Source organism: Platichthys flesus, chromosome 10 (genome assembly GCF_949316205.1).
Source record: "Platichthys flesus chromosome 10, fPlaFle2.1, whole genome shotgun sequence".
In the NCBI taxonomy this organism is placed as follows: Eukaryota; Metazoa; Chordata; class Actinopteri; order Pleuronectiformes; family Pleuronectidae; genus Platichthys; species Platichthys flesus.
In genome coordinates, this window is record NC_084954.1 from 13093852 (window position 1) to 13560392 (window position 466541).

Here is a 466541-nt window from a genome sequence, read left to right on the forward strand (position 1 = left end):
AGATGTTCTGCCAACGTAAATGTTAGCTTCATCCGGATTGCATGACTTCAACCTCTCCCACTGCTCTGCTGTGAGCTTCGTGAAAAAGCTTTCAAAGTACGGGCGGACACTCTCTGCATTTATGTCCATTTGTTTAACTTTCTGAGTGAACTCAATTGTGACTGTTTTTTTCGCTGTTCGAAATGTGTTTTGCATGAAAAATGTCTTGTTCTTCTTTGTTCTACCAATTGGATGGTTGCTGCAGACTGATTCTTCAATGAAGAAAAGTGGCTACTAGGAATTGAGGCAAAGGAGGTTAAAGGAATTGAAGCAAAGGGGATTAAAGGAATTGAAGCAAAGTGGATTAGAGGAATTGAAGCAAAGGGGATTAAAGGAATTGAAGCCAAGGGGGTTAGAGGAATTGAAGCAAAGGGGGTTATGAAGCAAAGGGGATTAAAGGATTTGAAGGAAAGAGGATTAGAGGAATTGAAGCAAAGGGGATAGAGGAATTGAAGCAAAGGGGATTAGAGGAATTGGAGCAAAGGGGGTAAAGGAATTGAAGCAAAGGGGATTAGAGGAATTGAAGCAAAGGGGATAAAAGGAATTGAAGCAAAGTGGATTAGAGGAATTGAGGCAAAGGGGATTAAAGGAATTGAAGCCAAGGGGGTTAGAGGAATTGAAGCAAAGGGGGTTATGAAGCAAAGGGGATTAAAGGATTTGAAGGAAAGAGGATTAGAGGAATTGAAGCAAAGGGGATAGAGGAATTGAAGCAAAGGGGATTAGAGGAATTGGAGCAAAGGGGGTAAAGGAATTGAAGCAAAGGGGATTAGAGGAATTGAAGCAAAGGGGATAAAAGGAATTGAAGCAAAGTGGATTAGAGGAATTGAGGCAAAGGGGATTAAAGGATTTGAAGCCAAGGGGGTTAGAGGAATTGAAGCAAAGGGGATTAGAGGAATTGAAGCAAAGGGGATAAAAGGAATTGAAGCAAAGCGGATTAGAGGAATTGAAGCAAAGGGGATTAAAGGATTTGAAGCAAAGGGGATTAAAGGAATTGAAGCAAATTGGATTAGAGGAATTGAAGCAAATGGGATTAAAGGAATTGAAGCCAAGGGGGTTAGAGGAATTGAAGCAAAGGGGGTTATGAAGCAAAGGGGATTAAAGGAATTGAAGCAAAGGGGATTAGAGGAATTGAAGCAAAGGGGGTAAAGGAATTGAAGCAAAGGGGATTAGAGGAAATGAAGCAAAGGGGGTAAAGGAATTGAAGCAACGGGGATTAGAGGAATTGAAGCAAAGGGGATTAAAGGAATTGAAGCAAATTGGATTAGAGGAATTGAAGCAAAGGGGATTAAAGGAATTGAAGCCAAGGGGCTTAGAGGAATTGAAGCAAAAGGGATTAGAGGAATTGAAGCAAAGGGGATTAAAGGAATTGAAGCCAAGGGGGTTAGAGGAATTGAAGCAAAGGGGGTTATGAAGCAAAGGGGGTTAGAGGAATTGAAGCAAAGGGGATTAGAGAAATTGAAGCAAAGGGGGATAAAGGAATTGAAGAAAAGGGGGTTAGAGGAATTGAAGCAAAGGTGGTTAAAGGAAGCTAATGAGACTAATAGATCAATGGAAACTCTGATGTGACAATAAGCCACGCCCCTCAACTTTTACTGTTGCACAAAAATAACTCATCGAACTATTATATCCATTAGTCTGGTATTAGGCTTTTGTTTCACAGACAATACGGGAGCTTGCGCTTTCCACTTGGATCGACCTTATACTGCAGTACCTAACCCTACCTGGTCAAGAGGAGCCCATCACATCACAAACCCTAACCCTAACCCTTACATATTATTGGGTTATTCAATATGGCCTTGTTTTGTCTTTTTTTGCCTGTTATTCATTTATTTATTCAAATTGATAGAGTTAGTTTGTTAACAAAATAAATATATAAGTTGAAAATATCCTACTGTGCGGTGGGTCCACCAGACCCGCGAACATTGGCTGAGTGACCAAAACACGAACACCACACAAGGGTTAAACAACCATGACAGAAACGATGGAGGGCCTCAACATATTTTGAGGCCCTCCAACTATGGAAATTGTATATAAATATATCATAGAATTTAGATGCTCCCTTATTTTTGTGCTCCATCTTAAGTGAGAGATTTTCAATTCCAGTTTTACCTTGAAAATGTGTTTATTTGAAATACAGCAATGCCTAATTTCATAACCACAGCGTAGGTACACTGAGTGGAACTAATGCAGTCCCATACAAAATGCCATATATAAGAAGACATTTTAGTCCAAACTTGAAAAAGTTGAGATCGAAAATTTCCTTTGAATTTAACATAGCTCATTACAATATTCCCTTTCATTTGCCTCAAGTAAACCTAAATTTAAGCAGGTAACAATCGTTAACCACTACAGATAGCCACATTCTGTAACTACCTGTACTTACAATTGCACTCTGTGCAACATTTACTATGAGCTAAACTCCTTGGCTGTAATCCTGCTGTCTTGATGAGAGACGTTACTTGGCAGAGTGAGAAAGCCAGCGCAGCAGCGATGCAGACTCTCCAAGGTCCTAGTGCCCGGACTTTTATTGTTTAGTATGATGAGGGGGAAGAAAACATACAAACCAGAAACACACTCACATATGTAGCATGTTAGAGTTATAAATAACTTGTCCATGTGTAAAACAATAGTTTCATTAAAAAATCTCAATAATTATTTGGGGGGGCTGAAGAACATTTTAGGAGGGCTTCAGCTTAACGACGCCTAACGACGCCCCTGTCGACAACTCATGTCTCTTAGCTTAGATTTCCCGGCCTTTGCCAGTCGATTTGTCTGCACTCCATACACCGTACTGTACACAGCGTCGGAGCCAGGCAGCATGGTGGCCAACCAGTGCAGTGTTGGGTTCCCGGCCCTGGGATGCCAACACAATGTTTCAGAGACTTATAGTGTTCTAGAGGATGGCGAGTCAGCCGCTTTATGTCCCTAACAGCCTGATCTGAGAGAGAAAGCAAAAAAGAACATCTGAAGATTGACTGAAGCTGACCACTGAAGAGGGATTAAGAAAAACACGCTATTTAAACTGCAAGCATTTTCTTTCCCCTCTTCAGGCGGCAATGAATAGTGAAGCACGCAGTCAATCTTTTGAGCTTATCATCAACCAAAGTTGCTCTTTCAGCTTTTTGCAGTCACAGACATGCATTGAGAAGCACAAAACCACCACTTACTGTCACACAACACACTCTCCTGCCGCTTTCCTCGGCCACTTTGATATTTTTACACCTAATAATACCCTTCAGTACATCTAAAAATGTGTTTTTAATGTCTCCGCAGAGGCATCCATTCAGGTGCGCGACATATAAAATCTTATCATGAAAACACTATGGAGGAGGCTGTGTGGAGAAAGTTGTAGCAGATTTGCTGGCACTGCCTCAGAAATTACATGCCATCTAATCTAGCTTCAATTTGAGTGCAGGCATGACAAATGTGCGGGGATGTATTTGTCCTGGAGATTGAAATGAAACAATTCTCTCTCAGACACACTCTCCACTGCCATCGATCTGTCCGCCTTGGACTCTCCAGCAACGACAAAAATCAGTGGCTGGAGTAATGAGAAGGCAGGGATACAGATGCATCACCAGTGGAAGCGGAGAGACCTTCAAGAGCTTTGGCAGAAGTTCAAATCAGAGGTTGAGAGACCCCTGGCTGCAGATGAGAGTAGAGCGCCCACTTTTAGATTGGCTCTGGTTCCAGAAGCTAATTTCTTACACTGTTTACTGCATTGACGCTTGAGAGAATCCTCATTAAATACGTTTTTATAACTGGAACCAGGCCGAGCAGCCATGAGATGAATCGTGACCAAAAATATTGGACAATGGAATAAAGGCAAAGGTAAAACACTGTTTACACAAGATATATTAGGGGTTTAGGAACAACGTGTCCCATAAACCATTGTGACTTCCACTTCTTGACTTTGGCCTTGTTTTGAATATATTGTAGTTTGTGTCTTGTATGTATGTATACAGCTTTTCATACAGTGTATAGTAAAGTGAACTAGTGTATAACCCTGAACCAACCGATTGTAGTCAAATGTAGCCAACATGCAGTTTCAATACTATCAGCGAGCTCCACTAATTAGAGATGAACCTATTACACCTAAGGATTGTGGGTAATGACTTCTCCTTGACAACTTGAAAGACTATTTTTTCTCAAAACATACATGATATTGTGCAAACTTCTGGCTTCAATAGGAACAAGTAACACTGTTTTAAACTGTTGTAACTTGTGCTAGTCTACTTTGGATGGTTCAAATATTATGACTGATAATAGGGGGTTGGGAGTTTGAACCAACTCAGGCGGGAATGTCTTGAAAAAAAGCTTTTTGTGTAACTCCCCTTTATGACTCATTATAAAGCCACAGCGAGAGCATGTTGGCCCCAAAAAGCAATTGAAAATCATCGAGGTGACTCACAGATGAATTAAGCTCCAAATGTTTGTGTTGTTATCGCCCATAAACGTCATGTTCTGAGGCAGAATAGGGTCAATAAAATGAGAGTGATACTTTTGAATTCATCGCCGCGTCGAACCTCACTGTAGCTCATGTGGTTTTATTGGGCTCTGGGGGAGATAACAAGAGCAGCTGACCGTCTGCATGCAAATGGTCTCATTACGAGGAAAGCTCCCCGGGGCTGTGATATAAATTGGCCAGGGGAGGTGTCATCACTCAGCTCCTGGTGCACACATCATTCATTCCTATTTGATGATGGCGGTTAAATACCAATCACTCCACTTGATCATTTGGATAAGTGAAAGTATAACAGCGAGAACCAACTGAGCGTTATGTAGCTATTGGTTAACTTATATAGTAAACTAGAAAAAACAATGTATAAAACGTATATAATCTTAAACATTATCAAAGCACCACTTGTCCTAACAGCTTTACCTTCACCATGTTGGTGTTCCACTTGTTCACTGTGTTGTCCCTGTTATTTGTACTAAATATAATCAGTGTGTTTAAAAGCATTTTCACAAATAGGTCTGCACTAATATAAAAGTTTGAATACTGTATGTAGGCATTATGTTAGGCTCACAAACAGGATGAAAGTGCTTACACAGGAATCAAGTATTCTGACCAATATCAAAACATTTGTTCTTATATATTGTTAAAGTGGAACAAAGGGTCAAAGTCAACTCAAACCGACTATTAACATTTAGATTCACAGAGTTACCCTTAATGTGACACTATGAGTGTCTCCAAAGTTCTGCCCATCATTCTGTACGTTGCATTATACATGTATGGAAAGTTGAAAGTTGATGAGCAATGTAGTTATACTGCATTCAAATTCAAAATTCTTCTTGTTTTATAGGTTTTTGCAGTTTGTTAATTGCATCACTGCATTATATTGCATATTAATTCAGTTTTAACCTTGTCTAATTGCTGGTTAATAGCTCAGCATTGTCTTCTTAAAAATAACCAAGAAAACTAATGTCTTCAGTAAATTGAGACTAAAGTAAAAACTGCCTCTTTCTTCAGAGCCGCTTATTAAAACCGCAAACCTGGCCTCTGGGAGCCTCTTACTCTCTTTCTCCTCGCCACCTCTTCCTCGGTCTCTCCTCTTTAAACACACACACACACACACACGCTGGGGCAAAGGTGCAAGATTCTCTCCAGTTTGTTCCACCCAGTCAGGCGTGAGCAACAAGAACCAATTACTGTAATATGACTCATAAAATTCTCTCCCTCCTCCTGAACCACCGATGTCATCATTTCACACCACTTCTCTGCCGGCCCTTTCATTTTCAGACAGCCGTGGCCTATACGATCAAGAGCCCCCAAGAAATTAATCACCGCTTTGCAAAGCGATGGCACCTCGGAGATGCTAGTGATTACAGAGCAATGCAAACTCACCATATTTAAGCCCTGCATCATATTTTGATTGGAATCAAAAGTTTACCGCCGCATTGTTATTCATGAAGTCTCCACAGATGCATCACTTGGGCAGCAAAGCGTTAGGCAGGCCCATAGATATCGGATGATGCACCGACTCACTGCTGAATCGCGGGCACACTGTTGCTATGTGTATGCTCGCAGCGTGGAGAAGAATGGATCAGGAGAGCAGGAGACTGATGGCTACTGTCAGGCTGCAGCACGGGTGATTCACGAACACCCCTATTTTCACCCATCTGAATTTCGACATAATGTTCCGCTCCTTGCTCTCTCCTTTTTCGCCGGCATTTTATTTTTATACGATTGTTCCCGGGTCGGGAAATGACCTCAGATTCTTTCTCGTTTCAAGAGAACTATCGTCACTGACATTTTGACAATGTGCTTCCTGAGGATAGCTCATAAAAGCGCGGGGGGCTGTAGCTCGGTGACACGGCACTCATCAGTTCATTGTGGTGCATTGTTTACAAGTTGATAAGCTCAAACAGCTTGAGGTCACGAAGAAGCATAATCCCTTTTACGTAATAGGGGAGACTCAGTCCTCTGGGCCCTAGGACAGACAGTAAAGTCCTTTCGCGGACCCTGAATCACCATGACGTGGGAGATAATGAATACGACTCGCATCTTACAAAAGGACATTAGGATTTTATTTTTTATTTTTTGTGCCCTCAAAGATGGGCTGGTTTCATTGCCAAACTCTGCCTCTCACTTCAGGTTATCCCTCTCATGTTCATGCACCGAAATAAAATTATTATGCTCTGCAGCCTCTTCATTTTGGCAGATATTGGGCTCAGGAGTTCTGGGAAAAGACGACAGATCCTGAAAATGTTGACCAGCAGGAAATAGGGCTTACTTCTGTGATACTGTCTTCTCTTTTTCTGCCGGAATACCTCGCAGTCCTTGTGAAAACCCATAATGCGACCTAATGTTCCATGGAAATGTTTTTTATTATATGTGTTATGGAACATGCACATCCACCACGTTGCAACTTAGCAGCGACTCCATCTGTGGCTCTATTAGCTATTAACCTCAGTGCAATGCAGGTGAGCAAGTCAGACAGATTTCCCAATGGCCCCGAATTCATTGACTCCGCTTGGGCTCCGACTTTGTAGCGACATAACACACAAGTGCTCGGAGGACCAAAAGTTTAGCGAGGAAAATTGAACGATGCCGAGGAAACAACAGGAGCCATCATTGCTGGAACATGGAACCTTTCATAATAATTCTGGTCGACAACGTCTCGTCACTGTGCCTAATGAGCTGCTCCGCCACGTTTTCTTTTTTAAAATAATTAAAAAACGGTCCCTTTTTTTTAATAGGGAACACTGGAAACACACAACTCTACCACGTGTGTGTCCTTCTGAGGTTCAGTTCAAAGGGGGAAATCCAAAAGAGACCGAGGGACAGTGCTCACAGCTTGAGCAGCTGAAAGGGACGTTCATTATCTTCCATTAACAATTATGACAAACCTGCACTGCTGTGAGGTTGGGCCGACTCATCCGCCACTCCCCCAACCCCCGGCCACATCAGCGAACATTTGAATCATCCACGAATGAGGACGATTCACTCACAAATGATTCCTCCTACCATACAAGGTTTTGGGAAGTGTCGTGTCATTGCTTGGAAATGATTTATCGTATATGCGATTCAGAAATTCTCCCGGTAACTACCAAGGGGGGGATCGTTGGTTTTGGAGCTAAATACAAGCCTATGATGATGATGATGATGATGATGATGATGATGATGATGATGATGTGAATCAACTTCCAAAGTGGACAAGCTCCACTGATTTCCTCAAACTTTTTTGTCCGGGAAATTCCCTCTGGGCTGAAAAGAACGAGTGCCCTTTTTATTGTTGTCATCCATGTTCAATCCCAGTACTTCCTGTGGCAAACCTAACCTCCGGACACAATGGTCCGCCCTTTTTGCCCTGGTCTGTGTGTGATGATCAGCATCAGTCTGACGTAGCAATAATCCAAGATCAGTGGGGTTAATAGTGTGTACTGTGTCCTCACCCTAAAGGCCCCTCACTTCCCCCAAGGCCTGGGTCCAGTGGACCTCAGGAAACATTAATTCCTCACCCAGCCTCAATGAAGGTCACCCTGGGTTAATCTTAGTGGCAGGAAGCTGGGCAGTGGAGCCGAGGATGATGGATGCCTGCCACGGCTCGTGGTCCTCCATTGGATGTGTCTTGCCTGAATATAATGCACCCTGTTGCTTTAGCGCCAAAAATCACATGGAGGTGGAATTAAACCTGTTTGGCGTTTTTGTGGATTTATAATAAGGCAGCAGTGAAGTTCTTATGGCACTCTGCAGCGGGACACTACCTCTGAAACCGTCTGAAGTGCTTTCAAAGAGCACACATGATACTTCATTTTTGGTTCACCGTGCTTCACAGGGACAGCCTGGCTCACTCAGCGTTCATTTCTAAAAACCAAACAATCCATCACCGTAGGCCACCAGGGCCCTTCTGTAGAGGTAATGCAACCTGTGGTATTTATCCCTGGCGCCCCGACGAGCTCTCTAACCTGTTGAAATCGTGCCTGCACCGTCACTTATCTGCCCCGTGTCTGCAAAACATTTTGATGGCTCAACAAGACCTTCTGTCTGAATGGCTGAATGTCTCCGTATCTCTCTTTTGCTGGGATTCACTGGGTTTGATTCATGTGGTTTTTAGATGTGGGTCGACACGAGCTGCAAGGCGGCAGTGACAACAGCCTGACAGACGCTGGTTTACTATTGTTTGTCATCAGCAGGGGGAGGTGAGGAGGTGGGAAGATATCGCCCATGTGTTCCTGCCTGACAGTCAGTGTAATTGTGACAGTGGCTTTACTTTGGCTGCGACAGGCAATATGATGGGTGAGAAACTTACCATTGTATATTCAGGATGAATAACTATTGCAGATTTCTTCCAGCATTGTCATCAGGACATAATTCTATTCGACAATTCACCCTTGGTTTAACTTAGTTTTGGCCTCATCACATGCAAAGGGAACAACATTCTCATAAGTTGCAGCTTTACTTAATGGTCAGCCCTAATTGGCCCGCATGCTGAATAAAGATGATGGACATTTGAACTGCTAAACATCTGCCCAGGATGTTTGTATCCAGGATATTTTGGCTTCATTTCTGAATAATGGGAGGAATTGGAGATGCATCGTCCATCTTCTGATAAAGTCTATGATACAGCCTCAAAGTGCTGCTCCAATCAAAGTACTCAAAACCTAAACAGCAGATTGTGAGGCTGAAAACCAGGTGTTTTTTTACTTGATGTTGCGCTTGAAAGATTCATCTAAAATCAAGACGTGTTTTGGATTAATTAGTTTCACTAGAACAGGGTTGCATATTAGTGTGTGCTCTGCAGGAAGTGGTAGCAGTCATTTTGATATAGGAGGATGTTTAAGTTTGAAATCAGCTTAAATAACCAGTTTGTAAGTAATAGGAGGAGATTATTCACTGCAACAGCGATTTTATGGTCTTCCCTTTCCACTGAATAGTTCTTGCAAATGAGGAGATAAGGTTCTGTTTAAATTCAAGTGTGCCCACTGGTCATATACCATCTTACTGATGATTCATTAATACCTACAAAATTGCGATAGCAGTTTAAAGAGATCTCAGAGTTCAGAGCTCAATCTCACACTAACAAAACTTTAAAACTCACATTTTATATCAGAGAGTCAAACAGCAGCAGTTGAAGTCTAAACATTGTGACCTTTGCTATCAAGGCAGTCTTCACCTATCCGGTGACCTTAGAGTACGTCAACAATCTCATTGGAAAACCCATAAACACTTTCATTAGTTCCAGTGTCATTTCGCTTTATATACTCATATAATGCAGCTCTGCCCCCCCTCCTGTGACTGTAACAGAGACACAGCCAGCGTTTACAAATTCATCCCTCCTGATCTGGTCATCGTCACAGCCGCCTCCCGGTAGAACGTCAGTGAACGAGTCCCTGCGCGTTGTGAGCATTCACGGCATCAATGACTCAAGGTAATGAGTCAGTATCTATTCCCTTTATCAGACTGACAAAGACCATGAACAAGGGGAGCAGCATCAATTAAATCCCCACCTCACTATTCACGTACAGGCGACATTAACGTATGACAAGTGAAACATAATTAGTTATTAAATTGTATTAAATTGACCATTGAGGGAACCAGATTCACAGCATGTTTCATACATTTCCCTGTTAATTCATGCCAAACAGCGTTAATCCATCATGAGCATGCCTCGCTGCATGCTTCGTCTTGACTCACCTTGTCTATGTTAATTCATGCTCTGCTCCGGATCCTTCTCTCCCCCCCCCCCCACCCCCCCGTCATGTGTTTCTGCCTTTCCTGAAGGCTAAAATGTCTCGAGACAGCGAGATGCTTGTTTTCATTTATAAGAGGATCACATACGCTCGCACAGATTTCCTAACTTACCACAGTGCTTTGTTGATGTTTAAACCACACCTGCAAATATCGAATTTGTAATTCACGTTTTCCCACTGAAGATGAATCCGCTCCCTCACCCAAACTGCTCTGCTCTTCGTTTCCCTACGATCCTCGGCTCTAGCGGCGAAGCAGTTGTTTTGGGCTCATTTGTGTGCGTCGTGCGCTCACATCACATATAGGAATTTTTCAAAGCTCAGGCCTCAAGGACGAGCATTAGAGGCCAATCAGAAAGCAGTGTGATGCAACGATGCGGTCATTACCCCCAGGGGTTCGCCTTGTTGGAAATGGAGATGAGAGTGGGAGCGGCCGCGTAAATTGATTTCAGTCGAGGGACAGACCACCCATATGTCGTGCCATTTCAATATTCATACGGATAAATATTTCATCTGCCACATTTATAGCGCATTGTGTTGTGCAAGTGTTTTACTGCATGATTTAAAAATGATGGTAACAATGAGGCAAACTACCATTAACAACCTACTGTGGCATAATTGCCAGAGAGGGGACTGGGGGCAGATTTAATTGGTCTTCTCCTCTCAGGACAAAGAACTCGCACAGCCGGGGCTCGTTCTGCCTCGTCCTTCTAATTTGAATTATCAACTTGAATCCGACCTTATGGTATGAGCTGCATCATTGTATATGTTTCAGGTATTTGTGTAGAATGCTTGATGAAAAACACAAAACTTGATATTCAACCTGTGTTTTGCCTCATTATTTATTCATTTTTTTGTCAATTAATTGTTAATCAATAGCCCTTAACCCAATGATTATCATAAGACTAAGTATTGTCTTTTGTGAAATGTCAATCAGTCAGTTTGTGGCTTTTTTTTCTCTTCCACGTCGGCAACAGCCAATATGTTTTCGGGTTGTCCTCGTGTCTCTCAGTCCTTCCCACTCTTGTGAACAGGATATCTCTCAAACACCTTTAAGGAATTTCATTAACCTTCACCTTTGACTCAAGTCTGAAATAATTCAATTTCGTGGTGAAAGGTCAAGGTCATTGGGACCTCACAAAACCCTTTCATGCCTTGTGAATACGTTATCTCTGGAACGCCTTGAAAGAATCCTTTTAAATTTGGTACACATGTTCAAATACACTTGCATATAAAGTGATTCAATTTGAGTGGTCAAAGGTCAGAGTCCCTGTGCGGTTTAAAGAAAACATGTATATGGCCTCTTTGATATGTCAAGTCTGCTTTGGGAGAATTTCTTGAAAGTCTGAACATTTGTCACTAGTACTTAACTTTATTAACTAATTTGATTTTGTGATTATGGTTACCATGAAACTGGAAAAAGTTGTACATACACTGAAACTGCTGTTTGGCGGAATAATGCAACAGCAGTGCAGTAACTATTGGTTTATTGTCTTCTTACAACACACTTGTTCCACAATATACAGACACTGGAGGGTGAGGCCTTTGAGAAGAGACACAGCTAGTGGCTGCTAGGACTATCGCATCTCGCCGTGCACTGCACATGCCCGGGGCTAAGACTAACACTCTGGTCCCGGCTGTGATGTGCTCGAGCTTTGTTTCTAAGCAACATCCAGCGCAAAGCTAGGAGGTAATGAACAAGAGAGAGCTGCTGTGGAGTCTTGATGGGGCGGGAGGATGGAGGGAGAGATGGAGGGATGGGTGTCTGGTGTGGTGATTCCATTTAAAGGGTTTTGCTTCAGTAACATGTCAGAGATTGCTGTAACAGCAGCATTGCACTTCAGCAGGATCTCGAGGTATGTAACTTTCGAGCTGTGGCGCCAGCCTTGGTATCGACAAACATCTTATCCGTAGCTCATAAATTGTATTCTCCAGGCCTGTTTTGCCGAGCAGTTAGAGTGAGTGATATAATGAAAGGTATGCTGTTTGCTATTTACCAGAAAGCTTTCTCTGCATTGCTGCCTGTGTTATTTATCACAACACTGTGTGTACCCTGTTGTTGTTTTGTATTGTGCAGGAGGAATTGTTCCCAAGAGTTAAACTTCCAAGTCAAATTGTTTTATCACCTCCATTTCTTTGACCGCGCGAGTGTTCCTGACAAACTTTGCTGTTGTCGCTGAACACTGCCCCATCTTTCACCCCCCCCCCCCCACCAATCTTGTTCACCCGCTCCCTCAATCTGACAGCGAACTGATTTCCACACGCAAATACATATGTGCTAAACATTCTTACATTACAAATTGCTCGCGGTCACGTCACAGGGATTCCAAAAAGCCTTGTGGAAGAGGCTGCTGCAGGACCCCTGGGAAATTTGTGCAAAAAGGAGAGTGAAGTGCTAATATCAACCCGAAAATGGGAAACATGTTTGGCCCGTCACCGATCAATCTCTTGCTCTTGAGTTGTTTTCTCTGTCTTTCTGTTACACACTTCAATGAGCAGGTGACAGCTTGAGCTTTTAACAACGACTAAATCCAATCCAGTGCGCCTGTCACGAAAGCCTACAGCCGTGTCTTCCGCATCTCCTCTTATCCCATTACGGCTACTTGTATTGGATCTTGGGATTGGGGGATGGAGGGGGTGGGCACTACATCAGCCCACTCACTCCATTGAATTATTACCGTAATCACTACCTGGGGGAAGCCAATGAAAGCCAACCTGCCCCCTCAGGAGTTCCTCAGATCAGATGTTGACTTTGAGGCGGCATGAGTGTGCCTGCGGGTTCTGATCTGCTTTGCTCTTTTAAGTCACACAGCAACGTGCTACAGGTTGGAGAACACAGATGCAACAAGTAGCTTTTACCAAAACCTGTTATAATGGCCTTATTCGCTGTAAGGCCACTGTCGCAGAACCAACCTACAGTATATGTGTAGTGCAGTAGTTATCATGCAACGTGTCAAACAGCCCAGTTTGTTGTGACCTCTGTGTCCATGGACTCTTCCTCCCCTCATCGGTCTATCTTTGAAGTTTTTTCCATTACTGTTTTCTTCCATTCAAACATTACCTGTTGATTTCACCTCCTCTACGTTAGATTTGTGTGTTGCATATAGTCAGGGCGTATCATGTGTTATACTTTCCACAGTAGTTGCGTTTACGCTCCTTCATTTATTTTGTGGCACAGAGCAACAGTGAACTTCACACAGGTAGATTTATGGTTGCAGATAGATAAGTTACGACATTGTTTCCCTGTGTCTCATTACTGGACTACAGCTTTGCAATTGCTGTGTTTGCATTCATTCATTTATGCAGAGTGGCGACTGCTGTGAGCAGAAGCTTTGCAAGTGTACTCTCTGCGTGAAGTGTGTGTTAGTGAAAATGAGAGGGCGACTGAGGGTGTATCCTCTACTTCCTTAGGGTTTTTCCATAGTATTGAATCCCCTACTTATAAAATCCACTCATATTAGAGACAAGCAGGGGAAAACACAAACAGATAATCACTGTTCTTGTGGGTTTCATCTGCGTGTCTTTTTTTGTTGTTGTTGTTGGCAGGATTGCGTAAAGCTTTCGGACAGTTTACAACAATTTTGGTGTAGATCCATATCAGGGGACAGGTCCTTTCTTGTATATCTTGAGATAGGTAGTTTATTTTTGTTTGATTCATCAGAGAATAATTCATGGATCTTGATTAAAAAAATTGCATCTTAATTCTTTTGTGTAGAGGACTGATAATTAATGTGCGTGTGCAATTTGATGAAGATCGAAATAAAAAGCCTGTGAATTAAAATGTGGTTTCATCAGGGGACTGTGGCCTTGGTGGAGGTATGTGCTGTACTGGGTGATATTCTAATTGGGTTTACACATGTCAGCTATGGTGTAGCCCACTGCATACTGTAACCTCAGAGCCGTATGCACAGCCCTTAATGCAGGAGTAGAAATCTAACTTCAACTGCAGCCCTAAAACTATGATGTTGACTTTTTAAATTACGCTGTAGCATAATGCTACAGGTGTGAGATACATGCTATCACGTAGCAATAACACCAAACTGTACAGTCACATTAATGATAATGGTGGGGGCTGTCTGCAGTACATCACTCAAGAGGTTCATTGTATAAAGCTTCATGTAGTGGCAGTAGCTGCTGTTTGGCTGCTCCATCACTGCCTATTGAATGTGTCTTTTTTGTATGATGCATTTTCCGTGCAGCCGAGGCTTTGTCAATAGCACTTATTTCATTCTACTGCTGTGAATTAGGCCAGTAAAACACTGGGAGAGGCACTTACGCTAATAACATTTTACCGTCAGATGTGTCCAGGTTCGCCTTCGCTCCCCTGAGCTACATGCAACCTTCATCCATTCACATCAATACGTGGGTGTTGTCGTGTGCAAGAGTGTCTGCGTGTACACAACTGGGTGCTTTGGCTTTTTCCGTCTGTGAAGGTTTAGTGTAGCAGTGTTTGAATTCTTCCGTTCACACACATTTCCCTGCGATCCACATGTTAATTAAGAGCGTGCATACCATCAGTAGCACTTGTTTCCACCCATAGATGTTGTCAGTGCACTTAATTTTTCTGATTCTGTCCAGATTAACGTCACAGCGAATCATTTAACGCGCTGATTGACTTTGCGGCGCTTATGTTCCGGCTGACTTTGGGAGGGGGGGGAAAAGGCGAGTGAGAGACAAGGAGCTGAGCTGGACTGTCTGTATCGCCTCCATCTCCTAAAAGTCATTATGGTCGGCCCCCGCCCTCCGCGCTCTGTGCTGCTGTGGTCTGCAGAGAGGAAAATTACATTAGAGGGAAAAGGATTTCAATTATCTCCTTCAGACTGAGGACTGTGGACGCCGGCAGGGCCCGGGGGATCTGTAGTGTTTTCAAAATAAGTTCCCTGATGGGATTGTCTCTAGGGGACTGAGGGCCTGGTCTGGATCTCTCACTCAGCCGGGAAATATGAACTGGGTCCTGGACAGTTAATACGGTGACGAAGCTGCTGCTTGAAAAACCTCGTCAATGCTCATCGCCGCCTTTGACCTGTTTCTTTACGTCATCTGTGCAAATAATAACACAATGACAAAGTCACTAAATCTCTCATTTCTCTCCCGAACTCCTCGGTGGCTGCAAAGCATGTGAACTTCAGCGCATGTTGCCATGGCAACCCGGGAACATTTCTGAGGCTTCCTCTCACAAGTTGCCGGGCAATGCGGTCCTGGCTGTTACATAAGATGCGACTTACTCTCTTTTTCCCTCTCTCTCTCTCTCTCACTCTCTCTCTCTCTCTCTCACACACAAACACACACACTCACAGGGCCTTTCCAGTCGCAGAATTTCACATTCAGCATGATTAATTCATAGCTGCACTTGGCGAGAGTTTGCGCAGCGGCATTGTTGTACTGCACGTCAGCGTCTGTGGCTGTGGCTGTGTTGTTAATAAAAGGGGCTTTGAAAGGATTCAGATTGAGGACGTCTCCGCTCGAATAAGAAAGCGATACAAAGATACTAAGACAATTTGACTCTGTTCCCTGCAGTTCTAATGTTGTGTGGGATGAAATTAGATGAGCAGACAAAAGGCTTTACGTTCTCAATATAAACATTATACAAGTCTTTTGTGTTCAATGCCGAGACACAAAGGAAAGGAAGTAAAAATTTGGGCAGTACAAAAGCCTCCAGCCTTGTCATTCAGGGAGGAACAAGTAACGCTGATTCCGTTAAATTTCTTCCCGTCACCTATCGTCCCCGTCCTTACTTTGACTGTTGGAGAGAGAGAGAGAGAGAGAGAGACAGAAGGGAGACGAGGAGGAGCGCTGAGCAAAGCACAGATAACACACTTCATCATTAGTGGGTCCACGATAAGTATTCAGACATTCAGCGGCTTCTCCTTATCTGGTCGCCATAATCTCTCTGCGGCTAAATACTATATGGCCACCTTCTGCTCGCCACTCTGCTGGTGAAATTGGGTGTAAGAGAGGAGAAATTTCCATTTCACATTTGATGGGACAGCCTGCCAATAGCTCAATCATTTTTGAAGAGATTAGTGCGAAGGTTGATAGACTCGGAGCTCTACAGGAATATGCATATCTGCCGTTATAGCTTTGCCTCTGTATTATTCCTGCAGCGTGCTACACCTGTTATCTCCCAGGACTCTGCCAACACATAGAGCCACACACACACACTGCACACACACACTGCTTTCACTTCATCATTACCGTTTTTTTAGAAAATAACTCTGCTTAAATCTGTCCCTCCGGGCTTACAGGCAAACCCTCACATACTCCTGGGAGAAGGATGATGGGCTCTAGGCTTTGATCACTGCAAAGGTGACCAGGAGTTCTCTGTCTTTGCCGTCTCTCACAACACGCTCAGGTGTGTAAGCCTAACTACAAGCAGTTCTGCGCAGCGTTAACCAGAGGCTACGGTGCAATGAGCCAAATCTCCAGTAATGCACATGTGTATCAGTCCAGGTTAGGACTGATGTTTGCCAGAAGACATGAAATGACTACACACCAGTGGACGCTGCCTTCGAGAAATTTGTTGTTTGTTAGTCTTTGTTTCCACTGTGCAGCACCGAGTGTTCATCAGTTGCGGGAGTGGGCTTTTTTTTTACTTTAAGAGGGAATAAATGTACTCATTAGTTAGGAAATATTATAATATAATTATATACTTCCTGAATGTTCGTATTCAGGATATTTTGTCTATGTTTCTGGATAGTGAGAGGAGATGCGTCGTCCATATTTACATATAGTCTGTACACTCTGTAAACATCTTGGCTCCCCACAAGGAGACAAGGATGTATATGTCTCTGCATGTGTGCGCATGCATGTAGATAACAGCATCCACACACGTCTGCAACACTTGACTATGAGATCTGTCAACTCTGTGTCTGTCAACTCTGAGTTTCACTGAACCGAGTGTTAAGGTCCTTTTTAATAGAGTGAATCATCACGTGTGACTAGCTTCTCACGACATGAATTCCCAGTATGCCAGTTTGATTTATGATCATTTGTGAGAGCAGGTCCTGCCCCATCGCGTAAGCCTTTGAGCGTCCATGTGACCGTATACCTGTCCATATGTGACACATGCAGCTATGACTCAGCAAATATTTGTGTCATGTCTTGACATTAGGTGTCAGTCACAGAATCAAACATGAAAGAAACAGTCTTCATGTCGCGGTGTCTCGCTTAGCCAGAGACGGAGGATGTCTGTGGAAAAATGTCCAGTAATTGGCTCCCAACGGCCGTGGCAGTTTGAAACAGCTCAGTTAGTTGAGTTTTGCATTAGCAACTGGAATGCTGCAGGTTCACTTTCCGTTCACGGCCGACACTCCAGACACATGCATTAATCGTGCTGCGCTGTCACTTAGATGGACAAGTGAGCAGGATATCTGCCAAAGCTGGAAACCGAGGCCTTATTTCGGTCAGAGTCGCTCTGAGTTGCTGATATGATCGTGCTCGCAAAGCTGAAGGATTTACTGCTACTTTTCCTCTTTGTCCCTTCACTCCTTAAATCTAATAGCTCAGACCATTGCTGATTAACCCCTAGGGTTGAGGACATAAATCCTCTTCCTTAGATTTTCTAAGGAAAGGCCAGGATTCTAAGGAGAGTGCATTTAACCTTTGGGAGACGGATAAGAAAGCCGCTCGATCGATTTGATTTGCTCAGGAAAGAAGGGAGTTTGGCTTAGCCCTAGCCATTTGAAAGGGGGGCTGCCTAAGAAGCTTGACAAGCCTTTTTCGTAGGAAAATATAATTATAACTTATTTTGTCAAAAATGGTATCCAAAAAGATTTGTTGCACAATATCAAGTGGTACCATAACAAGTCTTGAGCTCTTGGTTTTTTGTCCAGCGCCATCTTGTTCTTTTTTAAACCAGCAGGATCCATGCTAGAAACTTCTGCATTGGCCTCACTCTCTTCAAACTGTTTTAATTCACTTGTTTGTGCAGCACCTCTCAAGAGCAAACATCACAAATTGTTTCTATAAAACTTCCAGATGATTTAGAAATGAAAGATTCTTTCTGTGATGCAACACAATAAAGGCTTTGCCTCAACACTGGGTCAGTAGCTTTCATCCTTATCTTCCCTTTAAACAAAATTGCGGCTGCTGCTGTTAGCCAACATGCTAATCACGGCCAAGTCTGAAGGTCGCATGCTTCTGATCTCTCAGTCTAGTCCGAAGCTTTATTATCTTTTAACTTTGTTTTCAACTCCAGTTAGGGTCTGAGCCAGTGGAAGAGTGGGAGCTGTCAGTGATACTCAGTGCAGATATAATGCTATTTAAATGCTAATGTGTTAAGAGGAGCAAGACGACCTTTACTCACACTCTGCACGCAGGCGGAGCAGAAGCACAAAGCAGAAGCCCTCAGTAAATGAGCCTCTTCCTTTGACTCTGTTTCCCTTCCATGCACGCCCTGTGTCAGATATAAGGTGTGTTTATCACAGTCAAGCCCAGGGGCCTCTGACAACATTATGGAGCTGAGTATCCGTTCAGGTGTTAAGTCAGATATGATTGGATGGTTTCGGAATGTGCAGAATGTTAAGTCAAATGTGATTGGTTTATATTTTTCTAGGGGAAATGTCTGCTCAAGCTAGGGCTTCTCGTCAGTGCAGTGAAAACATTTGTGCATCTGGTGAATTGGGTTAGTTTAAAGAAAACATGGTTAAAGATTCCTGCCTATTCGTTCTTAATACAGATATCATATGCTTCTTGTCTTTATGTACCCCAACAAAATTGTTGGGGTACATAAAGACCCATACAAAATAGGAATACTGCCATCTTGTGTATTAGGAGCCAAACTCTCCTCAGTAGAGATCAGAAGATGTAGCCGTGGTAGCAAGGTCCCAAGGTAGCAAGGCACACCCTCGGCCCATCAGAGGTCAGCCAATATTACAGCCAAACTGGAACATAAGCACTTGTACAAGCATAACTTTGATGCAAACTACGTTGCATGACAGAGACCATCTTTGAGAGAGAAAACAAATATGTAGTTTGGTCCTTACAAAGTCTGCTAACATTGAGTAGGTGGACTTTTTTACCTAGATTGTAGCAAGCCACCAGGGGAGCAGTAATGTTTGCCATCTTTATATACACTACTCAAACCCTACCTGTTCTCAAAGGCTTTTGACCATTTGTTTCTTTATCCCCTGTCTAGCATTTTTACTATTATTTTCTGTCCTTGGTATTTTACTCCCTGTTTTTAACTCTGTGAAGGGGCCTTAGGGACCTTGAAAGGTCAAAGTTCTTCTTATCATTTATATTTCTTATAGAATATCTTCTCTTTCTAAAAATGGGTTGTGCTGTCATTTATTTGCAGTCCATTTTCGAAATTCACCACCCCTCCTAACTATCCATCGAAGCACTTGGCACCCCAGCCAGCAAGCCGATAATGTGATGGCAGGTGCTTGTATCAGTGTAAAAAAAAAAGAAAAGAAGAAGAAAGTCCACTCCCTGTTCACAGTTACTTGTCTCCCTGTTTGCAGAGCACTTGCCAGAGAGATTCACACTCACCAAGAGAGACGCTTTCTCCTCTTTAAATATATAAATATGAAATAACCATCAGAATGCTTTGTAGGGTTAACTCTTTGAATGCTTATTTTATCTTTGCTTTTAACTAGAATACAATTCTGTATCAGCGGAGGAAGAGGAGAAGGAGAGATGGAGGGCAGATGAGTCTGTCATCTGTCGTATTATCACTTGAAATACCATAGCTCTGCTGCTAGATCATTTATTCAGTGCAGCTCCCTGAGATACCTTGAAGAATGGTTGGGCCTTGGCGTCTGAAAGGAACATAACTTCAGACAGAAAAGTAGCATCAGTCCTCTGTCAATAATCCACCATCATCCTTCTGCTGCAATTACCAGCGAGCAGTGATAGCAACTCACTCAGGACAAGCGTGTTCACCTGGTTTAACCTGTTGAATTGTTCCCTAAAGAATTATGTTTTCATTTTCGACTTAGTTATGTGCGCTCTGAGGGGAAAAAAGTCTTATCTCTTTTATTTAAATTTTTTTTTTGCACGCTCATAGTAGCCTGGATTAATTTTACATCAGGCTGCCAAGTAGGCGTCCTCATGTAATACCGGTAAACAGCGAGAATTTCTTTTCATCTCGACAGATGGAGGGCGACAGCAACAGAAGAGCACGGCTGCAACTCGGGGGTTGAGATCTTAGGACCTCATTAAAACTAAGTTTGAAAGGAATACATTCATATCTCATTTGAAAGATGAAGAGGAAGCTTTCAACCTCAGTAACAATTCACTGACAGCACAGCAAGCCATTGTCTGTGTGTGTGTGTGTGTGTGTACGTGTGGCTGTGTGTGTGTGTGTGAGAGAGAGAGAGATTTCTCACAGCTCTTGTCAATAGAGTCAAATCCTCAACATAGCCAGTGATAAACATCAGCAACAGCACCCAGAGGATGTTTACAGAACACACACTGGTTTCTAACTTCTGCTACAGTGAAGCTTACAATAGTATTTGAATGCAGAGGCATCCAAAAACTATCAAGACATCACAAATATTTAGTTTTAAATTGTAGTAGTACGGCAGTAGTTACAGGAAAGGTTGGGAGATGTCACTTTATATACATTTGTCATGAGGTCATGATTTTCTTGGAATCTGTTCATGTCTCAGCTCTTATCTTAGATGTATAAGTATAAGTTGGTTTAATCGTTATGGAAAAAATTGTCTTTCCCCCTTTCTTTGTAAGGGGGATGATATCTTGTGGCCCGTTCCATCTGCCAAACATAACTGAAGCAAAGAGACTCTTCTCTCGAAAGGTTAATAAAAATGTTATCATATTCTTCATTTTGCTCTTTTTTTATGGTGGAACATTTAACCTTCTGACACCCGAGGTTTCGTTTGAAATTTCTCCAACAGCTATCTGAGATCACTAAGCCCTTATAAGTATAATAACTAAGAGTTGTGTTTTAACCAGAAGCAGTTGTTGAAAAAATGATGTCCTCAAATGATAATATCATAATAATAATAATAGGAGCACAATTTTGACAAAAGAGAAAAAGGTTGTGCTGCATGAATTTAGATCCGTTGTATGATATATTATACTTGTAATTATTTGACTGCGACAGTTTAAAGCACACTAACCTGCAACAGTGCACTCATAAAAGAAAACTGTGTCATTACCTAATGACACAGAACAGAGAGGTATGTTCAATGTTATGAGAGTTTTTGGAAAAGACAAAATCTTTGACACTATTAGTAACGTGGAAAAGGAAAATCAAACAGGAAGCAGTTTTCTGGAGAAGAACAGTGGTACTAACACAACCAGATTAGATTTGCAAGCACTGTACCTGTTTTTGAACCATTGTTTGAAACATGTTTTTATAGCAAAGCCTTTTAATGCCTCATTTTCTTTACTTTTAACATTTCTAAAGTTATGGTTCATGTTTTTGTTTTGTCTCGTTTTATTTTTTGCTGTTTCATTCCCATGTATATCGTAAACTCTTTGTCACCCAATCAGATAAGTGCTTAAGCAATAAAGTTGTATTATTTTTATTGCTATTAAAATCATCCTGAGAAGGACAATAACCTACAGTCTGAACTCCATCCTAACTGTATGATAGCACCGTTTTTTTTTGTTAGCTGCCTCGGCATCTGAATAAACTCAGTCAAGGTGTTTTTGCTCCTCAGTTGTCAAGCTTGCTTTTGGTATTCGTGTCACTGTATCAGAAGGAAGTTGATGATAATAATAATAAGAGTTTATTGACATGTTACTACAGAGAAATATTTGAAAAGATCTTGGCCTACATCTCCTCTCCGTCTATCGCTGACCCCAGTGGCTTGTGAAGTCTCCCCTTCGTTTCATGGGGTTACAATGGGAGTGAAAGTGCATGCAGCTTATGAGGCATATCATTGGCAGGCAAGTGAGATGGATATGGTTATTCTTTGTTTGTCTTCTGGTTTCTTTTCTTGCTTTGGTGTTTCGTTTCCTGTTTCACGAAATGGTGTGGCGATGAGCTTGAAATATGGAGAAGCTTTTTTTTGCTTTTAATTTAGCGGCAGGTAATGAGTAAAATAAAGTGAGAAACAAAATGAGTATGGTTTTATAAAATACATTAAACTAATTAATAAGATTGAACGTTTAATTAGCATAATTTAATTAAGAGTCATTAGCTAGTTCAACCTCATAAATCAAAACTAAAACACCGCTGGAGACCCTCAGACTAGAATCTATCTTACACTGGGATCAGCTGAACTTTATTGTTTCCAAAATAACGCCATGTTAAGGCAGAAGATCAAGTATCATATTCATGGTGTCATTAATAACCTAGCACTTGTGTAACCCTTGAAAATGTTACCCCAATAAACCAAACACTATTTAAAGGCCAGACACTGTAATTACAGTGTAGGCAGGTGGCGGTGTAGATAAAATAATCGTTTCCTCTGATTAAGTTGAATACAATTGTATAACTTGCAGAGACGTCTGCCCTTGGTGACCAATCACACAGAACAGGGTGTTAATCTAGACTTCATGGCCGACGCAAGTAGAAGGAGGGAGGGTGCATTCTGTGATCGCCTCCCAAGGACGCTTATCCGGCCATACGGCTCACAAGCGCTCTCCTCAGGGCTTTGATGGATGACACCAGCGGCACAAAGTGATAGGCTATTACTTCACTTTGCATTGGATAAATGGCAATGCAGGCTCCTACCTGTCGCCCGTCCTTCTCTCTTGTTTCCCTGTCTCTACACCAGTGGGCCGTCCTGAACAGAGCGTGAAAAATGGAAGGCCTGAGATCTTGTCTGTGCAATCTGTTGATTTCACCTCCACATTTCCGATGTGCCACATTTAGAGTTTTTCTGTGTCCTTTGTAGTCAAGGTGGAAACAGCGTGTTATAACCAGCCTGTTTGAAGAAGACATGATTGGTACTAGGCTTTTTTTCATGCTTATCATTATGTGTTAAATGCATTTCTGCGAAAATGTTTTTTCTACCCTCTGAGAGATTAATATTCTCTCTCGCTCTCTCTTGCTTTCAGACCAGCAGTATTCATGGTCGCCCTCACATTACTTCGATGAGGACAGCTACTCCTCTCCACCCAGGAACATGAAGGGTCTCTCTGGTGGCCGCCCTGCCCAGCTGCAGCTCACCTCTCCCATCTCAGCTCACACCTGTGGCCTGGCCGAGTGCGACCATTCCCTGGACCACCACCTTTATCATGGCGACTCAAGGTCACCCTCCTACCTCCTTAGCCCCACTGAGAGCTGCCCCCTTGATGGACACCACCGCTGCTCCCCGCGAAGCTCCATCCACTCTGAATGCATGGTGATGCCCGTGTCCATGTCAGCCACTGACCACTCCATCGCTAGTAGCACTTTCCCCCGCATGCACTACGGCAGTGCTTCACGGGACAACGGTGGAAACATGTCTGGTGGCAGGGACTCCCGAGATGACTGTGGCTCCTCCTCACATGGCGGCAGTGGCAAGATGAACCGAATCCCAGCAAACCTCATGGACCAATTTGAAAAGCAGATGCCGCTGCAACGGGACGGCTTCCACACATTGCAATACCAACGCACCTCCACCACAACCACGACCACAGAGCAGCGTAATGAAAGTCCCGGGCGAATACGCCACTTAGTTCACTCGGTACAGAAGCTTTTCACAAAGTCGCACTCTCTAGAAGGATCTTCCAAGATGAATGGCACCAAAGGCGACTCACACCGGGAAGGCTCACACCACCACCATAACCACCACCAGGGCCACCACAAACACAGCAAACGCAGCAAGAGCAAAGACCGTAAATCTGATGGTGGTGGCAAGCAACGCTCTGGAGGATGGTGGAGCTCGGACGACAACCTGGATAGTGACAGCACATACAGAACGCCGAGCATCATGTCGCGACATCCCGTTGAACACATCAGCCACTGTTACCCTGACTCCATGCATAGCCACCTGGCAGGAGACCTGTCGCTAAAACCCTCCAAGAGCAACAACGACGTCAAGTGCTCGGCCTGCGAGAGCATAAGCATGGCACCAGAGGGCAAATTCATGAAGAGGAGCTCCTGGTCAACACTAACGGTCAGCCAGGCCAAGGAGGCCTACAGGAAGTCCTCACTCAACCTGGAGAAGCCCATGACACCAATTGACCTCAAGCCCAACATCAGGCCCTGTCACTATCTACAGGTGAGTTTGGCTGACTATGCGTTCCCATCAGTATGCACATTTTCTAGTGAAACACCACAGCTTCTAATTTCACTGATTAACAAAAATTGCAAGCTTACTACTCTAGATGCCACTTGATTGGGGGAATTCACAGGCTGCCAAACAATTTAGTTTTATTTAAATTGGAGGATGTGTTGAGAGCAGAAGATGGTTATTTAAAGGTTATTTCTCAAACATGTTTTATTGTATTTGTTGAAATCCTCATCTCGTCTAAATAGCAGACCTATATATAAAGTTGTCTGGGGGGAAAAAATAGTCTATGTCTGTGATAAACATGACCACTCATTTCATTCACTTGTGTGCGCTCTCCCTGCCATGCTGTCATGGCCCATCACGGGAGTCTTCACTAGCTGGAGAGACATAATACCACTGACCCAGAGTTGATAGCCAGAGTTGAGCAGCGTGTCATGAAAAGTCTTCCTCTAGTGGTTGTCAGGCTGTAAGCATTCACATGTTTTTGGGGTGTGGCTTTGAGGAGAGGGCCGAGGGGATGCATTTGTTGCATAATTTCAGAGTGTCACCTGCTTTTGCTAGCTATTCCACGATTGCAAATCCTAGCTTTACTAATGACATGCAGTTAAAGGGATGTTAAAAATAAATTAACTACCAGTCCCTACAGTCATTAAGGGTTCAACATAAAGATACAACGTCCTCGTTAACGTTATTCCCATATCGAACATTTATTGTACAACACAAACTGGTCTTTTTCTATAGGTGTCGTCGATCGAGGAAGAAAAGCTGCACAACTGATTGATCTGAAATGGCTTTGTTTGTCTCTGTGTATGACAATGTCAACCTGTCCTGTGGCTCAGCGTGTCGCTCGCAGCAGAGAGAACTTTCACAGCAGGACGAATCAATCAACATACAGTGAATGGTCTGCATTTGAAGGGAAGAGTCAGCAGTGGGAGGATAGAAGATGAAGCGATCAATGTCGATTTTTTTTACCCCGTTGTTTGCTTCGATTTTACATAGGTTTTAACTCTGGAAAAAAAAGATTACCATTTAGCTCAGGCCCTATCATCAGGCTCTGCATGATACCCCCTCCCGTAAAATCGCGGGGATCAATTAAAAATGAGTCAGCGTGTTTCACAGGTTTTTTATATGCATGCTGAAGGGTATACTGTGTGGAAAAAGGAAAGAAAGCCTGCTCGAAAAAATTGCAAATCCAAGCAGCGAGAGAAATTGACTTTGGAACAAGGCGGCTCAGTACACAACAATGTGCTATGTGATAGCATCATGTTCGTACCGCCTGTGGCCAAAATAAAGTGAGCACTTCAGCACATTGGGAAAGGGGCACTCTAAGCAGAGAGTGTGTTTTATGGATTAGAGGCTGTTGTAATCAGAAAGCCAATCAAATCAGCCAATGGAGCTAAAGTGAGCAAAGTTTATGTCGGCCAAATATATATCAGGTTGCTATTTTTAGAGATGCTATTAAACATAACCGATGGTCGTTTTCAACCAGACAGGCACATTTTTTACAATCCCTCTGAGTGTCTACCAATGAGACAGCCACAGTGTATGGTACCACCCCTCCACCCGTCCCTTTCTTCCATTTGGTCATTCAGCTGAGGTAGTGTCCAAGTCATTGCACTATAAACACTTCTAAAAATACCCTCCGCTCCCCCTTCCTGCCGCAGGGCTATATTTAGCCGGCCGTTATCAATCCAATCCATGCAGGGTGACACGTCTTCGCTCCCCGGAGGAGAATCAATGCCCTTTTCGTAGAGAATGGGGAAGATCTATCGAAGAGGAGAGGGGCGGGGGAAAGTTTGAGATGCATACATCTGAGGGCCGTTCCTCTGTGCAAGCACTGAGATCCTCCAGGAAGCAGAGAGAGGGGAGGGAAACACCGAAAAAAGGATGGCTATTTTTGCTCCCCCACGGCTAATGTTGTTGCTCATCAGCAGGAGCAGTCAGGCTGAGAGATAGAGCCAATAGTCAGGGAATGGTGCGCACACCGAGGGGTCACATTGAGAAGTTTTTTGCTTTCTGCCGCGGCTGATTAGGATTTATCCCACGAGTGTCTTCACTGCACTGAATGTGTCTCCATGTATGAATGTGTGAGATGGGGTGTTTTTTTTTTTTTATGATTCACCAGATGGTTTGATGACGTGCCAGTCACCATGTTTGCATCCTTGGTTGATGACAAAGGGAGGGAAAACATCTTTCTGAAGTGTCTTAGATGAATGTGAACACAAACAGACAGATGTGCGGTGTCTGTATGTTAATGCTTGAGCTTCAAACAGGTGTGTGTGACACTACTCTTTGGGTGAGAAGTGGGTTATGGTGCGTGTGTATGTATCAGAGATTGATTATCTGGACATTGGGGGAGACAGAGATAGATTCATTTTGGCTGCTCTTTCTCTGAAATTGGCCACAATTAGCCCTCCTGAAGACACACACAAACACACACACACTTTTTGCTATTCCTTTATGAGTATGATCACAAATTTGATTTTTTAATAAAGGAGGTGATGTGATTAATAAACATGCAATGTTATATGGCTTTTACACCAAAGTTAGCAGGTAGTGATTTGAAGCCTTTACCATTGCCAATGTAGGGGTTTGCACTTCTGAAGTGGAAAACACGACAGACAACTGAAATCACTATAGAGACCAGTGACAATGTTATGGTGGTTATAGTTTCATACCTTTTACTTCAGCTCCTCTTTTAAACTTTGTTGTTGCATCTTGCATGATACAAAGAGGAAGAATCGCTGTTTTGTAAAAGGTGCAAGCGCGTTCACCTGCATGTCATGTTTAACATCACAGTCTATCAGAGCCGGGGCAGTTCAAAACCATAACAGTTATTTGACCAGGGAGTGAATGCCGATTGTATCCATTCGGATAACAGACAAAAGCCAGATGTTAGTGGTTGGAATTTGATTGTACGTGTGTCCGCCATCTCTCTGTTGCTCGTTCACACACTGATGTACACCTGGACTGACGTTAGAGTTGCTATCTGTGCCACCTTCCTTTTGCCCAAACCTGTAACTTCCCAGCACAATAACTTAGTCCTACTGACAGCTCTCAGGCCTGTTTAATAAGTCAGCCACTCCAGCAAACGCTACTCTGTTCTCTCCTAGCCCACACCAACCATTCTACAAAGGGAGGATTAGCCTATGATGGTTTTGCTGATGGGGCATTGCAGAGGGATTTAATATGCCAATTAATTGCCATGATGGCTTGCCAAAGGTGAAGCTTGAGAAGCACAAATGCTGATGATTAAAACACAAAAGTGAAGTGCAAAGCAGCAGAAACAAAACTGGCACTGTGACGGAAAGCTACTGTAACCTCTGCACATACACACACCCTCCCAGGGGTTTCCCAACTTTTTCATGAAGGGGTTTCCAGATAGATATCAGGCCATGAACCATTACCCAAGATTTTGTATGATTTTGTCCCCGGATCAGACAGCAGCTTGTAGGTAAATGTTACTTGTCTGTTGCCCGAGGCGACAGGGTGGCCCCATGGTTACCACCGTGTCGGCAAGCAGCTGCTCTTCTTTTTTGTTATTAACCTGTTGTTATCTAAATCCTAAAGTCTCATTTCAGTCTACAAGGACATTGTCAGGCCAATTTAAGTAGCAATTAAAAGTCTACGGTTCAGCACAGTTTTGCTACTGCTTCTCAAAGACAAATCAATAATAATAAAGAATCCTTGGGGGTTTAATACCAATATTTGCTGCTTTATCAGCATTTTCTTTCTTCTAACATAGGGAGGTATAGTCATTTGGTGCAAACTATAAATTTGACCTTGTAGTTTATCATCTGTCATGAATCCTCCTTTTTCCCCCAACATTTTTTAAGACTTTTATTGACCTTTTAAAAGAGTTTTGATTTGTGGATACGTGTTTAACTTTTGATTTACTTCAATGAAACTCTGAGTTGAATTGGTGGAAGTTCAGATTTTTTAATCTGACATCAATTTGTGTCCTGTGTTAAGAGAATGCGTAGGTATTGAATAGAGGAATACTTTATATACATTATTACATTCACGTTCATTTATTCTAAGAATTTCTTTCTTTTAATATCTTCTCCTCTGTGTATCATATGTGCTTATATTTCCCTTTATGACTAAATCTTTAGTCTCCCATAGGAACCTATTTCCTTAAGAGTCTACAGTTTGCTGTACCCTGTTTAGAGTCTGACTAATTTATTTTATCACACAAGTCACAATCAATGATACTTTTTGGATAATCTCTAGTAACAGCTGTCTTCATATCTCTGCAAATAAAATAAAAAGGTTCTGCCTTTTTTGCTCTTCACAACCAGAGCCTGTGATTCGTCAAATTATAAACAATGTTTGCGCCACCAAAATGTGTCCCAATTAATGCAAATGTTCCTTGTGTGCAGTTTGTTTTGCAAACCCTTAAACCGTCAGACATGAATCAGAGTACCAAGATATAGATAAAGAGTCACATCCTTTACACTGATGAAAATGTACTAAGCAAACAGTAATTTTTGTCCCGCTAAGACTACACACCTTGGATGTAGCCAGAAAGTGTGGATTGTCACAGAGGCTGTCAGAGATTGTTATATAAAGGAAGTTTGCACTAGAGGATTTGTTCTGAACTGTATTTAGTCAACAGATAATTGGGTTGTGCAGATAGGAAACATCGGCAATGAAATAACTCTGTGAATGTGTGAGCTGTGTGTTGTCGAGGTGGTAAAGGTGCAAAATAGGATGACGCAGAGTTGCTGCCAGCTGAAGGGAGACAGGCCGAGCGGAGCACATGAGCGAGCTTTTGTAATGATGAGCTGACAGCCCTCCACTGTCAGCCATATGCCAGCTTGACAAGGATAGCCCTCAAGGCAGAGGGAGGTGATTTGTTATTAATATTATCCTGCCAATGGTCAGCAAGTGATGTACCACCCATGACAGCCAACTGCCTCTGTCTTTCCGGTTATAAGCAAACAACGTCTTTTTCCTCTGCGTTTTTATCCTCTTGCTACTTCATGGGAGAAATCTATGTGTTGCCAAGCCTTCTGGGAGATCTGTTCCCTCCAATCGGTCTGGTCAGGCTGTGGCTGGACATGTCCAATCTGCTTGCTCTTCGCATAGTGGAGCAAGACAATATGGAGATCTACCCAAGCTCCTTGCTAAGAAACCTTACCCTGGCCACTTATTCTAAAATCTCTGTTCTTGGTCACCACCCAAATTTAATTTGGGTAAAATGAAGATTTACTAGTAAATCAAAAGCAGTAGTTTAAAACTCCTCACTCTGTAGAACCACTTTGGCTAATGGATTGTTGCTATATCACTAGGGTCACATAAATGCATGTCTGACACATCTCTCACTGCCTCTCTGTCTTTGTCTTTGTCTCTATTTCTGTGTTAATGGGCGACTACGATTTAACATGTCCCCAGCAAGTAGGATTGGCCATTAATTCAACAACTCAGATAACTGAATGATCAAATATGTGGTAAATGTAGGACAGAGTTCAGTTTTATTTGGAATGGAGGGATTAGTGAAAGTGTGGTTATTGTTAAGGCTTGAGTGTTAAATTGCACTTTGACTGTATCCAGTTTAGTTGAACTTCTGATGATCCCAAGAGTATGTTTGCATTTTTACATTTTGATATCCTAAATGTCGGTGAAGATCTGGTGACAATGAGAGTAAGACAGACTTTTGGTGTGTTTGGTCGACTGTAGAGCAAGTGAAGAAACTATCTTTGCTGCAATGGACTTCTTAATATCATTGTTCAGTGTCAAATAAATTGTAGAACCACTGGTAGATCCAACAGACACATCTGATCTAAATTCATCAAGTTATCCACAGGAATAAGGGAACCACGCCACCAAAATTCAAGCACTCAACATTTAACCCATGTTATTGGGATGGATCTAGTGATGACTATGTCAGCCAGTTCCCTGACTCACCACTTTGGTCAACACTGAAATATCTGAAGAGCTGTTGAATAAACAACATTTACATATTTTACAGACATTCATGGTGTACTGAGGATGAATCCTAATGGATTTAGTGATGCTAACTTTTCCTATAATTTCACCATGTGGATGATAGTTGTGGTTAAGATCGACCTCAGCTATATTTCATGTTTAGTGCTTTTTAGCAAATGTTGGAATAAGTGAAAAAGTATTAAACTAAGGTAATTCAACAACAGCATTGTGAGCTTGTCAATATGCTCAAGTTAGCATTTAGCTCAAAACACTGCAGGGCCTGAGCCTCACAGAGCCACTGCCATAGCTGTTAGACACTTGGGAATTGAGACCAAATGGATACCTGACCCAAGCCTGATGCAACATATCGATACCAACAGGTCGGTATGTTGCATCAGGCCAAGATCGGACAACAATTTTGAAACAATATTCATGTTCTGTCTCGTTGGCTGGGCTAGCTGCTCCATTTAATACACTGCAAGTGCCCGTAATCTGGCCAGAAAAATCCATGCGTTGAATAACGCATGCTGGGCAGCCAAACCAAACCCTGCGGCATTTTTCTCTCTGGCTTGGACGGTTTAGAAGGAAAATTGTGGCCTGAGCCTGATATGTCGATTTTTCACACCCTGAAGTTCATGATTGTTATTGTGTCCTTCTAATGTCCTTCTAGAATTGAGTGTCACCATAATGTGTCATAACCATGAAAACATAATGACCATACAGTCTTCTAGATGTTGCATTTGAGGGCGTATATATGCGTGAAAGAGAGTGTAAGAGAGGTGAAGGGTGGGTGGTGGGCGTGTGTGATCACAGTCAGTTGTCTGTCATGTAAAATATGTGTATTCAGCCTCCCCTGTGAGGCAGAGAGAGGAGACGCAGAGAGAGAGAGAAAATAAAGGAAAACAGCACCAGTTCTGTCATACACAGCTCATCCATGCAATATTGTGGGATGAAAATGAGGGGCTGTAGCCTGTTGGGTGGGATTAGCAATGACTGTAGCTTGAGGAGCTCTCAAACTCTCCCTTTCCCTCTCTCTCAGCCACTTCTCCATCTTTCTGCAATATATCCCTTCCATCCTTCTTCTCTCTATCTCTCTCCCTCTCTGTCTATACAACTCTATTTCTTGACTTAATAGCAGTGACTTATGTTTCTTAGAGGGAGAAGCGCTGTGTATAGATGTAGCTGCAGAGTTAATCAATGAAATGCACTGCTGCACTGCAGGAGCATGAGCTGGTGCCTACACACACACACACACACACACAGCACACACAACTTCTTGCAGAGTCCGAGAAGTAAAGGTAACAACAATGCTATCTGAGGTTAAATGTTGAAGTCCTAAAGTAGCTGTGTAAAGAAGATGCCGGTTGTGGTAATACCCCAGTTTTCAACAAGAATACTTTCAAGTCTCCCCCCAAGTCATATCTGTTCTTTACTTAGCAGAATCTAGTTTATTAAAAGGTCAGAACCATCAAAACGTCCCTGTAAAAAACGTATGGCTCACTTATGGCAGTGAGCCTGCGGGTGCATTATAACCTTTGAACCCAACGGCTTCCCTCAGAGGGCTTTTTGGAGCTCAAGATCTATTTTTGATCTTATTCAGGGTTCTACTTAACTCTATTACAGTCTTAAACTGTATGATGGACAGTGAGTCTCTGCACGTCCTCCCATAATACAAACAGTTACCAGAAGTAGCCAAGATACGAGTGCTGCCGTTATACATCTTAACATCGTTTGGAGTCAGAGTCTGCACAGTAGGGATTTAGTTGTGGAACTGTGGTACTGAGGTCCAGCTGATACATACGCTCAACCAATCACAAGTCGGTCTCAGCTGTCGATCATTTTGTTTCACCCCATTTTAACAGTCTCGAATATCTAATTAAAACCAAACTCAACATGTCCTTGGACTTGTTAGTTTGGTCGTTGTCCCATCTGTCAACATGGAGGAGGTTTATGATCTAAACTGCAGCCAGCCACCGGGGGGCGATCCAGACTCTTTGGCTCCACAGGATTATGTTCTACAGCTGATCTGTGTGTGAAACACTTTTAACTGAAAAATAACCTGCTTGAAAGGTGCTACACAGTTAAATTTGATTGGCCGATTGATTGACGGCGAAACCCCAAGTTGAAAAGTGTCCATACTGCTTAGCATGCTGGGATACCATGGTGTGTTTCCACAACTGTCAATACAATCTCACTTTTTTTTATCTTCACTGGGAGAAACCCTGCAATCTTTCCAGTTTATCAACCAATCCAAATTAAACAAACCTCACCACAGCTTGCGCCTGTCCTCCGGCGTTCCGTTCATTAATTAGACGTCTAAAAATACCAAACCCCTCCAAGACTTAATTAACCCATCGACTCAATTTGGTAGCTGCTGCATAGCCTGTCTTTGCAGGGGAGATGAATGACTGTTATCAGGATGTGTTTGAGTGTGTTTGCATCGGCTTGGATAAGAATCCTTGTCCGTGTCTGTGGATGTTCTGGATAGAAGCCGACACAATGAGCTTGTTTGTGTTCATGTAATTCATACATGAACGTCTTTGTCTTTTTCTGCCAGATCGTTGGTTTGAGTATGATTTTTGCTTTAGAAGCGTTTTTGTGCCACATACGTATTGACCATTACCTCAACTTTTCACTGAGATCCCCTCCTGAGCTGAGAGGACACACCATAATCCCCCATTAGTCATGCCCCCCCCCCCCCACCTCTCTCCATCCTAACTTCACATCATACATGAAACATGAGAGTCAAAGGCTGCTTCGATCTCTTCAATTAACAAAGAGTGTTGTAATGAAGCCATAACTGATCAATTATTTTGAGTCGTTCGGATTTGACGTGACACTTGTTAGCATAGTAATTGTGGGTGGGCATGTGCTAATGGGGGAGGCTAGAATTAGTGTCACGTGGAAATGAATGGATACAATTAACAGATGCTTTAAGAGCTGTTAATGAAGGAGGTATCATGTTTTCAATTTGTCCATCTGTCCCACTCTTGTGAACATGATATCTCAAGAACACCTTACAAGAATTTCTTTGAATTTCATGCAAACTTTTACTTGGAGTCAAGGATGAACTGATTAGAATTTAGTGTTCAAAGGTATTAGTCATCTCAGGAACACCTTGAAGGAATTCCTTTAAATCTGGTACAAATGTTTAGCCTGACGTTGTCATACTCAATTCTAGTCAGAATATGAGTTTGAGACCGCTCCATTGGGCAGTGATTATGGGGCGTGTTTCAACCGAACCAGGAAATAAAAAGCCTCTTCGCTCTATTGGATAAACCTACAACCAATCAGAGCAAAGTAGTATGTGACGTATGTTAAGCGACGCATAGTTGTTGTCAACAGACCTCAACTGCATGCACGCTGGAAGAAGTAGAAGAAGAAGACTAACGTTGTGATTGTACTAAGTCTGAGTTAGCAAACTTACATCGACACCTATGATACTATGTTTACAACATTTGATTCATATCAAGACATTGTGAGTTATTTACTGAATCAGACAGTCAAGACTTTCTCTTACCATTTGTAAGTTAGATGAACTTCATCCACGACGATACCTATGACGTAAGCTGGAAAAACATCTAGTTAGCATGTCCCTCCACTTCTTGTTCAGCAGCCAGGATTCAAGGCTTCCAAAAAGGAGCTGGCAACGACCGCTCGTAATGTCCACCTCGTCGTGCACGCCGAATTGCATCGCTGTGATGCCTATTTCGGTCGCCTCTTTCACTTGGTCCTCAGTGAGTGCGACCAAAGGAGAAACCACAATGACCACTGGGTTTTCATTGTGTCCCATCTTCTTCGCGACCATCAGGGCCAGCTGATAAATTAAACTTTGAGTATCCAGCACAAAAATTTACTTTGACTTATGAATTACCTGATTACGAATTGGAGATCAAAAGTCAATGTCACTGTGAGCTCACAAACCTTCTTATGCCTCGTAAATGTGTTAATTTTAAAGATCCTTTCAACCTTGACACAAATGTTCACTTAGACAATCAAATGAACTGATTAGATTTCATTTATCAGACGGTCAAAGGTCATGGTGAAAAAAAAATGTTGTAGACTGAAACCGCACTGGTTGGAGGAGGCAATCAATCTCCTCCTGACATTTGCCACAGCCAGTCAACTGCCACCAGTTCACTGTGAACCTGTGAATCATTTACTGGTACAATAACGTGCCGAAAGAAAAAAACAGAATCCGTTTTATCCATATAATCTCACAGTTATGCTGGGTTTTAATAATTAATGGTTATTGTGGGGAGTAGGGTTTTACAACTTGTCTTGACGGCATGAATGGCTTTAAAGTCAACGAAATATGGACCTGAGTCAGATTTAACTTAATGAAATCCAGGGCTGGGTGGACTGGCACCGTGCCGAGGCTGGCCCCTCTGCCAGAATGTTAAAGTGACGGATGGCTACAGCATTGGAGAAACCTTCAACTTCCACATAGAGTTTAATGATTACTGACAATGTCATATTTTGTGAGTGCAGCCCATTGACCATGTAAATTTGTGTCTAAACTACTAAAGCTAAACTAAAGGTTCTGACCATTGCAGACGGTCAACAGAGTTCAACAAGGTAAATCTGGACGGGAGGAAACAGAGAAGGAGACGTAGGGGGCGTCTGTAGTAAATCCTTGCTCTAGTGTATTTGTGTGTTTGGTTGTGAGTACTTTGTGAGGACCATTTTTAGCATAGACCTTACTGAGTGAGAACATTTCAATAGGCATCACTCTTTCCAAGGGATGTTAGAGGGTTAAGACTTGCTTTTAGGGTTAGGGAAAATCCAGTCCCTATAATGTAATTCATTACATTTTAAGGTATAGATAGGTTTTAAGGTTAGGTTCCGTTTAAGGTGTGATGTAATGCAATGTTGTGTGTTGTGTGCATTTTATATAACACGCTTGAACAATCATCATCAGCTTATTATGTGAACCCACCAGATTTAACAAGAGCACAACCATCACTGAAACAGACACATGTTGTTGAGTGGCAAGTACCATAATGGATTGTGGGTGATCTGCTTGATATTGAATCTAATAGTTTGACGAAAGCATTTAAGACCACCATGGGCGTTAACCTACATTTAATACTGTGCTGCCAGATTGCCTGTACAGATGCTCTGTTTTTTTAATCCCAACCTTGTTGCTGCTTGCGCAGTATGAAATATTCACTCCATATGCAGATGAGAAAAACAGGCAGTAAGTGCAAGTTCTCACTCTGAATGGGATAATGGTGATGATAACGTCTCTATACTCAATTACCTACTTTAACGAATGGAAGAAAATTGAGGCATGTAGGCGGCCTGGCTTGATTTGACGGAAGGTTTCCACATGGGATAGATGCCACATGCTGAGCAACGTTAGCTCCTCTTTCCTGAGATTTAATTTGCACAGAATATCAGTCGAGGTTTTGTTGAAGCTGTGTCACCGGTTTGACGTGTGTTTTTTCATCAGGAAACAACACCTGTGTTGCTCAGTTGATGGGAAGTAATTTCCTAGAAAATAAAATTGCAGTTTTTTTGGAAAAAAACGAATATATTCTACATTAAAAACGAATAAACTTAATATACGTAGTACATAGATTTGCATACTTGTTACCCGATCTGGTGTTTTCAGAATAATAATAGCAGTGTAATAATAGTGTAATAATAGCATATTGTAGCAAAGGAAACAGATAAGACCTTCTGTGAAGTAATTATATCTCATGTAAAAATGCTTCCCCTATGCCATCAAAAGTATAAACACAACGTCTACTCTAATATCATCCTCGTCATTTTGTCACATATGTTGTATACACCTGCAGAAACCAGTATGTGTTTGTCCTTGTCCCTCGCTGCTCCACACAGGTTCCCCAGGATGAGTGGGCGGGTTACCCTGGCGGCGGGAAGGATGATGAAATCCCCTGTCGTCGGATGCGGAGCAGCAGCTACGTTAAAGCCATGGGGGACGAGGAGAGTGGCGAGTCGGATTCAAGCCCCAAGACTTCGCCTCAGAAGCTGGTGCGACCAGACGCCCTGGTCAAGGCCATCATCAGGCCCAGGGAACTGCTGGATTCACAGAGGTACCACACACTCAACCTAACGCTTCCACAATAGTTCATAGTGTTTGGCTCTTTATTAGGTTTCTGTTATTTTTAGGCTGTTCTTATTTGTGTATTTGCATTGGCTCTGGTGTAGATGCAGCGAAGCAAACAGTTATGCATTTAATAGTTTGGGGATTATATAATTTGTCAGTTTTATTTGTTTATATTATATAAAAAACATTGCAGCTTATTTATTGGTTTCAACCACAGATAATATATATAAATATATATAAATAGACGACATCGCAGCTTGGCCCATAGCAAAATAATCTGGATTGCTACCTGGTGGCTGGGTGCAGTATAATTAATTAAGCCTGGCTCCTCCATGTTAGTTGAGGGGACAAGTACCATATGATTGGCTATTTGAAAACAGGGTGAAACGATATGATTGGCAGCTCTGACTGACTCGGGATTGGTCAAGCAAGTGTATCCGTGGGACCTCAATACCGCGGCTCCACTTTGTGATCTCTATTGGGCAGACTGTGACTTCATATGATGTCAAAAGCAAAGAATGGCGGCGCCTGTATGCCAGATAATTTACCATAATTGTGTGTAAGTGAGAGAAAGTGGAGACGCATGGAGACTTTAATTGATACTTCCACTTGGTGGTGCAAAATACGAAGCCTTTCAAATTCTACATTTAAGTCGGTTTTAACTAAATTATTCTTCCTTAGGGAGGAGATGATCTGCTTCTTACACAACTTTTTTTATTTTTTTAAATATCCACAATTTTCCCAAATTAAAATAATGTATAAAGGATTTGATTTGGTGAAATTATCTCAATACATTGGGATGCATGCATTACTTCTAAGACATATTTATTTCTGTATTATTGTTGTCAACGATGCACCTTTCTAGTGTTTATATCTGTTTCTGTTCTGGGCAAGACCACGCTTGTTGTTTATTTGCTAATTTACATTCCCTCCAGCAGTGTTGGCAGTTCACTTGTTGTCTGGGCCCACCGCTGCAGCAGTGTGTCAAACACTTGATAGCTGAACTCTGTTCTCATTAAAATCCCTTTATGGATAGTCATATCAGTGTCTTCGACTGTAAGAAAGTGTTGTAGCTCGTTCTTCTGGGATGTGTCCTATTAAACGCAGAGGAAATACAGGTCTTTTGTATTTGGTAGCTTGGCGGCGGAGGAAAATGCTCATAAGAGGATTACACGATGAGACAAGCTGGAGACAATGTCATGAGAAAATAAACACGAGAAACTATGTTATGGAGAGATGGGAGAGGAGTTGCTTTGATTACAGCGTTAACAAATCCATTAGATTAGAATGAAATTAGATAACAGGGAAGTCGGATCAATGAAGAAGAGTGATGAAGCCTCACCTGTGGTAATGTTGTAGCTGAGAGAGAATTAAGTAACCGCATTTCTCCAAGAGGGATTTACTCTGCTGTGTTATCATCAACATAAATATGAAAATGATCTGCCTTTCTTAATATTCATACTCGAACGTAATTATAGCAGAACAAGATACAGGGGTGATACACTGCCAAGGTTACTGTAAAGCTGGTATAGGTCAGAGGAGGATTCCCTTGTCTATTCTGTTCCTTTTCCTGTGTGTTGCAAGTTATAATAATCATCTACCTTCTTAACCTTCTGTGGCACCTCACGTCCTATCTCCATCTTTACTTCATACATTTCTTGCCCAGTTCATTTCCAAAAAGAATGACAGTTATAGGAATACAATTAAAAATATTCCTCCACCTGAAACCACTTGTTCAGCAGTTGTTAGATGTTCATTTTTCAATTATGAATCCGTAAGTGAAACAATTTCCATGTTGCTTATCGTTTGCCTATTGTGGTTTTCAAATTGTATTGTTAAAGCATATATTTTAAATTATTGCATTGTGCACAGACAGATTCATCTTTACAGAGTCATTTTTTCAAGGTGGCAACATAAGAAAGCTAATTCATTTCCGCTTCCCATTCAAAGACACCTTTTCCTCTTTGTTAGCAGCAGAATGTAAAAACAGTAATTACAGCTGAGGTAGTGATTTTAATAATGTGATGATTTAGAAATATATTTATATTCCAGACCTGGTCTTTTAAAATACAACCTTCCTTATGCTTTGATTTGTCAGCTGTGTATGTTGAGTGAATTATTAGTTAACACGTTATTTGCTTGTCACATGTGCTTTTGGTTAAAGTTTTTAAAGAGCATGAACAATCAAGAGCTTGTTTTTGTGTTGATCAAAGCCGTTCGATAAAAAGAGAAACCGATATCAACTAATTAATAGTTTGACCTAAAGTTTAAGAGGAATATGATTTCAGAATTTGTTGTGGGCCCTGCTTAATTCACCTGTTTTGTTTTTTCCTAACAGTTCAAATCAGTTTTCCTAACCACAATCTACACCAAAGACTACAATGTTTCTCATTTTATGGAAGTTGTTGTACATGACAACAGTGAAAATCAATGTTCAGGTCAAGTCAGATTTATTTTAATTGTCTTTAAGAAAACAGGAGTTGAAGTACGATGAAAAGATAAGAAATAAAAATGTGGGCAGTGTGTCTGCACAAACGTGAACGTGGCTCAAGATGAGGATATCAGAGGACAAGAAATAAAAATAAACAAAAAATAAACAACAGAAAATAAAAAGAGAAAGACAGGAGATAATTATTTGTTTCTTTTCCTTTTCCTTGACCTCAGTTATTTTGATATTATATAAAAGTTATCCAGGTAGTCATACAAATATTGAAGGACTTGGGAGTTAAAGAAATATTTACATAAATCCAGTACTTTGAATAAAAATACGGCTTAATTTAGGCTTTTTTTATTAGAATATTGGTGTAAATAGAGTGTGTGTGTTTCCATCCTCTGGAGTCTCTCCTGCCAGTGTAGTGATAGAACGGCTTATACAACACAGCTTATACAGCTCAATGCACACTGATACTATAATCAAACATTTTTGGAGAACTTCCTCTTCTTTTGTTAATCGGTTTATGTGCTATACACATTTTTCTATCAATATAAAATATGTTATCAGAATTATCTTTAAATTAAATATGACGAAATGTTAAATAAATGTTTGGCTTGAGAGGGAGGGAGAAAGGAATAGAGGATTAGTCGTACTGTTAACTCTGGTTACACAATCACAAATGGCTGAAAAAATGCATGTCATTGTGAAAATGGACAATATAACATCAAAGTAACACAATGTGAGTGCAGCCTGTTTGATGTCTCTTCCACGAAGAGGAATACAGGCTTGTTCAACTGTGAAGACAGACTCTAATAAGCTACTCCGCTCTGTCTGTCTCTTCTGTTTCCGGTCGACATTAAAACCTGAGGAGAATAATGGGACATAAATGATAGATATTATGCAAATACAACCTTGTATCTGACCTCTGTGTAGCGGTCCATCTGTGACAGACACACAGCTTTAGTATGTCATAGGCAGACATAGAAAGCACCTGTGATTCACATACTGAGCAACACTGATGATTCCCTCTGCTGTCATATCCTTGCATATCCACCTTGTTTATGGGCCACTTAAATGGCTGACGGGTAGCAGCAGAGAGCGAGCTAACGCTAGCCGGAGAGCCGGGCTCCCCTAGCTGGGGGGAGCCCCTAGTGAGCTAGGGGGGTGTTAGCTGGCTATCGTCCAAGGCGTAATAATAATATAATAATATGTCCCCTTAATAATAAAATAAAACACAATATACTAAATATAGCAATAAAATATTTGAGAATATTTGAGCATGAAAATAATCCAGGAGAAAATATGTACAATGTGCTGAATGATTTTTTCTTAATTTATATAAGACCAGTTGTTGTTAGTCCTTGTCACGGACATACGCACTGCCCCTCTTCCACCTTTCTAACCTTTTATGCTGTGTGTGATATGCACTGACAAACCAAGAATTGTCATTACTATGTGTCTCTGTCTCGATCTCTGGAAGGCATTGCTCGATGATGTAAAATATAACCAAAGGAATAATCTTCTGTAATGTATATAACAAAAGTAATGATACTGTTGTGAAAATCTAAGGAGTAGACAGTACAGACTTAAATTGTTGGGAGTAAAAGTAAAATGTTTGGACATAAACTAACAAAAAAATACTGCAACAAAGTATTTGTTATTTTCCACCTCTGCTGACGTTTGTCTGCAAGATGGAAGAGAGCAGAGATCCACATCCTACTGAGTGTAATCTCAGCGGATATACAGTAAAATGATAAATCTAACGTTATGGACTGAGATCAGGCAGCGTGATAATGCTATTCAGTCAGAGAAGATGCAGTCATTTGGTAATTTGGCCATTGTAGCCGCTCTTTCTCATTATAATGTAACGTCTGAGGCCGCCACAGTGAAGTATGCTCCTTTTTTTTCTTTTGACGTCTTCCAAAGCCTCCCCGTGACAATTCTTTGTGAATAGCTGCAAACAGCGAATGATTTATGAGGATGAAGCAGCAGGAAGGGCTATCAGTTGCAGTTATTGTACTCCAAGGCCCCGTCTGAATAATGGCTCTCTCAGTGGTTCTACTGAGAGTCTGCTGAAAAGACCAGCGTGGATCAGGCTGTGTGGCCTGACTCCGAGTCTATTGACAGCCTTGGCATTATCATCGAGTCAGGGGGAGAAGGCTTGTTGTGTGTCCCCAAGGGAGACGTTACTGATGAGTCCTGATACTCCTCTGAACCCACTCTAAGAAGGCAATAATATGCTGTCTTTCCTCTTGGATTAAGATGGAGACATACTCTGTGTTTTCCACTGCTTTTGTGCGTCTGAGATACCCAGTGGTGTTTTTTTTTCTGATTGGGACAATTTGAGAATGATTTGCTGCATCTCCGGACCAATAAATCAGCCGGGTCGATATTAGACAGTTTATTAGCTAATGGAGTAAAACGTATCTGTTAGTTAGGCTTCCTCCCACGATCTGCAAAGGAAGCAAAAATATGAAAATATTGAGCCAAAATGGAAATGATCGCTGCCATCTTGCACTTTGGTACCCAAAGTCTGAATAGTAGGGAATGAGGGATGGAGCCGGGGGGGTCGTGAGTCAATCTTAGCTGCCTGTCACTCATTATTTTGAAGCCTGTAATGACAGCATAAAATTTCTAATGAAATCCAAATTTACTGAAAAAAGTATTAACAATTCTTTCATGTAGAAGAGGGGGGATTAATAACTTGTTTGTGGGTATCTGGCATGTCTACCTTCGCGAAAACTCTGGAAAAAAACAACTCCCGCAATTTGTTGTAAATGATATGTTAGAGTGCGTCGTCTGGGATTACAGGGTAAAAAGGGTGCTGTTTTAAATGACACTTGTGGTATTTTGACCAAAATATGTTACAGACATTTCATTGAGACCCCACAGAACCATATCAACTGTGGTAAAATGGGCATAATATGTCCCCTTTAACTTTTTGGGAGTTTCTTTTCCATGTGTATATCCATTCTGGTGGATTTTTGTACACGGTCCAATATTAGAATGAGAATATGTACCAGTCAGGCTGTAGATAAGTATAACTTCAATAGACAGAGAATTATTTTTGATAAAAGTGAGTGCAGCAAGAGGTAAATCTCTGAATAGATTTAATTGCCCTGAAAATCTGTTAATATAAAAGAACACACTCATGTTGGAAATATATAGAATTCTTGCACAGTCTTGTATATGATTAGATTAGATTGTTCATAGTACTAGTAAGGTGACCTTAGTGCCTTAAGAAATTGTATGTTGTGATTTGTTGATGCCAAAATTTAATTGAAGTGACTAGAATTTGATTAGATTAGGCAGCACGGTGGTACAGTGTCTGTCATTGTCACCTCAAAGCAAGAAGTTTCTTGGTTTGAAACCCAGTTGCTCAGGGTGTTTGCATGTTCTCTCTGTGTCTGTATATTTAGCTGGTGCTCCGTCTTCATCCCTCAGTCCAAAGACATGCAGATTGGGTTTAAGGTTAATCAAAGTTTCTAAATTTACCATAGGTTGTTGTTTATGTCTGTATTTTTGCCCTCTGACAGGCTGGGGACCTGTGCAGAGTGTGCACCGCCTCTCGCCTAACGTCAGCTGGGACTGACTCCAACTCCCCCAGCGGTATAGATAATGGAAAGATAGATTAGATGGATAGATACCCGACTATCTCCTAATTCGAAGTTGGAGTATTATGAGTTTTTATTTTTGGCACCACAGCACCATGGTCCATATCTAGATCTGTTTTTAGTCCACACATTAGAGGCTCTGCGGATGCGGTTGACACTTGGCATGAGAGCTCTCTTACTATTATAGTTCATCTGGATTTTTGGGAGGGAATTAGATAGGATTCAAGACAGACGTGCCGTAGGTTGGGTTTTCTCTGCACTTGTAGTAATTTTATGTCTTGCTGGGGCATTGAGATGAGCCAAACACAAATTTGACAGCAGCAGGTCCCTGAAGCAAATCCCGTTAAAGTGAGGATACGCTGTCAGGTCGTGTCCCCTCCATCTTTCTCTCTTTCAGGCGCTCTCACCTTGTCGCGGTTGACAGGGTTGTCTCTTTGTTTGTCTCACCATTAAGGAATACGGCACAGAGCCCGCTTAGCCTAAACATCCTGCACACTAGAAAGTTGAATGATGCCTGTTTTAATTAATAGTCAATTAGACCCCCCCAACCCCTCCCAGCCAAGAACCCCATAAGATACAAAATATTTCAAGGACCCACTCATGTATGTAATATAAAAATATGAAAATATAACGATAGTTTAAATGGATGAATCTTGGACATTTTCAATAAACATCATGTTTAACTGAGGTTTGCAGTGTGCCACCGACCTGAGAGGGCCCCCCATTTCCGAAAGTTGAAATGAGTCAGCTTTATTATGGGATCTCCTAAACATGTTTAACAGATGTTTTGACGATGATCGTATCTGAATGACATGTGGCAGATTTCTCCCTTAGCCATTATCCTAATGAACTTCTGCTTCTGTTATGTGTGATACTGGGTCTCATTGACCCACAACCAAGAGAGAGAATCGACATCAGTCTCTTTAAATGACTGTGGCCTCGACGTCTCACCACCACAAGCAATTCAATCACACCCATTTCTGGCAGTTTCTAAAATAACTCTGTTTGTTTGCTTCCCATCCATGATTAGCTTCTTGAATCACTATAATGAATCAAAGTTAACACCGGCAAAGCGTTCAATTATAATTGATTTGACATAACATAATTACTCATTCAAACATCATCGGGTATGAGCATTTCTCTCTCGCACGTCAAGGTCAAAGCAGGATTCATTCCACTGATTTGTGGCTGTGTGAGACGTGTCCAGCATAGATAGGCTAATTTTCACTTTTTGTTATTCCACTTTTCATTCCACAACTCTGAATAAGTTAATGTTTGTGTCACTATACTTCATTTTTTGCTGATAAAGCAGACACATAGCTTGAAAAGAAAAAGTTGGGTATTTTCGTAAGAGAGGGCTTGTTAGGGCACTTTCTCTCCGACCTAGTTTAGTCCCGCCAGGAGAGGCGGTACTCTAGAGGCAGAAACTTGGACTATGGGCAGAGAAGGTCTTTGGTTCGTCTCTGGTTCGACTCCACGGAGAGACAACAAAAGACGAACCTGGATTGATCTGTCCAATAATCCAAGAGTCTCCCTACCCTGTCTAGTGCCCTTGAGTAAGGCACCTTACTCCCCCAACATCTGCTCCCCGAGCGCCGTACATGGTCGCTCACTGCTCTGTGTGTCCTGCACCAGATGGGTCAAAAGCAGAAGTTAAATTTCCCTACCTGCATGAGTGTGCCTTTGCATGTCTGTGCATGTGTTTGGGACTAATAAATGCATCTTAATCTTAATCTTAATCTGCATCATCTTAATCTTAACCTACATAACCAGTGTGAAGGCTGCCTCATACCAAACAGGAAAACAAAAGAGATGGTATAAGTACTGATCAAATTAAACCATGGTACAATTTGTTTACAGAGGGAAAACTCTTTATTCTGACTGTTGAGCATTAAACAATAGAAGAAGACTCTTCGTCTCTAATGGTATAATGGCTGAACAATGAGGATGTTCATCAAGCGCCTTCAATCTAGTGTCAAGTACTGTACCTGAATTTTAGGATGCTGATAGTAAAACCATAGTGATTTTAAAGCAGCAATGGAATTAAGGTGTTCAGGTAGAGGTTCATTTATTTACTCCAAAGACAACCAGCTGTCTACAAACCAATAAATGTCCAGTTTAGGTAGACGCAGCCCCCATAGGCGATGGCGACAGGACGGACACATGTTAGACAAAATTCTTAGTTACAATGTGACATCAAACCTTACCAGAACAGATATGAACAGTTTAACAAAGATATGGACCTTCGTGAAGAACACATTTAGATTCTAGCCTCTTTTGATGAACAGAAGCTTTAGTTTGGGTGAAACAAAGACTCATCAGTCTAGTTTATCTCATTTTCATCTTCAATGTATTTTGAGTCAATAGCTATCACCATCTTTCTGTGCAGTTACCATGGTTACATGTGAAACCATCTGAGTCACCCCAATATATCCAGTTAGCGATTCAGACCTCTGTCTGTTTGGACAGAATCTAATGCAGAGGCGTCGCTCCTGCTCATCCAGGATCACTGCAGCTACAGGTGCTTGGTCCCCTCACAGCAGTGAGTCACTCTGGAGTCACTGAGATACTGTTCATTTCCTGGATTTAGCTTGAGTGGAAACATGATATTATCGTCTAACATCAACTTTATTTAGTGAGCATCAAGAGGACGGCAGACTTGCAATATTACTGCTGACAGTTACTCCCTACTCCTGAGAGTAAAACTATAGATGAATGATAGTTACATTCATGTCATAGCCTGAAGGTTGTTCTGTTTCAGCTGTTCCTTTGTGTTGTGGGTTTTACATGAATTTAGTCCATCTCGTCCAGAATGAGTTTAGTTTCAGCTTCATTCTGTTTCTTCCGAGAACAGATAAAGTTATTTTTACTCAAAAATTCGTAACTTTGCATGACGATTCTTATGCAGAAGATGAATACGTTAAATCCTGTTAGCATTGGATATTTTCCACAGCGGAGGTTGTTAAACAAATATTTTACGCTTTTGTAGAATTTATTTTCAGTTCATTTTAATATTGTCCTCTGTAGGCTTCAATATACATAAGAGACGTTTTGCTGTGGCATGAGTTGATAAAACAGCCTCACTTCCCTCAGCCGTGGGTTAAATACGCCTCAGCACTTATATCTTATCTCGTCAGCTAAAAGCTTGACTAAACTCATTGCTTGGGGAAAGACGTGAGGTCGTTTTTTTTGTTTTAACTCTCATTTGGCTCAATTAACCAAATATAATTAGCCACACAGGGAAACAACGGGTGGTGTGTGATGTCCTGTCACTGTTTTCTGTGTGTAGCTTTTTTATCATCAAGTGCTTTGTTGTCATTTTTGGTTGGTGCTGACGGGCAGTGTGTATGTGCATTTGTGCACCTACTTATAATTCACTCCTCATTCACTGTGTGTGTACGTGCGTGTGCTTCATTCAGAGGATTTGGCCTCGGCCAGCCATTGCTTTCTGTTTTGTGAATGCAACCGCAACATTCTCCCACCTTTGTCGGTCACATGATATCGCCCTTATGTTTGCAGCACTTTGGTGAAAAACCCCAAAGCAAACACTCAGTGCACCACAAAGGCCATAAAGAGTCTGCTCCATTGGACGTTGTCCCAGTGACATCACATCCATCCGACTCCGAACTGTGGGACCCAGTAACTCTGTTTTCTTCTCTACCCGCAGCTCTTACCGCCTGGATAGAATCAACAGTGACATGCGTAACTACATCACCAATTTTGCTGCAGACTTAAGGTGAATACAGGATCGCCCCCCCCCCCCGTTGCTGCCATGATGCAGTGGTCGGACTCGAACGTGGGCACCAGCTGGCTCGCTGCCCTGCTGACACACTCGATGTGGACGTCTCACAGAGCAAAACATTAAAGACCAGTCATTGAAAGGTCACCTGGGGCAATCTGCACATACGAATCAAAGCAGAAGGCATTTCCAAACACATTATAGATATGATTTCACTGCTTCACATTACAGCGGCGTGGTATTTACTGACTTGCCCGCATTAATGGTGTAAGCATCACTGTTAGATTGTGTGTTTTGAACGATTAACCACATCATTTAAAAGAGGATTTCTTCCCATTTACAGCTTCTCCCCTTAATTCAGTCTTAATCTCTGGATATTTCTGCTCTAGGTTGCTTTGGGTGTTTAGAAGGTTGATATTGCTTTTGCAAATAATGCACAACCGCGCTACTGGTGACAAGATGGATTGAGGGACTTTTAATCACACTGGCATTTTCCTCCCAAACACCAGCGTTTATCTCTATAAAAAGTCCCCAAAAAACTGCTTACTCATTCCCGCCTGCCATAACAAATAGATCTGACTGAGGGAATCTCACTTTGGTCGTCCTAACGTGACTCACATAGTATTCTTTAGTTTACTTAAAGCACATTTCTCCCTCTGTGTCATTTCATTCATCTTCTCTCCAGCGGATTTCCGACCAGTCACGGGTCTCTGAGCATCTCTCCCGCCCCTGCATGCTTGGGTAGCACATTCATTTGACCTGGCTGACACCAGAGTGCTCTCTGAAGTGCTTGCTCGTTAACTAGCTCCCGATTTGCATTTCTCTCATTTCCAAGCATTGATTAGATGTTGCAACCCCGCAGAAATCTTTTTAAGGATGCTGGAGGCAGAGAGCTGCAGAAAGAGGAAGGCACCCCTGTTTGAAGACACAATGTCATAACCAAGCCTACCTCTTGAGTTCAGGGTACCCAGAGGACGCCCGCTGAGTTTAATAGCGCTTAATTGATTTTGTCAACATGTTGCACCTCTCAGCCACTCATCAAACTATACTTGTTAATAAGCTTAATTATATCTTGTTTAAGAAATACTCCCTACTCTGCATCTCTCTCCGTTCAGTCAGAGCTACCACCTGCAAGCCGCCAGGGACATGCACCCCGGCATTGCCCTGGATCCCTCAGCCAACTACAACTCGCCCAAGTTTCGCTCTAGGAACCAGAGCTACATGCGGGCTGTCAGCACCCTCAGTCAGGCTAGCTGCGTTAGCCAAGTTAGCCAGGTGAGTCGACACCCTTTCAATTAGGAACGATTCCTGACTCCATCTCAAATCCATGTAAGGAAGAGCAGTGGTTCTCTTCACCACAGAGGGCGGAGGGGCACAGAAGAGGCTCAGGGAATCTCCAGAAAAATAGAATCTGATGATTTCGCCACAGTTCTCCATTTAAAATTGCTGAAAGATAGAAAATTGATTCCTCCTACACTGCAACTTTTGTTTGAGTATATTTCATACATAGTGTTCCAAAACAAACAATTTTTTTTCAAATTTAATTATCAATTCACATGAGTTCTATAATTTTTACGAATTATTGAATTGAAAGAGAGAGCTATTGATTTGTTCAGAGTCCTAAAAGCCCAACTAAGCTCACATTAATTCCAAACCTCAGTAGAGCAAGATGTTTATCTATGAGTCTTGATTTCGCCAAATGAAAATGAAACGATAGCCAACAGCCTTCTGCTCAGTAAACAACCATTTGTAACAATTCAATGTTACACACACATCACATTGTTGTTGTTTTTCTAGTAGTGATGAAATGACGGAGTAATTTCTAGACATCATTCAAAAAAATCTGTTTTGTGCCATTAAATAAAAACATTTGTCGTCGATTTCTCTGCTTCATTTTGCAACTTTTCAATCAAATGAACATTTACAGAGAACACTGTCAGGCTTTACAACTAAGCAATTAATATATAACGACGAAATATTCCCATTGGCTTGAAAGCGTGCTGATGGCTTTTCTTTCTGGCAGGTGAGTGAAACAGAAATAAATGGCCAGTTTGAGTCGGTGTGCGAGTCAGTGTTCAGTGAGGTGGAATCCCAGGCAATGGAGGCCTTGGACCTCCCCGGCTGCTTCCGCACCCGCAGTCACAGCTACCTGCGAGCCATCCAGGCCGGCTTCTCCCAGGACGATGACTGCATCCCCCCCATGGCCTCGACTGTCACCTCCACCATCAGAGCCACCACAGGTAGGCACATATTAACCTACCTTGAATTAGCACAATACAACATATTATATCCTGGATGTTGGCATTTGTTTGCTTGAGTCGAAGTGACAAACGGACACCAGAAGCTTGCGGTTGGCATTGATGTGTGGTAATGGATATATCTAGAACAGATAGTGAGAACCGGTTGTGTAGTCAACCAGCTTTGTATCTTTGCATGAATCACTCCTGTATGTTTCCATTGTTTTTGATGGAGGTCTACCGTAGCTAACACTTGTGAGCTGTACCAGTTCATCCTACTGTATTTTGGATACAGTGCTTCATCTGCTCATCCATTGGATGCATCAGAGAGTAAAGCAATGAACCCTATTGAAAATCACAGTTGGACATTACCTGAAGTATCAGGTCATAGGGACACGACTGCTTTTTCTGATATATTTTGGCTGTGTGATTTTTTTTTTTTATGAGGCCACATGGCAAACTGGTGTAATGCAAAGTTTGCATTCTTTTTGTGTGAACTCAGTGCACCACACTGTGCTGCAGACATTCAAATAATACACCATACCCTATGAAATTTGTTTGCCCAGCGATTGTTCACTTCACAAAAATGATTTTGTCTTATTTCAAAGCTCGTGTTTGCACAAAATTAGATCTTATTATAAAGCTGCACACTATTGTGTCCAAAGAATAGTTTGGATAATGGAAAATGTAAAGTTGGCTATGAATATATCGCTAACCGAAGTGTCCCACTGGTCAGTCACATATATCACATATGCAACTTGCTGCAATAAATCTAAACCTACTTGATACATGCATTTATTTGTGGTACTGAGCCTGATACTGATTGTAAATTGTAAGCTGGTGGTGGTTTCAACAATTCCCATGGTTGCTGGATACACAGAGGACATGATAACGTCCATGTACAGATGAAGAAGGTGGGAAGAAAAGAAGACAAGAAGTTTGAGCGGATTCCACCTCTTCCCACAGTAGATTCATGAACTAAACGCAACAGCCTATAATAGGGAGGATTAGAGGTGTGGACACCTGGAGATGTGCTTATTATCAATTATTCATACCTATAAATGTTTGCTTACACTGCTTTCTCAGTCATTTTTAATATGTTTGCATTTTTTGAATGCTGAGTTTGGTATTTGATGGATTTGGCCATTATTCTGGACATTGTGCAGGTAGTGCTTTGAATGAATCGATCAAACTGGACCTCATATTTTCAATAGGGTTCATACTATACTTCCTGAATTTTTGAGAAAATGTTTTGAAGCTTTGCTCATCTTTGCCTCTTTTCATTGCACAAAGTACATTTTGCTTTGCTGAAAGCAGAAGAGCATGCAAGGATTGTTCTTACACCTCATTTATAATAAATATTGTCCATTCTCTGTGATGTGTTCCGGGAGCTAGAGGATTCAGCTTTGTGCATTGAAAAGATGTGAAGATTGCATGCTACAAATGAAGGTTGAGAAGGCAGTGTAAACCATTGATGGAAATGAGTCAAAATGGGAGCACTTTGATTAGGATTGTGATTTAAAATAGTATTACAAATAATTCAAATCTTTATTCCACATTTATGGTATACAGATTAGTGAATTGGGTCAAAAATCATAACACTAGCAACTAACGGTTGTAGATTTCCTTTCTTATCTTGTTTTGACTCATGGCATTCAGTGCATGACTTCATGTTATTGCTTTGTGGCAATTAAAAGCACATTCTCTCCAGCTGCTCACACCTATGGCAATATTACAGAAACATATTTACATTTGTCTTGCAGACAGAAATTATGTGCAGGAAGACTCTTGTTTACCTGACCAGACCAGTATACATGGGGATTTGGCAGACACAGCCCCTTTGGCACATGATGATCTAGGCTGCCCCATCAGAAGAGACAGGCCTAACCCACAAGATGACATGGGGGCTTCCGCCAAACCTCTGTCTGGACCACCTGTTTCTCCAAGCCTCTTCAGATCACCAAGATCTAGTGCCCCTGAACGGCCGTCACCCATAGCCATCCAGGCCAGTATTAAAGAGTCAGCAACCTTGGCTGCAGCTATCAGCATGCAATGGAAGGAAGAGGTCTCTGCCATGCGTAGAGAGCTTGCTGATCTCAGGAAGGACCTTTGTAAAGAACTTCGTGCTTTCAACAGTAATTTCAATACATTCACGCAGCATTACAACACATGGTCTCCTCAGGGTGGTCAAATGACGGCTGGAGCTGGGGTAGGTTTAGGAGGAGGGGTTGGATCTGGGACAGGAGCAAGGGCAGGGACAGGTGGAAGGGCGAGTACAGGGACAGGAGCAGGGACAGGAGCAGGGGTAGGGGTACAGCCAGGAGCATGGGCAGGGACAGAGACAACTGCAGGTGCAGGTGCAGGTGCAGGGGAAGAAGCAGCAGGGGCAGAAAGACTTGGAACCTCTTCAGTAGATAGAGGGAAAGGGGGAGCCCGAGGAAAGAGACCCCAAGTATCCAAAGTGTCTGTGGGGACCCAGGCCAGAAGCAAGGTTCTTGTTCGTCAGAGCACTGCCGATGCAGCCGTCAATTGTCCAGAGGAGAATGAGGAAAAGAAAAGTGCCCGTCGAAATCTGCCAAAACAGCTCTCAATGGACCCAAGCATTCTTGCCTGTCCACAGTCAATGTATGTAGAGAGTGCCATACCACTTTCTCTGGACCCGATACTTCCTGGCTCTGTTAGAACAGTCCAACTAGAGCTGTTTGACTTCAGAGATATACCACAACCGATATCAGATGTACCAGACCATGCAATTTTGAATCCAAACGACATTGTCACAAATGATCCAGCCAAAACTCATGGTGCGTCGCCAATTCTGTCAAGAACAGCCCCTGAAAGCCCTCAGGATTCAGGGACAGTGGAACGACAAATGCCAATCACACCACAACTAATAAATATAAATCCAGCTAGTGAGTCCAATTCAGATACTGAACCATCTCGTTCTGATGTCATGACATCCCAAGATATAGAAATAATTGAAATAGATAAGATACAGCTACCATATCCAGTCCCTGTTCTTACTGTGTCTCCACCAGAGGAATATGAAACCATGTCAGATTCAGAATCTACAGATCCCACTGCTGTGGACCAGCCAGATCCAGTATTTGAAGATCCCACTACTCTATCTATGCCATATTCAGGTTCAGAAGATTCTGATCCTGCCGAATCAGCAGAGCCAGAATCAAAGCCATCAGACTTAGTCATAGAGTCTTCATCTAATGCAATTAATACAGAGCCACTCGCAACCTGTGATGACCCTTTTAATGTTGATGCTGTTAGACCATGTCATTTAGAGACTGACATCAGATGTCCATCCATTGTGGTGTCAGAATACCTTGACGCAGACTCTCCTGGAAGTCCAACTGACAGTGACAAATATCTAGATCCAATTGTGGTATCAGAATTCCTTGACAAAGACTCTCCTGGAAGTCCAACTGACAGTGACAATTATCCAGATCCAATTGTGGTGTCAGAATACATTGACTTAGACTCTCCTGGAAGTCTTACTGACAGTGACACAAATCTAGATCCAATTGTGGTGTCAGAATACCTTGACACAGACTCTCCTGGAAGTCCAACTGACAGTGACACAAATCCAGATCCCATTATCACCTTTCCAGATGATCCCACTGACCCTCCCCCAGAGCAAACGAGGCTGGTTTCGACCTTTTCTTCCATTTCAGAAGAAACTCAACCAAACACTGAGTCCCAAGACTCGGAGTGGCCACCCCTTCCAGAACCATTGGATAACATCACCATATATCACACTGATCTGGTCCACTTTGACTTAGTCATGCTGACTTCCCTAGATCAAGATGATCTTGACTCTGTATTCATGGACCCTGAACCAGAGCCATTTGACCTGAATTATGACTCCTCTTCTGATGCTGACAATTTAGACCCACCCTTATACCAGTCAGATTGTTCACCCATATCCACTGATGACCCTGCCACGCTGTGCCCCTTGGATCCGCCACAGTTAACGGAATCCATCTGTTTGGATCCAGCCATGCACAATTTCCTATCTCACTTGCCTCAGGACATCGCCTTGGAACTAAACCAAGTCCCACTTCCCCAGGTCACTGTTACAGTATCCCCTCCTAGTTCTGAATCCCCAGATACATCACTGGAACTAGATTTTGGACCCACAAATACAGCCTCAGATCCTCTTTCACCAGATACAGATTCATCGCTACCTGATTTTGAAGTCACATCCTCAGTGGAAGTGGCACATGAGGAGCCAGATGATATTATAGTAGAGACACTGCAGTGTATGGCTGTAAACCAGGAGTGTGGGGAACAAATGGAAGAAGAGACCCCGGATAGTCCGGAGAATTCATCGAGTGAGAAGGCTTTTCTGTGGTGCAGGTGGCAGAAGAGGGGCCATAGAAGAGAATCAATGTACCGGAGTGCAAGTGTGGAACTATGGAGCGGTAGATACGAGTACAATAGTGCAGAAATTACATATGTATCTCTCACTTTGTGAGTTCTTAACTTGTCTTAGCAGATGAAATGTAGCTCAAACTTATATATATATTTAAATATATATATAGTTCATGGTTTGTAGCTGTGTGCGGATTTAAATGTCATGTGAACATTGGTATTTAAGCAAGGACTTCCAAAGTCATCAATCTGCATTGATATTGTAGCTGAAAGACTACATCGAGTGCGGTTAGAACCACGCGTTATGGACTGCAAAACTGTGATGAACGCTCTGATGTGGTGACTGAACAATGATGTTTCAGACACATTTACTGAAAGAAAAAAACTGTGAACTCCTCTGAAACAACCACTACTAACTTCCAGGACAATACTGCCTACGTCAGAGTACCTATTTGAAACACTTGATGCACTTGTAAGGAACGTTCTTGTTCTGTCAGTGGATTACATCAACGACATTTTACACATATTTTAACAGACTCTTCTGGAGCTCTTGATATAGGCTACGGACAAAATGGCCAAATGTATGCAAGGTCCAGGCAATCCTTGTTTTGGTTCACTTGTTTTGGGCTCTGTGTTTATTTTCACTCCAATGTGGAGTGAAGTAAATGTTGGCAGTTATTATATAACTACAAGGACATTCTGTTTACTATGTGAGCTGCTGGATGGACTCTGCAGTTATATAGACAAGTGAAATGATACTGTGGAATAGTGTTTGCACAATCGACAGAAAACTGTACTCTTTATTTGTTGGGAGAGAATAACTCAAATATAATTATGAACTATAAGAGTTATGGTATGTAGCCTCATAACCTCATATAACCTTCATGCACCTACACTGTAAACACACATCATTGCTGGACGATATGTATAAATACATCTATTTAAGAAATATACAAAAAAAATTGATTACATGTGTCTGATAATCTGACAACAGTAATAAAAGGCCTTGTTGAGAGGTGATATTGTATTTTCTATCATGAGATATCATCTTATTGCTCAGGAATCAAAGATTGAGAATGTAATACAATGGGGCCATAACTGTAATGTGATTAATTGAATCGTGTTCCTTCCTGAAAAGAGGTGTACATCTTTGTGTGGCTATTTTTGAAAACGTGACAAAAACTATGGTACTGTATATTGGTGCATGACAGATGGCCTCAATATTTTGTGCATTTCATACGCGGTGCCTCACTGTACGTGTTTGGTTCTATTAATGGTTTCATTTTGATAATCAGTGCAATGAACGCATTCTGCATACCACCGAAGACGTGGACATCTGTTACCAGCATTGAACCGCTCAAGTCAGGCAAATCACAAGACGCATATCTGTGCTATCTGTCCAATTAAACGGGCTCTGTATAGGATCTGCCACTGGAGTCTGGGCTCTAATAAAATGCAGAGGAACAAAAATAATCTTTCAGCTGAACATCAGTGAGCTACCAGAGAAGACCTTCTTCCTGTGTGTGGTTTTAAATTAAATCTGCGCAGAGCACTTTATGAAAGTTTGCTAAATTGACTGAATCTGAAAGTGTTCTCAAAGGGGAGGGAAGTTAATTAGGTTGTATTGTTTTATTCTTTACACTCTATTCCCTTTCTTCCATGGGCCGCTTCCACATTCCACATCCAACTTTGTGTTAGCAAAATGTTCATATAAAAGCAGCACATTTAACCTGTACTGCAGAGAAGTAATGTTTATTCATAAGTGGTAGTCTGAGAATAAATGGCGTCAGGATTCGATCATGCCATGAGAGATACTGGTGTATGATAACCGGTCCGTTTTTCTGCTGTGAACTGTGGAACAATGGGAAAGGTGCTGCTAGGTGGATGTGAAATTTCTGCTTAATTCAAGGTTTGCCGAGAAAACCTGACATGCAAGGTGTGTTTGTAATAACACATGATTTACTGTAAAATTATTAAAAGACAAATAAGCCAATGACTTCAATGACATGGTAAACTAATGAACTGCCCTTCGTCGGTTTGCATAATTTCTTGATTTGCTCTCTGTGTATATCCATTTTCATTCTTTGTGATCACATTTGTAGGAGCAGCAAGTTGGGTGGTAACATTTACAAGGTTGAACAATACCTGATATCATGATAATTTCCCTTTGCCCAGCCCTTCTCACATATCGAATGGTGATACCCCTCGGTTGTTGCCATTGGTAGAACCCATTTAGAGCACAATTTCTTGATGTAGGTCTAAATTAGGTCATACTGTCTAAATCTGAGGCAAAATTACTGAGTACTGCCCAAGAAGCATTTTGGAAAATACTCATTATACTAGATCATTAGAATGCATTGATTATTGATTTCGGTCTCCTAAATACACCTGATTTCTTCAATAAAGCTCTCTGCATTATTTCTTTAGAGATTCACAAATCTTGCAATGTTAAAAATCCTGGATTAGCTCATTAATTGAATCCACTCCATAGTTAATGGGTTCTGCCTCGGGCCATATGCTACTCTTTCAAAACATCTGTTCAGTAGTTCATGAGTAATCCTGCTAAAGGACAGGCACACAACAGTGAAAACATATCCTAATAAATATACGTATGAAGTATGAATCCCAAGTTATACACCACTATGCTAATAGCATTGATGCCTGGTTATCACAGTGCACACAGTTGCAGGTGCAGGTCACCGGTAACTGTGACGTCACAAACCTCACTGCTAATCCACAGAATTATGGAGACCTTCACTTTATTAAATCAGTTGTTAAAACTCATTTTGAATCAGGTTAGATGATGTGTGTTGATCTCTTCACAACCTGTTTTCTCAAACATGTTGAACAATAAGGAACATAAGTATGAGACAAATGAATCATTCAAAGACGTTACAAAAAAAAACTGTACAGGAAAATAATAAATGTTTTTATGAATGTTGATTACTGATTGTAAACCCTGACTGAAATAGTAGCTTTCTGAAGGAATCATTCTTCCCTAGTGCTGCAATGTTTTAGAATAGAATTTTCTTTGTATTTTCTACAATCCACTGTGCAGGATGATCCCCCCTGCCTGCCGTCTCTTCCTGGATCCACTCTTCCTTGTGTAAAGTTAATAGATTGTACTGTACTGTATGTTTGGGCAGATACGCCCATTCTTCTGAACATCCAACCCGCTCCCTTGTTTTCAGGGATCCAGTTCTGCCTCCCCTCCACCTGCAGCATTGATCGGACTCCCCAACAAACCCCAGGTAAACCTGCTACCTGGGCCGTCCTCTACTGCTCCTTATTAGTGCACTACATATTTGCCTAATGGGAGGTGAGTTTTCCTGTAGCAAGCTGATGTAAAAAAGGCCATATGATTAATGGACTACAAGTTACCAACACAAAAGCCGTGTCACAGTTCAGAGCCCCTTCTTTTGGATGATTTTGTCCACACAGCCCATGAAGGCCAAACCGAGACTAGATGATCGGGTCTTAGAAGGATTTCCACAATTGAATTGACCAGCTTGTTCTACCCTTACCAAAGTTGAACTGTGTTCAGTTGGACATCTCAAGGAAGTTTTAATGCCCCTTGTTACTTTAACATGTTTACCATTAGCTGTTTGGTTGAATTGAAGCCCAGTACCGATGAAGTGTAAAAGTGTAAGCATCAGATATCTCATCTCTTTCTGCTGCCATATCTCTTTGAATAAGGGCAAGGTCATGATTGCACATCTAGGGGAATGTTGAGGTTTAAAGTTTGATGAAGTTTAAGTCCATGCTAAGCCACACTGCAGTTTTGCTTTGCCACAGGAAGTGAATGTTTTATGAGCGGTCACCGATGCACAATGAATCATGGGACAGGTTGGCCTCTGAAGGCTCCACCCACAGCCATCATTGAGCAGGTGTGACAGTACGCCATATTTGGATGATTCGTTAAAATGGAACAACTTGGTGTTCAAATGCAGTCTCGGGATTTGGCCCCTGAATTGTGTTCATAACTATAACAATCTCTTTACACAACAGTCTCTCAATATCTGTGCGACTTGACCAGTTGTCATTATCTTCCCTCGAGTTCTTTGTTGATTCATGAAACGCTCGACCCTACAGTAGATAGATTGACTGGAAAACCCAGTTGCTCCACTACACATGAATCATCCAGCTCTTTTGATTGAGGGAGAGACCACAGTCTTGACAGACTCTCAATTGTTGAGAGTGCTTCCTCTGCTGTTGCCTGACATATTTACGATTGCATCACATTCTCAAACCTGCCCTTTCTCCAACATCCCGCAGCAGAACATGAGCACAGACCCGCATGTTCACATCACCCTCTGGATGCTTCTATTATTAGCTTCCATCTGGTGTTTCAGTGATCCATCTCGTCGACAAGAAGCCAGTTTGTTTTTCTTAAAAGGGTTAGGGTTAGGACCACAGGGACATGCATCTCCGTGGTGACGTGCAGATGCTGCTCAGCGTGCCACCAGGAGCTAAAGCAGAGATTTGCTCCCGAACAGACGGCAGCAGACATTACGTGAAAGACAGAGTCGACAGTGTGACTTTCATGAACAGCAGGACGACATCAGAGCAACCGAGGCGAGCGAAAAGAAAAGCAAAACTAGCTATGAGGAGACTACATTTGCATCAGCCAGGCTGGTTTTTCTCAGGGAACTTTTAAACTTCCACAAACTCGCTTGCACCCACGTAGTCTTGTTTTTACTATCTAGTGTTGCTATTTTTATATTCATTTCTTTATTGTTTCTGTCTGCAACACGGTGACGGTGCCAATAATGGATCTCACCATCCATCTTCCGTTGCTCCCCTCCCTCCCTCCCTCCCTCCCTCCCTCGCTCTCATCATTTGCATATCCTTAAAAGCCTGCTGCAAAACAAACTCTGCCGCATTACCTTTAAAGTGATAAATCCAATCGGGGAGAAAGTCTCTTAATGACGCGTCACTCAACTGCACTCCGCCACCCCCCCTGTCGCCAGCCCCAACCTCATGTTAGCATAGAAGCCAGTTCCTGATAGATAGAGAGGTCCTAACAGAGATGGAGTGGTTGAATCACTACCTTTGGGTCTCGCGTTAATCAGCCTCACTGGCGCTGCGTGTGTGTTTGTGTGTGTGTGTGAGGGAAAGATTAAGTTGAGCATTCGCACCAAATACATTTAGCATTTGACTCTGAGCAACCTCTATCATTCAAACTGTTCCTGCTGCACATACTGTGTGTTGAAACTTCACCTGCACACCAGGAAACATTTTTTTCCTCTTGCTGTCAGGGAGACGTTTGGCACATCGACTGTTGTAAGTGTTGTTTTCTCGCATGCTACAGAATATCCTATTTGTGAGTTTTCTTCCACTGCACACACCAGTTATAGTCCCTTTACTCCTTGTTCGACTTGGCCATGACATCATGTGTGTATTAATTACAGGTACATTTTGTTGAGGAATATGCACAATGTGAGCATATGAAACCGTGGTTCACAAACATTTCTACGTCGAGCATCCCCTGATAGACACACAATTTACTGGGTGAGTTTGGCCACTGAACATGCTCTGGGGAAGCCATGTTATCCCATGGTGACGTCACTCACTGCTTTGTGAACTTCTGCTTTGAAACCTTGAGTTTGGCATTTTTGCCAGTGCCATCTTGGTTTTTAGAAACCACAAGTATCCATATTTGCCAGTGGACACCTGCGACTGCACCCATTTGACGATACTAGCTCTCAATCACATGGTATTTATGCCCCAATACATACCGTGCTTTATCTTCTATTTTACTGTTAATGGGACCATATTTTTTATAATGAACGACATGCTGTATTGAAGACGGCTTGAAACTAGAGATAAACACCATAAAGTCCCTTTGAAAAAGTTTTCTGATGTTGTAAATTAAGTTAAAAGTATGGTCAATCTCTCATAGGTTTCTATATATGCAACAAATTGTAACGAGTTGCATTCATTTTAGAGAATACATGTTTCTGGCACCTTTGCACTGCCTTCACAGTCTTTATATAGTCTTTGGTTCTGACATGATGGTTGTAATTTAATATTTTTGATGTGACATAAAGAAAAGAACCTTATTTTTCTTTTCATTTCTTGTGACATGTTTGCAAGAGAGCAAGATCATCTTTGACATATTTCAGATTTGACAGACAAATTAGTTTGAAGAGGGTTATTTGTTTTTCTTTCTGACAATCTTTTACTTCACCTGTCAGTTTTCTAAGGGAATTCATCAGAATACTGTTTGCTTTGCTACATTCAAAACATGCCAATCAATCCTTCGTGAATCTGATTCATTCAACCTTAGATGTGTGACATGTTTCACCCTCCCCCGAGTCAAGTGTTGGCTGAACTGACGAGTATGTCTGGCTGTATTACACCGACCAGATTGACAACCAGTTTGTGGGCATGGAGGTGGCTGAGAGAGCTGGGAGAGCTGGGAGAGCTGGGAGAGCTGGGAGAGCACCTCCACCTGTACCAGCGGATCAATCAGTGTAGGTGAGGGCTGTTGGCTGTTGATCCTCATATTTAACAGGTAACAGCAGAGCTGCCATAGGGAGACACAGAAACACGCATGCAAAGGAGGGAAGCACGAGAGATGCATGGAAAAGACTGAGTTGAGCTGCCAGGCCAGCAGAATTAGCTGGACCCTTTAAGTTGAGTTGAGTTTGAATTTATGTTTGGTGAAGAGAAAAAATTAACAAAGTAAAAAAATGAATGGCTGCTGTGGGGAGACCCCGGTGGCAACGTCTATTGCCACACAGTAAGGCAAAGTTCATAAAATAAAGGTTTACATTTTGACAAAGGGCCCTGCACCAATAAAGTGACACATGAGGAACAACTGTCTATATTTGCAAAGGATCCACTGAGTTCTTCAAATTAAAAGACAACTTGCGTCGTTTTGTCCTCCAGAACAACACACAAAGCATTTTCTGATTCTAAGCTCTAGGACCAACAGGACAAAGTCATTTGCCTGTTTGCTGTGGATTTCGTGCTGAATTAGTGTGCACAAATACAAAGAATGAGAAGAACACTCTGCTTTGCTCGAAGATTAACCAAATGATATTGATCAATGGGGGATACAGCTCAGCAAGTTGGTGAGAATCAATTAACCCAAGTCATACAGAGTAGTACTCTGATTCTTGGAGAAATTAGATGTACAGTGATTGGCTAAAATCCTATCTGCTGGAAAAAGAACCAGTTATTTTCTTCTTCAAACCCTCAGACCAAATGTCCTTTGAGGCTAGGTTCGATAAGACTCAGACCTTTTCTATAACCTTCTCACCATGTGACATGTCCAGGCTTCCATTTAATGGAAGTAAAAACAGGACAAGATAACAACTAAAAACAACATGGTTTTTAAATTTGTCTTATTTAAATGATAAATAAACATCTGATCCTTTGTTCACTGTCACAATTTCCACAAATCACAAATCACCACTGCAAATGTGAAACCATCTTCTGATCCGACCATAACCAAGGTCAGGAGCCAATGTTCAACTAAACTAAGGTTGGCGATTAGAAGGGAATTGGAAATAGAGGGCTCCTGTCTCTAAGTCTTCCTAAGAGATAGCCCACCACCAGACTAAATTCACAATTCCTTGGACCTCTAAGATCTGGTGTCTGGTAGTCTGGAGGTGTTCCAGACTCTGGGGCGTTGAACATAGAACAATGATAATGTTTAGTTAAGGTACTTTAACAGTGTCACAGTTTCCTCCAGTGGATGAGCTTAAATGAGACATATGATTCTTTTTTAAATCTTCTCTTTCCTCCAGTGTATTACAGCTTTTCTCCCGATAACACTGCTCCTGAAACACCTCAACAGTACTTCTGTATCATTGTGATGTCACATGATGTCACATTATATCATCTTTGCATTATACAGGCCAAGCAGCAGGTCTGGCACAGTCCCTAACAAAGCCAAGTACAGCGAGAGAGGATGCCAACATTTCTTCTCATGCTGGAAATAGATGACCAATTCACAACAGACAGAGGCTGAATAGAGGAGCTGCAGCAATGGACAGTTTGAGGAAAGGGATCCGAGCCTGACCAGACAGGCATTCTGGTTTGTGTCTGAACCTGCCCTGCAACCAGATGCGGTTAAGGTTTTACCCTGTCCCTGACATTAGTTGTTAAAACTTGTTTTGCTTCAAATCTGTCAGGCCAAGGTGACTCTTTCATACACTAATGCCGCACATTTTTATATTTTGTCCATGTCACAGTGGTGCATTTATCCCAGAACATTGTTCAGTGAGTGAGTGAGCGAGTTGAATAGATGCTGAGAAGGGCACAGGAATAATGACTCCCCCATGCCTGACTGGCTGGGGCTAATAATAGCTCTATTTTGGTCATTCTGCTGAATCATGCCCCCTGAATGGGTCATCTCTCTCTCCTCCTGATCTCTTCTCGCTCTCCTCACTTTCCTCCACACACAAGCACAAAACCCCTCTCCATCTCACTCTTCTTTTCTGCACAGATCCTCTCTCTCTCTCTCTCTCTCTCTCTCTCTCTCTCTCACCTCTGCATCTCTGCGCTCTCTTACCTCATCTTCCTCACTTATGCATCACCTCCTCTATGAGGAATCAAATTTTCTGAATGGATGGCAGTGTGCGTCATTAAGCACCCGGAGCAGCAGAATGCTTTTCATAGACCATGACTATATATAAAGTAAACCACAATACGGGAAATGAACAGACCGAGACGCTCAGGGTTTTGTTTTGATCATAACGGATCCTCTTTCAAAAAAGGGATGCAGAAAAGGGTGAAGTTAGGGTGAAATGCTATTAACTCAATGCCCTAACTTTTTAAAGGGGGGGGGGGAGTTGTTCCATGAGAGACGCAGCTCCTTAGAACTCAAAATATAACCGTTTTCAGTCTCATAAGGACTTCCTTAATTGCCTTGTGTGATGTAAGCTTTTGTAAGACAGGAACGGAAGCAGAGTTCAACAGCATTCACCTCTCTGTCAGGGAAGAGGATAACCCATAACTTAACCTGCAGTGTGACTCACTGTTATTTCCCCCCCCCCCCCCCCTCCCCTTTTGGCTCAAAGGAACCTGGCACTCTCACAGCTTTGATCGCAACATGTGAAACACAGCTTGCGCCTCAGATGTTTTGGCCCGTAACCAGGCCGAGCGAGCTTTCCTCTCAAAGGCTTGCTCTGAAAATAAAGACGTGTCAAAGCCTATAAGGCGTTCGTGACCCGTTCCTCAATCCACCTCTCTGTGTGGAATATCTCCATATTCGCATTTGCACTTGAAAGGGAGTAATCTCCTCTCTTTCTGCAACTAAATGGGCAGAATAAGAAGATGGGAGTTGTCAGCCGTGCTTGGGCGGCACGAGCACTGTTGATTACTTCTCAGGGTTTTTTCCGCTATCGTCCACATCTGATGAGAGTCTTGTGTCACAAATGATGGTCCCTCTTTTCATAGACTTTATTTCCATTATTTAACCGTCCTTGCCCTTATCCGAGCACTGACAGAGAACAAGAGAGGAGGAAAGGGGTTTCCGCAGCGGACTGGTGAAGATTCAAAACACACCTCTTAAACACTGAGCCCCCGAGCGCAGATCAACAGCAGGTTCGGGAACTAAAGAGAATTTTAAATGTTGAACTCACCTTGTATAATGTGCCATAAGTTAATACTAATACACAGAAACAAATGGTTTTTAAGCTTCATATCCTATCATCATATTCACTTATACCAGCTCACCACATGCTAATGAGGTGATAAAGTAATGATGGTGCATTCATTAAGCAGTAATATGGAGTGATAGGAATATGTTTATCCCAGTCATCTTTTTTTAATGCAGTGGTTCTCAAACTTTTTCTGTCATGCCCCACTTTGGGTCTAGAATATTTTTCATGCCCCACCCTCTCCCCAGCCCCAACCAAATGTGCTTATTTTCATTGCATTACATACACATGAACATTAAATCCACATTGCTTTCAGGAATTTCTGATGTGAAAATAAAAAATTATTTTTCATACAACTTTTTGTGACCTTTTTTAAAGAATAGTGCTATAACTTTGCTTAAATTCAACTTAATTGAAGTACTTTTGGGGACATTATCACTACATTCCTCCATCAGTCTGTACTTTTTCAATAATAGAGAAAACATTTATTCAATAATAATCACTTTGTTACAAAGATGATAAAGCTCAACCAAAGAACACATGCATGTGCCTGAGGTGTGATGTTTTTCTATGTGTCTTCTTAATTTATTGGGTCTCATAGAGTTTTCAGACATAAAATCCACACTGGTCTCTCCTCAAGTCCTACCACATTGGCTTTGAACCCAAGAGCAAGACAGGCTTCATTGTACTTTCTTTTCAACTTGGTTTTTGAACACCGTCCTTGTTTGTCCCTGACCGGCTGCTTCATGTGAACGAGCTCTGATCTCACTATGTGTGTCTCTGAATGAGTGAGCGGGGCCTGAGAGTGTGCGCTGTACAGGGAGCTACTGCAGAGGGGCTGAAGAGCCGCCCACGGGTTGCCGACCCCTGTCTACGGCGAAATAGCGATTTGTTTACTGCTCCGCCGTTAAAGAGATAAGAAAGTTAAAACATTGGTTCGGCTATAATATTGGTTCCGCCTCACATTTCCCCCCCTGGTCACGCGCCCCACATGTTATGCCTCCACGCCCCATGGATGGGGAGCACCACACAGTTTGAGAATCACTGGTTTAATAACAGCTATCAGGTGGTGGAAAGAGAAATTTAACAAATGAAAAAAGTTTGTGTTTTGTTTTGCTTTTGAAAACACACGAGTTTGACTGTCTTTAATGTTAAAAATATGTTGTCATCACTCAGAGTGTCTTTTCACTTTTTCCAGCCATCACCTACACACCCAACTACAAGAAGACACCCCCTCCGGTCCCCCCGCGCACCACCTCCAAACCCCTCATCTCCATCACAGCCCAGAGCAGCACCGAGTCCACCCAGGACGCGTATCACGATGGGAGGCACCCTCACGGTGGGATGTGGGCCCCCGACGGTCTCAGCCTGGGGCTTGGTCCAGGTCGGGGACTCTACAACTCCACCGACAGCCTGGACAGCGCTAAAGCCGTGACCATAGCCATGGAGGCAGCCGGGGTCATGGCGGGAAAGAGACACCCGTCCACAGACAGCCACAGCTCGGTGCTCACCTGCGACAAGGCCATCCTGGTGTCCAAGGCCGAGGAGTACCTGAAGACACCTCGATCGTCTATAGGGATACAGGTCAGTCTCGGCACTGAGGCTACATCCTCACTACTACGTTTACGTTGGAAAAAGATCTCTGTCCACGTGAGCGTTTTGGCTCTGTATGAGTTTTACTATTAACACCATATTAACACACCTGAAAACGCATAATACGTGACCACTCATGTACACTGGGCACACACACGTTCATGTGGATGCCAGTGTAAACGAGAAGGAATGCGTGTCAAGCGAGACGCAGATATTTTGTCTCCTACTTATGTGAGTTGTTGAACATTGTAAAATCCAAATGTACAACAGTTAGCAAAGACAACAGGGTCAGCGACGCTTGTAATTGATTATCCATGTTGCTTTATAAACTGGTAGCTGTGGCTGATGCAGGTGGTTTTCAGCTGGAAGGGGTTGATGTGATAGAAGCCTGACAAATCTGCGAAAGTGACAAAAAGACCCAATCAGCAAGCGGTTGTGAGTACCTAAGTCATACTCTCCAACTTTTTCCTGTTTCGACCCGTCAAGACTAAAATGCAGCCTCCGAATTTTCAAACGTCAGCGTTTCAGTGGCTCTAAAACTCTGCAGGCGTATTTGTAGCAGAGTTGATGCTTGTGTATGAGCCATCATGAGACTAGAGGAGCAGTAAACACAAACCTGCGTGTGGTTATGTAATGATGTGATGCTTACACACACACATACATTCAGCTCAGAGACTGTGCTCTCGTTTCAGCCGCTAAAAATAGCGGGAATGACTCATATCACTGCAGTCCATCATTTAAGATTACACTCGTGACAGAGCAGGTTGTAGTGAATGATAGTTCACACCATGGTTCATTCACTTCTCCTCCACTCACCTCACCTGTCTCTCCTCCTATCCAGTCTCATTCCCGCTCCCTCTCTCTCCTTCTCTCTTCTTCCTCCCTCGCTTCTTCGGGTCTCTCTCCACCTCCCACTCTCCGTGATCTTACCCTGGGTTTGTCTTACTTATTCTTTGATATTATATGAGTCTCCAGTGTTGTTGATCTCAAGTCATAGTCTAAAGGTCGCAGAACAGAGAGATTGGAGTCTGTGGCAGCTCACATCATCACCTCCGGGCCATTTATAGTATTTTATCAAAGCAGAAGGTCAAAGTTAGCTTCTGAATTTGAGACTTTAAAAGTCCTTCTCTGTCTCCTCTTCATTTCCTTTCCTATACACTCACTCAATTTTTCTTCTCTTTCCCACACATAAATCTATACATTCTCACGCCTAGTCCCTTCTCTGCTGACTGTCCAATTTTCTCAGACAGGTGCAAAGGTGAACTCGAGAACCTTTCAGATATTTGAAGGGAGAAAAAAAGCAGACCACTCCATTAATCTCATCCTGGGAGTGTTGCTCGGTACTGTACTGTTCTTGTAGAATAAATCAAGCACACCTTAAAGGGTAATTGCTGCGGGGGTTTTCTTTTTTCCAACCGATGCTAAGAAAGTTGGCTGTTGGCTGGAGAATAGGCCTAACACCCAAATTACACCAAAGCCGCTGATTGTCAGACGCTGGCATTGAGGAGTTCCAAGAAAGTCGATTGATCCCTTTACACTCTCAGCCTTGTATCACTTCCAAAATTAGGGGGAGGGTCCAGTAGCACGTTTCACCCGAGGACCTTATATTACTCTTTTACGTGTAAATGTAACTAATTGAAAAAAAATTGCATCCAACCGATTAGTTCTTGTGGATTATTAAAATGATGTACTGGCATTTATTTGTACTCATTTTTAATCAACTTGTTACTTTTTGTTCTTTGAAATAGATTCCAGATTCATTCAACCTTGTGGAACCTGGGAAACTTCATACACCCATTACCTGTACAGCTTATCCTTTGAGATTCATGGTGGGGCTTTAGCCAATTGCGTGAGAGGCAGAAAACACCCTAGATAGGTTGCCAGCGTATCACAGGGCTGAAATATAGAGACAAAAAAACATGCAGTCACACCTACTGCCAATTTTAAGTCGACAATTAACCTGAACTGCAGTGTTTAGACCGTGGGAGGAATCCGGAGTTAATGCAAAGTTTACACAGAAAGACCCTTTTCAGCCAAGAGGATTGAACCCACAACCTTCCTGCTGTGCTGCCCAACCCGGGACAAGTTATTTCCCTTATTTGCGCGAATATATGACAGAAATTTAAATAAACACAGCTATATTTCTGCTGAACTCCAGGTCAAATATAAGTGTCCTTCTGACACGTTACATGTGTTCCTGTGCCTACGGCCAACACACATTACAAACTTCAACACTGCTGATGGATTCTTAGACTTTTACTGTTGAGAAATAAAGTACAGGATTCAACTGAAATGTGTAAAAGTCAAACTCTGCAGGGAGCTTCACTTGGCCAGGAGATATTTTCACACCATATATATATATGTCTAATGATATTTCAACAGGCGCTGCTGCTGGATTCAAATCGAGCAGGTTGATATTTTCACAGCTTGTCAAGCCGTCGATCCCAGACTGTAAAAAGGACTTCTTTGTTGAGCCATCACTTGCTGTGCTTGTCTTCAGAAGAGATTTGTTTGGCACCTCTCAATTTCAGGCGTCCCAAAAAATAATTTGAATAATCAACTTGAAAAGAATCCACAATACTTAAATTAAAACTGAAACAAAGGTAAAGTAAATATGTTTGAATAAGCCTCCCTCTCTTAGCCTAACAGTGGAGGGTTTGCACAAAATAACAGTAAAATCCCAGAGCAAAAGGTTGTGTGATTGTAGTGGAAACGTGATCCATTTTTAAATCAATTGAATGTAAAAGCAGGTTTCACAGTAAAAGGTTATATTCATTTGCTGCCTCATGTAAACATGCAAATCTCCAGCTCATCGTATTTTCATTAATTTTCTCACTGTCTAACTTGTATCACCAATCCTTCAATGAGCAGATGATTCTTAATTCAGTTCCTCAGTCACACACACACACACAGTACCTTCAGTTTCTGTTTCCTGTGATTGAGGCTTAGCTTCAGTCATCCAAGGCTGATCCTGCCACCTGACAACACTGATGACTGTTCATTGTTAATACCAGGACTGCCACATTAAAACCACATGGATACATCGCAATTAATCAGGATTAATCTTTTGATGAGTAAATAGGTCCCAGGAAAGATTCAGTTCAACTCCTCAATATCATTCCAGCAATGCTTTGACTGTTGGTTTAATTTTCCAAACCACAGAGTTGGTCAAAACCTTTGATGAAACTTAGGTCATGACCTTGGTACTTTCTCTGGAAATAAAGGGATAGTTCACCCAAAACTGAAAATTCACTCATTATCTACTCACCATGATGCAGCCAAATCCTATACATTTGAAGTAAATGGGGAGAACTTTGTACCTGCAGTTACATGGTGTAACTGATGCCATTTAGAAAGTCGATTTAAGTTTTTTTTTCTTTTGTTTTAAGTTTGAAGAGGTAGTCACCAGTTACTTTCCTTTTTGGATGAACTATCCCTTTAAATGGTTTTATCAATGAGGTAGAGGAGGATTTTATTGTAGTTATTCGGTGCAGTGGATAGTGTTGTAGCCTCACAGCGATAAGGTTTGGGGCAGGGGTCTTTCTCTTTGGAGTTTGCATGTTCTCTCCATGTCTTTGTGTTTTTTTTCGGGGTTCTCCAGCTTCTTCCCATAATCCAAAGACATGCAGGTTGGCGTTGGGTTTATTTGAGACTCTAAATTGACCAGAGATATTAATGTGAGGGTCAATGGTTGTTTGTCTCTGTATGTCGGCCCTGTGATGAATGGAGCAATACGAACAGGAATGGAGGAAACCTTTGTGAATCTCATAAATCTGAAATGAGGAAACCAAAGGCTGATAAATAAAGATAGATAAAATAATTAGATAGGAAAAAACAGAAAATTATTACAGATCAAATAATGATAGTCCCCTTCTGTTTCCATGCAGGAGTAGCTCTGTCTGACTTTATTTGGTTGCCATTTCACTAGATGGGATGGCATTAATATGCTACAGCTAGCGACCTATAGGGACTTATCAAGTATTGATTTATCTTCACTGCAGATTCGGTTGACCTCATCATAGCAGTCAGTCTGCTTCACCTGCTACAGGAAGGACTGTGTAATTAACTTGAATTAACCTGCCTCTGTATTGATCTGCAGTTTTTTATCTTTCAACGCCTTGTGATCTTTGCTCTCTGAAAGTGTCTCCTCTTGACTAATCCTTGGAGAGCAGGTCATAGCCGCGCATTAAATCAACATTAAGGCCGCGACTTGTCTGTGTTCCGAGGCGCTGATTGATTTATTATACTTAAATAGATTTAATTGGAGCCATAATGAGGCTGTTTGAAGAACAAGTCAAAGCTTTTAACCTCAAACGCAGTCACTGGCTGAAAAAATTCACTAGTTGGTGTTTAGTGGTTAGTTTGAGACAAAAGGCTCAGTGGCTCTGTTCGGGTTTTGGCTGATGCTCGCTGTTTCCCCACCTGTGCTTATGTTGTGACTGTGATTACTTATGTTATGTATATACTGCATGTATATATATATATATATATATATATATGTATGTGTGTGTGTGTGTGTGTGTGTGTGTGTGTGTGTGTGTGTGTGTGTGTGTGTGAGAGAGTGTGTGCATGCATGCCAGCGTGTCCCAGGGTACGTACACCACCGCATCTACAGGATGGGTAAACCTATTGGACATAAATCTCCCAGCCTCCTGGATGTTCTATCTTCCATCAGCCCTCATCCATCACCAACATGAAACTCACTCTCTTCTCATGTTGTGGACCCTTCGCTCTGCCTCTAACACAAAGTAATGGAGGACGCCTCGCAGAGCGGCTCTGCACTCATTTCCTCGCCGCTAACAGCTTCCCCCCAGCGGTCTGACAAAATACAAAATGGCTCCCCCACAAAAAAGTCACTCCCCCAGCTTGAGCACTGACCACTTCACACTGAAGATAGAGTTGACATTTCTCTGTAACAGAAACATGTCCTATTTTGAACTGGTGCCTTTGACTCACTCTCTTAGTCATGAAACCACATTGAGCTGAAGATTTATGAATGTTAGCCGCTCTAAAGGCCTAATGCGGACTTTCCTGGATTTGGTCTGCATTCATTCTGGTGAAAAGGGCATTATGCTCCCTGTATGACAGAAAAACATTGGTTTCTTTTTATTAAAACTCATGCTATTACAAAATCACATCAAAAGATATACATAAGAAGTGTTTTCAGGAAGGGCTACTTTCAAAATAAAAGAAACTGCACATTGCTTCCTACCAGTGAGGATATCAGCCCTATAAAAATGTTGATTTGCAAAGTGGTTGTGATATTGTCAAATTGATAAAAGGCTCACTGGGCACTGAATAGGGAAAGATTGAAATGACAAAAAGACAAAGAGAGGTGGCTTAAGACAGCAAAGATTGTGACAGTAAGCAGCAGGAAATTTTGAACGCTAAAGTTGTAGACTTGACGTTGGCTAATTATTAATAATCATGAAATATGATTACTAAAATAATGAAAAATTATTTATTAAAATAATTACAAATGATAAAACTATCAAATAAGAATAGTGAAATTATTAATTAGAAATGATACGGTTATCAATTAAGAATAGTTAAATAATTAATGAAAACAATACAATTATCAATTAAGAATAATACAATCTGTAATTATTACTTATTGTCACGGGGCACCACTCTGGTTACAGGGACCAACAAGTCAATCTGTAAAGATCAGTCTGAGTTTATAAAAGATAAATTAATAATCTCAATATTTAATATTAATGATTATATAATAAACAATGAAGGGTTTTAAGTGCGAGCACAGGCTATAGTATTCCAGGCCTAAGTTTTATTGGTATTTGTGTGGACTGTACCAAGTCAAACTGTTGAGCAGCGACAGGCACAAAACCCCGGGTCTGGTTCCAGGGAGCAGAGCGGGCAGCGATAAACAGTCTGTGACCCTGGTGCTCTGGCCTCGAGGGCCAGTGAGGGTCAGATCATTTTTCTGTTGCATTCTCTTTTTAGCCACTAGGAGGCAGTAGTGCAAGACGCACTCACAACATTGGCGATACGTCTGTGGAGATCCTCAGTCATCCAGGTTTAAACCTAACCAAGTCCATGTCCATGACCTGATGGTATTCAGAATATACACTCATCAGTCTCTCTGGAGTAGTTTACATTATAACAAATCGCGTGTCATGTCAAATTTGTTCTAACGTGATTTAAAAAAAAAGTTGTAATCATGGAGCAACGCTTGTGGGCTAGTTCAGGCAGCTGAGTCTAGCTGCGCTGCTCCAATCATGTGACATACATCATGTTACATTCCTGACTCTCCACATTATCTTTTATACACACCCTCTCTATTAGGTGGTCTATTTAAGCAGAGACAATTAAGGAGGGATAAGGTCAGAAACACTAAGTTGCCTGACTGAACTAAAATACTACGTGCATTCAAACTATCACACAAAACAAAAGGGACAGCTTGCCTGAGATCAGCACTGCATTAAGAAACAATGGTTGAGTTGTGTTTGGATCTGCACCAAATTGACAATCATAAATATCCGTGCCATAAACAAAACCAGAAAAGTCTTGGGCTATGAGCTGGGAGATGCTACAAAGTTCCACAAAGCAAACAAGAGCTGCAGAGTCAGGTGATAGTTGTGTGAATTTAGTATTGTAAAAAAAAAAAATTCTGATCCATTAGTCATATTCAAATACTGATTAGTACAACATAGATCATTGGGGCCGGAGGATCTTCAACAATGAAAATTGTATCAACAACAAAAATATTCTTAACCAAATTTTTGCTTCTTGTGTTTTTGACCTGAAATTATAGTGTTGTTCTGTTTATGCACTGTAGCATAAACAGATCAATCAGCAAACAATCTGAAAATTATGAAACAACAATACGAATTGCAGAATTTACAGTCAGCCTTAGATATCCATAACAGTTTTTTTAAACTTTATATACTGTGCAGCTCCTCCTCCATCAATTTCAAATTAATTATACTGTGTAAATCCTCTGCAGGACACCTTTTCCATCTTGTTGCCTTTGCAGCCTCCATAAATCATGCAATGTTTGTACTTTCTGACAGCCTCTGTTCAGTTAAGGTGCTCTGTCCAGTCCCAAACCAATAAACCCAGTAACACCAGGGAATGGTAGCTCACATAATGAGAAGCACTGTTGCTTTGTGTCATTTCTTCATATTAGGTGGAAGCAGCCACCGACTCCGAATCTGAAAGCAAAAGCTCACCGGAGTACCACTCTGTCGGGATCCAGGTAGAAGATGATAAGAAAGGGTGAGATAATAATTTAAACCTTGTTAGAGAAGCTGAATGTTTGACGTTTACCCAATTGCCTCTGCCATTATCTGTCATCTTGTTCTGTGTGTGTGAACTGCATCCCTTTACAGACAGGGCAGGTTCAAGCGCTCCAACAGTGTGACTGCAGCTGTGCAGGCTGACATGGAGCTGGAGTGTTTCCCCACCATGGAGGACAAAGGCCTGCAGTTCGGCGGTGGCTTCCAGCGCCACTCGGAGCCCAGCACCCCCACGCAGTACGGGGCGGTGCGAACCGTACGTACCCAGGGACTCTTCAGTTACCGCGAGGACTACCGTACCCCCAGTGAACCCCCCAGCCCCAGGGAGACGACCAGCGAGGCCACATGGCAGCTGGAGCCCCCCTCCCAGCGGGAGAGCGCAGTCTCGTCAGTGGAGTCGGGCAGGGCGTCCCCGTCCCTGCGGAGGGACGGAAGCTGGTTCATGCAACTGCTTCACACGGAGACCAAGAGGATAGAGGGCTGGTGTAAAGAGATGGAGGCCGAGGCTGAAGAGAACGACCTGTCAGAGGACAGTGAGTTGTCTGCTGAAAAACCTCACATATTTGTGTGTCTGTGGATGGGTGTGTAGTGCAATATTTGACATGCTGTGTGTGTCTTTCAGTCCTAGGGAAGATCCGAAGTGCAGTGGGAAGCGCTCAGCTGCTCATGTCTCAGAAATTCCAGCAGTTCTATTGGCTGTGTCAGCAAAACCTGGTGAGAACCCAACCACAGAGTGTGTGAGAATATTCTGTCTGAGCCCATTTGTCTCCAGCAACTTCCCTGAAGTATCTTACAATTGACAGCATTATTTCTGTTTTTTATTGACTGTCGTGCTGTCACAGCCATGTTGTGGTCAGAGATACCCAGTCAGCTGTCTCACCTGATAACAGAGAATGTGTTTGTTTCTTTTTTTTTAACCCCACATACAATCAGATCTTTAATATATATTTATCGTTAATCAACAGTGAAAATTGAATTAAAGAAAACATGATCGAATTATTATACATGAATAGTCGGTAAAGTCCTGGTTATTTGAGATATTAGATATTTGAGATATTTGAGTTTATACATGACTTTATCTATCTATCAATGTAAAAATAATGTCTCAGAATAAGTAGAAGAGTTTAAATAAAGTTACTCCATTTCACTTTCTCAGAGAAGATCAAATCTGAATTTCAAGGGATTAGATAAGTTATAGTTTTCATTGGCTGCATTGTGAGGAAAAATGTCAAGATAAATGATAGGCACGTGTTACGAAAATCAACTTTTGTCCGTGTCCTCACCACCTTTGTTCTCCAGCCTTCAATACACATTTTATGCTTTAACAAACCGAATCAAAACCCCCTGAATATATCATTGATTGTGGAAAGCTGCACTACTGAGAATCGATATCTCGCACATTTATAAGTGACCTGAATGTTGTTTTGAATTGAACATTACGTGAGTGTGGATGTGTGTGTGTGTGTGTGTGTGTGTGTGTGTGTTTTGTGGGGGGGAGGAGAAGAGAGAAAAGGCGATGATTTTAAATAGACCTAAATATCCCAACGGCAGCTCCTCTAAGAAACACATACAGGGTGTGGGATGCTCTGCCTCACATTTTTATTGCACTATTCACCAACTCGTTTTATTGATTGCAGCCAAATGCCCAATATTTCACATTAGGTCGGTGCAGAGTTATGAGGTAGGCCTATAGTGATGCTGCTTTCGCATCAGAAACTGCTCATTCAGGGGGAGTGGAAATGGCGCGGGGATAGATGCAGTGAAAGAGCCTTTTAAACTGAGTCAAGACCTCTGCTAGTTCACTAAAAGAGCTTTTTCATTCCAAAGAGCTGCAACATTTCCCCACATAACAAACCCACGAAGAACAACTTTGTGAAATTAAAGTTCACAAACTGGCAGTTTAAAGACATGTTTACTGCTTTTCATCACCCGGCTTCTGTCGACCTCTTGGATCAACTTGATATAAAGTTTGACTCCAACGCTGCTTTAAAAGCAGAGTCTATGTTGAGCTCTTCTCTGGGAGGAGCTCCAGGATTAAGAGAACACAACACTGTCAACAGCCGCAGCTTAAAACTCACAGACTCCTCCTGAATCTGTCACCTCTAGATGTTCAGAGCTTTATGACTTCTGAGAACTGTTTGCAGAATAAAACTGAATAAGTGCGGAGGCAGAGCTACAGTAATTACTGGGAACAGAAATATGTTCTCATTTCCCCTTATTTCACCTTAAATGATGGATATTATCATGGGCCTATTTACAATCTTGTACTTTTTAATTATCCATGCAGACAACAGCCAGTGGCTATAGGCAGTTTGTTCAAATTTCTTAACTTTTTGTATAAACGTTCAGTTGGACTCAAAGGTGAAGTTATTACATTTTGGCGAAGGTCAAGGTCACAGAGACCTCATGTGCTTGAGGACTTGAAATATCAGAAACACATAAAAGGAATTTCATCACATCTGGCACAAACATTCACTTGGACTCACACAGGATGAATTGAATTCAGGTGAAGCTCAAAGGTTAACCTCACAAATCGACTTATTTGTCTCATGAAATTGAACATTACTGTTAATGAATCTTAGCATAAGACCTCAGGAAAAATTGACTCACAGATTACTGATTATCTTTAGGTGGCAAAAGGTCAAGGTCATGGTTGGAATCCACAAAACATGTTTTTTGCCTAATGAACATAATATCTCACGTCTGCCTTCATGAATTTTCTTCACATTGTGACCAGCTGTCAATCGGACTTAAAGGATCAGTATGTAGAATTTAGTGACATCTAGTGGTGAAGATGAATGTTGACGCTGATCACCCCTCAACTCACCCTCCCCTTCCAACATGAAAGAGAACCTGTGGAAACCTTCAGTTGTCATTAAAACTCAAATGTTTGTCCAGTCTGGGCTACTGTAAAAAGCATGGCGGCTACCATAGAGAGGGCCTGCTCCCGATGTGAATTTAAACTATTTTAAAAGTAGCATTACCACCATGTTGTAAATCTGTCGGACACTCAGTGTGCAGCACCGATCCCAGCCACCAACTCTAAACAGCACAGGGCTTAGAGTAAGAGTGTAAGTCTGGGGTTACAGAGCCGTCATGCTCATCACACATGTCGAACATGACAGACACCAATTCTACTGACTCGAGACAAATAAATCAGAGAGACTGGAGCACTGAGTCGAGTGGAACACTTGGACAGCTTAATTATACACCGTGTGATTACTGCTCTGTTTCTTAGTAACAGTGAAAAACATTGTGTACTCCACTCAATTCGTTCATGCAGAATGTAAAGTTGTGACATTGGCTTTGTAACCATTGTTACAGAATCTGTGAGTTGTATCATAGCTCCGTACCAGCCACAGTGTCTCTTTGTAGATCAACTGAGAATAAGTGAACAATTATTTATGCAACTGCACACATTAAACTAATTACAGATTTTACAGCTGTAATATTTGGTGTTGAGATATAATGTGTGCAGCGCAGAGAAAAATGTAAACCAGAGAGTTTGGTTTCTGGATAGACTGTAATTCCTGTTTGGAAAATGTTCACTTTTTTTTTCAGGTCCTAAAGCTACTGGGTGTTTTTCTAATTACATCAATAGCAATACTTTATATTGGTTAACCAGATTATGCTAGGTGTTGGCGTATTGTCTTGTGTTTGGGGTCATCTCTGCTTAACGTCTGGGTTTTTAAAGAATGGAACAAACATTGACTGAATTAATGGAAGAAAATCTGAAAGTAAAGACAAAAAAACTGGAATTTGACCTGTTACCTCAGCCGAAATGGCCCTCTTGTAGAGCGCATACTTCCACCATGGCCCCTTATATTTAATCAAGTAGCACCAATTTCCTAAATGTGCTTGATTTTTTGCATCAAGATCCATAAAATATTCCCTGCGAAAACAGTGGAAATGTTGAATCTTGCAATGAAAGACTTCGTGGCTTCCTCTCTGACCTTATTCCACATAAAGTTCCATATAAATTCGTCCAGTTGTTTTGTGTCTTACTGCCTCCAAACAAACAATCATACCAACAACCAAATGGACCGGGGTAAAAATATGAGGTGCTCTTCAATCTGATGTTCATTTCATTTCAGCACTCGAGTAATGAACAGAACCGAACTGACAAAAGCAGTTTATTACTTCTGACCTCATCCGAGAAAATATTGTCGTTACCCTTCATTTCGAGCAAAACCCTCCAACCTTGTGTATCCTTGCCTATTTTGATGAGTGTGATAGGACCTCTAGTGGATCTAAGGGGAAGTACAGTACTGACTTATTCCTTATACTCTATGAGCATGTGTTTCTATGCAGGTATTGCTGATTGTGTTTTGTTATTTGGACTGCAGACCCTGACCCATTAAGGTCACCACAGACACCGGCACCATCTTTTTATACCGTAACTCCTCTCACCCGTATCTCTTGCAGGACCCCAGTGCCATGCCGCGGCCCACCTCTCAGGACCTGGCCGGCTTCTGGGACCTGCTGCAGCTCTCCGTCGACGACGTCACCATGAAGTTTGACCAGCTGCAGCACATCAAGAACAACAACTGGAGGCCCGGCGACAGCCCGGAGAAGAAGGTGAGGAGCCTCCCCGGCACGGTGAGCCCTCAACCCAGTCAACTTTACAACACATTTCAGTATGGATGTAGCTCCTTCCTCAAAGTGTTAGTCCTCTGTCAGCTGCGTGAGTGTTGAACAGTAATAGTGACCAAGTACAGACTGAAATAAATCAATGTTATTTATAAATTTTTTGATCAGGGTGCCAGAGGGACATATTATTATTATTATCATAATTGTTGTTGTTGTTGTTGTTATTGTTATTATTATTCATATCAAGCAACTAGTCAAGAAGCTTGCAGCGAAACTAATTACATTAATTTTGTTATTTATTCATGAAGGGTTGTTAAATTTGGAGAAGCAGGAGTAGGTCTTTTAACATGTGTCTAACTCTAACACATGTGATGAATTCTTTCTTTGGAGATCTACTCTTAAAAATACACATCTAATGTGATATTTAATGACCTTTGATTTAACAAATTATTATTTTGGATTTAACATTTTATATTTAAAAATATTTTTGTATATTTCTATATTCAATACAATTTGGGCTTTTCTTTGCTCAAGATTAGATTTTCCTAAAATAATATTATAAGCCCCCTGGAAGGATTTAAACAATATTTGCAACCTTCCACACCACAATGATTTGCATACAGTGTCCTAGGAAAAAGTGTACAATCACTACAAAGTTATTATCTATTCTTCTTCTTAAAGCCACCAGCTCCACTACCAAAGAAGACAGTTCGACAGAGGAGTTTGGTGACGAGGGAGAAATCCTTGGACCTCCCAGACAGGCACCGACAGGAAGCCCGGCGGCGGCTCATGGCGGCCAAGCGGGCGGCCTCCTTCCGGCAGAACTCGGCCTCGGAGCGAGCGGACAGCATCGAGATCTATATTCCCGAGGCTCAGACTAGACTTTGAGAAGATAGGGTCAGGGGCCACCGTGTCTCCCTGCTCCACACGTTTAAACAACTTTAAAACTAGCCTTTTTCTAGACTGCTACTCTCTCTACCCTTCCTTTATCCATCTGTAGCCATCCTTAATATCCATCGCCATCGGTCTGTAGGACGAGCCGAGCCTTCTCTCCCATTGCCAGAGTGTATGTTAGCAGGAGTAAATGTCTGACACGTGTCGGTTGGGTTTCTCCGTGGTTTGCTGGAGACCGCGATGCCCAGTCTACAAGCGCTCTCTCTCATCCAGGATGGGTACATCTGTAGTTTTTCAGCATTTGCAAAGTGCCATTCAAAAAGTGCAGCTTTGAAAACCTACCAGCAACCAGGCCTTTGAGCTAAAATGAGTAAATGAGAGAAATTCTATTTATTTCAAGATGTTCGAAAACGGTCAAAGTGAGTAAACCTTCAGTATTTTTAGATTTAAAGTTAGATTGTGGCTCTTGTTTCTCTGTACTTTTTTGGAGCAAATGTTAATTACAAGGTAAATATCACAGAATTGTTGTAAGTTCTAAACTTTGAAAAGTGCCAATGCTTGAAATACCTCAACTATGTGCATGTGGCACTGATCACCCATCAAGGTTATTCAGGCAGCCCTTATAAGCTCTGAACTGGTCAGTGTTGAAAAATGCAGCTTTCTACCCTATCTGGTTGTACTCAAACATTGTTTCATGGTCTGGATTGGTGGAAGAACGACATCCATCAGCTCATTAACATGCACATTTCAATCTACTCTCCTAATATATCTCATGCTCCTGTTGCCAACTTTTAAATAGGGACATTTACTTGAAGCAGAACACATGAAAGTCTCGTGCCAACACCTGCATCATGTCATTGCAGTAGGAAAATAAACTATGAAGATTTGTGTAACTCCTTAGTTAAAAAATGTGTAGACAAATGCACTTATGCACTTATTACGATTCTCTCTATTTCCAAGGGAAATGTATATACCCAAGTTCACAATAGTACTGTTGTATTTTTTTAATTGTGAGCGGGAAGAATATTCATTGTGTTTATTTTTTCCCCACAAATCCGCTGCTTCCCTGCCCTCTCTATTGCTTTGGACAAATCTGGATCTGTCGCAGCTTAATCACACACCCGCAGACACACACACAAAACTGTGTTTTCATTGAATACACTTCTCTCAGGCCCTTCCAACTAGTGCCCCCAGACACAGTTCATGAGGAGTGATTGAAAAATAAAACAAAATATCTGCATGTTAGTTTCTTTAATTAAAGAATTTTGCGGTGTGTTAATTTTTTTGAAAAAGTTTTGCGTTGCTGAAAGTCCAAAGAAGGAGAATTTTAACTGTGCTGACTCAATCAAGGAATCACTGAGAAGTAATGAAAAAGAAAGAATTGGGGCAAAGGGACTCGAGAGGGATGGAAGAAGAGAGTCCCCAATATCTAAAAATTGCATATCTCCTGTTGAAAGGAAACACAGGAGTCACAGTCTTTAGCTGTGCAGACCCAGGTGTGATATTTAAACATTTAAATATCATAAACTATGACGAGTTTATCAAGAAATTATTTGCCATCGATAACCATCTTAATGCTGAGATTGGCTTTGGTAAATTTGTAAATTTAACCTTTCGTTTTCACAAGTGTTAGATGAAGTGGACATTTCCACATATGCTACAATTGGATGCACAATGTAAACAACTTCATATGAAGAAGAATTTGCCACAAAATATTTTATTACACCTACTACCTGCCTGGTGTAACTGCAATGTAGCTAATTGTACCGACTGACAAGCCAATGCTAGCTTGGTTTACGTGACAAGTTCAGATTTAAGCGTGAATATACCTGAAATGTGTTCAATAATATGTTTCTGAGTGATGACAGCTTCAATGAGAGCGAGTTGACCGGGAAGCGTCATGATTTCATCTATTCTGTAGTTTTTTGCTGCAAAACTGAACACACGACGTTGGTCCTCGTGTCCTTTACCAGGCTTTTAAAGACTTCTTTTGCGATATATATTGAATTTACCATGCTAGCTACTCTTCCTAGAATCATAAAGGCATGTGGAGACAAGTTTTTGCGCTACAACTCGATTTAATAAATGAATGATGAAATGAAATCACCCCATAGATTCTAAAAACTCAGGAGGGACATGAGGGACATGGAGATAGATTTACGAATCCCTGGTGCAACCCGTATCTTGGCATGTGACACGGTAGTAAGGAAAACAACACTAAAGTTGCGGGGCTGGGATAACAATGTCCCCACTTGTCCCAGAGTTTACTCCCAGGTATTGAAAACAAGCTAGTCTTGAGCAGAGGCCAAAACTCTGCGGTTCTTTCTTCCGCATCGCCGAGCTAAAGACTGTAGTCTGTTGGTAAAAACTTTGAATAATCAATCAACTAAATGGTGCTGCTTTTTATTTAATCAATACAGTACTTGACAAACAATCAATGCGACACTGTCCTGTTAGCAGATCGATACATCACTTAAAACTCTATTTTTATGACTATTTTTGGTTGATTAATTGTGCCAGTGTGCCTGGCATCATTAAGCGTTGGACCAGGGAGATTCATCATAGAGCATAAACAACAAAAGTACACTTCTGTGAATTGTAGCTCACGCAGAGATACAAATAGTCCCTGTGTCATCAGCACTCTGTCGAAACATTTTTAAGATTACCATAGCATATAATTTAACTTTTTGTGCTACAGATTGTATTTTTGATAAATACAATCCTAATTTTTTAACCGTATAGGCTCTTTGGTAAATTCAAGAAGACACAAAAGAAAAAAGGCTCCGAATCAACTTTGTCCAGAATGACAGAAAATCTCTTCAGACGTCAACTTTTCACCACATCAGAATGGAATGTTCACTTTCAATTTATCATCAACTCTTGTAGCAGAACTCAGACGAGACATTTCAGAGAGCTAAGAAATATTTTCAATCGCCAAGTAACCAAATTTATCAGTAGAGTGTTTCTGATATGTCATGCCATTCTTCAGTTAAAATAAAACACACAAACACACACTCATCTATACTTGTGCCCTTTTGTTCATACAGAGGCAAGGACCTTTAACAGCATGACAGCAGGTTTCTGGAAAGCGTCTGGGTGTGTGATGCCAGGCAGTTGGCAGAGCTGCGACGTTCCCCTGCTGTTGCCACAGTGGCAGGCAGACGGGGTAGAGACAGACTCGGCCTGACATATGCTGGCTTAGAGGAGACGAGAGCACCGCACTGAGCCCCAAACCGCTGGTGTTGTGTGCTGTTGTGTAGCTGCGAGGCTGTTTCTGTGTGTAGCGCTGGGCGCTGGGCAGGGTATTTTTTCCAGCCTGCCTTTGACTAAGCAAAGCAGCTTATGTAAGATTTCAGGGTCCTTGGTGAGATCAAGCTAACAGCCTCCGAGGCCCTTCAAAGCTTATGTTGATAGATGTTTTGCTGAATAGTGGCCCACACTGTAAAACTTAAGTATCAGCACTGTACAAAATTCAATCTCTGCGGAGCTAGTTTCTCTGAGGGCTGTCATCGACACATCAGAGCCGTTTTCTCTCATATGCAAATCGATCGGTTAAAGCATTTCTCCCGCTTCTCCTAGAAGCTTTCTCTGCTCATAGCTGCGATGAGACCTTTTTTCTAGTTAGACCGTGGCTGAACCATTTTAAATAGCAAAATGAGATCAGTGCCAGAAGTCAGAGGGGCTGAGGAAAAAGTTGAAAGGATTTGTGCAATAGAGACACAGGCTTTAGTAAATTTGCAGCGATACAGTCAGAAGAAAGGCAGATATCATATATTTAGTTTCAGATCAATTTCCTTTCCAGGAATATAAACTATCTTGGTACCTTGAAACACTCTCAGAGCCGTTTCCTTAGCTGTGAACAACATCTTTCTGCTGTAATGATTATAAGTCAGAAGAAGTGTTTTTTACCCTTTTACTCTCTTTTGTCCAAGCAGGTAACACTTTTAGGTGGACAGCTGTAATGGCCTCCGGTTGACAAAGTGATTTTGTATTTTCTTGCAGTGTGGCTGTATTTTTCCTTATCTTTATTCCAGAGTGTTGTTCTTGGTTTGAGAGCAGGACTTATTGATTACACGTTCAGGTTTTGTAATGCTCTCACTCAAAGCCCTGCGCTCGCACTCAATTATACGCTGCTTGTGCTTAGATTTATTTGTGCGACAAGTCTGTTCAATCCCCATCCAGTAGATTGCCAGGTGTCACTTTTGCTGTCGGTACTGTTCCTATAAAATACAGGGGGGAGAAAAACAAGGCACCTTATATTTTTAGTTTTATAGCTGCTAGCTACAGTGTTCCCATAATGGAAATATCTTGAGATCCTTGATTTCGCTGCCCCATGTTGACCAGAGATCTAAGATTAAGATTAAGATACATTTATTAGTCCCAAACACATGCACAGACATGCACAGGCACACTCATGCAGGTAGGGAAATTTAACCTCTGCTTTTAACCCATCTGGTGAAGGACACACAGAGCAGTGAGCGACCATGTACGGCGCACAGGGAGCAGATGTCTTGCTCAGGGGCACTAAATCCTCTTGGATTTTTGGACAGTTCAATCCAGGTTCGTCTTTTTGTTGTTTCTCCGTGGAGTCGAACCAGAGACGAACCAGAGACCTTTTCTGCCCATAGTCCAAGTTTCTGCCACTAGTCCACCGCTTCCTGTCCTATCCCTGCTCCGTGAAGGTGTCGTGAAGGTTCCTCTTCAAACCCACAGACAGAATGCCAGCCTAAGCCGTGGAGGGCGCGAGTGCATAAACCCGGTAAAAGTAACCACCCTTACAGGACTCTCAAAGACAATAAGCCAACACACCCTCATTTATGACAGGACAATTTGGCTTTTCATCACTACATCTGCCTTTCTATTGAATGGGGATTTTAGACAGACCTGTTGCACAAAAAATGCAGCAGTAAAAAAATCCAAGCTCCAAGAGCAGACGTGCATGGAGGCAGTGTGAGCGCGAGGAGTAGAGTTGAACCTGGAGTGCAGGAAATCTAAGTGTAAGCAGGGTATATTTGAGTGAAAGCGCTAAACAATCTGAGCGTGAAGTCCTGTTTTCAAACTGAAAAATCAAGTTCTTGTGAAGATAGGATGAAGAAAAAAATCATATGGCTGTTTATACATTTGGTCGTTGTACACATATGTGGTGCGTATGGTGCTCTGAGCACCGAAGGATTCCTCACATGGCAGAAAGAAGCTGTAGTAATGTTTTTGATTAAAGGTCATGGTACTCAAAAGTGTCATCTCCCGAAGACCCAGAGGGCAGAAAATGCCATCAATTTCACATTTAATATAATGAGGGCAAAAAATAACTACAAGTGCCATCTTTATCCAGCATGACTCCACACACGCCGCATATCCATCAGTTTTGTGTAAGAGGACCATTCCAACCATCTCCCTCTGTATTTCTATAATTTCAACCCATATCTTGACATTCTGTGGCCTCTGTTCCAGTATGTGACTGTCTGTCCACTTCTGACTCTTGAATCCATGATGTGAAACGTTTCAAGGGGACTATTTTTCATGCCGTGGAAAAAGCGTTAGACTCACTCAGAGATATAATCCTGATATACAAGACTTCCTTGAACCTGGAATGTGAGACAACTCTATAATTACGAGATAAAAAGGAATAAAATGTAGTTGTTTAGCTAAAACTATTTTCATCTCTTGTATATCATATCTATAGTGAAGATGAATATAATTCCAAATATTCATTATTTGTAAAGAAATATATATATAGATATATAAATATATAATATATGCTTCATTGAAAACATGACTATTTTCTGCTCTTGTTCATGTTTTGTTTTCATTTTTACTTTGTTATGGTTATTTTCTAAGCTGATATGATGGCATGCGAAATACTGATTCTGAATGTAGGCTTCTGTTTTTGTCAGAGACGACCACACTGCCCCACTGATGTACATTTGCTATGTATTTATTTCAGTCGACCACATATGCATTTCTCAATGTTTGTTTTTTCAGTGCGAGTTACTGTACCACAGGGTTACTTTTGTATTATTTGAGACGTTTGCAACAACATATGCATCTCCCTCCATTTCTTTCCTAGCTGAGCTATTGAAAGACTTTTGAGTAGTTTGATCATTGCTGAGGTCATCACATGTAAATAATTCAGCGATTAAATTTTTGGAGAAAAAGTTTGGAAACGTTTCTCTGTGTCGTTTCTTCAGTCAGTTGCTCTCATGGCAATATATGTCGGTCAGATGTAATGAGTTGATTTATAATAAACCCCTTCAAGATTTAATTTCACATTGTCAGACTCAACAGCTATTTATTGCCTCAGCTAATAACAGTATTCCCAGTGGTATTAGCTCACGGGAGGAGCTCAATGAGTTAATCATATTGTTCTCGACATTCCATGTGTTTTCTATTTGCTCAACAAATTTCCATGGAGGTCCCTGGCACAAAGGGAAATCATTTGCTTACTTACAACTTGCTTGGAATAGACTGTTAGCTTGGCCTGCGGTAATGCTGTTTGCAGCTTTCTTTCTGAATCTGCAAAAGTGACCTGAAATACCTCCTCTGCTACACAAAGAGCCGGTCACCTGTTTACTCTGTGAAGTGTGGTAGCTCGGCTCAGTTTGAAGAACTCCGAGTTATAATAACGAACGTATCACGTGATATTTCACACTGCACCCTTAACAATACACATAACAAGTGGGAAGCTGAAAAATTGAACAGTTCTCGAGAAAGGTGAGCCAGACAGAATGTATGACTATTTTGGTCCTGAATTTTAATGCACTTTCTGCAGAAACACAGCTGAAACATCAAAATCTTGTAAAATTGGGGTCCGTGGTCTAATTTGTGTCACTTTTGGGGTCCCTGACATGCAAACCTTTTGAGAGCCTGTGTCATATCCAACATGATCTGTTCAGCGGCAACACTGCTGCAGACAGTGAAATGGTGTTTTGTGAAAAGTAGGCTATGCAGTTTTGTTACATAGCTTTCACACATCCCGGTGTGAGGGTAATCTGATTGAGGCCCATGACAAGAAAAGAGCAGGGCTCCTGTGCCATACCCATGATTCCACTGTCAGCTTTGTCATATTTGGTTTACTTGTCAAATAAAATGTGAGGATCTGACCATACATCAGGACTCGAACTTCAACTTTAAAAATCTAAACCTTCCATGAAATTCATCTCACAGGCGCTGCAGACGTGTCTTCATTTGTTCTGATTTTGTTTTTTGAAGAACTCTGCCTCATTGAATGGACACTTTTTGTTGAATCTTTTTTTTCTCTACATCTTGGGTCACAATGGCAACCATATGCTTTGATTTGAATTTGAATCTGAATTTGATTGGCAGTGATGGCAGCTGTTGCTTTTTTACTTTGTCTTACATACTAAATATAAACACCAAGGTTAATCTTCCCAATGTTACAAAAATCACATCGTTTGGTAGAATAAGATGTGACATGTGAAAATGTCCTGGTGCTACAGGTGTTTTTTCCACAATGCCTCGCTCTGCCTGGCCTGGGCGACCTAACGCTACTTAGCATCACGGTATCACTTATCACTCAATAAGATAGGCAGCACAAAACACAAAACAAGCCAGCAACAATACTCCCCCATTTGTCAAAAAACCAACAGAACACAGCACATTATCAACATGTAACAGCAGCAGGTTACAGCAGCAACTTCATATTATACAGTGGTTTCATTTCAAACTTAAATATTTAGCCTAAATTGTGAAGGGGGGGGAGACATGACTTACCTCAGTCAAGGTCAGAGAGCAATAGCAACTGTCTTAAACTTTAACAGTATTTAAGGAAGTCAACATCCAATCAGAGGTCTCCTATCAAAATTGCCCAATCAGATTCACCCTGTTGTCACAGCAACAATGGAGGTATTGAGAGTGTGTCCCTGTCAATCAAAACCATCTTATATTTCAAATCTTAGCATCTGGTTGCTATGGTGATAGAACCACCTAATGAAGAGGATATTTTTTCTTAGTAAGATTTTTTGATGGTGAGGGATTGGTTTTTCCTCAAAGGAGCTACACACCTCATGTAGACAAATTAAACCTCCTCTATCTCTGAAGTTAGACCAGGCTTTGAATTCCCAAACACTGTGTGCTAATGAGAATGATAAAGGTGTAAGTTTCGCAGCAAAAGTTGTCAGACTCTAAACACTGCAATTTTCAAAAGTGTTAATATATGCAACAATTTGGCCTGGGAGGTGTTTGTCAGGAAAAACAAAAAGTTGTTGTTTGTCCCACTCAATGAAGCGAACAGGAGAGTTAAGAAGATGTCAATCCTTTAAATGCAAGTCAGAAAAATGGGTTTATTTATAAATTTGCCTAAACCAAACTTCTGATTGATTTTCATTCATTCTTTTATGTACATTTTTTGGAGAGGTCACAAACAATCAGATGTTGTTGCATCAGTCGTTTAAAAACACTAGATTCATAGTGCTCAACTAAACTCATTTGCCTTGTCTGACACATATGAGGTGATGTTGTCATCTGCTGGACAAAGAAAGAATTGCATGCTTTTTTTCAAATAATAATAATAATGGGATCTGCACCACTCCCAAATATCAGCTGTGTATTTTTTTTTTGCTCGATTTATTGGGTGAAATACATTTCTTATAGATCATAACTGAGATCAAATCATTTTTTCTGTCATTTCATTTCTTAATACAGAGTATGCATAAGAGCCACAGAGTGTGTGCAATTCCTGGTGTGTTTATTTGAGCTTTTATTGATGGTAACCTCACCTTATTTTATATTCCGGTATTAAATGACTTGCTCATTGAACCATGTAGATCTAAAAGTCCGCAGCACACATCACAAACCACAGCATAAGCATAAATCTGTGGAGGAATTCATAGTAAGCTGGTAAATATTAGATAGATAGATAGATAGATAGATAGATAGATAGATAGATAGATAGATAGATAGATAGATAGATAGATAGATAGATAGATAGATAGATAGACAATTACATAGATAGATAGATAGATAGATAGATAGATAGATAGATAGATAGATACTTTATTGATCCTGAGGGACATGTGAGGATATTAATCAGCATCAAAGGTTTTGATAAAATAATATTGTATGTAATACAGAGATTTATTTTTACTTTTAATAATCATGTTATTCAAAATGCAGCAAAACTTGATTTAGGTCTCATTCCTGCACTCAGTCTGTTACTGAAGAACTGGATTGAAATGATAATTAAAGGGACAGTCGACAACCAATAGGATTCTGAGTCCTTTCAGTGTGGTCCAATGGGAGTTCCGGGAAGGAGTGACTTCCTGTTCGGAGGTCACATGACCAAATTGAAGTCGTATGATCTGAGTTTTTGTTGTGAGGCTGTTTGTGTCTTCGTCTCTCTGCTCGGCTGAGTTCAGGGGAATCGTCTCTGCTCAGAATGAACCTCACAGAAGCTCGCTAGTGTTCGGTGAGTGAACATCGCTTCTTCTGACTTCCTGTTTTTTTCTGTAGCTTCGGTCAGCTTCACGCTCGTGTGTGTTGTTTGTGCTAATCTGCTGACAACTCAGTAAACTTTACCTTGACTCATGTTATTATATGATACAAGTTTGTCTCTTTGCTTGTAAGTGTTGTAGATTGTCTGGTTTTGTTAGTACAAATGAAGCTACCGCAAAAAGTGTGTGTTCGTTGATGCTACGCAGCTGTGAAAGGGGTTGTTCTTAAATGAGAGTTAACCATGTAGCATAGCTAAGCTAGTTTTCTTGCTGTCATTGTGTTGTGTTCTATTAATGTTCAATGTATGATCTGTTGTGTCATCCTCAGTTATTCTGCACGTGACCCGCACGCCATGCACGTGCCACGCTCTGCTCACAGACCCACCCGCAGCTGAGCCCCCCCCACTAAATTCAACTTAGAGCTCCAGTCCCCCCCCCCCCCCCCCCCCCCCCATCACCATCATGGATCCTGTCCCGCAGCCCAGCCCTCTGCTCTCCCAGCCCAGTGCGGAGTACTTCCAATGGGACCTTCGCCTCCAGCTCATCGGTCTGGGTTTCAGCTTCTATGCAGCAGTCTTCCTCCTCTCTCACCTCCTGTCCCTGGCTCTGTCCCACACCTACAATTCGCTCCTCGCCAAGGAGAAGGTCTTCTGGAACCTGGCAGCCACCCGGGCGGCGTTCGGCATCCAGAGCACCGTGGCCGGTCTCCAGGCGCTGACTGAGCACTCCAATTTGACCAGAGACAAAGTGAGAGGACAGGAGGACTGGTCGTGGTTCAACGTCCTCACAGCCACGGGGTTCTTCATGTTTGAGAATGTTGCACTACACGCCTCCAGTGTGGCATTCAGGTCATTCGACCTCCCACTGGCGACACACCATTTCTTCGCCCTGTCAGGGTATGCGGGGGCGGTGGTGTGGGACTCCCTTGGCCACTACCTGCCGATGGTTACGCTGCTGCTGGAGATAAGCACGCCGTTCACCTGTATATCCTGGATGTTACTGAAGGTAGGGGCCTTAAATCACATTGTCATGAGTTAAAGCACTATTCCATTGTCATGATTCTGAGAAATTGCCTTTACCTATTCTTTCTATTACAAGCGCAGGTACCATACTAGCATCTTAGGGCTGTAGTTGCAGCTGATACTATTAATTTATCATCTTTGCCTTATTGATTTTAGTCACCTAACCTATAAATTACAAGATACTTCATCAGGTTTCACTTCTTCTTCCTGTGCACCTCATGACCGCTCCTGTCAGAAATAGACTTTAGCCTCCCTTAATAGAGGAAGTTCAAATCACAGAAGAACTGAATCAGTATTTAAACCTTTAGAATTTCTCCTAAAACGTTTGACCCTAAACACATAAGCCACACAGATGCAAAGTACATAAAAAATGTTAAAAATATTAAAAAATAGCTTTCGACAATGTGTATTTCTGGGTTTCTTTCACCTTAACAGGCCGGCTGGGCACGCACCCTGATCTGGAGAGCTAACCAGTGGGTGATGATCCACATGTTCCACTGTCGCATGGTGCTCACCTACCACCTCTGGTGGGTAACCTTCACCCACTTGGGGGAGATGATCACCCACGTGGCCCTGCCCCAGCTCCTGCTTTTCTTCACTGGCCTTGCTCTGCTTACGCTCATCATCAACCCCATCTGGACGCACAAGAAGACCATGCAGCTGCTCAAGCCTGTGGACTGGAACTTTGAAAACAAGCCAGCTACCTCATACAGGGCTGCGGACAGCCAGTCCGGGGCTTCCATCAAACCTCATGCCAGCTGAGGGCAACTGAGGAGGTCCTTTCTTATCTGACCGATGCCATGTTTGCATTTACTTGTTATTCTTTTAAGACGGATGTTTGAAGTTACTTTTAACATGAGGATAGTAAAATGGATATTTTCAAGACTCATTATTTTTAAAACAACACAATCTAGTTTATAAAACGTGTTTGAAATCATTTGGAGTCTTAATATTTGGAGAGTGGCGTCTCTCTCCCACATCGTCTGGATTTGCTCTATGTTACTCTGGTGTATCGTGCAGAAACAATTGCAACAAGCTTCACGACTAAAGAGAAAGTGACAGTGTAAGAAACCAAAACCAGACTGAATATCGGCTTAAAGACAAAAGCATGCAGGACAGATGCTGACCCTGTTAATAATCAGGTCTCCTGATAAATAACCTTTGAGGCTAACTGGCTGTTTTGGGTGTGGGTGAAGTCATATATATGAAATCCGGCTTGCCTGCAGAGGAGAGTTAAAAATGCTTTCAGGCAATTTAATCAGTGTGTTTGTATTTGTTTTATTTTTATGCTCTGCCGTCAACTTGTGTTTATGAAACTGATAAACGCATTTGTCATCCCTTTCACCTGTCGGTGGATCTTGAGTGTAGCCGAGAGCAATTCTTACATTGTCTTGCTTTTAGTCTCTGCTCTGAAACCCACCTAGATAAACATTGCCTCCCATCAGGTTTTTACTTTCTGACAGATTTCATTTAGGTTTTAGTTTTTTTAATAATCTTAAGAAAAGAAAAAAAAATTACAACTGGTTTGCTCTTCAAAGGTATATGTGGTTATGTAAGGCAGTGGAATGGGTCCCTGCTTGCATGTGTCACCTCCAAACACCGGATTGTTAAAGATCCATTCTTCCATTTTAAGTCCAGTTTATTCACAGGAGGGCAAATATACAACACAGCAAATCCAGCAAGAGCCATTCAAAAGTACAAACATAAAAAATTGAATTCTGTTTACTCTAATGAAAAATCCGCCCACAGGGTTAACTGATTTGACTTATTGTGCAGAAGAAATGTAAGTGTTGTCGGACCGTTTGAAGCTACTGTACACTTAGTTTTTTGAGATTTACATCCTGTCGTGTTTGAGGAGTTGTTCCATTTTTAATCTCTGTGCAGCCACAGCTGCTTCTGGTTAGCTGCTGTTTATAGTTGAGTCCTGTTAGGCTGTCAGTGAAAGACGACCAGTAGTAACACGTCGTCAGCTCGGGGGAGACATGACATGAGAGGAGAGGTTATGCTCCTTCTCAGTAGTCATCAAACGACTCTGCCATAAAGTCACGTCAAGAATGTGGCCTTTGTCTTCCGGGGCTTTTACAACGGATATTCAGCACTTATTGGGCAGCGTAGGAAAGAAAATTGAATCATGCTTAGAGCATTAGGTTCTGAAGGTTATTCATTAGCGCTAGTGAACACTAAATGAATAATGGCATGAGTCAAATCCTGATTCTCATTCAGAGAAAACTATTTATTGTGGCCATGATAGAAGGAGCCTTTAATGAATCTTCTTTACGGGTAGAAAAAGAAATCAGGACCGGTTCCCTCCACAAAGGCTCTATTGTTCAGAATGGAGATGTAATGTGCCATTATGGAAGCAGTATTGATGCAGAATAACCATGAAAGCAGTCTGGTTCCTGGTTTCACATTGATAATAATTTGAATTAGAAATGTTTGGATATAGTTGATGCTTATTCCAACTCAACCCGCATCAATATTTCAATACGTGTTTTTCATTTTCTGCACAATGTCATCATTGTTCTTGGCCTTAAGTGTTTGATGTGTATGTCACAGAAATTTTGTATTTAAATGTCAAACTTTAAGATCTTTTCACCATCTGTCACATTTCTCAGCGCATTGCCTGTATCTGTATTGTTACTGTGCATCATAACTAATTATGTTAATAAGGACTCACGTATTCAACAAGCTCAATTAGTAGCATTTTGGGAAATATTGTCATCAAATCCGTTATACATATGTGAAGTAATCATGTGATCTCTTACCGTATGTGTGAGCCTAAAAATGACCAACAGACTATATTCTATTTACACTCTGCATTTTCATTTTTATGAGGGCTTAGTTACAGTGTTCTGTATTATAATGGGATGGGTGGGTGGTGGTATAAGCTCCATAACATTCAACATCCTGTTTGTGTTTTAGTCTGAGTTGCACACTGTCTGCTCTCAAACAGAATTGTTTCCATAGGTTTTGGTCATACTTGAATGTTTCATGGTTGTGCATCTGCCTGTAGGTGGCAGCATGACAGAAAATATGCATCCTAGGTTTTGGTTTGACCACACATCAGTTTGACACACTTTCTTTCCACTTGATTGTTTTTTGGTAACATTCAATAAAACCAAGTTATATGAGAAAAAATGAATTTAAGTGTACTTTTCCCCAAAGAAATCTTTTTGGAATTTTGAAGTATGTAGGTGTAAGTTGCACATACACACATGCAGGTTTGAGAGCTGTCCTCATTAGGACTTTGACTTGACATCCATTCATTGGGGACAGCCTAACCAAAACCTTTCCTTAACCTATCCACAATTCACATCTTACCATTCACCTTAATCTTAGTTAAAGGTAAGATAAGAGCTTAACTATAACCTTAACCACAGTTACTACTTTCCTTAACCATAGTTACTACTTGCCTTACGCTTACCTTAACCTAAACCAGACTTAACCATAGTTAGTGCTTGCCTTACACTAACCTTAACCATAGTTAGTGCTTGCCTAACCCTTACTCTAACCTTAATCTAAAACTTTATATTATCTAAATTTTGAACTAGCAACCTTAGAAGTCAAATATCAATGTTGCATGACAAGGTAGAGATTTAACACAAATATGGAGACGCAAACCCTGTCCACGTGACATACAGGCTACTATATATATGTATATATATACACAATATTGTCCCGATGGAGCGTCAGAATACAGCAGTGAAAAGCCTGCACAGCTCCAGTGGGAAATCAGTGCAAACCAGTCGACCCATTATTTTAAATTAAAGGATTTACACCTCTGTCGCTTACTCGTTTTTTCTCACACACACACACTAACACACACACACTAACAAACACGCACACACACACACACTCACTTCCACTACACTCGAACACAACATCAGTCTCCGGACAGCTGTTTTCGAAGGGGGTTGGGAGTTAGGAGGGGGTGCACCTCACAAGTCACGTGAGCACCGAGGAACTCCTTCGGTCCGGGTCCCGTCGGAGACTTGACTGATGCCCGGGACCGCCAATCAGAGCTTCCCTGGTTGCACCCTTCGGCCAATCAGCTGCCAGGAGGAGGAGTAGTTTTCATGGATGGAGTCAGCTCGGTTCGCAGGCAGAGAAGTTAGCAGAAGGACAGCGGAGGACAACTGGATGTTTGGATGTAGTTTGTATTCCCAGAGTCGTGTCACGGTCAGGAATGCGTCGGCTCTGACATTCACACGGTGTCACAGGAAGGAATACGAGCATTCGTTTGGGGAAAAAGTCATTAAATGGTGAGTTGAGGACTTTTCTTTTTTAAGTTTCTGAGAAAGTTGGAAACATCCTAACTTTTCTGCTAGCTGTTTGCTCTCAATTCAAACAGGAGCCATTAGCCGGCTAACTCATTGATGAAAAAGAACTTGGACGTGTTTTGTGTTGTGTGTGAAACGTGTGACCTGCGTGTAGTTGATGTGGAGAGCAGTGTGTTGGGACATGGCTATAACGTGGCGCCTCAGCCTCACTGTCAGGTTGCCAGCGAGCTGGACTACCTGCCACAGCACAGACAGCCACTGCTTTTATTAAACCATGCTTTTATTTTGATGAACACAGAATTAAACTGTATGGCGTTAACATGTCCCAGTTCAACCTCTCCTGTGTTGAAGAATGAACAGGATACTTACACGTTTTCTCAGGGGTTGACTGTCATTAACATCATGATAGTCAGGGCTGGGAGATATGGGCAAATATGATATCAAGATCAATACGTTCACATCAATCGATATCGATAGTTATCATGATAAATATCACATTATTATATCTAAGTTAAAGTGAATGTTGTGGTTCGGAACTCTTATTCATGAGCAAAGTGAAAAACACTTGATACACAGCAAAACATTGAACAAATCTGATCATGTTTGCACTGTACATAAGCAATGTGATGATAAAAGTGTGGTATTTGTTATTGCTATGGATGAAAATTATAACAACCTCATACTTCCATGAACCCACTCTCCCTCTTCAAGGATGCCTATGCAGGTGTTATATGGCATTTTGCCTTTTATAAACAGGGATTCAAAAGCATGTCAAGTGTGTCATCTTGATTATAACCATAACTTCATTCATATGTAAAACATATTCATGAAAAAATCTAAGAATTTCAGCTGCTCTAAACTTGCATGAACTCATTTATGGGTGAGGAAGTGCTTCTGAGCTGCAGCAGTTATCCAATCTACAAATTCAAGTAGTCATGCATAGCATTCCTCAGTGAAAAGGAAGCACAGCTCCAGTCAACTGGAAGATCAGTGCAAACAGGTAGTAAAACCTTAATTTAACTCGAAAGGCTCTCAGGAGAGTCCAAGGCCCAGAAGTCCTCTTCCACTATTAAATTCACTCGATCCATAGATTTGTATTTGTAGTGTAAAAACATTCATGGAGCCGCTCCTTGATCCAGACCTGCACCAAAGTTTTCATCAGTTCTCCCCTGACCTATACCACATCCTTCCACTAAGTTTTGTGGTAATTTGCCATGTAGATTTTGTGTAATGTAGCTTGCAAACATGCAAACCAACCAACAAACAAACAAACAGAGGTGAAAACATAACCTCCAAGGCAGAGGTAATTAAACAATTTACCTTAGTAGATGCCTCTTTGCACAAAAACACCAAAGCACCTCCAAAAAGTTTAAAAGCTTAGCTATTGAGGTTTGAATACAAAGAGTAGTTTGGTCTTCATTTGTATTCTCTGCTGTCACACACACATGTATGTACACAAAGTCTCCACTGGTCATTTGTTTAGCAAATAACCACAGTGGCCTGGCTGCAAATACAGATGCTTATTACCCGGAGCTGCTGTAACAACACCTGAGGGAAGCTGTCAGTGGAGCACAGATCAGATTTTCCTTCCTGAAAATCACACAGCTTCCCAATGAAAGCACGCAGGTGAGACATGTAGACACTGGGCTCTTTATGTGCGACATGTTCTCCTCATCAAACCACAGCTGCTTTGACTGAGAATGCTCTCGGGAACCTCTGGGGGGGAAAAGTGTTTTGGTGAAAGGCATGTTCACTTTTAATGATAACGTGTAGATGCTTCAAGGGACAGTGTTTAAACATTCTATCAACCCTTTTGTCATCAGCACAAAAACTTGGTATAGCCTGAAACTGCAGTATCCTTTGTCAATGTCACAGTAGACACAGATGTACAGTCGTTTAGCGGAGAAACTTGCTAATTGCTAAAGTAATCGCAAAAAAATCAGTAATACCACGTTTTTCCAGTTGCGGCTCATGGAAATGCCCTTTGTTTACCGTGACTAAGCTGCCTGAGTACACAGTGGCTGAGCGGAGGAGCATACCATTCATTTTTAGAGACCCAGTTATGGAGTCACTGTCCATCCACTATCCCACCGGCCATCCGCTGAGATAAGCTGTGGATTAGCAACACAATTCTGCAACAGCCGGGAAAGAAGGCAACTGCTCTTCTGCAGGTGGATGTGAGAAATTGCTCACATACCACACACTTGTTTCGCAGCTCGGAATTTGTGTTGGATACTTTTCCAGCTGTAATTGAACTTGGAAGAACAATTATGCAAAGTAAAGTGTGGTAGGCATCAACAAATCCTTCTATTCAAATTCCTGTGTTGGTGCTACGCTTTGTGAATTGAGCTACACAGCAGGCAAGGATAAGTAAATTGTCTCCAAACTTTGAAGTCCGTGCAAAGACCAGTACGTTGACGATTTGCAGTATCTTGGTTTCCAGTGCTCTTGATTGTAATCTGAATGAGTTGCTCTGTTCATCTTAAAATTCCTTCAGAGCTTAAATCTAGCCAGTCAACAAAAGCTCTTTGAAGCAGGCCGCTTATCCACTCCTCACCAAACACTATGTCGTGTTCTTCTGCTGACACGTTGGGCTCTCAAAGCTTTGGTGTGGTGCAGTGGGTGGGTGGAGACCAGTTAGGAGTGACAGCCAAGACTGCGGCTGCCTCTGTTTTTAAATGGACACCACATTTAAAATATTATGCAGCCCTAGTCTTTCATTTGGTCCTGTGTGTCTCAAACAGACCCGTTTCACTAGTTTGTCTCTTTAACTGAAAACAGACGCTGCCTCACAAGCTAAGGTCAGTGTAAAATTAAATAAAGTGATGTAAAAATGTCATACAGCTTTCATATGTTGTGTGATGAATCATAACCACCATACCACGTAGGCCCTTCACAGACATGAACTCTGGAAAAGGTCGGTGTCAACTGATTCGGACATTTGAGTTTTCACTTACAGCCCTAACCCCCCCGTAGCATTTCAGGAATATATCCAGACTTAAGAACATGTTTAAAAACAGCTGGACTGTGATTACACCATTTATGTCGCTTAGCATTTACCACATTTGGCTTATAAACCAACTTTTTTTGCTTGTGAGTTAATGGATCACACCTCTCACATCAGATAAAAAACCTTAAACCCTAAATTTAGTTTCTAAAATCCACTCCGATCAGATCTTATAATTATAACTGCTACCTGATAGCTAATGTGTTCGCTGAGGGGAGGTTATGTTACGCTGAGTAGGGGGATTTGGTGCATGAGACAAGTTTTGCTGCTATAAGAACAAAAGTAGAGGTAGAGTGTATGAGGGAAGTTGTTTGCTAATCTGTGATTGATGGTGATATCTGTGTCTTGGAATATGCTTCCACTTAGACTTTTGCTGATCCTTAAAGTAATGTCTACTTGCCTGGAGTCAGGATTTTCATGTTTAAAAGTCAACTATCTTGTGCCTGTTTGTTAGCATCCCCACCCCTTTTGAGGTCAGGGAGGGGGGGGGGGGTGAAGTGTGGTATGTTGTCAAGGCGGTTTGGCCCAGATACTGTGATATTGTGAAGGTTGCTGTGTTAATTTTATATGAGCTGCAGAGCTTTTTGAATTGATATCCAGTAGGGGTGTAACAGTACACAAAATCATGGTTCGGTACGTACCTCACTTTTGAGGTCATGGTTCGGTACGTTTAGTAATAGTCAAATAAATATGCATTAACGTGCAGCATGTAGAAAATTAACTGTACTTAAACTGCTCAGTTATTGCATTTATTGTATGATAATCATTTATTTTCATATTTTTTTACTTGACACCTATGTCGCTCGTTATTGCTTTGACACAGTCTGAATTATTTGCAAGCAGCAGATTTAATGCCACAGGAAGCTGGGTTTGCACTACCACCAATGTTAATGGGACATCACTCTGGTGATGCCGTTTCAAACGAGTTGGCATGTTCGATGTGCTAACAGCTACTATTCTGATAGCAGTTATGCAATGTCAGCTTTTGTACATCCACTTGTCTTTGTCCGTCGTCATTATGGTGACTGTGAAACTGAAATGTTCCCACACAGCAGACTTAAATGATGAGGAAGGGTCTTCACACTCCTGTTTGTCTGCGGTCGCTATGACCACCAACCTACAGCACATCCGGTCCTTCGCTAAAGTTGTCCCTCGGAATCTGAGACCCACATAAATAAGTTCACTGGTGAACTCACTCTATTCGCCAACCCGGTGAATAGAGTGGGTTCAGATACATGTACCATTACACCCCTAATATCTGGGGTACAGGTTGTGCTACCTGGTAGAACATCAGATAGATGTATGTAAAATTGAAACGACAAAGAACAATGAGTTTTTAAAGGTGTTTAGCTCAGATGCTCTGAGAGTGTTTTACTGATGCCAAGGATAGGGGTTCGATTTCTGTATGTTACGCAATACATAATGATGTGATAGTGGAACAATCAGAGTTAATGCTATTATTTTTTCAACTCGTTCCTGCTGATTATGAATAGACTAGAACGAGGTACATTTTCTCCTTTTTAGTATGCAGCAAGGCACTGCCCTGTCCTTCCCTGAACCTCCTCACAAATACATTTCAGCACATTGTTAAGCCTGTCCGTTCACTCTTTGTAAGCCTGGGATATGCTGTTTTCAGTCGATGCCTGATTACTGTAAGCCTGGTGGAAGGAGAAGATTTGGACACAACGCTCACTATGAGAGTCAGCCAAAGAACTCAGAAGCCAAAGACAGATGCTCACAGCAGACTACAAGTCTCTCTCTCTCTCTCTCTCTCTCTCTCGCTCTCTCTCTCTCTCCCTCTTTTTCACCACACTTTCCTCCAAGCCTTTGTTTATGGGTTTCAGCCCGTGTGTGGAATTCCGCATGACATTAAGTGTGCTAAAGAAAACTCTCCAGGAGAATCAGAAGCCCTTATCAAACCAGGGTGTTTGGCACACAAATCTGTGAGCAACTCACAAAATTAATTTTGCTGCTTGCTGTAAAAAGGAAATGCGAATCAGTGATGTTAGATTTTTTTTTCCGTTTTCACTAGGATGAAAACCTGTGTTTTCCCACCCTCTCTGCGAATTCCACCTATTATGGATTTAGAGAAAAATGATGTTGCTCTGGCATCGTTAGTTTACTTTTAAAGGATACTTAAACTATAAAGAACCATAATAAACAGATAGTCCTATTGCTGTATGTGGGCCACGTATTTTTTTCAAATACGTGGAAGGCTCATGAATCTTACGGTTAATACTTTCAGTCCACGACTGAACCTAGGTGGCAGTTTATACTCCGGACCATGGAGCACCATACATACTGTAAGTACTATACATACTTACTTTTCATTGTCTGTTCTGTCACATTGGTTATTACGAATACACAGGTGAGCTAATTGTCTGCATGACACCGGCAGGCCCAGATGACTGTTTCCCTGTCTGCAGAGCACAGCTCAGCCTTCCAAGCGTGTAATGACATGTTCAGCTGAGTCTGTCATAAACAGCAGGGCGGATTTTACCTCTCTGGTGTCTTCTGCTTCGTAATTTTTCATTGCTCTCAGATTAGACTGTAATCCAGAACCTTTTTGATTCAAACACGGTGCAGATTAGCAGAGATATCCTTACGGAAGTATGAAGAAAGTTTTCTGCGAGGATGCAGAAGCCTTTTTCAGAAGTGAACTGAAGTGAAAATATGCATGAAATTGGGTCCGGACAGTGACTTTCACATAGAGATGGATACTTTATATATCCTCAGGGAAATTAGGATTATATAAAGAGAGTAGTTGAAAATTGTCCTGGTGAGATCCGGTGCCTGAGTTGAGCATGCTCTGGGAAGGACATATATTCCAAACGAGTTTCTTACTGTCCATGAAACTTGGCAAAACATCTCTTGAATCTCCTTATCCTCCAAGTTGAAATCTTTGTTGACATTTCCTGGCACCTCTTTTTTATTCAGACTTATTTTTCTCCTCTCAGTTTTGTGGCCGTCGAGTGTTAGAGAAGTCAACAACTCTCCCACCCACTTGTTGTGAATTTTCCTGCTATATTCTCACATGAGCTCACTTGGACTTTTTCCAGACATTTTAAGAGGGGGCTGTCTAAGCAACTGACTTAGATATTTACCTTCACACATACAGCCTCCTTCAGGAAAATGTCCGGACTTCAGTGCATGTCTAAAATCTGCAGTACTGACTCACATTTCATTCCATAGTGATCACAATTAAAAGTGCTGCAATACAGACAGGTTGCTACAAATGTAGGGAGTGCTTTTGCTGGGCTGGTCACCTCCATGGGTGAGCCAGATGCTTGGAAGGTTGCACACCACATCTGAATCACACCACACCTTTGCAGGATGTAATTTGTGCAAAGGTGCATTTAGTTGTTTTCTCCAACTAGCAAGTAAAATGATGAAATCTGACTAATTACATGTGTAGGGAGGATTGGAGGAATTTGCAGACTGGTTTCAGAGCAAAGGTGAAAAAGGCCATTGTTGACTCTTAATCAAACCCCTGAGACAGCTCCTCTAAGAAGACAACATATTGAATCATGTTGGCTGATCACATAATACAACTTGTACTTTTATTGTACGATGTGGTTCCTCTCCTTTGCACCTCAGTGTCAAGAGACACATACCTGAGTTTTTTCTTCTTTTATTTTCCCTCCCTCCCTTCCTTCCTTCCTGTCCCTGCTGTCATAGACCTTGAGGAGTGCATTAGAAGGAAGAGATGAGTCACTCGCCAAAGCTGCTGTCAGGACACGGCTCTTAATTGTTCTTACTCCAAAATGTACTGGTCAGTTTACAGCCATGTTTGTCACATGATTCCATTTTTACACACAATAGATAACTTTTCTCCGAGGATGCAGAATACAACCTAATGAAGGCATCATCTTCAGTCGTACTATATTACAGTGTTGTCTCTTTTGTTTGTCTCCTCTCTGTTGTATTGTTATTTGTCTCCTCAGGCTATGCATACCCCACCTGCCTCCGTTAGCACTAGCTTTATCTGTCAGCCTCACTGTATTCAGCAGACACTGGCCCTGTGTGTTCATATCCACTGTTCTGGCCTTGTGCCCTGTGGATAGGGTGGAGGACAAAGAAGCAAAGGATTTCACATTATTTGTAGACAAAACAAGCTTTGAGACCGAGTCATCCTCTGGTTCTTGTTTGCTGCGACACTGTTGTGTAAGTTTTTTCTTAGTGAGAAGTACACTGTTGTAAACTTATGTTGTGCTTTGTGTTGAACTATTGAGATTGCATAGAATATGGGACACCCATGCCACAACAAGGCTGCTTTTTTGCTGCAGCATGATGTCACGACTGTCATCTGTTCGTTCTGATACCAGCAGGCTGAAGATGTCTGGAAATGGCACAGTTTTTTTTCTAGAGGAGGCCTGTGACAGAAACTGTCACCTCTGGATACAAATTGTACATCTTCAAACAAAGGCTGGGCTGCAGAGGAATGTTAGGTCTCTCATGCCCCTGCAGGTCCAAAGGAATCTCCTGCCACTACATGTTAATGACATTTCCCTGGGCCAAAATGTGTGGTTGCCATCAAGTCTGCTTCCTACATTAATTTGAAAACTCTGGTACTCAGACGGGCAAGAACGGAGAAGTTTGTAAACAATGATCTTGACACTCACAACTGCTTCCTGAGTAGGTCTTTTCTCACCCTGGTGTCTCTGCTAACAGCTGTTGTACAGTTAAATTCGGTATCTACCAATGATACAACTGCTTACCTGCACAATTCTTGTGCACACCGGCAAATGCCTTACCAATGTTTGTGAGTTGTTATGTAGTATGTGTTGTGAGGTGTGTTCTTATAGATGGGGATTATATGTAACAGAGCCAAAACACACAGAGATTGTTTTAGTTTGGAATTTCTTTTTTTTTCTGGGGTGAGCTACAGGTATTATAATGTTCCTGTAGAGCTGGGCGATAAAACCATAAAGACAATTGTTGCGATTTATCCTTTCTTTGATAGAAATAAAAGACATGGTCTATGTAGGAGGGAACAGCAGCACACTATCTAATGTTTGGGCTCCTGGATAGAGGTGGACTACTCTTCATCGATACAGTGACCGAACATAATTTATTCATGTTTTTTACTATGTTAATTGTTTTAGCAGTTTTCCAACACTGAATAGTTATAAACAGAGCTGCTTTAGGATCAGGACAGATGCAAATTCAAGGGTCCGCTCATCCTGTGTCTCTGTCGGAGTCTGCTTCCTCCTCACTCCCCCTCTGACCTGCACTCACTTTACATTTTAACAATAAACACCATCCTCCTCAGACGTTATTAGGACTGACGTTTATTTTGTGTTTGTTTGATTTGCTCTAGAGTTTATGAGGTACATGTTTAAACTTGCTCCACACCAAAAGATTTCACGTTACGTGCTGAGACAGGACATCAGAGTTAAAGTGACCGGAATGATCCTGAGTCATGATCAGACACTATAGATTAATAACTAAATACATGCGATCATCAGACTGTGTGTGAAGAAGGACAGAAACGAACACACACACACATTTCGTCGGATTATGACGTAATGCAGTGTTTTAACTTCATTGTTGTAGAAGAAGCGACATAAAACATAATCAGCAGGTTTTTATAAAGATCATTTCTATGTATGAATGAGAATGATTGGAAAACTTCAAAGGAGCAGAAAAATAAGTTGTGCTGCACAGAGTAATGTGCCTCAGTGCAGTGGCGCTTACTTGATTTATATCGTGATATCGATATCGGCTGGTATACTTTCATAAACTAATAGGGAAATCTATGTTTACTGTTGACTTCCACAATGAACAAAAGTAAAAAAAAACTGAGCATGAAGCTGCTCTGAATACCAACGGAATAGCTACAGAAACCCCTCCCCATTTATCATAATGGCCCATCCATTTGAAGCTGGCCAAGCCCATTTATACCCATGACATGAGTCACGCCCACAATTAGCAACTGAGAATGTTGTGTACACTTAAACCACGTGCTACTGTCAAGTGTCAACAGTCCTCAGGAGCACTTTAAGAGCGTCTTTTGTTTTCATTCATTGTCTGAATTAGCCATGGTACAGATTCTGGTGTTGACACAAAAGGCATCAGGCACTGACCACCACACAGCCAGGCTCCTCTGCTGTGATTAAGTAACATGGAACCACAAGCGCGGTTGTGCTTTCCAAGAAAGGCAAACATATGCCAACCCAGAAATGCCAAACTCATGATGTATGGAAATACTGTATTTATCCACCCACCTCTTTTGCCTGTTTATGATGTATGTTCATTTTTTTTTTTCTCCCTTTAGGAATGTTTGTCGGCGTAGTTGATCCCCTGCATGCAGCTGTCTGAAGAGCTTCGGCACTAGAGGAGCAGCAAGCATGGACGTGGAAGACTTTCCTCCCCCACCTCCTGAAAGTAAAGTCAACAAAGTCACTCACGCTTGTATGACCTTTGCCTCTAACCTCTTAGAGAAAACCTATGTATACGTTTAACCTATGTGAAATACATAGGCCGGTTAGCTCAGTTGGTTAGAGCGTGGTGCTAATAACGCCAAGGTCGCGGGTTCGATCCCCGTACTGGCCACAGCTTTTATCTACATACCAGTGACCAGAACAAAGTAAATATAGAGTGACAGATGACAGTAAATGTCTGAACTTCAAAGGTAATAATACCTCCACTTTGAATGGACTTGCACTTTCACTTCACCAATGAATGGACATTATAGGGCAAGCAGTCCTAGAGGTAGCGAAAATATCAGGCCTTTTAGTTAATGGAGAGAAACACAATGAGACTTTACATTGAAGTGATTTTTGACTAATAAAAAAATGTTTTACTGTCCTTTTAATAAGATTTGACACTGAACTTAAGAATGATGGACATTAGTTACTGTTTTATTTTACAGGACATCCATTTTAGTGATTAAATGACAAAATAATTGGCAGATCATTGGGAAATTAAATGAATCATAAATCGCAGCTCTATAAAGACATTTGGTGCTGCTATAGGACCTAGCTCGAGATAATAGCAGTGTTTGACCGATAGTATCACCTGCTAGTTTCTGTTGGTCATCTCGTAGTCAGATCACTTCCTGGAGGGCTGCTGAAGCTGGACAGCAAGAGCAAACAACACAGATTCCTCTCCTCCGCTCCTGCGCTGCTTTGGAGCGTGTGGGCAGAGGAGCGAGGGAGTAAGGCGGGTAAAATGTGCTGTGCTGCTGTGAATACCAGACAATGTGCCTCAGTATTACACTGAACACTGCTGCAGCACACACACACACACATCGACACACACACACTGACACAGCCTCCGGGGATAGACACAGGCCAGAGAAATGCTTCGTCTCCTGCTGGCCAGTCTAGCTTTGTTGCCAAGGGTGATGCTGGAGCGGGTCATAACCCAGTGACTCATTTGAGTGGACCATTATATGGCAGTGTGGAGATAAGCCCACGGAACAGAATCCATATTGTGGTTATGAATTAACAATGGGAACCTCAAGTAGGCCATGGTTGTGTGGCGTTGTGCATTCACATGCACTTGCATGTATATCCCTCCCTGGTGTTGAGGTCTGCATTCTCACAAGAATAGAAACATTAAGAGAAATTCTTCAAAGTGACAACACATTAATTGCAAGTTCAGAACTGGGGTCTGATTTAACGTGACAATCCTTTAACTCAAGTAAAAGAACACCAGTATACCAGTCCTCTTCGCTGATACATGTAGTGGAGTAAAAGTGAAAAGTACCCAAAAATTATTCTAATTTAGTAAAGTACTGATAAATAGAAAATGTATTTACAGTAGTGAAGTAAATCTTACTTCCCACCACTGATGATCAACACATTTGTGGTTATATATACTTGTGTGTTCACATGTGTGTGTGGTTGCACTGTAAGTTCACCATCCCAGCTCAGTCTCTGTAATTAGCATGCTGGCATTCGTACCCGCACAGCAGCCAACTTTCAGTGGCCTCATGTGCATGAAGTTGCAGATGCACTATTGAATGGATGGTTGTGATTCATCATCTGGCCAAATCCAATCAGATCAAGTCCTTCTCTGTTCTGGCACAGTCAAGCGTTTCACATTGACACCACAGAGAGAGAGAGAGAGAGAGAGAGAGGAGGGTGACCTGAGTGCATTTTAGGACATTTATTGACATATTTTATATATCCCACATTCCTCGTATATCACAGTCCATTTTTACCCCGATATTAGCGGCAAAACATTTCTTTTTTAAATGCAGGTAAACCCACAAAAAAAGGGGATTTACTTCTTTCCTATTGCCAGTAGAGGAGTTTACATAATTTTTTCCCAATAGCATCATGTTCGATGTTATGAATACACAGAACACTGAGGTGCTCTCTCTACTCTCGCGCTCAATACGATGTCTCGTTGAGTTCACTGACAATGAGCAGGAGCCCATTAAATAAATGCATACTGCAGAGTTGTTTGACCCAGGATTTAATTCCCTCCCATTGTAGACAAATATGTCATAATGTTACCGGGTCTTTTTGATCAATGGAAAATAAGCTTAAGTTAGCTGACTGTGCCTTATCTCCGTGGCCCACACCATTCATCATTGCACAGAGGGAAAAAAGAGATAGCATCTCTGTTCCCAGTTTTGCCCTTTACACTTCTTACACCTTTAGTCATGGGTGCAGATGGACTTGGGGTCAGGCTGCTGACCTGAAACGTTAGTCACAGGCTGTTTCCTCACGCACAGACTACTGGAACAGCTACCTGTCTGAGCCTGAGGGAATTGTTCCTGGTGATTTAGAGCTGTGTACATTGTTGTAAGGAACTTCAAAGTTAGTGAGTTTTTGCTACAGGGAGCTTGTTCTAGATTTATTTACATTCTGGCCTGGAGGCAGAACAGAGCTTGTTGCAACAGTGAATGTGATTCATTTAGCGGTAATTTTGTGCAGAGACACAACGTAAATGTCTGAAATGACTAAACTAGGCAGGAAGTTGAAAGCAAAAGTAACTAAACGATAAGGTACACTTTTTGTGGACATTTATCTGTGAGTAAGAAGTGACCGACAAGGGGAGGGAGAGGTCAAAATGCCGAAACCCGGGATCGAACCAGGGACCTTTAGATCTTCAGTCTAACGCTCTCCCAACTGAGCTATTTCGGCCTGTGTTGTGAGGGAAACTTCATCTTCTAATTCTGGATATTAGCTTAGAGTTTCTGTTTTCTTTTTGAATACATTCAGGATATGAGGCTGTGAGCTAACAAAATCAAGCTGTGGCTACTGATGAATGTGCTCGCAAAGAATCCATGGTATGCTTGTGTGAGCAAAGCCTAAGCAATGACAGAATATCAGTCCCCAGAACTTAAAGGTACCCATCGCTAAACCCTTCACCCCCTATAGGGAAAATCAGCAGCACTATGGAAGAACTTCAGGGTTTTGTCGGCGGTAATGAATTTCTTCCACTCAGGCTCCCGGCTTGTGGCTCAGTTTGTTCTTCTGTTAACCCTGTTTAAACGATTAGCTAGCGTTTTCCACAGCGTTGAATTCTGGATCACGGTGCACTTTTTTTCATCTCACCGCAGCACTGAATGAAAACTGAAATACTGTCTCTTTACACATTCAGCTCGAGGGGCTAGAAACAGGAAACCAGCTGCTGAGAGTGTAGCCTGGGAATTCCTTATCTTTTGACTCGCTCTTGCTCCTTATCAAGACTTAGAGTTTCTGGGGCGTCCCCTTTTCATCAGATCAGAAATAATGCATAATTTCAGACGGTGCGACTCACTGACGGGAGTAACAGCTCTCTTTCCTAATGCCCTAATTGCAGTGTGGAAACTGGAAGTTAATTTGTTGCTCCCTTCCTGCTTTCTGCCAAGTGAGCGCTCTGATGTCAACGTGACGCCTTTCAGTTCTAACTATAATCTTGTAGCGTGGCTCTACCTTGTTTTTGCTTGAAAGTAGAGCTGCTTTTGTGTAAAACCTTGATGTTAAAATGTCTATAAGAAAACATACTGCTGTACTAGACCCCACCCTTAATTATAAGTCTGCATTTGGCTCAGTCCTGTAACTTAGAACAGCCCAAGGACTTGAACCAACACCCACATTGTATGTTTTAACAGTGTATTTTTCTCTATTTACATCTCTAAAGTAGTATTGAGTAAAATTATATTAATGACTCACATCCTGTGCCTTGTTTACACTACTGTCATTCCAGAGTTATGCTCCAATTTGTATCTTCTTCTTTGTACCAAGGCTTTAGCTACTTCACTGTTGCAGGTCAGAAAAGAGGCATAGACATTAGGCCTTTGTGTTTATTTTTCTTTGCCTTAAATACTGTATAATATTCAATTGAAATCGTCTCATAATCACGACACAATGTCAAGAGTGACTCTTAACAGCTTACTTTATTAAGAATACAGTAGATCAGAAGAGAGCATCGCTCAATTTAGTCAAGCTGCACCAAATCAGACACACTCATAGATATCAGTCCCTGGAAAATGTCAGTTTTTTCATCCAGATCCATGAACTATTCCCTGGGCAATCTCTTGGCCCATTGTCTATTGTCTGATTACGAAATTAACCTCTGGGGGCCAACATTTTTGGGCTTCTTGGCTGAACACTGTCTACAGTCCGAGTCGAATGTTTCTCAATGCAAACAGTAATCCTTTTTGTATGTGTCATACGACATTCTGATTAATCTCTACAGCTTTCTGCATATGAATGTAGATCATCCTGTCAAATGTAGTTTTTGTGTAATCCTCTTGACAAACAAACAAACAAACAAATGGAGAAGGGTGAAAACAGCGGTTAATATGACGCTAGACTGATTTAAATACCCCCCCTTCACAATATTTCAGTTGAATAAATATAAATGAATTTATTTTATAATTCCTGGAAATTTCGTTGAGATAATGTTTATGGGTGAAATAAAGGCATTCAAAAATGATTATAATTGCAATGTTTTCTGTGTCCTAATATACCCAGGAATATTAAAGGGATAACTACCTTTGTGGAGATAAATCTCAAACTTCATTGTCGCCTGATATGTATTTATATGCATCCTTTCCGTTTCCAGTGTTGGCAGACAGCGTCCCAGATGAAGATGAGGGGGAAGCTTTTGACTTTGATGACAGCGGTGATGACGTCCCTGAGGCTGCCCCCCCTCCTCCTTTACCTCCAGCTCCTTCAGCCACCAGCTGCCAGGATCAGAGCCAGGAGAATGTGGTGGCCAGTCCCCCTGAGGGCCAGCTCCCCGACCTGGACCCCCCAGCACCTTCCCTCACATTCGACACACATCCTTTACCAGCAGACGCAACAGTCGCCACGGAGGAAGCCTCCAAAGCAGGCAAAGGAACAGGGGAAGAAGAGGGGGCTGTATATACAGAGTCAGATTTACCTCCACCTCCACCCCCTCCTCTTCATGACGACACAGAGACAGATCCTTGGACCCCAGGTATGAACTCCAAATGGGTTGATTTTTTATGTTGCCTGTAGTGGAGTGAAAGTATTTGAGCCCATTTAGTCTTCCCTCAGGGCAGAGACTCGTCCATACAGAAGTAGCTTTTGGCCATCGGTTGCCTTTAAATAATGCCTTGAGTGTGTGTGATGTTTCTTGTCCGTGGACACACATTCTCCACATTCTCCTGCCATGTTTTTTGGTGCTTTATCTGGCTCATATCCAGCTTCTGTAGCTAAAGTGGTCAGTCTTGCTCCCGTGACACCCTGTATCTCTGGCTGCCTGGTGCAGCAGGTTGTCTGCCTTTTATCACTGAAAGTTGTGACAGCAGCAGCTGCAAACAGTGTTTGGCTCTGCATATTCTCACTCGCTTAGTAACATGATGTCTCACATCTGCCTTTAGGGAATTTCTTCACATTTTGTATAGTTGACATGTGGACTCAAAGATACATGTCAGTGTTTAAAGGTCAAGTTCACAATAACTTCATATTTTATGAACACATTATGTTAGCCTAACCTGGAGGGATCAACACTGCACTGAAACTATTGTTCTAGCATCAGATTGACTGTTCGAAACCAAACTTATCAGAAAAATAACACTGGCCCACACATCGTCTACCTGAAACACCAAAGCAGACATTACCTAATTATGTCATTCAAAAGTTTTAGTTCACTCTCTGTATTGCAAAAACAATCTAAAACTAACCAGATTGAATATAAGCATAGTAATAAAGATTTGACACTCCAGGAATGAAAACTTCTTAAGTTTGAGAAAAGGGAAGTAAGCTGATCACGTTTTAAATTTTATTTATTTAAAATTTCACCTTTGATGCATCTTTGCTCAGTTCCTAAACTATAAATGTAACAAAATATGATTACTTTATTTCTGTCACCAGGCAGAGAGGGCCAGGATCCATCCCTCGACGAATCTCACCCTCCCCAGGCCGTCGCTAGGACCTCCTCCCAGAGCAAAGTCAACCCTTACTCTGTCATTGACATCACCCCTCTGCAGCTACAGCAGCTTGAGCATCCGCATGCACCCTCCTCTTCCACTTCCTCACCTACAGAGCTCAAAGGACGAGAGGAAGAGGCCCAAGATGTCCAGACGAGCCCCGTTGGCATCACCTCTGGATACTCAGTCCCAGTGCCTTGTGGCTACGCAACCCCCTCGGGTGTACCACTCCTCACACCAGCGTACACCACACCCGTCATCTTTCGACACATCTCCGTGGATGAAGATGGTAAAGTAGAGGCTAATTCGGCAAAAACTTTTCCATACAACTCTGTAGATATGTGGCTTGCCCTAGTGGCCTGGGTACCAGCCATGATCTCTTATGTCCCCGATTTGAAGACAGACAGAGTCCCTTGTTGCTGTCACTCCACACCTCTCTCTCTTTCACTTTTTGAACACCTAAACAACTTATATAAACGTGTCTATTCTTTACTTTCAAGACTATTCTCCTAATAGCTCACAGGCTCATAAATGCTGTCTCAGACACTTTTATTTTGTCCCCTTTTGTCTCTCTCTTGTTTTTCCTAAAGCCTTGCCACAAGGAAGTGGGGCCTAAATTTAGCCCTCCCCAAAGTTCTGTGTCGGCCATAAGGATTTTCCGGTTTCCCTGAAACCTCATGGTAGCTTGTGTCCAAGCCTGTGGCCTGGCTCTGTGAGGAGTCTGATTACACTGTAATTTTCTCAACCAGGTCACAGTGAAAAGAGTTTTAAAACAGATAGGTTGGTGTGAAAATGTACCAAATTATTTACATTCAGTGTCCTATTGGTTATAAGATGCTCAGCAAGGACATTTTACCTAAGTGATCACTTTTCCTTTGTAAAATTTATTTGAAATTAATTTTAAACTAAATGCATTTGACAAGTGAAATTCTATGACATATGCACATTTTCAGGAATATGTCATAGTGTCTAAGCTTGATTCTTTTAACAACACTGTAGTTGCAGGAGGCAGACACTTATCAGTGACACCTTGTGGTGGCACATGAAAATGTTGTTTCTTATTTCAGGATTCACATGAATGTTTAAAATGTCTCAGCAAAAAAACAGAGCAGAGTGGAGAGCTGTTTTCAAATTCGGTTGAAACTGTGCTAATTTTGTTTGGTGTTTATAGGCCAAGGAATATGGAGTGATATATATTATATATACAAAACTACTACAACAATAGAAATGTATGATTATTTTTATTCAAATAATACATTTTTTCAGTTATACTGAAATTATTTGACCCTGTGTGGCAAAAAATAATAAATGTGGAGATGTACAGGTTGTACATCTCCACATTTACAACCTGTATTTACATATACATCTTTTAAAATACTTAATTGAGCATGTTTATGGTTGTTATAGTGAAAATAAATCACATATTTTCCCGGATCAGGTTTTGTTTCCTGTGAGTTTATAAACAATAAAACCAAACCGTTCCAAAAATGTTTTAAATATTTGTTTTTTGTAGACTAAGGTTTTCCTTGTGTAATGTTTTCTCTTTTTTCTCCTTCAGTGGTCGGGACTGGAAACACCTCTGGTGACAGGTAAATGGCAGCTATTAGTATATTTAGTGCAATAACATAAATCATTCTACCTTACTCCTCCTCTATGGGTTTTAGCATTTTTTGTTAGTTAGTTTGTTTGGTAGTTTCAAGGTATTTGTCTGATGTAAATTAACACAAGGTCAACGGTACAACGAAAACGTTTGACTTGTTAAATGTTTTAAAGACATTGTGTAAGAAAAACGAGAAAATATCTCATTATCAAGAATCAATCAAGTGCATTTGAACAGCAATTAAATAAAATAGGGCTTAACATAAAACAAATCAGAAATTACATAAAATACAATATTCAAGTTTAATTTGTATGTATTGTTATTATAGCTGACTGCTACCGTCATGCCATGGAGTAATATCACTATTTATTCAGAATAAAACTTTTCTTTATTTTCTGATATTACACTGACATTGAACATTTTTTTATTTGTTTTTTAAGTGTTTTAATTGAAGAGTATCCACCAATTAGAGAAGAGGATGCATTGGCGAAATGGGCATCAGATCCTGCCAACACTGCATGGATGGAAAGTAAGGAATGATCAACATGGAGAGAATACTGGTTATACTTGTACTTATTTCACTTCCTCTGCACACACTGTGCAATGCTTCAGCGTGCTATTATTTCTTTTCGCTTTTGACACAGCTACATTCCCAGACACTTCCTTCCCTGTTCTTTTGAGGAAGTAGACATTTGTGTGTTATTCTGTCTTTGAGATCCCCCTCACTTTACATCCTGTGAGTAGTGTAATGCAGCCTCACAGTGTGACATAAGAAACTGTGCATTATCTTTTCTGAATGTTTATGTTTGTGGTTCAGATCCAGATGAGGTGATTTATGATGACGTAGCCAGAGAGAACTCTGACTCCAACACGGGTATGACAAATTTCCTTTCATTCCTTCTTTTCAACAAATTTAGTTTCATTTTTGCTGCCTGTAGCCGGGAGCCTTACAGTCGAAGCCTTTCACGTTATATGAAAGTTCCCCAATTTTTTTAACTGACCTATTTGATACTGGTGGAAACAATGTTTTTCTGTGGTAACATTGATGATGAGTATAATGGTTTATAGTCCAATATAATAGATGTTGTTAAGATTAAATTTGTGTTGAAGGTGTTAACAACATAACAGGAGCATTTTATTGTATAGTGCAATTTTTCAAAATGTCAAAATGCGTTTTACTAACACATTTTTTTTTCATAAAATCACACATTTCTGCAGATATTGAGGATTATCACCTTTACAAAATCAATACTTTTTTTCATGGCTATTCACTTTGAGTGCAGTAAATTATGATTGTGTTTATTTCCATAGTTTGCCTATCATGTGACAGAATAACTGTATACTATTTGGTAGGACATCATTTACAGTAATATAACAAATTTAATATAGTATTTCTTAATGCATTTCCTTTGGCTACGCCTTTCTTGTACAGACCCGGATGAGATGATCTATGATGACGTGGAGCTTGGAGAGGAGGGCGGCTGCAACAGCTCCCTGGACAATGGATGGAGCTCTAGCGAGTTTGAAAGCTATGACGAGGCCAGCGATGGCGAGGGCCTCCCTGAGAACGGCCTGCCCCACGCCTTCATGAGAGGAAAGCCGCCCCAGAAGAAAACCCATGTGTGTAACAAACTCAATCCCATTTCTCTTTCTGGATCACAGCCAAAACCAACACTGTGTCTGTGTTTATTATGCTGTTCAACTTTTGGTGGGCGGATGACTGCAGTGGATAAAGAAGGAAATTCATTTTATTTGTAACTATAATTATATTTTGTCTTGTCTCCTCCACATATCCACTTTCACATAGGCTGTCATACCAGAGGTCCCAATTGTTTCGCATGAAGTTGTAGTTTAAGTATTTTCAGTTGAGAAAATCCTCTTATCCTGCTTGTTCTTCCCTTCTGCATAAATTACTTATAGAAACACCATCAATTTGTGTGTTTCATGTGCCATAAAGTGTCTACTTGCTTCTGCAGATCTGAGAGAGATCATTCTGACTCTTGGTCAGGTGGCTCCTCTTTATATGTATTGGCTTGTGGTTTTGAGAATTCAACTTATATTGTACCAGAGACAGACATTAATAGCAAGAACTTTATCCAATGCCAAATGCCTCAGATATATATTGAACATTTCCCTCAACTACAATGGTACTCAGTAGAGTTCATACCTCCTCCAAGCTCAAACAGAACCTTTACATTCAATCTGCACAAAATTTCACACACAAATTGAAAATGGTGCAATATGCCCTATTTCACAATGTTAAAGAAAGAAAAGAAACCCTGGATCCGTCTCCCTGATATGCATCCACACCAAAATTAAATAGGTTTCTTACCATATCTGTTTCATGATAGTATGCTCAGTTGTTTATGTATAATCTTGCTTACAGTCAAACAATGAATAAAGGTAGAAACAACCCCCTTGGCAGACTATCAACTATTTGAATTAGCATTTTTTATTTTATGTGTTGATGTGATGAATATATATTTATGCATTAATTCAGAGGTTGTTAAATTTGCCCGAATCAAGGGGATGGCACAAACCTCTTCTAGTAAATCTTTATTCAATTGAATAGGTTCAGAATTAAGACATTTGTGGAGGCCAGAGTCAGCAACAAAGGATTAAAGTCAGTTTGCTGTGGAATCTAAGTTGCCGGCTCATTCCAAAACCATAACCAGTAACCTTTGCTTTGCTTTTGTTTAGCTCTCTCAAGATCTGACTCGCTTGAAAGAACACTATGAGAAAAAGATGAAAGATCTAATGGCAAATACAGTGGGAACGGTAGAGCTGCAGCAGTTAAAACAGAAACAAGAGCAGAAGGTAAACGACGTGAGGCTCACTTCACCCGCCTGTGCTCGACAAAGTAGTCCCAACCCTTTAATCTGAGTCCTGCTAACCCCTCTGGTACATTTTGACACTTAGCATGGTACCTTCATACTACTCTGATGTGAATGACTTGTGGTGGTGCTACTGGTGATGGGTTTGCATACATGTATCTCCTTGTGTCTGTGGTATTGCTATTTCCCATTATATGTTGATGCACTAGAAGTTGTAAAGCTTAGGATATATATTTGAGAAACAGTTGTTAGATTAATATCTAGTGCAGTGGCTGTTCTAAACCTGCCTGTTTGGAATGGGTTGTTTGTTTGGCCTGTGGTGATGCTGTTACTGCTTTTCTTCCGTAAAACTGTAAAAGTGACCTGTTGCAAGTAAAGACCGGCTGCAGGACCACGGTCATACATACGCAAATGTGAATCGATTATGCTGGACCAAATTTGAACTCCAGCGGAGCTACAGGAAGCGCCTCCTTGCTCACACAGATGGAAGGTTTTCCTCTGTTCCATTTGTGTATGTGTGACCGTGCCCTCAGTCCACAGAGCCCTGAAGCTGGGCCATCGCATGTGCACAAAGATCTGTTCACCTGTTTTTTTATAAAGTTCAGTAGGCAGAACCCTGAATTGGAGAATAAGTTGTCGCTGCAGTTGTCATGAACACATCTGTTGTCGGATCACATACGGTTGATAAGTTGTTGCCGCTGCTGCTACAGAGCAGAACAGACCTGTTTCTTCTAAGTTTATTCAAATAAAACATGTCACATATCCGAATTGCACCAATTTTGACACTGCAACTTCTTGGGCCCTTAACAATAAATATGTTAACTATGAGATTTCTGAAATTTGTAGATAGATTCAGGAGAAACAGAAACACCAATAATTTAATTGATTTAAGTTGTTTTCAGATTAGTTTGAAAACTGTAACATAAAGAAAATACGAGTGGCTTCTACAGCATCTCTTACAATGTTAACCTGTCTTAATGTGTGTAACTACTGTGTTTCTTACAGCTGATGTCTCAGTTACTGTCATTCTCTGATCAGCTCTGCTGTATGACACCATCTTTACATTCATCCCCGTCTAACACCACTTCTGTCCTGCTTAGTTTGGTCCAGTGGCTTTTTTACCATAGGTTTATAGAAAGTAAAACTAAACTTCACCTTGGATTAAAATTCTCACATTCTATTAACATTTTCTGTTATTTTTGCCATATAGATAATATAATGTATTTGATCTCATCCAAGATGCAAAAGCTGGTGAAGGCCGCCAAGGAGGGGACCAAAGATGGGCTTGAGAAAACGAGAGCTGCAGTGAAAAAGGGACGGTCTTACATCAAAACCAAGTCATTCTGTCACGGTATGTGCTTCTTAAAAAGACCATTGCCTCTTCTATTTATCTTAAAGCAACACTATGTCACTTTTACTGAGCAATAGCGCAAGATCGTACCCTCCCACCACGGTGACATGGAGCAAATACAGGTGTTCAGGGTGAGGAATGAAAGAGGCATGTTCTCTCTATTTCAGTTTGATGTATAATCAAACTAATTTAAAGCTGCTATTTTAGGGTTAAGGTGTTGAATAGTGTTGCTTTAAGTCAGTGTTAATGTGAGAGTTTCAGTATTTACTAAAGGCTAAGGACTGTCCCTTCAACATGTTAACTTTATTGCAGCTTCTCTTGCTCTGTCTTCTAAATCTTTTAGAGAGGAAGTCAGTTGGTTTTGAAGATGAGGAGTCTGAACTCTTCATCGAAGTGGACTGTTTCAATGTTGAGCCAGTGCTGGGTCTCGCACCAGAAGGTCTTTCTCAGCAACAGGTAATGAACATGCCCCTCTATGTATAGCTTAAATAAATCAAACTCATTGCTGTGTGAATTAGCTGTTATTTTCCTCCACAGCTGGTGAGAAGATGTATATTGGGATCTATTTTGGAGAGTGAGAAGAACTATCTTGAAGCATTGAAGAGGATACTGGAGGTAATGGACAATGGCTGCACCAAATGCCTAAATCCACTTTGAAGTGTTTGTTATTACAGTGTACTCTGTTTGCTTTATCAGCAATATGAGAAGCCTCTGTCTCAGCTTGAGCCGAGGCTGCTGAGCGACAGGAAACTGAAGATGACTTTCTATCGGGTGCGTGAGATCCTGCAGTGCCACTTCCTGTTCCAGATTGCCCTGGCGAGTCGCGTGGCTGAGTGGGACAGCCTGGAGATGATCGGGGACGTCTTTGTGGCATCGGTAAGCTGGGACTGTAATTAAAAAGCCTTTTTACAAGAATTGCAACACTAAAATAATAGAAAAAAAGTTACTGAAATGCATTTATTTGCAGATTTGTGTTTTGTGTGGACAAAATTTGGTCTTCTGTGATTTATAAACAAACTGATTTACAGACTGTAAACAGTGTAGAGTGAACAGAGGAAAGAGTCTTGGCCCGAATATCTGCTGTCTTCACTGGAAGCCCCGAAATATTGCCCCAGAGGCTAATGCCTTGTCAGGCAACAGCCAATGGGCTCTGACCACACCTCAAAACATGGAACATTTCCTATAATCTATAAGTTCGATAGAATAAAATGCTAAAGTTAATTTTATACATTTTATAGTTCAATTACAGATTACTTAGATAGACAGAAGCTCAATGAAGCCCCTCCCTAGCGACCTATCTGTTTTTTAAATTTAAAATCTATCTACTAAATAAACAGGGAGTCAGCTTGACTGTTAAAATTATGTAAATATGTTTGTTTTTTTCAACAATGTGATCCAGTTAATTTAACCAGAGTCAACAGCAATAAAACAATGAAAATGAAAGGCTCAACCTCAGCGATGACCTAAAGATCTTTAAGGTACTGAATTATGCATCAGCCCTCGACATGCACCAAGGTGTAAGAGCTCTTCCATGGTATTCACAGTTTGGATTTACATGTATTCTACCAGAACAAATCATGGTGTGAGAAGAACTCTGCCTATGGTTAAAATTCACCAGAACAGTGATGCTTTTTAGGTTCCACAACAGAAATCATATCAATAGAAATCACAATCTGGATGGAAATAATACAGCAGCTAAACTTCCAGATCTTGACAATCCAATCCATTTTCAACAGGAACACCAGAAATATATTTGAGATTCCTGGTGTCCCTCAGATTCAAGACATAAAATCTGTGTGTTTCTCAACAGTTCTCAAAGTCTATGGTGCTTGACGCCTACAGCGAGTATGTGAACAACTTCAGCAATGCAATGGCGGTGGTGAGGAAGACGTGCGCATCCAAACCTGGCTTCTTGGAGTTCCTCAAGGTTTGACAGCAACACTGAAATCCAAAGTGTTAAACTAGGAATATAATTTCGTGAAAATTTTCATTTGCAAAGGGATCTTTTTATTTTTTCAGAAAATAATGCACATATTTATTTTCTGTTTATCTTTTTTGGACTCTTGCAAATGTAGTCCTTTTCCTTACTACACTGCAGTAACCAGTATTCTCACCTGCAGCATCGTCAGGAGACCAGCAGTGACAGAATGACTTTGTATGGCCTGATGATGAAACCTATCCAGAGGTTCCCACAGTTCATCTTACTCCTTCAGGTACAATGGAGTCTTGTTTGTAGCTCCTTGTGTAATATGTACACTCACCAGCAGGGGGAGGGCTATGTGCATAAATCAAGGCACTGGGTTTTTCAATGTGCTGTAACTCATGGTGCACTCTAAAGGGAAATGGATTCATCAGATCCCTTAAATCCCTGTATTTATTTGTTTATTTCACTGATGTATTTAATTTGCCTGTGTCTCTTGAAAAATCATACAACACATGACACACTGAGATTATTGCTTCTTTAAAGAGTATATTTATGTTTAACAGTACATGGTATAAATGCGATAAATCAGAATAGCTTGTGTGTTCATGATAATAGAAATTGAAATATACATTAATTCTGTTGTCAAATCCTGTGCTTTATAAGTGTAGAAAAACGGACGAGAAGGAGAGAGCAGCAAATGTTGTTGGATGCCAATTTACGGAGAGTTTTCATCAGATTGTTGTAAATTCAATTTTAAATTAAACATGCGCCCTCCTCATCAGGACATGCTGAAGAACACACCGGTGGGCCATGCGGACCGTCTGGCCCTTCAGATGGCGCTGACCGAACTGGAGACGCTGGCGGAGAAGCTCAACGAGAAGAAGAGGGAAGCTGATCAGCGTTGTGAGATCCGCCACATTGCAAAGGCCATGCACGAACGCTACCTCAACAAGGTCTGTCCGTTCCTCTTATGTGCTGGCATGTGCTTTGTAGTTTGAATTGTATGAGATTGAGATTACATTTTGTTTTTACATTCACCAAGGAGGTTATGTTTTCTCCCCTGTCAATGTGATGCTGGTCGGTTGCTTGATAATAAGCAATATGACACATATGCAACCTGATGGATTTTATTGGAGCTTGATGGAACAATGTGGTATGGGTCAAGGAATGATTCAATAAAAGTTTGGTGCTTTTGGAGTTTGGAGTTTTTTCCCATTTGGATTTTGATGAAAAAAGACAAGGATATTAAGGAAACTAATATCTATGAATGTCAAATTTTGGTGCAGCTTGAATGAATTTCAAGGGGAATGTCGGTCCTTGGCGAGGCTATGAGCTCTTCTTAGTGCCATTCTAAGTTAATCTGTATATTTTTACTTGCCGGCGAATAAGAATGTTCTCATTGCTCATTGAAGTTTGCATTATTGGCGTTTGATTGTTTCAGCATATGCTGTGGCATTTCCCTCTGTCCAAGTCTGGGCAGCCATCAGGCACTATGAGCTCCACATTTATTCTCCTGACTGAATGCCATATTTTTAGCTCGTTGCTCAGCACAACATGTGTCCACACCACCAGCTTTCCCCAAGGTATAATTATTTGTCTAACTGCAACCACCCACTCCATGTAGCATCTGTGTAGAAACGTGTGTTTACAGGGTACCCTACATGAGGCAGAGGAGTTTTGGTCTTCAAAGCCTCTAATTGTTCCGAGTCACCATTGAATGTGTATGCTGTTATCCAGTGAGACGGGAGAGCAGGACGATATTTGACTAAAGCTAACTGAATTTTTCCCTGGATGCTCTGAGTTTGAAAACATATGGTAGTGTTCATTTTAAGATGTTATCTGAGGCTCTATTGGCTGAAATTAATAATTTTCTTGTGTAACCCAATAAAACCTGTTGAAATGTATGAAGGTCTCTACATCGCTTCTCTGAAGTACGTTACGTTTACTAAACAAAGACCGAATTCAGAAATCCAAACTCCCACTGTATGTTGACATAGTATCAGTATCTGTCTCATCTGCCCTCTCCTTTAGCTTCTGAGCAACGGCAGCCGCTACCTGATTCGCTCGGACGACATGGTGGAGACGGTCTACAATGAGCGTGGTGAAATCATTAAAACCAAGGAGCGCCGCCTCTTCCTGCTCAATGATGTTCTCATGTGTGCCACACCCAATATTCGGTAAGAGCGACAAACCAGACCTGCTCTTAATCTCGACCATTAAATCCCACCTTCTACTGTGATCTCGATACAATCTCAGGGAGAAATTTCTCTTTTTCTCTTTTGATCATGACATTTGCATGTGTCGCTTTTCCTACTAAGAAAGATGGTCAAAATTGAATGTAACTCTGAACCTTAGGCTGACTTTTGACAGTACAGCCTCACTGATGCCGGCTATTTAACCAAGAGACAAATTTTTCACCCCACCATTCAGCATTTCTTCCACACCTATACCTTCTTCTCACACAGCGCAGCGTATATATACAGTGTATTCTCCATTCAAAAAATGTTGACACCCTGAAACCAAGTGCCGCTTTACCCCCTTCTTCTGTCCAGGTGTCAGGATGGCAGTGGGAATGGCAGTGGAAATGCTCCACCTGACCAGAAGTTCCTCCTGAAGTGGAGCGTGCCATTGAGCTTCGTCGAGGTACTGGAGTTTGGATCCAGCGAGGACATAGCTGACAGCAGCCGCTACCCGGCAGCACATTCTGGGGAGAAGGTGGTCATCAACGCTAAGCCAAGTAAGAACCGTAGTGTCGCCTTCTGTTGTTTTGAATCATAACATGGCCTATTTGTCTGTCTGTCTGTCCATGCCTTTGTCCGCTTCTCCTCACTGAGCTCTGGAAGTAAAGCTGACGTGATTACAGAGTATCAGGTAGTTGAGGATTGATACCTCTATAGTTCTTGTGGATTTGAGACTCTGGGATCGGAGCCTATAAATGCCTCTCAGGTTACTGCCTGTGCCTGGTGTGTAGTTCATGAAATTCTGAATTGTAACTGAAATATCTCCAACTATCTGTCTTACCTGGAGTCATTTGATGGAACGAATTGACCCGTTGACTTGTCCCATTTTAGTTAACAACAGAACTTGTCTCATACATAAATACATAGAAATAAAGGCTGGTTTATAATCGTTTCTACTGGCCATCGTTTCGGCTTGTCGCATACCTATAGCCCATCCACAAACTGGGATCAACTGAGAGCAAAAAACTACTAACAGGTTTGTCTCTACGGACTGTACAGAGATTATTATTCTCCCTCATGAGGGAGCAAACAGATTCTCAGATGGCTCCTAAATGACAGATTCTGTTTTGAGGCACTCTAGAGTAAACTATTGAAAAAAACTATGCGTACAGTTTGTCATGATAAGAGAGCAAAAGTTGGAAGCGTTGTTCCTGGAGGAAAGAAGCCGATGCCAAAACGGTTCTATTAGTGTTATGTCATCTTTGCACTTTTCTGGTGGTCTATGACACCAAGCTGCACCAGTATAAGAGTGAATTTCATAGTTGGCACATGCAATGACCATTACTTGTAAATGCAGCTTAATTGATTGTTGTTTCCTGCTGTACTTTTGCAGACATTTCTGAACTGGTGTTTCGTCCTTCGCTGCCCATACAGCCACCAGCTGTAATTTTTTCCTTCTTGTAGTCCATTGGTCGGTTGGCTGGCGAGTCCAATGATTTCAGTCTTTCCACTGGGTTATCCCCCTGTCACACACAGCTGCTCAGCCACTTTAAAAGAACCCCAGATTAGACAAACAAGAAGCACAGCAACAGCGTATGATTTTGTGGCCACAGTGCTGCAGCTTTTATTCTGGGATCTGTGTGCGTGTGTTTGTGCATGTTGCTGGACTGGTGAATGCTTTTGATGCCTTGTTATCCCTGGTTTGTCAAAGGTTACATGTGTTCAAGCTTAGGTCAGATGTCCGCGTTTTCAGTTGCCAGTGGTAATGGACTGGAATTACTACCACGGAGCTCATCCACTCTCTAATGCTCTCACTCAGTGTCCTTCTCCCTCTGTTCTATCATCTGTAATTCACTTACATAAGGCTCAGTCCTTTGCTGCTTTGTGTCACATTTATCTCATAATTAATCCTGTGATTATTTTTTTTATTAAGTGATGCTGCAGCATTTAGTCCCCCATCTATGTTTTTTTTTTTTTTGGGGGGGGGGGTTAACAACCAGGACGTATTTCAGTCCAAGTGCACAGGGTATAACAGCAGCAACTGTGAATTAAATTAACGTTACAATGCCCATGTTAATGTATCAGTCCCTGTAATCTGTGAAGTTGTTGTGCAGATGACAGCACGACATGTAGATGCAAAATTTACCTCCTATGCATTACATGTACATACACACTCCAGCCCATCCTTGGCCTCCTGTGCTGAATAAATCACAGTTTATAAGGGTCACAGGGAAACATTTTCTACAAATAATTTTTGCATTCCCAGAAAATATGTTATGCTTTACTCTGCAACAGTTTCCCACTCCTGTTATGCAACATCATTATTTCATTTTACATGCACAAGTGTCAATCATTCATTAAATTGTTATATGTATAGCCCATCAAAATCACAATTTGTCTCACAGGGTTTAACAAAGTGCAACACTCTCTGTTCGCTACCAACAGTAAGAAAACAAATATCAAAGAAAACCCTATTAACAAAAGAAAAAAACATAAAACCTCAGAGAGAGCCACTATGATCACAGGCCACGATCCGCCATCCCAATCTCTGATCGCACTCTTACTACATATGGCTTAGAAGGAATAGAAGAAAGGTGTAAGGGACCACAAAAACACTGTGAGCAAAGGAACTCAAAAGTAAAAATTCTCGCCATGAAATAACGGTGTGTTCCATGGTTTCTACACTTTTCCTGTCATAAAATGCTTTTGAATCCTGTTCCTTTCAGTTCTATTCAAGCAACATTTGGTGCTTCTTGTTCACCCTCCTGTCTGAACAGCTGTCCTCTGATACTTCACTGATATGAGCCATTGCATTGGGTATATATGTAACAGATGTCAAAGACAAGCCTATGGAACATCTGGTCTGACTGACGGGTTTTCCTAGAGCTACAACTGACAGACATGTTCACAGTGTCATCTTAAAGTGGTGATACCAATGTATAGTGTGTGCTTGAGGATGGGTCTCAGTATTATGTTTTTTTTTAAATTTTGACTACATAGTTCTCACTTACTGTATCAGTCAACAATAACAGGCCTTCACTGGGTCGCCTCACTCCACTAAAGTTATTTTTGAACCAACTTCACTTCTGTGTGTGTCTTTGGGAAAGTACATTTGTTTGTGTTTATGTGTGTGTGTGTGTGTACATGCATACAAATGTGTCAGGAATGTATAAGGAGTAGAAACAAAAGACAAAAAGTCTCTCAGTCCACTGCATTCAACCAAAAGCAGCTCAGTGACCAGGCTGCTCGAAAGCCAATGAAAAGACTCTTCAGCACATGATGTCACCTTCTTGAGAGTTTCGCTGGTTTGTTCATCCTTCCACTCTGCTGCAGGAAAATCAGATGCAAGACCACCACACAGACTGGTTGTTAAAAGTAACATTCCCCTGCTGCTCTTACAGCCCGTTTATCATTTGTTGATTTTTTTTCTTTGTGTGTGTGTGAGTTGTGTAATTGCTGGGATGGCTGGCCGGCTGCTGGAGATGCTCCCAGGCCCATTTTGTGAAAAAGGTCTTGGTATTTGGCGCTCTCACAAAACACCATTCAGAAAGTTGGATGGGACTTGAAAAAGGTTGCACAGTGCCAGTGTAGTCTATGGGAACGGTCAGACCAGTGATGGTGCAATTATATTACTTTTGTCCTATTATTTATCATATATTTAATTATATTCCTCCTTGTGTCTTATTATTTATTATATATTTATAATATTTAAATATTATATTATCAAATATAGGTAATACTTTAAATAGCTAAATGTTTATTTGAATATTACATCTATTTATTTAGGGAGGAAGCGGAATTAATCCAAAGAGCGTTCAGACAGATCACAGTTTCTAACATACGTCATTCATCAATGCCAAAGTGATTTTAACATAAAGTCCTAATATAGCGATAATATGACAGATCAAGCATGGAAGGTATATTCAGCAGCTCTACCCTGACCTGGTTTCAACTCACTGTCCCTCAGCCTTTTACTGAGACCAATGAGCCCTGAAGACGGCAAATAACTCCTTTAGACAAGCAAGTTAGTTGAATGAACAGAGACGGGGTCAGAAAAGAGCAGAAGACACTCCTCAATTCATTGCCTCCACAGAGGAAGTTGGGTTCTCCCCCCTGTACGTTTGTTTGTTTGTAAACAAGACTTCCTACAAACAACTCAAAAGATTGGGGAAAGTCAGGGCAAGTTCCAGGTGTGGATCTGGATTCAGCATTTTTTTTTTTTTTAAACATTGCTAGGGCTTTTTCATTGATTCTCCATTGAACAATTCATGGATCTTGAAGAAAATAATCAAACACATTTATGGAACTGATGTTTATGAGTGTGTCCAGCTTGAAAATAAGGGGACAGTTGGGTATGTGCTCTGAGTGCCTCTCTAGTTTCTCATTTGTGCTCTGTAACATATTTAGTTCATAAACATAGTGTGTGTTGTACGGTGGCTATGATTTGATCCAGTGATGTGAATTAAATAAAGTAGGAGGTCATTGACCACATCACTGAGATCCAAATCCATGCAACAATGCAGCTACAGTCGGCCCGTTGTGCAGTGCGTGTGCTCCAGTGAGCAGGGCTGCAAACCCATGTGTGAGGCCAACTGAGTTTCTCAGTGTGTGAGCTGCCTCTTGTGTACAAACTCCCAGGGAGCCATTATCTGGGAGACCACCTACTAATGCGTTTCTGGGGTAAAGTTTCCCCTGAATGCCTGGTTTGCGAGGCCTTCAGGAGAGGCCTGCCCGGGTTGCCATGGAGTTGGAGCTGCAGTCAGACTTTAGTGACTATTGAAGAAGACGAGGAGTTGGAAGGAAAGGAAGAATAGAAAGTAGAAGGGCAGAAGCAAACAGAGCTTAAGGTGCCAAGGACCCGAAATGCAGTTTTAGTCTATTTTTGTTTTACCCTTGATACACACTCTGAAGAGTTGATATAGAAAAAAGAATGCACATGCAAATATTTTCTGTTATGTTTCGATATAAAAGACACTTGTACTCAAATTGCCGTTATAATTTGTCAGTTTGGAGTTTTGGCAAACTGAAAGGCCCGAAACCCAGTTCTCCATGCGTGCTTTTCTTCATGACTTTCTTCATAATTATCCGTATGTGTGTGTGTGTGTGTTTGAGCGTTTGAAAGATCTTCAATGAGCCTGACTCTCTGTTCTGTGCAGCAGTGGTTTGTGGCCACACACAATGTTTGCCTTTGTTTCGTTGTTGATGCAGAACAACACAGTAACGGTAAAGTTCACTGAACCGTTCATGTAGCTCAGTGATCATTAGTTTTATTAATTTGAGCACAAGAGCAAAAATGGTGGGAGGCAGATACCTTCCAGCACCACACACACACGGCAGCTACACAAAGCTTTCGTCCCTATTTACTTATTTATTTTCCCGTGTAATGGTCTCCATTGTTATCGTTGTTGTTATAATTGATTGTCATTGCAAGTTATTTTTCAGATCTGACATTTAGTAAAATCTAACAAAAACAGTTAAAGGTTATAGGTACACAATGGCGAACAGAGTATAAATTACATTTACTTACCGAAAGCAAACACGGTTTTTGGTGTTTGGCCTCTGAAACCTGACTAATTATAAATCTTGACCTGATTAAATAACAGTTTTGTTGTGAACAAGTCAGCACACTGTTCAGAGTCCCTGCCAAGTTTGCAAAGCAGCCTCTGCTCCTCTGGGAAGCTGATTGATTGTCCCTTATTGATCTCAGTCTTCAACAGTATAATGTAATGGCTTGTCTCATGAGACTGGCCTCACTCATTACTGCGTGTGAGAACTGTTGGAGACATCAGCTTTTTAGCTCTCACCTCAGTTTCTTTGCTATATATTTAGTTTTGTTTGCGTATATTATTTCCAGCTCACACAAGGTCGCTGCTTTCTATATGGGACCAAGTCATTACAATTTATGAGCTGAGATGATGACTGTTGCTTGTAGCTGTACTTCCAAGAAAGCGTACACATTTTCTAGTAACACAAAATTTTGTCTCTAAGTTACCAAGCAGCCACCTTAAAGGGGTGAGGGGATGTGGTTAGGGGTTAGGCGTTGAGAACAAACACCTGCGCAATCTCTTGACCGACAGTGTGTCCGTGGCATCACACACTTCAGCACACATTTTGGTGGTTGAAGGTAGGGTCACTATGACTTTACAGAGCATATTTTTGGCCTTTTGAATATGATATCTCAGGAACACCTACCGGGAATCCTTTCAAAATTGTAACAAATGTTCATTTGGACTCATGGATAAACTGATTCGAATTTGATGTTCAAACAGCAAAGGTCACGATGACTCCAAGAAAAAAAAGACAACTGCAAAAAGGTAAAAGGTGTTTGAGAACAAAACTTTTCTCTCTGTCTAAATATTTTTGCTCTTGTGTGTTTCTGTGCAGACAAACTCTACATGGGCCCAGGTCAGTTGTACCAAGATCTGCAGAATCTAATCCATGACCTAGGCCTAGTCAACCAGATCTCCGGCATGATCAGCAGCCTCAAAGGAAACTACCAGGTACCGTACAACTGCACTCATCACAATCACAAGAAAGATCTAATCACATTAACTCCTGATAAGGTAATTGGTTAATCACGTTAGAAAGGAAATCAGTAACAGAAAATACACTCTCACTCACACACACACACATATACACTGTTTGCCTGTCGGTGCTGCTGTGTTGGATGCTCAGTTTGCAGAGCACAGCGTGAGGGTTTGAGGCTGTTTTTGTGCTGCGCTGGTCGGTCTGTCAGAAGCAGTGTGCGAAGCAGAGTCTCAGAGGGACACGTGTCCCAGAGATGGAGGGAGGGAAATACTGATGAAAGGGGGGGTCAGGTAAGGCTAAAATGTGAGCTGCATTCAGCCAAGCTCTTTCACAATATTGAATTTAATATTCTTAATGATAATAACAGTAATATTGTTCTAAAGGAGGTCATGGCTCTGGTGGTAGAGCTGGTTTGTTGCTGTTCCCTGGGTCGATAGTTTGATTCCTGGTTCCCCCTGAACTCGGTTATGTAGTGTACAAACCTATATCCTATTAAATATGCAGATGATGATCTGCAGTCTTCATCTCTCATATGAGCAGCTGAACAAACAATAACAAAAAGTTCTGTGTATACTAAAGAGTTTCTCATACAGTTTGAAGCCATGCATTGAATTGGAGTTCTGGTATTTTTCATCCTGGACCCTGTGTTTACATAAACACAATCACCTCAGAGATCAAAAGCGTCCTGATGCTGTGTCAACACAATAAATTAATGTGGTTATTATTCTTTGGAGCCAAAGACAGTTTTTCACATTGTGGACATTAGAGTTTAATTTAACGTAAGATTCTCATAGGTACTGTTTGCAGCTGAATTGTTTCATTTGATTGCATTCAAGTCAAGTGATCTTGGTCTATTTTTCATACTTAATGTTTGTGTTTAGTTTTTTTTATCTCAAATTTTACTATTGTCTCTATATAGTGTTCATTTATCAATGTTAAATGCTCTGACGTACACATTATGTCACTTTTATTCTCCTTTTCCTCTCCATTGTTCTCTAGTTGTAATGACAATGAAACGCTCTGATTAACAACTTATGTCTTGTTTCCTTCCCCTCTTTTCCTGATTGTTTCTTTCTATCCCTCCCATTTCCTGTTCACAGAATGTGAACCCCACCGTGGCCCAGGACTGGGTATCAGGTCTCCAGAGGTTGATACTGAAGAAGGAGGAGGAGATCAGGGCAGCTGACCGCTGCAGGATCCAACTCCAGCTGCCTGGCAAACAAGACAAGTCTGTTTATCTTTTTTACCCACACATGAAAACACCTCTTTAGCAATATTGCTTTGTAATACAGACAGCACATACAACACTGTAATAGCCTCCAGTCTCAGTCCTTGCTCAGTCCCCAGTTCCCCCCCCCCCCGTCTTGTTTATCCTAGGTTTGTCTTTATCCCCTTTTACCCTGCTTTCTCAATCCATCCTTCCAGCCTCCATGCATGCCTTTAGCTTTGGTATTAGAGTATTAGAGCACATTTAGATATTTTGGATAAACAAGTTTCTCCAACAGCTCTAATCTGAGGCTTGAATCTCAGCGGAGGAAAAGTGCATCAGTGTTTGCTCCTAAAGTCTGCCCAGTGCTGCAGCTGCTGCTGAACCCGGACGCTCATGTCACACATTTACACACTCTATTATAATCGGCGCATGATTCCCCCAGGGGTGAACTTCATTTTTGACTTGGTTACATTCTCTCTCTCTCTTTTGCTTCCTCACTCCATCCCTCACCCCTGCTGCATTCAGCTGGTGAGATTACCCACGGGTATGTTTAGGATCACAGCTGTGCCTCTGTTATTCCTTCCTTGATCCCTGTGTTGCAAAGCACACACACAACACAACACTTCTCACCATCAGCCAGTGACAGGGGGGATGCATATACACACACACACACATAACCAACACATACAGCATGTGTACATGACCTGCTGATAGAAACAGTAATTGACATTGACTCCTATCGCATTTCTGTCACTGTCTGTCTAGTCAGTGATAAATAGCCGGAATCAATTGACCCCTTTAACTGGATTCAACCAAACAGAGCTGACTTAATTTCCTCTTATTCTGTATTTTACTCAAAAAGACGCAAATCATCAGACTGGTGTGTAGATGAGAATATCCAAACATCTACATGACGGCTTAGAAAAAGAGGAAAACCTAACTCAGGCCCTCTGGCTGCAAAAGATGTTCACATGTCTCGCAAAAACATAAATCATTGAATATGTCTCTGATGTTTGGTTCATAAAAACTCTTGTATTTTAACTCCTGCTCCAATGTGAGACTTTTTTAAAGCTCTGATGACATTGAGGTAGTAAATTTTAAATAAAATAAAATGACCATGAAATAACAGAACAACCATTTCACTATTCTGCCTGCTTTCCTTGATCCACCACAGTCTGCAAGCACCAGACAGCACACAGCAGTTCCCCTGAAACTCACTGATCGTATCCTGTATTTTGTGATAAAGATATAATCATAACCAATGTTGGATTGCTCCTTTGTTTGTAATCAATTTTTGTGTTTTGTTGTCTCTGTTTGCAGATCGGGTAAACCCACTTACTTCAGTGCAGTGTTCAATACTTTGAGCCCATCCATCAAACAGTCATGGATCAGTAACTTGCAGATGGCGAAACTGGCTCTAGGTACTATACTATGCCTACCTGTACACTCAACATGTATTTATACAGTGTATATGTACTGTTTTTAGGGCCCGAGCACGAAAGGTGAGAGGCCCTTTTGAAATTGTGACGATTATTCTGAGCATAGTAAATGGGCTTTTTTAGGGCTTCAACGTGCTCAAAAAGTTTCTAAAGTTTGCAGTAAAATAGAAATTTGTGAAAATGTACGTATTCGGGAGTATTTGGAAATGGGCGCGGCAAAATAGCTAAACAGCGCCACCTATGGAAAAGCCCCTCATTTAGCATTAACCGATCCTCACGAAAAAGACAAGAGTCGGATCCTGAAGACAGCTATACAGAAATCGTGACTTAAAATTACAGTGCCCCCTGGTGGCAGCAGGAAATGTCTTGTTTTTGGAACATCTTACACTTGTATGTATTTCTCCTCATCCACTTTGGGAAACCATGTCAAACTGTATCAAATTGGTCTCAAGACATTGATAATGTAGGCATAAGATTACTGTGAGTTTTCATCATACGGATTATTAATGCCATGGCATCAAAGTTTATCAGCTCGCCATGACACACAAGAAACGCTGTAACTTCCGTATTCATGGGTATATCTCCTTCAAACTACATGTGTGTATCAACAGCCCCATTTTATGAATATAATCTATATATAATAAAATCTGTTGCAGAACATGTTATAAATGAATTATAAATAAGAGAATAATTGAAGTTTAACAGTGTAACTTCTGGATTCTCTCCTCTCCTTAAAAAGTTTAAAAACACACTGCAGGCTGTACATTATTGAATCAATAACATATTTGTGTGTGTGTGTGTGTTTGTACATCAGAAGAGGACAACCTGCAGGGATGGTTCTTTGCAGAGGATGATGGGAACCAGATCAAAAAGCAGAAACACCCCCTCTTGCTACGACAAATGCCTGTGGTCATGTCGAAACTACAGGAGTTCAAGGTGGGACCCTCTGATTTTATCTCTTACCAAAATATTAGTATTTCTGTATGTGTCTCACAAAAGCAACTATATCATACAACACTTACTGTAGAATCAACCTTCCCAAAAAGTAGGTATGCTTTTTTTAATATATACAGTTGGTTAGTTCAGTGGGTTATAGTGTGGTGCTAATAAGGCCGAGGTTGCGGGTTTGATCCCCATACGGGCCACAATGTTTTGATTGGATAACCAGTTTAGCTCATAAAGTTACAATATAATGTACTGTATGTCACTCTTATATGGTGGAATTTGAAAAAAAACTCTTGATGAGTACTTTCTCCACTGCCAGTGTACATGTAACACGTGTTTATTCACAATGTCTTTACTGTGAATTTAACCCTAGTATTAATATAATAGTATTATCTGGCTGGTGCACGTCAAAAGAAACAAGAAATAAAACAAAAGTGGTGAGGGGGGGGTTGTTTTTTGTTAAGTTTTTGTTTGTTTTGTCCTAGTGTAGCAAACAGACTTTGACTCTCACAAACATTATCAATAACATCCACTCTAGAGTAGATCTTATTACTTGTGTATAGTATTTAATGCAATTTATTTTGTCTACACAAATCTGGCAACCACCACAAATTATCTTGACCCTACAGTAGGTATTAGGTAAGTTTATACATTCTTATTTCATTAATAATAGTTTGGAGTTTTTCCATATTAAATTAACTCTCCGATTGTCCATACGTCTTTCTCGTTCTTGCTGTGTGGATCTCTCAAATGTCGCACTCCCCTTTGTATGTCTCACAGTCATGTTTCCACCAGCATCGACTGACCCTGTGTGACAGAAATAGCATGTGTGGCCTGTTAGCTCAGCTGGTTAGAACATGGTGCTAATAACACTAAGGTCGATGGTGTGATCCCTGTACGGGTCATTATATAGATTATACTGACATGTTCAAGCACTTTTAAATTGCATATGATTTAATGGAAGCTAATTAAATTGAACTCATGCTGATGTGTGAAAGGATAAATCACAACATTCTCTAGCGATGAAGTATCTTTTGATTTAGAAGTTTGGTTATTTATTTAGGCCTGACACTGTTACATGACCCTGATTTGTTGACTGGAGTCAGATAAAAACATGCAAAAGGTCATATTAATGTGTGTTTTGGTCCAGGATCGAACCCTTAGTGATAGTACACCGATGATTTGGTCCCTATTGGGCCATGCCGTTTTGAGAGCATGAAGTTGTATTAGATTCTGTGAAGAGTAGCAGTCATTCTGTTTAATGGCGTTATTGTTCCTCTGCCATATTTCATTCTCTCCCTTAGCTCAGCAGCTCCTCTACTCCTGTCACTGCTAACAAAGTCCAAAAATGACCACTACTAAAAAAACTCCTGGCCAGTTGCGATTATTGAATTCAACGTGGCTAAACTACAGATCTTTGACAATTTTACCTTCACACTGATAAACACTTATTTGCGTAGCAATAAAGACAACCTTGAACCCTTGAAACTAGAATTTCACCTGTTTTATTGACTGTGAATTCCTATCTGTTGTTTACTGTTCTCTCTTGCTTCCTCCTGTCCTGTGCCAGGTGGAGTGTGCTGTTCATAACCCAGAGCCCCATGTCAACACAGAGAGCACAGCAGACACTCCCGTCGTGGGCCATGGATGTGTCTGGGTGAGACATTTTCTTTCCTTCCTCCCCCGGAAAAGAATCACTGTGTTAGCTCAGATCTAAACAAATACACAAATCAAGATATTATTTTGGGGTTTAAGTGACTGCCGACAGTAATGAGGCTCTTTTCTACCAAGAGGGAGGTCTCTATTTGTAGCTCTGTAGAAACACATTCGTTAACCTCAACTTTAAAATATAACTGTGCATCCCTGTCTGCCTCTGAATTTGCGAAGTCAAACTTCTTTGTGTTCATTTTCCTTGATGCTTACTTAAAACAAAACATTTGATTAATTCATCTGTATTTGTTCACATTGTATATTGAAAAATGTTGTTTAAAATGGGATTGGTATTGCCTGATGTCATTACCTTTTTGTACAGATGTAAATGAATGTTGACGGGCCTGATCTTGTTGATCAATAGCCGATGCTATCAAAAGCTAACACTATTACTACATGACACTATTCTAACATCAAGTTCAGCTCTGCGTTTTTCAAGGAGGCCGATTTCCCCTCAAAATGACTCAGCCGAGCAGATGGTCACTTTTTGCTGTTTATTTATTTAATTGTCTAATGTGCCCTCGAGAAAGACTCTCAGGTTTTTGAAAGTTATTGCTTCAGTATTTAAGTTTGTCTCAAAATACACAATGAATTTCATAACCAAAACTAACGGAGTGTTGTGTCAGTTAATAAAAAGCTTGGATCTATTAAGTATATAATCACATCTTTAGTTGCTTATGTTCATTATGAGGTGATAAAGGAAATGTAGCTGAAAGAAGTTAAACCGAGGGAGGAGATTTTTAAATAGTCATGTTTTAATGTGCACTCACTAATGTAATTAAACTTTGCTCGGGGAGAGATGTTTGTTTTTCTCAGGCATTACATTGGGAATACTGCACCTGTTCTTTTGTATTGTTTGCTTTCTTTTCATACATTCTTTCATACATGGTGCACTAAGGCCTCGGCTCCACAAATTCGTAAATACATCTGTAAAACAGTCATTTTTTTTGTCCAGGTTGCAAGTTGCACCAACCAGATGGGCCAGATTGCCATTGTGGCCATGCAGAACTCCAGCCCTAAGGTGACCGAGTGTTTCAATGTGGAGTCCCGTATCCTCTGCATGGCCTTTGTCTCAACTGAGCAACCCCAGGAAAATGGCGAGAAGTCCCCAGAAAACAACCACGTCCCTGCAGCAAAGGCCAGCGATTCTCCCAGTGTTTGTCTGGGCATGGAGGAGGGCAGGTACACATGGTTATACACTGTCATAAAAGTCTATCTGTAGGAACCATACTTTGCTGTCAGTGTCTTAGTATCAAACAACAAAAGTGTTTTTCTAGACCCCCTCATTTGAAACCAGAGTTAAGCATTGCAAGTTATTTTTAAAGGTCTTTGAATGAACTCAAATTTGGAAATGCAGCCTCAGGGACAGGGAGGACAGTTAAGGCCGCTCTGAGAGCTCATACCTCCGCCAAGGCTAATACCCTATCTCGCCCCCCCTCAATGCAGCGATTCCCATTCATTATCTAGACTTTGTGGCCGGCCATATTCTTATTTGTCCCGCCACAGTTTTAATAGTAGCCAAAACATTCCCGTCACACTTCTCATAATAATATAAGAGCACTCGAAATTTTGGTTTTGCTCCATTAGTGCATTTTCAAGCTGTGTGCAACTTTCTTCACATACACTTGTTTCAAGTGCAAAAGAGTTATATATATGAATGAAACTTAAGCATATCATTCAAAGTCACGCACAATTCAGAAACACTCATAAATTCCTCACAAACATCAAAGTATTAAACTAGAGTCTGTCATTTGTTTTAACTGCATCCACAGCCAGTATCATACTGATGTAATGCAGATATGATTGCATGTTATATTTAGTGTATGTTTCTGTAATAAGTTCTGTGCTAATGTTATCTCTCTGTTCAGTATCATCGTGTATAAAAGCAGCCAACGGTCCAAGAAAGTACGTCTGCAGCATTTCTTCACACCGGACAAGTCCACTGTCACAAGCCTGGTCTATAAGAAACCCTGTCTGTACGCCGGCCTGGTCAGCGGCTCGGTGGTAGTTTACTCCAGATCACAAGGTAGGTGTGTGTGTGTGTGTGTGTGTGTGTGTGTGTGTGTGTGTGTGTGTGTCTGTGAAAGTGTTTATCTGTTATATTCTCAGAGTTCTGCTTTCACAGTGTTTATTGATGCTCTTAAATATACATAATCAGGGTGATTACAAGGCTAAATCACTATTATTTTGCAATACAGAAATGCATTCACTGACTTAAATAGAGTTTTTGACTCTGACATTGTTAACTTATATTTAGTCTGTACCTGCCCAGAGTTTTGTAATTTATCTGACAATGCACATGGATAAGACAACTGTTGCTCCCTTTATCAATTGACTTTTTGGATTTAGCAACTTTTGAGACAAAGCAACATACTTGCTGAGTTCTTCAATCAATAGGAGGATGATTAATGTCTTTAAATGCTGAAAAGTTTGCGGCTAACATGACTCCGCTAAACATTTGTCCACACTGAATGAAAGGGGTTATTTTTAGAGATGTCATTTTGTGGTCCACTCCAACTGCTTTTTTTTTTGTCTGAGGTGCTGTTACTGTTTAAGTCGGAGGTTCATTGTGAAAGCTCGGGGGTCTCTACTCCTGTGTGCCGAGGTTCTGTTTCCGTTTGCTCCGTTGTCTGGGAGAAGCCAATTCGTTAGTGGTGACCTATTTAAAATCTGCTCCTCTCAGACGAGCACAGACAGCAGAGGAAAGGATTTGCTCTCATCCAACATTTCTTGACATTCTCGGTTTAGTTTTATCTCCTATTAGCTTTCATAGCAGTGCAAACAGATGGTCTCAGAGCTTCTCACACATTCCCTTTCTCTGTTTTTCTCCGACTTTGTCCGATTCCTCTGCGTTTCACGCTGTATAGGTTAAGATGAATTAATATTTTGGAAAATGGAGAAACAGAATCCTTGCAGAGAACTTTTAAATTTAGGGATAATAGTTGTGTGTGCAAATAATGAGAGAGAAGGAGAGGAGAAAAGAGTTCCAGAAAATATGGATGATGGCCTGAGGATAAGAAAGAGGAAAACTCCTCCCACATTCAAGCTACAGTTTCCCTGGAAGTAACGTGCAGCATATGTAACCGTTCAGGAATGTTTTCTGGGCCACTCATTACACCTCGTTTTGATGCACATGTCTTTTTATTTCCTCCACACACGTCCTATTAGACAGTGGTACAGTGTGTGCCAGTGTGACTGAATGTTCGAGCGGCAGTTGCTTTTCATCATTCGTCACAACAAGTGTGTCGAATCGCTTCCCAGAAGAAAATTCCTGGCCCCTAAAACTCTGATTTGTTATTATTTCCACTGAACTGCAGCTCTGTCACCGAGACACGGTGCTCGATGCTGAATCATGAGTCATCTTGTATAGTTTGGTAGGAAAACTGTGCCCTGCATGCCGATTATAAGCCTGCTCAAGTACTTTGTCACTGCGGCTGCCTGTACCCCACTAGCATATAAACCAGGCCCACGGTTTACATTGTAGGGAAGAAAGGCGGCAGAACTAGGAAGAATGATCAGCTTATATTCCTTGATGTTGCACTGTCATCTGATCAAAGGGGGGGGGTGGCGTCAAAGGGAACAGTGATGTGGAAAACACGGAGCCTTCAGTGCTGAGTTTATTGTTGTCGCTGCACAGAAGTGCTCCTCGGCTGCTGATGCAGTGTGTCTGAAGCTGAGGCTCATTCAGCCTCATTCTGCCACGCTCGCTATTTCCTCTGTGACTGACTGTATTATGAGGGATGGAGAAAGAGGGAGGCAGTGAATTCTGTAAAGGTCGCACGTCACGGACAGACACTCCGATCGAAACCTCTATCCTGCCGTTGTGTGTCACGCCTCTACTGTTTCGTGTTGAGAATATTTTAATTTTGTTATTGTTTGTGTACAGATATTTTTATAATGAGTCAGTGGTGCAGAGTGATGTCAGAAAACTTAATGTTCATCCTATCTGGTTTATCTGCAATGAAGCCGTTATAAAATAAGATAAAGTAATCCTTTATTCCTTTAGTCCCACAGTGGGGAAATTTGTAATATTACAGCCACAAGAATCAATGCGTCCATGATCAAACGGTTAGTGGGATATGCATTCCACATACAGACAGGACGTTGAGAAACTAGTCCGTAGATATGGTACTCTACACATATACACTTATATGCAATTATTTAGCGTATAAAGTACATGCTTACTTACTTTTACTGATATTTTACTTATATCTTTTTCCCCATTGTGGAACTAATGAAGAACTATCGTATCTTATCTTATCTTATCTTATCTTATCTTATCTTATCTTATCTTATCTTATCTTATCTTATCTTATCTTATCTTATCTTATCTTATCTTATCTTACACTGCGCTTAGAAGCTTTTTGCAGCTGACACTGACATGCAGGAAAGCTCTGGTTGAAAATGTGAGATATGTGGGCAGACTCTCTCCAGCAGAGATGACTTACATAAGCCTCCAAGTTGGCACTCATTTCATTTTCTTCTTCCTCCTCCACTACCCCTATCTTTTTTTCAAATTTTCTCTTTTCTTTCTCATGTGCATTCACCTGCACAGTATGATCATTACAGCAATATAAACAGGGCACCGCTGGAATGCTAATCCCACCTAGCTTTCTGTATTTGGGAGATTACCCTTACTTCCCCAGTCATCACTGTACCTCTGAAAGCACACCTCTCTCTCTCTCTCTGGGTGGCTTCCTTCAATAGCTGCCTTTGTGCCTTCTCTTAAACAAACATTACTGGTCGGGCAACATTCACTTCCTGGGCTAGATTAGCTCAGGGAATGTGGTATCTGGAAGAAATTAATTTGGTTTTTAACACAGGGCCCTTCTAGCTCTAAGTAAGTTAAAGCCATCTTACTGATGCACCTTCCAGTTTTTTCTGTCTGACTAAATTAGATTTTCTCTCATTTTATGACAACACTGACTGAAATCCAAACCAGAACAGTTGCAGAAAAGCAACGCGCTGGTATTTATAAAGGCAGTCCATGTGGTGTTTCACTGCTGGCGCTGTAGGTGCCCGGGCACAAGTAGAGCAGTGCATGTAGGAGGTGTGAGTGGGATTCGGCTCTGAGTAAAGCCTGGCAGCCCATCTATATTCATAGTGAAAGCTGTGAAAGCCATCAATGGCCACTCCACCAGCATTAGTAGAGCTGCAGATGACCTTTACAGACGATATATATATATATAAAGACAGATTGACTGTTAAAGTGTCCTCAGTGAGCCGTTCCCAATGTAATTATTACATGGAAAAAATTAAAAAAAATAATTGAAGTGATGTAAACTACTGCACTGTTTAGTTTCTCATCATATGCATGTTCTGCCTATGAATCCCAACACTGTGTTTGTTCTTCCAGACGGTTTGTGGTGCAGTGACAAGCCCACGGTGCTGAAGCTTGGAGTCCTGCCGGTCAAGGCCATGCTGGCGGTGGAGGAGCATCTCTGGGCGTCATCGGGGGGCCAGGTCTTCATCATCAGCACCCACACACATTCTGTGGAGGTATGAAGCCTCGCTCGCCCTGATACTGTTATCCAGCTGTTATAGATACGTTTCATGTCTGTCTCTGTGTGTAACTAGTCCTTGGTGCATGTCTTCTTATCAGTGTACCTGTCCCAGCCGGCCTGTGTAAATCATCCAGGAAACAAGCGCTGGAGAAAAGGGATGATTAGTGCGTTAATCATCCTCAAATTAGTTTGTCAAGTCTAAACCTGTGTCAGGTCAGGAAAATAAAAAGCAAAAAAAAGACAGTTTGGAATCTTTTTTGTTTACTTGAAGGTAATTTATTGAGAGTTTTAATACTTAGAGCGTGATTTTCTTTTTAATCAAGTTAAGTCAGTGAACCGTCATCAGAAAGTAAAGTGGTGACTTTTCAGTTTGGATAAGCGCAACATTGCTTAGTGTTTTATCTAAGCTAATTTAGACATGAACATGAGTGAAAAATTGTGTCCAGGCGTTTTTACGAATTTCATAAGATGAACGCAGAAAGACATTGTCCGGGTCAGACATGTTCACAACAGGAAAAGGAAATATCCTTGTCTTTCCAAGTTGACCTCTTCGTCTGCGTCTTCTACTCGTATGTCACCTCTTTTAGGAGATATATCTATCCTTTTTTTCACCTCTTAGAAACATCATAAAAATGCTGACTCACTCGCTGTGACTTTTTCTTACTGTATTCTCACATGAGCTCACTGAGACATTTGTCAGACATTTTACAAGAGGCTTGGCAGTGACATTGTGGAATATCTCCGGAGAAGCTGACTTGTACATTTGCGTTCTCACATACTGGGTCTTTTTTTATGTAAAATGTCCGGAGTCCAGTGCATGACTGAAAGCAGTTTTGAAGTATAAAAGGCATCTACTAGATCAGGGCGCCTCACTTCTCTTCTCACTCTACCCGCTCCCATTTTCCTGGAATATGGACGTTATTCCCTTTGTGTGTGTTCTGGCCTGGTTTAGGGATTGGAGGCACCTGTCGTGGGTCCAGGAATAGTAACGTTCCTCTGACATGCTCTCACTCATAATCTGTTTAGCCTCATTAAGCTCATTATGTTGCACCACCTGCCTGCCCCTCTCTCTCTCTTCCTCAGCGAGGGCTCACAGTTTGTCCACAGTAGTGACTCAAAGTCCAACAGAGGAGGGAGGCATGACCGGATATTTTAAGACTTAGTCATTTGAATGAAAGGTTTCTCTAATATAAGTTCAAGGGTTTACATTTACACAAGGTGCAATACAGTACTTGAATATTTCACATTTGATCAGAAACATGTACTGAGACACTTGTGAATGGACTCTATCCTTTGCTAGCTCCACCTACACGTAGAGGGATGTGTGGTGACATTATGTAACCAGTGGTGGTGGAGGGAGGCTACTCTGTTGGTTCACATGTTTGGAGTTCAAAGCTACAAGCTTTTTTAGATTTATAAACCAAATCTTTTTCCCTGTACCTGCTGTTTGGATTTCACCTGACCGCCGTCATTGACATCACCTCTGAATAAATTATGTTTGTGCGTTTGGCCAAGAACAACCCCATTGTCTCATATTCTGCTTTGCACTGTGGAAATGTGATTCTTCAATTTGATGCTTAAGCATAATCAAAGAATCCCCAGACATAACAACCACTTACTCTGCATGGGCAGCTGCAGTCTAAACAGACTTTCTGTGGGTTGATTCTCCAGTTCCACCAACAGCCAGAGATCTTCTTCGAAAAAACATTTAGTCTGAGCCTAGAAAGTTACAAATATACTACTATTGTGTAGTGTTGGTGCCAAACACAAAAACAAAAGTTTGAATTCCCTCACAGAGTCATTTTCTGTTCGCCAGTTAAAATGCTATAATGGTGACGTAGATGCTAGTGAGAATTACACAGTTTATAATCCTACAGGCTGTATACACTGAAATATTTCTTTCTGTATATCAACTGTATTATTTTCTTGTTTATTTCTTTGTGATAGATTTGGTCCCTCAAACAGAATTTAGTGTCAATGTGCAGTAGTGTGATGACTTGCTCCTGTCACTTGTGCTCCTGATCCAGAGGCAGCTAGAGACTCACCAGGAGGAGGGCATGGTGGTGTCCCACATGGTGGTGGCCGGCGTGGGCATTTGGATCGCCTTCAGTTCGGGTTCCACACTCCGCCTTTTCCACACGGAGACCCTGGAGCCCCTACAGGACATTAACATCGCTACGCCAGTCCACAATATACTGCCTGGTAATACATCATCTTCATTTTGCCTGATTTAACACTAAGGAAAATTACTAATTTCTTTGACATTTATAGATTTATATGAACTCAGTAAACCTAGCCAGGGTCAGCTACACTGTCAATAACTTTTTCTGTGAAGGATTTAGTAACACGAAAGTTTATAGTTCAGATATTCAGCATCAAGGACACTTGTATCCATAGATAACATTGCTGAATTCCTTTCTTTTACATGACTGTTGTTCTTTTTTGCCTCTGCATCTACTCCCTAATGTTTTATTTTGATATTTTCAGAAGATAAAATATGTTTAGGATCAACTCAGTCCTTCTCCAAAGAAACATCACTGTCATAAATGTATTTTGTAAACGCTAAGTGTAAAAATAACAACCAAAGCCAATGCATAAATCGCAGCTAGTAAAGAAACTTTCACCTTTTTCCCAGGGAATGATTCGTGGCTCTTGATTGAAAGGAAATCAGACATGTTTAAGAAACTGTTCTCTATGAGTGAGGTGGATTTAGTGCAGCTTGATTGAATTAAAGGGGACAGTTGGACTCTAGTTGCTCTTGCAGGGGGTTCAATCCTCTTTGATTTACTCTACAAAATAACAAATAACAACCACCACCTGTAACCTTCTCCTCTTGCGGCCCTCAAAGGATAAGCAGTATGGATATTGGATGGATCGAGTGTTTTCTCACCTTGTAGAAGTCCTTGGCCGGTGCACAGTCGTGTGGTTTGAGATTGATTCATAGTGATTCTGCGGTCTCACCTCCTTTACCACCGTACCCACCGCCATCACTCTCAGTTCTCTTTGCCTTCTCTCGAGTGTCACTAAGTAATGTGATCCGCACGCCTGACGGGGCCTGAAACCTTTTAGCGAGTGTCAAACTGTCCCACAAAGAACAGCAAAGCATAGGTGTTCTCCTTTTTGATCATCTCGTCCACTGTGCCTATTCAAATACGCCCCTGCACCTGGGGTTGCCGTTGGCATTTCCCCTGAGCTCACGTGTCAAAAATGCTGTCTCACTCGTTGCCTGTCAGTAATTAGCTGACATCAGTGTGGCAGCTCATCCAGACAGCCGTTGTTATGGCAGCTCTGTCACGCTCTCGTCCTCGTCTAAACAGTGGATCTGGGACCTCTCATTTTGTCCCTATTCATAGTGTTGCGTAACAAACTAAACTTTTGACCTCCTCAAGTCATTTTATGGCAACGTAGTGTGTTTTTGAAGGTGTGTTCAAAAAGGAAAAATCCAGCTTGAAGTTGAGCACAAACACAAACTTTCATGATTGACCAAATGTAGACAGGAATTAACATATCGAATTGAGCTACAGTGCAGATTTACAGTCGAGCTACTTTTGGAGATCAGCTTAAATGAACAGTCCTCAGCCACATGAAGCATGAGCGAAATGAATCACTTTAAAAGAAAAAAAGAACCCCTTCTCCAATAATTAATCAAAATGTAATGGTGGCAAGCTTTTTTAAAATTTATCGAACCATGAAAATGTCAAACAAAACAGATACAAATATAAACAACTAGAAAGGCCCTGAAGAGCACATACAGACCCTAATAAAACCACATTTAATTCCTAAAATTGGATCCTGCTTTTGCTTTTTGGATACACTCATAGGTTTCTCTCCTCTAAATATGACTTATACCTGTCAATTATTTCCTTGGAAATTGTAAAAAAAAAAATCTTTATCCCGATAAAAAAAGTGTTATTTCCTGACCTACACCGAGTCCTCCCACCAGGTTGAATGGAAATGTTTTTAGTAGTTGTGGTAGTGACAAATGGACAGAGGTGAAATCATGACCTCCTTGTTGTGGATAACAATGTAGGAGTCTTTGCAGGTTGTGTGATCTAATGTAGCGTTACAAGTGAGTGCAGTGATTCTGATCACAGAGGTTTTTCTCTGCTTTTAAAAGTAATTTGATTACATCATCGGCCCGCCGTGGCTCACCCTGGCTCTGTGATGTTGTAAGGCGCTGCTGCTGTAGACCTGTCATTAGCAGGTTGTAACAAACACAGAGGCGAACTAAATGAGCCATCGCTCACAGACAGTTTGATTCCAGATGAGTTTCTTTCAGATGAGCTAATATTTGCTTTACAGGCCCTGGAGATGTTAACCCCATGATGCATAGTGCATACCCGAAACTGAGGAGTGAATTGCATTGTATAACACCATAACACTAGTTTCAGTTCCTGCCTGTGTCTTTTAGATTGGAAACTGGTTCAGTTTCTATGGTAATATACCATAGTGTTTATATTGGGGTGTGACATAAGGAGCAGCTTCTGCCATGTGTGTTTAAGCCAAACGTTGTCACTGAGGATGTTCAGATCAGATCAGATGAGTGTTATAGTGAAAGTGAATCAAGGCTGAAGTCATCACAGTAGATTTGGATCTTGTAATCTATTGTGTTACGTCAGCTTGACCCCAAAACACAGTTGTGTGTTCTGTCCCTGAGAGGAGATTGCTGCTGTTGGTAGGAGGTCTGGATGTGTGCAGTTCAGTAACTGCTGATTTCCTCCACACAGAGTAATGCAGACAGTATTTTTCCAACGTTTTCTCTAAAGCTGCTTTCAGACATGCACTGAAGTCTGGATGGTACCTGACATTTTCTGAAGGGGTTGGAAAGAAAAAAAATGTCAGAGTCAGTTGCTGTGGAAATTCACATACACGTTGAATACGGCAATAAAGAAGTCACTTGATAAGACAGTGAGATTTGACAACTGATGCAAGTGTCGAATTGATGTAGGCAATAACAGCTCAATATATTCATCATGTCCTCCTTCCTCCCTCCTCCCTCCTCCCTCCTCCCTCCTCCCTCCTCCCTCCTCCCTCCTCCCTCCTCCCGCCTCCCTCCTCCCTCCTCCATGCTCTACTCCTCACATGTCGTTGTGAACGTGTCTGACTATCTTCTGCCTTGTTCTTCATATATGTAAAAGGCAAAGTCAGAAAAATGTCCCGAACCTGTTTTCCAGAATTTCCAGAATTTTACATTTGTTCAACACTTCATCCATTTTAAACTGGAATATACATCTGGTATAATCTTGTTTCAGGGTTTTGGTACCTGAAGATTTTGAATCTGTGTTTTTTGTCACAGTCGTTTTGTGTGTTATGATCTTCACTTATTAACTTGCCCTGTAGTTGTATCATTACGTGGTCATCTTCATCATTACCGATATCTTCATTAGCCTAGTTGAGCATAGAATTTTTTTACAGTGATTCCTCCGAGGGATTTCTCTGTTATTGCTACGAGGGAGGAATAACATTCACAAAGGCATCAGGAGTATTTATGTATAAAATGTCAGAAGTGAGTCGTGTTGAATCTGCTCAATCTGCACGGTAGCTCTTTTCATCTGACTCTTCTCCTTACTTCAAGCGACATTAGTTAATCAGCAGAATGTCAGATCCCTTGTGAGTGGGTTTTTAAATGTCACTAATTGTTAGATCAGCTCCGAAGCCAAAATTGGGTTCTGCAATGTAAAAAAAAAAAACATGCAACAAAGAACCATTCTCTAGTGGTCTATTGTAACCATGGCTACAGGTTTTTCACCGTGGCACGATGATGAACAGCCATTCTGCAGCGTCATGCTTCTGACTGTAGAGAAAAACAGATTGATGGTCAGTGCTATCCGCTCTGAATTTCCTTTGAGGACATTTCAAATTGCAGGGAAAACTTCAAGATAAGAAGTTTTCGGTTCCCTTGATCTTCGTGAGAGAACCTCTGGGTGATGCCGAGTGTTTGGAGTTACAGGGAAGGCCTCTTTCTCAGACAGATGTGAATGATAAAAGCTGCCTGCAATGGGACCTCGCCGCCCGTACTGGCTAATAGGATCCATGCAACCGCAGAGGAAGCCGTATCTGGGACAGACCACCGCACATGAAAGCTTTCCTCCTCCGGGCCTCGCCATCGGGAAAGCTCACTTCCTCTGATAGCTGCACTGGCTCCTTGAACTGTCAGTCAGCATGGAAATCAAAAGTCTTTTTTTAATCCATGATCAAGGGTGTGTAGATGAGATTTGTTTTGTTTGAATGAAGCAGTTGCATTGAATCCACCTGTCTCACTGGCTCACTGCTTGTCGCCTGTTTTGATCTGCTCCAGAGGGTTCCACCCTGGCACTAACTGCTGCTGGCCGCTGCCGGGGAACAGAATGAGACCAAAAAATTAGCTGTTCCTGCACAATCTCTGGCGTAATTGGATTTGCCAGCCATACCAGTTTGGGACAGGAAGGGACCGTCTGCAATCGATGTGTGTGTGAGGCTGAGAGTGACAGGGCCTCCCTCCATCGACACTTGTTTACCGAGACACGAGATAGAAATGAAATCGTCTCGTAGGAAAATAGCAATGAAATTAGATGTTTTTTTGTTTTTTTTATAAATCTCTGAATCTCCAGGAAGTCCACATTGTTTGAAGGAATATCACATTACAGACCCTAATGCGGATGTGGCTTGTCTACAGAAAACACACTGATCCAATGAGCTGTATCTCCTCAAAGAAAAAACACAGGGCGTTGTCTTCAGTGTGAACGGCGTCGATGAATGGTGCAGTGTTAAACGCAGGAGGTGCTGAAGGTGGGGTTATCCTTCTCATGTTTGAGCATGTTGGAGCAATTTCTTCTAACTCCCGTCTGTGGAGACCACACTTCCTTATCCAAGCACTGAACACACAGCGGGTTAATATGCTCTAATAGCCGTCATTATCACTGTAACTCAAAGCTCGTGTTTATTGAAGAACCCTATACAGTTTATGTTTTAGAGTAGTGTTGTGGTGTCAGTAGCTGATTGGATGTCACGTTTATTGGACTACTCTATATTCCCAAATACCGAGTGTGTTAGACACGCAGAGATGCAATGTGGATTTTCTTATTACCTCCACCAAGGAGGTTATTGTTTGGCAGATTGTGTGTAAGATTAGACAAAAACAAATGAACAGTTTTCAACAAGACTTGGTGAAAGGATTCAGTATGAGTCATGGAAGAACCCATTTCATTGGGGTGGATCCAGGAGTTGTTTTTACTTTCTTTTAAATTGTGAGACTGGGCGGTTCTGGACCTTTTCACTGATTCCCCAGCGAATCGTTCATGGATCTTGATAAAATAAAAAGAGCCATATATAGGGTTCTTCTGGATGTGATTTTATTTTATTGAACCTCCGTGGGACCAGGGTAAAGACACCGACAAATAATCTACAAAAGCTTTAGAATAGTCAAGAAATGCCCCAATTAAAGGAAACATTTAGGGGAAATCATTGTGTTAAATGTTAATAAGTTTGAAATTTAATACAAGACTATCTTAACAAGTTCTGAAGAAGCCCCTCAGAAGGCAGCAGGCCTCTGAGACCTTCCTGTCTCAGAGGACGCTGGCTGACTGGCTGCTGTGCTGAGGGTCTCGTCTGCCTGTGTATGCTGCTCTGTGACCTATAAAGGCAGCCGTGCGTGGTCTAATGGGAGACAAACATCAGGGGGGGGTCAGTAAATAACACCTCCAGCTTCTCTTTGTGTGTACGCCACTACTGTTGCACACGTCCCAACACGGACAACATGCTTAATCCTGAATGAATGTTCGCTCGCAAAGCGCTGACTCAACATGATAGTGTCCAATAGCTGCACTGCCAGGCAGCTACAGCTAAAACTGAGAATCTTTGAAAATAATTTATGGTTTTTAGTATTCCTTGTAACAGCATGGTTCTGGTTCGAGATCTCACAGATACACGCGCTCTAACCAATCCTGAGTCAGTCTTAGCTGTCAATCATTACGTTTTACCCCATTTCCATAGCGTCAAATATCTTATATAAACCAAACTTTCCTGAAAAGCTCTTGAACATTAGTCTGATAATAACTAACTTAAATATCAGAAACCCGCTTTGAGAAACATTTATTTGATGTTTATTTTTATTTTTACATTTTTCGACCCATGTCCTGTCCAGTAACATGGATGAGGCCGGGTTCATGACCTATACTGCAGCCAGCCACCAGGAGCGATCAAGACACTTTTGGGAACATAGTAGTAATAAAGAAAGAGGGGGTAACTTCCTGCTCCAGAGCCTGATCCACTGATTCCCCACATACTGCTGATCTGTTATTCCTCCACTAATAGAATGGCTGATACAGTGTATTATTGTAAAATTTGGGATTTGCTCCTCCCGCCTGCTGGTGCTTGTCAGGAGTAAATGTAGATCAAAGTGGGGCTGTGGTGCGGGATCAGGGCCAGAGCCGGGCCGTGTTGATGCTCACTCTGGGTTTATTTTGGTTCACCCTCTGGGTGGGGAACTCCAAATATTATGAAAGGAGGAAGTTGAGCAAGGCCCCCTCCGACCAGCCGGCCGTGTGTTCCTGCTAACTCTGGATGTCATTAGAAGCACATGTGGGCAAGACGCAGAGCCCAGTCCTCCACTGTACCTGCCCTCTGTCTGGCAGGGTTCCGTGAAGTGTGGCAGGGTGGCGTGCGTGTGCCCCGAGCAATAGGGGTCAGCTCCAGGGAGGGGGGGGCGGCGGGGGGGTCAGCCTGCCGAGACTGGCAGTAATTTTTCCTTAAACCCAAGAGGATTACTTTTAGGCAGGAAATTCAAGTCAAGCTGTTGCAGCAGTAATGACTCATGACAGTCTCGCCTCCCACACTGCAGCACTGAAATGACTGTTTTTGCCAAACGCCAGATTCCTCACACAACCCTGAAAAAGGATGATAAGAATGTTGAAAACGATTCGATAGAAGCGACCAGATACCGTTCCTCACACAGCTCGCTCCTGACGCTCTGAGCCGAGCGCCAAACTCCTCATCACCGGTCACCTAACAGTCCGTCAGAGAGCCTGAAAGGTGCTGTTAACTTCACAATAGCTGCTTTTAAAAGCCCAAAGGAGCATCACAGTGATTTTTCCAGCCAGGAGGGGAAATGAAAGGTCAGGTCAGATTGTCCCTTTGTAGCTGCCGTGAGCTTCCTCAATACAGGCAGCCCCCCCTACTTAATTACACCAATCTGTTACATAACACTTTTGTGTTTGCCTGTCTGACTCAAAGTGGACAACAGCTCTGTGTTTTTCTGCGTTCAGCCTCTTGAAAAGAGCTCGCTCTTACCCAGACTCCTCTCCTCTACGTTGCCCTGGAGACAAATAACCGCTGAACATCATCGCTGTGAAAATGCCCCCCCTCGCTAAAAAAGATATATGTCCTCCCTCCCTCCCTCCCTCCGTCCCTCCCACACACCACACTGTCCTCAAGCTGAAGTGGCCCATTAAATATGCACTTCTCTGATTTTCCAGGAGTGAAGAGTGTGCATGGTGCCACTGTGTGAGGTCCAACAGTTCACACCTGACACCATACACCCCGGAACATGTCTCAGCCAAGAGACATTTAACTCTGACGATTTCAAATGTCACTGGATTTGACTTCGGGAAATTGAAGCCATGTCGTGTGTTTGTTTTCTTCTGCAGGGAACCAGAGAGTGTCAGTGAGCAGCCTGCTGGTCTGTCATGGTCTGCTGCTGGTGGGGACCAACCTGGGGGTGACTGTGGCCCTCTCTGTCCCCAGACTGCAGGGGATCCCCAAGGTCACAGGTAACACCGAGACATCAGCGTGTCACTATTTCAAATGTAAACTTAAATACCTATTTAACACCAGATTTAGAAGTTATGTCACAATTTAAATACGAATCTCGCTCAGTTAACAAACGGATTTGCCTTTACAAAGGTTTTCCAAAAGAGGAAACCAGAGAATGTCTGGGGGTTTTTCATTTTTCGTAACAATAACATTTTACCTGGTGAAAACCTATTGACTTAATCATCATAGTTTTATACAGCGTGGCGATATAATGACCTTAAAATAATGTATCCACCAGAGGAGATGCCTTTAGGAGTCTGTGTTTTGCTGTTTTGCTTGAGATCTCTGAAGAAGCAGTTATATGTTCTCTCATTACTCATGTTAGGTGAGGCTGATTGTATTTTATGGTTATTGGCACAAAATTAGCAATTCAAACATATACTAAAGTTGCAGATTATTCATTTCACTTCCCAGACATTCTTATTAATTAACAATAAGCAAAGTGTGTGAAAGAAGCAGGACGAGCACTGACGTGTCTGTGCTCGTCCTCAGGTCGGGGCATGGTGTCCTTCCACGCTCACAGCGGAGCAGTGAAGTTCCTCACCGTGGCTGCTGCGGTCTGCAATCGATCCACGGGCCCGGCCTCCCCCGCCCCCCCCGCCCCAGTCCAGCCAGCAGAGGATGCGGAGAACACCCCCCCGACGCCGGATGCAGCGCCGACTCCTCCTCAGGGACGAGGCGTGTGGCTGGGAGAGGCGGGCTGCACCGCCATGGCTCTCCGGGACTCTGCGTCCTCCTCGTCCTGCGGCTCCCTCGCCCCGTCCCAGGGCTCGCTGGAGCACGGGCCGGAGGACGGGGCCCTGTACGACGTGCTCCACGACCCGGCTCACATGCGGAGGGGGCGCCGCTCCAGCAAGGTGGACGTCAGCTCGCTGCTGGTGGTGTCCGGGGGGCTGGGCCACCGCAGGGTGAACAAAAAGACCAAACCGTCTCGCCATGAGGACACAACCTCCACTATCATGATCTGGCAGATTCCTTTACTCCACATGTGAAACCAGAAACTCCTTGACGGGTCAGTACAGCAGCATTTGATCAGTTACAAGTTGAAACTATGTCGTGTGCATCCCTCTCACCAGCGTTTCTATATTTTCTTGGTTTTTCAGGTTTTTCGGCTCCACAGAACTCTCCCTGTGGGACGTGGTGTTACACTTCACAGAAAATCACAATTAAACGTGTTATTTAAAGCAGAACTGCATCGGGAACTCTGCATCATCGTCTCGTGCCATAAAACACAAAGGAATCGATAAAACCACTCAAACCATTACGCTCGATACAAACACCATCCTGCAGACAAGTCGAAGGATACTCTCCACTTGTTGAGGATGTATTAAAAAAACAAAAACACTACAAGGTCTTTTCATTTCACCCTCTGATAAAGGTGTTCTGTAACATGGCTAATACATTCCATTGCTCCCCAGTGTTTGTGCCACACAGTTGACTGCAGTGTTTATACCAGTGTTGAAAAGGAAACGGGAATCGATCGACGACACGGTCCCGCTCCAAAGGCTCGTGAGGAAACAGCCGAGCTTGGAAAGTGTTACATGGAAGTTTCTCGTACGATAATTAGGATCAGGACTTCAGATCGTCAGTCAAGGCTCGAGTTGTGAATGTGACGTGTTCCAGCTCAGATTCACATAAGCAGCAGATCCGGGGTCAGAGGAAGTTTTTATATATGGAATCAGATGCTTTTTTTTTTTTTTTTACCATTGAAGCTGCCACTATACTGTAAACAGAGCAGAGAAAGGGATATAGAGAAAAAAGGTGAAGTATGGATGACTGAATTAGTTTGAGAGGGTCTGAGGAGAATCCCTGGCTGGCCAGGTTTCTGTTCATAAAGGGAAGAAAAGAGTCTTTATCACCACAAGAGAGTTTGTTGTTTCCCCCTAATGCATATTTGTTTCTCGCATAAGGATATTTTTAAAAAGGATGAAAAAGCTTTATACTGTGTCATAATTTGTCTGTATGTCTGTTATGTGCATTAACAAATCCATAAACATTGTTTTATTGAGCAAACTTGTGTATTCCATGAGTTTTTTATTGAGAATTTCCTCTTTTTTGTGATTATACTCTTCCTGTCGTGTCGGTTACATTTTCAGGGAAACACATGTCGGCCTTGTGGAAGCTTTTCCCCAGTTTTGGAATCGTTGAAGCCAAACAAAGTACAGATTAGAAACAAACAGATCTGTATCATACTCAGGTGGAGATAAAAGAAGGAGGCAATGGTGTGTTTCTTTTTTTTTTCCAATCTTGTACTTCTCCTCTGCGCCGACTGTGTGCAGCCATCAGTACATGCCGGGACTAGCAATGTGCCTGAGGGGCTGCAGGAGCTGAGCCTGATGCAGCTCTTCCGGGATTCTGCTGCTCGTTTCTCCCACTGCCGAGCAGAGAGGGTCAAGACATTCTGCCTCTTCTGAGGCTCACGCCCACTCGTGCACCAGCAGCTTTCACTATCGTGTCAGCTCTAGCAAAAATAGGCAAGATGACTCTCATGGTCGGAGGTTTTTATTGAAAGCTGCAATCCGCAGCACCTGAGGATGATTCCTGAATATCATCTCATCTGATTTTTACCAACTTGAACTTGAGATCGTGTTTAACTCCTGTAACTGAATACTGTCTTGTATTTATTAACTAGAAGTAAAACATGGCCACACCTCAGTCTCAGTGTGAGTAAGTAACCGGGTTATCAGTGCGTCTGGCTGGGTGTTGACACTGCTCACATATCAAGACAGTGCTGTGTCGTGAAGTCCTTTTGTTATCCCTTTGACCCTGATGTTTCCATGGAGACACTTGCATGCTGTGTGTGTGTGTGTGTGTGTCTTTGTTCTCAGAATATCTGGCATTAAACCCTCCCAGCTGAAAGCTGTCTAATCTCACAGGGCCGATAGTTGTGCGATGCCCTCGTGGTGGCTCCCGTCTATTTTTGTATTTGAAGGCCAGTTGCTAAGACGCCACACAGTCTCCAAGGAGGAGAGCTTGTGGCCCCCGGGATTTACCCAAAAAGAAAATTGTGCTCCTGCAGTTGCTGCTCTTTGATGATGCCCCTTGTCACACGATGAGTGTGTTGACGTCTCACACATTTCGATTGACTCAGACTGTGTCTCTCATTGAACTCCGATATAAAAAGTGTTGCATCATCAGCAGATGGAAAATGTGAATTTTACTTCCAGAACATTGTGAAGTTTTGTTGTTAAACCTCCCTCCCTGTGTACACATTTATTTATTACCTCCACCAAGGAGGTAATGTTTTCATCAGTGTATTTGTTCGTTTGTTACCATGATTATGCAAAAACTACCACAAGGATTACTATATAACATGGTGGAAGGCTGCGGAAGAATCCATACAATTTTGTTGTGGGTTGTAAACGGGATGGATCCAGAGTTTTATTTTCCACTTAATATTGTAAGATGTGGTGTTTTATATGCCATTTTTGTTGATTTCGCAAAAATGTTGAATATCACATTAGGGGACCAATATTTGTGAGTGTGTGTAATATTCCACCGGTCAATACTCTTTGGGGGTTATTTTAAGTGTAGGGTCACACTTTTTTGTGAGTCTTATGTTGGGGTTGCTGTACCAGTGTGTCCACAGGCATGAGGGGAGAAAGGGAGGGGGGAGGGAGGGAGGGGTGTCCCACATATTTAAATCCCCATGGGGACCCACCCTCCTGCTGCCGCACGTCCTGGTACCCAGCTCAGGGATGATGCGTAAAGGATGATGGGTAACGGAATGTCGCATCTCTTGGATACGACCGGAGCGCGCGCACACGACAGATTGAGCCTCGTGCCTGCCTGAGTGTAGGGTTAATGCCGACTGTAGTGGGCGTGGCTTAGATCAATAATAACCGCCTCACTGTAGTGAACTGTAAAAGAACAGAGAGAGAGAGAGAGAGAGAAAGAGAGAGAGAGGACTCAGCGGGAACTCACCACACTGACACTGACTGTGCTCAGCAGCTTCACACCGGAGGAGCTCACCGATCAGAGGAGGTGCGACCTGGAATGACTGGTTGATCGTCCCCTCCGTCCTCCCTACCTCTTCCTCCTCCTTCTCCTCCTCTTCCTCCTGCTGCCGCCGCCCGGGCAGACACCTCAGTGCGGGTCGGGAGCGGACAGAACCAGGAGGCGGCGCAGTGTGGATACAAAGCGCTGATCGGAGGGACAAAGCGGCTGGAAATTGTCGGGAGAAGTGAACCAGTGGAGCCACAGGAGAGTCTGCTTCATCGGGACTTACGTCACTGAGCCGTGGGGAGCGAGCGGCGGCAGAGAGAGAGAGAGACACGCTGCTGCTGTTTATTCAGAACCGCAGGTAGGTCACATTTAACGGGAGCTGATCTCACATCCTTATATATAGATTATAATGAGGTTACCACACCTCGGACTCCCGCAGGACTCCACTGGGAGGCCTGATTTATCATGTGTCCATGGACTCGGTCTGCGGGATGTCTCTCAGGAGTTACCGATACAACGCAATCCTCCTTTTACTCTTCATATTAGAGATGAATTCCTCCATCGGCGCAACACCCTGTGCGCATGCGCCCTGGGCGTCTCCAGATTACCACGAATAACGGACAGACAGTGTTGCACATACGTCGAGCACTTTAAGATCAGAGCTACGCGTTGGAGTGTCTTTGATTTCATGTGCGATCTGCAGATGTTGCACCCAAAAACCTCCACGTATAGGTTGACATGATGCCACATTACTGTAGTGGTGAGTTGTAGCGCAAACCTGGCCAGAGCTGGAGAGCAAAGTAATATTTTCCTTTAAAACCCACTGGTTCCTAGCTTTTTTTTACTGGAGAAATAGCGCCCCTCAGAGATCTAAGGCCATTTTATTTATACAGCAGATTCCATACACAGAGGTAGATTGAAGGTGCTGTACATTGAACACAGCACAGAGACAGAATGGAAAGAAAAATCTATTAAAAAGCAGAAAGCAGAGTTTAGAATAAGTAAAAGACGTTAAGAGGTCAAAGAAATACCAAGGACAAAATCTGAGTTTGTATTTAAAAAAAAGTTGAAGAACTAAAATATATTAAAAAAAAATAGATGTCAAATAATAAAATAAATTAAAAAAAATAGAGTAGAAACACAATGATGGCTTGACCTTTGTAAAAATAGTTGAAGGCACTAACATTTTTCAGTCTTGGACTTAAAGCTGCTCCTCCATGTTTTGACTGGTCCCTGCGTGCCACTAGAAAACCACTATCCAGTGATCTAAAGAGTCCCACAGGGTTGCATTGCATTATCATGTCTGTTGTGTTATATTTAGGGGAAGCTGCATTTAAGAGATTTTGAAAAGAGCAGTTCAACTTTGAATTGTATCCTGTGCTTGTCTTTTTAGATTTGCTTCAAACTCTTGCATCAGAATTTTGGATGAGTTGTAAGATGATTGTCTTTTCAGGAACTCCTGTTAAAAGTCCACCATCGTCAATTCTACTGGAAATAAATGTGTGAATCTTTTTTCTCGCTTTAGTAAAATCCTCTCCTTGTTTTTCCTCCATGCAGGTGAAGAGTTTTTCTCTCCAGTCATCATGATCGGCGTAGACAACGTCTCCTGTCACCAGTGAGGACGTCAACATGAACGAGGCCCACAGGCAAGGCGGAGGGGCCATCGCCGTAGAGGCCGACGTCATCCTCCACGTCGCGAACCCTGACCTCATCAGGCCGGCCAACAGGGATGGAAGTTTATATCCGGGTCACGTCCAGGCATTCCTGCCGGAGGACAAGGACTTCAGCCCTACTCCGGTGTTTGAGAAGGAGTACCTGTTGGACGGAAGGCTGATGGAGAATAAGTACATCGATCATCAGAAAGGAAACGGCTCATACAACTCCAGAGCTGATCAGTGCCACCTCTCCAATGTTAAGAGGGCTCTGGATCTCCCTCTTCATACTGACTCTGTGTCCAATCATGTTTCTGACACGCTGCAAAACTGTTCAAGTAATGAAATGTACAACGGCGCCACAGCCAAAGTATGCCTGTCTGATCGAGGCCAAGAGGAAACTGATCGCTCAGGGCTAAAATCAAACCTCGAACAGGCAGCTGAAAATCCAGCAGCTAAAGAAAAGCCTGATCTAGTCATCGAAGTTGGCGGGCAAACGATCAGCGCTCACAAATCTGTCCTTGCAGAGAAGAGCGACTACTTTAAGGCGCGGCTGTCACGAGACATCCTCAAGGTAAAGGGAATGAGCTACAAGACATTGTCTACGTTGATAGACTACATTTACACCTCCAAGGTGAATGTGAGCAAGGACAATGTTGTCGAGGTCATCACAGGTGCTAAAATCCTCCAGATCCCCTGCGCTGTCCAGGCCGCCATGGACTCCATGTCGGAACAAATCACTGCAGAGAACTGCTACGAGATTCTTACCATTGCCAAAAAGCAGCGTCTGAACGAGCTGAAGGAGACGGCCTACGGCTACATGAGCGACAATTTCCTTAAGGTCCTCAAAGACCCCGCCGCGTACGGGCGTTTGACCGGATCGGAGCGGGACCTGATCCTGAGGAAGAGAATGGAAGGGAGGAATACGCTGATGGTCGCAGAGATAAACGATGTGTTTGATCGAGTCGGGAGCAGGCCGCAGAGTCGTTGCGGCAGCCGGCCACAGAGCCCCTTGTCAGAGGGGTCTTTAGAGGATAACCATATGATTTACTTCTTTAACGAAACGGCAAATGACTGGAGACCTTTGACGGCGATGCCTGAGGACTTAAACACTAAAGGGTGTGGGATGTGCACCTTGTACAACTACCTGTTTGTGGCAGGGGGGATCAAGGGCTACGGTGACAAAGGCAAAGTGTCGGACAAAGTTTTCTGTTACAACCCCATAACCAACCGCTGGGCTGAGGTCAGACCTATGAACCAGGCTCGAGCCCAGCTCAAGCTCGTGTCCATGGACGGCCACTTGTATGCCATCGGAGGGGAATGTTTGTTTACAGTGGAAAAATACGACCCTCGCATGGACCGCTGGACTACCGTGGCCCCTTTGCCCAAGGGAGCCTTTGCCGTGGCCCACGAAGCCACCACCTGCAGCGGAGAACTCTACGTCTCAGGGGGCTCCCTCTTCTACCGCCTCGTCAAGTACGACCCCAAGAGGGACGAGTGGCAGGAGTGCCCCTTCAACAACAGCAGGAAGAAGTCCACCGACATGGTGGCGTTCAAGAGCTTCATCTACCGCTTCGACGTCAACCGCGAGCAGGGCATCACCGTCTTCAAGTACAACACCATAGTGAAAATGTGGCACGACTGCGCCTCGCAGAGGCTCGGGAGCCACTTGCCGTTCAGGTGCGCCGTCATCGGGAACTGCATCTACTGCGTGAACAAATCCCAGACGCTTCAGTTCGTAGTGGAGGAGGAGGGCGGCTACTTTGTGGAGGAGGCGCTGAGGGCACCTCTGGAGGCGAAGGGCGTTCTTTTTCCTTTTGTGCTCACGTTGCCTGAAAAGCCTGAAAAAGTGACATAGTGTGTGCGTGTGTCCTCCAGAATAAAACATTATACCTGGCAAAAATAGAATAAGCAGAAGACATTATACACACTCTTCAGTGTCAGCTTCTGTCCTTGTGTCTCGATGGCTGCTTTGCAATGGAATGTGTGTGTTTGCATGGCAATTTAACAGGTTTGCGCCTTAAAAGGAAACATTTTATTTGTCAGTGTTGAATGACTGAATGAAACCATATTTGTATCTGACTGTAAATAATGACATCATGAAAGTGACTGTAGATTTTTTCGTGTATCTCCTGTGGTCAGTTTTGTTTTGGTGCAATGTAGAATAGACTTAGAACATATTAACTAGTTTACTGGTGACTTTGGTAACAAAAAGTGGTTTTGCTTGAGATTCTATTGTTATAACAAAAAACGATGGAAGCAGTTATAGTGCGCTTTATGAATGATGTAAGGCAGGTTCTATGCAAATGAAACAGAATATATGGAGGGTCTGCTGATCATGGTTACTAGGAGCGGATTTGACTGGAACGAGTACGATGTTTTGCCTTTTATTCATCCTGTGAAATATTCTCACATAATATAGAGTGAAAAACAAGAAACTGCTGTATTCATCTTCTAAACTGAACATATATGCTTGCTGGTGAAGCATTTTTTTTTACCTTTCATGAATTCAGGCGACGTCCACACAAAGCAAATTTGTATTTTCATCTCCTTCAAGTTGAAGCTTTAGATTTTGCATCACAAATCAGAAACTGACAAAGTACACGGTATTCTTCTTATAGTGCCTCTTCCCGGAAGTAACGTTTCCTGCATTTAGCACATTTGCCAAAGATAAACAATAATTATTTAAGGCTATAACAAACCTGCATAAATCCAACCCACAAACAGTATAATGTATTTTCACATCAATTGTTTTTGGTAAGATCTTAATAAAGGACGCACTTCTCACCACAGTCGAAAAGTATAACAACAGTAGTTCAACTGGAGGAGGATCATGTTTGCTGCTAACTGACACTTCTATGGAAGGTTTAGGAGAAGTCACTCAAACTCCAGAGACCTGCTATGAACTTCCCTGTGCGACTTTCAGCAGCAGGACCCTGTTCACCTGTTACCAGGTTGTTGCCATGAATAGGGTCCTTTCCTGCAGGCCCAACATCAAATCCAACCACTGTGCTGCAGGGTCCCGGCCCCCCCCTGCCTCCACTGGTCATGTGACACTAATGAACCATGTTCTTCCTACATCGGTGTACGTGAATGCCAGTTTTTGCTCAAAATAGTCATTGCTTTGCAATAATACCGTGGCAGTTTTGTATGGAAGCTAACGCTGATTTATTCCTTGAACAAATAGCTTTTGATAATATTTGTAGAAGTGTATCCATGCAGTCGATGTGACGCAGACAAAATGGATGTGGTTTTGTTTTTTGGGGCTGGCTGGCTGGCGTCTGTATTTTGGTGATTCTTTTGGTTTTTGTAAGGATTTGGTAGTTGTGGATCTGCTGCTGTGATGGACAGTAAAGTGACGCTGAGGCTTCCTGTTCATGGCGAACGTACGGAGTGAGCTGACCAATAAGCTGTTGGATAATGTACATCGGTCAGAGTTAAGTGCTTCAAATAAAATATCTTGTGTCTGAAAATGACCCACGGACCTCTGAGTGTGTTTTCAACAAGATGCTTTGTTTGGGTTCAGTCAGCCTGTCACAGGTGGAATGGAACTGCCATCTAGTGGGTTCGGAGTGCAACTGCACCCAGCACTGCTGCTACGCATGGATAACAAACTAGAATGGACAGATAGATTGATTGACTGCTACACCAAACAACACACACTTAAAGTTATAAGTCTCCTTAATATGCCCGATTAATTTCATTTCGATTCATGAATTTCAATCAAATTGGTGAAAGCGTCAAGTCAGAGTTAATGAAAAAGAAATTCCTGGATCTGCCATAACACTTTATAAATTACTTCTTGGCCCATGTCCCATCCTTCCACATAGTTTCAATAAAATTAATTTTATTTCCTTGGCAGAGGGACCTAAGATGTCTGCTTGTCTCACCAATGATGTACGGTGATTGTTGTAATATTCACAGTATTCTATGCCAATAAGATGTGTGGTTTAGGCCATTGAGAACAATATTATGGAAAATGGAGATTTTCATCTGTGTGTTATTTAATGCAACGGATTTATTGCAGCTGGCTCTGAAATGTTTATGATGGAGCTATCATGCCAAATACTCCTCAGGAAGATCTATCAACACGTAACACAATGGTGACTTCGGATTTCAATCCACACACTTCCAAGAGGTTAGGTTAATGTAGCTTTTCTTGCAAATAATTGTATATTATTTGTGGTAATATATCAGATTATAGGAAAATCTATCAGTCAGCTCTATGAGTTTAGACCAATTTTTTGGCCAAAGACACAAATCCTTAAAATCCAACTGTAGCATTTGAACATGATGCAGCTGTTAAAGTTATATATGCATTAAAGTCATGAAGTTATTTTGAGAAGTGATTACCTATTTCAATGGCAAGAAAAAAAATAATTAAAAACAAGAATCAACAGAGATTTTTCACGCAAAACGCCTTCAACGCTTCAAAATGCATGTGCTGCTTTGCAGTCCTAGAAAAATTTGAAATTGTGTTTATATCTGTTTTTATTATAATTTCCCTTATGGGGTTTTTTTCAGGGTCTAGAAAAGTGCTGCTCAAAAAGTTAAGAAACTTTGCAGGAAACTCAAGGTCTACGGATATTTTATTATTAGGGCCCGAGCACCGAACGGTGGGAGGCCCTATGGATATTTAAATGATTATTATTATTATTTGTATTATTATTATTATTTTTCTCCACACAATTGAGTTGGCTTTTTGAGGGCTTCAACATGCTCAAAAGTTTTAAAAGTTTGCAGTAAATTACAAAGTGGTGAAAATGTACATATTCTGGAGTATTTGGAAATGGGCGTGGCAAAAAAGCTCAACAGCGTCACCTGGAACGCAGCCTCTAGTTATTCTTAATTTAATAAACAATTTCGGCGATGGGTGCCCTTTTTTTTGGTTTGAGCAGTCTTCTACGATTGATGACATAGAAGGTGAGTCTTCTATCATCAATCATAGAAGACTTATACTCTATGTCAGGACGTGCATCATAGAAAATTGATGACATGATAAAGAACATGAGTTTTCTATGTGATCAGAGAAACTTGTGGTGACATAGAAGATGAGTCTCCTATGTCCCTAAAGGCGCCTTCTTCACTTAGGAGAGCTGGATTCCAAGACACTGTAGAACAGGGGTTTTTCAACCAGGGGTCTGCGGCCCCCTTGTGGTCCGTGACAGTATTGCAGGGGTCCGCGAAATTCGCTTTGATATAACACATTTCCAGATTATTCTTGAATATCATGAAAAATATTTAAAATAAGAAAAAATATGTCTAAAGAAATATAAAGGTGATAAGGGGAACCTTGAAAACCGGCTTGGGGCTAGAAACTGCCAATAGTTTTCCCCTGTGCATGTGTGTTAAAGGTAGATGTAGAAGAGCGGGTGAGCTAGGTAGAAAAACTCTCAGGGGGTCTTGGAGATGTAGTTTGTTTGATGGGAATTTTTATTTTCCCAAAAAGAAGGCCCAAAAGGGCAGAATTAATAATGAAAATATTAAATAACACAAAAGAGCGGAAAACAAATACTTTGTAATAAGAAAAATAAATTGCCATAATAGCCAAAACAATTAATTGCAATAACAGTCAACTTTACCACGTTCGCTGGTTGAGAAACAATTTCTTAGGAGAGCTCTGGAGGACATGGCCAGTGACAAGAAGATTTTCAACTGTGTGAAGGTACGAAAGGTTTTATTAACCAGTCTCTGTGAGTTACTGGAGTGCGTCAAAATCCTGAAGGGCAGACGGAGTGGGGCTGAGTTACACCTCGTTGTAAAGTAATGGAATATACTTGAAGCTAATGTTGGTCCACGACTGTTGGTAAGATCTCATCAATACAATTCCTGGATCCACCTCTGCGCCAAAATTGTACGGTTTCCTCCCTGGGTCCACAAACGTTCATGGAAACTCCTTCAGTAGTTTTTGATGAATCCAGCTGACAAACTAACTAAACAAATGAAAAATAAGCTCCAGTTTAAGACCAGAAATAGGTTCATTACACATTTACATACTTTGAACTTTCACCAATATCATGTAACTATAAATAATAAATAAAACCAGAAGCACTCAGTAGAGCACGTACCTCCTCCGAGGCCCAACAGTCTCCCTAAATTCAATCAAGCTTAACCAAATGACATACATTTTTAGAAACAAACAAACTCTCTCAGTTTTGATCAAACCTGTGGAACAGTTCAATGTCACTACAAGGTCCATTTAGTAGCTTCTCTGGAGCTTTGCTTCTTGTCACATGATTCTCATCAGCAGAAGAACTTAGCCTTGTTATATGGAATTGTAGCTTTTCATATTTCCGTTTATTTTTTAAGCCCTTTAAGGACATTTGGAACAATTTGGATTTAAACTTTGAATCTCAAATTTGTTCTCCACTGACATTAACTTGATCTGTTCATTTGAGGAACATCATTCCGACTCCAAATCACTTTTGCAAAACACAATGCCGTCTTCAGTAATTTCTAATCCAACAATTTTTTATTTCTTATCTAGATACAAATCGCATTAATGAAATTGATAACATTAGAATTGGTCTCAACTCACAGAAAAATGTGATTTATTTCCGTTTCGTCACAGCTGAAACGATGACTGACATTCTCCAGACCTCCTCCGGTTTTTCTTCGACTGTCTGTAAAACCAGGATTTCTTCTCAGAGGACGCATTCTGCAAGTGGGGGATGAGCAAAGACCCGGCCAAGCAGCCGGGTACGGGCATGGCCCTGAAGTCCGTCACGGCTTTCTTCACCTGGCTGCGGGAGACAGAGTCCGAAGATAATTGACGAGGGGAGACCCCTGGGGGACAGGGTGTTTGGATTCCAACAGTGGAGGCACTAAATACCTGTAACAGACATAGAAAATATTTTTGTTATAAACTTCAACTTACTTTCCTTTTCCAACTTTATAAACAGAAACTTAAAAGATACATGGTTTCCGGACTCTTAAATTCATTATTTTTTGAAGGACTGCAAATATTGTAATGCAAAAACATTAAAGACAATAAAAAGTATTAAAAAATTTTGTTCTCATGATCTGTTCTTTCCATGATTTGGTAGTTATAGGGGATATGATTCAGTTGCGTTGTGTTGGAAGTTGCCGTAGTATCGTCAAGTACCTGTGTGATCAGACCAGGAGGAGCAGCTGAGAGATGAGCTGCCGTCGCCTCAGGATCAACGACACAGGTTCCACTCGTTTGGTCTGTTTAGTCGTCGAAGCCCAAACAATCAAACAGCACCATGTCGTTGAAAGTGTCTCAGCAGCTTGTCGCCTCATATATTTCTTATTTGTACCATCTTTTGTATGTGTGTATCTAGATTGTGTGTTTATGAAGCTATGACATGTTTGAGTGTTGTCCGGCATAATGTGGTCACGTGACGACCAGATCGCCCAAAACACACCCACTGTGAACATGGATTACCAGAGACGTATTGGTTAACCGATAATTCAATTTATTGGCAATTATTTAGGTAATGTCCAAGCAATACTCTTGCATTGTTAAATATGACTTTATATTATTTTTTGACAGGTATTTTTTTCAGAACTGAAGATTAGACCCAAAACCCTGAAATATTCACTTTAAAATTAAATACGAGTACATGCTGATTTGACTGCTCTACGATCAGGATAAGAAAGTTAATAGTTTGCCCAGGTTATTTAATTAGGAACCAGTTGTCCTGGGGAAAAAGAGATGACGACTCCCTTTAATCCAAAACACAGCAGAAAACCTACCTTTAACCTTTGAACTGAACTGTCTGATCTGTCCCGCTCAGGATCCGTCAACTCCCTCAAGGTTAAATGTGCAAAACTGTTGAGTAAAAACTGAATCTACCCCAGTCCAAGCAGAACGAAAGAGGAAGGAGAAGCAGCGTCTCTTCCTCCAGTCAGATACAAAAATAATGACAGTAATAACCCCTTGGTTTGCTGCCAAGGTTGACGAGAGCAAGAAAGAAGCTGAAACATTCCCAAACCTGTATCCTGGGCCATAGATAAGTTTTCATTCAAGCTGACACAAAGTTGTATGTAAAATAAACTTCCTCCCATATTTTTATATATATTTTTAATCAGGAGGTTTCAATAAGCTTCTGTTGAATGACACATACACTTTGAGTTGAGTAAAAACGCATAAATATCAGTCTTATATTGAAAATGGCTCCTCGCACTCGCAACGTGTTTTTGTATACAGCCGTGGCCAAATGTTTTTGAGAATGACACAAGTATTGGTTTTCAGAAAGTGTGTTGCTTCAGTGTTTTAAGATCTTTTTGTAGGATGTAACCACGGTATACTGAAGTATAATTACAGGCAAGTGTCAAAATATTGTATTGACGATTACATTGAGTTCATGCATAGAGTCAATATTTGCAGTATTGACCTTTCTTTTCAAGACTCGCAATTCAACCTGGCATGCTGTCAATTAACTTCTGGGCCACATCCTGACTGATGGCAGCTCATTCTTGCATAATCAATGCTTGGAGTTTGTCAGAATTTGTTTGTTTTTGTTTGTCCAACCGCCTCTTGAGGATAGACCACACTTTCTCAATGGGATTAAGGTCTGGGGAGTTTCCTGGCCATGGACCCAAAATGTTGATGTTTTGTTCCCCGAACCACTTATTTATCACTTTTGCCTTATGGCAAGGTGCTCCATCATGCTGGAAAAGGCATTGTTCGTCACAGGCCTGTTCTTGGATGGTTGGGAGAAGTTGCTCTCAGAGGATGTTTTGGTACCATTTTTTAATCATGGCGGTGTTCTTAGGCAAAATTGTGAGTGAACCCACTCCCTTGGCTAAGAAGCAACCCCACACATGATTGGTCTAAGGATGCTTTGCTGTTGGCATGACACAGGACTGATGGTAGCGCTCACCTTTTCTTCTCCAGACAAGCTTTTTTCCAGATGCCCTTAACAATCGGTAAGGGGATTCATCAGAGAATATGACTTTACCCCAGTCCTCAGCAGTCCAATCCCTGTACCTTTGGCAGAATATCAGTCTGTCCCTGAAGTTTTTCCTGGAGAGAAGTGGCTTCTTTGCTGCCCTTCTTGACACTAGGCCATCCTCCAAACGTCTTCGCCTCACTGTGCGTGCAGATGCACTCCCACCTGCCTGCTGCCATTCCTGAGCAAACTCTGCACTAGTGGTTCCCCGAACCCGCAGCTGAATCAACTTTAGGAGACGGTCCGGTCGCTTGCTGGACTTTCTTGGGTCTTCTTCACAACAATTGAACCGCTCTCCTTGAAGTTCTTGATGATCCGATAAATGGTAGATTTAGGTGTAATCTTACTAGCAGCAACATCCTTGCCTGAGAAGCCCTTTTTGTGCAAAACAATGAAGACGGCATGTGTTTCCTTGCAGGTAACCATGGTTAACAGAAGAAGAACAATGATTTCATGCACCACCCTTCAAATCATAGTTGTGAAACTACAAAATCCTCACAACACATTTTAATTTACACTTAGGCTTGACTACTTTAAGCACATACAGTTATTAGTATAGTTCTCTTTTCTTATATTGTAAGAAATGTAAACTCAAGGCCAATGTGGCTCAAATACTCTATAATTAAAATCTCACACTGACTTTTCAGTTAACTGATCTACATTTGACCACAGACCGTCACCATACATTTACACGAGATCAACTTGGAAATGCAAAGTGCCTCCATGGACATTGTTTTCATGTGGCAACCTCAAAATCACAGTATTTGTAAGATGTAGTAAATATAGAGAAAGTTGATGTGCAGAGAGGCATTTTTTAAAGGGACAGTAGAGCCATTGTTTTACTCCACTAAAGCAAGTCACACATTAGAGTGCAAGCGACTGTCTCATTGTCTTAACAGAGACAAAACTTGTGCAGAAGTCTGATGGGAGATACATTTCATCTTCTGCCAACAGCTTCAAGACAACGACACAAAACGCTCTTAAACAACACTTTTAATATCCCGTTAACAATCCCCTCTTCTTCTCTAATTTTTGCCTTCATTTAGTTGTTTATTTAAAGCTGTTGGGGAACATATATAGGTGTGTACTACCATATATAGCAATGTTTACCCACTACACTTCATGTTGAAGTATAGTGAGACTGGACTACAGCTGCAGAGCCAAATCTATGTAGAACAATTGTCCTGTAATTCAAAACACAACTTTACAATCAATAACATCCCAGAATCAAAGTCCTTCCAACTAATAATACTATCATTACTATTAGCATTAGCCCTTATTAAACCCTGTTTGTTTAAAAACAGTAAAACTCATTCACATAAATGCACACAAGAGATGTTCCCAAATGTTTAAACCCATTGAATGTTACTAGGTTTTGAAGCAGTAAATCAGTCTGTACATCAAATCATAATTTCACACCTACGCTTAGCGATGATATATCCTCAGTCTGTTCAAGACTCCTTATCTTTCCTGACATTTCCATTAAACCCCAGATTTACATCCTGCGATGTGGATGTAAATCTTTTGTAATATTCTATCTGGATTTGGAGACAAGCTTTACAAATCCCACCTCATCTTGTTCCTGCAGGGATACGATCAGAGAAAAAGATCTCAATGATTTACACGTGAAAAAAACTGCAACTTATATTTTTAGAGGATATATATATTTTCATTCTGTTCAGTTTCACTTATATCAATTTCAAGTTGAACAGTTTAATAATCACGTTCGGGACTAATTATTATATTTTTAATAATAACAACAAAAATAATAATTTCTTGAACTGATTTTCGTACCTAGTTGGAAATAATGTAATATAATAAATACAACAAACCAAGGACAGATATAATGGTGGTGATCTAAAGTCTTTGTAAAACAGGTGGGTGTTTTGAAAGAGTCTCAGACTGCCAGATTGAGTTCTCTGTCACCACAGGTTTTTAAAATGAGTTGATAACATGTTGTTTATTTTAGTCACAATAAGAATTCATCAGAAATCCTTAGGTTTTATCTAATATTAAAAGTGACAGGATGGAGGTTGTTATTTACCCTGTATTTAATGGATTTTTGCTCATCAATCGACAGTCACCACACCACCCCCTGCTCCATGAGAGTGGATGGGACACATCTTTAACTTCAGGTGTTTCCTGGGTATTTGAGGCTGAGCTTTGAGTCGAGCTCAGCCAGAGACGTGTCCTCAAGCTGTGGTTGTTGTGATGTTGACAGGTGAACTGTCGCTTCCAGGTTGCAGCAGGTTTTCTTTAAGGACAACTCTGTGTATGATTGCATTGATCCCTCCAATGCTCCAGTCCCGATGGATTGTGGGATCAGTTTAAACACTGATGAGTCTTTTCTGAACTATGTCCAATCCCTTAAATGTACCAGAAGTGGACATTGCGCTACATGCAAAAGTTTAATTTTGTGGTTTTTAAATTTCAAAAACCAAACATTATGGGTTATTGGTGTAGACTGATGGCCTCAAATGGCTTTTCATCTAATTTACAATAAAATCTGCAATATGATTAACTGTGAAAAAAGGGAAGGAGGCTGAATATTTTCTAAATCCACTGTAAATTGTCTTGTTGCCTTGACAAATGTTGAATTGTATGTGTTTTTTTCTTCTTTTGCTGGTGTACATATTTTCACACTGCAAATGGGTAGAAATGTTACCTGTCATTAAAAATCTGCTTCATGTCTTTTCAGTGATTGCACTGGTTACCCACCAACATAATCGTTGTTATTTGTGGGACTTACCTACACAATAAAAGTTAGGTACGCCAAATGAATGAATCGCATTAATTTAGTCACTATTCCAATACAGCAACACCACACACTGCTGCCTAAATAGAACAAAGACTGAATAACTGTTTCAGAAATTACTTGTTTATTTCAGTATTCTTATCCTGACTTGTTTCACATTGTGCTGCTGTTGTGCTGCTTACTTATTATTAGCTTATTCCCTCTTTCACCACTGGAGAGCAGTATGAGTTTGATGTAAAGAATAGATGAGCCACAGCTGAACCCTCCTCGATTTGTGCCTGCACTTGGGCATGTTCACATGAGTTCATACAGATTGTATATCACCATCTACCAGAGTAATATGGTCCATAGCTGGCACATGTGTTGGCTGGTCAAATGACGTTGTAAGGCCTTGTTATTTCACTGACAACGACTGTACAGAACTGAGAGGATTAGTTTCCTAATTCTAGTCTTACAAACACTACACCATGCAATAACCCACATCCTGTTATTCTTTTAATACTTTCAATTATTTTACTTTTAGTTAATTTGCCAACTCTATTTTTGAGCGATCCAAATGTTTAATTAAAAGTATAGATCTATCCACTCTCTATTTCCTGATGATCGTCGGCTGTGAACATTTGACATTGTGCTTGTTATTTTACCCGTTCAGGTTTAAATGAAAATTAAACCATATGCTATTTAATTAATGATTTCCATTGAGCGGTGCACTCGCAGGTCTTGGTGAAGAAGATAGAAAACATCGCGCTCACTAATTGCTCCTGCTAGTTGTCACAACAATTCACAAACCCAGCTCTGCCTGTTGCCATGGCGCTCAGATGATTGACAGCCCCTGACGTTTGTTTCAACCTGTTCCTCTGAAGGTCTTGTGGGATGGTTCACTCACACAAGGAACGCGCTTCCCTATTTACCATTTCCCAACGTACCAAAATAGCTTTCAGTAATTTTTAGAGATGTTACATGGAAACATTAGAAACCAAACCCAGGTGCAAGTTACGTGGGTTTTGAGACTGTTGATTTAATAAGCAACATATCAGTGAGCGTAAGCTATTGTCAGCTAGTTGTTTTTATGTTTATACCTGATACCTGAGGCTGAGATGCAGTAAAAACTCCAAAAAGACCTCTTATGAGTTTGTTTTTTATTTTTTTTAGCAGTGATGCTAACTGCAGCAGCGGCTACATCTCGAGAAAGCCTGAGAAAACTGCAATGTTGGCTTGATCATGGGGAAACCTGCCCAAATGGTGTAAATGTGCCTGGTTACTATTTTTGAAAGCCTACACTAAAGCCAGCTGTGTATTTTGTATAAATATGTTGTAAATAGAGTAACAAGCAGCATGCCATAGCTGTCTGGCATGTTTCGCTCAGCAGCTTGTGTAATTAGCAATAGCTTGACTAATGTTAGCTGGTTGTGTTTATACTTTACACCAGAGTGTGAATTGCGGTTCAAATCTCTAAAGCAGTTGGGAATATTTTGCAATTGGGTTAAATTAGCAGTATCATGCTAACTGCGTTAGCTACTAACTTATGCTATTTGATGAAGCCTGAGAAAATGTCAGCTTGCTGTTGGAAAAGCAAAATGTTAAAATGTGATCAATCTAATTTGTTTAAATGAAAAAAATAGATAACAGTTATGTAGCTGATGGTCCTCATGTATGTCCCGGCTAAGTTGAGCTACCATAGAGCATTCCCTAATGCCAGAATACGCTGCTTTGTGTGTTTTGCTTATCAGCCAGTGTAGTTATCATTAGCTTGTTTTTATACCTGATGCATGAATTGCTCCAAAGAATCTTGGTTTGAGTTGAGACTCTATTAATCACAATTAATGGTTTGAGTAAGTGCCTCTGTGCTAACTGCAGTAGCTGCTAGCTTGGACTATGTGATGAAGCCCAATGAAGCTTGGTTTTAAAACAAGCATGTCGGTGAAAATTGTGCATGAGGTAGGTGCTGCTGCATTTTAGCAACTTAGCACAGTTTAGCTTTAGTATTGAGAGTCATATGTCACAACTAAAGAAGTTAATTTTTTTTTAAATTGACATTTATTTAATATACAAATTTAATACACACGTATATTTATTATACTATTTTTTAAGCACATCCTACTGCCAGGTTCATGTTTTTTGTAACTCTTGATATAGTTAACAGCATATCACAGCTGCCTGGAGATTAGCTTAGCAGCTAGTGTAGTTATCATTAGCATGGCTAATGTTAGCTCGTTGTGCTCATACACAACACCTGTGTGTGGCAAATGTAAGCTTAGTGTTCAATAAATGAAAATGTTAAAATGGTTCCTAAAGCTAACATGTAGTAGGTAGGTAATCTGGAGGAAGCTGATGAATTAAGCGGTTTATCTTTCTTCCTATTGAAGCTCGCAAATGACAGAGCTAAGTTAAGTGGGCAATGCATCACAACGTAAAGTGTAAATGTACAAGATAGACATTAACAACATAGTGGCTGAGTTGTAGCTCGTACCACAGTGAAATTTTATGTGGACTGAAAAAGCATATTTTATATTGTATATTTCATAGGCTATGTCAAACTCTATCTTAATTTTGGCAGAATAAATGTTTAACTATTTTTACACTCCAGTTGTCTTGTTTTCCAGAGCCTGTAAGAGGTGTGAGGATCTTCTGTCCACTTCCTTCGGCGGTGATGAAGTCTGCAATGGGCCAAGGTGGTTAACCAGAATGGCTGTGAGACAAGGGCAGTTTTTTCATCAGCCGTTGTTGCGCGGACTGAAACGTCCACAAAGATCTTGTATCAAGGGGCCTTCTTTGGAGGTAAGCAGCTAGCCCCCGTGCTGCAGTTGTCTTTAGTTTTCTTTCGGAATACTAATTATGTTTGCTTAATTGGTTTTACTCATTAAAATGGGGAGCTTGTTAAATCTTTTCCCCTTGTTTTCACCTAGAGCCAAATTTAGCTAACAAGGTCTGTCTGAATCTGAACTACTTTGTTTAAAAAATGAGGCGTTAATGGTTTAGGCTTTCAGAGTGCACTGTCAACTGATCTTGCATCTTGAAAGCATGAAGAGGAAATTTAAAATGACTTACAGCTTCTCATGTGATAAGCTGCTGTAATGTTTTTTTTTTTGTGCTCTGCAGCTGAATAGCTTTGAGCTGCCTCTTTTCACGAAATGGCAAAGAGATGTAAAAAAAATTGACATTTTGTTTTAATTTCCAGTTGATTATCTGTGATCATGTGCTAAAACAGCAAACCTGCACCCCCTTTAGAGAACGAGTGAAAAACGTGAAAGGCTGGAAATTAGAATAACCAGAGAAAAGAATGGCCTGGGGAGAAGCATCATGTAATGTGCTTTTCCGTATCCAACCCACACTCTCTCACTCTTTCCTTTTGAATATACACAGAATTATTTACACCTTCAAGGCAACTTGACTGAACTGCACATCAGTCAATTAGTAAATCAGAAATTTTCTGTGATTCCAGTTTAGCGTGGAGTCCTTGGCTCCCTCTGGTCCCCCCCTTTTAGTCTCCCATCCTGACAGTGACAAATTACTACTCTGCTTGGCGAGATTGAAAATTAAAAGCATTTAAAGTTGCTCATGCATTTATGCTAATGAGAAATTCAGATATGATTTGCATGCCAAAGAGGCTAGTCTGAGAACTCATCAGTGCCCCCACCACCTCGAGCCTTGCATTTCTTTAGGCTCTGTTTTTTTTCCCCTTTATATGTGAGCAAAGAAGAAAATGCGGTGTGTAAACACTCTCTTAATGTGACATATGTTAAAGGCTGCGTGTCTGTACATACAAGAAATTGTGTTATTGCCTCCAAGAAGGTATTTGTACAGTATTTATGGTAAAACCTAACATTGGCATCCCCCTATAGCCACTCAGGCAAATTGGGTCAGTGTGACTAGAATAGTCACAACACATGAAGGAGCAAACACTATGAACATAATGTTGCTGCTACTACTGTCATGCATTTGTAGAGGAAATATTAAATAGAGGACGCACTTACTTGTCTAACAGTGGCAAGGCAAAATTTGAATAATGAGAATTATTGTCTTGGCATAAGCTCCTAAAGACTAATATTAAAATGTTTGTTTAGATGAAAAAGGCTTTGTTTCATGATAAACACGGGCAGAACACTTTGGAGCCACAGAATTAAAACCTGTTGTTTTTTCCATTTAGCTCTATTCACGACTTCCTCTCAAAAATATCAAAGCGCACACTTCTTTAAATTTGTTTGTTCCACTGTTACTAAATGATTGTAACCTTGGAAACGCAATGCTTTAATGAAGGAGGAAAATGAAATGGGACTTTAATTTGTTTCAGTGTTCATAGCTGAGGTGAATGGATTAGCTGTGATTGAGGTGTGAGATGAAGAAGGGAAGCGCTGACATGACACTTGTATTTGTCATCATGTCATTTCAAGGAGGATGCTGCAGCAATTATGAATATGGGTACACAGCAATTAAAAACGGTAGTATTCATTAATACATTTTTTTAATTTTCACTGGCCTCTGAAATGATTGCCACTGCGCACAGGATTTCCAATTATGCTGCTTAATTAGAAATGTCAATATTAAGAAATAATTAAACCTGGGAATATATTAAGCCTGTCAGAAATGCTTAAAAAGTTATGACCATCACTCAAATGATGTTTTCTCTAATGCACTTTGCAATGATTTGTAAATTAAAGATGAGACTTTGATCAATGTGTCTGGCAAACTTAACTGGATGTTTGTAAGTTACAGGATCACCTATACTCTTTTAAAAGAAACTGCTATTATTAGCATTGGAATGAAAAGTATGTGTGTGTGTGTGTGTGTGTGTGCACGTGCGCATGTTCGTGTGTGTAAGAGGTTCTGTTTCTAGTTATGGGTAAGATTTGAATCGTGGTTCAGGTTAGGCAGACATTAGTCAGGGTTTTAGGTTGGGTATAATTAAATAAAAGCACCTCTCAAGAAACCAGTTTAAAGTGTTTCACAGACAAAAATAGAAAATACATATTCCTGTTTCAAATTTAAACAAGATACTGGATTAATATCTAATTGATAGCCATTTTATAAAAAATGTGTTTAAATAAGAGGATATTGATTAAACTTGTCTGATTGAAAAAGGAAGGTTATTCCACAGTTGTTGAGCCCTTAGAATGTTGATTGACTGTGTAATTTAATAAGCCTTATATGTAATTTGTAATATGTGTGTTTGTTTCATTCATTCAAAGAAAGTGAATTGCATTCATCTCAGATAAACTCAAATTAAACAGTTTAAAAAAAAATGTAGTTACCTCACTAACCCTCAGACGCTCGGAGCAGTATTTGTGAACAGGGGCAGCATCCTATTACAAAAGCTGAAAAACATAGCTCTATTTGAGATGTTACCAGAAGATGAAAGCCAGACATGCTCCAACCAAATGATTTTGTCTGATCATGAAATTCTTCTAATTACTTATTTCCAAGAAGTTTTTTCTTTTCTATGGTAGCTCCAAGACACATTGTACTGACACAGTCCCATCCACTTCCCATGGAGATGTGTCTCTTTGTCTCTTAATATTAAAAGCATCAAGCATCTCTTTGACTTTCTTTCTTTTTTTTTTATCTTGAGTGACAAACCCAGTTTGAACTGCCTGCTATCATAGGAATATATTTTCATTCCAATAGAGATCTCACAGGTAGCTTCGTATTGATTCTAGTGGATTTTAGGCAGACTAATAATCAAGTAGAGCCATCACCTGTTGACTGTAGCTTAGGCAGACTGAAAGAAAAGACTTGAAAGCATTTGTACCTCAAAGCGATGGCAGCCTCTAATGATAGGATCGGTTTTGGCACAGCACGTCGGCCATGTTTCCCTCAAAGCCTTGTGTGACAGCTCTTTAATTGAGATGGTCCGTTCCCTCAGTGCTGTAAAATGTTATTAGCCAGCATAGCTCGACTATGGTATAATTATTCCACAACGTACTGTAATAAAATCAAGCAAGACAAAGATGATCTCAAGGAATTTCTGTACATCTATTCATGAGAACAGGCCATTTCATGTTCATTTGTACCTTAATATCTGTGTCTGAGATGCACTGATCACTTTAAACCAAGTCCTAACTGAGTGCTTATACATCTAAGAGAAGGAGGAGCTGAGACTCCTTAGTGTCCCAGTTAAAGCAAGTTTTTCATAACGTCCATCAGAGGATAATTGTTAAAACCATTTCCAATTACCTTGTGTGTTGTTCTTAGTTTTCAACTAAACAGAAATAAATATTGTTGTAGTGTAAAAATATAATTTAATCACCATCCGGCCAGTGTAAGTAAAAAGTAGAGCCCCACAAGAGGTTGCATCCTTGACCTTTATACGTTTCACATCTTGCTCCTTCTGTCTATTCCTTCTTGTTCTTGTTTTCCCTCTACTGAATGGAAAGAGTAAAAAGACCCTTGTGAACTAAAGCCTATATCAGCTAGATGAGAGAAGGAGAGTCTATGTGTGTGCGAATGTGCGTCTGTATACATGTGTGTCTCCTCTAGCCTGCGGCTGCAGATTAGCCGTGAGAGCCAGAGGATCGCCCCCGCTCTCTGACAAATGAGAAAAGCCACAGTGGCCCTGGCCAAAGTGACAGGCCAAATGGAAGCAATTCCTCCCGAGGCGGGGGAGAGCAGCTGTGACCAGGGCATGCTACGCCTTTCTAGACAGGACTTTGTGTGTGTGTGTGTTTGTGTGTGTGTGTGTGTGTGTGTGTGTGTGTGTGTCTGTTTATTGGCTGTAGAGACTTAACCCACGAGACAATTGGCATTTCTCTTCTGGCGGTCCCCATGAAGTGGTTTGTGTCGCTGACCTATGGGGAACCCCAACTGTCACAGATGACTGTACCTTTACCTGTGTGGGAGTTTGCCATGTGTGTATGTTTTATCCTCCTCCGTTCTGCCCTGTTCTCTGTGGGACGCTTTTGTGACCATTGCTTGCTGACTTTTTTATATATTAACTTGAGCCAAGGTAATGGGCCTATAGACAAAGGGTCTCCACATGGTTGTGGGATCATTCCCAGAGGCCACTGGATGTGTGAGTAATTAACACTGTGCCTGATAGATTAAATACTACCCTGCTGAGATCGACTCTGTCTGCAGCCATTGGTATACTGACCTGCTAGGATCAAGACGCTGTCAGGGGGCAAGGATGGAAAGAGTGACAAAGAGAGCAACAGGGATGGAGAGAAATGTAGAGAGAGTTCCCAGACCACACAAATAAAGAAGAATATAGTGGACGTAAAGTATTGAATCGAATAGGCCTAAAAAATGAGGATAAGAAGACGGATAGCTCAGGGATGGAGACTATTCCCTCTAGTGTGTAGTATTTTGCCTCGAGTTCAGTCAGCCTGTCTGTCAAGAGATATATCCAAATCCGTGTCTCTGTGCTGTCTTTCCTTCTCGTCTTTAAATCTGTCTGTTCTCCCCTCGCTCTCTCTTCTATCACCCAGGGCCAAGTGGATCAGGCCTCACTTCAACACAGCCATCATAATTATTCCACGCAGCAAGAATCAATTACAGCTAAGCACCATTGTTTCTAGAATGGAGCTAAACATTAAAGTTTAAAAATTCAGAATTATTAAAAAGTCATGCTCTCAGGGACACATACAGAATATTTACTGTTAACAAATAACTTAATAACTTCACTCCAAATTATTAATTCATGGCTCACATTAGCTCTGCACGGCGTGTCTGATGGTTAATTTCTCTGCCTTTATACATTGTTAAATATGCATTACTTCTTGACTATTCCATATGAGCAAATCAGAAAATCAGAGCTGCAGTTTTGTCTGTTGACATAATGATATAAATATTCTAATATGAACTAGTTTTCTGTTCATAGTTTTGGAAAACGACTTTCTTCTACGCATTATATACTGTCTAGTGTAGTGCCCGTTCTAAACCTGCTTGTTTGCTTGGACTGTGGTAATGCTGGTTGCAGCTTTCTGTTTGTAATTGTAAAAGTTGTTTGCAGTAATTGAGATGCAAGTAATAACCGGTCAATCTGCAGAACCCTGAAGCAACAGCACAAATAGATGTTCACCTGTTTATTGAAAGTTAGCTGAAGCTTGAAGTAAACAGAACCCCCGATTTGGAGATCCAGTTGTCATTGTCGTGAATAATGCACCCATAGTCCTGGATGTGCTATTGTTGTAGATGTGCTGTTAAGCTGATCGACAACGTCACTCGCGTTGATGAGTCCCAGCCGCTGCTGCTAGAGCGGTGGTCACCTTAATTAAAACTTTATTAGTATTTAACAAATCAAAGTTAACACTACACTTCCTTGGGCCCTTAACAATTATTTACAAGTGTGAAGCCGGCAGAGGGACAGTTCTCGACATATGCGAGCCGGAGACAGGAATGATTAGATGGATGCGGTCTGGTTGGTATATCTCTGTACGTCTGATCACTTTTACTTTGAGGCATGGTAAGTGTTCATAGTTTTCCTGCTTAGATCTGATGCAGACTGGTCATTGTAGCAGTCGTCCATATCAAAGTCCAAGGTTTACATCTGTCTACTAGAATGGGAGATCCAACAGTCCCCTTTATCAAGTTGCACTAAACTTCACACACCCATAGATATAAATCTCCTAAATATGCATGATTTTCCACATACAATTTTTAAGCAAAATATCCTTGTTGGCCTTGTTTGACTCACGTTTGAGCTAATTAGGGGGTTCTGATTAGGGCAGCAATCCAGGATCATCAGTCAGTCCACTTGGTTTTGACTTAGAAAATACTTTTTACTAAACATCGTTTTTTCGTCTCTATAGATTCAGCACATTGAGTTACAGTCAAAATAACCATTAAGAGATTTTTTAAAATCGAATATCCTTTTATTTTGGGTCTATTTGCTGACGTGCACATAAAAAACGTTATCCCAGATTGTTGTGGATTTCTTTGTGGTTATGCAGATCAGCACAGTAGAGGCCATATTCACCCCTTAAGCCAATATCTACTGACGGCCCTTTTTATTCATTTCCTCTGTGTATGCATCCAGAATATTACCATTGGGATTTTTTCCTTATTGGTGTTTTATGCACAATTCAAGTTGGTGGGCTGCCCTGAGATTAATGTTATTGCTGACTTGTTCTAATAGCAACTACGGCAAGCTAAAATCATTTTCAATTACACATAGTCCGTATAGTCCTTGAAATGCAAGTTCCACTTTATGTAGCCCTGTCTGTTTACAGGAAGCATACATGGAACTAAATGTGCTGCAGGATGATTGAGAACAAGGAAAGTGAAGGTACTTGCTCTTTTAGCTTCTTCTAGCTGAGTGAACCCAAAACAATGTGGCACAACCTGAAATAGTTCGCAGCTTTGGAAAAAAAAAGTCCCCAGGCGCTGTAAATTGGCTCTCAGAAGAGGGGAAAGGAAACAATTGCCCTTTACCTCTGAGGTTGCATGTCATCTCTCTGAAACTCACTGCTGGGCAGATTAAGGTCAAGTAGGCCCTCTGCCTCCCCCCCCCCCCCCCCCCTCTCCTCTGAAGGAAGCAGGGGAAGGGCAAATAAAATGATGACAGGGAGGCACTGAGAGAGAGAGAGCGAGGGTAGAAACTCAAGATTTTGGTCTTTGAAAGAGGTTTTACACTCATCCCTGGTGGTTTTCCTCTCTCACTCTAAAAACTGTGTTGATAATGGCTGCTTGTCAAAGCGGATGAGCCCACCTGCTCTTTGTAACTCTGTCCTGCTGCTTCAGCTCCAGCCTCAACAGAAATATGAAAGAAACACGACTGGGGGTTAGTAGTGATCCTGCATTGTGCTTGTCAGCTGATGTAGCAGTAAAGTGTACAATATTCTATGAGAGAGCACACATTTTACTGACTATTAACCAAACTGTAGAACAGGGATATTCAATTACAATTCAGAGATGTACAGATAGAGAAAATTCAACAAATATAGGTCCTTAAACCTCATGTTATCTAACTGACGTTATGATTCAGTGCTGCATTGATAGTCAAATTATACTGGAGCGATTATAAATATATTCTCTAATTAAAAATAAGAATTTTGTGTTCAAGTAAACGAAACTATAAAAAAAAGTTCAGAAAACACCCTATGTCACTTTTCCTACTTCTTCCAGACTCACTTCTCACCATCTATTCTCCCTACTCTTGTCTGTCACTGGTCAGAATGCTCATCATCATCTCAGATTTGTGTTGTCACATGAGATGATTTGCAGGGCTGTTAAACCACCATTCAGATAGAATGGTGTCTGGATTTATATCTGGACCACGGTCTGCCTATGTCTGTTGTAGGCCAACTGAAATACAGTAGGTTACCCTCCTGAACCTCGCTGATCTCACATCATTGAGATAATGTAGACCATTTCTCTGCTAACACCTTATTATGTCATTAGGTTCTTGCTCATCACAGACGATAAGTCAGTGAAACTCAAGTGGTGAGCCTGCCAATTGTAATTACTGAATCATTTGACACACAATTAGGTCTTGTGTTTCAATGGATTGTCCTGTCAATCAGGAGAGAGTCCCTGTACGTTCGGTAATATGCGAGTAAATGGCATAACATTTTGCCATTCCATGTCAAGGGCACAGTCATCAGGTCTGCAGGCAATTAGGAACTATAATGTGCTGAGTTGAGCACAGCAACAAAATAGGCGGCAATTGCTCCTATTGAAATTATGCTTATCAGGTACCTCGCCTCAGCAGAGGTTAAGGGTCGACCCGATCAGGCAGGCAGCATTTCTCCACATAATTGAGAGAAGTCTGGATTTAATTGTATAATTAATCTTTTTGAATTAAGTTACACAGAAGTCCGACCCCTAAATTAGGCACTCTGGAATATTTGAAATTGCCTTAATGTGAAATCTGGCTCTGGAATTCACTGTGCTCTCTTCTGATGGTATGAGGTAAGTTTTTAGGCCTGATGAACACGGTATGGTGTAATAACCTGTTACCAGTTCTTATCACGTTGTTCCTGCATATGATTAATTTCCTCAAAAAGTTATTGCATTTTCAAAAGCAGGCTTGTTGTATTGTATAGTTTTCTATGGGTCTGTGAAAATATATAGAGGGTTTTTATGGTGTTGCCCATCCAACGGAATTTGCATGTAAAAAAGTCGGTGTTTTTTTAGAGCTTCTTTATCTAATTTATTGTTTTTGCATTTCTGTTACCAGATATATTCTGAATGAAGTTGAGATCTATCATTGATCAATCTTCTGCCCTCTAAAATCAGGTCTGTCGCATCTGTGGTTCTCTTGTTCCTAGCAGTCCTAACAGCTTCCATACATATGAACACTCGGCCAGTGGATGATCAGCTCTCCTACAAATTTCAGTTTGCATTTAGTATGACATCCACTGTGAGCCAAGTTAATTAACTAACTTTAGGATCATTCTGAAATGATCATAGTTTTCCTGCTTAGATCTGATGCAGACTGGTCATTGTAGCAGTCGTCTATATCAAAGTGCAAGGTTGACATCTGTCTACTAGAAAGGGAGCTCCAACAGCCCCCTTAATCAAGTTGCACTAAACTTCACACACCCATAGATATAAATCTCCTAAATATGCTTGATTTTCCTCATACAAGATCGATTAAAATTTCTGGTTGGTGAAAATGTAAAAAAATAAGTCTTGTTAAAGTCCACAGTTCCACGACAAATCAAACCAACCAACTATTAAATGGACAGGGTCGACAACTTAACCTCCATTGCGAAGGTAGTTAGCACCATGCCCATGTGGTATTGATGGAGTAAAGTGATGCGTATAATCATCGTCTGTCTGACTGGACTTGACTGATTCCACTGCACCTGAGAATCCATCAGTTTCTTTGTTCTTATGTGGAATCTTATTATCTTGTGAATGTCTGGTATTGACTTTACAACGCGCATGCTGAAAAGTATAGCCCTAGTTAAATTGAATGGACTACTGCTAAAACGATCAGTGGATTCATTCATGAATGAAAAATGAATTCACAACAATTTCAATACCAAATTAATTTATCTGTTAACTATCATAACAAACTAAAGGTTGATGATATATATTCATATGTTTTAATTGTCCAATTGACTACCCAGAAACAGTATTGATTTGTGTATAGTATATCAGTATAATTAAATAAATTGAGCTGAATTCAAACAATTAATGTCTTAGGGTTTAGGACATTTAAAATTTTAAATATAGATTATAATATTAATCAGAAAACTGGAAATACATTGACAGACTAATATCATCAATAAACATATTAACAACGACCCAGGGTTCCTTTTTAATGGTAGAATTGAGCAGCTCTAGTTTTAACTTGGATTCCTTTATTCACAGGGATATTGGATTGCATAGCACAAGAGTGCTTTGGTGTCTGTGTTGTGGTACAACCTTGTCATCAATCCAAAAGCTCAAACTCCGTCTCTAAACAACTGAGGGCACCTCACAGTATCTCAGCCAGATAATCTTTGTTTCAAGTCACAGTTAAAGAGAGCATCTCACCACAGTGTCTCTCTCAGCAGACTTTGCAGAGATTAGAGACACTTGAATGGAGATTGGTTTGGGAGAGAGAAGCCAGTTGAGGGTGTCACACGGGAGGGAATGAAAAGTATCAATGAGCTGACAATAATCTGACGTGTTGATTATGCAAATGTGAGCAGAACCAGTTCAGATCGTCATGTAACAGTGCTCCTGGTGTAAATATAAATTAAAGGTACAATACTGGTATGTGTCGAATAGAAAATCTGCTCAGCTTCTAGTGCACGTTGTCTAGTGTTAAGCTTGCTGCAGATATTATCTGTATATTTTTGGCAACTGTTCAGTTGACTCAACTCTAATGCCATTTCTATTTACTGCAGTATGGAGATGAGAATGCACGTCCCATAGCTTACTGCCTAGAAAGTGGGATGCCCCTGGGGTATTTGCCACCATAATTCTCTTCTTAACACAACGACCTTACTCTGCTGCTGTTGTCAGATTTAGTAACAGCAGATGCATGTGAGGAGCTGGTAGGAAAAAGTCTCCTTCAGCTTGTTCGAACGCCAACTGTGGATATGAGCTTTCAAGGGGCCCTCTTTAATGTCCGTGACGTACGGCTGTTTCTGTGTATACTGCATCTCGTGGAGAGATACGCAACCCCAGCACAACGTTGCTGTCACCCACAATACAGATGGAGGATCTGCCCTTGTGCACTTTCGCTGAAGTGCGTACTTGCATAGATGGCTCTATTCTGCACTGGTGTGTGTGTGTTTGTGTTGTGTACTTCCTGCAAGTGGGGAGATGTTCAGCTGCTCCAGTGGAGTATTCTGGAGTGTGATTATTTTTAGTGTCTCGGTTTCTCTCTGTCCTCGTCTCTCTCAGTTGAGGCAGTCATCCCTGCAATAGAGCCATTTCTGATTCGTTGCAGAATGTAGGACTAAAGGCGTTGGGGATGAGGTTTTGCTGCGAAATAATATATGTTTTTGTCAAGAAAGGGCGTACCTTCCTGTCCCTACAGCGAACATAAGGACAGCATTAATGCCGTATGGGAAAAAACGGTCTGTGTCTAGAATCCGGGCCACTGAGACATAGAAACATTTAACCTTGATGCACCTACGGTTATTCCTTCTCTCCAAAAGGCTTTTTTTAGGACTTCTATGCTTTATTTGGCTTCTTCGTCTTTTCCCAATCTGTCTTTGATTGTTCAGGGAAATCTTGTGAAATGCAAATGAAACCATGCAGAATGTAATTGCTGCTGTTTGATGATTATGAGCGAGAACAAATGATGTCCCAACACCGGGGTCAGGTAGGGTTTAATTAGAGAAGGCACAATCAGTGTCACTCTCCTGCTTTGCTGTTCCCCTTTCCTTCCAGGTCCTGTGCCAGCTCGATTTCCAAGAGAGTTTCAAGAAAATGGGTTGTTACTGCTGTGAAAAGAGAGAGAGGAATTAATGCTGCTAAGTTCTTTTGTTCACAATAGGGCTGTTTTGGAAATGGACCCCTGTAAGATGCATTGGCCTGTTGGCAGATAAAGGTGGGGGTTAATGAACAGAGCGTAATGGAAAAGGTCACAGTTTGTGCTTCCCAAAACATTGGTCTCATTGTGAGAAAAGGCTTGAGATGGGCAGGGCTCCAGGCTAACTTTAAACAATGGTTACACTGGTGAGCCTTACTTATTTTTTTAGGTGCCCCAGCATATAATTGAAGTGTACCCATATTGTTACAATAATTGTTTAGGGTTGGGTTTGATTTGATGTGATATGTCGATTGTGGTATGTCGTTTCGTTCTTTAATTTCACTGTACAATATCACGTTTGCCTGGATATGGAATAAGTTCTTTGAGAACTAAAGCTGTAAACCAAACAAGTAAACTTAATGGATCAGTGCATTCTTAAAAATATTAAAACGTTTTGTTGAGCGTAATGTTGTCCCAGAAATGATTGCGATAAATTATATTATTGTCATCATTGTGAAACCATTTTAAACCACTGGTAAAATTATAATATTATAGCATAATCAAACAAGTACAATCCTAACCCTAACCCAATTCTAAAAAACAGTTTGACAACCAAAACGACTAAAAGAAATAAAATGGACTCTCTGGCTCTTATAACTGGTCCATCGCTGATCTCCTGTATTCACCCTCTCTCATCTCTGCTTCACTGTCTGTGTGTCAGGATGTGAGTTAGTGGGGGGGTTGTGTGTGAGTGTAATCTTCGCAGAGGAGAAACAACACGACTCGCTAAAATACATAAATAGACCAGCTATGTATTAGACGCACCGGTGCAATCAAGGAAACAATTTTAGTCGCACTTTACAGATTTTTCGGTGGCTTGTGGTTTTTACTAAACCACTGCACAGTGGATCACTGAGCACGTTATTTGGAAAGCTGATTACTTTATTAGTTTCTCGCTTTGATCTTCAAACATCCTCTGCGTTCTTCATTATATTGATTCCACAAGCTGTTGGAAACCCTCCTTAGATTTGTCAACTGCAAATTTGTCCAACACTCTTGTTCTATCACATCCAAATGTGTATTGGATTCAGATCTGGTGACTGGGAAAAACACACAACTCACTGTCGTGAAACCAGATTGAGAGGACATTTGTTTTATGACATGGTGCATTATCATACTAGAAGAAGTCATTAGAGGACGGTAAATTGTGGCCAATCATTCTGTCGATGCCAAAGACACAAGACTCAACCATCTGTGTCCTTTAGCAGAATTCATCAGGCAAGGATATTGTTTCCTGTCTCCGACTGTCCAGTGTCTGTGAGTATGTGTCCACTACAGCCTCAGATTTCTATTGTTGACGGACAGGAGGAGAACCCAGTGTGGTCCTTTGCTGTTGAAACTGATCTGCCTGTAAGTACGACATGTTCTCTACGAGATGTTTTTGTGTTCACCACACTTTTAAAGTGGACAGCTCAAACTATTCTGGCCATTCTGTTGTGACCTCTCTCCTCTACAAGGTGTTTCTCTAACTCTAGAGGATGTTCACGTGAAAACTCTCAGCAGAGAAGCAGTTGCAGGGAAATATCAAGCCAGCTCATCTGACACCAACAAAACATATTCTAAACCTTCTGACCTGTATTGGCAAGATTATATGCTTTGCGATGCTGCCCAACATTATCTGATTGGATAAATGCACGAATAACCATGTTTATCTGTAGGTGATCCTAGTAAGGTGCTTGAAGAGTGTAAGGCTAACCTCAGCTCCAGAACAATTGATTTACCTAGCCTTTCACTGAGATCATAAATTATTGTTAAGCAGGAATATGTTGTTCAACTGAGCAGATTACTGAAACAAGGAGACCAGATTGGCCTGATGAGTGAGACCAGCCAAGGAGTTTGACTGTGGCCAACAATCCTGATTATCCGATCAGTGCTCCAAAAACATAAATTCCATCTCGTCAATAGATAATTAAGAGGGATAATTGGCTGGCTGTGCTCCGGGCAGACAAGCAGTGTTGGTAAAGTTCCATCCCTTACCTCAGCATTACAAGCATGCACGCACGCACACACACACACACACACACACACACACACACACACACACACACACACAGCAGAGACATCTTCCCACTGAAAGACGCTGCTACATCTGATGTAATAATGTAAATCGGAAAGCTATAGTTTTTCCGTGATCCAAATGAATTTGAGCACTGTTTTGTAAATGTTTGTGTGCTTTATATGCACTGAACATCTTAAGTATCCATGTAGATTATCTTTTCAGTTCTTTTATGGACCAGTCAGCTGTTCCTCATTAGAATCTTTTCCATCTGCCCTCTGTTGTTTTTCAAGCCACTTCGAAGGATTATCTTACTTGCAAACTAAAGGCCAATTTTACAAGGCCAACACCTCACCATATCCAAGAGCAGTTTTTTTTACTCTCAACCATCCTGCTCACAGCTATTCATCCCTGTTAGATCCATGAGTGTCTGTGAGGCACAGGCCAACAGATTTAACCGGACAGAGCTAGAGATTTAAAACATTGACCCGCCTGGACTCAACAGCTGTGTGCTAATCCATTCCATTGCTCTGTCCGTCCTCCTCCTTTTTTCTGCTCTGGTGAATAGCACGGTCCTTAATGTGTGAGATCAAGAGGAAAATAAGGGTCTCCAAATGGAATCAAATCACACAGAGAGGCTGCAGCAAAAGGCCTCGGCAGCATTAGGACCAGAGTAAGACAGAGCAATTGGACTGTAATTCCTTTTCCAGCTATTAGGCCGTCACAGCTTGCCATACACTTGTTTGCTCCGTTCGCTTCTCGTCTCTCTCCCCCGACCAACCAGTCTTTGATTAATTCATTAATTCACAAACAGAGGCTGAATCACATCTCAGCACTCGGTCGACTCAAATTGGATGCAGGGTAACAATCAGTCCCTCCCACCCCAGACTGATCTGACACATAAAAAATACAGCATTACTGAGTAAATAGATCTTTGTCCATTCGCCCTGATAATTTGTTGCATTTTCATGTTTTATTTATGCTCACAGAAACTGCCTGTTCTCGTATATCAGAAACCCAACGAGGCAAGGCGAGTAGGGGTGTATTGATTTGGGTTGTCTGTGCACCCCTCCACTCTGCCCTACTCCTGCAGACCCTGCTACGCCCTTGCAGTTTGTATTCATCTCAAGCTTTTAGCCCTCTAGCCCTTGTGGATTGGCTCTCATTCAATGGTCCCTCTTCTTGGCTCACGCAAGGCGCAATCCCATTCCCATGCATTCAATATTCCCATTATAAGCTCATTAGTCTAGTCATTGTTTTGGGCTCATTAATAGGATATCCATCGCCTTAGACACCTCTGAATTACCATGTCACAGTGTGGCCCCTTTCAGAGCATCAACAGTGGGAGGATTTACAGAGTTGTGCGAGTGTGTCTGTGTGCATCTTGCACTTGTGTGTGCCATGTCGACCTTGAGTTTGCTGACATGCCAGCCCCTCTAGAAAACCTGCTGACACACTTCATGTAGATTTTCATGCACCCACCCATGCACACTCTGAAGTCCTGCCTCCTAAGTGTTGGTTCCCCGCCCACTCCCAGAGGCTTGTCCGTCAGTGATGCAGGAGACAGCAGAGCGAGCAGACGGGGGAGGGCTGGGGCTGGTTCAGAGATTTTAACATGCGAAGCAGGTCCTTCTTGTGCGTACGTATTGATCCTCAGAGGGCTCCCAGGCCCCCTTTTCCTTTGTTCCCTGGCAGTGGAGGCCATTCATCACCGAGGCCATGACTGGAGAGCTCAAACAGCCGTCTCTGTCAGAAAATGGGCAGCACCGGGCTGCACCGTGCCACACAGAAGTGGCCTCTCTTATCAGCAAGGATGAAGCCCTGACACAGTTGCTCACGGCTCGATCTGCTCCTCTCACTCACAGGAGTCATCCATAGTGTGTTGGTCAATGCAGAGTCATGCCTCTATAAAGCCAAGCCTCCCTTAACTGCTCTATTGGATTGCAGTGTTCCACTCTGACTAAACATGTTTTATTGATTTGCAAAATGACAAAAAAAAATCAAAAAGAGGATCCCAAGCAGGCTGTTATACTCTTGGTAAGAGTAACTTGTCTCGATGACAAGAAAACTTGTCAAAATGGTGGTCCCTCTAAAGGGTAATTTTTTTTATATCTATGCTCAAAGAGGGAAAATTAATTGTAATATACAGGTCATGTTTATCTCTGACATCTTTCCCCTGGCTGGTGATTTCTATGAGTTACCTGCAGTCCCTTCCTACCTGGCTCCTGCCACACCTAGGTCCTCCCCAGCACCCTCATGTTTGATTGATAGTGACTTTAGATGCCATGGGGAGATGTGCATCCCAGCTGAGATGGAGACGTGGCCACAGCCTAAGTTTGGGCTATGACAAGGACGAACAGGGAGAAAGAGTGATGGAGGGAAGGAGCAGACTGGAGCGTGGCCTCTGCATCCGATGTGTTTTAAATAACTTTGACAGAGGAGTTTGAACCATCTCTCTGTGCTGGAGCTAATCTGATGTGAGAGGATGCCACACTGGGGCTGATAGGACATTGAGATAGAGAAGGGGGGTGAGCCAGAGGGGGACAAAGGGTAATAGAGGTGCTCACTCAGCTGGTGGGAAATCTGCCCTCTTCATCTTTTCATCTCTCCTGCCTCTCTCTTTCTCACTTTGCCCCTTCCTCTCTCACCCAGTTATATCCATTTACCAGCATGCACTGGCACTTTTTTCCTGTCTCTTCTTTCTCTTTCACACATTGCGTCACACTCTCTCCTCCCTCATCCCTCGTCCCTTTCACTCACCATCTCCCCCACCTTGCAGCTCCCTTCCTCTGTCTTTCACAGACGATTTAGGAAGTCTCAGCCTCTCCCTTCCATTTATGAAATTGCTTATGTTTTTTCCTGCCCCCCCCTACAACCTCTAGTGCCCCATTCTCTCTCATAAGTCTCAGTGGATGCTCCCTCTCTCGTCAGACAGTCACTACATGGCCAAATTCTCGATCGAGAAAGCCCTCAGCTCACTGTCCAAAACAAAAAAAACAGACAAAGATTTATCCGCAGGGTAATATTCTCAAACAGCATGACTAGCCCCTGACACCACAACCCCACCATAACACTGTCCTTCCATTCTTAGTCCCCACCCATGGCCTCTTGTGCCACTGTGAAAAGGAACATGCTGCCCAATTTTTCTTGTTGCAGTCTCTTTTTAATGGCTTACTGCTATGAGGCCGTTGGTGTTATGAGTGTTGTCCAAGTGCTGGTGTAGTCAGAAAGATTTACAGGGCCTCAAAACATTTTTTTCACGGAGAAGTGAAGCACTGAGCCCTTCTCAGGGCTTTGGAGGAGAGCGGTGGCTGGGATATGGAATTGAAACTATTATTTAATAACCGAACAGAAATGTTCACTCTAATTTCAAGAGACCACGCCAGGGTTAGGATAATGATTTATTACATTTAGCTAAAGGTGCTGCATTAATTAGTTTTGCTATTAGGGGACAGTAAAAATTGACCACATACAGCTCCCAGTGAGGCCAAAACATCTCGATAAAGCATCTGGAGTCTAGGTTATAAACACGACCTCCTTGATTCAAGTGGATAAGAAACTTTCCAAACTAAATAAAGTCCAAATAAACATGAAATAGTTTTTACTCGAAGATGTTTTCTGTCATTTTAGTTGGCTTTTACCACACCTATGTACGTTCAAGTGCAGATTTTTACTGTATGTTTGTTTTTAATTTGTTTTTTAATGGTATAAAAACAGGGTGAAACATCATGATTGACAGCTGAGACCTCCTTATTGCGATCCAACTCCACTACAGCACAGACTTTGAAATTACATAAAACTTGCAAAACGGCAGCACACAAATCTGGGATCTCTTAGCTATACTTTTTATAGCCTGTTATACTTGTGATGTTCTGTCATTTAGTTTGTGTATATCTGTCTCTTTGTTTTCTGTTTCCTGTTTTATTTTGTAGTCTCACCTTCCTTGTGTGTTGTTTCCAGCTTCTCGGGTGTGTTACTTCCTGTCTTGGTGATTGTCTTCCCCAGTCCTCATGTGTTGCTCACCTGTGGCTAGTTACCCCAGCCTTCCCTGTGTCTCTATTTAAGCCTCTGTGTTCCCCAAGCCCTTTGTCGGTTCGTTACTCGTTTCTACACGTCGTCAGATATGGTTTGTCTTGTCCTGCTGTCTCGTCCAGCTTCCCCTGCTTATCCTTCCTTGTTCTCCGTGCGCCTTGTCGCCAGTGGTTACTTGTAGTTTTCATGTTTTGTTTTTGTCTTGTTTAAAGACTCCGTTAATATTAAATACCTTTTTTGTTATAACCTCTGCCTCCTGGGTCCATCGCCTTCCTCAAACCGTGACAATACTATGGTTTTGCCAGTTAGCCAGTCTTTTTGGCTGTGTTTTGTTTGATGATGTGCAAAAAGCCCAGCATTTTTTGTGTCACTATGAACGGAGGCTGATTAGAGAGATGAGAATAAAACATAACACAGTCACAGACAGTAAAACCAAAACAAGGATGTGCTAAGACAAGGCAGAGGTTTGTGATAATGATGGTCATTTGAACTAATAGATTCGTATTTATAGCCTATTGATAAGGTATAATCCTACAATGACACATTATGACCTTCCGTTTTCTCATCTTATTTTGTGGTCTTGTTTAAACAAATCTTTATTTATATTTATCACCTTTATTTTGTTACCAAGATAAAACATCCAAGTAAAAACAATTCTGTCATTGCTGTATGATGAGGGCAAATCTTTACTATTTGTGCTTAGCTAGGCTAAACACATCCCAAAGCTAGTAAATGAAATATACAAAGGTGTAATTGACATCTTCTTATCTGACTCTTGGAGAGAAAATTACAAAATAAATGCTTTTTCCAAAATGTCAGGACATCCTTTTAAAAACAGTGTTGCATTGTTAGAACAATCATATTCTTTTAAACCATGTAATCTTCACAAACCGCTGCCTTATTCAAAGTAATTGGATGCAGTGAAGTGAGGATAGTGCGCACGTAATCTTACACAATTTTAAAGGCCCTGGTATGAACAGTCGTGCATGGACGCATGTGTGCCTAACCTGTTACAGTATTCACGGAAGCACACACAGATGTATTTTTTCAATTTAGAGTGTGATAGCAGAACAGACAGAGAGCCAGACAGAAGGAAGTAGGCAATGAGTGTCAAGTGGGGAAAGGAAGAAAAAAATCCAGGGGAACCTTGATGGTGCTTACGGTGGGCACATGAGGGATGGGGGGGGGGGGGGGGGGGGGGGTGAGTGAAGTGTGTGAGGTGGGGGGTAGAGTGTGGCCTGTCCTTGCGCCTCCTCCACTCCTCTTCTCTCAGCCTTCTTCTCTCTCCTCTCAGCCTGTTTCTGGCTCATTACCCCCTCCGCCAGCAGACTTCTCCCTGGGCGGCAGCGAAAAGAACTGTCCTCTCTCTCTCTCACCGACAGCCACAGCCCGAGCGCTGCCCTGCCCTCCTGATATTAATCAACACACCCTCCTTCAAGCTCGCGCACTCACACTCCCCAGTGAGCTCCTCTGACGGACAGGCTGGTGGGCAGCCGTCTCTTCTCCTGGCCCTCACTTACAAATGAGATATCCAACCTCTCAGCGAGGCAGGCGAGGGACAGAATATTAGAAAAGTTTCATTGGGAGGAAACTTTGTTTTATGGTCTTGACTGTGGGAGGAGATGTTAACATTTTCCTGGTGCTGTTTCTCTCTCATTAATTCTAAAAATAAAACTCTTCACATTTGACATCATGGAGAGTCAGGTAACATCAACATATTGATCAAAGCTGGCCCTTTTTTGGCCTAACCCTAACCAATTATCTATATGTAAGCAAAACCATCAACTCCCTACCGAACTGTTTATCGCAGCTTAATTGATTGAGATGTATTTTAAAACAGGGGAATACAATCCAAGCTGTTTTGTTACTAATGTTGCAGCAAATCTACAGACCTACATTTTTAGCCCCAGGCAGTTGCAGAGCTGTAAAATTAAAGAAAGTTCATCTATAAATCAAACTGTTCAATTATTTGAGCATGGTTTTAAAACTTAAACTCTAAAGATTCTTGTATTTAAATGGACTAGGTAAAGTCCATTTATATGTGCAAACAAAGTAGCCACACTGACAGCATATATATAGTGTATTTCAGTTTTGCAATTTCTTATAGTCATTTATTGAGGCAGAAACTGACATGTATCATGTTTGTTTTATATATATATATATATATACAAATATACATATATATATATACATATATATATATATATATTTGTAATACTACATAATATTTGTAGCTGTGTAACAATAGCTTCTTTATTTTTTTATTTTTTATTTTTAAACTTAGTCAGGAGACTACCGGAGTCAATAGGCATTCTCTGCATAGTGCTTTTGGTGATTTGTGTCTCCATTCCCTAAACATATCTCAGCGATCCTGCCCCTCCCTGTCATACCCTCTTCACCCTCTCTTAAAACCTGTGCCCGCTGACAGTCTGCCAGGTGTGCCCATACCCAGGAGACATGCCCAGTGTCATGGAGCATAGCTAGCTCACACCGGCCGTGAGGGGAGACGAGACACCAGCTCGGCCACAGAATAACTTTAGGGGGCGACAGAGAGGATCCCCGGCGTTGGTATGTGTGACATTAGCTGGCTGCCTTCCCTCTCCTCTCGGCAAAGCTGGCAGGCCCAACTTTGTCTTCACATGCTGACTGGTTATGTGACCCGGTGTCCAAGTGACCTATTCCCTGGCAGGGAATCAGAATATGTTGGTATTATTAACGTCCTACCTTTGACATTGCCTGTTAGCTGCGCGCCAGGCAGCACAGACAGAGCTACAGTCTGAAGGTAACAATCACCTGAGGTAGTGTATCTAAACATCAAGTCAGGCGGAGGAAATCCAGCTCTGCACATGTCTCTCGTGTGTGTTACACAGCATCAATCAAAACAATGAGCATCAAGCAAGTCTCCTCTGCTGGTTTGACACTGTGCTAATAGCTCATAGCTGCCACTATTGTGGTGCTGTCTCCTGGGTCTTCCTCAAGTCTTCCTGTTCTGATGACAACAGCTGGACACTGGGGAGCCTTCGTCTCCTTTTTCGGGCAGACTTTGCAATTTAAACCTGCCTCGGGCATGTGGATATTACTCCCCAGCGAGATGGCTGAAAATTAATGGAAATTGTTTTAGAGGAATCATTATTAACACTCTCCTTTGGATGCCCTTTTGTCATCTCAGCCCTGTTGCCTCTCTCCCTTTTATTGTTACGTTAATTTATGCATCCATTGACATTCCTGTTGTCTTGTGAATGTGCTGGAAAATGTGAATAATCTGACTAATAATTACTAATTGCTCTATATTTTGGAAATTAAAAGAATATCAATCATGATTTATTCGTCTTTTATAGATGTTTTTTTCCCTCTTATGTTCACTATCATCAATTTTATATTTAAGCTTCCAGTATGTGGTGTTTTGGATTTTCTAATGCACAGAGACGAAGGTATTACACCTTCTCCTCATGTCTTTACCCTGGTGAATAGCACTTGGTTGTAGTTGTAGTGCAGCATAGCAGACTCATCTCTGGAACTAGGAAATCACATTCCCTCGCACATGCAACTTAATTTCACACCCCAAGCTGGATTAAGAGGACTCTTCGCTCCAGGCCTGTGCAGGAAAAAAAGGTAAATATCACCCTGGTGCTGGAAAATCCACTATTTAAATGGGGGGAGTAATATAAGAGACATTTTCCAGTTAATTATGCAGCCCCTGACCTTCATGATGTACGACTTGGATACTTCTCTGGAAAAAAACGAGGCCTAGTTTTCCCTAATGGGAGATGTTTGACCTTGTCAGGAACTAAGGGGAGGTCAGGGATGAAGGAGGCTGTAATCGGTCAAAGAGAGATGGCACGCAGCAGAGCATTACCTACAACAATGACTAAGACAACCATAAAACATGGTACAGCACTCAATGTGGCATTGAGTCAGATGTGTAGATACTAAAAGCTTGAAAATCTTTCAGATTCTGGAAAGGAGTGCGCAAATAATCTTTTTGTGTATTTTGGAAAGGGATAAAGCTTTTGATACATTATGTAAATGTTTGATGTGCAATGTCTAATCTATAGCTGTCGAATATGTAGTACATCATCTGGTCTTCAGATTTGTGTTTATCTCAGTTTTGTGGCCAAACTGTTTAAGCTTATCACAGATGGATTCAACTAATCTTCAACTGGCTCTTTGCCTTTATGTCCAACTGTACTTTAAAGACTCCTCAGGATTCCAGATAAATCCGTCGCTCTTGGTCACCAAACGTAATAGAAACTAATCATATCGGGAGTCTTTCACGGATTAGGGTGTTTTGAATGTGATTTATAATCTCTTCCATTTGTGTGAACTACAATGATGTGCACTGGGTGCCTGGAAGAGATAATCTTATTACCCAGTTGGCTTTTGTTTTCTACTGCCTTGCTTTTATTCTTTATTAAAACATTTTGCTACATTAAGCATGCTAATTTGTGGCTGGGCATAATTGGGGTCTTGGTTTAAAAACTTCCCCCCTGTTCGGTAGAAGATTAGAAATTTCATCTTCAGGATTATGTATAGAGTACTGTGAAAGCCCATGAAATAGTCTTGTTTTCCATTATGTTTAAAGCCACTCAAGCTTATTAATGTGAAAGAAAAATGTATTATTTGCCACATAACGCCATTGTCATGTGACAAAGATGTCAGATGGAAGCTATTTTGATTGATGGGATTGTTTGACTGATTAGTCAGTCACTGTGCTTCAGGGATCATATTAATCAAACCAGTCAGATTTCAAAGAAGCGGAAAAATCCTGATAATTCTCACTCAGTGTATTTTCAGGATTGTTAGAAATAGCTCCGCATTCGCTGTCAGAGCCACTACAGCAAAGCTGTCAAATCATCTCTACTCCTATAATCAGCAATAGAATGGCAGCAAACCTAGCTTTGGACACCAGAAGGGAGAAAGTGAAGCAGATAAAACCCAGCAACTCACCCAGGAATCCTCATTGATCATCGGTGGCTCTTTGTGAGCCTCAGATGTGGAGAGATCAGAGCTTCAATCTTACTATGAAATGATATCTCACAATGTGAAATGATTCCCAGATCTGCTAAAAAAGAGAAAAATGTCAAAGAAAGTGCAAAGAGAATATTCAGGTGACAGTATTTCTGCCTCGTTCACCTAGGGGTCTAATAAGTGATCACACAGAAAACGGGGGAATCTCTCCCCCATAATGGTGAGCAACTTTTGATTTTGTGTCAAAACATATTTAAAATTTGAACAGTGCCGTCATTCCTGTGGTGTGCCGCTCTCCATGGGGCTTGTCACAGGAGGCGTCACGGCATGCTGCTCCAGTACATGAGGCTCCTTTCATTTTTCTGTCTGACATGTTAAGTGTGATTGTACAAAGGGGTTTCATTTTAATTGTTTGGACAGATCACTCAAGGGAGAGGCGCTTTGATTTTGGGTGTTGACAGAATAGGCACAGGCTTGCTGAGTTGCTTCGGTATCTGTCTTGCCAATTCTGGCACCTCGCCGTATTGATCATGATAAGCTGTTTACCTCAGTCCGACTAAGGCCAAAAATGTCCCTACCTTTCATAGTAGCTTTTTTTGAGGGAGAGGTGAGGCTACTAGAAAGTGCTATGATGAAAAGATGACTTGTTATTTGTACGCTAATATCCATTCAATCAAATCATACCTGTTGATACATTGTATTTACTATTCAGTTGGGAATAAGCTTTGCAGCAAGATTCATGACAAACAAGCCTCCGATCTACAAAGATGGATCTATTCTATGTGTTTTACCTGTGTTAAATAAGACAAACAAGCACTTAAGCTGTACCTTGTGGGCACTTTATGAAATACAGGTATACTTTGATCAGGCAAAGTGAGTGGTGAGAAATCACCGGTTGATGGCCCATATAATATAATAGAACATGCCTTTTGAATGGGCAGCAACCATAATGTCTCACAGTCCATTAATATTCTCCTGCTGTGCCCATGTCTTGGCTTTCTGCTCTGGGGAAATGATGGAGGTGCCGGACGATTGGGCGATGACACAAGAAAGCAACTACCCCACCCCCCGTCTACTCCTCGCCACCCCCACCCTTCTTTTATTCACCTCCTCTCAACCCTTCAACACAACAGCCATAAATTATCCACTTTCCTCTCAGTATTATCAGGGCTGATCGTTGGTGTCCATAATTAGAGTCTTGGTGTCATCTCGCCTCCATTAGGCTAACAATAGAGCCTTTGAACAAGGCCACTTTGGGCAAATAACATGTTGAGAACACTTGACTTTTGTGAAGAGATAGTGAAAAGGCGTCTGAGGCCATCACTGATCCAAACAGCCTGGAATAGCTGTGTTGGTGAAACCCATGGATAGGCAGACAGAGGAATCATTCCCATTGTAGAAGGCTCGTGTAGAGATACATAGGATACACACAGACACACACACACACAAAAACACACGTCTTCATGCTCAAATGGTGACAGAATTTTCCCTCTCCGTGCCCATATTCCTTTGACAGAGACACAAATACAAATATCTTCACACTTCACACCGCAGCCTAGTGGAGCTTGTATTTCAGTCACACAGCGTTAGATAGCTTTCTGTTGAGTTTCCTTCCAGGCTACGGAGAGAGAGGTGGTGGTGGGGGGGGGGGGGCGCTCTCTGTATTCTGAGCCTAGTCCCCGTTTGATCTCCGTCATCGCCCCTCTAAGACATCATTGTGTAACACTGTAAAAGCGGAAGGCTTCATGGGGCGAAGGATATATCAAGGAAGTTATTCATAAATATTAGATAATATCAAAACAGCCGGTTGCTCTAAGACTCTGAACTCCTGGGTCAAGCCATCCACTTCCCTTTTTCTTCTTCCACTCAGGCTGAGCAGGGAGGATTGAGAAGGTATTGAAATTGAAGTCACCCCCCCAACTTCCTTTTAAGAACTAGGAAACAGGAAAATAGAAAAAAAAAACATGTAGAGTCAAATCCTGTTACTAATAAACCGCTAATAAAGCTCAGATCTTCTGTTTTGTTTCCTTTCTGATCAACACTTTTCATTATTCATAATTCTGTTGTTTTGATTACCGTCCCTAACGAACAGCGTGCTGAACCTGAGGAGATTAATAGGCAGAATTCTCCAAACTGTTCCTCTTCTCCGACGGAACTGACACAAATTGGTGAAATATCACTTTGATCATGCCTCCTGAACAACAAACAAAACACAAACCTAATTAGCCTAATTCAAAATCGTTCCAAATGCCTCTGTTTGTTATGAAAGCCTTCCGTCTCAGCGCAGTTGTTAAAGATAAAACTAAGTTGGACAAGGATCCGTGTTTTACCTCTGTGTCTTGTGAGAGAGAGAGAGAGAGAGAGAGAGAGAGAGAGAGAGACGCATATTGTGAGAGGGGATCGGTTGAGGTTGGACTGCTTAGTGCTGACGAGGGAGAGAGAGAGAGAGAGAGAGAGAGTGAGTATGTCATGTGACCTTTAACCTCACAATTGATAACATGGGGCACTAGTCACTCTGATGCTTCAGTCGTCTTGTCTCATATGCCTGCTTGAAGGAAACATGAAGGTGGAGGTGCTTTTTTTAATTTATATGGGAGAGCTTGCTTCGCTGATGTTACTCATCCCATCTGGATAGAGATATTCAGTGGCAGTGGAATCTGAAGGTTGTCTAATTTATTGCATCACTGGCATTTTTCAACCAAAAGGGTAGATCCGCTCCTAATCTACTTACCATAAACCACAGACTGTATATAAAGATGTCTGACGTGTTTCCACTTCCTCTTTCTATTCAGAAATGGAGCTAAAACCCAGATGTTAAAGCTGCCGTCTTTCATATTTGGAGTCTACACAGTGGTGATCAGGGGATGGAGCTGCAGTTGTGAGGTCCTGGGAAAAATACATGTTCAACCAATCGTAAGTCAGTGTCAGCTGTCAATCATGCAGTTTCAGCCAGTTGTTATAGCATCAAATACCTAATTAAAACCAAGCTAATTTGAAAAATGTGCGCTTGAACATACATCAGTGTGATATGAATAATCTAAAATGATAGAAACCATCTTTGAGAAAAATGAATTTGACTTTTTAGTTTGGCCCATGTCTCATTCTCTAGCACGGAGGAGGCAGGATTTATATGGGTTTATACTTTGCACATCTGGTTCAGTTTTTATCATCGTCTTGATGATCCGATCAGTGGACTTTTATATAAGTACATGAATATGTTATACACACCACAAAAAAAGCAATGTGCATTTCTTTTGCTGCTGGTGCCTCTAATTTGCTGTAAATGTTGATACGTCGCATCAGCGTCTGTTTGTCAGTAGGGATTTTTTTCCAAGGGCAGCAATGCACCAAATCTATACAGCATTTAAAGTGTTCACTTACTGCAAGCAGCATGAAGTCTACCTTGCAATGTTAGTGGATTAGCACACATTGCCTCGCCAACATATGCAATGACTGCTGGCGAGCTCTTCCCCATTAGGTTGGCACATCAAAGGCGGTGGGAGAAGTTCTTCACAGGCAGTTAAAAGTGGGCTCAGTGTGGATCTTGTAAATACCGTCTTTGAGTCTGTGCCTCTCGGGGGACACTTCACACACTCCTCCAGTCATGAGAAGGGGAGGGAGGGAAGGAGAGGAGCAATGACGGCTGGGGGGGGGGGGGGGGGGGGGGTTCTGAGAGCCCTCTCCCCTGTCACCATCAGGATGGGATCTGTGTGGATGAAGAAAATCACTCTCCTTTACTCTCCTCTCCCCCGTCTGTATCTCGCTCTCATCCTCTTCCTCCTCTTCACACTTCACATGATAGCTGACACTGAAAGTGGAGCATAGCTGTTTTCCTTTTTCTTTTGAGTCATGTTTTTCATAACACATAAATAGAGCGTGCTGCGTCCTGGGAATTCTGTGATTCTGCGTTTCAGTATACAGGCGGACACAATAGCATCCACTCCTCTCAAGTGTTGTTGAAAAACATTTTATCCATCATAGTTGTTTGTAGGGCTCTGCTGAGGCCTTCCACTCCGCCAGGAGCAGAGAGGAATAAGAGAGGGATTTTTTATTTTTTGTTCCAAGCCACACAAGCCACACAAACGCACACAGTTGAGCGTATACTGTATGCTCCCAAGCCCATCATTGCCTGGTTTTGCAGACTGATCAATGCAAATGCTGTTATTTACCCAAGCCTGAAATGAAAAGACTATGGATCAATTTGATGCACTTCCATAGGGTGTTTCTCACAATAGCTGGCTGGCTTCATGTCTCAGCTGCACACCCCTCCTTCTATTCCTTAGCCATCCACCTATGATCTTAAACAAGCCACCGTTGAACATTGCATATGCAGAATATACTACCATTCTGTCTCTCGTAAACACAAAACATAATCTATGCATTCTGTCTCTGCATGCTTTTTTTCTTTCAAAAACACCCACAGTGTGACACCGGGGCTACATCCGTCTGAGCTGTGTGTGTGTGTGTGTGTGTGTATCTGGGTGTGCATGTGTGTGTGTTTTGGGCTGACCCACTTTCTGTGCTTGGCCAGGCTTGTGCTGCTGCTGCTGCTGTCTGCTGTCTGCTGTGCTGTTCTTTGCTGTGCTGCTAGGGGGAGATCCCTGCAGACTTCCCCCCAGAACAGACTCCAGCTCTTCTCCTGACAGCCACTCACCGTGGCATGTTACCCCCCTGCAGATTGGAGACCTATGCCTCTCTGTCAGTGTATGCATGTGCAACTGTGAGCTTGTGTGTGTGTGTCTCACATACACCTTGATTCAGACGTGCAATGAGCCCAAAATTGCATGCAAAGGCTGTAACAGCATTGTTGCCTACATGCACACACACACATCCACACATGCAAACACACACATCAAAGCACATACCATCCCAGATCTGTATATTTTTAATTCTATCCTCCCTCCTCCGGCTCCTCCTCCTCTCTTCCCCGTGTTTGTCTGGAGTTATTGTTTCAATCTTGCTGCATCAGGGGGCCCCTGAAGGTTATAAATTAAACATAAATGCAAATGCGCTGAGCCATTGCCCTCCTCCACCTCCCTCCTCCTTCACACACACATCCTCGCCATTCAAACAGATCAGTGTGTCTGCGAATTAATAGGAGAACAGTGGGCTTTTTTTAATGAGCGAGAGAGGGAAATTAGAGTTGCAAAGCCACAGCGTGGCACACCCAGAGCTGCAGCCGAGGCAACGGCTTGAAAAGCCGGGCGCCATCATAGAATATGCTAATGCCCGAGGTCCCCACACTGTCAGCCTCAGTGTTGCTCTAGATGAGATCGGAGCTGAGGCTTTGATCTAGGACGCTGATGGGAGCCAGAATCGTCATGTACAAAAAAAAAAGTACAGAGAGCAGGAATGGTTTGGATGAGGGTTGTTCTAATCTGAAAAGGTGCACATAACCAGTGAAGATGACACTTAACATAAAAAATCCTAGATCATTTAAAGAGATGTAGTTTTGCCTGTACTCGTACACACTCCACAGCAGTCCCTTTTTGTCACCTATACATTTGTCTCCCTTACAGGAGGATGTAAATACGATGTCTTCTCAGGTTGTCCTATAGATAAATGGCCATCTGTTAATGTTGATGCTATTGGCTGGGCCTGAGCATACTGAATGGTGAACGCCATGGAGACTTTGTAGTGTGTAGTTCAGCTTTTATTCTCAGCCATATGGGCTAATAAAGGCAAATGGGAGGGAAGTTTTCTGGGGATGTCAGTCACTTTTATTTGTGTCCAATGTGACCTTCCATTTGATAATATTGGATTATGCCTCTTGTCATGCGTGATTTGAATTTGTGAAATATTACAAATTCAGACCATGAAAGTTTTGAACATATTCAGCACAGTATTAGTAAAACACGAGGTGTGTTTCTGTTTATATATACATGCATAGACCTCTGTGTTTTTAAATGCTCAAACTTGTACCAACAGTGTATCTCCAGCAGGGGTCTTCCCATTGTCATGGACATGGCCTCATCCTCCACGCTACACAAAGTATGAGGCAGAGTGAGTTGTTCCTCCTTGTTTTTTAAATGGAGTTAGGTGTGTAGGAATACGTTCATCACTACACCTATACAGTCATCGAAAGCACTATGGTCACTAAAATCTGCCACATGGCATCACCAGCATCATCTTCCTCACATGTGTCCCCCCCATTGACCTTAATCGTCCTTATCATTATCATTATCATGGCCATCCTCAGCACAACTCTCGTCCCCAAATCCTTCTCTTCCCACCCCCCTACCCAAGCCCCCTCTTTCATCCGCAGCTCCCTCTGTTGATCAAATGCATCTGATCTCATCAAAGCGGGCCCTCTGCTCATTCAAGTCCCGACAGACACCCCGGCTTCTTTACTAAGCACTATTTTACGTTCATGTTTGAATGCCACTGATGAGAGAGCAGATCTTGTAGACTTTGGTTTTTGTGTGGTCCTACGCTGCAGCCTGGGGTTGATTTTTTTTTTCTAGATTTCTTTTTTCATTTCATTTTCATTATCAATTCAGACAAGTTTGTCTCTGACAAAGTAAATCCACGGGAGGAAATTAAAGAATGTAGCCTTTAAAGACCCTAATGAAGAATGGCTTTAATATTCATAGGTTATTACATTCCTGTGGAGACTTATAATGAACTAATCGTAATGACATTTTTATCTGCTATCACACCGAATAGTTCTAAAGAATATTATACAGTTTATAGTTTGGTAATGTCCGTGGTTTCCCTCGTATTCCAGGATTACTGTTCCTTGTTGAGGGGGAACATTATTCCTTTACAGCCTGAGAAGAAGTGACTTGGAGCGGATGGCGCGGTGGATGAACTCTGCGGTGCAGATATTAGAACATTATAGCTGCTATAAAGTGTGATTATATTCTTATTCCGATGGCAACATTATTGCGCACAGCTTGTGGTTGCGTGTCCAACTCCTGACAGAGCTGCAGAGAACTGGCTTGAGCCGAGGGACAGGGATGGTGGGTAGAGGGAAAATCTGGTCTGGATAACTGCGCAGAAATTCGCTTCGGCAAAGTTATGATCTCTTGGTGCTTATTTATTTTCGGGATCTGTGCGGCGCAGAGAAGCAGCGTCCGTTTGTAATTTGGAAATCCATGATTTCACGGGTTATTGGTTGTTTAAAAATATAAAATTCACCTTACACTCACGGGAAGGAGTCATTCCATGACCGTCCGACATGTAATTACTGGTCGAAATGTTTATGATGGAATAAGAATTTGGAGATGTATGTCATGTTAAATTACAGCCACGTCGGTATTTTTATTCAAAAAATCAATCCTTAAATCACCGTAAAAGAAACAAGAAAGAAAATGCGGCGTGCGCAATGGCTCGCTGCTCCAGTCCGGATTTTCCACGTGCTGCGCGCCGGAGCCCTGGAGGTGGGTAAGCTGGTAGAGCCTGCTCTCTCTCATGCCATGCTGGGCCACAGGGGCTCCGGGAGACGCTGCTACGTATTACCGAGAACCGGGATGGAGGAGAGGCGGAGGGGGGAAGAAAAAAGTTTCGTTTAAACCTGGCAGAGAAACTCTCAACATGAAGCTTCACTGACGCACCGTCTCACCACCGCCACAGCAACGCCAGCGCTAGAACAAAGCTTGCTTTTCCATTGAACATATTTTTCACCTCCCAGCTTGTGCTTTTCTTGCCCTCTTGTGTTATTTGCTGTGAGCGACGCTGGTCGGGGCTTGCTGTCACTGCGCGCTGAGATGTTGGAGTGACCATGGCTGCGCAAGTGGCATCGGCTCCGACCAGAACTACTAACAAAAATAAGAAATTATCCAGCGGTCTGGGTCCGGAGCTCAATTCGGGGAAATCCGGAGGAGGTGGAGGAGGAGGGACCGTGCAGCGAAGTGGACCGATGCTGGGAGCGGGAGATGGGACTCTGAATAATGTAGACCATCGCGGCCGTAACGAGCTCAACATGGTCCATTCAACTTCCACGACTCACAGCGCACCGGACGGCCACGACAAGGATGGGAATAACCCCACGTCCGCGTCGGCGTCGACTAATTCAACCACTTCCTCGATGGAAGCGGGTTTGATCGCGAACCACAAGCTGAAATGTGTGGGGAGCGGAGATCCCCCTCAGTCCCAGCCGCTGCCTCAGCAGCAGCCACCGCCGCAATTTGGCCAATTTGCGCCACATCAGCAGCGACAGATCCAAAGTAACAACACCGCCAATAACAACGGCCAGGGGCCCCGTGGAGACCGGGGTATGGATCACCAGCACCACGGTGGCAAAGAGAACCTGTTGGGGGGGCAGGGGGAGCCACAGCAGCAGCAGCAGCACATGCCAGGTAAAGGTGAGGGGGAGCTCACCTGTAAACCCGCGGAGAGGATGACGAGTACCAGGTACGACCATTCTAACTTAGGGCAAACTAGTAACAACTCGGAGTTTAACAACAACTATTACACTCCACGGCCCTGTTACGAGCAACATGGCGGACAGCAGCAACAAAGCAGTGGGATGGGGGTAACGCACTCTCCGGCACATAACAGCATGGAGAATTCCCACGAAGCAGGGTTCCACAACAACCAGTACAACCAGTACCCGGGGTACCGGGCGAACTACGGCGGTGGGGCCTACGGGATGATGGGCCCCTCTGGGTGCCGGCAACCTGGGAACATGATGATGGGCAGCAACTCCTCATCAAGCCACGGCAAGTCTCCCCAGGGAGCGGGTTCGGGCGGCTTCCAGAGGTTCCCGGGACAAACCCAGCAGCAGCAGCCGCAGCAGCAGCAGCAGCCGCAGCCGCAGCAGCAGCAGCAGCAGCATCCCTCAGGGGCCACCCCGACCCTCAACCAGCTGCTCACGTCCCCCAGCCCTATGATGCGGGGTTATGGCGCTGCCTATCAAGACTACAGTGGCCCCACGGCGCAGCAGCAAGGCGCTATGGGCCTGGGGAAAGACGTGGGGCCCCAGTACGGACCTGCTTCGGCTCACGGCTGGGGAGGACAGCAAAGGAACCACCCTCACTCTCTGAGCCCGGGTAACGGTGGACAAGGCCTCGGCAGGACGCAGGTGAGCTTTGGAAACTTAAGTCAGGCGCTCCGGTGCTCATCAGTGAACTTTAGTTCCCTTGCACTGGGATGTCACTCATGATACCAGGTGTTTTCTGTGTGTGTGTGTGTGTGTGTGTGTGTGTGTTTGTTGCCCCAGTCAGTCTTTAGGTCCAGTAGCTTTGTGCTGGAGTTTGATTATAATAATGAACATGGTTATTATCATATGTTGGTTATATTCAGGAAGAAAAACATATTTAATTGCACGTAATTTTTATTTGTAAACACCAGACATTTAAGTTTCAGTATGACTGAAAAAGGAAGGAGACCCTCGGAAAAAGCAGATTATTGATTTGGCTGTTTTAATTATGCTGTATTGTTAAAGTCTGCACCAGAGTGTGTATTTCGTCAGCACGTTTCAATTGTTACTATTACAGTTGTTTATTCTCTGTGTTCCTCAATATCTTTTGTCATAATTCATAAAAACCAGGGTTCATGTTGGACGGATTCATCTCTTTGCAGACGTGGTGTCAGACACGTTGCGAGACGCCGTGTTTAGAGGACATGTTGTATTCAATGCTCTGGTCTGTCAAAGTAAAAATCTCCTGTAGAAAAAACATGACTATAAAAAGCGTATTTTATATATTATATAACACATATTCTCCTGGCTTTTTTTTAAGCAATCAGAAAAAAAGCAAAGGCCGTGTCCCTCTCCGTGCGTTCCGTCTCGAGCCGGAGCGCGTCTGTGCACCTCGTCTATTCCCATGCAGCTCCGTTGAGGATTTGAATAGTGGAGGTAAACTGGATAAAAGCTCTCCGCACGCCTGGCTCACAGTTGACATCCAGTCTGCCATCTGATTGGCTCCCTGTGGCCCCACTGGGCAGATTGCACTCAGGAAAAAAAAGCCAGAGTCTTGCAGGGATCTTTGGCTGTGGCGCTGTGGTGATGCTGCATCTGGGTCTGGTGGGAATGCTCGCGACTTGGAGGCTGTCCAACTCAATAATTGCAGTTTTACGAGGGTGTAGGTGGTTCCTGATTATTATTTTAATACCCTTTGAACACAAAGAACAGATATTCAAAAAACCTGAAATGTCAGCCCTCAGTGAAAAAATAGATAATGTGTTTTTTATATATAGTTTAAATCTCTTTTATTTTTGTATGGTAAGCATTGTCCAGTATTTTTTGTTCTATTTGATATAAATTGTAAATGCACAAAAAATGATCTTACACCTGTATCTTTTTGACTACATGTAATGTTAATGCCTTGTTAATCTACTTGAGCATTAACAGTCTGAAATATGAAAAAAGACTTACATTTTCCTGAAGCACTCTTACTCACAGCCACAGTTTTACATAATAACCCCTGAAGCTGACTTTTACTGTTGATGCACTGCTGCAGCTGGGGTAGACTGCCTTGCTCGAGGGCACTCAGGCTGGAACAGATCAGGAAAGAAAGCAAGTGTTGCTAATTATTATTCATCTCTTCCTCCCTCTGAATTTGGGGGACTGTACTTAAGCGTCCCTCTGTGTCCATGAACCCAGTGCTGAAATACCTCTTGCGTCTGAAGGCACCCAGGGGAGCAGATAGCTGCCAGTCCAGGACTCGAAAATCAAAACATCACCACGTTCCTCCAGAAGAGCCTTTATTCTGCAGTTGTTTTTTGATGCACTAAATTATGCGCACTGCTGGATGGCACATCTGGACGACTGGGGGGCTATAGTGGTTGAGCACAGCTTACATTGTCTGCCTCTCGCTAGACAAAGGTAGTTCATTAACCTACATTGTTTCAATCAAAGGCAATTTGCTTTGGATGCTGGGAAAATGAAGTGAAAGTCTTAGCGTGGGAGGGGTTACTGTGGTATTGATTGTGTCAAATTATGTGATGATAAGATGGTCACCAGAAATACACTAATCTCACTCTCACTAAAATGTACACTGTGTGTATTGGGTATAAAATATGCATATGAATCAAAGTTGACCTAATGAATTTCTGGTAGTCTACAATTAAATACAGTTCTATGAGCCATATTTGAATATGTTCAGTTTCTTAGCGCGAGTTCTACAAACCGGTCCCTTACACAAATCTTACATTTAACATTTTATGTAGCAAATTTTATTTTCCTTCCATTTTTCAGTTTCCGAGTTTAGGAGTAATGGCATGTGCTGCTGTGTTTTTTTTTTTGTCTTGACTCTACCAACATTTCAGCAGCAGTATATTCACGCTACAAAAGCCCTATGTTTAATTCATATTTGGAGCAGCAGCACTGCTCTCCTGTGCACTGACAGGCTGTGTGAGAAAGGCGAGCGGTGTAGTGCATAATACTGCTTCCAAATTGGCCCCGTGATATGACTGCGCTTCACTTCAGAGTGCGTTTGGTCGGAGCATGCCTCTGTCACCTGTTGGCACAGTTTCCCTCTTTCAAATTCAATTTCCCTCCCCACCGCCTCTCTTCAGGAGTGCACCTCATTTACACTGCCCCCCCCCCCAACACAATATGTGTGTATGTTTGTATGTGTGCACCTACACCAGAGTTTCATGAGATATGTTATTTAGAGTTTGTGTGAGATGAATCCGCTCTCTCATCACAATGACATTGTCCTAGTTTTTTAAATTACTATGGCCTATTTGATTGAGGGAAAACAGAACAACATTCAATGTTTTCAGGTAGTGTTTGTTTGAATGCACTTCAGCTGCTTTACACAATGTGTATGTGTTTTCCCTTTCTCGCTCACAGCATGTGTTCGTAAATATCAGAGCATATATGAACTCCTAATGACTTATTTAAGTTTGTATCATAAATGAAACAGCAATTTCTGTCTGTAACAAGGGTTCGTCCTTTATCCACTAATCAGAACTCACGCAGAGAACAATAAAAGTAATTAGTAGATAATAATGAGGGCCTAGCAAGTTGGAAACAGTGCTGTTGCTTAGATAATTACAGCAGCAACTCATTTAGAATCTGACCTAATAAAACCAAAATGAATGGATATCTACAGTTTCTACTAATTTGGCACCATTGTGCTCAGTGTTTCGCCTTTGTTTTTCTTTTAAGAATTAAAATTAAAGCTCAGTAGTTCTACATATCAAAGACGAGACCCAAACCCAGCACTGGTAACTTGCTTACCTTGAAATGATCCCCTCTTGCATTGCTCTCCAGTGCATACTGTTTACATTTCTCTCTTATGAATTATTAGTGTGATACGAACAAAGACTTTATAATGGGAGCTATGCATCAATGTCACATTGTATTATGCGGGTATCTCAGGGAGCCTTGTGCATAGTGATGGGCCTGACTGTGGCTGCTGGAATCTAATTTATGGTACATGATCTGCATCGCACGGACAGCCCATGGGTTCTGGTCAGGAAATGGGCAGGCAGGTGTGTGTGTTGTTTTGGGCCTCTCTTGTTACTGTGGGTGTGTGTCCTTGAGCGTGTCTTTTCTCTCTGTTTGTGTGTGTGTGTGTGTGTGTGTGTGTGTTTACAGGCAGGAGCAGTCTAAAGCCCCCTCGTCAGCACTAAGCAGTCCAACCTCAACCCATCCCCTCTCACAATGTGCGTCTCTCTCTCTCTCTCTCTCTCTCTCTCCCTCCCTCTCTGTCCGCCGCTCTCTGCCCCCCCGTCAGTCGCTTGCTTACGTTGGTTTGTTTACATCTCTGTCTTGGCCGACAAGCGCATTGCTGATTAGCAACACCAGAGTGAAATTTTAATTTGCTCTGTTGCGTCCGATAAGGACCCCGCACAGCGTTTTTCATCTTCCTTGGATGAAACACAGAGCCTGTGTAGGTAATTGGCAGGCTGGGTTATCCCTGGTCTGCATGTTGATTCCATTTAATTCTTAGTTTGAAAAATAAGAAAAAACTAAAAACAAGGACACGGCTGTCCAGTCGCATCACTACACAGAAGCTCATGTATTATTAGCAGGCTAATGAAATAATTGTAGTTTTTCTGCCTGGCCCCACTGTGCACTCACAACATCCCCTGGAGTCAAAGGTTGATGTGTAAATGCCCCTAGGAAAGGATTTAATTACTGCATGCAGGCGTTGATTTGTTGTCAGCTGTTTCACAGCTTCGTCTTATCCGATCTGTCTGTGGCAGGAGGGAGCAGAAAAATCTAAACTCACAGCAATATTGAGTGAGAAAGTTCAGTGTCCTTATATGAGAATACTACTTATACCTTTGAATTTATTGAATTATTCATTTGTCATTTCAATTTCATTTCATAACCTTTTTTTAGTCTATGTCAGCAGTGGTAGATTCTACCCAGATGACAACTACAGAGCATTCCACTGGCATTCTGGGATTTATCAGGTCTGATATTTGTTGCGATGCAGCAATAAGCTTCAGATTTAACACATTATAATTATTAGGAAGATTTTTACTTTAAGTGTGGAGACATGTATCTATCAAAACAAATAACTGTAAAAATGTTACAGTAAACATTTCACTTAGTCAGTTAAACCAAATTAATGTTTATTATGATTATTTTTGTATTATGAAATCCAATACTGAAATATTGCCAAACCTATTATTGTTGTTTTTGAAGGGCCAGCTCACTAACTGGTCATATTTCATGTAGCTTGAGCCCTAGAATAATGAGAGGCCCTCTTCAGTATTGCATCGTCATGTAATTACAATTTCTACATGAACCCGATAGCTTTACATGGTAGAAAATGTGTTGCTGTAGTCCTTATTAATTAAAAAAATACACTTTCATTGATATTCATTTAAAAAACAATGACCATTATCTGGTGTACTTTCATTAGTTTCATGTGTTTTTCATTGAACATACATTTGTTATTCTGTCTAAATAGGTCATGATTTGCATAAACACTCTTCCAAGGAGACCTAAGTTGCTGTCTTCCCTGTGTGAGCAGACAAAGTGTGCATGTGGGAAAGCCGGAGAGGTATAAATGTAGGTGATATTTGAAGTGAGTCACACGGAGCACTGCTGACTCCTCAGGAATGGGTCTGGCCGAGTTCAGAGAAAGAGAGAGAGAGAGATAGAGATAGAGTAACACAGGCACAGAACCGGTATCTCAGTTCAGTGATGCTGGCAGCTGTCGGCACAAGGAATCCTCTCCCTCTGGATCTCACCCCACGGAGTAATGGGAGTAAAAAAAGGAAGTTTTTACAAGTTGTCATCCCCAATCGCATATATTGGTTTTCCTCACTTTAATAGTGTGTATGTGTGTAGCTGGCCGTGCGCCAGTACTCATGGCGGTGGGTACTGTGGTGGTGCCCCAAACTTCCCCCACCACTCCAAATCCAACACCCTGACCTTCACATATGCTAATTAGCCACGTGGAGGTGCTGAATGCAGGGACCTCCTCCTCTGTCCGGGGGGGGGGTCCTTCTTTCTTTCCTTCTTTCTGTCTGTCCTTCCTAGGCAGATTAAGATTAAGTTAACTGTATAGGTTTTAAACAGATGGTTCTCTCTACATATTGTTTTCTCTTTTAAAGACAGTTTTCCTGTTTTCTCTCTTATCCATCTCTCTGACGCTGGCTCACAGCAGCCAGCGCAGTCTCCCAATTGTAAGTTGATTCAGAGGTATTAGACAGCCAGCGTATCCTATCGAATATTAACTACTGAAAAACACTGTCCCACTTTCAGTAGATGCTGCCTTTTCTTTCCTGGTATGGTCTTTGGTCATGATGCAGTAGAGAAAAATGGTAAACACAAAAGGTCAGTCCCCGCTAAAAATGAGCAATTTTGTGATTGCCGCAATTAACTGCAGTTCAAAGATACAGCATGATATCCAGCCAAACTCTGCTCAAGCTTTCCTCTATCCCTGTTTCGACAGTTCAGCTACAAAAGTGAAGAGGAGAGGATAATTGGCAGATTATCATGGGAGTTTTTTATGCCTGTGCTGGTGACAGCCGTAGCCAGAGGCATAGTGTTTTCAGGTTGCCAGTTTTTTTCATATTTGTTTTCTTATGTACTTGCATCCATCAGTCCCATTCCTGTGAAAGTGATATCTGTGTAGAACTTTAATTTAAATTTCTTCAAATTTTGCACAAAAGCACTGGGAATTTGGTCATCATATATCAAAGGTCAAGGTCACTGTGACGTCATATGTTTATGACCATACCTCAATAATCCAAGGAACTAATTATGAATACATTTTAGTCACGAAAAAATTGTCTAATATGACCAAAAAATGAAGGAAAAAAATGTTATATCCAAAAGGTCAGGGGTCAACTTCACTCGGACAACATAATGTTCACGTGTCTTTGCTTAACGCCATAACTCAGGGAGGGACATTATGACCATTTAATTTGCAACTTGACTGGAGCTAAGAGTTAATTCTAGTATTTATTTTTTACGGATTCAGAAAAAAAATATTGTGCGGCACAATATTTTCTTTCCATTCCAACTTTGTATTATAAAATATATGATTAGAAATTCTGCTCATACCACAAGCAAAAATAAACTGTAACAAAAATATCTTATTTCAAATTAGGTAGGCGTGAAAACAATTTTATATACAAATCCACAGAGGCTTTCCTTGTCATGTAAATCCAGGCTCATGTCTTCACTGTCAGAATTCGCCTGAAGATGTTTCATTTGAAAAGTGTGTATTAGAACAGACAGTTACAATATGTGACCCAGGTGTTACTTGTCAACGTATGTACTTTTGCTCCAAAAATGTACAGCAAAAATTTGAGTTAAATGATAAACAAATTTCAACATAACGATGTGTCTCTAGTCGTACTACTGCTCCATAGAAGCCAATTTTTAATTCACATAGCGAGTGTGTGTGTGTGTGTGTGTGTCTCTGTGTGTGTCTGTGTGTGGCTTGACATAGAAACTGCTACTATTCTCCTCCCATCCTCTCACCAGCCTGTGAGAAAATCATCATCATCATCAACATGATCATCATCATCACCATCATCATCTGTCACTTTACACTTCAAAGCCTCCGCACTCCTGTTTCTGTTTCCAGACTGTACACTCCAGTCCACGCGTCTGTTTGGTTTTAGTTGATCCTAATCAGCGCTGGCATGGTGGGACAATTTTCTCAGCTACAAAAAAAAACAAAAACAGCCAAATAAAACAAGCAAGACGGTGAATGTCACATGTGAAGCACAGAGAGACAAAAATAGAAAAACGATGGGATACCGAGTTTTTGTTAATGAGTTTTATCTCTTTCTTCGTGTTGTTTCTTTTTTTCTGCAACTCCCACTTCCTTTTCTCCCTCTTAGTCCTTTTCTGTCACACACACAAACACACACGCTCTTTGCCGTTGATCAGTCAAGCACATATTTCCCCAGCCAGGGTTGTTGTGAGAGAGAAGCTGGTGTGCCTCTGCTGTTGTTGATTTATAGACACCAGTCACAACAGAACACTAGTGGTCACTGCTGGCTCAATTCTACCTCATTAAGATCAATTTCATAACAGCAATTTAGGAAACAACTTGACACCACATCCTCTTCTTAACACAGAAACACAGCGATATACACACACCTACACATATGCATAGTTTGACACTGGTCACTGGAGAGAGTGTGTGTGTGTCGGAGAAGATGTTATGTTAGCAATTTATTTTGCAATGTGTTGCACTGGGTGTGGATAGCAGATATTTATTCTCGTTATTTATTTTCTTGCCTTACACACCTCTAATATGGAAAGACTTAACGTTCTACATTCCAGCCGCTCCTCTGGCACAAACTGGATGAACTGGATTAGATATCGAGAACACAAGTGAACTTTATTTTGGTGTTTGAATGTCTTATTTCTTTAAGATGTTAATTCCTTCCAAAAATGATATCAATACAGTTCACAAGAGCAGTTGTTTGCTGTGCACAGTTAATCTCTCTGTACAACTGAGCCTGTGTGTTTCTAAGTGCAAGCGTGCGCGTGCGTCTCCCTCACTCAATGAACATCCATAGTTACTGTTGGCTAAACATGCAAAGGTTACTGTAATGTCAGATGCCTGCCAGAGGGGAGTGTGGAATACCACATTAACATAATCCATAGACAACCGTCCCATTTACAAACATTGTCGTGCCACGCTGATCGCCACGGCGCTGCAGGAGCACATGACTGTGTGTGCCACTGCTATGCCACATGAGACTGGAGAGGAGGAATCCGCAACGCAATGTGACTCCTCTGACGGGGGAAAGATGTTTCCAAGGAAAATGGCTGGTTGTCAGAATTTTTTTGCCATCACTTGCCAGGACAAATGATGATGCTTGAGCCTGAAACATTCCTCCGCTGTACCTGAGGCAAAGACTGGCAGCAGACTGCCAGTTAGAAAATGTGAGACATTGTTGTCTTGTCTGACCGGCTGTTTGCGGACAACTTGGCTGCTTACTGTGAAAACGTCTTATTATAGAGTGGGCAGTACTTGACCTGGCAACAGACCCTTTTTTCTTTTCCTACGGTGAAGGCTGAGATAAAAGTTTGTACCAAACTGTGACTTATAGCATAACAGGAAAAATATATATATATTATTTAAATATAAAATCATCAATTTTGCAGGAAATGCTGCCGGTTTTATTATTTTCTTTAGTAATAAGGCCCATTTACTTTTTACTAACACCGGAAATAAATACAAAGCATCCACTAGACTATTATTTAAAGCTTTCACTGATAATTAGATGTTGTATGGTAGCTAACGTGTTGCCCTCTCCTGCTGGGCCTGGAGTCGGCGCTGACACTCAGAGTGATTGTTTTGATAATTATTATGTGTGCATAAATTATAGGAGAGACTCTCCCAGCGTTTAAAAAAATACATTTCATTTTTAAAGCTCCTATTAAGTGCGTGAGACTGAGCTTTAAGCGTAGTTGTGAGGGATACATTGTTTTCACTCGCATATAACGCATATTTTAATTAGTCTGTCTTTTGAAATTCCCCGTGTGTGTTGTGGTTTGCGTTTGGACACTGCCGACTCCCACAGCTTCCAGACATTTCTGAACTTCTTTACACATTGGGCAAATTCCAAACGTTAGAGCCATAAAATGAAAACCTCGTGCGAATTCACGTTTACTCCTTTGGTTGTTCAAAGCATAAACAACTCCTCCATCTTTCTCTACTGTTCTGTTCCGCCGCTTCTTCTTTTTTCATCCTCAATTGTTTCTAAACCTCTTTCTTTCTTTGGATGCTAGTTGTGGGTGACCTTGGCTGGTGACGACGGTGCCTACTCATTAAGTAGTAAAGATGAATGGTTCCATTATAGCAGGGGGAAAAAAGCGAGCTGGGCCAATTAGTGGTAATTAACAGCAAAGAGGGCGAGGCGCTCTGGAGGGCACCCTGACCCGACTCTGAAGGGGGTAGAGGGTAAGTAGGGGGCATGTGTGTATGTGGAGAGTATGTATATAAAAGTGTAATAGTGTGTGTAAATGAACCTACTGTATGTGATGGCATGCAGAGGTGTGTATTTTTGTGTGGTGGAGGTAAACGGTTATAGTTGAGAGGTCAATGTAGGGACTTAGTATAGATGTGTATGTGTGTGTGCATTATAAGGCAAAGCAGCAGGTGTATATCTTGCAGGTATTCCTGACCAATGGGAAAAACACTGTTGACCATTTAAAGGTGATGAAGGTCAACATGTGGCAAAGCCCCTCTTTGACTTTTGGCTCCTCTTCTAATGTCACTCACTCCTCCCGCAGCTCTTCTATGTGACCAGGGAGGTTGTTATAGGCAAAGGTCTGAGAATAAAAGAACCTGAAATGCCAAGCCAATATACCGTCAGCACTAATTTTGCGACGATTCTTATTCTTAATTAGTTTTTTTTTGTGCTGATCTGCAATATTTTAGCATCTCGACATCAAGGAGAAATTCAAGGTTGTTCACCAAGAGATCTCTCTTACTCTGTCTCTTTCTCAGCAGCTGCGCTTGAATTATTCACCCCGCCTACCCTTTTTTTATTTTTTATCAGTTCCTGGGTGAAATTGTCACAGCCGTGTAATCCTTCGGGTGCCACTAGCTGGAAGATTGTAAGAGGTGTGTGTGTGTGTGTTGCGAAAGGTATTTGCGGCAGGGTGTTGAAACAATAGGCAGCACCAAATCTTGTGTCCAACATGGAAATCTTGGAAGTCAATAAAGAAATGTTCAATATAGCGGGGGAACAAGGCTGTGTTGTCACTTTAACAGACATGTTAGAACTGGCAGTTAGTGAGGGAGACAATATTTGTCAAGGCTGGAGATTTTTTTAAGGTATTTCGCAAAGTGCTTGCAAAGTGCTGCTTTCAGGGCTCCTGGAATTGCAATGCCTGGTAAATGGATGGTTTGAGGAGTATACAATGTATTAGAAGTCAATTGTGCATGGGAGGGCCTATTTTCCATATCGCTAGCCGAACGCATTTGCGTGTGTGACTGTGTGTGTGTGCGTGCTGTTGCATCTCTGCCTTTGTTGTGTATATATACACACAACACACACACTCGCACACACATTCAGATTTTACATGCTTCCGCTCCGTCTATTCCCCTGTTGCTTCAGACTGTGTCTCCCGGCTCCGTCTTGCGCAGGTTTGTCTCTATGGTAGGGTTGCATGAGGTGTGTGTGTGGGGGGGGCAGCGTACATCAGAAACCATTATCCGTAATGGCCTCTCTCCCCATACCCAACATATCCATTCCTTTTCCCTCTTGTGACATTTATTTTATGACAGCTTACATATCAAATATTTAAATAATCAGAATCCGGGGCTTTGGCTGAAGTTTGCCTGGGGAGTGGATGGTGGGGGGGACTTGCAGGGGAGTGAGGAAGGGGATGGATGATGACATTCATTTCCGAAACAAGGAGGGAAAAAAGAGAAGTGGAGAGGAAGGGGGAGAAAAAAAATGCTTCGCTTGGCTCCAATCAAAGCGGGCGGAGGAGGACGGCATGTTTTTTTCCCGCTTACCTCTGGCAGCAGTGGTGACAGACGGCTGTGCATGCTCTCGTATGTATGAGCACGAGTGTTTACGTGTGTGCGTGCATTGTCGCAGGGCTCATCCGTCAGTTTGCCGGGGACGCAGGAGGACGTGGGAGAAGGCCCTTGTGGCTCATAAAAAGGGGTCTGCCGTACTGAAGCAATATCAATTGTGCAGCAACCGTCAATGAGATCAGAGCACGGCACAAAGTAACAAAAGATAGTTAGTAGGAGGAAATGAAGGTGAGGGCGAGAAAGATTTATCTCTTGTTCCTCAGGAGAGGAAGATGGAGATGAGGCTGGCTAAAAGTGTGAAGGGGAGAGGTAGAGAATGAAGGGGAGAAAGAGAAAGGTGTGTGTGTGTGTGTGTGTTTGTGTGACTGTGTGTGTATAAAGTGTATGTGGAGAGACAGAGTAGTCCTGGGGTGCGGGCAGCCAGTCATGGGCTGGCTGCGTCGGTGGGAGGCCCATTACTGTCAGGCTAATCTTAAAATAATTAATTGCGAAGTCGACGCTTTTTAAAGAGTATTGTAATTGAATCCTAAATTAGGCTTGGGAAAGGGGACGCGTCCTGCTTTGCTGCAAGTCTGTTCCCATTCTCTAGGCAAATACACACACACACACACACACACACACACACGCACACACATACATCAGTTGGTCGTGCGCACAAGCGGGCAGAGGGAAAAAAACACAACAGGCGAAGGAAATGCTAATGAAATGCATATTTGGGGAGAAAGGGGCCATCTATAATTTAGCTGTGCTCTTTGAATGTGAATGATGTGTATGCAAGCGCTGTGATTTATTTTTGTTGTGCAGAGGGATAATTCTGTCAGAGTAGGCTTTTATTCTTGTAAACAAATGGGGGGAAAAGAGCAGAATAAAAGTGGAGTAATAAAGTAAACAGAATGGTTTGAATATATTTAGCTGCTGGCATGAATAATTTGTATAGGGGACGGAGGAGTTTGATGAAAGAGAAGTGACAGATAGGAGAGCCGTGATACTGCCTGATGAAATTTGGGGTTGGCGTCCAAATCTTTTTTGTTTTCCTTTTTTTTTTCTCTCAATGATCAGTGCTGAGGTGCTCCTCCTTTCCCACACCCGCATGAGTAGCCTTCGCAAACGTGCACACTCACCCAACATGCACCTTAACAACCCCTCAAACCAAAGGCCTTATTTTGTAGTAGCCTCCGAGGCTCTGTTTAAATATGAGGAGCTCAATATGCTTTCACTTACACACACCGCTTGCCCACATGGCTGCTCCCAGATGACCCCTGCAAAACTATAGGCTATAGAACTTTCTGGATCAAAGCTCCGGGAAAAAAAGGTCTGCCCTCCATAAACGTCGGCCCTGCTTCATAACTCTGGCATGAGCCCAGGAAGAAAGATGGCACGTGTTCCGGGATCGGGAAGACAGATATGCAAGGCTATAATAGAAAGTAAGCATCCACCAGATGCCTTTTTTAGATGCTTAAAAGTACAGAAAGTGGTGTAACGTGCAAGAACTTCTTGCTCTTTACTCCAAGAAGTCTTAGTCCCTGGGATTACTGTAGGTTTGGTGTATTTGCATTTTTATTGCATTTTTAGATTAGTAGACATTACAGCAACGAGTTATAAAGCACATAAGACACTATACAAGATGTCAAACTTTAAGAACAAAACAATTAAATATAAAAGAATGTATGTATTAGTATACATTTAGTATGATAATAACCTCTGGACATCATAAGTATATGATTTGTTTGATCTACTCAGTTTCTGCTTCACCTCCTAAACACAGAGATTAAAGTAAACTTGTAGTATTCTCTGCACATGCAATGCCTCAAATTCACCTCCACAAACAATCAAAAACCAGTTGAACCACTCCGCCAAATGTTTCAGGTTCAGCTTTATAGTCATCTGTATTAAAATCCTTGTCAGAATTGAAATACAATGAAATTCTTTAGCCCTGGCACAAGAATCTGGCTGCATCTGTATGACAAATCAAACGTTCCTCATGCTGTTTTCCAAATGTTTGAAACCTATTCAACTCCTATTTGGCCCAGATCTGACAGCTATAAACTTGGCTCAGAACATCCCATTTTCTCCTGGCTGACTGGGATGAATAACAGCAGAGAGGCCAATATTGTGGTCTAGCTGAGCACGGCTGACTCCTCTGTCTCTGTGATCCCTCTATCAATAAGGAACACAGGCCTGTCAGAAGGCCTGCCAACTGTCTGGCTGTCCACGCAGCCTGCTCTCTACACAACATCTGGACACAGATGGTACACAATGATCACAAACGCTTCCACACACACGCACACACACACACACACACACACACACACACACACACACACACACACACGCACACACGAACAAAAACGTATACACATGTTTCACTGATATTGGCAGACATTCGCAGACAAGCTGTGCATTTATAGTTGCTTAATACAATGGTATGTGTGCATACATACATGTTCAGTATCGTTAACTCATGTTGTTTTTATAATAACTTTGACCTGCTTTAGTATGTAAAACATTCTCTGCTTCACGTCGCCAAATGTGTGAAAAGATACAATAGACACACAAATGGACACACACAAGACATGCATACATATACAAAAAAAAAACTCACATTTCAGTGATATTGGCAGGCATTCACATACAATCTGTGTCTTTATAGTTGTAAATATACTGATTTGTATGCGTGTGTGTATGTGTTTACTCATATTGTTTTCCAAAATCATTTAACGAGGAACTGTATAGTGTAAAACATACACTGCTCTGCACGTATAGAGCCAGGGTGAATACATACAATAGACACACGCACACACACACGCACAAACAAACACACACACACATTCTTTCACAGATTTTGACACATGGTGAAATCTGTGTGTTGCAGCCAAAGGATCTGCCGCCTCTCCAGGGAAATATGTGCATTCCTTTAATATGTCTGGCCTTTAATAAAAACCTGAACATAAAAGGTCGGTCAAGGTTCAGTGTGTAAAACAACTCATGATCAGGGCACTTATTCTGGCCACAATGTGACTTTTTCCAGTATAGATTTGGTCGGCTACTAAATGCTGAATCTAATCACTGTCAAATTTAGCTGCTTATCAATTTTATTTTGCAAAAAAACAATTAGCTAATGAAAAAGATGGAAAACAAAATAATTACAAAGGGATTGGTACCGTGCAAAGAAGGTATATGAACAGACAGTTTCCATGTGATCATATCCAAATCTAATTACGGCCCATTAATTGCAAATATCAATAATTTTCTCAGTCATATGTTATTCATCTAGTCTGACACCCCCGCTTCACCTTAAACATAGCTGCCCCCCGGGCATGGCAATAATAAGAGTGAATGGTGGAGTTCAGTGTGAGTCAGGGGTGTGAATGTGCAGTCAGACCATGCATCAGGGCTCCCACAAGCCTGGAGCCTCTCATTGATCGAACCCAGCTCCCCCACCTCAAGTTCCCGGCCAGCCTCGGTAGTGATTGATTCCCAGTCAGGGCCCAGGAGATGAAGAGGCCTGGCCCGGGCTCACAGAGCCTAGGGCCTCACAGAGGGTGACCTGGAGGGGCCGCGGGGGGAGAGAAACCCATTTCCAGGGCCCTTAACCCCGGGTCGAGGAAAACCGTTTCTGGGGAAGCCTTCACAGCAAGGCGGAAGAGTGGAGGCTCACATGCATTACAGGGTAACATTGAGGCCATGTCTGCTGCTGGTATCGTGGCAGTGACTGGTACCTGGAGGGTGTAGAAGAAAAATAAGCTGCATGTGAGTTTGAGTGTATATATGCAGGAGGTTAAGAGATATTGGTGCAGGGGAGATTGAGGGTAAGAGCAGTACCATAACATGTGCTATTACACAATCTGTCATAGCCACACACACGCACACACACACAAACACACGCACACAGACTTGAAAGCTGGAATACATTTTCTGGCTCCAGTGACGATATTCGCGCCTCCAACCAGCTGTGTTCGCTTCGGCACTGAACATCAACAGACCCCCCCCCCCCCCCCCCCTCTCTCTCTCTGGTGTCACTTCATGATGGTCGAGCTGAGGGAATTTTTTTTTATATGAAAATCAATTTTTTTTCTAATTAACTTTGTAAATTTCCCGCTGAGCTATCAGACGTGCGGGCCTCTTGTGTCGTGCCGAGTCCGATAATGAAATCAATTTGGTTCAAATTGTTTCAGGTGACTTCTAATGAGTATCTAATATCCGCCTGCGGAAGGAAGGTCAGGATATCTGTTTGTTATTTTTTATTTTTTATTATATTTTTATTTATTTATTTTAAGTGATGGATCACCCACCGGAGAAATATGGATGATTCCACCCTGGAGGACCGGGCAGTGCTCCAAAACAAGCAGCATGAATGTAAATCCTTGTTTTTGAGTGGGGAGCCTCTTTAGCTGCACCACGGGTGTGACCTAGTTTGACAACTTTCTTTTTATAGACACAGTGCATTCGCTTTTTATTAATTACCTAAAAGACTTTGTTTTCAAGGTGGAAAGGTGGAAAAGAGCTTAATAACAAGGAGTGGGACTTATTTAGGACTTACTTTAGATGAGCCTTTCAAAATCCTAATTTACTCTCCTCCCTCTCCTTCAATGGGCAGCCTCCCAGCCAGAGGAGCTTGTTAAGCTTTGCCTTACAGGGAAGACTAATGGATGGCAGAGAAAGCCCCCTTAGGACCCTTTAACATCGTTTCTGTTGGTCTGCTCGCTTAGTATTCACTTATGTATTTTCACCCTACTCTGAGCACAATATCATGAATAACCATTGCTAATTCATAAACACACTTGGTGATACGGGACCTCGTTCATAATTATCCAGGCTGTAGAAACCCAGTTCCTCTCCAATACCATTCCATTAGCAAAGGTGGTGATTTCCTTGAATAAAAGGGGGGGAATCGAGCCTGCATATTTAATATGAGCATTTTGGCTTTGCTCCGGGAGACGTGGGAAGCAAAAAGGGCAGCGCGTTTACTCAAATAGCCTGTTCTCGCTCTTTGGGGCAGATGGAGTTATTGTCCTTTTCCTCCCCCGTTTCTTCTCTCTCTCTCACTCTCTCTCTCATTTGGTTGTGTAACAGCATCTCTACATGGGGTTCTGCGGGCTGGGGAAGTTTGAGAGGGAGCGCATTCCTCCCGTTCCACCACGGCCCTTAGAAGAAATGGGCTTTTTCAGCGTCTCTCCTCTGTTCCAGGGTCACGACAGGCAGGAAGCGCACATGGACGGAGAGACAAGAAAAGACTGGGACTGTAGCGAGGCTCGCACTCCTCCACATCAGTTACGGCTATTTCCTGAATGCATTTAACTTTACTGAAGGGGAGACGCTGCTGGTTTGTAGTGGTTTGTCATATATGGTTTAAAGACACATGCTCAGCACTTGTAACAGTCAACATGTTAGAGGCAAAGGAAGAATTTAGATCTTTGACCAAACTTGAAAAACACAACAAAATGTCCCCTGGAAGTGTTTAGTCCCAGTGTGTGTTTATATTTTTTGGTCTGTTCATCCCTTTTACTTTTTATCCGGTGGAAATAAATTCATTCCTCTTCAGAAAACACATTATCAGGAGATTTTTCATGGCAAATTTGCAGCCTCTGTTCTTCAACACGTTTCCTGTACTGTTTGCAGAGAATTGCATTTTATTTGTTTTCATTCTCTAATGACGTGTCGCCGGCATGTCAGGCACATCTCGTTTTGTCATTGAGTTTTTTTTTTTTCTCTCTCTCCGCTCCTTCTTTTGCTCCATCTCGGGGAAGGAAAAGGGCTCCGGCGAACCCGCGACCCCAATCTCACTCGAGACAGATGAAGCAGCCTCTCTCCTCCTTCTCCTCTCCCTCCTCTCTTCCCTCCGCTCCTCTACTCTCCTCTCCCCATCCCCCCCACCTCCATCTTCTCTTAGCGCCGGCCGTGATGAACCGAACGCCCGGCAACTTTTCCTGATGTGCACGGGAGGGGGTTGGATGGGAGAGGCTGGGTGTGCGTTTCCTAGCACCATGATGTTTGTATGTGTGTTTGTGCGTGGTGTAAATACTGGTGTTAAACGCAGAGGGCACGCCGATCAACAGCACCAAGGACAACGCCGGAGAGAGACCAATTATGTGCATTGCGCCAAGCACAAAAGCACGGTAGTCGGACGCAGAACAGCAGCCTGTTATCTGGCGTCTCTGTGTTTCCCTTTCTTTCTCAACTTGCGACGTTATTGCCAAACGTATACTGCCCCCCCCCCCCCACCCCCAACCCCCTTTCATCCCCTCTATGGCTGTCACTGCCTGCACGTCTCTCTCTCTCTCCCCTCAGATGATTGTTCATAGGTAGCCAGCCTTCATGCCTAGCTGCCCGTGCCATCCAGGCATACAGGGCTGACGAAAGGCAGTTTGGCTCTACCCAGCTCCCCGTGGACCAGTGGCAGTCTTGGCGCTGTCATTCGTCACGAGCCTCTTTACTAACAAGGCGTGCGCACAGAGATGCAGGACGAGATTGTGTCTCAGGACATAATTCCCTGAATTTAGTCCTCTTAGCGATGCAGCAGTCACAAGGGAGCACCAGCATGCACACAGCTCAGAGTCTTCACTAGGCACTTACACAAAAAGTTCTGCTTTTAGGATAAATTCATAAAAAATAAGAAGGTCTGTCCACGCTAAATTGTAGTTAATTGTCAGTATTTTGTATTTATGAACTTGCTTTTATACAGGCAGTGAAATGAAAGATGAACCGATAAGAAAAAGGGATCTATTCCTCTTGGAGGCCGGGCAAGGAGGAGTTAACAGCGCGCGACTCCTCTCCTCTCCGCTTGATGACATCAGTATTGTCTCTGCATCCATGAAATTAATTTTTCTAATCTTAGTCAGCAGGAGCGGGGGAATTTGCACACATTAATATGGAACTCGATCTGTACTCGCCCACAGCTGCAGACTGTCTTCTTCTCCCCTTTCTCCCTCTCCTCCTCTCCCTTCTTCTCCTTTCCCCCTCTATTTTTTTCTGCTTAAAATTGTAGGCCCAAATGCACAGGGTTTCAAGCCGGAAATGTAGAGCTTTGTTCTGGAGGCCCAGTCATCGGCGGGCCCCGCAGCGTAATAGGAACTGGAGAGCGCTCTGCTGCATGGTATAAATAAATAACATAAAAGACGAGGCTGATAGTCCCAGCAGACCAGCCGGCTCTGGCTGCAGCATGTTGATTCTCCAGAGACAGACGCGGCTCAGAGGATAAAGAGGATCCGTTGACAATAATTATCCTTATTTGTTTCTCCTCACAAATACACACAGGCTAAAATGGTTTCATTACACAGGAATAAAAGGCGGGATTCTGCACTCGTCCATCCGAGAAAATGAGAAGATAATCAATACCTGAGAAATAGGGATCCTGTTCCTTTTTGCACATTACACTGAAGACTCAGGAGTATCCAAGCAGTTAAATATATAGATGTGTAGAGTACCAGTCTAAACTGTTACCTATTAGGGAAGTTAAATGACCAGGGATCATAATAGTTCACTAAATTGCTCTTTCGATGTCTAAACTATTTCTGAAGTAGCCACTGCTCAATAAAGCAGCCCATAAAGAACCGAAGAGGGAACATCTTCAGCGTTGGTTGTATGAAGACCAACATGCTGTTTACGTCAGAAAAAGCGGACTCATTTATGAGATTGTAGATTGACCTCTCTGTATTATTGCTACACCTGCTAAGTGTGTCCGTGTGTGTGTGTGTGTGTTTTCAGATTGTAAATAACTGAGATGAAGGGCTGATGCAGACAGGTGATGATTTGGTCCTCTAGTGTGAAGGACATGGGTAGCAATAGCAAGAGGGACAACGTGTGTGTGCGTGCGTGCGTGCGTGCGTGCGTGCGTGCGTGCGTGCGTGCGTGCGTGCGTGCGTGCGTGTGCGTGCGTTCGTGCGTGTGTGCGTGTGTGTGTGTGTGTGTGTGTATGCGCACCCTAGGCCTGCTACAACACGTTCTTTCACCGCGGCTGATAAATCAGAATATTTTCCCAAATAATTCCCCACATTCAAAACGAAATTGGAATAATAACCATTTACCAATATTGTTTTATGATTGTTTGATCCCAGTCTGTGTCTCATAATCCACATATCCCGGCCCTTTTGTGTCGAGCATTTGGTCTCTTTCTGATTAACAACTTAGCACATTAAAGCGAGAAGGAGTAAAAATTATTTTCGCAACATAAAAATGCCGTTGACTGAGCTCAGAAAAGCAATTTAGCAGGTTTCACCCCACAGTAATTTCACCCCTGTTCCGATTTAATGGCTTTGTTTTGCAAAAAAAGTGAGACAGAGAGTCAGAACATTGTAGAGGAGTTCATAAATTGAATTTTAAATTTAGCCGTTGAATTACTATTGTCTCCCATGCCTCCTCCCCCACCTCCATTGAACGGCATGCCCAGATGAACAAAAGTGAAAAACGCATTTGAATAAAATAAAAAACAATTTCTTTGTATACCCTCTAGTTTTGTTCCCATCTTTTTTGCTGCTGTCCCTCCTGGCAAAAAACACAAATCACTTTGTGTCATATTCAGAATTTTTTTTCTGAGTACAGCCTTTCTCTGAGGGTAGGAAAAAAATAATGTTTCAATTTGTCAAGAATTATTGTCCTTATTTTTGTGCCTAGTGGTGTGAGGGAAATGGTGGTCACATCTCGAGGAAAAGGCCGCAGTGGGCTGAAATCTCATTTAGTGGAACTTGTCATGAGAGCAGATATGAGGCTCCATTTGGGGGAGGCAGAGAATTGTCTTCTTTTTTTTCTCCGTGGATAGGTGTGGATAATTCCATGTGTGGAAGACGGACCAACTTGTCAGATAGCTCTATACAATTTCATTGCAGCTGCTTTATTTAAGAATCCCTCACAAGTGTGTGAGTGACAGAGCGGGAGAGAGAGCCGGTGCTAACACACGTTTCTGTGCTTGTTTGTGCGTGCATGTGTGTGTGTGTTTAATCGAGCATCCTCTCCTCTGCTCCCAAAACTCTGAAGTTGTTTTCCGTGTCCAGTGCCTCTCTAAGTGCAGCAGTTAACGTGCATTTCAGGCGTGCGTGTGAGAGAATTTACTTGTGTTGCACTCAGCATTTTTTGGCAAACGCAGGACCTCTTGAGATGGATATTCGAACTTGAAGTAGAGTTAGGGAAGGGGTGTGTGTTTGTGTGTGTGTGTGTGTGTTTCCGCCCATATCACAGGTGGCACAGTGCCCTGGATTTTCAGACCTGGAGAGTGACGTCCTCTCACTGCATAGGGACCTGTGTGTGTGTGTCTGTGTGTAAAAACATTTAGGCAGGTCATGTGCCTCCCTGCAGCAAAACACCATTAACCTAACATTAGAAACATATGACCGGTGTCAGTTTTAGCACAGCCAACGTGTCTAAAAACCTCCTTTGGTGTTCAATTAGTTTAACTCTGTTTATTGCTTCATTACAATATACTGTACTTAAGGGCTAAATTTGGTTAAGCTGCTGTATCGTGAATGAAGGTATCAGGTCGCTTTCCTGTTCAGCCTGGCTCTGCATCTTTCACTGAGTTTTAAGGAGCAGGGACAAATACTGTGATGATTCAAGGTTTTCTGCTCAAAAAGGTTTCTTTAAATAAATGTTACCTCTTGAACCTTCATTTCATCAATAAATATTTATCTTGGAATCTTTAAAATCAAAAATCGGGGTTATATGCTAAATGACTCATGACTTTGAATATTCCCTGAAGTGCTTTACTTGATTGCTGGCAAACATTTTGTCAGATGAGGTGTCAATGTCTTCCAGTGGTTAAATATTTAATTTGACTGTATATTACCATGCTGCTATTACTCAGTGACTCCAGCCTCTGCAGCGTGGGGAATGATCTACTTATGCGCAGCTTCATGCATGGCAAAGTAAAGAGGCGAGTACATGAGCAGGACAGGCATTATAACACTAAAAGAAATGTCAGAAAGGTTTTTTTCTCCCCATCTTCCTCAGGTATAGACTCTTGAAATCCTGTGATGTTACCCTTTGCAGTGTGACCCCCTCTCCACACCAAACGCATGCTGACACACTCCTCCACACTGCGAAATAACTTTTGGACACCCAAGAGCACTCATTCGTCTCTCTCTGGCTTTCTTTCTCAATCTCTCTCACTACCCAAACAGACTTTTTCACTCCCTCCCTCTCGCTCTCCGTCTCGCCCCTCCACGCTCTGTGAATTAGTCCAAACTACTCCACGCGCATGCCTCAGTAGACAAAACCACTTTAAAACTAGAGCACCGTAACTGTCTGCACGTAACCTGCTGAATAAAGTGCTCCCATCCCCTGACATGTCTTCTCGATATTAGCCCGGCAATATGAGGCAGCAGCAATTTCTCCTCTCCACTAGACGAGGTGATATTGAGTTGGGGAGAAGAAAGGGAACTGAGGAGGGAGCTGGTGGTGGTGGTGATAGAGAAGGAAGGAGGGGAGGTGGGGCAGGAGGGGAGGTTAGTTGGAGATGAGAGAGGAGAAGTGAAAGCGTGTGTGTGTGCGTAAGAAACAGTAGGAGCAAAATGTCATAAATCACACATGATCCTACACGGCGGAGACAAAAGGGAGGAAGCATGAGAGGGGAAAGGGAAGATAGAAGAACTCCACATTATCTTCCCGGCAGACAGACATACACGCCGCTACGGGTGACGGATTAGCATTAACCCGACGCGCTGTACCGGAGTTTCGCAATGGCTGAGGACCCCAGACAACCCCTAAAAAGTTTCAGAAATACTTACAACGGAATAAATCGCCCTTGACAACTTCCCTTTCCTCTCTATTTTTTTGTGTTCCTATAAGAAGTTATATATAGCTCCAAAGGTGTTTCATGGAGAGCAGGTACTTTGACTGCTCTGAAACCCCTTTGGGGGATTCAAACCCATAAACAATTTTTGGATTCTGGCAAAACTTGACATTTACCTGTTTCCTAATTTTAAAGAACAAGAGCTATTAACTCAATGTAAACTTTGTGATTTCTGCCAGGTGAAGGGAGTGCTCTACAGTGAATGTTGGCAGTTGGACTGTGGTTGTGGGAACAAGGCCATAGCGGTTTTATTGCTATTGCTTCCTATCGTTTTATACAACATTTACGACTCTTTTAAAACCCTTCCAGACATTTAAACAAAGATACAAGCTTCAGGTTTTAATTAAACCATTTTGCTTTGGACCTCGGCCAGCAAACTTTTCATCTTTGATCCACTTGATTCCATTTGTTGTTAGAATTTGACCTGTATATAGTAATTTAAGGCTTCCACTGGCTGTGCAGCTCTAAAATAAATCAAGGGTGGCTGTGGTTTGGAGTGTGTGCATTGAGTGGACTTCTGTCTGGGCTTCCAACTGAAATCGCTCGAATGCCTCTCAGATGATCACAGAGCACCGTCATGAATTAGGGTGAAATATTGGCCAAGAGATAAGATCTGATGACACATCATTTATCCCTCTTTTTTCCACCACAGGTGTCCTCCATGGACTTCATGGCTATGAAGCGATCGCAGCTGTACGGCATGGCCAACAATCCTTACTCCACTCCACAGCAGCCTGGGGGCGGACCTTACCCCCCTAGCCAGCCGTACACGTCACCTCCTCCGCACCGATATCCAATTGGCATGCAGGGGAGGGGTCAGATGATGGGTGGCATGCAATACCCTCAACAGCAGGTATGTCAACAAAGTCAAAACACTGCAGCCGCAACTGCGCGCCTCACTGTGGCTCGTGAGTGAGTGAGTCAGCCCCCCTCTCCAGATAGTGTGACTGGTGTTATAAGCGATATTGCGATGGGACGTTCGCTTCTCGTCGTGAACATCCTCCAGCGACTTTACCCCGAAGGCTTGACATGTTCAATTTGAGACGCAGCCTAACGTACGAGGCAGCACATCTCACACCCTGGCATGTGGTGCTGTCACTCCTCTTCATCACTCAGTTCCCCTCCGAGAGATGAGTTTGATGCTGTGTGTATGGGGTGTGATAGGTTGTTCAAATCTCCATGCTTAGTGGTGGAGTGTTTGTATCCTCAATTTTTTTTGTGTGTGTTTGTGTGTTTGATTTTGTTGTATGCATGTGATTTTAATTGTGTATGTCTGTGTAGGGGAATGCTCACTGTGTAGTAAACATAGGCCCATGTCACAGTCTCTGTGCAACACAAAAGGCCTGTGTTAGAGACAATAGTGCTTCTGTCTTCCTTATTGAGTCCTAATTGAATGCTATTTGGACTGGAAGTGTGTGTGTTAGAGAGAAAAGTATTCTGTGTATTACTCTGTGTGTACACTTTATGTGTTTTTGTGTCTAATGTTTGTGTCTCACATTTTCTGCACATTTTCCTGCGCGTTTGGAAGACAATTTAGCTCCATGGCTGTAGTTAGTAGTGAAACTGTTGCACGGAGCACCATGGTAAGAGAAGCAGGGGGCTGGGGGGAAGCACAGTCCCCTGTTGTCACAGGCTGCCTGCTATATTTAGTCCGCCTGGGTCTGTTTGTCTGTACTGATACACCTCTCATGGTTGCAAGCAAGCTTCCACAGAGAGAGAAAGTGTGACAGAGAGAGAGAAATGGAAAGAGAAGGAGGGAAACACAGATGGACTGACAGACTGAGTTTCTGCAAAATATTGTACAAATAGGTGCACATGCACTTGCAAAGAAAACTGATGTGTAATCAGTGTTTCTGCTATAATCAGTCAGACTTTATTACTCAGGCTACAGGTCTTAACCTCCTCTGACACCTTTTGATGATGTCAACACACTCCAAAAAAAGCGTCAATGAGCCTGTTCAGGGCTTTAGCAAGTGAAAATACACACAGTTGGGAGCAAGCAGGGGTGTATACAGTTTGCAGACGTGCTGTGCACAGAGACTAATGACAGCACTTAATGACGTACAGTCACTCTCGCGCACAAAAATACATCCCTGGTACTGTTTAGTGATGAAATCCTCAGACGTATTACATAGGGGGTGCAGAGCGTCAGCATAGCAATCACAGCGTAGCACTATGGAATGTAATTAGTTCAAATAGAATTAGTTGTTCACTCTGGCTATAGCCATGGGAACTGCGCTTCTAAAGTTTCTAATTATCTGGCTCTGGCTTTAAAAGCAGCACCACCGCAGTGCCTATCTGCAGCCGGTGAAATCTAGCTCACAGTAATGAGTTTGGAGGAGGAGGTTTAATTCCACCCTCTCAGATGAGCATAATGAGCCTCACCTACAGAAAAGCGGTTGTGGGTCTGATCAGGGAGGGAGGAGCGGGCTAAAAAAAAATCAATGCTCCAGATGTGTACTGCAAAATATAGCGTGCATCGAGTCGTAAAGTGACTGTTAATTACATATCAAAAGATGCACCAGGCGCAATTAAGATGGACATGGTTTCAGCTGCGTTGAAGGGTGGAGAAATCAGACGCCCCGCCTTCTTACGTAACCTCAAACGTCGCAAACACATGGTCCCAGGATCAGCTGCGGGGGACAATCCCACCAACAAGAGGGAATTGTGGGTTGTGTTAAGACGCGGCACGCACAATCCCCCGTGATGCATCGTGCTTCAGGGCTGCGACCTCAGCTTGTCACAGCCTAGCATGCTGGGATGTTGCCAGGCAACGTGACGTCAACAAAGATGTGCGTGTACGTCTATCTCTGTGATTTCCCTGGACTGAGCGACTGTGTGTGTTTGTGTGTGTGTGTGTGTTTTAGCAGTGGAACAAAAGCTCCTCTTTGACTGCCTTTCATTATTATGATTAAATCCTGCTAAAATTAAGCCCCACTCCTATTAAATACGGCTCCGCAGCAATACATACATTTCATGCTGTGATGGTATTGGATACGTGAGGGGGCTCACCTTCGTCCTTTTAACTAAGACTCTCTACGCAGAGTCAGAAATTATATTGGTAACAGCTTCATATATGTGGTGGATTCACTTAGAACCACTGTTATTAAACCTGATTAATGCAGCACTCTGGTTAAAGACTCCCTGAGAAGGTCTTTGGATTATCAAGAGTAAGAAGGACACTGCCTTCATATGATGCTTTGAGAACCACAAACACAAGTCTGCTGAACTACATTGTATTGAGCGGGGGATGATGGATATCTACAAAATTATGACGGATGGAAAAAAAAATCTGAGATCTGGAAAATAAAGTCATAATATTTGAATTATTATTTAAAAGTCCCAAGACTGAATGTTATTTTTGAGGGGGATTAACAGAAGATGTCTGAATATCAGAAGTCATCTGCATTGAAACGAAGAATGTGAAGCATCCTTCTTATTCATTTTCTCTGCTAAGGAAGATATGTTTTGATGGATTTCCATGAAACTCAGAGGAAGGATACAGTATGGATAAGGGGAGAATCAATTAAGGTTTGGTGATTGATTGCAGCTCGCATACCTCAAGAATCATACCCCTTATTGGCTTTGCCATGGGATATAGACCCAAGGATGTGCAGTGTGGAATTAGTTGCAATGTCATTAAACAACAGGCGACCAGAAATCTTTCTCAGCTCGGACTCATCGGGTTCTACATACTGAGTCAAGCTTCACCCAACTTTGAATAAACAAGTGAACAGCTCTTCTAAGCAGGCATGTTTAGAAAGGGGAAGTGTACTTGTAGTATTGAATCACCCAATCAGGATTATTTATCACTTTTTAAATTGTTGTGACTTGTGTACACTCACATGTCATCAACTCAGCGGATATATTATCATTTATATAGTTATCATTTCATACCATTCCTGTTTACACTGTCACTGAGCTGTTACCTTATTCCTGTTCACGGTGAATTGGTATTTGGTGAACATGGAAACATACTCACAGCATCTGTAACCCAGCAGCTACGGCTGACCCTCGAGTCCGGGTTGAGTCATCGTTTCTGGGCAAGCGTGTTCACCTGTTCAGGCCCTCGAGCATAATGTCTGGAGCCACGTATATGCTTCTGCAGACATTTTCCAGCTTACCTGTGCACACGCGGCTGATGTGATCGTACAGGCACTCTCACACATGCTCTGACACATTCTTAACCCCGCAGTTCAGCACCAATTAAGTATTCTGCTCATGGCCTCCTTTCCTTAATCCAGTCATAGGAGGCAAGCACAGACAGCGATCTCACTGTTGATGTCTCGCAGAGAGAGAAAAAAAACCCCCTCCTATTAGCCTCAAGAAAATAAGCCCAGCAAGTGCATTAGGTGTAGTTAGCGTCACGCTGCATCTGCGTGCGTGCGTGTGAGAGACAGTTGGATGTGTCGGACAGAAGTGAGAGACACATTGTACGTTTGAAAGAGTGTAACCGACGCTGTGTATGGGAGGAGTGAAGGGAGGCAGAACAAATACATCAGCAGTAGAAAAAAAAAGAGGAGGAAGAAGAGGAAGTAGAAGGAAGGAGGAGGCTGGTGTCTCGGGGATGACAGGCCACACGAGAGAAGTGTCTGTTTGGGAAGTAGAATGAAGTTGAAAGCAAAAAAAGAAAAAATAGGAAAAACCAGCGCCGCCAATTCTGAGCGTAATTTCCTGTGATGTCAAAGTTGGCAGACAGAGAGGAAAAGGAATTTGAAGGAAACATTAGTGTTTGATGTGAAAAGAGGGGAGGGGTGATGGAGTGGGGGAGAGTGTAGGCAAAAAAAAGGATCCTGGGAAATGAAAGAGAGAGAGAGGGGGAGAGAGAGAAAGGACAGAGTGTTTGTGCGTGGAGAGGGTTTGGTGTGAGGCAGAAATCATTGTTGGCTGTTTGTTCCTCACACACTGGGCCATGTTAATAGAAGCCGGGCGTTTACAGTCAAGTGGAAATGTGGCCGACCTCCTGCCTGTTCAGTCCATACAAACCACAATACCCCTTCACAAGCTTCCTGTCCTTCAGGGCTTCGTACACCTTTTATCCACTGGTACTCTCTTTGTAAAGATGATTTTTGTATTCAATAATCAACCTGGCAAAATAACTAAACTGAAAAATCGTTTTAATAATATTTTTCAATACACTGTATTTCATCAAACAAACAAAAAACCATAGCCAATTTAAAGGTCTGTATTGGCCAATGGTGTGGTTGATGCAAATGATTCAGAAGTCATATGTATTAGACGCATACATTTTGAGCATAACAGAATTTCTACTGCTTTAATGTGCTAAACTCAACAGTTAAGTTTTGCCATGCTCAATACTTTGTTGTTATGGATTAAAGTGGTAGCGTTTGATTCATTCATTGTGATGATCTTTGCTTTGTTATCTTTTAATCCTATCCAGCTGTTGTTGCATATGAAATGCATGCAAATGTCTCACAATAAAAGCCCTGTTAAGAAATGAAGAGTTTCTTTCAGCTGAAATGCTAGAGGGCTCTTAATTTGAAACAGTTGAGACGTAACTGTTGATTTTGTATTAACTAGAGGCTGACCTATTTATGGCTTAGCAGATCAAATCGGCCAAAAGCAAGAGCTTTTCACAGACATATTGGTATCTGCGTTTATCTCTGTCGACATGTGCTGATATAAATATATAAAACTTTTATTTTACTGAAAAACTTTCTCTGTCATAATGGTTTGATAACGAAGTCTTACGAATCATCCACTTTTTACTATATGCATATTGGCCTGGTCCGTATCGGCCTCGCAAAAAAAAACTACAGAGGGAATTTAAAGTACAGGTCTTTTAACTTCTGTTGCCATATGGCTTTAAATAAAGTCTCTGGTCAGTAATTCTAGGGAAATATATTATATATCTATAAAATGAATAATTTACTGCTCCAGTTTCAGGGACCCATTATTGTTTGAGCTACCTCACCTTCTTTACGTACTGAGATAAATGAATAGTAAAGAACACCTGAGCACCTGAACTGAAGTATGGTTTAAATTCTTCCACCTAGTATTAAGTTATAACTGAGGAATAAAATTATTAAAAATATTTATTCATGGCTTTGTGTTCTCCGGGGTACAGATTATTTCATTGGATTATTGTTACAAATGATAAATAATTCTCTATTGATCTAATTCACCCTCAGTGTTTTTTCTTATTTCCTTTCAATAAGTGAAACTTTGACTTTGTCTTATTTAATTAACTCTTCTCACTTTACCATGAAGTCAATGAAGGAACTCTGCTTTGAACTTAAACTTACTCTTAAACAGGCCATAGTTTTTGCTTATAACATGAAAGGATAGTATTCCTCCATCTTTTTATTTAAGTATCTCCACCTGGGATTTTCCTACTATTTTCATCTGGTTTCTTCATTTTGGCTGCTGACCAATGAACAAAGGAAAACACACAAACGCTAATAAATTATGAAAGAATTTGTGAACATACTTTACATGGGCCCAAAGTACGGATAAGGCTTTTAAGTTTCCATTAAAACAAAAAGCTGTAAAAACTCTTACCAGTCCAAACATCCTCTTGTGAGATATCGACTTTAGGGAGTTAGATGGGTAATTTATGGCATTGATTGAGCCTGGCAGGGGGGTTCCTCGCCGATGGGAAGAGCGAGGGCCACTTGGAAGCACTTAGGGGCCCCGGGTGCTGGGGTTGTCTCTGGGGTTAATGCAGCCAGCGCTACAGGCTCTGACGGATGGCTGGGAAGCCCCAATAAATCAGCCCTCTCTGCCAGTAAAGATGGGGAAAGAGGAGGGGAAGGGGTACAAAGGGGACCACTCCAGCCTCATCACACACCTCCCTCTCTTTGTGAAAGGATCTTGAAACAGCAGAGGCTCAATGTTGAAGGTACAAGACTGAAACAGGAAGATACACACTCCACAGCTCCGGACCTGCACTCTTTGCCAGCACATGGGACTGTGGGCACCTTACAATTAAAACAAGACATTAGGCAAGAGGGAGAGAGAAAAGGATGGAGGGGTTAAAAGAGGACAGTGAAAAGGACTGAAAGAACGAAGGACAACGATATAGAAAAGGCTGATTAATTAAGGGGTTCCTCTCTGGCTGAAGAATAGATGAAGTTTCAGGATCAATTAATTAGCCAGCTAGCCTACGCACGCCAATGACTCTAATAGCCTGCTCATTTGTAACTTTTATTACCCCGCTGCTGCAGAGTGACGCTCCAATCACATGCCATGTGGAGATGATGCGATACATTAACTGGAGAGTGGAAAGCGGACCCCTCCCCCTTTCACAGACAAAAGTGATGCTATCAATTACATCAGTGTAAAGTGTGTGTACGTTAACATTAAAGAAGAGAGCCCCACGGAACATCTATTAGTAGATTTTCTTTATCCACTCAGGATGAGCATGGCACACACATAATAAATAAGATTAAGTTGTGATTAATAAGATATGACCCAGTGGATTGTATTTTTTCATGTGAGCCATTAGTTAGATTACATACCCAGCTGTCTGTTAATTCATACTGTTGCATTAGTTGTATGAGCTGCAAACTCCATTATTCTCGTCTAGGCAGGTGAAGTGATGGTGGAATTTAATATAATTTAGCGTTGAACGCAGGCAGGAGGTGTAAAACGTCACCCGGCGCATGTTTCTTCTTTTTCGTGAAAGATCCAGGCTTGGCGCTCTGTGTCTGCAGCGTTCTATATATGTGCCTATTGGTAAGATAAAAGAGCAGAGAGATGAAAGTGGAGCGAAACGGAGGGAGCGAGGGAGAGGGAGTGAGAAGAAAGGGATGCTTTACGTCTTTGCCGAGTTACAAGGGGATTAGTTGCTGCTTTAATTGGCTCAGCGAGAATTCATCTCAGTTTTCATCCAGATTAGAGATAGATTTCTGCAAGGGTCAAGTCTGCCCCAGCATCTCAGATTCTGGGCTTTAGTTTTTAGAACGCGTGAGTAGATGTGACAAGCCGTTAATATTTGTTTTGCTAAATAGCCACATGAGTGTGGACAGGGCTACACACCGTATTAAAGTATAAATTACTTAAACTTTATTTTAGGATGACTCACTCTTAAATAAATACAACTTCTTGATAAAATGTAGTTCTTCAACGAAGACGCTGTTTACACAAAAATGTATACTTTACAGATATTTACAATTTACAGTTGCATTCAGGTTAATTCAGTTTTTCTTCCAAAAGTACCGGACAAGGTAATGTAAACAATGGTCACATATTCAAATTGTGGACTACCTCTCAAAATGGATTAAATACCAGCTCCCCATTAGTGAAACCAATGCATCATAATCATCAATAATTTAGCCTTCTCCATGTTAACGGATTTGAAATGGACCAAACTAAATAGTCAATGTACATAGGAAATACATTTGGCTCAAGATGGTCCCTGGTATTTTAGGTATAGGCTAGTTCTTATCACACTGATATACAATATATCGAGATATATGTACAATATATCCAAGTTTTAATTTTCCCAGTAAATTTGGTTGCAATTAGTTATTTAATACTAATATAAAGTTGATCGATTTTAGTAAACTTAGCAAGTTGTTGATATGTATGTGTCTCTTTATCTGATGAAATTAAAACATTATAATCAAGGTACCTGACGTGTAGGAATTATTTAGTTTTAGGTCATGTTAAATGTTTAATTGGATCAACAACAGTCTTGAGTCATGTTTGCTGTGACCTCAGTTTGTCACAGTCTTGTTTCCTCTTGTCGCCGAGGTCAGAGGTCAGATAATAAGGCAGCACAGACTGAAGGTTCAGTTGTTGACTTAGTGAAGAACACTTATGTGTCAGCGTCTGTAGTGCTGAGCCCTCCAAAAGGTGTCATGGACAACATATGCCCACCTGCCTGTATTCCTTTCACTACCATCATCCCAGCCTCTCTGATTCATCTCCAATGCACCGTACAGTGTCCACACTGACCTGAGCGACCTCGACAAACTTACCGTGTCACTGTTATTTAACATGGCAGTACGTCTGAGCGCCAGCATCCCGTGGAAGACACAATAAAATACAGAGGATAATCTCTTGTGTTGGTGTCGAACCACTAATGGTGAACAAGCGTGTTTCAACTGGAAGCCCCCACCACCACCACCACTAGCTCCCTCCCTCCTTCTCTGTTCAGATGTAATTGACACGACTCCTACACAAGTTCGAGCCTTTCATCACAGCGAGCGTTGAAAAACGAGCCGAGCCGCCGCCGTGCTGAAGTGATTGATCTGAAAGACGTTGTAGTGCTATTTTGTGCCGAATTGGGATGTTTACCAATGTCATGAGCCTTCCTTCCCTTCTCCTCTGCTTTGTAATTTAATGATGATTATTTTCAATCTGTCAAGGCCAAATCTACTTTGAGTTTGATCCATTTCTTCTTTTTACCCTTTAAAAAAAAAGAATTGTATAAACACAGAGAAATTCTGTATTAAACGTTTCAAGTGATCAGTGATCCACTTAACACACTCTCTTACACTGGGTTTGGGAGAACCTGCTAGAACTCTACAGCCGAATCCCTCATTCATGTTTTTGTTTTTTTTATTTCTCTCCCTCTTTCTCAATTTCCCCTCTCTCCTCTGTCTTCCTTGGCCCCAGATTGGGGTCAGTAGTTTAGTAGGGGAAAAACATTCAGAGCTGGTGGCACCGGGCCCAGAGCTTCTTGTGGAAAAAAAAAAATAGAAAAAAAATAAATCGCTGTTCACACACACATTACAGAGAGCATTAACCTGCCCTGCTCTGCTTCTCCAAATGTCCATTACGACTCTGCCTGGAACAACACAGCCACCGCCAGTCGCAGCCAGCCAGCAATAAAAAGCCTCTGCTATGAGCCGCCTCTCTGCTTTTTTTCCCCTTTTTTTCCTCTATCAGCGGATGGGAGCAGAAACAGAGAATTAGAGAGAGGGAGAAATAAAGAAAGACAGACGGGGGCAGAGAGCAACGTTTGGTAGTCTTCAGTAAGGGATGCGAGATGAAAACATGGAGAAAAAAGACACGCCTGTGTGTCTATCAGTCGATGGATACACTATCTGTTTGCTTTCACTCGCCGTCAGGGTGATGTTGATGTTATCACCTGGTGGATAAGTAAGTGAATAGGCTTGTGTTTTCATTTGGGAGTAAAAAGACAGACAGTATATGACAGTATACACAATATATACCAGTAAATTATCTGCAGTCTGCTTTGCCTTTGTTGCCCGACTGTGTCTGCGTTGCTTTATTTTTATAATTGGTTTTGGCTTGATGTGTTGTGTGTAGCTTCATGTCTGAGAGTCCTGTATATCACCCTCCACCCCCCCATTCCCCCGTCCCTCACTCTGTCTCTCCCTCATCCAAGGGCAGCTCATTCCTGAGGTGTCAAGGGCCTCCCGATGTATGAGGAGGGGGGAGGAGCGAGCGACAGAGATATGGAAGAGAGAGGTATTTTGCGACGGCGAGCACCGTCACCTTGGGGAGAGGGAGAGAGATACAATGACGAGCACAGGGATGCTACCCCTCCTCCTTCCTCCTTCATTCCCTTATGTTTAATCATGAGACCGCTGATGCCCATCCTTCCCGCCGCCGCCTCGCATTTCGTTAAGGGACTCACCTTCGCCTGCAATTCACAACCCAGCTCTGGCGTTCACGTCTCGTCGTGGTATTAGCTACGGGCGGCTGATCTTATCACCCCACCGAGCTGAAGAAGCTGGTTGATTTGTTTCTTAGGTCCTGAGTGTAACGATAACCTCTTGTCAGCTCAGCTCAGATGTGGGAGGACTAAAGTGTGTCTTTAGATGTCAACTTTGTACGTTGCAGAAGAGGAGATGTTCATAACATCAGAGACAAAGCAGACCAACACAGTCACCATTTTGTTGTTATATATGGACGTGTGTGTCGGATACTAAGCATTACTCATAAGTTAAAAGCCATATTGATGTATTATCACAAATTTTCTATGATTCACTGGCAAACCAAGTGTGGTCTATTTTTCACACGTCTCTGACAGATGTTGTGAACATTTATAATAAAGGAAAAATTTAAATTCCAACACAACATCAGTACTGAGCTCCCAGTATCAGAGATGTGAGGTTTTGGTTCTCTGTGTTTTCAGGCATTATTGTGTAATTTCAGCATCTTTACTTTACAGAACCACAGGCTGCACAAACCAGTCGAAAGAGAAAGCTTATCTCAAACACTCGAAAGAATCACCACATCAATTATTAATAAAAACAAACTTACAATTTGACAAATGGTACACATCGAGTTGCAAGGTATAAATATCTAGAATAAAATGAAAAGGGATTTTTAGATACTTTTTATAATAATAAATCTTTTCTATAAGCATTTCCTTTACCTGGTTTTGTATTTTCCACAGTGGAGCTTTTGCAATGATTCAGAAGAAAACCATTTAATGACAACAGGTTTGACAACATAAGTTGCTGTTAAATTAATATTTTTCTCTTCCAGTTAGTCAGTGAGGGATGTAGGAGTTAATCATGCGTTGTTTCAAACCTTCAAATGGTCAACACCATTGTTCTGTTAAACCTTAGTGAAATAAACAGTCTTCTTTCTTTGTTTCTTTGTTTCTTTGTTTCTTTGTTTGTTTCTTTGTTTGTTTCTTTCTTTCTTGAGGTACAGTATATATTTATAACACGATAAATCAGTCAGTAAAAAGGAAAAAGAGGCAGGTTTATTAAAAAGTGTTGCGCCTTGATGATTTAAAAGTTTCAGCCACTTACAGAAAAACAATTTGTGGAACAATAAATGAGGTGACTGTATCAGTTGTCTCAGTTATTTGGATTCCAGTGAACTCGTTCATTCGTTTGACTGACAGATTTGTCAACACTGCCATTTCTCCCTCACCGTCTCCCTGCTGTGCCTGCTCGCTGAATTCTCTTTTGATTATTTACCTTTAAGTTTGCTTTTAGATTTGCATACTGAGCCTGGATCAGAAGAACATCCTGTGTTTCACTTTGTATTCTGTTTTTAATGTAATTATTTTACTGTTGCCAGGGTTTTGTAAATTCACCGCCATCCTTTCAGTGATGCTGTGATTCACCCATGTGAGTGCACTTCTGTTTATAAAGATGAGCGCTGTCTGTAGGTACAGCAACCAAATCATTTATACCCCAATTTCCAAACATCTTGTACTCCCCTGCTACCACTACCATATCTTAGATTAGTAATTAAGAACATTGTGAAACACCAGAATGGACAGGGGCCTGCTATAGGAGACTACCCTAACACACTTACCTTAATAATGATAATAACTATTGTAATAAAAATAATTTCGCAGTAACTTTCTAGATCTCCACGGACACCATACAACCAAAACTAAACATTACAATCAGATTAGGAGACACCAACACCTTTTAATGCAATATATTTAACACAAGTTCTTGGTCAACACCTCTTTAATGATTAAGTAAAAAAACAAATCAATTTAATTCAATCCTGATGCCAAATTATAAGATTATCTGTATAAATTTTCAATAAAAATTTAAATGGATGATTGTGGCCTTTTAGTGTAATGTATGTGAATTCTTATCAACAAGTGTCTATGGTATTGCATCTTCCATCTGCTGAGTCTCAAGATATAAATGTAAAACAATATAGTGCAAACAGTGTTTTGTATAATTTATTTTCAAAAGTGTGCATTGCTTTTGGATTATTTGTATGTTTATTGATTAATCATTTTCAATCTGTATTGATCAGGGATGTCGAACCATTGACCATTGACACCAACATTTTGCATTCACAATATGCTCTCTAAATCTGTTGAATTTATATATTTACATGTGCCCGAGCACAAAACAGTGTCTAAAAGAGTTTCAGTACCATGCCCTATACTGTTCACTGAATATACTTAATGAATATAGTATAGAGTATATGAGTATATAACATAGCCGAGTGTTTAGCATAGTGAACAGAAAAATGTTTTGTTCTGGAGTTTCTGATCATCATCATTCAATCTCTCTATCTGTCTCTGCCCCTCTTATGCTTTCATCTGGTCTTGTGTGTATACAAACTTCTCGATCCACTGGATCCCGATCACCTTTTCTTCCTCTCCCCATTCATCACTGTACATCCTTCCTCTAAGGCTCTCCTTCCTTACTTCCTTCCTTCCCCTGCTTCTCTCTTACACTTGTCTGTGTCGCCCCACTCTCTCTCAAAATATCTCTCTGTCGGCATCGCCGTCTTTATCCGTCTCTCTCTGTCTTTATCACGTGAAACATCGCTTTATCCTTCCCCTTTAAGTATTTCAGTCTGTAACACCCTTCTTCTATCTGTCTATCTCCCTATCTGCCTCTCTATAACATCTTCCTTTGCCTCTGCCTCTATATCTCTTCACACGTCTGTATTGGGCTTTTTATATAAAAACTCGTTCCTCTTCTTTTCCTTTTTCAGCTCACCTAGCTACTTATTTCTTATGAACCTTTCCTTCTTTTTTTCAAATTGGCACTCCTGCGGTCTGTGCTGCTAATTCCGATGCAGTGCCTGTCATGCCTGTCAGTTTGTGAATGTGTCGGGGTGGTGGCTCTGCTTAGCACTCTGGATGGCTGAGCCCATCTGTCACTCAAAACGGGGGCGACCTGTGGTTCCGGTTGCCAGCCAGCCGTATCGCCACTTCGACAGAGCTATGAAAATCCCTGTCTATTGCTCATTGGCCCAATTGAATTACAAGCGCTGACTTGTTCCGTGCAAGGTTTTTAAACGGCTGATTTAAGGCGGGTGTGTGTGTGCGCGCTCGTCTCGGATGAAGCTTTGCGAGGCTATTTATTCCCTCCATTTGCGGAGCAGGAAGATATTGTCTGCTTGTTCATACGACTCTTGTTTTGATGGATTTTTGATTGAGTTTCTCTCTGTGTTGGTGTGTGCGTGCATGTTTGTGTCTTAATATGCCGCTAAGGCTTTTGTTTTCATCACACTGTTTCTGCAGTTTATGGTGAATTATTTGCTTCGCAGGACGTCTATTCTGTGTCATTTCTCCCTACAGCACTTCACATCTGTTTCATTCATTTCATTACAGACATTTATTTGACACTGCGCGCCTGCCAAGACACCCTGGATAAATCACACTGTTATTTTGTTGGCTTCCACACACACCTGAGTGGAAGGAAAAGGCAGAAAATGGTTTCATTTTCTACTTCCACCCGTTATTTTTATTGGTATCAGCAACAGCACAGCGAGAATGTTTTATTACTAAGCATATACTCAGTCAAAGAGAATCAGATTTCAGTGAGCTGCTGTTTCCTCTGTAGGTACAGTACATTCATACAGGCGGCCCCAGCGATCAAACAGAAGCTGCATTTGAATGAGTTTTTCTTCCCTCCCAAAGCCACAGTGACAGGTTGCTACTTGTTAGACCTCCAGTGTGTCTGATGTCTCTGCGGTTAACTGCCTGCATTTCTGTTCCCTTTTTGTTTGTCTTAGTGTCTGACTCTTTGCTTGCTCACCTGATTACCTGTCCACACTGTCTTTCTTCCTGAAAAGTATTTCTACGGAGTAGTCAAGGGCAGCTTGAGATGTTCAAACTATACATTCAGTGCTACATATTCAATTATCACCTTTTTCAATGATAACAACAGAATCAGTCAACAAAAGGGATCTGAAGTGTTCAGGTGTAATACCAGTTTTAAATACAGACACCTGACTGTTGAGCGTTAATTGCAGTGGGTTATAGGATCTCTGTGTGTTTGTGTGTCTTCTGTTCTTCTGCGCCAGGAAAACCAGTAGGATAGTGATTGTGCGTCCCGAAAATGGTACAGGAAAGTTCATCGCAAATGTTCTACAACTTGGCAGTGGAGTCGCTGCGATTCCAGTTGTTTAATTATTGGGACATAAATAAGAAGGACTCACATCTTTTTTTCCACTTTCAAATTTTCTGATCTCACATGTACTATGTATTATAATATTGGATAGATTGCATAAACAGTATTATAAAGAGTATTCCATGATGTGAAGGACGAGGAGGCATCCGTGTGTCGTGCAGTCATCTCATTCTCTTTCTCCCTACAATGAAGAAAGGGAAGCTATCTATGTTTCATCTTATCATGAGACAAGAGATCATCACACAAGGGAATTAAAAAATCATTAAAATCTGTACAGATTTTTCACCACATTTTTCAAGGCGGAACTGTTGCTCCTCATGGTTGGAAAAAATTGCCAGATTTCTAGAAACCAGCTCAACACACCTAACAAACCTTATTCTAGGGGTGCTACAGTACTAATTACATGAACAATGTCTCACCTTGTCCCAGTTAACCGCACCAGTTATGCACAGTTCCAGTGCTCTGGAACTGGCTAAACTAAACGGTATGCAGACTTCATCATTAATGTAAAAAGTGACACCTCTAATGCCTGGTAAATTGTACATGAGTGGCCACATATAGTAAGAAAAGTAATTTAATTCAGGTAATACGAATCATGTTAAATGACATTATACATAAGCTTTACACTGTTATTCTTTTTCATCCAGTGTCACATTCTCCTGATAGAAAGCAGCAGAAGTAACACTGGTGTCTTCCAGCTCTCTCGCTCCAGCAGGCTTTACAACTACAGTATGTCCCCAGTGTATTTTAACATGTAAAATCTCAGCAACTCAAATTGGCAATTTTAAAGACGATGGAAATTGCTGCAGTTTATTATTTATACATTAGCTCTTCTGGCTTTTTAGGGTTATTTATAGCACTAACAAGATTTTTTTGTGGGAAAAGAACGAGAACAATTCTCTTTCTGTCAAACCTTTTTTGTGTGTTTTGTCTCCCTCTCTACCTTCGTCTCTCCATTCCTCTCTCTGTCTGTCACTGTCTCCTCATATCTGTCGGTCTGCCCATCATTTTGTTTGTCTGAGAAAGGAACCCACCCACGGTTGTCTGGTCTCGATCTCCATGGCGACCTAATCCTTACCAATCCCAGAACAGTAGTGTTCCAGTTGAGACCCACTGTGTTACACCAGCCTGTCATCACTGATCACTGGATAGAGTTGCTTCTGTGTTATCGGAGTGGCTTTGATCCACATCTAATGACATGTTTGTGTGTGTGTGTGTGTGTGTGAATGTGAGCATGTCTGTGTGTGCGTGTGTTTGTGTGTGTGATAGAGGGTGAGCATTTGTTTGTCTTCATGCTTTAACAAATCCCCAGATAACTTAAATTCATGTGTATTAATTTTAGTATGTCGGTATGTGTGTGTGTGTGAGTGTACGTGTGTGTGCACGCGCATATGTGCGTGTGTGTGTGTGTGTCTATGTGTGTCTGAGTGGGTTGTTCTGGCTGGTTGTAATGAATCCAGTAGTGCTGTTGGCATGAGCGGGGCCATGCTATTAACCTCTCTGCCAGCTAGACTGATCTCACCCTGTCTGTCTGTCTCATCGGCCTAATGACACACTCTCACACGACACACACACAGATCTGTCCTTTCTAATCACATTTCCATTGAAGTGAAAAGTATTCTACATTGTCCAATCATATCTATGCAGAGTCAAAAAGCTTCTTCCATAGCAGAGAGAAGATTTCTTTTATTTTACCACCCACTCAAAGGAAGTTACGCATCAAAACTATTTCCAATGTATTAATCTCCACTAGCCCTTTCAGCAGCTAGATCAGATTTCACTATATATTCCACAGCAGCCATCAGCTTTAACAAGGCTTTTATGAATGGGGTTTTCGCACTCATAACAGTTACAGTTACAACCCTGGATGTGTGCTCCCTGCTTTTGATCTGACGAGCCCGTAGTGTAGTTATAGTGTAGTAATAGTTACGTCACACTGGATTCCCCTGCAACACCATCATTTTGTGATATAAATCACTGCGAGTTTAGGAGACGTTTACTTTGCCTAGCCTGCCAAGCAAGATTTAAAGGGACATTTCAAAGTGTGGAGCTTGGGGTAGGAGCTGGGAGGTGGACTGCGAGCATTGCACGTGCCCCAAATTATAGCCTGTGTGCATGTTTAATGAGTTTGTGGCAGCGCTATTGGCCATCACTGAATGAAAAAGCAGCATGACATGATGGGGAAAAAATATGACAAGAAAAGTGCTGCCATATTGCTTCACCAGCGGTCGTAAATGTTGTTTAATAGTCTGTACTTGGCTTTTGTGTGTGTGTGTGTGTGTGTGTGTGTGTGTGTGTGTGTGTGTGTGTGCGCGCGTGTGTGTGAGAGCGTGTATGAGACTGCATGAATGAGAAAACCCCAGCCTCCATAGGAAATCCTTCGAGGAGTGAGGAGCACCTGGCGCTGTCTGCAGTCATAACAAACGACAAGAAGGGATTAAGACCACATTTGTGTTGGTGCCAGCTTGTTACACGCGCTCCCCTGTTCACATTCCCTGTCTTAACCGCAGCGCAATGTGCAGTGTCTGCTTCGCCCTCCCAACTCAGTTTCTTAACTGCACTGGTCTGGAAGGCCCCTGCTCATCCGTGCGGCCCTCCTTTGGGTTATGGCCCGGGATGGGGCCCGCAGTAATATCCAAGGCACCTCATCCCATCTGTGAGCTGACCGAGATGGATAATATGGAGAGGAGGCTGCATTTGGCAAGCCAGAGGACATAAAGTTGGAGGTTTTTTTTCCTGCAGTGTGAGTTCATTAGGCAGAGGGCTGTGGAGACTGGTGTCGGCCTGGTCTAAATTAAGACTTCAGCTAAGGGGCATATGGATGAACTGGAAAATGAAGTTCATGTGGGATGTTTTTGTTTTGAATGTTTGCTTTGTCCACCACTACAGTATATCACCTATAGCTACTGCTGTAATAGATTGATTGATTGCATCTAGCAGGGTCTCTCCAGTTCTTTTGATTTAAAGTGAAGGTTTTTACGCAAACCTCAGCCCTGACCTGAATATCTCACTAATCAACGTCTGATTGGTCTTTTCAGCAGGTGGCGCCGTACGGCCAGCAGGTGATGGGGGGCTATGGCCAGCCACAGCCACAGCCACAGCCACAGCCACAGCCACAGCCACAGCCACAGCCACAGCAGCCGCAGCAGCAACAGCAGCCAGGGCAGCAGCAGCAGGGAACACTCCCATACTTCAGCCCCCCTCAGCAGACCCCTCCTGGCCCAAACCAAAGCCCCTACCTGCAGCCTCGACCACCACCACAACAGGTACTAACACACACACACGCACGCAAGCACGCACGCACGCACGCACGCACGCACGCACGCACGCACGCACACACACACACACACACACACACACACACAATCTCAGACCATGGCAAACAATGTATCGTTTATTGCACAGACACAAAAATAGAACCGAGAATACTTTAATGTGCAATAAGCGAAAATGGAAGTGATTACCAAAGCTGTAGATACACAGATGCCACTCACTGGTTGTAACATCAGGAATTAAATTTGACATATTAGCAGGAAAAGAATTTAATCCAACTCTTTTTTTACATTTTAGTAGTATGGAGATTTGAGTGAGCATCTTAATGGATAAAGCGTGAGTGTGTGTGTTTTTGTGTGTAAACGATAGCGTGGGGTGTCGCTGGTCCATCACGCCTGATCTGGGGGTCGCATTATTCCAATCCATTATTCATGAGAGGTATTTTAGGTAAATCTCACACCCGGCGCTTCTGTGTATTTTCCCATACATACAGTAAAGACACAACATTTACTTTACAGAAGCAGGACATTTGAATGCAAGTTCACAGAGTGGATAGTGTGGACAGGCATATTGTCCATTTCCAAGGCACACAAGCCCTCCAGCCCAAACCCAATCCTCAGAAGGACGTAGAGCGTGTTCCGCAGATATGGATCGAGACTTGTCCTGCCAAGTTTCACCATGGATGTTCTGTTGGAGTTTTCCGCTGGGAAGTTGTTTTCAAGCAGTTGTTTTCGAGCTAAGTGAAGGCTGCCCATGTGTTTCCCATCCACTCTACAGCCAGAGGGATCTATCAGCCTGCATGGAGGGACTCTGGCTAACATCCCTGACCTGGATCCTTAACAGAGCAGAACAAAAAGAAGAAACAGGGAAAGAACAGGACGAGACGGGAGAGATTACAACAGAACTGGACAGGAAAGGATAGATCTGATACTACGGAGAGGGAGAGGAGAAGACAGGAGGAATCAGAAGAGTTCTACAAGATCAGTATCAGGCATATTTCAGTTCATCAATATTGACTATGTTAGTCCATATCAATTCTAACACAGAATTATATCAAGAGAAGTGAAGTGTGGAGCAGAGCAGTGGAGGAAAGTAAAATTACTCCAGTTCTATACTTGTTTGACATATTAACCCCGTGTGACTTCATATTTCTAGTCCATTTTTACATTTTAAAGGGAAATGTGCTTTTAAATCTTTTTTTGCTTTAGTACATGGCTGAATTTGACATTAGGTTTTTTAAAAGATATATATGGGCTTGTTTGCTTTTATTGCACAAGTGTAAAAATAGGGAGAGAGAGAGCGGGAGGAAACTCAGAAAAGGGCCTGGTTGGAATCAAACCCATAGCTGTTGCTGGAGGGCTGAAGCCTCTGTAAATGTACACTGGTAAAAAATAATTAAGGGAACAGACATTGTAAGTAGTGCATACAGGCACCTGGAGGCCATACACACTAATATTTTGAAAGACATAGATTTATTGATGAGTGCTTATATTATTATATATTATCTATATACTTATATTACTTGGCTGGTCGCAATTTAAAAGCACAGGATTAACTGCCTTCTAAACATTTAAAAGAGTGTCATCGCTTATTTTATAGAAGCGAAAGCTCTGAATATTTCTTAGAGTGCGGAACAGCCTGGTCACACAAACAGCAGCCAACACTAGCAGCCCGTATCCACACTGACAACTCATCCACAGCAGACTGAACAGGACATAACTGTACAGAACAGTAAGCAGCACAGATAAGGACATTATAAGAGAAATGTGTTACCTGATTCCCTTGGTAAAGAACATTTTCTGCAGCGTTTAGAGAGACATTTGTGCAGGGTACAGCACAGGGCTGCGTAAACAACACCAGCAGCAGCATTGACAACAATGTTTTCGTTCATTCAGCCCAGACAATGAATTGATCATTAGCGGTTCGTAAATGTGACTCGACTTATTTAGCATCTGCACAAGTTGATGCGATTTGGTAATGGTGTAGTTTTGTCTGTGGAGGTAGTTATACTGTGATTTAGTGCGACGCAGTTAAACTCTCCTTTCGACAGCCTTGAATATTGAGCGCACCAAGACAAACAGCCTAGCAAAGAGCCATTGCGGACACAAAGGCAGGTTGTCAAAAAAGGAAATCGTTAGTCTTAACGTAGTAATTTTCACACTGAGTGTAAACTTCAGCCAGCGACGCTTTTGTCTCACTCTGAAAAATAAAAAGCACTTGCTCTTGTTTTCTCACTTAACATGGTGACACACACACACACACACACACACACACACACACACACACACACACACACACACGCACACGCATGCACGCACACACACACGCACACACACACACACCGCAACCCACTGAACAAACATTATTCACTCTAACTGCAAACGGCTGAGATCCATGGCCACGTTGACATTTTGTGACAGTAATGATGTGTTTTCATCATCGCCCATGATGTCGCGGCAATTGACCCTCGCTGACATTTATACACCAGGTAGTTCCGCTCTAGCACTCTGATTGGCCAAAGCCCCATTTCACCTGTGCTGATCCCGTATTGGTTGCCATGCCAACCGCTGATGTGGCCGGGGAGCTGGTTTCCATGCATTTTTCATTGTTATGCATTCAAGCTACATAAGGGGGGTGGGGGGTGGGGGAGTGGGGGGAAGAATGTTCAATCAGCACACATGCTTGTTAATGCTGCATAAAAGCCACAGTACCATGAGCAGCCGCAGCATCAACATGGAATCCCGCTGTCTTTACCCATAATCAAGAAATCCAACCTATGTGTTAGCGCTTTATGCCATTTTATGTTGAAAGAACACAGCAGTTAATGTGCAGATACCTCCTTCTGGTTCCTGTCTGCTCGGCATCAGACTATAGCCCTGATTACATTCAGTCTTTATCACCTGCCACTGAGCTCCCATATGTTTACACTTACATTATAGTCATGATACACTTGTATTATGACTTGGAAGGTGAAATTTGAAATGGCTTTTAATGAACAAGTACAGTTTAAGTACTGGCTTTCCAACCATCTGTCCAATCCATCTGAAACTTTGAAGGCACATATATATATATATACACTATGTGCAAATAAAAAGTATGGTTATGATATAATGGCTAGACTTCTTGAAATATATGTGAGTGCACTTTTGTGCTGAACTGTTCCATTTTCAACGTGCATAACAAATGTGAAATGCAGGTCCACTCACTTGATTTCACTGGTTTATGTTCAAGTAATTACTGAAAATGCACGATATTGATCATTAAAAAAACATGACATTTTACACATAACAAAAAACAGCCTGTGCTGTGGCATTAAGACAAAGTTAATTGTTCATTGATTGAGTGGGAGAGCAATTAAGAGAGAAAAACAATATCAGAAAATACCAGAATTAATTTCAATAACAAAGAAAGCCGGTCTCTGTCTTTGATTTGGATCCAAGAGTAAACATGTTTGGGAATTGTACTTACACAGTGCAGTTGGCCAAGATTACAAACAGAGTGTGTGCGTGCTTTCAGCTCTGTGCCGAATTATTTTCATTCCTTTGTTTTGTGCGAGTGTGTGTCTCTCTGTCAGTTTTTGTAAATGTGTCTGTGTGTACACTAATCAGATGAGTGTGCTGCAGCAATTCCGAGCTGTGAAAAGGTCAAACGCTGACCTTTGTCTGTGATTCTGGGCTGAAATGAGACATGATGTGAGCCGCACGGAACAGATTACACGCACACACATGCACACAATTGCAAGCGCATGCCAGATTAGGATGTCATTGTGGTTTTGACCCCTGTTTTTTGACCCCGCATTACTCTGAGAAATCCAAGCTGAAAAGTTCTTTATTTTGTCCCTCCCGCGCTCTCTGCAGCTCCTCTCCCCCTACTCCACTCCCATTAACCCTAGCTAGTGGACATCCTCCAGCTGATGGAACCATTCCAGCTGCCTTTGACACAGAATTTGCTCTGCAACCGACCGCTATTAGTTGGTTTTGTCACAATTCGAAGTGAAAATGCCGTCTTTCTTTGAGTCTATTGCACTGCTGTGACCTCAACTGATTGCGAGGAGCAGAGCGGGCTAAAAAGACATTTCCAAGACATCAAGGCTGATACGATGAAAAGGCGGATGATATAAAAAAAAATATATAAATCTAGTATCACATCAGGGAAGAAGTAAGTCGGAAAGAAAAACTCCATGTGGGTGGTTTGCTGGTGTATTTGAGTGCTGTGGGTGTTTGAGAAAACCAGATATTTTTAAATTGATGATTTCTGAGAGTTGTTACTCTCGGAAACACTGTGACACATACTCTGCCTTAACTTTATCGATTGAGACGGCTTTTTGACCTTACACTCCACTTATTTTTTTACACCAAATGCTATTGAAGGTCCAGTGTTGAGGATTCAGGATGCAGATCTACTGGTAGAAACTTCCATTTCCTGTCAGGCGAGGGTTCTCTTCCGTGGGGTAGACCTGCCTTGATGCACTGTAATGTTCCAATGGTAGTGATGAATAGACAAACCAAACGGTGTCTCTACGAGGATGTCTTTAAGATTCCTGACAGCCCTCATGGTTTCTCATTTCTACATAGACTATATAAGGATGGAAGATACGTCTCTACATGATGATGTTAGGAATAAATAACTAATAAAATCTAAACTTACTACAAAATATTCACACTTGAACACACATAAGTATGGCATTTTTGTATGTCCTATCCGCTGACATGTCCTATACTGCAGCCAACTGCTAGATATCGATTGACACACTTTGGCTTTACTTTTGAGGTGCCGTCATGATGTCCATCTTTAATAAAAGTCTGATTTGTAAAGAGAGATGTGAGGGGAGGGGTATTCATTCGGTTGCAATCTGCAACCTCACTGCTAGATGAACCTTTAAAGTGATTTCTTCTTGATGCATATTTTTAACAGACCCCACAAATATCATGACACTAATGTTTTTGGTCTGGTTGTTGGCTCCAATCACGGCGCAAGACAAATCACTTAATAGGAGAAAATCTGTGGCCTTTCCTCCTCTTCCCAGCCGTATTATACTTGACACACAACAGATGAAGCGCGTGATATTTTGTTACTGTCTTATACTTTGTACCCCATAAAAACAGAAATGAGAGAGTAGTTACTTTTATAGTAGTTTAGAGTAGTATTTCAAAAATTTGGAGTTAATTTTTATGGAGTGTTTGCTTTATTGGGTAGTATACAGTGGAGTGTGACGAGAGCGATAGAGAGAGAGAGAGAGAGAGAGAGAGAGAGAGAGAGAGACATTGGCCACCTGCCAATCTTGAACTCATAATGTTGTGAGAACATGGTAACAGCTTTGATCTAGTATTCCCTGGAGCACTCCCATTGCTCCCCTTTTTCACTTAGAAACAGTGTGTTAAATTTATGTTTATAGAGAAATTACAATTAATAGAAAGTACTGTTTCCATACAGTAAAATATGGACTGTAATGTGAATATGCCACGGAGTTGTACTTGAGTCAGTAGAAAAATTGTCCTTAGGCTACTGGATTATTCGAAGAAGGAAATCATTCCCTGCCACTTTAACTCTCAATAGTAAAAATAAAACCTATTCACCCTCTCCTCTCTGAAACTGATCCCTCTGTGGTTGTTTCCTCTATTGGCCTTAAATATTTCCTCTTCCTGTCTGAGAGTGGGCTCTGGGGAGTGGTGCTCGAGGAGAGGAGCTCTCACCTGATTGGAGGAGACAAGCTGGTTTAAAGGGACCTGCTTGAACGAAGGTGATTTATGGATTCAGATGCTGCCCAGTGATGCTCATTAGTGCAAAATCACATGTCCACTATAAAACTATTTGCAATTATCACTCTAAAGCTGGCCAGTGAAGTTGTTAGTAATATTTTAACAGTAGCTGCTGCATGTGCTTGCTCCAACGTTTAACTGTGCAATATGATATGACAGAATGATATTGTCAGACTACTGGTTTTGTTGTTTTTTCTGTGAAAAATGCAACTTTTCATGAAAAAAAAAAAGGCCTTGCTGATTGAACATAGTCCAGTGGGTTTTTAAAAGATGGCCCATCACATCAACAGACAGGTGATTCCTAAATATGAAACATTTTGAAAAAATCCCAAATTTGATATATGGTATTTTAGACAGCGATATTATTTTACAATGTATAAAAGTCTGTTGGTACAGGCCATCAAATGTTTCTCATGACAGAAATTCCTTTTGACAACACAGTCTAACCATAAGCTCCATTTAGTGGTTGCTCTGGAGATTTGGATTGTATCACATGATCCTCTCCACCTGAGTAAGTTTGTCCATTTTTCAAGAAACTTTTTACATTTCCCTCTCAGCTCCTTGTAGCACAAGAACATCTTGTCAATGCAGTTAAGACACAAAGTTATTTTTTTAATGATGAAATTATATTGAGTGACAACTCCCGAGAAGCTACTAAATAGACTTTGTGGTAGTATTTTTACCTTGTTTACTTTATTTATAGTTTTGTCGGTCACTACTGAAGACTCTTGGCATAACTATAACCGGATGTTGTATGGTTCCAAACTTCCAGTGTGTAATTCTTGATCCTGTCTTTCACGGGACCACGTCTGACCGGCTGCAGCAGCAGGCCCCCGCCCTCAACCACCCCCGCTTTTAATCACACCGGGTTAATTAAAAGGCCATGGAGCCTTTATGCTGCCTGGCCCCCTGGCTTTATTACCCATCGCTGTATACTGACTCTGCAGCCTCAATCACAGAGCATGCCCTCTTACACATGGAGGCGCACACACACACACACACACACACACACACACACACACACACTTTAACTCAAGCGGAAATGGGAGCTCACCTTGGCGATGGTCGGGAGGTTGAGGAGACGAGGTGGAGGAAATGAGAGTCAGGAAGGAGGCTGTATGAAGAGAGAGAGAGAGTGATGTGTTGAGAGCAGAGGGGACGGCGGGCGGGTGGGTGGGTGGGGCGCCCAAAGTTCAATGTCATTAATTGGTCACCATTTGAATATTAAGTGAAGAACTCTGTTAATTAACAGGATAATAAAAGTGCTGCTGGCTGGAAAGGGGGAGGACAGAAAAAGGAGGGAGCGAGGGATAGCGGGAGGATAGGTTGTGGAAATGGAGGGCATATGGCGAGAGAGAAAAGAGAGAGGAAGGAAAGAGAGAGAGAGAGAGGGGCTGGGTGTGAGGTGATAAGAGGGAGAGAGAAACGTCCGTGGGTAAAGGTCTGGCAGTGGTAATTTGCAGAGAGCCGCGTTAATTGTCATAACCTTTTAAATGGCAGAGTTTATCGGAGTCCTCTAAATGTCCCTGCGTATCGCCACGGCAACCCTGGGCCTGGTGCTCTCCGATTGGCCGCCGGTGACAAGCACTTAAGCGTGATGAGTTTTCAGGCAAAAACTGAAGGATAAAATTGAAAAGAAAAAAAATGATGTACATACTGTATATGTCAGCCAGGATTGTGTGTGTGAGGGGGGTTCTGCATGTGTCTGAGGCAATGTTTTTAATTTAGTGTGTTTTTTTTACCTCCACATTGACTGACACTTGCTAATTGCGTGACAAGAATTCAGCACTGTTTTTTTCCCCTTCTTCTACCCCCCCCCCCCTTTTTTTTGATTTATGTTTGTTTTTGTACAGACGAGCTGCAATTCAAATGCAAATGAACACGAATGGGAGAGGTGTTTTTTGAACAGTTAGGACCATCATAATGGCTCAGAAAAGAAGGGGGCAGTAGTTAGCGGCACAGCACCCTAGGGGCCTCATTTAGCTGCCATTTGTTAGGAAATGCCGCTACATTTGTTCCTGGATACAGACTTCACAGTCAGAGGGAGAAAGAGAAAACACACAAAAAAAAAATGTCAAAGTCAAGCTCGCCAACACACCACTATTGTTCCTCCATGCTTCAGCAAAAGTCATGTGGGTGTACACCAGTTTTGGTGGATGTCCGCTTAAATGTGAGCCAAGGCAATTGAAGTGAATGGGCGTACGGATGGGGGTGGCGGTGAAGGGGACTTGCAAAGAGTGTGTGAAGTGAGGATGGTACAAAGACCGGCTCTTATTTGATTACGCTGTTTAGAGGAATGGGAATGAAAGCCCTGGCAACGGGATCTGCAGCTTACACTGGTAGCTACATCAGACATCATCCCTGAGGGACGGCCTGCACACGAGCCAGAGTGGGTGTTTGTACGTGCATGTGCATCTCTCTCTGTGTTTCTGCATGTGTGTGTGCCCGCGCTTCTGTTTGGGCAACACTGAGTGCTTGCTTGTGACTATGTGTGTCTACAAACTATGTGTGTGTGTCCTGTGTCAGAGCTCCGGTCCTCTCTCTTGTAGTCTCTTTGTGCTAAAGGTCAGGGGGATTGCTGAGATAGAATCCAATCTGAAGGACACAGCACTAGAACAGGCCCTGCTACAAATGGACCTATTAAGATAGGCTATACGCACACATACACAAAAACACACTCACCGATCTGAAGGCATACACACACAGGAATTCTTGCATATGCACTTACAGCAGCTATTTACATTCTAATGGTCACCTTTCCTGTGATGATAATAATAGGCTGTATCCTGGAACAACTGCCCATCATTTACATACAGTCTAACAAATGCAGTGTTTTAAAAGAGCATTGTAGGAGACAAAAGTGGGTCTGCCCTATCATATACAGCATATCTGAAGTAAACAGATGAATCTGCGAGTATTCTGAAATGGATCAAAGGATGAAAATGTCAAATAACATGGAAGACAAGCACATCGCAACCAAACCGCTGATTTGTCACGTTTTTCACGACCAGTGTAGCTCGCTCTCACTGCTGATTGTTGCTTCAATTCCTGGTTCAGTCAGTGTGATTGCTGTGAGCATGTGTGCTCACACCAATCAAAACCACCATCGCCACCCTCATCATCGCTGCCCGTGTCTGATGCTAAGAAGCTTTTTGCACACATCTGTTTTTTCTCTAAAGGCCCGGTCTTTCTTTAGCAGCTCGGCCAAATGAAAATACTGCCTTCAACAGTAATTACTGGCAGAGAGCAGGTTATACACACATCCGCACACAATGTAAGACATGAAGACAAACTCTTCCGTGTAGACACGCTGCCTCACTTTTGACCTCTGTCTGACCCCCCCCCCCCCCCCCCCCCCATCTCAGGTTATTTTCCCGGTGACTGATCCTGTATATCTGAGTGGGTGTGTGAATGTGACTGTATGAGATAAAGTGTGTTTGTGCTTCTATGCGCTGTGCTCAATGGACATCTAAAGCTGCCTGTCCTTGGGGTAATGTGGAAGGAGGTGGTGGCCAGATGCACTTGTGTTGATGGTGTGTGTACGCAATTATACATGTGTCTGTGTGTGTGCGTGTGTGTGTGTGTGTGTGTGTGTGTGTGTGGTGGTGGTGGGGGGGTTGTTAGAGGGATAGGGGCCTCTCTCTTAAAGACGCGCAATTAAGCTTAATTTTTAATGAATATTAATGGCATTAGTGTCAGATTTTGTGGAGATGTGCATCTGCCAAGGTACAGGGGAGAAAGGGTGGGGGGTGACTAATTCATTTGGTAGTCATGAGGAGAGCGGCTGGAGACGAGCAGGGAAGGGGGGGGTGGTATCGATGAAGAGGAGCAGGATGAAGAAAGGGACAAAGATGGAGGAAGGCAAGTGGGATGGGAAGGTAGCGGTGGATGGAGGGAGTGATTGGAAAAGTGATGTATAAAGTGGAAAAGATGTGTGGCAGGAAGGATGGGAGAGGTGTGGGGAGAGCATGAGATTAATGGGAGAGGGAATGGAGAGGGAGAGTGAGGGAGGTGGAGTGACGGATGCCGAGGGAGCAGTTAAGTCTGAGGAGAGCGAGGGAGGTTTAGTGAAAAATAAAAGTAAATATGTCTCTGTAATAGAGAAAAAGAGGAAAAATCTATGTGAACGTTGACTTCATATATCGAGAGCAAATCAAATTCAAGCAGGACACTACTGGGCATGTGTGACCAAAAACTGTGACAAAAATCTGCACGTACATTTTTATAAAAGGGAGATAGCCCAGAGCAAAGAGTAGCAGTGGAAAACAGGATTAATAAGCAGACATGTGGAAAAAAAACAACAAATGAAGCTGAAGTAAATTAGTTTGAAGTAACACACGCTCTTTAGAAAAGAAAGGCAATTGAGAGAGAGATCGAGAGAGAGAGATGTCAGCCAGAGTCAGCTGAGCGTAATGGCTGTAAATCTTTTAGCTTTGGCTGCTTTTCTGTTTCGTCAAGTGGTGAAACGGAATTCTCCTGCTTTCTGTCATACCCGTTTCATTGCTGATTTTCAGAGACAGACAATCAAACTCATACAAGCAGAGCACGGCAGCATTTCACCTTGGTCCCTGCTTGAATATAGAGTTAGAGCATGTGGACTGCAACCACCTGAAAAAGCCCTGTACAAACCTTAAATGAGGTGAGAGATGTGTTCATGAAGCCTTTTCAGACATGACCTCCAGGTAAGATCGGGAGAATTGGCTACGAAGTTTACCCAGTTTGCGCTTCACACATGACCAACACAACGGGAGGTTCTGTTCATAACAGCAACAAATCACAAAACGACGCTTGACGACATTTAAGAAAGGTTTTTTTATTGCCAAATATATTAACTGTTTAAAGAAGATTATTAATATAAATTAATACAAAACACTTTTTAACTGAAAACTAAGAATTATATATGAACTGTTAACAAAAGTTTACAATATACTTAAATAAATAAAAATGAATACAAAACACACACACTCTGACTCATGACTCTGACTTCGGTGCCTCAGCCAATTGAAGACTGAGGGTCGATTCTCTCACACGGAGACCCCCGTATCTCCGCGGCTGGGGCTGTCGCAGGCAGGCTTTAGTCCACCTTCGCCCCCCCCCCAAAATGCAGAAGCTTTTGTGAAACCTTTCTCGGCGTTGACTTCGTTCCTCCCGCACTCAGCCTTTCCAAGCCGACCCAGAGCCGGTCGCGGCGCACCGCCACGGAGGAAATGCACCTGGCGGGGGCCAGCCAGATTTCTACAGACTTTATAATAGGAGGTCAGGCGGATAAAGTACATAGAAACTGCAGTGCGTGTCACTCTGACTCATTTGACCCACAGCACTGAAATGGTAGACATGCTCTAGAAGGCGCTGTTCTGTGGCAGAACCTGACCTTTGACCTCTTCTCTGAGGAAAAGAGTCATCATACTTATACAATCTTTGACTATATTTGTAAAAATGGCTTTAGAAAAGTGAAGCCAATACAGAGGTGCCTGAAACATGCATTCTCTCAAATGACCAGCACAGGTCGACTCCTCTGGTTTCAATAGAAGTCTGTTTCTACCATAGTCTGTAAATAAAGATGGGCGACATGACTGCTCCCTAAAAGTGATTCTAAGCTAATTAATCGCCACCTGGTGGTAGGCTGCCAAAAAGCAAAAAAACATTGCAATCAGGTAGTTCTTATCACACTGATGTATGTCCACATTTTGTATTTGTTATTTCTTGCTTTAAAACAGGATAACATGCTAAGATTGAAAGCTGAAACTGACTCACAATTTGTTGAGTGCTTGTATTAACGGGATCTTGATACTACAGCTCCATCCCCTGATCACCACAGTATAGTCAGGCATGGTCTTTATCTGAGATGTTTTAGCTTCATTTCCAGAGCGTGGGATGAAGCGGAGATGTGTCATCCCTCTGTGTATCCAGTCTATGGTTCGTATTGAAGTCTGTGAGAAAATGACCTTACTTCTCATTTTCATAAAATTGCTAGTTTCAAGTAATTTTCAGTGCTTCACGATGTTTATTTTGTAAACCATGGTTCCAATTTAGAGGAAAAAGGATACTGTCTGATTCACAGCTCGTACAGTCAAATGTGTGCAGGGCGCAGGTGAAGGCGGCGTGCAATGTCCTCAAACTCTCAGTCAGGCTTCCCCCCCCCCCCCCCCCCCCCCCCCCCCAGATATCACACAGACTCAATACAAAAGATTCAATTTAAGCCGGACTGAGTAGCTTTAGTAGCAGGAGTCATCCAAAATTCTCATATTCCAAACAATTGCCGGTGTCTGACATCTTTCTGCTTTCTTGAACATTTCACACTTGCCGGCTGACTCTCGTTCCACAGCGGCCCGGGATTAACGCGCTGCTGCAATATTGATTTATGTCCGCATAACACCTCCCCGGCTCTATATATTACACCACATTCAGCAGTCATCTATTCAATCAAATCTAATATTACACTGCCTCTCCACACAGCTGTCTAATAGCATTTAACTCACAGTTTGATTCCTGCATTCCCTGATGTACTTCAAACGCTTGCCTTCAATATCCTTCATTCGTTTCTACTATGCCCAGATGAAGTCTTTTGAAAAGCATGGAGGATGAATGAGCATGTCTGTGTGTGTGTGCGTGTGTGTGTGTGTGTGTGTGTGTGTGTGTGTGTGTGTCTGGCTGTGTGTGTGTGAGAGAGAAGACAGGATTAGCTGTGGCCTAAGGCTTAAGGTATGGAGTGGAGTGTATTTTAGAAGCTTCTAAATTAGCTGGGAAATGGGATTTTGAGACAATGGACTGGAAAAACTAAAATAAAAGGATGCACTCCCAGCACTCCTTCATTTGCCTCTGATGTGCTCTCGCTTTTTCTCAGTCTCTTTATTTGCCTTTGTTTCTCCCTCTTCATCTCCTCTCTGTCTCCCTCTGCTTTTCTACCTCATTCATTTTTTCTTCTCTTTTAGCCTCTCACCTTCTGTTTTCTCAGCCACTGTCTCTTTCTCTGCATGCCCACCATCCTCCCTGTCTGCCTCACCTTCTCCGTCCATATTCCAGTACAGTGATGATGTAAGAGCGTGAGTGTAAACAGTAGTATGAGGCTAACCTCTCTTTGACCCACTTAAAACGGAAATCCCCTCGAGTACACAAACACACCCTCACAAAAACTCAAATACACAAAAAACACACACACTCTGCAGACTCATATGCCTGAATAAATATTGTACTTGGGTCAGCAGCCACTTTCTCTTCTCAATTCACTGTGCGAGTAACTGTCACATGCAGAGGCCTTTTTGCCTGTGAACCGAACTGTTTGTGGAATGTGTGTGTGTGTGTGTGTGTGTGTGTGTGTGTGTATGAAACACTTGTCCACCACATATTTCCTCTGTTTCTCCTCCTCCCACCCCTCCTCTTTTCTTCCTTCCCTAGGTCTTTGTTTACCTGTGGAGGTGTGTACTTGTGTCTCTGCTTCAAACAAAACACTTCCGACCGTGTAATATAAGCCTAATGCTTGGCGCGCATCCAGCAATGAACACAGGGGGGGCTGTGCAGACAAACAGCGCTCGCCTTGGGCCCTGACGAGGAAACTCACATGGCTTTTTGTTTTTAAAAGTTGTTTCCGATCTTTGCTGCAGTCCTGTTGTGTCTCTCAGCACATGCCACTTATGGAATAGTGTGTGATTCACTGATGAGCCACAATCTTGGAGAACAGGGTTCTCCCCCTGGCTTCGAGACATGGTTTGGGGTTTTTGGGGGTATGATCCGAATGAAGAGGCTCCTTTGTAAAGATTATGACTTGATGTTCCATTTATGTTTCGTTATGTGTTCAAATATTTTATGTGTGGTTATTTTTGTATATCAAACATTTTCAAAAACATAGTTTATTCTTGTTTTAACTCAGATCAAGATCTACTTTACCACATTGACCTTAGAAAATACACTCAACCACTCAAACAAAGCAGTCATCAAACACATATTAAAACGATAACTGAAGTTATTCCCAAGTATAAATTCCAAGTCTCTAAAAGAAAATATTTAAAATCAATGAACACAAGATGCATGGATTTCACAAAAGAACTGGTATCGGGTTGATATTGATGATACCAGATAAATGTCTGTAGATCTTATTTTCTTCAGTATCCGGTTACTTTTCATTACTTGAAAACTGTGTACATTTTAAATTTACTTCTTAGCTCACCAGTAGAATTTTCATACATTAGTATCTGCATCATGTGTTACTCCATGTTTCAACAAACAGTGGAAGTAAGATGCAAGTGAACTGATGATGTTTTTCAAATTGTGATAAACTAAAATTGTACTCAACCGAACTCTGACATTTCAAGAATTTAATTTGATTTTTGAATTTTTAGAATTAGTGCTTCTGTGATTTAACTGGCTAATAATTGAAACTAGGATTTGAAGGCTCTACTCTAGGGCATCTGAGGTCATTACATTTTCTTAAAAATAGATGACTGAATGCATTCATTTTTTATCTCTGTGTGTGCAGCTCTTAAAACTGCATGCAAACGGTGTGTGTTTACAGAGTATCTGCAGGCTTTGCATGTACATAAGGATTTAACTTGATTTAAGATTTCTGGAAGAATCTAGAAAAGGAGTGAAATGGTATTATTAACCCCAGAACTACAAATTGTGTCACATTTAATGCTCTAATAATAGATCCGTTTCACATGATATATCTCTTGCTGTGAAGGATAATCTTCTGCTATAAAATTATATCACCTAGCTGACAGGAATATTGCCCACCTACTACAGTATAATCACACAACAGATAAAAAATCTAACTGTGGGGAAAAAATGGATTTGAAAAGTAAAAACCTGGACACCCTCACAGGCTATGTGTGTGTTTGTGCGTGTGGCTTTGTGTATGTTGTGTTTGGTTGTGCTCGCGTGTGATCTCTTGCTGCGTCTCACCGATCAGTTATCGCTAATCCTTCCACTCAGAGCTCTTTAACAAGTTGCCATTGTGCTGCCGACGCTTAACATGATGGAGGAACGACCTCCGTGGTGAATGAAGGGAAGAGGGAGAGGGAAGGAGGGAGAGATACAGAGGGAGGGAGAGGGCAACACCTCCGACAATGGAGAGAAAATTGGTTTACACTAGATAGGCTTGTGATTACAGAGGGAAAGAAAATGACTTAGATTGAACAATACAACTGAGTGTGTGTGTGTTGTGTTTGTGTGTGTTTGTGTGTGTTTGTGTGTGTGTGTGTGTGTGTGTGTGTGTGTGTGTGTGTGTGTGTGTGTGTGTGTGTTTGTGTCTGTCTGTCTGTATATTCTGAGGATTAGTGGGTGGTTAGGCCGGGATTTGGGTAAAATGAATTGTCGGGTATGGTGTGCTGATGGGTGCTTGTTTGGATGTTTTTCAGTCTGCATGTACATCTGTGAGAGTGTGTGTGTGTGTGTATCTGTGTGTGTGTGTGTCAAAGTTTGCTCCAGGCAAACATTAATGAGAACAAAAACCTAGCTTTATAAGCAGACAAAAAAATCACATGATGCAAAACACTGCAGCACCAAAATAAGTTGCCTAACAAAGGTCACAACAGTGTCTAAATAAAACATTTTCAATTCAATTTTTAAACATAACGTACGTATAAACTGCTTTTATTTGACAAATTAATCTACATAATGGAAGGGTCTGTAAATTCTGTCCTTTTAATTTATTGATCATAGACTCCCTGTCTTTCTCTCTCTGTCTCTCTCTTTCTTTTAAGGAGGCCCAGCAGGAGAGCTACAACACCCGGGGTCCTGCTCCAGGAAGTTCTGGGAAGGCCAACAGTGAGGAGGGTGTCTCCCAGGACCGCCCCTCCAGTCTGCCGGTGAGTGACAGACAGTTCTAACCACCGATAAGCACTGAACATTGCTGAATGTTGGTCGTACAGTTGAATAACAGCACTTTATCATACATCTCAGGAGTAAAGAAAGGAGTTGTTTGTTGTAGCAAGAATCATATAAACATTAGCTTCTTTGTTTTCCTTCATTTGTTGAATTTCTGCCGTACTGTCTAATTTTCAGTTGGAAGCATCTCTGGCCAATCACATGGCTCCGCTTGTCCTGTGACCCGTTTCGTTTTGAATGCTCATTTGTGCTACCCGCATATGTCTGTGTTTTCACTGCCGCCAAAAAAGGTCACACACAATAGCCTGTGATCGCAGCATCACGCAACACACACATACAAACACAAACACACACACACACACACACACAAATTCCCACATGCACAGAGAAACATATGCACACACACACACACATTCCTGCTAAACGCATGCAGTCACACATGCAAACCCTCACACACTCCCTCTTGGCATTTGGGCGAGCAAAAAATCGTTAAGCAGGTTGCCTGGAGGAGGAGTAATTGAGAAGAAATTGTGAGGCCAAGGCTGATCTATAAGGGGAGAGAGAGATGTGGGCTGCTCCATTTTTTTTTAGGGCTAAACTAATCGCTTTTTTACTCTCTATCAATTTCCCCCCTTCCAGCTCCACAGCACTTTCAAGAATAGAATAAATAGACATTTGCAAAAGTTGCAAATATTGGCACCGCTTGAGGTGTGTGCCGTTTAATTTACCCGACAGTTGGGAACAGCCTCAGGAGTGGAAGAATAAACTGCAAGAAAAGCTAAATCAAGTGTATGAACTGAAATGAAATCATGATATGTTCCCCGCACTGATTTTTTTAAAAGTCTATGTTTCCTGGTCATCTTTCAACAAACACTGATGGCTGACTTTTCTTTCTCTTCAAATCACTGGCGGATTTATCCGTCAGTTTTCCAATCTGCTCTTCCACTTCCACGTTCACACACTCTTTCTATCTCTGTTTTTTTTCCCCTGCATAACATACTGCTAAAATAAGTATGTCATCTGCTTTATCTTGGCGTTTTTTCATTTTCTTTCATTTTCATTCACCCACCCCCCCCCACCCCCCCATAAAGCATCATCATGAAAGCCCCCCTCCCCGCTCGTGCTGTAATGAGAAATGGCCTTGATGTATCAGTGTGTGAATCCAGAGCGAGAGGGCGAGGCGAGGCGAGGAGCCACTGCAGTCACAGGGGCCGATCTATTTGAACCAGCACCACTATCACCCCATGTGCCCTCACCGCTTTAATCCTGGCGCTTTACCCCTTGGGTTCTCCGTGTGTTTTCACATCCCATCCAAAGCGCGTGGCTCAAAGAGATCCTAATCGGCGGCAAGTTTTGATGAGAGCGAGAGAGAGACACACACAGAGAGGGAGAGAAGGCGCGATGGATCGACGGACGGGGAGAGAAAGAGAGAGAGAGAGGAGAGAGAAGTTGCTCAGCGTTTGCCATGGCTCCTCCAGCAAGCTGTCACAGCAGAGATGTAACCGTTTTTTGTTTTTGTTTTTTCTCTCTCCCCCTCTTTCTTTTTCACTCTCTTGCCGGCGTTTGATGTCAGATCTAAAGCTGCTGTCATCTATTTCCCCCCTTTCTCTCTGTCAGGAGGGAGGGAGCGCGGGTCGGCAAAGTGTCATGTTGTTGTTTTGGGACGAGGCGCCTGTGTGATGTGGCGGGATTTTTGAAGGGAAACCAAAGGGAAATAGTGCTTTAGTAACTTATCACAAATGCAACTCACCGTGGCCCTCGGTTCTTTAAAAATATAATGCATTGGAAATCTGGCATGCCTGGTCTTCGATGGAATTGTAAAGTAACTGTATTGTTAATGCTCTAATTACACAAAGGCATAGAGTAGTTTCGATGTAGCATTAGCGCTGATGCTAATGTTCATAGCATGTGCTTAAGCCTTGCATTAGCATTGAATTTTGTTGCTTTTATGCCACAGTGGTTTTTAGTGTTCATAAATGAGTGAGTTAATGGTGTTTTGCATTGAATATATTTTTAACAGCTTTATCTGCTGAAAGGAGCCTTGTCTCTTGGTACTCTGTTACAGCAGTCGACAACAGCTTTTCCATTTTAAAGTTACATTTGCATTCACAACCTGATTTTTAAAAATAGGAGATCAGCATTAACAAGACAGTATTCTTCCTGCCGTTTATCCGGACTCTAGAGATTTGCTGTTCTAGCTGAGCCTGTTCCTCCAGTTCCACACAACAGTGAAGACAACAGCTAGTGCAAAAACTGTCTATTGCGAAGATTAACTACTTGATAGTGATACTTAATGAATTGAATGGTATTGTCAGTAGCCTCCTTATTTTTCTCCTCCTTTTACATCACACAGAGATTAAGAACTAAACTTAAATTTGAGGCTTACATGATGTTTGACAAAGCATTCTTTCACTTGCATGGAAACGTGTCTCTTTTACATTACTGTGGATATTTTCAGCTGTTTTGAAAAAAATCTCCATCCAGATGAGAACACAAAAGCAAACGACCACAGATGCTTAAAAAAGCAATACGGGCAAGTAAGTGGCGATAAAGTCTAATAATCAGTAAAATACTGGAAAAGAACGCTGTGGCCTAATTCTGCGTAAGGCTGATGCCTGTGAATACTGACTAAGTGGTGCAGTACTGCAAAATGTAGCTCCAATCGTGTAATTAGACCTAGCAGTGCCTCAGAAACTTGTACATCACCACCATTGGTGTTGTTGTTTCTGACACATGCTCATTGCACAAAACAACAGTGGGCATACACAAAGTAAGCTATGACAACTCACTCTGTTTTACATGTGAGGATAGGATACAGACCAAACCAGAGTTTTTCAAATCTGCACTTTAAAAGACGATGTAAAATAGGCTTCTGTTTGCATGTTCACAAGAGGCCTAAACACAGATGATAAAATCTGTATTTTAAAATATCCACTTTGCGTTTAAGGGATGATGTTTCTCACTAATTGCTTTTGCCATTTGTGGCAATTGCGGGGTCAATAAAAGGTGATGTGTCATGTAGGTTACTGAGGGGGTGTTGCAGAGCAGGACAGCATGATTGGCACAGGATGACATGTTGACTGCAGCCTCGTTATTTCCCGCTGTGTGTGGCGGACAGGCATCCAGAAACAGAAGAAGAGTGAGAGTTGTGTTTTCTCTCTGTAGTACCCTCAGCCCACTGCATCTCTTTGCCCATAGCGTCACTAAGCCAAGCCAGTTCTTCCAGTGCCACAGTTCGGCGAGGAGCCAGGGATTTCACTGCCCCCCCCCCCCTTCCAGTCACTACATGTTCCCTGCTCTTCGGCACTCCCCTGACAGCCTGCCAAGCTGCCGCACAGCCTCCTATCCTCTGGGACATGGGAGAGGATGGCCAGCCATGTGGAAAGGCACAGAGAGAGAAACGGAGAGAGAGAGTGTTGAGGGTGGGAGTGTGAGGTGAGGAAGAGCTGGGGGTGCATGGTGAAGAGCAGGATGAGAAAGAGAATGACTAAGAGGTAGAGAGAGAGAAAGAGAGAGAGGGCGTGAAGCGGTGAAGTGAAACACGGTTATCTTTTTGTCACTTGTTCAGGGTGAGGGATGTTGAATTCAGGCTATGGGGTTCTGGCAGCGGCATGTTATTCTCAATCGTACGCACACACACACACACGCACACAAACACACACACACACACACACACACAGACAAAATATTCGTGTATGTCTTTCAGGGCTCATTTGCCCCTCCTTGACTTATTTTCCATCAGACAAAAGGGAAAATTCAGGAACACCATCTTCCTCACTTTCTCTTTCCCTCTCACTCCTGTCCACCTTGCCCTCCTCTGTTTTCCTGAGTGTTAGGTCATGTAAGATTGACAGGGCACAGCTGGAGAGGCCTGCTCCCCTCCCCTCCTTTCTGCTCTCTCCCTCTCTCAGTGCAACCACACACTCACAATCAAACAGGCTCCTTGCTCACAAACACACAGTCATCACACACTTTGATACACACTCTGTCCTCTGTGAGCCGTTTTCTCACACTAAGCATGTGTGTGTGTTTCTGTGTCGGTGTGTGTGTTTGTGTGTGTGTGTGTGTTTGTGCGTTCTCTATCAGAGCATGTCAGTCAGGCTGCCCTTACAGTATGTGCTCTCACTTTGGTTCCCCCCACTTCTGTGTTTTATTTTAGAGTCCCCAGGCAGGCAGACAGGCCAGCAGGCAGCACAGAGTAATGTCATCCAGCAGGGTTAGATTCAACCTCCACATTAGTGCACGGGGGGGAGAAGGAGAGGGAAGGGGAGGAAAAAAGGAAGCAGGATAGGAATGGAGTGAGGGGGGGGGGAGAGGAGGGGTGGAAAATGGCGTGGGAGGAAAAAGGAAAGAGGGGGTCAAGTGGAAAGACAAATATATCTTTAACATACATCAGAATGGTGTTTGAATAGTTTAGATGCAAACTGTATTTTTGTATGTGTTTATGTGAGATATATACTTTGGCAGAATGTGGAGATAGAAAGGAAGGGAGGGGGGGGGGCAGAGGGAGGCAGTGAGACTAGGAGACGATATGTTCTCTGGACCCTGCTGCCTATTCTTAGAATAGTCAGCAGCACTGAAGGCCACAACAGCTCCCTGCCACTGCTACGAGTTTACAGAGGCTCTGAGAAATGCTAATCTGAAGCCAGTTTCCCACCGTGAGGTATACGGGGGAATGCCCACGGTCACACAAGCCTCATATCCGTAAGACCTTATATCTTACTGTATAATTTTAGATTTTTGCATCAAACTGGTTCTCGACCCAGTGTTTTCACCACAGACCCAGATATCATGACACAGCGTGTCAGACGACCCTGGGCTTCATCTAAAATGCAGACGGGCTATTTTTCCGCTTGTATGCCGGCATGTTTTCGTTTGCCTCTCATGAATCATTTAGCACGCACACACAGCTTCATGTACACGCATGTTTTTTTTTTATCCTCAAGAGCCAGGAACATGTGTATTTGCTGGGGCTGTACCATTTGTTCCCCTACGGCTTGAAAACACAGATGCACAGGAAGGTGAATTGAGAGCGGGGAAATTTCCCTGGGTCTTTCATGTTTGCACATCATCAACATGCCCATGAAACAGAGAATTCACCTGTGATAATACCCTGAAATATAAATATAATGAATCCATAGATGTGTTTTCTTCTGTTTCGACAGATGTGTTTCCAGTTATTTGTAGCAACGTTAATATACTTGAACATCAGACAGGGATTAAAGTTCTTCATTGAAACCATGGATTTTTTTCAGATTTTAACTTTACAGAACAAAACCAAAAATTGGTTCATAGCATATGGTCTATCTTTTCTTCGCCATTTTCAGGTTCTTCATCTAATTTTAAGTCATACCACGTCATGTCAGTAGGTGGCGGTAATTAGCAGTCAATCATAACTGGAATTGCAGGGCATGATGCTGTTGTAGCTTATAAACCGTGTAAAATGTTGTGTTTTATCTTGTTTCTCTGTGAATTCAAGAGGGGTAAACATGCTTTAGTTAAGTCTAATTTGTTCAGTTAAAGTTCTTCAATTAGTTACATTAATTCAACTGCTGGAAGTGTCAACTTACCAGCTATTGTCCTTATGTTTCTGTTCATTCATCTGTTTGGAACACAGACTCTGCTCATGTCTCCCAGTATCTTAACTTGGCGATGCTAATAATGTCCATTCATAATTGTGAACTTGAGAATAGACCTAAGAAATGTTTATTAGAAAGAGCTATAAGGAAAGAATGTGAATTAAAGCAAGTCAACTTGAAATGCAAGATAAATTATCCAATGCTGGCAGTTGTTGTGTTTCTATTTAAACTAACCAGGATTTGTCTAGTGGACTGTACGCACTAGACCAGGTGAAATTGTGCTTTGTGCGTGTTCCATGACCAAGTTAGTTAATGTGTGTTAACTTTCTAGAGTAATTGAAAAGTAGCTTGCAAATGACGAACCCAAAAACCCTTGAGATTCACTGCCCCACCAGCAGAAAGTCCCTTCAACATTTCTGTTGAAAGACATCCTGTGCTAGATTAATTAGGTAGGTTAAACCTCCATGATGCCTGGCATCTGCACTACTGAAGTGTCCTTTAGCAGGACACAGGATCTGCACCGGCACTCCTTTGCAGCTGAACCTGCACTCTCATCCCCTGAGGAAGAGAGACACACCAAAAGAGAATTTCCCTATGGGATCAATATATTATTTTTTGCCTGAAGGCTTTTAGTTGTATCTTATGGCAAAGATTTGATGGCTACACTCTGTTCTATCTACTGGGAACTATGCTGGGCAGTGAGGGTTGTTAAAGCAAACTGGCAACACAAGGATGAGCAGCAGTGGTACAGAGACAGCAAGAGTAGTCTTGGAGGGGGGGAGGCCATGTTTATACCCAACCACCCCTGACAGGCAGGCTGACAGAAGCCTCACACACCATGTGAAGGGGAGATAGGGGGACTGTGTGTGTGTGTGTGTGTGTGTGTGTGTGTTTGTGTGTGTGTGTTTTGTGTGTGTGAAAGCACTCCATGGACCATGGACCACATTCACACACTTACCTACACCTATCCTTAGACTTGCGTACCCCCTTAGTGTGTGACAGGCTCTGTCATCTCAGAGTGAGTGGGAAATGGAGAGGGATGAACTTGGTTAAGAAAACACCAGTCCGGTTCCACTGGCGCCTGTCCACCAGCCTCTCTTACAGAGGAAGAGGGGGAGATAAAGGAGGAGGAGGTGGAGGAGAGAGAGCAAGGACTAACCATAGAAGGAGAAAAATGTTTCCCCTCTTTTTTTATATTTATCTTTTGCCCATCAGTTCTTTTTCTCCGGCTGGTGTTTTCTGTCAAAGCTTATTTCTTCTAACAGACTAGTTCAGATTCAGGACAAAGGAGGACAGAGGAGGAGGCAGCCCATGGCTGTTGGTTTCCATTAATACAGCAGCACACGCATCCACACACACACATGCAGGCACACACACACATCTGAATTTCAATGAAAAGCAGGATACTCCTCGTAAACATCTTGTAAAAATGGATGATATAAAAAGTAGATGACTATGTGTGTACGTGGGGTAAGTGTGTGTTGATATATATATATATGTACATAGCTTCTGCATGTATAACTGTTAATATCTGAGCCAACAATGAGCCAATTGCGCTCTGTTTTTTTTTTTTTACTTTTTGTTGTAAGGGCCACAACATACACATAAACACCTTCCTAACACTCCCTGACCCACCATGACACTGAAACACGCTGACCCTGTGTGCACAAACAGTAAATGAACATGATATTGCTGCGTGTTATACCAGGTGTTGCACCCTGTGCCGTTCTTAAAATGCGATGAGGATCATGGATATTTGATTTGCTTCTGATAAGAACACCCATATTGATTTCAGAACACCAAACAGATCAAGTGCACGCTTGATCCATCGATTTCATTTCAACCAGACGTTAATGCCAGATAGGCCCGTCTGGCTCTAAGCCCTCCATTACAAATGGTGATTTTCTCTTACTACATTAATATTTAAATTAACCGTTAAAAATCTTTCAAATGTTATTGAGCCAATCTGAACAGAAGATTGGAAACATCTATTTTATATTCATTAACATTCCCGGATGTGCGTGTGGGGGGGCTTCTCTTGTCAAATTATTCTTCTGTACATGAATCTTGAAGAATTTTCCTTCCTTGCTGAATAATAATGTGGACTGAAGTAACACATATTTGAAGCTGAATCATCTTTGCTGCCACTGATATATATATATATTTTTTTCACAATCTACCTTTTCTCCTGCTAATTTTTTCACTGTTGACTGTAGCAGAGAGAATAAAGACTAGGAGTTGAGAAGAATCAGTAAATTATTGCATAATCTCCCTCCTTCCTCTTCTTCCTTATCTCCCTCCACTTTCCTTCCTCTTCTCCCTTATTTAGCATCCCTCCTCCCCCATCAAGTCCCTCCTCCATCTACTCCCCCTGTGCCCTAACTTCAGTCAGACACTTCTAACCTTTCTGGGTTTATTTTTATGTCTGGTCCTGGATGCCTGGCCTCCCAGCAGGCTGGCCAGGCAGGGGAGTGAGTGAGTGAGGGAGGAAGGAAGGAAGGAGCCAGCTGAGGAATGAAGGAGAATTAAAGTGCAGTAACTAAAGGAGGGATGGAGGGGGAAAGGAGCCGTCATGAGGAGGAATGTTCTGTCATCACCATGGCTCCCTCTGGCTGCTGGGAGGCTGAAATTACATCTGACTTTGAAGTTAGGGGCAGCAACACCGCCAGTGTTGCTATAGTGACAGGAAGAGGGTGCGTGTGTGTACACGTGTGTACGTGTGTGTCTATAAACTCCTTGGGAGGTTTATTATGCATGATCCTCACTGTGACTAGTCCTGATGGCATTACATCTGCTGTTAATAATCTACTCTCATAAGATACCTGTGCTTTAAACACAACAACACATATGAACATATCTGTGCACTCATGCTAAGATGCATTCGCTTGCACACACACACGACCCATTTCACAGCTGAATTCAAACTTCACGTCGTGCCTTTTAAAGATTAAGATAAAATTATTCCTCTTATTATCTTTGAGAAGGGTTAGCTGGCTGCACACTGTGCTCGTAGGCAAATGCGAACGAGAGCATACACACACACAGACACACACGCAGAGTTGTTCAGATTGCAGATAGTTGTGTTTTGGTTGTTTGAGCTGCTAATATTCCGCTGAGTCCTGGAATATTTATGGCTCTTGTTTAATCAAACTGTGAGTGAGGAGAGGAGCAATTTCAAAGTTAATATTTACAGATGGATAGATGGATCGAAAGAACGATAGATAGATAGATGTATTATATTCACAAAGACGATGGATAGATAGATGGATGTTTTATAATCACAAAGAGGAAGGGAGGGAGGAAGAGAAGAGAGGTATATGGAGAGGAGGGATGGAAAAGGTGAAAATAATGTTCCATTAATGCAGAGCCAGGCTCTCACTGAGGGCCCAGCACCAATCTGCATCTCCCTACAGTCTGCCTGCTATACATTTTTCATGAACGCTGAGCGAGAATTAGCGACGGATTGCTCCTGCAAATCGCTTCTCCGTGGTCAGGGCCAGATGGAGAGAGAGAGAGAGAGAGAGAGAGAACGAGGGGAGGAGAGAAGGGTGAAAGAAGGAGAGAGCGGTGAACAAATGAGGAAAGGTGAAAATTGAAAGGAAGGATAGTATTTCACATTTATGCCTTCCTTATACAATATTCAAAACCGGGTCGTATATGCATTGCCTATATATGTAAAAATGTATATATATTGATAATGGAGCTCTGCCATGTGTCTAATGTGACTTGGTACTGATGAGTTAACAAGACAACAAGACACTAAACGCGAGAGATGTATCGTATATGACAATTTATACACACCTTTTCGACGTCATGTAACATTTTAAAACTTGAACTTGAAACTTGAAAGTTCTTTATTGTCATTTACATATACATCTTATGTTCAGGACCTAAATCATGCACAGGAAGACATGTGTTTTTTAATGTATTTGTATTTGGAGGGGATACTTTCAGTCTACACTGAGAAACACAGTGTCACTCACAAAATTGCAACCTTTACCAACATAAAAAGGTTAAAACTCGCTGAAGGTTACTTTATACTTCTGCGGTTAATCAAAGCTATAGGCATGGCAAACCTGCCTGCCCTCTGCTGTAGCCTGACATGCATCCTTATCTCTTACACCTCATGCACCTCATCCTTAACTTTACCCTTCTATTGTCTTAATCAGTTCTGTTGTCGTACACATCATGTCCTCTAACGTCTATTTTCTGCACTTTCATCATTTCAGCACACATAAGTGTTGTTCAGCATTTATTAATTCCAACTTCAAAATGATCCATTCAGTTTCAGTGGCCCCATGAAATTGCAGAGGGACACAGACACACCAGCACAATGATGACAGTAAAGGCTTAATACTAGACACCAGTATAAAGTACGCCTTATATAACTCAAGAAAGTTCCAAACAAAAAGCTTGCCCTTGCCTACTATACTAGATTTCTGACATACATTTGATGTCTCTAGGCTGAAACCACCCTCTTATCGTCACCAGTCCTTTATTTTTATTCTTGGTAAAACTCCTCAAAAGTCACAGAAGACATTATACAAATGTTTGACAACATGAGTAGCTGTTCTTGTGACTAGTAAACTGACCTTAATGTATGTAGGCGGAAACGTGTACCTTTAATTGGTTGATAATGTGGTATTTTCCTCTCCTCTTTTTTCCTTTCCCCTCCTCTCCTCCTCCCACCATATATTTCCTCTCCTTGGCCTGTGCTCCGTATAACTCTGACCCCAATCTTAGCTAGCTCTGTCCACTCCAATATAGCCCACTTTCATTTTCTGCAGGTGGCCTTGCGCTGCCATTATAGACCCTCTCCGACCGGCTGACTGGTTTACGGAGTTCTTCTCTCTATTTCCTCTGAAGAACAATTTTTGTGGCAGTGGACGTCATTTGTAGATGTGTTATTGCACCTACAAATGTATAGTACAATTAATATTTGATATGGTGTAACTCGACTTTTTGGACATTATTACTGCAAACCTGTTATAGAATGTACCCAATAACGTGTGTGTATCTGTATCGATGATAAAAGAAAAGAAACAAGTCTTTGACAGAGGGAAAGATGTTATGTTGTGTGTGTGCGTGTGTATGTGTGTGTATGCACACGTGCACGTGTCTATGATTGCTGCTGTAATCTGCTCGCTCCTGCCAGCCACAGTTATTACAGTTGTCGATATGGTGCTCAGGGCTTTATAGACACAAGCAACAAGACTCAGTCTGGACGCCCGCCAGAGTGTGTATGTTTGTGTGCCAAAGCGCTTTATATTTGTTTGTGCCCTTGTGGAGCACATGTGTGCGCATGATCCTTTGCTCTATGTGAATGTAATTGAGCTCTCCTCTCATAAAAGGCCTATTCAACAGTGTGTTAATTGCTTATGTTACAAATTGTTGGTCCCTATAGTGTACATGATACGTATAGTGTGAGTGTTTATTTTATCCCTGTGTGTATAGTGGTGAGTGTGCATGTGGGGAGGTTTACCTTGACTAAAGATTTAGTTCCTTAGTGTTAATAGCAGTAAAGTAGCGTAAGGAAAAAGAGTGAAAAGCTTCAGTTTGAGGACGGTGTTATAGGATATTCAAAAGTAGTTTTCAGACATGAGCTCTGGAAAATATCCAGAAAATGCTGTGATGCCTTTCATCGGAAGAACGCAGCAGGAGATTGTCTGATGAGTTCACAGCAACAGGAACATTTCTGGAGGATTTTTTTCTAGGAGAGCCACCTGGGAAGTGCATTCAGGAGCAGGATGTGATATTCATATCTTTTATATAAAAATATATATAATTCCAACTGAGTCTCTGCCATCCATGCAGCATGTCTGATGATTTTAGCGTTGGAAAAAATGGTCTTCAAAGGTTCTCGAATATTTGTATCTTACCAAGTTAGCAAAGTAGTCAGACAGTTTCTCTATGGAAAATTTTCGGAAAACCTGTGGACTTCAGTGTATGCCGGAAAGCAGTAGAATAGAGATAACATAGACATAAGGAAGAAAGGAAAGGGAGGCGAAGGGGAGTGATTTTTGGCCGGCAAGGAAAGCAGGAAAGGAAGGTGGCATTGAGGAGTGGAGGGATTTTCTCCTTGTTTCAGTCCGCCCTGACTGATGCCTGTTGTTCAGTCCACTTCAGCTGTTTACTGTCCTGCCAGTGTTATTACTATCAGAGCTTGGCAGAGGGCTACAATGGGACTGAAACAATGTTTGTGTTACATTTGCTTTTGTAACACTGTCATACTATGCATAAGCACACGCAGAAAGACACACACACACGTAAGGGTCGCCGATTGCCCATTTACCCAGTCGCACTGCTCTTTTGATAGTGTTCGACCATCTGTCAGAATTGGCCAAATGATTAAACAAATCTTCTCTCTCTCTCTGTCTCTCTCTTGCTCGCTCTCTGTGCACGAGTGTGTATTTAGGTTTGTGTGCCAACAGTTTGATTGGGTTCTCTACACATATGGACAACCTGTGACCTGGAGGAGGCAAAAAAAAACTCATTGTGTGTGTGTGTGTATGTTTTTTCTTTTGTTTTACTGATATCAAACCCAATATCTCTAGATGGACGTACCACACTGAAAATTAAGAAACAATACCCCCCCATTCAGAGGAAATATCTTGTTTTTAATGCATTCATTATGAGCTCCAATTTTTTTGGGACATGTTTCTGGGTGTTCGGAGTGAGGTTTACTTGTTATAATTGATTCTTATTACGTTTTAATTCTCGTCTCTCTATGGACTGAGCACATTTTAATTGTTTTAATTATTTCATTATGTATTCAGGGCCCCTGAGCCCACATTATCCATAATAACCCAGTGGAACCTTTTGGAAAATATGTTGAGGCCCATCTGAAACAAATACCTCTTGACCTCATTGTTCAGTATCAGTAGAGACAAAAGCAGACATGTTATGAGAAGATGAATAACAATGTTCAAAAAATAATTGTCCTTGTAATTTAGTCTGTGTTTATACAGTCGCTACATAGCCTACATCAGCATTAACCGCTCTTAAGTTTGCCATTAGGAGAAATGTTGCGAGTTAGCCATCGATCTTCATTCCTTTACTCGCCAAGAGCTTTCTCCAGTGGTGGGAAGGCAAGCCACTTCTGTGTCTTTTGTCTTTGCTGCTCCTGAAGAAAGCACTGTCTTTAACATGTCAAAGATAGACATCACTATCACTATGCACAAACACATACAAACTCAATTGGGTTAATTTTGTCTTGTGATAGCCTCGCATAATATTTGGGCTAATGGTGTTGCCTTGTGCTTGCTCCCAGGTAGGCACATCCATTAGCAGCCATATTACTGCCACATAACTGCTTATTGGTTGGTGGTAAAAAATTATTATGGAGCCAGGACAAGAAGAGAAAGACTGAGAGACAGAGAGAGGGAGAGGGACTTACTGACTGTGACTGTGTGTGTGTGTGTGTGTGTGTGTGTGTGAGAGAGAGGGGGAGATAGAAAAGATGACAGAAAAGAGATGAACAAAGCTGTCTCAGGCAGGGCCTCTGAATTGAGTTACAGCTGTTATGATTTGTCGTCTCTCAAGTCTTTTTCTCTCTCTTCTTTTTCATTTCTTGTTTTACCCCCCTTTCTTTCACCTTCAGGGCTTCGGGAGTTTTTTATCTTTCCAATGAGCCGTTGATTCTTTTTTGTCTTCTTTTTTTTGTTGTTACCTCATTCGTTCTGGATGGAAGGCAATATTTGTCATATACTGTCAAGCCAGTGTTCGCATCTAGCGCACGTGTGTGTCTGTGTTTGGAGGCAGCACCACAGCTTAGTGGTTTAAAGTGTTTTGGTTGGTGTTGGTGGTAGAGGCGGTTGCAGAGGTCGGAGTAGTTTGGCACGTTGGCCAGATCAACATGTTTTACTCGCAGGCTCACCAATATGCAGCACAGTGGGCAGTTTGCACTTGACTTGATTGCTTTAATCGGTTGGACACGGTTGCAACTCACGCGCACGCAAACACATGCACATGCAGACACACAAAAACACACACAGAGTATTATAACAGTTTCTGAAGTGCATTGTCGACTCCGAATGTATTGTTATTGTGATATTTTGTCTAGCAAATGTGGGACTCTGCACTCTTCAGTTCAACTTTGCATGAGTCATTGTGCTCCTACACACTCATATGCATATTCAGTAAACACATACCCATGCACACACACACACTCACACACAAACAGACCGTTTGGAGTAGGAAGAAGTTTAAAGGCGATTCTCTGTTATGAGCAAAATGTATAAATATGTATAAGACAGACTGTAATGTGTGCTGTCTCTCTCTCACAAACACAAACACACAGACACAAACAAACACACAAATAAACTCTCTAGTGTGTTTATGTCAGTCTCAGTATATGTGTATCAGTGACTGAAGGTAACTCACCATGCTTGTGCTTACTTGCTGGCTTTGCTTTGTCGCACGAGTGGATATGTGTGTGCATGTCCGCACGTGCACGTTAAAATGATGTGGAAATTAAATTCACCTTGAAGTGTCCTTCTCTTTCCTCTTGCCCTGTATTTTTTTGCCTTCATTTCCGCTTTGAACACACTGCAGCACACAGTTCAAAGCGAAACAGCCGCTTGTGTGTGTGTTTGTTAGGAATGACAGCAGGGTTTGAGATGGAAAGAGAGAAAGACCCCCCCCCCCCCCCTTCCTTTCCCTTCAAAGAGCAGCCAGGCTTAGAGGAGCACTCGTCCTTCTCCAATCAACCCCCTCCCCAATTAAAACCAGCCCGAGACGGAGGAGCAGGGGCAGGGACAGAAAGGATGAGACAAGGTCATCACAGGGAGGTGACAGAAGGAAGAGGGAGTGGAGTGAAGCAACTCAGGATGGAGAGAGTATGGTCAAGACAGATTTCATTTCAGTTTGAATTTGGGCCTCTGTGACCTTTCACCTTCTGGTTGACTCAGGATCCTTAGCAGTTTACCTAAAGGTCCCCCTGTGGCAGCAGTTGTAAGCTTAAGAGTAACACTTGATATCTGATATTCACAGTTGACTTTTGCACAGGATAATAAAACATGATTAATATATCCAGCACTCCTTGTTCGACTCGTGGGTGTCAGGGAAGACCTGAGAAAATTAAACTCCAGATAGAACGGAAAGAAGGAAGCAAAAGACGGATAAATGTCGTGACAGAGAGAAAGAGAGGAAAAATTAAATAAACAAGTTTTTCTTGGGCATCAAAGAAATAAATCAAGAATGGTTCAGAGGGTGGAATGAAAGGGGAAGAAAATCATGTCTGAGTTATAGTGTTACATATCATAGAGAGAAAAGGACATTCGGACTGAAAGAGAATAAATATTCAGATGGAGATTGTGGTCTCCCGTCTCTCCTCTTCCTCTGTCTTTCTCTCCCTCCCTCATCCCTCCTGGGTCCCACAGAGGCTGGTTTAAGACAAGGAAACAGCAGGCCACAAGACAGAAAAGGTCATGTCGCCTTCCTCGTCCTCCCTGTTTCCTCATATTTCCTCTGCAATAACTTCCAGTTATAAAATTGTTGCCGCAGCTTGGTGTGAGAATAAAGAAGTGTTTCCAGTGATGACAGAATAGGAAGTTCTGAATCTTTACTCTGAAGGTGCAATCGGACAGAGTGGATAGTGTATCTGTTTGCTTTAGGTCCCCTTTATTATCACAGCTTCTGTCCTAAATGAAAATACTTTGGTTTGAAATGAATACTCTCACTTACCTGTCTCTGCAAGATCATGCAGAGCCAAGTCAAAAAGAAAATCAGCTTTTTCCAGCTGTTTGTTTCATGTAGTTTGATAAAATCTGTCAAGATGTATTTTTTTTCCCCTCCATTTCCTTCTTCCCTCTCACCTCTGTATCTTTCTATTCCCCCCCCCCCCCCCCCCCCCCCCGATCTATTATTTCCTTTTGACCTCATTCCCTCTTATTTCCTGTCCTCCTCCTCTATGTCCTCCTCCTCTCCTCCTCCTCTCCTCTAAGAGGCCTCTCCCTTTTGGAGGCTGCAGTCTCTTCTGCGCAACATCATTGATTTCCGCCTGGTATGTTGCGATTGGCTAGGCAGAGCTGTTTCCATTTCCCACCAATCCCCTTTAACCAGGAAGCCAGCCAGCCAGCTGACCCATGGGTCAGCCAGCTCCAAATAGCTTTTCTCTGGTGCACTACAGCCTTTATATTTCTCCCCCGTCTGTCTGCACACCTCCCTGCAGGCTGAGGAATGAGGGAGAGGAGAGAAGGATGGATGAAGGGGAAGGATTAAGGCTTGAAATGGAAGTTTACGAGGCCACTGGCTCTCATACTGTGGTTCATGGGCTCTCACAGGTGCTTGATGTGGCTCAAGAGGGCCCCAGGCAAAACTAGTTATTTAATTTTACTTACCGAACTGTAACTCTCTAGAAATCCTTATTCTGTGAATATTTTTTTCTACATACAGTACAGACGATGAAACCTCTCTAATAAGACGTCATCAGTCTCCATGTGGTTTATCTTGGGAAAATAGTATAAGACAGGTTTTGTGGCCCCTCAGGCTGAGAGTGTGATGCTGTACTTCAATACGTCAAAATGGTATGCGTATATATGCATGGTAGTTCTGGTGTGTATGTTTGTTTTTGTTCCTGTTAGTTTCTGCTCCTCTCCTTTTCACTAATTATATTTAAGTTTTAGACACAAAAATGTGGAATTAGTTTGTTGCTGAAGCAGAACTCAGCAAAGATGGTACTTCATGGTTTGATCCTTGCTCTGTTGGATCGAACTCATAGTTTTTATCACACAAGACGAACATTTATTCACACAAAAGTCAAACAATGATACATTTTGAAGGTGTTTTGAGTCCAGACGACATTTCATTTAAATTTAGATCAATTAAAAAGCTTTCTTTTTTGTTCTCCACACAGACTGTTAACCTGCAGGGGACCTTATTCTGCTTTAACCCTTGATGGTCAAACTGGAAATGGAAACCAGAAGGCTTCCTGCCTGAAAATTGTGTCCCTCAAATCTGTTTATGGAGATTACACTAACATGATTGTGCAATGCTGAGGCAGTTAAGGAGCTATACATGGAAAATCACAGAAGCTGTGTTGTTTATCTTGGATTGGAAAAAATGGAAAGTCACTCCAGTTGTACACGTGGGTAGTCTATCACTGTTATATCCAAAGTAATTGAAAGAATGTAGACTCATTTAATGTGGGGTATATCATTTAACAGCAATATGGCCTCTGGTGTTGCGATGGTGCCACCAATGGTTGATGTCCAACAATGAGATCCAAATAACAACATACGCCATAGGTTCCTGTTTCAAGTTTAAATTAACTAATTAACTCTATATATTCCCTGAACTGTTTAAGGATATGAGACATCTTAGCACAGAATAACAGATTCTTGAGACGTTTATCCGCAAATTAACATTTTAACACAATTCACTCCTTATTCCTCTGTTGTAAAACAAGCCTGTTTCTGCTGCTTACTTGATGACATGGTAATCAAGTTTCAACTGTACAAAAAGTCAAAGGGACAGATGAGAATATCTTTTGCTTATGTGGCTCAGAATATTCACTGCTTGTGTACACCCTGGCTGATGCATGCACACAGTTTTGCATAACACATATCAGAGCTTTATTCTTTTCTCCCTGTCTGCCTCTCTATCCATCTGTGTTGTCTTCCTCCTGCCCCTTCTGCCTCCGCCACTTCCTCCTCCTGCAGAAAACACCCTCCCTGTGAGACAGCAGTGGCGTCGCTGGTAGAAAATGTCCGTACGCAACAGCATAAACAAAGAGGCAGACAGCTCTCGGTCTTTCTCTGTGATGTGATAATGTGTTCCCCGCGCGGTTTTTGTTCTCATGCTAATGAAGTGGACCGCATCGGTAATCACTTTCAAACCCTCAGCCAGGGGAAAAAAAAGTAGAAACGGTAAAAACAAAGCCCGGAACAAAAGGATGCTGTGCTGTTGTGAGTGTGTGGAAGTGGCTGTGTGTTTCGAGTGGACTTTGTGTGTTTTTTGTAATTGTGCGAACCCACTGCTGCACTAGAGACCACCACAACTGGCTGCAGGGGAAGGTCAGAGATCACTGGATTCAGCTGATGACAACAAAAAAAATCTCGAATTGAGCAGAGCAAAGTCCTTGTTTATTAGTTGCAGTGATGGGCGATTACATTATGATCATTAGCGGAATGAAAACTCCTCATTCTCACCTTCTTGTCTGACACGGCTGCTTTCAGACATAGAACATTATCTGTAGCGTCTGTATGTGAGGATGCAAATCACTGGTTCAGAGGCTCTGGTCATTCTCTGGAGATTTTCCTGCCACCCCCCTTGTAAGAACTCAGCCATAATGTCAGAGCGAGAATACGACGGGAGATTATCTGGAGGATTCACAGCGAGCGAGCGGGCGCGCTGTTGATGTTTCTAACAGGTCACATATGCAATTTATATGTCATGTGCTGCCTCCTGCTTTCTTGGTGCCACCCGTCACCTGAATGTTCTCGAGAGTTTTCTATTGTTTTGACCATGTGTCTGATCCAGACAATCTCCTGCTTCGTTCTTAACATGTGAAAGGCAAAGTCCACAGAAAGTCCGTACCGATTTTCTCGACACTATAAAATGGCATTTTTGCCTTTCATTCTGCTGCAGAAGTTTACCACTTAAAAGCATCCTTAGAAAACCTCTTTTGTGGGATCTTGTATGTGATAATATAAAGATGCACCGACTTTCACATCACTTCTCGTTCATAAACCCGCTCCTATTAGTCTGTTTGCTCTAGAAGTCCTCATCCTGCAATGAGCTGCTGCAGACACAGCCTCTGGTTAATTTGTCTTCCACCGAGAAATAAACCGAAAAGTCCAGTCAGTCGCTCATCAGCTGCTGTTACAGACAGAAAACTCACTTTAACTTACCTTCAAAAAAAAAAAAGTCCTCTCCTTGTATGTCCTCTGCAGAGGGATTTCTTACTTGATCGTTCGTTAATAACTGCAGTATTGTAAAATCAGGGTGGCCTGCCCTCTGATTTCTTTAGTAGCAGTCTGCTCTTCCAGTTTCTATAAATGCTCAAAATATAAAGAAATAGTTGAAGCAGACTTAGCACAATCTCGCCAGCACCATAAACAGATGCAATTGCTAAAACATGTTGTAGCCATAAAGCTTGTCTCAGCAGCTGAAGGGAGGAATCTAAACTTTCATTTCCTGCTTGGTTTCTCTCTATATATTAATGGCTCCTCTCCTCCTCCTCCTCTTTCATCTCATCTGGGCATTTTCTTTTTTCAAGTCTGCTCTTGTTTTCCTCCGGGCTGACAGAGTTTAGGCCGTAAAGCTGAAATGCTGCCTCCTGAGAGGTGTTTATTTACTGGAGACACTGGAAATTAGCATGTTCCATACAGCAAGGTACAATTAGAAAGCACATTGTTGTCAGAGATTTAGCCCGAACCTGTGTCACTCTACAGTTTTTTCCCATGTTCATGGATTGATGTGTGCTGGTTCTGCATGTACGAGTTCACATATCTGCCTGTGAGTGTGTGTGTTTGTGTGTGTGTGTGTATGTGTGTCAACCCTCTTGGCGGAAGACATTAGGCCGCAGTAACAAGCTATTGATTGGACTGGGCGTGAGGCTGCTGCTGATCTCTCTTGGAAACGCTTAAACAGGGAACAAGATGCACACATGCACTAAAGGAGTGAATACTAAATACATTAAACAATGCACCGAAACACGCATTTCTTTTTTGTTTTGTTTTCCCTGTGGACATCTTTCTCAGTGATGTTTTCGTGCTGCATCTATTTTCAGGACTTTAACAGGAAATTATAGAATTTTCTATAGAGGTAGTGGACTTTCTTTTCTCGTCTGGTGTGGTTATTTCTGTGTGTTTCAGTGATTACTTATAGATGAACACCGTATGGACATACATTTATAATAAAATGGCAAATTTTGAAGCTTTTGCCAAAAATGCATATGTATATATAAACCTTAATCAATACATATATATATATATATATATATATATATATATATATATTTATCTATTGATCAAGGTTTTTATTACCATTTCTATTTCAAAGCACATTTCAATTTATACCTGCAGAGACAAATGTGAGTCACACTCGCACTTTCTCTCACACACGCATACATGCACGCACACCTGCTCTTGCTGCTGGCATGTTGTTGGCGCCCCAGAGGTAATAAGATTGAGCGTGTTGCTGACTGTTCTACAACAGCTTAAATATCTTGACTGTCTCAGGTAGTGTCTGTGCGTGTGGGTATGCATGCATATGTTGGTGTGAATGTACAGTAGATGCGCCTCTGTGTATGTGTCATCACCTGCCAGCTCAGTTGCTTTGACATCACTCTGATCTCTGTGATAGGCCTTAACAACAGGAGCATATATGATCACCCCCCTGCCACACACACACGCGGGCACACAAACGAGAGGAGATGAAAGACTACACGTCTGGATTATAGAGGAGGTAACATGACAAGGCTGTTATCTACAATGCTCTTTATGAATATCACAAGATGATCTTTAGGATAGCTGGTGGAGGCTTTGATGATCGTTGTGTTACTGGAATGACATTCTGGCAGTTGTGTACCCTCGATTTAATGCAGTAAGCTCAAACTCACACGTACACACGCAGAATCACAAATGCAGGGATTTTCATGCAAGCTGTCATCTTATCTCTCACATTCTTGCACAGACGGGTAGAGCGTCCCGCTGTATCTCTTTCTCTTTTCCTTATTACACATATATTTTACAAGAGAATACACAAAGGTACCCAGATCAGTGTTTTAAGTTATGTGAAGCTGACAAAGATTTGTGAGTCCGACCTGTATTAGGCCTCTTTTACAATCTACCGACAAGGTAAAAACTTAAAAAGCAGACCAACTGGAGGCCAAAATCAGCTCTGTAATGGGGCTGATTTTAGGAGGAGTGTAAGAAACTAACTAAGAGGAGGCAGAATGCCTCCCCCTCCACTTTCTTCTTCCTGTTTATTTCTGATGGCTTTATGCCGCTAAACACAAATTGATATGAGTTTTGCTCATAAATTAACTTGGCTCTTTCCTCTGCAGGGACGATTCTGCACTTTGACCACTCACTGTTCTGTTGTATATATTATATATTAGTTGGTTTTAATATTAGATGCAGTATATCCCAGAGTTTTCTACTTGTTTAAAGATGCAATTTTGTAAAAGTCTCCTCTGCTTCATCATGAATCATATTCTGGTTGGGACACACTGAAGTTATTAGTTATTAATCTACTTTTGAGCCTCCTCTATTATACTACTTTTTTCTTGGTATAAAAAGTCTAGTTGAAAATGTTTTAAGCAGAGCTTTGACATGGTGCTATTTTTCTGACCTTGAAATATGCTTTGCTTTTCAGTTAACTATTTTCATATAATGCACAGCATGCAGGCAGCTATGAGTCAGTCAGTCAGTCAGTCGGTTAGTCAGTGAGATAGTTAGAAGAGAGGTTACCCACTACCAGACAGAAAATATTCCAGGGGGGACCCTCATATACATTAGTTACAATAATTTGACATAAACATTTTTTTACCACATCTTCTAAGCAATGTGATAGACATGTAATAGAACATTTTTCACCATCTGTAGGTAACTTTATTATTGTACTCACCTAGTTAATTGCTGAGATGTGGAGTCTGTGTAATCATTACCAAAACAAAGGGTTCCGAAACATGAGCAGGCTTATGATCAGAGGTTTTAAACAAACCTCCATGTTAACAATTTAGAAAAGAAAGGAAGGTCAGTGTTCTAATTATTAAGTTATAACTGAAATACATGATGGCGAACAATTCAGAAGAACAATTCAGTATTGTCCCGCAATATATTGTCTAAACATCTTTTTAAAGCCTCTCTTTTATGATGCAAGGAATCAAGTTCCCTCAAAAGTTTGTTTAAGATAAAAAGTTACTTCCTCTTACAGACACCTATCCACTCTGCCCTGGTTTATTAAAAAGGTGCACAAGAACCTTTCCGGTGACCTTGAGTAAGGTCCTGCCATCTCTTATTTCCTCCAGAAAGAAAGGTCCTTGTCACTGAAATGCCAACCTGTTAAATAAGACAATGCACAGGTGATAGGTGTGTGCAGGAACTAACTTTTTTAATAAAAAAACTATTTTGGTATCAACAAAACCTGTTGTTTATATCCCTTTATAATAGAATTATACACTTTTTATTAAAAATATATCAGAATGCCTAGTAAATGTGCCCATAGATGTGTCCTTCATCAGCTGCTGTTTAGTTTTGTGTATTATGTTTGCATGTGTGAAACAGTTTGAACATCTGAAATACCATTTGTATTTTAATCATAGTATTTATTTGGGTATGAGAATAGCACATGTATGTTCATCCAGTAGGCCAAATCTGTGTGTGTGTGTGTGTGTGTGTTTGTGTAAAACACACAAAAGCTGACTTCAAAATGGTAGATGAAGGATTTCTCTGAGCTCAATTTAGAGAAACAGAGAGATAGAGAATGGGGGATACAGCGAGAGCAGACGCGGAAGGAAAACAAGAAAGTGGATAAAAAGGAGAGGAAATCTGCCAAGCTGTTTGGTCCCACCTGTCTCGACTTGAAAGAAGAAAGAGACAAAGACTCACAGACGTCTGGGAAGACTTGAAAAGGGGAGAGAAAGAGAGGAAGAGGAGGAGAGGAAGAGAATGAGAGCAGATATGTGCGCAGCCCCAAAAGGCACATCTGTGTTTGAAGCCGAAGCGCTGGAACAAGCGGTAGCATCGACATCATAGAGAATCCGTCCCCGGGTAAACGACTGGAGTGGAAGGAGACGTTTGATACTGGGAACGCTGGAAGGGAAGGAGCGCTCATTAGACGCATCTGCCAGCACAGAGACACACCGAACCACAGCCGCACCGCCTGTTTTATCTGAGGGATTAGGATATGTAAACAAGACGTAACGTTGTTTTTTAATTTTTTTTTAATCTTTTAGAATAAATTTGTCTTGAGTTGATGTATTTTCTTATGTCTGGGAAATTAGTATTATTACAATATATAACATACAAATGTATCATTTGTAGATTTATTCCTAAACTAATATTGATCTTTTTGAAACAAGATTAGTTGTGCACTGTTTATCAGTACAGTGCTCTACTTCACTTTTATCGGATCTATTGGGGATATACTATTGATAATTATGTTGCTCTGCGAGATGAAGAACCTCCATCACAACATTTTGAATATATGTATATTTTATGAATCTATTCATTTCTGCCCTTAGCCATGTTTGTAGCTGTAACCAATCAAACTCTCCAGGTGCTGCGTTCAACACGTAATTTTGTGTTTATCCGGGGAAATTGTGAAAAGAGGTATAGAGTTTAACAGTGACAGCTCACTTTTAGAACTGCTCTGTTTCTGGTAGTAAATTTACCATAAATATTCTCCATTGACATTTCAGAAAAGTTTGTGAGGAAAGTATGCACACCATTAACTATTGCATTCAAATAACTACCAGCATTTCTTCCTCAATTTAACCATTTTATTTAAGGATTTCAACCCGTTTGGACTTTCTTTTCCTCATCTTTAAAAAAACTTAGCATTTTAAAAGAGAAATCATGGTTGATCTTTGGTCAACCAAATGTAATGCTGAACTATCAGAGCAATCGTTATTACACCTTAAGATTATGGGTAGTTCAATGTTTCTTCTTGACATAGCAAATAGAAAATGTTTTTCTTGAAACACATTTAATATCTTATGGATGGGAGCATATCACCTAATTAACAATCTTGTAGCTTGTCGTAAGTCTAACTCGCATGTTTACAATGTTATGGCTGATAATCAAATCTATTCGGAAAATGTATGGGATTTCTTGTTGACCCGATAGTGACAAAGTGATAGTGATAGGTTCCTCCCATGACCTCCAGGAAGTCGCTCCTGGTGACAGGTGATTAGGAGGAGGTGAGGATGCATCAGATAAGATCAATTACTGTCCTTGCCGTCCTCAGTTCATCCGAGCAGCGACAAGGACTGCAGAGCAGGGCGACTTGTCAAAATCAACTTCGAGCTAAACCTGAACCTTGGAAAGGGTATAGAGACATGCCCAGTGTTTGTGTTTGTGCTATGGAAGGCATACTTCAAGGTTTATGTAAAGTCAAGCAGCACAACTGTAGTCACAATGCCTGCAGCAAGTAAATAGTGTCGACTGGCAGATCCAGTCAGTAGTCTCTTTATCTTGAAAGAGTCTTCATATTAAAGATGATGGGGTAGCTCCAGTAGGTGAGTTTAATGTATGGATGTTTCCCACTATATATTGTACATATATATACACACACTTATTTGCATAGTGTTGACTATTATTGCACGTGTGTGTGTGTGCGCATTGATATACCTGTGCATAACCCCCCTTTACACCCTTCCACGTCCTTCACTTTACACATCCACCGACTTCTAAAAGTCATGATGTCATGCGTTGATTGTCATGGTTGTGTGTGCTCGGGCTTGTGGGTGTGTGTCGATGTAGCAAGGGTGTGTAAGCATCCATTTGTTCTCCCTCTCGCTCGAAGCTCCTTGGGAAATGATCCGTGAATTTGAAGACAAAAAGATCCTTCACTGTTGGAGGAGAGGCAGCACAGGCTCAGGCGAGCATATAGTTTTCTGAGAATAAATTTATGGTCACACAGTGTTTGCATTATGACGTGCTATCCTTCCTAATGATTTCTGACCCATTTGCGATGGGAGCTCCACGTCTGGTTTCCAGCTTGCATTCTTTTCTCTTACTCTCTCACTCCTTCATTTACTTGTGTGGTCTTTTTCCTCTTGCTCTAATTAAAAAAAAAACGACTAAAAGAATTGCAGCTGTCTTTAATTCCCATGTCCCATCCTTGTGTACATGGGCAGCCACTCTACACTTATCTTTGTGTCACTTTTAAATGGAGCCAATCAATTTTGGTGTCAACAAAACCTGCTGTGTATGTGTCCCTTTATTGTAGATTTGTCCACTTATGTTTGCAAATATCTCAGAATCCCCCCCCCCCCAAAAAAAAAAAAAAAAAAAACACATGGGCCCCAGATGTGCAGCATCTCATCAGGTTTGCATGTGTAAATCAGAGTGAGTGTCTGATCTAGCTTTTATGGTTTAATCAAACTATTTGTTTGTACCTTATCAGGTGTCCCACCTTTAATGAGCTGTTTGAGGGTTAAGACTTGCTTTGAGGATTAGATTGAGATAGAAACACAGTGCTCAGAACAAGCACTCCGAGGGAGTGGATTACTAGAATTAGGTCAGGGTCAGGAACCTTGACTTTCAGCTTCATTGTCCTTCTCGCTCTGGGGGCCTTAGCTTGGCCATAAGCTCTTGAATGGTGTTGAGCAGTGCCTTGTTTTCAGTCTTGACACTGCCGATGACTTCATCCCTTTCTAAGATGATCTGCTCCATTTTGTTCTCACAGATTCTCAACATCTCCTTTTTGACCTGGAGATGTGCTTTCAATGACTGTACTTCTTCCACTTTTCACTGTCAAATACTTGTTCATCTCCTTGTTCTCTCTGTCCATTCCTCTCTGAACGACTTTTGCAGCCTTCAACTGACTGTCAAAGTCTGTCAGCTCCTTCTTGACCCTCTTGGTCTCAGCCTGCTGGTGGTGAAGACGGGCATTCAGAGACTTCACTTCCTTCTCCCTCACAATAAACCTCTTGTGGACCTCCTTGTTCTCAGACTCCAACCCTCGCTGTCGACTTAAGCAGCCTTCAGCTGACTGTGAAACTATTTTGACTTCAAACAGTCGATCTCTTCCTGCATCTTCTTTTCTTTTTCCTTCAGCTCCTTGTTAATCCTACTCTTCCCTGTTTCCAACCATCTCTGTGCCACTTGTGCAGGACTCAAGTCATTTTTGGCCTTTAAGGAGTCAATCTCGTCCATCAGGTTCTGCTTTTCCTCTGTCCGTTGGTTCTCTTTGCTGTTCATCAGCTTCAGAGCAGCATTTTGGTGCGCCAGCTCCATGTTCTCAAACTCTAACTCTTACATTTCTCTGCGGATGGAGCTGTGTCATATAAAAGTTAAGAACACAGTCCCATCCCAACTTTGGATACAGAACAAAAGACAATAGGTCTTTCACCTCATATTGATTAAATACTCAATACAAAAGTGAAGGATCCTAAACAGCAGCTGCATTTTATCCACAAAATCTCATGTCAGCCAAATTATCGTAAAATACAGACACCAAATATCACTTCAGTCTGAATGACAAACCATCCATATTGTGCATGAGAAGAAAAGTACATTTTTGTATGAAAACGTGTGGTGCATGTGCGAGTGTGTACGTATGTGTGCATGTGTGTGTGTCTCCGACAGTGTGACACAAGTCGACTCTGCATTTTGGTTGAGCTGTCTAAACAGGCAGCTCCTCAGTCGGCCGTGCCTTGGCTGCCTAATGAAGAACCTCAGTCCATTGAGTTTCGTGCTGCGTTTAGACAGAGCAACCAACACACTGCAGTCTGTTAATACATACACAACCTCACTCCATCATTCTCTCTCTCTCTCTGTCTCTCCCCCTCCTCTTTTTCTTTCTTAATGGTCTTTTTCTATCTCCTCCTGTCTTTAAATATCTATTCACTATTCTCTCATCAGTTTCCCTCATTTCTGTATCACCTTTTGTAGCCTTGAATTCTAGTCTGTAACTTTATTCTTTCATTCTATCGGGCCTGATAACCAAACTTCTCTTCATGCTTCAGTGTGATGTTGTTGACACTGACATTCAGAGAGCGCAGAGCAGTCGTGTTCATGTGAGCAGTTTTCTGTTTGGGAAAGAAGGATGTTTTGTCCTGTAATTGAGGAAATTGTCCCTCTGACGTAATTTTCCATCGACACAATGTTGGCTAGTGGTAGCAGGTGTAATGGGTGGTTATTGACGTTCCTACGTAAAAAAGATATGTATTTCATTCATGTGAGTCAGCTTTCTGCATCCGTCTGATTCATGCTCGTAGACATGTTCTGTCCAGTTTTATGTCTCTTTGTCCTTTGTTATGTCCTTTGTAATTAATCCAAAATACAGTAAATTCTTATTGGCTCAGTTTTGTTCTCCTGAGCGTTTCTGTATCCATCTCTTCTGATTCTCCTTCTGAAACTATTTTAAATCTACCCAGCAACTTTCCTCTTTTCCTCTCCACTTTTTGTTTCTTTCCAGCCCCCCCCCCCCCCCCCCCCCCTCTCTCTCTCTCTCTCGCTCTCTCTCTGTCTATCTACCTCTCTCACTCATTCGCTCTCCAGTAGACGAGAACAAGACCGGATGGAGGAAAATGAGAGGAAGCGAGGAAAGAGAATTCATCCATAATAACTTTGTCTTTGCACTTAAAAAAGGCAAAATATTTAAATTACAAACCAATGAAGGGAGGGAAGCAGCCAGCAGGGCGGAAGAAATTAACCATCGGGACGGAAATATAGGAGGAATGAATGACAAGACTGGAGAGAAAGAGGGAGCATGGCGAGTGAGAGAATTATTAAAATGTCTTTTGGGGGATGAGAGTGCTGCATCATTTTGCTGAACAAGAGGAGGAGGACCAGCCGAAAAAGTATTAGTGCAGTTGGGCTGATGCAGAAAGTCTCCTAAAAATAGTTTTTACCGTCCAAAGAACAAATGAACAGGAGCTGTTTTGTGTGTTAAAAAAGCTCAAAAAGAAACAGACTGCGCTTTCATCGCACTCTCGTGTTTTAGTGTTCATAAGATCCCAACTCTGGAGGATTTAATTTCAGTGCGTTTGAAATCATGTTTCTCGTTCCCCTCACTGCGTTACTCAGCGTTCCTTCCTTCCTTCCTTCCTGTCGCTATGTGTGTGTGTGTGTTTATGTCTGTGTATGTGTGTCTTAGGCTACCTTTGGGTATAACTTTCTGACTAATGACCAGTTAATTGGGGGACAGTTTGTCTAATTGGACACATAAGATGTCTTCAATTCACCATGAGAGACTGAAGGACACATGAGAGACTGAAGGACATATACAGACTAATTCAATTAAAGGGATAGAATGTTTATCATTACCACCCCATCCTTCCATTCCTTACCTTTCACCGCTTCCCCTTCCCCTTCCCGCGGTGCTCTCCATTTTCCTTTTTGATTTCTCAAGCAGGCTCCTCACCGTCGTCCTGGGTAATTAAAATGAGAGCAGGGAGATTGAAAATAGGGGGAGGAGAAAGGGAGTGTGGGGAGTGCGGGCCAGGAACGTAAGGTGGGGAGAGAACAGGGGAGTTTTGAGAGTCTGTGTGACAGAAATGGGATAGAAAAAAGTGTTTGTGTGTATGTGTGCGTGTGTGTGTGTGTGCGTGTGCCTGTGCGTGTGCGTGTGCGTGTGCCTGTGTGGTAACGATGAACAGCTTCTGTTGCGCTATTGGCCAAAGTCAGCGACTGTCATCATCACAGCCAATCAACACGCCAGACATTCTCCTTTTCCCTTCTTCTTTCCTATCCCCTATCCTCTCTCTTCTTTAAGCACACACTATATGGTTTAAATTCTTGCTATGTGTTTGTACATGACTTTCTTTTATACTCTTTCTCTCACTTCGTCCCTCCATTTCTGTGGTAATAACGCTAATTCTCTTCCACTCTTTCTCGCTCCATCATGTGCAAACACAGTCATTATAAGACTGTGAAATCTTCTGTGAATCTCAAAAGCACTAATGATCCGACAACCACTTAAATATAGCACATCTTGCGCACACATTCACAGACACACACGCACACACATACACACAGTCTCACACAGTAAAGTGTCATCACTGTTTGGAAACATTCCTGGGAATATATGTAATTATATGCCAAATGCCTGTTGTAATGCAGCCATGTAAAATAAATGAATTGCATGTTTTTGCATGGAAATAATTATATGCAAATGCTATTGAATGTATGAGTAATAACAGTGATATCATAATGCTGATCACATTTTAATTATGGCCTTTCTCTCACCCTCTATGTCTATGTTGCTGTTGGTTTGTGCTGCGCCTTCAACATGTAGGTAAGTGTTTTAGTTGTATATATCATAATTTTCTAGATCACTCAAATTTATTAAATGCATAAAAACAACCATCACCTTAAGCACCGTTTATCATTTTAAACTCTCACAAATTTTTGAAATGATTAATAACAGTTGAAAAATAGTCTAGCCCAATTACACCAAGTCAGGCCCTGAAGTCAACCCAGTAAGTCACATGTTAATCATTCCTCATTCAAGCTATTCACAGAGGAAAGTACGTCACATCAAGTGCAGGTCCATAATATTACTTCATATACACCCAGAAATACCCAAGAAAAAAGACTGAAGACGTAAAGATATGATGAATCAACTTTAAGGGTTTCATATATTATTTTTCCTCTTTATCTGTGAGGGGAAAAGGACGAGGTGAGAAGAAAAAGAGAAAGTATAAGAAGGGGATGAAGAGAGAGTGATCCAGACGAGAGCTTTCTGTGTGAATGAGGGTTCCTCTGATCGCCACAGAAGAATGTGCCTTTTCAGATGTTCTTTCCCCCGCTCTGCTTGTCCCTCTAAGGGCCCCGTAACGGGCCTTATCTAAGAGCTCTGCATGGCTACTCATCTCTGACATACTGAATATGCACCAGGCACACACACACATACACACACACACACACACAGACACAGTGACTCAAGAGTGTGTGTGTCTCCTTATTATTCACACTAAATGCCTAAACGCTTCCATCTCTGTGCTCTTCAGAGGCGTACGGTTGAATAGCGCAGCGATCTGACACTGAGAATTCATTGTGAGAATGTAAGAGTGGCTGTGAGGGACAGTTGCGGTAGCTGCATTGGAGATAACACTGTCATGTGCCATCGTGCATTACAAATGTGCTAGATTTTTGCCACTTGTGGCCGAGGGAGATGTGAGTGTGTGTTGGTCACATCAAGGGCAGAGGCATGCGAGGAAGGAATAAAGGGACTGAATGGACGCTGATGTCAGTTGTCTTCAGATCATATTGTGAGAACAATGCTTTCCCCTTCACCTGTGTACCTCAGCTAAGTGACCAATAGAAAGGCTGGATTACCAACAAAGCAATGCAGGCAGCTGCCTCAGTGGAAGACCAGGATGTTATAACTACTAACAGCAAGAGTCCAAAATGGTTGACTAGCGACCAAAGACATCTCTATACTTATTTGTCCCCCCTTATCATATATATTCATTTCAATGTTTTGACTTCCACAAGCTTGTGGCAAATAATGCTGCCTATACTGTAGCACACACCTAACCCTAACCCAAATTAAAATATGTCCGCCCGCCACAGTCTAGATAATTAATGGGAAACTCTGGGCCTTGGTTAGGGTCCGTGTGTCAAAATCAAATTTTTTGACTTTAAATATTTTTGCTTCTGTTATGCTAAGGTCATAAGCTGAAGCCAGAATTTATTTACATGATTTCCTCGACAGATGCAGTCGCGTTATCCTGTTAAAAAACATTTCAAAAGAGAATTTATAAATGAAAGCGACAGCAGTGGTAAAACAGTGAAAATATTTGCACATTTAATAATGTCTTGTGCACAGCTCCAGAACAGGAGGCTCTTACCTGTGTTTGAAGTCGGCAGCACGAGAAGCTATTTGCCTGTTTGTTTATCTCAGGAAATTTGAGGATTTGGTGCAGCCACTTTTACAACAATGCGGGAGTCCTTTCTTTTGTGTCGCTGTGTTTTCAGTTAAGCTGCTTGTGTTCTGTGAAAGAGGATGATTTTGCATAAAGGATGAGGCTGAAGCGTCTTTTTAATCCTGTCTGTCTCTATATTCAATTTACAGTTTAAACAAATATATATTTGTGTGAATTACTTCGAAAGAGTAGGAGAGAACTTTTTTTAGTGTGTAATGCTGACCTTGCTTCTGGAGCCCTCCCCCTCAGAGAGATCCTGTCCTAAACCCCTTCTCTCGCTCAAAATCAATGACCTAATGGAGAATGCAGGACCATGGCTGTGACCGTGTGTGTCAGTTTGGTAGGTTTAGTGTCTCAGTGCGAGGGGGGGCCGTCGTATTGGATATTTTCCCCCGGTGAAAAGGGGGATTTGGTGAGTCTTAATAGCTGAATTTCCCCCACTGCCTTGAGTCTTTTTTACCCTGTGAGGTGTGAAAAGAGCAAATAGCCAACCCCGGCTTTGCTGCAGTGGGAGTCACCAAACAGGACCACAGCCACTGCTCTTTCAGACTCTGAAAGACACTCACACACATACACACACATACTTTTTGCTTGACAGTCAGCAGGTTCCTGTGGTGCTGTGAAAAATTTGGTGCTTGTCTGTGGAATCCTCGTCCTTTCATGCCCACACAGATACACACAAGCATGCACACACACCTTCGGAGGATTTACTGTGCTGTATTAGATTTTTGCTTTGTCCAACATCCTGGCAATAATACACAAGCTTTGGGAATATCTCTCTCCCATTTCTGCGATAGGTTCTATCGCTCTTTTTCACCGGAGCCTACACATTATTTTGCCCTTCTCACGCTCTCTTTCTCTCCCCCTCTCTCTCTCCTTCCGTCCTCCCCTCCCTCCTTGCTTCGTCTCCCTCAGGCTAGCGGAGAAGTTTGGTGCCCTTTTCCTGTGTCTGGGGTCCTGGTTTAGGACAGAGAATCAGTCACAGTTACACATATTAGATTAGAGAAGAGTGGAAACCAAATTGCCCTCTCCTCCTCTTCCTCCTCTCCTTCCCAACCTCCTCTCTTCATCCTCCTCTTCTCTGCTCCCCCACATCCTCCTTTTCCCAAAGGAGGCTATATGTCCTCTGCATTTCTTCTTTTTTTCCCTGCCTCTATATTTCTCTATCCGCCTGTGTCTGTTGCTTAATCGCCACGTGTTGTGGTTCAGGGAACAGACAGATTTATGGAGACAAGGTTGCTGTTGATGAACACATTTTAAGGTCAACAAGTCAATAGCAGAGCCTGAGCCATATGGATTTTTTGGGGCCAATACTGATTTTATTATATATTTATTGGAATAAAAATAGCATAAGCTTTATAATAAATGACTTTAAATACAAAGACAACACAATTTCAATGATTTTTTGTAAAATGTTTCTGGTTGCATTCTTTATTCTGTAAAATTAGTTTTCATATCTATAAAAGCTGAAAGGCTCATATTGCACGATTTCTATCAGCCAACTGATAAATCGGCTGTAGTGAAAAATGTTCTTCATGTGATTATTGTTTGGTATTCTAATAAACATTTGGATATTTTATTTAATCATTTTAGCTTTCATAGTCTGTTTCATCAAATTTGTTCCTGGTTATTTATCTTATTTCAATATGAAATTGGCCGAAATATGCCAACTTATCATTCAGTTGTAGTTGTTACTTTTTAATTTGGCAGTATTTTGATAAAAATGTATTAAATTTGCGTCAGAATTGATTTTCCTGAGGCTTTTTGTCTTTAGCTGGGCCTCTGTTGCTTCATCCATCCCTCCATTCTGCCATTTTTCTTCCTTCTGCTATCACCCGATCTCACCGGGGAAATGGGAAGCTTGACTTTGACTTTTACCTTTGGATGGCTGTACCTGACACCAGGGCAGCCTGCCAGGATATTAACTCGGATAAATGTGCTTTTCTCTTTGATCTATTGCCGTCGCGAATATTTGATCTGGCTGACTTTTGTGTTTGGGAATCTGTCACATTCAGAGTTCCTCCTCTCAAATTTTAGTTTTGATTAAAGCCATATTTTATCCTAATATACTATAAATACTAACAGAGAGAATAAGTAGAGGGGGGGGACAGGAAGTCCTCTAGATGACTCCCTGTGCTCCTCTCCTTCCACAAAGACAACTAATCCCATTATTAACCTATCACAGGGACGAGAAGGGGGTCCCGACCACACACGTGCACATGATGAAGACCTTTGCGTTACCTTTTAACTCTCTAATCTTCATTTCACATTCACACACACACACACACACACACACTGTTACTTAAGCAAAATGGTGTGTTGAGGTTGAACTCAACACTGCGTAACTTTAACCCCAGACCTTATCCATTAGCCGTCAGTCAGTCGCAACATGTTCATTAGTCTTGCTAATCCCTCCAGTCACAGTCTACATGTGCAGGAGAACATGCATGTTTCACCTCAAGAGAATATTAGACCTGGTCTTTCTACTGCAGGGACACCCAGGCCCCTCTCTCTCTCTCTCTCTCTCTCTCTCTCTCTCTCTCTCTCTCTCTCTCTCTCTCTCTCTCTCTCTCTCTCTCTCTCCCTGTATCCCTCTGGTTTCCTGTATATTGTCTTGCTAAGTTTCCGATTTTCGACCGCTGTAATGTTATCTCACGCGGCATCATCTCCAGTTAGCCTGCAGGATGTACAGACTTTTGTTTGGTTTTCCTTCCAGGTAATGTGATTTTCCTTTGTTGTTTTTTTTGTGGGCCTAATTTGTCAGGTCAAGAGCAGCGCTGTATAGTCTGAGGGCTGTCCTGAGGCAATTTGGGCTTCGGCCCGAGGATTTTCTCATGATTTTTTCCTCTCGCCGTTTCAAAGGTTTCGTAGGTGATAGAATTGGTGGAGATGGCCTCTGGATTTGAAATGTTAAAGGAATTTGCTTGCTCTCTATTTGCGAATTCGAGAGGAACATTGGCGTAATTCTTACTTATCTGTATTTTGATAATACTGTTACAGATATCAGCATGTTGGTTCTAATTTTCAAATATTTTGACTCTCTTATTTCTTACATTTTGACATTTTTGGTTTCCACTACAAGCTTCCCTACAAGCTTGTAGGTGAATCTCTGGTGCTCCAGAGTACTATGTTTTGGTAAATACTGAGTGTTTCATGCGTCTTGGAAATTAAAACTAAAAGGTTTTAATCTGGGATGGTTTCTCTCTTAAGGAGGACGACCAGGCGTTGAGCCATGCTAGGGGCGCCAAGAGAGAAACACACACCAGAAAAAGGGTACTACACCCTTCTCAGCCCCATACTGTGCTTCACTGATCACAAGAAGATAGAGAGAAATTGAAGAAGAAGAAATGAGAGCGATATGAGAGGCCTAATTATGGGGTCTGATAATTTGCATCAGAGATAATGAAAGTCTTGGACAGTCTCCCAAATCTCTCTCTCTCAAGCATTTGTAACCACCCTCTGCCTCCCCTTCCTCCTCTCACAGCTCCTTTCTTTTCCCCTCTCCTTCTTTTCTTTTAATTTCGTCTAGCATATTCCCGAACCCACCCCCTTGCTTTTCCACCACCTTCGCTTCAGCATTGAAATGCCAATACATCATTTTTAAGTAACACCTCAAAATGAAGTCATATTTCAGCATTTAGCTCCATGCTATGAAAAGTGAACTTCTTGAATGTCCTTCCGTGGCCTAATGGACCTAGAAATCATTCAGCCGTGAACATTATGCTAATGCTCGCTAAGCTCGCTCTCTCTGCCTCCTTTTGTGAGTGTCTGTCATTCTACTTAGCCTGATAAACAAGTCTGATTTTCAATTATCTCTATTCAAATGAGGCCTGCGGCCCTATTTGCTTATTTGCTTTGTGTGTTAGTGTGTCTGTGTGTGTGTGTGGCTGTGCGTGTGTATATGTGTGCACACGCTGACATGTCCAAGTTTGTGCATGTGTGTTCATGAGCACATGTCACGCTGACAGAAGTGGTTCTCAGCTCTCTCTCTCTCCTTCTATGTGTTTGCGATATGTGTGATTGTGTGCGTCTTTGTGTGTCTGTCGGGTGATGTAGCAAAGTACGACAGTTTTTTTCACATGTGTAAACACTGTGTACCTGTTCGAGGATGCATCTGGGACCTCCCTCGCTTTGTTTTATGGCGATGCTGTAAAGCTAAGTGGCGCCCTGTTTTTACTACCCACTTATACCCTTGGGATTTCTCTCTTCGTCACACACCTAGTGTCGGAGAGAGAGGATCCAGGCTGCACTCGTCAGACAAACAAACTAATAAACAGGTTATTGATCATGTGTCATTACCGTGAGCCAGTCAGACAGTCTGACCCAAACCAACAGTCAGATAAGAGAAGGACAATTAAAGTGGAACATGATTCATCTTCCTTCCTCTTCCTCTTCCTCTTCCTCTTCCTCTTCCTCTTCCTCTTCCTCTTCCTCTTCCTCTCCCTCGCTCTCTCACTCTCTCTCTCTCTCTCTCTCTCTCTCCCTCTCTCTCTGTCGCGCTCTCCCTTCCCATCCTTCCATTTCTAATAGCCTCTCTCATCTGCCCTCCTTTACCTCCCCCTCCTCCCTCCCTTCCTCCCCTCTCCCTCTGTCCTCTGTTTATGAATTCCCCTTGCTTGGCATGGTAGCCGATGGAGAAGCTTTTAGTATGCAGCCTCTTTCAAGGACAGAGCCTTGTTAGAAAGCCTATTGAGCTGTGGAGCAATAGCTCGCTGTAGCCCGGCAGTGGACCGAGTGCATCTCTCTTTCTCTGCATCCCGCTCTCTCTCTCCCACCCTCCCTCCGCCTCATTAATGATGTATTAGTTTATTAGGTGTTGGATATTGGGTCGGGGACCCTGCGACGGACTTCATCATGGCTGAGCTGTATGGAGAGGAAACACAGGGAGGAGGAGGAATAGGAATAGGGAGGCAGAGGTGCATACAGATGTTCAAAGACTCACTTGTGTGCAACACATGGTAAACACACATAAAATAAACATGCTCAAACTTAATAACACATGCACACGTCTCTGTCAGTATTCATGAACACGAACTACTTACCCTGCTGCGATTCTTCTGGAGTGGCTGGATTAGTAGCTGGGCTCACGGCACTGTTGATGGCGACAGAAGAAAACAACGTTGTCCATACATAGAGGGCCCCGGTCACCCAGGGAAACAAGGTGATATCCCATAATACCAGTACGGCATCCTTTGGCTTTGGATCTGCTTTTGCATTAGTCTCCTGTTTTTTTTTTTATACATTGTGTTATTAAAGAGTTACATTACATTAGGATGAACACAAAGGAATCCTCGGGTGTTTAATTTGTTTTATTCCTGTCCTCCTGTCATCATTCCTGACGTTTGTTACCAATGGATTTTTTTCTGGCTTCCCATCCTCCTTTCCTAATATGTGTCGTCCCTTACACCTTTTTAATCACAAAAACACATAGTAGAGAATTCTTTTGAATGAGGCCCCTAGCCGTATTTGCATGGAGGTGAAGATTCTCCCATCACTCCCCCTCCCTTCTTTTCATCCTAATTCTTTCTCTCCCTATTTCTAATTTCCTGCATCTCTCTTTTTATTCCTATCTTCTTCCTTTTCTTCACAGCTTCCCTCCATCCTTTCACCCTTCCTTCAAACGTCCATCCTTTCTCCCGGCTCTGCTTATATATCTTTCCTCTTTAGTGGTGCATCTCCATCTCTTTTTCGTCTGCACGGATGATTTTTTTTACCTACTTGTCATTGCTGAAGTGCTCGCTCTCTCCATTCGGATGTGAGGGGTGTGTAAGTACACCAACACAGATCCACACACATAAATGTATGGTGTATACAGAAACACACGCACACACATTAGCGCTGATCCCAGCCTCAGCTTTCTGGCTACAAAGTAGACCTTGATAGTCAGCCAGCCCATCACATTTTACCATCTTTACCCTGTGCTCTTGCTCGCTCTCTCTCAAACACACACACATACTTTAACCTCACTCAATTTGTTTTTCCCTGGTGCACTATCGTTACTATAGTGCTAACCTCCTGTACGAAGGGAAGAAGGTCGTATTTAAGACCTAAATGGAAAGCAGTGCACTTAGAGTTTTGGCTTTCATCTTGATGCCAAGAGACGAGAGAGGCACTCGCTAAGTGAAGAGAGTTGACTATGTGTGTATATATATGTGTCTGTGTGTGTGTCTGTGTTTATGTTTGTGTGCATTGCTCTAATGCTGGACTTGAGCATTTGCGTCTCAATGTAAATAACCCAGTTTCCAGATATTTGTAACATCAGAGGACATTTATTTATAACCGTGTACATGATATGATGATTCATTTTTCACAGAATTCACTTTTGTTCTACCTGTAGACCATTGAGACGCAGCAGTATCCTCTCACTGTCGCATCAAGGTCACAACTTTAAATTCTGAGGCATACAGTATATTAATGAATAAGATTTCATATTCCTCTAACAACTGCTGTAGTGTTACTTTAGAGCAAGGTCTCTTTAAAGTGTTTACCCGATTCACACTGTAACATGCTGCAAATGACAAACAGACAAATATCCAATAAGTAAGTAATTGAAAACATTGTAGACAAGGACAAATTCTAAGATGTAAATCTGAAAGATTTTTGAACAGGAAAAGTTTCAAAACTTTTGAAGTCAGTCCGAAACCCCAAACCACTAGTTTTCTGCCTAAAACTAAAGAGGTTTGGTTGAAGACCAATGTGAGTGAGATTTGACATAATGTTTGCTTTATTTTTATTTATTTTTTATTAGTCCCAAACACATGCACAGACATGCAAAGGCACACTCATGCAGGTAGGGAAATTTAACCTCTGCTTTTGACCCATCTGGTGCAGGACACACAGAGCAGTGAGCGACCATGTACGGCGCTCTGGGAGCAGATGCTGGGGGAGTAAGGTGCCTTGCTCAGGGGCACTAGACAGGGCAGGGAGACTCTTGGATTTTTGGACAGATCAATCCAGGTTCGTCTTTTGTTGTCTCTCCGTGGAGTCGAACCAGAGACGAACCAGAAACCTTATCTGCCCAGATGTGGTTTATTATCTTGTTTTCCTTTTTGGGGTGATGGAGGGTAGGTCTGCCATTGCATACAGTGGCTACCTCATCAGACAATAGACAATGAGTTTGCAGCAATGCAACAGAATGTTAGGGAACTATGAGCCCAGTGTGGACACAGCCCTGAGAGGAACCCTCCCATTAAGCCAGTGAGCAATAGCCTTTTCTTAACTCCTATATAAGCTGCCCTAAGCTCACATGAAGCTAACTCCATTCATTGCAAAGCATTCAAAAAAAGAAGAAGAAAAGTTTGGATTCATGTGAGAAGTGTAGAGTGTAAGTCAGTCGGTCGGTCAGTTTGGCCGAGTTTGAAAAGAAATGTCCCCAGAAGTTATATACACTGACTGTTGTTCATAGTGTGCCAGCTGCTGCTCTCAGCTCTTCTTTTTCACCCGCTCTCCGCTTGTCTCAGCACCTTTGCCTCTCTCTCTCTCTCTCTCTCTCTCTCTCTCTCTCTCTCTCTCTCTCTCTCTCTCTCTCTCTAGCTCTCTCTAGCTCTCTCTCTCTCTCGCTCTCTTGCTTGCACTCTCTGACAGTCGCTCACACAAATCTGTCCACTCAACCTTTGTGCAATAAGGTAACATCCTCCCCCCTCCCTCCTGTCTGGAGAGAGCGGTTTTACGGCAGCACGGCTCTTGTTTGCCAATGAGCGACTGTGGCTATACCTGCCTAGCACTACCACCCCAGACACACTACAGGGACATCTCACTAGATCACACACAAGAGACAGACACACACACACACACACAATCCATTCTTACATACATTAATATGCAGTCGAACATGAACTCCTGCAAAAATGCCACACACCTACTTAGCATATCTTTAATTGCATGACTGCATTTATTTCACACACTGAAACAATGTGGCGTGTGAGTGTGTGGGTGTGTGTGTGGACTGCTGCAGCTAGATTAGCACACATCGCGCTCATCAAGTATTTATCGCCTTCTCTTTGGAGAGGATGAATAGTAATTTGCTTCTTGTATTAAGGTGACACTGACTGTTCTCTTTCTCCTTTGTCTTTTTTCCTTTGCTGTCATTGGACAAACGTGCAGTTTAGGATGGGGGGGCACACACACATACACACACACACACACACACACACTCAAACACAAACACACACACACACACACACATACACATTGTCTGTCATAATCTGGTGCTCAGAGGTAGAGAGTGTGGGAGAAAGAGGGAGAGTTTCTCCTCTCTACGTCCGATGCTGTGGTTGTTTCCGTCAGTGCCAAGCAGGTAGAAGAAAGTAAAAAAGGTACTGGCCCTTTTACCATCTGTCCTCAATCCTAACACAAAATGAGTCAGACATTTACATTATCTTATGCAGACACAATTTCCACATAAAGATTGATTCTAAGTGTGTAAATGCTTGTAAACACATAATGTTGCTCCAGACTCAACTAGGGTTCCCCTCCAATTCAACCACATAGATCATAGATTGAATATACTTTTGTGTTTGAGCCTGTATTTCTGTTATCACCCACTTGAGATAATTTCAATGCAGACGTGTGTGTGATCATTCACACTTAATCTCATGTGATCTTTTTAATCTGAGCTAATCAGTTATGACCAGTCGACTGTTTGTCCTCGAACCCTTAATGGTCCTAACAGTTACCAACCTGAACTTGAAATGTCTTCGCCATTTAATTTATTAATGCATGCAGCTACTTGCATTTAATTATCGCTATTGTTTACTCACATGTCCAGCGGTGGTGAAAGATAACGATCGAGTACAGACACACACACACACACACACACACACACACACACACACACACACACTATCTTTATCTCTTGGGCTATCTATCCATCTCTAACTCTTTAATTCCCCCACAGCATCCTCTTCTTTACGTTTCACCATCTTTATCGCATTCTCTGCTGTTTTTGTCTCCTGCTTTTTACTCTATCTCTCTCTCTCTCTATCTCCTCCATCCCTCTCTCTCTCATTTCAAACGCTTTCTTTCAATCTGTCTTACTCCTCTCTATTCTGTTCTTCCCTGGGAGACCACAAAGGCAATAACCAGAGCTGTGAAAGGGTCAGGCTGTGTAACCTGTGCAGGTGTGTGTTTGTGTGTGTTTGTGTGTGTGTCTGTGTTTAAGAACCATTGGTTTGAAATGTGTCCTGCAGGGCCAGTTGTCCGATCTTTATGTGTTAAAATAGGAAAACACTCTTATCCTTCACATGTGTTTGATGCATATGAGGTGTTTGTAAGACGCATGGTCTGGTGTGCAAGGCCGTAACTGCAAAAGGCCCATGTTTTCCTCATTTTTCCAATCCGAAAATATCACCAGAGGCAGGTGGGAAAAGGTTCCATACGTTCCAGGGTCGAAACATTAACTCAAGTCACCAAAGGCACATAAAGTGTCCGTAGAAATATGGAGAATAATATAGTCACAAGGTTTTTCACACACCTGCCAGCAAATGCCGCTTGCAGTCTTTGTATTCACGCTTCGTAGCAGCCTTGGATTCCACTTAAAGTCTAAGTATTAAATCAGTAATTGTATGTAGAATTGGTATTCGCTTGACTGTGGAAAGGGGTTTGGGGGAAAACAGGCTGAGATTGAAAATGAATGTGAACTGCATGATAGTCTGCCTCCTTACTCTCTCCTATTGTTCCCTGTTCTTTTTGCCTGCCTCCCTACCCCATGTCACCATCGCTCTTCCTCCTCCTCTCACTCCTTCCTCCACTTTTTCTCTCCCGCTCTCTTTCTTTCTCTCTCTCTCCAGAGGGATTTGACTCTAACTGGCCTTGGCGCCCGTAATGAAACCAAATCTATTTAAAGCCAAAAGCGATGCAAGTTTTAATTTCCTATTCCAGACTTAACCTTTTTGGCTGCGCTGCATTTTCACATCCACTTAATAACTTTTACCCTCCACTCCCCCCCAATCCCCCCCCCCCCATTCTTCCCATCACTCTCACTCTCTGTTGCTTCCTCTCCTCCATCACACTCACCCCCCCACCCCTCGACTCTCCTCTTCCCATCCCCACAACCCTCAACCCCCCATTGCTCTCAGTGGCGAGGCACAGACTGTCTCTTCAAGGGCAATATCTGTCAAATGATTCCCCTGTGAAATTAAGACAGAGGCCATGAGAGAGGAGAGAGGTGGGAGGAAGGGGGAGGAGGACTTGGACAGAGGGATGTGGGAGGTGGAGGGTAAGGAGTTAGAGGAAGAGCGAGGAAAGCCAGTGTATGTATGTGTGAGAGTTGATGGGGGTTATGCAGTTAGATGGAAGCCGTCTCCGTCCCCCCCCCCCCCCCCCCCCTTTTCTCACTCACACTTTATAAAAGAATTCTATGGAACGATCTGTGAAATTAAAGTCTTTCGAAACTAAAAAAGACAGAGACAGCGATGGCCAACAAAAAAGAGATTTTCCTCTTGTGTTATGACCGTGGACTTGCGCTGTGTGAAAACATCTTTTTTTGTATCATACAGGATGTGTTCACACAAAATGGTTGGATTGATATGATTTACTATGAGCATCATATAATCCTGTGTCAAACAAGTACCATAATAAGTTATTTGACGCATGATGTACAAATATGACAACAAAAAAGTCTCCCTGGGAATAATTGAGGATGATTATATCGTTGATGTAGGACATAAAATATCCATAAACTCCACTGAGATCACACACGTGTCCATATCAGAGGAAGATTATAGTTTCTTGTTTAGATAGGATGTGTGGTGATATGTGTCTGTGTCAGCAGTTTGAATCACATTATGAAACAGTCAGTAATGTTTCCTGATCCTGCCTGCACCCGCTTCTGTTGTTCAGAGCTCAATAGCATGCTCCTCTGTGCTCACAGCAAGCATAGCGCCATCTGCTGTCTGACTCTGCTAGTACATGCAGGGAACAATGGCCACCAGCAAACACTAAAAACCACCTCTATACGTTTCACCACAAGCAGCTCGTGTGGAAACACACACTTTTCTCTCACTGTTCACTCAAATAAAGTTTTAAGTCTTTTTTACAGCTTCTTTGCATTTATACTCAAAATGAATTGCTTACATCTAATTATGCAGTATCTCAATTATCAGAGCTGATAGCCTCACGGTGCACCTCCAGAGTAAAATTTACAGCCCTATTCAATAAATGTCTAAAATGAAATTAACTTTTTACAAGGTGTCATCTGTGGCTTTTAAGTGATGAAATTGGAGTCCCCCCCTTCACACACACACACGCACGCACGCACACACACACACACACACACACACACACACACACAGACACACACACACACACACACACCCATGCACTTCATAATGAGAAGCCATTATTAGGCCGTGATTGGAGTCACGGTGCTGATATTAAAAGTGGCAGGAGAGGCAATATCACCACAGTGACTAATACCCTAGTAGATATGTCATATATTTTAAGACAGCTGCTCCACAATTTATAATTAATAGCAATTTAGTCCCAGCAAAAATTGGAAGACAGCTAACACAGGGATCTTGTTCCATTAAGTGCAAATTCAGAATCAATGTCAAAGTGACATTGTGCAATTTTTTAAGCAGGTGGTCCAAACTCTGTAGGGCTTGTACAAACACCACAAAGCCCTTAACTGTGGTATGTGTGTTTTATTCTGAAGATGATTTCCCTTTGATTCAGTATAAAAATAAGTGCAGTGCAAACAAAAAGGAATGAAGTTGGCCTCTAAAGACACATTCATAAAAATAATCTGTCTTTATTCTCATGCCTCACAGTCATAAATCAATCCTTCCCAAATGACAGCCTCATACACGGCGTATCAGTATGGCAAATGGCTCTATCTTATAATAGCAATGTAGCACACAGCAATATTATCTGCTGTGGAGCATTGTAGTGCATGTGTCTCAGCGCTGTGCCCTGGAGCGCTAGCCAGATTACACTGGCCCAGCGACAGTCTTATAATAAGACTCGCCCATTAAATCATATCAGCACTGCTTTTTATAGGCCAACACCTCAGCTACGATACTATGAAACTGTCTGTCACTGAAATGTGTCTGAATGTGTGTGTGTGTGTGTGTGTGTGTGTATATGTGTGTGTGAGGCAGAGATAGTATGTGAGCGGAGAGGAGAATGTCTGGGAGGAGAACGCGTGTGGGTTTTACCAAACGTTGCCGGCGTTTGAGCTGCTCGCCGCAGCATCTGACAGCGTTTCATCTTCTCCTTTTATTAGATCAACCTCGCGCCGCTGTCACCTCTCCTTTGCCTGTGCTTACATCACACGCGCACACACACACACACACGCCCGCCCGCATGCACACGCAGCCCGGGCAACCATTGGCTCACGGAGCATTCGCTCCTGCGTGGGGGGGGGTTCTGGTTGGTTAGCCGCTCTCTGTTCCGTCAGGCCAGGTGGGGAGAGGGCATCCAGGACGACTCTCTGCCTCAGCATCGCAGTGTGAATATGCAAACTGGTCGGCTGCTTGGCATGAACGGTGAATCTGAATGAGTGTGTGGTGTTGATGATATGCAGATGCCTTCTTTAGATTGCATTTTAGGCTTTCATTTGCGATGATTCTAATCATCTCACAGGGATTGGTTCACTACAATGTAGAAACTACAACATGTCATCAAACTGTGCAAAAAAAGTTGTGTAACTCTTAGATGTCTAAAGGACTTTGTTTTTGAATTAACCAATTTGGTTTGAGTTACTGTGAAAATATCGGATTTTGATTTGAATATTAAATTGTCCTCTGTGGCCATTTGTTGGATTCTTGCCAAAATTGAGCACTCAAAGCAATTAAAACCAAATCAGATAATTGTCTGCATTGGAAATTTTATCAGCCGACAGACCTTTATTTAGGAGTTACAGAAGGCTCCACCATCAGCGGTTTTAAATATTTGGTTTTGTCTTGACAAACTTTCCCTTGTTGCAAACTGTGCAAGTAGTTTTCTGTCTTTAGCCGCCGCTGTTTCACAAGCGGAGCTGTCATTTCACATTTGTCTTCTCTGACGGATGACGTCGGTGTGTAGCAGCGAAGGGTTAAAGCAGATGCGCCCACTGAAGACATGAGAGAGCAGCTCAGATTCTTATCAATGTAGCAGATTGACGTGTTTTTGTTCCCCGCACTTTATTCTCTGCCTTCTGAGGGACAGTTTTCTGTGCAGCTGCATGTGTGACGTGGGATTCTCGATTGCAGCAGTGCCAGCGGTGAAGTTAATTCAGTGTGTGTGTGTGTGTGTGTGTGTCTTCTTCTTTTTCCTTGCAATGCTCTGATTTCTTTCTATACCCACAACATTTGGATTTGCCTGTTATGTCACTATTCATGACATTTCTCAAACTCTCAGGTTGTTATTTTCCGTTAAATGAAGCATCTGGATTTGTCAATTTACTGTGCAATGGTTGCAACACAATGAAAATGTAAAGGCATTTTTGAAGTGGGAATTATTTAGCAAATTATATATGAGCTCAGTTTAATTGGGTATAACTGTTTCGATAAAACATTTCCCAAATCCAGCCAACAGAGACAAATTATCCACATAGTAGAAATGCATTTAAAAATACATAATTGCATTGTTATGCTCACTTGATTTCATAGTAATGCACTGTTCCATACATGCAGCTTCCCTGTCAAATACACATTCAAACTTACAGTGCAAATCGATATCGTGTCTGTACAAATATACAGATAAAATCCACTAATAGACAGGAGGAGACACAGACGCAGTGTTCATGCTGAAACATGCTGCACATAGAGTACAAAACAATGTAATATGCACACGTAGACGGCTGAAAGGCATAGACACACACACACACACACACACACACACACACACACACACAAACACACACACACACACACACACATTGACATACACACGGCATCCCAAGGCCTCTCCACGTCTTGGTTAATCCAAGCCGTCAGTCAGTGCTTCGGGGCCAGGATGCTGCCGTTTGATTGTAATTGCAAAAACCGGAGGCGGGTGAAGGGAGAGCCAGGGATGTCAATAGACAGGTGGAGGGACGGAGGGATGGATTCCTCCTGCCTATACCCACAAGCCGCTGCTCAGCACGCTGTGTGACTTTGTGTCAGCAGTTTGTCTTGTGCATAGCTAATGACGGCTCGGTGCGGAGGGCTAGGCTCGAGTCCGCTGCTGCTATTCTCGTTCGATCGCTCTGTCTCTCTATCCTCTGGTCTTCAGCTGAATCCCTGACAAATGAGATTTTGCCTGAGGTGGATGGGAGGATGGTATGCGGAGCGAGGCCTCTATCCATCTGTCTATCTGTCTGTCTGTCCGTCCGTCTATTTGTCAAGACATCTCACAAGCCATGTAGGTCCCAGAGATTTTTCCTCCTCCAACTTCCTCATTCTTCTCCTCTTGCCCCTTCCGTGTGCCTCGTCTCCTCCTCCTTTCTGTCTCCCTCATCCTGCAGCTCTGTCTGTCTTCTAATTTAAGTCAGAGGCCGAAATAACTCGCAGCGAATTGTTTTAGTGAAGAAATGGGGGGAGAGAGGGAGGCGGGAGGGAATGAAGAAGGAGAGAGGAGGAGGCGGCGGGGAGGGCAAGGGCACAGACTCAGCAGCAAGAAATTGGAGGGAGAGGAGAAAAAGACAATAGACGAGGTTTGAAATGAAAAAATAAAAACAACTCCTTCTCCAATTAAGGAGCTTTTTTTGTGTTGTTTTGTTTCTTCGGTCATGGACAGTCGGTCACGCTTGCTTTTTGTTGAGTGTGTGATGAATTACACCCCTCCACTCCTCTGCCTTTGTTGTGGTGAAGTTCCAGCCATTTGTACCTCCTACAATATCTCTGCGCTGTGAATTCTCCGTGCCTGTTTACCAGCCAGGGTTCGTTTGAACTGGCATAGAAAGAAAAATGGGTTTTTGAAAAGTCTCTTTGATGGTGAGCCCAATTTGTTTTTCACCGCTAAAAAGTTTATTGAACGCCCTGAAATATGGGCTGACTTCAGCTCTGAGGCCTGTCCTGAGAGGGCTGCTGCCGCCCTCTGTGATTGCACCGGTGTGTGAACGTGTGTTTGTGTGTGTTTTCCTAACCCAGCTCATATGACGTGATTCACCTGTAATGAGATACTTATTGTTCAACGACCCATTGACTGTTTGTCAAGTTAAAACAAATCCATTTTCCCAGTAGAAAAAATAACCCACTCCTGAACACCACCACTGGCGGGGACCATAGCAGGTGGGGTCCATGCACTTGTGCTGTTGATGCCAGATTCTGGACCAACCATCTGCCTTTTGTTGACCCGGTGTCTGACAGGAGAGAAACCTGATGTGGTCTTCTGCCAAATCCACCTCAAAGCCATACGTCTTCATTCTGAAAGGATTTCATTGTACTGAGTGGTTATCTGAGTTACGGTTTTGTGTGTACTTTACATATAAAGGGGATTTACAGACATACCTGACAAAAAGAAGTATTTCACTCTAGTAGTAAGATCTCATGAGTCTTGAGCTCATGTGAATTTGTCTTGTGAGAAATTGTGTTATAGATTCTATACAGTACAGTATTTAATACAGGGTTCCTCTGTGGGTCAGTATCTGGGTAATTTGAGGTCCTTTAATTTATTGTCACCAAATTTGTTAGCATCTAGACCAATTACATTTCAGACTCACTCTTAAAATCACACCGTTGATGTGGGATATTTCTCAATCACATGACATCTCCACACAGTTGTGGTCCAGTACAAATGTTACAAACTGCTGTGAGGTAGTGACCAGGTTTCTCAGATTTTCTCAATCTTGATCTTGAAGGTGATGGACAGATTAAGAATCAGGCATTCATTTTACATGGATCACAGGCAGATTCAGAATTCCGCCGATCCACCTTATTGATCGGCAGCGGACACTGATGGATTACATTGGCGGACGTACTGACACTGACAGGCAGCACATCCAAGGGAGAAAGAGTTTTGCGTTGTGGCGACCAAAACAGACCCTTAAACCAGAACCCCCCCACCCACCCCCCCGCCCACTCACTTCACCTCACTATCCCTCTTTTGATCAGAGTCACTTTGACAGTGATGCATAAGTCTGTGCAGCGCGGGGCCGGCTGGATGGCAGCAAATGCCAGAGATCCCCCGAGAGAAGAGGACTGAGGGATTAAACAGAGAAAGACACTCCCTTTAAAAAAAAAAGGGAGTAAAAAGGAAATCAGTGTTTCCTACCTCTGCGGATAGAGTGAGCTATTTAACCGTGCTGCCACTTTTGTGTTTTCTGTAGTCTATTCTCTTCAAAAGAGGCTTTTGTGTTCGTGTTTAAACTCTGTTTTGTCTCAGGGTTAGCCTGGTCTGCCCCTCGCCAGCAATAGACTGAAGTCCTGTGTGGATGTAAATGGAAAACAAATCATCGCTATCATCCTCTGCACTGTCCTCGTCTCCCTCCGCAAGCCCAACCCACCCCCTTCCAGGCTCCAACTTCCTTTCTCTATTTCTTGTCGCTTCTATCAAGGAGAAGTGAATGCCACACGTTTCATCTCTCCAAAGCGACGGTGGGCCTGAAACACAACAGAGGCATTGCTGGGTAACATTGAACTGGATTGGGTAAATACAAAGGCATGAGGGAAAAGAAAGCAGCTGGGGAAACACAAAAGGATGGAGCTGCTTTGGGAGCTAACCTTGCCTAGGTTTCTCTGATGTTACTTTACACACACACACACACACACTCACCCCTCCACCGTGCCCAACCCCTCTTTCTTTTTCCCTCTCCCTCTCCCTTTCTCTCTCTCTCTCAAGTGATCCTTTTATGCGTCGTGTTCAGAGGACAGCACCAAAGCATCTGAGGAATGGGAGGTTACAGTTTATTAAAGGAAATGTTGTTTCACAAAAACGGTCATTCCCCCTGTCAGCAGGAAATGCTGAGGCTACGGAGCTACGGCACTTCAAAGCTGCCCAGAAAACTTCCCATGAAACCACTTTGATTGTCTGCATCCAAAGGGACCAGCAGGGGGATTTTTTCCCCTGGTGTCTTGGCGCAGCTTTTTCTTACGTTGGTCTTGGCTGATCTCAGCTTCAGGCTTTGTCGCTATATAAAAGGAATAGAGTTTGAATTTATTAGCTCTCATGTAAGACTTACAGGCAGGCAAAAAAACACGCTGCTCCAACGTGGTGATTGTTGATAGGAAATCCTCAATTTTGGAGGAAACTTTAGCATTCCATTGCACATGAAGAATTTATTCCTGCATGTACCAAACACTTTTAGCAAATCCATAGACAGGATTCTAGGAGTGACAATAAAATACTATTTTTGACACTTGGGGTTTTAACCCTTCAATCTTGCTTACAAAGCAGCCGCACTGAAGAGGATGTCACTATGCATGCAGAGCAATTAACATTTGATAACATTTCAGAATGGATGGCATACCAGAATGAAGCCCGTCATTCATTCATGTTCCACTTTTTATGATATTCTATGTCCCCTACTCTCCCATTGTGATGAAAGATATTACACAGAAATAATGCGTTGGAGCCTCAACAGCTATGTGCAAATTAGTGGGCAGGGGAGAACAGAGCATTAGAGGAAACCAGGGAGAAGTTAGACTGGTTGTTTGGACGTGCTAGTTTGAAGTGAAGAGGTTGCAGTTGAGTGGACTGTTTCTCTCACACACACTAACACACACCCACACACACACACACACTCACACGCAAACATCCAACCCCACACACAACCCCTCGCTCCTCCGATGGCCCTGTCGGTGTGCCAGGGCGGGTGATTACCAACGCTCTCCCCCAATTATGGGCTGATTATTCTGCCGCGCTCTAATTGACTGGGGAGATATGCAAATGGCTGTCATTTGGGATGATAAAGGATGCGGGTGCTGGATGCCCCCTGCATTATTTAGCCTCGGCTGTACACAGCGTGAAGGATGTGGCGTGCGCTTTAATTGCTGAGGAGAGAGAGGTTAAGCTGAACGAGCAGCTGAATTAGAAATGAGGAATTTGGGCTCCTTATTTATTTATTTATTTAGCTTGCTCCCTTTCCACCTCTCTCTTTCTCTTACTCTCACATACACACACACACACAGGCTCGCACTCTACACAAACTTTATGTCATGTGTCGTCTTTTCAGTTCTCTCTTGGGTGAGTGGAGAGGTGAGGAAGGGGGTGGGTGGATGGCAGGATGTCATGCTGGAATGCCATAAATAAAAACATTAGTGGAACCAATACGTGCAGAACAAATAGGGAGTGTTTGTTTGTGTGTGTGTGTGTGTGTGTGTGTGTGAGTGTGTTTATCTGTGTGTGCGTGTTTGTGTGTGTTGGCGTAAGTGGTCGGCTCGTGCATTATAAACTAAAGTGTGAAGAACCTTTGCAGACTTCTGAAAAAAAGAAAAGTTTCATCAGCTCAGACAGCTAAGTGGGCTCAGCCTGTCTCTGCCTCTGTAAAGCTGCCATTTAAAATGAGGGCATATTTAAATAAACACCTCTGGGCAGAATACCAATGACCTAACTCGCCATGTGGTTGAGCTTGTGGCATCTTTGACTTCAATACCTGAGCACGCAAAAAGGACCCACCTCCATGTTTATTAACTCACTCAAGGTGGTGTGGGATGTTTGAGACAACATGCTGGGGGGGAGCTGCTATGTGATAAGTACCATAGCTGCCACAGCTTGGCATATTATCAGGGAGAATCAGAGTGAAAGTCCACAATAATCCTTCTGGTTTGGAGACAAGCGGCACCAGATTTGGGCGTCTTTAACAGCTTAGGGGTGACAGTGCCTCAAATGTCCCTCTGAAAGTGGCCCACCCCATATCTCCCAGTATGCAAGGTTTAAGAGCCGGGCCAGTTATCACTCAGTGAACTCCTTGTCTTACAACAAACAATCATTGTTAATGCAGTGGAGTTTCTGTTAGCATTATCACTAGATCACCTGAATCTACTCGAATCCTGAGTCAGGTGTCCACGCTCCCGCAGGACTCTGGAAGGCTCTGCTTTTTCTGTTCAGTGATGGTGTTCAAATAAAAAGAGAGTGCTGTTCTGTTTAGTTTGTTCTGAGGCAGCTTTTGTCCCTATTTATTAAACTCTGTTTTGCCTCATGGTTAACCAGGTTCGCCCCTCGCAGCCCCTGTTATCCCTATTTGGATGATTCATATTGAGATCTCAAAGAAGTGAAGGGAAGAGAGTGACAGAAGGGAGGCTATGACAGACAGCAGAGTTTGTAATGTTCTTCCTGTGACTGCGTAGATTTCCTCTGGGTACTCTGGCTTCCTGGTTTGTCTCTGGATGGAATGCTGCCCCCTCTCAATGCAGTATAAGATTAGACAGTATACCTGAACCAGTGCTTTCACGTATTTTGAAGTAGTAGTTATGTAAAGTAACTAAATAGCGCAGTCACTTTTCCCCCAAAATCAGGTTCTGATGAATTTGACATGATTCTGTTTGATTCAATAACCCAGACAGTTAGATGAGGTTGAACACTCCATAGCCGTTTTCAGACGTGACCTAAGGTTGAAATCATGAGACTTGGCAGTGGAGTTCACCCAGAGTTTGCCTTTCACACATGCACAATGCAGTTCGAGCTTTTCTGCACAGACACGTTCACAACAGCAACAAATCCTTCGCAATATCCAGGTGAGAGGTGGAGCAGCCCGCTGCAGCACACAAAAGCAGGAAGTGATGTATTAACTCGGCAGCCTAGATCACATGTTTACAGCACCCCAACATCGGCGGCGGCTTATCACAACAAACTCTGTTGACATCTTCGTAAGTGTCTTGTATATCTGTGTGTCACGGCCTTTTCTACGGGACATATTTTGTTTTTTTAACTTATTATTTTTGAGTCTGTCGTGCGTTGGAGGTGTCTGAGGTGAAGAACGTGCAGCACTTCCACACACAGCTTCTCAGATTCTTTGGAATTGGGACTTTCTGCTCAGGCTAAGTTTCGTTGCTAGCTTCCTGTCCTTTACATAGAAAATCGGTGTCGCATTACTGGCTTACAACCAATTGTTCAAGCTGATATGAGCACCCTCTGCTGGATCACAAGGAAATCTACTTCAGCTTGTCTGACGAAGTGTACATTTTGAATTCAAACAGGTGATGACAGTTTGAAAATGAACTTCCCCCTGTAATTGTATGAATGTTAAAATTTCAAATATAAAGTGATAGGCAATGTTGTTGTGTTACGTCACATGTGTTGCATGGGTCATTGCCTTACATCTCTGAGTTGCTGTTGGGACATGAAGATAGCATGCCACCTATGGCAGTCGCGATTAGAGTTATATGTTAGACAATTGGAAACTTAAGGCACTTGAGACGGGAACATTCAGCCTACAAGCACATGGTACAACACTGAGCTCCATGGGTTGGCATGATTACATATTTGAGTGCCTTCTGGGTGCTAGGCTAAAGCCTATGTGGGCTTTGACGAGCCTGAAGCTTGCCAAACATCTTCCCCCGAAGAGCATCCATATTTTGAGTCTGTCTGGCTGGGTCCTCCCCTCCACGCTTAAGATTTCACTCTGAGACCCATAAGAAGTGGCGGAGACTCAGCTCAGGGAACTCTTTATCTCCACACACATACTCTCATACATACAGATATTCTGGTTTGCACACAAACACAAACTTAATCTGACAAAGACATTCCCGTCAAGGCATGTTTGCGCATTCCTACATACTACAACAAACAACTGCAGGCCACCCACGCAGGCCCCGGACCAAATTATTTAACCAGTTACGTGGATGTAAAGTGCCGTGTGTAAGCAGACTCGTTTTGATCAGCCTTTTGTTGTGCAGCTCTTAAATTGTCAAACTCTTTTTATCAATTCTCATCACCAATTATCATCATCATTCCAGCCTTAGTAGACAGACATCAAAGAGTGAAATGGTGGTGTGGGTGTTGTGTTAAATCTCACTCCACTACGTCTCTCTCCTTCTCATTTCTCTTCTTCTTTCCGTACTTAATAGCACTTAGTGGAGGGTATTACAGTGTGTGCTCTACATGGGGCATCATGTTAAATCCCTCTTTCACACAAGCAGTCGGCAGTCCATTTGGATTCATTTGCATGGCATTTCATTTGGATTTTGCTTCAATCGATGGTTTGGGGAAAGGATGGAAAAAAAAAGAACATCTTTGTGTAATAGCATTTTCATGCATTCTCCAGTGCACCATAAACATTTAAAGCACAGCGGCCGGAGCCGATAAATGAGTGCAGCGCTGCCATAAGCAGACCTCTCCCTCAGGCCCACAAACGATGGCTATTGGAGTTAATTACAGTTTGCATCATCATATTTACACAGAGAGGAGAAATAGAGAATAAAACTGGCCTCTTTGCTCGCTGAGGTGTTATTTGTGTATAAACTGTACCACAGTGAGTCGGAGCACAATCATCGCTGTGTGAAACGTTGTAATGGATTTTACTCTTGACCTATGAAAACACTGTTTCTTTATGGATACATAAACACATCAGTAAAAACAATATATACTTTGTTGAAATGTAAATAGACAAATACTATTAAAGGACACGTTCACATTAGTTAGTGTTCAGACGGACTTGGCAATATTAAATTCAAAAGCTTTATTGTCATATGCAGAAATGACAAGTAATCAATGCCATGAAAATCTTTTTTCACTCAGCTGCTTTGAGGCAGGTTCTAAACACAGAATAAATATGTTACGTTCTGCCACTGCCTGCTGCACCACCCTTCACATGAGCGCTCTGGAGATTTTTATGTTGTTATGAACGGTGCTCTGTTCATATGGGAAAGGTAAACTCAGAATATCCTGACCCAATTGTGCAGACATTCTCAGAATTAATGTAAAAAATGTGTCTTTTGTCCTTATCTGGAGCCATTGATAAATTTAGAATATTTAGAAAATTGAATTTTCTAAATATTTAAATTGAAAAAGAAATACAAAATAAATGCACATTCTTATTATTATATATTAACTCGTGTTGCTCTCATAATAACATCTTCACATCTGTAATTATCACTCTTATTATTCTCACAGATCTGAAACATGATGGTTACACAGCTGTTCCTGGTGTCTAGATATGAACTCTTAAGCCAAAGCTGACACGTGGCTTCAGCAGTCAGACATGGTCACATCAAGTGGGAATCTTCCAAAGTTACTGGCCTTTTTATTGCAAAAGGACTCCTTTGTGTTTCCACAGCAGGGTCTCCCGGGTGAGTGGGAGTGGAGCGATAGTAACACAAACAGGGAATTTCAGACTAGAAAGTCTGTGACTTTGGAAAATAACCACTTGATTTTACTAACACAGGCTTGGACTCATATTTTGAAGTAATCTCTTCATGGCCTGTATGAAGAGAAAAAACAATTACAGCAACAGCAGCCACTCTTTAAATGCACCTATAGTTATGCCAGTATTGTTTAAAGAATGATTTAGAGAAGTGTTATCACCATATTATATGTGACCCTATAAGTACATATTCATGCTGAACATCCACTGAGAACATTCTGGGAGTACACCCCACTCTCAAGTCCTGATCTTCCCTGCTGCTGTGCCAGCCTCTGCGTGCTTGAGTGGGTCTGGTGACCAGTAGAATGTGTGGCAGGAGGGAGGAGCACATCATTACACCAGGGGTGTAGCATAATAAATGTCAAACCCCTGCCGAAGTGGGGCCTCATAAAAGAGAGGAGAAACCATGTTGATAGACAGTAATTCTTCCCTATTTCATCCATTCTGTACAGATAGTGCAAGATTAAGCAAGTTTAAGGTAAATCCCTTGTGAGTCAGCTTAAAGTAGAGGAGCACATGCACTGAGCAACATGTAGTCACCCATCAACATGCCTGATGTTCCATATAGATATAGATATTTATATATTAGTAACCATAAAATCCTATTTTTTACTAATCAAAGGTTCAATTCACCCCAATTTTCTACAGTATGCTTGACTTATGTGAACAGCCCTCTCCAAGATGATGGAAGTCAATAGCATTTCATCCTATTTCATCATCATAGTGATCTGAACACTGTTTTTGAAAGATGTTGCTGGTGATTCTTGTTGTAGAGTAAATTTTTCAATCCTGTGAATCAAATTCAATTCAGCTCCAGTGTCCAGGGGCAGGGAAAATATCAGACAAAGAAAAATCAAAATTACCAAAAATATCTCTATGGCTACAAACTTAACTGTCTGTGTGTGTGTGTTTGTGTGTGTGTGTGTGTGTGTGTGTGTATGTGTGTGTGTGTGTGTGTTTGTGTTAGTGTGTTTGTTTTATGGTTAGGAGTGTTTGAAGTAACTAGTTTCTCTCATCGCTCTCCTTTCCGGTAGCCCACAGGAAGCGTCAGCCATTGGCTCCTCCCTGTCTAGACAGATAACCACTTTCACACACACATCATCACTCCCTCGCTCCCACACACTCTCTTTCTCTCTCGCTCGCTCCATCACACACACACACACACGCTTGGTGCCGTCTACCATTACAACTTTGATTAATACCCAGTGTGTGGTGAGAGGACAAAACATCAGCACCATGGTCAAGAGAAAAAGGCCCACAGTGTGCCGAATGTGACAGCTCCCTGTTACACACTGATGTCTTTTACCCTGCTAGTGCGTGTGCATGTGTGCGTGTGCGTGTGTGTGTGCGTGTGCGTGTGAGAGAGAGAGCAGGGCAATTGTATGAGAGAGGAAAAGGAAGGGGTTTTATGTTTGTGGCCCTCATCTGTCCCTTCGGCCGCATCAGTGCTCAAGCGTGTCTCACTGTGACAGGCCAGCAGCCTTTGTGCCAGTCACACACACAAGCACACACACACACAGACAAACAGAGGCGCACTAAACGAGAGAATGCAGGCAGGCACCAACACCAGTGAGGTGAAGGGTCACGAGCGACTGCCTCTCCAATGTTGTGTGAAATATGTAGATGGCAGTCTCGGCCCATTATGCGCGTATATGCGACAGCATGTGTGTATGTGTGTGTGTGTGTATCTTGAGGCGGACAGGGGGCATCTAAAAGTAACTGGTTATTATCACCTCAATATTTTTCTTATTATGACAATTACATGCTCCAGGAGCGAATTAAGCGATACAGGACGCCAAGCGGGAGTGGTTGACAGCTATTTGGAGACTCAATGCACAGAGCAATTTGCAGCCCTGAGCCAAACAAATTGGATTTGGGCCACTTTGGATTGGGGCCCCAGATTGTTGGGCGTTTGGATCCCCCGACTGAATGCCTGCCTGGCTGGTTAGCTAGCTGCCTGGCATGGATTCTTTACGCATGACTATGTAGCAGACATTTAGCCAGGTAACACAATGCTCCATGGCCCTTGATAAGGATTAAGTGTACATGTGAAGGAGGAGTGGATGTGTTGATAAAGACATCATATTACAGGTGCATTGTGAAATGGCTTTTTAACGGTAGTGTTTCTGCAACCATACGTTATAACCATGGATTTATTGGGTTTTTACAACTGACATTGTTATGGTCCAGTGGTGTTAAGCTTTCCCATCCTGTGATGTTATATACTGCCACTACTTTTTTGGGTATTGGGCCACACAGCTGTGCTCAAGTGTATGTATAATCCAAATGAGCCTAACAGCCTCTAAACAAATTACTGTTACGCATTTTCCCACCCCTAAACTGCCATTGGAAAAGCTGGCAACAGCACCCAATTAGGTGAAATGCAATTATGCCCATCCATTCACACAATTAGCCGATGGGTTAACAACGGAGCTGCACATCCGACTAGCTCTCGTGTTTTGGGTAAGCCATCGTCATGGTAACACATGGCTTTCATGGTTACCTCGCCTTGTGAAATGGCATTTGGACCCGGGGCGTCCGGTCGGTTGAAAACACCCTATTGGTGGGGGCAGCGCATTACATCACCGGGCTCAGATCACCAGGTGACTTGATTGGCTGAGACAGGGAGTGGTACCATGGTTGTCTAAACTAGATAGAGAGAGAGAGGACAGCCAGTGCCCCATGTGCTCAGTCGTGCGAGGGTAGATAATGCCAGGTGACAGACTGGCAGGCTGGAAGGGCGGGTGGGCGCTCACAGCAGCATGATGGAAAAACAAAGGCTTTGTGTGTCACTGCCGAGATCGCATTAACCAAAACAAGCAGCCGTGGACAGATTGCCTCACCGACTTGGTTGTCTCCTCTACAGAGTGGAGCCGTCCACGGAGGGAGAGAAGAAATGGAGATGCATGTCTCAGTGTCTATAGGAAATAACATGGTGCTCGGATATTGTGGAAAAAGTAAATTGTTTGCCTGCGGTTTACATAAAATTGACTATTTGACAGAGCTGCATAAATTCAAAACAAATGGCTTTTTGACAGTGCACTGCAGGGGATGGCAAATGTTGATTCAGTGTTGAATGTTGAATTTATTGTGGAACTTGTTCTCAGTCTTTAAAGAAAAAGAACTTTCAAGAGTGTTGGTTGTAGTTAAGGTGGAGTGGGGTTGTTTCCATTGTTGCTATTACAGTGTGACCCAGTTGTCCAGTAGCTTATTAACAAATCATACTGACCTCCTCTCCCACCCCCAGACACAAGAAGAAAAGACTGATGCATTGTTGTGTTGATAGAATTATTACCTCCACCAAAAAGGTTATGTTTTCTACTGTGATTTGTTTGTTAGCAGGGTTAACGAATGACTAGTTTAAAGGTAACTAGGAAACTTAGTGGAAGAATGCTGAATCAGTAAAATAATAACTCATTAAAGTTTGATGCTGTACCAGGAATGTTTTGTACAAGATCTGCAAAATGTGGCAATAATTTTGGTTGATTTTGACTGTAAGACACAGCATACTCAAAGTTACACAGACAAATAGACACTTCTGGTATCTGCTAGTAGTGACAGTAATGGTTGCACACAGGGCTCAGGTTGGGCACGAGGGTCAACAGGCATGTTATAGCAGGTAGGATCAGCTGGCACACACCCGCAAATCTTCCCTTTCCTCCAAAATCGGGCACCAGCCAAGAAGCAGGGGTCGCTTACAGGTGACTTCCTCCATATCCAGTCACAGCTGGGGCACAGCCACTAGTGTGTGTATCAAAATGTGTGTGATGTGTAGTTCAGGGGGCAGCCATCACATTGTATCACATCTGGCCTCCTCTTTACTTCAGCCACTGTCTCTCTCTCACATCTCTAAATCTCTCCTCACTCCACGTGTTTATGCAGGGAGTATTTCGTCAGCAGCAGTGATGGGATTTCCCTGGAATCAATTCAGGAGGGGGAGCACCTATGAAGCACACAAGCTCTTACACACACACACACATACACACACACACACACACACACACACACACACACACAAATACACAATCGCCTCCTCACCACAGGGAATGAAAACTGTAATATGAACCCACCCTCAGTCTGAATCAAAGGCCTGTTACAATTCATTCTCATCACAGCAGCCAGTGTACACAGTCGTGGTTTCTTCTGTGGGTAATGCTTTTGCTCCTCTGCCATATGAACCACCATCACTCTCCCAAAGCAGGCCACAGAAAAGTCAAACACTGCTCATGCATGTGTTAACATTTAACCTTCTAACCCGTAGTACCTTATGAAAGGCCCAGAAATGTGTTTACTTTTTTAAATCTTGTACTTTAACAGGTAATACAATCTGGTCAACCACGCTGAAATAGTTGCAGGAGTGCTTTTTTAAAATGATATAATATGGAACTGTGACGATTTTGTGCTTTCTTGTTTCACCTGCTGCACGTCACATCTCATGAAATGCTCGGGTGAGCTTTACAAATACTGAGTGTAAGTCCTTCCTTCTGTTCCAGGATCTGTCCGGCTCGATTGATGACCTCCCCACGGGGACGGAGGCTGGTCTGGTCTCGACCGTCAGCGCCGGTGGGTCGTCCTCCAGCAGCAGCAGCAGTAGCCAGGGGGAGCCGGGAGGCGCCAGTAACCAGGGACAGTCCCCCTTCTCCCCGCACGCCTCCCCACATCTCCCTACCCAGAGGAGCGGCCCCTCTCCCTCCCCTGTTGGCTCGCCGGCGGGCTCCACTCAGTCCCAGCACTCTCGCTCTGGCTCTGGACCCATCTCTCCTGCCAGCGGACCCGCTGCCAACAACGCCGCACCAGGTAGCGCTGCCATTGGGGCCTGTCTATCTCGATAATCAGGTTTCATTTTGATGAAAGGTGCAACTTGTAGAGTAACTTTATTAGTTGAATCACCGCAAACCAACAGATTTCCACTTAGAAGATCTGCTATGAGAACCAGATGATACACTACAATTTTCATTGTGAACAACACAGTCAGATTCCCTGGGAAATTTGCAAAATCGCTTTACAGCTTAAAGGGGAAATTGCTCTGTGCCACTAAACAAGAGGCTGCTGTTTGAAACCAAGTTAGAACACAATCACATACACACCTCCACACTCACATCAGGCACGTTGCCTTTGACAGCTGATGAAAAATACCTGCTGGGACATCAACGATCCAGTTGGCCAATAAGTTTCTGCTTCTGTGTGGTGATGCTGCCCTCTTAATTGTATTTTTTTAGCTGTAAACTAACTTATACGACTGCTCTTCAAGGAAATACCTAAATGATGGTTTTAATATCGCATTCATTACCAAATATATAAAAAAAATTACAATTATGGGTTAGCACTGCTCAAAAGACTGCTTAGACATTTCAAGGCCACGGCTTAGTCAACCGTTATGGAAATCTCTACGTCGTGACATTTATGGATGTTTGAAAAGGTTAACACCCTCTAATGAAGGTCCAGTGACCGCCCATGAGTGGGATTCTGCAAAGCTCCACTCATTTTATAATCTATGTTAAATCTAAACCCCTAAACCACCACATCGTCGGAGACGTCCTCCATCCTCTCCTGCCCCTCGGCTGTCACACACACACAAAAACACACACACAAACACTGTTTGAACCAGTAGCTGTGACCACCACCTGAGCCATCGGTTTGAATAGCTCGTGACGGCCATGGTCTTGGCTGTCAGGAAATTCTGGAGGCGAGAAGACTTTACCTCAAACGACATATCTGTCACAAAAATGTGTGTGTTGGAGCCCTAGACAAATAGTTAACTTTGCTTTAGTAAGCTAGTTGGTATGTCGTATGTATGTTTGTGTGTAATTGTGTGTGTGTGTGTGTGTGTGTGTGTGTGTGTGTGTGTGTGTGTGTGTGTGTGTTATGGGGTCAGGCTTGTCTCTGGGGTGAAGTTAAACTTTCAATCATCCTTGGAGGATCTCTTGGCAGTGCATTAGTTAACCTGTTGCTGCTGGAAGCATTTCACAGCCATCACACCTACACTTCTGCTTGACCTTTCCATTTATTTTGCAATATAAAGACCTGAGCCTGATTTCATTTGTTTTTAAATATGTGCATTTAAAGAGGATTTTAAAAAGGTCATGTAGAAAAACTGACCCTGGTGCATAAAAGGTTTACATGTTTCCACAAACAATGTTTGTGCCAATGTTAAATGTAGTGTGCTGTTGCATCACACCTCTGTAAAACCAAGTGCATTTGTTTTGTTTCTGCTTCTGCTGTTTCCAGTAACATGATTATTCATTATAATATAGTGCATTTTAACCATCCACTTTGCTTGAGTGTTTGGTGGGCAAGGTTTGATCTCCTTTTAGAACAACCCAGATGACCCGTAGCTCAACTCCAACCCACCATATAATCCATCCAGTCAATTTTCATTCCGCCAGTTTGAACAGAGGATGAAGCCGCCATGTAAACTGCAGCCGAAGACCAAATAATATCAATCCAGTTTGTCTAGACAGTGATATCTCTGCTCCATATGAAATCCTAATTCAGACCACTCAATAATATTACAGCTTAGTGAGGAGCGCCTCATGAAATATGTCTCATTCATTTTCTTCACAGAGTTTTTGTCTTCACATTGTGAGGATTTGTTCAGTTTTCGATCACCATGCTGTAGAAACACATCCCTGATTTACATCAAGTCCGTCTCACAGTTACCTGTGGCTTGCACAAGCATCTTCAACATTTATGTCCAGACAATATTTCTCCTCTTCAGTCTGAGTGCTAATGAATTGAGACTGACTGGAGGAGCTCACTTCTGATTTGTGGGCTTATCTAGAATATGGCAGGCCGATCAAGACACAGACAGGATTAACAGACAGTGCACGGTGTGTCTGGTTGTCTCCGGGGGCCCTGGTCGAGCACATAACCATTTAGATTAACGTTAAAAATTATAAACAAGTGTGGATTCGATTTGCCTGTGACAGGCGTGTGAATGTGTGTGCGTGCGAGCCGTTCCCACCTGGCATCCCCATCATCCCGCCACCTCTCTGCCCCCCTGAGTGGCTTGACCGTTGCATCAGCTTGTCTCAGACCTGTCAGTCCCAGTGACAAGGCGGGGCAAAATGTCTTGAGCAAGATCCCAACGCCAGCTCCTCCTCCAACTCTCTGCACAACCGCTTTCCACGGTGATTGACGCTGATGAAAAACTGGGACAGTGTTTTTTTTTCAGGCGCTCGTGCCAAGAATCTGGAAGCAGGCGACGAGACAGAGCGAAACCGATCGCTGGGACGTGATTAATAAGAACATTTTAAAATATTCCCCATGCCAAATAAATGGTGATAAAGCGTGGAGCATTGAGTAACATCTGACATGTTTTAGCGGCTGTACTACAATCAGTTTGAATTAGATCAAGGAGCAGCCATCCTGAGAGAGACACAGGAGAACTAATGTGGTTGGCGCTCATCTGATTACCAACGCTCTGCCTTCTAACACTTCATCACAAGTTAGGATCACAAGTCAGGACACTTTGGTTCATGTTGTTGTCACAGTTGGGAAACAAGTCAGTGAGGAGAGGAGGGAGCAGGGGAGTTGACAAGCTGCACTGTGTCTTTCCATGTATATTTTTGTGTGTGATTTGTTTTTCTACGATTTTGTATCTTCAGTTCTACCGATCTGTTTTTTTCTGAAGCCATAAAAAAAACATTAATTATTCCAAGTAGTCGAGTGAACTGCAGTGTCCTCTAAGTAAACAAAATCAGACAAACGTTAACAAGCTAATTAATTTGTGCGCAACATCTAAAGTTGTTTTTAACTGCAGTAGTGTGAGCTCCAGTTAAGAAAAAGTCAAATTCACAATATCTTGCAGCTTTGTTGCATTCAATTAAAGCTGCTGTCAGTTTAGAAACTGGAAGTTACAGGACCCGTTACAGGACCCGTCTCAGTGTCAGTTGAGGGACCATGAGTCCATACGTTTTGAATAACATCATGAAAAAGAAACTGCTTATTTGTTTCTTCTATTTTATAATGGATGGTTTAGTCAGTGTTTCCAAAGCTAAAGAAGATCAGACGAACTGAACAAGAATCATCTTTAGTCTGTGGAAGCCCACTGCAGTCACAAGGAACACAGTATACATGGCAGTGATTTTTGATGAGGACAACTCTTGATGCTCACCATGCTAAAGTTGAATGTGTCACTTTAAAGCTCCTCTGACATTTACGCTTTTATATCAAATCCAAGGAGGTAGAAATAAGAAGAGTAGACAAGTTAGTTTTTGTATGCAAGAATGGGCATTGCATTAAGTACTTTTGTTTGTGTGTGCGCGTGTGTGTGTGTGTGTGCATTCTGTCTGCCGGTCAGCCTCACTCCGTGGAGTGATGCGACATGTCACACGGCTGAGCACTCACGGGACACGCGTTACCCTTGACAGTGGTCAGAGGAGAGCAATTTTATCATGTCATCCTTTCACCTGGCTGTCACACACACACACACACACACACAAACACACACACACAAACACACACACACACACACACACAGACACACACTCACACACACACACACAACATATGACAGCACATTAATGCTCACATCTATTAAGAGTTTATTTCATGGTTTCACACTAAACATGCCTATATGGTCACACAAACTGTATAAATAACCTATGTGTTTGTGTGTGTTTGTGTGTGTGTGTGTGTTTGTGTGCGTGTGTGTGTGTGTGTGTGTGTGCGTGTCTGTGTGTGCGTGTGTTTGTGTGTGTGCGTGTGTGGCTGTGTGTCTGTCAGACAGGGGGGAGACAGATTGCCAGCCTATCATACACCCATACACTTGCACAAATCTATCTTGTCGGAGCTCCGCAGCACGCCTGTGATTCTCTCGTCTCCGTGTTTCTGTCTCTCTCTCTCTCTCTCTCTCTCTCTCTCTCTCTCTCTCTCTCTCTCTCTCTCACTCTCCGTGAAGCAAATCCAATACACTGTAACATTATCCGGGCCTCGCCTTGCTATTTGGATTCTCTCCCCAAGCCAAAAAGGCACACACAGGGCCAAATTGATTTTCCTGTTGCGCTAGATTTGTGACAGTCGAGCAGAAATCACATTGCTCAACTGCCAACCTCCCCCTCCTCTTCCTCCACCTCGTATGCACACACAAACACACACACACACAAAAACAGGCTCTCGTCGCGCACACACACCCCTCCCTCCTCCCAGTGTCTCTGAAGCGATTCAGAGAGTCCTCCGAATATTTTTCTCCTTCCATGAGACATTGGGGACGAGGCAAGCCGAAATTCATCTCTTATCTGGATGGATGCGAGGCGGAATGGGAGCGCCGGCGTTCGAGCTTCCATCACTGACGACTAGCTGTGGAGGAGAGACGCAAAGTCATCCAGTCAAAGTGCAGAACAGAAGGCCCTGAAAAAGCTGAGGCTCAGTTAGCGTCGCCCCGAATGCAGCAGCCACAGAATCCATCAGATGCACTGATTTGCATGTGTTTTCCAAAACCCTGCGTTTCCTGAATATTTCCTCATGCAGATAAAGCTGTGTTTGCTTTTTGCTTTTGAGTGTGAACATGGGCTTGTTTGACAAGTTGTCTCCGGGCTGACAGCCTGTCAGTATGGCGTCACTTCCTCTCAGCCCTAGCGTGGCTGTCACGAGAAGACAAATCCATTACCGGGCTGAACCTGATACTAGATCACACTTCATGCAAACAGAGCACGGAGACTCGGTCACTGTTGCTGATGGGATGGAGCTGATATGGTGCAGATTTACCTGCCTCTGTGTGAAAGGGAAACTACCGGATATCAGAAAATACGATTTTAGTGTCAACAAAATCTACAACAACAGAATGTGCTGCTTGTCTGACTCTTTTCTGTTCCAAAAGGAGTTGAAGTTCAACCACAGAGTTGTTTGTTGCCGCAGAATGACCCAACGATGCTCAGTTGAGTATAGCTCTTCTAACTATGGAGACCTTATAACCATTTAGTGTGCAGCGTAGAGAAGCGTTCGCATTTGTTTCTCCATTGACTTTCTTTACATCTGTCCCCTCCACATACTCCTTTCATTCAAGTTATTGTGCGGAAAAACGATGTCAAGTATTAAGAAGACTATTTTGGTGAGGGGATGTTACAGCCTTTACATACAACTTTTTCAATGAAGCTTTGTTTTGTTAAAAAAAAAACTTTTTTAAATACATAGGTATATGTAGGAATGTAATGTCTTAGTCACCATTACGATGTATTTGGTTCAGACCAAGAGCCATAATGCACAAGCTAGGTCTCAATTCAGAGGCTGCATCCTTCAGGGGACGTAAATGAGGCGGATTTCTTGGGCCGGGTTCGCCGGGAAGGCTGAACTAAAATTATTTCCGCGCTCTGCGTCAACAGATCGTCCTGCCCTTATGGCTGTTGCCTAGCAACCGAGCTGCAGTTGGACATGACGACCAAGTTTGGATGCCCCTTGGTTTTTCAACGTGCACGTTAGCTCGATTGAGTTGAAGCATGATACTCAAGCATTTGACGTCTAGTCCCTTTCCGGCACTGAAACACACAAATCCTGGGATAGGTCGGGCAAGTAAGGGTCCACTTGTTGGAGCCTTAATTTCTCTGGGATGGAATGGCACATTTGTCGGCTGCATTTGAAGGAGCATTTTAAATATCTAGTCACACCTTCAATGCAGCTTCTCGAAGGAGGCAGCCCCAGGATTGAGATACAGCAATAGCAAGGAAACAAGATTTGAATTATGTCCTTTTTTTAGGTCTGGTCTGTGTTTTTGTATTTTTTATTCTGTGAGTGTGTGTGTGTGTGTGTGTTTGTGTGTTTTGTTGGCTAATTGACTCAGAGAACATCTACACTCCTCCACATTGTGGCCTCCTCTGTCTGCTACAGACAACACAAATACTAAAATGTTCTCTTCTATATTTTCCCTCTATAGTTTTCCACCAAGATCCTATGTGGTCCAGTTAATAGTGCTCGTCCGCCTGCCCTCCCTCCTTTCCTTCGCCTCTCCCCCTCCTCGCCCTCTCTCTCGTCCCAGTTCTGTATCTCTCCTCACCCCGTCTGAGTTTTTATTTTCTTCTAAAGAGGTGATTGGAGCTCGCGGGCTAGCGCTCTGGAGAGTTTAAGCTGTTTATCTCTGCTTCGCTTCAAGTGCTTGCAGGGCCCAGAAAAGGACAGAGAGGTCAGGGCGAGTGGAGGAGGGAGAGGGGAAGGACATTAGGATAGAGGGTGGGAGACAGAGGGAGAGAGGGCCAGACTTGTCCAGTTTGTTCGCTCCAGGGTCCATCCCTATGAATCTCCTCCATCCCGCTTTATATCCGCTCTTGTCCTTAACATTGTCCGCCAGCCTTGCCTGTGGTTTGCACTCAGTTTATCATTTTAAGAAACACATTTCTATCTTTAATTATGTTAATGAATACCACAGAAAGAAAAAAACACTGATCATTTTTCCACATTGAGGTTAAAAGTCAATCATATACGCCTGGAAGGAACTGGTGTGATGACCTCAGATCAGGTTTGCATGCGCAGAGATGGGCATTTTTTAAACTGTCAGTAAATGACTTCCCCAATGAGAGAGAAATAACAAATTTGCAAGCTGCAATGTAGGGCCGGAATAGACGCCACAGGGTTGCTCATCCAAAACTTATGTTTTTCCTCTGTTAGTGGTGAAAGTTATCACAAGAAAGCAGTGGAAGAGGGTGGGGGAGCTGGGTTTTTATGCGTGTCTTTTGCAGTGTGTGGAGCCGGGGCGAGTTTTCTAGTCACACCCCTCCCTGAGAGGCTGCGCGGTGGGAACGCTGCCTCTGGCTGTCCTTGTCCCTCTCTCTTTCTTCTCATTATTTTTATCGTGCTCGCTTTCTCTTATGGTCCCTCTTGTGTCTCACTTTCCCTCGTCCCCACCCTTTCCCTCCCCATCTCTGTTTGTCTCTGCTGCTTTCTTCCCTCACAGCGTTGCTGTGGTACAGGCCTCCCACTGAGGAACAAGGCAGAATTTTCCATCCACAATTCTGCCTCTGTTCCTCCCTCTTATTTCCTCACATCTCTCCTCCAGCTACTTTACTCCACTTTTGTCCTCCATTTTTTTTTTGTCTTCATCCCCATCCACACATCAAATCCCCCCACCAGCACCACCACAACTCTTTCCCCACCTCCCACATGCCTCCGTCTCTCCTCCTACTGATGCCTCCTTGTGTTCGAAGTGAAGCAGCAAAATGTCCTCCCCACAGGCATTATATTCACAAAGCACACCGACGGCCAAAACAGTAGAAAAAAAACTGTGCCTGCTTGCTGTGTTAGCCGTTTAGAGAAATCCCGTTCTAACTCTGTCCGACTGGAAAACCCTAACTGGAGCACAGTGTACAATTATTTTCTCTCCTCAACACCGATTTCCTTGCTTTCTCTCACTCCCTCCATCGCTTTCTCTCCCCCGCAACCTGCTCGCTGTTTTTTAGCTTAAGCTGCAGTTTTGCTTTACTTACAGTTGCTACTCAGCGTTGGAAGTAATGAGGATCTTGGGAGGGTGCTTGTTTTGCGAGCCACTGCAGGCCTGCACTTGTCCCCTATAGGGAGAGTTAACTGGCATTAGCCCCCGGCTTGGAGAGGCATTGACTCGCACCCATAGAGATCTAAACCACCATTATTGGAGCCTGCTGTTTATCTGCCTCTTTCCCCTAAAGACGCGGCAAGTAGGGGATATTACCTTGGTGTGTTTGTGCGTGTGTGTGTGTGTGTGTGTGTGTGTGTGTGTGTGTGTGCGTGCGTGTGTGTGTGTGTGTTTTTTGTTGGGTGGTGCAGGTGTGAGTGCAGCCTTAGGGTTGTATTAAGACATGGTGCTGAAGCAGCCCTTTCTCTGTATTCTACACCAGTCTATTAGTCCTCACTGCTGTTACCTCACTTTAGCAAAAATGGCCCCCTCTGCTCTAGGGGGTCTGTATTTATGAGAAACAGTGAAGGTGTGTTTGTGTGTGTCCGTTGTGTGTGTGTGTGCATGTGCAATGTAGCAAAGCGGATGTATTGCTGGGTGTCTGTGTATAGACTACATTTGTATAAAGCTGCACACCCTCTTTAGCATTCACACACATTTCTGTTAATACACACCCACACCTTCCTTTCATCAGCAATTATAAAAGTATTTTTTATGACTGTCTGGTTGACTTTTTTTCATCAACATTATACACACACACACACACACACACACACACACACACACACACACACACACATAGAAGCTTCTAAGCTTAATATTACCAGGGCCCTGAAACAAAAAAGAATATGGCCACAAGTACTCTCCCTCAGCTTTGAACTTCCCCGGCATTTGCCTTTGAAATTGTGATGAAAAAAAGCTTCAAAGACCACACTCCCTCGCTTCAAAGGAGACTCAGGGTTGCCTCAACAGTCCTTGTGGAAGGGAAAATTAAAATGTGTATTGGGTTTTTAGCATGAGAATTATCTCAGAAAAACGCAATGAACTCCCATTACTTCTGACCCGTTGCTGCCTTGTATCATGAAGAAAGAGCAGAAAATGGATGTGCTCACTAAGTGCCTTTTATACAAAGAAGAAATTACAGTTATTTGACTTTTCAGCAGCTTCCCAAAGAGCATCCTCGCTCCAGATATCTGCCTGTTCATTCTGTAGTTCTTCTTGCAGCAAGTCCTGTCCTTGTAAAGCTCTGTCGGCATGATCAAAACATGCAGTCTGTTCATGTAATGGTCTTTGACTGATCGGTGTTAAGGAAAAACATTTGTACACGTGCAAACATCTTAGTGGAAAAAATGGGAAACACACTCGTTTACTGCTACTTAGCCAAGATGGTGACTATTGAGAGTGAGAAGTCTCCAACGTTTTACACACACATTCAGCATCTGGGGATCTCCAGTGCTCTGAATGTTGCCATTCTTTAAAGCAGGTGTAGGTCTGGATTTATTCAAATAAAGACACAAGAAAAAAATACTGAATGAGTTAGAAAAAAAGCACTTTGCTTCTTAAATGCTCTGAAACAGTTGCTCCCATGGCACTAAAGTGTGTCCACGTGGATGTGGATGTGTCATTGTCATTAGTGTGTGTTTGTGTATGTGTATATTTACACGTGTGTGTTCAGCTGGGCACTCTGGGAAGTGTGAATTGCAAACAGTGGATAAAGATGCCGGCTGAGGGACTGCAAGCTATTACAATGCCTCTGATTGCAGCATGTGCTAATTGTGTTGTAGAGCACCTATGGGAACACGGCACTGTAAGGATTACACACAGATATTTAAACACCAAACAAGTACACACATGAAAACACACACTGTCAATTATAGCTTGAAAAAACACTACATAATCACAGCTATTTAAACACCTGTTAAACTTTAAAAAATATACATACTTATATAAATATTCATAGCTTCACACAAAGTTACATAGAGTATAATTGTGCTAGATAATGCATCAACACAAATCTTGAACTGTGGACATATGCACATGAGTAAAAAGAGGACAACCTGAATGGAGGAAGCTTTTCCATTCCATGTATTTGTTTTTCATTTGCATCATTACTATTTTGTTTCTATGGACAGGCAAAGATATACAGTCGGCTCCTGCTGACATTTAGCTCCCTCTCTTTCTCTCTCTCTCTCTCTCTCTCTCTCTCTCTTTGCTCTCTCTGTCTCTCTCTCTCTCTCTCTCTCTCTGTCACTCTCTCTCTCTCTCTCTCTCTCTCAGCGGCTTCTGGATAAGAACTGCATGTCAAAGATTCAGTGTATGAATTATTAATGTTACAGATTAAACGTGCCAGGACTCACTGTGGAGCCTGTTTGTTTTATTTGGACGTAATTATTTAATGGCAGCTTGTTAAAAATGATAGTGCAGAGAGGAAAAGGAGAGGAGAGGAGTGGAGAGGCTTTGTTTGGAAAAGTAATTGTTAGTGGAGTTATTACGATGTCTTCCGAGCTTCATTCATATAGTGCAGAAAAATAGGGAATGAGGGATAAGGCCTTGTCTGACTCAACGAAACAAACTCTTTCCTCTCTTTTTTTGTCCTCTCTTTCTTTCTCTCTCGCTCGTTATCTGTCTCTCTTTCTCTCTCTCTCTCTCTCTCTCTTTCCCACTCACACAAACACACACACACACACACACATATATATGCATACTTGATGTCTTTGCATTAATCTCACATTTTACATGGCTCTGTGAAAAGAGCAGTGGAGCATAGAGGGCACTGTTCCCTATTTATACCTTCACAGTTGCACGCACTCGCTCACATACACACACATACAGTACAAGCTGCTGTCACCAGCATTCTGCCATCAAAACAAACACAGTCTGACAGCATAGCTGGTGCCTGGCATGCATCCTTGCACACACACACACAGACCAGCCTTTATTGTGGGGTTGACTTTCATAGTGTGAGGGTTCAGTAAACTCCTGCTAGCATGCTTCATTCTCACAACCCGTCCACCCATCTAAACCCGCGTTGCAGCTAAATCTGTCCCTACGGGAACATGTGGCTATGCCCCTCGCCAAGAGACCTCAGGCTTCATCAGTGAGACACCTCAGCTCATACCACACGAACGGCACAGCGGATTGTATATAAATACACTAGCAGAAACGTGCTCAAACTTGAGAGTGTAGATCAGAAGGGGCAGGACTTCCCTACATATGGCGGCACACATACAGTACAGACATACCATCGGAGGAAAAGTGATTCAAACACTAGAGTTCAACATGTTTGTGGGACGACTTCTTTACTTTCCATATTATTCCATCTTCTTCCCACCATGTTTATCGGACAGCTACACAATAGTTACCAGTTACTTATTTAGATAAACATATACCATCAATTTTTAGACACAACACAACTACATTAAAAGTGCCCCCCCTTTCACTTCGTAAAAGGTAAAATATGTAACAATTCTTTATCAAAATGTCAAACACACCTAAACCTATGATATATACTTTAGTGACTGTGTTTACATTATCCAAACAGTTTCCAACCATGTTCAAACCCAGACAAAGTGTTATTTAAGGTACCGGTATGATTTTGTTTTTTTATTTCTCAGCTATAACTTCCGGGGCAAACGTATTAGGAAAGAATAACACAAGGCCAGTCAGTTGGCTGTTAACAGTTTAACTGTTTTTCCTTCTGTTGTTATGGTCACTTGGAATGGATCAATTATTAATCATAACGTTAATACATTAGCTCATCCATGAATATATATTTTCTTTTTCATAAACACAGACTCATATAATCCCACACTGCTTCACTACAACACACCAGGTAGTGTGTTATTGTTTTGATTGAGAGACCCCTAGTGGCAAAAATTGCATAGTGTACTTTTAAATGCATAGTAAATCATAATAATCAAAAAATATACTGTATTTCATAATTACATTGAAGATGAACATCCTTTTACTGCCTATGCATTACAACATTTTAATTTAGGACTTTGAGTAGAGCAGAAACCATTTCAATTTATTTTATTTCTGCTTTTACTTACATTAAGAATCTTTTTTTACTAGTGTGTGTGTGTGTGTGTGTGTGTGTACGTGCGTGTACGTGCGTGCGGGCTTGCGTGCCTAGGTGTGTGCGTGTGAGAATGTGTGTGAAAATATTTCAGCACATAGACTGCACTTTTGTGCTCTTATGTGCTCTGTTATGTGCTTGAGTGTTTATTTACACTTGTTTGTACAATTACTTATACCTGTGTGTTTGTGTGTGTGTGTGTGTGTGTGTGAGAATGTGTGTGTGTGTGTGTGTGTGTGTGTGTGTTTGTGTAGGCGGCCGGGTGGATGGAAATGTTGTTTATGCAGTTTTATGCAAAGCAATTATGTTTACTTAATTGGATTTGTTGTTGTGGAGTGTCTGCCACCCCCAGTCATGTATTACTGCTATCATGGAGTGACACATCACAGACACACACATGCAGACTCACTCCTCGAAACACCACTTTCTACTGCATGATTGAATAATGTGAAGTGTTTGCCTTGTTTGTGAATTAGTGAATTTATATTCACTGTAGCAACAAAATTGTGTCACTACAGCTGTACTTCGTAACGAATCATCCTAAGTCAACGGTTACTTTTGGCACACATTCCCATCTCTAGGACGGCAAGTCATATATGCTAATTGTAAAAACATGTACTGACAGTCATCAGTGAGCATGTACAGTTACATAACGTCAACATTTCTCGCATGTTCAGGTTGCTTGTCACATACACTATGTGTAAGCACTGAATCATCCATCTCAACCACAGAAACCAGTGCAGTTTTAAAACAACAAACCAGTTTTCCTCCTCCTCTCCCCCTCCCCATCGTCCCATGTCTGAATTAGAAGATAAAAGGTTAATTTGCCATCTCTCTCCTTCCTCTGGGCCAAATCAATCCACCATAGTCTCCGTCTGCCATTGTCCTAATCAGACCCTAAACTCGCTATTGGATTCCAATGGAACAGACACAGCCCAAAGACCCAAACAACAATCTAATCAATAATCCTCAAATGGGGGTGGGTCTCTATAGGTGATCGCTCTGGTTTTAATTTTTACACAAGGAAGTGGTGCAGGCGCCAATGACTTGATACAGCATGTCCTCTAGAAGTGCATTTGTCGTTTAGTTAATAGCAGATCACAAACAACTTCATGTGTGGCGATTGTTCTGGGTTCTTCTGGGTTCTCTATTTGGCATCCAGCCTTCTAACCCAATCGCTTGACACTGAAGAAACACAAACTCAGACTTCAGCTAAATACTGATTCCTTATGGTTTTCTTTTGTCAATCGAGATGGCAGAAGATTTTTGAAGCAGGTAACTTTTGTGCCATTGAAAGTAGATCAGACAGAGAGACAAAAGTGATCTCCCAAGGCTTGATTGTTTCAACAGCTCCTGCAGTTTCATTACATTTTCAGGCAAGGCAGATAGGCAGCAATTATAAATCAATTTTCCATTCATCGCTTTCGAAGCGAATCTAACTCCCGTAACGTGACAGCTTTTATTACAAAGACAGAATAGTACCATTGTACCTCTAAAATATGCCATGTGGATGTTTGAGTCTTCATGTAGTGATTCCATGTTATTCTGCAGGTTCCAACGTGGCCCTGCAGAGCTCTGGAAACGGACCAGATGGAGCCCACCCACCAATCGCCCGCTCACCTATGGCTCAGGAGAGAGGTATGTGTTTATGTTGAGAAACAGGTGTTTGACCTTCATTTTTTTTGGGGGGTGAAAATGTGAAACCCATTGGAAGAGGTGGAAAATGTTTATGTGCTTTAATTGTACACTCAGAAATAGTTTTGGACAGATTCATTGTCTGCTGCTTCCACTCCTCTCCTCAAGCTCAAGCTGCTTTTGTGCGTGTGCCTGTTCTTTTTGTGCAACAAGTCTGTCAAAATTCCCCCACCAATAGAATACCAGGATTGGGTAATGCCTCCGTAGTGAGTGCATTACCTTTAAGAGTCATACTTTCCTATCTGCATGGGTCCATGAAAGCAATGCAAACAACAAAACATATGATCCAACTGCAGTTTGAGCGAATTTGGTTAGCACAGGCAAGGCTGTTTGAGTGCGAGTGCCGGGTGAGAGCATTACAAAATCTGAATCTTAAATCAAAAAGTCTTGCCCTCAAAATGAAAGACCACCCTTTCAATAAAGATAATAGCAGAATTTCCCATTTAAAACAAAATAAAAAAATCAGCATCTACACAACATTGCAAACAGAAAAATAACCCAGATGGACTCGTATGTAACCTTAATGGAACGAGTGCAATGCTCCCTCTCTATCACCCACCAAAGAGCAGTTAAGTCAGACAGAGACAGAGGGAGTGGACGGATGAAGACAAAGAGGGAGAGCCAAGCGCTGTAAAAGGTTATTTCCCAACATGATGAAATCAAGCTGGAGATTTAATGCAGCTCTCTAATGCCTGTAAACCTCCAGCCCTCCCCAGGAAACCACAGTGCCGGTTAACAGAGCTGGCTGTTGTTTTTAGCTGTTTTCCAAGCCCCCCCCCCCCCCCCAACCAAGCCTCCTGAACACACACGTTCCACTTTGCTCAAGTGGCGTCCTCCCTAAGAGCCTCGCTCCACTCTTCATTTCCATAAATCTGCTGAATGTCCCTTCTCCCCCCCCCCCCACACACACACACTTACTCTCGAGCATGCTTTGCCAGCTGCCTGTTGTTGTTGTCGTCCAGTTGAGAGCTCCTTTCGCTGTTTGAGAAAGAGAGAAAGGTTTATCTGTGTGCGAGTGTGTCTGTGAGTGTGTGGAGAGGGAATGAAGCAGAGAGAAGGAGAGAGAGAGAAATCCTTGAATGTGTTATTTGCTTTTAGCACTGTCTGCAAAATGTTCCTCTCCCCATCCATTTTCCAGGCAATTTAAAGTGCGGTATTACACACTGTATTTTTTTTCTCCTCCTCTTCCAGAATCCCCTTACCCTAATGGAAGCAAAACATTACAATAATGTCCTCACTCCTTAAACCCAACACTCGCAGCCTAAGCACTTTCAGGCCCCAATCGCTCTTTCCCTCCGTTTCACTGTCTTTCCCTCCCACGCACACTTTCTGTCTTGGCCTCTGTCTCTTTCCCACACACACACAGACACACACAAACACACACATAAACACACACACACCTAGAGCTTTTATATTTTTCCCTCTCTGTTATCTACCCCCCACAAAGAAGCATAAATATTTACAATCTATGCATTTAGTATGTGCACACAAGCATATGGTGAACACTCGCATGAGATTTTTGTATCTCCTTCCTCCCCCCTCATATTTTCTCATGCCCTTTAAGCAGAAACAAGGAATTAGACTCGTCTCAACACGCATTTTCAAAGCCGGTTGTTTCCCTAAACACCCAACTCACTGAAGAGTCTGTGCACGCTCACTCAACAAAGACATGTATAGAAACTTACACATGGCAGTTGTCGTACAATGGCCACCCGGCAACCTCTCCGTATTCGTGGCGGACTGGGAGCACCTTTCTGTTGGATTTAAAAAAATGCACAGGGCAGCTTAAAAGGGCGAAGCGCAAGCGAGAATGGCTCCAAATGTCAATTTGAATGGTGGAGGCAAGTTTGGGCCTCAGAGGCTGTGACACATCTATTGAGTGAATAGCTCAGAATAGCATAGTCATGGTCAAATCACAGGCACGTTCTTTGGAGAGTTGAATGTGTCTGCTTTTAAATCAAGCAGACACATTCCTTGGCATTAGCAGGAAGACACACGCATACATTTTTTCAGCAACATACACTTTTCCGAGCAGATGTGCACCTGTGCTTTTGCCAGTGATAAAGCTCACTACATCTCTTTGGGAAGGATTATTTCTGCTCAAAAATCCTTTTACATGTTAATACCTGCTCCATGTTACTCATGGGTTTATATCTCTGAATAATAGAAATATCAGAGCTTTTGGAAGGAAGGGTCTCTTTACTGTAGGAAATAGAATATGTACCCTAATGTCCTGGTCTGCCACAGACTGATCACACATTCATGACATCCATCACGGATTTCGCTGAGCAGTTATATTCACTGGTGAACCTCTCTCTTGGATTTTAGCTAAGCGTGGACGTTGTTTTTTGTGTCTATCTGTGCGTTTCAGGATTCATGTCCAACCTGCAGAGGAACAACGCCGGCTCCCAGTTCGCTTCTCCTCAGTCCGGACCCTCCATGTCCCCGCATCCTTCACCTGGGGGCCCATTGTATCCTGGAATGGTTCCCTACTCCCAGAGCGGCCCCACAGGCCATTACGGACCTCAAGGATCACAGTATGGACATCAAGGTTGGAGCCTTTTTGCCTAAATTAGCTTCTAATTCACATTGTTGATTGTTTTGATTGGCTGGAATACCCTTTCTAAAGGTTTCTGGAAGCCTGACAGATTGATTAATCCAAAAGCTCAAGCCCAAAGGTCACCTCTACATCTCTGATAGGCCAGTGGCTCTATTTCCTTATGTTAAAGGTCTGGGCACAAGAAAAGGTAACCCAGCTAAATTCATCCACATGTCTTTGCAAAATATTACAGATAATGGGCAGGATTGGTGATGTAGGGACTATTCTACTCTGCTGCTGCACGTGCAAGTTTAGTGCCGACAAGACAGGTACATGATAGTTCATGATAGTTCTACAAGCTGAAACCTTTAGCACTGAGGCAACAAGAAACTAGATCTGCTGTTGAATCGAAAACACATATTTGTTCCATTGACTTCTGTCTCATTATAGACGCAAAATATTCCCCTTTTTCAAACTAGTTAATACAGGCTTGTTTAATGCTTCTAACACGATACAATAGGTGCCACCACATTGAAATCCGTTGCAACAAATGTGCTTGTCAAAGTTCACTAAGGTGGAAACTTTGAGATACTGCTTTGTATTGTGTTTGCTGAAAGGTAAGCTGAGAGCAATAGGATTTCCACATATGAAATAAATTCAAAGGCATTTAGAAAAAGCATTTTTTATCCACAATTTTTGCTAAATGAAAAGTTCTTTGTCCTTCAGGTTTTCACTGGCCCCAATAGTAATTCTGAAAGATGAGCAACAGCTCCAGTTGCAGCAACACAATTTTACTGCACCACAGCAAACATTGAGACTTTTATTACTCTAACCTTTGAATGCTTCAACCAACTTTAGGGGTAATGGGGGTCGCATGTCTTTGGCACATTTATTGAGGGGCTCAGAGTCTGACAAGTTCTGGAACCTCTTGTTTAAAGCATCTGATTCAACAATCTCCTAAAGACACAATTAGTTTTGTAATCTGATCAAAACCAGTCAACCTCAATTTTATCATAAGTCATTATCTTGATACCCTAGTAGCTGAGTCCTTGGAGCATAAAACATAAAACTACTCTTGTCACAATTTTGTCAAAATAGAGGATTTAACTTTCTTGCAGAGATAGACCATTCAAAACCAAAAGGGAGTGAATTTGACTGCCAACAATCCGCTGCCTTTATGTTTTCATATTAATATTTAATCATATAAACCAATAACTGGGCCTGTATTGACATCCTTTGTTGAATTTTACCTGACACCAGATCTGTGGAGCAGGTTTTGCTTGACAAGTAATATTGAAGTGATGAATACCTTGTGTATCATTCATTCAGAGGTGTTATAGAGAAGTTTGGCCTCGGATGGGAAAAAATACATTTGTCTTTTTTATAACGGATGTTGGCCCCAATTCCACAGTCACATTGGGCCTTGGCACAGCGGTGTCACTGGTTTGAAAGAGATTTTGCTAATGAGAAATACAAAAGACTCATTTTAAAAGACATATCCAACTTCTGTATCTGTCTCTAAGTCCTTCGCTCTTTTGACAACTCATGCACACACACACAGATACAGTCGTCCCTCATCCCGTGTGGTGGGTCACTGGGTCTCATTGCGGGCGTTAAAAACCAGGCGTCTAAGGGTACATCTCTCAAGAAAAGGGACAATAAAGGTGTTTTTCATAGTTCATCTATGAAAAACACCTCAGACATGACTTTTGAATACTCAGTGTAGTATTCTCAACCATCAATATGAGCTTTTATTGTTACTCAATGCACAAAAACAAGTCACAGATTTCAGCAAATTTAGAGAAGAAAAAAGTTTGGATCGTTGTCTATAATTAAGCAGTCTTTGCTCACTTGTTTTTCTCCAACGTTTTCTTTAGGCCATCCAATAAACATTGACATCTGCTGTTGTACTTCGTTTTCCTGCCATTGGCAACACACCAGATGAAACATTATGGTATTTTTTGGTAAATGTGTGTTTTAATGTGTCACCTTGATAAATACGCCATTCCCTGCGCGAGCTTTCCCAAAACTGTGGCCTCTCCCTCGCATTCATTAATGTTGATTAATAGCCCTAATGCATTTGGTATTTGGTCTCTCTTCTCCGCCCACTCTTATCTCTTAATGTGACTTTGGCTAGGCTGACAGCCCAGTAAGCTAAGGGAAAAAAAGGAGGAATAAAGTAAGCAGGGAGTGACAGCGAGGGGGACGAGCCTGGAAGAGGCTCTGGAGGCAGATGAGCGTGAAATCTCACTCAGATGACAGGAAGGATGTTCCCAACGGAAACAGAAAGAACAGCTCAGGCAGCCTGTCTTCTCATCACACACACATATATAGTACATATACAGTACATATAAGTTATGGATGTATAATCTCATTCAAGTTTTATACATATCCAACTTGCTTGCATTTTTCCTACATTTAAATATTCAGTCAACAGCACACGGAAAATATAAACTGGCACTTGTGTGGCTGCATGGATTTCTCTTTTCCCTCTTTCATCTCCCATTGACATCACTTATATTAAAATCTCTACTTTCACCTTACCCCCTTCTATTTCAACCTTTAGTAGACTTTTAGAGAAAAAGGATTCCTGTCTTTAAAGAACACAATGAACTGCATTTGTAGAAAGAACATGCAATTAAGCCAATACATTTGTAGAAATCCATTCATGAGTTTAAAGGCTAATTAGATGCCAAAACATTGCACACCACAACAATAATACTATGCAATACGATTTTTTAATCTTGAAAGTTATCAAATCTCCAAATTCAAGGGATACATAGGAGAATCACAATTTACCAGGAATGTGTATACAGTGCTGTATTGCCATCGACCCAGTTTTCAGTACAGGAAACCCTTAATATGGACTAGAGGTCAGATCTGGGGCCCCAGCTCTTCGAGGGTCTATCAGAAGCCTGTTTTTGACTGAACAGGACAGACAGCTGCTGGCCATTGTTCTTAATGACAGCTCCATCTGCTCGCCTCAACTGTTCCTAGCACACTAACAAATTAGCCACATTAGCCGACACAGAAACTCACTCCAAGTTCATGAACTCAGGCACTGTTTTACTTGGCGTTGTCTCGGGCCTCACCCGTGTGTGTGTGTGTGTGTGTCTGTTTGAGTAAGCTCAAATAAAACTGTCTGATGCTGCAGTTCTTTTACTCCTTTATTAGGGCCACATTAGCCTCTACTCAACATTTATCCTGACAAATGAGACTGCAGCAGGATATGGTGCTTCTCCAAACAATACTGAAATATGTTGTAGATATTTCCATACAAATTGGAGTAGATAAGACTGCTTCCGATCCTGTGGCCAAAATTTTTTTGGTTTGTTTGTTTTAGATGAATGTACACTTGAACCTTGCCAACATTTTTCGCTTCTGATGTGTTCTCACTGTCTGAATAAGAGCTCTTACAGTGATTGGACTTCCCAGTATCTCCCCCAAAATATTTAAGCCGCTAAATGTTTATGGCTGTGCTTTGAAAGCCCAGTTTATCTTAAGTGAAACTGATCGTGTACAGTGTGTTGATAGCAGGCCTGTCCTCAGGACTCCAACAGCTGTTTTCAAGACATGCACTGAATGAACGTGATACGGAGCCAGCCTGTTGAAAGTAGTGGACGCAAGACAGACGGAGGAGGAGGAGGATATCATGCCATTACAGGAAAGAGATTTAGAGACTGTGTCGGCTCTGCTCTCTCTCCCACCCATTGCACAGTCCCCCAGAGGGGTTAAGCACTCTGCTGGTAATGACCATGCTTCAGACAGCACTTTCAGGTCTTGGTGCCTTGCCGCAGCCGACGTGTAACTCGGGCCAGAAAAAAAAAAAAACATGACTCAAGAGCCGGCGTCTGGGGGGAGGAGGGAGTTTTTTGTGTTGGACATTGACAGTGTGTGGAGCTCGGCAGCCCCCAAGGCACAGCCCGGCTCTGCCTAGGCTCAGACACCCTGCCGGGGAAGGTGCTGAGGTGGCTGAGAGAGGATGTGGGGGCCTCAGGCAAGCAGAGATGTGGGGGGGAAAATTTCCTAGAAAGACATGTCTACTGCAGAATTTTACCGGGATATAGAATCTGTACACAGCCAAAGGAACTTTATTGATGTTACTGACAGACTTGATTCCAAACAGGTGCTTGGAAACTTTTTAAATTAAGTTTGAAATAAAATAATGTTTTACCTTATATATATGACACATGCAGTTCTGTTAGAAGGAAACAATTAAGGAGATTGGTATTGATAAATAGCAGCCATGGTTTAGAATGTTGACATGAAATCAATTAGGTAATCAAAGTCAACTTTATTGTCAATCCTGCCATATGAGCGAGTGAGCGGGACGGGGAGCGGAGCACACAGTGAGATCACTGACTGACCGGCTGCTTCTTATCAGTGGAAACAGTGAAAACACAGAGTTTCTCTGGTCTCAGCTGCTCAGAGATCAGCGCCGCAGCTCCAGAAGATGCGCAGCACCGATGCTAACAGCTGGCATCGGCGCTCACGGTTCTTACGGTGCTTCAAAAAAATGGGCATCGTCTGTGTTTTGTTATTTTAGTATCGAAAGGTATGGTAAGTATCGGTTCTCGTGACATCCCTTGTCATAAGGCACACGTTGGATAGGATAGGAGTAGTTGTCAACTTTTTCCAATAAGAAATTGACCAGTCAATTAATCGTGGGAGTATTTTTCAGACCCTTGTCAATGTGTGAGAGAGAAGTGATGTTCAGTGAAAGGACGTTGAGAGAAATCTCCGATTGTCGTTTGCATTTCTTGTGCTCTCTGTTGTCGCTTGTCTCCATTTACTTTCCTCCTGTAGATGGTAAAGCATAGTGCTGGGATTTTTTTGTACTTTAGGGCAGCCTTACACATACTGAAGCTGACGGTTTTATCTGCTCTGGTTATGAATTTGGTAATGCAGTGTTAAAATGAGACATGACAACTATGACTTGTCATTAACAACACTCCCCCCTGCTGCTTATTTGCTGTAGATGCCACAGCTACTGCTTCAACACTTCACTGGGCCAAACTTAAAGATAAATGACTTGTCTATGATGATACAGTGTCGAATCTTGGTTTTAATAGTCAACTAGTCTGTGAAACCCTTATTGTGGAACAGAAGTAACAGGTTGTCTTCTCCTTGTTGACACACTACACCCCTGCATCTCCCCCCAACCCCAACCCCTACCACATCAACAGGAAAAGTAAGAGATACAAAAAAATGCTGTTATTCATTTCTTTTATTTGTGTATGGCCGCACGGACATGGACAGCCTGCCCGCGCTTCTGTCCTTGGGAGCTGAAGCAGGCAGCCATGTAATCTGCGTTCCACTCCTTATTGATGGAGTTCACAGATCTGGAGGTTGCATCGCTGTACCCATATACCTTACTCCACCGTAGCCGGGAAAATGACTGCCTCGGCTGTTAGCATTGGACGGTCCACTCTGCTGAGGAAGCAGTAGACGGTAATCTGCTCGGTCACACTCCAGCTCTCCCGCGGGAATGCAGGGATTAAACCTGGCGTACGATATATACCGTTTGCCGAATGCGTGACCGTGCCGGAAATTTCCATGAAATTGTGAGCGAAGCACCATGAGCTCTCCTTCTCCTCCCCTCCATTGCGCTATAAATACCAGCAAGACTCCCCAAAGGCACAGAGCGCCTTAGAATCAGTCAATCAAGACTGACCCACAAGGACGCGAAGATGGGACAAATAAGAAATGTCAACCTCTGTGTCCTCCTTTGCTTTTGTCCCTCCTTGATTGGTTTCAAGAGAAGGAGGAGAAGCGTTAACAGATGTGAGTGCAGTAGTATGCCACTGTATGCTAATGATAACACAAGTGGTCTGTTTGAATGCCAGGATGTGGTATTTCTTAATTACACTGTTTTTTCTAAGAGTTCACACAATAGAGAAAATAATTCATGAATTAATACAAGTTTGGTTGATGCCACCACCTGTAAACAACTCATACTGCCTGATAAGAATTCATTAATCAATTCAGCTCTGTATATATAGTAATCGTGGTATCCTAAGGTTTTTTTAAATAATAAATAAATAAATAAAAAACAATACGTCATGCAACGGATTCTGTCAATACGAGGCCTGTATCAGCACCTTTGGTATAATTTTATATATGCATATCTTATCTTTAGTCATCTGCATGTTGTCTTTGACCTCTGCAGTGATCCAGGGTCTAATGTAATCTGAATGGCACTTTCACAGCTTTAGAAACCATGAATGACACATTTAATTTTGGCATGGATCTGTCAGTCACTTTTAAAAGCGGGTTAGTGCACTATCTGTCCTTGAAGAAGTGCTCTAGCGCAGCTCCAATCCTTCAGGAAGTGAATCTTGTCAGGACAGAGTGGGACTCTCACAGGAAAGCTTAGCATTAACCCAGTCCCACAGCTACTCAGTCTTCCCTTTGTCAGCCAAGGCAAATGCAGCCCACTACTAGAACATTTTCGAATTGTAGTGCATCCTCACTGATAAGTTCTCTCAATGCTGCGTGACTTAATGATACTTTTTTTAACACAATTCTGTTGGATTTGGCTTCTCATCTGCTCCCCAAGTAAAGCCGAAACCAGTCACATGGAAACTTCCAGACTCTCACTCCCACTTGTTGGAACTTTTGGCCAGTCTGCTGAAGACAGGGGGAAACATGCAGACTCTCCAAATGAGACTTTGTGATATAAACAACTCCCAGGGAGGTGTGCTGGAGCCTCAGTCTGTCACACGAGCCAAAAATCACAAAGTGTCCCCGCAGGCCACTGAGAAATGTTGGGCAGGCAGCCATGACATGGGGGCTCAGCAGCTGTCCAAAGAGGGTTGAGAGGGGTCATTGACTGGGGCCTCGTTCATCTGCAGCAAACTGTCCAGGCAGCACGATAAAGGAAGGAGGCTGTAAGCCTATGCTCCCCAGATTTTCCACAGCGATGTTCGCCGCAAGAAACATGGAAATTACACTTTCACTGGTTGTGACGACGTAATATTTATGCATTTACTCAGACAAGCAGATGGACATGCACACACACACACGTGCACCATACGTATCCTCCTGTGTTCTTTGGCAGACACCCTTTCTTCCTGAACGCTTCCCTATTATAGCCCCAAAACCCTTGACAGGTGTCAGCCTTACTCAGCTCACCGCCTCAACAAAGCCTGCCCAGAAATGTTCGGCTTCTTCTCTTCCCATCTCCCACAGTAGATTTCATCACAATTTCTGGACAAATTCGACTGGAGCTGCTGACATTTATGGGAAAGACTTTTATTTTTGATTCAATATAAATCCTATCTTGGGGGTTGAGGGGCAGGAGTTTGTTCCCCCCTTCCCTTCTTCTGTCTGCCTGTCTTCCTGTCTTCTTTCCGCCACCGCCCTGAGCCGCTTCCTCCTGCGCTCTCCCTCTGTCGGACTCGCAGGCTTATGTCATGTGGAAAGTGTCTTCACTGAAGCAGCTCGGGGACACTGAGAAGCCATTTCCATTTTTGGGAGTCCCATCCCACCCCCACCCAGTGTGGAATATTGTCATTCAACTTTCCCTCGTTTCAGCGTGCGGAAAAGCCTTCAGCTTTTAAAGGGACTTGATCCCCTTTTCCAGACAAATTCTCAGAGGATTAAGCAGTGAGGCCCATCTAAAGCTACCTTAATCAAATCAAAATAAATAGCCCCCTTCACAATGGAGGATGCCACATTTTCCATTTCTATTTTGCAGGGGATTTGTCCAAGGGAGGGAATATCACAGTGGAAAAGGCCCATAGCCTGCAGAGGCAGTACAATGTGATGCGCTCTTTGTGTGGATGTGTGGTGCACTTGCACGTACAGTAGGTGTGTTTTAGGTGAACATGTTGTTTTTGATAGCATGGTGATTCTCTCTCAGCTCTTATTACAGTTGGTGTTGGAGGCAAGCTGGGCTTTTGTAGCCAAAATGAAGGGGTTTAAGTGTGCCTTAGGAAAGCTCCTGGCACCGGGGCCTGGTGGCACTCCGGGCCAGCAAGAAAGCATTTACTGCAGATTAGAGCTCCTCTCAAGTGTTTCACAAAGTCGGCCTTAAGCTTGGCAATTGTTCCCAGAGCCATCCAGCATCTGCAATGTCACCAGATCACAGCCCATATAGTGTTTCCTCCTGCGTCCACGGGAGGTTGTAGAGGTGGTGAATCAGAATTTACTTCAGCACTTTGAATTCCTCATTCCTCATCTGTCAGCGCATTATTTTCCTGATGGATGAAATTGTTGTATGTGTCACTGTTGTAGGTATAAGTGTATCCGCTGACACACACTTGATAAACACTCCATTTCCCTCAAATTAAATGATTCATGGCACCAATCTGCAACTACAGTATTTCACAGCAGCCATTTTCTGTCATCCTTGCAACCAATCGATCAAATTCATGTGGGAGGTAAAATGTTTCAAATGACAACATCCCATGTTTTACCTTTTCACTGACATTTTTGGTGGAATACTGACATTTTCAATGATTTTAAGTATTTGTCAGCTTATTCGTTGTTTGTCTTTTTACAGGTAACTACCCCCGTCCCTCTAACTACAGCGGGACGGCCAGTGCCAGCTACAGCGGCCCCGGCCCCAACAGCCTGGGTATGAATGCTACCAGCCCTATGCATGGCCAGGGTCCCGGCCAGCCCATACCTGTGGGACGCAGCCATGGCCCGAGCAACCAGAATAGGGTTTATCCGCCAATGGCTCCCAGCTCTCCCAGCATGCCTCAGCCAGCTGGGCCAGGGATGGGTCCTCCGTCTTTGGGTAGCTCTAACCGCAAGGTTCAGGAGACAGGAGCCGCTGTGGTGCTGGGATCTGCCAACTCAACACACAACAGGTAAGAGCACAGCAAGGACAGGAGGTCTGATTCATGTAATAAATATTGTATTTTAATTGACAAGCTGTTTTTTTTTTTTATACATATATATTTCTCTAATTGGTCTATATGGCTTTTTATATCTGTGTATGGTTTTGTGTGAATAATTGTTCGTGCCCATAATTGGTCGTAAAACTGATCTTGAATGAAGAACTGTGTAATGGTGCCACTCCAATGGAAATGGCCTAAATTCTTTTGTGGGACTGAGGCTTTTTTTCAGAAAAAGTGGTAGGCTAAAATTAGGGGATAGCAAGCATCTTTTTCTTATATCACTTACTATCTCTTGCAGGTTGTCTCTGAGGACATGCACTCAAAAGCACCACAGAGAGTTTCTTTGCCACAGAGCTAGTCTCTTTTTCCTTCTTTTTCAATGTCTTTTCAGATGTACTGGCGTGAGTTGGTTCTCAGGGGTTCCACACATCGATGAGCCATTTGCAGAACTATCCCTATTTTCACACATCTCATAAAGTGCTTGACATTTTGATAGCTCGCACTATACACCAAGTGCCGTTTGTTGCAGAAAGAGATATATTGGCTTGTGAGTAGACTGTATGCGTTGAATACTGTCAAAACATAAAAAAGAAGAAAAAGCGAACCACAGGTTTAACAGTGAACACACCAGAGATGGAGGTGACATCAAGCGCCTCAACACAAATACAGAGCCCTTTGATGCTATAAAGGTACATGAGTTAAGAGATATTATTTTTCCATCAGGGCTGGAGCTTTGAATATATGAGTCTTTGTAGCCTAGGAGGCTAGGGCCGTTGTGGGATTTTGTGGGCAGTAAACTTTCGCTGAACTTGTGGAAACATGGTCGCCTTCAGAGAGGGAGGGTGGGTTTCTGCGATTCCTCCAATCAGTGTGCGGTTTTTGACGATGAAGCATCGTGGGAGCAGGCTGACGTGGCAGATTAACATGTGTCAATGTTCATTTCTCAGGATGCATGAGTCAGACTGTGAGCCAGTGATGAAATTTCTCTTTTTATCATGGGGGGTTCTTGTTGATTGCTGAAGGCGGCCCTCGTATGTAAGGTCCCCAGCACAGATGGAGCTGACCCCACCCATCTCCAACCACTGGCCTGCACCCCACCCTGTGTCCACCCGTCCACAACCTTCACCTCCACTCAGATCTTATCACCCATGCATCCTGTCATCCTCACACTCACAGCACCATAGGTAGGTCTGCCACCCTCATGATGCATGTTTGTATCTTTAACATAAGCTGTTTATAAGTGAACTTGTTTGTGTGAATGTTTCACGCTCAGCAGAACTGAAAGTGAAAATGATATTTCTCACACGCTCCCCTCTGCGAGCAAAACAAGAAGAGTCATCGCTGTTGTCGTCGTGATTGCCATCATCAGCTTCATCATCATCGCTGCAGTCATTATCATCTTCGGCATGTGTTAGTCACTGTAATGGCAACCACAAAGAAGCACATACACCTTCCTGTGTGCTTTGTGTCTACATTTTTCGCGGAGGGGCAGCTGACAGTATACGTGATTAATTAAGGTGCATCTGGGGGGGGCGGCGCTGCTATTAAGAGATGGCTGCGCTGTCAATAAGAAGTGGCACGACACGATCCTCTCTGCTGGGACCAATCAGACCGCCTGTCAGTCTCCGCTCACAGTCACCAGGATGCCAGAGGTGTCACTCTCTCCGTGGTGCTGCTGGAGGAGAAGACTTTCTCTGCTTGTTTAATTTCTCTAAAATGTCTATTTTTGTGTCTTCATCTATTTCTCCATCTTTACATTGATTCACTGTTGACTGTGAAAGCGTCTGTGGGTTCCTGGTCTTTGCCGTGTTTAGGATCATCAGTGTTGATCACATTTCACATTTCATTTCATAAAGCAGCTTTTTATTTATCACTTTCTACTGGAGAGCTCTCTTGTCTTACTCTCTTCAGTGTTGGTTGCTGTTGCTGTTAATATGAGCCATTAGGGGGGTTGTTTTGGAGTTGTAGAGTTGTAGCGTTTGGTGTAGAGGGAAGTGGTGGGGTTAAACTGACGCTCCACACAGGGGGTGGGTTTAACTCCCTTTAAGTGGACAACTCACACTCTAAGTGGCTGAATAAATTGTTAAAGTTGAACGTGAAGAAGCTTTCCAATAAGAATAGGCGTATAACTTAATAATAGCAAGCCAGTTCAGTTCATCTTATAACATTGTGCATGTTAACTTCCAGGCTGCTCCTTACTTTATTCAAAGCAAAACATTCCCTGGAGAAAAAACCTAGCAGACGCTGGATATTCATATCCGCAGAAGACTATTATATGACTAGCAGGTGTATAAAAAAGAAAAAGTCTGCCAGCTGGCTGACAATATTGGTTTTCACTAATCTGAACCAAATTTTCTGCCTTCTTCTTTATTCACGATATTGATAATAGCATATTTTACTAATAGAATATTTGACAGGAAGTATTTTTCACTAGTTTAAACAGAAAAATGAGCCAACATTTTTTGTTGCAATGAACAATTTTGCAGAAAACTCCAGTTTCTTTGCTGCTTGTCTCACCCTCACTGTTATTCTTGTCTGCTGTCGCTCATTTCACCTCTTTCATCCCTTCCCCTTCTGCTTCTGTTCTCTCTCCTCCCACCTGTTTCACTCTTTTTTACCAACTCTCCCAACTGTATCGCCCTCTCCGTCGCTGTGCAGCCCTGTTATCCTACCCGGACTGTTTTATCTCCCTCTGTCTTTCTTCCTCCCAATTTGCTTTTTGTTCTCCGCTGTCTCCAGCGCAGCCTTGTTATGTTTTTTTTCCTCAGATCCCACTTTAGAACATCTGAGGGAGATCAGGAGAAAATTGGCCTACGAAAAACCTGCAGTTAAAGGCTCCACTACCCCGTTTGCTCTCCAGATCTCAGCGCAACATTCTGAAACATTCAGACCTAGTTCCTCCCTGTCTGCGAAACAAGTTGTTAGTCGTAGCACATGTCTAGTTTTCGCCCTTTGATGCATCAACCCTGTGTGAACTTCCATGGACGCCCACTCATGACCTTCTAAATCAGTGGCTAGCAGGCTGCTCGCTCCTTCTCTCCCTCTTTTTTCTTCAACACCTCCCTTCTCTTCTTTCCCCACCAATAATCCCTCTAAATTTCCACCTCTAATCCCCCATATCCATCCTCCCCTGACTCACACACACCCTCACACACTTGTAGACACACTTCGGCTTCATTACCCTGAGTGAAAAGAATGCCGAATGAACAGAGGAGGGCCACTTCTCGTATCCCATGGCTGCAGGCGAGGGTCCTGATTAAATCTTCATAAAGTGAGGCGTAAGTGGGTTTTCCCTCAAGCCCTCTCAGAGTTTCTCCTCCGCCAACCGATTGAAATCTGAAACTACTGTTCCGCTTATATTGGTTAATCAGTTTGATTGGTGGTTGAGAGGAAACAGTGTTGACCTTCAGAGTTTCGGAATCAGGGAAAATAATCCCTCTACTTAAGGTCTAAGCAGAAGGATCATTTGGAAATCTTCTTCTGGTTTACTTCTGATAAAGTAAAACATCTATATGTTACTTGTTTGTGCACTTTTACCTTATTTCACAAATTCTGGTCGATCAGAAAGTTGTGTTAATCTGTTTCATGTCAGCTTGTTGACATGTTGGGGACACTATAGGCTGCCAGTTGCCAGGATGACGAGCTGCAGCGTATGAATTTTGACATGTTCAAATAACTCTCACAATGTCAGACCTCTCGGTTTGGAGGAGTTACGAGTTTGTTTGGCGGAAAGGTGTGGAAGAAAATATTTTTCGGGCTTTGGGATTGATACTGGGGAATTTTGGGAAAAGAGGAGAGAACAGAAAGTATTAAAAGGTATAAGCTTTTCTTGGCAGCAGCTTCTAAAGACAGAATTGGCTTTTCAAATGACTTTCTGGCGCTGCCGGCGACACTCTACAAAAAGTTCCTGGAGCTATAGGAACGGGCGCTGTCGAAAAAATAAGCACTTAGTGGAAGAAGAGCAAAGCTCAGAGAAAGAAAAAAAAGAGGCGTAAATCAAAGGGAAATTGAAGAGAGAAAAATGTTGGAAGAGGGAAGAAGAGAGGAGAAAAGAGTGCTCCCAGGCAAATCCTTGCCAAATAATTCATTTCTGACCTCCTTAGTAAGTAAATTTGCTAAATAAATAAGAGCAGCGCTTGAATGTCAAGAACGGAGGATGCTGCCTGTGGCGCTTTGTCGCTCGCAGTCTTGGCAGTGCTGCGGAGCGCTCTGCTTTCATTAGATGGGCAAAATAAATGGCTTCTCCTCCATCCATCCTGAGCTGTTTGATGTTTGAGAAGGAGGGGAGGGAGAAGAGTAGCTTTTCTCTGGATTTAATATGTTAAAAGCTGTCCTTTTATTTTTTTGTGGAGGACTTATTCTGGTCTCCCCTCTGTCTGTGCATGTGTTTGTCTGTGTGCTGAGTTGAGTCAGGAGCTTGGAGGAGCTATGAGCCCAAGCTGCCCTGAGAACAGATTGGGTCCATATATAATTCATGGCCTCCAGCCGATCCACTCCATCCTTCCATCCAGCAGCTCTCTCTTTTTCCCTCACTTTCTTCTCCACACTCTTACACACACACAGCCGTGGGATCGATAGGGAGGGCCGCTCAGCCATCACACACTCTCCTGCAGTCCCAGCACTTCTGCTGTCTCGTCCAGTTAGCAGCGCTGGGAGGCATCGGCGCGGCCTGTCACCGCGAATGAAGGACAAAGACGCTGCCACTTCTAGAGAGACACCGTCAGCTGGTTGGCTGGCACCTCGTAACCATGGCGTCCCCTTGGCAACAGCACACACCCTGCACATGAACACAAGGACACACTCATACACACACACACACACACACACACACACACACACACACACACACACACGGACACTCTGCCCACAGTGTGATAGTGGCCTTCTCTGATGCCCTTCACACATGTGGACTGAATAACAAGAGGAGAGAGATGGTTGTGATTGTGTGTGTGTGTGTGTGTGTGTGTGTGCGGTGTGTGCATTAGCGTGTGTGTGTGTGTGTGTGTGTTTAGGATTAGGGAATAAACAAAGGTGTGTTTGAACAATAGAAAAGTAGTTTTCTTTTTGAAGTGTGTGACCACACAGTGTTTAATTAATGCATTTCCAAGGTGTGTGATGATAGCTTTTCTGCTTTTCATTATATATATATGTTGTGTCTGTCTGTCTCTGTATGTGATGCTGTGTCAAAATTCTGTAACTTTTCAAGAAAACTCGGGTGAGAGTTTTCCAGCCCTGTTTCTTTCTCACTTTCTCCTCAGGCCACACCGAGACAACAAACTGAAAGAACCCTGGCCTTATGGTGTTTGGGAAGTTTGTTTATGTATGTGTGTGTGTGTGTGTGTGTGTGTGTGTGTGTGTGTGTGTGTGTGTGTGTGTGTGTGTGAATGTGTGTGAATGTGTGAGTGGGGGTATGTGTGTGTGTTCTCTCAGCTTATTCTCATGGAACAGCGATTACCTAGCTCTGGGGCCCTGAGCTGAAACTACCCCTACCCGGTCCACTAGGGACCCATGCAAACCCTACTCTGGCTTCTCGGGCCCTAGTTTCCCTCCCTCCATCTTTCTGTCCTTTCTTCCAAGGCCTCCATTCCCTCTGTTTCCATCCCTCCTCATCTTAACCCCGCTTTCTCTCTCTCCTTCCCTTCACTCACTCTTTCTCTCCCTCTCTGCTGCAACAGGATGCTTTTTTCTACCCCAACACAAAGGTGCCTGAGAGCAAGATGAATGTGCTGTGCCGTTTTTTTTTTTTTTCTTCCCCTGATAGCGGCACATGCATATATTAAGTGTGATTAAACGCTGTGCAGTGCCTCCATCAAGTGCTTTCTAATGGGCTTTTTTATGACATGAATTAGTCATAATGGGAGAGTGCCACAGTCGAAAAACCTCCAACCTCTGTTGTTGTTGTTGTTGATTTGGATGTTTCACTATTCACACGAGAGCTTGTGCTTATATTCCTCAAGGTGGGTGAGGGGTGTTTTTACATTATGGATGGATAAATGAGCTCCACAGGCATGTGGTATCTCTAAACTTATTTTTCTTTGCCGGCTTATCGTTTCTGTCTTTGTGTGGGGCATTTGCATGCAGAACACATTTCCACTCGCGAGAGAAGGTGCAGCAATTAAAAGGTAAATTTATTTCTGTGTCTTGACTCACTCAGAGCTTTATAGGGAACATGTAGGCAGCAAATGAAGGAGTCTATACTTTCCCTCATTATAGGGAAATGGGGCCAGATAAGTGTGGATTTGGTGCTAGCTTGTTTCTTTGCCATGGAGCTCCCCTGTGCACCTCGGCCCCCATAGAGGGATTACATATGTATCATCAGCCATGCTCTATGACTAATTACATCTGTGAGATGAGATTATGGGGAGGTTTACCAAGCCGATCCCTCCTCTTAGGCTATGTGTATCGGTTCCAACATGAGGTATTATGATTTGTGTCTTTGAGTGTGTGAACCAGAGAAAGATGCCAGTTAGGAGGGAATTGACTGACATAAATCCGCATAGTATTTTTCTTTTTGTCCACAATAAAAATCTGTGCTGCAATTTGTGCCAGATACTCTTCCATCCTTCCTACCTTCCAGCTCTCATTCCATCTTTTCCTTCCTTCACATTCACCCTTACTCCTATTTGACGTCCTCAGCTGTCGTCCTCAGCTGTCGTCCTCATTTCCTCTCCTCTCCTCTTTTCATCCTGCTGTCTCAGGCTTCCACCTGCTTTCACTTATTTTCTTGATCTTTTAGGCCTCTCTCTCTCCCTCTGTTCATCTCTGTGTCTTTTCTCTCCATCTGTCTCCCCTCTTTTTTATGTGGTTCTCCAGGAAATAATCTTGAGTCAGCAGGAGATAGACCAAATTGTTCCCAACATGGTGTTCCCTTTCAGCCTCCATGTCACAGGCTTTGGCCTGCATGGCATGCAACGAAAGACTCTGCCTTCAATCACACACACACGCACACACACACACACACACACACACACACACTATCACAGTCTCTCTCTCCCACACAAACGCACACACACACACACACACACACACACACACACACAAATGGCTAGCATTCAGCAGGTTGCAGATAAGCCCCTCTGATGTCACTTGCATCACCATGTGATGAGCTGCCTGAGAGAGGGGGGGGAGGCTGAGGGAGAGAGATTGAGCGGGATTGATTTCTCCTGTCACCATGGTAACAAATAACATGATCCTCTCCAAAAGCACACCTTAATTAGTTAAATTATGACTTGAGGGAGAGGGAGGCGGGGGGAGGGGGGGGGGGGCAGATTCGTGGAAGGGGAGAGAAAAGAAGGGAGGATAGAAGAGATTTTTAGTTTTTTCTAATGCTGCACGAATTCGTCAATCTTTTGGAAGAGATGTTTGCTGTATGTTGCTGTTTATTGTGACTTTCAGATACACACGCCATACGGTTCATACAGTAATGTCTGAGTACATACTGCCAGATATCATCTTTGTACGAGTTTGTGACTTCTGTTCTTCTGCAGTGTTCCTTGTTACACACTTATGTCTCCACAGCCTGCCATCACATTATGGAACTAAACCTAAAAAATCTCTTCAATATCCACTTCCCTCTTTCTCCTCTCTGTGTGGTAGGCAGGGCAGCTACCCAGGCCCCGGCATCAGCCAAGCAAGCACTATGGCCACCACCGTCCCCTACAGCCAGCCAGCAAGCAACAACAGCTCAGCTATGGGTAACGCACAAGGTCCAGCCTACATGCCGCCATCAGGTATTTAGCCCAGCCAACCTCCTTTCGTGGCTGATATTGTGCAAGGGTATATTTCGTGACAACAGCTGTGGTCCCAAATGCAGACTAGACACGAGGAAAGTTCCAATAAATAGTCTTATCCAAAAATCACAAAGGCTGAAGGGAAGAAAAACACGGCTTGATCCTAAACTCATGAAGATCACATCAGGAACACTGACAGGGGAAGATGTACTGGCAATAGGAAGGGGAAACATGGGGATTTAACACATGAGTATACAAGACGGAGGTGAAACTATTAAGGGAAGGGAAATAAGACGGAGAGTAAAGTGAGAAGTACACACAAGGAAAAACACTTCAAAGTAAAACAGGAAATAAAGAACTCAAAGTGCAATCATGGCTATTCTGTCAAGACAAATTAGCCTCTGGGTCCACGGCCAATATTTCGGGGCTTCCAATGTCGACAGCGGATATCCAGGAGAAGACTAACTGTGTGTTTACGTGCTCCTCGGAAGTTCCAATTTCCTGAGTTGTGAAGTTGTTGTTCCGACTTCGGTGTGTTAAAAATTGCAGACTTGCCAAGTTTTTGTTCCTAGTTGAGATGACGTTCACATGCATTTTCCCTACTGGGAATCAATATTTCAGATTATTGCAATATTTAAATGCATACAATTCGCTTCCATTCTCCGTTCACTGTTTACAGTCTGACTAGTTTCTTTTATCTGATGTATCGAACATTTCTCCACACAAAATACAAACAGTGATACTTTTTGTAGGTGTTAAGATGAATGAAAACCGTTAGCTTTCACCTACAGATTCTGCATATTCACATGAAAAACCTGGTTCTAGAGATTACCAAGATACAGGAAGATTATTAGTCTGTGACATAAAGGTCCATACAACAGAAACTATTTTTAAAAGATCCATAACAGAAACACAATTCCAAACAAATAATCACAAGTTCACAAAAAGGTCACAAAAGATAAGACACTGGGAATCAAGACAATGGCCAAAGAAATGTCAAAATTGGAAGCACTCAAATATTTGGAAAGCACACACCAGACAATGGAGAAATGGAGGTTAAATTATTTCAGTTTAACTTGACCCCGTAGATAGAAGCTGTCAGCCTCCTTCAGCCACATTCAACAGCTATGTATAAAAAGAGGCTGTGACTGAGTAAATGTCGATTTGAATAGAGAAGATCCTGTTGAATAAACAATCACGGTCCTCCGGGTTCATTTTAGACAGTATAATGGTATATTGAGTATATAGCAAAAGCAGCTCCGAATAATTTCCATTCAGAGACAGATACTTTGTCTTTAGTGCTGGCGCTTGAGTGAGCAAAGATGAATGTGGTGCATAGCTCTTTCTCTCAGCCCTTCACCCTGCTGCTTGTTGCTAAATGCACCTCGGAGTAGCACTGTGGCTCCAAAAATGAAAGGCATCTTTTATTTAAAACCAAATATCAGAATGCGTGACATTTGGAAAACTTCAAAGAAATTAGAGCGCCAAGGTTCCTCCTAACTCATCTGGTTTGCCCCTGGGCACTGGTAAAAAGCCATTAGTTGTCCCACTGTGCAGCAGCATAAGGGAAGAATACAGAGGAGAGCCTTGTATCCAAGGACCCCCTGCTTTCTGTTGATGAGAAATATGCAGCCTGGCTCTATTAAAATTAGTCCTAAAGATCTTAACTCTTCTTGAATTAGAAACCTCATGAAGGCACACAAATGTCTTTGAAAACAGAAACAATTCTCCCTGTCAGCCAGCGTCTCTTGAATGCTAACCTTCCCATTCTGTCACCACTTTTGAATATGTGCGAACATGTATGATTTCTCCCATGCCGAGGATGTGCAGCCAGCGAGAAGAGAGCACTGGTTTGCTTTTTTTGTGGGGGTTTTATCTCATTCTCTGTCTTTACTTAAGCAGCAGTCTTTTCAGTATCTTCCCTTTGCAGGCTCTAGACGGGCCTTGAGAAGAACCAAAAGAAAGAATGTAATATTTCAGCTGCAGAAAGACATTAAACCATTTCACAATGTCTGACTTTGTCTATGACATTATACGAACCATTATCTAGCAGCCTTCACTGCACACAAAGAAGGCACCACTCATTTAAAAGAATGTTAAAACATGTTGAATTGACCATACTGTGAAAACATTTAAAGCTTGCCCCTTCGTTCCACTGTGGTGAAAGAACACCTATTGTGAATTTGTTTTTAACAAAAATGATGGGGTTTATAGGAGATAGTTTTGCTACAGCGAAATAGTAAAAGTGCATGTTAGCATTTGTGAAAAGTTTAGTACAATCCTGTAACTGTTTTCTCATTCTTGGTGAAGGAGCCTTGGCGATGTCAGGAGACGGAATGATGAGCCCGGATGGGAAACCCAAAGCAGACGTGAAAGATGACACAGGTCCCGTCAACGAGCCTCACAAACCAAAGGTTTGACCTCCTTACCGTCTCTTTGTGCTCTTCTTTCTTTTTTCTCATCAATCTCCTAATGAAGCAAACCATATCTAATCAGCATTTGCTGCCTCAGCACAGTGGGCTGATTACTGTTGTTTTCCCACCATATTTAATGATTTGTTTAACATTTACCATTCCTGATGTTTTCATCTCTTTGTTTTTGCCCCAAGCTCTCTCTTTCTGCTCGTTAATGTCTTGGCAGCACAAGTTGTAAATAATAAAAGAGAGAAAGAGAGGGCTCGGCATCCGCAGTACACATGTACATACACACATTTAAACACAACACGGAAATGCTGTGCATACACACACACAAACACACACAGGCACATAAACATAAACACAGAAAGCTGCACTCTGGCCTTTCCACTTCCTCACAAACACACACCATCCTTCTCTTAAACACTACTTTGTCAGTGTCTCCACACACACACGCACACACACACGTATTTCTCAACTCACATTGCTGACTTCTCATTTTGCCCCACAATTGCTGCTCGGCTTGGCTCAGCTCAGCAACAACAGAACTCTGCACTATGGCCTTTTTTACTCCCTCCCCTTGTTTCTGTTTAACAACCTCTCTCCCACATAGACATACACATGCACGCACACAAACACACACACACACACACACGCTTACACCTCCATCACATCCACTACACCTCGTTTCACTCCAAATCCCTGTCTTTTCTTTGCTGATTAGGGTTGTAGGGCCTTTTGAATTATTTAAGGCAGTCAGAGCAGCCAGAAAGACCCCCAGTGCTCCCAAAAGAGATGATCTGTCTGCCAAGAGACAGGGAGAGATGGAGAGAGAGAGATGGGGGGGGGGGGGGGGGGGGTAGAGACAAAAAGAGGGAGGGGAAAGATAAGGTTTTGCTGACATGAGCATTCTGTACACAGACCAGAAGCTCTTGTCAGGCTGTCTCAGTCTCTTCACTCTCACACACACACACACACACACACTGTTTGCATCTAACTAGAAGTGTAGAGATACCAGAATGTGTTGCAATGCTGCTTTGCATTTCAACCTTAAAATGTACCTTAAAGCTGTAATATGAATCAATTCTAAAGTGTAAAGGTATATATTTTGTTGCCTCATGTTCTGACTCAAAATGTTCCCAACAATGTTAAAACACAGAGAAATCAGGTCGATTTTCATTGACAATGACGGGGATGACAACAACTCCCATGATCCCAAGCTCCTTCGTCATCAAACTAGGTTTTATTATTGCTTTGATTGCGAAACCCAGCGTAGCCCAAATTACAAATTGTCATTTAAACATAGCAACATTGCTTAATGGTGCTTATTACTCTCACTTCATATGAGCAGAATTTGGGCTAAGAAGGTTCACACGAATTGTTAATGACTTTATACAAGGATATTAAAAAGTGATTAAAGCCATGTTTGTGTAAGGTGGTTTTATAAAATGATATTCTCAAATAGTGAAACAAATTGTACAGATGTCAAAATCTTAACATGGAAATACTCAACAGTCGAACCTCCTCAAATATCGACTTGAATACTTTATTATTTGATGTAGTTTCCATAAACAGTTCTATGATCACACACACACACTAGTTATTTGAGGTGGTCTGCTGTTGCTGTCTCAGTAGTGAGCACAACATTGTGTCAAACTGAAACTGAGGAAGTGGAGGAAAAAAAACAAACAGAATAATTTTTTTGTCCAAAGATAATTGAAGTCCTTGGCTCTCTTCTTCTCTCTCTCTCTCTCTCTCTCTCTCTCTCTCTCTCTCTCTCTCTCTCTCTCTCTCTCTCTCTCTCTCTCTCTCTCTCTCTCTCTTTCTCTCTTCACCAGCTACAGGACGGTTACAGCAACAACAACAGCAGCAGCAGCAGCAGCTCCCAGCAGTGTGTGTCCCAGCCAGCGACACCAGGCGGTGCCTTGCCCGTGCCCTCCCCCCTCTCACCCAGCCCGGCCAGCTTGTCCTCCTACCACGGGGACGACAGCGACAGCATCAGCAGCCCACCATGGCCACTCAAGACCCCTTCTAGCCCCGTAAGAACGAGACACTGACACTGTTGGTTGGATGTGTGACAAAAGATCTGGAATTACATTAAAATCTAGGCACAAAGACCAAACCAAGGACAATAACCACTTAGTTTGATGAATTTGTGTGTGACTAGAGGATTATTGTGTAATTACTTGATCAAAAGCTGGTTGTTAGACAACCCAACTCTTTAGAAACCTGGGCTGAAGCCAGATGTTGCTGTGTGGGATGAAACTTTGTCCACCAGTTCAAACGTGAGGCATGAATGTGCAGTAAATTAACTTATAACAAAAAACAGACAGTGGAAAATGATCTAAAGAAGTGTTTATTTTTGCTTGGTCACTCATTCCACAGCAGCCTACATCAGAATGTGTAAATATAGGATGAAGCAATAGGATACAGCAAAGAAAACCAATAACCGTATAATAGATTCTTAAATCAAAGTTTTTCTCCTTTCCTTATTTCCTCTCTCTGTCCCTCTTAGAAAGCCAACCCTAACGCCTCCTCCCTCAGTGGGGAGCGAATCTCGCGCCTTTTTGAGCTGGGGCTGGAGCCAGAGAGGCGGGGCTGGGTGGAACGATACCTGACCTTCATGGAGGAGAGGGGCACGGCCGTCTCCCAGCTGCCCATTGTGGGCAAGAAGCCGCTGGACCTGTGGAAGCTCTACTTGGCTGTCCGTGAGATAGGAGGCCTCGCCATGGTAACGTATAGGCGACATGCTTAAAGATGATGGAGATAACAGATATGATTATAGTTAGGAAGTATTTTTAGCTGAACATAAAGTCACATTCAATAAAGTCCCTCCACTTTAATCATTTGCATTTGCTACTCAGTATTCTACAGCATATGCATTCCCGCAGCATGGCATATGGCGAGCTTGTAAATGTTAGGAGATGCTCGAGAGAATGAGATTCATGAAATATATCTCGGAGAACCTACAGTGTGTTCCTGAAAATGTCACAACACACAAGCTCTGAGCAAAACTCCATGGCTGTCAAAACCTGTGTGAATAAAAAAAGCACATAGAAAACATGTTAAGCTTTATGTGCTTAAATTGGCAGAGTTGACAGGAAGCCAAGAGAAAACAAGAGATAACATAACGCACACGACTACAAGTTTGTGGACACAAGAAGATTACACATCATATTCCACAACCGCAGGCTTTAATCTGTGACTATAACAGCCTCCGCTCTTCCACAACAATATGGAAACTACCTGCAGGCGATTGCAGCCATTCACCCATGAGAGCATCTGTTAGGAATGAGCAGAGATGTTCTGTAAAGGAATAAGTCCCGGCCTCTTCCAAACTGTTAGTTTGTTGAATCAGGATTTCTCCTAATTGGAATTTGTTGCAGTATTAAAAGCATGTGGTCCACATACCTATGTTAATATATAGTTTATTGCTTTTTGCTGTTAGACAATGCAAAAATAATTTGCATTACTCATGAGTGACCTACAGCCCTGTGGCTTTCGGAAATATACAAATATTAAATGTCCCCCTATAGACTTGATCATCACCTCCACCAAGGAGGTTATGTTTTTTTGTCTGTGTCCCGTTGTTTTGTTTGTTATTTAGCAGGATTAAGAAAAAACTGCTAGATGGATTACCACAAAACTTGGTGGAATGATGCGGTTCGAGTCAGAAAATAACCCATTTAATTTAGCTGTGATTCCGTATCAAGGAATTGTTTTAACTTTCTTTAACATTGTGAAATAGCATTTAAGTTGATTTTTTATAGAATATATTGGGCATGTTTAGTGGATGATGTTTATGAGTTTGTGCAATTTGGTGCAGATCGAAATAGAAATCTGGATCTAGTGAATTTAAATCTGGTTTCATGAGGGGCTGTTCGGCAGTTGTACTATATGCACTATACTTAGTGCAATTCTAGTTTGGATTAAATTTAGCAGCATGTGTTCAACAATACTCAAACCAAAATGACAAGTTTGAGGCTGATTCTACTTAGATACATCACCTTACCCTAAAATCGTACTGCTAGTCATTTAACGTCTCCATGCCTTGTCATTCTCCCAACCTTCAACCACTCAGGTAAATAAGAACAAGAAGTGGCGTGAGCTGTCCACCACGCTGAACGTTGGCACGTCGAGCAGCTTCGCCAGCACCCTCAAGAAGCAGTACATCCAGTATCTGTTTGCCTACGAGTGTAAGATGGAGAGGGGAGAGGAGCCGCCGGCGGACAGCAGCAGCAGCAGCGGCAGCGGCAGCAGCAGCAGCAGCGTGGCTGCAGGGGAAAACAGGAAGCAGGTCAAGATCCAGCCTCCGTCACCTGGTAAGGCCTGATATCAGAGCACTGGTTTTTTCCAAGGTCTCCAGTTACCCATCTGTCAGCAGCTAAACAACAGGTGCTGATGATCAAAATAAAGTAGTCAGGAAGCATCAAAGAAATGTGCATTCATGGCAATGTGGCTTCCAACAACACTCCAGTAAAGTCTGCGCAGCTGTGTCCAAAAACTCTAGCATCTTCGATGACTGGAAAGTGGCACAAATATTTAAATAATGATATCAAACTTAGTTTTTTATTGTTTATCAAGTGCAAATAAATAAATAAAATATTTGCAAGTGGAATAATCTTGTTCCTCATTGAAGGTTTTGTTATCAGGCAAAGTTGCAGAAGGTAGAGTTATTAGTTTGAGCCATGTCGTGTGAGCTGCTGTGCGAGCTTGCCAAGATCCAACTAAAAGGGTTATATTATCTTAACACAACATCTAAAAAGATTTAACAGGAAATCACATCATAAATCCACCACGTCAACTCCCTGAACCTCCTGTGAGACACTCGAGATAGCACTAACCACAGACCTCTGTTCCCAGATCAGATTTTCTCCTGATGTCTTAAAGAAATATGTGTATATAAGTAAGGGAGGGTGGTTTTTATTATTATTTTTATCATAATTGTTGTCATGTTTATTTGGGTCTGAATCGTATATCTTTATTTCACACATTTTTGAAACATTTCATTATATTAGGATTAGATACTGTATAATAGACAATAAAGTTAATGGACTGTGTTTATATAGTGTTTTTACAGTCCTATCGACCAGCTGGACCAATTTACAGAGACAAGAAACCACAGCCACACACACTCACCTACAGTCAAGTTTAAGTTTCCAACTAACCTAATCCCAGGCCCTTTCTACACGATTGCAGATTATTTTTCCTATGTTTAAAAAATCTGTCCACACGACCATTTTTACAAAACTAGGCCCAAAACTCTGTGGGAGGAAGCCGAATCCCCAGAGGAAACTCAAACAGACATGGTGAGGAGATATAAACTCCACACATTATTGGAGCTGAACCAGAAATCTTCTTCTTACCTGTTTACCTATGATTAGGATTACTATCCATCCATCCGTGACAATTTTCCTCAATACAATGCAACCTTATTGGATTTAGTTTGAGGCAACTGTTGATAAACCTCAACATGTACATGGTGGATACCACTAGGGCTTCTCTGTTTCCCCTTGAACAGTTTTAATTTACTGTTCGGCCGCTTAGTATTAGTTTCATTATTAAAAATAGCACCCAGGGATGTCATGTGATTACATGAACACAACTTAAAACCCTTAGAGATTAATGAACATTAACACTGTTTTGATGAGATGATTCTTAGTTTAATGAAGGTGAGCTGCAATGCAATCATCACTTGCACCTCAAAGCAGGGACTTGCCTTTATTTGATTACAGTGCTTGAGAGGTTAAGTAATATTGTTTTGTTTTTTTTGGTGCAGCAACGAAACACAAAGGGTGCTTTTTATTTTTGTTTCTGTATATAACCTGTTCACACTCTGTGTCTCGGTGCACAATTATGATGTGAGCGCCGGGAGCGGGGAGTGAACGAGTTGGAGCGATATGGAGCGGTGAGGTCACGTCTCTAATTTGCAGGGGAGATGAGAAAAATGACCCTGGCTTTTAAATAGAACATCTGAGCACTTCACCTGCCGGAGACACTGCCGATTGCTTTTCCTGGTGGGTGGGAAAGAGCATGTGCCTTCATTTGCATTCACACACACACACATGCACATACGTACAGTGAACATGAGCAACACAAGCACACAGTACGCTGTATATAAGCACACGTAAATTATAAGTCAGGCCTCTCTCATCTTCTCAAGGGGATCTAATCTACTCAGTTTGAGAGTCTCACATCACCTGATGGAACAATGCTACACACAGCTAGGAGGGTGTCTGCATTGTGAAATATGGAAAGGTTAATACATGTGATGTTTGGGCTGCTTTTTGGAAATGCAGTACTCAACTGTAGACGGCTTATGCTGCAACACTTTATAGTGATATTTTCTCCATATTTTTGGTGTCATCTGCGTATGTATTAGTAGGTGGTCCTCCTGACAGCTGAACCCCTTCGGTTTTGTAGTACTTATTCATGTTTTCTCTACAAGGCTACTTGTTAGTAGAAATACAAAACATACCTGTATTTGAAGGGAAATTCCTGTTACAACTTTGGTCTTACTTTCCGATATTTCTCACTATTCTTAGTATTGTCTTCACTCGGTTGGCTGCTTGCAAATGTAACTCAGCTTTAAAATATTACCGCGTGATTTACTGAGCAGGAACATCAGGAAATTAGAACAAATATAGTGAAATGATCATTTATTAACAGTTATGCTTTTTAAAGTCATCCCTCCTTTCCGAGGCTCTCCAGGGAAATAGTCATTATGTTTTATTCAACCCTAATCATTTAAACATTTTCACTTAAGCTTTTCCCTCCAATTGTTCAGATATTATAGCCACTGATGACTTGATAACAATTTGCATGTATCTGACTGCTTGTGTTTCTCGCGCCAACCGTAGACTGGATGGCTCCAACAGACTCTGTTTTTGCAATGTTGCTTCATCATTAAGGCCCAGCTTACAAAGATAACATATTCCTAATATAGATACAATTTTTATTTACTTATTTAAATTCATTTTCTTGATTTCCTGTGATTTATATCATTCAGATACTTTTTTACTTAAACACTGAAGTTAACATACAAACAATACTTGCACGGTCCAATTCTAAAACTTTCTCCGCTAATTAATTTATAAAGAGAAATCAATACCAAAGGTTCAAAAGCTAAAACAATCCCATCCCTTCCCTCTGTCTTGTTTTGCTCTCTGTGCTTCCCTGCTCCAAACTGTCCCACTGACACCGTGCCAGCCTATATATAGACTGACAGGCCAATGATGTCACAGAGGGAGCTTGTCCAGCGGGCTGGTGGGGAGAGTGTGTGTCTATGTGTGTGTGTGTGTGTGTGTGCAGGAGGTTAGGTGGAGGGGCATGGGGAGTGATTAATGAGAACTGGAATGTAGAATGTAAACAAACTCGACCTTGCCGTCACCTTTCATTCACAAACCTGGTTCAGCTGACTGACTTTTTTTTTCTCTTCCTCCTCCTCCCCTCCTCTCTCCCCCCTCCTCCCCTTAACCACTACCACCCGTCTGGATTATGTCACCCTCTGACACACACACACATACACAGGCACATGCGCACACACATCACACGTCTTTTTACCCACATCGCCTCCTCTGTCATTTTTTCCCTCTTTTCTAAATATGGAACAGAGGGCACTTAAGTTCGAGCTCCCCCTCTGTCTTCATAACCCCACCCTCTCTGATATTATGCATTTGTCCGTCTGCTCTCGTGCTCTTGAGGAATTGCGAATCTCTTAACCTTGTCTAACCCCGCCATGGTTTGGACTTTTCCACTCGTGCGTGAGGGTGTGCATTCATATTTGTCTGAAGTGGGGATGTCCCAGGAAGTGAAGAATCCTTAATGCTCCCTGGCCTCTCGTTGCCCCCTCTCCGTTCCCTCCTCATCGTCATGGGATAACCATCTCTCCCTGTGTCTGTCTGTCTCTCTCCCGCTCTCACTTTCTCTTTCTCTCCATCTCCTATGATATAAAGGCAGGGGGTATCATTGAATTATTCAGAATTTGCATGAATTTTTAAAGCTTAAGTCTTTCTTTTTTTTCTTGTGAAAACGTGCTGCGCGGGGAAAGGCCACTGAGGCTATTCCAGAGAATGCCTTCTTAGCTAAATGCTCATTAGTATACTTTCATATTCTCTCTTTCTCCGTCTTTGTCATCTTTTAGCCGGAACACTCCACATTTTCCATTAAACCTGCTTGTGGGACTTTGTATCCCTTGGTTTTAACTGGCAGGATGGGATGGGATGGGGGGGCGGGGGGGTCTTTGTGGGGTGGGCTCAGCACTCCATCATTTTCTCGTCATCAGAAGCGAGAGATTCACAGAAATATGGTGTCATAACAAGAGAGCACACTAACCCAGTGTTAACCTCCAGTTTGGAGTCTGTGTGAGGTGGAAGTATCTTTCCTAGGAGGAAGTCATCAGCACCAGCTTCCTCAAAGTCCTCACTCATGCATTATTTATGGGATGTTTGCTTAGGTATTAGCATTGATTTTACCATAATGGTAGATATATATATATATATATATATATATTTGTACACTATATTTTCTTCAGATACATTCATGCCCCCAGCTCAGGACTCCACATGAACCCCTCATCCACCCGATGGCAGACATAAATAAAAACAGCTCAGGCATCTTCAAACAGCTTCCAAATAAAGAGCTGGAGTGGGCAATTTCCCTGGAGAAATCCCTCCCTTCTCTTGTCCTCGCTGCGTCCTCTCCTCTTCCTCTGCTGGCCCTTCTTTCAGAGTCCCTCCATTCCCATCTCCTCAGCCCTCATGTCGGATATTTGCTTAGCCTCACTTCTCATGTCAGTGCTTTGGCCCTAAGTCCAGAATTATCTCCCTAATGCAGTGCTGTGCTGCCGCTATAGGACCACTATGGGGCGGGGGGTTTAGGACTGAATGTGTTACCGTTTTTTCACAATAAACTTGATTTATGATTTGGAAGAATAAGAACGCGACTTCTTTTCTGTTTCACAGCAAACTCGGGCGGCTCCCTCCAAGGCCCACAGACACCACAGTCGTCTGGCAGCAGCTCCACAGCCGAGGCAGCAGGTGACCTGAAACCCCCCACACCAGCGACCACCCCCCTGGGACAGGTCACACCGCTGCCCCCCAACAGGTAACACACACACATGCTGCACAACTCTGCTGCTGTTGCTACCACAAGTATCAACACTGGTACTGTTCAGTACAAATTATTATTATTATTATTATTATTATTATTAATAATATATAACATCACCCAAGCAGTTAAATGTGAGGGTCTCCATGAAGAGGAACAGCTTAAATGAGATTTAAATGAAAGACTGTATTGTATTTTCTTGCTCTTTATATGATAATTAAAAGTCTCTTAGTTTTCAGTAAAATGTCCTTCACGGTGTTGGATGATTATGAATCATGACAGATGTGTCTGCAGAGCCTGGCAGAGGAGACCCCATTCTGTTGTTTGCTTTGTTTGTGATGTTATGTGAGAGACATACATGACACAAAGAAAATGATGAACATTGGCATTTACCTTAATATAGTTTGACGTACTTGTCAGGTTACTCTACACTTTCATTAGACAACATTTGAATGAAATAATAAATATATTATAAACTTGCTTTAAATTGAATTGACAGCCACAATAATTACCAACTTAAAATATCAATCAGACAAATTATGTTCTTAAAATATGATGCATTGTTTGAGATAAAACTAACTTACAGCCCATAAAGTCATTAAAACCTGTTTGACTATAACAGATATAAAAATCCTGCTAAATTCTACAGTAATGCATCTGTCATTATATTTTAATTATATAGAATTTTATTTGAGGGAGGTCAGATTACTTTGGTTTTGCTGCTAAAGCTTTTATTCTTTTACTGAATGCATTTTTAAATTGAATATACAACAAACTACACCCACTACTACCTATGACAAAACTACTAGTACTTTTTGACACGAGAAAAATAAAATAGTTGAAGGAACTCTTAGTCAGAATCACATGAAATGAAAGGTTTTTCACCTTTAATTAACAAGTTACTTTAACATAATAGCAAACTTTAAAAAACACTTACTTAATTTGTGCGTCCCAAATTGAAGTAATTATTTTAAGTTGTAGGTGTGTGTATTTCATATCAAGATTAAACATCCGTAGTTTTAACATTTAAAAATGACTAAGACCGTGTCTGAATTCACTCACTACCCACAATACTAGCCCCTATATAGTGAGGTTGCCATTTTATAATGCTGTCCCAATTTTTGTGAGAAGTTATATACTAATGGTCACTATTAAAACAGAAAAGCCTTCATTGAAAATAACTAAGTCGTATTCTCTGTTTATTCATTCATTCACTCAGTCTAATAAGAACTGACCAACATAGATATTACATGTTTTGAATGTGCAGCAATCACATACAGGCAGAGACAATTTGTGGTGTTATTTTCATTGTGGGGGGGGGGGGTGAATGAGTGACTGATTTCGGTCACAACATAAACAAACATTTATTTTTCAGTAATTAAAGTATTGAATGTAAAACCAAGCTCCTTACTTCACAATTCATTCCTTCCATGTTTTCATTCTGTCCAATCCCTAATCGGCGATTCCCTCATACACTACCTTATCTTTTTATCCAGGAGTAGTGTGAGCGTACAGGACCCCTTCTCGGAGGTGAGCGACCCGGCCTTCGTAAAGCGGGCTGCCTCCCTGGCCCCCTCAGCTCCCTACCAGCAGGGCCTCAGCATGCCTGACATGATGATGAGGATGCAGTACGACGCCAAGGACCCCTTTGCCGGGATGAGGAAGAGTGAGTGAGGCACACGCTGTGACACCCTTTCACCCCCACGCTAAGGCCTGGACCTGTTTTATGAAAAAAACTGTTTTAATCATGAAAATGTCTCATGCATCCAAAAGCCATTGTTCTTTCGTGTGTCTCGTTTAATTCATTGTCTCGTCGCCATGTTGTCTCAGATCAGGACAGATGTGTGTGTGTGTGTGTGTGTTTTTGCTGCTAGAACTATGAAAGGAGCCGAGAACTGTTTGTTACACCACACATCCCTTTATTGAAAAACACACCAGCCCGTCTGACGTTCGTGTATCTTAGCCTTCGTCTCATCCTAACTTTGTTTGTTCTTTTCATCCTCCTCGTTTTCAACCTTTCATCCTCTCCATCCCGCTGAGAAGCACCTGTTTTGACCAACTCATGTGGTTTAGTTTTCAGAACAAACGGCATTTTTAGAAAGGAATCGCAGCTCCTCTGAAGGCTGAAGAGAATGGAGTCTGAATGAATAATATGGTGGATGTTAGCTGCATAACAACAGTTAGAGTTAATCATGGAACATGGCGAATATTCATAGAGGAATGCTGCCATCTGCTGGTTAGGAGAAGAAATAGTTTGTGCTGTTAAAGGTGCAAGTTGCATGCCTTAAATGTAGATACATTTGTGTGTGTTTTCTTTTCAGTTTTGTTCATGATGTTGATATTTTGCCTTCTTCCTGCACAGTGGCTGGAGCTGATCCCTACATACCAGGTCAGATGCCTGGTGGTGGTCTGCAGGACATGTATGGCCGACCCCCATCATCTCTGAGCATGAGCCAAAGATCACAGTATTCGTACGGGCCAGGCTACGACAGGAGGTAGGTTCACTGTCCGCCAGAAGAAGATGGTGAACTTCAATAACCTATAATATATAATATAATATAACCTATAATATATGTATGTATACTGTATATACCATGAGCCATGAGGCCTGCTATAGTGTTGTTTTTTTGGTTTAATGTGCCTAACAATGTGTTTATAACAGAATTTAAATCAGTGGTGTGTTGTGAGTTATATGAAGATATCCCTGTTGTGTGATCCTCAGACCAGACCATGTGATGGGGATGGAGGGGAGCATGGGTCCCCCTGGGGGTCAGAACAACCTGGGGCCGTCCAACAGCGAGGGCAGCATGTACTCTGCCAGCAGATACCCTTCACAGCAGAGGTCAGCATCTGCGTTTTCTCATAACGAAAATGTGAGGTAATATCAGATATCAGTAAGTGATTAACTGTATATCCTCTCCCCCCTCTATTTCAGACACAACGGCTACGGTCAGCAGTATCCCAGCGTGCCATATGGGATGCATCCATCTGGGATGTACCCACAACAGCAGGTGAGAGGCAGCTCGCACCTCTGACTGTTAGATGGAAATACAGTAGTCTTACATGAGACAGTCTAGAAAAACATCCTAAAATTCAACCGATTCTGAACTAAGATAATGAGATAATGTTAAACAATGTATGAATTCTTTATAAATTATTTAAATTTTGACTTGCGGAGTTTGATCATGTTCATGAGTGTTATCAAATATGACCAAGGTCATACAGTGAGAATAAATCTACCAGATCAGTGATATTAAAACTACTAACGAAAATATATCTGATAACTCTGCTTCAGCAGGGCTACAAAAGGCCCATGGACGGTATGTACGGCCCCCCACCCAAGAGACATGAGAGCGAAATGTATGCCATGCAGTATGGTAACCAGCAGCCGGACATGTACAACCACTACACTGGTGGATACTCAGGCCCTGAACACAGAGGCTTACAGGGACAGTTCCCCTACCCTTACGCCCGCGACCGCATAGGCCCCTCAGGACAGAGCCAGCACAGTTTGATGGGCGGGGGGCCCACTCCCAACCAAGGTGCTGATGGGCCCAACATGTGGCCATCCAGGACAGACCTGGGCTATCCCTACCCCAACCGACAGGGGCCGCCCTCTCAAATGCCACCGTACGGCTCCATTGGTAGAGATGACATGGACGGGCGGCCTGGGCAGGAGCAGTGGCACCGTCAGTCTCCCTACTTGTCGTCAGCAGGTGGCATGCCGCCCCTGTCACGGCAGCCATCGTCTTATTCCAACTCCCCTTCCATGGCCAACCACCTGCCCAGAGCACCCAGCCCAGGGGCCTTCCAGCGCTCCCTGGACTCTCGGATGTCACCCAGCAAACTACAGTTCATGTCGCCCATGAAGATGAGTAAGCCTGGGATGGCCATGATGGGCTCACAGGGCGGTGGATCCATGGGTCAGTTTCCTCCCAACCTTAGGAGGGACCTCAACTACCCACCAGGGTCAGTGGAGGCCTCCATGCCCATCCTCAAGCCCCGTCGCAAGCTCACCTCCAAGGAGACTGGTGAGTTGGATTCACATTTAGTAAATTCAGTACAGTATTTTGATGATCCAATTAAGTACATTAGTTCAGCAGCATATCTTAAAATAATTTCAATGATCTATTCTCTTCAGTGTCCCTTTTATCATTTGGACAGTCTGATCATTTTTTATTCTCTCCCTGGTTCTAATACATCCCACTGTTTGAAACCCCAGGAACGCCTGAGGCCTGGCGCGTAATGATGTCTCTGAAGTCTGGGCTGCTGGCAGAGAGCACATGGGCTCTAGACACCATCAACATCCTGCTGTATGACGACAGCACCGTGGCCTCTTTCAACCTCTCTCAGGTAAAACCAGTTTGATGGCTACACCTTGCTTGCTGACTGACAGACAAAGAGATCTGTTTAGAGATCTGTTAAGCTCATTGGAGCATGCTGGGACAGGTAGACCAAAATGTTTCACTGATTGAACCCGTTCAGATCTGGTATTAACATCCATCCTGAGTGATATGATTACAAGCTCTAAGTTCAGATATGAATCCATCCTGAACACCTTCTTGAGATCCGTTCACTACTTTTGGAGGTGTCGCTCTCTTCTGTCTGTTCTCTCTGTCTGTCTCTGCCACAATCATTACATATGTGATTATCTATGTAAAGCGGGGAGTGAGATCGGAACACACGTGGTCACAGGTGACAATTCAGGACACATTTTAATAGCAGGTCCAAACAGTCAAACTTAGAGTTGTCCACTCGTGATCCGATCTCTTAGGACGTATATTAATATCAGGTGTGATGAACAGGGCATTTAAACTCGTAGATAAATCTTTTCTATAGTGATGTTCTAAACAATGTATTTATATTTGATGTGGAAAAAAAATATTTGATTTTGAATGTAGCATTCACCAGCACTAATCTAATACCCTTCTGCTTCAATTGCTGAAACTGATGATATGTTATCTTTGTCTGAGCAGTTACCTGGATTCCTCGAGCTCATTGTGGAGCACTTCCGCCGCTGCCTGATCGAAATCTTTGGGATCCTGGAAGAGTTTGAGGTTGGAACTGTAGCTCATAAAAACTTTTTGGATCCTCCTTCTAACCAGAAGGAAGAAGAACCCATCCCTGAGCAGGAGACGGACTCTGCTGTTCAGCCTGAGTCAGAGCCAGCCCCAGCAGTAGAAATGCAGGTGGAGCAAACGGGAGGCGTCACAGAGGAAGCTCCGACCGCTGCTGCAGAGCCCGAGTCTTCTGTGGTGAACGGTGAAAAAGAGGAGTGTGAGGCGAGCAGAAAGAAGGAGGACAAGAACAAGGAAGACAGAGAGAAAGAGGGGAAAGAAAAAGAAGAGGGTGAAAAAGGAGCAGAGAGTAAAAAGGAGTCTACGGAGCAGCCTGTCACTGAGCTACAACCTAAACCTCAACAAGCCAGCAAATACGATAAGCTCCCCATCAAGGTCGTCCACAAAGAGGACCTGATTGAGGACATGACAGAGCGCTTAGGTTACGTCACTGAGTTCACCAGTGGGCTGCTCCACTGGCAGGCCGGGGGCGGCGACTCCACCGCACACATCCAGACACACTTTGAACCCCGGCTTGCTCCACCTGCCAGAGTGGATGAGAAAACAAGAAAGGAGGACAAGCAGAAACAAAATATGGAGGACGGGAAGAAACAACCACTCCAACGTATCACCGCTACCATTGATGATGTTTTGTGTGCTCGTGTTGACGCCCTCTCTTACGCCCACCCTGCACGCTCCTTGCCATCCTACCCTTTCCGGGTGCATCCGGACGGGGAGCTGGACCACATCACCCTGCTTGAGGATGAGCCTCGCTGCCTGGACGAGGCTCCGCTCTCCACAATATGCGCCTGGCAGGAGTCACTGTCCAAGCGGTGCCTCTGCGTCTCCAACATCGTCAGGAGCCTGTCATTCATCCCTGGCAACGACTTGGACATGTCCCGCCATCCTGCACTGGTTCTTCTCCTGGGCAGGCTGCTCCTGCTGAAACACCAGCATCCGGAGAGGATGAGGTTGCCCCCTAGCTACCAGAGAGACGAACAGCGCGAGCAGGGGCTGTCAAGTAGCAAAGAAGAGTGGTGGTGGGAGTGTCTGAGTCTGCTCAGGGAGAACGCCATGGTCACACTGGCCAACATCTCTGGACAGCTGGACCTCTCCACCTTCTCAGACACCATCTGCCTCCCCATCCTGGACGGCCTCCTCCACTGGATGGTGTGCCCCTCCGCTGAAGCCCAGGACCCCTTCCCGTCAGCAGCGCCCCACTCCCTGCTCACTCCTCAAAGGTTGGTGCTGGAGTGCCTCTGCAAGCTGAGTATCCAGGATGGCAACGTCGACCTCCTGCTAGCTACGCCGCCCTTCAGCCGACAGGAGAAACTGTTCACTGTCCTTCTCCGTTTCGTGGGACAAAGGAAGGCACAGGTGTACAGGGAAATGGCGGTGGCTGTCCTCTCCCACCTGGCACAAGGAGACCCCACAGCAGCACGTGCCATAGCCGTGCAGAAGGGCAGTGTGGGTAATTTGGTTGGTTTCTTGGAGGATGGTGTTAGCATGGCGCAGTACCAGCAGAACCCTCACAGCTTACTGCACATGGGGCATCCCCCTTTGGACCCGCCGAGCATAAACATGATGTGCAGGGCAGCCAAAGGCCTCTTGGCTATGGCTAAAGTGGAGGAGAACAAAACGGAGTTTGCGCTGTACGAGAGCCGATTATTAGACATCTCCATTTCCTCTGTGCTCAGCGCTGGAGTGGTGAACATTATTTGCCAAGTTCTCTTTCACTTGGGGAAATTATGACAGGAGGAGAGGCAGGACTTGTGTGACCGACCCTGACAGTGTACGAAAAATTTCTGTGTTTTTCTATTTTTATTTATCGAAAAGACAGAAAATGTTGTTTTTTTGTTTTTTTAAAGGAGTATCCACATAAACAAAATATATATGTAAAGCATCTGGGCCCTGTTAAAAAAAGTGGGTTCAGGATTTGAAAGCTCAGTTTAATACAAATATTTAATACTTGCTGGTGTCGGATTGCTACGTTTAATTCTTTTGTTTTTTTGGCATATTTGTTTCTGTTTGTTTACTTTTTCAGCCAAAGCTGCCACCAGATGTTGGTGCTGAATTACATGGTTCCTTTTGAGTCGATGAGTCATCAAGATGTTTTTCAGTTTTATAAATGCTAATATACTCATCAACATTTTGTTAATGGAGAGTATTTATTTAAAATGTGACACTGTACAGTAGTTGAACCTTTTTGCCAACAGTTGTGGGGAAGAGAAATGCTGACTTTTTAAAATGAAATGTATATGTCTCCATCGCTGGAAGATAAAATTGTGCAATAGGACTCGAGCAAGTTGTCCGTTCTGAGAACCAGAAGAAATGTTAAACTGCAGTGTGTGCTTTAGGCCATTAGGAGGCAGCATTGCACCAGCCAATCAACATGAGAGCAGCGCGTCTGTCAGAGGAAGAAGTGTCTAATTTATCAATCATAGCCTCAACAACTTTCACAGAAGAACTTTGTGTTTCCTAAGCACTTGTGTCATGTCTGTATTTTTTCATCATTGTGTATATAAACCGTTGTACAATGGACGCACATGATTCTTTCAGTCTCTATCAAGCATAGCAATAGATGGGACTTTCTGACTAATATAACAAATGCTTTTATTGTTGGTAAAATTTGTTATTGTTATTATACATATTTTGTTAATGGGGTCAAATATTTGAACATGGCAGATGTAACTGATGTTTCAATGTAAAAAAAATCCTGTATGCATTGTATTATAGCTGAGAAAACAATCGCTTTGGTAATCAAACGTGGCAGTGCCAGGGTGAGAGGATCTCTAGGAGAGGCTACATAAGCAACCTGTACACATTTCTGTTTGTTACTGTCCTCCATTCATGTCTATGGGCATATTTTTTTCAATCTAGATAAACGCTCTAAAAGAAAAGTCTGAAAAGACCATTCAAAATGTCCTGAAAGCTCATTGTAAAAAATCAACTTGCCTTTTTTTCGTATGACTCCATGTCTCTCTTTTATTCAGTATACACATTTATACTCTGTGCTGCACATGTCACAAAATAAATGTACGATGAACATCGTTAAACACCGGAGGCGTTGCATTATGTCCAGACAATCTTAGGCCAATAAAACAAACATCAACTGCTTATGTGACCTGCCTGTTATTGATTTTCATTCAGGATGAACTGCCCACTGTCACTACAGTGACATTCCTCCTTCTCTTCACACACAGAAGTCCAGAGGACACTTGATAAGAGAACCGGGCTGTTTTCTGTCTGATCACATTATTTGCATCAGTGCAGATATTTCACTGAAAAGACAAAGTTGCTTCTCAGGAGTCAGGAGACACCTGTGCATGTTCAGAGTCCTTCACTTTCAGCTCTGATTTCCTACAATCCTTATTAAATGATATACATCATTTGCGTTTAGGGTGTTGAACTGCTGAATTAGATACTCCTATAATGAATAATTGAGAATATTAACCCTGACGCTGTTAATGTTAATATTCTTAATGACAATATATTTGTACAGTTATCAGCATTGCTGTGCAGGTGATGAGTGATGGAGGAAACAGGTTTATTACGTTTCCACTTCAACTGTGTCCAGGACCCACTCCCTGTTAAACCCACTCTCTCAGATTGTTCCTGAACTACATCTCGCTCCGGTGAGAAGACTCTTTAACCTTATGACTGAACAGCATTGTCAATATTTAGTTTTACCTTCGATAACTTAGATTTCTCCGAACTAATGACGTTGAATGCAGCCATCAGACACCAGACGTACAGGTTTAACCCACTTATTCACGACCCGGCTACATTCGTGCTCGTGTTGTAGTCTCGGTTCTGAAGTGCAGCGCTTTCATCACCGTTCTCCTGGGACCACGAACACAAGCATCAGTTTTAATGATGTCGTCATTCACAAAGAGGTCAGTGATCTCTCCCCCCCCCCCCATTCTCTGCATGTGGACAGATCAATACACTTCCTCCTCATGGATTCTCTTTCTTCAGAGAAACGATCCAGAGCATTCATTAGACCTAATGTCAAAAAGAATGTTGATATTATTTCTGTTCTGTGTTTCTTCTTTCATCACAGCACATCACGCTATATTCTTACATTTGTTATAATGTTTATTATAATTTCAGAACATGCTTTATTAGTGGGTGGTTCTATGTTGTGTCTTTTGAACATGTCATCTTTTTGGGGGTTATGCAAAGTGCACTGTCAACAGTTTCCGGATTTGTGCAGCTTTTCACAATATGTCACATATATCCATGTTACATTATTTATTCACTTCCGTGAATTTAAGCAGTTATGAATTTAAGCAGTTATGAATACTGGAGGCCTCCTCTTGTAAGTAACCGGTGTATTTTGATCATGGAGTTTGTTTGTCTGGGGCAACTTTAATCCAATTTAGATTAAAATTGGGCAAATTGGATTGGAGCAGAGTTGCTATTGACTGATCCCAAAATGTCTTTAGGTCAAGGCCACAGACTGGGATCAATGACGTCTAATGTAAAGTTAATGCATTGGAAAGAGGCTGAAAGCACATATACAGAGATAAACAATTCAAATCCAGTGACAGATTAAAATTATAAATGTTTACACATTTTTTTCTACGCCACTGAAATGAATAGTTAGAGCCAACATATGCCCTCAAAATAAATGGATTATAACAATTACAACGCTGTTTACCAGTGATATTATCAGCATGTGTAATTAGTTTGCTGAACTGTGTCCCTTTTATAATGGTCAACCTATAATAGGTCATAACATTTTCACCATTTTGTTAATCAATAACATTCACCTGTACTTAAAAGTTCAAACTTGTTATACTTTTAAACATTTTAACAGTGTAGCTCATAGTGGATATTTGGTTGTGCACACAGAGTGGGTGCAGCTCGTCCCAGTGTGTTTCCAGTTTGTAGTTGATTCTAACTTGCACAGTGAGGCCCCATGACTGGATTATATTTAGCCTCAACAACTGCAGCTTTTTTTTTTTAAATGTTGGCCTTGCTACAAACATCATGTAAACTTCTCCCAATACCACATTAAAAGATAATATTATTATGATAAATGAGTGGCACGCTGTCACATTCACTTATCACTGTGTTCTTAGAATTGAATCTGCAGTGCAATGTTTTTATTATTATTATCATCATTATTAGTTTATAGCAATTACTCTCCTACATTGCATTCAGCTCATCTATGGATAGAGCCCTCAGTTTGTTTTTCCCAAATTGTTGGAATTTGATGTCTCTCTCTCTCTCTCTCTCTCTCCCTTTGCCAGTGGGACATGTGTGCATAATATTGAGTCCTCTTTTAAGCTGCCATTAAATAAAAACATTCCTGAGGTTTGACAACACAGACAGTAAACAGCCTCATCACAGGATGGGTTTCAAAGAGGGATTCTCAGCAGTAGCGTTGCTCGGCTGCGGAGAGGCTTCATCAGTCATTTTCATCTTATGAAAATCTTCCTGACGCCTTCAAATGAATCACAGCAAACAAGAGAGGTGACTGACAGTCTCAACAACTTCTGACTAATGATTCCTTGGAGAAAGCAGAAAGGATTTGTATTCTTGGCTGTATTGTCCTCACATGCGCGCACCTGCACATTCTGCACAGGAATGTGTAGGCCACGCACAGTGTACCCCCGCTGTTGAGTGTTTTCAATTCCAGCCTGTCATTCAGGGTTGGGAGGGAAAGTGGGCTGCTGCACTGTTTCGATGATGGAGGATGTGTTTCACGGAGGCAGCCGACCGCAGGAGAAAACCTCCCACACTCCTGTGCCTCTGAGAAGCTGAGTCATCCAGCTCTGACAGGATGGATGTGGTGGCTGAGAAGATGCTGGCCGCCTTTATCGGCTGCCACCGGCCCGGGTGCTCCGCCCTGCTGCCTCTCACCTCTAAACATAGGTGAATGAATGATTGCTGGGAAAAAACAAAAGTGTATGCGGACCTTTCCTGAGATGTGTTACAATGTGTTTTTGCGGAAGACTCCATACATGTTAATTGTGTCCATAGTTTGTTTGATGAGGCTTTAATCCTATTCTCTCTCATCCTGTGCGGCTCTCTCAACGGAACAATACAGCCTGGATGAGGCCTTGGCAGGAAGGGAATCAAGCCTGTGTTGTTTTTGGATTCGGACTCAAGGTCCATATCATGTCCGCCCACTTCCCAACACAAACGCGAGGCCCGGGCCAGATGTCATGGCGCTATTTAACAAGGGCCATAGTTAAGGAATTAGTCTGGAGGGCTTACAGATCATTAGCAGCCTTTGACAACATCCACAGCTTTCCAACAGATTAGGCAAACCATGTGCCATTTGATAGCTTCACATGCCCGGCAGGCCAATCATGCTCCCGGCCAGACTCCCGGCTTGAACTGGGAGCTTCGGGTAGAAACTAGATGGACACACAGACATGCTATATCTCAAGTCCTTTTCAGACGTGTCCTGCAGAGGATATCCGGATGTCTGGGCCTGGAGCTTCTCTACAGTTTTTCCTTCTACACATGCACAAGGCAGCAGGAGGTTCTCTGCTCAGACACCTTCACAACAGCAGCTAATTCTCCGCAGTATTCAGGTGAGGGGTGGTGCAGCAGGCAGAAGCCAGATGTAATGTATTAACTCCGCTGAGGAGGTCACATGATTCTATTTATAGCACATCGACACCGGCTCTTATCACCAATCAATCATCAATTATCATCAGTGAATCCAGTGGGGGACCCCCCGCTGTGTTCTCACATCCACTTCTGCTGCCTCTCTGCTGACTTTATACAAGGGGGCCTGAAGGAGAAAGTCTGCGGAAACTCGGGAGGCTCTCACTCGGTCATTTGCGTCACATGTCTGAAAGCAGTTACTGTGTGTGTGATGCTCCATTTCCGATCTGAACACACCTGAACTTTGTCTCCCTACTTACCCGAGGACAAGTGAATCGGCCGACCATGAAGCTGCAGGGAGAATAATATCTCATTCTCTTTAAGTGAGCTTGAACAATTAAGTCCTCTAACATAACATGAAATTCAGCCAGACTTCTTTTCAGAGAAAGTGGATAATTGTGTGACTGTGGGAGTGAATGAGCAAAACCACTGCGAGCACGATGAGGAGGTGTGTGTCAGTGTGTGCATGTGCCCGTGTGTGTGTGAGTGTGTGTGTGGGTGTTAAGAGGAGGACAGATGACAAAGGAACAGTAGGCCGATGATGCAATCATCTGTGCTCATTCAGCTGAACAGGAAATTGCATCACAGGAGAACTGAACTTGGCGTGTGTGTGAGGTGACCTCGCTGCAAGTTATGTTTTCAGTAGAAACACAGTTAATAAGAAGAATTGTGCCCCCATTTAAAGAACCATTTACTGTCAATAGCATTTGTTTTTGTCTAAGTTCCTGAATCATGTTGAGTCATTCAATAATCGACCGTCATGTCTGTGATTCTGATGATACATGTCGTATATGAGTTCCTGTAAATACGTTAAGTGCTGGTAAAAAAGGTTTGACTTCAACATTGTTTAAATCTTTCTTAAAAATAATCAGTTATATCCACCTTATTGTTTAACGCTAAATATGCTATTCTGAGTAAAGAACTGTTTTTTTAATCCACATCATACAAACTCTGTTTGTAAAACAGGCTTATCACACTTACACTAGTTAAACTTAATGAACGGTTTGTTTTCTACACTTTTGAGTGTGCTTCTAGATTAAAGATAACTGGAATCTGGAGCTATGAGTCAGGAGTAATAGAACAAGAAGTATTGAGTTGTCCGATGACTTGAATTGTTGATGATGTAAATCTTTTTAAATGGTTCCGGACTATATTTAATCATATCTATATTTAATTTCCTAAAATTGCATCATATGGTGTAGCAATAGGATAAATAAATCAGGGACTATTTCATGGCATTGGGGTTAAGCCTTGAATATGAATCTGTCTAACAGATACAAAAAAAATTATTCGAGTGTCTATATTGTGGAGCTCTGAGCCACGACTCCAGTGGAAGCACACGCACACGTTTTGACAGGAATGTCGTTTGAAGTTAAGGCTTCTCGCCTCTGGAGTTTCCTGACGGCCAAGGCCACGATCGTCCTGAGTCGTTTGAACTGCCAGCACATGCGGCTGGGGCAGAGACAGCTGGAACCAAACCGTGTCTGAGGAGCACGACGGACCCTAGCCGGCGGCTGCCAGCGGTTAAGATGATGTGTGTGAGTGAGACAGCAGAGGGACAGGGACATCTCTGAATGGTAGATAATGTGGTGGTTTAGGGGTTTATTCTCAACATATATTTGAAAATGAAACAAGCTTTCAACAGATTCTCACTCCTGAGCAGTTGCTGGTGGCAGGGCCCCCCCACCCTTGATCAGAGGGTGTTACATTTTAATATATTTACATTTCGAGTTAGATCCTCAGTGTTATTCAGGCGAGAGGCAGAGCAGACAGATACAGCAGGCAGGGACAGGAAGTGATGTAACTCTGCTGCGGAGATCACGTGATCATGTTTACTGCACCAATGAAAAAATCGTCAGCTGTTATCACCACAAACTTTCTAGACGTCTTCGTTGGTGTCTCCTACGTGTCGCAACGCTTTTTCACCAGTAGATATGTTTTTTCTATTTTTGCGTCTGTCACGCGTTAGAGGCGTCAACCCCCCCTCGCTCGCAGTGAGTCCAGCAGTGGATGATACCATTGTTGTGTTCAAACATCAGATTCTCTTTTCATTTCCACAGACTTTACACTAAGACGTCAGGCAGAGCATGTCTGCAGAAACCACGGAGTTTCTCACTCAGACATTTGCATTCACACATGCACTCCCTCCATAGAAAATACAGAGAGAGTTCAGTGCATTTCTAAAAGCAGCTTATGTAAGCCTACCATCCAAGACTGTTTGAAAGACTAGGTGGCGTAATGAGGCACGATCAACCCATTAAATGTGGATTTTAAATAGTTTTATTTGGTACTTAATGTGATATAAATGCCAGCATTAGTGTGTTTGATCAAAGAGTAGGTCATATAATCTTGATAATAGCCCCAGACACGCATTGAAGGGTGCAGTGTGATTTGACACGGGAAACCACAGTGTCACATCAGGCCTCCCAGCGGCCGCCTGTAGGTCCGCGGACCACAGACGGAGCCCGTCCTCCTCCTCAGCGGTGACTCGCGGCCGGGTTGAGGGGGAGGAGCCGGGGGAGGCTGAGCTCCGTGTGGATGTTTGTTGTTTGTGAGAGGGCAGCAGTGTGTGTGGATGGGGACTCACGGAGGGTTGTCAACCGGCCTTCCTGATGCAACTTTTCTCCCTCAGTCCCGCGGTGGAGTGATGCTGATCCCCGGCGGCTGGTCGCGTTTCGTCGCTGTGTGACCCTCGGACCCTCGGCTGTGAGCTGGTGTTTCCTCCCGGGCAGCAGCGGGCGCTCAGGATGCTGGAGCCCGCCTGAGAGAAGCTCCCCGCCGCCGTGTGCTCGTTCTCCGGGTTACCCCCCTCTGGATTTTTTAAAACCAACTTCTTCTCAGGCGACGAGCGGCTGTTTGTTAAGGTTTTTTTTCGCCATTTCAACTTCCAAACATGGTGTTCTTCTTCGCCTCGTCCTCGGCTCGTAACACACCCGGGTAACGACAGGAGCAGCTAGTCGACAACACCCCGACACGACGACCACCTTCCCCTCGGTAAGGCACCGCTCCGACTGTCGCCTCGGCGGCCACAGCTGGCGAGCACAGCTGGGATGTGGAGCCTCTGGGTCGGCGCTGGTTGACAGACAGAGCCGCACATTCCAACCCTCATTTCTCGGGTCTCCTTTGGAGCTGCGGGTCGAATAACTCGGGTGCCCGGACCTACTGGTTGTGTGGGTGAAGTGAAGCAGCCAACAAGCTAGCTCCTAATTACACAACTTGGCCAGCGCGCTAACGTTAATTAACCTGCTAGCAGCGTTAGCTCGCGTTAGCAACATTAAAGATTGCCTCATATGCTAGGGCGCTAACAAAAAACGCTGTGGTGTGTGTGACTGTGTGAGTGAAGTTATTTTCCAAGTTAGCTAACGTGAGGTTAGCATAACCTGCTGAACCGCATTTATAAGTAGCTCTGCTGAACTAACTTTGAGGCTCAACGGGTCCTCGGTAAACGACTCGAATGTAACGTGGACGTTCCTATCAACAGGAAGTGGCTTTTCACTTTCGGTGAACTTTCCTGCACCAGAGACATTTGTCCAGGCGGCTTGTGCTGTGTGCTTCACTGATCTGCTTGTGTTTGTCTTCGCAGAGGCGCGTCTGCCCCCGGATTTATTCAGCTGTGGAGATTTTAATCGGCCATCGATGCATCTCGGGGTGTCTGAGTCCATGAGAGAGTGCGAGTACAGTCAGATCAGCACTCGCAGCTCCACGCCAATGGAGACCCCTTACAAGAAGAGGACCCCGAAGAAGAAGAAGTGGGAGTCCTTCCCGGGTCGGAATAAGTTTTACTGCGATGGCAGGATTATGATGGCCAAGCAGACGGGGGTCTTCTACCTCACCCTCGTCCTCATCCTGGTGACTTGTGGGCTCTTCTTCACATTCGAGTAAGTATTCCCGCTCCCATCTGCTTGAGCTCACTGACAGGGTGGATTAAGGATTTCATTTCATGAGGCTCAGCTGTCCAGAGGAGGGAGGACAACAAAGTTTCGATGTAGGTCAGTGGTGGCCCTGACATCACTGTGGAGTGGGTGTATTTCCTGTGATCTCCTCAGGGCTCAGGGATACGTCAACACAACTGGATGGGGACTTGACAACTCGGTTTTTAGGAAGTTTTGAAAAAGACAACACGCTTGAGTTGAGGGGGAGTGTTTCACAACAGTCTGCCGCTGATGGAAACTGTGGTTCTCTTGAAAATGTGTGGGTTTCCTGACATATTTGGTTGTTGGTTATACTGTATAGATACACATGTGCCCTTGCAGCTTGATAAGGGTGCAGGCAGTGTTCTGTGCTAACTGAGGTGTCCTTCAGCAAGGCATCGAGTCCAGACCAGTGAACACCTGCAGGGTTGCTGATCTGTAGCCGATCCATGTAAGATGTCTGTCAAATTTTCCTAGACATGATACCAAATTCAAAGAGGCTTAACCTCTAACTATAATTATAATTGGTTGTCATAGATTTTCAGAGAACCAGCTGCCCCACTAGGGATGGGCATTGTTGCTGTTCTTTCAATAATGGTGCTACAAATTTTTTGATGCCTAAACGGTGCCAGAAATCTCGCTTTACCTCTTAAAATCATAAACAGTCGTCATTAAGACATTTTATTGCACATTGTTTCAATTGTACTTCACATTAATGTATAATGCAAAACAGTTTCTATACATAATACAGCTAAATACTCCAGCTCCAAACAGCGCCAGGGACGCTCAGCTCACATTGTCGGCTGATGTGCTTTTCATGGCATCATGTTTATGTTGCCTGTAAGCGCGGCAACGATTTCAAAAGGCTCCAGATTTTGGTACCTAGCCGTATGTTCCACCTTAGCGCCTTTTGGTATCTTTCTCTTTTGATTAGTCATGAGTTCCTTGTAGAGTAGTGTCAGTGCACATGTGGGCCACTCACACTTGCCCTAATTACCATCCCACAATCCCGAAAGAAGCCGTCTGTCTTTCTCCCACTGGTCGGACTACCTGTAATCAACAGACTGATTGTTCTCCTCCATACTTTCACAATGCAGCCCCTCATCCCAGATATCCTCCATTGGCTCACTGCACAACACAGCATTGTAGACCCTTACCGAAACCCTTATATTACTGGAGGGCACTGCAGGAGCTGGTGCATTGTGCCTCTCCTCATTAGCCCTGAGTTATCCTTGTGACATGTATCATGGCTCATCTATACTAGATAAGAATCCTGCTTCATCATAGAATGTGTCGTTCAATTGGACAGTGTGTTATCTGGGTTAAAGGGCCTCGGAGCCAGAGGGAGCTTAACAGGCAGAAATACGTGCAGTGGTTGATGGCTGCTGTTCTGTATCTGCACTGTAAAGATTGTCAATACGTTAATGATACACACTCACTGGCAACTTTTATTAGGGACACATGTGCAATCTAGTACAATCCAACACCTCTGGCATGAGTTTAACTTTTTAACCTTTTTATTGACGTTGTCCAAAAGGTAATCATTTTACTTTGTCTATTATTTAGGCTGTGGTCAGTTGTGGGGATGTTATAATGGATGGCCCCGCGTGTGTGTAATGGGGATGGACAAAAATATTGTGAAAATCATAATATAGTCAGTACAACATTACTGATATGTCCAAAATACCATTCATAGCAACCATTGGAAATGTAACACTTTTTTCTGACATTTTATCGACCAATGACTTAATTGATTAAATTATAAGGGTGTAACGTACACAAAATATCACAACTTACTTACCTCGGTTTTGCGGTCACAGTTTGGTCAATTTTGTTTCCGTTGAATCATTGATGTGACTGCAAATCACTGCACATTAGAAGCCTTGTGGATGCTGCGGTAGTGAAGTCCAGATAAATGTTTCACATTTTATCAGTAGTAGCCTCTGACCACTGTGTCTTCAGTGTCAACCTCACAGACGTAACCGATGACCAAAGGGCAGACTGTTGGAGAGAGGCCGTGACAGTACTCAACCTCCGGCCCTCTTTATGATGGAATAGTTGATAAAAATACTGAAATGGCTGGGAAACATATTTGCAGGAGTGGCTATTTGAATCTGGATGTTCCTCAGCACCCACATGGAGGATGCCAGATGCTTCCTGATGATACCCCCCCCCCCCCCCCCCCCCCAGATAGCGTCATTTCCTACACTGTGACCAATCGATGGAGCCAGGTCCAGTGCACTGTCCTCTTTCTGTTGTGACTATAGGGGAAATTTTTTTAGGAACGCCATGTAACCACAAAGCAACGTTTCAGCTTCGCACTGTCCGCCCTGCTCAGCAGTCCATGCCCCCAAGCAGGTCGAGTCCTCCTGACTTTCCTCTCTCGATTCCCCCCCCCCCCGATTCCCGTCAAGTTAAAGGAGACATTTATCGGACGGGGGATAGTCAGCAGACGAGCTCTTTGGCTTCTGTTGTCATTAACTGTAATGCGTTTCGATTAGGTGTGTTCTTCTACATAGTGGAGAACAGTTACGCGTTAACAGGTGGGGATACTTCTGTCTTTTCTTTCTATCATGTATCCTATTATGACCTCACTTCTGTCTGTGGCGTCCATAAAGAGCCAACAGATGGGGATTGCTCAGGGATGGAGACAGGCACAGACCATTTAGCGGAGACATTTCTACGTCTCCATATTTCTTGTTGCTTGTTTTCTTTGTCTCTGTCTGCGGGGTGCTCAGCCATGCACAATAAACCCTGTTAGTGACCAGCAGACTCTGCCCTGTTTATTATTCTGTTGCTGGCTCCCTCCAGTCGTCTATGTGTGCTAATATTGCACATGTTGCCATCTCTCCCTTTTGCCTCATAAAAGTTCACATGGACAGATGTTTGAACTGGTGTTCGGTTACGCCGTTTTCTTTAATGTGAAAAAATGTATCGCAAGAACTTGAGCAGAGAGAACGCCAAACAATTTGGTTTTAATATTATTTTTTATGTTGACAAAATTAAGGTGTAATGTTCTCGCCACCAGTACTGGGCTGTGGGATTAAGCAGTGGATAATTTTTACATGTGTCTTTTAAAGTGCTGAGACGAAATGGCTGCATTTATTTTGTACTTTCCGATAGTTCATTTTATTTCTTCGGACAGATGATTGGCGAAAGCCAAACAATCTGATGAAGTCAATTCAGGATCAGATGTTATATAAGAAAGCAACCTTTGGAGCAAACTTGAGCCTCTAGGGATGTTATGACAGAGTGATTGATTAATTGAGTTTAGAATTGGATTGATCAAGCAAGTATTTAAATACACAATGCTGGCACCACCATGCATATCAGGTTTTCAGTGGCTCGAATTTTCCTACTTTCCATATATTTGGATTAACCGCCTGATTTTACTGCTCGTCACTGTAAACTGTAGAGTGCTTTCCCTACAACAGGAACTCTCTGGGGTGGTTGTTACCTTGATAACATGTTGGATGGTTGAGCTCCCAAAACTGGGCCTGTCAGCTGCAGTTCATTCCTTCTTCATTGGTCTTTCTTGAAAAACTGTTAAACAAAAAAAGTGGCGTTTTACATTGCATATACAGATCATTTGTTATATTGTAGAAATGCTTATATTCTTCAATAATTAACCTGTTATATAACTCAAGTCTGCAGGAGATCACGGTAGCAAATCTTCTTAATTATAGGCATTTGAAGGCTACAGCCTGATTCTAGCTGCGTTACACTTTGATTTTAGTGTCCTGCCCATTTAGTCGCAAATGATTTATGTTCTTCAGTCAAACCTGTAACCATCTTATCTGCACAGCTTGTTTGGAGCAGTACAGTGTATTGGAGTGTGTGTTTCCAGCCAAGATTGATTCAGGGAGAACATTCTTGGTATCTGCACAGAAGATGCCCAGGAACCAGTCACAGTTAACCACCAGAATAAAAGTGTCTCCTCTAAAACCTTTGGAGGGAGTGAGTGATAGAGTTGTGTTCATGACCAACAACAACATTGTTCAACTGTGTTCTACCGTGTGACTGACTGAAGTTACACCATTGGTTAGGAATGCCCTTATTGACTGTTCCTGTTCAAAGTTATGTGCTTAAGTTTTTAGTTTGAATGCACATTTTGGAAAAAAAACTTCATTGATATCTGTAACTCGTCAGACAACCGTTAACTGTTAACCACCAATAACAATTCAAAATGAAACCGTCAAATCATCAAATGTGGCAGAGAATTAAAAAGCAGGTTTTCAATCCAAGATAAACAAGACCCACATTGGCAGGTGCACTCATATAGTCGCACCTGCTATTCACATTTAATTTTTGATTTTGATTCTGTATCACTGCTTGTGTGGCTGTAGTGGATGGGCAGAGGGGGACATTTAATAATTTCATTGGTCAAATTAAAACTCCAGGACAACTGAAGGGGACTTCAAAGTATGGGATGCAAATTTGATCATTTATATCATATAAAATATGTCATCAATATAGTTTAAGATCGTTTTTCAGTGTGTTTCCTGGTGCGATACACTCGTGTCAAGCGCAAAAAATAGACACGACTCCGAAACAATCGCTGCACGGCACGAGGCAGCCTTTGCGCAGCGCTGCGTTTCAGCCTCCGGTGTGACCAGCACAAAGGTTTAACATGGGAGTGGATGGGAGCCAGCTGTTATTTAAGGCTTGGCGCTGCGCTGAAGCGTCGCTTCGGCATCGCTTCAGCGTCCGGTGTGAACCCGGCGTTAGTAAATAACTCACAATGCGTTGCTTAACATACGTCACATACTGCGTTGCTCTGATTGGTTGTAGGTCTATCCAATTGAGCGAAGAGCAATTTTATTTCCTGGTCAGTTGAAACACGCCCCATAAACACAGCCCAATGGAGCGGTCTCAGACTCACATTCTGACTAGAATTGTGAGTCTGACAACGTCAGGCTACCTACAACTATCAAAGTGAAGAAATGTGTCACATAGTGTAGAGTGACGGTGCTATGTTACAAAATATATATACAGAGTGCAGCAGTTGTTTGTATTTCTTTTAAAGCAAAGTTACTGTTCAGTTAATTAAATACAGTTTTGATACAGGATTCAAAAGGACTTTTCATATCAGCTCCAGCCCTCTTTGTGAACAAAAATGCTGTAGCACCACTCCTCTGTCACTGTATCAAACCCGTTGAACATACATGGCTGTGATTGGTTAGGCAATTTTCTGGAACCTGCTTTCCAGGTTAACAGGTTTATAATTTGAATAAAAAAACATTCATTCATTTGCATGACTAACCCACTTGAAATGTAAACGGTTTAATACTTGGTTTTTAGGACAGTAGTTGTTTTGAAAAAGTGCAACGTCTAAGGTTTGGGTGTAATCGGTAGAGGGATTCCTGCCTTCTGCTCACACCCTTGCGTAATCCTTATCTGCACTAGTCGGCATTCTGCACTAGTCATAATTTTGACAGGATAAAGAGATGTTGCCTGATGTCTGTGTTTAGCTTGTGTGCTATTGTCCCTTTTTATTAACCTTAAATCATAAAAGTGCAGGTGAGGCCCCCCCCCCCCCCCCCCCCCCAATGTCAGACTTATAACTGAGGAAATATCAAGAGAGTAAGATTGCGGCATTCAGACGGATAAAAAAATCTAACAAGGCTACAGAGAAACACTGTAACAAATAACTTGACCTAACAGTGTGCTATCTCACTTGTATGTACCGGTAGATCAGTTAATCATCTCAAAAGCTGATATCTAGTCTTGTGACAAACCTCCTAATCTTTAGTCTTCATGTGCTATAGAAGTTGTAAGATATTGTATCTTAATGGAACAGTACAACTCAAAGTTGATGTAATCATTTTTTCAATTGTCCACAGGTTTAATGATTTGGCCTTTTTAATGAACACTGTAAGTGCACTAGTAGACCAAGGTTAAGTTCCTATCTTGTAGAAATATAAAAGAAAAGAAGGAAAACCCAGGGTATGCTTGCTTCGATCAGAGAATACAATAGATTTCCAATTTTTTTCCCTTTGGCTCTCCTTTTGTCTAATTTCATACAGGGAAAAGGTGACATTTCTTGCACTATATTTGTTTAGTGAAAGTTAGTGTATAGAGGTATTGCGAAAGAGTTGTCCTCATTTTAACAGTCAAACCCATGGTACACAAACATTCAAACAAAAGCATTCCCCTCAAGCCAAGTGGTCAATATATTTACGATTTGAAGTAGAATGCCTTGTTTGTTTTGGTTTGGTAACAGAAGTTGTCTCACATAAGAGAACATACAAGCATAAAATAAATAAATTTTAACCAGGAAAGCAAGTACAATGAATATCTTACTTGACTGTTGAATAATGTGTTAATATCAGCTAGCCTCAGCTGGGTCATTCAAGATGAGAGTAGTTTTTGGATGTGAATATAATTCCTCACTGGACATTCTGTCAGAGACTTTTATTGCCTGTGTCTGTTTTGCTGTGGAAACAAGAAGCTGATTCGTCACTAATGCTCAGTGAAACCAGGAATCATGGCCAGCTGTTGTCTTTTTGTCTAGACTGGCCACAGTCCAATACTTCATCCCTTAGTGAGTGTGTGATAGAGTTTAGTTCATGATTAAATAACACCATTGTTCAACTGAGTTCTATGTGAATGTCTGAAGTTACACTATTGGTTTGGAATGTCCCCATTGGCTGTTGTTCTTTTTAAATGAATGTGCTTAAGTTTCTATCAGGAATGTACATTTATTATACATTTATTATTAACAATTTCTCACTGATATCTGTTACTCAGGAACTAACCATTAACTATAAACCACCAGGATAAAAAGGAACTATTTAGAACCAAAAAAAATTAAATAAATTGTCACACACACACTGACCTGTCAGATCGTCAAACATCCATAAAGTTTATACCCCATCGGCTTTCAGACAGACCATAGCGTGCCACCTGCTATCTCTTGTCACACTCATGTGCATCAAAATGCTGTTCATATGACTATCGCCCTGGCCTATTTTAGTCATCAGCGTAGAGAATGGATTTACTGGTTTTATTTAACTTGTTGACATTCTATGGGGTAAGTCTGGTGCTAAGTCACCCACGGCAGAGAATACCAACTCAGATGCTACTGATGGAATGTAGAGAGAGGGCCTCACAAGAGGAGTCCTCCTCAGGAAGTACGTCTGATTTAAATTATATATACACTTTTTTTTAAATGTTAAACTGACGGTATTAATCTGTCAAAATTCTTGTTGTTGGTTATCCAATTAAGTATGAGCATCCTAAGTTTCTATCATCCGATCCCTTAGCAACAAACCTTAGCTACTTCCCATAGAAGAAAGTCGCCATCACTGCCCCAGGATCAGGGTTTACTCTCAAATCTACTGCGTTCAGTGAGTGGGAGAAAGGTGAAGCAGAAGTTTATAATTCAGACTATGAACTTTGAGCTGTGCGAGAGACAAAAGCTGTATTTTAACACAAGCAGTGACACCATGAACTTTTCTGGACATTACAAGGAGGACCTGCGTGTGAGAATACACGTCTTAGTGTTGAACTGGACATTAAATGGACTTTACCCAGCCAGCTCCTGAATACAAGGTGCGCTTAATGTCCAATTGATGTGATGTGAAAACAGACAAAGGAGGTTCCATAAGGGTTTTCAACTATATTTTGCACATAGACCTTACACTGTCCAGCCGTATAGTAGGATTTGACCTAGGCTTGTCTGTGGTGGGATTCCTCTCCCTGACTAGGTCCAAGCTTTCAATTGCCCCTGGACGTCCTGTCACACAGCTTTCCTCATGAGAAACTGAGTGCACGGCACATGTTAGTTGGAAGGTTATGTTTGCGAATTTGGAAACCTCTCTCAGACGTTAAGTGGCGGTGTGTGGCTGAAGAGGAAAGTAAATCTTGGGTGACATTGAAATAACAGCCGGTCAACAGCAGTGAGTGAAGCAAGCTGTCTCACGGTCACATCAAATAGAGATGAAAGTAACCCAAGTTTAATTCCCAGCTGAGTTTTGAAAAGCTGGTCCCCAACGTAAAAGGATTTGGTTGGAAATACGGTAATGGTAATCCGGAGTGGATTATTGTCGAGTTTAGCACCCCCCCCCCCCCCTTTAGGGAAGCAGACGAATTGGAAAAGTCTGGAGACCATATTCAGATAAAGACTAACCTTTAGTTTTCAGTGGAAGTAACAAGAATGTTACACTGGTGCACAGAGTACAAATGCTGAATTTAGTTTATACTACCAGCAATACCAGGGTGACTGTAATAACAGATATTATACATTTTGTAACAATATATCACGATTAGCTCAGATAATTATCTGCTTTGTTTTGATTGCCTTGCTATTTGCTAAAATGTTATAAGAAAAAATAGCCCTGTGTTTTATTGAATAAAAATCAAATGCAGATATTTAAAACAACTCCCTGGGTTAGTAGAAGGACACTAGAATTTAAGAGACCAGATTGAGTGGATGCTCATACACATTTGTTCTATGAGCTGGGACCCATACTAAACATTGATTGACTAAGACTTTAACTGTGCTTTCTTTGTTTCCTGTTTTTAAGTGCCTCCTGCTTTGAGTGAAACGTTTTATTTAGCTATCATGTTACTTTATTGCTTATTACTCCTAAACTGTTTTTAAAAATGATCTGTAGATAAAGCCCTCAGAATTGGGCCTGACCTGCACTTTGTCTTTCACACATGCTTAGTTAAGACATGCACAACTCAGCGGCAGGTTCTCTGCACAGACGTCTTCTCTACAGCAACAAATACTTCAGCCGGCAGAGGCAGGAAGGAACGTATTAATTTCGCTGTTGCGATGACGTGATATTATTTACAACACACAGAAACTGCCGTAGGCTTGTATCACCACAAACTCTCTAAGGACTAGACATCTCTGTCTGTGTCTTCTCCACATTTGGCGCCACCTTTTCACACAGAGATATTTATTTTCTTTTGTTTTTTTGAGCCCCCCACTCTCCTGCAGAGAACAGCAGGGGGACTCCTGCTGTGTTCACATGTCGGATTCTGCAGGCTTTCTGTGGTCTTAATATTAGGGGCCCTGGCGGTGAAGGCCTTCAGATAATCCGGAGGCTCTCAGTCTGACATTTGTGTTCACACATGAAAAAAAAGGTTCCTTTTTAGTTTTATCTATTGATTTTAAGTAGGGATGGGCATCCGATTAAATTGTCTTAATCGATCGTCGGGAGAATTAACGATCAATTTTCGATTAATCATTAATACTTTTATATTGAAATTCATTATTTATAGGCTATATTAAAATACAGTGAAAATAGAGAAAGCACAGCGTGTTTCCTCATTGACATCTTGTTTACAAGATGAACAACTCTTGTGGCAGTTAAACAAGATCCGTTCACGGGTTACACTTGAAAATATGCGCTGCTGTACTCTTAAGCCCCGATGAGAGAGCAGCTAGCCGATGGAGAGAGCAGCAGCAAGCTGCTGAGAGCTAGCTGGATTTGGCGGTTCTCGACCTCTCAGTCCGGTTGTTGTCACGTCCTCACTCCCGGAACCCCTCACCCAGACACGGGTCTGTCCGGGTTCCCTTCCCCGTGGACTGAGGGTCCGTTTACGGACATGAAGCCGAGCAGTGGAGGCTAGCTCCGGGCTTCTTCCTCCAGCTGCTAACATCCTCACTGTGCTGTTTTCCCGGCAACTCGGATATTCCGACCTCCTACCACATAACGAAATCCAGTTTGTTTCCCGAAAACATTATGTCATCAACAAAATTCTTAATGATCCATAATCGATCGTCGATTAATTATGCCCATCCCTAATTTTAAGAATGTAACTACATTCTTACTACCACCTATGTAAATTGTAAATTTATCGATCATATTGTACGATCATGTATGTACGATCATAATCACATTTTTTTTATTTAACCACCCACCTAACTACCTGTCACCTCAGCTTTCTGATGTAGAAGTCCCATTTTGGAAATAAAAAAACAACTCATAATTCTGTCTTCATCCTCGTCAACCATACAATCTTTTGAGACATTTAAGTCGTTTTTTATAAATGTCATCATGCTGTGTACGTCTTGTCTATTATTTTCCCTCCTTGGGGGATTCATCTTACTCGTGTGGCTGTTTCCAGGGCAACCACATTCCCTTTCGAAATTCACCATGGCTGCCATCGAATACTGTCTGTCTCCATGGCAACAATGCTCCTAAATTCCCAGTTAAATATAAGAATTGGTATATCAAACATAAAGGCAAACTAACATCTCCTCTATTAACAGTCCTTTAACAGAGAAGAGGTTTGTTGAAATTGCTCATGGTCTTGACCGCCCCTGTTCAGTGACTGATAAATATTGATTTCCAGGACATTGTTATCAGGGGGAATTTAAACCAGGAAAAATGTTGCCTGCCTGCAGCTCATCCGTCTATCCCTGTTGATCAAAGTCTATAGGCTTGGTGTTGCATCCATCCTCCCTTTCTGGGGGTTTCAGTGTTTGATTTCTGGCGTTTCTACTGCCCTGCTACTTTCTATCACACACGACTGCCTTTTCATTATATTCCTGATGTCTGACACATTGAGACAAGGCTTCTGAGGACAAGGCAGTGGTTTGTGCTGCTCCCTCAGCCATCCCCATAATCTCTTGCCAGCTGACAAGTTTTGAAAAATGGTAATAATTCCCTGGAAGAGAGCACTAGCCTGCATGTTTTGGTTTCCACCGGCAGAAAAAATGAACACCAAGTGCGTTCACTTAATTCCTGGTTATGTTGCTCCAAATAACCTTTGTGAATATCTTCAGTGTGGCGCTTGATGTTGTTATTGATTACTTCAAATCCTGGCTTTGCGTTCATTATTACAGATGGAACACCCTCACTCAAAAGCCTTTCAAGTTTTTTACAACCATAGTGATTTCTTATTAGCCCCTCTTATTGGTTGATTCATTAATGTGATGTGTGACTTATCAACGTGGTCTCATGAAACGGTTCGTAAGATATTGTACTAAATGTTTTGTCCAAATTTTCGGAAAGAATCATATGAATTTTTAGCGCTACATTTTCGGACCTCCGCATCGCTCTGAAAAAGCAAAATGGCAGAGATTGCTTTATTCCTGACTCACAATTTAGTGGAATTCATAGGAATTTTTGTGCATTACTTTTAGTAGCATTTCCTGTTAAATTGTGATGAGACCAGTCTGGACTAATCACACAGCATAAAAGATCAATTGAATGTGCAGATGAAAAGATTTCAAATGACATCAGACTTGGCAGAGGCTGCAAACGCAATGTAGAACCTGCGACTGGTTAATACAAGGACACAGGACATTCAATGTGTGCCTGCAGCGGCAGGTTAGAATTGGTTTGCAAGTATCGGTTCTAGCGACAGCCCCGCTACTTGATACTATTTTCGTTGTTAATTATTTTAAACTATTTCTTGTAAAGTGAAGCAGGGCACTCAGCTGTCAAATCTATACTTAATTGTAATTGATACAACAATAAGAGCGTCCCTTGGCTGCGGATGATTCTCTTTGTCTTTTCTTCTCTGTACAATAAAAGGAAAGCACTAAATGTTTTGGTCAATAGAAATAGTCCGGTCAATTAGAATAAAATGTCATCGCACAATGAGTAATTTTTAAGAGACTTTAAGTATTTGTACTTAACTTACAGCTAACCGCTGTACAATTCTCATGCACTTAAGCTTCCAGACAAGAAACCAACAATGTAGCTCTTTTCCCATATAAGACTTTTCTCAAGGAATTGTCCACTCAAAACGGACTTATTGGTCAAATGTTCTGGCTCTTTTTGTTATTCGTTTCCCGTTTTGGATGTTGAAGCAAATTTAACATCCCAAAGCCTATTTGCTTGTTAATGTAATCCACAATATTAAGACTAGTGATTTGCTAAACTAATATTCTGACTTAAAGGTTCATTGGGAAAGATTTAAGTGATTGTTTTCACTAATGTGTAATAAACTTAATACAAATTGTTTTCTTTAACCCTAGAATGGGCCCCTTATATTTAAATTATTTCAATGTCAAAACTGTACAAATTAACCACCTTTTAACGTTTTTATGACAACTGAAGGTTACCACAGGTTCTCTTTCATGTTGAAAAAGGGAGGGTGAGGTGAATAATCTTAAACTGCAACATGCAACTTCTTCAATAGAAGTCACTAAATTCTATACACTGACCCTATAATGTAGTGTAATATTTACTCGGTTACATATCGGTGTACATACAAGTCTGACAGACTTTTTCAACTGGTATTTTGCTAGACATGTGCTGAAGAGCTAAATAGTGGTTTTCATATTCCGGAGATTATAAGCAGAAGGATTGTGAGAGGCATACAGAAATAGAAGTATGGCCTAAATTTGATTAGAATCTGAAGTAGACTGGATAGTGCATCTCCAACCTGACCAGTACAGGAGGCTGAGGGAGAATCATAAAGTATAGAGGACTGTTAAAATGTATGTCCTCTTAGCAAGTGCCTATTGAGCGTGGACACCGTCAGTGTCAAGAATGATGACCTTGGAAACTTCAGGCAAATGTTGAAGTGTTTATGCAGCACAGTGTTGTCCTGCTTGGAGCTCCTGCTGATGTCCCAGACAACCCAGTGTTTTTCTGCCCAGTTCAATAACTCCAGATGTAGAGAGCAGCATGACCAGGGCAGAGTCCATTCAGATGTCGGGGTTGTCGCAGCTAAAATATTTTGCAGTCTGATTTGTTTTATGCATCTGATTTAGATATTGAAAAATGAAAACTTTAAAATATATGTTTCATTTGCCGTTTTTCTCATCAATTGCCTTTTATCTGGTTGTGTTATACAGATAACGGGTTCCTCTTACAGATGAACTGCTATAATGAACTGGCCAAGGCATGTTTCACCTTACTTGAGATTGTAACTTACTGCCAGCTACCTGGGCTTGTTTAATTAGAAACTAGCTGTTTTGGTGGTCATTGCTCGGGTGTCAATGCTCTCCGGCAGTTCATGTAAAATCAGTGTTGCTGGAAGTCCAGTTAGCAAGAATAAGCAAATATTAGTAAATTATCCAGGTTGATATGAACATCCTTCCCATACCGTGCCATCGGTGAACCCAACACAGCAATCCTAAATATAGTTTGGCTTGGTTTATCAGATTAACTGGTGTTGGCATAGATCAGCGGATGTAACTGACCTCCCAAGGTGCTACCATCTGAAGGCTGGTGAGATGGTGATAAAATGTTCTTCAAACACCTATTGTATGTGTGGTTAAACAAACAATACATAGTATCTTTATGAATTTAAAACAGGGCTTTAAAATGGGGATTTCACATCTCTGAAAATTCCTAACTTCTTATCTGCATTTGCCACAGAAATGCAGATGAAAAACAATTAGTTGAACAGAGTCACCAACGGTTGGCTAATGTTATTTTTGCCTCAGCCATTATTGCCACTTAAATATCTACTTTGTTCACGATCTGCAGTCAGTTTATCTGGTTAGGTTTTACAATAATCAATATATTCTGTTCATGACTCATTTTTTACTTAGCATTTTCTCAAACAAAATGTACCTGCACAACAAGGGTCCATTTTGGGCCTGACCTGATGTTTTTTACATTTTTGAGTAAACAACAAAGAAACGGATACTGATTTAAAGAATCATTCATCAATTTGCATTTACAGTTATTTAAACAGATGCATATATAATCATAGATACTATTAAAAACCTTGGCTGCAGTACTCTTTTGAATTCCTCAAGAGCATCTCTCAAAACATATGGTTACCATATGTTCATCTAGTTTCCCTTGTCTGGCATGGCTTCGCTTTACTGACCCCAAATCAAATCCAATAGACAGGAGACCAGCTAATGAAATGGGATTTGGCAGCCTGTTCCCAACCTCTATAAGACTAAATGTGATTACTGTTATAAGCACCTGCACTATTGGATGTTTTATGGGATTATATTGGATTGTCTCATTAGAACAGAATACAACACAAGGGACTGACCCTGGTGTGTGTCTCTGCTGGTCTGTTAAGGGGATATATACACTTGGCGGTCATTAAGCTACAACCATCATGTGTCGAAATCTCCTGAATTTCTTCTGACTTTGTACTGTTTTAGAAAATACATGATTATGAATTAAAAATATGTAAATGACTTTACATGTTTACAAAATTTTAAATACAATATGAATAACAAATACACAACAGTCATAACAATTTTTGTTTTATTGGAAATGTTGTTTATTTCTGTTTGATTTAATACATTTTAGGGCCTAATAGTTGCCAGTTGCATTCTTCTGGATATGAAGGATAGGCATGATAAGCTTATGATTCAAGCTGCACCCTTTCGGCCCATACATTTTCTTTTCTCCTTTATCAATTTATAATTTTTTTGTAAACTTATTGCCTTGCTTTTATTGTAACAAATCCTTTTGTTTATAATATGTTTTGTGGACCAAAATAAACTAAACTGAACAAAACTGATGTCACCTCGGCCCCTTTCTCAAGAGGTGCAATATAGCAACCTCCCCCACTGTCAACATGTTTGTTGTCTGCAGAAACTGTTGACTCTGAGCCACACTCTAGTGGATGCATTGCAGGCCAATGTAACTGAACACATGGAATTATGTGGGCGGTGACATTATTTAAAAACGATGGATCTCTTTGTGCGTAACAGCAGGATAAATTAGCTTTTATCCTCCAAAGCTGGCCATTTGGACGTCCAGGTTATTCATCACCAGTCTGAAAGAACCACACGTTTCTTTATTTGTTGCTTATTTACCCCTTTTCTCTCCATCTCCTCCTTCCTTTCAGTTGTCAGTTCCTGGCGCTAGAGTTGACCCCGGCCATCCCAGTCATAGGAGGCGTGCTGTTTCTGTTTGTACTGGGGACACTGCTGCGAACCAGCTTCAGTGACCCTGGGGTGCTGCCCAGGGCCACCCCAGATGAAGCGGCGGATCTTGAGAGGCAAATAGGTAAGATTTTACTAAATTATTTTAGATATAATATGCATATGAAAACCTTTGTTTATCTATATTTCCATTATTTTGCTTGTACCAGTTTTTTTCCCTCACACTGTCTGTGGTTAAACTGTTCCTTATTTGTTGTCAAATAGATGTCTTCTTTTGCATCTGTTTTTTTTTGTTGCCATTTTCGCTTTTATACGATAATCATGAGTGAAGATGCAGTAACGAAACATGGGAAATACAACAGGTTTGGCATGCAGCAACCAGGTCAACAGCCAGAATCAAACTGTGGACATTAGGTATGTGGCTTATGCTGTAACCATTTGGCCAGCAGTACACTCAGTTCACTTTTTTTATCCCTCGTTTTAACTCCCCCATTCATCCTTCTCTCTTCCTCCCTGTCCGAGTTTATGGATTCTTCTATCTTAGATACTGTATTTTTCTCTGAGTAAGTCTCTCTGCATGGTACTGATCCAGAGGAGCTTGAGTGTCTTTACAACCTCTTATACAGAGTACCAGGTTTGGCTGATGTGTCTGCAGTTTGTGTGCGTAGCCAAAGGAATGAGGGTCAAGCTTCAACTGACTTTCAAGTCCCTGTGTATTTAGGTAGAGTTGAAGTATTGGTGCTGCTTTGACGAAATAGATTTTGATCTTTTTTTCACTCCCAATTTGTCAGAGAGACCCATTTGATGTATAACCTGACTCATAAATTGCATTTTGATGACTTCCAAATCTAATTTATGATCTGAAAGGTAAAACTGTTGGTGCATTAGGAACCACTTGATATGGAGTAACTGAATTACCAACATCACAGCACTGATGGTAGCTCGACATGAGTCAGAATCACATCTACAGTTTGTGATGTGGATTCAGGTTGTTTATGAAACTCACAGCTGTGAGTTTATATTTTTATTTACGTTTTTTTTAAACAAATCAAATTCAGAAACCAATTATCTGGATACAGACCCTGTTTCGACGTTACTGATTATGTAATTACTGATGATATTTCAGAAGGATAAAAAGCTGACCAACTGTGATTCAAGGCTTCAGTTTCTCTACAAATATATCTGAGATAACGCGAGGATATTGGGCAGGTGTTACTTTTTGCATCATCATTATCGGTAAACTCTTAAGCTCTTCTCAAAGGGTTTTGGTGGTTATGTTAAATGAAAGCTATCAGAGTCATCAAAACAAAATCATTAAGGCAATACCAAAGTGTTGATATTTATTTTATGAGTCGAGAAATTATATCAGCCAATCATAAAGATGTTTGCTTAGAGTGCAGTCTACTTAAGCACCAGGTAGAGTCAAGGACAATGACACTGTCTTTGCTATGAGCTAACACTCCCACCAACCAAGGCTAGCATCAACCTTGTGGGGTTGTTGTTTGTAGTCTTTCTTGGCATTTCCTTTGGCCATTCAGAACTTTGATCTCATCTGCCAATTGACAACGTCCACAATAATTTGATATACGGATGCCTCTACCCCTGGAATGGTGAATGTGTCTTTCAAACCCGGGGTAATGTTAATCTTTTATTTTTGCAGCAAACATTAACATGAATTTTTACTCTTTTCATGTTTGCAGTTCAAAATTGTATTTGCTCAGACTAAAGAAAGTACAGTTGTTACTGTACTGTCGCTAAATGGATTATCACTACTTTATTCCAATGTTGAACTTCCTTAACCATCTTTTAAAAACTCCCTTTTAAGTTTTTCGTCCTCTAACTTGGAACATGGAGCTCCCTTTTCCTAGCGATGGGAAGGCTTTCCATGGTTCAGGCCATTAGGGCCTCATTAGACAAACTCTGGACTGACCTAATTAGGTCAGTTAAAAAGCTTCTGAAGGGAAATTAAAGCACAGAGACTTTGGTGCAATGGGCTGAAATGGCATCATACCAATGTTATATTGACATGTATTTCTTCAGAGGATAATTTAATTAAGGCTGGAAATATGAACTTGTTGACTTAAACACCACTCTTCCCCCTCTCTACCACCAGCTCATTCCATTTAGCTTTTGTTCTGTGCATTTGTTGTTGCAATTGTCTGTTTGTGGGCTAAAATCTCTTGTTCATAGACAAGGGATTGTTGTCAATTACTTGTACTGAAATCAGTGTCATAGATGCATAGATGGTGCAGTGATAGAATAGAGTAGGCCTTTCCCAAGAGAATTTAAGAATTTCTGTTAAGGGCTCTTTGAGAGTCCATACAGTACATGGTATGGCAAAGCAGTATCTCATATAGAGACTGTGGTTCCACACTTATATTTCTTTTCCACTTCTCATAATAACAGAAGAGAGCTCTACTTTAGTGTTCAATCCAATTTTAAGTAGAAAAATGTGGTCAGTATTAACTATTAGTTTTAACTGCAGCACATTTGGGTCACCACTTTCGTTCCATAATTAGTGTGACTACATGGCCACAACATTGTGTTACCCTTAAGTTTCCCTTGCAAGGAAATTGCTAAATGAATGTTTAGATTAATTTGTTTTCAACTGCTTTAATTGTCGAGGAACAGGTGGTTGTAAAGCCTCTACATCAACTGTGGTAGTGCTTCCCTGAAACATCCACACCACAAGGGCATTTGTGATGCAGCTAGGAGCCTAATAGACTTTAGTGTGTGTTACATAATGGGCTCCATTCTTTTCCATTTGAAAGAACCTGTCTTGTAAGCGCAAGAGGATACACACATACTCGTCATAGATTTCCTTACTGCATTGCTCTGCTCTTTCTTCCAGCTTTCCATGTGTCTGTCAAATGAATCCCATTGCTCTGTATTTTCAAAAAACGTTCTTCCTTCACTTCTTTTCCTGGTTGTTTTGTCCTGACCTGTGTAGTGCTTGGCTGTTTGGTTCCAGCTTTGGCAGCTTGACATGCAAGACATAAGTCGAACATCTGTAAGCTCTTAGCTCACTCATCCAGCCCCATCCCAAGCCCCAGCATCGACTATCCTCACAATGTCTTCCAGAAGAAAACACTTTTGGCTGTCTCTCTCTTCCTCCCTCCACACACTCATGCATGTTCAACCACAAAGAAAAATTCTGCTGGACACACATTGTGCATTAGAATTGTTTTCATGCTGGTAATGACACATACACGTTGCTATTTTCAGATATCCCAGGATGTAGTATTATCGTATAACCATACAATCCTGCTCAGCTTGCAGGCAACACTCAGTGTAACACTGGCCCAGTCATTCATAGAGTGCATGAGACTGTGTCAATCTCAATAATCAACCTTCAGTGTGTGCGTGTGCGTGTGCGTGTGCGTGAGCGTGCGCGTGCGCGTGCGTGCGTGCGTGCGTGCGTGCGTGCGTGCGTGTGTGTGTGTGTGCGTGTCTCAGCCATTCACTTACTTTCACCAGGACTCATTCCCTGACTTAGCTCTTGTCTGATTTTAATAATGCATCCGTATGTAACTGTGCAGACATTGAGGATAAGAAAACAGATTTTCCATATCCTTAGTTTAGAAGTTAAAAACTAATATTTGTTGAGGGCTGCAAATGTCAACTTTCCTTTTTGCTATATTTAATGTAATCTTATGTATGCATGTAGCTATCTAATAACAACAAAATACTCATATTTCAGCCTTCGGCAGCCTATGGAGTTTTGTAATTCTCCAGCAGACTCATAAATAGTTGATGATGTTTTAAGGTCCCAAGTGCTACGAGTCTCAAGTTCGACACCACTCTCATTGATCTGTTGCCTAAACAAAGGAGGATTTAATGTTGGTACAATATGAGACATCTAGTGCTCTCATCCTCCCTGTACTTAGGAGAGAAAGCTGTTAGCTGATAGCTCTGACTCTGCTGTCATCATTGTGAGCAGATTTCTCTGTTGTCTGCCAAATGCTTTAGTCTGTGAAATTGAGGTTTGAGTGGGTGGCCTGCAGTACAGTCCACCTCTAACAGCATTTAATATCTTTTCATAGGTAAACAAAAAAGGACTCAATATTGTGTATGTGATCTTCATTCTCAGTATATTGTGCTTTTAATTCAGCAGAATAAATGTTCAAAAGGTTGGGGTAAGAGTGCAATCAAGAAGGGGGGCACTTCTTCTTGTTCGCTTGAAATGGAGACAAGTTGATTTGTCCTCATCGGGCCATGTTTGATGTCTGTGCATGTCTGCCTGCCTGGCCAATATGTCAGGACTAGACAGGCTGGCATCAGTTTGTCTATCACATGCCAAATCCAAAAGACTTTCTAAAGCACTAATCAGAGTGAGAGATGGACAGAGCTGCCTCGCTCCTTCCTTCCTTCCAGAGGAAATAGATTTTGGAGGGTTTAGAGCTCGAGCTGCAGGTGGAAGGACATTAGTGGAGGATGCAATGACATTTAGGCTTTTTATTCCTGCAGGAGCGGTTAATATGGATGATTGAATGGGAGGAGTGGTTTGTCTTTACTGTATATCTGGATCAAGGTTCATGCATGATCAGCCAGTAATATTTTCACTTCTTGTGGTTTGTGGAATGAAAACAGGGGTTGTACATGTATAATTCACCTCACAGAGTATTATGGCCTGTCAATAACCTCATGCTTGGAAATGAAAATACCATCATTAATTAGTCAGACACCGCGATGCCATAGTTTTCTGCTCTGTACGGTAGAGCCTTGCAATTATTGTAATTCTGTAAATCTAAATTTTTCTACCAGTGCATGTTAGCATTAGCAGATACGTGCAGGTATGTGTGAGGCTTATATCGGCTGGTAAATTGGTGTGGCTCTAATGGGCAGCAGAGGAGCGGAGTCACATCGCAGTGTTATCAGATGATCAAAAGGGAAGTTTACTAACAAGGAGGAGGATTTGGTGTCAAAGACGAATGCAATTTTTCAGATTTAACCTGAATGCCTAGAGGGAACCTGATTAAATTAACAAGGCAATTAGCAAATTTTGATGATGAAAATGGAATCATCTGGAGGTTACGTGTCTAATCTAAGCACACATCTTCAAGTTCACCACAACAAAGATATCTAATTGACACCCATTTTGTAAAAAGGCCACTGTATCTCGGATCTATGAATCAGTATCTTTGTTTAGCTGAAGTGAAGCTTTTCCACTGACCATCCAGTACACTGTTGTCTAACATAGTTGCAGGTTTATCAACATCCACCACAACATAAAGCACCATTAATTTTTATTGTGTGTGCTGTAAAGAGTCATTTCATGCTCTGGAAGGTGCCTGAGGTAAAATAACCTTCTTTTCTATTCCTTCTTTTTGTTGTCAGTCTTCCTTTATACTCGGCTAGTCCCCAGGCTTACAATGACTGGGATGTGACAAAGACAGAGATAAAGAAATGATAGTCGCTGGATGGTGGAGTGGTCTCTCTTGCTCTCTCTCATGCACACACTTCATTTTGATGCAATTCAGTTTTTAAAAAGTTTGACAGGAGATGTGACATGGTAAGCTTTTGTACATGGCTCATATTAAGCCAAACTGATTATTAATCGGTTGAAATTCTGTTTGTTAGTCAAACAGGTAATTAAGAGCAAATCTTCTCTTGTTTGTGTACAGAAGATCTAATTTTATAGAATCACATCCCTTCACATGGACATTAAGATTTCATATCCTTTCAAATGAAGTCAGGATTGGTGTTGCATTTATATCCATCACTTCCTTATGGCCGTTTGCTGAATATCATTTTGACTGTCGGGCTGGAAGTCAGGCTGAGGTCAGTACTGTAAGCCGGTCATCATCATTTTTTTTCAGTGCACTCTTCCATCTGTGAAGGTTAAGGCTCCAGTTTTCTCTCCTCCACATACACAGTTGGATATCAATTAGTTTCCCTTTATACCTCACCAAGCAGCGCATTTGGCTGACAGTGAACCCTCATTTAACTTTGTGCCTGAAGATGTGTGAGGATACGGACACTTCCCAGTCTACCTGGCCCTGTTTTGTAGCTTGGCGTGCTCGAGCCTGGCCCATCTCTCTGTGGGCCCTCCTGCTCCACACTGGTTTAAAGCTAAGCTGCATCTGCCACGATGGCTCAGTGTACAAATGGCTTTGCTCAGCAGAAAAGCCGGACACCCTCGCTCACCCTGTGCTTTACTGCACACATCTGTGAACAAGTGTAGCGAATGTTGATGGGCTGGTGGAAGTCTACTTGATTTGAAGGACAATGTATGGAAATACAGTGTCAGACTAGCTGGGCTTATTTGGTTGTCTCTACATAAACATATTACGTCAAAAACACTACCATCCTTTATATTAAAACCTGATATCGGGTTAAAGGTTTAGTGTGTAGAATTTAGTGACGTCTTGTGGGGAAATTGCATGATGCAGCTGAATACCAATCATCTCACCTTCCCCTTGATTTAGATCATGGTGGTATTCTACTGGCTTCACTTTGTGATTTTTTTCAACATGGGATCGTCAAATAGAATTATCTTTGCGAAAATGTTTTAATATATACAAAAGCTTTTAATATGAAACTATTTTGCTATGTGATTGTTCACACTTCATGCTCTCAATTTCATATGGTTCTAGAAGTATTATAAATAGCTGAGGCAGTGGCTTTGCAGTCAGTTTGCCCCCAGTTTTTGGACAATATCTGTTGCTTTGTTGTTGAGTTGTAAAATATAGTAGCAATCTCCAAAAATATGCCACTAGTGGCGTGAAATTAAGATTTTCCTACACACAGCAGCTGACTCTTTTTATAATGTGACACATCTTTGTCTAGCTACTAGCATTATTTGATAGGACCCAGAATTAGCTGGAAAATGTCTCATCTGATGTTGCAGAAGAACAGTTTGTTCTCTCAGCACTTCTATTTTGCTTGACAGCATTTAATGTTGGTATAAACTTTAGTGCACTATGACTAATCAGAGGGATGTCTGCGGAAAAAGGTTCTTAGTGGATGTCAAAGGGCACAAGAACAGTGAGATGAGGGGAGAGAGGAAAGAAGCATCGTAGTCACTGATCACAAGAGAGAGGAACTCTGCAGACCAGGACTCGCTGCGTTTTCTCCGCCCTCCTTTTGAAATGTCAAACACCCACACAAGCCACCCTCCAACAACACACATACCACCAAATCTACATTGCAAGGGGCCTCTGCTTTAAATGATTTCAAAATGATCTTCCTACACACACACAATCCTCTCTCACTGTGCCTGAGAGTCATCAAAGCGAGCTTAGCCATAATAGGATACAGGCTCTACCTTTAATGGCTTGAAAATCCCTATCATCACTCCCATCTTCACCGTTTAGCCTGTCATCGCTGCTCTCTTCCTCCACAAGAGCCATCCAGAGCCGTTTGTCACCATTATCTTTTTTTTGGTATTATCATCGTGGATGTGGTGTTGAGCAAATGTTAAATACCAGAATTTTTTTAAGATTACCTGACCTGTGTCGCAATTTTAAGGAAGTGCAAAAGCTTTTTAATACTTTTCATTCAGGAGTAGGGAGCGGTAAGTGGTGTTTTATCGCCTGCACAAAAGATGTTTTAATGCAAGTCTGTTGAGCTCATGCTAAAGATATTAAAGTAAAAAATACTGAGGTTTGTAGGTTGTTGTGATGTAAAATCTATTGTTTTTTCCCCCAGTATGATTCCACAAACGAAATGTCCTTTTAGTAAAGAAATAATTGTTCCAGAATTAAATCTGTATGATTGGAGGCAGCATGACATATATCCTAGCAAGTCTGTATTACACATTTAAATTGTATAGCCATCACATAGAGTGCTGCTCTTTGTTGATTGGGCTATTATCCAGTATGCAAAGGAATCTGTTAGAGAAAGTGTGTGATGCTAAAGCATTTAACCTACTGAAAAGTAAAGAGAATACAACCAGATACTAGACTGTAACTTTCAAACATAAAATTCATAGCAGTGTGAAACTTTAGTTTGTCATATACTACATTTATCTTATCATTTACTTCTCATCACTAGTGAGACTGTTTTCTATAGCTGCTTTCAGACACAAACTGAATTCTGGATAATTTGAGATTAGAGATGAGCACACAATTGTCAGAGTCAGATGCTGCAAACATTCTAAGGAATTTCTCATGCCAGACCCATAGTACAAACTCTGAGAGAAACTCTCATTCATTTTTTCTCTTTCTTTCCCCCCCAGACGTGGCTAATGGTAGTACAGGCTACAGGCCTCCTCCCAGGACCAAGGAGGTGGTTATCAACGGCCAGACAGTCAAACTGAAGTATTGCTTCACCTGCAAGATCTTCAGACCGCCACGTGCCTCCCACTGCAGCCTGTGTGACAACTGTGTGGGTGAGTGAAGATCATATTCTCTGGTTTCCTGTCAGCATTCTCATTTTTTTCTTCATTTTGAGTATAAAGAGTATATAACAAACACAAATATTCCAAACCGTCTTGTGCCTATCTGTCTTACGATGGTCTATATTAATGTTTATTAATACAGATCAATACAGATGTGATAAGCAGTCAAGCTTAGCCACATGAGTTCTACTTTCTTATCTTCCTGTCTCCACCCTTAGGGGATGATTTGTCAGATTTAACACTTGATCGCACACATACACATTCTGTTGCATTTTAAAGTCTCCCTCCACCCAAGAAGTTTTTTTCATGTTTATACAGCTGAATATTTGAGTTTCACTTCACTGTTATCTCAGCACTAGTAGTTTAAATATTTGTTATATTTATGGATTCAAACATATTTGAATAAGGGACTAGTAGATCTTATTCAAATGATAGTCACACAATTTAACTTTTTGTGAAAAGTTATTAAAAGTGAATAATGTTTTTTATGTTTTCTCAACAAAATGCAAGTCATTTATTTGTATGCTCAAGATCTATTCATTTTACTCAATCGCCTCTGTGCCCTAAACACTTTTGAGGTCACAAGCCAAACTTAATGTTTGTGATGAAGACCTACAGGGAAAGTACAGTACATATGCTTTGAGCTATTCTCTTCCACAGAGAGGAGAGGGAGGGAGTAGTTTGACTGAACCGAAATAAATTGCCAGCATAACGCACATGCTCTGTCTCTGGGAACAAAACAAAGACCACAACAAGGCAATTAGTCAAAGATGGAGACAGATACAGAAACTTGTGTCTTTATCTCTCTCATCAGATCAAGGGTTTTGTGTTGCCCATCCCCTTTTTCGATTGTCTATTTCCTCGTCAGGAGCGGGGCCGACTGAAAACCTGGGAGACAAAGATGAGGAAGTAGTAAACACAGGGGGAAAAGACTAGGAGGTGGCAATCAGATCACAAAGCTTCCCAGCTTAACAAAAGCTGGGAAGCCAGTCATTCTCAGTGTGATCTATTAAATCCAATCCTTGTTTATAATGTTTAGATCTTAGATGTAAGCCAGAGATACATTTTAGAAAGAGACAGTCTATCAAGGGCCATTACACATTTTTGGATCATCCTTCACAGGCCATATTAAATTATTATTCAAATAAACTTCAGTGACTTTTTCCACTAACATCTCTAATGCGATGGCTGTAGCTTTGGTGAGGCTTCTGATGTCACACGCCTCTTTGGCAGTGATGATGATGCCACACAGCTGGTCTTAGTCAAAACAAATCCTCACCTTTGCTATAGCTGGTGTTTTGTTATGTCTGCTTCTAGCAGCTTACTAGAGTAAAAAAGGGAATCAGCGCGTTTCTCTATTTGCTGCGAATTTGTCTAATGTGTTGTGAAATTCATGAAGATGTTTACTTTGCTTGTGTTTTGTCAACATTCATGTGTTTTCTTAAGTTGCTGTTCGTTGAGCTCTCAGGGCCACCGTACTAAGCTTCTTAGTGTTCAGCTCGCTCACCACGAAACTTGCCTTCATAACATTGGCTCTGTCAGAGAAAACCTTATCCAAACATGTTTCCCTCAGCAACTCATCCAGTTGAGCTGCATTCTTCCTGCTGTACCAACAAAAAATTATAGTTTGCCCGTTTTTCTCACAACTAGACTTGTCTTCTCTGAACAGTGGCTATGTTAGGAGTACAGACTCTTTTTTGTAATTTACTTTTATCGCAGGAAAAATGTATTACTGTCACTGAAATGGTTAGGTGTTTATGATTTATCTCACTGGCCAAAAACAACTGTCTGGTTTGATAAGTAGATCAATGATATGCTATACCTCCTTATTATGCATATGTTGACCTTTTTATATAATGCTATTAATGAAAGCAAAAATGTATGACAATACATTTATTAGGTACTTCTCGATGTTTTAATGCTCAGCCCAAGATGATGAGGTTAGAAATGTAATTAGAGAAGCTGAAATTGTATATATTTCTTAAATATAAGTGGATCATTCCTGACTCATTGTTAAAACATCTTCACATGGACTTTCAAGAGTAGGACACATACACTAGAATATCACAAGGCTCTCCAGCATCATTGGTCACTTATTATTAATGACCACTGATACGGACTCGGGTCAAAGCCAGGTTAGTCTTGTAGTAGCTGCCGCCTCTCGTCTTGTCTGACTGGAGGACGTTTCCCAAACACATTTCAACCAGGCATTGATTAATGAATACAGAAACAGGTCATTTCACCTCCTTAAACAAATAATGGCTCTGATTAATTACTTAAGTAGCTATCACCGGGCACAGCTAGTAGTCCACACTCGGTGACAGGACTGCGAAGCTTGGGCTGAATAAATACCCACGTTAAAAATAAGCTCTCTTAGTGAGAAGATGAGTGTGCTGTAGCTGCTTATGGTTTACATTAATGAAACATACAACATTTTTACTTTACTGCCTTTCTTTTCTCTTAATTTACAATTCCTCAAAACCTCCTCAAACCTGTCCTTATTGACATCTTAAGGCTTATTTATGCTGCCTTTCGTGCGAAAAGAGATGCCCACACACACATCCATGCATCGCTTACATTTGCATGGTTGATAAAAAATGCATTCACTAGAGTGGGCACTGAAGAGCTGAGAGTTCCTGAAAACAACCATAGCGACAGTAGAAGAGGTTCTGATCCTCTAAAGAAAGAAGCTAAAGTGGCTGTTTGGCCCTGGGACTGGGTGAAGTAACATTACAAATATATATTGTGTCACCTCAAAAAGTTCTCATGTCATCCAATCATCAGGCTACTATGCCGATACTACTCCTTTTATCTGTTTAATCCATATCCATAAGCTTCTAGAAGACATGACAAACTGGGACAAATGGACACAGTGCTCTGTCCATATGTGTCTTACATTTAGCATAAATGTGCCTTTACTTGACATATTTCATCTGCTGATCCTACAAAGTGCCTCATTCACCCACGTGCAGCTCCTATGTGATGCCATACAGAGCCATGTTGGCCTGCCTGCAACTTTTTTAGATACTTATATAAATAGCCAGGTTGCACTATGTGAAAAATATGATAAAATATTATGCCAAGATCCAAAGGGACATTTTTCTTTTTCTCTATTTTCCCACAGTTCTTGAATCATACTCTGCCTTTACATGCACTGATGTATCATGGCTATTTTTTCCAAGCCTCTGTTTTCTAAATGAGAAACATGGTTTTCTTGATCAGGCAACAACAACACCTGTACATCTTGTAGACAAACATCATTTCTAAAGAATGTGGAGTTAATTTTAAATGAGTCTGTTTGCACGGCAGAGTCTTTAGACAGAGGAGTTTGTTTTATTGCTGTGTCAGCTGTGATGAAAAGATACTCTGTTATGGTATGTGTCCTTGTATCCAAAATAAACTTCCCTGTTCTCTGTCTCTCTCTGTCCATGCAGAGCGGTTTGACCACCACTGTCCTTGGGTGGGAAATTGCGTGGGAAGGAGGAACTACCGTTTCTTCTACATGTTCATCCTGTCGCTGTCCTTCCTCACCATCTTCATCTTTGCCTTTGTCATCACACACATCATTTTACGTAAGTAGCTGAGAGGAGGGGGAAAGGACATGTACTCACAGGCATGATGCAGACACACACACACACACACACACACACACTCCTCCTGACTGTGTTCTTAGTGTGTTTTAAGCCAGCAGGTTGTAAGTGGGAGTTGTGAAAAGCTGAAGCACTCTGGCATGCTACCACACCAGTGTGTGCATGTGTTTGCATAAATGATAGTCAGTGGATCAATGTTTCACTGGGAAAGAAGTGCATGCCAACATTTGCTGCTAGGCTGTTGTAGTGCTGACTAAACTGTGGTGAGGTTATCCTCTTTTCTTGCATTTTTAATTGTGCTGTGTTGAGACTAAGTGCTGTCAGATTTGGCAAAAAGAATCACAGCAGTTTGAGGTCTATGATTTTGTATTGTTCCCCTCCCAGTGGACCTCAGACCAAGTTAGCATACATTACTGTCACTCAATGTTTGTTTGATGTTTAGCACTCACAGTTAAGACCTATCTAACTGTTTGGAACTGTCCTGCAGTGCTAAATTAAAAATGCATAAATGTGCCCTTTTGGTCTCAGGATTTAATTTATTCAGTAACCCAAAAAATTTACATTTTCTTTTTACTGAACCCATTTCTTGAAACCTACCAACCTGACTTTGGGGTACAGAGATATCTGCCAAATATTAAGATGGCCAGTCCTTAATGTTTTTTACTTCTGGATATCGATTCTGAAATAGAACATTGTACAGTGTAACAAATTGCAACATTAAGAACCTATATTATATATTTAACAGCTTTATGCTACTAACCCTGTATCAAAGTGATGATTGTTATCAGTGTTTTAATGCCTTGGTCAGGTTATCGTCTAGCCATAGTGGTAAATGTCTCTGTTTTACTTGTGGGACCTTCCAGTGTTAAATATAGGCATATATTGCAGACATTGTAGCGGGCGCTGAACTACTGGAGATCTCTTCTTCTTCACTGCTCTCAAAACGGCACTCACCAGTGGTGGTATAGTGCAGCTGCTTTTTTGTGGCGAAGTAGAAGTGATGTCCGGGAAAATAACATTGTAGAAATTAATATAGTTAAAAGACGTGTTATCGGATCGGTACACAGATTTGCATCCTCACTTTTTTGGCAGTATCAGAGGCATTTGTAATGTAGGTGTTTGGAACATCTCTAGTTTAAACAGCTCAGTTCATCTTGTTGGTGCTTAGAACTTTAAAAGGGGGTGCAACAGCTTCAGTGTGTCGAGCCCCAAATCTGATTTAAATATCTTTCATTCATATGGTTTTGTTCAATACTGATGTGCATTTCTGTGTAAGTGTGTATTTAATGAAGAACACCATTGTATCATGTTCTAATGGAAACTGTCTCTCTCTGTTCACAGGCTCCCATCAACATGGGTTCCTCAAGGCACTAAAAGAGAGTCCTGCCAGATATCCTTTCACTAAAATCTGACTATCTGCCTTTAGCGCAGGTGTTTTAAGTGTGAATTTGCAGTTTCTGCTCCTGTCTGCCTAGATTCACTATATAAACATGTCTGTCTGTGGTTATTCAGTCACTCACCTTTAATTATTCTCTTTAAGACACAACTGTACATCACAGACTGAACTGTACATCAAGGGCCCCTGTGCATTACTCTGTGGGTCAGGATTAATTTGCATGACTCTTCATGTTGCCCCCGTCACCTTCTGCAGACTAACAGTAGTTGCATGACTGGTGTGCGTCTGATTAGTCATGTTCCATTGGGCTCATGCAGCATGCAAAAGCAGCTCCACTCTCGGTCTCTGCCAATGTATTAAGTGGTTCTTTGATTTCATCTGCCTCTCACTTGTCCCCCTCCCTCTGCAGAGATGTTGTGTGAGAGGGATTTGAAACTAGTGTGGGTATGACTGTCTGCGTGATGGATGCCGAGCGGTGCGAGGCTTCTTAAGCTACTGCTCTTACAAACGGCACTGTAATTAGGGCTATGCGATATGAACAAAATCTTGTATACTAATGGAGGTCATTTTTATATCTAGATAAACGACAGTTCCCTATTTGGTACTTCAACCTTTTCCGGACCGTATAAATTGGGGCTGTGTCTTTTCAGATGTAAGTTGCAACAGCAGCTTCATCATTCTTTGCCTCTTGGTCTGCCACAGGCAACTTGACTGTACCTCATCTGTGGACTCTCTCTGTAGTGTTTGACATGATTCGTACTCGGGTGATAAAAGAGGTTTGCGTGTTTGAGTCAGCAGCAGCAGCATCATTTGAAAGGTACATTTTCTGGTCCTTGTCAGACTTTTCATACCCATGCAACAGAGCTAACTATTCTACTAGGTCCAAGTTCCTTGTTTTGTTCAGAATTTGTTTGTTTGTGTTGTTTTCATGCAATTTTCAGGCCTGCTTCTATTTCAGCTTTGTGTTTCACCACAAGTCATTGCAGCACAGTCATTGCCATTTGACCTTGGCCTTTAGCTATAGATCCAGGCAGTTAAGATATACCCCCACTCTTGCGGGTTTGTTATGTTTCTCTCCTTTAGATAATCAAGCAATCTGCACTAGGGTCCAACCATAACTAAGATAGTTTAGCACGTTTGGAGAACCATAAATTATCAAATCTAAATGATACTTGATGGCATTTCTTTGTCACAAATCAAGTGGAGAGCACATGTTTATGGCACCGTCTCTCTGTGGCTGAGATATCTGTGTGTGCTATTGTGACCAAGCTGATGATAGCCTGGGTCTTACAGGGCTTTAATTAAGGAGAATTGCAGTTGATGGTATCGTAGCAGTCCTTTTTATATGAGGTTAATCATGACAAGTTATATGCTTGCTAAGGAGGAAGAGAATGGGAAGAGTAAAAAAAAGAAGAGGGAGAAAAGGAGCGTTTAACACACTGACTCATGTCATAACTTATCTTTTAGTTTATCATATTAAACTAATTTTCCAATATATTTAATGAACAACACATTCTTTTACAGACTGAACCCAGGGTGACTACACCTCCTATTTATAAAGGGAGAACGATTCATGTGTGTGTTTTTATGCAGAGCAGAGAAAAAGAGCAGTGTCCTGCCGTGGCAGCCAAATTAACTAGTGAGTAGGAGCTATTGGCAAGAGGAGGTAAGCCCTGAGGCTGTAGGTCAGTGTGTGAGCATGAGTTTGTTTTTTTCTTCATGCTGGAATGCATTCCATAATGTGTGTTTCTAGATGTTTTCTAGATGAGCTCTCACATTACTGTCTGTTTCACTAGGCCTGGGGGATATGGCCAAATACTTCATCGAGATAAACATTTTCCTATCAGTCGATATCACGATAAATGTCACATTATTATTTTAATACGTTTATATAAAGATTTTTGCTCCTAAATGAAGGCTGTATACGGCCAATACTTGATAAACAGTAAAACGTTTTGTTTTTTTGCAGAACATTTAATAAATTTGAAGTAGATTAATTATGGCTTATATATTGTTATTAATGAAATATAAATTCTAATTGCGATAATTATTGGTATTATTATATTGCCCTGCCATATGTCTCACTGAAGTTACTTAACTTAACTTTGTCACTGTGCTGGAGGTGGTGGTGTGTTTCTTCTCCATCTGGTCCATAGTGGGCCTCTCAGGCTTCCATACCTACCTGATCGGCTCAAACCAGACCACCAATGAAGATGTGAGTATGAACGTGCACCAGTATGTCAAATAATACACTTTCCTCAGCTGCTACACACACAATATATTTTTATTTGGTCATAGTTATCATTTTAAATTTCATTTTAATTTATGTTTTATTTTGATATTCTCTTTTTTTATTTTTCATTTGCAACCCCAGTTTCAGTTGATGCTAAACACAAACAGAGGCTTGTTGATGATGTCATGTCCTCACAGCTCAGGCTCACCTCAGTCAGACATTAGTGTAGCTCAGTTGGTCAGAGTGTGGGTTGTGGGTTTCGATACTCAAACATTTCAGCGTCACGCTAGACAGGGTACACAGTCATAATCTGTTTGCACTCTTGATTTTCTTACATCTCTGAAATTGCAAGTGATGATATGGTGTGGTCTCCTCCAGATAAAAGGTTCATGGTCCTCTAAAAGAGGGAAGGACAACCATAATCCCTACAGCCACGGCAATATATTCACCAACTGCTGTGCAGCACTGTGTGGACCCCTGCCACCAAGGTACGATGTGTTTTTATTAGGTGATATACGTATTGCCACACGTGATCTATAAGTCTCATCCTTCAGTGCTCTGAGAATCCCACTCAGTCATTCTTCACCTTCTCTGTAATACGTCACAGGATCTTTAACTGTAACTCCATTTGGTTTAATGACTAAAATAGAATTGTTGGGCTCCTTTTGATGTGAGGAGCAGCTTTGAAAAGAGCCGCCCCCGCAGCCTTTTCTCTATACATAGACACTGAGATTCATCAAGAGCCGAATGGATTTCAAGCCCATTTTAACCAAATCCAAGATCAAAGTTGGTTAGATATATTAGATTTCACACTTCTGCCGTGCATGTGATTCAACCCGACTGTAACAGCTGCATTCTCGTGTCCATGTGAATGTTAATATCAGTGGTCGTTCCCTTCCAGCTTCTTTCTCTTGAGCATTTTTGCCCAGGAATTCAGAAAGCTGAACTTTAATCTTTCTTTGTTTTCCTCCGTCATGGTTTTTCCTGCGACAGTGACCACCTTGCAGATATAACAATGCTGTCTCTGTCAAGACATCACTCGATCTTGCAGTTTCAGTTTTGCATTAACTGTACAGAACAAACTAAGCTGAGAAACACGCAGTGTGTAGTTTAGCATATGCGCACACTGCCTTGTCAAATTATTATTTTCACAGACTCATACACTTCCATCACACTTACAGAGAGTAAGAAGAGCAGTGATTGAGGACGTTAGAAGCCAATGTTCTTGGCTGGATTGTGCTCTGGTCAGCACAAGCTGTAAGTCACTGGTAATGATTCCAGTGGGTGGTAAAGGAGAGTCCTGAGTGCACAGGTGGCTGCCATCTCTGTGTGTGTGTGTGTGTGTGTGATCCACACAGCTGGATCCTCAAGAAGGAAGGAATATTTCACCTCAGCCTTGGACTATGCATGGAACGCTGCCTCTCACACGCACACACTCTCTCACACACACACACACACACACACACGCACACACACACACACAAAAGCGCCTCTCACTTCCCTGCTTAGACCCTGACTCACATTTTCTGTTGGTGTCCTACGTGTTTTAATGCTGTCTTCCTCCTAACCACATTTGCAGTCCTTCCCGTATTCATTACCAGTAACACAAGCCACTGCTGTCGGCTCTCAGAGTTTGTCTCTGCGACTGTAGCAAACCATTTCTAACTGAATCCAGCTCAGTCCCAACGGAGCTCCCTGTCAACACACAGTCTGTTAAACGATCACCCTGCTGCTCGCTCTATTTTAACACATCGACCAGCTTTGTGTGTTTATATTCGATTGTTGTCCAACCAGCTGTGTCACAGTTGTGCAGCATTAATGTTGGGACACAAATAGGGATGTTCTCCGCTGCTCCACAATAATTTATTAACAAATATGTGTGTGCGCGCTGTGTTTGGTCAGGACGAGAATACTAAGGCTTCTTTCCAAAATAAAATATTGTACCTGACCATCTGCACACAAGGTTACTATGGCTGCAGTTCTAAGCTCCCAGTTGCAGTCAGTGAAAGCGATTGACTTGTACTTGAAGACCTTACAGGGCTCAGGTGAATCCATTTGTTTGCACTTCTCTCCTCTGTTTGATCTGTTAGTTGTTAATAGCATTTGCTGTATGATAGTTGTGAATTAATGATTTTCTCCTTTACTTGTCTTTTTGTTTCTCTCTCTCACCAGTCTAATTGACAGACGGGGTTTTATCCAATCAGGCACACCACAGCTGGCACCACCCACCAATGGCATCACTATGTATGGGGCCACCCAGTCTCAGCAGAGCCACATGGTAAGACACAAATCTGACTGCGTCCTGAGATACATGGTGATTGGTTTATTGAATTCAAAATGAAGAAGAGTGACATGTTGGTTCATGAGGGATCTGAGATCTTCATAGTGTTCTCATTGAGACGTCATACGTGAGCAATTGAGCATCATCCGTCTCCTGGTTCTGCGTGTGTGGACTAACCGTAATGACCCCCCCCCCACACACACACACACACACACACACACACACACACACACACACACATTAGCACATGCACAAGTAACAACCATCTGTTTACGTAGAAGTCGTGATTAGCAGGTGGGTTTGTCCTATCGTGCCGACTGCCGATCATTTTATCAGCCCACTGATACATAGTCTGCTCTGTTTATTTTCTTGTATTTGTTTTATCAGCAGTGACTGTTTTCAATTAGATAATAAGGCAACTGCTGATTTTACCCATTTTAAAATAGTTCAAACAGCGAGGAATAAAAAGCTGACTTTTCTCCCCCTGATCTATGGTGTGAGGAGCCATGATGTGTAGGACTGAGATAACGGAACACCCCTTTTTAATCCGTCACTTTTATTCCTGACTGTGTCTGTCCACTGCCTTGTTAATACCTAGAAGTAGCATTTTCTTTCCTTCGCACAGTCGAAAGCCCTGTTTCTTTGTGAGGTACTTTGTCTGTGATGCAGCTCAAAAACCACAGCCTCGTATGCAGAAGCCTTGCAAATGGTTCCCCCGGTAACAGTGTGATATGATGTCATGTTACACCTCGATAACATAAAACCTCCATTGGGGATTTGATTTTGGGGGAAATGGATAGTTTGATTGAAAGCAGTCATTGTTTTCTTCACGTCAGTTCACCCACTTTATAAATGATCAATTCTTACACAAGCCTTTTTATGAATGCTGCCACTCAGGTAGGACTGTTTGCCCAGGTTTTCAGATTGTTTTGAAGTAAGTTGTCAATCAAGTAGTCACTCAACAGAAAATCAGTAGGTAAAAACTATATAATTTTTTCCAGATAACATTTTACTAATGTTGTGTTATATTTTAAATATGCAGAATGTCGGTCCGTTACCACCGGAGCACATGATCTACATTTGGCCTTTTAACTCTTTCCATGTTTGTTCTTCACTGTTTCTTCCTTCCTTTTCTCCTCTTTGTACATCCTCTTCTTTTATATTCAAGCTATTTTTATACAAGACACGCACACACACACACACTCACACACACACACACACACACACACACTCACTTGCATGCAAGCACGCACGCACAGCAAATTTATCAACCACAATTTCCTGGATGATACACAGTAAGTGATGAGGGACTGACACCCGACAGCCCTGTTGTCAGTTTCACTTTTTGTTCACTGAGTAGTCAGAAAGTCTCTTGCTCGGCTTGTGTCTCTGCTTCCTTCAGAGCTGGATACAACACTTTGTTTAGCCAGTTTATAAATGACATTGGTAATGTTGTCAGGAATAACACAGACGGCGCTAATCTCTCTAACTTGTAGCTGGATTCAACCACCTCGTCTGGACCCTTGAGTGGTGTCATTCATTTTCTTTGCACAAGTTCACGTTCATCCTCTTAATGGCGTGCATTTGTTGAATTGAACTAATTATGACTGGCTGTTGAACTGAAGCGTAGGACACTGCTTAAAATCTACATAACGTGGACAGTTTCGACAAGGATTCCACAAAATGAATGGATGGTCGGACAGCAACTAATTATTAATTTCACTGTCTATTGATGTATTTGGTGTGTGACATGTTAGAAAAGAATGGAAAATGGCAAAATTACAATTTCTCAGAGCCCACAAGTGATGTCATCAAACTGCTTGTTTTGATTCAACTAATCTTCAGTCAATATTCCTCTTGTCCCTTGAGGTATTGTTTGTGTGCTTTAGGGGACAGACAGTCCTCAGTCTTCCTAAAACATGAAACAACCATATTGTAGGAAGAAATATATATGATTCTTACACCCATCACAGTGCCGATGATGTGGCTGTTTGCTAGCGTGGAGGCGACTGAGGGTCGGTGTCATTTGAGTTCAATAACCTTGAGTCAAATGAGTCTCTAACAACCTAGAGAGGAGCCTGGCTTGTAAAGTAATACGTGGAGAGCAGTTAAGGCGTGCAGCGATAAGAGGATACCTGGAATCACATCTCTAGGTCAATGAGATTGATAAAGAAAAGGTAGACGTTGTGGGACAAATCATTTTACTTCCAATATCTTGTCAGTCGGACTGTGTGAGCGCGATGCTGGGAGGCTTTAACGTACTTCTCCTGTTTGTTTATTATTTTGTGTATATATTCCTGTCACCTGCATCACTCGTGCTGTTTCATCTGTAACTGTCCTCTGATACACATGATTGCTCCGTGGTGGTAAGGGCTGATGGTGTTAAGGCTAATCTCCCTGTGGCTAATGTGTGGTATTGATGACTCTCTGTGCCCTAACCCAGTTACTCTGCTCCACTTTTAGACGTGCGCTTTCCACTCTAAAGCGAATGGATCAATCAGGTCATGAAGCAGTGACTGAATAGCCCTGAATGTTCAACTGTTTCTGTTGACTCTGCTTTTACTAGGATGGATAAATAAGCTGGTGCAGGTTCGCTGTGTGGCTCTGATTCTAACAAGGGTACTAACATCTTTGTCTCTTTTTTTTCTCTCCCTTATCCAATCACCTGTCACCTCCTCTGTTGTCTTCTCACATCTCGATCCCTTGTTTCATCCTTCATCTAATTTCCCACACCACCTCTCCTTATTTTTCTATTTCCATCCCTCACCTCCTGCACCTTATCTATCGCTGGCTGTCACCTCCCCTCCTGTGTTGTTCTGTCTCTTGCTTCCGGCTGCTTCCACGCAGTGTGATCAAGACCAGTGCATTCAAGGCACCAAATTCGTTTTGCAGGCCGCCACCATCCCTCTCCTCCAGCAGCAGAGCAGCGAACCAGTCATCCTGACGACCTCTCCCGAAAACGGGGTCTCTCTACCGGGCCGCAACTCCCTCACCCTGTCCGGGCCGTGCAGCTCGCTCCCCTTTGGGCAGCCAACGCCTCCAACGTCGACCCCTAGCCTCAGCTGCCACGAGGCCACAGACATGTTACCAATCCACGGACACAGCCACACACACACACACAACCACAGCCACCCCCTTCAGGAGCCGGTGGCACACCACCACTATCTCACTCCAGAGGAAGTGCCCTCGCCCCCAGGTATGCTACCCTGTGGCAGCCCCCTTAACCACACCATGCAGGCCGGCTTCTACAACCCAGCCAGCCAGGACTCGCTACACGAGGACTCTGTCAGAGGCCTGGTAAAGCTCAGCTCCGTCTGACAATGGAATATACCCCCGTCCCCCTCCACCACCTCTCCCCTAAAAACATTCATCCAACCCCTGAAACTGTGCCACTTTTGAACCACATCACCCCCTCCCTTTCTTCTCAGCAGGACATGAGATCTGGAGAAGAAACTGTCTGTGGTTTAAATTCAGCTGCTAGAAACTGTGGTTTGTGACTAAGAGAAACCAGTTGTCCTCAGCCATTGTCTTGCCAAACCTTTCTGCTGGGACTGGGAGATGGTTCCATGTGTGACAACTCAGACATACACTTCTGTCTCTTTTTTTTGGTGTGTGTATGTTTTAAAGTTCAAGGGATCCCATCCTCCATCTTCCTGGAGACTGGACAATGGAGCTTCGTGGCGAATGTCCTTGAGCGGTGTCAAGCTAAAACCAGAATCCATGTTTTGACAGTATATAACAGTTCTTTGGTCAGAGAGCTGAATGTCTGTCAGTGGATCACACACCTGACTTTTTGTAAAACAAACTTTAGCCTATTTGCCTGTTGCTGATCAGACTTTTGTCTTCTGCCTTTTTTTCTTGGACATTCTCAGCAGTGCAATGGTTGATGTCATGTTGCATATCACTCTGCTTTTTATCTGTTTAAAAAAAGAAAAGAATAAGAGAATGTTGTACTGTACCATGGTTATTACAACACCTCTACAAATTATATTTCCTGTGGATATTAATAAAACACCAACTTTTTATCAGAAAACATTTGATTAATATTGAGGTTGAGGAGGCACAGTGCAGTTAGTGCTATTGTGAGTCATGTGGTGATAGCATTTCCTGAAAGTTCATCTTGTGACCGATGCCTGCGGCGATTCAAACGTAAAATGGACGGATTTGAAAAATAGCCTGTCTGAATGTTTCTAGACATCTATGGATGCTCAAAGAAGGTTAAGACTTGAGGCCATTTATTCTTCCGTTCATCTCGACGGTTCTGCTGCGGCCTCAGGCGCTAGCTTTTGGACAGCGATGTTAAAGCTAAAATTAAGACTGAGGTGTAGGGACTTAAAGAGGGAACTACTGCTTCTTTATCCCTCATGGAAAAAGACTGGTGTTCACTGACAGGAGGTGGTTTGTGAAAGAGTCTGGGTAGTGCAAGGCAATCCGTCAACATTTAACTCTTCCACCACCTTGTGGCTGACCACAAGTACTGCATGTAAATTCTCAATGTCTGAACAATCCATCACACAAAAGCCATGTAGACGCATCAAACAGTAACACATTTATGTATTAAATCATTTATGATATAGGGAAGATTTTTAATACATTTTTACAATAATTGCAATAATCAAAGGGGAAAAAATCTCAATTGCACTGGAAAAGAAATATCAGATTTTTGGTTGCATTTTTAAACCAGGGACATTTTTTTAATTTGGAGAATGAGAAAAGTGAGACAAGCGATGCAGGATTCCTATTTAGTCTACTCACATAAAGATAGCAAAACAGTATTTCTTAGGTTATTATAAAGAGTTTGAATTGACCCTGTACTGCACTGTGCTTTATTTCTGCTGCACTTAAACATGAATAGATTTCAATTGGTCACGCACACGCAGAGTTGTTTAAGAATGCTGAGGATAAGAAAACAGGAAGAAAGGTAAATCAAGAAGAGGGCAGAATATTGCAGGCGAAAATGTTAATATTACAATCCATTTTTTGCAACAAAGAAAATAGTAAACACAAAACATTTTATTAAAAATGATTTCTTTAGCTTAGCTGCACAATAAATTGGATTTATTGAGCTTTGCTCCAAAAGAAATTATAGGCCCAAAAGTTTCATTCATTTTTTTATATTACACACTGTCATGACATTTAAACAAAGCCAGGATGTAAGTGCTTATTTATGCCAGAGTCATATTTATGGTCACTTACAGGGGAACAAAACTCTTGAGATTTTGAGAATTAAGTCTGAAATTAAGGTTACGTGTCATCATGGAGGGGGAATATCAGAAGATCAACCAGTCGCCCTTTGTAAAAACGAGGAATGTGGAGCATCTTGTCAATGTACTTTAATGTTTGTTTAACAAATAACAAAATACTTAAACTTCTGAGGATTCCTATTTTCTTTTTTCAAGATTTTAGATCTAGACGGAGTTGAACTCTGAAGACCACGGGTCCTCCTTGCTGCTGATTTCCTAAAACCTTTTTCTATATGCTTGTACTATCATGACTTTTTTCTCATTAAAAACGCAACTTTAGTTTCGTAATATAACATGATTCTCAAAATCTCAAAAAAAAAAAAAAAATCTATATCCTCCTAATACGCCATCCTACTTAATTATATTAACATTGAAATGCTTGCTGTTTTAATTATACAGTGCACTGATGGCGTATCACAGCAGAGAGAAACTAGAGAGAATAGAAGAAATGAACCAAGGCAACCCTAACTCTGTAAACACTGTAAACGGTCATGGTGGCTCACAGCCCTGATTCTTCGACACAGCCCTCGCTCATGCATCGGTCCGCTGAGCTGGGTAGATGGATCATTTTGTCAATGGTTGAACTAGTTTAATATATCGCTGTCCTTTTTATTGATGTTTTTAGCATCCACCGTCTGCGTCATGGTGTCTGTAACGCTGGTTTCTGTGATGCTGTGGAGTCCCGAGTCACCACAGTTTAACATCAGTGAGCTCCAGGTCTCCCATGATCTCCAGCTGGTCGATGCTGCTCAGGTCCTGCACCCGATGTCTGAACTCGAACAAGTGCGAGCCGTTCACTGCCAGCTTGAACTGATGGGACTGACAGAGGATGAGAATCTGAAAAAAAGAAACACTAGTAATGAAGACTTCTCATAGATCTGTACACAACTCATAAATATCAGTCCCCTAAACATGCCTGATTTCTTTCATCAAGATCCATGAATTACCTTGGAAGCACCCCTGATCTGGGTACAGGTAAAGGCATCATTGTGGGAGGATGTGACATTGTTTACCTAAAGTGATATCCACATCCAGCACACCCTTTTCAAAGTAAAGTGAAGTTGTTCAGTGGCTCCTACCTCGAAGTACTCCCCGGGTGAGAAGGGAAAGAAGGGCAGCTCCCGCTCCTCCTGACCCCACGTCTCACTCAGGTACGAGTTCCTGATGAACACACCCGACTTCATGCGAGGGTTCAGATGGAAGGCGATGTTCTCCGTCCTGCTGTTGCAGAGGTTCACGGTGAAACTGGAAGAAAGAGTGGATAAGAGGTAATTAGTGTTCATAAAGGAAATGTTTCAGGCCCAGCGATTACCACAGAGCCCTGTGCAACAGCACATGGACAGGCCAAATCAATCAGTGATTGAAAAATACACTTAATTGTCATGTGAAGTTGAATGTGTCACTTTACCTGTGAGGATACATGCTGACCTGTCCTTTGATTGTGATGTGCTGCCCTGGGCTCAGGCCTTTCAGAATACTGCCTTTGTAAGGGAGGCTCTGAAACAACATAACTGCGGATAAACGATTGAATACAATTAAGACTGAGCTATTTCCCACAATCCAAAGTATTATTTGTTCAGGCAATAATTCAAGACGCTAAGATGATCCCATCCTGCATCACAAAGCGAAGCCGCAAATCCTCACATTTAAGAAGCTGAACCCGACAAATGTTGCTTTGGAAAATATGATTTGAACGATGTATTAAAAATGGCTCCTTAGTTACGACACATTACATCACATTATCTTCCTGTCAATCCTCTAATTCATTCATCAACACTCGTAACTCTGAGCCCTTTTCAAAAACCTGTAATTAAACACTTTACCTCAGTTAAGGAGGTTATATTTAATTTTTGTATATATTTTTGTGTATATTTTAAAGTTAGTTGTTGGTTTTTGTGTTTGTCAATATTTTAAGCAAGATTTGTAAGAACTAAAGGATGGATCACAACAAAATCTGGAGGAAGGATATGGTCAGAACATTAATAGTCCGGGAAGAACCTATTACATTATGGTAGAGATCTGAATCAGGCGGTAGATCCAAAAATGTTCATTTGACTTTTTTTCACAGATGATAGTTCATGGTTTTTGACAAAACAATATATTTAGGGAACTGACATTTATGAATGTGAGAAATTTTGTGGAGATTAGAATAAGGGAACTGTGGCAGAGGCATGTACACGCTGAGTGCCACTCTAGTTTAATCTTGATTGCAGGATCATTTGTCTTTGTTATTTGATTGTATTGTATTTGATGAGGTTAATATGGACTAACATTGAAACATAGTGAGAAGTGATGTCACAGTTCATTTGCAGCTGTCTTCTGGTGGGGCTTTTAAATTCAGGTGAAAGAAGTGGACAAGATACAAAACCACGTTTCTATGTATGAATGTATTTTACATGACTCTATGCATTTACATATTGTAAGTTTATTCAGAATGTACGTATAATTGCCTGTGAGGAAAACCCTTCAGTGTTCACATCGTGATCAGCTGTAGGTTTGGTGTTCTGTGTACAGTGAAGATAACATGGGACTTATTATTCCAAACTATTTCCTGATGCTTGAGCAAAAATGTATGTTCACAGCTCTGGACATGACTCCATCCGGCACAACTGGGATCACAGCATCGTCCCAACACTTTATTTACAACTTCCTGAAGGTCTGTTGCCCAAATAGACTTGGCTGTAGCCATGTTCCCAGATCTTAGACACTACAACAGAGTCATCACTAAAATGAGACACAAGCTGTCGAAAAAAACAGAGTTGTCCTTAAAAGGTCTGTGCGTCCCCTTGAACAGTCAACAGAGCACAAAGGGATCCTTCACAAAGTGTGATCCATTTTAGCAGCATCACAAGACACTGGGAACATTCATGCACAGGGGTTTTATGAAGATGACGCAAAAAGGATAAACTCACCAAGTCACCTGATTCTGAATATATCGCCTGTGGGGGGAAAGCCACATTTAGAAATGAATAAACAAGACGTTACTATAAAAGAAGCTCACAGCTCACTAACTTGTGAGGAAAAAAATATGAAAACAAGGGAAATGTGCTTACTGAGTTTGGGATGTAGCCAACAGCGTACACCCTGACTTTCCCCGAAATAGAAAATGTGTCGACCTTGTTCAGTGGGATTCTGTGCTTGTAGCTCAGCAGGTGGGTACCATTTACTGCCACCTATAGGCGAAGACAGATACTTTAGAACCATTTTGTTTTTCCATTAATTGACTCACTATGTGCTTGTGTTGTTTGAAGGTAGCATCGTAGGATCACTGACCTTAAAGACGTCGTCATGCACCAGGATGATGGTCTCGAAGGGGGCTCCGCGTTTGTAGGGCAGCTGATGGAGGGTCTCCTCCTCGCCCCAGCTCTCCTGCAGCAGGGAGTTGCATGCCACCCTGGGGGGGCCTGTGAAGCACGGGCTGAAGTGGAGGGCGACGTCAGAGCGCGGCTTGGTGCTGCAGCCGCTCGACAGGTCGATCTGAAACCTGCAGACATGGCCCACACCGACGCTGGATTAAAGGCCGGGCGCTGAAAGGTCTCAGCTTTACTGTGTTACAGGGTTTTCAAAATTTGATGAACTGCAATTATCACACAGTAGTAGTAGGACTTTGATTAGTTTAGTTTGATGGAGCAAAATCAGGATTTGAGGAGCTTAAAAGTTCCACTGAGTCAAAGCTGAGCTAAAATATATCCAGGCTCCTCTAGTAATTGTTATCGTTGTTAATTATTTATAGCCCTATGTTTGATGGAGGAAGCTTATAATTTTGTAATTTGATGACAATTTAATTGTTCCTATAAACACTTGATGTCCGCTGATGACCCGCTGTATCCACCGAAATAGACCAGATGTTCCCAAAGACTAGAGCTGGATAAAAATATCGATCAGCTGACAATCATAGTCTTTTTTTTCACGATAGCATTTTGTAAACATTCCTGAAGTTTGGGCCAAGATTAAGAAATGGGAGAGGCCTGAGTGGCCAGGTGCCTTCTGGGTGTTGAAGTATAAGAGGTAATACCACAGTCCCTTTTCCTCTGTTTTTCTCCAGTCATGTTGCAACAATTTAGATTTTGTTTCCACCTTCTACTGTAGAAGTTTTATTAGAAGTGTTAATGTTTATTGCAAATTAATTCCAGGTCAGTCTGTTGACTGTTCAGTGACACTATGCAATGTAAACATTCTTCAATTCATTGGAATGGAAATTTTGAATGAAGTAGTTTTTGCACAATTTGTCCATTGTGTTATTGTTATGTGATGTATGTATCAGAGTATCAAGGTTGTAAACAACAATGTTCTTTATTCTCTGTTCATAAATAAGAGTTTAAAACCACAACCTTCACTCAGGAGTAAAAATCTGTCTTTAAACTCAAAAGAAATACTACGAAGGCATTTGATATGTTAGTTATCGATATCCTTTTTTTCTAACCCTAACCCTTAATATAATTTTTGCCCATGCCTAATAAATACATATTAGTGCTTTCATTTATTCAGGCTGTGAGGGTTCCAGGGTGTGAGTGTGGAGCAGAGAATGAACTTAGGAAACTAATTAAGTAAACATGACAATGTTTAAAGGTTTTTCCTGATTCAAAGTAAATATGAAATGCTGAGGCTTTACCAACAAGAAACATACGTCTTCAGCTCATCCTCTGGTTTGAGTCAGACTCACCAGTCAGCATCTGGGGGCACGGTGCCCTGGATGATGATGATCTCCCCGGGGTGCAGGCCTCCGGGTACGGGCCCTGTGTATGGGATCACCTGAGGTGGTGGGGGGGCAGAGGTGAGGAGCAGTGGACACCTGCACTGACAACAACTTAACAACTGAACACAGACCCGTGAACAGAGTGAACACAGACCTGTGCAGCTAGTCTCTAGACACATGCTGACATCAATGCAACTTGAATAGAGTGTTTATCTGCACTGTGAGCTACAGGGGAGGTGGGGGGTCTGTAGTTTGAGTGATGGCACCAGAGGGCTGCTCCTGCTCCTGCTGATGTAGATGACGATGAAGATGATGAGGAGAATAAGCCTCTTACCGGATTCAGGACCGTGTGTTTCGCATTCGCCACAGACATGGGGCTCCGTGTGTGGGACTCCAACATGCAGCTGGGCAGGGGGACGACAGGGGGAGTCTGCGGCGCTCCGCTGCTACACAGGGGCGATGGTGGCAGTGGGCATCTTGTCTGCACCACAGGCCGATCCCACACCTTCCATGTGCGCGTGCGCAACACCTACCACGTGATAGTGTTTGGAAACAACGCGAGGCTTTGATTGTCAACCACATACGTCTTCAACTCAAGCCTCGATACGCCCTTCACAAAGTCATTCCACCTGAGTCATTCGACACGGGAGGACACGTCTTTGACTACCAGGTCTGTGCTGCTGTTCACTTGACTTTTTGTTAATTTTTCTCTGCGGCAAATTACAGACTGGGGCCATTAACAGTGGCTGTACATGACTGTGTCCCTCCTCTGTATCTCAGCCGAGGTTTACAATACACATCCACGACCAGGAAACACAACAACAACAACAACATGGGGCTGGCTGGTGAGTCTTATTAAACCAACACTTGGATTTCTACATTTTCCTTTAAATCCAATATGTAATGATGACAGTAACCTGCGCAGATGTCTGTGGTTCAGCCAGAGGAGCCAGGAGTGTTAATATTACTTTAATGGTGTGTTTCAGGGACAACTGCCGTCATTATAGCAGGAGCAGGTAAGACTGTAACAATACTTCTCCTACTGCTGCTAATAAGAAGAAGAATCATCATCATAATAAACTTTATTAATATAGCGTAACATGTAATCCAACATGTGAAAGCAGTAAAAACTATATATTAAAAACAGAATTAAGACAGCAGGATGAGTCCAAACAGAGATTCACTAACCCTTTAACAACCTTTACTGTGCAATGACTCGATTAGCCATTGAATCAATCAGCACATTCTCCGTGTTCATGTCCATGAGCAGCAGGTGCTGTGGTCCTGGCTCCTGTGTCTCTGGGAGTTATGGGCTTCACCTCAGCTGGAATAGCCGCAGGCTCCATGGCTGCAACCATGATGTCGTCTGCTGCAGTCGCAGGCGGAGGAGGAGTGGCCGCAGGAAGTCTGGTGGCTGTTCTGCAATCAGCAGGTATTTTAGGATGGTTTTAAAGCTGATGTCTCTCTGAAAAACATGAAGTCCTGTACAAGAGTGAAGATTAGTTATCTTACATGGATTATTAGTGCAGTATTTAATAATCTGATCGCAATAATCTGAGGGGGTTGATGATGTTTCTAACATGTGACAGTTGCAAAAATGAAAAACAATATATATATATAGAATACAAAAATCTCAGGATGAAAAAGTAGAGCCTTACACGTGGAGGACAGGGAAGAAGTTGCCAAGAGACCTTTGAACACTGACTATAATTATAAATTGTAGATAAACCAGGTATAGGATCAAGTTTTCTAACTTTGCCCCAAAGACTGTTTGTTAAAATATCAGCCACTCAACATCCAGCCCACAAACAATAAATAGTAATATAGTGATGTAGCTCCGGAGCCTATACAGAGACCAGGAGAACAGAACATTACAAACAGGCCGGTTTAGAATGAGCAGGGCACTAGTTTAAAGGGACAGTTCCCCCAAAAACTCAAAATTCACTCATCAATTGGTCACCATTTACTTAGATTGTATTGAATTTGGCTGGAACACTGTTGATCCCTGAAACTCCAAAAGGGTTTTGTGGACTCAAACACTTCACCCACCCCTCTATCGGCATAGTGGTAAGTGGATAACTTGTGAATATTCATTTTTGGCTGAACTATACCTTTAACAAACTGAAGAGTGAAGGTTCAATGTAATGACACTGAATGTTGTAATATTGTGTCATAAGTCTGGCTTGATAACATGGTTTGTCTGTAGCTCGCTATCAAGACTCAAGCCTCTGGTGTCACTGCAGGTGCTGCTGGTCTGTCGTGGGCTGTCACTGGAGCTGTGGCCAGCACCGGAGCAGCAGTGGCAGGGCTGACGCGCCTCATCAGCAGATAAATCTTCGACTGAAAAGCAAGATTGAAAAAGTCCCCTTAAATAAAGGAGCTAATCAGAAATTCATACATTTGGAATGTGGAATAAAAAAACATGACTTAAACTGTGGAAGACCCCTGTTTCATTGGGTTTCTGTGTGTCCAGCAGGAAGGAAGTGAATAAGTCAGTGAGTCACCCAGTGTGACTGAGCTAAATCAATGCAAGTTCCAAATCAGTCAATATATAGATCTGAGACAGATTGTTGTGCCTTATAGTCAAAAACATACACACAGCATAAAATAAATGAATCTGCAAACATTTCCGATGTGTCTACTGTCTTCATTATACTTTGGAGTGCCACAGCTTTTACAGGGGCAGACAGTTCAGCCCAGTCACCCTCAGGATGTTTTTGACACATAAGAAAATCATCACAAAACTGAGATGATGCCCAGAATTAAAATAATAAAAAAAATCAAACAAGTATGACAAGTTCTCCTCTATTTCTATCTCGCGTAAAGAGGTGTATCTCAAGGAAGGCAGAGGAGAACTGCTGGGACTTCATCAGGTTGGTTTTCCTCAGCAGTCCAGTAGAGACGCCCCCTAGTGTTCAGATTGCACGACAGTTTCGTTTCTGAGGAAACGCATCATGAAGTTTATAAATAGCAGTCCAGCTCCAGGCTGCTCACAACAGAGAAAAAACACAGTTTCGTTTCTGATGAAACCTTCATCACCTGTATGCTGCTCACAACAGAGTAAACACAGCAGAGAAAAACATGGATCCTTGTGAGTATCACTCGTTCTCTGACTATACTAAAACCTTCTTTTAGAAAATGAACACCTATATGTAGCATCATGTTTCACTTGATAAATAAAAGTATGTAATTCAAGTCTGTAAAGCTTCGCTGTAATAAGAGGCAATTATATTCTTGTGTTTCAGTGACCGGTGCAGCAGTAGTAGGAGGTAAGACATTAATAGACATGAAATAACAATAGCAACAAATAACAACAATGATAATGAAGGCTCCATTTCTGCTGTGTTCTTGTCCAGGTGCAGTAGGGGCTGTGGTGGCGGCCCCTGTGGTTCTTGGGGCCGCAGGTTTCACCGCAGCTGGAGTGGCAGCAGGCTCAGTGGCTGCTAAAGTTATGTCTGTTGCTGCAGTGGCTAACGGGGGTGCAGTGGCAGCAGGAGGTGCAGTGGCTGCTCTTCAATCCGCAGGTAAACAGTAGATGGTTCATTTTGATTTGAACTGTGTGTAAACTATCCATCTGTCTGTCTGTCTAATGCAGTCTTTAGGTAGAATAAAGATATCACTGTATATGTACTGTATTGTGATGATAGTATTGGTATTGCTTTCTCTGTCGCTTGATAAAATGTACTGATCGCCCAATGTGTGTTTCACTGTAGGTGCGGCTGGTTTGTCAATGGCCGCCACTGCAGCTGTGGCAGGTGTTGGAGCAGCTGGGGGGTTTGTGGCCCGCCTCTTTTTCTGAATAATCAACAATTGGTTATCCTGTTAATCTGATGAAGCAAGTGACGAAACAGCATGTTTATGTTGTGATATGTTTGGAAAGTTGTCTGGTTTGCAGTCACCTGACATGATGGTTCATTCTTTGAATCTTACATCTCCGAAAATAAAAGCAACCGAGTTAAATCACATTTGAAAGAGTTGACTGGTTCATTGTCCTTTTTATTTGAATTATCTATTTACCTACCAGTGTATCATAACACTGTTGTGATTTATAAACATGAATATGTACAGTAATATTGTATTTAGGCACTTACAATAACTTTAATATATTTGTTAAAGGTCAAGTGTGTAAGATCTAGGTGAAAGGGATCTACTGGCAGAAACTAATTATTAAGTGATCTTAGTGATGTTCTCACCAGTTTGTTTCTTCTAGATTGTAGGAACTGTTGTTTTCTTTACCCCCCAATGAGCCTTTTAAATTTACATCAGGAGCGGATCCTCTTTACAGAGGCTACCATGTTTTTTACAGTAGCCCAGACTGAACAAACTAAACATCTTTTGAGTTTTTATGACAACTGAAGGTTACCACAGGTTCTCTCTCATGCTCGTGAAGAGAGGGGTGAGGTGAGGGGTATTCAGCTGCAATATGAAAATTCTCCACCAGATGTCACTAAATTCTCCACACTGAACTGTTAATATTTATTGGAGGTGCCACAACCTTCAGGTCCAAAACCTTCTTTTCTACAGTGAAACAGGTACAAGGTTCACCATGATCACCATATATCAGGTCTACTTTTGTTTTCCTGAATACCACTGTGCACTTACAAGGCAAAATCACACCACCCAATCCTTGCTTCTCTTCATTGGTCCCTGTACATTTTAGAATTGATTTTAGGATTTTACTGATCACTTTTAAAGCATGCCAAGGTCTGGCTCCAAGACACATCACAGAATTTATGACCCCATATTACTTTCACACAGCCTTAGATCCTCAGGTGGAACCTTGCTTGCTGTTCCGGACAAAATGTGACCCTGCTTTTGCCATCAGGGCCCCTCAGCTTTGGAACGGCCTGAGGAGATGAGGCTTGCAGAGTCAGGGACTTCTTTTAAATCACTTATTATAACCCATTTGTATAGACTTGCGTTCATGTGATACTGTGATTTTATTTTTTTCTTTCACCTTTTATTTTACATATTCACTTATTTGAATCTCCTTTTATTGCTTTTATGTGATCAAGTTTATATTTACCTTTCTTGATTTGTTGTCAAAGTACCTTTTTAAAGTCTATTTTTAAAAAGTGCTATATAATTAAAGTATATTTTTGTATTATTATAGGTGGAGATGGCAGTGGGAGACTATTTAAATACCAAGTTGGGGAGTTGCTGTTCTAGTTAGTCATGGTTCTTTTCATCAGCTGACCACACCCAATCACACAACATAATGCGTGAGAATTATAATTGACCTAATTTTTCAATGTTAGTTGCGTGTCACGTATTGCAGTATCTGCTATGATGTAATCAGTTGATGAGAGTAACAAGGCTGCTGAAGGATAAATGAAGTAGGTGATGGACATGTGACTAACTAGAACAGCAACAATATTTATCATTTGCCATCTTAAAATACATTCATGTAAAACCGCCACATTTACCAACAACGTACAAGGCTGACAAGAAAATGTATGTCAAACAAAAGCAAGAAAAATGCTCCAGTTTTTAAAGTACACAGATGAACAGTGAAGTGATAAAACCATAGAACTCTCATGGAAATTCTGAGTGAAATGACTGAGTGCATGTGTTCAGTGCAGCCATGGAGCACAGGTCAGGCTCCATTCAGACTCACTCTTTATCAAAAATAGTCCAGAGTCAGTATGTGTCCTCCTGATCTGTAACCTGGCATCTAAGCTACTATTGTTGAGAATGTGCAGATTTCATCTCTCAGTTTAAGGATACTCTTTACCTCTGACAAGGAAGTTTTGTTTTCACCCATGTCAGCTTTTTTGTTTGATTGTCTGGGAAAGAATAACACAGATCCAAAGTGTCATCGATACAGCCCAGTTATTCATTATTTTATTACAATCAGACAAGCTATAAGTTAATTGTACACTGGTGCTTTCATGAAAAACGTCCTTTCTTTGTTTAAGTAGAAATTATCCTGCCATGTTTGTTTTGAAATGAAAATAATAAAACTGCAGATTCATTTTCCATATCTTTGTTTTCGGTTGGATGGTTTTCATCAGTTTCATTTTCCTTAGGTGTCAAGTAGAGACGCCCCCTAGTGTTATAAGATTGTACCACAGTTTCGTTTCTGAGGAAACCATCATGAAGTGTATAAATACTAGTCCAGCTCCAGGCTGCTCACAACAGAGGAAAGACATTTCAGAGAGGAGAACAGAGAAAACACTATGGGCCTTTGTGAGTACCACTCTTCCTCTGACTATTGTGAAACCTTATTTTTTGAAAATCAACACCTATATGTAGCATCATATTTCACTTGATTAATACAAGTATGTATTAGAAGTCTGTAAAACTTCGCCGTAATGAGATAACATTTTTTTCTTGTGTTTCAGTGACAGGTGTAGCAATTGCAGCAGGTAAGACATTAATAGATATGAAATAACAATAGTAACAAATAACAACAATGATAATGAAGGCTCCATCTCTGCTGTGTTCTTGTCCAGGTGCAGCAGGGACTGTGGTCGCGGCCCCTGCTGTTCTTGCGGCTGTAGGTTTCACCTCAGCTGGAATTGCAGCAGGTTCCATCGCTGCTAGTATGATGTCGGCTTCTGCAGTGGCTAGCGGAGGTGGAGTGGTAGCCGGAAGTGCAGTGGCTATTTGTCAATCAATAGGTAAACAGTAGATGGTTTATTTTGGTTTGAACTGTGTCCTTGGGGGATATTTGTCAATTCTTAAGTGTTTCTTTGACTGTTTTCACCTTTTCTAATCCACTCAACATCTGCTGTACCATAATTCGCATGCTTAATCTAATGCACATTTTTTTGTGTTGTTTCATTTATGATTAAATCTGTTTTTATTTGGTTTCAGTAGACAGTTAATTTTGTTACCCCTATTTTACTTCTCTCCCTCAAATGTTCAGTCATCTTATACTGACAATATATTGTATGCCAATATCTCAATTCAAACATATGTGACAGCTTTGTAATAGTTCTGGTGGCCATAATATCATTTCATTTGTTATTACTGTATACGCTGTATTGTGATGACAGTATTGGGAATGCTTTCTCTATAACTTGATAAAATGTACTGATCGTCCAATGTGTTTGTGTCAATGTAGGTGCAGTTGGTCTGTCGGGGGGCGCTGCAGCTGCGAGCGGCGGGGTGGGGCTGTTGTTAGGCCTCCTTATCTGAATAATCAACAATTGGTCACCTTGTTAATCTAATGAAGCAAGTGATGAAGCAGCATGTTTATGTTCTGATATGTTTGGAAAGTTGTCTGGTTTGCAGTTGCCTGACATGATGTTTCATTGTTTGAATCTTACATCTCCGAAAATAAAAGCAACCGAGTTAAAACACATTTGAAAGAGTTGACTGGTTCATTGTCCTTTTTAGTTGAATTATCTATTTACCTACCAGTGTATCATAACACTGTTGTGATTTATAAACATGAATATGTACTGTAATATTGTATTTAGGCACTTGTGTACATTAAAATAACTTTAATATATTTGTTGACGTTTCAGTCTGTAAGATCTAGGTTAAAGGTTTCTAGTGGCAGAAACTGGATATAAAGTGATCCGTGTGTTTCATCTAAAATGTAGGAATTCAATCAATCAATCAAATTTTATTTGTATAGCCCATATTCAAAAATCCCAATTCGTCTCGTAGGGCTTTAACATTGGTGTGACATCCTCTGTCCGTAACCTTCACCAAGAGTAAGGAAAAACTACTAAAAACCCCAGAGAGAGCCACATGTGAGGGATCCCTCTCCCAGGACGGACAGAAGTGCAATAAATGTCAAGTGTAGGAAAACATCATCAAGATTTAAGTTTTTAGCAACAATGATGAGGTTAAACATTTTGAAGGATAACTTCAATTCTATATGTCTAGCAGTCCTGCTGCAATCATAGTCTTTGGTCAGCATCCAGCAAGATCATGATCCACCATCAAGATCGGATGCCACTATAGTCCACAGTCATTGTCCACTGCCGCTTATTAGGATCCATCATCAGCCACCGCCTTGGTCCTGGTCCACCAGCACCATCCGATGTCAACGCGACAGAGGATCCGCCATTACCACTACGATCAGCCTGCACGATATAGAATCAGACATACTGGATCCACCATTGCGACCTCTGATGCGCGATCCACAAATCCTAATCCATGGTGCAGCCACAGAGGCCCTTGATCTGCGGGCGATAAGGCAAAGGGACATCATTACATGTTTTCTTTACCCCCCAATGAGCCTTTTATATTTATGTAGGGAACGGATCCTCTTTACGGAGGCTGCCATGTGTTTATTACAGTAGCCCAGACTGGACAACCTAAACACCTTTTGAATTTTTATGACAATTGAAGGTTACCACAGGTTCTCTCTCATGATCGGAAGAGGAGTGTGAGGTGAGGGGTATTCAGCTGCAACTTGAAAATTCACCATTAGATATCACTAAATTCTCCAAGACAGGTCTGGCCCCAAGACACATCACAGAATTACTGCCCCCTTATATATGTCTTCACACAGCCTCAGATCCTCAGGTAGAACCCTGCTTGCTTTTCCAAACAAAAGTTGACCCTGCTGTCTTTATAAATTTATCATTTTTCTTTTCAGCTTGCATTTCACTTATTTACTTATTTTAACAACCTTTTATTGCTTTTAAGTGTTCAAGTTTATATTAACTTTTCTTGCTTTGTTGTCAAAGCACTTTGCAAAGTCTGTTTTTAAAAGGTGCTATATAAATAAAGTTATTTGTATATTATTATAGGTGGAGATGTCAGTGGGAGACTAGTTAAATACCAAGTTGGGGAGTTGCTCTTCTAGTTAGTCTTTGTTCCTTTCATCAGCCGACCACTTGCCATCAGACATTATAGTGTGTGATAGTTATTCTTTAACTCCCACCATATAATCGTAACATCCCTTGATTGGCAAAGTAAGTATCGTGCCACGTATTTCAGTATCGGCTTGGATGTAATCCGTTGATGCCCTTTGGTCAGATTGTACCAGAGTTTCGTTTCTGAGGAAACCATCATGAAGTGAATAAATACCAGTCCAGCTCCAGGCTGCTCACAACAGAGGAAAGACACAGCAGAGAGGAGAGCAAAGAAAAAACCATGGATCCTGGTGAGTACCACTCTTCCTCTGACTATACTGAAACATTCTTTTAGAAAATCAACACCTATATGTAGCATCATGTTTCACTTGATTAATGAAAGCATGTAATACAAGTCTGTAAAGCTCCGCTCTAATAAGATGCCATTTTATCCTTGTGTTTCAGTGACAAAAGCAGCAGTTGGAGCAGGTAAGACATTAATAGAAATGAAATATAAATAACATTAATAATGAAAAAAAAAAAAACAACAATCATAATAACAATAATAATGAAGGCTTCATATCTGTTGTGTTCAGCAGTGGCTGAGGGCAAGACCCCTGGTGCTCTGGGGGCCTTAGGTTTCACCTCAGGTGGAATTGAGGCAGGCTCCCCGGCTGCTAAAATGATGTCAGCTTCTGCAAATGCTAATGGAGGTGGAGTGGGACCAGGAGGTCTGGTGCCTGCTTTTCAATCAGCAGGTAAACAATACAAGGTTCATTTTGGTTTTAATTGTGTCCTTGGGTGGATAACTTCTATACCTTAATGGCAATGTCAACGTCTATTTTATATATATAGCACATTTAAAAACAACTTGGTTGACCAAAGTGCTTTACAAGTGGATTGGTACAACCAAAGGACAGTAAAATGTAATACATCAAAGTTCAAGTAATCCAAATAAAATACAATTATTAATGTAATATAAAAATAATAAAATATGAGAAATACGATAAGGAGAGAAAATCAGCTCCGATGAAACGCAATCAACTCGAGGAGAAAGCCTGTGAGAACAGAGGTGATTTTAACGGGTATTTTAATTGTGTTAAAGACAGGGCAGATCTAATGTGAAGTGGTAGGTTGTTCCACAGGTTTGGGGCGGCTACTGCGAAGGCGCGATCACCTCTTGTGACTAGTCTTGTCTGAGGTGTGTCGAGGAGCAGTTGAGTTTCTGATCTCAGTTCCCTTACAGGAATGGCATAATGAGAAGTTCGGATAAATAAGACATTGCCAGTCTGTTAAGTGATTTAAAAGATAAAAGTAGGATTTTAATAACGCTTCTGTGACATATAGGAAGCCAGGCGTTTAATGGATGATTTGTCTATGCCTACAAATAGAGAATTACAATAGACGAGAGGTTATGGACGCATGCATAATTCTCTCTAGGTGTTTAATTGTTTCTTGCACTGTTTTCACCTTTTCTAATCCACGTAACATCTGTGATTGTATTGGTATTGATTTCTCTGTTGCTAGATAAAATGAACTGATCATCCATTGTGTGTGTGTCACTGTAGGTGCGGCTGGTGCGCTAAAGGGCACCAACAGAAGCTGCCAGTGATGGAGCAGCTGGGAGGTGGTTGGAAAGCCTCTTTTGCTGAATAATCAACATTTGGTTATCCTGTTAATCTGATGAAACAAGTGATGAAGCAATATGTTTAGGTTCTGAAATGTTTGGAAAGATGTCTGGTTTGCAGTCACCTGACATGATGGTTCATTGTTTGAATCTTACATCTCCGAAAATAAAAGCGACCGAGTTAAAACACATTTGAAAGAGTTGACTGGTTCATTGTCCTTTTTAGTTGAGGTATCTATTTATCTACCAGTGTATCATAACACTGTTGTGATTTATAGACATGAATATGTACTGTAATATTTTATTTAATAACTTACAATAACTTAAATATATTTGTTAAAGGTCAATTAACAAAGTAAGTAAGATCTAGGTGAAAGGGATCTACTGGCAGAAACTGAATATAAAGGGATCTTAGTGATGTTCTCACCAGTGTGTTTCATCTATATTATAGGAACTGTTTTCTTTACCCCTAAATGAGCCTTTTATGATTACGTAGGGAGCGGATCCTCTCTACGGAGGCCACCATGTTTTTTACAGAAGCCCAGACTGGACAAACTAAACATCTTCTGAGTTTTTATAACAACTGAAGGTTACCACAGGTTCTCTCTCATGCTCGTGAAGAGAGGGGTGAGGTGAGGGGTATTCAGCTGCAATATGAAAATTCTCCACCAGATGTCACTAAATTCTCCACACTGAACTGTTAATATTTATTGGAGGTGCCAGTGACAAAGAGAAAAGGAAGTCCTGACTGAAGTCACAACTATTTCTTAAACAAGTCTTATATCTATTCCTGTTATCATCAGTTAAGATGTTAAATCAAAGAACCTGCTCACCATTCTAAACTCCCAGCTGAGGACCGAAGGCAGCTGGGTCTTTTCTATCAGGGCTCCCACTCTGAGGACATCTATCTGTCAAACTCCTTTTAAATCTCTCTTTAAGACCCTTTTTTAGGAGGGCTTTCTCCTAGTTCTGATCTTAGCAGCTATCTATTTTTATGGCAACTGAAGGTTACCACAGGTTCTCTCTCATGTTTGGAAGAGGAGGATGAGTTGAGGGGTATTCAGCAGCAACATGAAAATTCACCACTAGATGTCACTAAATTCTTCACACTGAACTGTAAATATTTACTTGAGGTGCCACAACCTTTAGGTCAAAAAAAACTTCTTTTATTCAGTGACAAAGGCACAATGTTCACCATGATCCCCATCGATCAGGTTAATCTCTACTTCTGTTTTCCTGAGAACCATTGTGCACTATGTGTGCAGTATTTACTGTTGGTGGTCTACACTGGTCTCTCGTAAAGTGCAAAATCACACCAACCAATCCTTGCTTCTCTTCATTGGTCCCTGTACATTTTAGAATTGATTTTAGGATTTCACTGATCTATTTTAAAGCATAAAATAAAGCAGTCTGGCCCAAAAATACATCACAGAATTACTGCCCCCTTATGTGCCTTCACACAGCCTTAGCTCCTCAGGTGCAACCCTGCTTGCTGTTCCAAACAAAATGTGACCCTGCTTTTGCCATCAGAGCCCCTCAGCTTCGAAACAGCCTGAGGAGATAAGGCTTGCAGAGTCAGGGACTTCTTTTAAATCACTTATTATAACCCATTTTTAAAGACTTGCTTTCATGTGATACTGTGATTTTATCATTTTCTTTGCAACTTTTATTTTAGGCATGTACATATTTTAATCTCCTTTTATTGCTTTTACGTGTTCAAGTTTATATTTACCTTTCTGGCTTTGTTTTCAAAGCACTTTGCAAGGTTTGTTTTTAAAGGTGCTATATAAATAAAGTTATTTGTATATTATTATACAGTGGGTGGAGATGGCAATGGGAGACAAGTTAAATACCAAGGCAGGGGAGTGGCTGTTCTACTTAGTCACAAGTCAATTACCTTCTTTATTTATACTTCACCAGCATGGTTCCTCTCATAAGCTGACTAGATCCAATCTGAAATTATAATGCGTGTGAATTATTCTTAAATTCTCACGCATTATAATATTTATCATTTGCAATCTTAAAATACATTCATGTAAAACAGCCACATTAACCTACAACGTACGAGGCTGACAAAAAAAATGAATTCAAACAACAACGAGAAAAAGACTCCAGTTTTTAAAGTATACCGATGAACAGTGAAGTGATAAAATCATAGAAGCCTCATGGAAATCTGAGTGAAATGACTGAGTACGTGTCTTCAGTGCAGCCATGTAGCACAGGTCAGGCTCCATTCAGAGTCACTCTTTATGAAAAAATAGTTCAGAGTCACTTGATTTTTCCTCCTGATCTGTAACCTGGCATCTAAGCTACTATTGTTGAGAATGTGCAGATTTCATCTCTCAGTTTAAGGATACTTTTTTATCTCTGACAAGGAAGTTTTGTTTTCTACCCATGTCAGCTTGTTTATTTGATCGTCTAGGAAAGAATAACACGGGTCCAAAGTATCATCGATACAGCCCAGTTATTAATTATTTTATTACAATAAGACAAGCTATAAGTTAATTGTACACTGGTGCTTTCATGAAAAACGGTCCTTTTGTTGTTTAAGTAACATTTATTCTGCCATGTTTGTTTTGAAATGAAAATAATAAAACTGCAGATTCATTTTCCATATCTTTGTTTCCAGTTGGATGGATTTCATCAGTTTCATTTTCCTCAGCAATCCAGTAGAGACGCTCCCTAGTGTTCAGATTGTACGACAGTTTCATTTCTGAGGAAACCATCATGAAGTGTATAAAAACCAGTCCAGCTCCAAGCTGCTCACAACAGAGGAAAAACACAGCAGAGAGGAGAACAAAGAAAAAACATGGATCCTGGTGAGTACAATTTTTCATCTGGTTATACTGAAACATTCTTTTAGAAAATCAACACCTATATGTAGCATCTTGTTTCACTTGATTAATAAAAGCATGTAATACAAGTCTGTAAAGCTTTGCACTAATACGATGCAATTTTATTCTTGTGTTTCAGTATCAAGAGCAGCAGTTGGAGCAGGTAAGACATTAAGAGACATGAAATATAAATAACATTAATAATGATTAAACAATAACAAAAGCAAAAATCACAATAACAACAATAATGAAGGCTTCATATCTGTTGTGTTCAGCAGTGGCTAGGGGTTCTACCCCTGGTTCTCTGGGGCCCGCAGGTTTCACCTCAGGTGGAATTAAAGCAGGCTCCACGGCTGCTAAAATGATGTCGGCTTCTGCAGTGGCTGGCAGAGGTGGAGTGGGAGCAGGAAGTCTGGTGTCTGTTTGTCAATCCAAAGGTAAACAGTAGATGGTTCATTTTGTTTTGAACTGTGTCCTTGGGTGGAAAACTTCTATATCTTAATTGTTTCTTGCACTGTTTTCACCTTTTCTAATCCACTTTACATCTGTGATACTATTGGTATTGCTTTCTCTGTTGCTAGATAAAAATTAACTGATCATCCATTGTGTGTGTGTCATTGTAGGTGCATCTGGTGGATCAAAGCGCAACAAGTGAAGCTGCCAGTGACGGAGCAGCTGAGAGGTGGTTGGAAAGCCTCTTCTGCTGAATAATAAACAATTGGTTATTCTGTTAATCTGATGAAGCAAGTGATGAAGCAGCATGTTTATGTTCTGATATGTTTGGAAAGTTGTCTGGTTTGCAGTTGCCTGACATGATGTTTCATTGTTTGAATCTTACATCTCCGAAAATAAAAGCAACCGAGTTAAAACACATTTGAAAGAGTTGACTGGTTCATTGTCCTTTTTAGTTGAATTATCTATTTACCTACCAGTGTATCATAACACTGTTGTGATTTATAAACATGAATATGTACTGTAATATTGTATTTAGGCACTTGTGTACATTAAAATAACTTTAATATATTTGTTGACGTTTCAGTCTGTAAGATCTAGGTTAAAGGTTTCTAGTGGCAGAAACTGGATATAAAGTGATCCGTGTGTTTCATCTAAAATGTAGGAATTCAATCAATCAATCAAATTTTATTTGTATAGCCCATATTCAAAAATCCCAATTCGTCTCGTAGGGCTTTAACATTGGTGTGACATCCTCTGTCCGTAACCTTCACCAAGAGTAAGGAAAAACTACTAAAAACCCCAGAGAGAGCCACATGTGAGGGATCCCTCTCCCAGGACGGACAGAAGTGCAATAAATGTCAAGTGTAGGAAAACATCATCAAGATTTAAGTTTTTAGCAACAATGATGAGGTTAAACATTTTGAAGGATAACTTCAATTCTATATGTCTAGCAGTCCTGCTGCAATCATAGTCTTTGGTCAGCATCCAGCAAGATCATGATCCACCATCAAGATCGGATGCCACTATAGTCCACAGTCATTGTCCACTGCCGCTTATTAGGATCCATCATCAGCCACCGCCTTGGTCCTGGTCCACCAGCACCATCCGATGTCAACGCGACAGAGGATCCGCCATTACCACTACGATCAGCCTGCACGATATAGAATCAGACATACTGGATCCACCATTGCGACCTCTGATGCGCGATCCACAAATCCTAATCCATGGTGCAGCCACAGAGGCCCTTGATCTGCGGGCGATAAGGCAAAGGGACATCATTACATGTTTTCTTTACCCCCCAATGAGCCTTTTATATTTATGTAGGGAACGGATCCTCTTTACGGAGGCTGCCATGTGTTTATTACAGTAGCCCAGACTGGACAACCTAAACACCTTTTGAATTTTTATGACAATTGAAGGTTACCACAGGTTCTCTCTCATGATCGGAAGAGGAGTGTGAGGTGAGGGGTATTCAGCTGCAACTTGAAAATTCACCATTAGATATCACTAAATTCTCCAAGACAGGTCTGGCCCCAAGACACATCACAGAATTACTGCCCCCTTATATATGTCTTCACACAGCCTCAGATCCTCAGGTAGAACCCTGCTTGCTTTTCCAAACAAAAGTTGACCCTGCTGTCTTTATAAATTTATCATTTTTCTTTTCAGCTTGCATTTCACTTATTTACTTATTTTAACAACCTTTTATTGCTTTTAAGTGTTCAAGTTTATATTAACTTTTCTTGCTTTGTTGTCAAAGCACTTTGCAAAGTCTGTTTTTAAAAGGTGCTATATAAATAAAGTTATTTGTATATTATTATAGGTGGAGATGTCAGTGGGAGACTAGTTAAATACCAAGTTGGGGAGTTGCTCTTCTAGTTAGTCTTTGTTCCTTTCATCAGCCGACCACTTGCCATCAGACATTATAGTGTGTGATAGTTATTCTTTAACTCCCACCATATAATCGTAACATCCCTTGATTGGCAAAGTAAGTATCGTGCCACGTATTTCAGTATCGGCTTGGATGTAATCCGTTGATGCCCTTTGGTCAGATTGTACCAGAGTTTCGTTTCTGAGGAAACCATCATGAAGTGAATAAATACCAGTCCAGCTCCAGGCTGCTCACAACAGAGGAAAGACACAGCAGAGAGGAGAGCAAAGAAAAAACCATGGATCCTGGTGAGTACCACTCTTCCTCTGACTATACTGAAACATTCTTTTAGAAAATCAACACCTATATGTAGCATCATGTTTCACTTGATTAATGAAAGCATGTAATACAAGTCTGTAAAGCTCCGCTCTAATAAGATGCCATTTTATCCTTGTGTTTCAGTGACAAAAGCAGCAGTTGGAGCAGGTAAGACATTAATAGAAATGAAATATAAATAACATTAATAATGAAAAAAAAAAAAACAACAATCATAATAACAATAATAATGAAGGCTTCATATCTGTTGTGTTCAGCAGTGGCTGAGGGCAAGACCCCTGGTGCTCTGGGGGCCTTAGGTTTCACCTCAGGTGGAATTGAGGCAGGCTCCCCGGCTGCTAAAATGATGTCAGCTTCTGCAAATGCTAATGGAGGTGGAGTGGGACCAGGAGGTCTGGTGCCTGCTTTTCAATCAGCAGGTAAACAATACAAGGTTCATTTTGGTTTTAATTGTGTCCTTGGGTGGATAACTTCTATACCTTAATGGCAATGTCAACGTCTATTTTATATATATAGCACATTTAAAAACAACTTGGTTGACCAAAGTGCTTTACAAGTGGATTGGTACAACCAAAGGACAGTAAAATGTAATACATCAAAGTTCAAGTAATCCAAATAAAATACAATTATTAATGTAATATAAAAATAATAAAATATGAGAAATACGATAAGGAGAGAAAATCAGCTCCGATGAAACGCAATCAACTCGAGGAGAAAGCCTGTGAGAACAGAGGTGATTTTAACAGGTATTTTAATTGTGTTAAAGACAGGGCAGATCTAATGTGAAGTGGTAGGTTGTTCCACAGGTTTGGGGCGGCTACTGCGAAGGCGCGATCACCTCTTGTGACTAGTCTTGTCTGAGGTGTGTCGAGGAGCAGTTGAGTTTCTGATCTCAGTTCCCTTACAGGAATGGCATAATGAGAAGTTCGGATAAATAAGACATTGCCAGTCTGTTAAGTGATTTAAAAGATAAAAGTAGGATTTTAATAACGCTTCTGTGACATATAGGAAGCCAGGCGTTTAATGGATGATTTGTCTATGCCTACAAATAGAGAATTACAATAGACGAGAGGTTATGGACGCATGCATAATTCTCTCTAGGTGTTTAATTGTTTCTTGCACTGTTTTCACCTTTTCTAATCCACGTAACATCTGTGATTGTATTGGTATTGATTTCTCTGTTGCTAGATAAAATGAACTGATCATCCATTGTGTGTGTGTCACTGTAGGTGCGGCTGGTGCGCTAAAGGGCACCAACAGAAGCTGCCAGTGATGGAGCAGCTGGGAGGTGGTTGGAAAGCCTCTTTTGCTGAATAATCAACATTTGGTTATCCTGTTAATCTGATGAAACAAGTGATGAAGCAATATGTTTAGGTTCTGAAATGTTTGGAAAGATGTCTGGTTTGCAGTCACCTGACATGATGGTTCATTGTTTGAATCTTACATCTCCGAAAATAAAAGCGACCGAGTTAAAACACATTTGAAAGAGTTGACTGGTTCATTGTCCTTTTTAGTTGAGGTATCTATTTATCTACCAGTGTATCATAACACTGTTGTGATTTATAGACATGAATATGTACTGTAATATTTTATTTAATAACTTACAATAACTTAAATATATTTGTTAAAGGTCAATTAACAAAGTAAGTAAGATCTAGGTGAAAGGGATCTACTGGCAGAAACTGAATATAAAGGGATCTTAGTGATGTTCTCACCAGTGTGTTTCATCTATATTATAGGAACTGTTTTCTTTACCCCTAAATGAGCCTTTTATGATTACGTAGGGAGCGGATCCTCTCTACGGAGGCCACCATGTTTTTTACAGAAGCCCAGACTGGACAAACTAAACATCTTCTGAGTTTTTATAACAACTGAAGGTTACCACAGGTTCTCTCTCATGTTTGGAAGAGGAGGGTGAGGTGAGGGGTATTCAGCTGCAACATGAAACTTCTCCACCAGATGTCACTAAATTCTTCACACTGAACCAAAATATTTTTTTTTACTCAAGGCTAGTTCATGAAACAAAATCCAACTATCAGGAGAGGGAGTGTTGTCTAGCAACCGGCAGCGTAGAGTAGTAGCGTGACGGAGAACGGCTTCTTGTCACTTCCTTGATTCAGTGACAAGAGGTGTGGGACTACAGCTGTGGACCAATAAGGGAGAACCAAAGTGATTTACGGTGACTCTCCTCCAATATTTATCACATTAAATCTACTGTTATAATTATATTGACTATCTATTGCTAACTGATTTAGCCTAGGCTGTGATAATTGTCCATAGCTATGTTGTTCAACTTTCATTGCATTTTAATAAATACTTGAATTGGACCAGTCCGGCTCATCTCTTATTTAGGATAAACCAACACGCCGACACTTCTCTTCATTGGTCCCTGTCCGTTTTAGAATTGATTTTAGGATTTTACTGATCACTTTTAAAGCATGCCAGGGTCTGAGCTCAAGACACATCACTGAGTTTGTGACCCCTTATGTGCCTTCAAACAGCCTTAGATCCTCAGGAGGAACCCTGCTTGCTGTTCAAAAAACAAAAGGTGAACCTGCTTTTGCCATCAGGGCCTCTTAAAACCCATTTGTATAGACTTGCTTTCATGTGATACTGTGATTTAAACGTTTTCTTTTCAACTTTTAATTTGCTTATTGAGCTATTTATCTCCTTTTATTGCTTTTACGTGATCAAGTTTATATTTACCTTTCTTGCGTTGTCGTCAAAGCACTTTGCAAAGTCCGTTTTTAATAAGTGTTATAAAAATAAAGTTTATTTTTATATTATTATAGGTGGAGATGGCAGTGGTAGACCATTTGAATGTAAAGTTGGTGACTTGCTGTTTTAGTTAGTCATTGTTCCTTTCATCAGCTGACCACACCCAATCAGACTTTATAATGCGTGACAATCATTCTTAAATTCTCACACATTATAATATTTATCAATTGCAATCTTAAAATACATTCATGTGAAACAGCCACATTCACCAACAACGTACAAGGCTATCAAGAAAAATTTATTCAAACAAGAACGAGAAAAAAACTCCAGTTTTTAAAGTACACAGATGAACAGTGAAGTGATAAAACTGTAGACGCCTCATGGAGATTCTGCTTAAAATGACAGAGTGCATGTCTTCAGTGCAGCCGTGTAGCACAGGTCAGGCTCCATTCAGACTCACTCTTTATCAAAAATAGTCCAGGGTCACTTGATTCCTTGTCAGAGGAAACTTTTTACCTCTGACAAGGAAGTTTTGTTTTCACCCCTGTTGGGTTTTTTGTTTGATAGTCTGGGAAAGAATAACACGGGACCAAAGTTTCATCGATACAGCCCAGTTATTAATTATTTTATTAAAATCAGACAAGCTATAAGCCTGCAGATTATTTTTCCATATCTTTGTTTCCAGTTGGATGGATTTCATCAGTTTCATTTTCCTCAGCAATCAAGTAGAGATGCTCCCTAGTGTTCAGATTGTACGACAGTTTTGTTTCTGAGGAAACCATCATGAAGTGAATAAATACCAGTCCAGCTCCAGGCTGCTCACAACAGAGAAAAAACACAGCAGAGAGGAGAACAAAGAAAAAACATGGATTCCTGGTGAGTACCATTTTGCATCTGATTAGACTGAAACATTCTTTTAGATAATCAACCCCTATATGTAGCATCATGTTTGCCTACCATTCCAAAGTCCTGTCTTTGGAATGGTGCCATGAGGCTTACTTCGTCACACGTCAATCATCTACTTTATTTATACTTCACCATCATTGTTCCTTTCATAAGATGACTACACCCAATCAGACATTGCAATTCGTGACTCACAACTAACATTCCCAAACAATGAATGATACGATTATATGGTGAGAGTTTAAGCATAAGGGGCCTTCTCTTTCTCACCTCTCATTCTTATTTTTGGGAAAATTGATTTTCATCTCCATTGCTAAAATGACGACAGCCGGCTCCATCAATTTGAAATCAGGGTTCTAATGAAATTACACCCCAATAGAAATAAAATTCCAAAAATAATAATGAGCCGTTGGAGGTAGATAATTAATAGAGGAGAAGGCCCCTTATCCTTAAATTCTCACCATATAATCGTAACATTCCTTGTTTGGCAATGTTGTTTTGCGTGTTGTTGTTTGTTTGTGTGTTCATATAGACTTTTAAAAATCACAAGTGAGGAATACTTTGATGACCATTAAACATGTCAATGCAATTAAACATAGAGCTCTCTTACAAAGTTAATAATTTAATTGGGTGCCAAAAGCTTTGCTTGAATGAATGTTGGTCTCTGTCTCCCTCTAGTGTGAAATGGGAGTAAAACTACTGTCAGTATCCATCTTTTTCTAGTCATTTATTACATTATTATTACATTTCATTTAGCTGACGCTTTTATCCAAAGTGACTTACAATAAGTGCATTCAACCATGAGGGTACAAACCCAGGGTTGTTGTTAGGCCTCATTATCTGAATAATCAACATTTGGTTATTCTATTAATCTGATGAAGCAAGTGATAAAGCAGCATGTTTATGTTCTGAAATGTTTGGAAAGTTGTCTGGTTTGCAGTCATCTGACATGATGGTTCATTGTTTGAATCTTATATCACCGAAAATAAAACCAACCGGGTTATAACACATTTCACCTACTTTATTTATACTTCACCAGCAGTGTTCATTTCATAAGCTGACTACAACCAATCAGACATTGCAATTCGTGACACGCAACTAACATTCCCAAACAACGAATGATACGATTATATGATGAGAGTTTAAGCCTAAGGGGCCTTCTCTTTCTCACCTCTCGTTCTTATTTTTTGGAAATTCGATTTTCATCTCCATTGCTAAAATGACGACAGCCGGCTCCATCGATTTGAAATCAGGGTTCTAATGAAATGACAACCCAATAAAAAAAGAAAATTCAAAATATAATATTAATGAAATGACAACCCCATAGATAAACAAAATTCCAAAAATAAGAATGAGAGGTAGGAGGTAGATAATTATTAGAAGACCCTTTAAGGCCCCTTATCCTTAAATACTCACCATATAATCTTAACATTCCTTGTTTGGCAATGTTGTTTGCGTGTTGTTGTTTGTTTGTGTTTTCACATAGACTTTTAAAATTCACAAGTGAGAAATACTTTGATGACCATTAAACATGTCAATGCACTTAAACATAGAGCTCTGTTACAAAGTTAATAATTTAATTTAGTGCCATAAGCTTGGCTTGAATGCATGTTGGTCTCTTTCTCCCCCTAGTGGGAAATGGGAGTAAAACTACTGTCAGTATCCATCTTTTTCTCGTCTTTTGAGTGTCCAGAGTGCAGAGTTCACTGACGAGCAAAACTTATTTCTGTGTTTGTAAACCGTCAGATCTTGCTTTTCATTTCATTTCTTGATTGAGAGTAAAGAAGGTGAAACTTTTCAAGTTCTGCAACTAAATGAATAAAAACCAGTCTGTTTATGGTGGAAAAAATGCCAGAAGCTGTGCTTTTCTCATAAGGACACTTTTACTTTAATCTTGAAACCGAAAAGTTTGATTGTAAAACTGAATGACAATAATAAAACAGACATAAGCATGCAACAACCAGGGACACACTGAACTTTGGGCACTTTAGGGACAAGGAGCATATTTGAAAATTGCATGTGGCTGATAACAATATGATTTATTACAAGAGGAAATAAAAAATAAATATTTGACTTATCTTCTTCATTTGCAATCTTAAAATACATTCATATACATTGATGAAACAGGCCCATTTACCGTGCAAGGCTGACCCTAACCCTAACCAAAGAAAAGAAATCAAACAACGACGGGAAAAAGGCACCAGTTAATAAAAAAATGTTGGAACACCCAGATGGAAGTGAAGTGATACAACTCTAGCAATCTTCTTAAATGCCTGAGGGCAAGTCTTCAGTGCAGCTGTGTAGCACAGGTCACTCTCCATTCAGACTCACTCTTATAGATTTTCTCCCACACATCTGTTTAGTTCTCTTCTATTTTAAGGACTCTTTATTTCGATAGAGTTTGACTTTCAGATGATTATTCTTAATGTGGGTTAATGTGGATAAAAAGTGTGTTATATGAGTTCATTCAATTATAAATGATGTCACCTGGTGGTTCTTCTTGATCTGTAAGCTAGAATTTGAGCAAATTTGTTTTCTTTTTAGTACCTATTGGTTCTGTTTGGTTTTAAGGACACTATTGCCTCCACAAGGAGGTTTTGGTTTCACCCATGTCAGTTTGTTTGTTTGATTTTTGCTAAACACAGGATTACAGCAGATTCAGGAATTCTTTCTGTAACAATGTGTAATAGAGCGTTTTTCAAAATGTTGATCTTTTTCCCAGAGAATTATTCATGGAACTTGATCAGTAATATTTAAGAAACTTGTATCTATGTCTCTGTGTTATTTGGAGCAGCCTGTGCTTTAATGTGCCATTATAGTTTCAATTGTCAAGCAATGAACGCAAAAATGAAATGTCCCCTCAAGCTCCTTGTCTGTCACCACCGTGATGTCCAGGCTACTCTGCAGACGTCTCTTTGCCCATCACTCCTTTCTTGCTTAACTCGTTAGCTTTCCCGTAGGGCACGTGGCATGCCACTGTCCCCATTTCTACAGCCCCGTCCACATGACTCTTTTGGTCATCAAAGAAGATATGTGGCCTGATCTCCTCAAGCTTGGGGCCCTTGGGTGCCCCTGCCAGAAAGTGAGCCTCGTCGATCTCCAGGCCCCATGAGCTCAGTGTATTCATGGCTCGTTTACCAGCGCTGCCGTCATCGCGAGCCGTCACCAGGTATGTCCGGATGGGGCAGTCCATGCGCTGGCCATTGACATTCAATTTATTTTGCAGTTTTCCTAAAGCCTCGAGGAAACACTTCATTGGACCCTGCAGGAGGATGGAATGAGGGAGTGCAGTTAGTCCACACTTTCTTTTCTACGGATGTCATATTCATATTTTATTGAATCTGTACTTAATATGGTTATATGTGGATTCCTCTGCAATTGGCGATTAATAGTAAATTACAGTTCAAATATCTTAATTGCAATTTTACATCCAAATTAAGATGTTACTAGCTCTGACACCTGGTTTCTTTTCTGTTGCACTTTGTCGTAGAGACGTCAACATGTTACCACAGAGATTTCGTCTGTGTGTATATTTGTGGCATAAAAAAGGGTCACAAGCACAGAACTGTCCTTAAAGTGATGAACTACATTTCTATTAGCAGTGTTACAGTTGTCACTAAGTGTTTACTGTACATGTTTCATAGGATCCTTCTCGTGGGTCTTCTCATGCTCCTGGAACCCTTCCAGTCCATCTTTCTTGAAAATGCGCTCCGACTCATCAGAGAAGAGGACTCCATCCCCGTCGAAGGCGACTCGCAGCTGAGTCTCCGACACTTCATTCATCTTCTCCGGGGTGAACATGATGGCTGCTGCTATACCTGGTTCATTCAGAGCATCACACACACAGGGTTACACATCCATAAATCTAAGCTGTAAAGATTAGGTGCCGACGTGAAAGACTACCTATCATTAGATTATCATTAAATATTATTAAAGTTTCTCAATGACACATAGTTCCTTTTGTACCGACCTTTCGCCAGAGCTTCTCGAACCTTGCCTGGGTCAGACGACAGGTACAGGTGGGTGTGGTCAGCCACGGGTCTGTTTCCCCCTGTCTCACAGAAGCGCTCGATGAACAACTCTGCAGAGATAAGGACACAAAATGCTCAGTGAACAGTTAACGCCATGAAAGGAATGAAGTCATCACCGAATATTTCATTTTAAAATGTGTTGACCCCCCACCTTGCCTGTATTCGGATAGCGAGGGAAGTTAAATAATATTGACTTAATTAAGGTAAATAAGATATTAGTAATCTTCAAATCCTGAGATAGTAATGACAGTAATGAAGAATCAAGAAATGAAGGCACAACTATTTTTGTATTTTGACTGTTGTTATATTAAATACTGACAGTGGATGATGTGTGACTATAGTAGGCAGAGCCCGGAAGAGAGAGAGAGAACCTGGAGGGACATGAAAGGATGACGTGTCATGCAGATTTTTCTGCTTGGTCACCCCTTGGTCACTCAATCAGTGGATGCAGGGTGAGGAAAGATGAAACCCCTGTGAGGAACCATGAAGACTGCAACACATTGTTGTGTGTTGACTATGAGACAGATCAAACCATAACCACCGGCAGTCGCTGCTCATCCACAGAGATGAGAGCGACCCGTTGAACCAAGAGGCAGCCTGTTAACACATAAAAACATAAATATAACTGCAAAGTAAAACACAACAAGAGATTCTTAGATTAAAGTCCGTCCCTTATTCTCTTTGCATGTGACTCTATTTCCTCCTCTTTCTGAGCCAATAGAGGATTCAGTGATGTCTCCAGTAGACTTGATTTGTAAAAATGGGAGCTAGAGAGAAATTATTTTTGTCTCAAGTAACTTCAACTTCTCTGTTCTTTGAACCGCTCGCTTCATGACAAACGGATGTCCTTATATTGAGAAATAGAGACATTAGTGATGAGGCCAGTGACTGTATAAGAATATGCTCATTACTGCCATATAAAAGCCATGAGCGTGCCACACTAAAGCCATGCTATTACAGCCCTACCACAGCCATATTCCAACTATAATACAGAAACACTATAGCTTACAGCCACAACATAGATATATCAGAGCCATACAGCAGCCACACTACAACGATTCTACAGCCACAATACACCTATATTACAGCCATATTACCGCCACAGTACAAACATAATACATAATACAGCCACAGTACAGCTATCTTACAGCCGTAAAATAGCCACTCTAAGTAGCCCTACTTTTTTTAATATATATTGGTAACTCACGATGATGATTGATGGTATTGTTGAGTCTCGGGCCAACCTCTGCATCGTTGTCCGTCATAAGCACAACATCGAACAGCTCCTCACTGTCAGGGTAAAGCTTCCTCAGTTGAGTGTTTACAGCCTCCAGAGCCTGGGAACACAACCAGACACAGATTAAAGCAATATAACAAGAAGAAAATAACAAAAGAAAAAACTGTTTTACTTCAGAGAGGTTTGATGTGTGTTAGGGTGGGTTCATGTTTAAAGCTTATTAGTCATCCTCCGCCTCAAAGAGACACGACCCAGCGCATAAAAGTGACACCAAGTAATCACTCTGCATTGGGTTTGATTGGGTTTGATTGTGTGTGTGTGTGTGTGTGTGTGTGTGTGTGTGTGTGTGCGCGTGTGTGTGTGTTTGCGCGTGTCTGTGTGTGTGTGTGTGTGTGTGCTGGTGAGTGCTTGTGAATGTCTCTTCTCCTCAAATTCCACTTGTTGTCTCTGACCTTGACAAAGGAGCAGGCAGGTCCGGGGCTGAAAGGCTCCGTTTCATGCTCCCTTTGATACTGGATGTAACCCTCCATGCCTTGCTGTTCGTAGATCTGCTGCTCCTTCTCCATGTTGAAGAGGACTTGAGCCGACACAGCGATAGTGATGGCGTTCTCCGGCTTCGGATGGAGGATGACAGGTAAAAACAAAAATGTTGTTTCATGAAGCCTTGCCTAATGCTTAACACACACAATAAAGGATTGGGTTTGAAGAGTTGATATTGTTTTGAAATTGGGTTCAGAATTGTATCTTATCCACCTGCACAGACAGTTCATTATTCATTCTCAGCAGCATAAGAGTAACAAGGAAACTCTTGCTGATGTGCAGACTCAGTCTCTTTAAGACAGGGATCATTTATAAAAGCTTTATCGACAATGCCAAACTTACTAACAAATGAGTTAGCGTGGTATGATATAGTTTCCCCTGGAAGACATAGTGCAGGCCCACACCAGAACGGCTGACAGCCAATTCTAGTTTGTTGGCTGAAGTCCCGTTTGACTGTTACTTAATTTAGTTTTAACTTTAAATCAAAAGTGATGACAGAAAGTTTTTTATTTATAACTTGTATTTCATGTGATGTGCATTGTTTTTGCTGACAACCCTTTATGAAGTCGAGGAAACTCACACAAACTCAATGGATTGCTGCGTAAGGAGAGATACTCACTGGTATAGGGTTCCTGGTGGGGGTGGAGGGCTTCAAAATCATTCTCTCATTTTCCATGGGGCCTCTGCGGCTGCTGCTGCTGCTGCTGCCATTTGTGGTCCAATCCTGTCCACTGCCAGTCAGAGTTTGACTGTTTAAACTCATCGTACCTCTTCAGCTCACCCCTCTCTCTTCCTCAGGACCACACTAAATCAGTGTTTGTCGGATGGCTCTCTTTCTTTGCCTCTGTCTCTTGGCTGGAGATCCAGACAAAGTCCTTACTCACTGCTACGCACTCACAAGTTGAATCCTGTCCTGGTGCATCCAGGAAATCTACTAGGCACTCGGCTAGATGCTCATGAGCAGGAGTGAGATGCTGCAGGAAGTAAGAGAGATGGAGAGAGATTCAGGAAAATGCTGGATTCAAGCCATTTGCGTCCCGCCCCCTTTCTTCTTAACCCTTACTGAGACTGGTTAGCAGCAGCAGAGCATGTTAGTTAATGCATGAGACAGCAAGTTGTTGCACCCGTTGCCCAGAACAGACCAGCTATCAAAGCACCAATGTGTTGTGATGCTTAAAATGCATTCTTCAGTTAAAACAGAGGAGCTTGATATCTCGGTGAACATATAAGAAGCCCTTGTTTCTTTAAATCATACAGGGCTTTATTAGATATTTTAAAGTCAGTAGAATATCTTTTATTATGTTTGAGATGCAAAAAATATCCTCCCTTGTGCTTCATTACATTCCATGTTCCTGCTCAGCAGTCTGGGAAATTAAGTCTGTCCTGGTTAATTTGCTTCCTCTTGTGCATCTAATGATTATTTCCTCTTGCCTCGTCCTTGTGAGAACCCCTGCAGGATGCTGCCGTGGATTGAAAAACCAAGCAGCAGGCCCAGTTGCCAGGCAACGGCAAGTGAGTCAGAGGGGCTGGGACACCTGCATCCATTTTCTGATTGGTCAGAAATCCGAGAAAGAGACAAGTGATGCAGGGCGATGAGATGACAGTGTTTGTTACACTTTGAAGAGTATAAATGCATTATTAATCATATGAGCTAAGCATTTATGGCCACAAACAGGCAACTTATCGATGACGAAGCTGAGCAGACGTCTTTGCAGGGAATCAAGGAACAAGTGGCTAAAAGAGACACAGCCTAACGGGAAATGCGCTGGAAACAGCCGCATCCATTAGGCCATCATCTTCATTCACTTCACAGCAATACAGAGGCAGCAGATATTGACTGTTGAAACCACACAATATTGTTTTTATTTTGGTTACCTATACATTGCAGGGCTGCAGGCACTCAGATCCAGACTGCAGTGTCAAAATACAAAACCACAGGGTTCAAAGTGAACCTATCTAATTGTTATAAAGGCAGCACACATTAGACCCACATCACTTAGTGTTGCCAGACATCTAAGAGCAATATGTCCGGTCGTCTAGAACCATGCGTCAATATTAATGAATACAATCTTTTTTACTCTCTTAAGCGATCATATTGTGTTTGAATTGATTGTGTGTAAGTATGTCACAACAATGATGTCGGTAAAGGCAGGTTATGTTTTCATTCCTGTCTTTTAGAAGGTTTGTTTTTCTAGTAGCAACATTGTGCCAAAACAACAGGGTGGATAACAACGAAACCTCGTGGAATGGCTGAGAGAAGAACCCATTCATCTTTGGTGGGGAGCCAGATCAGGAGGCGGATCCAGGGACTTTATGTTGACATTGCAAGTGGAGCATTTCATTACATTTTTGGTCATTTCTCAGAGAATAATTAATGAATCTTGATCAAAAAATCAGAAAAATTTAGCGAACTGATATTTACAGTCAAGGAATAGTGTCAGGTACAATATATGTGCAATAATTCGGTACCTATATATTCTAAATTACATATATATAAATATGTAATCCACCTACCTCGTGTATATAAAGTATCCTGTGGAAATCTTTCCATATTTATTCTAGCATCCCTGCACTCTGCATCATTGCACTAATTCTACATTGCATTGTCATTGTTGTTATGTTTTATGTGCATATATTTATACTTTTGCAAATATATTTATATTCTTACTTGTACATAGTAGTTAAATTGTTATACTTGAACTTGTTCTGTTTTGTTGCTCTTAATTTTTCTATTTCTGTACGTTGAGAGCAACAGAAAAACTGGAGTCAAATTATTTGTGTGTGTACGTATACATGGCCAATAGAGCTGATTCTGATTTATGAGGGTGTGTAATTTGGTGCAGAATCTGGATCCTGTGAATATAAGGTTTCATACGGGATTGTTGGGCCTTGGTACGTGCTCTCTTGTCACTTATACAGGATTGAGGTACTTAATAGCAAATAACACATCAGCATTTCATTCTCAAAACTCAAATGTGCTCAAACATATGCAATTAAAAAAATTAGCATTTTCCCGTCCTTCAACATTAAAAAGACAAAAGTATAAATATTTATACCTCAAAATGAAAACACAAAATAGGCTTGATTAACTGATGCAAGTATTGGTTGTTGCACATGCTTTAACTATCTGTATTCGTGTGAGGAATAAGCAGATCAGAATCCCCTCCTGTTTGAGTGGCTTCATTATTTCCGTTCTCTGTGTGTTGGACCTGAAAACCGTGTCAGTCACCGCTTGTATTTCGAGCTCACAGCCACTAGAGCGTAGTAAAGGATAAGCAAACCTCCATGTCCTGAGGGTTCGTGAATACCTCACCGCCTCCCCCATTGATTGAAGACAAAGAGGATGTGGAAGAGAAACTCTGCTCTTTAAAGGAAGTCCATCTCAAAACCTAGGTAGTCTGAATCTTTAGATACTATAAAAAAACTTGGAAGTGTTGCTGCCTTTACAGAGACGTTCAATGTCTGTGTATATCTATGACTTGTGGTTTGAGTAGAATAATCCCAATAGCTTCAAAGTTCACCACAGAATGACAGACATTCTATTGCATAAAAGACCGCTTGGTAAGATTTGATGATTTCAAGCTTAACATTAGGACTGTGGTAGAGAAAATACAGAGAGTTACTGCGTTTCATGTCTTCAAACGCAGCAGTGAAGCCACATATTAACTACACTATTCCAATCTGTCTCGTGAACGCAAATATTAAAAAAATAAAGACTCCACACCCTGCTGTGTTTGTGGAACACCAATGATACATGCACCATTTGTGTTGGCAAGGCCCTGGGCCTCTGTGTGTGTGTGTGTGTGTGTGCCTTTGTGTTACAGTCTCCAGCTCTGAGGGGGTTAACAGGACGTGGAGACAGTTGGGGCCGCACCCACTGAGCTGATTTGAATAACGCCGGCGCGAGGCACAGAGCAGCCAGCCTTTCTTCACACCGGCTGTGGAACCACTCCCCTCGACTAGCCTCCCCCGCCCTGTTGTACCCTGGACTGGCGGGAAATGTTAGACACACAGAGAGAGAGAGAGAGAGAGAGAGAGAGAGAGAGAGAGAGAGAGAGAGAGAGAGAGAGAGAGAGAGAGAGCGAGAGGGAGAGAAAGAGACACAGAAACAGAGTGAAAATAGAGGGGGACTGCATATGCTGGACTCAAGGAGCTCTTGTGCACCTACACTCTGCAGCTGTAGTTGCCCTGAAAATGCATCTGGTCCAGAATGTACCTCTAAAAGAAAGAGAGCAGGAAGAAAGAAAGAATGAAAGACAGAAAGCCGCAAGACAGAGGCTACACCCCTCCTCCCTGGTTTTGGCGCGAGACGGATAGGGAGATAATGCTCTCTCTCAGTGTTAGACTGTGGGAGGAGACAAAAGCAGGCATGAGTGGAGCAGGCCAGAACAAAGACAGGGTAACAGCCTGGACTACCCCTCTACCCCCTCTCAGGCCCCACCCCCACACCCCAACCAACAGAGCCTGAAGCCTCGAAGCCAGGCAGATGACTATTATAACCTTAATCAGTCCTTCAAAGCAACCACTCAGCCATGTTGGCCACCACCAGGTTCTTTGTTCTGACTGGGCCTCTGCTTGGTTTTGGACAGAATTCTTCCTGCTTTGCCCTGTGGGCCTAAAAAACTCCCCTCCACACACACAAATCTTGTTATCGCACACAAGTAGAAGCAATCTCTTTCTTTTATGGCAGTGACCCGGGGTGATGGTCATTTACCTCCAAGGTAGAGGACGCAGAGTGAGGTTGTTCACGGGGCTCGCAGCGCAAACCATTAGCAGAATCCATGCTGCACTCGAGTGACATAATTGGATTTGTTGTTATTGGCTTTCAGACAGGCGACAGTCTGCAGTCACTCCAGCCCCATCAAATCTGTAGTGTAAGGGAGGAGGGGGGTGGCGGCAGCTGACTGAGCACGAGCGTGGAATTTAGCCGTCAGAGGGAAAGAAAGAGGGGAGCAGTGGTTCTGCTCACTTCCTGCCTCCAGTGGGGTTCAACACAAAAACAGGAAGCTGGCGCTGCCCATGTGTTTCCTAGGCCTCATCACAGCCTTTGTGTCACTCACACACACACACACACACACCGACAAACACACAGGCGGTCAGTGGGGAAGAGGAAAGCAGGGTACTGATTATTACATAAGCTCCACAAGCCCGGGCGACAACAGCAGTCACATTCAGACGTGGGGCTGAAAAGAAGGAATTGTTACCAAGCAGGACAAACAGATGCATCTATACATTATACATTCTCCATCCATCCGATAGCTCCTTGTGCATGGTGGTGCTGGTGGTGGTGGTGGGGGGGGGGGGTTGTGTGTGTGTGTAACTCGGTCCATCCATACACTACAAGTAAGGATCTTCTTTCTGTAATGCTCTTTAAAAAACACATTGCATTCCAATAAGTGCAGACTTCAATACTCAATACTGAACTGAAGGATCCTGCATAAAATCCACAATAGCCAAATTATTGAAAAATACAGAGACGAAATGTCACTTCAGTCGGAATGACAAAAAACGTACGTGTGACACAGTCTTGTTTGTTTCTAGTTGTGTTGAAGCTCTTGTCCTCACACTGTCAGTGTCTCACTTCCTGAGATCGATAAAGTACTTGATGATTCGTTCTTCAACATTTTGGAACTTTATTCTGAGTGTATCTAATTCGTTTGTAAATGCATGTGTCTACATTTGAATATACTAAATAATTGATAATAATAAACAGTTTTTAGATAAGTTGTCCAAAGTGAGTAGTTGTGTGTCTGTCAAGTGTTTAACTTGTATGTGTGTGTGTGTGCGTGAGTCTCTGCATTTTTTGCATTTCAATGTGTATAGATGCAAATCAACTCTCACACTACAGTAATTGGTCAATAAAGTGGCTTTTGATGTGTTGTGTTTATGTGTGTGTGTGTCTGTGGGGGGGGGGGGGGGGGGGGGCTGATTAGTGAAGGCCTGACTGATGGTGAGACAGAGTGGGGGGGGGGTTACAATGTTATAATGGTGGTGGTGGGCAACAACTATGAGGGCCGCAGGGGGTTAAAGGGGATCAGGGGGAGGGGTAAAGCTCCTCTCTGAGTAGCATTGGGGGGTCAGGAGGAGGAGGGGGTCGTGGTGACAGCATTCAATGGGGCTGAATTCAAAAGATGCAGCAAGTGTCCCACCAACTTCAACTGAAGCAACCTTACACCGCGGAGCCCAACAATGGAACATCTGCTGGCTGACAAAGCTGGCAGTACTCTGAGTGAGCAAGCACAAGAGGCTCCGGTTTAAGCTGCTGCTCTGTGGAGACCCCCCCCCCCCCCCCAAAAAAAAAATAAATAAACAGTAGCAACAAGTTTGAACATTCATCTTAGCTCATAGATACCTGGCATCAGATAGATTTCTTGCATTAATCATGTCATTTTATTTTAAAAGCACAACAAAAGTTTTTTCAAGGTGCTTTCAAATGTAAGGAATGTGATTCCATTGCAATACAATTTGGGAAGAAGACGAAATCTTTGTCAGATATGGGCATTCACTAACAACCTGGTTTTAATCTTGTATTCTGATTTCAAACTTATAAATACTCATAATGAAGGGGCTCTAAAACTAGATACAACCGTTTTTAATTCCTGTCAAACATGTAGGGCCGGAGAGTTAAACAAAGCCATTTAAAATACAATAAATAATGCTCTTATGATCTACATGCTGAAATTAGAGGGTTACATTTAAAACACATGTATTTGCTTGTTTGTTGGCTATTTGGGGCTGTAAACATATTATTATATCACATAGCTAGGCAACATTTCATTTTATTTTATATAATGAGAAACATTATTATCTTTTCATGGTTGCGCTTTTCTGTCCCCACAGAAGAATTACAATTCCCACTGTCTCTTTAGCTCGGTTTTGGTCTCCACCAATCCCTGCAGAAAAACATCCAGCTCTAAGGGATTCACTGTTATCACCAGCTACGAGCTAACTTTGTCTGTCTTCTGTTCAGTGCTGCCTATTGTATTTACCTTTCGGTGAAGAGGTTATATTTGTTTGTTTGATTTTATGCAAGATTGTGCAAAAACTACGCAAAAGGATATTGTTTGAGTCAGGGAGGAATCCATTTAATATGTCCGTTTGCTTGTTCAGCAGATTTACGCAAAAACTACAGAACCGATTTCCATCAAACTTTATGAGTGTGTGCAATTTGGTGTAGCTTGATTGACATTTAAGAAAGTGGATAATGAATCAACTGTACGACCAGGTTTCATGCCTATATCCCTGGTACCAAACAAAAACAAAACAAAACAAGAGATAAATGAACTGGTGTGCATCTTAACACACTTACTGTACGCATACTGTCAACTTTAATGACTCACTCACAAGCCACCTCACCCTCTCTCACCCATACTGTCCATGTGTGTGGGGGGGTGCTAAAGTGTTGATGGGGGGGTTGCCAGGGTGAGGGTAACGCAGCAGTTGTCGCTGTTGAGGCCCTTCTCCCCCTCTCTCTCCTCCTGCTTATCCATTAACCAGCACCATGGTTACATCACTGCAGCTAAAGCTCCCTCATGCATCTCCAGTGGCCAGAGCACAGGCACAGATCACTCATGTTTGTCTCCATATGTCTGAATACAGAATATATTCCTGGTTTTATTCTAGTCTGCCTGTTTTATTATCATCGTCTCATGTTTGTTTACACTCTGTCTGCTGGATCATTCATCCTCAGCGGGATTGTGTCATACAGTAAGTCCAGGTCAGAGAGTTGAGCACGAGTCGCTGACAGCTCAAGCCATGCGTTGGTTTGAAGACCTTATGATGGGTTCATTATAATCGGAGCCGTGGTGTGTCTGGGCCCAGATGGCAGCGGTGTTTACACTAACAGGATTAGGATTAGATCCAGATTAGACAGGCGAGTTGAAGGGCCTGCTCTGCTGACACGACACGGCCGCCTGGCCCCGTGCTAACCCTGCCGAATTTATCTCAGATACTACTAACCTACAACAGACAAGAGAGCCGATGTGGGCCAAGGAGGGTAAAGGATGGGACAACACAAAAAAAACAACTGGTCCTTTGTACTGCGATGGAAAACAGGTGCAACTAGTGATGCCTCTCGGGTGTTTGTTTGGATTTGGAAGGGTGGGCCGATTTTGTGTGAGCGGCTGAGGTTTGAAAGCAAAACACGGCGTTGACACCACACCAGTCAGCTGGGGCCAGATATATTCAGAGACAGAGGAACATATACAGCCTGTTCCAATTGAATCATCACTGTTATGTAACACTGGCCTTAGGATAGAGAGGGTGAGCAAAACAGAGAGGGAGAGAGACAGAGCTCAGAAGACTGACCTAGATCAGCAAATGGTGGAGATAAGTACCTGAGGGGAGGGCAGGAGCAGACTGATTCTAGGGGGGGGGGGGGGTAGAGACAGACAGGGGAAAGACAGGAAAACAGAGAGTAGATGACTGACTTCCTGCATGCCAGCATATTCATTTCCCTTTTTTTTTTTCTTCGCGGTGGGCCCTTAGCCTCATTATGATCAGATGGACAGTAGCTGCCACAGTCGCTGCTCAGCTCCAGTGACACAACCAGGCTGGAATGTGGGTCAGTAGGCAGTGAGATGGAGGGCTGTGACCAGGGAAAGTTTCGGCCAATATATTTGTGTGTCCGTGGGAATGTGTGTGTGTGTGTGTTTGTGTGTGTGTGAGAGTGTGTCCTCACAAGCGTCTGTTCCCACACAGTCTTCCTTGACCGGCAGCCACTTGAAAAAATAGAACAAGGGGAAGGGTGATTTTTCAGATTGAGCAAGTGTCCACTTCTCCTCTCCCCGGCCGACTGCCATTCCCTGCCAGCTGTCAAATGCCCAAAAGTCACCCCGCACCGCTGACCAAAAGCAGGCCTCCCATAATCGCAGATTCTTCAATTCTGCCGCAGCTCACTCTTACACAGGAGATCATAAAAGTTATCCTGAGATAAGCCTGTTACTCTTCCGCCTGTATTATATGCCCTATATTCCACCCCCCCAACATCTAGGTCAGGGATAAGCAGCCAGTTCAACCATGTTCTTAGAATCACAAACCAGTGCGACGGGTTTATGGTCTCTTTCCGCCTCTGCCCCCTCTGTGAAAACACGCAATATATACACGCCATACAAACCAGACCAGTCAGAACACAACTAGTGAACACGGTGGAAATATTGCTTAATGGGCCTGTGTGTGTGTCTGTGCGTGTGTTTTTTTTCTCTGTTAAAGTGCAGATGTTGTAGGTTCATCTCGTTGACTGTTGCGAAAGTTTATCCTCCTCTTACCAGAAACCCATATGCACTTTAGGAGTTGCTCAATTATAAGCTGCCAAAGTAAATTGCAGTTGTCACACAATGATGTTTTAAACCTCAGTGCTCGCTCTTCAGCGAGAAATGCCAGAGCAGCGAGTACTGGTGTCGTGTCTCCTGTAAGACGTGTTCAGCTGCTTTTCTGTTTTTCAGCAAACGCTCACAGATGAGCCGTTGTTCTGAGGTGACAAGGTTTAGACAAGTTAAGACAAGTGTAAACAAACTAAATACACACGCTATTTTGAATATAACGTGTTGCTTCATCCGCTGTATGTGATAAAGGTGATTATACATTATACATTATACACTGTTTCTGGGCTTCCAGGGAACGTTTCCTCTCTCTAGTCTCCGGGTTACAAAAGTCTGAACCTTGGTGAAGAACAATATGCATTAGTCGCGCAGTTAGCCTATTAATTATGCTGCATTGCCAACTATTCAATCAGTATATATTTCAAGTAGCCATGCACGCTAATCCAGCATACTCTATTAAGGTCTTAATTCTAACTGGTAGGAAATCTATAAGGGCTCCAACGCACATCCCTCAAGCAAACTTCCTTCTCCACCCTCAGTCACGTTTCCACCCCTGCAACAACCCAAGACTTGTGTAAAGCCACGAGACTCTTAGCAAAGACCCGGAATAACCATTTCAGCCTTTTATTCATGAAAATAAGAACTTTTAGTGGACATTTCATGGACTGTCGCAGTTGCCCCATAAGATTACATTTCAGCCACTTTGATGTGGCTGCCTGCGGAGACGATATATCGGACTGATTCCAGAAGCGTTTGTAACTACCAATCATTTACACACCCACATTTATAAACGAGCAGCGCTCAGGCTAAAAAGTGCAAAAATTCCCCTTCACGGTTATGGTTAAGCTTAAATTGGCCATGGGTCATCTGGGTGTAGGTTTGGATTTGGCCGTCCACAGTGAATGGAAGTGAATCCAGAGTCTTAATAAGGATATTTGCCTGTGTGTGTGTGTGTATAAATCAGAGAGAGGCTCTCCACTCGGCCAAATCATCAATTCTCCACAGTCCCACCCCGATCGCACACATCGCACACTTCTGTCTGATCACCAATAAATCTGTCAGGTGCTGGGTTTGACCCCTGCAGTATAAGTCGATCTCTATGACACAGATCTTCGCTGACACACACAGAAGATAGTTAGTGTATGGGACAGCAACATACTGCAGCTGTTTGGGACTGAAGGGCTGCACTTTATGGCAGAAATCACATGAAGCCTGCAGATGTGGGGGAACAAAGTACAAATGCTTTGGAAGGAGACAGCCACGGTATGAACATGTGTGTGAGAGTAATCGCGCGTGCACTTCAGATTGTGCTCTGTGTGGGTGTTGCGTGAACTTGAGACCAGAAAATCCGGTCTGGCAAGTTAACCGTCGGAGCTGAACAGAGCATCCAACAGAACAAAGAGATCCTCTAACCTAATTGTTTCCCTGCTCTTTTAAGCACAGGAGCAGCGTAACGATTGTGTGTTTGTGGTGAACATCACAACATATTCAGCTGTGGTTGAATCCCTTTGCATACTGGTGTTGGTTTGTTGCATGGTCCTGAAATGACCCCTCAGCTTCAGCAACAGAGCATCCCCTGGGAAGTGTCTGAACTTCGTTATTGAACTTATGAGTGATTTCCTCATCTTGTGCTGCATCATTTCAGATGAATTCTGTGATTGGAGGAAAAAGTATGAGGTTATGCTGACCTGTTCCAAAACCTGATATCCAGGTTTTGCTTTTACTTCCTGATGTGATCGTGCAAACAGCCCTGTGCCTGAAGAGGAATGACAGCTGTTTACTTCAACTGCACTTCATCCCAGGATCACTCAGGTTTGTATTAGCTCATATGTGGATCTTTTGTTCTCAGTTTACCAAGTAAATACTAAGTAAAAACAAGAGAAGAGAAATCACAGAGATTTTTCGATAATTTTTTCTGTATTCCACTTGAGGCTTATTTTACTCCCACCACTGAGCATCCTGAGAGCTGATTTATGTACGGGAAATATTTAGCCTCTCCAGAGAACTGTGCCCTCGGGGTTGGAAATTGGGCCTAGAAAGTGAAACAGGTGAAAAACCAACCAACCCCAGCCATCACAAAGGAACAGCCAGGTGTGAGACGGTTGGAGCTCGGGGTGCGCCCGGCTCGTCTGTCAGGCCGGACTCGAACCAAATATCTTCTTTGAGTTTATTAAACAAATGGCTGCAGTTCAAGCGTGAGTTATCCAGACGTGCAGGGACTCCGCGGTGAGGTCATCGATAGGGCAGCAGCAGCATCACGCAGGAGCTCATTGGCAAGAATTTCTCTCATGTGAGGAATTTAGTTCAGTGTTATACGGAACAAGAATGCTACTCATTACACAGCATCCCTCCTCCAAGGTACCAACAGCTACACCTTTATGTCCTTTATACCGTATAAGATCACTGCGGAGAGGTGGTGCTCTTGTGGCAGAAACTTGGACTATGGGCAGAGAAGGTCTCTGGTTCGTCTCTGGTTCGACTCCACAGAGAGACAACAAAAGACGAACCTGGATTGATCTGTCCAAAAATCCAAGAGTCTCCCTACCCTGTCTAGTGCCCCTGAGCAAGGCACCTTACTCCCCCAACATCTGCTCCCCGAGCGCCGTACATGGTCGCTCACTGCTCTGTGTGTCCTGCACCAGATGGGTAAAAAGCAGAGGTTAAATTTCCCTACCTGCATGAGTGTGCCTTTGCATGTCTGTGCATGTGTTTGGGACGAATAAATGGATCTTAATCTTAATCTTAATCTGTTTATGCTTCTCACTATGTCACAATGTTTGTCTAAATAACCCATGTTAAATAAAGCAATCAAATAACGAAGACATGCTGAAATAAAGAGCAGACTATAGTGGCATAAGCACCACAATTAACCCAAAATACATCCTCACACCAATTTCGTCATCCATTTAGTTGTTTTAAAGGGGACATATTATGCCCATTTTACCACAGTTGATATGGTTCCTTGGGGTCTTAATGAAATGTCTGAAACATATTTTGGACAAAATACCACAAGGATAATTTAAAACAGCACCCTTTATACCCTGTCTAAAACAGCCCTCCTCAGATTGACTTGTTTTGAGTGCCCCGGCCCCCTCACCCCCGGTCAGCCTGGCGCAGCAGCAGCATCCTTCCACACTGTTGAGTCAACGATTAGAGGTGTCCCGAGGGTCCCTTGTTTATGCGGCCACTTAAATGTCTGACAGGTAGCAGCAACGAGCTAACAGTAGCGTTAGCTCGCGAGCTAACCAAGCCGATGGAGCCCGGCTAGGGTTAGCTCACTCGTCCAAGGCCATGTAGCGAGACTCCCTACATGGGCATGGTGTGACTGTGACGTTTTATTTCGGTCGTAATCCCATTCGACGCACTCTAAGAGATTGTTTCTGACATAGAGGAACCACAACAAATTGCGGGAGTTGTTTTTTTCCAGAGTTTTTGGGGCGGTAGACACGCCAGATACCCAAATTAACGTGTAGAAGCACTACAAAAGTGGAATTTTCATAATATGTCCCCTTTAAAGTATAGATTAAAGTAACAGACAAGCAAATTGCTCAAATGTAGACCTGAGTTGTTTCATTGAGGGTTGTTGGGGTTAAATAAATTGTTGCTCTTTGCAGATAAACAAAGTTTGAGGATTTCTTTTCCAGTGTAGGGATACTTTCATTTGATATTATAATCATTATGTGTTAGATCAAAACGATTTCGCCCACCAGAAACTGCAGGGTGCTCTCAGGGGGAAAGCCCGCATGTGGGGGGTCAAACTATCAACAAAGGGCTGTAAAGGTAAAGGTCACATGACGCAACAAATGTCTCATTAATGGAGACATGGAGTGAGCCTTTTCCACTAATGTGGAAATTTTACTTTATTCATTTACAGACCTTTTTACAGCCACTAAGAACGACTGTGCTGTTCTGACTGCATACCTCTGTGAAGAGCTGGACTAAATCCAGGCAGCAGTTCACAGGACATGTCTCCACACCCCAGGGACTTGTCTAAAGATACCAATAGTATGAACGCATGTAAGGGAGTGGATGTGTTTAACCTACTTCTGAGCACATCAGGTGCCCAGCCTGCAGCAGCCACTGCAGAGGGGAGGATCCACGACTGTATCACACACACGCACTCTGTTCAAGGGCAAGTCTCAAGGACAAGTTCAGTCTCACCTCCTGTACGCGACAAGCTGATGCACCGGACTTGCTCATTCATTTACACACAGTTAAAACAGTCTGTCATCATTCACAGATGATTGGAATGTGATAGTAAGTTTGGAGAGGCACTACCACAGCAGCATGTACTGCAGACCACCAACTCTGCCAGTGCAGGCATGCTGAAGTGAATCTGTGCCACTTCTTCTAACTACCGCCTCAAACATATGAATCTAAGAAGTTCACTTTGGTTTTTGGAAGTTGACGGTGAAATTGATAGAAGTTGCGGGACAATTTTGAGATGACATTGACGGCAAAGTGAACATAATCTGAGGCGCCTTTTGTAGAGGAATAAATTTGTGACTCAAGCCGTTTTTTTAACCTTTTCACAAGTTTTGCATTTCACTTATGACAAACGCAGCAGGATATTGTGAGGGTCAGGAAAAATTCTGGAAATTCAGACAAGAGATGTCGGCTGAGTCTAGAATGCATGTTTAACTGCAAGTTTAACTCCCGCTGTGGAAAAATGTGTTATATTATCAGCTCACCGCCATGGGCCCTGATCACCAAAAGCTCTGGAATATTATTGTCAGACTCAGACATTTGACTCAGACACACCCCCTCTGGAAAAGGTCCAGATGTCAGTGGATGTCTGAAAACAACTGTAAAATACTTCGTAATAATTAAAGAAATACCAAAGACTACAGGTTTTATGCAAACATGGTATAAAAATTTAATGTTGCTGTTGATGTTAGCATGCTTTAAAAAAATCAACCAAAATCAGGAGAAGCATTGAAATCACAAAGTGACGTGTGAATATAAAGTACAGCAGTGCTACTTTCTTCTTTTTTTCATTTTTTTCCTATTTCCTTAACAAAATAAAGGCTCCTCTGCGCCTTGTGGCCCTTTAAACAGAGGAGGGATACCCGGTCACAACTCTTGATTCCGTCTCCTTCATCAGGAGCAATAAGCTATTATTTACAGGACAATCTGTACATCAAAAAACCAGTCGCACAATCAGTCTCATTCACTCGTATGTACAGAAAGGCATTCACACTTCACTCAAGTGTGCACTGGAGATCCCACAACCTGCTTTCCACATACACACACCTTGAAGGCTACATGCATCACACTGATACAACTATTAAAAGCCATTTCTCAGTCCCCCATTACAACATACCAGGATATATCTTGGTCATAGCTATAAAAGTAAATTAATTTAGGCCTCCATGTTCCAAAATTAACACACTGTGCAAAAAAAAATATAAAACACAACACACAGCACACAGCACACAGAGATCTAACTGCTCCTCCCCGTAAAAGGTTCACAGGCCAGCAGAGTCAATTCATCGGAAGCCCACAGCAATATTCCACATAAAATTCATTCCACGTCTATTCACATGAGGCATGTCTTAATGAAAACTGTAGGTTTTCAAAAGTGACGAGTAACTTAAGAGCAGAGTTCTTGACCGTGACTGAGTCTCAGGAGCGCTTCAGCTCAGACAATCTGCGGAGAAGCTGCTGCTGACGAGACTTGAGGCGCTTCTTCTCTAGGAGCTGCCGCTTCTCTCTGGAGTGCAGCTCCACGAGGTGCTCCGTCGCCTGACACAGGATGGCCACCTTCGGGGTCTTAGCCGATTCCAGGCCGGGGATCTCATCCCGCAGGGCGAGGAAACGAGAGCGGAGGTCGTTCCTCCTCTTCCTCTCTAGGAAGTTGTGGTTCTTTCTGCGGTCAGTGTCTTCTGCATCTGAGTTTAGGGGGGACTCCGAGGGGGAGGAAGGCTGGGAGCCATGACCCTGCTGTCTGGATGCTGTGCAGGCACGCTTGATTCGAGGCTCTTCCTCATACTCCTCCTCATCATCATCATCATCGTCGTCATCCTCATCATCATCATCGTCGTCATCATCATCATCGGGGTCGCTATCTGGTGATCGGGCGGCGTAGTTGTGCTGCTGCCGGTGGACGGACATGTGGAAGCGTTTGGGGCATGGGTCGGCCCGGACCGTGAGTGTGACTGGCTTTCTGACGTTGACCAGCCGCACCCGGTTCTGCTTGCTCTCCACGGTGACCACATCGATTTCCTCTTCATCATCTGTCATCAGATAGAAAATCTTTTTAAGCAACATTCACAGGGTTTGCGAGAAAGACTTTTCTATAGCATCCTCTACAAAATACTTCAATGATTCTGAAGCCTGACCTTAATCAAACTTTAACTAAAGTGTCTACAAGGAAGTGCATTCCTTTAAAACATGCAGGTTGCTCTGTCTGTGGAGGGCAGAGCAGGAGTAGATTGTTCATTCATAACAACCTAACAATCTGGACTTTAAGCTTTTGTCATACAGCTCTGCTCTAATTTGGTAATGGTAAGGAGTTCCTCTCAGCTTCTGTCACTTTGTGTAGTAGTAGTGATAAATTACCATGACCCCGCCCCTTTACCGCACTCTGACTGTAATGCAGAGCGGCCGGAAGATGCTGAATGAGGTGGAATTGAAGCCATAGTGGCGAGGGCGCGGTTTTTTTAAAAGACTGCAGATCAAACATGTGGCGCATTCTGAGGGGGAGCGTGTAAATCCAGCTTTATGGTGACTATGCTGCTCCCGATAACCCCGCTGCACCGCAGACCACAGTTATGCAACTGCAGCCCATGCTTTCCAAATTACGCATTGTTAGAGGGCAATATACTCCCGAGGCCGGGGCAGGGTGGGGCAATTTAGAGCATGACTGCTTCCTTACCAGAGGAATCAGAGCGAGATTCGGAGCCTGACGAGGCCGGCTTCCTGCAGCTGCTCGCCGGGAAGGTGAGAACAGCCGCCGGGTCGACGCAGTCTGTGACCGCGGCCGGGAGCGGGCCACTGGCGGAGACGCACTGCGCTTTGTTGGGTCTCACGGTGATCTGTGCCACTGGAGAGGCCCCGGTGGCCGCCACTCTCCCGCTGACCTTCTCCAGCTGCTTGCTGGCGGAGAAGCTGCTCCACATGCAGTCCCGGATGATGATGGAGCTCAGGTTGCCGAACAGCTTCCCCGTGTCCGGGGGGAAGGGACCCTCGCACTCCTCTTCCTGCCCCATCACCTTGGACAGCCAGCTGAGCTTGTCCCCCGGCGAGAGGTGCAGGGCAGCGCCGCTCAGCGTCCGAGTGGGAGACATGGGAGGGGTGGGCAGCAGCTCAAACTTTTTCCATATGTCCTCGCTCGGTGCGGTCGACTTGTAAAAGTCCTCCTCGGTGTCGAAATCGTCCAAAAAATAGTGCTGGAAACAGTCGAACTCCATGTTTCCAGATAGTAATAATCAAAAGTCCGGTAGAGTTGTATTCCCAGAAAGGATCAGATGTCTGCTGCGATATGTGGAGAACGTTCAACCTGAGGGGAACATCAGTCATTAGTAATGGTCCTTTAAAAAAGTAGCTCCCATCCATCACAGGATATAACCACATTTCAAGTCTCCATCATGGGTTATTAGACAACACACCCCCTCGGTCTGTATATCACAACAGCCTACTTTCCACAAGCAGGACCCCATTAATAATTGATTGCATCTTGCGGATGCTCTTTGCAGAAGAACCAAGGCCCACAGGGTTATTATATAATCTAGTTATATGTATATATATATATATAGACTGTACATAAACGCCAGCTATAAGTCCCAACAAGTTCTGAATGAGACGATTGGACACGAGGAGGCTGCACACTTTTAGTTTGACTGTGTGAAACTGCTGTGCCATGGAGGCTGTGCTTCCTGAAATGAAGGCTGCGCTTTGTTCTAGCGAGCAGCCGAGAGCCGGTAAAGGGAAGAGAAGAAAAGTGCCACAGTGTGTCCGAGTGCGTAAAAGCGCACATAGACGTCCCCCTGCGAAAGTTTCAAAGGCAGCAATCGGGATCGGACTGTACTCACCGGATTTTCCGCAAATCTCAACGTGAATTACGAGTGCATGAGAACCCCCCCCCTGCAGCAGCCAAAGAGCAAAGAGTACACGGTGATCTGTCGCTTAAAAGATCCGGTAGGTCCGACTGGGGTTAAAGATGTGCTGCTACCACTTTTCTTTGAGTTCTCTTTAAACCAAAAGAAAACAACAAAAGGGGCAACGCACACACGCCGGGCGTGGGAGAACAGGATCCAGGTTTCAGCCCACAATGCGCATCAGAAAGCCACACAGTGCGTTTTTCGCGCCAGTGAGATATCCTGTTATACGGCGATAAAGAGGCGCAGGGAGGAGCCTGGGAAATATCTGCAGCGGTAGATCCGGGTATAAGCCCCCTCGCTTGCATCAGGGGCGGAGGGAGACGCACAGCCCCGCCCCGTCTGCAACACCAACTATGGTCACAGTCACTGTCACGTATCCCACACTCTGTTACATCAGGATTATAACATAGAATATTATAATAATACTCAATCATATGGATAACAACAACAATAATAATAATAGACACATACCGTTCTTTTCTTTCATCAATTATACTCAATAATGATATTAGGAACAAAGAAATAATAATACATGTATATGATACTTTATTTCATCAAGTTTATTATTATTAATATTATTATCATCATCATCATCATCATCATCATCATCATCATTATTAATAGTTGTAGTAGCAGTTGTTTCTGTAGTTGTAGTATTGTATACATGGTATTCCTATTTTGTATACTTCTAATACTACTGCTACTACTACTAATAATAATAACAGATTTTGTATTTAGATATTTATTGATCATTTCTGCATATGAAAATAGAGTCTTTAAATCCTTTTTTATCATTAAAATGAGCTCCACCTCCAATTGCTATAATGAAATAAAACACACCAATGCATCTGTGATACTTATCCAAAACTATCATATAAAGTAATGAGACATTATTTATCAAGCAAAAACATCAACCATTCCCTATAGTTTCATCTTCATCTTTCATCTTACTGCTTTTCTTTGTCTAATGTGAAAGTTTTGCGGCTGATAAGATTTTCGCCTTTATCTAATTATTTGATAAGAAAATAGAATAATTCTGTCAAACATTTCTACATAATAAAAGTACAATAAAGTATTTTCCCTGTATTGCTTTAAGTACATTGAACTTACAAAACTTTTCAGACTTTTATATTTTCTTGTAATCAAGTGTTTTTCATTGTTTCATAGCTTCATTTCTGTAATAATACATAATCTATTTACCACTGCATCCCAGCACGATTAACTTGTCTCCCACACGGCACATCATTCATGATTCAACACTTGAGGCAGTCAACAACACAGTGTCTGGCTGCATCCAGAGACATGACTGTGTGATCCTCATCCTGAGGTAAAGCTCACACGTCTCAACCTTGATGGCAAACATTAGTTTTTAGCTGATCCTCTTTTCACTTAAGCCTGTTAAAATTGGCAGACCTCAGAAGTCTGAAAGACTCCTAATCTGTTTTTCAACCATTTTGGCTGCATGAAAGGTTAGTTTCTGTCAATTCAGTCTGTTTTTCCTCTTAAACTTTCAGTTCTGAAACTTTATTTCAAACAGGGAGACAAAGCGGCTGTTGAGCAGTTACCCGAAGTTGCCGGTTGTTGATTTGTCTGATCTACAGTTTCAGGACACTCAATTTGTATCACAAAAGAGGAGAATTAGGTGCAAATAGTCCTTAATTTCCATATTCAGCATCCTGATCCAAAGTTTATACAGAAGCTAAGAGTTGCCTTTAATTCCAATGGTTGTGTGGGATGTTTGAATGACCTGCAGTTTCACACAGCAACTACACAAACAGAAACAGATTCATCCGGCAGGTGGTGGTGAATTGAGTAATCTTCTTTACACTGAGAGAAAGCCACTTCAAAGCCGCTACAGCGACACACAAGTTAAAGTCCTCAACAAACACCACTGTATTTGGTCTTTGGTTATTTACAGGCCGCAGCAGCAGACAGGAAAAAGACCACCCTCGTAAAACACGTTCACTCAGCGACACCAACCAGGATACAAACACGTTGGATCAGGCAAAACTTAAGCAGAGATGATTTATATACATATTGTCTTCTCTGAACAAATTCTTTATTCTCACTGGCGAGCAGAAGGTCAAGGTTCACCAACATCTCATGACCAGACAACGCCGGGTCACAATCCTACAACAACCGTGACCTTTACCTCCTCCTCCTCCTCCTCCTCTGTGACACATCGATCAGTTTGAATCCACAGCGTGCCTTCCTTCTCCTTAATTAAGCATCTCGGTGGACGACACAAAACCTGCGGCATCAGTCTCAGTCATATTTAGGGCGAGTTAATGACACTGATTAGTGTTGGACATCTGTTGGCAGTGACAGGCCTGAGGTCAAACACACGCCCTATAGCTGCACCATGCCCCCTACACCTCTGGTTTAAGGAACAGTATGTTTTTATAAAAAAGCGTCCATGGATCAAGTCTCCATATTCCTGACAAGAGACGCCAATCAACTGCAGCCAATCACGTTGTCCGAGCAGGAGACAGCACGCTTTTTAAAATTAAGAAATTAATTAGCTAATTTGACAAAGCTGTTGCCCGACACGCTCCATTCAGTAGCTCATCTGGAGTTTTCGATCATATCACAAGATCTTCGGCAGGAAACAGTGGCTCCTCATTTTCCATTTTTATGAGAATTAATCCATGTTTGATAAAAAAAACGAGTTGATATATAATCCTCACCACATGAACCATTGAAGCTGCGTTCAGACATGCATTGAACTCGGAATATATCCGGATGGACTTTATGTGGCAACACAAATGTCGGTTTCTTTTTGCCAGCCCCCCTTTTATCCAGGGTCTGGAAAATGTATTAGAAAAATAGCTGTAAAATATCTGGAAAATGTACTTTTGGAAGTCTCAGCTTTTGGTGATAAAGGCCAACACCCATGTCGATACTGTAAACATGTGATCTCTGCATCAGAGTTTAAACGTCATGTTCTGCCTCCTGCGTGGTCGACACAGGCGCCATCTCTCGCCTGAAGCGCAGAAGATCTTCCTGTTCCCAATTCTTAATTTTTATGTCACTTATCCAAATTATGCTGCAGCAAGACTCATTGTTATTGTCATAAGTCCACTGATCACCTGTAGTTCAGACGACTAAGACTGTTTATTTTGTTCAGGTTTAATGCATTAACAATGCTTTATAGTGCAGCATCTTCTCGGCCAGAGACAGATTTTAATTCAGTGAATTTGACCAGCTTAAATAAAACAGGAAGGAAAACGATCACGTCTGCAGAACTTTGCGATGTCAGTTTATGCTCTGAATTGAAAGTAACGCGTTGGTGTTCTTTCACAGGCAGTTAGCACAGCCTTTGTATCCTATAACTTCACATCCCATAATTAAACAGTGGACCAGCCCTCAATCTGCTACGCTGGTAATATTTCATCCAGGCCAAAAGGAAAGAAAGAACAAATACTGGTCCCATAAAATTCAGACGAGGTCCCCCTCCTCTTCTCCTCTCCTCAGTTCCATCATTAAAACCTGGAGCTCTTTTCCTCTGTAGGGACATCGTTACGGTAACAATGCTTAACACTAACAATAGCCAGTTCCCCAAGTCATCTCCCAACTTAACTTCAAGTACCCGCCATTGTCCTTTATTGTCCCGCTAGCATATGTGTGAATGGTGAAGAGGGCGGGGCAGAGGGGGGTAGGGGGTCGGGGTCCCCATCAGCAGAGTCCTCATGTTGTCTACAACGCCCACTCAGCCGCCTGAAGAACACCAGACACAATGCAGTGGAGGTATTTGGATGGTATTTTGAGGGAACTGCCTGTAGAACGTCTTAAACAACGCGGTGTCCTCCCTTTCCCCACGACCTCCATGACACAGGATCCCCCCCCTCACACTGACCTCTGACCTCTCCTCCTGTATAAAACACAATCTGTAGCAGGTTTGAAAATGGGACCAGTCAACCGGCACTTGGAGAAAAGCCATGCAGATGAGAGGGACGACATAAATAATTCACACAAGTGTTATTGCTCCCCAGGGATGTTAAACACCGTATTCTGCCCCACCCCACCCCCCCATCCCCCCAACCCCCCAGCAGAAATACCAGGAGGGGGATCAGCAGGGTGCAAGCTTTACCTGTGACTTACACCAGAGATCTATATCTGTCGAAGCATGCATCACATTAGGCTTTTACTGTCGATGTCATCACTCGTCTGTTCACTTCCTTCTCAGCAAAGTGCTGCACCACTGAGAAGATGGATAGATACGATCAGTCTCAGTACCTGACCTGAACTCAGCATTAAATGAGAGATAATTGGTTTGGATGTTGAAATGACATCTAAATCGGAGACCACGTTTAACTCACAAATATATTGTGTCGTCTCACTGCAGCAATGTTTTTGCTGGTAAAAGTGTGAAGTTTACAAACTGAGGAAAGCCAATTAGGGACATAGTTTATACATTTAAGTGTGAGTGAGTCCTAATTGAGACATTTATCACCTCCGCCGAGGTGTTTATATTTTGTGTCTGCATTTGTCTGTTAGTTCGCAGGATTACGCCATAATTACTGGACGGATTACAATGAAACTTGGTTTGGGTAAAGAAAGAACCCATTCAATTTGGATCCAGATCAGTGGGCGGATCCAGGAATTATTTTCTTCCTTTCTTTGACATTGTGTAATGGAGCGTTTTACAACGTTTTCAGATTTATCAAGAACAATTGATAAATCCTGATTAAATAAAATGAATGTGTTTTAAAGGGACTTTTGGTCTTTTTAACTCTATGACATTCTAGTTTATGTATTTATTTATCTACTTCAAAAAAGGAGGAGGGGGATGAGGAAGATCCCTCATTGTGTTTTGGGTCTGAGTAATGTGAATATAACTTAAACCAAGCAACAATAAAAGAGGAATAAACAACATAAAAGTAATGTAAATCTGTTCAAAGTGTAAGAATTTACAATGAGACCAATTATAAATAAAACAATGAGGAAAATCAAAGGATTAAAAGTGAGTGGTGCGTTGCAATTGATAAAATCAGCAATTAAGCAATTAAAGCTTGCAGCATTTATGCGTGTATTCCAGGTATGTGGGACACACTATCATAGAGTGAATCTTTCTGACGCTGTGTGAATTTGTGGCACCTGCAGATAAGCTGTGGGATTTATTTGGCAATTCACTCTGTAAGAATTGCCAACTCGTTTTGGGCTTATTTGACGAAGCATGAGTGTATCAGCACAGAGTCCATTCAGGGGTTCTGGAGCTTTTGCTCACAACACAATTCCTCTGTCCAAAGCCATCACAAAGAAACAGAGCTGGACGATAGATTTGACTGATAAACAAGAATGAATTCTGATCCTGAACATGTGAATCACAGACACAAAAACCTGGACTGACTGTCTGTGACCTGGTGCAGCCACTGTTCAGTGCAGCATATATACAGTGCGTTATGCTGACACCTGGTGGTCGATCTGTGAAAATAACTATCCGATCTCTTTACTCTCGTGATAATGTGGAACTGTCTTTCTTTACAATAAAAATTGAAATAAAATCCAACGATCAGACTTTATTTATTTATTTGTATGATAATTGTTCTGCAAAACACCGGGATTTTTCAAACGCTATTCTAAATCCCACTAACCTTACAATAGGTCAAACCAAAGTACAAAGAAACAAAAAACAAATAAACAAAAAACGATGAAGATAAGCTAATAAAATCTGAATAAGAAATACATCCAGGGGAAATTGGAGATAAAAAAAGGCAAACTAAGAGGAAAGGTGGGGAGTAAAGCACATATATCCAAAAAAGGTTATTAAAGTGTTAAACGTTCCAAAAAAGTAAACAAGTTAGTAAATTATTGAATGAAAAAAAAATTGAATAAAAATATATAAAACGGTCCAAGATCTATAATTAGACAGATGCATTGTTACAATAACTTAAATTTAAGGCTTCAAGTTTGGACTTGAGTAAAACGGAGTAAAAATTTGAACTTTGAAGTAGCAGCATGAGCAAAATCTACTTCAACTTTCAAAAGCATGTTCCAGTAAATAGGTTTTATTATAATTACTGAAATTTGATCAAGCGTTATTTAATATCAAACCAAAGTGGAACATCATGACAGCTAAGACAGTGTCCCCTCACAAGTATATGCTTTAACGCCTGATGGTGGCCGTGCCGGATGCCTGGTGTTGTCTTGATCATCATAATGAAAACAGCCCCACATCACAATACATGGGAAATACACACTACAACCAGATAAACACATTCCAGTTCACCTACTGCCTTTTGGCAAATATAGTATTGATGAATTTATCAGAATTGAAATGAAAAACTGAGACACAGTCCACTGGCCTCTGTAGAATATTGTTCAGGGTCAAGGCAACAGCCCATGCATGAATTTGAGGAGAAAATATCAAGACCAAACCAGATACAAATTGAAGATACGAAAAAAAGGGAGATGGTAGTAGGCTTCCCTGGATGAAGCAACACGATTTCAAAACACATGTTTAATGTTAAATATCAGCATCAATGTACATTTCTGGAATAATATAGTCCTGCGCCTAAACCTATCTAGCTATCACAAGCTCTTTTTATTAGGACTTTTTGATCTTTTTTGTCACAACTGACTTTATAAGCCTTTTTACGAGGAGGGACACCCTCTCTTATTTTGTCAATTTTGCCTGGTCAATGCAGCTTTACAATAAATTGATTGTAAAGCAACCTGATGGCACTAAAACAAGACCCTTTGTAAAGCGTTTGGTGTTTCACTTAGAGGTAGGTGTGGTGTTGGTTGCTCTAGATCAGGTGAGGCCTTACGGACCTACAGAGCACTGACCAACACACGATTTCTGTGAAGCGTCCTTCTCTGTTTCTGTGAACCTGAAAAATATACTGTCAAAGAAGAGATATTTAAAATTTCGTTCCTTATTTTGGAATCACAATGGCACGAGAGGGGTCTGAGCAGGACGTGGAAAAGTTAGAAGTAGTCCTAAAAATACAACTGTAAGTGCCAGACGTATGTACGATGTGTGCTCTCATTTAAATATAGTGGGGTTTCTGTGCCGCCCCTATTTATTCAGATGTGTTTGAAATTGAATTCAAACACCGCCTGAGTCCTTGAGCTTTTTATGTCACCCACTGCTTCAATCTGTCTGTCATTCGGCAGTTGTTTATAAGATTTACCTTTTGGTTTTAAAGGGACCATATGATGACAAGATACTGATTTCACCGTGGTGTTCTTGGACAGGCAGTTAGCACAGCTTTTGTATCCTCTACCTTCCCATCCCATAATGACACAGTGGACCAGCCCTCAATCTGCTACGCCGGTCATATTTCATCCAGACCAAAAGGAAAGAAAGAACAAATACTGGTCCCATAAAATTCAGATGAGTCCCCCTCCTCTTCTCCTCTCCTCTGTTCCTTCATTAAAACCCGGAGCTCTTTTCCGCTGCAGGGACAAACAAGAAGACAGTATACTGATTTCACTGTTTCAAGTTTCAAGTTTTATTTGTCATGTGCAGTTAACACAGGGTCAATAGTACAATGAAAGGCGATGAACAAGAAGAGACCAGTCAGCTCAGCAGTGCAACAGTTAAATTAAAATCAAACTAAAAGCAAGGTAAAAAGAGCTTACTATAAAAAGGTTAAATGCAACACATTACAAAACTAAAGGTGCTTGAACTTTTGTGTGTGATAAGTTACTGCACATGTGTATGTGCAGTTGTTACAATGTGTGTCAAAATAAAGTGCAAACAGGCCGAAAAAAAAGATGTGCAGAGGGTTGTCAGTTATAGCTTAGTACAACTTCAGGAACCTGATGGCCTGATAGTACAAACTGTCTGGTAGGCTCCTGATTCTCCAGATGGTAACAGGCTGTGGTCCTCTATGGTCCTTTTTCAAACTGAAGAGGGTCCAAGGCGTCAGGACGGGAGGAGCAGATGGGGCTTTTGACAAGTTGCTCGAATCACTTCACGATGACTGATGTCAGTGCGACCGGGCGGTAGTCATGTAGGGGGCCTCTGGTTTCTTGGGGACTGGAACAATGATGGATGCCTTGAAGAGGGTGGGGACCACGGACTGAGGAGAGGTTGAAGATATATTGGTGAACACCTCTGCCAGTTGATCAGCGCACACCCTGGGTGCACGGCCTGGGATGCCATCCAGCCCAGGGGTTTTGCGGGGGTTGCCCTTTTGAAGAACAGTCATACGTCAGCAGCTCCTAGGGTCAATGTGGCCGCCTCCCCGTCCACACGTGGGCGAGAGGTAGAAACAGCGTTGTTTGAACCGAGCGTAGAAGGTGTTGAGTGATGCAGTGTACTGAACTATGTCCCTCGTTCCCCCTCTGTGTTTTCCTTCTCGGTCACGCGCGAGTAAACAAAAGACCCAGGGTCGTCACAGTGTCACACCTCCCACCCTTTGCTTTACTGCACTGCACTGATCTGTGATCTATGCATCAGGCCTCTCTGGAATCCAGCTGACACAATCCTTCTTAGGCACATCTCTATACAACCATCTATAACCTGAGCTAAAACCATTAATCTGTTGGTCAATATTATCGGTTGAAAAATAAACCTTCATAGACATATATCTGCGTTCTTGTTTCTCCAATACGAAAACATTACTTTACAAAACAAAGAACTCAGAAACATCTGCCTTTAAAAATGTGTATTCTCTTCATTCAAGTTCTATGTATTTTTTTTGTTGTATTTTCTTTTTATCTATCGTTGTGAATAATAACGTTTATGGATCTACTGTAATATAAGCCTCAAATACATCTCTTTCCTGAGCAGAATTATCAAGGTATTAAAGCTTTTTGAAATTCGAAGTGGATATGGTCAACCTCCAGTAAGCAGTAATTTCCTGATGCCACTAGATGGCACTGCAATTTAATATAGTCAGTCAGATGTTTTCAGAATGAGATCTTTATCAGACATGTGGAACTTGTACAGATTTGACCATGTGCAAGCCATTTTATCAATATATGTACAGTTTTTTACACATTTATAACAAATAGAAACTGGATACATTTAAGGATACGTAAAAAGGACAAACAAAAAAAACAATTAGAGGTCCAGTGTGTAAGATTTAGGTGAAAGGGATCTTTTGGCAGAAATGTTATATAAAATAATCCTAGTGATGTTTTCACTAGTGTGTTTAATCTAAATTGTACAAATTATTGTTTTATTTACCCTGGAATGGGTTCTTTATATCTAAACACTTTATATCAACATAGGGAGCGGGTCCTCTATATACGGAGACCGCCATGACTGACTGGACAAACTCCCACAGGTTCTCTGTCATGTTCGGAAGGGTAGGGTGAGTTGAGGCTTGTTCAGCTGCAACATACAAATTCACCACTATCACTAAATTATACACACTGAACCTTTAAAACAAACAAACAGGGAAACACCGAACAGTGGCTCAGATTCACATGTACAGATCTACTTGGGAGGCCCATGAGGGACATTGGGTGTATGTCCAGCCCTAAACCCAGTATTTTTCTGATTTCAGATATCAGACCAATACCTTTGTAGTTTACAGCATTACAAAAGGCAGTGAGTTAATGTACCAGTGTCCATTTGGATTAAAGGCACATGGGCGAAGGAGCCAGATTAAAAGAATGTCTGTCATTGGGAGAAATGTGCAAAGGATGTATAATCCTTAATTACATTGCTTTGGTGCGATTAAAAACTGAAATTGATTTGGTATACCTCCAAATATCTTCCCAGTTTTCATCGTGAATTGTGACAGAAAGTTACTTCTCTGATCAAATCATAAATATACCTCAAATGTGTACCCCGATGTTCATGGCCATTAAGCCCTCTTCTACTCCTTCTTTGTGTTTTTCATCAAGTTTGCCTCCAGGATATCCCTGGGTATCTCAACCCTCAGTTTGAAGCAAGTTTATTATTTGATCTAACACAGTGTGACATCAGATCCCAGTTACAGCTCATCAGTCTAGAGATCATGACTATCTACTTCATACTTTAACAAACCATTTCGTCAAACTGTCCCCACATCAGTTCTCTCTCTCCCCCTTCTCTCTCTCTCTCTCCACTTTTTTACAGATTTGCCAGCTACTGCACCGTAAAAAGTGAATGAGCAGGCGACCCGTGCTCTGTAGCAGACAGTGGGGATGGGTCTGTGCCTTCAGTCTGTCGACCCAGTTGAAGATGTCTTCTTCTATTAGCTCTGATAAACTACAGCAGCGGGCGGCAACTGGGTCAAACCGCATGAACCGACACCAGATCAGTTTGATGATTTGATTATCTTTATTTCAACCCATCGGACTGACAGAGATATTCCTTTTTTTTTTTTTTATTACAGAGCTTTATTTTGAAACATTCTGAGCCCGGGTCTAAAGCTTGTGTTGATTGCTTAATGGATCTCTCTTTGTAATATCCATATGTAATGTATACAAAAATACACAGATTAAAAAGTCTTTAATCCCTGACCTAACCCTAACCCTTACCCTAACCCTAATCCTAACCCTAACCCTAACCCTGCTGATAAACCAGGTGGGTAAACACAACGTTTTCTAGCTGCACAATAAAGTGTTTAGAGAACGCAAAGAAAGTGAGAGTATATTGTTGACTGAACTGTTTGGGGAGGACTCACTAATGACAATGAATAATCCTGAGGTAGAATCCGGAACATTTCTGTGAGCAAAGAGAACAGTCAACTCCAGTCAGGCAGCTCACTTATTCCATTGAAATTCTTAAATAAACGTTGTCCTGTCGTTTGAATGTGTCATGCACCCTGTCTACACAAGCCTAACCCTTTGAGTGTGACTCTTGGCCTTTCTCTTGCTCTTATAACAGAGATTATGAAGCAGATTCTGAGTTGAATTCTTCAGCATTTGAGAGAAACATGTAGCAGCAGCATCAAAAACCACCACCACATGTTTGCACAGACTGTCCAGGGATGTGACCACCAGCTCTGTGGAATAACAGAGAAGTGACCGCAGACACCACGGCTGCCCAAACACCATCAGCATTCGTCTTCTCCCTCCAGTGGGCAACACGGGGTCATGTGGCCCTCTAGTGGCCAGCCAGTGACATCTCGTGTGTGAATCAAGTATTTTCTGTTGTTACATTACATGTCATTTAGCTGATGCTTTTGTCCAAAGCGACTTACATTCTTAGAACACTCAGCATTTTTGAGGGGCCATTTTAGGGGTTCAGTATCTTGCCAAGGACACTTAGGCATGCAGATGGGAAAGAGTGGGATTCGAACCGGCTACCTTCTTGTTGCAGAACACCCACTCTATCCCCTAGGCCGCGCTCTCCCAGTTGTCCTCTGCTTGTGTCCCAATTATGCTGTTTTATTAACCCCTCCATTACCTATATGTCATATCCTTCGGGGGTCTGGAACCTTTCTTAGCTGACATTAGGCGATAGGTCACCAGTCCATCACAGGGCTGACACACACAAACAACATCCATTCGCATGCTTCAAGAAGACCATCCCTGTTCCCAAAAAAACAAAAATCCTCTTCCTGAAAGACTACCGCCCAGTAGAACTCACTTCCATCATCATGAAGTGCTTTGAGCGGGCTGGTCCAACCATTCATCACCTCCTCCCTCCCTCTCTCCCTGACTCTCTGGACCCTCTTCAGTTTGCCTACAGGTCAAACAGGTCGACTGAAGATGCCATCTCCCTCCCCCTCCACACTGCCCTCTCCCACCTGGACCAGAGGGACACATATGTGAGAATGCTGTTCATCGACTACAATTCAGCATTCAACACCATCTTGCCCCTGAAGCTCGTCACCAAGCTCAGAGACCTTGGGCTCAACATCGCCCTCCGTGAGTAGATCCTGAACTATATATTTATATATATATACATTATTTTCTTATTTTAAATTTTGATATTCCATTTTATTGTATTTTACACTCTATCTTATTTTATTGTATAGGTTGTAATTACTTGAGCATCGTTAGAAGAGAGCTTGAGACTCAAGCATTTCACTGACAGCGACTGCTTAATGTTATTGTTGTGCATTTGACAATAAAAATCTTGAATCTTGAATCTTGGGCAATTTAAAGTAACCTAAACTGGATTTCCTACCGTGGGAGGAGAAAATCCCCGGACACAAGGTGGAATAATGCAAACTCTGCCTCAAGGCGACAGTGCTAACCACTGCACCACCGTGCTGCTCCTTAAGGTTAAAAATATATACAATAAACACGTGTATCCGTTCTACGGTCTCATGGTTACTCATTTACACAAAGTGATGTATTTATGAGTGGCTGCTTCCACCTTTACTGGAAACAAATCTGCAGGATTAAGATGTTTAAGGTTACTGTATGTCATAAGACCAACTCACAACCAAGGGGCTTTGTTTCACTTGAGCTGAGTCGGTGTGCAATGAGGGAGAAAACTGAGAATGACGTAAGCAGAACTACAGTCGCTTTTATCAGCCCCACTGAACCAATTGTAGACACAGACAGTTCTTTTTTAGATCCGTCAAGTCGAATTCTTGGAAACTGCGTACATACAATTAAGTCCACAGAAATGTTCAGCAGTGAAAATTAAAAACTTTTGAGTTTGACATAACCTTTATATGTTAGGTCAACATATGACCTAACACACGCTGACCCTTTAATTCACAGGCAGTTATTACGATATCTGCCGATTTGACTTTTTCTTCATATTACTACGTAATTAACACATAAATACGGGCCTCTAAATAAATGGGTTACCAAATATCTTTTGTATAAATTATATATATAAAATATTAGACAAATATTAAATACAAGTATGTCTAATAATGATATTGATTGTTTACAAATTGGCTCAACTAATTGATAAACGATTGTTTACTAATGTCAATCTTGTTTTATGTAACATTAAATGATATATTCCTGGACATTTTATGTCAAATAAAATAAAACTACCTGTGACATTCTATCAAATCCTCCAAAAACTAAAATGTAGAAAATGTGTTATCAAAGACATTCTGTTGAACTGAAATATGATGACTTTTAACTTAAAAGACAACGGCTTTTCCTTCTTCTACCTGTTTGGCAGTGTGTGTTTGTGTGTGTGTGTGTGTGTGTGTGTGTGTGTGTGTGTCCAATTAGTGATATGTTGGTAGATTTATAGATTTTGAAATAAGAAGAACAATAATATTTAGAAAGTAGACCTTGAACAGATGGTGACGCAAATACTTGATAAGATGATCTGTAGTATCAAAATAGTCCCTTGACACATTTTACTGACAATGACATTGAAATATTGTGACAATGTTTGTGAAAGCAGAAAAACACAAGATGAGCAAGAATAAGTTGGTGAATAAAATAATATAATTAAGGCCAGATAGGTTTATAAAACACAAGTCACACTCACAATGTTTTTCAAAGCAGAGGTATTACAGCATCGTGCAGCTTTAAGACTGGATAATCCTGCTTGACTAACATTCACAAATTTACGTCTGGTACTGAAAAGGAAAAACACTGCTTTTACTGCAAACTGTCACAACTATTTTGATAGTAGAAGAGAAAGAGAAAGCAAACAGGTGGTGTCTGCTTTTAGAGAAGCTCCCAGTTTGGACTTATTAACTGTCCAAGGATAGAGGCCAACTCCAAGTATAGAGCAGCAATCTTTCTCCACATGAGTGGCCTTGAACTCCACCATGAACTAAACATCTACAGTCCAAGATGGACTGGTTGAAGCTTTCCGACATGTTCTCTTGCTGTGAATCATTTCAGTTTGTGTATTTTCTTGAATTTATTACTTTTGTTGGCAAGACTACACAAATACTAGTGAAGGATTTCCACGCAACCTTGTGGAGAGCGTGGCCTAGGGGATAGAGTGGGGGCTCTGCAACAAGAAGGTTGCCAGTTCGAATCCCCCTCATCCCATCTGCATGCCTAAGTGTCGTTGGCAAGATACTGAACCCCTAAATGGCCCCTCATAAATGCTAAGTGTTCTAAAAATGTAAGTCGCTTTGGATAAAAGCGTCAGCTAAATGACATGTAATGTAATGTAATGGAAGGATGTGGTATGAACCCTTTACATTTTGGTGTGGTTCCAGACTCCTTTGACCTATGACCACTGACACTGTCCCCCGACCCTGATGAAGTCTCCTATTTATTCCCGTTCAATCATTTTTCGCTGTTTTTCATAATTTATGATCGAACAGTTTGGCAAAAGTCTTAAAATAGAGACATATCACAACACTCCAGACCGAGCTGCACGTTTTGACATGTTTATTTATTTTTTCCCCAGTAGCTCAGACTTGACCAACTAAACACATTGTGAGAAATGAATCGCA

At 42.1% G+C, this 466541-nt stretch overlaps 15 protein-coding genes and 2 non-coding genes across 25 annotated transcripts; 13 read left to right on the top strand and 4 right to left on the bottom strand.

Moving 5' to 3' along the window:
- Positions 1-23387: 23387 nt before the first annotated feature.
- Positions 23388-79006, top strand: dlgap2a (discs, large (Drosophila) homolog-associated protein 2a). The gene is made up of 12 exons (XM_062397879.1): positions 23388-24356; positions 36147-36361; positions 46091-46159; positions 47278-47428; positions 48186-48402; positions 55974-56033; positions 63595-63980; positions 71137-71225; positions 71339-71778; positions 71868-71959; positions 75671-75823; positions 76517-79006. Exons 1-12 carry the CDS (start codon positions 23493-23495, stop codon positions 76721-76723), a joined length of 2943 nt encoding a protein of 980 aa, XP_062253863.1. The 5' UTR covers positions 23388-23492; the 3' UTR covers positions 76724-79006.
- A 7021-nt stretch (positions 79007-86027) lies between these two features.
- cln8 (CLN8 transmembrane ER and ERGIC protein) lies at positions 86028-89017 on the top strand. Of its 2 annotated transcripts, none has more exons than XM_062397778.1 (3): positions 86028-86153; positions 86507-87183; positions 87636-89017. In XM_062397778.1, exons 2-3 carry the CDS (start codon positions 86641-86643, stop codon positions 87960-87962), a joined length of 870 nt encoding a protein of 289 aa, XP_062253762.1. In that variant the 5' UTR covers positions 86028-86153; positions 86507-86640; the 3' UTR covers positions 87963-89017. The 2 variants fall into 2 exon arrangements, with proteins under 2 accessions (XP_062253762.1, XP_062253763.1); XM_062397779.1 differs by having other exon boundaries at positions 86029-86148.
- Positions 89018-91309: 2292 nt separating this feature from the next.
- Positions 91310-145560, top strand: arhgef10 (Rho guanine nucleotide exchange factor (GEF) 10). 2 transcript variants are annotated; one of them, XM_062397861.1, is made up of 30 exons: positions 91310-91462; positions 100765-100874; positions 105498-105875; positions 106775-107119; positions 108389-108419; positions 108871-108959; positions 109248-109304; positions 109863-110050; positions 111131-111247; positions 112504-112615; positions 112959-113071; positions 113153-113230; positions 113312-113491; positions 114426-114542; positions 114736-114828; positions 115322-115492; positions 116571-116716; positions 117092-117276; positions 123104-123219; positions 124348-124475; positions 125778-125878; positions 126711-126832; positions 128412-128498; positions 129507-129733; positions 130420-130577; positions 133908-134050; positions 136083-136257; positions 143679-143801; positions 144337-144856; positions 144948-145560. In XM_062397861.1, exons 2-29 carry the CDS (start codon positions 100838-100840, stop codon positions 144834-144836), a joined length of 4317 nt encoding a protein of 1438 aa, XP_062253845.1. In that variant the 5' UTR covers positions 91310-91462; positions 100765-100837; the 3' UTR covers positions 144837-144856; positions 144948-145560. The 2 variants fall into 2 exon arrangements, with proteins under 2 accessions (XP_062253845.1, XP_062253846.1); XM_062397862.1 differs by lacking the exon at positions 111131-111247.
- On the top strand, positions 100969-101042 carry trnai-aau (transfer RNA isoleucine (anticodon AAU)). Its single transcript has one exon. It is a non-coding gene; the product is annotated as a tRNA-Ile (tRNA).
- On the bottom strand, positions 103516-103588 carry trnaf-gaa (transfer RNA phenylalanine (anticodon GAA)). The gene has a single exon. It is a non-coding gene; the product is annotated as a tRNA-Phe (tRNA).
- A 2161-nt stretch (positions 145561-147721) lies between the features above and the next one.
- On the top strand, positions 147722-152917 carry LOC133962238 (kelch repeat and BTB domain-containing protein 11). Of its 2 annotated transcripts, none has more exons than XM_062397764.1 (2): positions 147722-148147; positions 149368-152917. In XM_062397764.1, exon 2 carries the CDS (start codon positions 149419-149421, stop codon positions 151297-151299), a length of 1881 nt encoding a protein of 626 aa, XP_062253748.1. In that variant the 5' UTR covers positions 147722-148147; positions 149368-149418; the 3' UTR covers positions 151300-152917. The 2 variants fall into 2 exon arrangements, with proteins under 2 accessions (XP_062253748.1, XP_062253747.1); XM_062397763.1 differs by having other exon boundaries at positions 147723-148147; positions 149347-152917.
- Positions 152918-193478: 40561 nt separating this feature from the next.
- arid1b (AT-rich interactive domain 1B) lies at positions 193479-359607 on the top strand. 2 transcript variants are annotated; one of them, XM_062396981.1, is made up of 22 exons: positions 193479-195047; positions 217332-217532; positions 234513-234740; positions 250205-250309; positions 307149-307452; positions 320643-320729; positions 323158-323337; positions 331832-332144; positions 333197-333358; positions 339771-339904; positions 342215-342318; positions 344157-344357; positions 344834-345049; positions 346400-346640; positions 351282-351423; positions 352923-353092; positions 353789-353921; positions 354149-354268; positions 354362-354437; positions 354722-355457; positions 355649-355779; positions 356403-359607. In XM_062396981.1, the coding sequence occupies exons 1-22, from the start codon at positions 193746-193748 to the stop codon at positions 358233-358235; spliced, it is 7119 nt and encodes a 2372-aa protein (XP_062252965.1). In that variant the 5' UTR covers positions 193479-193745; the 3' UTR covers positions 358236-359607. The 2 variants fall into 2 exon arrangements, with proteins under 2 accessions (XP_062252965.1, XP_062252966.1); XM_062396982.1 differs by lacking the exon at positions 333197-333358 and having other exon boundaries at positions 354725-355457.
- Positions 359608-365645: 6038 nt separating this feature from the next.
- zdhhc14 (zinc finger DHHC-type palmitoyltransferase 14) lies at positions 365646-403671 on the top strand. Of its 3 annotated transcripts, XM_062396985.1 has the most exons (11): positions 365646-366104; positions 366694-366988; positions 381761-381921; positions 389977-390129; positions 393573-393710; positions 395070-395118; positions 397237-397339; positions 397736-397845; positions 399530-399635; positions 402205-402257; positions 402531-402665. In XM_062396985.1, exons 2-10 carry the CDS (start codon positions 366747-366749, stop codon positions 402211-402213), a joined length of 1071 nt encoding a protein of 356 aa, XP_062252969.1. In that variant the 5' UTR covers positions 365646-366104; positions 366694-366746; the 3' UTR covers positions 402214-402257; positions 402531-402665. The 3 variants fall into 3 exon arrangements, with proteins under 3 accessions (XP_062252969.1, XP_062252967.1, XP_062252968.1); XM_062396983.1 differs by lacking the exon at positions 402205-402257 and having other exon boundaries at positions 365650-366104; positions 402486-403671; XM_062396984.1 differs by lacking the exon at positions 402205-402257 and having other exon boundaries at positions 365650-366104; positions 402531-403671.
- A 493-nt stretch (positions 403672-404164) lies between these two features.
- On the bottom strand, positions 404165-410095 carry LOC133961701 (galectin-8-like). The gene is made up of 8 exons (XM_062396987.1): positions 409912-410095; positions 409545-409633; positions 408155-408365; positions 407935-408054; positions 407794-407820; positions 406290-406378; positions 405961-406126; positions 404165-405718 (listed from the first exon to the last, which is right to left on the bottom strand). Exons 1-8 carry the CDS (start codon positions 409975-409977, stop codon positions 405569-405571), a joined length of 918 nt encoding a protein of 305 aa, XP_062252971.1. The 5' UTR covers positions 409978-410095; the 3' UTR covers positions 404165-405568.
- A 26-nt stretch (positions 410096-410121) lies between these two features.
- LOC133961702 (interferon alpha-inducible protein 27-like protein 2A) lies at positions 410122-412205 on the top strand. The gene is made up of 5 exons (XM_062396988.1): positions 410122-410247; positions 410358-410422; positions 410564-410593; positions 410848-411009; positions 411821-412205. Exons 2-5 carry the CDS (start codon positions 410410-410412, stop codon positions 411907-411909), a joined length of 294 nt encoding a protein of 97 aa, XP_062252972.1. The 5' UTR covers positions 410122-410247; positions 410358-410409; the 3' UTR covers positions 411910-412205.
- A 320-nt stretch (positions 412206-412525) lies between these two features.
- Positions 412526-413542, top strand: LOC133961703 (interferon alpha-inducible protein 27-like protein 2A). The gene is made up of 4 exons (XM_062396989.1): positions 412526-412668; positions 412823-412846; positions 412934-413101; positions 413291-413542. Exons 1-4 carry the CDS (start codon positions 412659-412661, stop codon positions 413374-413376), a joined length of 288 nt encoding a protein of 95 aa, XP_062252973.1. The 5' UTR covers positions 412526-412658; the 3' UTR covers positions 413377-413542.
- Positions 413543-415661: 2119 nt separating this feature from the next.
- Positions 415662-416886, top strand: LOC133961704 (interferon alpha-inducible protein 27-like protein 2). Its single transcript, XM_062396990.1, has 4 exons — positions 415662-415766; positions 415922-415945; positions 416033-416200; positions 416647-416886. Exons 1-4 carry the CDS (start codon positions 415757-415759, stop codon positions 416718-416720), a joined length of 276 nt encoding a protein of 91 aa, XP_062252974.1. The 5' UTR covers positions 415662-415756; the 3' UTR covers positions 416721-416886.
- Positions 416887-418512: 1626 nt separating this feature from the next.
- Positions 418513-420154, top strand: LOC133961705 (interferon alpha-inducible protein 27-like protein 2). 2 transcript variants are annotated; one of them, XM_062396991.1, is made up of 4 exons: positions 418513-418647; positions 418802-418825; positions 418933-419094; positions 419905-420154. In XM_062396991.1, exons 1-4 carry the CDS (start codon positions 418638-418640, stop codon positions 419946-419948), a joined length of 240 nt encoding a protein of 79 aa, XP_062252975.1. In that variant the 5' UTR covers positions 418513-418637; the 3' UTR covers positions 419949-420154. The 2 variants fall into 2 exon arrangements, with proteins under 2 accessions (XP_062252975.1, XP_062252976.1); XM_062396992.1 differs by having other exon boundaries at positions 418519-418647; positions 418936-419094.
- Positions 420155-422662: 2508 nt separating this feature from the next.
- On the top strand, positions 422663-423670 carry LOC133961706 (interferon alpha-inducible protein 27-like protein 2). The gene is made up of 4 exons (XM_062396993.1): positions 422663-422782; positions 422937-422960; positions 423073-423234; positions 423421-423670. The coding sequence occupies exons 1-4, from the start codon at positions 422773-422775 to the stop codon at positions 423450-423452; spliced, it is 228 nt and encodes a 75-aa protein (XP_062252977.1). The 5' UTR covers positions 422663-422772; the 3' UTR covers positions 423453-423670.
- Positions 423671-425296: 1626 nt separating this feature from the next.
- On the top strand, positions 425297-426938 carry LOC133961960 (interferon alpha-inducible protein 27-like protein 2). Of its 2 annotated transcripts, none has more exons than XM_062397376.1 (4): positions 425297-425431; positions 425586-425609; positions 425717-425878; positions 426689-426938. In XM_062397376.1, the coding sequence occupies exons 1-4, from the start codon at positions 425422-425424 to the stop codon at positions 426730-426732; spliced, it is 240 nt and encodes a 79-aa protein (XP_062253360.1). In that variant the 5' UTR covers positions 425297-425421; the 3' UTR covers positions 426733-426938. The 2 variants fall into 2 exon arrangements, with proteins under 2 accessions (XP_062253360.1, XP_062253361.1); XM_062397377.1 differs by having other exon boundaries at positions 425303-425431; positions 425720-425878.
- Positions 426939-431961: 5023 nt separating this feature from the next.
- LOC133961961 (cytosolic 5'-nucleotidase 1A-like) lies at positions 431962-435698 on the bottom strand. The gene is made up of 6 exons (XM_062397378.1): positions 435508-435698; positions 434801-434962; positions 434319-434448; positions 433051-433161; positions 432714-432898; positions 431962-432342 (listed from the first exon to the last, which is right to left on the bottom strand). Exons 1-6 carry the CDS (start codon positions 435649-435651, stop codon positions 431977-431979), a joined length of 1098 nt encoding a protein of 365 aa, XP_062253362.1. The 5' UTR covers positions 435652-435698; the 3' UTR covers positions 431962-431976.
- Positions 435699-449059: 13361 nt separating this feature from the next.
- Positions 449060-452513, bottom strand: mycla (MYCL proto-oncogene, bHLH transcription factor a). The gene is made up of 3 exons (XM_062398154.1): positions 452242-452513; positions 451086-451709; positions 449060-450444 (listed from the first exon to the last, which is right to left on the bottom strand). The coding sequence occupies exons 2-3, from the start codon at positions 451618-451620 to the stop codon at positions 449834-449836; spliced, it is 1146 nt and encodes a 381-aa protein (XP_062254138.1). The 5' UTR covers positions 451621-451709; positions 452242-452513; the 3' UTR covers positions 449060-449833.
- Between the last annotated feature and the right edge of the window lie 14028 nt (positions 452514-466541).

What these genes read in the sequence shown, in the direction of transcription:
- dlgap2a (XM_062397879.1), top strand. Translation starts at nt 23,493, where the DNA reads ATGGTGATGCCCGTGTCCATGTCAGCCACTGACCACTCCATCGCTAGT. An exon ending in GAACTGCTGGATTCACAGAG is followed by an intron (nt 36,362 to 46,090) that starts GTACCACACACT and finishes CTCTACCCGCAG; the next exon opens with CTCTTACCGCCTGGATAGAA. An exon ending in AATTTTGCTGCAGACTTAAG is followed by an intron (nt 46,160 to 47,277) that starts GTGAATACAGGA and finishes CTCTCCGTTCAG; the next exon opens with TCAGAGCTACCACCTGCAAG.
- cln8 (XM_062397778.1), top strand. Translation starts at nt 86,641, where the DNA reads ATGGATCCTGTCCCGCAGCCCAGCCCTCTGCTCTCCCAGCCCAGTGCG. An exon ending in TATCCTGGATGTTACTGAAG is followed by an intron (nt 87,184 to 87,635) that starts GTAGGGGCCTTA and finishes TCACCTTAACAG; the next exon opens with GCCGGCTGGGCACGCACCCT.
- arhgef10 (XM_062397861.1), top strand. Translation starts at nt 100,838, where the DNA reads ATGGACGTGGAAGACTTTCCTCCCCCACCTCCTGAAA. An exon ending in ACGAACGCTACCTCAACAAG is followed by an intron (nt 115,493 to 116,570) that starts GTCTGTCCGTTC and finishes CCTCTCCTTTAG; the next exon opens with CTTCTGAGCAACGGCAGCCG. An exon ending in GGGGATCCCCAAGGTCACAG is followed by an intron (nt 143,802 to 144,336) that starts GTAACACCGAGA and finishes GCTCGTCCTCAG; the next exon opens with GTCGGGGCATGGTGTCCTTC.
- LOC133962238 (XM_062397764.1), top strand. Translation starts at nt 149,419, where the DNA reads ATGAACGAGGCCCACAGGCAAGGCGGAGGGGCCATCGCCGTAGAGGCC.
- arid1b (XM_062396981.1), top strand. Translation starts at nt 193,746, where the DNA reads ATGGCTGCGCAAGTGGCATCGGCTCCGACCAGAACTACTAACAAAAAT. An exon ending in TGCCAACAACGCCGCACCAG is followed by an intron (nt 307,453 to 320,642) that starts GTAGCGCTGCCA and finishes GTTATTCTGCAG; the next exon opens with GTTCCAACGTGGCCCTGCAG. An exon ending in GATCCAGCCTCCGTCACCTG is followed by an intron (nt 346,641 to 351,281) that starts GTAAGGCCTGAT and finishes TCTGTTTCACAG; the next exon opens with CAAACTCGGGCGGCTCCCTC.
- zdhhc14 (XM_062396983.1), top strand. Translation starts at nt 366,747, where the DNA reads ATGCATCTCGGGGTGTCTGAGTCCATGAGAGAGTGCGAGTACAGTCAG. An exon ending in CATCACACACATCATTTTAC is followed by an intron (nt 393,711 to 395,069) that starts GTAAGTAGCTGA and finishes CTCTGTTCACAG; the next exon opens with GCTCCCATCAACATGGGTTC. An exon ending in ACCAGACCACCAATGAAGAT is followed by an intron (nt 397,340 to 397,735) that starts GTGAGTATGAAC and finishes GGTCTCCTCCAG; the next exon opens with ATAAAAGGTTCATGGTCCTC.
- LOC133961701 (XM_062396987.1), bottom strand. Translation starts at nt 409,977, where the DNA reads ATGTTGGAGTCCCACACACGGAGCCCCATGTCTGTGGCGAATGCGAAA. An exon ending in GTGCCCCCAGATGCTGACTG is followed by an intron (nt 408,366 to 409,544) that starts GTGAGTCTGACT and finishes CCATGTCTGCAG; the next exon opens with GTTTCAGATCGACCTGTCGA. An exon ending in CACCCGGGGAGTACTTCGAG is followed by an intron (nt 405,719 to 405,960) that starts GTAGGAGCCACT and finishes TCTTTTTTTCAG; the next exon opens with ATTCTCATCCTCTGTCAGTC.
- LOC133961702 (XM_062396988.1), top strand. An exon ending in CGTCATTATAGCAGGAGCAG is followed by an intron (nt 410,594 to 410,847) that starts GTAAGACTGTAA and finishes GTCCATGAGCAG; the next exon opens with CAGGTGCTGTGGTCCTGGCT. An exon ending in GGCTGTTCTGCAATCAGCAG is followed by an intron (nt 411,010 to 411,820) that starts GTATTTTAGGAT and finishes GTGTCACTGCAG; the next exon opens with GTGCTGCTGGTCTGTCGTGG.
- LOC133961703 (XM_062396989.1), top strand. An exon ending in CGGTGCAGCAGTAGTAGGAG is followed by an intron (nt 412,847 to 412,933) that starts GTAAGACATTAA and finishes GTTCTTGTCCAG; the next exon opens with GTGCAGTAGGGGCTGTGGTG. An exon ending in GGCTGCTCTTCAATCCGCAG is followed by an intron (nt 413,102 to 413,290) that starts GTAAACAGTAGA and finishes GTTTCACTGTAG; the next exon opens with GTGCGGCTGGTTTGTCAATG.
- LOC133961704 (XM_062396990.1), top strand. An exon ending in AGGTGTAGCAATTGCAGCAG is followed by an intron (nt 415,946 to 416,032) that starts GTAAGACATTAA and finishes GTTCTTGTCCAG; the next exon opens with GTGCAGCAGGGACTGTGGTC. An exon ending in GGCTATTTGTCAATCAATAG is followed by an intron (nt 416,201 to 416,646) that starts GTAAACAGTAGA and finishes GTGTCAATGTAG; the next exon opens with GTGCAGTTGGTCTGTCGGGG.
- LOC133961705 (XM_062396991.1), top strand. An exon ending in AAAAGCAGCAGTTGGAGCAG is followed by an intron (nt 418,826 to 418,932) that starts GTAAGACATTAA and finishes TGTTGTGTTCAG; the next exon opens with CAGTGGCTGAGGGCAAGACC. An exon ending in GCCTGCTTTTCAATCAGCAG is followed by an intron (nt 419,095 to 419,904) that starts GTAAACAATACA and finishes GTGTCACTGTAG; the next exon opens with GTGCGGCTGGTGCGCTAAAG.
- LOC133961706 (XM_062396993.1), top strand. An exon ending in AAGAGCAGCAGTTGGAGCAG is followed by an intron (nt 422,961 to 423,072) that starts GTAAGACATTAA and finishes TGTTGTGTTCAG; the next exon opens with CAGTGGCTAGGGGTTCTACC. An exon ending in GTCTGTTTGTCAATCCAAAG is followed by an intron (nt 423,235 to 423,420) that starts GTAAACAGTAGA and finishes GTGTCATTGTAG; the next exon opens with GTGCATCTGGTGGATCAAAG.
- LOC133961960 (XM_062397376.1), top strand. An exon ending in AAAAGCAGCAGTTGGAGCAG is followed by an intron (nt 425,610 to 425,716) that starts GTAAGACATTAA and finishes TGTTGTGTTCAG; the next exon opens with CAGTGGCTGAGGGCAAGACC. An exon ending in GCCTGCTTTTCAATCAGCAG is followed by an intron (nt 425,879 to 426,688) that starts GTAAACAATACA and finishes GTGTCACTGTAG; the next exon opens with GTGCGGCTGGTGCGCTAAAG.
- LOC133961961 (XM_062397378.1), bottom strand. Translation starts at nt 435,651, where the DNA reads ATGAGTTTAAACAGTCAAACTCTGACTGGCAGTGGACAGGATTGGACC. An exon ending in CTGCCTGCTCCTTTGTCAAG is followed by an intron (nt 434,449 to 434,800) that starts GTCAGAGACAAC and finishes TTGTGTTCCCAG; the next exon opens with GCTCTGGAGGCTGTAAACAC. An exon ending in TCGAGAAGCTCTGGCGAAAG is followed by an intron (nt 432,899 to 433,050) that starts GTCGGTACAAAA and finishes TGAATGAACCAG; the next exon opens with GTATAGCAGCAGCCATCATG.
- mycla (XM_062398154.1), bottom strand. Translation starts at nt 451,620, where the DNA reads ATGGAGTTCGACTGTTTCCAGCACTATTTTTTGGACGATTTCGACACC. An exon ending in ATCTCGCTCTGATTCCTCTG is followed by an intron (nt 450,445 to 451,085) that starts GTAAGGAAGCAG and finishes ATCTGATGACAG; the next exon opens with ATGATGAAGAGGAAATCGAT.